Source organism: Canis lupus, chromosome 6, assembly GCF_011100685.1.
Source record: "Canis lupus familiaris isolate Mischka breed German Shepherd chromosome 6, alternate assembly UU_Cfam_GSD_1.0, whole genome shotgun sequence".
Lineage (NCBI taxonomy): Eukaryota > Metazoa > Chordata > Mammalia > Carnivora > Canidae > Canis > Canis lupus.
The window spans coordinates 25,462,994-25,978,803 of record NC_049227.1 but is presented as its reverse complement, the minus strand read 5'-3'; the positions used below and the strand labels follow the sequence as shown (position 1 = coordinate 25,978,803).

Below are 515,810 nucleotides of genomic sequence, written 5' to 3'. Positions count from 1 at the left end.
ATAGGCATTTTCAAAACTTCTCATTGCAAAAACCGGCACAGGAAGGACTTTCAGCAAGAAAGGCAGGAAGTTAAATCGAGGTAGGAAATGGTAAGGGGCAAGTACATATTTTGGAAAACTAGTAACATGTTTAGATAGAAAACTTTGGTAAAACATTCAGGGCTTTTTGAGCCATCTTGAACCTGTTACCTTTCTTTCCCACTGATTTGCCAAAGGGTAGGATTGACTTGAGGCTTAGAGTTGATATCTAGGATTCAGAAATTTTTTATTTACGGAGAAAAAATTTGGTGAACGTTGTTCTGTTTTCCAACGACCACAAGGAAAGAGGTTATCTTTCTTTTTTCTTTTTTTTTTTTTTTCTTTTTTGGAAAGAGGTTATCTCTTGACCGATAAATAAAAAGTAGCAATTTCAAGAAACACTTAAGGGGGCTGGGCTTCAGAGCTGAGGAGCGCTCACATTGTAAGATGCTATAATTTTAAAGGCGCTAGTTTTCACCAATAAAAAATAAATTAAAAAAAAAACAAAGGCAGATGCTCACCAATAAAAAATAAATTTATAAAAAATAAAAAGGCACTAGTTTGCAGTCAAGACTACGTTTCCCAGCGTGCATCGCGCTTTCAGCAAGTATCACGCCAGGACGCAAGTGCCCGGGCCAGGGAGCGTGCCCGGGCGTGCAATGCACTTCGGGAATTGTAGTTTTTTGGAGGCTCAACGTTTCCAACGGCTCCGGAAGCAGCCACCGGAAGTGCCGCCCGAAGAGGTGGAGCCCGGGCGGGTGGCGGCGGCGGTGGCGGTTGCCAGGATCCCGCGTTGCCGCCGGAGACCCGTAATATGGCGGGGAGGAGGAGGAGAAGGAGGCGGCGGACGGAGCTGTGTTCTGTCAGTACCAACTGAGCTGTTTGCTTCCTGACAAGGCCCGTGGCGAGGGGAAAAGAAAACCTGACCGGGCCGTGGGAGATCAGGTGTGTGCGTAAGAAGGGGGCTAGGTAGGTCCTTGTGGGTCCTCGTTGCGAGGCCACCGGGGGTGGCGGAGTTGGCGCCCTGAGAGCCGAGGGTTCCCTGCCCCCCACCCTCGCACCCGAACGCAGGGGCTGGGCTCCTGGCCTTCGAGCCCAGAGAAAGGCGCCGGCGGGTGTGAGGAGACAGGTGCGCGGGGACCAGCGACACTCGGCGCCGAGGTGATGCTCGGATGCTGGGATGGAGGAGCTGGGGGAGGTGGGCGTGGGGCGCTGGGGTCAGGGCCGAGGGGCCCTGGCAAATAACCTCGGGACAGAGCTGGGGAATCACCTCCTGTGATAAAACTGGACCATTTTTCTCCTCCCAAGTTGCTGGCGAGGGAGACGTCGTCAGGGTGTGCACTGGCCGTTCAGAGAGCCGGTTACCAGAGCCAGAGGCCTTAGGATAAGGTGGTGTTTATTCTGCCCTCGCGACTCTGGGGGAGTAAGTTTGAGGCCTAATAAGGTAAATTCTCTTGGTTGCTCCTGATGCTGCTAGGTGATGCCCACCCCACTTCATCTGGTTGTGACCCCAATTCCCAACGCCCCCCCCCCCCCCCCCCCCCCCGGTTCAGGCGAGTGGAAGGCGCCCAGAGATTGATTCGCCGAGGAGGGGGTCTGAAACAATGAAATGAGGAAGGTGTCCCTCTTTCCATCTTTTAAAGTTACATTTAAATCCTACCATGAACGAAGCACTGTCGTTGCCCTCCAGGAATTCATAAAAAAATCGTGATCCTCGTCGTCCTTTTAATAATAGCCATCTCCGTTTATTGATGTTTTCTCTGCTTGTCCTGCGTTATGCTAATTGCTATGCAGGCGTTAGTTCATTGAATTCTTGAGACAGATAATTCTGATTATCCCGGCATTACAGATGCAGAAATTGAGGCATAGGGATGGCAAGTAAATTGCCAAGAATGTAGATGGCCGAATAAGGAATCTTCCCCTTTATTGTGCATGGAAAAAGGTTATGTCTTTGGGAACACTGAAGGGGGTAAGTGGCCAGCTAGGATTTGAAATGAAGGCAAGGTCTGTTATGTGTTAGTTTTACCATTACCTTTTGTGACATTTCTAGTAACACACTGGTGAGGAGCGGGTAGCAGAAGCATGAATCAATGGGGTTTGCAAAGAGGCTCGTTTGGAGAAGGGTCATGGTATAAATGGAGACGACAAAGCATGTCTGAACTTGATGCAGCTGACAAATGATTAATTCAGGTGGACCAGTAATGCCTGATGTTAAAGTATGGGTCAGTAGATTTGTGGTTGGAGTGGCATTGTAGTCAAGGCTCTGTTCAAAAATAACTCTGCTGACAAGTAATTGTGCTGTGAGAAACGAAGTGCCCTCTTGCTTAATCATATAGGATATGACGTTCTTTTTTTTTTTTTTTTTAAGAGAGGAAGGTTGAGAGAGACACAGACAAAGGAGGGGGGAAAGGCAGAGGCAGAGGGAGAGAGAGAATCCCAAGCAGGCTCCATGCCCAGTGCAGAGCCCAGAGAGGTGCTGGATCTCAGGACCCTGAAATCATGACCTCAGCCAAAACAAGAGTCCAATGCTTAACCAACTGAGCCACTTAGGTGCCCAATGATGCTCATTTTTTTAAATGATTGTCTTTGCAATTTTAGAGGTACCAGGTTCTTCAGACAATAGGGTCATCCATGAAACTACCATTCTTTAAATTCCATTCTTCCTTGCTAGCTTCTTTCCTATATAGTCCACGCTCTTTTTTTCACCCTGGTTTACATTACTGTTTGAGCTAATTTCCCTAATTCATTTATTCAATACTTTTATCAAGTGCGTACTGTGTGCTGATCCTGTTCTGTGTAATGGGGATTCAGTGGTGAGCAAGACTGGAAAGGTACCTGTGCTTATGGAGCTTACATTTTGGTGGAGGAAGACAGACAGAACCCACAGAAATAAACAAGATAATTTCAGATAGTGGTAAGTGTCATGAAAATTGGGAAGCAGGGTAATGTGATGTGATAGAGACTGTAGGGTTAATGTAGAAGGGATTATCAGGGATGGCCTGAGGAGGGGGACATCCAAGTTGAGACTGAAGGATAGAAAAATTCAGTCATGCCCTACAATCATTTGGTAATTCCCATAATCAACCATACTAGCACTTGTATTTGGGTGTTTAATGTACTATCATTTGCCGTAGTTATGCTGTGAATTATTTTATTGTACATCGGCAATATTCATGACATACGGGTGCTTTTGAAGAGATGTGAATTTAACTTCCCAATGCAATGAGGCATATGTATATGATGTTGAAAGAAAAATAAACTTGCCCTAAGAATAATTTATTTATTCCTTATGTTTGAAATAGACCTTTAAAATTGAATCAATCTTTGTTCGTGTTTCCATAGAAAGTATATTGCTATTTATGTTCCTATAATGCTGGGTGCAGGAGTTGTGTTAAAAAATATTCTTGAGAAAAAAAAAAAATATTCTTGAGTATTTTAGTAGAAATGGGATCATTTGAATTTCTCATATATTGTAGCTTCTGCATGTTTTGGTTGTTAAGCTAGCATAATGGGTTGAAATCCAGACTGAAAAATGAGGCCTTGCTATGGTTGTCATGCAGGAAGGTGTGTGTTGTTTTACTTTTGCTTATTTTATAAATATGTTTGCAAAACAGTCTCATTTACACTCTAGAGATCCATTTCTTTGAAATTAAACTCACACTTTGCATAAATCAAATATGGAAATAATTAGAATCAATGGGATGTAGGAAGAAGTTTTGTTGATACGAGGATTACCTTTTGGTCAATATTAGCAATATATCTTATTTTTTTATAATCAAATCATAATAAGCTTTTTCTTCATTTCTAATTGTGCTATAATTTGTCCCTAACCCTTTAGTGTATTGAATTTCTAAGTGCCATGAGGCTTAAGACAGTATCATACTCCCATCTTATTTCATCTGTGCGTATCCCACATCGTCGGTTGAATTTTCCTGCCCCTTTCTTTGTTAATTGTTTTAAACTGAACACTTAAGGGAACATTATTGTACTAGTTTTTCTGTTTTCACAATTCATAACCTTGGCTGTTAAAGAGTCTAATGATGTCTCTCTTTTTATTTCCCCTTGCTTGTTTAAAGGAAACAATGCCAAACATAGTGCTATGGAAACAGGCAATCAAATATTTAACACTAGCTAAATGAACGAACATCCTGCCTAATCTTTCCTGATTATCTTGAATTTTCACAGCCACCATCACTATTTTCCAGAAATTGTAGAATTACTGGGCTGGTTATTTTAAGTGGTTTCGTGGTGGCTCCAGTTTTCGACAATGAAATAGAATTTATACAAGAGGCAGTAGATATTCTATTTTACACTTCTGAATGATTTGGCTGGTGTCCATGGAGTCAAAATATACTTTCAAGATGTGAAAGTAATAGATTTTGAACTCCACGATAACAAAAGAATTTTTAAAAGTAAATACCCTCTTTTATGTAAATAGCCTTTTTGTCTTTTTTTTTTTTTGGCTATAAATGTATTTCTACCTTTGTATGATTTAGTTTTCCTTGTGTAGATTAGTCCTACTAAGGAAAATACAGTATTCTGTTTTATAAGTTAGCAAGTGATACAGGACTTTTTTTCCTATAAGAATTTTTCACTGATGAGTTCTTAGTACTTTTCTAACAAATCATATTTATGTATTTATTTTATTTAAAACAAATCATATTTAAAACTTGATTTATATACATATGTTCACTTGATCTTAGCCAAAAGGCCGAGAAGCGATGTATATACGTATGTTCGGAAACATTTAATATATGAAGCAAGTCTTAACTGGGTAGGATCTTGAGGTACTTACCTATACTTAAGAATTAGCTGCACATCAGTTAAAAAAAAATTCTGGGAAGGCCAATTATAAGAATTGTGAATTCTAAAAATATATTCGTGCTTGATAAAATTTGCCAAACAATTGAGGTCTGTTTTTTTCAGCACATTAAAAATGACATTTTTCTCTCTTACAGTGTAATTGTGGGAAGATGGAGGAGTATGAGAAGTTCTGTGAGAACAGTCTTGCCAGAATCCAAGATGCATCACTATCCACAGAGAGCTTTCTACCTGTCCAGTCTGAAAGCATCTCACTTATTCGCTTCCATGGAGTGGCTGTGCTTTCTCCCCTGGTAAACATTCTTTGATTTTTAAATAATTTTTTTTTTCTGCAGTGAATCCCTAAGGTAGTTACAGAAAAACAAAAGAAAGGCTTATAAACATTGAAAAAAAGCCTCATTCATTATTAAAAAAATAGAAATGAGTTAGCATTTTTAAAATCTGCTTGATTGGCAAAGATCCAATAAGACCTAGTGTTCTTTATATTGTGAGGGAAAGGTGCTTACACTGCATTTTTGCTGAAAGAAGCACTTGACTTTATTTTTTGGAGACCATTTTGGTAGTGTTTATCAAAATTTAAAAGTATGTATAACTTTTGAATTAGCAGTTCCATTTTTGGGAATATCTTAGACTTCTACTCCTCTGTGTGCCAGAAGTATGTACAAGTTATAGAGTGGCATTGTTTAAAATAGCAAAAGATTAACAAACAGCTTAGATGTCCATCAGTAGTGGACTAGTTTAACGAACTGTGATCCATTTTATAGAATCTCATTCATGACATTAAAACGAATACAATAGACTTAAATGTGCAGGCATGGAAAGATCTCCACAGTCTATTGTAAATCACTGCACACATCGTGCTCTTAGGAGCAGGGTAGAATAGTGGTTAAAAGCCTGATTCTAGAGCCTTCTGGTCTTGGCTTAAATCATTATTCTGCTGCTTACCTGCTGCGTGAACTCGCAGGCCCATTTTTTTAAATTTGTTAAGTGAGGATAAAAGTTGTTTCTACTGAGGCACCTGGGTGGCTCAGTGGTTGAGCGTTTGCCTTCTGTTCAGGTCATGATCCTTGGGTCCTGGGATCAAGTCCCGCACACAGCTCCCTGTGGGGTGTCTGCTTCTCTCTCTGCCTCTCTCTCTGTGTCTCTCATGAATAAATAAATAAGATCTTAAAAAAAAAATGTATCTACTTCACAGTGTTGTTTTGAGGTATAAGTGATCTGATACATGTAAAATGCTTAGAACATAGGAAGTGCTCATATATATGTGTTAACTATTTGAGTTTTTATAAAGGAATATTCTTTCTCTGAGGAAGGATAAAGGAATACAGTTTAAGAAGGAAAACACACTTTTCATTATAAACTCTTTCATACTGATTGTATGTTTTTAAAATGTGTATGACTATTTCAAATCAGAAAATTCATATAATTGAAAGAAATGGGGTTAACATTTTTTTGTATAACAGCAATTAAAAAATCAATATTTCCTGCTACCTTTTTTTCCCCAAAGATTTTATTTATTTATTCATGAGAGACAGAGAGAGAGAGGACCAGAGACACAGGCAGAGGGAGAAGCAGGCTCCATACAGGGAGCCTGACGTGGGACTCAATTCCAGGTGTCCAGGATCACGCCTTTGGCCAAAGGCGGCGCTAAACTACTGAGCTATCAAGGCGTCCCCCTGCTACCTTTTTGAAATGAAATCTTCAAACATACAGAAAAATAGAAAGAGTAATACAATGGCCACCCATATATGTATCATCTAGGTTCAACAGTTTTTAACATTTTTGTCATCTTTATCATGTTTGTGATTTTATATATATGTATATGTGTGTATATACGTACATTTTTTGTTTTATTGCTGAGCCATTTGAAAATTGCAGATACCTATTACTTTTTCCTTAAACATTTTGGTATATATTCTAAAAATAAAGATATTCTCCTACATAAAATCCCAATACCATTATCACACCTTAAGAAAATTAATAATAATTTTAAGAGCATCTAATATTCTGTTCATATTTAGATTTCTCCATTTATGCTCAAAATATCATAACCTTTTTTTTTTTTCTAATCTAGGTCCAGTCAGAGTTCACAAATAGCATTAGCTTGTTATGTTTATTAAAATCTATTTTGATTTAGAACAGTTCCTCTACCTCTTAGAAAAAAAATTGTTTTTTAATTTTATTTTTAAGTCATCTCTACACTCAACATGGGGCTTGAACTTACAACCCCGAGATCAAGGGTCTCATACTCTACTGACTCAGCCAGCCAGGTTTCCCCCAATTCTTTTTTTTAATGATAGTGAATTTGTAAAGAGACAAGTCCAGTTATCTTATAGGATGCCTTACTTTGGATTTGTCTGATTGTTTCTTCATGAAATTTTATGTGTCCTCTAGTTCCTGTAGTTCCTATAAATTGGAAATGAAGTCTAAAATTTTTATTAGAAAAAAAATTAAAAAAATAAAAGTTTTATTAGAAAAAAAATAAAAGTTTGATTAGAGTCAGGTTAAACATTTTTGGCAAGAACTCTTTGGAGCTGATGCCCTATGCTCCGTGTTAAGTTAAATCAGAAGTTACATAATTCTAGTTGTTTCCCTATTAGTGATGTTTAGTTTTACTTGCTTTTATAAGTGCTGACTGCCAGATAACTTTTGAAAATATACATTTCCCCCCTTTGTGATTAGCAAGTAAACTGTGGAATGATTCTTTGATACCATGCAGATAAAAATTTTAAAACATTTTTACCAGCTACTTGGTAACATTGCTTGATTAGTTTAAAGTGAACCAAAATATCTGAGCTTTGTTGTTTAGGGTCTGTGACTCCATCAGTTACTTATTTATAAGCAAAATCTGATGCTTATAGACCTTTGTCCGTGATTTTATGTTGTATGTGACAGATGAATAGTATAATTCTGGAATAATTTTTTATGACATGTTTTCTTTTTTTTTTTTTTTAAGATTTTATTTATTTATTCATGAGAGACACAGAGAGAGAGGCAGAGACATAGGCAGAGGGAGAAGCAGGCTCCATGCAGGGAGCCCGATGTGGGACTCGATCCCAGAATGCTGGGATCACAACCTGAGCCGAAGGCAGACGCCCAACTGCTGAGCCACCCAGGCGTCCCTATGACATGTTTTCCATTTATATTGGTCTAAGATAAGACTTGACTTCTTTTTTTTTTTTTTTTTTAAATTTTTATTTATTTATGATAGTCACACAGATTGAGAGAGAGAGAGAGAGAGAGAGAGAGAGGCAGAGACACAGGCAGAGGGAGAAGCAGGCTCCATGCACCGGGAGCCCGATGTGGGATTCGATCCCGGGTCTCCAGGATCACGCCCTGGGCCAAAGGCAGGCGCTAAACCGCTGTGCCACCCAGGGATCCCAAGACTTGACTTCTTAATGCAGTGACTAAACCTCTTAGAACTTAATAATTAAGATTTAAATTCACAGGTGCCTGGTGGCTCAGTGGTTGAGCGTCTGCCTTTGACTCAGGTCATATTCTGGGGTCCTGGGATCGAGTTCTGCATCAGGCTCCCTGCAGGGAGCCTGCTTCTCCCTCTGTCTATCTCCCTGCCTCTCTCTCTGCGTCTCTCATGAATAGATAAATAAAATCTTAAAAAAGAAAATTAAATTCACTAAAAAGATGTAATGCTTAGAAATTCCAGTTGTTGAAGTAAATTATATTTTTACTGGAAGGTACAGTGAATTGGGATCTAACATATTCTCATTTTGTAGGCAAAGAAAACATTATCTGTTTCTTTCATCATTAAGCCTTTAGACATTTTCTTGACGTAGCAAAGAGATAAAATGTATGCTGATTGGAACATTAGAAATTGAAGAATCTGACCCTGTGGAGTAAGATACTGCCAATGATAAGCTCAGCAGTGGCCAAAACAGTTTATCTCTCATTTTAGAGCATTTGATGAGTGAACAGGTTTTTTTTTTTTTTTTTTTTTCTTCTTTAACTTTTTATTCATTTGGGAATAATTTACATACAGTAGAATGCACAGATCTTAAGTTCTAAAGTTCCCTGAGTTTTGATATATGGCATACACTTGTGAAACTCACACCCAAATGGAACATTTTCATACCCACAAAAAGATCTCCCCTGCCCCATCCCACTCATTCCCCCTAACCACTGTTCAGATTTCTTTTCCTATAGCTTTACCTGTTGCATGTTTTAATCATTCTGATTCAAAGATTCCTGATTTTAAGGCATTTTTTAATTTATGAGAAATAATTACATATTTCTGATGTTTTGCAGCTTAACATTGAGAAAAGAAAGGAAATGCAACAAGAGAAGCAGAAAGCACTTGATGTAGAAACAAGAAAGCATGTTAATAGGAAGAAAGCTTTATTGACTCGGGTCCAGGAGATTCTTGAAAATGTTCAGGTGTGTAATGTAGATGTTTTAAAATTATAGTTAAGAAATCATGAGGTAAGCAGTAGTGATACTTTTTCAGAAATATGTTTGTGCTTACTAGTTAGTTACCAATATATTTTACTGTTATGTTTGAGAATCTTAGTGGTTTGTGATATTCCATTTCAGTTACTCCAAAGAACATTCACTTGCTTGTTAGTGATGCCCAGTACTTGAATCAGAGGGTACTTAGACAATGGAGCCCTTCCCTGAATATAATTGCTTATTGTCTGTGTCTTATGACTCTAAAAACACGGAATTCTCAGTGACAAAATAATAGAATTGGCCATTGTAGTTTACCTCTGAACTAATCAGACTATTGAGTCAATGACCTTATTCTCATTCTCTGCTAAAGTAAATAACTGCCCCCCATTTTTTGTGTGTGTGTGTGAAAATTCTCTTCTTAGGTACACAAGTGCAATTTAGATTATGTAAGTAGAATTGTCCAGATGCATCTTAGATCTAAATTGAAACCATTTAAACAATACATTCACGCCTTTTGCAATTATTTTTATTTAGCTGAATTTAAATTTGTATAAAGGGGCACCAGGATTGAGCATCTGCCTTTGGTTCAGGTCATGATCACAGGACGCTGGGATTGGGTCCTCGCTTCGGGTTCCTGACTTAGTGGGGAGCCTGCTTCTCCCTCTCCCTCTGCCTGCCAATCTGCCTGCTTGTGTTTTCTCTCTCTCCCCCTCATTCTTTGTCAAATAAATAAATAAAATCTTTAAAAAAAAAAAGAATAAATTTCTTTTTTTTTTTTTTTTTTTTTTTTTTATTATTTATTTATGATAGGCACACAGTGAGAGAGAGAGGCAGAGACACAGGCAGAGGGAGAAGCAGGCTCCATGCACCGGGAGCCCGATGTGGGATTCGATCCTGGGTCTCCAGGATCGCGCCCTGGGCCAAAGGCAGGCGCTAAACCGCTGCGCCACCCAGGGATCCCAAGAATAAATTTCTATAAACAGTTTGTTTTAGGGTGTGGATCATTTCATACTAAAGAAAAAACGAATTATGTTGAACAAATGATTTCTGCTCTATGTAGCTCTGTTTTGCTGGCTACATCTTAACTTTTTTTTTTTTCCTTAGGGTTTGTTTTATAGTTTATATAATTCATACTAGATGATACACGTACAACAAACCTTAGGCTGTTTCCCACTAATTGCTACCTTCATTTTTCTGTGGGTAGTAGATTTTAATTTGCAGATTGTAATGACTATATTAAGTTTAAAAAATACAGTGCAGCACAATAAGGGTAGACTTTGGATTTACTAGATGTTTCCTATTATTGAAACAAAATGGCATATAATTATTGGTCCAGTGAAGGAATATATCAAATGTACTAGTAATGAGATTGTTGAGTCTTAAAACTTCCAACATTTAATAGAGCATGTACAGTGTTAAACTAGAGAGTAATGAATTAATTATATGCAGATATAGAGAAATTTTAAATCAAACAAACAGATTTCTTCAGTCTCTGTAAAACCTATCATTCTGTGATATATTTTTATTCTTAAATTCTCTAAACAAAAACTCCTTTTAGTACTATACCAAAAACATAGCTGCTGTATATACAAATGTGAACTTTGAGATATTTTAAGGAAACAATTTATTTTATGTAAGCCTGTAAACATATTCATGGACATGGTGAATATGTTTCCCTTTTGTTTTATTTTGGTCTTGAGGTTGTGACTAAGTATACTTTGTTGTGCTGTTTATTGCATAGTACCTAGAAACCATTATATGTCTTGGGATTTGTAAGGTAAAACAGGAGTGCCATATGGTCTAGGGAAAAATAACACATACATAACAACCTAAAAATCTTTTTTAATATTCAGGATTCTGGAGTCTGTATTGATATGATAATATGATAATTTCCGTCAGTGTTATTTATTTATTTATTTTTATATCCCGTCAGTTTAATATATCCTGTGTAATCTTTAAAAACCATCCTAGTTCACTTTATTCTTTTGCAAGGTCAAATTATTTAGATAGAAGATGTAATTTTATTTTTTCTGTTGGATTTCAGTTCTCAATTTATAAATTTTTACTTATTTTCTTGTTCTAAAACTCTAACAGGTTGCTGTTTAAAATGATCATCAGTTAATCAAATTGAAATTTGCCTTGATGAGTTGGATTTTAAGTTGAAAATTTTCTTATTTCTTAGTAACTTAAGCTACATGGCTGAGCTATCATTTACTATAAATTTGCCTTATCATAGAAGGATTTTTTTTTTTTTTTAATATTTTTTTTTAATTTATTTATGATAGTCACACAGAGAGAGAGAGAGAGAGAGAGAGAGAGAGGCAGAGACACAGGCAGAGGGAGAAGCAGGCTCCATGCACCGGGAGCCCGACGTGGGATTCGATCCCGGGTCTCCAGGATCGCGCCCTGGGCCAAAGGCAGGCGCCAAACCGCTGCGCCACCCAGGGATCCCTCATAGAAGGATTTTAGTTAAAATCTGGAGTAAGCATATGGGAGGCAAGAGTCTGATTACTGAATTATTTTTATATCCTGGGTAAGTTAGTCTTTGTTAAAGAAAGAGTCATTTGAGAAATTTAATTATGTGCTATTTATATCATATATCAGTATCCTTAGTTGATAGCTTTCATAGGAGAACAGTGGTGACATTAATAACATATAATACAGAAGAAAGTTAAAGAAAACCCTTAGATTCCAAGATTAAATTGTGCATGGATATGTGAATATATATGTGTGTGTATACCCATGCACATACGGACAGATTTTTTTTAAAGGTTTTATTTATTCATGAGAGATACACAGAGAGAAGCAGAGACATAGGCAGAGAGAGAAGCAGGCTCCATGTAAGAAGCCCGATGTGGGACTCGATCCCGGGTCTCCAGGATCACGCCCTGAGCCAAAGGCAGGTGCCAAACTGCTGAGCCACTCAGGCGTCCCCATATGTACAAATTTGCATCAGATTAGATCATTTCCTTTCTTGCTTATACTCTTTTAATAAATAGGCTGGGATGTTTGTATTTTTTTAAATTATTTTATTTAAAAATTTTATCAGTAGCCATTTTTAATAGTAATTTGAGCTCTGTGATATAGGATACAATAGAGAAGGATTATCTTAGTTTTTGTGTTCTCAAATGTTAGAATATTTGAATTTTCTATTTCAATTTTATTTTAGAAAACAATGAAATCAAAGGCTTTTCTCTGCAGTAAGAAAATACTAATTTTAAAATTTCCTTTTCCAGGTTAGAAAAGCACCTAAAGCCAGTGATTTTGATCCGTGGGAGACTGAAACAGTTTACTCTGATTCAGAAGTCAGAAACTTGAATGTCCCTGCTACATTTCCAAATATCTTGCCAAGCCCTACTGAGCACTCTACTTTAGGAAAGTTTGAAAAGATAACTGGAATTTTGCCATTGAATAATGAGGACCAATTTAAATCTAATGGGGTAGACTTAACTAGGGACTCAGAATTTAATTCTTTGAAGCACTGTGATAGTTCAGATATTATTAGCTCTGTGGAAAATGAAACTTCTGTAAAGACCCCCTCCACAACCCCTCAGGAGACTCTCACACCCAATGGTCTCTTCCCAACCAATGAAGAACAGGACCCATCACTTTCGGAAGAAGTTACTCCGGATCCCTACATAATGAGTCTTCAGAACTTGATGAAAAAGTCAAAGGAATATATAGAAAGAGAACAATCGAGACGTAGTCTGAGAAGTAGTGTGAAAAGAAGTGTTTATGAGAGTCATTCAGATAAAGAAAACGAGGCTGTTAAAGGGACTGACTCTGGGAGGGAGAAGGTGCAGCTGGCTGGCAGACACTGTGCTTCTCTGGTTCCTGACAAACCAAGCCTTAATAAATCAAATGTTCTCCTCCAAGGTGCTTCTACTCAAGCAAGCGGTGTGAATATGTCCGTTTTAGGTAGCTTTTCTAAAGTGGACATACCTGTACGAACTGGCCATTGCACTGTTTTAGACCTCGATTCTGATTTTAAAGTCATTCCCACTTTTGTTCCCGAAAATCATGTTATCAAAAGTCTTACTGGTTCGTATGCCAAATTACCTAGTCCAGAGCCAAGCCTGAGTCCTAAAATGCATCGAAGGCATTCTAGGCCATCATCAGCATGTCATATACTTATAAATAACCCAGTAAATGCCTGTGAATTAAGTCCTAAAGGAAAAGAACAGACGGTAGACTTAGTTGTTCAAGCTACTGATGAAGAAACAAATATACCTGAAAGTGTGCCAAAGTTACCAGCTGATTTAGCTGGAGTTTGTTCAAGCAAGGTCTGTGTCACCAAAAATACATCTGAAGCCATACAGGAAGTGGTTTTAGGTAAATCAAATCAGGTATGCCAGTCTTCAGGAAGTCAGTTAGAAAAGAAGGTTATCCATGGACTTGCTATCGTGGAAGGTCAGTTAACATCTGATGGGAGAGGACCACTCAAAATGGACAGTACATGTACTGCAATGCCAAGGTTGCCTGAGCCATATGCCACCAGTCAGTGTATAGTGACTCAAAACTTTGGAACTATGAGTGGACTCAAGTCAGCCAATGTGTTAGAGAAAAACACCTGTAATTTACAAATGGAACTGAATAAGTCTTATGATGTAAAAAACCCATCTCCTTTACTCATGCAAAACCAGAATACCAGACAGCAGATGGACACCCCTACAGTGTCCTGTGGAAATGAACCATTTTTGGATAACAGTTTTGAGAAAGTTAAACGGAGACTTGATTTAGATATTGATAGTTTGCAAAAAGAAAACTGCCCTTATGTCTTAACAACTGGAGTAGCTGAACAGGAAAGGCAATATTTGCCAGAAAAAAGATACCCTAAGGGATCTGTCTACATCAACAAGAATAAAATGTTAGAAAGTAGTTCCAAAGGTAAGGAAACTTTGAAGTGTTTGATACCTGCCAAGCAGATGGCACATTTATTGAATACTTTTTTTTTTTAATTTGAGAGAGAGAGCTGGAGCATGAGTGAGGAGAGGAGCAGAGGGAGAAACAGACTCCAGGCTGAGCAGTGAGCTAGATGTGGGGTTCAATCCCAGGACCCTGTGATGACGACCTGAGTTGCTTAACTGACTAAGCCACCATGGGCCTCTAGGCATCATTTTTTCACCCACCTTTATTGAATACTTTTAATTCACATTTTGAAAAACAATAATAATGGTCTCATCTGATCATCAGGGTTTTTCATTTCATTTCTCTTATCAGAGGACCTATAATTAGCTATAGTTTATTGCCATTTGAAAGCCTTTCTTAAAGCTTTCTCATTTAAAATATGAATCACAGTTCACTTTGTATCAGAGAATATTGTTAATGACTGGAGGAAAGAGTTCTTATATGAAATATCATAGTTTTAATGTAGTGTATTGCTATGATGTCTTCCTTTTGGAATGTGGTTTCTAATATTCTCATCAGTCTGTTTTATTTATTTTTAAAGATTTTATTTATTTATTCATGAGAGACATAGAGAAAGAGAGAGAGGCAGAGACACAGGCAGAGGGAGAAGCAGGCTCCATGCAGGGAGCCCGATGTGGGACTCGATCGTGGTACTCCAGGATCACGCCCTGAGCTGAAGGCAGGCGTTTAACCGCTGAGCCACCCAGGCAGGCGTCCCTATTGTTTCATATATAATGAGATCTTCACGTAGTTGGTCCTTCAGTGAACACTTGAACAGCAAATTATTAGAAAAAAAAATCACAAATTTGGCTCTGTGAGTAATGTTTAAGGAATGACATGTTTATTGGTAAAAATTATTTCAAATTTCTTTCACATCTAGTGTTATATTAGCAGCAGCTTGCGAAAACATATCTTCATTGCTCCTTACTTTGTTGTCGTGGTTCATAATTCTTCATTACTGATGTGGAAGAATGAGTCCAGTAAATGAAGTTCTTGGACATAAACATTTCAGCTCTAATGTGATATAAATCTTCCTGAAAAAAAACTTCACATTCTGTAAAATTGCACACTAAAAATAACAGAGTTTATAGGAAAGATAGGGTTGGGACAGACTATTTAAAACCTGTGTATCTTATAAGTGCTCTAATGAAAACATCAGTGGATGGCTACCCTGGGAGCCAGTGTGGATAATGCAGACAGCCAATGCACCCCAGTGGGAGGTGCTCTCTGTGAACACCAGAGGTCCACAGAGCTAACTACCCAGGGGGCAGTTAGTAGGAGCTTGCCTACTAAAGCTGACAGAGCTTTAGTAGTAGGAGCATGGCCATTGCATGTGAGGTGAGGCCAGCTTGCTGTCAAAGGAGGCCCTGGACGGTGCTCACTTAAAAAAAATTTTTTTTTTTTTTTTTAAGATTTTATTTATTTATTCATGAGAGAGACACAAAGAGAGAGAGGCAGAGACACAGGCAGAGGGAGAAGCAGGCTCCATGCAGGGAGCCCGATGTGGGACTTGATCCTGGAACACCAGGATCACACCCTGGGCTGAAGGCAGGCGCTCAACCGCTGAGCTACCAGGTGTCCCTCACTTAAGAAATTCTTAAGATAGAGCTAAATGGCCTATCGCTGTTGGTTGAGCTGAAGAGATTTGTCCTTTTTTTTGCTGAAAGTTGCAATTCTATTCCTGTTTTCCCAGTTTTCCCTTTTGCCTGTGAAAAATTGCACATGAACAAATGCAAACTGTAGCTGAATAAAATATATTTAGGAATAAATTGTGGGAATAGTATAGCATATAGATAATATAATATGCTTTAATGGAAGTCATTGACTGTATATTTGGAACGAATGATTCTTTGAATTCAGTTGAATTGTGATGGGTCCATGAATTATGATGGATCCAAGTCCTACATCTGTGTAATACTTGGTATTTCAACATCTCAGAGTGTCTTACCACTTTCTTTAATAAGTTGCATAATCATAATGATTTAATTTTTTAGTTAGTAATTTAAATATCTGAAGTTTTAATATCCAGTGCTTTTTGGAACCAGAAGCTAAGGAGCTTTACACTATCAAAGGAACATTTATTTAAAAAAATCAAAACTAAATAAAACTACAAGCTAAAATACCAGAAATCCTGGAGAAGGACCAGAGTCAGAAGAATAAATAGAGGTGAGATGCAGACGAGAATCACATCTTGAAGTTTATTTGAGTAAGGAGAATCTTGACTAAACAGATAGTCGTGGCTCCATTGGTTCAGATTGTGGTGGGATCTGTTGAGTGAATGGATATGGTGGTGAGGTGCAGGCTTTTATTTGATAGCATGAAATGAGGTTTGTGCCAGAAGAGAATGTGGTTCAGATTGGGGGACCTCGTGTACCTTGATTGTGTTATGTTGGATCCAGGAATGTTCTTTGATTGGAAGCATAATTTATATTGACTGTGTATAGATATTAGTAAATATTCTAAATTTGAGGGGCCATGTTTCTTTTCAGAAGGCGAGGAGATATTAAAAAGCAAGATGTTAGCTTTTGAAGAAATGCGGAAGAGGCTAGAAGAACAGCACGCCCAGCAGTTATCACTACTCATAGCTGAGCAGGAAAGGGAACAGGAAAGATTGCAGAAGGTGAGTTAAAACGTAGGGATATGGGGCTGGTAAGTGGAATTTTGCCGGGGATAGTGTGAATTTTGATCACGTATAGGATACTATGACTTCTTCGTCTGTATCTTAATCTAAGGGGGTGATTGATTTTGATACATGGATATTGCCAAAATGTAAGGTTTAATATATAGCTCCTTATCTAAAGATAAATGCATAATTTATCAAAAGGATACTTTATTGAATCCTTGACTCAAAACATTTACTCTTTTTCAAAGATATTTTATATATTGATACTGAAATATGCATTCTGCAAGAGTGTATTGTAAGAGGAATAATACTTGTTTTAAGATTTCATTGGAGGTAGGAAAACTTGAAATTAATCATTTGCTGATAATCATTACTTTTAGCTAAGCCTAGAATAATGGTATTTTGGGATATAATTAAAAGATGTAGCACGTTATATAATACACTGTTAATTTATAGGAAATAGAAGAACAGGAGAAAATGTTAAAGGAGAAGAAGGTGATTGCTGCTGAAGCCTCTGAATCAGGCATTAACAATGCAGTGGACTTAGAATGGAGAAAAATAAGCGACTCTGGTTTGCTGGAAACAATGTTGTCTCAAGTGGACTCACTCCATACTTCAAATTCAAATAGTTCTGGTAAATACTTAAAAAACTCTCTTCTGTTTGAAAAAAATTATCCTATAGTAAGATATTTCACTTGGTACACTTTAAAGCTGTTGCTCTATTCTTCAAGTAATTCTATTTGCCAGCTCCCTAGTAACTAGTGAAAAATTAAATGATAGCAGATCAAAGACTGGTGAGCAGGTGTTCATGAGACAAACCACTTTAGCAAAGAAAATATCAGGAAACTTGACTCAGAGCCCAGTCTTTGTTTATTCATGCAGCAGGGGATATGCTTCAGCTGAAAACGGTTTGCTGCCTCCCCGGTGATCTTGAATTACATCTAATTCTTCAGACCCGGCAAGAGCTTATCTTCACATCTTCAATTATCCTGAGAAGCTGTTTGTATTGAAAAGATCCATCTAGTGCATAAGCTTAAAGTCCATAAATATTTTAAGTTTGCACATGGACTAGTTTCAGAGGCAGTTGTTATTCTTAGAGAGTCTTAAGTGTTTATTTGGATGTCCTGCATATTCTCATTATGTGATGTCGAGTATAATACTGTGCATATATTTCTTTAGGTTTCACAAATTCTGCCCTGCAGCATAGCTTTGCTTCTGCAAATGAAGCACCCTTCTACCTCTGGGGATCATCAACTAGTGGCTTGAACAAACTCTCAGTAACAAGGCCTTTTGGACGGGCCAAACCTAAATGGTCTCAGGTGGGCAAACTTAATGATATTTGCGTGTCTGTCTATCTAGCTACAGTTTTTAAAGAGGTACATTATCTGAGGTTGTACACATGAGGACAGATGTTTGTGCCCAAATCAAATAGCTTAGCTCTTAGCGGAAATGAACCGACACAGGGCATACACACATAGAGGAATTTAGTTCACTGTAATAGATTAAGGAGTATAAAGCTCAGATTCTTGAATTATTGTGTCTGTCTGCTTTCTTCAAGGTTTTCAGTCCAGAAGTACAAACAAAATTTAACAAGATAACCGCAGTGGCAAAAGGATTTCTTACTCGTAGACTTATGCAGACAGATAAGCTGAAACAACTTCGCCAAACTGTAAAAGTAAGGAGCTGGTTCATTGTTCCTATGTCACTTTTGGCTCAGTTTCTCAGTTTAATGACGGCTTGTCATAAACTAGAGTTGACATATTAGTTCAGAACTTTGGTGGATCAAACTTTTCTTAGTCATTGCAATGTAGGCAATTATAGAAATCTGATGAATCGGGGATCCCTGGGTGGCTCAGTGGTTTAGCGCCTGCCTTCGGTCCAGGGCATGATCCTGGAGTCCCGGGATCGAGTCCTACGTCAGGCTCCCTGCATGGAGCCTGCTTCTCCCTCTGCCTGTATCTCTGCCTCTCTCCCTCTCTCCCTCCCTCTCTCTCTCTCTCTCTCTCTCTCTCTCTCACACACACACACACACACACACACACTCCGTGTCTTTCATGAATAAATAAATAAAATCTTAAAAAAAAAGAAATCTGATGAATCTCATTCAGATGATTTTTTGAAGTATGTAAATGAAGCAATTTGTGTATTTGTCTCTCTTCAAAGTGAGTGCTGCTTGACTTCTGATAAGTAATGGTTTTATATGTTCTTAGTAATTTTAATTGGCTGAGAAAAAAAATCAAAAGGAAATTCCAGTGATCATGAATCTTTCTAGAAAAGTGGTTTTTGAAGGAAGTTTTCTTCTTCCAGGACACTATGGAATTCATAAGGAGTTTTCAGTCAGAAGCGCCATTAAAGAGAGGAGTTGTTTCAGCACAAGATGCTTCTCTTCAGGAAAGAGTGTTAGCTCAGGTAAATGCACATATCCTAAAGGCTTTTAAGAAATGGAAATTTATATTTTTCCCTCCATTTAACCACTGAAAATAGGTTTTAATTAAAACTTTTAAAAACTTTAAGTGAGAGTGCATGTGATATTACTGAACTCTAACCTCATCTTTTTAAGTGGATACAATATTTTCTTCTTTTGAACCTAGTTGCGAGCTGCCCTGTATGGTATTCATGACATATTCTTTGTAATGGATGCAGCTGAAAGAATGTCTATTCTCCATCATGACCGAGAAGTTCGCAAAGAAAAAATGCTCAGGCAAATGGTATGTTATCTGATTTTTTTAATGAGTGAATGAAAAACTATTTTTTTTTACACTCCTAAAACTTCGGGTACTTCTGATATCAGATGTATGAGTTTTTCCCCCACACAGCCCACTGTCTCCCACACCAATGGGGTGTTCTACAATTCAATTCAGTTCTGAGTCCAATACTACAAGCTAAGAAGGCAGTTAAGACTTCCCCTATCCAAAGTCTTAGGTTGTCACTTGTATTTCCGATTGACCGGCTATAAAACAGGATTCTCACAACCCTGTCTTTGGGTTTGATAATTTTCTAGAATGGCTCACAGTAGTTAGGGCATTTACTGGTTTATTATATAATAACATAATTAAGGATATAGATGAACCCTTAGATGAAGAGACACATAGGGTAAGGACTGGAAGGGTCCTGAGGGCAGGAGCTTCTGTCCCAGTGGGGTTGGAGTATGCCATCTTTGTGGCACATGGATGTGTTCACTAATCTGGAAGCTCTCTGAATCCTATACTTTAGGTATTTTTATGGAGGATTTATTATTATTATTATTATTATTATTATTATTATTTTTTTTTTTTGGAGGATTTATTATGTAGGCATGATCATTGATTAATCTCTAACCCCTCTCTTGTCTCTGGAAGATAAGGGGGTGAGGCTGAAAGTTCCAAGCTTCTACTTATGCTTGGTCTTTCTGATGAATAGTCTGCACCTGGAAGCCCCCCAAAAGTTGTCTCATTAGAATAAAAGATGCTTCTATCACCCAGAAAATTCCAAGGGGACTTGGGAGCTCTGTGTCGGGAACTGAGGTCAAAGACCAAATATTAGAGCAAAAGATGCTTCTAGCATCACTATCTCAGATTACAAGAGTTTTAGGAGCTCTGTGTTAGGAAGTGGGGACAAAGATCAAATATTAGCAGGAATCAGAGGCAGAGACCAATATATTTATTTATTCTTATTTTCACAATCAGTTTCTTTTGGGTTTGGGGTAATTGATACCAAATCTCATTCTCTATTTTTGACCTTGGAACCCTTCCTACAATTCTTAAGCATAGGCAGTTCCTAGGATTACCAGCAATAGTTAACTCTGAAGACAGATTTAAAGGAATTAGGTATTGTTTGTGATTGGATTTTGGAGTTGAAGCTTTGAATGTTGTTTGGATGATTTACAAAAAAACTATCATTGGCTCCTGATTTAATTTCCTTGAAACTATGATGGAGATTTTGCCTTTTCTGGAAACCAGAGTTATTTGAAATATACTAGGGTGTTGGAAGGTTGGAAGTGTGTGGTTTGAATCAGTGGTCTTAATGTTGACAAAAGAAAAACAAGCTAAATTTATATTATTTCATTGGGAAAAAATTTTTTAATGATTTAAGAAATTGGACTGCTGTAGTTCTATAGAAAGACTAAGTTAAAGTTCCAACTGTTAGTAAGAGAAGCTTTTCTGTGCAGTTTAAGATCATCCTATATTATTTTAGTGGTATTACTGGTACCACTGAAACTTTTTGTTTGGTATTTTCAAGGACAAAATGAAAAGTCCACGAGTGGCCCTGTCAGCTGCAACACAGAAGTCTCTTGATAGGAAGAAGTACATGAAGTAAGTTTTCTTTGTTTCATGTTACAGTAATTCAATTATTATCAAACCAATTGATTTTAGTTATCTGTTGGTCTATTTGTGTATTCAAATTAGAAAAAAAGTTCACTTTTCTACAGCTAAGTTGATAGAAATCCCCTTTTTTATATAAAGTTTTATTATTCAGGTGATAAAATCTGATTTCATCCTTAGGTAAATGTATCAACTACTAAATTGTACAGTTTCAACTTGTGTAATCGATAGCCACTCAGCCTTAAAAATAATCTTTATATTCAGTATTAATTTTATATATTTTGAATATATTCTTTTTCTAATATTTGAAAGACTTCATGGGAGGGAAACCTAATACAAAGAACATTATAGTAACTATCTTAATAAGCTGCTTCTTTCTGGAAAGTCATCTTTAGTGCACCTAGTACAGTTGAGTAGTACAGCAACTGAGAAATGATTTATTTCTGTCATCCTGAACACATCTGTAAGCATTTTCTTTCCCTTTCTAAATACATTGTTTGTGTGTTCTTATTTTTATGTTGTGTTAGAGCTGCTGAAATGGGAATGCCAAATAAGAAATTTCTGGTTAAACAAAATCCTTCTGAAACAAGGTGAGAAAAATCACTTTGTCTCTGTGAAGTTACTTATTTATTAAGAAAATAGAAAGAAAACTTTATAAATCCCAACCTTACTTTCTGGTTAGTTCTAACTTTATATCAATAGAACACTCCCTGCTGACTACAGGATTGAAGAGGGGCCAAGATCCATATTAACACTGGGTCATGTAACCTGGTTATATGTCAGACCAGATGTTTCAGGAGCTTTCTTAGGATATGCCATCTCAGATAGAAATTTCAGCCCCCTTTGTTCTGAGTTCAGATCACAGTCCAGGACTTACTATGGATGCTTATTTAAAAACCTCAGGGACCCCTGGGTGGCTCAGCGGGTTAAGTGTCTGCCTTTGGCTCAGGTCATGATTCTAGGGTCCTGAGATTGAGCCCTGAGTCGGGTTCCCTGCTCAGAGAGCAGTCTGCTTCTCCATCTGCATACCACCCCCACTCATGCTCTCTAATAAAGTCTTAAAAAAAACCTCACAAAACCCAAAAACCTTAGAAAGCTAGCTTAATATTTCTGACCTGTTCTCTACAAGAATTACGTTACTTAGATGTTTGAAAGGAAAATTTGGTTTTTGTAAAATATATAAATTACCTAAAAACACAAGAACTAAACATTTATGTTGGACATCCTGATAAAAACCTAAGATTTGGTCTCTCCGTGAGTAAAATATAAGTACCATATTAATAGGTGTCAGTCAGTTTGATTTTCCGTGTGGTATTATATTGGCCTATTTACATAGATACCCCCCCCCCCACTGTTAAGCATCTTTCGTCTATTAAAAGAAAATGGGGAGAAAACTGAAATTATGTCATTCTCTTCTTAATTAATTTTTTACTTACTTTGTCAACAGAGTCCTTCAGCCAAACCAAGGACAGAATGCACCAGTTCATAGGCTACTTAGTAGACAAGGGTAAGAGTGCCACTCCTGGGTAAAAACATCCAAATCAAGATTAGCTTTGAGCAGGGAAAATAATTTAGTGCTCTTTACATAAAGGGGAATTCTTTTACAAATGTGATTTGTTCATAGCATTTTGAAGATCTTTTAAAGCTTTGTGTTCAAAGATAACCCTTTGGTGTACTGTTGTGTATTTTATCTTAATTATCATCTTATGTTGGCATGTTTTTACTTTTCATTTCATACCATTTTGCTCATTAAGTATTGTAAGCATCCATATAGTAAGTTCAGCATCACCAAAGTGATTCTCCAACAAAGTATAAACCTTGGTTCTAGTCTCCTGCTGAAGCAAAGTGTAGCTTCTTTGCTGTGTGCATGTGTGAGAGTTATGTCCTTTTCAAGCTTATTTATACTTTGAGCTGTTGATGCAGTATGGTTGCTTTCTTTGAATGTTGAACATTTAGACCTTAATGCAAGTGACTTATTAATTTTTTTATATTCAATTAGAACCCCTAAGACATCAGTGAAGGGGGTTGTGCAAAATAGACAGAAGTCTTCACAGAGCAGAGTGCCTAACAGAGCGCCTGTTTCAGGTGTGTAGCAAATGAGTTCCTGAAACCCATTTAATAGAAGGACATGCACGAGCTGCCCCATGATGCAGGCCACACAGATGTAATATCTTGTCTTTCCTTGCCACCATAATTTGGGCATATTCACAGTCATTCCTGCTAGTGATCATTTGTATTAGTTTTTTGTGGCAGTCAGGAGATCATAGTAAAACTGTGGTTCTGATCTTGATGTCTGTAATGATCCTGTGGAAACACTATACACTTTTTTAATCTCAAAAATCTGTAGAATTATACATGCTTAATTCAGAAAGCCTTTTTATGAATAAGTAAAGTATAATAATCTGATGCCTACATCTATGCGTGTCTGTTCAGCTTTGGGGAAGTGTATCACCCAGGAATATTTGTATCTGCACATAAAGTGATGAAAAATTTCTCCCTCTGGCCACAAGATCACATGTGAATATGCCAGGTGGGAGGGGGTAAGTTTTGTTTTTGTTATTTTATGGATTTTAAATTGTTTATGGTGGCAAGAAGACAAATTCAATATTAAGCTAATGCAAAGCCGTTAATGTTTTACTATTTTGTAGGTATTTTTGTTAAGACACTTTGATAAGCTCACCAAAAATTGTGATCCATTAAAAATATTTTCAAAATGCTTCGCTTTAACTATACTGCTTTCTAAACATTTAAAAGAAAATCTAAATCACTAGGCAATGATGATTAAATCTTTAATCAATTCTAATCTTCCCATTAACATACAATTAGGCATATTTTAGAGCTTTTATTACTAAGTGTTTTCCTCTAAATTAGGAGGGAATGAACAAAATTTTTTTGTGTTACTGCTATTTGTTCCCATATGTTCGAAGAGGGAATGAAATATACTGATAACTTTGAAATGATTGCTGACTTTTTGCATATATATATAGTGAATTTAATTCATAATGTTGCATATGTAGAATATAATATAAAAGGTCATCTTTTGGAAGTCACTGTGAGTGACAGTCAGTGGCGTTGTTTTAAAGGAGATTATGTTGAGGATCTATTTATTCCAGAGGTGATCAGTCAGCTGGTTTGAAAGATAACTAGAAGAACTCAGACCAAACACTAGATCTGTTGCTTGTGAAGTTATGTGAAGTTTTATGATCTTTTCAATTTTTTCCCATATTAGAGTTATATATTGTGATAAATCCTGGCCAGTTGGTGATTCATTGAGGAATTAGTATTGTTTTGTGTGATACTCTCCATTTGCCACAGTGATGACTATCCATGTTCTTGTCTCATGCATTTCATCTCCACTGTTTGTCCCTTGTGAATCTGTAAAAAAAAGAGCAAGTAAAACTCAATAGTATGAAGGATGAATAATAGGAGGCCTTTGCAGTTCAGTATCTAGAACTAGGTTTAATTGCATTGCAACATAATTCTAATACAAACGAACTTAACATGTATATTATATATCTAAACAAGTACAAATTTCCTATTTTTCTAAACATTTCTACATGAGTGCCGTATTTAGACAATTAAAAAAGACTAAAGATTCTATCATTTTACATAAATTGAAAATTTGGGATATGTGACTGATTAAAATTCTAACTCTGAATCTCAACATAGGGCCTCAGTAGTTGCAGTTGAAAAGACTATTCTTTCCTGCTCAGATTTTTAATGGCCTGGATTATGTTTCAAACAAACTTGAAATTTATGATTTATTTTGATCTGCAGGGAGAACGAACCCTTTATTAATAAGCAACTTATAGAAAGCTCATTTTTTGTTGTGATGATAGACTTTCATACTCTTAGACTGAAGTAGGATGCTAAGGGGTGGTTACATTTTGCTGCAAAGCACTTAAAGTTGTTTATAGTTCTTACAAACTAAATTGCAATCTCTGATGTCATGTTTTAAAACATATTTGCTCATTTGATGTCTTGTGTTTGACTCAGGAGTTTATAGTGAAATTCAGAAACCACTAATTAAAGCAAAGTAGGAGTAATGCAAAATGGTTGTTAAGTAAAGCAACAAATCAGGTGTAGCTGGGTTCTCAGAGTCCACTTCTGGCTGTTAGGCATGTGACTTACTCTCCCATGTCTCAATTTATTATCTTTAAAACAGTAGTAACAGTTTCTACCTCAGGATTATTTTATGTAAGGATTAGATATAATGTATGTCACTTAAGCTTAGTGCCTGGTATATAGTAAGCACTTGTTAAATGGTATTCTAGAAAAACTGACATAGAGAAATAATATTAGTTTTGCTCTATTTTTAGGAGTATATGCAGGAAAAATCCAAAGAAAGCGGCCAAATGTTGCGACAATTTAAGAAGACAACATTCGTTAGGATAAACAAGGGCCAGGGTGGGAGGCTTTGTGTACTATTTCCCTTGCCCAGGACTCTTTAGTTAATCCTGGACCGTTTACACAGGCAATGTGATATCAAAGGGCTGAGCAATTATCTGCAAACTTGATCACTCTGGCTAATTCCTTCCCTACCCCTCATTATCCTCGTAACATTAGGTTTGGGTGAAGACACTTTAGTAATCTTAGACCATCTCTTTGCTTAACCTGTACAAATGTAAGTTTGTTTTCTGTACCCAGATGTCTGCTGAGAATGTTTTTGGACATTTGGGTTTATTTCTATAAAATATCGAAAAGGTGTGATAAATTACAAATAAGTTTGGAAATATAAATTTCATTCACCTCTGCACACTGACCACTAAATTGAATCAACAAATTAAAGACTGTTCTATTTGGGGGAAAATTACTGCCAAAGGATGTTTTCCCCTGGTTTTGTAAAATTTAAACACTGATTAATCTCTCCATCTTCATATTCTTGGACTCACTTGCCTGCTGGCTGTGGTCTACTCAGAATTTACCACAGAAGTAGCTGGGGGCCACTCTTTTGGTTAACGGTATACATTCCTCTTAACCGCTAGTTGTCTTGTGCAGAAATATTATGTTTAATGTAGGTTACCCCAGTGCTCTTGGAAACACTTCTAAATCATAAAATCTTTCTTTGGAGGTTAAATTAGGGAGAGAGCACAATCTTCTTGAATGTCGTAGCACCTAAGAGTGAATCATTGCATCCAATTTCTGTAAAATAGAGTCACACTGCATGCACTTCTATTTTCTTGGTCTGCGTATTTTGTTCCTTCATAGTCTGTTTTTTCTAGTTTACTTGATTTAGGAGAGACTAAAGGGCTATATGACAATAAGTCTAGATTTTCCAGTGGGATAGTAATATTGTTGAGTTGAAATTCTGCATTAAGAGGCACTGATATTTAAGGTTTTCATTACTAACATATTCATTTAAAATATAAATCAAAAAAGGTTACCAATGGAACATGATTTTATGAAAGAGAATGTCACTGTTAATTTATCATGCCATTTCCAAAAAGGGCTTTGTGCTTTTCACATAAAATTGGGACTATGTACATTTACTCTTTCTAACTTGAATTTTAAAATGATACTGGTATTTTGAAAATGAAGACTATATATTCTTAATATCCTAGTAAGAAGGTGGAGATAAAGATGGTTTTCTCCAATTTTGTCCTATTTAAAATTTAGCTTTTACATCCAGCCGTAGACAAGACAATAATAATCTACTCCGGGTGTAAACTGGATTTTCTTTATTGAGATGTATCATTTATTGAATGAGTGAGCCAGGAAATCAGAAGATGGTATAAAAGGTCTGAGTTACCGATTTTTCATTTGTAGGCAAAGTATATCAAAATATCTTAATAGGATAAATTGTGCTTTATCATTCTGAAAACTCAGGTTACAGCTTACTCATATCATTGTGGGTCTTTCCAGTGAGAAAGATAGATGCTACAAATTTTGTGTGTACCAATGCAAATTAGCTGAAACAAATAGTACGTTTTGGAGAAAGCTTAAAACTAGCTTTAGATTAAGGTTGAGAAACAGGAGTGTTTTTTTTTTTTTCTTTTTAAGATAAAAGCGTGTGTGTTTTACACATATTTTAATGTTCACAGCTTTTTCTTATGAAAGTGCCATTGTTTTATGCTTTTAATGGATTTTTTATTTATATACATTATTTTTGTTATTTTTGAGTGGAATGTCCATTAACGTAAATTGTATTTATTTTTATACTTTAATTTTCATTAGTTTTGCTTCTAGGCAAAAGGCAAAATAAACTTTTCATCTTAAAAGAAATCTAGTTTGATCTTTATTTATCAACGAAAGGACCATTTGGGATAGATACTGAAAAGTCTCTGGCCAAAACAATACTATAATGATATTTTTTATAATTAAAAGTCTCATCGAAGGTATATCCCACTACTTAATGTGAAACCTGTACCAGTGCTTTGTCCAGCTTTTGACTTTGCATGCATGGGACTTTTCAGGAGGCCAAAAGTTCACTGAAACTGGAGCTCTCTGCTTATTAAAAGGGAGCTAGCAACCTGCTTGGGGCCATTTGCGCGGAGTGCGGAGTTTGAAGCTCACATCAAAGCTCCTAATTTTAATGAGCACAGCTTCAAGGTCTGGTTACTGCTTCGTCGTCCTAGGTGAGCCCTAGTGAATGCTCCTCGTTTTTACCTCTTACTGAGGAGAGACTGCACTGAATAATCTGCAAAAGGCAGGTCTGAAAGAGCCGTTCACTTTTCCTTGGCTGCCCTTCAACGGTTTCTCCTTGGACGTGCCTGGGAGGCCTCATTACTCATCTGAGCTGAAAACAAGGGCCCGTTCTGGAGATGGAGAGGTTTGTTGTCAGGTGTCCCCGGCCCGGGAACCACCAGAGACCCTCCCCACCTACGGGGAGTGAGAAGTCACAGTCCTACAAAACTACGCGAATGGAGGTGGAATGCTTGATCACCGAGGGCCCACAGCGAGCACACGTAGAGGTCATAAAAATAATTAAACAATCACTATTGTACACCCGAAACTAATATTACTGTATGTTAATAGAATTCAAATGAGAATTCAAAAGAAACCCCAATCTTAAAAGCTAAGGGAGTCTTGCTGAATACAGCAAACGGAACTGGAATATGGTGCAGCGACTGAGTCACGTCCTGGATGAGGTTCTAAGGACACCTCCGAGGGCCGACCACCGTGTCTAGCCAAAATTATCCTTGGCCACAAAATACTACCTTTTCACTTTTTTGGGCCAGTTTCTCTGCGGCCCTCAAGTCCCTGTCTTCCGGTGGTTTGCTTCCCAGCCGGTGGTGGAGCCCGTGGTGGAGCCCGTGGGGTCCGCGCGGGGCGGCGGGGCTGGAGAGGAGAAGCTCCGCACACCTGAGCCGGGATGCGTCTCGTTCCCAGCGCGTCTCCCGGGGCTGCGCTCGGCGGGAGCGCTCAGGAGAAGGGTCCGTGGGCCACACGGTCTCCGCCCTTACGCCAGCAGCCCGGCCAAGGGCGGCGCAGAGCCAGCCCCGACCTCCCCGAGTGGGTCGGCGCCAGCGGAGGCCGAGCATCGCCGACCACGGCCTCGGAGGCCGTAGAGCGGCGCCGCAAAGAGCCGCAGCCCCGCGTGAGCCCCTCAGCGTCTCCGCCGCGTCCCCGTCTGGACTCTTCTTCGCCCCCAGAGGGCGCCGGTGGGCGAGGCAGCCGGCCGCCCTGCGACTGCCCCTCACAAGCATGGCGCTGGGCTGCCGCGGTGTCGATGTGTCCTCCCCTCGCCGTCACGGCGCTGCGGGGGGCCGCGGGAAGGGCACGTGCCCCTCATAATCGTGGCGCCGGAGGGGCCCTCAGGCATGGTACGCCCACCTCTCGCCCTGAGGGCGTCAGGGACGGCAATCCCGACGTGCGCAGGCCCCTCACAACCACGGTATCGCAACGCAACGGAAGTGCCTCTGTGCCCTGCAGTCGTAACGCCTGAACCCGGCACGGCCTCGGCTTTTCCACACTACCGTCCGCTTCCCTAACTGCAGTGCTGGCGGACGGTGTAACCTGGGCTTTGAAGGCGGGCATCCGTCCTCACGCTCATGGTGGCGCAAGTCCGCGGACAACTGCCCTCCACAATCCTGCCGTCTGGGGGACAATGCCCCGGAAGTATATTTGCCCCTCACAATCATGGCGTCTAGACCGGCGTCCTGCAAGGGCACCTAGCTCCTCACAGTCGTGGCATGGCGGACCTTTCGGGGGAAGTATGCGTGCCCCTCACGATCATGGCGTCTGGGACGCGCTTCGGAAGTGTATTTGACTCTTAGAATCACGGCATCGCTGACCAGCGGAGATGGGCCTGCCCCTTACAATCACAGACATCTTAAGTGCTCGTGCCCGTCCCAATAACTGGTGCCGGTGGTCGGTGCAATCTGGGTTGTGAGGGGAGGCATCCCTGCGGTGAGCACCTGCCCTTCAGTCATGTCCCTGGAAGATAACAGCCTGGACTGTGCAGCACAGACTCCGGCCTCCGTAACCATAATGCTAGTAGGCCGTACAACGTCTAGGTTTTGAGGGAAGGGATCTACATCTCCCAAGCAGGGCGCCGACCAACGGCTTAGCGGAAGTGCGTGTGCCTCTCGTAATTACGGCGCTAAGGGAAAGCTCAGCGGAAGTCTCTCCGTCCCTCACAATCATGGCGCTTCCAAGGCTCGGCGGGAAGGCACCTGCCCCTCACAATCATGGCACCCCCAGGGCTCAGCTGGGAAAGCGTGTCCTTCACAATCATGGCGCCCCTCAGGGCTCAGCGGGAGGGCACCTGCCCCTCACAATCATGGCGCCCCCAGGGCTCAGCGGGAGGGGACCTGCCCCTTACAATCATGGCGCCGTCAGGGCTCAGCGGGAGGGCACCTGCCCCTCACAATCATGGCGCCTCCAGGGCTCAGCGGGGGAAGCATATGCACCTTACAATCATGGCGCCCTCAGGGCTCAGCGGGAGGGGACCTGCCACTCATTCATGGCACCCTCAGGGCTCAGCGGGACGGCACCTGCCCCTCACAATCATGGCGCCCTCAGGGCTCAGCGGGAGGGGACCTGCCCCTCACAATCATGGCGCCCCCGGCGCTCAGCGGGGGAAAGCATCTGCCCCTTACAATCATGGCGGCCAGAGCGGGGCGGGGCCTGCGAGGTAAAGTGCGGGCTTCCCCAGTACAAGCGCTCACGTGACCGGGAAGATGGCCGTCTTTCCCTGGTAAGGAAGAAGCGGCGGGTGGGCTGTGGAGGAGGACCGTCTGCTATGTCTGGGTCTGTGTCCGCGAGTGTGAGCGAGTGTGAGCGGCCGGCGACTGCCGTCTGCGTGCGGTGCTGGCGGAGTCTCCCGTTCTGTCCCTGCGGTGGTTTTGGCCACAGGATCCCCGGCCGCTGCCCGGGTCCGGAGGAGGCGCCTGAGGCGGGTCGGCGCCCGGGGCACCCCCCCCCCCGTCTCCCCCTCCCGGGTCTGGGTGACCCGGGACACCCGCCTGGCCTCTGGCCCAGCTCCCGGAGGACGCTGGGCTCCCCTCCCCGGAGAGCGGCTTCCGCGGGGCGCGCCCACATGCCCCTTGGGCTCGGGGGTGACCGCTTGGTGGAAGGGCCCCCGAGGCGCAGCTTCCCCCTGGGGCCCGGGGCGGGCTTTAGCGGGGCGGAGGCTTCCGTTGGGTTTTGGAGGGTGCATAGGAGCTCGCTGCAGGCGGGCCGGGCGTGTGTCCCGGCGGGTGGCTGCGGTGGCCGCGCTGCGTCTGCGGGAAGCCTGCGAGTGTGAGGGCCCCGCGGGACTCTCCCCCGCATCTGGGACGATCGTCGTCCGATCTTTCTTTCCAAATGGTGAGAAGTGGTTTGCCTTGAGCGAGTGAGTGAGTGAGCAAACGAGAGCGCGTAGACATGGTCAGATGCAACGGGGTTTTATGCTGGATCCGCAGGCAGCTGCCTTCCTCCTTCCCTGCAGCTGGCTCGCACTGCAGCGACTTCCTCCCGAGGCCTTGAGGCGCCAAATCGGGATTGGACGCCCCTGAGTTTCCTTGGATCCGGTCGTGCGAAGCACCTTTTAGGGTACGATTAAGACGTTAACATCCCAAATGAGAGACATCTGGCTTCAATGAACTTGTGTGGCCTTTTCGAGTGAGAAAATGCAGGAAGATGCTATTGTAATCTGTGCATCCCAGTAGGTTTTTACCTGTGGTCTTTTTAACATCTGGGGTCTGCAGAGCTGCTCGTTTGGCTGCGCTCCCCACATTTCTGTGGCATCATTCATCCTAACGCTTCCCGAGACTTGCTACTCTTTAAAGGGACCGAGGGGCGCCTGGGTGGCTCAGTCGGTGAAGCGTCCCATTCATGATTTCCGCTTGGGTCATGATCTCAGGGTCGTGACCTCCAGCCTTGCATCAGGCTCCGCACTCAGCGGGGAGTCTGCTTGGGATTCTCTCTCCCCCTCTGCCCCTCCTCTTGCTGGCATGCATGCACTCTGTTTCTATCTCTAAATAAATAAAAATTTTTAAAAAAGGGATCGAGTTTCAATCCTTGTTGTACCTGACATGGAGCTTGGCAGAGAGTAGGTGCTCAGTAATATTCCATGGGATGAATGGGGAAGCAGAAAGGGCCTCCAGAGGACAAATGTGTATGGTTAAACTTGACATTCACGGAGCCTTTTGTGGGTGCGCCAGGCACTATGTAAAGTGCTTAGTGCCTAACATCTCTATTAATCCTTACAACAATCCTATTTTTCAGAAAGTGGAGGCAGAGAGGGAAGCAGTTAAGTTTACCTAAAGCACAGTCTGCATCTTTGCAGAGGTTTGGAGCTCAAATACTGTGCTCCTAACCATCAGCAGCAGCTGGACCTCCATCCAGGCCCTGGGCTGTAGACTCAGGTGCAGGGCTCCCCAAACCCCACTGCGTTGTCACAAGCCTCCCCAGAATGGCTCTTTGCACCCACACTTCATTATCCCTGATTATGTTATATCCTGGGCTAACATCTGTGGTGTACAGTACGCTGTGGGTCACCTTTCGTATTTAATCCTGTGGTAAGAATGCCCATAAAAACGCCCGCTTTTGAGTCAAGAATTTTTTTTTTTTTAAGATTTTATTTATTCATGAGAGAGAGGGGCAGTCTCCATCCAGGGAGCCCAACGTGGGACTCGATCCCGGGGCCCCAGAATCACGCCCTGGGCCGAAGGCAGGCACTAAACTGCAGAGCCACCCAGGAATCCCTCAAGTCAAGAATTTCTATATCACTTGAAGACTTTTTGAGGAGTTGGGGTGGGGGGAGGGAGGGTATATCATGATTGTGGGAGAAGAAACTGGCCAGATGATGTCATTAGTCACTTAAAAATCACTTACAAATGAAAATAACCAGCAAAAGGTATTTGGTGGATTTCGGGATTTCCAGCATAAGGAGATTTACTTGCTAATGGAATTTCTATGCATCCATGATACCAGATGTAAGTAATTGGAAAATAGGGCGTGGTCAACCTTTAATGTGGGTATAAATCACTCTGGGGGCTGTGCTAACCTGGAGATCCCTATCTGTGGGGTTGCCACACTCCCCAGGTGATGCCCTTGCTAAGTGATCTGTGGGCCTCACTTTAGTAGCCAGCAGCTGGGCCCAGCCAGGAGCGCAGGTGGGAAATGATGGGTGGCTGCCAAGGATCCACGCCAGCCTTCAGCGTTGCTGGGAGCTGGTATTCATGAGGGATTTTGACCAGCTGCATGGGCTGGCTCTGTTCTGGGGCAAAAAAGCAAAATCTAGGGATTTTGAATAAATGCCCACTGGGGGGCACTGTTGGCCTTATCAAAGACCCAGGCCTTGAAGACCATTGCTGTAGCATCTCAAACTGGGAAACTGGTTAGGACCCAAGAATCAATTTGAGGAAAAGTAATGGAAGAAATGACTCAAGGATCAGCATATAGCTGTTTGACATGGAATTTCAAAATGGGTAAATGTTTTTTTTTTTTTTTTTAAGGTGTTTTTCAGAAGTATTTTTCTTCACCTCCCCTCAGCTTAAAAACAAAAATTATTTCAAAGCTTGGTCCTTTAAAGAGAAAATAGACAAAAGTAGACAATGGCTTAAGACTCTCAAGATGACCCACAGATGGCTGCAGAGCTCCTGCATCTGAGAGTCAGGCCAGCTCAGTTTGCTTGAGTCCCTAAGTACCTGCTGTTGTCACCTCAACTGTAAGCCTCAGCTTCTCTACCTGAAAAATGGGCGTAATGATAGCACCTGTGTCTGGGGGTTGGTTAAATGAGGAAGTGCTGGAGAAAGGGCTTGACCCGGATCCCTGTATACAGCAAGCACATAATAAATGAGAACTATTATTTTTATTTTGCGAATCCAGTCACCCTGTTCTTTTTTTTTTTTAATTGGAGTTCAATTTGCCAACATATAACACCCAGTGCTCATCCTGCCAAGTGCTCCCCTCATTGCCCGTCACCCAGTCACCCCAACCCCCGCCCACCTCCTTTCCACTACCCCTTGTTCGTTTCCCAGAGTTAGGTGTCTCTCATGTTGTGTCACCCTCACTGCACCTTGTTCTTTTTGATACCATGCATTTGTCAGCTGTTGGTTGATTTGTTAACAATCATGACAGGGATGAGGAGCCTTTGCAACTGAATTTCGGGTCGGATTCCATTTCCACTCATTCTAATAACCTTTCAAAATTCTGTTGATAAAGTTAAGAATGACCTGAAAGGAGGACAAGCATCGTTTGATTTTTAATCCTCTGTTATGGCTGTCATGGCTGCTGTTCCAATTTATTTATTCTTCAGGTCTTGGTTTATTTTATTTTTTTCTTGGTTTATTTTTTAAGTCAAGGATTGTCTGGCAGCCTATCAAAGGGAGCCTGGAAAGAGCATTTTGTATTTTTTTTAATTAATTTTTTTTTTATTATTTATGATAGAGAGAGAGAGAGAGAGAGAGAGACAGGCAGAGGGAGAAGCAGGCTCCATGCACCGGGAGCCCGATGTGGGACTCGATCCCGGATCTCCAGGATCGCGCCCTGGGCCAAAGGCAGGCGCTAAACCGCTGCGCCACCCAGGGATCCCGCATTTTGTATTTTTGAGAGATGAGAACTCAGTGTATGGTGAGTGTGACCGCAGAGACTAGGCAATATATCATGAATAGGGTTTTTTTCTTTCAAAATATAAAAAATAAAAATTAGAGATCCACCTGTATTGTTGAGCGGCCTTCCTCCCCTCCTGCTCTCAAAGCCACAGGTATTTAGAAAGGGATGGGAATGAAATGTCCTGGGGTCTCTGTTCTCTTGTCCTGAGTTGGGTTTCTGGGTTATTGGAGCTCGAGTCAGGCCTACAGGTTGCACAGTGCAGTTGGATTTGAACTCCTGCGCTCCACTTTGGGGTTCCGGCAAGTACTAATAAGTCGTGGGGCTGGGTGGGGGCGTGTTCAGGGCACTGGGAGGCTGAGGAGCAAGGTGACCCTGTGCCCCTTGGGACTGCGTGCTTTCCAAGTTTTTAAAAATGTTTCCCTTTGGATGAGCCATTCCGGCTTTTAATCACTTCTCTCTCCTTTTTTTTACGGGTGCTTATTCAAGAGCTCCCACAACGCTCGGCGTAGGGAGTGTCCTCACCCCCTGCCCCGCTTCATTGCTCATGGGTTCGGCCTCCCGCAGGGCACCCGCAGGTGAGCACGCTCCTGCGGAGCTGCCTGCCTGAGTGTGACCGGGATCACCTGGCCGTGTCCTGGCCCATGGTCCTCAGTCCCGAGCCATCTGAGGCCTCGCCAGCTTCTGATGCAGCCGCTGGTGCCTCCTGGAGGAGGGTTGGGGCTTCCTCTGCAGCTCTCCTGCCCTCACGGCAGTCACCTGTGACTGTCCCCCCCAAGGCAATGGCTTTTCTCATCTGTCTCGAAAAACCCTTCCTCGTTTCAAGGTATTTGTTACAGCAGCACCCCCACTTCTCAGTCCCAGTTACCTGCCTTAGTCCATTGGGGCTACTGTAAAAAAAAAAAAAAAAAAATCACAGATGTGGCAACTTCTAAACAAGAGGATTTGTTTCTCCTGGAGGCTGGAAGTCTGGGATCCTGACATCAGCACAGGGTATCTTCATGGGGTGGGGGGGCTCTCGGGGGTACCTATTCCCAGCACTGGTCCCACTCATGAGGCTCCTCCCTTATGACCCCTTCACTTCCTGAAGGCCCACCTCTATCTAACACCATCATTTTTGGGAGCAAGGATTTCAATGTGTGGATTTGGTGGTGGGGGTGGGAGCACAGACATTCAGACCACAGCGCCTCTTCTGTGCTAGCTGTCATACGGTTTCAATTCTACATGTATTTTAAATACCATAAATTATTCTTTACAGTCAATAATATGGTTTTATCCACACCTTTACATTTTATTATATATTATTTATTCAGTACATATGGGTACGTACGTATATATGTGCATATTACATATATCTATGTTTTTCAGTTGGGATCATTTTGTTTCTACACGTAGCTTTTTTAAAAAAATATAATTCTGCTATACATGCTGTTCTGTTTTTCTTTTTAAAGATTTTAGTTATTTATTCACAAGAGACACAGAGATGCAGAGACCTAGGCAGAGGGAGAGGCAGGCTCCCTGCAGGGAGCCCAATGCGGGACTCGATCCCAGGACCCCAGGATCATGACCTGAACCAAAGGCAGATGCTCAACCACTGAGCCACCTAGGCGCCCTCTTTTTTTTTTTTTTTTAAGACTTTATTTATTTATTTGAAAGAGAACATGAGCTGGCAGGGGCGGGGGGGGGGGGCGGCGGCGGCTGTTGAGTGGCAGGGAGAGGGAGAAGCAGACTCCCCACTGAGCTGGGAGACCAATGAATGGGGTTCAATCCCAGGACTCTGAGATCATGAACTGATCACCAACTGAGCCACCCAGGCGCCCACCACCACCCACAAATCCTCTTGTTTTCTTTGACAGAGAAACTACCCCTTAGGACTGCAGCGTAGTTTTAGTAGGTGTGGAATTTTTGGTTGGCATTTAATTTCTTTGCTACTTGAGCACATCATCCCTTTGTCTGCCGGCTCTCATCTCTGTGCTGAGACAATAATCGTTCTTTGAAAATACTGTGTCTTTTTCTTTTTTCTTTCTAAGAAATCCTATCTTTTAGCCATATTACTCAAAGCCCTAAGTATGGTTTCCAATTTGCTTTTGTACAGGGCCTGCGTGGGGCATAGGTGTTTCCTGAATCTGTAGCTGGTTGTCCTTGGTTTCCACTGTCATCCTTCAGATACTGTTTCTGCCCATCTTTTTTCTCCTCCCTCTGGGGTTCTAGTTGTACATGTGTTAGGCCTTCCCGCCCTGCCCCTTACTGCCTCTCACCCTCTTTGCCGGGCTTCCTGTCTGTTCCCCTTGTGCATCAGCATGGATTCTGTTTTACTTCCATCCTCTGATCCTGTCACAAGACTGATGAAAACCCTGTGCTCTTTGTCTACTTCCTGCCCAGCTTCTTTCTCTGGCTTTCTACAGCTCTTGTGAACACTTTGCAGGGAGCCCCAGGGCCAGATTTCTCACTTCTCTGCACCCTGTTCTCCTAAGAAGCTCTTCCTTCGGGCTCTGCTTGTCTAGGGGGAGGAGCCCGGGAGGAAAGTTGGCCTCACCTCACTGAACGCCCCTGGTTCTGGCATCTGGCCTTGCGGGTCCCGGATGCCTTTGAACTGAGTGTTAAAATTCTGTTGAGCATTTCTCAGACTGGGTAGAGGTACCTTCTGCTACAGACGGCCATATCCTTGAGGGAGTCTGAGCGAACAGTTCTGGTGTGTTAGATGTGTCCCTCAGCTGATCGTTTTCTGGGTTTTGCTGTTTGCCAGGCATTCCAGAAGCAGGAACTACAAGGCTGAGTTTGCGTCATGCCGCCTGGAGGCTGTGCCCTTGGAGTTTGGAGACTATCACCCGCTGAAGCCTATAACTGTGAGTTTGTCACGGGCCTCTCAAACTGCCATTCTTACTCCACGAAATCACAGGTTGGGTTCCTGGGGCTTTGCCGTTTGCTGGCAGTAGCGCTTTTGCCTGTTTATCTCCCACCATCGTGTTCATTCTGCCCTTTCTCCCACTTGCGAGGTTGTCACGAGCCATGGGCTGCCTTTATTTCTAATGGGGAGCTGTAAACCAAATACCTTCTAAACTTGCCCATGTGGAATATAAGAATCTCTCCGATGACTAGTTGAGGATGCTGTCCTTGGGTACCGTCTTTGTCGGCTTGTGAGTTAGTTAAAAAAACAAACCAGAAAGTGGGCAAGTGACATAGATGGTCCTTCGCTTCTGGGTTAGTGTCATTTGATCAGTAAGTAGTAGAAGCTACGTGCTTGTCATCATGTGTGGGATGAGGGCAATAGGCATAGACCACGGGTAGCAGGGACGTGACGTTCTGTAATGGCAGAGAGCCTGAGAATACACAGAGGCCGTTCCATAAGGCAGGGGAGCCTAGATGGAGCTTCTGCCTTCCAAGGCCCTGCCAGGCCCCGTGGGCTTGTGCCACCACGGCTGACCCACCAGTGGGTCGGTCTGTTCTCAGGAACTCACTCGCCTGGAGATAGACCTGGGCAGCAGCTCCAGGCTTGCATCCAGTGGCTGAGTGATGGCAGCAGCAGGGAGACTCTCTCCTCTGGCAGTTTCTGTTGCCCAGTTGGGTTCTGTGTCCCTTCCTGGCTCACTCTGGTGACTAGGGAGTAGAATGTGCTGGCTGATTGGGTGGGCACTACCCCACCCCACTAGGCCTGTGGGAGCTGAGAGTCGGGGAGGGTTGCCTTCCCAAAGAAAACACGACTGGGAGCCTGGGAGGTGGAGGCACAGATGCCAGGCAGACAGAATGACAGGTGTGCACTAGTAGGAGGCACTTGACCAAATCATCTGAGGTGGGTGTCAGACCCTCTGGGTTTAGGGCAAGGTCTTCAGGAAGATGCCCCTTGCTTTAAACACCCACTGCAAATTTGGGGGACCCCCAGGCCAACTGCATGCCTGACCAACTGGCTGCAAATCCAGGGGTTTCCCAAGATCTCCCTCAGGCTTGATAACTTGCTAGAACAACTCAGAGAACTCAGCAAAGCACTGTACTTAGGTTTTTATATAAAGGATACCAATGAGGGGCAGCCAGCTGAGGGAGACTTATGGTGAGGTCCAGGAAGGTCTGGGACCACAGCAAGCTCTGTGTCCTCTACCTGGGGACACATCATGTGTCCACCAACCAGGAAGCTCCACCGTCCACACTTCATCTTGGGGATTTAGTACGTAGGTGTGATGGCGTGATTCCCTGGCCACGTGGTTGCACCCGGTCTCCAGCCTCCCTCCCCTGAGGTCAGGCGGAGATCACCTGGTTGTGCCCATAGGCTTCGTCTTTCTCATGAGCAGCCACCATGCTGCAGTCCCTCAGCATAAACCCAGGTGTGACTGAGGGGCTCGTGAATGATGGCCACTCCAAGGTCTAGAGCCTCCTTTCCCAGAATCAGGGACGAAGGCCACTCAGGTCTCGAATCCCATCTTCTCCATCATTTGGAGTAGAACATCCAGTTCTCTCTCTCACTCTCTTTCTTTCTCTCAAGACGGGTTTTCCCCATCTTCCGATGGATACCTTCTCAGACTGGCCATTACTGTCCATCAGCCCTGGCCCCTGGGCTTTCATAGTTTCCTCATTTCAAAAGGAGAGTGGAGCCCAACTAGCCTTTCTGGATTTGGTCCTAAATTTTCAGCAGAGAAACTCTGGTTGGATCCTCTTGGTTCAGAGGGTCGGCCCTGGTCTGGTCTTCTGAAGTCGGGGAGAGTTAGAGGCCAGTGGGACAAGGACATGGCTTCACGTCCCAACACTCCGCTGTGCCCCCAATACTGACCAGCATGTGGCATTAGGAAGCTCTTCAAAAAAGGAAGGCAGGACATCCAGTACTCTGCAGTACTGGATGATGCAGCTCGGCAGCCCCATGATGACCGTCCCAGGCATGACAGCCCTGGGATCTCACGTCCCCTGGTTCATGACCCTCCCAGGACCTTGCACCTCATGAACGACAGGACTGTCTTGTGAAGATGCAGGTTCTGATGCAGTGGAGCTTAGGAGTCCGCGTTTTTGAACAGCTTCCAGGTGATGTGGATGCTGCTTCCCTGGGGAAGGCTCTGAGTAAGAGGGTCCTATGGGGATGCGGTTATGTCCCACCTCCTGAGTCCTCTAGGCCCCGTCTCCTCCTCCCGCCAGCGCCCCCCACTGCCTTCCCTTCCTCCACAGCTGGGTTCTGAGTCATGTCAGATTGTCACAAAAACGTAAGCATCCCTGCTCAGGGCAATGGTCACTTCAGCCAAGGGAATGAGGGAAAAACGCAGGTGAGTGTTTCTCTGGGAAAAGTCTTGGGGAACTTGTACTTTACCTGCTCGTGGTTTTCCCCTCAGGTCACAGAGTCAAAGACCAAGAAAGTGAGCCGGAAAGGCAGCACGTCTTCCACGTCCTCCTCGTCCTCCAGCTCCGTGGTGGACCCGCTGAGCAGCGTGCTGGATGGGACTGACCCCCTCTCCATGTTCGCAGCCACTGCTGAGCCCGCAGCCACGGTAACACTGCCCACGGGGGTCCGTCTGGGGGCAGGGTGACTTTTCATCTTTTTGTTTTTTAATTGGCACAAGGGTGTTATGTCTGTAACAGTTCAGATGATCCACAGGCCCACAGGGTCCTGCTTATGGAGGCCGCGTCCCCCACTTAGAGGCTGGTGCGGTTCCTGGAAGCTTCTTCCTTTCTTTATTAAGCCACTTCAAAATTCATTCTTGGTTTTCATTTCACCCATAGTGATTCTTCTTCTTTTTTCTAATTAGGTAATCATGTAAGTAAATCACTGGTTTTGCATGTAAGGGAGTCAAACCCTGCCAGTGAAGCCCTCATCCTGTTGGCCTGCCTTCGAGGTCATCAGTGATCAGTGTTTTCGGCGTCCACTTCTATCACTTTTTTTGTGTGTATTTTCATAGATATAGACATAGGGTAGTTTTTGAATATCTACACACATCTTCCCATCTGAGTAACAACCACAGCAGTAATAGGATTTCCTTGCTGCAAGGTGGGCATTGCTCAGTGTGTTCCTAGTGCTCACGCTGCTGTGTGGCAGGTGTTCTGAGGAGGCCCATGTGGAGGAAGATCAAGTATACGCTGGACTTCAGACCCAGCCAGGCTGACTTCACAGCTCACACTCTGAGCCATCATTCTGTGCTGGCATTGTCCACATCGTTTACTTTTTTTTTTTTTTAATGTAAATTGAACTATAGTTATACTTCCCCCCGCCCCCCAACTTGACAAAGTATCTGGGAGAACTTTCTGTGTTTGTACTTAGGGAGCAGGCTTTTTTTTTTTTTTTTTTAAGATTTTATTTATTTACTCATGAGAGACAGGCAGAGACATAGGCAGAGGGAGAAGCAGGCTCCCTCTAGGGAGCCTGATGTGGGACTTGATTCTAGGACCCCTGGATCACGACCTGAGCCAAAAGCAGACGCTCAACCACTGAGCCACCCAGGTGCCCCTGGGAGCAGTCTTTTTATTTTGAATGGCTGCATTGCATCCTAAAGAATGAGTAGTACCTCCTTGATGCTAGACACATGGACTGTTTCCGGTGTTCCCTCATCTCGGCCATGGGCCTTTAACAGATCCATGTCTGGGTACACACGTGCTGGATTTCAGTGGATAATTTCTTTTTTATTTTATATTTTTAAAGATTTTATGTTTAGGTAATCTCTACACCCAACATGGTGCTCGAACTCCCAACCCCAAGATCACAAGTCACACATTCAACCAACTCAGCCAGCTAGGCACCCCCTGCAGGATAACTTCTTAGAAGCACAGTACTGGGCTACAGCAATGTGTATATCAGGTTTTGAGGCTACTGCTGTATCATTTCCAGAAAGGCTTCACCATGTGATAGGACCACCAGCAGGGCCTGTCTAACCATGTCCTTGCCAACTGGGATAGTACCGTGCATTGTAACTCTGCCATTTTGGTGGTCAAAAAATGATCACTTGCCATGTGCCTTTCCTTGATTCTTAAATGAGTTTGAGTGTCTTTTGATCGGTTTATTAGCCATTTGTGGTGAACTGGCCTGAAAAATATTTTATCCACCAAACCTTTAGACAGATCTGTTTTATTCTGCAGTGAGGGACTGTCTGCCTTCTGCTTAAACTTTTTTCTTTAGCTTTGAGATATAATTGACGAAATTGTTAGACATCTAAGGTGTCAACATGATGAGTTGTTATTTTTTTTAAAGATTAATTTAAAGCATGAGTGGAGGTGGGCAGAGGGAGAGAGACTCCCGTTGAGCTTGGAGCCTGTGGTGGGGCTCCATCCCACGACCACCACAAGATTATGACCTGAGCCGAAACCAAGAGTCAGCCATTTGTGACTGATATTTCTATACACTGTGAAAACACTTCCACCATCAAGTTAGTTATTACATCTGTCACCTCACATCATTACCTTTTTTTTTTTTAATTTGGTAAGACCATTTAAGTTTTACTTTCCTAGCAAATTTCAGTTTTTACTATACTGTGTTATCAACTACAGTCACCTTGTTTGCTTTTATTTTGCTTTTAAAGACTGAAATGATACTGTGGCTGAGAACTTGTCTTGCCTTTTTTTAGGACAGCTCTAGAAAGAGACGAGACAGAGATGAGAACTCCATCGTAGGATCAGACTTTGAGCCCTGGGCTAGCAAACGAGGAGAAATCCTTGCCCGGTACACCACCACGGAAAAGCTCTCCATCGTGAGTACCAGTACACTCTTCTCCCAGGGCCTGCTTCAGACTTAGTAGTAATTTCTTTTTGTTACTGTGATTCTGCCTTTTTTGTGTGTGTAGGATTTTCCCCCATGTCAAGCATAGGGAAAATTCTGATGCCAGTTGGGTGTCCTGCAGCTCAACTCCTTTCTGACACAGAGAGATGCCTGGAGATTGCATCAGTTCCCACAGGTTAAGGGCCTGGTCCCTCAATGCTTTCTCCCACTTCACAAGCCTGGCCATCTGGCTGTGCATCAGATTCCCACCACCTCCTCCTTGGGTTCGGTTAACTTGCTGGGTGGCTCCCAGAATTCAGGAAGCCAGTTTACTCACTAGATTACAAAGATACTGAAGGCCTTGAATCAGCATCCACTTGAAGAGGCCTCATTGCATAGACACGATTGTTTAAATCATTGGCCATTGGTGACTAGTTCAACTTCCAGGCCCTCTCTCCTCCCTGGAGAAATGGAAAGTTCCAGCCCTTTAATCACGTTTGCTTCCCTGGGAAACCAGTTCCCAACTTTAGGTGGATCCAAAAGTCAATTAACATAACAGAAAATACTTTGCCACTCAACACTTAGGGAATTCCAAGGGTAGTAGGAGCTTCTGTGCCAGGAACAGGATCCAGACCAAATACTGATTTCTTATAAATTGCAGCATTGAAGTTAATGTTGCCCCAACTCCTGCGCTCTGTGTGTCTCCCTCATTGTGCCAGCGTTAGTTGGGAGAAAAATGTACTGATTGGTTTCTCAAAAAATGGGCTAAGAATCAGGGCTCTGGCACAGTTCAGAGGAAGAATTGGAACAGCGGAGCCTCATCTCTGGGGAGGTCTGAGTTAGGACGTGAGGATCCCGCCACGCCAAAGAAGGTTTACTTCTTGCTGTAGCTCAGGTGTTCCAGAACTGGAAGTTTGCTGTTTCTTTGGGTGGCCTTGAGGCAACGTCATTGGCTTGTGCTGGGGGCATATGTGGGGGAGAGAGAGAGAGCTGACCCTGGATCCAGCAAGTGGCTCCTGTGGTGAGAGGCTTCGAGCCGAGCCCAAACAAGGAAAGAGTAATGCCTGGGTTATTGAGGTCAAGGTTCAGGAGCTTATAACTGAAGCCTTTGCTAGTGACAGATGCAAGAGTGATGCTTCTCTCTTGACACTGAAAAGCAGCCCAGAGGTGGGTAGTCCAGGGCTGGTTGGGCAGCTCTTTCTGCCCTGCTGCCCTGCTGTGATCAGCATCCCCTCGTGGCCACATTGTTAGGAGGAGGAGGGAAAGTGGGATGCACCCTGGGTCATTTGAGGACCTCTCCCAGAGTCCCCTTCCACACACACCTTATCACACTTGTCTTGAAGGTTGTCACAGGCCAGACACAGGTGGAAGGGAAGCCGGGAAATGGTGACCAGTGTGCCCATCAGAAATCGGGGCCGTGCATAGGGAGGAAAGAGTGAGCCTGTTGGGCATCTGGGAAGGCTCTGCTATGATGTCTCTCCACTCACTTCCTCTCAGGGCTTGTACTAGGGGAGCAGGGTGCAGGCAGAGTGGCTGGACTGGTGGTTTAGTTCTAATTTTCTGAATGCATTGAGTCATTTTAGTGCAGTGATTTTTTTTTTTTTTTTTCAACCAAGAGTAATTTTATGCCTCCCAGGGGACACGTGGCATTGTCTGGAGGCATTCTTGGTTGTCACAACTGTGGGGGTATTACTGGCATCTAGCAGGTAGAGACCGGGGACACTGCTAAACATCCTCCAGTGCCTGGGGGCTGCCTCCACACAACAGGATTTTCTGGCCTGTAATGTCAGTAGTGCCAATGTTGTGAAACCCTGATTTAGAGAACCTGAATACTACCCCATGATGTCCCTTGGCCTGAAAATTTTGCCATTTCTTGGCATCCTGGATTGTGTATTAATTTGAAACTCCAGTGGTTTCCAGTGAGCTGTGTTTTCCTCCTTTGATTAAATATTTTCTATTTCTCATTTGGATCAGTAAGTAGTTCTGTTGGAAACCAAAGGGTCATGTTGTCATGGTGCTACCTGAGTAATTAAGTACCTTATGAGGTTTTCTTGTTGTCATTGCAGAAACTAGTAAGTTTTGATAAATAGTAACAAGTTATTTTTGCCTCTGCAGAATCTGTTTATGGGATCTGAAAAAGGTGAGTTTTTGCTGTTGTTTCTATCTTGAAGGGGAATCCTCCCATAACCATTCATATAATTTTACAAAGAAAAAAAAATGATTGTGAAATCCAGTCTGGTGTTTAATTCCATGAAAGCTGTTATTGCCTAGATTATACATATTTATGTGATGAGTGGGGGGTGGGGGGAGAGACCAAAGTGACTAAGAGTAAAATATCAGCTCACTGGTTTTAGCTATAGAGCAATAGACTCCACTCCAAGTACCTCCTCAGCAGCTGGGAAACAGTTAAAACTCTCCTTTTCAGAGCTCTTTTACTTTGGTCTTTATCCCTTGTGAGAAGGCAGATGCGCTGGGGACAGGAGCAGTCTCAGCAGCCACTGGTCCCTGAACACTGCAGTCCTCAGTTTCTTCTGCCAGGACACAGGGTCAGAAGCTCTGCACCATTTTGCCTCAAGCTAGCTGTGCAACAGGGTCACCGGAGCAACTTTTATCCAAATAGACCCCTGGGCCCCACTCCACTTACTGAATTTATCTTGAGGAGTAAGATCCAGCTATTGCATTTTTTAAAGATTTATTTCTTTATTTGAGAAAGAGCACACGTGCATGCGGTGTTGAGGGCAGGGCAGAGGGAGAGAGTCCTAAGCAGACTCCTTGCTGAGTGCAGAGCTCAACGTGGGGCTCAGTCTCACGATCCTGAGATCACAGCCTGGGCTGAAACCAGGAATTGGATGCTTAATTGACTGTGCTACCAGGGCACCCCTGGGAAGTGCTTTTTTGAAGCTCCCAGGTGATTGGGAGGCAGCTGACACAGCTCACGTACCACTGGGATGCAAATCACTAGTATGGCAGATTCAGCTCTCCCCTTTCTCTGCACGTGCGGGCAACACTTTAGTAATCAAGAGAGTGGGAGCACCTTTGGTAGGGCTGTAATGTGGACAACAAACCACGAAAAAGTAAATCATACTGTTCCATGTCTGCCAGTTTGGAAAGACCAGAAAGACTGAGTCTTTCTCAAGATGAGATTACTTGCTGTTGAGGAGGTAATAGTAACAGGAGCTCTAATGCTGTCAGTGGGAGGGTAAAAACCACTGTATAAAGCGCTTCTGTGATATCTATTAAAAATGAAGTTGGGCCAGCCCTTTGACCCAGCAATTCTACTATTAGGATACACTCTAGATCAGAAATCAGCAAACTGTGTCCTGCAGGCAGGTCTGGCCCCTGTTTAAGTTTGTAAATAAAGTTTTATTAGAATACAGCCGTACCAGTTTGGTAACCTATTGTCTGGCTGCTTTTGTGCTGTGATGGCAGAATTGAGTAGTTAAAACAGAGACTCTTTGACTCACAAAACCTAAAGTATCTTGGTCCTTTTCAGAAAGGAAGCATTTTTCCAACTCTACCCAAACCTATGTTTTTCTTAAAGTGTGGTCCAAGGGCTAGTAGCATTGACATCACCTGGGAGTCATTAGACGTGCAGAGTCTTAGGCTCTGCCAGTCTTTTTTTTTTTTAAGATTTTATTTATTCATGAGAGACACACTGAGAGAGAGGCAGAGGCAGAGGGAGAAGCAGGCTCTGTGCAGGGAGCCCGATGTAGGACTCGATCCCAGGACTCCGAGATCACGCCCTGAGCCAAAGGCAGATGCTCAACCGCTGAGCCACCCAGGTGTCCCAGGCTCTGCCAGTCTTACTGAAAATCAGAATCCACATGCTAACTCATCTGAGTGATTCCTGTAAAAGTCTGAGAAGGCACTGCCCTGAAGAAACGTGCGTATATGAACCAGGAGACACAGAAACGTTCATAGCAGCGTTGTTCACGGTAGCCCCAAACAGGAGATAACTCAAACATCCATCAGCAGTAGAATAAGAAATGCACTGTGGTGTAGTCACACGGTGGAAAATAAACAGTAGGGCACCAGCTCTGTGCAACAACAAAGGTCAATTTTATCGACTAAAGATAATGGTGAATAGGAAGCAAGGCCGTATCGGCCTGGGTGGTGGTCCCAAGGTGTTTTGGTTATCTGTTAAAATATACACGTGTGCATTTTCTCTATGTATTATATTTCAAATTGAAGGAAAAGTAGAAATGAGGTAAAAGAAAAACATTATTTGGAAACTTGTAGTCATTCATTAGTAATTAAATAACTGTACCATGCTCTCAGCCTGACCCCAGACAGATCTTTGAGTTTATACCAGATCTAAAAAGCCGGTGCCTTCAAAGAATGAACTTCCGTTCCTGAGAGTGAGTTTGGGTGGCAGGAGGAGGACCTCAGATCTAGAACAGAACAGAAGCCCCTTTCAGACGGGGGAAGGTTTCTGAGTTGAGGGGTGCCAGAGGGCCAGCTGGCAGCTGGATGGGACGGCAGACATCTGTGCTGACAGGTGATGGGAGGAGGCCTGGCCAGCCCCGTTTGCATGGAGAGAGAGCTTTGAAGCCCTGGTGCTGGGCAGACAGTGAGGTGGTGGTTTTAGGAGCAGAGTACAGTCCTGCGCTGAGGCTGAGAGGGCCTTTTGTTGGTGGAAGACAATTGCGTGATGGATTTTTGGCATCCTTCTCTCTTCTGGCTTTCTTTAGGAAACAAATGATTCAGTGAAAAGTTTGTAAATATCCAGTGGAGGGGAACCACTTCGAGGCTGGCCCGAATGGTTAGTCCGAGGCTCAGCAAAAACGTTGCCAGTGGGACTTTTGTGAAAACGACATCCTTATATAACCATCTCAGAGTTGTCTGTAATGAAATTGTTCTGTGCCCTCCTTATTCACGATGAATAAAGTGTAGAGTGAAAGATGCCGTCCCCTGGGGTTGTGGGTGACAGAGAAAGCCACCTGTGTGACATGAATCCATTCCGTTTAGGCAAAGCCGGGACTGCCACATCCGCAATGTCAGAGAAGGTTCGCACCAGGCTGGAGGAGCTGGATGACTTTGAGGAGGTGAGTGAGCAAGTCATTTGCTGAGCGCGGGGAGGGTCGGCGCTTTAGTTTCCTCTGCCAAGTGAGCTGCGTCCCAGTGGCTGCTCTTTGATTAATTCCCAAGCCTTGCATTGTGCTCATTCCTCCCGAGGCACCAACCGATCCAGGGAAAGCTGCCAGTGGTGCAGTTGGCTGAGCACACAGGAGCTGCCCTGGGCTGGTTTTCTGAAGGCGTCTTGTCACTGCGATGCCTAGCACACCCGGGTTGTGTGGGGACAGGGTCTAATTGGAAAAGCCAGCTGGAGCCACCTCCCTGGGAAGCGCCTCGCATAGTATAAAGATCATACCTTGTACAGAGGCTGCGTGTAGCTGCTCTGCTGGCTTGCAGAAAGGAATCTTTCAGAAAATCTGCTTTTAGAGAATGTGACTCCTTTGCCAGCTCTTAAAAATTGGTAAATTTTGCATATAAATCCAAATGTGTGTGTATGTGTACCTGTATACGTATGTATCTATATATTTTGAATTCCGCCTGAAAACTATGGGTACACGTTCCTGCATTTAACCAGGGCCTGTGCCATCCAGGTTCTATAGTCCTTCCTGTCCCGATTCACTCATGAACACCCTAGCCTGGCCCCTGGCGTCAAGTGAGTTTGCATCCTCTGGAATGTCACTTAGAGAAGCTGCCCTAGCATCCTAGTAAGGATGTAAGTAAGACAGACTCTGGAGCCAGGCAGTCTGAGTTTGAATCTTGGCTCTACCGTTTGGCAGTTCCAGGATTTGGGGCAATGCGCTTAACAACTCTGTGCCTCAGTTTGATTATCTGTAAAATGGGGGATGCTGTCTAATACCTGCCTCTTAGGGTTGTTATAGGAATTAAATAAGTTAACGTATATGAAGTGCCTATACTCAGCACCCAGCATGTGCTGTGAGTGTTCATTGTTGTCACCACTGGCTTACCCTGATTCTGGAGGCCCTAGCTGATTAGCAGGGTGCCCTTGGGCATTCCCCTTTCCTATCTCCACTTCCCTAAATAGAACATGGGGGTAACCAATATGGTTGTATGGACCGAATGGTGATGCTTTGAAATCCACAAAGGGCCGTGTGGTGGCAGGAGCCATCGCTCTGTCCTGCATCTTGTCCCTTGGTTCAAGGTCCTTCCAGCTCTGAGACCACAGCTGCTGGGTGCTCAGCAAAGTCTCTTAGTCTGCTACCTTATTTCCCAATTCAGAAGGAACACATTTTGAATTAAGGTGCCCGGGGAGCCTTGGTCTGTGTATCCTCAGCCAACCTTGGCGGGCAGGAGGGGAACTGCTGAGCATTTGAATCAAAGCTCTTCAATCTGAATGTCACTTGAGCTGGCGTCAGTTGCAAATGGGGGCTCTGTTGAAGAACACGGTGACATTACCCTGAACCCAAGGGCACAGCGGTCTGGAACCAGGAGCTAGAGAATCACTCAGACACCTAGGCATCTGTCCTCTGCCACTCAGTTCTCTGTAGCCTCCTGTCACTGCCTCTATACCTGTCCTTCCTCGCCCTGCCCCCTCTTTCGCCACTGCAGATTGATTTTTCTGGCTTCTCCTTGTTCGCAGCAGCAGATGGCTGCCCTGTGGCTTCCAGGCGGGCACTGCTTAGGAGTCAGGGCAAGGCTGGGTTATACTGAGCTAACAAATGAACCTCCACTATCTCCATGGCTTCACAGAACAAAAGTTTATTTCTTCCTTCCCTTACTCGTCCACTGAAGGTGACAGACACACCACCGTCTTGAGAGCTGCCATCTCAGGAGATGGTTTCTAGGGGGAAAAGGGTCACTTCTCACCACCTCTGCCCAGAAGGGACACATGCCATTGTGCTCATAGTCCGTTCGCCCAAATTAGTCACGTGGCCCTTCCTACTACAGAGGGACAAAGAGGAACCCTATCTTGCAGTTCCAGGGGCCAGTTGGGATCGGTCCAAATTTCCTGAACCATCTGCATGTATTTCTTTTTTTTTTTTTTTTTTAATTTTTATTTATTTATGATAGTCACAGAGAGAGAGAGAGAGAGAGGCAGAGACACAGGCAGAGGGAGAAGCAGGCTCCATGCACCGGGAACCCGATGTGGGATTCGATCCCGGGTCTCCAGGATCGCGCCCTGGGCCAAAGGCAGGCGCCAAACCGCTGCGCCACCCAGGGATCCCCATGTATTTCTTTAATAGAGTTCTTCACTTTGGATTCCAGGGAACATTGATATAAAAAAACTGGGAGTGGGCACCTGGGTGGCTCAGTTGGTTGGACATCTGCCTTCGGCTCAGGTCATCATCTCTGGTCTTGTGATCGAGCCCTGTGTCAGGGTCCCTGCTCAGCAGGGAGTCTGCTTCTCCCTCTCCTTCTGCCCCTCCTCCTCCACTCATGCTTTCTCTCTTTCTCACCGCTCCCTCCAAAATAACTGTATGTGTATGTATATGTATGTGTGTGTATATATTATGTGTGTGTGTATACACACACACACATATATAATTTTAAAAAGATTGGGTTCCTGATCTCGTATGGATTAGTATGACCCTCACTCCTGTGAGCTTTGTAAATAGCGCATTAACAACAGCCAAGGATTAACGGGCAGGTACCACGTGCCAAAGGCTGTGCTAAGTCTTTACATTCATTGTTGATTTCATCCCTGTGATGGTCCTGCTTTCCTGCTGCCACAGCTTTTTGTTGTGGTCTGCTCTCTGTTCTGAAGGCCCTCCCCCCGGTCTTATTAAGAGCCCCTGCACCCCACTTTCCCTATTGTCCGGTAACACCTACACACCTGTGAGTGCCTCAGGCATCCCTTCCTCCAGGAAACCATTCTTGACCCCCCAGTCTGGAGTCCATTTATTTGTTACTGTATTTCTTCCATTCTGAGATAAACGTTTCCCACCATGTTTGAATATCCTTGAAATTGGGCTGTGTGTCTCGATGCATGCCTGTGATTGGCATTTTTTTTCCTTCCTTAGTGGTACACAAAAAATTGTGCTTCTTCCAGGGGGCATCTCAGGGGCTCCTGGATGGCTCAGTCTGCTGAATGTCTGCCTTTGGTTCGAGTCATGATCCCAGGGTCCTGGAATCGAGCCACGTGTTGGGCCCCCTGCTTGGCGGTGGGGGTAGTGAGGATGGCCTGCTTCTCTCTCTCCTTCTCTCCTTGCCCTTCCCCTCTGCTTGTTGCACTCACTCTATCTCTGTCTGGTGTTCTCTTTCATTTTTTTTTTTTTTTTTTTTAATTTTTTTTATTTATGATAGTCACAGAGAGAGAGAGAGGCAGAGACACAGGCAGAGGGAGAAGCAGGCTCCATGCACCGGGAGCCTGACGTGGGATTCGATCGCGGGTCTCCAGGATCGCGCCCTGGGCCAAAGGCAGGCGCCAAACCGCTGCGCCACCCAGGGATCCCTGGTGTTCTCTTTCAAATAAATAAATCTTAACAGCAACAACAAAAAACCCTCCAAAACAAGGGGCACCTCAGATTCAGTGAACTATAATAGAGGTTTTCATAGAATTGTTTCTTCTGGAGCTTTTATCTCCGTTTATATTAATATCCATCTCATCCTTTGTACATTAAACTCCGTTAAGTGCAGAAATAATGTCTTTTTGCTCATCCTTGTGTCTTGGGCATCTGCTGTCCCAAGCCTGGCTCAAGGTAGATCCCACTGATTATTTGTTGAATGAGGTGAGTCCTGTTCTTTGTTAAAGACAAGGCTTTGGGAGGAAGTAGCTCACTTGGAATCAGACAGCCAGTAAGTTGCCGAGCTGGGGGTTGACTTAGGTCTGACTTGCTCCAAGGCCAGGCTGAGTGCCTGCACTTTGCCTGTCTGCAGAAAACTCAAAGAACCTCTTTAGTCGCAAGATGATGCTATCAGTCCTGATGGGGGTATGAAAAAGACTTGGAGACCAAAGCTCAGCTAATACTCAGGATTGTTCATGGGGTAGTGGCCAAATAATGTTTTTTCCTTGTATACCTACACCTTCCTACTTTCTGCCCACAGGGATCCCAAAAGGAGCTGTTGAATTTGACTCAACAGGATTATGTGAACCGCATAGAGGAGCTCAACCAGTCGCTGAAGGATGCCTGGGCCTCGGACCAGAAAGTGAAAGCTCTAAAAATAGTCATCCAGGTCAGGTCTACTGTTTGTTTTGTTTTGTTTTTTTCCCCTCAGAATTTCCTATGTAAAATTCTTTTATAGATAATTAGGGTTTTTCAGAGGCCTGCCTTCAGGGCCTTACCCTAGTTTTTTTTTCATTTGTTCCATTTTCACATACTTCCTGTGAAAGGCCATGATGGTGAAATCTGTGTTTTTATGAGATGGCTAATCCCAGGGCCACCATGTACAGCTGCACAGGTTGTATACTGCACAGTTCTAGGACATTCAGCTTGGATTATGGAATTAATGATCCCCCCGCCCCCAACATACACCGTGGATTGCAAGGTTCACTGGCCCTGATACAGCTGCTGACACGTTTGTGATTTGTATGACTAAAGATTGGCCAACTGTCTTGGTTTTCCTTGATCAGATTTCCTTTGTATTTTTGGGACTAATTGTTCTGTGCCGCTGGTATATGCATTTTTGGCTCAGATTCTGCATAATTACGTGACAAAACATGTTTATGGTGTTAGGAGAGGTACATTTGTTGAATCCTTTTTTTGCCAAATTTGCTGATCTGTGACAACTCTTGGATCACAAGATCAAGTTTTGTAAGGAAAACAGCTTATTCTGTTTCTTGACCCGTCAGATCATCTTCTCTTGGCAAAACATGCTCAGAAGTACACTCTAAAAGGACTCATGTGTTCATTATGATTTTCAGAGCAGAGTTCACAAAATTTCTGAGCAGCCGTTTTAGTTTTCAAAAGGACAGTCCTGCTCTTGACGTCATGGCAGTGTGACATTTGTTTTCTCACCTTTTTATTTGGAGAGAAGGTTAGAGTCTGGCAGTCTTTACACTGGGTACTTGAAGTCTTTTAAGATGACACTTTGTATTGCTTTGTGTGTGTGTGTGTGTGTGTGTGTGTGTGTGGTGTTTCATGACAGAGGCAAACCCAAGCTCATTTCCCCTGGATCACAGTCATTAGTTTACAAAGTAAATACTCCTGAAGAAGAGTTCTCTCATCCTGGATGCGTGATGGGAGTTGCTTGCTGAGTGGCTCAAGTAAGAAAATATCTAAACTGACACGTGCTTCTTTAAAGTATTTTCATTGGCAACATCTCCCCATAAAGAATTGTAGTGTAGAGAACTTGATGTCCAAGAGTTTACATCTGGAGAAGATTTGATTCCTGTCTTCTCAAAGGAAAGAACCATGGAAGTGTTTCATTAACTCCACATCTGGTGAATAGTAACTGACTTTCCATACTTTTTAAGGACTGCTTCTTTAACCAAAAAAGAGAGTCTTAAGGGGCATAGTCTGGAGAAATATGCACAGTTCACCTTATTTGCTCTGTGATAAGGGATCCTCTGGTATAGTAATTTTACTGAAATGTATTTCAGTAATTTTTAGTAAGTTACTCAACTATTACACAACTCAGTTTTAGAGCATTTTCTTACCCCCCTCCCTCAAATTCCCTCAGGCCTATTTGCAGTCAGACCCTGCCACTTCCAGCCCCAGAAAACCACCAGTCTGCTTTCTGACTATAAATTCGCCTTGCCTGGATATTTTATGCATAGGGATCATTCAATATGTAGTCTGGATTCTTTCACTTATCATTACGTGTTTGAGGTTTATCCACGCTGTAGTATATCAATACTTTGTAACTTTTTACTGCTGACTAGTACTCCGTTGTATGGAGAACCACATTTTACTTACCTGTTAACAACTTGATGGGCGCTGAGGTCATTTCTACTCTGGCTGTTATGAATGATGTCACTTGTGAACATTTGTGTGGACATATGCTTTCATTTCTCTTGGGTGGATTCCTAGGAGTAGAATTGCTGAGTCTTATGATAAGGGAATGTGTTAACTTTTTGAGACATGGCCAAAATGTTTTGCGTTTGAAACCCCATCAGCAGGGCATGAGGGTTCCATTTCCTCTGCATCTTTTCCAATGCTTGCCTTACTCTCACTTCGGTTATAGCCACCCTAGTGGGTTTGAAGTGGTATCTCCTTTGTGGTTTAAATTTGCAATCCCTGGAGACCAATGATGTTAAGCTTCTTTTCATATGCTCTTTGGCCATTTTCGTATTTATGTTAGCCAAACGTGTGTTGAAAAAGACTTGCTCATTTTTAAAATTACATTATGTTCTTGTTGAGTTGTAACAATTCTTTATCCTTGATACAAGTTCCTTATCAATTGGGACGCCTGGGTGGCTGAGCACCTCCCTTCCGGCCAGGGCGTGATCCTGGAATCCCGAGATGAGTCCCGCATTGGGCTCCCTGCACAGAGCCTGCTTCTCCCTTTGCCTATGTCTCTGCCTCTCCCTGTGTCTCTCATGAATAAATAAATAAAATCTTAAAAAAAAAAAAAAAGTTCCTCATCAAGTAGCTGATCTACAGGAATCCTCTCCTAGTCTGTGGCTTGTCTTCATTTCCAGAATAATGTCTTTTGAAGTGGAAGAGTTTTTAATGTTAGTGAAATCCAGTTTATCAATTGTCTTTCTTTTGGCTCAGACTTTTGGAGTTCTAGCTAATAACTCTTCTCCTAATCCTAGTTTGTGAGAATTTTTTTCGTTTTCTTCTAGGAGGTTTTTTTTTTTTTATTAAGATTTTTAAGTAATCTCTATAGTTTGGGGGGCTCAAACTCACAACCCCAAGATCAAGAGTCGCATGCTCTAGCAACTGAGCCAGGCAAGCACCCCTCTTCTAGAAGTTTTATATTTTAGCTCCTACATCTAGGTTTATGGTCCATTTCAAAGTGATTTTTCTATCCAGTATAAGGGTCTAGATTTATTTGTTTCACATGTGCATATCTGGTTGTTCCATCAGTGTTTGTTGGAAAAGCTGTCTTTCCTCTATTGAATTATTTTGGCACCTTCATCAAAAGTCACCTGACCATAGATGTAAGGGTTTATTTCTGGACTTATAAGTCAATCCCATAAATCTGTATAAGTCTGTCGTTATTGCTAGTACCACACTGTCTTGATTACCATAGCTTTAGGGGAGGGTTTTGTTTTTGTTTAAGATTTATTTATTTTAGAGAGAGGGCATGCACAAGTGTGCAAGTGTACGCGGGAGGAGGAGAGGGAGAGAGAGAATCTTAAGAAAGACTCCATGCTGGGTGGAGCCCAATGAGAGGCTTGGGTCTCACGACCCTGAGATCAGGACCTGAGCCAAAGCCAAGAGTTGGATACTTCACCAACTGTATCACCCAGGTGTCCCCAGTAACTTTTGAAACTGTTTAGTGTAAATCTTTTAACTGGGTTCTTTTTTTTTTTTTTTTTCTCTCCCAAAAGTATTTTGGATATCCTGGGTCCTTTGCATTTTCATGTGATTTTTTTTTTTTTAGGATCAGCCTGTCAATTTCTGTCTACTACCTGCACCCCTCCCCCTGAAGAACTGGGATTTTGATAGGGATTGTGTTGGCTTTACAAAGTTGGTTAGATTTGCCATCTTAACAGTGGTGAGTCTACTGATGTGTAAAAGATATATCATTTCTTTCTGTTGATGGCATCTGGTTTTTCCTTTTTTCATTGTTGTGAATGGTGTTGCTGTGATCATTCTTGGATGTGTCTGCTGGCCTCTCTGGAGATGGGAGTCCATACCTGAGAGTAGAATTGCTTGGGTGCAGGGCATGTGCCTCTTCAGCTTTACCAGGCAATGCCAAATTGTTTTCTAGCATAGCTGTGCCAGCATGTGCTCGTAGCAGCTGTGGGATGGTGTGAGTCTGTGCTGTTGAGCATCCTAACAACATTTGGTATGAGCAGACTTTCTGTTTTAATCTTTCGAATTTAGGAAGTAATAAAATCATATTGTATTGTGGTTTTAATTTGCAGTTCTCTGATTATAATAAGATTGAGCCTCTTTTCACACATTTATTGGCCATTGGGGTTTCCTTCTCTGTAAAGTGGCTTTTGTTGATTCTTTCTGCACATTTTTTTCTATCATATTGTTTGTATTTTTATGTTATGTTTGTATTTTTCTTATTTTTAGGATTTTTTCCCCATGTATTCTTTTTTTTTTTAATTTTTAAAAATTTATTTATGATAGTCACAGAGAGAGAGAGAGAGAGAGAGAGAGGCAGAGACACAGGCAGAGGGAGAAGCAGGCTCCATGCACCGGGAGCCCGACGTGGGATTCGATCCCCGGTCTCCAGGATCGCGCCCTTGGGCCAAAGGCAGGCGCTAAACCACTGCACTACCCAGGGATCCCTTCCCATGTATTCTCAATAGTAATTATCCTCTGATTAATTAGTCTGCTTACTTCATTCAGCCCATCTTCCTTTCTTAGTACGTGGCCATAGGCTATGTTTTACTTCATTTTGTTTGGCTATTCAAATACACACACACACACACACACACACACACACACATATGTTCTAGAAATTGCCTAGTGTCCTTGTAGGATGTTGCTAATTGGAAACAAATGAAAAACACCCTTTTTAGTACTTTTCCAGCAGTGCTGATCCTTTCCATAGCAAGTATTTCAGGCAGAGTAATTTATCAGTCAGCTATTGAGGAAGTGTCTGCCACAGTGCTTCTCCACCTTGGCTGCACATCAGAATCCCTTGGGAGCTTTTAAAAAAGTCCTGAATCTGGGCTGTGCCCAGACCAGCTTGATCATAATCTCTGGGAGTGGGATCCAGGTGGCATTATTTTTAAAAGTTCCCCAGATGATTCTGAAGCTGAGAACCTGGGGGCTGTAGGTTCCTTAGTCCATTTGGAGGACGCTGCAGGTTGTGGGTCTCACGAACCCAGTGTATCCTGGGTTCTAGTGCAGCTGTCACTTGGAGCCTTTGTCAAAAATGCCTATTCTCTGGTACCTTGGCTGAAGGTTTTGACCAGTAGGTTTGACATGGAGCAAGGAATCTATTTTTTTTAATATATATATATATATATATTTTTATCCATGAGAGACACGCACAGAGAGGCAGAGACATAGGTAGAGGGAGAAGCAGGCTCCCCGCGGGGAGCCTGATGCGGACTCAATCCCAGGACCCCAGGATCATGACCTGAGCTGAAGGCAGATGCTCACCCACTGAGCCACCCAGGTGCCCACCTCTGTTTTCTAAAATGTAGGCTCTATGCCCAGCACGGAGCTCAACACAAGGCTCAGACTCAAGACTCAGATCTCCGACCCTGAGATCAAGAGTTGGAGACACTTAACCAACTGAACCACCTAGGTGCCCAGGGAATCCATAATTTCCACACACACACACACACACACACACACACACACACCCTAGCAGGCCTGATGTTAATTTTGGAAACTGCACCAAAGCTTTAAAAAACTGGCATCTTCAAATTAGTGATTTAAAGGGGGGATTTCAATGTGGGCCATAATTACGACTTTAACTGCGCACTTAAAAAATTCTGCTTCCTGTTCTCTTGAGTAAAATCGATGTTCTGTGATACCAGCTTGGGAGAAAAATCAGTACGCAGATGTTGGGAAGCCCCAGCTGTGTTTAATTTGAAGTCTTCTGTTTGAATTCTGGCTTCCCACCTCACCACTGGGCAGTAACTCCTCTCTGGGGGGCTCTGAGTAGGAACTCAGGAGACGTCACATCCCTAGGAACCAAGGGCTGTGTATTGTAAACAGTCACTAGGATTCAGAATTGTTTGCTTTTTCCAAGCCCTGAAATCTCATGGGGCAATTGTTTAAGTTGGAGCTCACATAAAGGGCATATGAAGAACACAAAGCAAGGCATCAGGAAGTGGACTTCTATGAATGTCCAAATGCCACGTTTGGTGTCAACACCATTGTTTTAACAGCTTACATCCCCCTCACCCTTCGGCCCTACCCCCCACTAACATTTGGGCTGTAAGACAATGTTTCACAATCAGAAACGCTGTTTACCTTTAGGCTGTAATACTGAGAAGACCCTTGATGAATGTAACAAGTTGGAAACTAGGTAACAGTTCCAAGCTGAAAACCTGTATCAGGCCACCTCTCCATCTGATACACATTATTTCCATTCTCTGCACGTGGGAAATGCATATTAAAGGACTCCTTCTAAAGGTCCAAGTGTCTTTTGTTTTTAAGTGACGTATTTGTACCTGAAGGTCAAGCATTGGAATGATAGAGTCTGGCGAGTTATTTAGTTCCTTGTGCTGACTTTTGAATTTGTCAAGATATCAGGGGCATTAAGCTTTGTTCTTCAAAGAAGAAATAGGTTTTTTGTTTCTGCTCATAAAAGAGGATTTAATCTGGGGTGTCTAGGGCTATGTTGTGTGGCTGTAGTCTTGCATTAAGAGTTGGTTTAGAATGTGTCAGGGCTCCTGGGTGGCTCAGTTGGTTGAGAGTCTGATTCATGATTTTGGCTCAGGTTGTGATCTCAGGGTGATGGGATTGAGCCCCAATTCACGTCGGGCTCCGTACTAAGTGTGAGCCTGCTTGGGATTCTCTCTTCTCCCTCTGCCCCTCCTGGCACTCACGCACACGCACGCGCTCTCTCTCTCTCTCTCTCTCTCTCTCTCTCTCTCTCGGTGTGTTAAAAAAAAAAAAAAGGCAAGCTGAACATGTTGATAGCACTTTGGCGTGAGTGATACAGGCATAGGGATTGAGTGAATCCCTGCAAAGCCAAAGTGTTCCCAATATTGCATATCGTAGTTGCAGAGAAACATGTGCTCTTTGAAACTTGTCCAGTTTCCTTTTAGAGGAAAATTTTAAAGTGAAGATAAATAATAGATGCTATGGGGATAAAAGGTACAGCATAGGGAATATAGTCAGTGCTATTGTGATAATGTTTTATGGTGACAGATGGTAGCCACACTTGTGAGCATAGCATTACATAGAGAGTTGTCTAGGGGCTATGTTGTCCACCTGAAACTGATGTTACATTGTGTGTCAACTGTACTTAAAAACCCAAATGTTAGTTTAAGAAATCCTGGAGATGTGCTTATGGGGTCATTTCATAGAAAAGGATGTTTTAAGAGTCAAGACCATTCTGATATAAACCAGAGCAAGCCATGCTGAAAAGTACTTGGAACAAAGGTGGAGTCATCATTGGGTGTATAAGCAAAAACTCTTCTGGATAAGATTCCTCAGTCCTCTGGCTTCCTTGGGGGGAGGTGATGGTGTCTTTCCATAAGAGGCTCTGTAGTGAGCAGCCTGGCCCCCCTGTGTCAAGAGGACAGTGGTTTTGCTTCTCATTATGTCTCCAGTGTCTTGCATGAGGCTTGGCACATGGTAAACACCTGCACTAGTTTGTAGAAATGAATTTTCCAGGCCTGGAGCATTGCAACCAAGTCCGACATGACAGAGTGAATTTCCTTTTCACTTCTCTTTTTTTTAGTGTTCAAAGCTTCTTTCGGACACAAGTGTTATTCAGTTCTACCCAAGCAAATTTGTCCTTATCACCGACATACTCGATACATTTGGTAAGTACTAGTCCTATTCATCTTCCAATCTAGGAAATACATTTGTTTTGCCAGACATTGAGTGGTAGTGTTGTTGCTTTAATTTCTGTTGTGGTTCAAGTAATTGAGTGAAACACAAGGGAGATCAAGCCACCCCGCTGCTCCCCAGTCAGTAACAAGGGTGCTGTTTTTGAGAGAATCTTAAATTATGTGTTTTCTAAGCTTCTGATAGGCTAGTGAAGCAAGCGAGTGAAGTTAGGGTGGGGTGGGAGGGATGGGGGAGGAAGCACACATCCTGTCTAAACCCGCTCCCATCCCTTGCCATGTCACAGTGTCTGGAACTCACTTTGTCAGAACTGAACTCAGCTTCCCTTCCCAGCACCCCAAGTGGGTTTCTGTCCTAGGGAATGGCAGCACCCTGCGCCCAAGCTAGAAATCTGAGAGTCTTCTCCCCTGTACCTTGTGTCTGGTCTGCCAATCCACTCTTTGGTCTCCTAGGTCTCTCTCCACTTTGTCCATTTTTATCAGTCTTCCCTGGGAACACCTGAGCTCAAGCCAACAGTCCTCTCGTGCTTGGACTGACAAGGCAGCTCTCGTGCGGCTTCTTGCAACATCATCCTGGGATCACAACCTGAGCCGAAGGCAGATGCTCAACCCCTGAGCCATGCAGGCATCCCCTGAGTTCTCTCTGTAGTCAAAGACCTGTTTTATTTCTCTTGTACTTGGCTCACAGGGGAGATTTTGCTTTCCGTGAAAATTACAAATGTGTGTACGTTTGACCTGGCAACTTCACCTCTGGGAACTCATCCCATTGGTGATAGCAGAACCCTGGAAACAACCCAAGTGGCCATCAGTAGGGGACCAGTTAAATTAATGATGGTCCATTGGTACCCTGGAGCAGAGGAAGCCCATAAGAACGAGTGAGGACATGCTCCATGTTCCAGTGTGGAGAGATCTCCAGGGTATCTATGTTGTCACGTGAAAGAGTCAAGACACAGAACAGCCATGGAGTATATTCTGTTTTGTGTAAGAAAGGAGAGATTAGGATACTGGTTCACATTCACTTTGGTTTGCCTGAAGAACAATTAGAAGGAATTTGTCCAAGAAATTGAATGGAAGCAGGAGCCCACAGAGGCCGGCAGGGGCAGTGGGGTGGATAGGGATGGGCCAGAGAGAAACTTCCCTCCGTTACCGAAGCCTTTTTTTGAATTTTGAATCAGGGGGATGTTTTTCTTTTTTAAAACCAAACATTCAAATGAGGTACCAGCTTTCAACACCATTCTCCTTCCTCCACTTCCAGACAGTGCTCCCAGTGGTGCTCTAGTCAGGATGTGGTGGCGAATAACATTCCTCAGGATCGGGAGGCAGCACCGCTGCAGGTGCTCCAGGAGACTCTGTTGTGCTCTGTGTGGAACAGAATGCACGTTTTTCACCTTTTACAAAAGGAGTGGGGATCTGCCTCACTTGGGTGGAAGGTCAGAGCGCTGAGATCCTTCCCACATGCAGGGTTGTAACACTACTCTGTAGGCAGGTTGCTTGATGGTGTGCGGGCAGGTGCTTAATGGTTGATGTGACTAACCCAGGTTGCTGGGCAGGGTTGTGGGACGTGGCTCTGAGCTTGTGCACAGGTGAAGGCTCATGCTGGAGCTCTTCCAGAAGTACCGAGCACAGAGCTGGCCTTTGTCCCATGCCTGTGTCTCCTGTTCTTGAGTCGCGTACACCTGAGCCTTGGTTTCTTCCCCTGTAAAATGGGCATTATAGGTCCTGCCTCTGGGGGTGTTTGGAGGGAATTAATTAAGAGAATGCATAGGAAGCATGTCCTGTTTTTCCTTTCCCAAGAGCTTGCTGGCGGGATCAGTGTAAGTGACTTTGAACAGTCTCTGGTACAAAGTTAAGTGTTCAGAAAATGTTAGTGGCTGCTACTGCCATGACTTACTTATTTTAGTGTTTTTTGATTCATAAGATGGCAAGTTAGGAAAGGCAGTAAATCTAGGATTGGGTGTTAGTTCTCAAGACCATTGTCTATTACTGTAACAAAGGAAAACAAAATTCACCAAACTCGTTTGGCCAAAGATGATTTTGTAGTTCAAGGCCTCTTAGCATATGAACGTAAAGTATAAAAATTGCTTGTGGTTTTAGAGGGGTGGTGGGCTTCTTATGGAGGAAGTAAAGGTGTTTTGTGCTTTTCAGTCTGGTCCATGGACCATAGCAGGTGAGAGGTTACACAGCTGCCCAGCATGGTTTGCTGTGTGATGGCCCAAGGTAAAACTGTATACCGTCCAGTACCTTGTTCTGTGGTCATCAGAGAGGAGGCCCTTGGCTGCAGGTAAAGGAAAACACTTCCTACCAGGGGGAAAAAGGCAAGTGGCTCTGAAAACTGAAGTTTGTTCTCTTGAGGCTTCCTGGAAACTTCTCAGTTGAGCTGATGGTATAGAGCAGGGGTTTTCATCCTTGGCTGCACACCTGGGAAGCTTTAAAAACAATTCCAGGGGCGCCTGGATAGCTCAGTGGTTGAGCCTCTGCCTTTGGCTCAGGTCGTGATCCCGGGGCCCTGGGATTGAGTCCTGCATCAGGCTCCCTTCAGGGAGCCTGCTTCTCCTGCCTATATCTCTGCCTATCTCTCTCTATCTTTCATGAATAAATAAATAAAATCTTAAAAAACACACACAAAAAAACCCCCCAAACACTCCCAGTGGTCAAGCTGCACCCTAGATCAATTCTGTCAGAACCTCTAGGGACAGACACAGACACCAGCCTATTTTCAGGTGCCCCCCAGGTGCTTTGAGTGTTTAGCTGAGGTTAGGGACCAGTGTGGTTCAGAGGGAGGAGGGAGGCTTGTTACTATTTTTAGGGATTCCTGATTCCCACACCCACGGCAAATTTTAGCTCAGAGACCCATGGTGCTTGTCTAAATCCATGATTCTCACACTTGGGTGTATGTAAGAATTCCCTAGCAAGGTTATTCAAAATTCATATTGCTAGTCCTCCCCCTACAAAATACTATTTTTCGCTAGCTCTGAGGTGGGCACCAGCAATGTGCCTTTTCAACAAGTATCTTTATGTAATTGTAACGTAAGTACTCCATACTGGGAGAGGCATCTGGATGGCTTCTCTTCTGTTGGATGGCTTCCTGCCCTTTGTACTAGCCTTGTGTCATTTCTTGGTGAAGTCATTTGACTCCATGTTCTTAGAACTTCCTGTCTCTTTTCCCATGTGTGATTCTTTGCTTCCCTGAATGATGGGATCATAGGGTGGGGGGTGGGGGGGTAATAACACGAGCTCAGGGAAATACTTTTGACATTAAAGGTAATTTGGGGAGGCTCCAGGAAAGGAATAGAACTATAATTTCTATCCCTTCAATGTTGATAGCGTTTTCCACAGTACCACAGACAGAATAAAGCTTTTAGTGCTAGATGAAGGGGTGACATGTGGATCAAATCTACCCTACCCACTTGTTTCTTTTTTTTTTTTTTTTTTAAGATTTTATTTATTTATTCATGAGAGACACAGAGAGAGAGAGAGGGGCACAGACACAGGCAGAGGGAGAAGAAGCAGGCTCCATGCAGGGAGCCCAACATGGGACTCGATCCCAGGTCTCCAGGATCACGCCCTGGGCCAAAGGTGGTGCTAAACCGCTGAGCTACCGGGGATGCCCCTGCCCACTTGTTTTTTGTAAATAAAGTTTTATTATTATTGGAACACAACCAGCCACCTCCATTTGTTTATACATTGTCTATGATTGCTTTTCAGCTACAGCAGCGATTTTAATAGTTGCAGCAGTGACCTATGACCCACATCACCTGAAATATGTTTGTTTATGCATCTAATAAATACTGAGCATCCATGGTATGCCGGGCACTGATCTTAGTACTGAAGATATATCTGTGAACAGAACAGACACAAGTTTCTACCCTTTTAGCACTTGCTAGTTGAATCTCAAATTTTGATGCTTCAGGCAGATCATATACCTGAGTGAAGCAGGCAGTTGCTGAGATGCAGTGTGGTGGAGATGGGGACAAACTGGGTGCTACATATGCCATTTGGAGTGGCGGTTACTGATCTGTCGTAGCTCATTTTTGTCCTGTAGGGAGATGGGCCATCTTTGGCATATCATTTGTGAAGAAGCAGGAAACCTGGTCTTTCACATGAATGAAAGTTTTTCCTTCTTGGCAACTAATTAAAAAAAATGTTAAAGCATTTCATGAGCCTTGGTGTTGTGGGCCAAACAAAATGGACCCCTGGCTGGTTTCCACGCACAGGCTGCCCATTTGCAGCCTCTGACTTAGAAGCATAACGTGACTGTTCAGTGTTGAGTGAATGGAGGTACCTGTGGTCCCTTTGGCTGTAAGCTTCCCACCCTAAGGGGAGAAGGATGACTTTCCTGCATCACAGAAAGAACAAGTCCCCTCGTTTTATTAAAAACATAAACAAAAGAAACGTTGCTTAAAATTTGTCCCACTGGGTGGCAGCATACTATCATAAGTTAAAGTGCTCTGGGAAATGCCATCTCTGTCCCTAATTAACAAACGTTTATTTAACGTTTGCTCCTGAAGAGAGTGATGCTAACGCCATATGGCCTTTTGTCCCCAGGAAAGCTCGTGTATGAGCGCATCTTCTCCATGTGTGTGGATAACCGCAGCGTCTTACCAGGTAATGTCATAGCTGTTCTACTGGTTTCACTCTGCCCCTGGAGTTGTGATTAGAAGGCTTCTATCAAGTCAGGATTTATGGAGACTCGGTATAAGATTTGTTTTGTTTTTCGTGTGTTAAAAGTAGAAGAAACAGCTTTGCAGATTTCTGATCGTCTCTGTTTTCTAAAAACATTAGATGGTTTTTAAATGGCCTGGCTAAGAATTTGGGCAAGTAATTTGAATCCACGAAAATGAAGATATTACAACTAGATTCAGCTGAACTTTTATACCAACCTAAATTCCTCCACCTGCTTGACATTTCTTCCTTTATATCTTTCCTGAGAAGCCAATTGCAGAAACGGACTCCATATTAAAGAACAATGTCAAATAAATCAATAACAGATACTTTGAATTTACAATCTGTGCATAAGTGATGTGTGCATTAAATTTATTGCCAATGCATTTAAAATTCTCAGGGGGTTATTATGTAACAACTTGTTTAGTGAATCTCTGTTGTCATGTAAATGATGATTTATCTGGCAACATGGAACTCTCAGCAGCAGCTTTTCTTACCTCTCGCCCCTCCTTTCAGATTCCTAGACTTGCTGTAAGGAAACATTTTTTTATCTATACAAGTTACAACAATGAACTTGCTCCAGCTGCTCCGGTTCTCAGCTAGATGATGGCATCAGCGACAGTAACCCATAATTGACCTGTTCGCATATTCATTCTTTCCTTCATCTATGTATCTGTTATCTTATTTATTTACTTTTTTAAGATTTATTTATTTGAGAGAGAGACAGATAGTGAGAAAGAGCATGAGTGGGGAGGAGAGGGAGAAGCAGGCTCCCTGCTGGGCAAGGAGCCCAATGTGGGGCTCGATTCCAGGACCCTTGGATCATGACCTGAGCTGAAGGCAGACAATTAACCAACTGAGCCACCCAGGTGTCCCTGTATATGTTATTTTATTTATTTTATTTTATTTTATTTATTTTATTTTATTTTATTTTATTTTTTTGTATTTGTTATTTTAAAAATGACTTGATATAGCTATTTCTCAGAAAGAGACAGAACTCCTTATACCTTTAGGGCTCGGAGAGTCATCTTGTATCAGATGAGCAAACCCATGGGGAAGAGCCAAAGACTTGCCATGGCCCTGCCCAGCTAGTGGGAGCCTTGCTTTTGTGCTGGATCTGTGCTGTCCAACATGGTGGCAACTGGTCATGGGGGGGGCACTTGAGATCTGGCCAGTCCAAACTGAGGTGTGGTGTGTGTATTAAAAATACACTAGAGTTCAGAGACTTAATACAAACAAAAGACCATGAAATATCTCACCAATGATTTTTAAAATCGATCACATGTTGAAATGACATTTTGGATGAATTGAGTTAAATGATGCATTTTATTAAAATTTGTTTTATCCCTTTGAACATGGCTCACATCATATTCTTATTGGATGGTGCTGTTCTAGACCCTCCCCTGCACCACATCACATGTGTGATGTTTTTAACAGTCCCTCCCGTGTTCTAAGGCATCTCAAGATTGGGAAGCAGTGGGATGCCTGAGTGTCTCAGTGGTTGAGCATCTGTCTTTGGCTCAGGGCGTGATCCTGGGGTCCTGGGATCAAGTCCTGCATCAGGGTCCCCACAGGGAACCTGCTTCTCCCTCTGCCTATGTCTCTGTCTTTCTCTCTGTGTCTCTCAGGAATAAATAAATAAAATCTAAAAAAAAAAAAAAAAAGATTGGGAAGCAGGGAGTCTGGAGGGGTAGGCAGGGCCAGCTTCGGAGCTTGAGTGCAAAGGCCTTCTCTCTCAGCTTTAAGGATTTGGGAATAGATCTAGGTACACTTAGTTAACTTAAACTTGCCAACTTGTATGCCATGTCAGCAGCAGTAAATGCTTGCCTCTAAGCAAAATTAAACCCAAATAGATGTTTTTTGTGGCTACAATAATATATTTTTTTAAAGATTTTACTTTTTAGTAATTTCTATATCCAATGTAGGTCTTGAACTCACAACCCCAAGATCAAGAGTTGCATACTATACTGACTGAGCCAGCCAGCTGCCCCTACAACAGCATTCCCCCCACCCAAATATTTATTTATTTTATTTTATTTTTATTTTTTATTTTTTTTTTCTATTTATTTATTTATTTAGAGAGGGACAGAAGGAGGGGCAGAGAGGGAGAGAGAAAGAATATCTCAAGCATGGAGCCTGACTTGGGGTTTGATCTCACAACCCTGAGATTATGCCCGGAGCTGAAATCAAGAGTCAGGTGCCTAATCAACTGAGCCACCCAGGCGCCCCACAACAGCATTTTCCCCCCAAAGATTTATTTATTTGAGAGAGAGTGAGTGAGCACAGGGAGTTGGTGGGGGGGGGGGGAGGAAGAGGGGGAGAGAGAATCTCAAGCAGACCCCCTGCTGAGCATGGAGCCTGACTTGAAACTTGATCTCGGGACCCTGAGATCATGACCTGAGCCGAAATCATGAGTTGGACGCCTATCCAGCTAAGCCACTCAGGCGCCCCTCCAACAGTATTTTTTAAAATGCTTTTTGATACACAATCTACTCCTTCCTACTGTTGTACACCTAACCACATAATATTTATATTACCTGTCTAACCCCCCCAGAGTCCTTTGAATTTGCATTTACAATAATTTTCCTTCCTCCTAATTTTCACTAAGTATACAAACAATATTTTAGAGCCAATTAAGGAAAAATTACTAACAACCTCCTACCTAAACTATAGAAGTTCAAGATAGTAGACTATCTATTCATTTCTAGTCCTTGTCTAAATTTGTTAATTAGCACTTTTATCACTAAAACCCTTCCTTCCTCAATACTTTTTTTTTCCCTCGAGCGATGCAAATCAGGCTTCTGTTTTTCTTGAAAATAATGTAATTTTTTTCTTCTTTCAGTGAAAATCTTCCTCTGCATGTAGTGTTCTTTGGTTCTAAGAACATGAGAGGGAAAAGGGGAAATTTCTCTAAAAAATGTCAGTGATTTTGGGGATGTCTCTTAGCAATATTTATGAAGAAAGCTTTTGAAATCTGTGTGGAATCCTGCCTAAAGAGATTATGTACAGAGAGAAATCTGGTGGCAGGTGTGCTCATTCTTTCCAGTTGAATCAAGTTCTGACTGGTGACTTAAATTTTTGTGTCCTTCACCTTCAGGAATTTTAACTAAGGCATACCTATTTTATGAGTTTAGAAGGAAGGATACTGGTGTCCTTTTGGGTCAGGGAACGTACATATCCCTGTAGGTGATGGTTTCCCCCTACCGTTTCTTAATCCAGCATATGCGTGGAGAGACCATCCACCCTACATGATAAAGTAACTTTATTTCCATCATGGGATAGATATCTTGGGTTTATGATGTTGTGGTTGTTGTCAGCATTCCCATCTCCAGTTTTTCCCCATGGCTGATGTTGGCTGCATCTGGATAAGCACGTCCCTAGCTGACCTGGCCTTTCACGTGCATGCTAAGATGACATCCCTATAAGCACCGTTATGTAAAGAGACCTCTCACTCGTTGGGTCGCCAACTTGGCAAAGGAAAGAGAACTAGATTCCTTGGTCTCCCTCCTCCTAAGATATCCACAGAAGTTCAAGGTTGACAAAAGAACCAGTGTAAAAGAAAAATAGGTGGGAATAGAAAGAAGCATCTCAGCTCTTTGTTATATTGAAGTCTGTGAATTAATTTCCACATTCTGAATTGGTTCTCCATGTAAGCAGCCCAAGTGCTAAAGTATAAATCATGTCACATTAGGCCCTTCCTCTGCTGAGAACCCTTCAGGGAGTTACTGTTGCACTAGGAAAACTCTCAATCTCCTTACCGAGGCTGCAGCCCTGTATGGTTTGGCATACAGTGCCTGCTTCTCTCCTGCCTGCCTGCCCCATTGGCTTGCTTTTTTCTTCTTTGACCATCTGGAGGTCATAGCTACCTCAGGACCTTTGCACCTGATGTTTCTTCTTCCTGGAATACACTTCCTCTACATCTAAACACGGCAGACTTCTTTTTGCACTTCAGGGCTCTGCTCGAATGCCACCTCTGCCAGAGTCTTCTCTGCCCATCCTGTGTAATGACATTGTACCCTCAAGTCATTGTCTAGCCTAATACTTAGTTTTATATCTTTCATAGTATTGGCTATTACTAGATATTACCTGATTTGTTTGCTTGCTTGCTTATTCTTTTCACTGTTTATTATGTTTTTCTCTCCACTGGAATATAAGCTTCATGAGGACAGGGTCTGTCTTGTGTATTGTTAACTCTTGAGAGCCTAGAATATTACTTTTAGTTAAGACATTTGTGTTCAGCAAATGAAGTATAAAAATGTAAGATTTGGGATGACTGGGTGGCTCAGCAGTTCAGTGTCTACCTTTGGCCCAGGGCGTGATCTTGGAGTCCTGGGATTGAGTCCCACATCAGGCTTCCTGCATGGAGCCTGCCTCTCTCTCTGTGTCTCTCTCATGAATACATAAAAATAAAATCTTAAAAAAAAAAAAAAAAAAAGAATGTAAGATTTACTTTGCTACAAGAATTTAAATAACTTTGGTTTTTTTGAGTAAGTTCTAAACCCAAAGTGGGGCTTCAACCCATGACCCCAAGATGAAGAGTTGTGTGAACCAGCCAGCACCCCACTTTGCTACAGGATTTTATTTTTTATTTTTTTAAAGATTTATTTATTCATGAGAGACCCAGAGAAGGCGGGGGGGGGGGGGGGGGGGGCGGCGGGGGGGGGGCAGAAACACAGGCAAAGGGAGAAGCAGGCTCCATGCAGGGAGCCCGCCCAATATGGGACTTGATCCCGGGACTCCAGGATCATGCCCTGGGACAAAGGCAGGTGCTAAACTGCTGAGCCACCCAGGGATCCCTTGCTATAGGATTTTGAAGTCCTACCTAACATAGTTTTCTCTTAAATTATCTCTTAAGCTAGAAGGAAAGCCTGAAGCCTTTGTACTGGCATGTGCAGATGATCATATAGCTTACAGGTGATGTGGAACCCGGGACAGCTTGCACTGCTATACCCCTGGGATCTCCCAGCGTCCAGCCATGGGCTTCAGTAGACGAGGCATTTGCCAGGGCTGGTGGCTTATACCTTATGGTGATGCTAGCTCACTTCTGAATCTCCAGTCCCTCATCTGTAAAGTGAGGGATTTTATTGACCTCAGAGACTTACTTTTGCTTTTGGGTTTCAGATCCCATGATTCAGTCATATGAAGGGAAATTAATCCCACCCATCCTTTTTCCACAAGGCATGATTGACAAATGAATTTAAGAATAACCCTTTTCCTGTCTGGATCTCTTGGAACTTGGGGGGGGGCGGGGAGTTACTTTTAAGTGCATGGGTTCAGGGCAGGAAAGGGGAAATCATAATTCCCTTCCCTTTGGAACTGGCAAGTGAATGGTTCTTGAATGAATGAAGCATTCTATAGCATCCAAAAATAAGGTAAATACTTGAGATTGCAATTCCAAAATATCTGCAGTTGTGATTAGTGACGGTTCTCTGCCAGGGAGTACCTGGAGGTTTATCTTTTTGCTGATTCCATCGGAGTTTTGATCACCTTAATTGTGTGCCATCAAGTTGCAGAAAGCAGGATTGGGGATGAAAAATGACTCTGTGCACAAGATGAGGACTGCAAGCTAGGGTTTGTTTGCGATCTTCTAAAATGACTAACTTCTCCCTTTTTGATTTTTTTTTTTTTAATTGTAAGCAAACTGTGCCACATGTGGGACTTGAACTCCTGACTCTATGATCAAGAGTTGCATGCTCTACTGACTGAGACAGCCAGCAACCCCCCCTTTTTAACTGAATCCTAAAAGTATAAAGCACATCCGGTGGTGGGGATCTAATATGTGGAAATCATTTAGAAGAAATCATTTCTATGCAAGAGTTCCACAGTGGCCTTCTTGGTGATGAGTTTGGGTGTTTTTTTGTTTGTTTTTAATTTATTCATAGGAGACAGAGAGAGAGAGGCTCTTGTGGGGAGCCCGATGTGGGACTCTCCATCCCAGGACTTAGGATCACTCCCTTAGCTGAAGGCAGACACTCAACCACTGAGCCACCCAGATGCCCTGGGCGGAGTGGTTGGGTTGGGGTGGGTTGATTGTTGTTTTCATTGTTCCATACTCTCTTCGATTCTTTATTAAGATACATGTCATAAAAAGGTTGGGACTGATAGGGTAGCCAGCCTAGGGCCAGGGATCATGACTTCTGTCGTGTTGCTCTCATGGTTCAAGCTGGTGATGGAGGCTCCAGCATCGCATTGGCATTCCAGCCAGCAGGAAGGAAGGAAGAGAGGGAGGAAGGGAGGAAGGGAGGAAGGAAGGGGGAGGTGTTCCCTTAGATATTTCTCAGAAGTTGCATTTCTAGGGGCTTGTATCTAGGGGCCAGAACTTGGTGGCATGTCCACACCTGGCTGTGATGACCAGATACCCAGAAGAAAAGGGACAGGTCCATGACTGAAGGAAGAGAACAGAGAATGGGGGAAGCTGGTGGTGTTGCCAGCAGATGACTCAAGTTTGGAGGAAGTGTTGAGCTGGCAGCTTGACTGGCAGGTTTTTCACCTCAGGGCTTTGATTTACTGGTCTGGCCCAGGGGATATTTAGAGCACAAGCTTGGATTACATGTCCTGTTATACTTGCAGGTTTCTTTTCTTTCTTTCTTTCTTTTTTTTTTTTTTTTAAAGATTATTTATTTATTTATTATTTATTTATTTATTTATGACACAGAGAGAGGCAGATACACAGAGGGAGAAGTAGGCTCCTCATAAGGAGCCCAATGCGGGACTCAATCCCCGGACCCAGGATCACACCCTGAGCTGAAGGCAGACGCTCAACCACTGAGCCACCCAGATGTCCCTACTTGCAGGTTTCTAAAGCATCTGGAATTCCCAACTGTATTGTGTAGTTACTGGTGGGTATAGCAAGACTCTCTGGGTTGTGTTAGAGGCAGGAGCTAAGAATGAAGGTATTGGAGCCAGGCCACCTGGGTTGAATTGCAGCTCTGATATTTGCTTGCTCTGTGCCCTAACCATTTCTGCACCTTGATCTCTGCATCTGGCAAAGAGTAAATAAAAGTTTGTATGGTGGGGTGCCTGGGTGGCTCAGTTTAGTGTCTCCCTTCAGCTCAGGTCATGATCTTAGGGTCCTGGGATCGAGCCCTGCATCGGGTTCCCTGCTCAGTGGGGAATCTGTTTCTCCTTCTCTCTCTGCCTCTATCACTGTCACCAATTGTTTCTTAATAATATTAATATTAATATTATTTGGAAGGAAAGAACCAGAAGAACTGGGTAGGCCACCCCTTCTTCATTGTAATGTTCTATCTCAGGACTCATAGCAGCTGTAACAGATCTGAAGAATTAGCTCGGTCTCTCTGTCTCTCTCTTGCATGTGCTCTTTCTCTAATAAATAAAATCTTGAAAAACAAAAAAATTAGGGGCACCTGGGTGGCTCAGTTGATTAAATGTCTGCCTTTGGCTCAGTTTATGATCTTGGGGTCCTGGGATCGAGCCCTGCATTGGGCCTCCCTGCTCATTGGGGAGTCTGCTTCTGCTTATACTCTCTCTCTCAAGTGAATGAAGTCTTTAAAGAAAAAAAAAGTGTATGATAGAGGGATGTTGTAGGGATGAGGTGTCCTGATGTCTGAGTGGCATTTGGAAAGCCTCATATGTGGGCTATCACTGTCACCAATTGTTTCCTAATAATAATAATATTTGGAAGGAAAGAGCTAGAAGAACTGGACAGGCTACCCCTTCTTCTCCATTGTACCGTTCTCAGGACCTGTAGCAGCTGTAACAGATTCGAAGAATTAGCAGGACTGATTTGGGTCTTGTTTTTGTATTGCAGATCACTTCTCTCCAGAGAATGTAAATGACACGGCCAAAGAAACATGCTTAAATTGGTTTTTCAAGATTGCTTCCATCAGGGAACTCATTCCAAGATTGTATCCTTTTTTTTTTTTTTGGGGGGGGGTCTAATGATTTTAGAGATAGGCTGAAAGAGTTGTACCATTAATAGAAGCCATGTGATGGGATGCCCTGAAATTCCTGTTGCAAGTTTGGTCCCGTTACGGTTGCTAGCCTGGAAATCCAGGGCCAGCCACATTGTCGAAGCCCATTGGATTCCTCCTTCCCCAAACAGTGTCCTGTTTTCTTACTTTGAATATGATGCCATGTACCAGGCTTTTGTTTCCTAGAGGAACATTCCCACATTAATTCTCTCAATTAAAATGCTTCATCTTTATGTGTTTTCTCTGGTTCCCAAAACTTGAAAAGAACAGGGTCAGGCTTCTCTGCACAGATGCCAGTTTTGAAGAACAGAGAGTTTGACTTATACACAAATGAATCTTGGTTATCTTAAAGTTTATTCTTTCCCCATGAAGCATGGATTGGAAATGCTCAAAACACAGTTTAAACTTGAGCACACCACCGTGAATCAGCATGTAATTTTTTTCTGAAGTCTATTTTAAATAAGTATGAAACTTTGAAAGCCAACAATGGAAACCACAAGCTGTTAGGCAAGGTAATTCTCTGGGCTGGTGAGAGACTGTGGCTGCCTGTCCTGAAGTCATGCTTGGTTCTGCTCTTGAGTGGTCTAGTCTTTTTGCCATAGGGAATAGGCTGTCTGGAAAATGTCTTCCTTAACGGAATATTTTTGTAGTTACGTGGAAGCATCTATCCTGAAGTGTAACAAGTTCCTCTCCAAAATGTAAGGTTCTTCTTAAATGTCTAGAACCATAACATTTCCAGAAAAATTTCTCTAATGCACATGCTAATGGTAATGTAATAGCGGCTGTCCTTCACTGAGTACTTACTGTGTAGCAGAGCTGGTGCTAAGCACCTTCCATACATTTTCTCATCTGATCTAAATGGAAACCTGATAATGTAGAACTCATTATAATTTCTATCTTATGGAGAAGAAAACTCAAGCTACGAGAAGTTGGTTGAGTGGTTCATGGATGAGTCCTGGCTCTGCCTTCAGGAGCTGTGTGGTCTTGGCAAGTTATTCAGCATCTCTGATCCTCAGTCTCCTCCTCTGTGAATGAGGCCATACAAAGAGGTCCGTGAGGGTTTGTTGAGAGCAGTTCCTGACACATAGTGGGCCCACGCTCAGTGTTTGCTGATGCTGCTGAAGATGGTGGGCCTTTGCCCCTGAGCCCCATGCTACTTTGGGTTACCTTGGGCCTTGTTTCGAGCGTCACTTCCAGGGCTCAGGGAAACCAGATCTGTGTTCTGTATGGCCGACAAAACATTAGGTCATATCAAATAGCACATAGGTAATAAACCTTCTGAAGCCAGGGACCAACTCACAGTGCTCCCTAGTGAAGGAGTTTTATTGGTTTTAGAATGTGTCCCAAATGTGATTTGGATCGAAGAGTACCTGGGGCAGTTTTTAGGGCTAACATTGGTGCTAAATTATTTTGCCTCCCTATTTGGGGTGGATAATGCCGAGGCAGAGTCCCATATTGCAGAAGAAATAAATCAGTCACAATTCTCATTGATGGGGTATCACTCACGTCAGCCTGAGGTGCCAGGAGTTGGGTGTTAGGAAGGGGGATGGCAGGAGACAGTCTGTGCCAGAGGAATACAGCTCCAGCAAGAAGATCAAGGAGTGGATCAGAGGATGGAAAATAATTGGGAGACAGAAACTGTTAAATTAATAAAATAAACGGGACCTCAAACAGGCAAAAAAGGAAAGGTCAGACTCTAGCACTGGGCAAATGGTGAAGATGACAGAAGCCATTCAGTGAATGAATTGTGTCCAGAAAGAGAGAGATGATTGTTACATTGCCTTAGAAAATGCAAACTTTGGCCTTGGTTTGTCTCTGAAACTTGATTTTCCGCCCTCCCACCCCCCGCATTGAGGAAGTGTAGCTTTATCTTTATTTTAAAAATAAGAGAACAGACAGTTCTCACATGGAGTATAATGCTGCCCTCTTTTTATTTCCCACAGGGGGATTTCAGAATGTCTGCCCCGGTTGACGTGTATGATTCGCGGAATCGGAGACCCACTGGTGTCAGTGTACGCCAGGGCCTATCTGTGCCGGGTAGGCCACGTCGGGTCCCCACTTGCTCACAGATGGGGCTGCTTTCTCTCTCTTCAGGTCTTCATGTAGGCTTCTCCCTCCCCAGCACCTTGCAAATCACTACAAGAACGACTTCATTCGCTGCTAATTTTAGAGCATAGCTCTCCCACGGAAAGCACAACTGTAGGATTTCTTCTAAAAATTAATTTTAAAGTAGACCCATTTACCATAACTCTAATTAGGGGGCGTTTGAGGTCATCTTCTTACAAATGAACTGGTTTTCAGAATTAATTGTTTCCTCCAGTTCTTGCTGGGAGGGAGGCTCCTGAGGCCTCTTGGCTGATAGGTTGCTTTTCATTGACTTGAAATCTGCTTTCCCTTTGTCTTGGATTGGATTGTTTTATTAGTTTCTCTCTTCCATTGAAGAATTGGCATAGGGTGCGAGTTGGTGGGGGTGGTCTGTCCCTTGTGACAGGCGTCAGGGTCTGTGTGGCCCAGCCATGGAAGGCTACAGACCTCTTTTTGCACCTGCTCTGATGTAAATCATCTAGCACTTTTCTCTCTTAAAGTACTGTGAAGCTTCTACATCAGATATTTTCATTTATGACAAATGCAACCCATGGAGAGTTTCTGGTTATTCATCTTCAACTCCTGAGGGGGCTTTGCCCACCGTCAGCTTGCCCCAAGAGTCCTCCTTGCTAGTCCTATCAGCATTCTTCACCTAGAGGGAAGACTAAATTGCCCCTGTTTCGTAGGATCCTGATGAATTGCAGACTTCTTTGAGGACGAAGCTATGGAGCCTCCCCCGGCCCTTGCCAGTGATCATAAGTATTTGTAAATCAGAAGCAAGAACTAGTAGCTAGCCTTTGACTGGCTTTTACGTGACATCTGGCAAGTGGCGAGAAGCCCTATGGTCTCAGGTATCACAAAGAAATCACAGTGCCCTCAGAGTGAATAGCAAACATCCTTATGAAGGACACTTTCTATAGGTTTGTTCCCTGATACCAGGAAAGAAAAAAAAGCTTTGGACTTGAGGGCAACCTGCTCCCCATTGGTAACAGAGGCAAAAATGTTTATATGCTGCCCTCTGCTTGAAACTTGGGATGGATTTTTTTATACAGGAATGTCAGGTATGTTTCCTAGAGCTTCAGCTTTGGGGAATCCTATTGAAGCTTGAATACTTCTCCTGAGTGCATGTTTGCTGAGGGCCTACTGGGTGCAGAAAGCAGTTGGGTCCCATGGAGGAGATGCAAGAATGTTCATTTGCATATTTGCTCCCCTGCCTTTTCCCTCATTGAACAGAGCAAATAATTCAAACTTACGAGTCACATAATAGAGTAATAAAGACAGAGTCACAGTGTGTATCAACGAAGATGATTCTGGTCATTAAAGAGAAGTTGAAAAGGTGGAAATATGTGTTCTTTGCAAACCTGTTCAGGTGTAAAGTTTAAGCAAGTTGCACAGGTTAGGGAAATGATCATGTTTCTGGCATATAAAATTGCACATGGCAATTTTAAAATTTGGTGATAATGAATTCATCCCAGGAAGACTGGTGATAAAATGCAGTCTATCTGTGGAAATAATTTTTTGGTCAACCCAGACTTTGCATCAGTTCCCCAGGCTGCGTACTTACTAAGTCTTTTGAAGTAAAAGAATGAGAGACAGTCTGGGCATTACTAAGGATCCTTTCAGTCACACGCAGCAAAACCCAGTTCATACTATTTTAAGCAAAAAGGAGGGTTTATTGGTTCATGTGTCTGAAGAATCTAGGGGTAGTGTAAGCATGGCTAGATCCAGGGTCTTCAGAATGTTGTCAAGAATTGTCCTCTCCTTCATCACTCAGCTCTCCTTTCTCTGGGTTGACTTCCTTCTGTGGCTTACTCAGCTGCTCCTGGCTTCCATCCTCCTAACTTAACCCCAGTGGATAGAGTACCTTAGATGTGCCAGCCAGAGTCTCAGGGCTCTCAGTGGACCACCTTGGGCCACTTGTCCATCAATAGACTGTGGCCACGGAATGAAATATGTCTCCTGAGTAGGAGTGTGCCCACCCCTGGACGTCAGGGTGGGGTGGATCCAGCTCCTCCACAAACCTCATGGTCTGAAAGGGAGGTTTGCTTCCCCCCAAAACAAATCCTACTTGCTGATACCAGCAATGGGAAATGCATGCCAGGCAGGCTGAAACAGCAGAAGGAAATCATGAACCACTACCCTTGCTACTCTGGGTAGGAATCTTTTAGACCCAAGCAGATTTCCAAGCTGCTCATTTGTCTTGATGGAAAGAAATAAACAAAACACAGAAAAGCAGTGAGTGGGCAGGGTGTGGGGGGAGCTCGAAGCTGTTTATTAAAGGAAAGTATGATTAACTCCTCTGCTAAGTCATGGCCTCTTCAGCACATCAGCATTGCTTGTCCACTGGGCCTTCCTTTGCTGTCGCCTAACAGATAATTATTGCCTGTTCTACGATATGATTAAGTGGAAGGAAAGACAATAGAACACAGTAGAACTGCATCTGACTTCGTTGTTAGTATTTTTTTTTTTATCTACCGCTTGTCCTTGAAAACATCCTCAACAGCCATGGAGTTGTCCTTGGAATTTAGCGCCCTAATGGATCTCGCATAATTCTTCTCAAAGGAATTCTTCACAGTCTGTAAAAAACATCATTATCATTAATCTTCATGACCTCGAGTAGGGGGAGGTGAGTGGCAGGAATCTGTCCCCATTTGAAGAAACCCGGTCCCAGAGAAGCACCTTCTCTTACAAAGTTGTTTTTGTGTGAAGGCAGCAATTTGGAATTGAGGTGTATCTCAGGAGCTCAGTTTAAGGAACATTATGATGCTTTGGTTTTGTTGTGAACGCATGAAACACATGAACTCCCCTCCATAGCGCATACCTTCACTTTTCCATCCAGCCCCAGGGCTCTGGCTGTCTTCTCTATGATTAGCACATTTTTTTTAGCTGGAATGTTACAGTCTTGTTTTTTAAACAATGAATGCAGAAGCCAGTGGGTTATGGCATTGTTACGCTTCATGCTTGTCTTATATAAAATTGCTTAAAATACATTAAAAACTTGTCTGTTTCCATGACTGCCCAGTAAAGAAGGAGTCTGTATATTTTAACAATGCAACAGTGAAGTCCCAGCTGACTCTCTAACGTACCAGTCTTTTTTTTTGCTTCATTTAATAAAAGTGCAGCCACATGTGTGTGTATCATTTTTTTTTTTTTTTTGAGAGAGAGCAAGAGAATACTGTATACACAATCTTGAGAGAGAGTACATTCTTCCTTTGTGCCATATTGATTTGTTCTCTTGGTCATCTGTTCAGAAATATATTCATTACCTTTGGGAAATTGTGAAGATGATTACTGCAAATGTTGCCTTTTTTCATTAAAAATAGCTTCTGTGGTTTTTCTTATAAAAGCATCCATGCTTACTGGATAAGAAAAACAGATAAGAATAAAAATTAACTTGGATTTTCTCTGTGCCTACATTTATTTCCACGTATGTTTTTAATCTATAAAAATGGCATCCTAGTGTATGTATTATTTGCAACCTGTTTTTCCATGGTCAAGGTAGTTTCTTTTGTTTGGTTCCAGGTGGGAATGGAAGTGGCTCCACATCTCAAAGAAAGCCTGAATAAGAACTTTTTTGATTTCCTCCTCACATTCAAACAGGTAAGAGAACATGGTCAGAACTGCTAATTGATGTAGCAGTTACATGATCACGAATTCACAAAACCCAGTTGGATTTCCAAGCTGAGATTGCCTTAAAGCTCTCTAAATGTGTAAACCCTTGAAAATGATACTCGAATCTGTTACAGACAATTAAAATGTGTTGATTGTACTGAACAAGCAGAGAGAATTAATATGCATGTGTTAACAGGAAATGTCTCTAGTCGCCCTTCTTCCTCGCATCTGCTGGCTCCATTTTTATCAGGTTATTTCTTTGCATAGCACACGTCCCAAAACAGCTTGGCTTGGTGACATAGGAAACTTTCTGTGTGTTTTTTTTCTAGTTGAAAAAACAAAAACAAAAACAAAAAAAAACCTGAGAAACCAGGCTGTTTCTCTGGGGGCCATCCAAATGCTTACGAGTATGCGCAGCCTGTGAGTTACATGCTCTCCATTTATTATTATTCCCTTCCTCTTCTAAGTGTTTATTTGGTCTCCTGTAGATTCATGGGGATACAGTCCAGAACCAGCTGGTGGTCCAGGGAGTGGAGCTTCCATCCTACCTGCCCTTGTACTCGCCTGCTATGGACTGGATCTTCCAGTGCATTTCCTACCACGCCCCGGAGGTAACTGCCAGGTGGCATCAGTGTGAAGTTCCCACAGAGGAGAGATGCTGGGGTTCCCCTCTCTTCTATATTGTGTTGTAGTGACCTCTACAGCAGTGAGCTCGGTTATGTAAACAGGGTCTCTGTGTAACAGCTACAGCAACTCTGATGCTAGTCAGCCGTTCCATAGGGCTCACTGTGGTGGCTGGTCCTACACGCATTGCTTCTGGATTGTCTTGTTTCACGCCTCTGGGAGCGAGGCTCAGTGAGGCCAGATAGAAACCTCTGAAAGGTCACGTAGCTTAAGGGTGGTGGTGACTAATGCAAACTGCCTTGTGGCTTCAGGGCCAGTGGGTTTCGTCACCTCTTCACTAACCTTCATGTCCCCCTCTTGTGTTCATGATAATCTAATAAGTTAGTAGAGCAAGTAATAGTTTCCCCATTTTACAGAGGGAAGGTGAAACTCAGATGTGTGATTGTGTTGATAAGGGTTTTTTTGGCCTAATTGAAGCATTATAGGAATTGAAGTACGACTGGAATCATAGCAGAAATAATTTTTCTTACCCCAGACTGAGAAGTAGAACACCAGTTCCAGTTGGCATAATAGCTGTGATAGATGAAGCTTCTTCAACAGATGGCTCAGAATTTATCCTTTGGGGAGGAGAGAAAGGGGTTTTGCTATGAAACAGGGATGCTTAGTGCAGAATAAAATTCAAGTACACCCGCCTTTTCCCAGAAGCTGCAATCTATTAAACCCTAAAGGAAGGAGGAAAAAGGGCATGACTTTGACCAAGCATTTCCACTTTTAAGAATATTGCATAGAAATAATTGGACAAGTGTGTAAAGACACACATGCACACACATACATACAGATGTGTGTTGGTTCAGGTGGGCACAGCATCGGAAACAGCATCATCAGCCATCACAAGGGGATTGGGAAGATTATAGAATTCCATATAGATTCAGTGGGATGTTATGGGGCCAATCTAAAATAATGGAGGACCGTGATGAAGATATGTACAAACCTACATAAGGGTCACAATAATTGGTAAATCAAAAAAAGGAGGTTACACACCTTACTGTGTGTGTCCTAAGTGGTTGTGTTGCCTCTTGCACTGGAATCAGAGTGCCTGGGTCTGAACCCCAGCTCCGTTGCTTACAGCTTTTGGGACAGAGGAACAGCCACATCACTAGTCCACTCTGAGCCTTTTTTCTTCTTCTGTGAAATGGGAACATGGGAGCATGAATTTTTTTTTTTTTTGCATGAATCAAATATAACAGTCCATTTGCATTGCTTGGTGGAATGCCTAGCGTAGTAATGGAGTGTTTGTTATATTGTCAGGATCACAAATATTTTTAGATCTGTGTGCGAGAACTGGGGAGGAGGTATGTCAAAATGTCACTGGAAGGGGAAGTTTTTGTATTGTCTTATTTTTCTTGGCCTACCTGTGGTTTCTAACTTTTCGGGCAAGTGTAATGAATTCCTTACTTCTGAATTTTCCCAAATCCTAAAGTATGAGGGGGAAAAATAGAGGCATCTTATATTTTGGGTGACTTTTTTTTTTTTTTTAACCATTAAGTTTATTTAAAATCAAGTCCATATGAATGGAAGATTGTAAGTGTGCAGACATTTTCTGTGATCTTCAGGAGCCTCAGCAACCATACGGTGTTGCAGACTACTGGGAAGAGAGTCCGAGGCTGAGCGTAGGAAGAAAGCTGTGCCTATCTGTTTAGCCGAATGACAGAAACATATAAGCAGGATTGATGTGTTTGAAAATGAGAACACTTACTTTTTTTTCTCCTTACTTTAACGAAAGGCTAAATCGGATTAAAACAAAAGGTACATGCCATACGGCATTCTTCCTTTTATTTTAAGCACCAGTAATCTCAGAGGATGGCAGAAGCTGGGAATAGAGCTTTCCCAGGGAGTCAAACTCTAGGAAATCATTACTGCACCAGAAGAAGTGATTAAAAAAATTAGGTCACCTGAATAATAATAAACTCTGATTCTGGGGGCACTTAAATAAGGAACTTGCAGCATCTCATTAAAAAAAATGTTAATCATTTTCAAAATGCAGAAAAATCAATGTCCATGTGGAAGGTGGTGTTGGAGATGCATGTGACTGATGCCTAAAAACCTTCCTAGTGGCTGGGATGTGTCACCTGGGGAGGTAGGCCTCACCTCCAAAGCAGGGGATTGTCAGTTTGGCTGTGGCCCCTGGTAATATACAGGACAGGCAAGTAGGATATTGGCAAAGGAGAAATACCTTCAGCTATGAATATTTGTGCTATGAAATTTCAGGTTGAAATCAAAATCCCAAATAAAAAAATCAGGGAGTGATTTGTTCAGAAAGGCTTTTTTGTTGTTGTTTGAAGACCAGATCCCCGCCCCCCCCCCCCCCCCCCCCCGCCTGCGCCAATCTTAGAACTAAAATTATAAGTGGAAACCGGATTTATGCCCTCCACTTCAGGCACATTCTGTACAGAAAAAAAGAAACCATTTCATAAGATCTGGTTTTGGGGCAGTGAGAACAAATCCCTTGGTAAGCTTCTCAGCATTTTCTGCAGCTTTTTGTTTGTTGGGATGGTGTGGGAGGTGTAGAAGGAAAAAAAGGCCTGGTCCCTGACATGAGTGGTAAGTCTTGCCTGACAGGGAATCCCACATGGTCTTTTATAGGCCGTGAGGTACAGGCTGTAAATGTTGGGTGAGCGAAGGGGAAAGTGCGCCAGGGCAGGCAGTTGTGCAGACATGGGCTCAGACTATGGCTGTGTTGCCTTGGGCCACTTGATGTCTTTTACCAGATGTAAAATGGGACTAAGGGTAGGATCTTCCTTGAAGGGCTGTCACGAAGTGACCATGATACTACACATCTGTGCATGGCCGAGGGACAGGGGTACCAGGCAAAGGGGGTGGCTGCCAACCTTCTGTTTGGTCTTCGTGGGACTCACTGAAGCAGACAGGGGTATGGGCCTGGAAAGCCAGGAACAAGCAGGGGGTGGGTGGGGTGAGTAAAGGAACGATTGAGGGAAGGGACTGTACAAACAGAGGCAGGCAAGAGGCATAATACGGAGACCAGCATTATAGGAGAAGAGTGAGAAGTTAGGCTGCCTGGGCGCGGACCTGGGTACAGAGGTTGTTGAACGTGACGTGGCAGCAAGCAGGCAATCTTGAAGATTTTTCATCAGGAGAATGATTTGAAACAAGCGGTGCTTGAAGATCAAACTGGCAGAAGCAGAAGGGACAGATCAGAAAAAGGAGGGTGAGTGGCCCTGGAAAAAAAGGAGACAAAGGATAGGATGGAGCTTCCTAATCAGAAAACATCTGTTAATAAAAATATGTATTCTTTGGAAAAAAAATTTGGAGAAGATAGAAAAGCGAAAAGGAGAAAAACAGCCACCTAAAATCCTGCCTGGTTAACGTTTTGGTACATTTCTGTATTAATATTTCTCTGTCCACTCTGGCTTGTGCTCTTTACTTTTGTCCCGTAGATGAGGATTTTTTGTATGTGTTACTTTTATGGTGCTTTTCCCTCAATTAATGTTATAACGAGTCCCTTTTTTTGTTTGTTTGTTTCTTTTAAAGATTTTATTTATTTATTCATGAGAGACACAGAGAGAGAGAGAGAGAGGCAGAGACACAGGCAGAGGGAGAAGCAGGCTCCATGCAGGGAGCCCGATATGGGACTCCAGGATCACACCCTGGCCTGAAGGCGGCGCTAAACCGCTGAGCCACCTGGGCTGGCCACGAGTCCCTTTTGTTATGAAAGTTCTCTGACCCTCAGTCCGGCCAGGAAGGAAGTGTTCAGTGTTAGGTTTGCTGGATGTGAGGACTAGAGGAGGGAGGTGAGTCAGGGACACTGAGCCCTTAATGAGATCGCCCGTTTCTGAGACTCCCTGGGTGCCAAGCCCTGTGTGAGTTCCTTCACTTGGGCCGCCTTACTTCATCTCAGCTTCCCTAGTCTAGGTATGTTACTATCCCCATTTTACAGATGAGGCACCCGAGGCTCACAACTTTCTAAAGGTCACACAAATAGAAAGAACTGAAGCCTTGTAGCCATGTTGCTGGTAACAGTGAACTCAGCAGATCTGTTTTCTCAGCTCCTAAACTCTTCCTTTCTCAATAACTCCTGTTAACAGCTACACTTCAGGAGGGACTTAAAAGTCCTAACGAATGGACTCATGGGACTGTTTCTAATGGGCATACAATAAGTTGCACTTTAAATATTCTAAAATGTGATGAGGCTGGTCATGCCAATCTAAGACTAGCCTTGGCCGTTGCCAGATCCCTCTGAAGCGTATCATTTTTGTTCTTTAGAATTAGGAAAAAAGTTCCCAATGAAAGAGAAATAATATGAAAAGCTAAAAATTTTCTCCTTTAATGCCTGGGGTATAGGATTTTTTTTTATTCACATTGAAATATTTTCTTTGAGACTTTGTACTTCAAATCTGGACTGAGGAAAATGGCATAAGCTCAATTTATGATTTTGCTCACCCTTTGAGTTTGCTTCATTTAGAAAAATAAGAAGGAAACTATGATACACATATCATTTAATTCTCTCTCTCTCTCTCTCTCTCTCTCTTTTTTTTTTCCTGTGAAGCAGTACTTGTAAACACTGATTGGAAGATTATGTAGTAAAAGCAGGAATACAAATCTAGGCACATTCTGAGCTGCATGTGAGTCAATCTCAGTTTAGAAAGCAGAAGTGCGGTGTCAGCCCAACTTCTTTTTCTTTTCCTATACTCTGGGAGTACGTAAATAACCCTCATCTGGACATAGCCTTAAAAATCCAGTAGTTAGGGCAGCCGGGGTGGCTCAGTGGTTTAGTGCTGCCTTCAGCCCAGGGCATGATCCTGGAGATCCAGGATCGAGTCCCACGTCAGGGTCCCTGCGTGGAGCCTGCTTCTCCCTCTGTCTGTGTCTCTGCCTCTCTGTCTCCCTCTGTCTCTCATGAATAAATAAATAAAATATTTTTTTAAAAAAATCCAGTAGTTAAATACGATGGTGGTTATACAAATCCATTTATATTAGTGAAATGTCACAAAGATGTACTCTTCCCCTGCAATAAGGTGTGAATGGAAAACCTGGTGAAATATTCTATAATTATACCAGTGTCACTTCCTGGCTTTGATAATGCACTGTAGTTAGATAAGATATCACCACTGGGGGGAGCTGGGTGACGAGTATCCAGGACCTCCTCTATTATTTTTACAGTTTTTTATGAGTCTGTAATTGGTTCAAAAAAAAAACCAAAAACTTAAAAATCTATCCATTAGGAGCAATCTGAACAGTAATGTTATGTCAAGGTAGGGATTCATCAGCCATTAAGAAGAAAGAGGCAGGGATGTGTGTGTGTGTGTGTGTGTGTGTGTGTGTGTGTGTGTACTAACATGGAAAGAAAGAGGCCCATGCTAGATTCTTGAGTGAAAAGGACAAATTGTGGCCCAATATGGATAAAACTGTCTTTTTGTAAGACAAAAACAAAAACAAAAAACAAAAAAAACCAAAACACCCAAACTGGACTTTTACAGTAAAAGATATATATTCACAAGTTATAAATAAAGGTCTAAAAGGATAAACACCAAAGTGTTGACAGTGGGGATCCCTATGGAAACGGGAGTTTGGAGGGAGGGCATTCATGTTTTACTCACCATATGGTAGTAGTGTTTGAACTTTTTTCCATAATAAGCATTTCTTATTTTTATAGTTTTTTTATTTTATTATTTTCTTGAAGGTTCATTTACTTGAGAGGGTAGTGAGCAGGGGAGGGAAGGGCAGATAGAGAATCTCAAGAAGACTGTGCTGAGTGTGGAGCCTGACATGGGGCTCCATCCCATGACCCTGTGATCACGACCTGAGCTGAACCAAGAGTTGAACTCTTAATTGAGCCACCAAGGTGCCCCTGTTTTTATAGTTTTCATAAAAAGCAGGTGTATGACTAAATGAAATGTGGGGGCCATCCGAATCTCCTGAACCTTCAAGTTCTGATGTGTGTGTACAAACTAATATGCTGAGCTGCACGTTTTCATAGTTCATGGCAGCCAACGGGCTTGTTCGATCTCAGTCTGGTTTGAGTTGTTCATCTTGTTCTTGCCAAAGATCATTGATCCTGTCACTTCTCAGAAAAAAAAAAAATTTATAACTTCTAACAGACGTGCCTAGGATCCATATCATTTAGCTCCCTGGACACTTGTGGGTATGTCCTATATTCCTATATGATGATGGAGTTTTTTGTTTTTTTTTTTTTTAAGGTTACATGTTTAGGTACTTCTTTAATGCTTTCATCTCCTGTGAAAGAGAACTTTTTTTTTTTTTAATTTTTATTTATTTATGATAGTCCCACAGAGAGAGAGAGAGAGAGAGAGGCAGAGACACAGGCAGAGGGAGAAGCAGGCTCCATGCACCGGGAGCCCGACGTGGGATTCGATCCCGGGTCTCCAGGATCGCGCCCTGGGCCAAAGGCAGGCGCCAAACCGCTGCGCCACCCAGGGATCCCCGAAAGAGAACTTTTTAAGCATTTGTCTTGATGGTCAGAATGTTTTGTCCATATGTTAGCATTTGCCCTAATTATCTTTTCAGAACTGGTAGGGCAAGAGCTTTCATTTATTTGTGTGTGTATGTAAAAGATAGAATGAGCCACATAAGGGCATGGTTTTCTGTTTGATTTTCTCACTGCCTTGTTCCCAGTGCCTAAGACAGCAGTTACTATCTGAAAGTTGCTCCAAAAATAGGTATTAAATGAATGATTATTTGTGTGTGTTGGGCAGTGTCGGTGTGATAATCTTACAGGATACCTCTTTCTCAGTCTTTTCCAGAAACCACTTGGATATCGGTCTTCAGAATGACTTTTCAAATATAAATATCCCATGAGTGGTTTAGGGAAGCCATTTGTGGTGTTGGCCATTTTGTCAGCTGGGATACTTCTGACTACAAGGAACAAACACCTAACTGGCCCTACAAAGATTATTCAGTGCCTTTTCTCACAAAACACTCGTAGGCTATGAGCCAGGCAGGTTCTGTCCATGTCTCTTCTATCATCTCCAGGTAGCAAAGTGGCTGCAGCCATGCCAGGCATCACATCCAGACATGGCACCATCCGGAGGCAGAAAGATAAGGAATCTACAATTCCTTGAGTTCCTGTTTAAGAACAGGGGACCCTTTCCTCATAACTCCCATTCCAGCAGCTAGAAATGGCTCATGTGCCCATTGTCTAAATCCCCTGCTAGCAAAAGAAATGAGACCACTGCAATCGTTTGGAACTGTGTTAATTTGCTCAGGTTGGGTGTTGGTCCATTCTGGCTCTTATAACAAAATACTACAATTTGGGTGGCTTATCAATAACAAGTATTTATTTCCCGCAGTTTTGGAACTGAAGTGCAAGATCAAGATAATACCAGTTTAGGTGTCTGGTGAAGGCCTACTTCCCGTCCATAGATGGCTGTCTTTGCTATGTCTTCATGTGGCACAAGGGAGCTTTCTTGGGCTATTTTTTTTTTTTTTTGAAAGATTTTGTTTATTTATTTGAGAGGGAGAGAGTGTGAGAGCCAGCACGAGCAGGAGGCAGAGGGAGAGGGAAAAGCAGAGCAGGGAGCCCGATCGATCCCAGGCCCCTGAGATCATGACCTGAGCCAAAGGCAGATGCTTAACTAACTGAGCTTTGCAGGCACCCCTGGGCCACTTTATTTTTATTTTTTTAAAGATTTTATTTATTTATTCATGAGAGACACACAGAGAGAGAGGCAGAGACACAGGCAGAGAGAGAGGGAGAAGCAGGCTTCACACAGGAAGCCCGACATGGGACTCCATCCTGGGTCTCCAGGATCACAACCTGGACTGAAGGTGGCACTAAACTGCTGAGCCACCCGGGCTGCCCCCTGGGCCACTTTAATAAGGATATTAATCCCTCTCATGAGAGCTCCACTCTCATGACCTAATCACCTCTTAAAATCATCCCCATTGGAGTGATGAGTTTGGGTGCAACAGCAGGTTGCCATAACAGACTAGATGACTTAACAATAAAATTGATTTTTCTCAGTTCTGGAGGCCAGAAGTCCAAGATCAGGGTGCTGACAGGGTTGGTTTCTGGGGAGACTTGCAGACCAATGTCTCCTCGCTGTGTCCTCACACAGTCTTCTCTCTGAGCATATGTGTTCCTGGTCTCTCTTGCTCTTATAAAGACCTCATTCCCATTGCATTAGGGCCCCACCACTTAGGACCTCATTTCTCATTAATTGCGTCTCTAACAACCCTATCTCCAAATGTGGTCACATTGGGCATTAGAGCTTGAACACATACATTTGGAGGGGACTTAGTTCAGTCCATCATAGGCCCAACCTGATGTTTGTGGGGCAGAGATAGAAATGCGAATGAAGTTGGGGTTCTGGGGTGCGCCAGTACCTCCACATCAGCTTTCACCTTAATTATTCAGGCAATACCTAGGACACAAAAGGACAGCTGGAAGGGGTATAGTTGCACCAAAGAAAAGGAGGGGGGGCAGACTCCTACAAATCCCATTTCCACTACTTACTAGGAAGTGGCTTAATGTATCTGAGCTTTGACTTTGTCTTCTGTGAAGTGGGGCTAACGTAGGCGGGCCTCCAAAGGCTGCTCTGAAGAGCTAACAAGAAAAGGCAAGAATAGCGCTTTGCCCGGTGTCTGGCGAGCACTCCATGTCTAGGCTGCCATTACTAGCTCTTCAGTCCCAGGGTTGACCTTGTCTGTGCCATTCAAAACCTTCCGAAACCACTGACCTCAAGGATACCTCTTCCATTGATTTTTGTAAAAAACAGAACAAAACAAAACAAAAAAAAGCCCAGGAGCTCTTTTAGAAATACGTAATCGTCTTAAGATAGCTCTAAAGCCATTAATGGTATTCCAATGAGTAAAAATATTTACTTCCTTTCGGGGAAAACATATGCTTCAAAATTCATTGGGAGGAAATGTGATGAAGAGCGTAGCCTTTGATGCCAGATTGCCTGCGTCATGTCTGGCCTGTGGTGGCTTGCCGTGTCACCTTGGTCCAAGCACATCATTGCTCCGTGGCTCAGTTTCTCACCTGTGCAGTCGGAGAATAGAGACAGCCTGCCTCGTTGGGTGGCTGTGAGAGGTGAGATCACAAAGTGCATCTCACTGTGCCTGGTGGGCACTCGCAAATTCTCAGTGAAATGGGGAGAGATGTGAGGGTGTCGTGGGAGAGTTAAGGAGCAAAGTCACTTCTGTTCTCATTGGTGCCAAGAGCGCAGCAGGTACCTCACTGTCCTGTAGTAATAGTGCATGTGGGATGTACCACTTGCATCCTTCTGCCGAAGGGTGAGGAAACCAGGAAGTCAGGTGACTGGCCAAAGGTCTCCTAGGTGGAGAGACTGAATTTGAACCCAGGTATGCCTGATGCCGGGCTTCGGCTCTTCTCTGTTATACTAAATACTGTAAAGGTGAATTCTGTCCCCTACACTTGCCCCTGACTCCCCATCTTCGCCAGACACTGAGAGTCATGGAAATGGGCACATAGCTCCATTTACTTTAGAGTATTACTTAGGAGATCTCTTTGTGAGAAATGTTTTAGATTCTCCAACCTGATGATTTTCATTGTAATTATTTTTAATTAGGCTCTGCTGACTGAGATGATGGAGAGATGCAAGAAACTAGGAAACAAGTAAGTATTTTATTTTTTTGACTTATTTTTATTTTTTATTTATTAAAACATTTTTTTTAATCAGGCACGGAGCTCAATGTGGCGCTTGAACTCACAACCCTAAGATCAGGTGCCCAGTATTTTAAAATTCATAAAGCCTGGGTTTGGAAGTGGAGCCAGTTGGGTTTTTGTTTGTTTGTTTTTGAACCTGGCATACTCACATGGGCAAGAAGACCCAGCAGAGCGACAGGATGGCACAGAGATCAGGAAACCAGAGTCCAATCTCCTGGCTTCAGATGCCTGGCTCCACTCTTTCTTAGCTTTGTGAATTGGGGTCACTTATTTGACCTCTCTGTGCCTCAGTCTTCTCTGTAAAGTGGGGTTTTTAAAATTAAAAAAAAATTTTTTTTCGTAAAGTGGGTTTAATAACAGTTCTTTCCTCATGGGGCTGTAGTAAGTGTTAGGGTCAAAATAAACTCCATCTTCCTGTCTTCCAGGCACAGGAGGCTTCCCCTCCGCTCTCCCTTCTGTGGTAGGTGTTCCTAGGTCCTAGAACAGTGCTTTTTGTAAGAGATGGAGATATATATTTTATATATTTGCATCTTGGATCAATATTATTACTTAATGTTTAGTTTTATCAGCACACCAACCTATCAAAGGCTCAGTTTATGTCTGTTTAAATGAATTTGATTGCTTGCTGTCAGCAATCCAGCCAGCCATCTACCCATTCATGCCGTCAATTCAATGTTTATCAAGTTCCAAATATATATAAAACTTCATGTTGGTCTCTAGAGATTGCCTTTTCCCTCCAGCCTTTTATTTTATTTTAATTTTTTAGTTTATTTTTATTATTTTTTAAAAATATTTTATTTATTTATTCATGAGAGACAGAGAGAGAGAGAGGCAGAGACACAGGTAGAGGGAGAAGCAGGCTCCATGCAGGGAGCCCGATGTGGGACTCGATCCTGGGTCTCCAGGATCACTCCCTGGGCTGAAGGCGGTGCTAAACTGCTGAGCCACCTGGGCTGTCCCCCTCCAGCCTTTTAAAAAATTTTTTCCAGCCTTACCATTAAAGAGCTTTCATCCATCCTTCCCAGAAACATACATACTTAAAGTGACTTTGTTAAGGGGAAGCTCTGCTTACGGGGAGCATGTGTGTCTTATAGTGCCTTGCTGTTGAATTCCGTGATGTCAGCTTTCCGGGCCGAGTTCATCGCCACGAGGTCCATGGATTTCATTGGCATGATTAAAGAGTGTGATGAGTCAGGTTTCCCCAAGGTAGGTTCTTGACCAAATGCTCAGTGGAAGAACAGATAGGTGCTGCTTACCTGATAGCTCTCAAGGGAGATAGTCCTTTGTTGGGGGCAGCTCGGGCCAACAGGAAAAATAGGCTCTGTTTCTCAAGAGCATGATGGAAGATGAGTTTGTGATTGGGATTGTTAGACACGTGTCATTGCTGCCAGCAAGTCCTAAATCTGTCGAATTGGCTCATTGCAAAGCATTTAGGAAAGACTCCGTCTCCCATCTTTAAAAATATATCTTCACTTGTTATTTATGAAACTCTCTGCCCAGCAGAATGTTAGGGCCCATGAATCAGAGCAGAACTTTGTTATGAGCAGCTTGGTTTGACTTGCATGGAGGCCGGAGGTAGAACTTCAGAAAGGTCATTGGAAGATTAGCCCTGAGACAAGCTCAGTGTTAGTCTTTTCCTCTAAGCCTTGAGGTACTCTGATTTAAAATCCCCAGGATTGTAATGGTTCGCTCTTTCTCTTAGCATCTTCTTTTTCGCTCATTGGGGTTAAACTTAGCCTTGGCTGACCCTCCTGAGGGTGATCGACTCCAGATTCTCAATGAAGCTTGGAAAGTCATCACTAAATTGAAGAATCCACAGGTAGGTGACCAGTCAGACCTTAAGTCGACGGACTCCCTTTTGTCCAAGTATGCAGTATGTCCTTACCTTCAAAAAATTATTTTTTGACTAACCATACATCTGGGTTTCTTTTCTTTTCTTCTTCTTCTTTTTTTCTTTTTTTTTTTTAAGATTTTATTTATTTATTCATGTGAAACACACAGAGAGAGGCAGAGACAAAGGTAGACTGAGAAGCAGGCTCCTTGCAGGGAGCCTGATGTGGGACTCCATCCCGGGAGATTGGGATCATGCCCTAAGCTGAAGGCAGATGCTCAACCACTGAGCCACCCAGATAGCCTTTTTTCCTTTTTTAAAGAAATAATACTTTTTAAATTGTGTTTTGTTAACCTATAGTGGAGAACTGATAGCTCTAAAGATTTGTTTCTTTGGTTATTATATCCTAATTATGTCTAATTCTTGAGACCTCAGTGTGCACTAAAAGTGTAAAATGACAAATATTTGAAATTTCAAAAGACCTCTGATTTTGCAAACAGCATCCAAAGTGCAGCTGTCTATTGTATTTGGATTTGAAAATATCAACTTAGTAGGATATTCCTAAGTGGAAGATCAGCAATCAAGCCTGTAATTAGCTTTGTCGCTTGAACTGTTGTCCCCTGAACCAAGATATCTGGGGCCTCTTTCCTCTCCTCAGGTCAAGAAGTCTTTGAAAAATGGACCAACTGGTATTAGGTGCTGAATGCATGTAGTGATGGCCATAGTCTTGGAGGTTTGGGTTTCAGGTCTCACCATCCTTGTAGGCAACACACCAGCAAATTTTGTGGCTGCCACTTGGGTAAATGCCTGTCTTTGGCTGAAGGACCAGCTGGGCAGACTTCATCACACCTCACACTCTTCCTCTTTTGCTAGCAACATGTCTTAGTTCGGCTGCTATAACAGAACACTGTACACTAGGTGGCCTACAGACAGCAGAAATATATCTCTTGTAGTTAGTCTACAAGTCTGATCTCAGGGTGATAGCATGGTCAAATTGCGGTGAGGGCCCTCTTCTGGGTTGCAGAAGGCTGGCTTTTCTTCTTCCCTCGGCAGAGAGGGTGAGTGGGATCTCTGGGGTCCCTTTTATCAGGGCCTTTATCCCATTCATGAGGGCTCCACTCTCGTGACCCTATCACTTCCCAAAGGCTCACCTCCTAATGCCATCACACTGTGGGGCTAGGATTTTTAACATAGGGATTTTGGACACAAACATCTCGAAATTCAGCAAATAACGGAATATGGGTATGTAACGTTTGACACAATCATTTACCAAAGAAGGAAATACTAGAGTGAGTTCAGTGATAAACCCCTTAGCTATCACCACATTTGCAATAGTATATTGAGAATATCTGGCCTGATGTAGAAAAATCAGAAACTCATTTAGCAAATCACATCCCTGAGTTAAGTTTAGCAAAACCCTCGCTAAACTTAAGCTGTTGAAATCCCGTTTAACCAAACTCTGACCGGCTAACTAAACAGCTTTTTGGGGATATGTAAATCCAAAGCCTACTGGCCTGTGGTGCCTCTGTGTGCAACCTTCAAAGCCCTCAGAAGGGCCACATTAATTGTTTTCTTCAGTCTCTAACTTCACACAGCCTTCTCAGCATGCCAATCAGACCGTCACATGTTCCTGGCTTGTCTTGTGTGAATGAGATAACTATTTTCTTCCCTCCCCATTTCTTCTTTCTTTTCCTTAAAGTGTAGGAACAGGAGAGATGCACTGGCAGACTGTATTTTTCCTCTAGCACTTTTTACCCCCCACCCAAGTGATTTCCAGGGTGGATGGCCATACTAGATGCTCCCTGCCATTTCCGTGACCACCTTATAGTCTCTCTTTGGGCCCTTCCCCAGCTACTTGAATCTAACACATAATTTCTTACCTAAGATCTTCAGTGCTTTCTTAACCTTTTTACAATGTATATGTCATCCCTCTATCAGAAAAATGGTTTATTTTTTTAAAGTAGGAGGCCTGTTTTTTTTTTCCTCAGAAAATGCAAAAATCACATTGAATTCTGGTGTTCAGCTGGATCCACCCTCAGTTTCTCTACTGAGATGTGGCCCTGACTTGTGACTTTTATCTCTACTGCCTTTCGATTGTTCTCAGATTTCTATCTTGGCCCAAGTAGCAATTCTGAAATGAGAGTCTAATTGGTTTCAAGCAACTTCTGTATTTCGATAACTCGCTTCTGAGGGTAAAATATATCAGTGGGCTAGACTTTTCTGTGGAAGAACCAACCAGTCTTGAAATTCCTATCACTTACCTCTTTTAATTGTCAGACCCCTTGAAGGGATTTGTACCCGATGGGCTTTCACCATAAGGTCAACTGTGGTCTTATTGTAAAGACATTTTTGTTTTTTCTCTGTAGGACTACATTAACTGTGCCGAAGTGTGGGTGGAGTACACCTGCAAGCATTTCACGGTATGTGTGGCCTGCAGTATTGTTTTTGGAAGAGTTATGTTTTTACTCATGTTTATGATAATGTATAAGGCTGAGTGAGGCATTTAGCATTTTACAATGGTAATTGTCCTTAATTTATAAAAATCACAACTTTTTTTTTATGTTTAAAGACTGTGTTTATTTATTCATGAGAGACAGAGAGAGAGAGAGGCAGAGACACAGGCAGAGGGAGAAGCAGGCTCCCCAGAGGGAGCATGATGTGGGACTTGATCCCAGGACCCAGGGATCACACCCTGAGCCAAAGACAGATGCTCAACTGCTGAGCCACTCAGGCATCCCAGAATTACATATTTTATGTTATAGAGTAATGGAGTGTTAATAGGTACACTATAACAAAAGTATTCCACGCTTACATGTAAATTGGGGAAATGGTTCATTACACCAAGTGAAGTAGTTTTTTTTCACCATAGGATACCTTAGGTGCTCATATGCTAAAGCATGTTGTGACTCTCCCTGGGGGTCCAGTCAGTAGCACTTCCTACACATATTTGACTTGTGTATAATTTCTTTCTAAGCAAAGGTACTTCTTTTCCTGTGCCCAGAGTTTTAGAGTTTATTGTTCAATCATGATTAAAATAAAGTCTATACATTGCAGTAGACTTCTTAGAGTTCTTTTAAACTATGAATTCTCTCCCTCCACTCTCCATCTGTGATTTATTCGTTGAAGAAATTGGGTCATTTGTCCTGTAGAGTTTCCCAGTCTTGACTGGCTAGTTGCATCTGCTGATGGTGCTCTTCTGTTGTTAGTTCTGCCAATAGCAATTAGTTCTGGAGACTTAATCAGCTTCAGATTCAATTTCTTGGCACCGTGGGTGGTAGTTGAGCGCTTCTCCTGGAAAGATGATGGTATGTGGCTGTCTCTCTATAACATGGGCAGCCACCAAAGTTCATTGCATCTCACAGTTTCTTAGGGGCTGCAAAATGGCAATATTTGAAATTATAATCAACTCTTCTCTGTTCATTATCTAGGATACTTGTAGAAAGAGAAAATTTCATCTTGGCTGTTTGGTTACCCTGAAGGACAGTTTGCAAGGAAAAGGCAGGATTGCTGCTGGGTTTTTTTCTTTTCCTTTCCTAGTTTTAGAATAAGGATTGGATTCCTTAGCATCCCCAAAGGTGACCAGTGAGGAGCAGTTGTTGGTATCTTTAGGAACGCGTGGATTTAAATATACTTGAATTACATTATTCTTACTGATGCTCATTTGTCCCTTCTTTGCACAGTGGATGCCTTTTCAGGCTGGCTCCTGAGTCCTTCTGACATGTTCACCATACTGTTTGCCTTCCTTGCTTTCTGTTATAAGATGTTGCAGGCTCCCTGGCATATTTCTAATTCCAGATTCAGCCTCAGCTGTTTCTCCAAGGAGCTCTGGTTCCTCTCAGTGCCATTGTCAGATATTTTATTTTTTTAAGCTGCATGACCTTGGCTAAGTCACTTAACTTCTCTGAGCCTCCACATCCTCATCTGTAAAATGGGGATAAACATGTCCCTGCCAGGGAGTTTAATGAGCATCAAGCAAGAAAGTGAACATGATGGCAACTATTTAGGTAACACATATTTGTGATTCAAATACTTTGAATCACAAATACCAGGCACTTTACCTGTCGGCTATGCAACCTCATAGAGACCCTGCCAGGAGGCTTCACTATTCCTGTTATAAGGACTGAGGGTCAGCCTACCTTTTCTGTGGAGAGCCAATAGTAAATGTTTGATGCTTTGTGGACCACACGATCTCTGCCATAAGTATCCGACTCTGTCATTGTAGCATGAAAACAGCCACAGACAATATATAAGTGAGGACAGCTGTGTATTTTTTTTTAATTTTTTTTATTTATTCATGATAGGCACACAGTGAGAGAGAGAGAGGCAGAGACACAGGCAGAGGGAGAAGCAGGCTCCATGCACCGGGAGCCTGACATGGGATTCGATCCCAGATCTCCAGGATCGCGCCCTGGGCCAAAGGCAGGCACCAAACCGCTGCGCCACCCAGGGATCCCGACAGCTGTGTATTTGAATGAACTTGATGCACACTGAAATTTGCATCTCATATAATTTTTGTCATGAAATGTTACTATCCTTTTGGTTTGAACGTAGAAATTATTTTTAGCTCATGGGCTATGTAAAAACAGGCACAGGGCTAGATTTGGACTGTGGCTGGCTGACCTCCAATACAGACAACGACAGAAGCACAGGTGGACCTCAAAGGCACTCAGCTTGTAGGGGCCGAGTCTGTGCACTTCCCACAGTGCCTTGCCGCTCCTCCTGCCAGTGCTTGGGGAGCGGCCAGGGACAGGCAGGGAGAAAGTGGCATGGCTGATTTTACCAGCACTCAGAGAAGGCAGGGACAGCCCAGAACCTTTGAGAATAACATTTTTTTTTAAAGATTTATTTATTCATGAGAGACACACAGAGAGAGGCAGAGACATAGGCAGAGGGAGAAGCAGGCTCCCTGTAGGGAGCTTGATGCAGAACTTGAACCCAGGACCCTGGGATCATACCCTGAGCCAAAGGCAGGTGCTCAACCACTGAGCCACCCAGAGTCCCGGAGAACAACAGTTTAGTTCTGACCTGGTACAGAAGTAGTTACTTTTCAGGGCTGTGAAAGAGGTGGGATTTCTCCCTTTAAGTTATTTCCAGCAGATGATTTGAAACTATTTCCTGAAAGATATGTGATATATTCTGAAAATATTAGTCCTTTCCCCCAGAAAAGTAGTCAGTGACTGCCTTTCAGTGTCTTAATACAGATTTATTTTCCATATTTAGAAACGAGAGGTGAATACCGTTCTGGCTGATGTCATCAAGCACATGACTCCAGATCGTGCCTTTGAAGACTCCTACCCTCAGGTAACAGATTTGCTTTTCTCATTTCCACAGTTAGGAATTTGATTGTGTTGAATCACTAGGCATGTTGCATGAGTCAGGCTGCATGAGTAGGGTCAGATAATCCTGGGTTTAATCCTAGCTCTACCATATTGTTGCCATATGCCCTTTGCTCAGTTACTTAACCTTTTTATACGTCAGTTTTCTCACCTGTCAAATGTGGGTAGTAGCCCTATGCTCAGACTGGTTGTGAGGATTGCATGAGATGTGATATGGGATGCCCTGACAGAGTTGATTGGCACCAGTAAGTAAAGGGCATATGTTTTCCGGTTAAACTAACTTTTTGTTTGAATAAAGACAAGCTTATTGGAAAATTGAAAGAATAGCTCAGAGAACTTCCATTATTTTTTACTCAGATTCCCCAACTGTGACCATGTTCCATGTTGGCTTTATCATTATCATGTGTACACACACACACATGCATACATGTGAGTGTCAAGTTGCATACGTCATGCTACTTTGCCTCTGATGAATTCAATGAGTATTTCCTAAGAATAAGGACATTCTCCATGTAACCACAGTTTGGTTATTGACTCCAGGGAATTTAACGTTAACATTTTCTTATTGTGTACTCCACAGTCCGCATTGTAGTTTTGTCGGTGGATTCAGTAGTTTTGTCGGTGGATTCATTGTAGTTTTGTCGGTGGATTCATTGTAGTTTTGTCGGTGGATTAATGTCCCTGATGGCAGATTTTTCCCTCATCCAATACAGAATCCAGCGAAGGTTCATTTACTGTCAAGTAACCTCAACCTAATTAAGATTTTATTTTTATTTTTTATTTAATAATATGATATTCTGGCACTTACCTGTGATCAATTTCTAGCTTCACTTAGTATAAGAAAATTAATTACATGTTCTTGTAAGAAGGTTAGAATTCTAACATTTTGGTAAGAGTGTTTTCACCATTTGCTAATTAAAGTACTTCATCATCAGAATTTATTGAGTAGCCACTGACTACCTGACATTTTTCTAGGGGTGATGAAAACAACATATAGTCATGCACAGTAGCTCTCGGTAAGCATCACTGAGTGGATAAAGCGTGTAGAGGAGATGGGTCATCCTCTGTGGATCTGTAAGATTTTGGATGCAAATGAAGACTGAAAGGCATTAGAATTTTGGTTGAGGAACATTTAGTAAGACCTTGACTCCATTTAATTGAAGACTTTAAACATAATAATTCTAATGTAGTCCATTCCTAAGAGAGAAGGAATAATTACAGTATACCACTCTGTCATAGCTAGAAACAACTTATGAAAGGTACCCCAAGGGTCAGCCTGCATTCCGGATAGCTGCCCATATGAGTTGTGAACCCCCTGGTCTGAAGTGATTTAAACAAATGATTTAAACAGCAGTGTTTTTTTAGTATAAACAACAGTACCTGTCAGTAAATTTTCTCTTTTTGACAATCACCAGGGGGCAGAGGTGTATATTTTTCTTAAGGAAAAGCACCTCCGTAGTTCTCCCTGTCAGTGGGACTGTGTGCATCTCAGGGGGAGGGGTGCTAGACATTATAACCTAAGTATCTGGGGCCTACCTTACAGATTGTGCCACCTCGGGTAGCCATTGATGTGGCCTCTGACTCCACTAGCAGACTCCATTCATTGTCTCTCCGCAGGAGTCAAGAAACACAGGGTCCTTATAGGCTAGAATGGGGTTCTATGAAGTATGACCCACAGGCTATATGTAATATAGCACACCACTTGTTAGTGTGAATAAAGTTTTACTGGAACCAGCCACACCTATTTGCTTACATGCTCCCTGTGGCTGCTTTTGAGCTGCAGAACCCACACTGAGTAGTTGTGATGATTCTGTGGCCCTTTAAAGAAGTTATTTTGGGATGTCTGGGTGGCTCAGTCATTGAGCATCTGCTTTTGGCTTAGGGCGTGATCCCAGGGTCCTGGGATCGAAACCCACATCGGGCTCCCCGCAGGGAGCCTGCTTTTCCTTCTGCCTGTGTCTCTGCCATTCTCTCTCTCTGTGTCTCTCATGAATAAATAAATAAAATAAAATAAATAAGGAAGTTATTTCCCCACCCACCCACTTGAATATTCATAGCTGATTTTTAATAGCTTTCCAAGGAGAGACACTATGCCTCTATAAGCACTTTACACGAACTATCCCATTTAACTCTCAAGGTGAGCAAGATATGGTTTTGCTCTCCATTTTATGGAAGAGGAGGCTGAGGAGTGGCTTCCCCAAGACCACAGAATGAGATGATGGGCAAACTCAGCCAGAGACAAGCTCTAACCCACCCCCAGAAATCTCCTGCTCCTGAGTCATCCAGCTGTCCCTTATTGTAATTGTAATTTCAAATTATGAAAGAAGGTTCTCTTTTAAAACTATTCCAACCTTTGGAGTGCCTGGCTGGCGCGGTTGGTAGAGCGTTTGACTCTGGATCTTAGGGTTGTGATGTTGATCCCTATGTTGGGTGTAGAGATCACTTAAAAATAAAATCTTAAAAAAAATCCAAGTTTTATTTTAAAAAGATGTGTTTTCTGTTTGGATTTGCAGCTTCAGTCAATAATTAAGAAAGTTATCGCGCACTTCCATGATTTCTCCGTTCTTTTCTCAGTGGTAAGTAACATTCCTTAATTACCTTTGGAAATTTGTATCTGAGCCAGAGGTCTGCTTAGTGTCGCAGTCATGTTTTCATGGTGTCCCAGGCTGAAAGAAATACTTAACAGTTCTTTTAGAAAGTAGTTAGGTTTTAACAACTTCAGTATTTATAGCATAACAATCAGTGTTTGAAAATTTAGTACCCAGTACCCATTTTCTGAGAGAAAAATGTTATCTTTCTTTCTTTCTTTTCTTTCTTTCACGAATGTGTGCCCCTCTTTGAGCACCACACAGCTTCTCAAACCCTAGAGTCCGACTGGACATCCTCTTCTTATGTCTTCTTCTATGTTGATTTTCATATGACACTTGCCTTCTATCACACGTGCAATCTAATGTTGAAACTATGAAATACGTCGAGCTAATCATCTCAGTGTCAGGTGGAGTTGAAAATGTTTTTTATGTGTCTCGGAGATTTTAAAATATCCCACAATGCCCCCTTTAGGTCTGCTGCATTGCCCTGGGCAAGTACAGACGTAGGGGATTCTCTTCCCTGCCACCTCTTCCTCTTTAGGCTTCATATACACTAATAGCACTGCATTTAGTTTTTGTTTATTTTAAAAATAGAACCTCTTTTTTTTTTTGGACATTTGCCATACTCCAAGCCCTGTGCTGGAAGTCCATGTGCATTGCCTTGTACCATTTTCACGACGTCGCTGGGAAGTTACAATCCCTGCTTGTGACAGATGGGCACATTTAGCAAATGTCGAGTCAGAATGTGGAGGTCACTCTGAACTCCTGGCTCTTCTTTCTCTAGTCAGTACAATCATAAAAAAGACAGAAGCTCACTTTGTGTTTGGTTACCTGGGAAAGCTTGCCTATATGGTTCCCAGAATGTTAACTGGCCCCAGACCTGGTAAGTGTTTTTTAACACTACTACCTGCCTCATCTGTGGCTAAGTCCTCAACTGATCTACCTGCTTCATAGAGGTGAATGACTCTTTCTCTGCTTTGTTGTTGTTGTTTTAAAGATTGATTGATTGATTGATTTGATTTGATTTGATTTGATTTGATTGGGGTGTGGAGAGCATGAGCAGGGGGAGGGGCAAAGAGAGAGGGAGGTGCAGACTCCTCACTGAGTAGGGAGCCTGATGTGGGGCTTCATCCTAGAACCCTCAGATCATGTCCTGAACTGAAGGCAGATGCTAAACCTGGCTGAGTCACCCAGGCTCCCCTCTTTCTCTGCTTTAACCTTCAAAGAAAAAGAGACCCACAAATTCCTTCCAGTAACTTGTGCAGATCGCATGTAGACTGTTTTAATTATTATTTTTAGGAAAAATTTTTGCCATTTCTGGACATGTTCCAAAAAGAGAGTGTGCGGGTGGAGGTTTGCAAATGCATCATGGAAGTTTTTATCAAGTAAGTGTAACATGGAATAACTGGGGAGCTTGGATTCCTGATGACCTTGTGAAACATTGCAAATGAGAATCACTTTGTGTATTCTGAGGCCTAATGATATGTATGTATTTAACATCTAAAATAACATGGAGAAAAAATAAAATAACATGGAGAGGAAATTCACATTAAAAGGAGAAGTCATGATAAAAGTTTGTAATTAGTGCTTAAGAAGACGAAGTCAGTATTAGCTGGAGCCTGGCCATCACCTACTGGTATTCTGATGTGTTTTTGGAAGGAGCAATCTGTTAATGAACTACTTAGGGAGTAATGTTTTAAAAGATAAAAATAAAGTTATACTTGTCAAGGTCGCAGAGCTAGAAAGCTTTCCACCTTCAGTGTTTAGATTTGTCATCAGTTTTTGAATTGAGTTGCTTTCCTTTGGACTGAATCTGCATTTCCCCAAACCACCTACTGCTGGCGGTACTTGAAATAATTTTAGGTGGCGCGTAGAAGTGAGATTTTGATTTTAAAAGTTGTATATTTAAAGTATATTAGATAATATATAATTAGTTTAATTAGATAATATATAAAGTATATTAGATAATATATAAATAGTTTTCATGGGGTTTTTTTAGGACAAAGTTAAATTTAAAAAGTTAAAGTCACCTTAAATATTAAATGTATAGATATGGTAAAATAAAATGTGTTAAGATGGAACTTGAATAACCCCAGTTTGGAAAAAGCAACATTAGATGTTGCTTGAATAATGTATGTTTTAAGCTTTCTTTGTGTTGTTCTTTCTAAAAGATTAATTCAATATGCTTGGAACGAATATACCTCCTTTACTTACATAAAGATTTGTTATAAGACCATATCCTTCTATATTATTTGAAAAGCCAAATTAATAATTTTGCCTGGCACTTAACACAATTGTAGAGAGGTTGTAGGCTGCTTTAGAAAGAAACATTAAAAAAAAACAAAAAAAAAAAAACCGGTTTGCCTGGCTGAGGAAATGCAGCAGCTTTACCATGATTTTGAGGATTTACTGTGATTTTAGGAGAAGTTATAATATGTGCAGAAAAACATACTTGTTATTGAAAGAAGAATTAAGAGAAAAGCCAGAACATTGCCTATTACATGTTCAGTGCCAACTAATTTGCATTTTTCAAAGGTATGTGATAGAGAAGAAACTCAGTCTGCACCTTCAATGCTGTGAGTGGACATAGCTTTTACTGTTGTCTTTAAATGTCTTGTAGGCATCAGCAAGAGCCTACAAAGGACCCTGTCATTCTGAATGCCCTTTTGCACGTCTGCAAGACCATGCATGACTCTGTGAAGTAAGCCACACTTCGGGCTGAAACATAACGTGGATTGGGTCTTAATACCACATAATAGTGCATTGGGGAATTACTGCTTTAAGCTGCCACTGTGGATAATATTATTTTATGGGGTCTATAAAAATTCTTGCTAATGAGGACATTCTAGTCCAGGAGAAGAGAGAGGCTGAGGGTAGTAACCTTCCTGAGAATGAGATGGCAGATTTTTCTTTTTTGTAAAGATAGATTGATTTATTTGAAAAAGGGAGACTGAGTGGGGAGAGGGGGGAGCAGACTCCATGCTGAGCACAGAGCCTGATGTGAGGCTCGATCCCACAACCCTGAGATCATGACCTGAGCCGAAACCAAGAGACCCTCAACTGACTATGCCAGCTAGGCACCCTGAGATGGCAGATGTTTTTACACAGGGATTTCTGTTGAGAGGAAAAGGTTGATTTCATCCAAGTGAACTCAAGCTCCATGTCTCCTGGAGATTTGAGAACAGCAGAAAGGATAATAATGAGTTCACTCATCCAGTAATATAGCCTTTGACATTTTTTTTCTCATTATTAGCCAGTTATTTGAAATTCAAATGAAACGGCTTATATTCCTTACATGAGGGGCTCTAGGTGTTCAGTAGACTTGAGGCTCAGTCTTGTGCATTGGCCTTCTTACCTCTGGGTCAAAGGCCAAAATATCACTCATTTGCTTTCTAGGTTTTTTTTTTTTTTTTTGGTCCACATGGATTGTATTTGAAGCAGTTCCTGCTTATTTGTGCCTGGAACTTTAGTCCCCAAAGAATCACAGCAGCTTGATTCACTGGAAAATGTTACAAGAATTGAGACAACAGTTTTGGAACTTAACCATCAACAAGATGAATTTAATTTCTTTTCTCTTTTTTCTTGAATTGTGGAATCTTTTATTTCATGGATCTTATGTTGTCAACCTCATGACTAGTTATAAAAATAGAAATTTCAAGACTCTTCATAATACCGGGAACTGATAGACTTTTTAGTTTTAGTTTGAAAAAATAGAAATAAAGGCACAAAACCTATCCAGAAAGGCACCTATATTAGTAGGCTCCTGGGTTTTAGCTTTGTAAAATAGAAAGTTAATTTCTCTCTTGCTAAAGGTGTGAGACCAGAAGGTTGAGGTAGGGTAGCCCTACTTTGGAGCACCATCCAGGTTCCTTCTGTCTCATTGCTTGGCCATCCCCCTGGGGTGTTGTCCTCGTCTTCCTAGGGGAAGCTGGTTTGCCTCAACCATGTCCAAGTATAGCCTCTGGGCTTTGATGGACAGCAGCTTTGTTTCTGGGAGAAAACTTGGAGGGCTCCCCCTTACTTGTCCTTGTATCCCATTGGCCAGAAATGTCATATGGTCGTACCCAGCTACAACAGGGGCTAGGACACGGAGTCTCAAAGACTGAAAGGGACACTGCTTTGTTAGTGAATGATGTACAGTCTTTGGCAGTATTTACTTTCTCCTAGGACAAACCAACACACAAAAAACTTGGCTCCTGTTTTCTCTAGTCTCAAGTTATTTTTAAAGATAAATCTGGAGAGCGCCTGGGTAGCTCAGTAGATTAAGCATCCGACTCTTTGTTTTGGCTGCAGTCATGATCTCAGGGTCCTGGGATTGAGCCCTGAGTCAGGCTCCATGCTCAGCGTGGAGTCTGCTTGTCCCCCTCTCTCTCCCTCTGCTCCTTCCCATGTGCTCCCTCTCTCAAATAAATAAAATCTTTATTAAAAAATTAAAGATAAATTTGGGGAACTATTAATAGGCTTTCACATGTGTAATTGAAGCTTAAGGATGTTGACATTTTCATATTTATATTTGTATTAATATTGCTATTAAATAGAGGCAATCGTGATCTGTAATTTACTTTTAAGATGCCTCCCCAAAATGAGCTGGGTTGGTGGGTGGAGAGGGAAGCAGATAGTTATGTGATAAAGCAAAAACTGTAAAATGATGGTGGTAGGATCCTAGTGGTGGATATTGAGGTGTTCGTTGTAAAATTCAACTTCACTGTATGTGTGAAATCTTTTATCCCAAAATGTTGAACAAAATTTCTCTGAAATACAAAATTTGAAGTTGTTTTCCAGTTTCCAAAGAAAAGCAAGCTTCCTTCTCCTTTGCTATTAACAAATATGTCTTGAAAAACATTGTCTTTGAGAAGAGAAACACATTTAAATTATGTTCATTTAGATGATATATTTTCATCAGAAGAAACAGACTGTTGAGAGTGTTTTAAATCTGGAAAATGCAAAATGTTCTTACCTGTTAAATTGCTTACTTCTCATATATTCTTTAGAAACTTTCATTTATTACCTCAATGTTAATTATGTACAATTATTGATTTTAGTGCACTCACTCTTGAGGATGAGAAAAGAATGCTGGCATATTTGATTAATGGATTTATAAAAATGGTAAGTATTGGGGGAGAAGTTTCAGGGCACTTGGAAATGTGATGTAATTGTTGGTCTTTAACTCCAGTGAAAGCAGTTAACGTTATGTTCCCTGGTGCTTTTCATTTTTATTAAGATAAGATGAAATTAGAAAGTATCTTACATTAGCCAGCACTCCCCTGGGGGCAAAGAGAGCCAAGACAAACTGGCCTAAGGAATAAAAAAAGGGAGGGGGAGGGCTGGATGAGGGACTTACTGGCTCATGTGACACAAAGTCCAGGAATGGAGCTCCATGAAGGAGCAGCTGGCCCGGGGACCTCCGTGGTATCATCAGGTCCTGCCGGCTGTGCACCTCTGGCTCGGGGTTCTGCTCTCCCCGTGTCCTCCCTGGCAGGCTCATTCCCCTGAATATTCTGGGTTCCCATGCCTTCCAGAGCTGCAGCCCAGCAGGAAGGGCTCCATCAGAAGTCCTGGGATTGAGTCTCTAGATTAATTTTTATCACCGCTTCATCTCTGAACGACATGCTGCAGTGATGGGAAAGGAACACACTGACTGGTCAGGCCTGGGAGACGTTTGCCCATGTGCTGCTCATCAGATGATGATGGTGAAGAGGATATTTCGGTTTGGGGGAGACAAAATTGCTGCATAACAACTCACCCCAAAATGTAGCAACTTTAAATAACAGTGTTTTTATTCTTTTTTTTTTTTTTTTTTTAAGATTTTATTTATTTATTTGAGAGAGAGAGCACAAGCAGGGTGAGAAGCAGAGGGGGAAGCAGGTGCTCTGCTGAGCAGGGAACCCGATGCGGGGCTTGATCCTGGGACTCTGGGATCATGATCTGAGCCGAAGACAGATGCTCAGCTGACTGAGCCACCCAGGCGTCCCTTTAGTAATTCTTAACAATCCTTTGGGTTGGCTGTGTAGCCGGGGTGCTCCATGTACCAGGATCTGGGCCACGGGATCCAGGAGAGCCTGGCTTATGCATCTGGGGTCTTGGTGCTGGCTGCTGGGGCATTTCTCACCAGCATGGACGCTTTCTGCTGTTCTACCATTATCCATCTTTTACGTGGTAAGGTGTGGACAGAAGCTGCAGGGCCTTTTAAGACCCAAATTCAGCAGTCCCACAGTGACCAGGGCCGCATCCTGCTGCATTCTGTTGATCAGAGCAGTCACTGGGCCGGTGCTTTGGAGAGGGGGGAGGTAGACTCCATCCCAGATGGGAAGAATCCACAGGGACAGAGCGGGACACAGCGTGGGAGGGATTATTGCCACCTTCTCTGGGAACAACCTCACTGCACCATCCTAGCCAGAACCACCTTTCATTCTCTGTGCCCGGAGCTGAAACAGCAACTGCTGTCAGTATCTGTTTTAATACAAATGTCAAGACAAAAGCTGACCAAGATAAAAATAACTTAGATCATTTTGAAAATGATCCTGAAAATGTGACTTGTTCAACAAAAGGGTTCAGTGTCATCATTGGCCTGACTCTGTAGGTAACATGATCCATTTTGATGCAAAATCAGAATTAACCTTTCAGTTGCCATGTTAGGAAATGAAACTTTTACCAGGTGACTCTCCTTGCCCTTGATTTATATGCTGATCAGGTGGTATTTTATCCTTTTATGGCTTTGTCTGAAAGCCACCGAGTTAGAATGGAAAAGAAAATGAGGAAATAAGATGTGAAACCTGATAGCTATAATGGAAATAGCAATGTTAAACCTCCTCTGGGCAAAAATGTTTGCTGTAACAGTAAGGTTTGTCCTACTAACCAGCTGTTCATAAATTTGAAGAAATTGGAGAAGAGGGGATTTTTACTGATGGAGAAACTTCCACCTATGGCTCCTGCAGGCACCAGTAAGTTGCTGAGGTTGAATTCTGCAACAGAAAGCAGAAAGGTGTGGCTCTTATTAGGGAAAGCCTTCTGACAAATGGCTCCCAATAACCAAATTTACGTCCTGTGAAAAGGCCACAGCTGACACACAAAATTCCATTATTTCCTTTCCAGTGGTTTCCTTCTAGCCTGGGAAATCCGATTTACATTCTGAGATTCTGTTCTATACCCTTTGGTCTTTTTATGTTCTACTTCAGTGCTCATGTCATAAAGATGAGGTAGTAATGGTAATATTTCAGTTCTGTGCTGGGCGAAGTCATGTAAAGTCTAATTGGAGCATATTACAGCGTGTGCGCATGTGTGTATGCTTGTATACCCTTGGCATTTCCACCCATGTATATCGGTGGGATTTTTGGCGACTTGTCATCACAGCACTTTCCCTACCCTACAAACCTCAGGGAAACTCTTTAATGGTGTGTGCTCACAGGTGCCTAGAGATAACATTCTCAGCATCTTATTTTTCCTTCTAGGTTTCCTTTGGCCGTGACTTTGAACAACAGCTAAGTTTTTATGTTGAGGCTAGGTCAATGTTTTGCAACCTGGAACCTGTTCTTGTGCAATTGATTCACGTAAGGATTGTCATTTATTTGTTTGTTTTCTCAATAAATATTTAGTTCCAGGCATGGAGTTTAATCTGGGATTCTTGTAGCCCTGTAACACTCCTATTCTTTAGGGTATAAAAAGGTGGTTTCTCAAAGATGAATCAAATCTGCAGCTTTGCTTAAGTCTTTGGATTTTTTTTTTTTGACCTCTTTTTCTCTGATATTAGCATATTCTCATTCCTGAATGCCAGCAGCTAAGTGGGTTGCACTGATTAGTTATAGAAATATTAACCTATGGCTCTTCTAGCTTAACCAGAGTCCCAACATTGTTGGATCTTGGTAGCTTTTCATGGTGCCCCCAGGCCAAAAGAAAGAAGTAACAGTTCTGTTCATTAAGAAGGTAGACTGAAAGAACTTAAGTATTTATGCCTTCACAACTGGCTAGCTCTTAGAAATAACATATGTGGATCAAGAGAAAAATACATAATTTTATTCTTAAATAATCCTAATTACTAATAAGTGTGTGTACCTGTTGGGCACTGCACCACTTCTCAAACCTTAGCATCAGATTGGCATTACTACCCTCATATCCTGTTCTACATTGATTTTTTTTTGCACAGTACCTGCTTTTTATCAGAGCAGCTACTGAAAACCCAGTTTCACAAAGATAGTACATCGCTGGGAGAAACAGGATGCAATCTGGTGTTGAATCCATGAGCTCCCTCATGCCAGTGCTTTCCACGGTGTTCAACAATTGAACATTGCTTTGTTCCCCTCAGAAAATTGTGCCCCCGTGAGTTTGCTACAGCCTTCGAGGATGTCACGGTACACAGTTTGGGAACCCTAGGTCCAAACTTCTCATATTTGTGGAAAGATTACCCAAGGCTCTTTAATTGCTTTGTGTAAATTCAAGGAGAGAGCAGCCTTTTCATATATTTGTTGGCTGGTTAGCAGGTTTTGTGGCATTACTGAATTTAAGGTAGAGACCTCCTCTCTAATTTGGGGATGGGAGAAGTAAAGACCCCCCCTCTCTAATTCAGGGGGAGGTAGAAACCTCTCCTTTAATTTGAGGGGAAGTAGAGACCCCCTCTCTAATTTTGGGGGAGGTAGAGATCCCCTTTCTAATTCGGTGGAGGTAACAGTGCCTAGCTTGTAGGGTTGTGGGGTAAAGTGAGCTGATGAATGTCCAGCTCTTAGAGCAGCGCCTGTATGCTGTGTGATATGGTAGCTATTATTTCTGTTCCTTTGGTTCATGTTAGTATTGCATAGCTGAGTTGTGGGGTCTGCTCTCAGGTTTGGAGGTTTCTCTTAGGATCCCTAAGATCTCAAGCTTAGTATCTGGGGTTCCTGGAAATCTAGTGAACCTTGGCTATTCATTAAACCAGAAAATGGCCATTCACAATGCCAGTTGATAGGCATGACTAACTCAGTGAGTGCCTTTTGTTCTTTCCCATTGGAGATGTTTCCTCAAGGCTGAGACTGAATCAGGCCTGTGACCCCATGGCATTTCAGGGTTCGGTGCTAACCAGTCTTGGCCCTACATAGCTCATTCTTACTGACTTCTCTATGGAAGAAATTAATCTGAGGCAGCCATCATTTCATAATTACTGGTTTTGTTTTATTTTAATTAATAATTTCAGAGTGTAAACCGGTTGGCAATGGAAACAAGAAAAGTAATGAAAGGAAATCATTCCAGAAAGACGGCTGCCTTTGTCCGGGTATGTTCTAGAGATAAGACTCCCAGACTTTGAACTCCAGTTGAGTTGCTTCATTTGCAAGTTTCTAAAGTTGATTTTCCCAGAAAAAGACAAAGATGTCCTCAGGGTGTTCAGTATTGATTTTCCAGATTAGTTTTTCCTTGAGTATCTATGGACTAATCACTTAATATTTTCAAAAGAAACGATCATCTCCATGTTGTGGAGAGGAGGTTGGGAGGTGGATTGCAGTTTTTTGCCAGCCGAATTATCTCTGGTTTGAGCCTGTAACTGGAAGGTCTTTTTATCAAAACAATACATATCTGTGTTTTTTAAAATTTTTTTAAAGATTTTATTTATTTGAGAGATATATATAGAGAGAGTGAGAGCATGAGCATGAGAGGCGGTAAAGAGGGAGAGGGAGAAGCAAGCTCCCCACTGAGCAGAGGGAACCTAATGTGGGGCTTGATCCCAGGACCCTGAGATCATGACCTGAGCCAAAGGCACATGCTTAGCCCACTGAGCCACCCAGGCATCCCCATATCTATGTTCTAAAAAAATGGAATCAGACCAAAAAGAGGACAGTGAAAAATAAGCATTCCATCCCTGCTCTGACCTCATACATCTTTTCTCAGAGCTGACCACCTCAAAACCTTTTTGAGCAATTTCTTTTTCTAATTACTCCCATATTTTTAAGTAATTGGTTTAAGAGCCGGCTTCTCAGTCAATGTCAGGTGTTACCTATTTACTTCTTGGGATGACAGATAAGGATTTATTTTTCTTACACCCTTAAGCTCCTTATTTGCCCATCCCCCTCCTCCCAAAGAGACCTCTGGAGTATGATGCAGAGGGAAGAGGAGAAAATTGGGGCTCAGAATGAGGAGATTCGTTAATTTAAGAGTTTTTTGCTTGAAAATCTGTGATAGATGAAAGCAGGAGGACAGTCTGCCATGATGGTACTGCTTACATCAGCCACTGTGTTTCTTCCTATCCTTCTAGGCCTGTGTTGCCTACTGCTTCATCACCATCCCCTCCCTGGTGAGCATTTTCACACGACTCAACCTCTACCTGCATTCTGGTCAGGTTGCCTTGGCCAACCAGTGCCTCTCCCAAGGTAAGCCTATCATTCTCTCCTCTAAGCATTTCCCGGCTACTTAGGAAAGCCGACTCAGCTCTGTGTGTGTGTGTGTGTGTGTGTGTATATGTGTATGGAGAGAGAGACAGAGACAGAGAGAAAGAGATTCTTCTAAGAAGGAAAAAAAGAACTGATTGAGCAATGATGAATTTTTAAATCTGTTTCTTTAGCAGGAAGCCCACATTTATAGAGTGAGGCAGAGTAGAGTGTGAAGCTGTGTTCCTGTAAGGACCTTTCTGAAACCTGTCTCAGACAGGCCAGGGCAGGCAGCTCGACATCCCAGGATGAGTGTGCCTAGAGAATTTTACAAGTTAGGATTGCTTCATTGCAGCAGATTGCTGTGTATTTTTTTGTTGATGTTTGTTTGTTTGTTTGTTTGAAAGCCCAGAGACCTACAAATAGAAGCTAATAAGTATAGAAAGACTACTCTCAATAGCTTGCTGTTAGTGATAAAAATTCTGCTCAAGACTCATTTCTCTATGAGGTGCAGGAGCCACATGGTTCATTTGGGAGGTAATCCCTGAGGGTGTCAGTCAAGCCATAGTGGGGAGCTGAGACAGGGAAGGAAGCCAACAAAAGATGTGCTACTGGGCAGGTTACTGCTGTGGGCAGCTGAGGTATATTCTCAAGAGGGACCTCTGGGAGGGGGTGTCAAATGCCTCCCCGCTGCCCCACCCAAGGGGCAGGGAAAATGGGTTCTTGACTCTGTATTCCATCTGCCATTGGCTGAGGGCTGTTTCTAGATCATCAACTCTCTGGCTCCCTCGCCTGCTCTGCCCTGGAGCCAAGAGAAAGCCCTCAGGCAGAGTGCTGGAGTCACAGGTATTTGCTACAGGATGTGCTTGTCACCTTCTGGAACAGCATGTGTCAAGGGCATGCATGCAGAGCCTCAGCAGCAAGGGAGCCACCCAGCAGGCCATCACACAGAGAGGACGAGATCCTGGCACTATTGATGGAGCATTTATATGTGGCGAGCCTTTTGCACATATTGTCTCATTTTATCTTCCAACAGCCGCATGAGGTGGTCCTGTGGTTGGTGCCTCCTTTCCCAGAACCCGAGGCAGGGAGGGGCTCAGTTGCCAACACTCATCCCCTGATCTGTCTGACTCAAGGCCATGCTCTTTGCTGTTGTGATAGAGCATTTGCAGGGCAAACGGTTGGGAAGCCTAAGTGACTAACTTGGAGGTTTCTGTGGCACTGTATGAGGGGGCTGATGTTTCCGAATGTGGTCTGACCTCCACTCCCATCTCCCACCTGACCTCACAGTTCATAACTCCAAGATTAACCATCCACCACTTGCTGCCATTGCTTTGGATGGGTTCTCTGGGCTGGTTGGAGAGTGGTCCTTGGCATGGCAGTTTGGGTACGTTGATCCGGATCTTCATTTACCTAGGGCAGCTCCGGGCACTGAGGTCTTCCAACATGATTGCTACCCATGAGCCTTTTCAAACGCTGCTTAGTTTTGCTTTTAACTCCTGGGGACTCCAGCGGCTCCCCACTGCATCTGGAATTACATCAAACACCTTGCATGTGAGTCCTCAGGCTGTCTGGTGCCTGCCTTCCTTTTGTCTTCATCCTACGCCACACTTAAGCCACACTGGCTTTCTCCTGTTCTTTGAACATATAAAGCTGTATTCTAACCCAGAGTCTTTGTACTTGCCATTTCCTCTTTCTAAAATGATCTTCTCCCAGATACTTGGTTGGGTTTTTGTTTTTGTTTTTGTTTTTGTTTTTCACTTACCAGGCAGGTGATGAAAACCAAGCCTCGGTTAGTTGTTGGGGTAGCCCTTGCTGTCCACTCTAGCTAGAAGCACTGCTTTAGCTGAATGCACCTTCCTAGTCTATCATGCTCTGTACTATCCTCCTTGTGATCATTATACTTTTGATCTGTTTTCTTACTGTGTGTATTTCTTATCCACTCTCCCCACTTGCTGTTGTTGTGTGTTGGTAAACATGGAACTTTAACTTTGTCCTGGTACCTGCTTTGGTAAGGATGATGGGTGAGCAAGAAACGAGGTAAAACAAAAATGTACAGCCACCACCAAAAACCTGTTGTTATGCAAAATTAAGATTAGATTGGATTAATTAGCTGAGATTGATGTAAGACACTTAAAATCTTTTTTTTAAAGGTTGTTTGTTTTTTTTTTTTAAAGATTTTATTTATTTATTTGACAGAACACAAGCAGGGGCGGGCAGGAAAGGGAGAAGTAGGCTCCCTGCCAAGCAGGGAGTCCAACATGGGGCTTGATCCTAGGACACTGGGATCATGACCTGAGCCAAAGGCAGACACTTAACCAGTTGAGCCACCTAGGCACTTACTATAAACTGTTCCCTCTTAAAGGGTTCAGGAATAGTAGACTTAATTTTGGAACCCTTGAGTTTGGCATAATTTAGAATATTAGGAACAGATTGTGAGCTGCTGGTATTAGTGCCCTGAACTTTATAAGTGGAGGCTCTAGAAGCCTAGATCTTTCTTCTCCCGACTTAGAAACTAAGGACCATGATCTAAAATATTGTAGATCCCAGGCAAGCTTATTATGACTGGATCCCATATGGGGTTTCATGCTATTTTTGTTTTTAAAGGTAAAACAAAAAAAATCTTAAATAAAGGCTCCCCCATCCTCAAAGATTTGCTGCTCCAAGAACTATTTGATGAGAGCCATGGGTGGCTTTTGCTCTCTTGTGCCACCTGTAGTGGCCTCAGTCCACACCGGGAGATAAGCAGTGTCAGAAGAGCCTGGTACATGCTGTATGGGTGGTTAGTGCCCTGGACTCCTCATCAGCCTCAACCCACACTTCAGGCCACTGTAGGAGGGGCAGGAATGTGGCGTTCACTTCATGTTTAATAATTTATCTGCTGATTTTTACTCCAGTCTCTAAATGCTATGGCACTGAACCTTAAAAGCCTATTATTGTTGATCTGAAAGCCACATGCGGCAGTTGCTGGCCAAAATAAATAATACATTCAATTACTGAGCAGGGGAAAGCTACATATAAATTAAATGAAGCTTGTGGAAATGGGCTGCTTTTGTTCATCCCCATTACACACCCCACCTCTCAGCTGGTTATAAAACAGTCCTCTTCCCCCGATTCATTTTCTGGTCTCTCCGATCCAGCCTCAGTTGTACCTGCTTTATTGGGCAGTGGCTTTGCCAGGACTGGGTCCAGCCTGACCTTAAACCCTGTTGAACTGTGTGTGGGATGCTGACGAAGGCTTTTTTACAGGGGAGGCCTGGTTCTAGTCCTTTGGACATACTGGTGTAGCACGTGGAGTGGATTGTGGGGGACCTGGGGGTGGAGGGTGGGTGTGGTTCCAAAGCCACCTATTGCCCCCAGTAGTTAGGAGAAACAGACTTGTGCTTCTCACCTGGAGATGCCTATCTTTTCTTTCAGCCACTTCACTAGACAAGTTCTTGCTCTTATTTGTGAGTGGTTCTTTCTAGAACATTATTACTAGGCCACAGCAAGAACAGAATCTTTTGCCCTTTCTTTTTTTGTCTTAGTTCCTTTATCTTTCCAGCTTTTAATCTGAGAAAGGAGAGTGTTGTACAGTGGAAGTAATGTTGAAGTTGGGTCTTAGCAGGAGAACATATATTTATTGGGAGGAGTGGGGAGTGAAGGAATCCTTGGCATTTCAGGTGGGGTAAGGGGCTTGAACAAAGACATGGATGGGAGTTGTGAAAGCCTGGGTGTATCTGGCCAACATCAGGGTACTGAGATGCATCCCTCACTGATACTGACTTTCAGGTCCCCTGGTCCCGACTCTGCCACTTACAAGCTGGATGCCCTCAGATAAGTTGGCCCTTTTGTGCCTCAGTGTCTTCATCTGTCAAGTGGAGAGCTCAGCTGTGGCACCTGTCTGTTGCAGGTTAAATGAGAGTTGAGAGCTTGGCCTGCTAGCACAGTAGCTGCTCAGTAAATATTAACCTCATCTAAACTGCTAATGCAGTTTAGCGCCTGCATTCAGCCCAGGGCATGATGCTGGAGACCCAAGATCGAGTCCCACATCAGGCTCCCTGCATGGAGCCTGCTTCTCCCTCTGCCTGTGTCTCTGTCTCTGTCTCTGTCTCTCTCTCTCTCTCTCTCTGTGTCTTTCATGAATAAATAAATAAAAATCTTTTAAAAAAATTGCCTCTCAAAAGACAGAAGTATGCTGTGGAGTTCTACATAAAATGACAGCTCTGTGGTTTCAGGATTCTGAAAGCAAACTTCTTATATGCAAAACCTTGAGAAATGCACAGGAAAGCCAATAGTTCTTTTAAGATGAACCCTGCTGAATTATCCTGGAAAACAAACCAATCAGGATCTGCTGTTCCTCCAAAGACGAAATGATAGAGACTACATTTCAAGCAAAGTAGTTTCATTGTTTTCATTAATAATAATGCTTTCTGCTATGATTAATAGTGCTTTCCAGAATTTTCTCCCCCTCCTTTTAAATTTTATTTTCTTTTATTTTTTAAACATCTTTATCCTTCAGAGCTTAGCTTACAAGCCACTTTTTTTTTTTTTTTTTTTTTTTTAAAGATTTTATTTACTCATGAGAGACCCAGAGAGGCAGAGAGAGAAGCAGGCTCCCTATGGGAGCCTGATGCAAGACTCCATCCCAGGATTCTGGGATCGGACGTGAGCTGAAGGCAGATGCTCAACTACTGAGCCACCTAGGTGCCCCTATAAGCTACTTCTTAAGGAACACCGTCCGTGGCCTCTCAACCCCCAGAGTTAGGTCAGGTTATTCTATATAATGTGTGATCCTGACACCTGGCCTGTCCTTCACTGGAGGGACTGTTATTTAACAAGTAAATATGTAAATAATTGTCTGCTTTTCTCCCCTATAAGAGTAATGGCTCCATGAAATCTTACCTATCATGTTTGATGTTGTATTCCTGGCTCCTGGCACATTGCCTACCACATGAGTGCTCAAGAAATCTTGAGTGAATGTGTGGTAATCATACAATAATGATGGTTGATCATTCTTAATAATATTGATACATATAAAAAAAAAAATAATATTGATACATATAAATGGTATGATGCCTTCCATGGTATGGATGTAACTCCGAAGGAACTCTGCTATTCAGAAGCAAATCCCATCAAAGCCCTCCTAGCAGGTTTTAAATACTTTATTTTCATAGTTTTAAATAAAAGAACACAAGTTAGGTTCAAACATATCCTGAGGTGCACAGATGTTGAATGAAGCTGTTGTGCTGGTTTATTCTGTGAAGAACTGGAAGCAAAGAGGAGAGACTGCGGCCTGATACTGTGGAGCCCAGTGGCTACTGGGAACTGTTACTGCTAATGGAGGTGGCCTGGACAATAATGTGGAGAGAGATAATGTTTTATCCTCCTCCTGGAGGGTAACGAGCAGCTTATGATGGAGAAAACTGGCCTTCTTCCTCTTACCAAGTCTCTGGGGTTGGTCATATTTACTAGTTCCATTGACACACCATTCTGAAGAATATATTTGATGTGACTGTTTTCTCAAACCTTGAGGCCTCTCTGGTGATCATGGACAAAGCAGATTATTTTTGCTGGAACAATTGAAGCTTGTCGCCCACATCCCAACACACCCGGTCCATCTACTTTAGGGAGTCTCAGGGCCTGGAATGGATGGAACCCACAGAAAACGGGCAAGGGAGAGTCTTCCCATAAGTTCACTCAGCTCTTTCCATTAGTAAATGTCTACTATTTGCTTCTTCCTGCCAGCATTTCTTGGCCATTTTTCACAAGCAAGCCACGGTGCCCAGCATTGTGCTGATCCGGAATGCACTTAAAGAGACTGCATGCTAGTAGGGGAGAGTAGGTTAGGTGACAATTACACAAGACTACCCATGATAAATGTGCAAGATGTTCATAAAATGTTCAACAGAATTTTAGAAAAGAGAGAGAGGACCCTTGTCTTGGAAGAACAACAAAAAAAGAAACCACAAACTTCATAAAACAAGTGGCATTAAAGGAGGCTAAGGGAGGGAGTTGTTATATACTGAAATGAGGCAGAGGGAGACAGCAGCGGGAGCAAAGGCCTGGTGGCTGGAAATCGTGCTTCTGGAAAGAATGAATAGGAGATCAAGTTAGGAAGATAGTTTGGGGGCTGATGAGAGACCTGAATTCCTCGCAAAGCAGTCTAGTCTTACTCAGTATGTAAGGTGATTTATATTTATTTTACAGATGATGAAACTAAGACTCCGAAGTAGGACAGGGCTTACCCAGGAGCATCCAGCAAATAAGTGGCCTAATCTGACTTCAAGCGCTCTTTCTAACCCCCTGGGCTTCCCTGAAGTTAGTTAGTTCCTGTGACCACAATACAAAGTATTATTTCTAGCCCTGGGTGCCTGTGGTTGCTGGAGGCCAATTATCATAGATCGAACAATAGATAAGCTTGTGTAGGAAATAACCAGAATCCAGATGCGAGAAACTTAATCCTTTCTGCTCAGGGAAATCCAAAACTGATATCACACAGACCCCTTCACAGCCTCCTGTGAGCTACTGCAGGGATTTTAGAAAGGCATGTTGACTGCATTACCCCAAAGACATAAGTCAGGTAACATGGGTGGCACAGGGGAATTGAGAAGTCATTTCCATGACCCCAGGGAACTTTCCACAATGCGCTGAATCTAAAGGGCATTCCATATAAACCAGATGGCAAAATCAAGGTTAGATTCAGCTGTCATTGATAACAAGTAAGCATTGGATAAAGTATTTAATCGTTTCTAGGCATTCATATTTTTTTAAATCTTACTCTACGTACATATTATCAAAATAGTGTAGCCCCTTAAATCCTCCCAACATAACTGCTATCACAGCATTCTATTACAGAGACACAGGTAGTTATAAACAGCACTAAATCTCTATGGATAACTCACCTATAGATAATAACGTGGCCATGTGGACCTTGAGGCTTTACCTGAAGGCACCCCTGCCACTGGTAACAGCGCATCTTCATTACAGACTGAAGTTGGGCCCTCTGAAATGAAAATACTGAAGACCGCATGGCTTCAGGGTAGACATTTGTTGCTCATAGTTCTGGAGGCTGGAAGACCAAGACCAAGCTACCAGCAGATCCAGTATCTGGCAAGGACTTCCTGGTTCACGGCCAGCCATCTTCTCACTGTGTGCTCGCATGTGGAAGGGGTGAGCGCATTCTTTGGGGCCTCTCTTACAAGGGCACTAATCCTTTTTGTGAAGGCTCCACCCTCATGATCTCATCACCACCAAGTCCCTACCTCCTAATACCACTTTGGGGGGGCGGGGTAGGGTGGGGAGGACATTACCACTTTTTCCAAAATACAAAGTCTGAGGCAGTGGGCTATGTCCCGATGGTACATCTGTACAACAGTGTCCGTAACAACAGTGCTGTTGTCACTCCAAACCTAAACGCCTATGGTGAGATGGAAAATGTTGAAGACTGGTAAGTTTGTTTAGCAATAGGATTGATAGAACTTGAGACAGTGTAGCCAGAATCCTGCTTTAATCAAGTGTATTCAAGGAATGGGAGGGGATCTTTCACCCTCTTGTGATGTTTTGTCCCAAGAAATAGTGATGTTTCCTTTCCTAGAGTTCCCTGGACTGAGAGCTGTCCGTCTCTGCTGCCCAGGGGTACATGTGATTTCTGGAGGTGTGTTTGGGATCGGAGCAAATTGCTTCTGTTGTCTTGTGTATCCCTGGGAGTTTATGACTCTGGAGGATAGTAAAAATTTCCCATTAGCACTGACCTAATATGTTATTAAAAAATAAATAAATAAATAAATAAATAAATAAATAAACAAACAAACAAATACTGCCTCTGAAGGTAGGTTATAGGTTATCGCTTCTTGGCTGTCTCTTACGATTCACATACTGAATCACATTCTGTATTGACAACACCAATTGACACAAAAAGATGACCTTACTCTCAAGGTCACAGTTCTAGTCTGAGTTTATGTTTTTTTGTATGAAGGGTATTTGGAGGTACTCTCCTGTTTTCTGTAGAAAAACAGACAATCTGTATGTTAAGTCTTAATGATTTTTGTTAAAAAATATGTATCTCATGCTCATTTGAAAAAAATCCCCACAAAGGGCAGCCCGGGTGGCTCAGTGGTTTAGTGCCGCCATCAGCCCAGGGCCTGATCCTGGAGACCCAGGATCGAGTCCCACATCGGGCTCCCTGCATGGAGCCTGCTTCTCCCTCTGCCTATGTCTCTCTCTCTGTGTGTGTCTCTCATGAATAAATAAATAAAATCTTAAAAAAAAAAGAAAAAAAAGTCCCCACAAAGAAATGTAGAACTTAAAAATGTAAAAAGCTTCAAAATAAAAGCCACCAGTAATTTGCTCTGTTTCCTCCCATCCAAAAAATTAGCCATCATTTACAATTTGGATAGTCTTCTTAACTTTTTTCTCCATTTAGAAATACTCGTTTGTTCTCATGTCTGTCTCATGTGCTCTCCTTCCCTCCTCATCTGTCTGCATTCTCATATATACATGCAGTCTTCCACATGTTTTCCATGTGTCTTAATGGATCACGTCTTCCACAATATTTTTCAATTTGCTTTTTTCACTTAAATCTTGGTCTTTCTCCCACTGCCCCTTCCCACGTACCCATATCAGTATATAAAGATCCACCTCATTGTTTGTAATGACTATTCAGTGTTCAGTTTCATTTCCTTTTCTTATTGGAAGTGCTGTAAATTATTTCCCCAGACAAATATTTCCCCAAATTATTTCCATTTTTTTCCCTAAACTCCTATTGAAAAACATTTGTACTCCTTCCAGGGTTGTTTTTTGATGTTTTTTTGTTTTTTGCTCTTGTCAGCAATGGGCAACTGGCACCTTAATCCTGAGCATTTTGAAGCTTTCCAGTAGATGTTCAGTTGATAGATATCTTAGTCTCTGTATTGTTCAGAGTCATATGCACAGCCTTGGTGTACAAAATAGACAGCAGTGGGCACTTTAGGTGAGCATGCCTATGGGAGGCCACAAGCTGTCTTACCGGAGCTGGAAAAAGCTTCCAAGCCACACGGTGAGACTTTGTAAAGCCTCGAGAAGAATCTAGGCAAGTGAAGCTGTCTAGAGAGCTTGAATCCTGAATTATGACTCATGTCATGGAGCAGCTAATCAGAGAGCAAACTTCTTGGCGCATTGGTTGTGGGGAACAGAGCAGTTCCCTGGGCCTCTGGAAGGTGGGCACCACCCTTAGTCCCCCGCTTTACGCACACAAGGTAGACATCCCTTAGAGCAGCAGGAGTGCTAGCGCCCACAGCAGTGGGTGCCTTGCCTCTGGTAAAGAAAGAAGGGGGTTCTCTCCAGATACCCCTGTGACCATCTCTCTGTCTACCTCATTGCCTCATGGTCTGTTTCGTACATTCCCATGACTGAAAATTTTATAACAGATTTGTATTGCCTTTGTATGCTCAAGAAGAGTTTTTAGGGATTTAAATGAAAATTCCCAAACAGTAACTTAGTGTCAAAGATCTGTTTCCTTCACCCTCAGCTACCACTCCTGTATCACACTTAGTACTTGGGCATTCTAGTGCCTCACTTTTTTTATGCATTTACATAAGCACATAACACTTCTCTTACAAAGATAAGGGTCATGCTATACACTGTTCTATAACGTTTTTTGCGCTTAATAAATCATAGACCTCTTTATATATCAAAACAGAACAGATGTACCTTGTTTTCTTTATTAGCTGCAACAATTTTAACTAGTCCCTTATTGCTGGGTTGTTTCTCCAACTGTGCTTGGACTTGATACAAAGATACCTTCCTCCATAGAGAACAGCTGCCTCATTTATAGCAGCGGCAGCCTGGATAATCCAAACACAGCTCACCTAGTATCTTCAACTAAGCCGTAATTTCAGGCTTCTGTTTACATCTCCCCTTCTTCCAGGGTTTGCTAGTGACATATATTTTGTTGACCATCCTCCTCTTTTGGTGACTTTATGTTTTCAGTGTGTTTGACTTCTCCATGTCCTTACAAAGGTTTCTGGAATATGCTCCTTTGGCATTCTGCAGACCCTTTGAAATTGCCCAGAATGGGAAACAGGAAAGCCTGAAATCTCAGAAAATTATCAAAAACTATTATAATTGTTTTAACAAGCTTCTGTGGCCCTTATTATATATATGAAGTGACAGGGTAGCCTGGCCTGGCTGAGTCTCCTCATTGCTGTCCATTTGTGTGTGCATCTGGCTGAATGTCTCCAGGTTCAACCTTTCAGAGTATGCCATTCATGACTGGAAAGTCGTAGTCTGTATTTATCTCAACAATTTAGAACTTTTTTTTTTTTTCAAACCTCTTGAATTCTAAAATTCACTAGAGAAGCTTGTTTAAAGAACAGTGGACCAAGTGGTCAAGATGGTAAATCATATATGTGTTTCGCCCTGCCATCCACAAATTGGAAGACAATGCAAATGGACCAGATTCCACTTTGTAGCTATTTAAAAAAGATGAAGGTGTACAATGATGGAATAGATTTTTTTTTTTTTTGAAGATTTTATTTGAGAGAGAGAGGAGGAGCAGAGAGAGAGGGACAAGCAGATGGGAGGGATCCTGACCTGAGTGAAAATCAAGGGTCAGATGCTTAACCTACTGAGCCACCCAGGTGCCCCAGTCATGGAATAATCTTAAAGACCTGCTGTTAAGTGTGAGGTGGGGGTGAAGGGAGTTGCAAAATGGTGTCAAGCAGCAGTTAAATTCTCTGCCTCAGGAAAGGGTAATTGGATGGTGGGAAATGGGAGTGAGAAAGAATGTTACCTTTGGAATTTTGAATCCTGTAGCTCTGTTACCCATTCAGAGTTGTTTTGTTTTTTGTTTTTTGTTTTTTTTAAGTTAGATTTCCAAGTCTCTCATGGTAGTGTGTTCAATACATTTAAGGTGGCACCTCGGAATTCACATATATTTCTTAAATAACAGCTTAGTGAGATCTGATTGATCTGTGTATCATAAAATCCACCCTCTATCAAGAAGAGTATAATTCAGTGGGTTTTAGGACATTCACAGAGTTGTGCAACTTTCATCACTAATTCCAGAATATTTTCATCACCCTGAGGAAACCCTCAATCCATTAAGTAGTCACTCCCTGTTCCCTCTCTTCCAAGCTCCAGGCAGGTACCAGTCTACTCTTTGTTTCTATGGATTTGCCTATTCTTACTATTTCATATAAATGCAGTCTTATAATACGGGTCTTTTATGATTGACTCCTTTCATTTAGCTTTAATGATTTCAAGGTTGATCCATATCGTAGCCTGTATGTGTATGTGTGTTCGTAGCATCCATCTACAGTTGGAGGAACTGCCAGGTCCTGCAGTGTGACTGTACCATGATACATTTCCATCGGCAATATTGGGTCTGGGAACCTGTATTTTTAGCAAGGCTTCTGATGATTCTTGTGATAAAGCAATTTAAATCCTTGGCTCTGAGAGTCGTGCAGTCCCTCTTTCTGCGAGCAGGGATGATGGCTGTGTTTGCCCTCACCCAGTGGCCAGCAGTGCTGGAGGACATGTTGATGACTATATGGAAACAACAGAATGCCACTCGGTAGAGGAGTCAGCACCCCAAGTAGGATCTCCAACAGAGTGCACTCTAGGGTGGGGCCAGCCAGGCCTGAGTGGTATTTTTGGTTTTCTTTCTTTTCTTTTTTTTTTTTTTTAAGTGGGATATGGAAAAGAAACCTACTTCCATGGAACCTCAGAATATTCAGGTAGAAAAAGATACAGCATAGGGAATCTGGTACATGCACTTGTTTTCCTTCCCCCAGTGAAACAGGAATCATAGTCTTTATGGATTGGAATCTGATTTCTCCTTTCTCTGTATGTCTTAAAAAAAAAACAAAAAACAAAACAAAAACAAACAAACAAAAAAACATGAGGCACCTGGGCGGCTTAGTTGGTTAAGCATCTGACTCTTGATTTTGGCTCAGGTGATGAGATTGAGCCCCGTGTCTGGCTCTGCACTCAGTGGGGAATTTGCTAGAGATGCACACATGCTCACACACTCTCTCTGGCTCTCCCTCCTCCCGTCCGTCCTCCCTCTTCTCTTGCGTATTTTCTCTCTAAAATAAATAAATCTTTAAAAACAAAACATATCTAGCCCATTTTATCTTGGATGGTTTTCCAGGGCTTTTAATAGACACAAAACTCTCCTATGGTATTGATGTGATTATTCTGAACTCCAGGAGCAAAAACTCGTTTCATATACCATAGGATTTGAGCCCTAATTACTAAGTCAAAATTGAGATGTCTCCTAGATAAGATTTTTTATATGGGGTAAGTCTTCTGAGGATAGAAATAAAAAATCTCTTTGGAACACTCTGGAACATTGCCTGCCCCAACCCCTAAATAACCGTTTATTTTAGCTCTCTCCTTTGGAATGGGAACTGAGTGGGGCATTTGTGAGGAACAGAGCACAAAGCTGCTCCCTCTTTAATGAGGCATAATAATAGGCACTTTTCTCGGGGCCACTTGGTAACAAACACATAAATAGAATAAATAAATGGTCTTTCAAGTTGTTCTTAGCAGAATTTTCGTTTCCGCTGAGAGAGGCTCTTCACCTTGTTCATTATGGACTTAATGATTTCTCCAGAAAGCAATTCCTATAGAGCCATGGGGACAGAGAGCTTTTCCTGCAGGAGGAGGACAGCCAGACCTGGTGGAGTCTAGGCCTGTCTGAGCTTACAGGGGGGTTAACGTCAGGGGTAGATTCAGCTCTGTTTCTTTTTCGTGTAGTGTGGTTACATATCAGTGACATAAATGTATCACTGTAAGCATTTTTCAGTATGCAGTTCGGTAGCTTTAGGTACATTCACAATGCCATGTAACCCTCACCCCTGTCCACTTCCAGAACTTTTTCACATCCCAAACCAAATTAAAAGTATATTCATTAAATAATAACTATTCCCCTCTCCCCATTCTGCTCTCTGCTCTCCAAATTTGATGACTCTGCCTCATGACAGCGAAATCCTATGTATTTGTCCTTTTGTCTGACCTGTTTCACTTAATATGATATTTTTAGGATAGATGCATCTGTGTTGTAGCATGTGTTACAGTTTTCTTCCTTTTAAGGCTGAATAATACTCCATTGTGTGTGTGGTCCACATTTTGCTTTTCCATTCATCTATTGATGGACACTAGGATTTTGCTACCTCTTGGCTGTGGTGAATAGTGCTTCCAGGAACATTCATGCACACCTATCTGTTCAAGTCACTGCTTTCATTTTTTGGAACGTACTCCTGGAAGTGAAATTGCAGGGTCAGGTGGTAATTCTAGTTCCAGTTTTTGAGGGACCACCAATTTTACGTTCCCACCAGCAGTGCATCAGGATTACAGTTTCTCTACGTGTTTGGCAATGCTTCTTATTCCCTGATTTTTTTTTTTTCATGGTGCCCATCCTGATGTCATCTCCCGGTGATGAAATCTCACTGTGGTTTTGATTTGGATTTTTCTAATGATTATTGATGTCCCGCATCTTTTCATGTGCTTATTGGCCATTTGTGTATTTGCTTTGGAGAAATGTCTGTTCAGGTCCTTTGCCCATTGTTAACCTGGTTACTTGTGCTGTTGTTGGAGAACTTCTTTATATATTCTAGACATAAACCCCTTATCAGATCTATGATTTGCAGGCTATGTTTTTTTTTTTTTTTAAATGCAGATTTGATCGTATTGCTCAGCATGGGCAATGCCCTTGACCATCCCTGGGATACTTTAACCTGGCCACTCACTTTTTGAGCTTGTTTCCTCCTGTGGGCACGGAGATGATTGTACCTTCCCATAGACCTAGAAGTCTCAGTGGTACAGACACTGCCTTTTACTACTGTCTCTGAGACACAAGACCCTGCACCTTCTGCCCCTGTCTGCCAGAGTCCACATCAGGTGTCATCCCAGAGGCCCTGTATGTAGTCTCTTTCTGTCTCATAAGATCAACATCGACTGCTTTGTGTGCTTCCTCCTCAACCCCCAGACCAAAGGGCCACCTCCCCTCCCCGACCCCCCACCCAGACCCAAGGACACACCTGTAAGTGGGTATTAAATAGAAGTAGTGTGATCACATTGGCCTCACACCCTATTAAGGGATGTTGACTCCCACCCCCTTTTCTCTGTTGCCCAAGGTGCCTGTTCACTGCTGGTGAAGCTGGTGCTTCATGAATTTGCTTAGGTGAATGTGGTTAAGGTTATGAGTTCAGTTTGGGAGAGAAAGCCTCGGAAGGAAGTTTCCGGAAAGCCTCTGAGAGAGCTGTCTTTCCTTAATCATGGTGCTGTCTTTTTTTTTTTTTTTTTTTTTTGCTTTGAAGAAAAGGCGAAAAAGGCCCAGCTCTCCAGCTGCAGACACATACTCTTCTCATTAAGTGCGGGCCTTTGTTCCTGGAGGGCAGGCATTCGTTGTTGCCTTTGCCCCTCTGGGTGCTGGATGGGGTTCCGGTGTGAGTTCAGGATGCTGTGTGCCAGTGCTGCGTCCTCTCCGCATCACTGCAAGTCGTTTCGGCTTGGAAGTATATTTATTTGGACCATGCAAACGTTTGATCTTGTTGGGTAGTTTAAGATTTCTCTTGTCAGGTCAGTGTTCATCTGTTTTGACCTTGAGGACTTTTCTCATGGCGGATACTTTGGCAGTTCTAGAAAGAACTCTTTCCATCTCCAGCTCAGCCCCCACCTCCTGTCCTTCTCTCCCCATCCATTCCTTCCAGTCTCGTCCTCCCAGTGCTCCCTCCCTCCCAGCTCTTCCTCTCCCCTTCCCCCTCTTCCCCTTCTTCTCCCCTTGCCTTACTCACCCTCACCCTTTGAGGTCTTCTTGACAGAACACTAAATATTTTTTAAAAATATCTTCCTCTTGGGGCACCTTAGGGTGGCTCGGCTTAGGGTGTAATCCCGGGGTCCTGGGATCAAGTCCCGTGTCAGGCTACCCACAGGGAGCCTGCTTCTCCCTCTGCCTGTGTCTCTGCTTCTCTCTCTGTGTCTCTCATGAATAAATAAATAAAATCTTTAAAAAAAAAAGAAAAATTCCTCTCCCAGGTGATTCTCTGGAACTAATCACCTAGTCAGAAGTCTCTAAAGCTGTGTGTGTGTGTGCATGTGTGCATGGGTGTGCACGTGTGGATTCCTTCAGATGTTTAACATACAGGGTGCGCTACAGCATAAACGCAGGCAGACCAGAGTTTGTGCCTCCCCCAGCCCCACATCCTCCAGTGCGAGAACCGCGGTGGTCCCAGGACCCTGATATAGGACAAGGCACTGGTCCCTCCGCACCCTAGTTCCCAGCTCTGAAGTGGGCTTGGTGACTGCGCTCACACGGTGCATCCAAGGGTCTGGGCAACCAGTCTGGGCTGAGCCCCCAGGCCCTGCAGCTATGATCTTTCATAAAAAATTTGCCGCTTGCTTATTTCACTTAATTATTCAAGCCAGTGTGAGGCTCTTCAAGCTGAGCTGTTCAGTGAAGGAAGGAGGGAGAGGGGGAAGATGGGAAGCCACGGCAATGCCCTCTGCCCTGAACGTTGCACGAATTGGTTAGGGTTGCAGAGACCCTCTTGTAAGGCCTGCTTGTGCTATGGGGCCCTCAGCATGGCCTGACTTGCACAGGACACTCCGGACACCCCTGCAGGCCCCGTGAAGAAGAAAGCAGAACCTGGATGTTTCAGACCTCTCAAACACAGACTTTTCTCTTGTCTTGCAGCTGATGCCTTTTTCAAAGCCGCTATTAGCCTCATTCCAGAAGTTCCAAAGATGATTAATATTGATGGAAAGATGCGACCGTCGGAATCATTCCTTCTGGAATTCCTCTGCAATTTCTTTTCTACTTTATTAATAGTTCCGGTACGTTTCACCAGAAGAGCGAAAAGAAGGTGATGTCCTTCTTTGATCTGCTTTATATTCATTCTTAGCCCTAAAAGTGCAGGGATGTTCTATCTGTATCTGCATGTTGGTTTTCTAGTCAGATGTTTGAATTACTCAATGTATTTTTTTTTAACTTTTATTTATTAAGTAATCTCTTCCCTCAATGCAGGGCTTGAACTCAAGAGCTTGAGATCAAGAGTCTCATGCTCTATTGACCAAGCCAGCCAGATGCTACTAAATTAGGGTATTTTCCATTCATCTTAGGTCTGGGGTATATTAGTGGAGGTTCTCTATACAGTCAAGGGGGTGCCATTTAGTCGTTAAGGGCTCAGGTCTTGGGACCAAGATGTCTGGGGTGGAATCTCTGCTCCCCCTCCTTCCAGCTCTGCAGGCTCAGACAATTACATCACATGACTGGCTGCAGTTTTCTCATCTATAAAATGGGAGTAATAATAGGTGTCTATATCTCTGGGTTGTTGTGAGATTGAAGTGAGTGAATATACATACGTGGTTAGAACAGTTGGCATGTACTCAGCCCTGTAAAAGGTGATGGTGATGTTCTTTTGATTGCAAGTACTAGAAGCCAAAACTAGGTAGCTGAGGTCAAAGAGGACATTGTTGGAAGGATGCTGGGGTTTCTCATGGAACATGCTGATGAGCCGTGAGGCTTGGGCCAAATTAAGGCCTCTCTCCAGACCCAGCACCAGGACCTGCACCCAGCAGAGTTCTTAACTCAGAGTCTGCTTACTACCTGAGGGTCTGGCAGGGCAACCATGGATTTAGATGAGGGGGGAAAAAAAAAACCAAAACCATTAATTTTTACAAATCTCAGTCAAACTTAGCCTGTCGCTCCACTGTTACAGACAATGAGCCACAGTAGTAGTCACATAGCTGGGACTTTATCACCAAAGAAGTCAGTCATGATGTTCATATCACATTTCAGGTGTAACATGTTCACCAAGTGGGCATTTTGATTAATCATGTTCACCAAGAAGTAATAGAACACAATATAACACATACATTGAACAAGTATTTTGACAGGTTTATTTTATTATTTTTTAAAGGTTTTATTTATTTGACAGAGAGGAGTGAGCATAAGCAGGGGGATGGGCAGAGGGAGAGGGAGAAGCAGACTACTTGCTGAGCAGGGAACCCAATGTGGGGCTTGATCTCAGGACCCTGAGATCATGTCCCGAGTGGAAGGCAGACAACTAACCCACCCAGGCTCTCAACAAGTTTAGCTTAATTGGTTTCCTTTGTAGTCTTCTGTATTTTATTTTCTGCATTACAAATTGTATTCTGAGGAGCCCCTAACCTTCACCAGGCTGTGACAAGGGCCAGGCTACAAAACAAGATTGGCTTCTGGGAGAGCCAGATGTCCAGAGGAATCAGTGATCCTTGCTAAAATACAGATTCTTGGGTCTCCCTTTGAGGTTCACCTTAATAGGTTGGGATCAGCCCCCGAATCAGCATTTTTAAAACTTTTTAAAAAAGTTTTTATTTATTTATTCATGAGAAACATGGAAAGAGAGAGAGGCAGAGACACAGGCAGAAGGAGAAGCGAACACCATGCCAGGAGCCCGATGTGGGATTCGATCCCAGGACTCCAGGATCACGCCCTGAACCGAAGGCGGACACTTAACTGCTGAGCCACCCAGGCGTCCCTGAATCAGCATTTTTGAAAGCTTCCTGAGCAGTTCAGGTGTGGACAGTCCTAGCACTACACTTTGAGAAACATCCCTTTGGACTCACACAAGGAAGTAACTGCTCTCATGAGTACAGGGTTCCTTTCTGGGGTGATGGAAAGGTTCTAAATTGATTGTGGTGATGGTTGCACAGCTCTGCATACACTAACCATCACTGAAAGTGTGCATTTGAATGGGTGAATTGTCAGGCATGTGTATCATCTCTCAGAGGAGCTGAGGAGACAAAAAGTGACTCAGTTTTCAAGTGTCCCAGTTGAGATTCCAAGTCCTCCAGGGAGAGGATGGTGTGGTCAGGAGGCAGAGCTCAACCCCTGATTTCAGATCACCTTCTTAGTCCTTTGGATAATCAGTTTCTCTCTTTTTTGGATAGTCTCATTGTCAAGTGAGGGGACCAGAAGGAATCCGAGATTCTGAAGAGGCAGCCGATGGGTGTCATTGTTCCTTGGTTAATTGGGATGCATTTTCCTTCTGCACATGGGGTTTTCTTCATGTTAAAAATCTTTGGAGTCCTTTACAGAAGTCTTGTGCTTGGAATCAGAAATTCGAGTGCTGTCTGACCCAGGGACTCAGCAGCCTTGTGGCTTTGGGAAAATTTCCTAACTCTTCAAGGCCTCAATTGTCACCTTTCTACAATGACATCAGAGTGCCTACCTGGCAGGGCCGCTATAAGGCTGAATGAAGCAATTGACCTGAAAGTTCTCTGGGACCCAGAAGCTCTGTCCCTGAGGTTCTGCACTGATGACCACTGAGTGGAATCCAGCCCGTAGACAGGCTTTTTGGCCACATAACAGTGGAAAACATTTGGAATGAATTACCCACATTTAAAAATTGGTAGATCACAGAAAAACCCAGATTTTTTAGTTCTTCTTGAAAAATCAGATCCTGCCATGTGGGGCCCACATTCTCCAAGCTGGCCAATTGGCCACAGCTTGGGAGCAGCTGGCCCATTTTGTGGAGGAGCAGGATGTTGGCGGGGCGGGGGTTGGCATGTACAGTTTCTGCAATTCCCATGGGCACCCCAGACCTATAAACCCACTTTGCTTGCCTACCTGGCCCCTTAGGCATTCATAGGAATGTCTCCCTGGCCTCAGCAGATTTTCTTATTCCTGCTATTGCTGGGCATGCTCTTGCTGGAATTAGTAAAGAGAATGACATGAAGAATAGGCCCCCTGTGATGCTTACCCAGTGCCCTGTGCTGAAGACCTTCTTCAGCACTGTCTCTCCTCCCCCAAGCCCTGCAAGGTAGGAGTCACTGTGCCTTTTCCACTTAAGTCAACCCACAGCTAGTGAGCAGCAGAGCCGGGATCTAAATCCAGGTCCTCGCTGTTCCAGAACCTGTCCTGTGAGCCTCAGACACTTACAGTGCACTTTGTCTACTCAAGGTTGAGCCTTAGCAGCACTCCGTCCCCCCTGTGGGATATAGCTAACTACTGGCAGGCTCTGAGGTGCCAGGAGATGTTTAGCTTGAACCACCAAGGCAGAGTGCTGAGGAGGCTCACAGGCCATAGGATGGGCCGCACATGAGGCACTTCTGTTGTGAGTAGAGTGAGCATGAAGACAACTCCCATATCCTACTTTTACCTGCTTCAGATCCTATCTTTCACTGTCACCACTTACATTGTTCCATTTTTTAAAATTCAATTTTATCATTGTAAAGACATTTAAAACGCAGATTTACCCTCCTAATACATTTTTAAGTATATGATGTGGTATTGCTGAGTACAGGGACAGTATCGTACGGCAGATCTCTAGCGCTCCTTCGTCTTGCTTAATTGAAACGTGAAGCCCATTGATGAGTAACTCCACATTTGCTCCTCCCCCAGCCCCTGGCAGTCACATCCCACTGTTAAGCTCGTTGAACATAACTCTTTCAGATGGCCTTAACATAAGCAGAATCGTGCTGTATTTGTGTCTCTGTGATTGGCTTATTCAACTTAATGGCCTCCAAGGTTCCTCCATGTTGTCATATTTGACAACATAAATGACAACACTTCCTTTTTTTTAAGGCTGAATATTAATCTGTTATGTATCGCATTTCCTTTATCCATGCATCATTGGGAATTTAGGATATCTCCACATCTTGGCTACTATGAATAGGGCCGCAAGGAGCATGAGAATACTAATACCTCTTTGAAATCCTGATTTCAGTTCTTTGGATAAGTACCCAGAGGTGGGATTGCTGGTTCCTAGGGTAGCTCTATTTTTAATTTTTCGAAGAACCCCCATTCTGTTTTCCAGAGCGGCTGTACCATTTTGCATCCCCACCAGCCGTGTTCAAGGCTTTTAAAAGGCTAGGATTCATGGGATCCCTGGGTGGCGCAGCGGTTTGGCGCCTGCCTTTGGCCCAGGGCGCGATCCTGGAGACCCGGGATCGAATCCCACATCGGGCTCCCGGTGCATGGAGCCTGCTTCTCCCTCTGCCTGTGTCTTTGCCTCCCTCTCTCTCTCTCTGTAACTATCATAAATAAATAAAAATTAAAAAAAAAAAAAAGGCTAGGATTCATTTTATTTGGAGAGAAAAAAAAAATGAAGTCATTTTAGACTACATAAACTACCTGGCCCACTTAATTCATACTTATAAATGCAGAACTAAACCTTTCCCCAGGCCAGCCCTATCTTAGGCAAACAGTGCCAGTTTGGTAGCATTTTGAAGCCTTCTGCTGTGGTGCTGGCCTCGGTTAGCCTCTTGGTGGGCTGCAGACGGACTTCTCTATATAATTGAACTAATGCATTTCTCTTAACATTTAGTAGGACGGACACATAGCCTTGATTGAACAGGTTCAGTGTTACCACTTTAGAGGCCTGCTTTTGCTTCAGTTGAAATTTATAGGCAATGGAAATGTTATTACCATCAGTTTTCTGGCACTCACCACCTAGGACACAGCAGGTGTCCAGAAATGTCTTTTTCTACTTCTTACCCTTGTGAAGAGGTCCAGCTGTAAGCATGACATGGGGCCCAAGTGCCGAGTGAGCTGTAAATACTTGTGGATCTGGGGATTCAGGAGTGAACCGGAGAAGTGTGTCCTCTACTCACGAAGACACTAAGCATAAGCAAATAAATACCCACTTAACTACAGTTGTATAAAGTCCCACAAAGAACTACAGAGACTTCTGAGAGCCCCCTTTTTTTTTTTTTTTTAAGATTTATTTATTTATTTATGATAGAGAGAGAGAGAGGCAGAGACACAGGCAGAGGGAGAAGCAGGCTCCATGCCGGGAGCCCGATGTGGGACTTGATCCCGGGACTCTAGGATCACGCCCTGGGCCAAAGGCAGGCACCAAACTGCTGAGCCACCCAGGGATCCCCCGAGAGCCCAATTTTGAAGGGAAGTGGGTCAGGGAAGTTCCCTGAGATCCACAGGAAGGAAGACTGGTAATTAAGGGCAGTGCGTGGAGTCTGGGGGTGGTGGGGAGGACGACAGGGCATTCTGGGTCAAGGGCGCAGCATAGGTAAAGGTGTTCAGGTGGGAAGGCACACTGTGCCTTGGAGGGACCAGAAGAGAGCCTGGGTGACTTGTGCCTGGGGTGCTGAGGGACACAAGGCTCTTGAGCCCGTGAGACAGGCAGGAGTTGGTTCCTGACAGCTTCGCATCCCTGTGCTAATCATGAACCTCCCATTCCATGTCCCCCCCACCCCCCCCCGTGTCCCTCTTTCCCGTCCCTCTTCTCAGCACCATGCCTCACCCCACCCCATGTCCTGACTCCTTTTCTAAAGGACTTTTATTATTTATCATCAGCACGTACATACCCCTTACGGTGAGCCAGCCAGCAGGTCACAAATATCCAAATGAGTGCATTACTACCCTCATTTCACAGACGCTGACCCTGGCACAGAGAGGTAAGGTGACCTACCCAGGGTCACCAGCTAGTAAGAGGCCAAGACAGAATTCAGAGCCAGGGTGTCTGTGCTCAGTGTCATCTTGGCGCTTCTGGAAAGTTAGTCATTTCTAGAGTATTCCTTCTGCCAAGGAATGACATTTAATAGAGGGATTCCTGCAGACCAGAACCAGGGACCCAAAGGGATGTTGCGAACAGTGGAAGCCGGGTCCCCTGCGTGTCCAGCTGTGACGGGTGGAACCCCCAGATGCCCCTTGAGAGCTGCCTCATAAGCACGGCTTTGCTCTGTCAGGGAGGCAGCCTTGGCAGGGATGCCGGGGGTGGGGGGTGGCGAGGTGGGGGGGAACTTCCCCTATTTTGCATTGCCAACTGAATCTAGGACCTTTCTTCTTCTTCGTTGTCGTCTTCGTCGTCTTCGTCTTTGTCGTCGTCTTCATCGTCTTGTCATCGTCATCCTCTTCGTCGTCTTCATCTTCATCTTCTTCATCCTCTTCTTCCTCCTCCTCCTCCTCTTCCTCTTCCTTCATTTATTTATTGGGGCACCTGGGTGGCTCAGTTGGTTCAACATCTGCCTTCACTTCAGGTCATGATCTGAGAGTCCTGGGATTGAGCTCTGTGTCAGGCTCCCTGCTCAGCCGGGTGTCTGCTTCTCCCTCTCCCTCTGCAGCTCCCCCAAGCTGTGCATGTGCCCTCTCTCTTAAATAAAAAATGTCTTTGAAAAAAAAAGATTTATTTTAGAGAAAGAGAGGGTGGGGAAGGAGTAGAGGGAGAGAGAGAATCCTGAAGCAGACTCCTTGCTGGAGCAGGACACAGGGCTCCATCGAAGGACCCTGAGATCATGGCCTGAGCCAAGATCAAGAGTTGGACGCTTAAGTGACTCAGACACCCAGGTGCCCCTTTTTTTCTTCTTCTTTCTCTCTCTCTCTCTCTTTCTCTCTCTTTCTTTCTTTCTTTCTTTCTTTCTTTCTTTCTTTCTTTCTTTCTTTCTTTCTTTCTTTCTTTCTTTCTTTCTTTCTTTCTTCTTTCTTCTCCTCCTCCTGTTCCTCCTCCTTTTTTTTTTTTTTTTTTTTTTTCTGTGTTTGCCTTGCTTCAGTTGCTGGCACTAAAGCATCAAAGTACAATTTTAAAAATGTTACAACCACTGAAGCGTGGCTATCATATGGAAAAATTTTTCCCGGTAAAGAATGTTGGAAATAATCTCTTCAATTCTGAGCAAAAACTCATGGAAATGGCTTACTACAAACCTTCTTGTCTCCATTACCCCTTCTCCCACCTCTGTGAAGGTGTGCTGAATAGGCTCCCATTACAGTTACGACAATGCCGTTGAAATTGTTACTGGACCATTCAGAATGTTGTTTCTTTCCAAAGCAGATCCTTAAATAAAAAATATTTTTGTACATCCACATAGCAGAACAAAATAGCCCAGTTAGAAACAGCTGGTAGCAAAGAAAGGCAGGAGTAAGTTGCCAGCTGAGAGCGGCTGTGTAAATGGAAGGCAGACCACAGCATGGACAATGTGGATGACTCTAGTCTGGGGCATTCAGATTTTAGAGCATCATGTGTCCTCTTTCTTGCAGATACCCAAGCAGAAATTCCTGTAGATGTTAACAGTTCTGCAGAACCTCTCACACCCCTCCGCCCTCCTTCTTACCACTGCAAGTGTTACTTGCTGTATATACACACATTGGATTAGTGGTGGTGATTTCCTACCCATCTTGGTTATAGTATTTCTCATACTCCATGCCGGTATTTAAAAGATTTGGCTCACATGTCTGGCTTCCCCCCGTTAGCCAGCTCCATAAAGTCAGAGAGAGGCAGTATCAGTATAGTCTTAACAGGAATCTGTGCTCTGGAGCCAGCCTGCCAGAGCTCAGGCCCCGCTCCCTCCATGTACCAGCAGTTTGCCACCGGGCCCGTTAACCTCTCTGCAGCTCATCTGCTATCTGTGAAATTGGGGGGTGGTCAAAATGGTATCTTTCTGGAATATAGGGAAGCTACCATAAAAGCTAGCTATTATTTGTCTTTGTAGCCACCATAGCGCCTGGTACGTAGGTGTTCAGACCGTAATCCATTCAACATTATTTACTGAGCGCTTGCCGGGGGCCCAGCACTGTCCTAGAACCTGGGACAGGCCACCGTTCACATTGTGTTCCCCTGGGCAGTTCTGGCTGTGAACTGGCAATTACAACAGACGAAGTACCTGTCCTCCTGGAGGTTGTGGGCTAGGATGAAAGAGAGATCAGTGTAAACCAAGAAAGAGATATGCCGAGTAGTTCATTGAAGGAGTAAAGTCACTTCAGAACTGCTCTGAGAAAACAAGGCTGATTTGTGAGAGAGCCTGGGGGAGGGGGTGTAGAAGGCTCTGGATGGATGATCAGGGAACGTCTTGATGAGGAGCTAGCATGTAAGATGGGATCTAGAGGCTGTCGAGGAGCCCGTCTGGCCAGGTCTTGCAGATGAAGATTCCAGTCCAAGGGAACAGCAGGGCCGGGAGGCCAGAGCTCCTCAACACATGAGCTCCTGGCTGTAGTATCCTCTGCCCTTCCATCAAAATCTGTGTGGGAGACAGGCCCCTGGGGACTGCGTCACCTGGGCTGGCTTCCTTCTGGTCTCCAACTGGGTCAGCCACCAGCAGGGACCACCAGATGGGAAGGCGGGAGAACAAGTTTAAGCTGTTTACTGCCGTTCCCCCACCCCCCCTCACTGGGCCATGGTTTGGCAATGGCTTTGTTCTTCCCAAGGCTCCAGCTCCTGCTAGGTGGCCTTCTCTAACTGCAGGTCTTGCACTTGCCAATAATGCCCCTTCCCACCGTGGGCTTTCAGCCCGAGGGTGGTAGCGGATTCCTGCTGTAGCAAGACTCTGGGTGCCTCACCTTTCCTCTCTAGTTCCCTTCACACTGCCCACATCTTTATAAATAATCCTTCCTGGAACCATCCTCATTTAACCATTTTGAGTGTGCCCACTGTGTCCTGGCAGGACTCTGAGGGTTCCACCTGGTCCTGGGAACCATAAAGGTATGGTCAGCAAGGCGATGAGGCACTCACTTCTGGTGGTAGAAGTCTGTGGAGTGTGTTCAGGAGAGCCGCAGAATTGCAGGTAGCCTGCCAGCTGTGAACTAAGCAGCCAGCTCTGTGGCATCCAACACGCTTCTTCGGTTCATGTCAGCATCTGAGAAACACCATCCTAAACCCTGAATGTCTCTTGGGTTTTTCCTCTCCCAAGAGAACATCCTCAATTTAGCTGTTAATGTCACTGAACGCCCTAAAGAGCAATGCTATATTTAAAGTTGGTGCCTTTGGTGGTGACAGTGATCATGGGGGGTGGGGGTGCTCACCCAAAGTAGGAGGCTTCCGCTGTTCCATCTGCTACAAGACCCGCAATCTTGCTTTTGTAGTTGGAGGAGCAGGACTTTTTACTGCTACAAACACAGGAGAACGAGACTGTAATTTTGGAAACAGGCCATTAAGCTGACAGGTGACTTTGCCTCTTCATCCTTTGGACCCAAGGAGGCTCTCAAAGCTTGTTTCCCCCGACTACAGCATGTTGATCGGTGGGGTTCACAACATTGTCTGATTTCTCTGTGTTATTTAACCAGGCTCATGAGTGGGCTTGCCCCTGCACAGTAGCTGGCACTTTAATTCCTCTCCAGCTGCAAATGGGAGGGATCTGAGCTTCTGTCTTGGTGATTTTGTTTCCCCCCACCCCCCTTCCTGCTTTATCTCTAAGATTATTTATCCTTTTTTGCCTTTCCACCAGGATCATCCTGAGCATGGAGTCTTGTTTCTTGTTCGTGAGCTTCTCAACGTGATCCAGGACTACACCTGGGAGGACAATGGTGATGATAAAATCCGCATCTACACCTGTGTCCTGCACCTCCTATCTGCCATGAGCCAGGAGACCTATCTCTACCACATAGACAAAGGTAGCGGGGTCCCCTCCTACCATCACTATACCGAGTTTGAATTTCATATAAGTCCAGTGAAATTTTTTCATTGTCTTTCACATAATCCTCTAGTTTTCTTTCCCACCAGGAACATCTCTAATCCAGGGCCTTGTTAAATGTGCCCAAATAAGAATTACCTGAGCAGATTCCTAAGTGCCATCCTACCCCTTCTCAATCAGGATCCCCAAGAAGAGACCTGAGAATTTTGTCTATGACATAATCATCTTGACAATCAGACACGTTTAGAGAAGCACTCTTTAGGATCTGGGCTCTCTGGTGTGCTACAGAATAACCTAGAAAGGTGGTTAAATACATCCATGCCAAGCTTCATCCCGGGCTTGCCCCCTAATCACAATGTCAGGAGGGACTCTACCCAAGTGGGTAGAGCCTTCTTCAGGTGAGGCTGAGACTCCATGAACTACTAGTTCAGATGCTCAGGAGGAAGGAGGCGGCCTTGCTCCCCGATATGCTACCAGCCATTGTGGGCTTGCTGCTAGGAATTTGAAAGCAGACTTCTGCTATCCTGCACATAACACAGGACAGTCCCAGTTCCAGACCTTCTGCCCGCTGAGCCCGAGCATCCACCTGCTTGTCAGACCCTCAGTTCTAATTATTGGTTTCCCCAAAAATGGCCCTATTGTTAAAAGTGCTTTGGCGAGTAATTACATACTTTAGGGTTTAAGCAACTGTCTCTACACTTGGAAATTTCAGGAAGCTGAAATTTCATCAAAATACGCAGTGCTAAGGGAGGACCTCCTGCTATGGTTCCTAGAGACTTCCTCTAGCTGGGATTTGGAGGCTAATAGTTAAGATGTACCAGGGAGGCTGGTTGATGTCCATGACGACAGCTTCCATGACTCAAGCTCCACCTGCATGCCAGGTACGGCATCAGGCTCCGCGATCTTCCTCCTGTACCCCTTATGGCATTGTAGAGTAGAAGACAGGCATGTGCATCCCCAGGTTACATTCGAGCAAGGAAAGACTCAGAGACACTGTATTTGACTCAAGGTCCTGTGGCCAGTTTGCGGTGGAAGTAGAATTTGCACCCAGAACTGTGGGGCATGTGTCATGCTGCCCTCTTGATGACAAAATAACATTTTAAAGTATAACATATTATATACATACCATCAGCTGTAAAGCTCAGTGACTCCTCATACCTTGAACACACCCACGGAGCTCCCACCCAGATCACGCCTACTTCCAATTAGCACCACCTCTTTCCTGACGTCCAGCATCACGCATTAGTTTGTACATTTTTTTACTTTCATGATAAATGAAATCACTCAGCATGCATTCTTTGGTGTCTAGCTTCTTCTACTCAGTGTTTTCCACGTGAGCTTCATCTGTGTTGTGCATAGCTGAAGTCCGTCCTTTTGCAGTGCTGTATAGTATTCCATTGTGACCATACCAGATTCCTTCATTCCCTTATGGACAAACATTTTCATGTTTCCAGTGGTCTGGTTCTGGCTGTATAATACAGAGGAGTGTGGCCGTGAACATTCTAGTGCATGTTCCTGGTGTACATTTCTGTTGGCTCTCTGCCTGCAGCTGGAGTTTGTGGCTCGTGGGATTTGCTTCTGTTCAGCTCTGGTAGATACTGTCTCAGTTTTCCAGAATGGTTGGGCCAGTTGACACCCCCCACCAGGCATGAAGGAGGGTTCTCTTTATTCTTTCCCTGTGGTCAGTCTTTTTCACTTAGGCTGTTCTGAGGACTGTAATTTGCATTTCTTTGGTAGCTAATGTGATTGAGTACTTTTTCCTGTATTTGTTGGCATTTTTATTTCCTCTTTTTTGCCAAGTGCTCATTGAGGGCAATTAATAGTAGAGAGACCTGTGAGGACCAGGCACTGACATGGAAGTACGTCTGCAAACCTCAGTCCCTGCTAGCCGGGGCAAGCCCCCTCCTGTGTCCTGCCTTCTCCTCCCTCTTCTTCCCCAGCAGATTCATTTAACCCTCTAAGCTATACAGTCAGGGCAGATGGGGAGCCAGGGTGTTAGCAACAGGAGCCGTGACTATGTTTGATAGGCAGGAGTCTAGATTTCTAGCTTTTAGAGAAGAAAACGGAAGGATGAGTAGGGTTTTTTTTCCCTTTCTTGGCCCAGCTGTGTTTACTCTGGGTGCACAATTGTGACCTGACAATTGTCTTAGCAGGAGGGAGCCCCAGGGGGCCGAAGGAGGCTTTATTTTCCCATCTCTTTCTTGTTTTAGGCAGCCTTTTAGTGTTGACACAGGTTAGAACTTCTGAAAAACTAGGGTCACAGTTTCTTTGCATTTATAGAGGATGCCTTTTCTACTTTCTCGATTATTAAGATGGCCTTGTGAAATCGCCTAGAGCAAGAACGCCAGTGCTTTCATGGAGCACGCAAGAAAGGGGGCACATCTGATGTGGAAGGGAGAGCTTCCTGTGTGCTGAATGTTCACCTCATATGAGGATGGCTTAGATGTAGGGGGAAGACCACAACCTAGGATCCCCAACCCAGGATCCCCCCCGTGAAGCCAGTGTAGCCTGTTGGCTCCTCCACACCACCTGCCAGGCCCTTAGAGGATTGAGGGTCGTGATCCCAGGGGCAGACAGATGCTGGGATTGTGGGCTATTCTTAGTGGCCACTTGCCGGGGATGTTATTTATCTCCCTGGTGAGAGCTACGGCTGGACTCAGGGCCTCTGCACACACTGGTCTGACCCAACTTCCTTCCAGGCTCAAGTTTATATTTTCCTCCCTCCATCACCACCAAGTGTTAGCCTGGAGGACTCATACTACCCCCCACCCCTCCAGTCCCTTTTTCCACGTTATCTAGTGAATTCAACCTGTCGAGCGCAGCCTGATCTGGCTCTTTCCTGAGTTCCATCCCAAGCCTAGATTTTAGGATCCCATGACCCCTTGTACCACCTTCTTCCCACATCCTGTGAGCTCTGTGAGGCAAAGACCAAATCAGCCTTGCCCCCCATAGGTCCCCAGCTCCTAGCGTGGAACCTGGTGCGGAGCGGGCCCTCAGCCAGGAGGCACGGGGTGTGCGTGCGTGCATGGGCTCACGAGCAAATGAGCAGCCTGCTCCGAACCCAGCCCTGGCCCCTCGGGGGAGGAAGCCTGGGGTGTGTTGGCCAGGGGTGGTCTTAGAGCTTCTCTCTTCCAGGGCTGAGCTAATCAGCTAGAGTAGATTCCAACCCGGAGCAAGCCGGAGAATTTCTGCCAGGAACTATTCTGGTCCTCGGCAGTGGACGTGAGACATTCCTTCGCCAGCTGCAGTTTTGCCACCCTGCAAACTCAGGTGGTGCTGAACGGCCGCATTACATTCCTTTACCAGAATCCCAGTGTTTTACATTCTTGAAGAGAATGGCTGTCATTCTCAGTTGACACACCATCCCATAAACGGGCCGTTCAGAACTGGATTAGAGATCACCTCTGGACAGAGAAGCTGGGGGGCAAGGAGACTGCTGGGGAGCCGCCGTTCTTATTCTTAGGCAACGTGTCTGCAATCTTTTTACAAATGGTTCAGCCAGAAAACCCGGTCACGTGTGTATGTGTTTGTATGTGTGTGTTGCGGGGTCTGCAGGTGAGAGCTTGCACAGAAGTAGCAAAATGGTGTCTCTGGGGGAGACAGGCAAGCTATTCAATGGCCTGCTCTCCCTGCTTCTCTTGCTAGTTCTCAAAATAAAAAGAATAGGAGTTGTTATTCTTCAGATAGCAACTAGAAATGTTCATAAAGTATCTCTAAAATAGTATTTTATCAATTAATTAGTGTGTGCTTATACCTGTCAAAGGCTTTTTTTTTTTTTTTAAATCTTATTTATTCATGAGAGACACAGGCAGAGGGAGAAGCAGGCTCCCTGCAGGGAGCCCGATGCAGGACTTGATCCCAGGACCTCGGGGTCATGACCTGAGCCAAAGCCAGATACTCAAAGACCGAGCCACTCAGGTGCCCTCTCTGAAAGATTTAAGACAGGGCAGCCCCGATGGCCCAGCAGTTTGGTGCCACCTTCAGCCTGAGGTGTGATCCTGGAGTCCTGGGATCAAGTCCCACATCGGGCACCCTGCATGGAGCCTGCTTCTCCCTCTGCCTCTCTCTCTCTCTGTCATGATTAAATAAATAAAATCTTAAAAAAAAGAAAAAAAGAAAAAAAGATTTAAGACAGATGACAGGAAATAATGAAATAAAATTTTTGAAATTAAAATTGGTTCTTAAGCAGCTATAAATTAGGAAATATACACATACCCGTGTGACACACACACACACACACACGACACACACGGGGCTCTACTATGGACACTTTTGTCACTTTTTAAAAATTGCCACTTAAAATTTTACTTAAAAATTTGTCACTTTTTATTTTTTTATTTTTTATAAATTTATTTTTTATTGGTGTTCAATTTGCCAACATATAGAATAACACCCAGTGCTCATCCCATCAAGTGCCCCCTCAGTGCCTGTCACCCAGTCCCCCCTCCCCTTCCACCACCCCTTGTTCATTTCCCAGAGTTAGAGGAGTCTCTCATGTTCTGTCTCCCTTTCTGATATTTCCCACTCATTTTTTCTCCTTTCCCCTTTATTCCCTTTCACTATTTTTTATATTCCCCAAATGAATGAGACCATAAAATGTTTGTCCTTCTCCGATTAATTTGTCACTTTTTAAAACTTAATAGTATCTTGTAATTATTTAATAATATAGTGTAATACTAGTATAGTGTAGTCTATGGTAGTTAATAACTGTAGATCATACATTTTTATTGTCCTCCTAGTATTTAATACTGTAACAGAGCATTTATTTTTCTTATTTTTTTTTCTTATTTTTTTTTTAAGGCTTATTTATTTTAGGGAGAGAGAGAGTGTCTGAGGGGAGGGGCAAAGGGAGAGGGGGAGAAAGCCTCAGGCAGACTCCCTGCTGAGCGCAGAGCCCAATACAAGGCTCGATCTCACTACCTGGAGATCACGACCTGAGCCAAAACCGAGTGAGATGCTTAACCGACTGAGCCATCCAGCCACCCCCATTGGATTATTTTCTTAAATACCTTGGAGTAGTTTCCCCAAGTCAAAGATACGGACTTTTTGTACTGAGGCTTTTTTTTTTTTTTTTAAGTTTTAAATAATTGGTAACACAGTGATAAAATTTACCGTTTTAATTATTTTTAAGTGCATAATTCATCTTCCTCAAGTATATTCAATGTTGGGCAGCTATCACCAGTACCCATTTCCAAAATTTTTTCATCATCCCAACAACTCTGTACCCAATAAACAGTGACTTCCTATTCCCTCTCCTTCCCCCTACCTAGCCCACACGACCTCCACTCTGCTTCCTTCTACAAAGGTGCCTGTTCTAGTGCCCTGTACAAGAGGAATCATGCAGCATTTTTCCTTTTGTGCCTGGTGTATTTCACTTATAAAGTGTTCACTATTCATCCATGTTTTAACATGTATCAGAATTACATTCCTTTTTCTTTTTTTTTTTTTAAGATTTATTTATTTAGTTAGTTAGTTAATTATGATAGAGAGGGAGAGAGAGAGAGAGAGAGGCAGAGACACAGGAGGAGGGAGAAGCAGGTTCCATGCTGGGAGCCCGACATGGGACTCGATTCCGGGACTCCAGGATCGCACCCTGGGCCAAAGGCAGGCGCCAAACCGCTGAGCCACCCAGGGATCCCCATACATTCCTTTTTCTGATTGTATAATGGGCTCCATTTTGCTCACTGCTCTGGTTTGTTCTCTCAGTTGACTCCAATGACAGCCTCTACGGGGGAGACTCCAAGTTCCTGGCTGAAAACAACAAGCTGTGTGAGACAGTGATGGCTCAGATCCTGGAGCATCTGAAAACCTTGGCCAAGGATGAGGTAGGTGCCCTGTGTCTGCCCCTCCCCCTCCCCCCGCTGCTGCTCTTTCTCAACACACGAGTTTCCGGGGTGGTTGGACATTGGTCCATTCTGGAAAGGAAGCTTGTTCATGTGGGTAATGTGTTTATGTGCAGAGTGATTACTGAGCGCTCCATCCAGGGCTTTTGCTCCTTCTATTTGGCCACTCTCTGAAATGTCCTGTGTGTTTCAGTCGTTTGCCTCTCCCACCAGAATGTAAGCTCCCTGGGGGGTTGGCACCTTGCAAAGTGAGTCTTGGAGACCTCCCTGTCTCTGGGGTTCATGCGTCACTCATCACAGCATCCCCACACCCTGAACAGAGCCTAGCATACAGCAGGTGCTTGATCAATACCTGCGGGATAAATTGCCTGTGCTTTGCACACCTTAGTGTTCATGCCCACAACCAGCCTGAGATGCAAGTGCTGTGTTGATTCTCACTGGACAGAAAAGGAAACTGAGGCTCAGAGAGGTTTCTCCACCGCCCTGGGTTTCCTTTCGTGATAGAACAGGATCCCCACCTTGATTCTCCAGCCCGAACTTTGAACCACCGCATTGGTCTGTTCAACCAAAGCTTTTCCGCTTCCCTTGTAAGAAGTGGCATGTGGTAACTGTCCCACCAGGGTGCAGGTTGTTTCTCCAGCCTTTGTTATATGTGAGTGTAGCACTGAGGACTCTGCGTTTATCATTTCACTTAATTCTCACAACAGACTCGTGAGGCGGGAACAGCTGTGCCTTTACGTAGTACGGATAGGGAGACAATTCTCGGGTGGTAGCTGTGAAATGTGGTCAAGGCCATCTTCTAAAACCTATGTTCTTAGGCACAAATTACATGGAGATGTCAGATGTATCTTTTATGTTTTCAGAGCAGTTTTTCCATAGTCTCCAAATAGTTAGATGATTAATCTTAATGTCCATTTAGTGCAGTCTACATACCTACTTGGTTCTCTTCCCCAGTTATGCCAACTACTGCTTCCCTTTTTTTGTAGCTTCAGCCCAAACAGGTGGGTGACAGATGGACCCCAAAGGCCCTGCCTCAGGGTTGGTCAAGGTGGTTAGTTGTTCAGACCTAGGCTTATCTCTAGTGGTGTGTTCAGGCTGATTGCTGTTGTGTAGTCGGGGCCTCTGGAAAGGGGATGGAGGTTGGCTGTGCCTTAAGGAGTCAAAGCTGGCGCCTGACCTTTCTCTGCATTCTTTCCGTGGGTCAGCTGGTGCCTGAATTTGTTTCTGCCTCTACGTGCTCCCCTGGGTCTTGCTCTTCATTCCCACCTGGCAAGAGACAACCTTATGGCTCATTCCCTGATTTCGTCCTGGCAGGCTCCATTCTTTCCTACTTCAATCCTCTTTCCCAAACCTGGGGCAGATTTTGGATTGTTTCCCAGTATCTTTCCAGCCTTCCCCTTCCAGCCCAAGGCCTCCATCTCTTCCCTTCCCTGGATTTGCTCCTATATCCCCACCCCATCAAACCCTTTGAAGACCCAGTAAGATCAAACTGGATTTTAAGTTTAATTCATGCTCACTTCCGGGGCTATATGAAATACCACCATTGTGTTTATTACCCCCTTCCCCACGAGAAATGCACAAGAGTATCGTATAGCTGTGGGTGTACACCTGTACGATGTACGTAAGTGTTCTGGGTCCCATTATCCCCAGGGTATTCCAAGCAGGTGCTGGAGAGAGTGGTATTTTTTTCTGGACTCCATCCTCCAGTGGCCCCTGCCAAGTTCAGGGCCAGCCTTAGGGTTAGCAGTAGGTCCCACATGCATCACAGCACCCTCTAGGGAGGGAGCATGTGTTGGTGTGTCTCACCAATCTGGGGACCCTTCTGGATGCAGGGCTGCAGAACTCTGGGTGGCTGGCTGTCAGGGTTCAGGGCAGAATTAGAACCCCAATTTCTTTAGGGAAACTGGTTTATCAAACCAGTAAGTATCAGAAGAGGCAATTCTCCCCCAACTGAAAGGCCTTTTTCAAACACATGCAGACTCAGGACTGAACGCCCAGCTTTTGTCTCTGCCTACTGGTGGTTTTCAGGGGAGAGCTCTTTCTACCCTACAGGAGAAATGAGTCCTTTACCTTCAGTGCGCTCTTGCTATGTAATCAGGTCCCTTTCTGCTCCTCTGCCGTGAAACATTCTTTTTAGGTGCCTTTTCCTGATTTTTTTTTTAAAGATTTTATTTATTCATGAGAGACAGAGAGAGAGAGGCAGGCAGAGACACAGGCAGAGGAAGAAGCAGACTCCCCACTGAGTGTGGGGAGCTTGATGCAGGGCTTGATCCTAGGACCTTGGGATCATGACCTGAGCCGAAGGCAGATGGTTAACTGAATGAGCCACCCACGGCGCCCCAGCCTTTTCCTGATCTTTAAAACCATGGGTTCTGGCTCTATTTCTAGCCCAGGGACCTCGTAGAGCAGTACTGTGTGTTCACCAGGTTATACCCAAGAAAAATTTGCTACATGGCTTGAACATACATTTCTTTACCCTGATGCAACAGTCTGGGTTTAATCAGAGGTGGCTGCTTACAGCATAAATGACCATAGCCTAGAACAACCCTCAAGCTCTCGATAAAAATAAAGCCAAGAAGTATTCTAGTAGTTGTTACCCTCCACCCTGCCACCATGCAAAGTTTGTTACCTGGGGCCAACTACCACCCCCTGACGTCTGATCGGGTCAAGAGCCTAATGCTAGGCCACCGTGCCTTCTTCATTTACCTCATGTCACATAGGCATTTTATCACATCATCAGTATAAGAAGAGTACAGTAGTTTTATTTTTTTAAATTGTGTTTATTTACTCTTGAGACACACAGAAAGAGGCAGAGACATAGGCAGAGGGAGAAGCAGGCTCCCTGTGGGGACTCTGATCTGGGACACAATCCCAGGACCCCAGGATCACGACCTGAGCCAAAGGCAGATGCTCATCCACTGAGCCACTCAGGTGCCCCAGTACAGTAGTCTTTTAAGAGACCACGTTAACAGAACTTTTATTATGGTATACAATTCTATTTTGTTAATTTCTTACTGTGCCTAACTTATAAACTATCAGAGGTATGTTATATATAGGAAAAAACAGTACATAAAAGGTTCAGTTCTGTCTATAGTTTCAGGCATTTTCTGGGAGTCTTGGAACATATTTTTGCAGCTATGGGGGGACACTGCTGTAATTGTATTTAATGTATCTTTCTCTTGGGGGAGGGGGCATTGATTCCAATAAGGACTCTGAAATAGGATTCTGAAAAAATAGCAAAGTTGGAATTCTTCCAAAGAACATTTCAGCTCACATAAATACCAGGAACATTTGGTGAAAATGTCCTTCCATATACACACACTTATTAGAAAAATAAGGGTGGACCGAGCTAAAATGGAACATACCATCCTTCATTTTAACAATGCAACGTGAAAGTCAGCATAGGCAGGCACGTCATGGCGGGGGTCCTGCAGACAGAATCATTGGGTCTGGTACCTGGGAAGAAGGGATCAGATTGCTCTACCAGGTGGAGAGCAAAGCTTCAGGCTGTTGAAAAACCCCAGTGTGGATGCCAGTCCTGAGTGGATCATCTCTTGGTGCTGCTAGCAGCCCTGCTTACAAAACTTTCCTCTAAATCTACATGAAGGCGATAGCCAGTTTACTCATGAGCTTTAGGAAGTTGTTTGTTTGGGTGTGGTGAGGCTGGGAATCATGCCAGACCCATGGAGCTTCCTGGAAATGAGAGTTCTCATAGGAAAAGAATGAAAAGAAGTTCTTTTCTATTTAAAACCTCTGGGGAAGAGGAGGGGCTTAAGGCCCTGATTTGGTTCTTATAATGTGTTTGTGGGTTTTTTGGGTCTTCGCATGTTGGCTGGCATGACTTCTCACCCCTCAGATCTGTCTCTCTAATGATTTCACTTTTAATGGGCCTTGCATCTGAAACATGTGGATTGAGCTTTTTAGGGTAAAATGCTTACTGAGAAGATACAGAAGGGAGAAATAGCTAGTTCAGATATTGTCTCGCTTCTCTTTCAAACCATCTCTCCCACTTCAATGAAATGTAGTTAAAGGACTTCTCTCAGGGGAGACTCTTAGTTGTATTTGAAATAGAATTTATTTTAGCTTTGTCCTGTAGATAGAAGCAGAAAACGCACCCTCCTGTTGTCCCAGCTGTCAGACAAGGGCCAGCTTAAAAGGCAGGCAGCAGCAGGTTGGGCTGGGACCCACTGAATGGTCATCTCTGCCCGGGTTCCTGGTTGGGGTAGAACCACCGTATTGTCTGATTAGATAAAGGACCCCAAGCAGGCATTTGCCAGCCACTTAATGAGTCTGTGCCAGACGGGGGGCCGCTTTCCCCCAAGTGCCTGGAGGCTTGGGCGCTGCACAGCATGACCCCAGTCCTTTTCTGGATGGTAATGTTCAGTCAGCTCGGCTGCTTCTGTGACAGGCAGGCTCAACTGGGCGTCCAGTGGAGGTCTCTTCAGTGCCACTCAGCCACCTTCACTCAGCTGTGCTCTGAGCTGCTCCCTGGCAGTGTGGGTTTTTTTCCTCCACCAAGAAGTTTTAAATTCTCACTTGGCAGAGGACAGCAGGAGGGATTAAGTTGGTTCAGCAGTTAGCAGAGTCTGGCTCCCATGAATATTTGTGGAATGGATGGACAGATCGTTGGTAGGTTGGTTTTGTCCATCTTGAATAGTTGAGAAAAGGAACTCTTAGCCTCTTCAGAATTTGGACTCCTAATGTGATGCTAACACTGGGTCTGTGGGAATATTTTATCAGCTAGAGTGGGGGAAGGCACAGGCTCTGGGGTCGGAAGACTGGAGCTCAAATCCCTGCTTTGTACTTAGCAGTGGTCCGTGAGCAAGTTCCCCAAAGCTTTCTGAGCTTTGACTGCTTCTGCAAAATGGGAGCGGATTGGATTCCTCCTTGCAGCCTTAAAAAAAGCTGCTGCAAACTCAAGAGTATTAATTTATTATTTCGGTTTGGTGAGTTGGCACTGGCAAGGCTTCATAAGGTCAAAACCGAAGTGTTGACTGGCTGGCTTCTTTAGGGTATTGGCGGACTTGAGTTTCATCCAGTAGGACTGAGGTCCTGTTTCCTTGCTGCCTGTTGGCTGCAGGTTGTTCTTAGTGTCTAGAAGTTGCCTGCCATTTCTTGGCTTTTGGCCCACTTCTGCATCCTCTTCTGTTCCTGGTCTCTCAGAAATTTCTCTGCCTTTTAGGGCTCAAGAGATTAGACTGGGCCCACCCAGATAATCCAGAATTCTCCAAGGTCCACAACTTTAATTACATCTGCAAAGTCCCTTCACCCCAGCACCCAGCATAGTGCTTGACTAACCAGGGGTTGGGATCCTGGGAGACAGTGCTACAGATGTGCCTACCATGTGCCTAAGCTGGCTAGAAATGTGCTTCCCACAAAGATTTGCCATGTAGATTAAATAAGATGAGCTGTGAGCTCAGAATACCTGGGCCACTTTAAAGGCCTCTTTCTCATTAGCTGCCAGGGAGGAAAGCAGATGCTTTGCTGGACTCACTGATGTTCTTGCATTGTGAGCCATGGGCATCTAGCAAGGGCCCAGGTCGTTAGCTCTCTGGGGTCCCCATGGACTTGTGACAGAACCTGGCTCCCTGGTTCACTTGGCCTTCCCGCATGCCTCTGTTTATCTTTCGGAACTTGTATCCTTTCTCCTAGGCCTGGTATTTAATATTCAGGTTTGGTCTACCTAGACCTTGTGGTTAGACATTCCTTGTTTTAGGTACCTCTAATCAGAGGTGAGACTTGGTATTAAGTTCTTATGAAACCTGGGCCTGGCCCCCAAGCACTGGGGAGTGTTGTCTATGGGGAGCTGTCATTTGGTCTTTATTCCTGCCCTTTGGTTGCTGGACTAACTTTGGGTGGCTTGAGGACATACCAGAAAGACATTTTCTTGTAGCCTTTCAGTTTTCATCTGTACTTGCAAGAAGCCCTGTCACTTTGTTCCTTTACCTTGCCATGTGTGGAATCTCATGTAAGTATCACTTCTTCCATTTCAGTAATACTCATGTGGGAGGCACAGAACGAAGTTTTTTTTTTGTTTTTTGTTTTTTTTTAAGATTTTATTTATTTATTCATGAGAGACAGAGAGAGGCAGAGACACAGGCAGAGGGAGAAGCAGGCTCCATGCGGGGAGCCCAACGTGGGACTCGATCCCAGGTCCCCAGGATCACGCCCTGGGCCGAAGGCAGGCACTAAACCGCTGAGCCACCTGGGCTGCCCAGAAAGAAGGATTTTATATGCCTCATCTCATTCAGTCCTCACCCTATGAGGGCATTTCCTTACTCTCCTATAGCTGAAGGCGGGACTTGGGAGGTTAAGCAGCTTACCCTCCAGAAGGTCCCTGGTAGAGCCAGCATCAACACTGGGCACAGCCCCACATGAGCCCCACTGCCAGATAGTAATCTCTCTCTTCTTTTTCAGGCTCTCAAGCGCCAGAGCTCACTGGGCCTTTCCTTCTTTAATAGCATCTTGGCCCACGGGGACCTGCGCAACAACAGACTCAACCAGCTCTCTGTCAACCTGTGGCACCTGGCACAGAGGCATGGCTGTGCAGATACCAGGACCATGGTGAGGCATGGGGGTCCTGGTGAGCCACATAAACCCAGTGGCCAGAGTACAACTGGCCTGAACAAATCCAGTCTCTTCCTCTTCTTTTTCTTCTGAATAAGATACATATATAAAAGTATCAGTGATTCCTGATCACACCAAAATCTGAGTTTATAAGCAAATTGTAATCTAAGAAGTTTTACTTAAAGACTTAGTTGGTTTTTTCCTCCTCCTTTCTCCATAAAAAGACTTCAGCTGTAAGAAAGCATAAGCTCACAATATGCTTGATTGGTTGGTACCTTGGTGAACCAGAAAGGATTCTGATAGTTCTTTTTCCTCCTAGGTGAAAACTCTGGAATACATCAAGAGGCGAAGCAAACAACCAGATATGGGTCATCTGACTGAGCTGGCCCTCAGGCTTCCTCTGCAAACAAGGACATGATTGGTGCTTTGAAGCCAAGTCCAGAAAGACCTGCCTTGCTTTTTTTGTTTTATTTTTACATATACAAGTTGGTTTAAGCTTTGGCCTCTACCCAAATTTTTGCGACAGTGGAGGAGGAATTGTCAGAGCGTTAAAATCCAATCTTGTTCCTAAGAGTAGCAGTGTCTGTGCACAAGTGGCCTTCAGACTGGCCTTTATTGAGAAACAAAAATCCAAGTAACATCTGTCACATGTGTGTGCTTTTTATTTTTTTAATTAGGAAAAGAACCTTGAAAAGGTGTTTACTTTTAAAGAGCCACTGTTCCCTAATTTGAGGGCCTCAAGTCTGGAATGTTGCCTGAACCACCACAGATTTATAAAAAGTAGATGGTTCAATTAACTTTTCTATCAAAAGCAGCTCTTGACAGGACTTAGAATATACTGGTATATACCTAGCTCTCACCAACACAGAAGATGTGGGTGCCATGGCTCAGGCACACTTGGGCACCGCAGGACCACACAGCAGAAGGTGCACAGCTACTATACCGTGTTATGCACAAGCACCATGAGCAGGTGACCCCAGGGCACCCACAGGAACTCCTGGGAAGATGGCAGAGTAAGAAGGCCCTGAATTAACCTCCTCCCACGGACACACCAGTGATGCAACTACACAACATGCAACTCACTGAGAAAATGACCCAAAGACTTAGCAGAACAGCTCTTACACAACTAGACACAAAAAGCTGCAGTGAGAAGGGCAGGAGGGGCAGAGTGTGGTCAAGCCTGTCCCTGGGTGGGGTATGCACCAAGAAGATGAGTGCCCATACTGTCTAGTTGTGGAAATCTGTGGGGCTTACCTCTGGGAGAGCCAGAAGGCTATAGAAAACTGAGGCTTTACTCTTCATCACTCTGAGATCCAGCACCGAGGCAGCAGTTTGAAAAGAGCCTGGGTTATGTATACATGAAAGATATTTACTAATTTTCGGGCATGTGCTAGGGGCAACAATGTGTAGAAATTTTCTCTGGGAAGGAAAGAGTTCACAGGTCCAACTTTCCTGCCCTCTTTTAGCCTACCTGGTCCAACACTGGCGGGTACCAGTTCTGGCACTTTCTATCTACCCTGCTAGCACCATTGGCACTGCCCAGGCATTTCCCTTAGGACCCACCTTCCCAAAAGGCACAACTCCTGCCCACCAGTGCTCATAGCAGCTGTGGCCAAGCCTCACTGTCAGTCTTGCCAGGGGCTAACCCCACCCATCAGTGCCCAAACAAGCCACACAGGGGACATGTCTGGAGCACCTGCTTCTGGTGGCTAGGGCAGACTGTAGTACTGACCCCACAGGATGCCTTCCACATTAGGCCACTACCTTCAAGACTAGATGTAGCTGATCTAATACATATAAACATGGAGTATGTTCCAACCAACCAAAACAAAACCTCAAAAAAGAACCAGAGATAAACAATCTATCTGATAAGAGTTCAAAGTAACCACCTATCATAAAGATGCTAGGTGGACTTGAATTCAGTAAGGACTTTAACAAAGAGCTAGAAAATATAAAAAAGGACCAATGAGAGCTGAATACAATAAATGAAAAAATCACCTTCTAGTGAACCAACATCAAATCAGAGGGTGCAGAAAAATGAATCAGCAATCTGGAACACAGGGTATTAGAAATCAAGGTAAACAGCAAAAAAATTAAAAATAATAGAAACTTCTGGGACATCATCAAGCATATTAACATTTGTACTACAAGCATCCCAGAAAAGAGAGAAAAATAGGCAGAAAATTACTTGAATAACAGATCACTATAACCTAGAGAAGGAAATACCTAGCACCAGGAAGCACAGAGAGCCTCAAACAAAATGAATCCAAAGAGGTCCACAGCAAGACGATACATTTGGCTCTGGAACAACACAGATCCACTTACATGTGGTGTTTTTTCTATACAGTACAGAACTATATTTTCTCTAGCTTTATTGTGAGAATACAGTATGTGATACATATAACAAAATATGTGAAAAAAAAAAAAACAAAAAAACAAAAAAACAAAATATGTGTCAATCAGCTATTGAAGGCTTCTGGTCACCAGTAAGCTATTAGTAGTTAAATTTGGGGGGAGTCAGAAGTTATATGTGGATTTCTAACTGCACAGGGGGATTAGTGCCCCTAACCCCTGCACTGTTTAGGGGTCAACTGTAGTTACAATGTCAACAATTAATGAAACTTTAAAGGCAGGAGAAAAGCAATAATATACAAAGGAAACTCCCACAAGGCTATCAACTGATTTTTCAGCAAAAACTATGCAGGCCAGAAAGGAATGGTCTGATCTATTCAAAGTGCTGAAAAGAAAAAACCTACAGCCAAGAATACCTGCCAAGATTATCATTCAGAATTGCAGGAGAAATAGTTTCCCAAACAAAAAAGTTCATCACCGCTAAACCATCCTTACAGGAAATGTTAAAGGGACTTTAAGTGTAAAAGGACATAACTAGATGAAAATGATGAAAGAAAAAATTTCATTGGTAAGAATAAACATACAGTAAAGGTAGATCAATCATTTATAATAGTATGAAGGTTAAAAGACAAAAGTAGTATCATCAATTATATCTACAATAATAAGAGATACACAAAATAAAAAGATGTAAAGTATGACACCAAATACATAAAATGTGGAAGGGGAGAGCAGTAAAAATGTAATGTGTTTAGAATATGTTCAAACTTAAGTGACCATTAAAATAAATGCTATATACATTGTTATATATGAATCTCGCAAAAACCTAATAGACACAAAAAATATGAAAGAATCCAAGCCTGAAAGTCATCAAACAAGAGAGAATAGAAAAGAATAAAGACAACTAGAAAACAATTAAAATGGAAATACAGTTGACCCTTGAACAGCATAGATTTGAACTCCACATGGATTATTTTCAAGAAGTACAATACTGTAAATGTTTTCTATTCCGTATGATTTTTAAAAAATATTTATTTATTCATGAGAGACAGAGAGAGAGGCAGAGACACAGGCAGAGGGAAAAGCAAGCTCCGTGCAGGGAGCCCGATTTGGGACTAGATCCTGGGACTCCAGGATCATGACCTGAGCCAAAGGCAGATGTTCAACTACTGAGCCATGCGGTTCCCTATTCCTTATGATTTTACTATTTTTAACTTACTTTAATACAGTATGTAATACATCTATTCTACAAAATATGTGTTAATCAACTGTTTATGTTACCGAGCAAGGCTTCTGGTCAACAGTAAGCTATTAATACTTAAGTTTTGGGGGACTCAAAAGTTCTATGTGGGTTTTCAACTGCATGGAGGTCAGTCAGTATCCCTAACCACCACCTTGTTCATGGGCAAATGTATTTACTTCTCAATAATTACTTTAAATGTACTAAATGCTCCAATCAAAAGAGAGTAACTGAAAGAATGATTAAAAAAAAAAAAAAAGGCCCATCCATATGATGCCTGTAAGAGACACTTCAGGCCACAAGAACAAGCAATCAAAATTAAAAATCAGAAAAACCACAAACACATTGATGCTTAACAATACGGTACTAAACGAATAGATCAGTGAAGAAACCAAAAAGGATAAAAACATACCTTGTGACAAATAACAGGAACACAACATTCCAAAATCTTTGGGACACAGAAAAAGCAGTTCTAAGATGGAAATTTATGGTGATACAGACCTACCTTAAGAAACAAGAAAAATCTAACACAATCTAGCCTTAGAACTAAAGGAACTAGAAAAAGAACAAACAAGCCCAAAGTTAATGAAACTTTAAAGGCAGGAGAAAACCGCTGTCATGTCAGAAGGAATGAAATAATGAAGATTAGAGTGGAAGTAAATGAAATAGAGACCCAAACCAAACCAACAACCCAATAACAAAAGACCAACGAATTCTTGAAAAGATAAAATTGATAAACCTTTAAACCACACTCAAGAGAAAGAGTCCTCAGATATACAAAATCAGACATGGAAGAGAAGTTACAATTGACACTACAGAAATATGAATTGTAAGAGACTACAAAAAATTACATGCCAACAAACTGGACAACCTAGAAGAAATGGACAAATTACTAGGAATGTACAATCTCCAAAACTGAATCAGGAATAGGAAATCTGGACAGAATTGTTACTAGTAATGACAGTGAATGAGTAATCAAAACACTCCCAACAAACAAAATCTAGGACCTGATAGCTTCACAGGTGAAGCCAAACATTTAAAGAGTTAATACCTATCCTCCTCAATTACTGCAAAAAATTGAAGGGGAATGAATGCTTCCAAATTTTCTATGAGGCCAGCGTTACTCTGATACCAAAACCAGACAAAGATACTACAGGGAAAAAAAAGCTAATTATAGGCCAATAACATCCCTGATGAACACCAATGCAAAACTCAACAAAATATTAGCAAGCCAAATTCAACAAAACATTGAAAGGATTACTCACCAAGATCAAATGGATTTATTCCAGGGATGCAAAGATAGTTCAGTATCTGCAAATCAATCAATGTGACACACTACATTAACAAAATGAAGAATTAAAAATGATGATCATCTCATTAGACGCAGAAAATTTGACAAATTTCAACACCTATTCATGATTATAACTGAACACGGTATAGAAAGAACATACTTCATCATTATAAAAGCCCAAGCCCCTAACATACCCCATCATGAAAAGCTGAGGGTTTTTCCTCTAAGATCAGGTACAGGAATAAAGATGTCTGCTCTCCCCAGGTTTATTCAACACAGTACAGAGGTCTGAGCCATAACAATCATGTAAGGAAAACAAAAGGCATCCAGATTGGTAAAGAGGTAGTAAAACTGTCACTATTTGCAGGTGACACAATTTGTGCAGGTCTGCTATGGGAGGGGATCTGCAGCCTCAATGGGAGTTTTAGGTGGGCTGCAGGTCCCTTCCCAGAGCAGACCTACACAAACCCTGTTACACGGAAAACCCTAGAGACCAAAAACCAAAACCAAAAAAAACCCCCAACACCACTATAATAATAAATGAACTCAGTAAAAGTTGCAAGATACAGAATTAATAAACAGAAACTGTTTCATTTCCATACACTAATAATGAACTAGCAGGAGGAGAAATTTTTTAAATCCCTGTTTATAACTTCATTAAAAAGAATAACACAGGACAGAGAAGACTCTCCACAGCTAAATGTAGAAGAGGCCACACTGAAGTGGGTAGGAAGGGGGAGACCCGGATGGGAGCTAAACTGACTGTCCAGGGAAGGGAGGGGTGCCACAGACAGGGGAAAGGAGGAGGTCCTCACCCCGAGCATGGGGAGCCCAGACAGGAAAGATAAATCAACTTTTCATTTAGCTTTGAAAAGCAGGGAGCATCATAACTCCACTAGTCCTTAAATCAGTGCAGCCTGATGCTTGGGACTTTAAAAATAGGAGGGCTCAGCTCTGGGAGGACAATAGGAAATGGACTCTATCCTTAAGTAGACCATACAAGAAACAGCCCCATGGAGATAAAACAGAAGTAGCAGTTTGAGAAACACCTGGGATATACAATAGGGAGGAGATTGGTTTACTAATACAGCAGCATGTGCTGGAGGGGCAGGGATCCTTGGGAGACTTCTCCAAGAACAAGGGAGCTGGTGAATGCCATCCCCTCCCCCCTGCCAGAGCCAAACATACACAGACACCTGTAGGAACCAGCAGAGCACACCATTTTCCAGGTAGCTTGATGACATTGTGCACCCAGCCCCACACTTCTGTGGATCTACCCACTCCAACCTGGCAGCCTTGGCAGGACTTTTAGGTAGCTACAGATCTCTTCCACAGCAGACCTGCACAAACCCTGCTACAACCATGTGCTCCGGCATTCTATGGACCTGCTTCTTCCAATGCACCATTGGCCAGAGCCCATCCAAAGCAGTGTCACAAGCCTGGTAATGTGCAAGTGGCCCCAACAGGTGCCAGCACCACTCCAAAGTGACTCCTGCCCCAGGGGAGGGGAAGATAACCCCACACACTAGTCTGTGATCTCAGCAATGGGCTGGGAGCAGACATCTGGTCTGACTGCAGGCCCTATCCACCAACAAATCTTCTCAGGGGTCAATGCAAGGAAAAGTGCCTGTAGTTGAGTGCTACTGCATCTCTGACAAATCCTTGGTCTGGCTCACCTCAAGCCAGAGGTGGCCCAAGACTTGCCCACTAACACAGAGATCAAACCCCGCCCACAACAGACAACCACTGCTGACAACTGAAGGCAAAAGCAGCTCAGCCACGGTTAACAGGGCTCTCACAACACACATAGTAGAAACCCCAGAAGCACCAGATTCTGGTAAATGGGACATTGCAGGACACTACAGGACCGCTTCTTCATAAGGCCACTACTTTCAAGAGCAGAAGAGGTAGCTGACTTTCCTAACACATAGAAAGAGACACATAGACAAAATGAGGTGATAAAGGTATATGTCACAAATGAAAGAACAAGACAAAATCATAGCAAGAGAGCTAAACATAATGGAGATAAGTAATATATATGCCTGATTAATAATTTAAGTAATAGTTATAAAGATACTCTACTGGACTAAAGAGTGGAGGACCTCAGGAAGACCCTTAAAGAGAGAGAAAACATAAAAAGAACTAATCAGAGATAAAGAACTCAATAAATAAAATGCATAATACACTAGATGGAATAAATATAGGAAGTAGAACAGATCAATGACTTGGAGGACAGAATAATAGAAAGCAATCAAACAGAACAAGAAAAAAAATGAAAAATGAAAATATACTTAGGGAATTCAGCAACACTATCAGCCTAACAATATTTGCATTACAGGAATCCCAGAAGAAGAAATACAAAGGGGGGCAGAAAGTTTATTTTAGGAAATAGCTGAAAAGTTCCCCAAATCTGGGGATGGAAACGAATCCAGATCCAGGAGGCACAGAGAGCCCCTAACAAAATCAACCCAAGGAAGTCCACACCAAGACACATGGTAATTAAAATGGCAAAGAGTAGTAATAAAGAGAACTTTAAAAGCCACAAGGGAAAACAGTTACATATAAGGGAAACCCTGTAAGGCAATTATATGATTTTCAACAGAAATGTTTACAGGCCAGAGAGGAGTGGCATGATATATTCAAAGTGCTGAAAAGATGAAACCTGCAGCCGAGGATACGCTTTACAGCAAGGTTATGGTTCAGAATAAGAGGGTTTCCCAGACAAAAGTTAAAGGAATTCATGACCACTACACTAGCTATATAAAAAATGTCAAAGGGGACTCTCTGAATGGAAAGGAGGGACAATAAATAGGAGTAAGAAAAGCAGGAAGCACAAAAGTAGTAAAATTAAGTATCTATGAAAATCAGTCAAGAGATTCACAAAATAAAAGCATATAAAGTATGACACTATAAACTTTAAATGTGTATGGGGGAGTAAATAATGGATTCAAACTTAAGGGACCATCAACTTAATGTAGACTGATGTAATGTATACATGTTATATACAAACCTAATGGTAACCACAAATCAAAAATCAATACTAGATATGCAAAAAAATAAAGGAATCCAAGTATATCACTAAAAGCCAGCAAACAGTGAGAAAAGAGAGAAGGAACAGAAAAGAACTTCATAAAACAAGCAAAATGGCAATAAATACATATCTTTCGTGAATTGCTTAAAATGCAAGCAGCCCAAGGGTCTATTGATAGATGAATGGATAAAGAAGATGTGACACACACTCAAATATGACTCATCCATAAAAAGGAAGAAAATCTTGCCATATGCAACATGGATGGATCTGGAGTATAACACTAAGTGCAGTCAGTCCAAGAAAAGATAAATACTGTATGATTTCATTCAGATGTGCAATTTAAGAAACAAAACAAATGAACAAAGAAAAAAAGAGACAAAAAAACTAGACTCTTAACCATGGAGAAGCGATGGTTCCCAGAGGGGAGGTAGATGGGGCGATGTGTGAAAATTGGTGAAGGGGATTAAGAGTACACTTATTATGAGGAGCACTCAGGAATGTATAAGAATTGTTGATTCACTGTATCATACACCTGAACTAATATAACACTGTATGTTAATTACACTGGAATGCATACATATCTAAGATTAAATTTAACCAAGGAGGTGAAAGAACTACACTGAAAATTATAAGATACTGATGAAAGAAACTGAAGATCACATAAATAAATGGAAAGATATACTATGCTTGTGGATTGGAAGAATTTTGTTAAAATAGCCACACTACCCAAAGCAATCTACAGGTTCAGTGCAATCCCTATCAAAATACCAACAGCATTTTCCACAGAACTAGAACAAATAATCCTATAATTTGTGTGGAATCACAAAAGACCCTGAATAGCCAAAGCAATCTTGGGAGAGAAAAACAAAGCTGGAGGTAGCACAATCCCAGATTTCAAACTACACTACAAAACAGTAATAATCAAAGGATAACGGTACTGGAACAAAAACAGACACAGATCAATAGAGAACAGAGAGCCCAGAAATAAACTCACACTTATATGGTCAATTAATCTATGACAAAGGATCCAACAATGGTGGGGAAGAGTCTCCTCAATAAATGGTGTTGGGCAGATGCCTGGGTGGCTCAGCGGTTGAGTGTCTGCCTTAGGCTTAGAGTGTGATCCGAAGGTCAGGGCTCAAGTCCTGCATTGGGCTCCTTGCATGGAGCCTGCTTCTCCCTCTATGTCTCTGCCTCTCTCTCTCTCTCTGTGTCTCATGAATAAATAAATAAAATCTTTAAAAAATAAATGGTGTTGGGAGAATCGGACAGATACAGCAAAAGAATGAAACTGTACCACTTTCTTACACCACATACAAAAATATAGTCAAAATGGATTTAAGACTTATATAAGAGATGAAACCATAAAACTCCTGAAGGAAAACCTAAGTAGTAAACTCCTAGACAATGGTCTTAGCAGTATTTTTCTGGATCTGTCTCTTCAGGCAAGGACAGCATAAACAAAAATAACTGAGATTTCATCAAATTAAAGAACTTTTGCACAGCAAAGGAAATTATCAACAAAATGAAAAGGCAATCTACCGAATGGGAGCAGATATGTGTAAATATTTGATAAGGACTTAATATCCAAAACATATTAAAAAAAAACACCTCATAAACTAAACACCAAAGCCCCTCAAATAATTCAATTAAAAATGGGCAGAGAACCTAGACATTTTTCCAAAGAAGACATACAGATGGCCAACAGACACATGAAAAGATGCTCAACATTACTTGTCACCAGAGAAATGCAAATGAAAATCACAATGAGACATCACCTCATACTTGTTAGACTGACTATAAAAAAAAAAAAAAGAAAAAAAAAAAAGACAAGAAATAAGTGTTGGCAAGGATGTGGAGAAAAGGGAACCCCCATGTGCTTTTGGTGGGAATGTAAATTGGTACAGCCATGGAAAATAGTATAGAGGTTGCTCAAAAAATTAGATACCATACGATCCACTTCTGGGTGTTTACCAAAAAGAAAACAAAAATGCTGATTCAAAGAGATAATATGCATCTTTATGTTTATCCCAGCATTATTTACAATAAGAGCCAAGATACGGATACATTCTACATGTCCACTGATAATTTGGTGTGTACTCATGTATGTACACACACACACACACGAGTATTACTCAGCCATCAACAACATGGATACACATATGGGTATTATGGTAAGTGAAATAAGTCAGGGAAAGACAAATACCATATAATTTCACTTACATGTGAAATAAAAAAAATAAATAAATGAGCAAACAAAAAACAGAAAGACTCATAAATACAGAGAAAATACTGGTGGTTGCCAGAGGAGAGGGGAATGGGAGGAAGAAGGAAATAGGCAAAGGGGATTAAGAGGTACAAACTTCCAATTAAAAATAAATCCAGGGATATATGTAAAGCATAGGGAATATAGTCAATAATACTGTAACAACTTTGTACAGTGACAGAGGGTAATTATATTTTTTGTGGTGAATATTTTTTAAAGCATTATAAATGTCAAATGACTATGTTACACATGAAACTAATATACTGTATGTCAATCAACTATACTTCAATTAAAAGTAAATTTAAAAAAACACAATGGTGGATTAGAGAAAGTGAGGTCAAATCTGCAATTCCCTCTGTGGCTTCCATGGAAAGTATACTATAAATGAATAAACCTCCCAAAGGAACATTTATGTTCATGACTGTTCATTTAATTACTTCTGACTCTTTTCATCCATAAAAGAACTTGTCTAAACATATTGCCCTGTTTGCTTTGCAGCCATAATTCTAAACTGCATGTGATTATACTTTTTTACCACCAGATTTTTGGAATCTGGAATCTGATTCTTGTATTACTGCTAATGAGCCTCCACTGACATTTTATTCTGAATCAGTAAAAGCATTAATATTGATTGGTGGTGATTCACAGCCTAGAAGTCTGTGCTCAGGAAAATGCATCCATTTGTTCCACTTGTGGATTGGATTACAGTGCTCCAAACTTCAGTACTTTTAGAAGGTACACACTGGACATAAATTACATTTCATTTTTATGCTGTGAAATGTAGGACGACCGTTCGCAGCTAATCTCAGTAAAAGTGGCTAAAATAATTTTTAAAAATAAATTTACATTAAACTCATATTTTTACTGAACAGTTTAGGACCAAAGAATATGCTATGGATTTTCTGATCAACTTAATTGTGAATTTTTCCCCACCCCCCACCAACCCCCGGCCCCTAGCCTGAGAAAAGATCCTACATTAAAGAATAGTGGATACTGAAGAGTACCCCTTTTGTTCCCCTTTACTGAACAAAACATACAGAAATTCAGAAAACATGGTGGTACTGCTCAAATATTACCAAGTGACCTTTATTTCACAAAATTATCTCCATTAAAATTATTTCATATACCACTGTTATTATAAGATACTATTTAAATGAAACACAATTGGCAAATTCACAAATCATCCGCTTTAAGTCCTTTCTCCTACTCTGAGGCTGCCCACATTAGACAGAGTTCATTCCCAAGCCTGAGTAACCTAATGTTTTTAGATTGACATGAGTTAGGACTTCCGTATTGGGTTGAGTGTGCATTACACCAAAGGAGCTTTGGAACCATCTGTCACCTAGTCCAGGGCAAAGGCTTAGATTTTCTTTTTCTTTTTTAAGGCTTAGATTTTCTATGATCTTTTGTGGTTTTACCTCAGCCCATTACTGAATCAATTAGCCAGCTTCTGGAAACCACAGCCTACGGGGGATAAAGTCTACTGTCATTACAAAGGACAATGGAACAATAAAAATTCTAAGAGTTTTAGGAAATAAGAAAAACAAGGAAAAGTTCTGCATGAGACCTACATTACTTTTCTATTGCTGCTTTAACAGATTACCACAAGCTTAGAGACTTCCATCAACACAATTTTATCACCCAGTGGATCTATTTGTCCTAAGTCCAAAGGTCTCAGGGGGCTTTACCCTCAAAATGAAGGTGTGCAGGGCTTTATTCCTTCTGGAGGACGGAGGCTCTGGGGGAGAATCTATTTTCTGGCCTTCTCTAGCTCTAGAGGCTACCTGCATTCCTGGGCTTGTGGTCCATTCCTTTATCTTAAAACCAGCAACAGCTTGTCAAGTTTTTCTTACAAGCCTCTTCTACATTTCTGCCTCCCTCTTCTTCTACAGTTAAGGACCTGGCATCGGGCCCTCAGACAATCCAGGATAATCTTATTTTAAGGTCAGCTGATTAGCAACTATAATTCCATCTGCTACCCCAAACTCACTTTTGTTTTTTGCCCTAACATATCCATAGGTTCCAGTGACTAGGACATGGACATCTTGGGCCAGGGGTCATTAATCTGCCAATCACAAACCTGAATAATTCTAAGTTTGTAGAGCTGAATACACAATTTCTTTTAGATGAGAACTTTGTCTATCTAGCAAATACTTTTGATGGGTCAGTCTAGTCATGGAAAGGAAGTCTTTAGCCAGGGCCAATGGGCTAAGGCAGAAACAGCAGGAATCAGCCCAGAGAATAAAGTGATTAAGAATCATGGGGTTTCAGAGACACGTAGATAAGGGCACTCTAAGGAGGGAAGGACCCTGCCTCAGAAGTACGCTCAGTTGAGTGAGAAATCCCCAAGGAGAAAGAGCCAACACGTGTGAGAACAGGGCTGTTAAATATTCAACTAGGACCTTGGCTGTGCTATACACCAGACCTCTCCTGCCCCGAATCTGAGTAAAACTCCCCAAACCACCTGCTGCAGTGGAGACATGCTGTGTTTTACACAGAATCAAGACATCAAGAACCTAGGAAATCGTTCCCAAAAAACCCTTGCAGACTGATGGCACTGGACATGGGGGAAAGGGGCAGAGGTGGCACAAGCCATTGCTGTTTCCTTTACAGAGGAGAGGAGCCCAGCTCCCACAGGAAGCTCAGAGTGTAAATGCTTCCGGGACTGCAGCCTGCTGCAGGGCAGAGACGGGCTCACCTGAGAAATGGCGTCTCTGTTGCTCCTGTCGGTGCAGACCAAGATTAAGCCCACTGAGCCCACTGGCCATCTTGCTGTCTTGGCTGTTCAACCTGCTCTGGCTAGACCCTGCTTCAGAAACAAACCACAGTAAACCTTCCCCGAGCCAGTGTAGACCTCCTCAGCCAACGGTGATACGTTAAGTTTGAAAGTCAAATCCTATTACACAGGCTATTTATACGAAATGACAGGGAGAGGCCTGACCATCACATGCTAATGAGAACTATCACTATGGGGACAAGAGAGTGGGCAACTGATTAGGTTCTCTCCTGAATCACCCAAGAGATGGCTGAGCACAATCCTTCCTGACAAGCCAAGTCAGGCCCAAACTGTAGTGTGATCTCTTGGCAAGTTGAAAACAATTAGAGAAGCAGTCAGTACAGCGAGTGAATTCCTGTAGTGTTGATCAAGGCCTGGAGAGATTTAGCCCCCTGTGAAAGGACAAGGTGCTCTGAAGGAGCTAACTCAACTACAGAACCTTACCTTCCGGGCATTTAGAAGGCCTCTTCCACTATGTACCTCAAGGCTGAATCCATCAAAGGCCCAATTCACATTGTGAGTGAAGTGGCCCACCTGAAACATCGCTAGCATAGATTTGTATGACTCTTGACTTGGCCAATGCTTATTAGTTGGGGCCCAGGCCAGCCTGCCTCACCTCTGCCCAGCGGGATAGTAGTGGACTCCATGTTTGTCTTGTCAACTCCTCACTCTTCCTTTATGACTAGCCTGAGGAGCATCTTCCTTCACATGCCAGGGGATGGGTCAGAAATGGGTATATGACCCACTACTAGGCAAGGAATTATGATAAAAGGTCTTCTGGAACTTTCCTTGGGCCATAAGGTTTTTCTTTTTCCTCTAGAATGTTTTAGTATCTTAAAATCCTCCCTAGGATTGCTACAGCCATTCTTTCAGCAGCCTGATGAAGCCAACAGGATGAAGGGAGCAGAAAGGAAAAGAATGTTTCCTTGTTGAGTTGCTGAATCAACCCCCTACACATCAGGACTTCCTGCTCAGTGAGAGACTGAGTATGCTGGCTATTTAGTTAGGCCTGCCTGAGCTGGAATGTCTATAGGAGGCATTTAGGCCAAGTGATGTGAAAATGTCCCACTCAGAACCTGTATTTTCAAAAGCAAAGTGCTAGGTGAATGGAGAGAGTGGTCATTTGTCACTCAAGTCACTATACCTGGAGCTCTGTGAGGCTGGTTGTAGAGTATAGGCATGTTAACAGTATCATGATGAGACAACTTCCTGTGTCATCCCCACACATGCAGGCCTCCTGGCACTGGACTTCCATCAGAGAAGTCTGCTAGGATTCTCTTTCTTATGGTCACAAAGATTCTAATAAACATATGCCTGGGAATTTGCCATTGGTTCATTAAGACTAACAGTCTCTATAAAATGGCTTGGTTAGAATTCAGTTACAGCATAAAGATTAAATCCAAGCTCAACACTGAGGATGGAAGGCAGGCAGCCAGAAAAGGCAAAATTGGTTTAGAAACACATTTCCCAACAGCAGCAGGTCAGCCACATCTGCTTGGTGGTGACCCTTTTTGTCTGCAGCTACTCCAGGATGGGAAAAGAAAATGAGCTTGCTCTTAACTGTTCACCATCAATTCTACTTCCTATTTGAGATTTAAACATCTAACAAAACTTCTGTCTCTTAATTAAGAGATTTTCATCCCCCATGGGTATTCTTGGTGAAATTCCCTAGAAGGGGACATCTGTAGTAGTGAAAAGTGACACAGGATGTGGGGTACAAAAGTCCAACAATTGGCACTTACTGGTTGAGTGAACCCAGGCAATTTTATTACTTCATCCCTGAACCTCAGTTTCCTCATCAGTAAGATGGGGATAATAGCACCTATTTCATAATTACTAACTACATTAATGCAAGGGAAACACAGTAGTACGTACCTGGCACATACTAAGCACTGAGCAAATTCAGCTATTATTTATATATGCTGATGTCTTCAAATAGGGATGGAATCTTAATACAGAAAACAGGAGGTGTCAGCCACTCATATGTCCTCTTGGCTTCTGAAACATGAGCTCCCTGACCCCAGTTCATCCAAGCACATGGGCATAGTTTTCCTTAATCTCTGCAGAGGTGTGATTTGAGACAGTTGTCAGATGGCTTCCAACTGCATAACTGAATAATAAAAGCAATTTTGGCTGTTTTGAAGGACTAGACAGTAGTAGACTTTAATCTTCAAACTTGATGGACTTGGAAGCATTCCTGTCAATATAAAAGATTTTGTCTGGAGCAGAGGAGAAGCCGAGGCCAGCACCACGCTTGTACTTCCAGCTCATGGCCCGGTCATAGTCCTGCTGCAGGTTCTGCTGCAGGGCGTCGGCTGCCTTCTTGTTGAGAGCCATGTTGGGCCTTCCAATTGTGTTAGAGGGGCGGCTGAATGAAGGGGACATGTTTTTAAAGCCACCCATAAGTTTGAGAAATTTCAATTTCTGTTCCTCGTTTTCAAAACCAGCAGTATCCCACTGGCCAAACTGAGTTCCCTGTGGTAAGAGAAAAAATGTGGTTATTTTCCTGGTTTCCGAAGCCCTGTCCTTTCCCCAACCCCAGCCTCACCAGGGAGGATCCAGCTGATTAAATGCTTGCAGGCACAGTGCTTATAAGCACATCAATGGACTGTCTTCTTAATTCTAACAAGAGCTCTATAAGGAATACTGTTAGCATTCCCATGCTACTGATGAGGAAATGGAAGTCTGCAGCCTAACTGGGAGTACACACTCATTACTGACCCTGCGGGAATTCCATCTCAGGTCTGCCCAACACCAGGGCCCACCCTGGAACTGCCTGCCTGTCTGCTTTACTCCTCCCCTCACTCACAGCAGAGAATGGCACACCTCACCTCACCTCCCAGCACAGCTCACCTCACCAGCTAGCCATTCTTCCCTCAGCCTAAGGTTTCTGAAAGTTGGAAGGAGGAGGGAGGGAAAGTGGGATCTGAAATGCACATCTCTTTGCACAAGCACTGCATTTTACAGCAGGGAGTGGAGACCTGGAGAGGTCAAGGATCACACAGCTGAGTCCGTGGGTGAGCCAGTCCAGGAACTTGGGGTCCCACTTCCTGTCTAGAGTACTCTACTACCTATACACAAATCACCCATGTTCCAGAAAATCCAAGACAGTCCCTCAGAGGAGCTGCTTAAGAAAAGACCCCTGTCCTTCCCATATCTGTGAGAAACAAGAAACCCAGCTCAATAAAACTATGACTTTGAAGTCACAGAGACCCAAGGATCAAGCCCACCTGTGTGACCCTAGTCAAATCACCTAACCTCTCTGAGCCTCAATAGCCTCATCTGCAGAATAGGTGTGCAACACCCCTCTCACAGGGCTTTAGCTAAAAATCAAATCTGATTTTACACCAACAACCCAGAGCACAATGTTTGGCACACCTTAAAACCTTGATGATTTGTCATTCTTCCCACCCTACCCTGATTGCTGACCTTTATACTCTCTGGGAACTTTCCACTTGCAAGCCAAATGCCAGCTTAGCACTTATTTCTAGGTCAGTTTTGGGAGAACAGTAAGAACCAGTCATTGCTACACCTGCCCTGAGTGAACTAGTAACAAATTCTCCCAGCTTCATAGTGACCCAGATGTAGGCATAATTACAGCTTCCCAGGCCTACAACTTCTAGAATAAGACACCACCTTTGACAGTCCTGCACTGGTTCTGAGGAGAGTGCTGCCAGAGGCTGCCCAGTCATGGGTGAGCTAGCTCTTCCAAGGGCTGCTGACCCACTCATAGGGGACCTTCCCGCAGGGGCCCACAGCCAGTCTGGAATCCTCACCACTTGCCTCAGCAGACAAGTGGCCTTGGGTCCTGGGAGGCAATGCCTCCTAAAGCGTCCCCAGCAGATGCCACCCCTGTGCCCCAGGATCTCTCCCCCACCAATAAGGTCTTTTAGGCACAGCCTCTGGGGCCACAGGTTCTGAATGATGCTGCCCTGTTTCTTGCTTTCCTCAACTCAATCAGGGTGTTTTATCCGATCCGCTCTGTTCAAGAGGATGCGATGAAAGAGCTACTGAGGGAAGACACATAACAAAGCCCCTCTCCATACCCTACTGGGCCAGAGTAGAAATCACATTTTATAGGTGTGGAAACTGAGGCTCAGAGCAGAGGCTGCTTACCTCAAGTCTCACAACTAGAAAGTGGCAGAGCCAAAACTGAACTCAGGTTTTTTGATCCAAGTCAATTGTTCTTTCCTGTGTTCAACTGTGAAGGCTTAAGATAGTGCAGGAAGGCAAGGCTTCCCTGTCATCTGGATCCTTCTTTCTCTCCCTAGCCCAATCCAATCGATAAACAAGTCTTGATGGATTGTGAAGTTTTTTTTTTCTCTTTCTCTACACTCTCTGCCACATCTCAGTCCTCACGCCTGCAGGCTGAGCCTTCTAACCCACTCCCCACTCTCCCCACATAAATGTCCGCCCCCCCCCCCCCCCAGCAGCTCCCACAGCACTAAGAGTCCCATGCATGCTCCCTATGATGACCCCCGAGTCTGGCCTGGTATGGCCCTCCAGTCTGCCCACATCCCCTTTCATCCCTCTTCAGCCTGACTTCATGGTCCTCATGCTGCACTCTCTCCTGTCCCCTCTCTTCAGGCCTGATTTGGAAGTCTCCCATTCCAACTGGACCTTGAAGGCTGTCCTGAGAGGGGCCTGCCACCACAACACTCTTACCTCTGCCTCCTACCCCGGTCACCATCCACTGCTGGAAAGCATTGTCACATGCCCTCAGTGACTAATGCCCACCTCTCCACAGCAGGAGACAAAGGTTCAGGCTTGCTTATCTTGCTTGGCCAGCTATCCAGGAGTGAGGCAAGCATCTTTTTCAGAAAGAAGGAAATTAGCTCAGGACAAGTTCTGCAGTGAAGACAGCCAGCAGGCAGATTGGACCAGCACCTAGGGCCTAAACTAACATGGTCCCCCATCACTCTACTCTGTTCCTCCCGGTGCTAGGTGAGGAAGGAGGAGTTAGGATGCCAGGGTATGCACAGATGAGGGCCCCAGCATCAAACTTACTGTCCACTTCTTTGGTTCAGAAACTTCTGTTTTGCCTGACTCACGATCGATCTCTTCTTGCAAGGCCTTTCGCCTCACCTGAGCAAGAGAGAGGAAAGAAAAGAGGGAAATGGGACACAGCTGTTTTCCTTTGAGCTTAAAACCAAACACTAAGGGCAGGAGGACAGGACGTGACAAGAGGGAGGGCAACTTTCCTCTGCTGCAAACTGGGGCAGGCATTTGTCAGGAGTATCCTCTAAGCATCCCAAGGCTGCATCGCCTTGGCCTAAAATGTGCATCCTCATTAATCTTTGTTTTGCCATTCTTTAAGAATGAACTTTAATACAAACTGAGCCTTATCCATCGTCAGCACTAGAACTTTATTGCCTGTAACAGCCATACTACGTGGAAACTTTCCCAAAGCATGCTGCCTGAAGCCCTGCATGTACAGGGCTTACATGTAACCCTAAACCTGTACAGGAGATACAGTAGTTAACTTTCAGGACAGAACTGTTTTCTAGAAAGAGCACTAGAATCAGGCACAGGCTAGTTTGAATCCTAGCTCTGCCATTAATGTGTATGGCCTGGGGTAAGTACACTTAACCTTTGTGTACTTTGATCTATTTACCTGCAAATAAACAGAAATATCAACTTCCTTGAAGGATAAATGGGAGAAACAGACTGTAATAGAATTCCTAATAAATATATATTCGGTCTTCATCCAGTTTCTGCACAAAGCTCCTAAACACCTTGTGATTTCCTAAGGAGAGCAATCAAGGTGTCTTTTGTTATGTCAATGAAGCAAATGTCAGAAAGCACCTAAGGATGGGGACTGGTTGCCAGATTAACCAACCCTGTGACCATCCCTGTAACCAGAGGGTTGGAATTTTCAGTCCCTCATCCAGCCCCTAAGGAAGGAAGAGGGGCTGAAGGGTGAATCAATCACCAAATGCCAACGATTTAATCAATTGTGCCTATGTAGTGAAGCCTACATAAAACCCCCAAAACGAGGGTGTTCAGAGAGCTGCTGGGTTGGTGAAAACATGGAGATTTGGGGACAGTGGTATCCTTGGAGAGGGCAAGGAAGTTTAGTGCAGTTCCCCATACCTTGCCCTAGGCATCACTACCATCTGGCTGTTCCTTTTATTATAAACCAACAATCTAGTAAGTAAAAGGTTTCTCTGAGTTTTGTGAACTGCTGTAGCAAATTAATAAAACCCAAGGAGGGGGTTATCAGAACCTCCCATCTATCACAGCCTGGTAAGAAGCACACATGACAACCGAGCTTGTAACTGGCATCTGAACTGGGGCATGGGTAGGGAGCAGTCTGGTGGGACTGAGGCCTTAATCTGTGGGATGTGACATGATCTCCAGATATATAGTCCCAGAATTGAGCTGAATTGTAGGACATCCAGCCTGTGTCCAAGAACTGCTGATATGGGAAAAACTTTCACCCCACATTAAAATTTTTGGGTGTAGAACATAAGAACCTAACAGAGTGCCTAGTACACAGAAGGTGCATCTTATACAATGTTGCTAGCATGGCTCAAGGCTATCATCAATGGACTAAATGACCCTGCTGTTTGATATAAAAGCTTCCAGGACCAATATTCCTGGTGAACATAGATGCAAAAGTCCTCATCAGAATGTTAGCAAACTGAATTCAGCAACACATTAAAAGGATCATTCACCACAATCAAGTAGGATTTATTTCAGGGATGCAAGGATGGTTTAGTATCTGTAAATCAATCAACATTAACAAAATGAATAAAAATCATATTCATCTCAATACATGCAGAAAAAGCATCTGACAAAATTCAGCATCATTCACACTAACAACTGTCAACAAAGTGGGTATCAAGGGAACGTACCTCAATGTAATAAAGGCTATATATGAAAAAGCATAGTTAGCATCATACTCAATGGCAAAAGGCTACAAGCTTTTCCTCTAGGATTAGAAACAAAACGAGAATGTCTACTCTCATCACTTTTATTCAACACAGCACTGAAGTCTCTGCCACAACACATAAAAAAAAGAAACAAAAGGGACCCAAGTTGGAAAGTACAACTGTCACTACTTGCAGATAAAGTGATATTCTATATAGAAAACCCTGAAGACTCCACCAAAAAAACGATTACCACTAAAAAATGAATTCAGTATAAGTTGCAGGATATAAAGTAAATATATAGGAATCTGTTGCATTTCTATACACTAATAATGAACTATCAAAAAGAGAAATTAAGAAAACATTCTCAGGGCACTTGCATGGCTCAGCAGATTGGTTAAGTGTCCAACTCTTGACTTCAACTCAGGTCATGATCTCAGGTCGTGAGATCATCTGTTTAAGATTCTTGCTTTCCAAAGGGAGAGATCTGCCCACCCCCACCCCCAACCCCACAAGATCTCTTAAAAAAAGAGAGAGAAAGAGAGAAAAAAAAGAAAGAAAACACTCCCATTTACAGCTGCATCAAAAAGAATAAAATACGCAAGAATGAATTTAACCATGGAAAATTGTAAGACACTGATGAAAGAAACTGAAGATGACATAAATAAATGGAAGGATACACCGTGCTCATAGTCTAGAAGAATTAATATTCCTAAAATGTCCATAGTACTCAAAGTAATCTACAGGTTCAATGCAGTCCCTACCAAAATACCAACAGCATTTTCCACAGAACTGGAAGAAACAATCTTAAAATTTGGAACCACAAATGACCCCAAATAGCCAAAGCAATCTTGGGACACAAAAACAAAGCTGGAAGTAGCACAAACTGTACTACAAAGCAGCAGTAATCAAAATAGAATGGTACTGGCACAAAAGCAGATACATTTAGGCAGATTAATGGAAGAAAACACAGCCCAGAAAAAAACCCACATTTCTATGGTCAATGGATCTATAACAAAGGATCCAAGGATATACAATAGGGGAAAGATAGTCTCTTTAATAGGTATTGGGAAAACTGGACAGCTATACCAAAAGGATGGAATTGGACCACTTGCTTATACCACACAAAAATAAACTCAAAATCGACTCAAGACTTATACGTGAGACCTGAAATCATAAGAGTCCTATAAGAAAACACAGGCAGAGCATCTGGGTGGCTCAGTCACTTAAGCACCTGTCTTCAGCTCAAATCATGATCCTGGGGTCCTGGGCCTGAGCCCCAAGTTGGGCTCCCTGCTCGGTGGAGAACCTGCTTCTCTCTCTCTCTGCCCCTTCCCCTGCTCTCTCTTCTTCTCTCAAATAAATAAATGTTTTTTAAAAAGGAAAAAATATAGGCATACATACTTGGACATCAGTCTTAGCAATATTTTTCTGGATTTGTCTCCTCAGATAAGGGTAACATCAAACTAAAAGGCTTTTGACCAGCAAAGGAAATCATAACAAAATGAAAGGGCCACCTACTGAATGGATGAAGATACAGCTGACCCTTGAACAAGTGGGGGGTTGGAGCACGGATCCCCAGAGTTGAAAATCCACCTATAACTTTTAACTCCCTTAAAATGTAACTATTAGTAGCCTACTGCTGACTGGAAGCCTTACCAATAATATAACAATTGATTAACACAGATTTTCCATCATATATATATATAATACTGTATTCTTACAATAAAGCTAAAAATGTTAAGAAAATCTTAAGAAAAAATACATTTACAGTATTGTATAAAAAAAAAAAAATCCAAGTACTTTTGCCATTCAAACCCATGTTATTCAAGGATCAACTTATTTACAAATAATATATTCAATAAAGGGTTAATATCCAAAATACATAAAGAACTCCTACAACACTAAAAAAAAATTTTAAATGGGCAGAGGACCTGAATGCTTTTCCAAAGACATATGAATAGCCAACAGACATATGAACAAATGTTCAACCTCATTTATTATCAGAAAAATGCAAATCAACACCACAATGAGACATCACATCAGTCAAAATGGCTAATATTAAAACGACAGGAAATAACAAGTATTGGCAAGGATGCAGAGAAAAGGAAACTCTTGCACACTGTTGGTGTGAATGTAAACTGGTGCAACCACCATAAAAAACAGTATAGAATTTCCTCAAAAATTAAAAATAGAAATACCATACAAGCCAGTAATTCTACTTTGGATGTTTACCCAAAGAAAAGGAAAACACTAATTTGGAAAGATATATGTACCCCTATGTTTATCCCACCATTATTTACCATAGCCAAGATAAAGACACATCCTAAGTGTTCACTGATAGATGAATGCAAAAAGATGTGGTGTACATGGGTAGGCGCAAATGTGCGTGCGCACACACATGCACAGCACTGTGGAATATCAGTCACAAAAAAGAATGAAATCTTGCCATTTGCCACAATGTGGATGGACCTACAATGTATTAAGTGAAACAATTAAGACAAAATGAGACAAAACAAAACAAAACAAAACAGAAATGACTCATAGAAAACTAATGGTTGCCAGATGGAGAAGTATAGGAAGACTGGTGAAACAGGTCAAAGAGATTGAGAGTTACAAAATTCTAGCTATAAATAAGTCACAGGCATGTAAAGTACAGCATAGGGAACAGAGTAATACTGTAATAGCTTTGTATGGTGACAGAAGTTAACTACACTTACTGTGATGAGCATTCCATAAAATATGTAATTACTGGATCACTAGGTTGTACACCTAAAACTAACATAACGTTGTACTTCAATATTAATTTTATACTTCAATTAAAAAAAAGTTTCCAGAGCCTTGTCCTCTCTTCTAAGGGCTCAGGTATAACGAACTGGCTGCCCCAATTCGTGGCCTTTCTTCCTCCCTTTTTTTTTTTAATAGAATGAGAGAGTGAGCACTTGCGAGTGTGGGGCATGGGGCTGGGATAGGGGTGGAGTTGGGAGGGGAGAGAATCTCAAGCAGGCTCCACACCCACCATAGAGCCCAACCTGGGGCTCAAACTCACAACTGATATCATGACCTGAAATCAAAAGTCGGACACTCAACCGACTGAGCCACCCAGGAGCCCACTCCTCCCTTTTAATCTGCTACCGACTATTAGTCAAGGTGATTATTTTATACACGTTCAAAATGACATAAAACAAAGTGATGGTTGTAAAAGTGAGAGAAAAATGATGATATATTCCTATAGTGGAACCATGCTCCACATGTGGAATGACACAGATGTGCATATACCAAATTGAAAAGCAATTCACCAGTTAAACGATAAAAGTTAAAAGAACAGTATACACAGCATGATTGCACAGTGCTTTAAAATCACACATATACAGTTACAAAGGAAAAATCTGGAAGAATATAACAAAGAGTTAATGATTATTATTACATGGTAGGATTTCAGGTTGCCTTTTTTTCAGGTTGCAATTTTTTAATGCAGTAAACTTTTACCACTTATGGGAAAAACAGGAGAAGACAAAAAGCTTCACTTACACTGAGGTAATGTGTCACCCAAAATGGTTAAAAGTATTCTTAAAAATAGTAAAGTCATCAGCAGGCACAACTAAGAAGTAAAAGCCTTGCTGATACGACGTACACAAGCATAGGAACTTTCAAAGTTCCAGCAACTTGCTGCATCCTGAGTGGCTGAGGATACCTGGGAAAGGAATTGTCTAGAAGTTCCTAGACAGGTCAGAGCCCCACCTCTTTCCCCTCCGTGTGGTTGCCTGGCTCATTACTGTTGGCCCTGACCGGGGCAATGTGACTATGACCTGAAAAAGGCTGGGGAGCTCCCATTCTGAGGGGCCTGTGCTTTGTGCCAGGCCCTGGACTGTGCGGTCAGCATTATCTCCTAGATCTCCTTGGCCCCACTTTGACGCACCACCTTCAGGGAGAGTTCCCCAGTGCCCCAAAGGTATTAGGTTTGGAACTTCCGTGGCATCTTACAGACCTCTTTATACTCAGCTCATTTGCTAGTAGTCTCTGGTTTCTTTCTCTCCTGGAGTATAAGGGTCATGGGATAGGGGTCATCTCTGCATCACATCCTATTGCTTCTCTCAAGAAATTACTTGTTGACAAAACAAAAGAATGTGGTAAGGTAATGGCTGCCGCTTATTAAACACAGATATAAGACAGACCCCTGCTGAATGCCTCACAAACACAAATTTGTTTGGTCTTTGTAGCCACCTATAGGAGGGTCAGTGAGGTTAGTGACTGCCCAAGTTCACCTCGTCAGTAATGGTCCAAAGCCACTGCCTTGCCTATGCTGCTACCCCCCTATCCTGCCAGGCCTCATTTGGTCCAGGACCAAACAATTACCCCAATTCCAGAAAGTCGTACTCCAATATAGAATGGATCTACCCATGGGTCTGGGCATGACAGAAGCAGAAGTTGATCCACAACAGAGTAACCTCTCTAAACACTCCTGAATCGAGGTCAGGAGATGGCAATGCATGGGCCTGGGTGAGCACATGTTCCCTGCCTTGGTTGCAGTTCCTGGGGTCACACTCCCATCTTCCCCTGCAGCAGTTATAAGGAGGAGAGCCTCAGCCTGGGATTCTGAATAACCAGATGGGCCCTCAGTCAAAGCTACGGTAGTGAAGGGGTTTCCCAGCATAAAGTAGGGGAGGCCACAAATTCCCTGCTGCTGGAGTTGTGCCAGAGGCTAGCTGGGAGCTTTTGGGGTCCCTAACATCTCTGGGACCAGGATCTTATTGCCCTGTAGGAGACAAATGTGTGCGTGGCAGGTGGCAAGACACATGGGAGGGGGACAAGGACCTGGGCCATACCTGGTCTATGTGCGCCTCATCCATGTTGCCTTTCTTTTCCAACACCACCTCTAAGTCTGTGTCAGGCTCCTGCACAAAAGGGCAAAGGGAATAAGAGTCAAGCATATGGTGGCTTCTGTTCCAGCAGCCCAGCAGCCCAGTGAAAGTCCAGAAAAGACCCAAGACCGCAGCACCACCTCAACCCCTGTCACCCACAGAACTTCTGAAATCCTCTTGCGGAATCATGGAGAAGATGCTCACCGATTCTCCCCTCAAAACAATGGCACTGACCCATCTGACATATGAAGAAATGAAGGCTCAGAGAGGTGAAGGGACCATCATGAAGTCGCCCCTCAGCTCAGGGACAGGGCTGACACTAATGCAAGTCACCTGACTTAGGCTTGGTGCCACAGACATCATCTTACCTTCCATGGCACCAAACTGCAACCAAGCGTTCTGCTAATGAGGGGGTGGGGAGTGACAAGGGACAGGTGGGCTCAAGGCCCTAACCGGGGGTTTGGGAGGGGAGGGAGACCCTGCAAGCAAACCCATACCCAGTTCTCTCTACACTGGCCCCTTAAACCCCACCTTATTCCTAGTCAGTGCCTTCTCTCCTGCCTGATCAACCACAATAGTCTCTAACACCTGCTTCCTCACCCCCCAACCCTGCTCCATTATGCACAGCAGCTCAGGTGAGCTTATGGAGGAGCAACTGGCTAAGTTGGTAGACTCTTGATCTTGGGGTCGTAGGTTCCAGCCCCGCACTGAATACAGAGATTACTTAAAAATAAAATATTGGGGGGATCCCTGGGTGGCTCAGCAGTTCGGCACCTGCCTTTGGCCCAGGGCGTGGTCCTGGAGTCCCAGGATCCAGTCCCGCATCAGGCTCCTGGCACAGAGCCTGCTTCTCCCTCTGCCAATCTCTCTATGTCTATCATGAATAAATAAATAAAATCTTAAAATAAAATAAAATCTTGGGGCGCCTGGGTGGCTCAGTTAAGCATCCAACCACTTCAACAGGCCAGACATCTCCTTGGAATAGGACATGTACTATCTCATTACCCCCTGCACATCTACGCACACACCCCAAAGACAGGAATGGAGGTGTGGCCCTGGCATAGACAGGGGAGGCTATGGGCCTGTGGAGTCCAAGTGCTCATCTCCTTCCTTCCCTCCCCCACTCAAGGAAGCTTGTCAGGATGTAGACAGTGGATCTCTGCTGTCTTCATCAGAGATAGGTCTTCCTCCTAGAAATTGTCTTTTCCCCAACTTCAGTAGGGTTCAGGTGGGAATGATACCCCACGCCCCTCCCCACTGGCTTCAGATCAGGGTTTCTGGTTTGTGTGATCCAATCGATCTGAGAGCAGCCTTGAGACTTTTCCCATAATCATTTCAGAGGAGCTATCTCTCTCACTTTGAAGACAGCCTAACTACTAGGATGAAATCCTGGAGCTGCTGAGACCATCTTGCTGTGGGGTAGGAGGTAGGAGGTACGTGTTTGGGACCAAAACCAATTAAAAAACATATGAAGCTTAGAGCTGGGGAAAGCCACATAGGCATCTCCTACTATCCAAATCTATTTGATCTCTAATTCACGTACACTGACCACAGAAAAAGAGCTCAGAGAGCTATGGACCATGTTATCTCAAACTATTTGGTTCTTGAATTTTGGACAGCAAGTGACCAAGAGTTCAGAAAGTGAGAGATTCATTTGAAAAATTTATTCCAATTCATTTAGATCTTGAGTGAAGATAGTGAGAACTTGGGTTGAGTTTCAATAACAAGGGATACTTTTATTATTGAGGGTACTGCATGAGCACCTGGATCTAGCCATACCTGAAGCTAAATATCTTTTAACCTTTCCAGTTACATGTCTCAAATCTCTTTTCTGGCTAAAGTCAGTTTAATCACGGTTCTGCCAGGTACAAAGTTGAGCGTCTCACACTCTCAACTTCTACCCTTATTTCTCCCACAGTAGAGTCTAATTCTGAAGAAAAGCTTACCTCTTCCCAAGATTCTCCTGCTACCCTGCTCTCTTTCCCCTTCTTTTTATTCCTCTTCAAAGCTGGTTCCTCAATCCCTGGCTGCTCTGTCTTTTTCTTGGACTTCATTTTCTTCTTTGCAGGGGTTTTGGGGTTATGTCCTATTGGGATATATTCTGGAGCCTCAATTTTGACTAGCTTCTTACTTCCTTTCCTAGGGCTTCTCTCTACAGACTTGGAGCACTCAAGGTGCCCTAGAGAAGTATCTCCCTTCTGGTGGATTTTCTTTTTCTTCTTCATCTTCACATTGCATTCTCTGGGGCTCCCCTGCTTTCGTTTCTGCCCTGAGGTTGCCTGCTCCTCGCCATCCTTCCCCACTGAACAAGTGTATAGAGCATCCCCAGACTCATAGAACCAAGGGTCCTTGGCTGAGGAGGCTGTAGCCTCCTGGGTCTTTTTCTCCTTCTTGTGCTTTTTGGGTTTCTTGCCAACTCTGGTCACCTCCTCATCCTCTTTGGGGTCTGGGGAGATCTTCACTCTTGAGGCAGGGGACATGGCCAGAGGCCGTAAGGACTTTCTCTTCTTTTTCTTCTCCCCACCTTGAAATTCAGATGAACCAAGAGCCTGCTTCCTAGAGCTGGACAACTTCCCTGTCCATCCAGCACGTAACACAGTCTCAGGTTCTAGGCACTCCTCACAGAGGGTGCTGTGGCCCTTCTTTTTCTTCTTTTTCTTCATTAGAGGCATCTCAGATGCCTGCTCTAGGACCACACTCTTCGAAGGGGATGTGGCTCTTGTGGAACAGATCTCACTGAAATAAGCATCACTGTTTAAAACTGAGTATTGAGTCTCTGGTTCTTTGACCACCTTCTTCTTTTTCTTCTTTTTCTCTGGGAGCCCAAGGCCCAGGTCTCCTTTGTGGGTTTTGGTGATCATTTCTGAAAAGAAAAATGGTACAAATTATCTCTGTACCAAACCACTCTGTGTACAATTCAGCCAGGTAGTGCCAAGAGCCACACTTGTGAGTGACTAGTCTGAAATGCTAGGGAGTAAGAAAATGGGCGTGACTCCTTTGGAACAAAGGAAAATGTGATCAAAGAAGGTGAATGAAATGTAAATTCAGACAGCGCCAAGTTCAAATTGAAACTGCTCCCTCACCTTAAGCTAATCATTTCCCCATCTGGAAATGGGGGGAAATAACACCTCTTTCTCAAAGGGCTGTTGGAAAGAACATACAATAATCCGTGGAAAGTGATTCCCTTTCCCAACTCCTTCCTTAAATCTCTGAGCCTACACACCCATTCAACAAATTTTCCCACTGCCTACCCTTTGCCAGCCTCTAAGGATACAAGCGCAATCAAATCAGGCAGATCAGGTGCTATCCCTCAGGGGTTTACCTTTCACTGAATGAAGGGGACAGAAATTCTGAGGTCAACTCTTCCTGCCTATTCCCACTAGAGGCAATAACTATGGCACAATCAACGCCTTACTTTGGTTCATCTAAGTATCTCTTTTCCTTTGTGTCTGGAAATTGATTCGCCCCACCGGCACCCTTGGGTGACTTAACCCTTCTAATTACCTTCCCATGTGGCTAGTAATAAGAACAGCAACATGATATGATGAAAGCTAGGGCTGACAAGACCCGGGTTCAAATGGTGACTGACACCCTCTTGCTGTATAGTGTTAGTTCCTCTAGGCCTCAGTTTCCCTATCCATAAAGATGGACTGAGCCAGATCAAGTACTGGCAGGAAAAGGGAAGGTGTTGGGGGACCACATCCTGCCTGCTTCACTGTTTTTAAATTTTCAAATTAATTAACAATATTTAACCATTGGAGATGACACAGAGCAACCTACAATGCCAAAATTGGGGGGGGGGGTGCAAAATGTCATACAGGCAAGTGTGGGAAGGGGCTGGTGCCCTCAGGTATATTTTAACTTCTAGCTGGGCCACATCTCTCCAGTCACTACCCTAGTCCTGCTGCTCCCTGGACTAGGTGACATGAAGATACCCAGGGAATCCAGAAACAAAATATACCCTTCGCAGGAGGTATGGATAGTGGGAAAGAAAGGTCATGAACTTCTCCATCCTGAAGCTCTCTTCAGCTTCAGAGCCGTGGGGAGCCACATCAGACCTAGCTCACCAATAGCAGCTTCACACTGCCAGGCCAGAACTAAGCTATTGCTCAAGATCATTTATAACCCACACCTGAAGCACCGGGAATCAGGATGCCTGGGTGGCTCAGCAGTTGAGCGTCTGCCTTCAGCTCAGGGCATGATCCTGGTATGGGGAGCAAATCCCATATCAGACTCCCTGTGAGGAACCTGCTTCTCTGTCTCCGTCTCTCTCATGAATAAATAAATAAAATCATTAAAAAAAGAAAAGGAGCACCTGGAAAGTCAGGGGTACACGGTCTCAATTCACTCTTGTACTGTCTTCTGTATTCCGAAAGCCTAGCTCTGTACCTGACACACAACAGATGTTCAATAAATACTAATTAAATGAATGAATGCCAGAGATAGAGATAAACAAGATAAAACATCTGCTATCAAGAAGCAGGTGTAGAGGGCAGCCCGGGTGGCTCAGCGGTTTAGTGCCGCCTTCCGCCCAGAGCATGATCCTGGAGTCCCGGGATCAAGTCTCACGTTGGGCTCCTTGCATGGAGCCTGCTTCCTCTGCCTGTGTCTCTGCCTCCCCGTCCCTCTGTGTTTCTCATGAATAAATAAAAAAAAATTAAAAAAAAAAAAAGCAGGTGTAGGAGGAAAAGAGATGTGACAATGAAAACACAAGTGATAAAAGCAAGGTTAGTGGTGAGGTCAGGGTAATGAATCTAATCTTGGCCTACCAGTTGTCTGGAAAGTTCCTAGAACAAAAGTTTCCAACTTAGGACGATGGTGTTAATCCCTGAAGAAAAAACAAAAAAAACAAAAAAAGCAAAAAAAACAAAAACTGAAGGTAGGCAGAAAAAAAAACACGGGCTGCAGGAGACCGACTGGTTTGCATGGATGCCTTGAGATATCCAAGCGGACCGGTGGATATGTGGGTCTGAGGCGCAGGGGTGGACTGGGCTGACATGGGTAACAAATACTTATCAATATATGGATGGTAACTAATCTTCAAACAGAAGGATCCTAAGACAAGACCTTAGGGAAGTGGGAGAAAGACGGACCTATGAAGGAAAGAAGAAGGTGTAAACACGGACAGGGGTGGAGTCGAGATAGCCTAGGATGCGAGGGGGAGGGGGGGAGACAGGGAGAGGAGTGATCAAGCGATCTTCTTAGAACAAAGAAATGAAAGGGAGACTAGTCAATTTACACCCCTTTCGGGCCGTTCATCATCACCGGAGCTTCCTCCCTCTTTAGCACCGAAGACCCTCCTCTTCAACCCTGCGACCCCAGATACAGTCGCTCCAAGAGGAAAGACCCTCACAGGGCGTCTGTCTCCAGCGAAAGCGAACGCTTTCTCCAAAAGCTCCTTTGAAATCTCGCGGTCGTCTCGTGAGGACTGAGGACCGGCGTGAAGACCCCCATCTCCGTGTCGCCGGGGCTTCGAGACTTGGAATTTCCTGGTCTTGGGTCCTAAAGCCAGCAAGTGGCGGAGAGGACTCGAACCCAGCCCGGAGGACGTCGAAGCCTGTGCTCCGCACCAGGGAACTAACGACACCCCACAGGCAGCGAGGGAGCCGGGAGGCGAGAACGGCCCCTCAGAGGCGCCGCCGCACCGAAGCTTCCGCGGGCGCGCGCGGACACACACACACACACACACACACACACACACACACACGAGGGATTACGCGGGATCCTGGCCCCGCTCCAAGGCGGGAGAACTTCCAGGCCGGAGCGAGCGCGCACATACGACTGGGGTGGGGTGTGTGTGTGTGGACTTGGGGTACGGGGTCACCCACTTTTCCCTCGGCTCGCCGCGCACGTCTCAGACCCCACGCCGCCCCGCCGAGGCCGCTCCTCAGCACTCACCCGCAGGCCAATCTTCCCCGCCTCCACGTGAAAGCCAGCTCTGCCCCGACCCGGAAGTGAATCTCGAGTCGCCGGCCGGCCCCCTGGACGCCCGGCTCCTTCCGGGTCGTAGCCGTGCCGGGAGGGCGGTTGCTGTGGAAGCCGCGGCTATGGCGGCACCTGCTCCGGTGAGCAGTCGCACCGCCCAGCGCGACGAGCCTCCCGGCTCCACAGAGTCGTCGGATACCGCCCGGACGCCATTGCCCACCGTGTCCACCCTGTACCCCGAGCTACCTGTCTCGCCGGCACAGGGCGTGGAGCCTCCGGGCAAGAGCCTGTGGGAGCAGATCTGCGAGGGTAGGCAGCCCCGGCCGGCAGAGAGGGGCGGGACTCGTCAGGCTGGGGCCGCGTTGACTGGGCGCCTAATTGGCTTCGGGCACCTGAAGTGCGTGACCTCTCGGTAGCCGCGCTGCGGGCGCGCCGTGCGTTCCATTTCGCGGACGGGGAAGCTGAGGCTCCGAGATTACGCAGCACAGTCTCTCACCTTGACCCGCAGTCAGGCTAAAGGCAGGGGAGGGCAGCCCGGGTGGCTCAGCGGTTGAGCATCTGCCTTCAGCCCGGGGCGTGGTCCCGGAGACCCGGGATCGAGTCCCACGTCAGACACCCTGCATGGAGCCTGCTTCTGCCTGTGTCTCTGTCTCTCTGTGTCTCTCATGAATAAATAGGATTAAAAAAAAAAAAGGCAGGGGACCCAGTGGTGTGGACAGTGGCTCCCAAACCTCATTTATTTAGTGAATAGGAAAGAATCGGTGGGGCGAAGAGAGGGAGGTTGATTAGAACGTAAGGTTCCCAGTTCCTGCCCACAGATCCCATAATCAGGTGCAGGGAATCTTCAGTTTTAACGAGCATCCTAGGTAATTCCGATGTAGTCAGCCTATAGCCCACATGTTTTTGTTTTTTTCTTATATATATAAACTTATTTTTTGGTGTTCAATTTGCCAACATACAGAATAACATCCAGTGCTCATCCCATCAAGTGCCCCCCTCAGCGCCCGTCACCCAGTCACCCCCCGCCCACCCCCCCTTCCCCACCTCTAGTTCGTTTTCCAGAGTTAGGAGTCTCTCATGTTCTGTCTCCCTTTGTGATATTTCCCACTCATTTTTTCTCCTTTCCCCTTTATTCCCTTTCACTATTTTTTATATTCCCCAAATGAACGAGCCCATATAATGTTCGTCCTTCTCGGATTGACTTATTTCACTCAGCATAATACCCTCCAGTTCCATCCATGTTGAAGCAAATGGTGGGTATTTGTCGTTTCTAATGGCTGAGTAATATTCCATTGTATACATAGACCACATCTTTATCCATTCATCTTTGCAGGGACACCGAGGCTCCTTCCACAGTTTGGCTATTGTGGACATTTATAGCCCACATGTTGAGTAAACATGGTCTATATAGACTTGTTTTAATCCCTCTCCACTTCCAATCTTCCTTAAAATCCTCAAATGGAGTTTAGCTCAACTTGTTTTGTGGCCCTGCGCATACTTTTGGTCGTGAGGCTTTACAGTGCTCCTCACATATGTTGGACAAGTTATTGCCCTTCCTGTAAAGTGAGCCTAGTAATGAGATACCAGCCTTATGGTGTTAGGAGCATTGCAGCTAGTCACAGAAAGTACTTAGCAAACTGCCTGATTTCCAGCAAGAGTTCAGTGTTAGCTCTTTAAGAATAATACTGGGTGGGGGTTTTTTCTACCCTGGGTTGTAAGCTCTTCAAGGTCAAGAACTCAAGATTATTCATTATGTCAGCTGTCTGAAACAGCATTGCCCAGTAGAACTTTCAAATATGGTTAGCTTTACTTTTTTTTAAAAGATTTTATTTATTTATTTATTTATTTATTTATTTATTTATTTATTTATTTATAAATAAATAAATAACACAGAGAGGGGAGAGAGAGAGGAGGAGACACAGGCAGAGGAAGAAGTGGGCTCCATATAGGGAGCCCGACATGGGACTGGATTCTGGGTCTCCAGGATCATACCCTGGGCTGAAGGCGGCGCTAGACTGCTGAGCCACCAGGGCTGTCCATATGGTAGCTTTATTGACTGATCACGTTGTGTACACCTGAAACTAATTTAATGCTATGTCAGTTATATATATATAAAAAAATGTGGTAGCTACTAGCCACATATGGTTATTGAGTACTTAAGGTATGGTTACTGTGAGGCACCTGTGTGGCTCAGTCAGTTAAGCATCTGCCTTCGGCTCAGGTCATAATCCTGGGGTCTGGGATTGAGCCCTACATTGAGCTTCCTACTCATCGGGCAACCTTGCCTCTCCCTCTATTTGTACTCTCTGTCTCTCTCAAATAAAATCTTTTTTTTTTTAATGTGGTTAGTGCAAATTTGGGACTCGAATTTTTTATTTACTTATGTTTAACAAATTTAGATAGCCGCTTGTGGCTAGTGGCTGCCATATTGGATAGTGCAAGCCAAGCCAGTAAATGTTTGTTGAATGGGAAAAAGGCTGAATCCACCAGTATATGAGAGAAGTGGAATATACAGAGGAGGAAGAAGAGAATAGTGGACTCGAGTTGATTAATAATCCTCAGCAGCTGTTTCACCTCCCATCCAGTGTTTGAATTCCTTTTCCAGCATCATATTATATTTAGAAGAATCAATTCATTCTTGAATGTCATCCTTCTAGTTTTTACCCTTTGGTCCTTACCACCTTGGTGCTGTGACCCACGTTGATCACTCTACCATAAAGAATTCACTCATATTTGAAGGTAATTGTGGTTGTCTTTTCCTGAAAAAAGTGAAAGACTTTTTGACTTCTCCAAGCCAAACAGCTCTTCGTAATAGCTTATTACTGGTGTGTTAGGGAAACTGCTTACCTACCTCACAGGGCTGTTGTGAGGACCAGTAAGATACTATATGTGAAGGTGATTAGCATAGTTTGAGGCATTTAGAAAGAGCTCAATAAATGTTCATTGTTGTTAACAACGGCACATGGTTTGTATTGTGTTTTAAAGTCATCAGATTTATTTTGGTCAAATAGCCCTGTAGGGAGAAAGCAAAGATGAAGAGTGGTGCTCTCTAAAAAGCAAGTGAATTGATGCTACTCACAAAGTGATAGAGTTACATCATGAAGTTAATGAGGCCAAAGATGGTGAATTATATACTCAGGCACTGTCATGATTATTATAACCCAGATAAATTTCTTAAACACTGTAACATGCAGTTTTCTATAACAAACATGTAGTGAGTAAATTTAGTGCCTCACAACAAACTTCAGTGAAAAACAGGCTTTGTGGTAATCCTGTGAGGTTAAGTGTTACATCCTATTAGTATATCTCCATTCAAAAAGCAAATTACCGTGATGCCTGGGTGGCTCAGTGGTTAAGCGTCTGCCTTCGGCTCATGTTGTGATCTCCGGAGTCCTGCATCGGGCTCCCTGCGTGGAGCCTGCTTCTCCCTCTGCCTGTGTCTCTGCCTCTCTCTCTCTCTCTTTGTGTCTGTCATGAATAAATACATAAAATCTTAAAAAAGAAAAGTACAAATGCTATTAAAAAAAAACAAATTATCACGGCAAATAGACTTGTGAGAAACTCAATTTCAGAAAGAAGAAATACAGAATAGGTAAATAATCTGTTTTAAGACTGTGTGGCTAATGCTGTGTGTGTGTGTATGTATAACTTGACAACTTACTTGTAATTGTTTTCTAATTTTCTCATCTTTCCAGTGATGACTACCTATGATCTTTGTATCCTCGAAAGCACTCGTATCATATCAATAAAGATCTTTACTGCCAAGGCTTCTAGTTGAATCTTATTATTGCTTGTGACATGATTTTTAACTATGGTTTTAACTAAGACTGAGTCAAAATATTGGGAGCTCACAGTCTTCTATTTTGATATTGCTGTTATTACTGTCATCAACATCCTCATTATTGCTATTGGCTCATTACTCCAAATACTCTGCAGCCTCAACCCTTAAAGCTGTTGTAAAATCAAGTTCTGGGCAGCCTGGGTGGCTCAGCGGTTTAGTGCCTGCTTTCAGCCCTGGGCGTGATCCTGGGCATGATCCTGGAGTCCCGGGATCAAGTCCTGCATTCGGCTCCCTGAACGAAGCCTGCTTCTCCCTCTGCCTGTGTTTCTGCTTCTCTCTGTCTCTCTCATGAATAAATAAATAAAATCCTTTAAAAAAAATCAAGTTCCTCCATCCCACCTGCCAGATACCAACATGGACCAGCTCTGAATCAACGCTTGTAACCATAGCGCAGCAGCTGAGTACAGCTGGAGAAAAATAACACCAGGGGGCTCTCACAGTGCCTATCTGTCAACATCCCTCAGGGCCTTCTTTCATTGCTCCCATCTACTAGTCCCAAGTTTCTACCCTCCCTCCTCCAATGTTGGGTGATACCACTTAGTACATGTAGGAGGCATTCATTGGTAAGAGTCAGGCAGTTGGAAGTGAGGAGGGGAGCCTTCAGCTTCCTTATACCAATAAACATATTTCCATCTGTGCGCATACCCTGCTACCCACAGCTCAGCCTACATCTGTGCTTTGGTACTATCCTCTTGCCATCCCAGGATCCTGGTCTGTCACCCCCTTTCCTACATTTAACTTTATTGACCCTTTCTTCTAAACACCCTTTGGTCTGTCATCTCGAGAAAAACCTCTCCTTTGGCCTCTATTATCTTCTAGCTCTTGTCTATCCCTTCTCTCAGCCAAGCTTCTGGAAAGAAACACTGCCCTTGTTCACACCACTGTCATTCCTTTTCTCTTATCAACCCAATGCAGACTAGTTCCTACTTACCTCATGGTTCCAGTGAAATTATTTTCATATATCCTGTTAACATACCTGCTATGCTGGGACCTGTTTTAAATGTTGGGCCAGGAATGACTCCAGGCTCTATTCTAGACACCCAACAACTTTCCATCTCAATAAGTGTCACCATCATTCCCTCAACTATCCAATCCAGAAATTCTTTTTTAAAAGATTTTATTTATTTATTCATGAGAGACACAGAGAGAAGTGGAGACAGAAACAGGCTCCCTATAGGGAGCCCAATGCAGGACTCCATCCTAGGACTGCGGGATCACAGCCTGAGCCGAAGGCAGATGCTCAACCGCTGAGCCACCCAGGTGTCCCTTGGAGATTCATCTTAAATGTTTCCTATTCACTTTCCATGATCCTCAGATACATTCTCCAATCTCTATAGATTCCACCTGCTTAACATTTGTAACCGGTAACCCTCAACTCCCCACTCCCTAATTCTCATGCTTGCTGGTTTAGATCAGACCTTACATATCCTGTTTGGATTGCTACTGTAGCTTTTTAACTGCAGAAGGCCTCTGTTCAGACCTTCTTTCACGGGGACCTCTCCAAAATTCAAATCTGATCACATTATGCCTTGGCCTACAATGATTTTCACAGCTTTCATGGTAAATAAACTCTAGCTTAATACCCAAGCCCCTTAATGATCTGATTTCTATGGATTTTTTTTAGATTCATCACCTACCATTTGTTCAAATCATCCTAATGGCAACATTTATTGAGCTGCTCTATGTGCTAGGCACCGAGCTAGATGCTTTTCATCTTATTTAAACCTCATAGCAACTCAGTTTTGCCTATTTTGTACAGATAAGGAAATTGAGGCAGAGAGAGTTTAAGAAACTTGCCCGAAGTAAGTGACAGAACCAGGCTTGAACTCGGATGTGAGTGTCACTCAAGGCCAAGCCCTTATACAACATACAGCATGTTTCAAAGTGTAGACTGAGAGCACCTGCATCAAAATCTGGGTTAGGGGATCCCTGGGTGGCGCAGTGGTTTAGCGCCTGCCTTTGGCCCAGGATTCGATCCTGGAGACCCGGGATCGAAATCCCACGTCGGGCTCCCGGCGCATGGAGCCTGCTTCTCCCTCTGCCTATGTCTCTGCCTCTCTCTCTCTCTCTCTCTCTGTGTGTGTGTGACTATCATTAAAAAAAAAAAAAAAAAAAAAAAACCCTGGGTTACTTGGGACTCCTGAGTGGCTCAGGGGTTGAGCATCTGCCTTCGGCTCAGGGCCTGATCCCTGGTCCAAGGATGGAGTCCTGCACTGAGCTTCCTGCAGGGAGCCTGCGTCTCCCTGCCTATGTGTCTGCCTCTCTCTCTCTCTCTCTGTCTCTCATGAATAAATAAATAAAATCTTAAAAAAAAAAAAAAATCTGGGTTACTTGTTAAAATGCAAATTCCTGTACTCTGTCCTGGACCTGATGAGCTGGACTCCTCAGGGATAAGTCCTTAAGCTCTGTATTTTACATAAGCTCTCCAGGTGAGGTACAAAGCACAGTGCTACTGTCCTGTACTATATACTTTCAGTCGCAAGAAGTAATTCCTCCAATGCGCTATACTGTTCTGCATGCCTTGCCCAAGCTTTTCCTCTTACTGAAACATCTCTGCCTTCTCATCTTTATCTTTCAAGACTCAGCCTAAATAGGCCCCCCTTCTAAAAAGCCACTCATTCTTCACCCTGATTTTGAAGCCCATTCTCCTCACCGCACCAAGAACATCGGGCAAAGCCCTCTCCAGCAGCACTTCTACATCTCAGAGGCATTGGTTTACTGTTCATCCCCTCGCCAGAATATAAGCTCCTCTGCACTAGCTATCTGTCCCTCTAGCACCTGGTACAACTCCTTGCTGTAGTGTATGTTGGCTAAGTGTTCATTAGATTCCCTCCCACCTCTTCACCTTCCTGACCCATCCCTTTCCAATAGGCCCCTGTTGGTAAACATTGTATTTTAATTGCTGTTTCAGTTAGGAACATGTTCAGCAGCAAATCAGACGCAGCCTAATAGCAGCCTGAGCAAAAAAGATGCTTCATTACCTCATATTCTAGGACCATAGAGGGGAGAGGTTCCAGTTTTGGCAGAAAGGCTCCACTCTACCAATGGGGTTATAGCCTCTTTGCCTCTTGAAGAATGGTGCCTTTGTTGTGTAAAATGAGTGGCCACTTTTACTTGTTCTTAATGTCCACTAGATGTGCATTTAACATTGAATTCCCCTAATCAATTAACCCAGTTTATAAGCTTTGGTAACTAAAAAATTATAAACATTTATAAATTTAACATACCTGATTTTCTCAAGCATTTCTAATGCTGAACAGACAAAATTTTCTAAGCACTGAAGCAGCTCTTAGAATGAAAAAAAAAATAGAATGAATCAAACCATGGTAAATCAAGTTATTTTAATGAGTTCAATACTCCACAAACTTAATCAAATTCATACAAACTCATGGCTTTGAATGTAAAAACCATCAGTCTGTAATCCACTATATATTTTAAATTGAAATCACAAGGCAAAAGTGACAAGTTTTCAAATATGCCAGATTCTCAAACATTAGAGGCTTGAAATCACAAGCACATCATTTTGTCCTGAAGATAATGTATTTTCCCATACTTCTACATAATCATTTCAACTGTATATCTTTTGTGGTCATATGATAAAAAAATGTGTATGTTTTCCATCAAATTGAAGTGAATTCCAGAGATCTGGAAAAAATCTAAATAGAAAAAATATAAATAAATAACAAAAATACAAATAAAAGTAAAATATCATTTTAAATATATATGAGATTGGTAATAACCTGGAGAAACAGACCATCTTATTATTAGGAGTATAAATTGTTGTAAATTTTTGGAGGAACATTTGGCAATTTGGCCAAAATTTTAAATTATATTTTCCTTTGACAGAACAATTCCACATCTAAGAATTAACCCTATAAAAATACCTGCTTTTCATTGATGATGTATATATAATGATGCTCCTAGCAGCATTATTTGTAATAATGAAAAGTGGGAAACAACTTAAACACCCACTAAGGGTAAACTAGTTAAATAATTGTGGCATATCATATATGTAGCAGCCTTGAAAGATATCCAAGATTCAACACCTAGGATGGTTCCTGTCACACAGTAGGCTCTCAATAAATGTGAACAAATGAATAAAGGATCAAAAGTAACTTGTATTCTTTATTTTGTTCATTCATTCAACAAGTATTTTTTGGGAATATGATGGTGAGCATAAACAGGCCCAGACAATTTCCTTCACATAACACAGTCATTAATTCTTCAAATTTCAAGTAAGTATAAAACTGGTAGGAATTATGAAGAAAAAGAATAAAACTGATGGCAATTATGAAGAAAAAGGACATCCAAATCATACTTGGATGATTTGATGTGGTCTAGGAGATCTAATATAAATAAATTACTGGTGTATTATATACATGTTAGTAAATACATTGAAATACAGTGGTTATGGGATTAAATGTGACTTACACTCTATATAAGATAGGTCTGTATTATTTGTAAGTTTCTCATAATAGCATGTATGCATAATATCATGTATCAGACAAAGCTCTAAATGTGTATATCCTAAATCTGAATAAATAGTTTACATACCATGTTGGTGTTCCTCAAAGTGTTTGGGGAAGAAGAATGAATTTGCATGCTTGCTTGAGAGGAAAGCAAAGTTGTAGAGCTCAAGCTATTATGGTGGGCAGAATTCTAAGATGGTTCCAAGGATTTCCACTCCCTACTCCACATACCTCCTAGTTATGCAATCAAACACAAATCTAGGCATTGCTGTCAAGGGATTTTCCAGATATAATTAAAATTTGTCATCAGTTGACTTAAGTTATGAAGATCCTTGTAAGTAGCTTTGATCTAATCAAGGGAGTCTTTAAAGACATTAAAGCAGAAGAAACTCTTGTTCACCTTGAAGTAGCAAATAACCATGTGTGAACTGTCCATAACAAGAACCTGAAGGTGGCCTCTAGGAGCTGAGAGTCCCACCAACAAAAAGAAAATGGGAACTTCAGACCTGCAGCCACAAGACTGAATCCTGCCAACAACCAATGATTTTAGAAGACCCAACTCTCAGATGAGATCACAGCCATGGATGGCCAACACCTTGATTTGAGCCTGATGAGATCCTGCCCCATATCTGGACTCCTGACTCACAGGAACTGTGAAATAATAAATGTGTGTTTTTTTAAGTTGCTAAGTTTGTGGTAATCTGTTACATAGCATTAGAAAACTAATATAAATAGTATTGGGAATCAAGATGGCTTGCAACCTACAGCCTGACATACTGGTCCCCACCCTGATACCTAGCAGTTAAAAAAAAAAAAAAAAGTCAAGAGATGTTTCACTGACAAGGAACCAGGTAGCAGAACAAAACATGTATCTAATACAATTTTATTCATTCTATCAAAACCATCTTGCCCAGAAACTGTTTTTCCTCATTGCTCCAAAGCAATCGTGCATTTGCCATTAAAACATTGACTTTCCCAGAAATGTTTTCACCACTGTTTCTTTTAGGGATGTAACTAATATAGCCCATGGGCATTTCTGTCTCCCACTGAGCATTAGTTCTTGTTACCCTGCAGAACTTGTATGGAATATTCTTTGCATTAGGCTCTCCCAACAGGTTGACTGTCAGCAGTCTTGAAACCTGACAATTATTCTATACCTCACTGCACATTAGAATCAGCTGGAAAACTTTAAAAATACTGATTCCCAGGCCCCCCCACCCTAGACCCATTAAATCAGAATTTCTGGAGTTGGGTTCAGACTTTGGTATTTTCAAAAAGCTCCCCAGTGATTCTCATGTGCAGCCAAATAGGAAGCTACTGGAGTTTACAGCAAAACTACTCCCACTTGTACATACAAGTCACCTGGGATCTCATTAAAATACAGGTTCGAATTCAGAAGGTCTAGGTTGGACTTGATGTGTTGCATGTCTAACTCACCAGGGATGCCAACGCTGCTGGTTCTTGGGCATACTTTGAGTAGCAAGGTCTTTATGGGATTGCTCTTCCAGATGCATACCCCAATCAGGCCACCCTACCTTCATGCTCGTCCTCATGACTTCAAGAGACAGCTCATCTCTTTGTCACTTTTATTCTGTCCTCCCACCATGTTCTCTTCTTACTTCCCCCCACTCCCTTCTGTGTAGCTATTGGTGTCTTCTCTTAGCTTCCCTCCCATTCTCTTCCTCCTTTTATTCCATGTAGTTATCATAACTTGGGGGTAAAATCTAAAGTTGTACCTTCTCGGCAAAAGATTCTGAAACTCTTACATAAAGTCTTGACTCTGTCATGCAAGAGAACAATATTTATTTATTTATTTATTTATTTATTTATTTATTTATACAAAAAGGTGGTTTTATTAAAGCACAAGGAAGGTAAGTAGAAAGAGCTACTGCCTCTTACACATTTTAAAGAAGGTGGTTCACAATAATTATTAACCTATGATAGCCAGTTGTTTTCATTTCTATAAACCATCAACCAAAATAAAATTTAAGAATGTTTTATTCAGAGGCAAGGAAATTGCATCACAAACTGCATGTAGAATTGAGGATTTTTTTCCCTCACTCCCTTTAGAGTATGAAGCTGAGCTGCCTCCCTTTCCAGAGGGATATAAAGTCAAACAAGAAGCAATGATTACTGTGAGTATCACCCAGGCCTCAACCTAAAAAGAAAGGCTTTTATGGGAGAACAGTGGTGATGTCATGAGTTGGGAAGGTGGGAAAGGGGAGGCACTGGAATTAAAACCAGAAATTGGGGCCAGTCCTAGCTCTACTACTACTGGTGTGTCTTAAAAGGCATCTTATAACCAGTCTGAGCCTTGTTTTCCACATCTGTTAAGTGGAACAGATAATCCTTGAGTGACTTACGGGACCTCTGGGACTCAAATGAGATCCTGGATGAGAAAGGTCTTTACAAAGGAGTCAACATATGTCCATGTTGGGAACAGTTGGGGATAGAGTGCATTTCTCTATGTATAGCAGTGTGGGCAAGGTAGAGACTGTACTAAAAGGGCCAAGGACGAGACAACCAGGAAGGGGGTGGGTTTGGGCAGTATACTTGGAGTAAAATAGGGACTTAATGGAGTTTAAAGTAAGGGAGCAAAAACTCTAAGAGATTCAGGGACTTGATCGGGGTCACTGGGATGGGATCAAGTCTAAGTCTCTAAACTTCCAGTAGGTTATTGCAGCAGCCACTATTAGAGATTCTTGTGTCGAAGAAATTTCTTGGCCTGTGATTGCTCTTTTTTCATAGCATCCTGTTCTTGCTCTATAGATGTAATGCTTCTCCAAATTTCTCTGCAGATACCAATTACAGTTCCCTCCCCTGAATTGTCTGTGCTTCTTCCAGAACTTGTTGTTCTTTGTAGATCTTGATCTTTGTCTTTTGTGCTGTTGATGTTCTTTATCTGTGTAGACAACTTTGGTTATTTATTCAAAATTTAAAATGGGGGTCTGAATGGATTTTCCTATGTAGCTGGTATGATTTTCTTCTACTATTGTACATGTGGATTTGTCTTCTGGATTAGTCTCTTTGATGAGTAGAAACATTAACTAGGAGCTCATGAGGAGTGATTGTCTACTAGAAGACTTTTCTTCAGGGTTTGCAGACAGCCTCCAAATCAACAGTGAGGTTTTTTGTTGTTGTTGTTGTTGTTGTTTTTTCCTTTTGGCTACCTACCTGGTTGGCAAATCACTTGGAGTCATTGGAAAGGAGGGAGAACTGGATATAAAATGCTGGTGGGAATGGAGTTTTATGTACATTGAGAAGGGCAAAAGCAGGAGGAGGGGGAATGTAGACAGGCCAGTGGACTCTCAGCCAGATTTTTACTTAACCCTTCCTGTTTATCATTCCCATCCTCTGAGGAATTGAACCCCTAAGAATTGAAGCCTTTTGGAGTTACGATGGGAAGAGGCACTCCCATCCTCTGGGGCAGTTTCCTCCTGTGAATCCTGGGCTGCCATTCCCTCTCTTTCTTATTTAATAACAGGTTTTATCCCTGTTTCTTTTGGAAATGTTTGCAAATCTTCTATCCATCAATGATTCTCCTGTTCTTTTCTCTATTAGGGCCCTATTCCTTGATTGTCATTTATAGGTGTCTCAGAAGGGAAGAGGGACAAAGATTTGTACTCATTATGCCCCTTGAACCTGAAGTTAATAAAAAATTTTATCCTTTGTTAGTTTAACTATTTGCATGAATTGATTCCCTCCCCAACCACCCTCCCAATCAGGTTTCACCATTAGAGGAAGCAGTTCTCCATGGCTTCAATACAGAGCACCTTTATTCAGTTCCTCATTTGACCATGGACTCGCATGTACCCTGTCCTCAAGTTCAGTTGGAAACAATCGATCCAAAAACATGTAAGTAAGGAGGTGAGATTTTGTCTTTTATAGTTTGAAGCTTGTAACATTGTAAGACCACAGGATGAGGATGGGATAGACAGAACTCAGGGAGACCACAAAAATATGAAAGAATTATGCTCTTGTTTTAATTTGTACTTTATTTTTTATTTTTAAAATATGTATCATAATTTTATTTTATTTTTTTAAATATTTTAATTTTTTAAATATAAGTAGGCTCCATGCCCAACGTGGGGCTTAAACTCACAACCCTGAGATCCAAGAGTCACATGCTCTACTGACTAAGCCAGCCAGGCACTCCTTAATTTTTATTTTTAGGAGAAGTGCCTTTATTCCACTGGTTTGTCTTTAAGGTTGAAATATAATAAGGATGATAAATAGCAGCAAGTATACCTTGATTCTACATTAAAACCAAAGGGGGGGGGTTGTAAAAAGTGGGTGAAAGTATCTCGTTGGCCTGCTTTGTGGGTTGAAGTCAGAGGTATAGGCTTTCTACATCTTCTCCCTGGGCCCACTTCCTCTAGCCCTGCCTGGTGCCTGACCTCTCCTGCCACTTTATTCTGTCCTCTCTGCTAGTGTGCTTTGGGCCTTGGCAACCATTTACCACCATTATTGTGGCCACAGGCCCCGTGAATTGTCCCTACCCTGCTCCTCTCTGGCCATGTTGCTACTACACTTCCCTTGCTTATTTTCCCTCCAGCCACACTGGCCTCCTTGCCTGAAGCCCTGGCCCTGTGCAGGACCCTGTTAACTCCTCACCAGTCCTCAGAGGCTCAAAAAGATATTTTAAGAGTCCTTAATAATACAGCCCAACTCAGCCTTCTGGAGTAAAATACAACATTTAAGGTCATGTTATTTTACCGACAATATCTTTTTTTGGTTTAGAAACAAACATTTCTCCCAGATTCATTTGGGCCATTTGGGATTTTCAGTGGGATTTTTTTTGGTTTGATTTAGGTTCCCCCAAGGAATATTTAGAAACATTCATCTTTCCAGTTCTGCTTCCTGGAATGGCTAGCCTGCTTCACCAAGCAAAGAAAGAAAAATGTTTCGAGGTCAGTTTCTCTGTGGGGTTTCTTTATTTCTAAATGCCCAGTAATTCATTTTTATCAGATGGTACCTCATTATCTCAGTACCATCAAGTGGTCGTTCTCAAAACAATCCCTTTGGGAGGGAGAACTGTATTTTGGTCACTCACACAACTCTAGCCATGACATCTAGTGCATTCACATACACTGCCATCTGTCTGGCCATTTGGCTCCAGAGAGGTTTTCCGCCTTCTTGGCCTCCCTGCCTGCTCTTCTCCTGGGTAATTGGCATCTACCAGGTTTATTGGCTCCCATTGACTGTACATGCAGATGAAAGCTCTCCTCATATTTTATCTGACTCTGGATTGATCTTCCCACCTTTAGCCTCTCCATACTCCACTTTGTGCCCAATACCATACATGTAGCTTGTTTTAGGAGAGCCTGGCCCACCGGTAGTGCTTGCTAAGCATTGGTCATTGTTACACTACAGCTAGTATTTTGTGTGAATGGAGTTCCAATCCCTGTGCACTCTCCTGTAAATATCCCCATGGAAGCTCCCTCTTTTCTACAGTTGACAGGATACTTTGTGTGTTTGTGTGTTGGGTGGGTGTGTTGTTCCCTGCACAGTTTTGAGTCCTAGAATTTTGGACTGCCACGAAGAGAGTAAAATAGCAACAATATATAATATTGACCAAGTGCTTGTTCTTTGCTGGGAGCTTTGCTAGGTGCTGTGCCGTTCAAACAGGCCTGTGAGATTCCTTCTATTAGTGTCATCTGCATTTTACAGATGAGAAAACAGAAGAACAAAGAGATTCAGAAATGTGGTCAAGATGAATTTTCAGAATTAGGATTCAGATCCAGGTTATGATTCACAATGATACTTTAAAAATTGGCAGTAACTGCAGTGCAAACCTCAATCAGCTTGAACATCCCAGGGTGTTTAGAGCATTCACAGCTAATGTATCAGCTGTTTGGTTGCCTTCAGCAGAGTCTCTCTCTGAGAAGTACATACAGCCAATATGGTGCTTTTATATACTGAGGAGACACTCATAGCCTAGAAAATCCTAATTTCATCCCTCCTAAACAATGGAAGCTGGAGGCTGTCCTCTAAATAGCTCCAGGAAATACTGATTTTTAAAAAAATCCGTATCTGTTTTCTGAAGAACAGATTTGTTACTTGCCGTAGGTTATAAAATCTGAAGTGTTTCCACTTCTTATATTTTTTTGTTTGCTCATTTGGCTTCTCCTGAGGGCTTAATTTCTGTCTCCTATTCATAACTGACCTTCCCCTCCTCTGTGTGATGTTAACAGGTGCAAAGTGCAGCCAAGTGGAATGGTAGTGAGGCCAGGGGCCAGAGAGCAGACCCCTTAGCCTGACCCTGCCATTGTCAGGTGGCTTTGCCTCTCGGGCTTCAGGTCCTGCTGCTAAATGAGGGAGACCAGACAGTCCTGCAAGTCACATTTCAGGGATCTTTCTTTTTAACCTTACTGTGGGCCAAAGTATATTCAGTGCATTGGGCCTTTTATTAGACTTAACAAGGGATGGGACACAATGATTAAACAATGAAATGAGCACAGTAGAATTACCTGTGTTTGAATATGTGTAAAGAATATCTGTAGACAAATTAAGTCGCCCAAATTCAGTTCTTTCAACAAATATTTATTAAATCCTACTGTGTGATTACTGGGCCAGACCCTAGGAATGGATGCTGAGAGGACCAGCAATGGCCCTGTCTGAAAGAAAACCACAAATGAGCAGTAAATCCTTTGGTAGCTGAAGGGTTTTTTGTTTTGTTTTGTTTTTATTTTTCTCTTTTTGTATCTGTTCTCTAAAATAAGAATGTACACAGGGGAAAAACAAGAATGAATCTAGGTGCTGGGAATGCATATCTAGAATTAGTGCAGCAATGTTCAACTGTGCAAATCTTAGTCTAATTTCTTCAGCTATTATTCTTCTAATTTATACCCTTTCAGTGGACACAAAAATCAGCCAAAAGAGCAGCAATTAAGATTTTACATTGAGGGTTATATATCTAATGTTTGCCCATAAATAATTTTGTAATGAGGGGGCTAGAAACAGTTTCCAGCCTCCAGGCAATGATAAAACGCTTTTAAAGAATCAGAGAAATTTCTATTTGTATTAGAGATTAATGAGGCATCCTTATGCCAACTCATATTTCATCTTTGACATCCTGCAGATGAGCTGCCTCTGGGACTAAATGAAACCAGTCTAAACATCAAATGCCACAGGATGCTTGAATGGAGCATTAAAGTTTAAATGTTGTAATGAACGATCAAGGAATGTAGAAAATGTGGGTTCTTAAAACTGTTAGCTTGCAAAAATTGATAAACTTTTAAAGCAGCCAGACACACTGGAGTCCAAAATCCTGCTCAACTGCTTCCTTGCAGCGGGACCCTAAGTGATCTGTGAGCCTGTTTCATCCCCTATTAAAGAGATGGGCAGAACAAAAAAAGGCTGGGGGGGGGGGGTGCCTAGGGAGAAGTGAGGGGGATGGGGGGATGGGAGGTTGCAGAGGTTTTCCTGTTACCGGGAGGATGAAGGGTATTATTTAATGATGTTCACTGGCACCAAGGAAGGTTAGCATCCTACCCTGCCTTCTCTCAGGCTTTGCCCAGAAGCTCAGTAATTTGAATACTACAAATATGCAAGTTGGGTGGATTACCATTAACTTCTGTCATTTCCTAATTTAGGATTTCTTAATTAAATCTGATTCCCTCCTTTTTCACCCCCTGGTCATGTAGTCTTTTGTGGGTTATTTTTTGAACGCTTGAAAATTACATCAACATTTGTCAGACCCAAGAGGAGCTCCTCTTATCCAGATCTGCACAACAGATTTGCATTTTCTCAATTCAGCTGTTCCTCACATCCTGTCAGTGGGAATAGATGCTTAAACTGAATGATAACCAGCCTCCAGCCAAAATTACATAACTGTATTCTTATCTATCACCCACAACTGAACTCACATCCAAATGACTCTTAAACAGCAGCATAATTCATTGTTTATTGGGGCCATTCAAATTATATCTTGAAACAGCATTTATATTAGGTCGCTCAAGAAATAATTGCTGATTTGTATTTTCTCCTTAACATGCTGACTTATATTTCCTTGCTTTCATTATTTTTTGTTTTGTTTTATGATGTAGCTCCAGCAGTGCCTGGGACGGGGTAGGAACCCACTAAATATTTGTTAGATGAATGAATATGTTTCCTCAAAAGTCAAAGCCAACTTTTAAGATAGCAGTTAAGTTATGGGAGTGCTTGTCAGTTTGTCCTGGCTATTACATGCAAGAGGTAACTTTACCAACTGTATCTACAATTGCCTGGACTTACTGCCTCTGGAGGTAGGTAGACTATGGGGAGGCTGCCCCTAGAGCTAGAGCTGACAAAGGGCACAGTCCTTTACAATTGAAGGGACTCCTAGCGGAGGAGAGCCAGAGTTGAGCCAGAAGCTGAAACTGAAGAATAGTAGTTTCTAGCACTTCAGGGGCCTTACTTTGTGCCAGTCATTGTTCTAAGCATTTGATCTGCAGAAACCCATTTCATCTTCCCAGCAACCCTCTGCTCTGGGCGCTCTTATTTCAGTCTTATGGATGAGGACCATGTAGCGGCAGGGTTAATCAACAAGCTCAGGGGAACAGCTCGTAAGTGGTGGAGCCAAGATTCAAGGTGAGCACTACTCTGCTTCCTGAATCTAGGACTTTGACACAAGACTGCGCTGGTGGTCAGTCCAATGGCTTGCCAGAAGCACAGGCCACGTTCTGTTAGGAAAGATCAGTTTGGAAGCTGTGGAGAAAAGGAGTGAGAAGCGAGGCAGATCTGGGGCAGTCACCCAGACCAGGCCCCCATGCAGGCCTCTTGGGGCAAAATCATTTATTTAGACTATTCTTGGAGTACCATGACACTCCAAGGAAAACTAGAGGGAATAAAGCAGAAGGGGGGCGGGGAGAGCAATAAGGGGCACCTAATTAGTATGCCATAGAGCACCTGGCCAATTAGAGACACATACACACACACACACACGAATGAGGCAGTCTATGTGGTGATACATGGTCCAGTGGTTCAGAGCCCAGCTGCCAGAAACAGGCTGACTTTGCTTCCAACCTGACTCTGCGTCAGACAAGCTGTGTAAACTTGATGATTTTGATTTTGATTAATTCATAATTCAATTCCTTTATTCATGTCATTCTAAATATTATGAATTGAACTCTGGTGAATTTCATAAAGATCCTAATCCAATGGTTTGTTCCTTGTTAGATATTTTAATCTCCTAAATGCTCAGAATAAAATTCAGCCTATTGAATAAGCAGATATTTCTCTAGTCGTTATTTTTGGAGGAGATTACAAATGGGAAACTAAACCTTAAGTGAATGATTTCCATGAATTATCTCAGCCTTAAGATTAGATGAAGACCCTGTACATTTCCTGAGATGAATTTAACAAATGAAATGGATTTATTTAATCCTTTCCCAGATAGTTGTTTTCAACTATGTATAAAAAGGTTACAGGGGATCCCTGGGTGGCGCAGCGGTTTGGCGCCTGCCTTTGGCTCAGGGCGCGATCCTGGAGACCCGGGATCGAATCCCACGTCGGGCTCCCGGTGCATGGAGCCTGCTTCTCCCTCTGCCTGTGTCTCTGCCTCGCTCTCTCTCTCTCACTGTGTGCCTATCATAAAATTAAAAAAAAAAAAAAAAGGTTACAGAGAAGGGGCACCTGGGTGGCTCAGTCAGTTAAGCATCTGCCTTTGGCTCAGATCATGATCTCAGGGTCCTGAGACTGAGCCCTGTTTCAGGTTCCCTGTTCAGCAGAGAGTCTGCTTCTCCCTCTCCCTCTGCATCTGTCCTACCTACTTCCCTCATGTATACACACTGTCTGTCTCTCTAATATAAATTAGTAGGGACGCTTGGGTGGCTCAGTGGTTGACCGTCTGCCTTTGGCTCAGGTCGTGATCCTGGGGTCCTGGGATCAAGTCCTACATCCAACTCCCTGCAGGAAGCCTGCTTCTCCCTCTGCCTGTGTCTCTGCCAGTCTCTCTGTGTCTCTCATGAATAAATAAAATCTTTAAAAATAAATAAAAGTCTTTAAAAAAAAAAGATCACAGAGATGTAGGCAACATCTGTATGGCACTGAAGTGACCATCTATGAGAAAGTCAATGGACCTTTTAGTTTTGCTGGGAAATTAGCTGGGTGCTAGCAATATTTTATATTGTGTTAAACAAGGGTACTCTGTGAAAGATAAAGAATGGGAAATGATTACTTTATACAAATAGTTGGTAGAAGTACATCTGTGAATTGACAGTAGATATTGTACAGTCATTTCCTGGGTGTGTACTGACATATGCAGTACATAGACCAAGCCAAAGGTAAATGAATGTAGATGCTAGTATCTAAATCAGTTTGCCAATAAGTGAGAAATCACATGTATGTTGGGGGGAGAGATGAAAATCCAGAGGTCTTTGCTCCAAAATATTTTGGTAATTTTTGAAAATTTTGGTAATATTTGAAAACAAGTATGAATTACCTTTGTAATTATTAAAAAAAGAGAATTTTTAAATAACATTTTCAAACCCATATATTTGATTTGTCCCCCCATGTAGGTGGTTTTATTTCTTTTTCATTTTCACTAACAAACTGAGTAAATCATCTCACTTCCACCTTTTTACCATTTGTTCGGTCTTTAATTTGTGGCACCTTGGCACTGAAATCCTCCGGTACAACTCTTCTTAAGTTTTCCTAATGACCCAGTACTGCCAAACTCAGTCACCTATTGAAGGGACAAAAAGGCAGCCAGTATGGCAGGAGCAGAGCAAGTGAACGAGATGGGAGGTGAGGTAGGCAAGGTCGCTCTGCAGCAGCCACATCATGTAGGCCAGTAAAGGGTGTGAGTTTTATTTTAGGAGCAGTGGGACCTCAACAGAGCAGAGTGGTTCTCTACCTTCTTGGGCCCAATACTCCATGTCACATTTTATAGAGCCCTCTTCATGGCCTGAAAGGAAATGCTTAGATAATATTTGTTACCTATTTATCAGTTACCTGATTGCTATCTGATTGCTATGTTGCTGTATCATAAACTACCTGGAAACTTCACGGTCTAAAACAACAATTTATTATTTCTATGGGCTGACTGTTCTCTCATTTTCACCTTGATTTGTTCAGGTGACTGCTTTCAGTGGCGACGGGGCAGGGCTGGGAGTGCAAGCTGGCCTCATGTACGAGGCTGCAGCCTCTGTGCTGGTGTCTGCTAGATACTTCAGTCCTCCACCATATGCTTCTCATCCTCCAGGAGGCCAGCCTCATTCCTTTTATAGCCCGGTGGTTTCAGAGCAGCATTCCAAGAGGGCAAAGGCAGAAGTGTGAGGCCAGGGCTCTGGAACCCCCAACAACATCCTCTCCACCAGGATTCATGGATCAAAGCAATTTACAAAGCCAGCAACTCACAAAGCAACTCATAAGTAGGTGAGAAATATACTCCCTCTAGAAGTAGAAAAGTCACATTGCAAAGGGGCATGGACCTAGGAGGCATGATTAATTAGGTGCTTGTTAGCATAATAATCTATCACATCTATCTGTGCAATAATTTCAAATATATATATATCATACATGCTATATATGATACTATGTATATGTATATACTATATATATGTATAGTGGCTGTTTATACTATAGCATAAAGGATAAATACAATGAAAACCATTCATGACATTAGTAATACTTATTTAGTTCTTTCATTTTATTTTTATTTCTTTAATTCTTTTAAAGCTTAGGTAGAACTCACCAAAAGATATGAGTAGTCACTTGCTCGCACATGTACATAGAATCCCCATGATTATGACAGCTTCAAAAAGCAGACTGAATCACACATAATGCATCGTATACTGTAAGTGATGTCGCCCACGGTGACAGGATTTTTCTGAAATGCTGAGAAACTCTTAGGTTCTGAATAGAACAGTTTTCTCTCTGTATAGATTAGTTGCTTTCCAAAAATAAAAATATATTGAAATAATGTTTTTTTAAAAAACCTGCCACCTTTGAATGTTAAATGGAGTTAGGTTCTAGACTCAGATGATTATAAATCAGTTTTTTAACCAAGTAGATATCCAGTGGGATATTTGAAAATATTTAGGATGCAGAACAATTTTTTATTGTGCAGGACCGTCCTGCCCATTGCAGGGCATAGACTATCTCTGGTTCGGAAGTCTAAAATGGATCTGCAGGACTATGTTCCTTCTGGAGCCACCTTCCTTCCTTGCCTGGAGGCCATCTTCTGTCTTCAAAGACAGCAACAATATCACTTGGACCCCTGCTTCCATCATCATATCTCCTCCTTCTGCCTCCCCTGTGATTACATTGTCCACCCCCCCCCCCATAACCTCCCGATGGCTTTTTATTTTGATCACATTTGCAAGGTTCTTTTGCCATGTAAGATAACATATCCACAGGATCTGGGGATTAGGATATGGACATTTTTGAGGGGCCATTTTTCAGCCACACCCAGCATATTAACACTGTTTTGTTCCTTTTTTTTTTTTAAGGTTTATTTATTTATTTGAGAGAGAGAGAGAGAGAGAATGCACATGTGTGCATGAATGGGGAAAGGGGCAGAGGGAGAGAATCTTCAAGCAGACTCCAAGCAGACTCTAGAGCCCAACATGGGGCTAGATCTCACTACCCATGAGATCATGATCTGAGCAGAAACCAAGAGTCAGACACTCAACCAACTGAGCCACTCAGGTGTCCCAACACTGTTTTTCTTAAGAGGAAAACATCCAAAGAACTTCAGAGCCAGGAAGACACTGAAAGAGGTCTGGAATAACAAGGGGACACCAGGTAGTGGTGGGAACTATGACCATCAAGGAAGCTCATGCATTACAGGGGCAGCTGCTATGCTCCTTATTTCCTGTGGCTAGTCACCATGCTGGAACATGGGATCAGTATGACCACATCTGAGTTTCCAATAAAGCCCCCAATCCAGATTTTACCATGAGTTTCCAATAAAGAGTTTCACATCTCCTGAGTTTCCAATAAAGCCCCCAATCCAGATTTTACCATGAACCATCCTAACTTTTACCTGTTGACAATTTTTAAAAAGATAAAATACAGCATGCCAAACAGAATATCATTAAAACATTTTTTAAGAGCAAGGTGTTAAAATCCGGTAGAGCTGAGTTAAAATCTCAGATGAGCTCCTTACATGAATGACCTCATGTCACTGAGCCCCTGTTTTCTCATACATGGAAGAGGAACAATAATCCCTACCTCATTGGCTCATTCTGAGCATTAGGGTAGATCATGGGATTATAGCTTAGCACTGCACCTGGCACATAGCATGTGCTCAATAAATAGCTTGCTATAATTCTTTTTCTTAGGCCCTATTTTAAGCACATGCAGGATGACAACAGTGAATACCACAGTGGCCCTGATCTCAGGCCCCAAAACTGTTAATTTTCTGCTCCAGGCACTTTCCAACTCCTATTGATCTCTGCCTTTAGTTGCCTTGAACTTTATCCACAAATATGTCCTACGTACTTGCAACATATATAAATTGTTAGTAAGCAAGTATTAAGACTACAAAGAATTATTATTATCAATACGAAAAAAGAGAATAACACAACAGAACCATGAGGTAGAAAAATAGACAAAGGATATGATCAGGAAGTTGACAAAAGGGGAGACCCAGAGAGCCGAATCAAAAGATACTCAATGCCTCAGATCAGCAAAACATGTAAAAGTTTGGCAATATGAAGAATGGATGAAGCTGTGGAAAAGAATGAGCATGTTCTAATATACTACCCTCCTGGGGACAAATTTGGCGAAACCTAGTAAAATTGAAAATATATATATATTCTATGACCTAAAACTTTCTAAATCCATACTATGGCTGGAAAAACTCTCAGTCTTTGCATACAAGGAGCTCTCAAGGACATTAAATGCAACATTGGTTGAAATATAAAGAAATGGAGATGATCTTAAAGTCCATTAAAAGGAAGTAGTATAAATAAAACTTTTTTAAAAAAGCTTTATTGAAGTATAATTTATATACCATAAAATCCACTCATTTTATTCAAGTGAGTATGGAAATTTTACCCAATTTACTAAAATCCACTCATTTTACCCTTGTTTATACATGGGTGAATGGATAAACAAAATGTGGTATATCCACACAATGGAATATTATTCAGTCTTTAAAAGGAAGGAACTCTTGTCACATGCAACCACATGGATATACCTTGTGGACATTATCCTAGTGCAGTAAGCCAGTCATACACACACACACACACACACACACACACAGCTATTGAAATACAAAGTATGATTTATATGTATGATTCCACTTACATGAGGTACCTAGTGTGGCCAAATTCATAGAGACAGAAAGAGGCAGGGTTGTTGGCAGGGCCTACAGGGAGGAAGGAATGGGGATTTTTTTTTTAAGATTTTATTTATTCATGAGAGACACAGAGAGAGGCAGAGACATACGCAGAGGAAGGAGCAGGCTCCATGCAGGGAGCCTGATGAGGGACTTGATCCCAGGACCACGGGATCACGCCCTGAGCCAAAGGCAGATGCTTAACAGCTGAGCCACCCAGGCATCCCAGAAGTGGGGAGTTTTATTTAATGGGTAGAGTTTCAGTTTTGCAATATGAGAGGAATTCTGGAGATGGGCTATAAAGCAATCTGAATGTGTTTAACACTACTGAACTATACACTAAAAAATTGTTAGGATGGTAAATATTATGTATATTTTACCACAATTTAAAAAAATATTTTTAAAAAATCCACTCATTCTAACTGGAGCAAATTCACTGAGTTGTGCAGCCACAACCACAATCTAATTTTAGAACATTTCCATGACTACCCCCCCCAATCTCTAATAACTATATCTGGTCACTCCTCATTTCTACCCCTACTCCCAGGCAATAGCTAATCTACTTTTTATCTCCACAGATTTATCTTTTCTGGACATTTCATGTAACTGGAATGACATAGTATATGGTCTTTTGCATCTGACTTATTCACATAGTACAGTGTGAGGTTCATCTGTGCTGTAGCATATAACAGTACTTCATTTTTACTGCTGAATAATATTCAGTGGTATGAATATACCACATGTTGTGGGTTGTTTCTACTTTTTGGCTATTATGAATAATGCTGCTATGGACATTTGCAAATTAGTTTTGTATGGACATGTGTTTTCATTTCTCTTGGGTAGATTTTGAGTAGAGGAAACTGGATTTTTGTCTGATCTTGTTATGTTTGATTGAATATCACAGCATTGAAGTGGGTCCAGACAGAAGATCCCAATTTCACATTTTGGAAGTTAGTACCTAAATATGAAATATGGCACCAAGTTAAAGGCTATTTTTTTTAAAAGATTTTATTTGTCTATTCATGAGAGACACAGAGAGAGAGGCAGAGACACAGACAGAGGGAGAAGCAGGCTCCCTGCCTGATATAGGACTTGATCCCAGGACCTGGAGCCAAAGGCAGATCCCAGGACATTGAGCCACCCAGGTGCCCTGTTAAGAGCTATTTCTTGATCATCTACCATTGCCAGATAGTTGCATCCTGAGTGATTAATCAGTAGTGATTGATGACTATCACTTATAGACTACTTCCTATATGCCAGGTATTATTTCACATTGTGGTCTGGTTTAGTCATTAGTCATCATAGCAACCCTTGGAATAGGAGGTTTTATTGTTCCCATTTTTTGGATCAGAAAACGGAGGCTCAAGGAGTACTCACATTCACAAGAGTACCAAGAGGAGGAGCCAGGGTTTGGGTCCAGGAATCTGACTTCACAGCACTCTGTCTTACTGTCGTATTGCCCCCTAAACTGAGCTTTCAGTCACTTGTGGTCACACACATGGTCCAGAAGCAGATGATGCTCCTGATGGTCAGTAGTAGCCTAACTACATCACAACATGTCATTCACCTTATTTCATCTTGTAATGCAGACATTTTATCATCTCGCATCATCACCAGAAGAAGAAGGGTGAGTACAGGACAATAAGATATTCTAAGACAGAGAGAGAAAGGAGACCATGTCCACATGACTTTTATGACAGGATATTGTTATAATTATTATTTTCTTACCATGCCTAATTTGTAAATTAAATTTATCATAGGCATGTATATATAGGAAAAACATAGTACATAAAGAGTTTGGTACTATCTGCAGTTTCATGCATCCACCGGGGTCTTGGAACCTATCCTCTGTGGATAGGGGGGACTGCTGTATGTCACCAAGGCTGCAAATACTTCCCTCTGAGGCTCTTGGAATTGCTGTCAGATCCAGTTTGTAAACCATGCAAGAAAATCTTATTATAAAAAAAAAGAAAAGAAAAGAAAAGAAAATCTTATTATAACTTTATAGTCATGCTTCTTTTCTTCTTTTTAACAATGGCAGCATTGATCACTTCATTCCCAAACTTGGCTAGAAGTTGCTTTTGTTTCTAAAAATCAAAGTCATCCTCAAAAGACAAGGCTTTAAAAAGAAAGTCAACAGGCTCTGACCTGAGGGTGACCCCCTGGTTGTCTTACAAAATAAAGGGCAGTGGCTTTGTGACAGTATTTTCCTTTTCTGCTCTGAAGCTTTGTCCTCTTGCTTTCAGGGGCATGGCTTTGTGCCAGGTGGCTCTAGTAGCAGTCTTGATGGGCTGCTAAATAGGGTGAACATTACCATTTGGCCGTAAATTGCATTTCAGTTTTTATACATAGTATCAATTAACTTTTGCTACAAAACAAAGTATCTCAAAAGTTAGTGGCTTAAAACAACAATTTATTTAGTTCACTCTCTTGCAAGGCAACAATTTGGGTTGGGCTCAGCTGGGAGGTTCTTCTGGCCTTGGCTGGGCTTATTCATGTGTCTGTGGGTAGCTACCAGGCAGGCTGGGTACCGGCTGGCCTAGGATGGCCTTAGCTGGGATGGATCATCTCTGCTTGACTTGGACTCCCAGGTTCCATTAGATGAACCCTGGATTGTTCACCTGGAAGGTGGGCAGGGGTATAAGGATTCGAGTAGAAGTTCTCAAGGCCCCTTGAGCCTGAGGCTTGGAACTGGCCCATTGCTACTTTCATGGCATTATATTGGCCAAAGCAGATCACAAGTCACAAGCTCAGATTCAAGGAGTAAGGAAATAGATTCCACCTCTTGATGAGAAGAACTGTAAAGCTACATTGCAAAGGATGTGGATCCAGGGAGGGGTGCAGAATAGCGGCCCTTTTTGCAATTTACCTCATATGCTGTATTAGAAATAATATGGACCTGGCAGCAGGTGACAGGTTTGACTTCTGGATCTAGCCTAGTGACTTCAGGGAAGTTACTTGTCTGCAACTCTCTCCTCTCCTCATTTGTAAACCACAGGTGGGATTATTGAGAGGGTTAACTGAGGTAATGTGTGAGAGTGCAAACTCTGGAGACCAACTGGTTTCAAATTCTTACTCTTCTATCTATGAGTAAGTGACTTTGGGCAAGATATTTAAACTTTCTGTGTCCTAATCTGTAAAATGGGAATAGTAGTAGTAGTAGTAGTAGTAGTAGTAGTAGGAAGAAGAAGAAGAAGGAGAAGGAGAAGGAGAAGGAGAAGAAGTAGTAGCTGTTGTGAGGATAAATAAGTAAAATTTACTTATTTATTTTTAAGATTTTATTTATTTATTCATGAGAGACACAGAGAAAGAGAGAGGCAGAGACACAGGCAGAGGGAGAAGCAGGCTCTATGCAGGGAGCTTGATGTGGGACTCGATACTGAGACTCCAGGATTATGCCCTGGGCCGAAGGCAGGCACTGAACCGCTGAGCCACCCAGGGATCCCATGTTAAGTAAAATTTAAAAGAGTGCCTGGCACAGAGAAAGCACTGAGTACACGTTAACTGTTGTGAACACAATTAACATATGCCTGGAAAGTAGCAAGTCTACAAGAGGAACGTTACTCCCTATGGTCCCTACTGGGTAACCAGTTGTTGCTTGAATAAATGGAAGGTGGCATCCTTGTTACTAATTTCTGTGTATTACAGATGGCCAAGGATGGACTTTCCTCATCATTCTAAAAATACTAGTGCCTTCTAAACATAATATGTATTTGTAAAAATCTAAACATAACTCATGGAAATAATATGGTGAGCTCAGAATCTGAGAATGAACTATGAAGAGCCCTCCAAGGCTGAAGAAGCTGCTGGAATCACAGCCACAGTGACCAAAAAAAAGTAAGAAAGGAAGACTGCAAGTATCCCAGATTTCTCTTGAGACTTCATGTCTAGAGGATTAGAAGCCATTTAAAAAAAAAGAAAAAAACCACACAAATGAAAATAATTGATTTTTTTTTAAAGAATCTATCTTAAAATAAGTCATTGACCACCCCCTTGGTTGTTTAGAAAGCTGCAGTATCTCCTGCTACTTTTGAGGAACAAGAAAACCCAAGTCCTAAACTAATTCCAGATCCAAAAGATGTTTCAACTGTTAATCCCTTAGAATAATAAAAGGGCTATCCAGGAAATAGTTGTAAACAGAGCTTTCCTGAAATCACATTTCTGTGTCAGACATCAAGTACTATGGATTTTTCCATGCTTCTACATGAAAGATCATCTATCAAAGATTGATAATGTTCTAAAGTAGAGGTCTGCAATCTGTGGCCTATGGGGCCAGCTGCCTGTTTTTGTAAATGAAGTTTTATTGGAACACAGCCTCATCCATTCGTTTACATATTGTCTATGACCACTTTTGCACTAAAAGCACACTTTTATACTTTTTCACTAGAGCCAAATTGAGTAGTTGTGACACAAGTCTAATGTTTATGTCTGGCACTTTAAGAAGCAGTTTGCCAACCTTTGTTCTGAAAACCTGGAACTACCCAGATTTTTGTGGTAGTAGCTGCTGTGCTTCTGTGAGAGGCCATGTAAGGGAAGCCTCATTAATAAGCGTAGAACTTGGAACTATGCTCATCTGAATTTAGGGCCCAGTTCTACCTCTTTAGATATGTGGCTTTGGACCTTGCTAACACATTGGGACCTCACAATTTTAACCTACCTATGCCTCAGTTTCCTCCTCCATAAAATGGAAGTCATAATAATAGTAATTATTAGTAGTAGTAAAAGAGAGTTTATTGGAATTAAATAAGGCATTTAAAGTGTTTGCCTCAAAAAAAAAAGTGACCAGCACAGCTACAGTAAAAAGTAGCAATAAAATAAAAACAAAATTAAATTGGAGAAAGGTTCCTTCAGCCTGGAATGGAAAACTAAAGAGGAAGGCAGTAGATAAGGAAGAGGTGGGTTGAGACTGGCCCTGTGGGTAAAGACTGGTGGGAAATTAGTCTCAAGACATACGGATTTTCTGAAAGAACCCAGTGATGAAGGGTAGGGTAGGCGTGCTGGGGTCACACAGGTGGGCTTGAAGCTCCCGCTCCAACTTTTGCTAACTCTGGGCCCCTAGAAAGATTCCTTAAACTGTGAGTCTCAGTTTTCTTTTCTGCTAAATGGGGAGGATGATAATCATACTATCCACCTCACCAGGGCTTTTAAGATGATTGGGTAAGATGCCGAGTGTATGGCACTTAGCACAGGGTGAGTGTTCAGTAAGGGGTAGCCATTGTCATCTAGGACTGTGCTTGAAAGAAGGATTCAGGAAGAGAAGCAGCTGGCAGCAAGTGAGAAAACAGGGATCCAAATTAACAGTGAAAAAAAAAAAAAGAATGAATCCAGCTTTAGGCAAGAATAGTGAGATGGATCGTCAGAGCCTCTGCCAGAAACTTCCTTCTGCACAGGCCTTGACCAATTTATCCATCTTCTCTGAGCAGAGGGCAGGCCTTGAAGGGAGTTCTCCAGACCTGTTGGTCTCTTAGAGTCATGTCTATGATGCTAGGTTGCAAATAATTTCCATACTAAGACAGTAGTTTCCATGGGAGTAGAGTTTTTATGAAGACTTGCTTGTTTTTTGTTGAATCTTTGTTGACATTGACCTTCCTGGTCTTCTATTTATAGTTATAGCTGCCTTCCCTGGGACCCCTGGGCTGCCCATAGTCTATGTGATTCGGAAGGGGGAAGAGGTTTTAAGGCAGGAAATCAACTGTGCAATTGTTAAGATAGAACTTCAGCATTTTTCTCAGACTGAAGGTTGATTAAAAGGGGACAATGCTATTCCTGTTTTGTCATGAATTGAGTTGTATTCTGCTGGAGCAAATTAAGTTTCAGACACATAAATGTCATCACAAAGATTAGACATTACAGTTGGCTCAGTGTTCTTGGAGATCCTCTGACATCTAGACATGCCTTTGGATTAGCTTAATTGAAACATGAGAGATCAGAATTTAATGAGAACTTAATTGGACTGATAGATTGAATGGAGCTGGCTTAGTGGCTGTGTTGTAAACTTCACTTGGAAATTCTCTCCAGTGCATCTCTGGAAATATATTGGGCATTCAGAGTAAGGTTAATAATTTTTGCTATAAACAGTTTTTGATAAAGTGTTGATATTGTTAGCAGTAAAAAGTATTATGAACTCAAAAGAGTTTGTTTTAGCTGGATGTGTTGAGTATGCAGAACTAACCAGTCCCGTATCTGCTAGTTAACTCTGAGGGCCAGTCCCTCAAAGTGACAGAAAACTCCATTCAAACTCACTTCAGTGAAAAAGATTTGTTTGTTTGTTTAAGTATATGCTTTCCTGTGGGGAGATCTTCCACAGCTTGATCTGAGGGCCAAGATGATGTTTTCATGACTTGGTGACCTCTCCATCTCTAGATTCTGTTTCTCTGGCTTGGCTCGACCATCAAACATTCCCCACCTTGTGACACCAGCCTATGTCTCCTAGGTTCAAGTGTACCTAAGAAAGAGAAAATCTCTTTCAGAGTTTCTAACTGAACTGATTCAGGTCAATTACCACTTTGGAGTCAATCCTTGCAACTAGGGGAACTTAGTGGACAGTGGGCTGTTGGGCAAAGGAAGGTTCCCTAACCCAATGCACATGGCTTTAGAGTTAGGGAAGGGTGGATCTCCAAAAGGAGCTCAGGGTGCTGTTACCACAAGAAGGCAGAAGGAATGTTGGGCCACTATCTGGGCTAGGACTCATTATGCTGCAAACAGCAGGAAACTGGCTTAAATAATGAAGGGGATTCATTGGTTCAGAAAACTAGATGGTTCTGAGGTACAGAAGGAAGATTTCAGGATTGGTTTGATTCAGGAGCTCAGTGATGTAATTGAGGACTTGGTTCTCTTCTGCATCTCTGATTGGCCTCTTGCAGAGTTGGTTTTTACCTCAGTCTAGCTTCCCTCAGAGTGGCAAAACAACTACTGCCACTGGCCTCAGCTTTGCCCCCACCTACTACAGCAACCAGGAGAGAATGGTCAAGCTTATTTAGAAAAGCAAAGGAAATGACTTCCCAGAAGCCCCAGCACATCTCCTCTCATATCTTATCAGTCTGAAATTGATTGTGCACCCATTCTTCATTCAGCGAATCCCTTTGGTCAGGATAAATGTGGACCAGATTAGTTTAGGTCTCAGTGATAGGTGGGGTGGGATTATGTGGACTGCCTTATCGGGGTTCACACCTGGAGCTGGAGAGGAGGTTAATCCTCTATACTCATCACAGCTACTACCCAGCTGGGGATCGGCTGCTGGACATTGAATTAATAACCACAGTGGGACCATGGCTTACTCATTTCTTTATCTCTAGTGTTCAACACAGTCTTGGCACATAGTAGGTCCTCAGTAAATGTTTACTGAACAGGGCCAAACTGGAAGAGGGTATCTTGCATAATTTGGAAAGAAATCAGGAGTTTTTTGCATGAGTAAAATGATGCCTAAAAATAAAGCTTATCTCAGCTTTAAATATGGATTAAATGCAGAGTCTGGATAGAGGCGATAAGACTTCCCACCTCTTTTCCTATCCTATCCCATGTAGCGTAAAATGTTCCCTTTCGCTTTGGTTGCTCATCAAATTCCATTACAATGAAGAGTATTGTAAACAAAAGTTAGTATCAGGAAACTATTTCTAACTCCTGATAAGTCATTTGATGATCTCATGCTCTAAAATCTGCCACTATGAATAATTCAGTAAAACAAAATCTCCTAGTTCTTCTTGGAGTCCTTGCCATCTAATGGTCATTTATTGTAGTTTTTTTATTTGTTATTTTTTGAGTAAAACACCCAAATATGTTTTTAAAAATGCAAGGGCTCTGGTCAGTGAAGGAGAAACTCTATTTTCTGGTCCTTAACTAATAAGGGAATTAGAAATAGCATCAGCTTTTGTTTGAAAACATTTTCTAAGGAGTGGAAAAAATAGATTTTCACAGGAAAGGTGTGGTACAATTATTTTAGCATTGCTCCTTTTAATTAAGAACACTTTTAGAAATGACCACGTGGTCCACGCTGAAAGTCTTGGTCAATATTTTGTGTTATGAGTACATATGTTTAAGTTCTTTTGAAAAGTATTATTTTTCTTTTTTTGTTATTTATTTATTTTTTAAAGATTTTTATTTATTTATTCATGAGAGACACAGAGAGAGAGAGAGAGGCAGAGACACAGGCAGAGGGAGAAGCAGGCTCTGCAGGGAGCCCGACATGGGGCTGGATCCCCGGTCTCCAGGATCACGCCCTGGACCGAAGAAAGCGCTGAGCCACCTTGGCTGCCCGAAAAGTATTATTTTTCTAATGAAATTCTAATGCAATGGGGAAAAACTGGACTTCTGTTTGAAGTTTGCTGTGATAAGTATTTTGGCCTCTGATTATAGTCCAAGTATGTACGTATTTCTAGCATGATTTATTTATCATTTTTTCATGTCTATGGGGTCTCCAGCATGTGGAAATTTAGTGTAGAGAATACCTATGTGGGAAAGGAGGCTATGATATTCTAAATGCGTGCCATACCTGTCCCTGCCTTGTCCATGTCCCCATCACCCTGGCTGCAAGTGATAGAGCCAGGAATAAGTGTCACACCCTGTGGGCAGCCACTCTAGGATGCCAAGTGTCTGTGAAATGATACAATTGCTCTGCCCCAAAGGGATGACCTCTCCTGAGTAGTATCTTACCAACCCAATCAGAATCTTCATTCTGGGGAGTAGCAATGCCAAAGAGCTGAGTCCCACATAGATCAAGAACGAGAAATGTTGTTGAGTCACAAAGCTCCCCAAGGACGAGGCTACTGTGATTAGCCAGACTTGTGCCCTGAACAGCTCTGGACGCTGGTCACTTCTCCCTGAGACTTATCTCCAGTCAGAGGAATTCCCATTTTCCTTTCACTCCTTCTACCTTTATAGAATCCCCCACCCCCGTGCCAGATAGAATATATTAGTGTTCAAAAATATTTGCATGCTCTCCCTAACGGAGAGACCATGTGACTGCTTTGGTCAAAGCAATGTATGGATGTGACATATGTCATTTCCAAACACACAGTCTAAGAGTCAAAGCATGGTTCACCATATTCTTTTCACTTGCCATGACAACTAGTGATATTTCAGAGAGAGGCTATTCTGTCAGGCTGAGTCCCAGAGTAAAAACAGCGGTGGAGCAGAGAGCTATAGTTGATTGAAACGTTCATGTAACACGAGCGAGAAATAAACCTTTGATGATACAAGCTTCTCAGATTCGAGAGTTGTTTGTTGCAGCAAAAATCTATCCTAAACTGATTTGTAAAAAAAAAACCCAGTCACCAAGGTAACCTGAGCATATTTCTATCCCTTGCAGACCCAGTCTCAAGGAACACAATGCCATAGCAAGCCACACTTCAATTCACTAACCTCACAGCATGTGCTTTTGACCTTTTTGGGGTGGAATTACATTCCTCACCTGATGCAGACTCTGTGCCTTTCCAACACTAGTAGCTTCTGTCCCAGTCTCTGCACCTCCAGTCTGCCTCCTGTACATGTACCCAACACGAACATTGGGACAAAACACTCTCTGAACTGATCTCCAATTTCTGCCTTTTCTTCCTTTGGGGTTCCAGTCTTTTATGATGATGTTCTCCACCACCCCCTCCTCGAATTTTATTACAAAATTTATCCAGCATATAGAACAATTGAAAGAACTTCAAGGGAACACCCACATTTTTACCATGATTCTACAATTACTATTTTGCTTTATTTGCTTGTTTGGATATCTGTCCACTGATCCATCTGTCCATCCCTCTATCCAGCTACCTTGTTTTTTTGGATGCATTTTAAAGTAAGCTGCGGACTCATAATGACATGATGATGTCCTTTCCCTTGACATTTAGTCTTTTTCCTTTTAATTCTGGATTTTTTAAAAAGATTTTATTTATTTATTCATGAGAGACACACAGAGAAAGGCAGAGACACAGGCAGAGGGAGAAGCAGGCTCCATGCAGGGAGACCAATGTGGGACTCGATCCCGGGTCTCCAGGATCACGCCCTGGGCTGAAGGCGGCGCTAAACCGCTGAGTCACCCGGGCTGCCCTAATTCTGGATTTTTAAAAATTGCTTTTTAACCTTGTCTGAGATTGTCTTAACTGTTTCCTTTGCTTGCCCAAACTTGCACATATTCACCCTTTAACAATGTGAACTCCGTGTGTTTATCCACATTACATAAACCCTGGGTGCCCACAGTTTCTTAATCTCACTCCTTAATTTTTCTCTCAATTACTTCCTCTCTTATCTCTTCACTCACCACAACTTTTCATTTGCTTTCTCTTCTCTCTTTCAGCTCCCCGGCAGATAATTTTTAAACTAAACAACAGCTGAACAATATCCCCACTGTTCCATGTGTCTGAGTATGCACGGCACGTCCACACTTGCCCAGAACAGAAGGAAAACACAATTTCTTCCATTTTATTTGTTTGCATCAAAAGTGATTAAATCTGTCTGCATGACCTTCATACATCAGAACATTTGGCTATTTTAGAAGTCTATTTAATAGAGTAAGTCAAGCTGCATTCCCTTGGTAGAAGGAATCTTTACCACCAAAGGGTGCAGTAAATGCCAAGGAACAAAGCATCTTTTGTGGGACAGGGGAGAGAGACACTGCTATCTTACAATTACTGAATTGTTTAAATTATTATATCGCAGTTCATGCTAGATACATATTTGCATTGTTGTACAAGAGTTTTCTTATTTTGGTTAAAGATGGCTTTTTGAAGGGATACCCTACTCTTGCAAAGCAGACTTAGAAACCCCTGTTCCATGGTCTAGTATATTTAATTTTATTACCCTGGCTAGCAGTGTTTCAATTTTTTAAGAAAAGGCCATCATCAAGGAGGTAAAAGACTGTAAACAATCTCCAGTAACTCAGGCACCACCATATTTTATTTACTAACAGCTATAGTAAAGCTTTCAGTAAAAAATCCTAAATAGCACTTTCCTTTTGGGGGAGAATCAATTTCACAACAATCTTTCAACCTTATCTAAGACTATAAAGCTGAGTTGGCTATTTTGAAGTGAAGGGGGGAAAAAAGAAGTAGGAAAACTTTCATGATAAAATATTATGAGAAGAAAATGAAGAGAAATTGTCCAGAATTATATCAGCAACTCCCACTTTTAAATGTCAGAATTCTTGTGAGTTCTTTCTTGCTTTGATATTTGAGAGTCGAATGGTGAATTCATTCATTCATTTATTCACCACCCATTGATCACCTCCATGCAAAGCACTCAATTAAGCAATGAAAATATAAAGAAAAGAGACATATGCCCTGTTCTCAGAAAGTTGATAGTTCAATGGCGGAGGTAGACATGTGGGCCAGCAGTTATAATTATGTCTGAGATGCTATGACAGAGGGACATGGGGAACTGGGGAAGGTAGAGAGCCTGCTCTAGACTGAAGAGGGTGAGAATACTCAGAAAGGCTTCCTGGAGGCACCTAGAAGGACAAATGGGGGTTAGCTGACTGGAGAAGAAGGAAATAGGAGTTACAACTCTTCCTGTCATAAGCAATAAACAATACAGTGAAAACTGGCTTAATCAAAAAAAGAATATATTGGCTCATATCCCTCAGGACATGAGCCATGGGATTTGGGCTTCTAGAATAGCTGGATCCAGGGTCTAGTACAATGTCATTAGCAATTGCCATTGGTGGTCTAGCTAGCAGTATCTCCCTTCTTCCTTGCTAATAGAACCCCAAACATTTTTTGTTTGGAGTTGCTATGTCCTTCAGAAGTGGCTGGGCTTTACTAATTATATTTGTAGTGATCCTATTTCCAAATACAGTCACATTCTGAAGTACTGGGAGTTAGGACATCAACATATGAATTTGAGTCTGGGAGGACACAGTTCAATCCACAACACCCTGCCTTTCTCTCCTCCCTGTCTCAGATCTCCTGCTGGTACCTCTCACTGGCTGGACCCACCTAGTGAGTAAGGGAGCCTGGTTGAAGTGAACCGTAAAATCATCCTCCTGAGGCACAGAGCACAGTGGAGAGGGTAGATCTAGAGAGAAAAAGAGAAAGTTTCCAGCAGACTCTGGAAATCCCCCTTCATTCTTGGGAAGGTTCTTCTTACATGGTAACCATCACCTCCAGATTTACTTGGTTCTTATCTCTGCTATCTTAAAGGGAGATGTGGCAACCTTCTATCTCCTGGTTTCTGTAACAATTCTCTTTTTATTTAATTTAAATTTAATTAATTAATATATAATGTATTATTGGTTTCAGAGGTAGAGTTCAGTGATTCATCAGTCTTATATAACACCCAGTGCTCATCACGTCACGTGCCGTCCTTAATACCCATCACCCAGTTACCCCATCTCCCCACCCCCTCCTCTCTAGCAACCCTCAGTTTGTTTCTTATAGTTGAGAGTTTCTTATGGTTTGTATCCCTCTCTGATTTTGTCTTGTTTTATTTTTTCCTCTCTTCTCCTATGATCCTCTGTTTTGTTTCTTAAATTCTACATATAAGTGAGATCATATAATTGTCTTTCTCTGATTGACTTATTTTGCTTAGCACAATATCCTCTAGTTCCATCCATGTCGTTGCAAATGGCAAGATTTCTTTTTTTGGTGGCTGAGTAATATTCCATTATATATATATTATATAATTATAAATTATTATATATAATGATATATTATATATAATAAATTATTATATATAATTTATGTCCATTTATCCATTCATCTGTTGATGGATATCTGGGCTCTTTCTATAGCTTGGCTATTGTGGACATTGCTGCTATAAACATTGGGGTGCAGATACCCCTTTGGATCACTACATTTGTATCTTTGGGGCAAATGCCCAGTAGTACCATTGCTGGGTCATAGAGTAGCTCTATTTTCAACTTTTTGAGGAACCTCCATACTGTTTTCCAGAGTGGCTTCACCAGTTTGCATTCCCCCAGTATACAAGGGTTCCCTTTTCTCCCCATCCTCACCAACATCTGTTGTTTCCTGACTTAATTTTTGTAATTCTAACTGATGTGAAGTGGTATCTCATTGTGTTTTTTTATTTGTATTTCCCTGATGCCGAGTGATCTTGGGCATTTTTCCTTGTGCCTATTGGCCATTTGTATGTCTTCTTTGGAGAAATGTCTTTTCATGTCTTCCAGATTGGATTATTCTTTGAATGTTGAGTTTGATAAGTTCTCTGTAGATTTTGGATATTAGCCCTTTATCTGATATAACATTTGCAAATATCTTCTCCCATTCTTTTGGTTGTCTTTTGGTTTTGTTGGCTGTTTCCTTTGCTGTGCAAAAGCTTTTTATCTTGATGAAGTCTCAATAGTTAATTTTTGCCTTTGTTTCTCTTGCCTTTGGAGACATGTCTAGGAAGAAGTTTGCTGTGGCTGAGGTCATAGAGGTTGCTGCCTGTATTTTCCTCTAGGATTTTGATGGATTCCTATCTCACATTTAGGTCTTTCATCCATTTTGAATCTATTTTTGTGTATGGTATGAGGAAATGGTCCAGTTCCATTATTCTACATGTGGCTGCCCAATTTTCCCAACACCATTGGTTGAAGAGACTGTCTTTTTTTTCCATTGGATATTCTTTAATGCTTTGTCAAAGATTAGTTGACCATAGAGTTGAGGGTCCATTTCTGGATTCTCTGTTCAGTTCCCTTGATCTATGTGTCTGTTTTTGTGCCAATACCACACTGTCTTGATCATTACAGTTCTGTAATAGAGCTTGAAGTCCAGAATTGTGATGCCACCAATTTTAGTTTTCTTTTTTCAATATTCTTTTAGCTATTTGGGGTGTTTTCTGGTTCCATACAAATTTTAGAATTATTTGTTCCAACTGTATGAAATAACTTGATGGTATTTTGATAGGGATTGCACTGAATGCATAGAATGTTCTAGGTAGTACAGTTCTCTTAAAGGAGTTGACTGATTCCATTTAGGTTACAAGAGACTTTCAGTGGATTCAGGAGGCAGGATATCTAGTGGCCCACCCCATGCCTTCTTAGCATGCCTTCTCTCCCAGTACTCTAGAAGGTTTTTTCCTTGTGGTTTACTGGCTATCTATCTATCTATCTATCTCTTAGGGACTGCATTCACTGGCATGTAATAAACTCAAGAACAGTGGTAATAAACCAAAAGACATTTATTTCCTCTTACATATCAAGATATTCAAAGTAGGTCAGACCCAAGCTGGCATAGAGATTAAGGAAGTCATCATTGACCCAGGCTCCTTCTAACCTACCCTTAGTATGTGGCTTTTAGCCTCATCGTTGAAAGGTGCTATTCCACGTCCAGTCACACATCTGTATTCTAGATTGAAAGAAGCAGAAGGAAGCTTCAAGGAAGGAGGGGCAGCAGAAATTGAGAAAGCAGAACTTTTTCAGAAATCCATAGGACCTGTTCATTTCTATCTCATAGGGCAGAACTGTGTCATGACTGTTCCTTGCTATAAATAAATAAAATCTTTAAAACAACAACAACAACAAAAAAAGATGACTAAAGAAATGTCTTCAGAATTCTTTTTTTTTTTTAAGATTTTATTTATATTCATGAGAGACACAGAGAGAGAGAGGCAGAGACACAGACAGAGGGAAAAGCAGGCTCCATGCAGGGAGCCTGATGTAGGACTTGATCCCAGGACTACAGGATCACGCCCTGGGCTGAAGGCAGGCACTAAACCGCTGAGCCACCCAGGCGTCCCTGTCTTCAGAATTCTTTGCATCACCCCGATTTACTGTTTGTTGATACACTTATAAACCTCATAAAAGACTCATGCATATTTCATCTAACACAAAAAAAATCAATTAACCTCTCTTCCTTTGTCCTACTCAGACATGTGGACAAAGAGAATAATTTAATTCTCTCTTCTCTCTTTTCTCTTTAGAGAAAAAGAACCAAATTCATTGCCTGTAATTTTCTGACCGAGTGGTTATACAAGTAAGTTTTGCATGTCTTTGAATATTCAATGACCCTAAGGATTCAATAGTGTTAATTTGCAAGCAGAATAGCAACAATTGACTTGAATTTTTGCTTACTGTTTTTTTTATCAATCAAACATATGGCATCGTTTCCAGTCAAAATCCAAAGAGGATAGGGGAGTCTTTCACAGAATTCTTCTCCATTCCATTTGTGGAGCAGTGGCTGAAGCATCAGTAAGTACCAACACAAGGCCTCTAATAATTTATTCCTATTTTAAGATTGTGTTAATGATGGTTTTCTCCAATCCAGCTAACTCATGTAATCCACCCAGGTCTCCAGGTCAGTTATATTTGTGGCTCTTGTCTCTAGTTATTTTCAGTATAGGCTAAGAACATCCCATCCATGTAGTGATTATTCAAGAAGAACTTCAGAAATAAAGCAGAAAACTTAAAAGAATTCTTATCCTAAGTAATTGATCTCTCCGTTCTTTCTACCTCCCTCTCTTTTTCCCTTCCTCCCTCCCTGCCCCATCTCAAGGTTATTATGTCTCAAGAAATATGAATAAACTTTTCTAAATATTAATTTTTAGTTGTATGCATCAATTCTACATTTTAGGGCTCCTGGGTGGCTCAGTGGTTGAGTATCTGCCTTCGGCTCAGGTGATGATCCTGGTGTCCTAGGATGGAGTCCCACATTGGGCTCTCCGCAGGAAGCCTGCTTCTCCTTCTGCCTGTGTCTCTGCTTTTCTCTTTGTGTCTCTCATGAATGAATAAAGATTTTTTAAAAATTCTACATTTTAAATATTTACCAACTGAACAGCCAGGCACCCCTTTACCAGCTTTTTAAAAATCTGAGACCAGCTACACATTGAAAGAAGAATATTAGAAAACCTTGTTTTCTTATTTAGCTTCTAGACCTGTGCCTAATTTTGCCCACTGTGAAAATGGAAAGCCCGTAATGTACTGAGTAAAAATGATTACTAAGTGGAAAATTTGCATGTTTTTCTACGACAAGGTTTTTTTCAGTATCATTCTCCACGTTGTTGCTTTGCTTTGAAATGAAACATTTTCCCACTTTTAATAACCAATAAAAAAGAATCTTAAGGATAGGAGAACTTCTCTAAAAAAGAATCTGCTCAAAAACCTAGTCATTTATTGTATAAATATCTTAATTTAAAATAGTTATTAACTTCCCTGGCAGCTCATATAAATATACTAAGTGATGAAAGTGATCATTTCACTTTAACTCCACAAGAACCGAAACACAAGAGCTCTCACTTTAATGGGCATTTGCATTCTTTATTTCCATAATCTTCCAAAGAGATGCCAAGAAGCATGATAAAACTTTAAATTATATTAATCTAATTTGGTGCAATACATAGTTCTTAAACACCTGACCACATGCAATGTACAGAGCCTGGTGTTGTGGAGTAAATAGAGATGAATAAAATATGGCTCTGGCTCTGGGGGTAAGAGAGACATATTTACAGCTAACTAAAGTTTCTGTGGTGGGTGTTGTAATACAGGTTCAGCACTAAAGGGAAATGGGGAAGCACAAGACCATTCACAGACCCTCCCAGTTGGGACAGTGGCTAAGCTGGTTGGTACTCAGATTTGGTTTTGAGAGGCAAAGATTCAGGTGCTATATCCTTCTCAAAGGTATTTTTGATCAGAAGAGTCAGAGAGACAAGTAAGAACGAGGGCATGACCTGGGAAATAATATCTAATTCAGGTTTCTTGAACCTCAGCACTATTGACATTTAGCACCAGATAATTATCTGACGTGGGGTTGGCCTGTGCATTGTGGAATGTTCAGCAAATTCTCTGGCCTCCACCCACCAGATGCCAATAGCACCTCCCTAAAGCCATACCATCAAGAATATCTCCAGACACTAGCAAATGTCAGGGGAGTGAGGGCCTGAGCAGGGCAAGGAGACAACAAAGTAGCCTCTGGTTGAGAACCTCTGACCTAATCCAGTGGTTTCCTACCCTGGCTGCACTTGAAAGTCATCTGAGGAGCTTTTGTTGCCTGGCCTCACACAAGACTGATTAAATGAGCCCTATTAATTCAGGGTATAGCCCAGGAATTGTTGTTTTTTTTTAAAAATAGTTTCCTGGGTGATTCTAGTATACAGCCAGAGTTGAGACCTCTCCCCTACAGCAGAAGAAGTTCTGTGTCTAAATAAATAGTATAATCATATTATTCTAGTAAAAAATAGTATACTTAAGGTAATAAATAGTATAATTTAGTCATCCCTCTGCTAAGCACTTTTACACAGGTTGTCTTATTTAATCTTAATGACAACACTAAGCTCTAGATGCTAAAGCTGAAAGGATCTGGGAAGTTGCAAATAAAGTGAGGTAGGTCTTAGGCAAATATGGTGATTGTTGGCAGCATAATAAATGGGCATTTTGAAGAAGGCTTAAAGGCACACATTGGAGGTAGGTGAATTTTGAGGGAAGACTGTCAATGTTTTTTAAAGGAAGCAAAATATAAGCTAACATTTCAGGCAGCTTTGGGTTGGGGTTAAGAGCATAAGCTCCGTGGACAGACAAACCAGCATTCAGATCTCTATTCTACTACTTACTAGTTGCATGACCCTGGGTGTTTTACTTTCTATTACTCTGTAAAAAATTACTCCAGCACTTAGTGGCTTGAAACAATCAATACTTCCTATATCATCATTTCTGTGGATCAGGAATTCAGGGGCAGCTCAGCTGGGTAATTCTGGTTCAAGGTCTATCATTGGCCATGGTCAAGATATCGCAGGGCCTGTAGTGCTCTGAAGGTACGACTGAGCAGAGAGGGAGCGACTTTCAGGTTGGCTTAGCCACAGGGTGATTGTCAAAGGCCTCTGTTTTTCTCCACATGGGCTGTTTGAGTGTCCTCCCAATGCGGCAATTGGTCTCTCTTAGGATGAGAAACTAGAGACCAAGAAGGAAGCTGCAGATTAAAAAGAATAATAATAAAAAGGAAGCTGCAGGGCTTTTTGTGACCCAATCTGGGAAGCCAAACACCTGCACTTTGACCATATTTAGTTAGGTTTTTTTTTTTAGTTAGTTTTTTTTTTTTAAGATTTTATTTATTCATGAGAGACACACAGAGAGAGGCAGAGACATAGGAAGAGGGAGGAGAAGCAGGCTCCCTCCAGAGAGCCCAATGCAGGACTTGATCCTAGGACTCCGGGATCACACTCTGAGCCAAAGGCAGTCGCTTAATCGCTGAGCCACCCAGGCGTCCCTCATATTTAGTTAGTTAATTAGAAGTGAGTCTCTAAGTACAGCTCAAGTGCCACATTCAATGGGAGTGTGATGAGGCTTCACCTTTTGAAGGGAAGAATATCAAATCATGTGCAGACATATTTTAAAAGCGCCATAGCAGGTCACTCTGTAAGCCTCCATATCCTCATCAGTAAAATGTTTAGATAAGTAAAATTAGAAAGACGCAGTGAAATGATTCACTTACAAATGAAATCACAACAGGCCCAGCCTATAGTAACATGTGGCTCACTGGTGGCTGCAGTTGCCATCAAAGGACACTGTGGACTTAGAAAGAGAGATACAACAGAAAAGGGTACTCAAGACCAAAGGCAAAGGTGGGAGAAGGCAGGACTTGGTCCAAGCACAGGAAATCAGCACAGCTGGCTCCTAGAGCATGTCAAGATACAGGGATGGGATAGAAGATAAGGCTGAAAGGGAGTTAGGGAGTAGATTTTGTTTCTTCAGCAAAACCATGAAGTTTGGGCATTATTCCATAAGTGAAAGAGAGAGTATTAAAAGATTTTGGAGCAGAGGTGTGTAATGTGAGCAGGCTGTTTTGGCAAGATAACTCTCAGGAGTGCAGGGGTTATGTAAGATTGGGGAAAGCCTGGTTACAGCCTTCAGATCTTGAACTGGGGCAGCAAGAATAGAAAAGGAGGTAGTTGGGGTGGGTAGAGGGGATGGATGTCACAAGATGAGTTTGGCAGTGGAGAAGAGATGTGCCTGAAAAGATGAGAATTTGCTGGGCAAAGGGGAGGCCCAGGATAGAAGCAAAGAGACCTAGCCAGGAAAACAGGCTCAAGGGTAAAGATAAGGATTTCTATCTTAAGCACATTGAGATTGAGGTGCCTCTAGGACATCCATATTGCAAACATTGGCCTGAAGCTCAGAAGTGGGGGCTAGAGAGAAATGTTGATTTTGGAATCAAGGTTCCCATGACAGATGTACGGATGGAGCCAAGAGCCAAGATGGACCACAGCTAAACTTTGGAGTACCCCAGAATTGGTTCCAGAGACTCAATGAAGGAGGCACTTACTCTAAGTCATGTGGTTGGCAGTGGTGATCATGGCTTGTTTTCTAGTTGTTGCAAAGCAAGTAATTGTTTCTGCTTAGATTTTATGTATGTATGTTTGTTTCTTTATTTTTTAAAGATTTTACTTATTTATTCATGAGAGTATGCACAGAGAGAGAGAGAGAGAGAGAGAGAGAGAGAGAGGCAGAGACATAGACAGAGGGAGAAGCAGGCTCCATGCAGGGAACTCAATGTGGGATCGGTCCCGGGACTCCAGGATCGCGCCCTGGGCCGAAGGCAGGTGCTACACCACTGAGCCACCCACGGATCCCTTTTATGTTGATTTAAATGACCAGCAGAAAGAGAGAGTAGGGGTATATTAGTTTTCTATTGCTGCTATAACAAATTACTACAAACTTGGTGGCTTTAACCATTGCAAAGTTATCATCTTACAGTTCTGGAAGTCAGAAGACTGACACAGGTCTCCCAGGGCTAAAAACAAGTTGTGGACTGGCTGCATTCTTTTCCAGAGGCTCTAGGGGAGAACCCATTTCCTTGCCTTTTGCAGCTTCTCAAGGCTTCCTGTATTGGCTGGTGGTGTCTTCCTCCATCTTCAAAGCCAGCAGCATTGCATATTTCTGATCCTGTCTCATTAGTCACATTTCTCTCTCTCTCTTTTGCCTCCCTCTTCAACTGTTAAGGACTCCTATGATTGCATTGGCTCACCCAGCTAATTCAGAATATTTTTCCCATCTCAAGGTCTTTAATCACATCAGCAAAGTCCTTTTTGCCATTGTAAGGTACCATAAGGTTCTAGGAAGTATGATGTGGACATGTTTAGGTGCCATTGTTCTGCCTACCTCAAAGTGTAACAGAGAATATGGGAAAATTGGAAGTACCTCACTCAGGGATCATCTACATTTTCTTGGGGATCACTGACATTTTTGAAATGGTATTATGGGTTTTACAAAAGTGACACATGCTTAGAGAAAAAATAAAAGCAAATAGAAAAGTAAAAAGGATAAGGTACAAATCACCCATGAGCCCGTCTCCCAGATATAACCATTGTTGACATTTTAGTGAACTTCCTTTCAGAGATATCTCTATGCATGTATACACATATATTAGATAGAAGAAGATATATGACTTCCTCTGAGGCCAGAGCTACAAGTGAAAGAAAATTTGAGTTGGAAGGGGAGAAGTTGAGCAAGTTCATGGTGGGTCCTGTCATTCTGGTTGTTCATGTAGGTGTGAAGGCATCTGCTAAGAGGGAGGCCCAGGTTCTGGAGGCTTGTGGGGGGCATGGAAGAGGGGGCGGTGGTGCAGCAGCTGCCATTGTGAATTTGATAGGGAATCAACTAGGGATAAATAGGGATGGCCCAGCTGATGGCCTGAATTTGTGGTGCATATAAACAGCCTGCTTATGTGATTATCACCAGCAACCCTCTGCAACCCTAGAAAGGGGGTGGAGAAAACAGATGGTTGGGTAAAATCAGGGTTGAAGACTAGCAAAGATAATATAGTGAAAGGTCTAGACTGGGCCTAGGGGATCTTAAATAAAGGGAAAGCATGATTATCTTTTCTATGAATAATATCTTAGGTTTTTCTCCAAAAGTACCATATTTTAAAAATTCTGTTAATGATTTATCAACCAATTTTCAGAAAGAGAACGAAACACCACATTATGTATTTACTTCGGAAGTAAGAAATGACCAAACTTGGAGACACTAAAATGGGAACGGTAGGGGTCCATATGGCTTTTGAAATTTCAATAGGTATATCTTATTTGGATCATGATTCAAAGAAAGAAAAATTAGGAGGCAACTGGAAATTTGACTGCTTAATATATAGTTGATGATATAAAGAATTATTGTGCTTTTATTTAAGGTATGATAATCATTTCATAGTCATGATAAAAAAGTTACTACCTTTTAGAGAAACATGCTAAAATATTTATGAATGAAATATGAAATGATATGATGTCTGTAGACAGGGTTGGTGGGAACGACGCTGAATAACTGATGTGCAGAACAGTATAATTGAAGCTGGCATGGTGACATGGGTTCATTTTTGTTTTCTGCCTACTTTTTTATATCTTTGAAATTTTCCATAATAAAAAATTAAAAGGAAAAGAAACAATGAGATTTTTCAAAGCTCATCGTGACCCCTCGATTAAATGGTGGATGTGCCGTGGGCAAGGAAGTATCTATTGACTGGCAGTCAACCGGGCAAGGGGGGGCACTGTGGGCTATTCTTCTCCACCGGAGATGCTTGGAGTGACAGGCAATGGGGGAGACTGAGTTTTCATGTGATTGTGCTGAAAAACTTATGGAAGGAAAATGGCCCCTGGGCAAAGAGAGAGTAGCAGGTGTGGGCCCAAGTCAGAAGCCTTATGGTGGCTGGAGAGGCCTTGATCACCCTTCCTGAGACCTGGTTCTGAATGTGCATGGCACCAACAGTTCCCTTACTTTGACCTTATTCTCCTTTCACACCCTCCTCTGATGCCAAACCCACTTCTCCCCAGCACCAAAGAGGAGGAAGGTTAACACAATCCGAGTCTTGGGCTTCCCTAAGAACATGGCTCCAGTAATACTTTTTCCTTTAATAAATACTTTTTCTGTAGAGTGGAGTAAATCTTTTAGGCTTTGCAGGCTTCATATGGTCTCTGTTACAATGACTTCAACTCCACCATTGTAGCATGAATACAGTCATAGACAGTACATGAATAAATGGATGGCTGGATTCCAGTACAACTTTATTTATACAAATAGGTGATGGGCCATATTTGGTCCATGGGCTATAGTTTGCTGAGCCCTGTTCTAGATACCAGTTCTCAAATCCTAGCCTTGTATAAGGACTGAAAACAATATAAATAAGTGTGAGTAAGTGGGAAAGATGGGAGGATAGGGAGGTTACGATCTGAACAGGAATTTGGAAAATTGAGATATGACAGTCTCCAGGGACAACCCATTCTAAGATGTGGCCATTCTATTAAGTGACTGATGCAAGGGAAGATGCCGGTCATGGAATCATGTGGACTGGAGGTCATGGTGTTGAAGGTGTCATCAGTAAGAATAATGAAGTAACTGAGAAGACTAGTGGGGGATGGATTGGAGAAGATGACAGCAGGTCAAATCCTGGATCTACCAAGGGCGGTGTAAGAATGTGAAGTGGCAGTGGAAGTGTAGACGTTAAGTACTTGGGCTCCGGAATCACATCTCCACCTTCCAGACCTAGTTTCACCATTTCCAGCTGTGTGAATTTTGGCAAAGATAACTTAACCTCTCTGAGCCTCAGTTTTTCCATCGATAAAATGGTCTTTCATCTAAACATATCTACTTCCTTACCTAAGAGGAATTCTGGTGCCAACTATGAAAGGGATACCATTTTTCCAATACTGATACATATACGAACAGCTATGTTCCAACTATTTAAAGGGAGTTATTTATTTGTTCATTTATTTAGCTAATATGTATTGAATGCTGAAATGTGCTCTAAAATTACAGAGCAGACATATTCATAAGCTGGTTGGGTACTTACCCTATGCCATGGAAATATGACACAGACAAATGTGGCATATGTGGCACAGACAAATGTGACAAATGTCTTCCTGGACAGTTTTTGTGTATAGCTGGATTGCAGTATGCATGTACTTAATGTAAGTTAATTCAGTGGTATGCTTTTGGGGGAAAGAAAGAGGAAGTTGTCCTCAGTGTTATGTGCCCCTCATAACATAACTACTTCCTTCTGTTTGTTCATCTGTATGTCTGTCTACCTACATAACTACCTGACAACCAAGCATTTATATAGTGTTTACTCAGGTACTCTTTTGAACGATTGATAAATAGGACCTAATTTAACTTGGGCAATAACCCTACAGGTTGGGAATTTTATGTCTCCCTTGTATGAGTCAGGCTATGTTAGGCTAGGTTGCAGTTATAAACAACACTGAAGTAATAACAGCTTACTTCTTGCTCATACAAACACTGACACAGGTTGGACAGCCCTTTTGTTTATGGCTATTTAGAACATGATTTTTGAGGTCACTGAAGCAGAGGAAGAAAAGAGGAGGCACCTTAACCTTCTCAGCCTAGAATGTTCTTAACCTTCTCACCTCTCCTCACAGAGCCTGACCCCAAACCAACTGCAAGGGATGCTGAGATCCATAAGGGAATGCTGGGTATTCCATGAGTACTAGCTCCCAGTGGCAGCTGTATTTCAGAGAAAGAACTGAGGTGCAGAGATAACTTCCCTGAGGTCATAAGATGGCAAACGACGAGACAGGATTGAACCCAGGCAGCCTGGCTCCTGAGTCCATTGCCATTAATGAATGGTAAATCCATCTGCTTCACTGCCTCTTAGCTCACCTGGTACTTAGAGTAATCAGTGCTAAGACTGGGAGAACACTGGCTATGTGACACTAATTGAGAGATGCAATGGGTAATTTGAGGTATGTTAAAGGGAAATTTTGACTAGATGTGATTTTCATCTTATGTGCTGATTTCAGTGTGCAGCGGCTGTGGAAGATACAGCTCTGTATATTATGTGTGTGTTAGCATTTATTGCCTCAGAGAATCCCATCTACCAGCCTAGGGAGCCATTTAAATGTGAGTTTGGCTCTATTTTAACATTCTGGGTAAGACAAATTCTCCACCAAGCCCAGCTGTCTTTGTTGCTTGATGTCATTATATTGTCAGATCACAGCTGGCAGGTTAGGATCATTTGTCACAGGTGGCTGCCAGTTGCTTTTCACATAAATGCTGGGTCCTTCTCCTACAGGTTACCCTTAATTTAGCAAACTCTTCACTCTGTCTATCCCTTCTCAGTTACCCATTTCTTTTCCGAGACTTTGAGCTTTAAATAACTGCGTTTTATGTAGTTATTTTATATAGACATTGATAACGCTTGACATTTTTTTCTCAATTTATAAAAATAAGATTTTATCACATATAAAAGAAACATATTTGTTAAATAAACTATATTAGGGGGATCTCTGGGTGGCTCAGTGGTTTAGCGCCTGCTTTTGGCCCAGGGCGCGATACTGGGGTCCTGGGATTGAGTCCCACGTCGGGCTCCTGGCATGGAGCCTGCTTCTCCCTCCTCCTGTGTCTCTGCCTCTCTCTGTCTATCATAAATGAATAAATAAATCTTTATAAATAATAAATATATAAACTATATTGTAAAAAGTAAATGTTTAAAATCAAGGATAACCATAGAATTAAATAACTCTAGACCTAGAAATCTTTCAAAAGGATGTTTCACTCCAAAGAACAGGAACACAGCTTTTATTTTTCTTTTCTAAATTATTTTGTCATTGCTGTATTGTCTACAGAGTTACTTTAAGAATTAAAATTACAACCCATTACAAAACCAGGGGCACCTGGGTGGCTCAGTCAGTTAGGTGTCTCACTCTTCATTTTAGCTCGTGATCTCAGGGTTAGTGGGATCAAGCCCCACATCAGACAGTCTGCTCGGAGTCTCTGTCCCTCACCCTCTCCCCCTCCCCTTGCTCACATGTTTGTGTGTTTTCTGTCTCTCTCTCTCTCTCTCTCAAAAATAAATAAATTAAGTAAGTAAAAAAAATTTACAAAACTAGAGGGTACTTATTCTACTTCTTTTTATTCCATTTTCTTGCTTTCTGTGGTAGATATTCATGTTACTCTCCACCCTGCATTGATTTCCTCCTCCTCCTGGTTAGAGGGTTCCCTCCTGTGCCTGGAAGGATCACCTCTCTTCTAATATCAGTCCATGTGGACGGTGAGCCGATTCCATTTCCGGCTCTGAGCCAAGTGTGTGACCCAGGCCTGGCCAATCAGGGCTGTGCATCCCCCTGACCACCATGATTGCTCCCAAGCAGCCAGGAAAGTTTTCCTTTCTTTTTCTCGAGAGCTGGAGCTTTGAGGTCATAAGCCTTGAGCTGCTGGGATAACAGCAGAACTGAGAGGCAGCCAGAGCCTGAGTTTCTGTGGCATTGTTTGGGGCCTCTCTATATGGTCATGCCTAAAGTCAACTCTGCCCCCTTAGTTACTAAGCCTTTTAAAAATTTTTAGTTTTTTTGCCTAAGCCAGTTTGAGTTAGGTTTCTAATACTTGCAAATGGAAGAGTCCTGACTTATATGTGTTCCTACATGGCATTGCCCCAACTATGCTCAGTACCCTGAAGTAGTCAGCTTTCTCTAGGTTCTGAAGCAGTAACAAACAGCCCTCAAATCTCAGTGCCTTACAATGGCAGACGTTTATTCTCCACCCTTTTTTATGTTATCGGCATGTCACTTTTGACTCTTTTCATTCTGGGACCCAGGATGAAGGAACAGCCCCCTCCCTCACTCTCATGGCAGAGAGAGAAGAGCAGTGGCTGATCCATGCAGTGGCAAGCGTTACTTCTGCTCATATTTCATTGGGCAATACAAATCCATAGCCAAGTCGAATAGCAGTGCTATGGGGAAGTTGACACCACTGCCAGGCAGAAACTGCAAGCCATATGGCAGAGTAGAGATACACAATTCTCTTCCAGGGACAAAAGTAATAACTGGCACCAATAACACAATCTACTACATGCTCTAATCAGAGCTCAATGAGGGGTTTTGTTCCCTACCTTTCAGCGGTGGTGGATGACATCACATCTCCTGATGGCTTTACTCCTATTTATGAATCTGGCATCATCCTCTTTCATGGTATAGAGTCCTGACTCAACCAGCCAATCAGAAACAACGAAACCTTTTGCTATGATAGTAAGAACAAGAAAAGTTTTACTTTTTATATTGATTGAAAAAGAATTGGTCAGATTCATTTGCAAAAATAAATCACTAAATAAGCACAGGAACAAAAGTGCCCTGCTGCCTATCTGGTCCCATGCCCCAGGGGAGAAGGCTCATGAAAGACATCATTAAACTGGGACCTTCAATGAGACAAAGATTGTGTTTTGGAAAAGAAAAGCTTGCTTTGGGTGAAATGTCTTTTCAGCTAAGTTCTACCCTTGGGAGAAAAAAAAAAGAAAAGAAAAAAATCCACAATACTTTCATGTTGGTGAAAGGTATCTTATGACCAAAAGCTGAAGTGAAAACAAAAGTGTCACTGTGCCATTTGAGGACAAGCACTAGCCGTATGATGGTGTGTTTGTGTGAAAATTAATGGTGGGAAGGAAAACGCTTGTGCCTTCTAAATGGCACAGGAAATGGCATGCATGTTGCACTAAAGATCATAATTAAATGGTGGCACAGCAGAAAATTTGCTGCCATGCCCTGTTGAAAGGAAAAGAATCTTTTCCCTTTTTTTTTTTAAGTGAGAGTGCATGAGCTGAGGCAAAGGGAGAGAGGAATCTCAAGCAGGCTCCACACCCAGCACAGAGCCCAACATGGGGCTAGATCTCCAACCCTAAGGTCATGACCTGAGCCGAAATCAAGAGTCAGACACTTAACCTACTGAGCCACCCAGCACCCCAGGAAAAAAATCTTTTTATTTTGTCTTCTAGAAGAGTAACTTCAGATGCCAGGAGTCTCATGAGGATAATAAATCATCTTTGTTCTTTGTATTAGCATTTAGGAAGGAAGGAGAGGTGCTTCCTGAATTTAGGACATGCCGGGATGCACAAATCCTCTAAGCGTCTCTTTCTAGCTGGAGGTTGGCATGTGGGTGGCCCTTTCTCTGCAGCACACAGTCCCACTTCCTTTCTTTCTTCCTGTTGTTTCTAGGAGACTCTTTGGGAATGAGCTCAGGGAGCCTTTGGGAAGCAGCATGGCAGACATAGCTGGATGCCAGTGTGAGCTTCACCATTTAGTTGGTGTATTAGTTTCCCAAAGCTCCTTAACAAATTACCACAAAACTGCTGGCATAACACAACACAAATATAACATAACATAACACAACACAAGTATAAGAGAATACTCTTATAGTTTCAGAGGCTAGAAGTCTAATACCAATTCATTCTGGAGCCTCTAGAGGAAAATTTGTTTTCTTGTCTTCTCTAATTTCTGGAGGCTGGAAGGCACATGACCCCTTCTTTGCATCTGTCTGACCTCTGGTGTCCATCATCACATCTACTGTAATGGCATCTCCCTTTGCATCACTCTCACAAGGATACTTGTGACTACATCATTGGCCCACCTGGATAATCTACGATAATCTCAAAATTCTTAATCACTTCTACAAAGTGCTTTCTTGCCATTTAAGGGGACATATATATTCAAGAGTCTGGGGATTGGATAAGGACATCTTGGGGAACAATCATGTAGCCTGCCACAGTCACGTAACCTGGAAATAATTCCTTCACAAGCCATGCTCCTCTCTTCTATTACTTGGACATGGCATTGCAGGGTTGCTGTGAGGTTTAAGATGGTATCAGAGTGCTTTGTCACAATCAACAGAAATTTAAAGGCTACTTAAGGAAAAGAGTATATACTGGAAGAAAAAAGATAACTCACAAACAGGAAGGAAAAGTTAAGGACTTGGTCTTAGAAAGCAAGTATAGGGATCCAGGAAGCACAGACCTGTATTTTCAAGACAACCCTTCCAGGAAGTATCCTCTACTCTCTGCAGTCCACTCAAGATTCACATTCTAGGAAAACAGCATGCACTTGGCTAAGTGTGGGTGTCAGATTGACTCCTTGGTCATGGGAAGGTAAGGTACTGTGACCCATATTCCCCTCAACACAGGGAGGTGGAGCTATTGAAGCAAAATCTGAGGGCTGATATCACAAGAAAGGGGAGGATATGACATGCAGATAAAAATTGAAGATATCCATTGCAGAGGACTCATAGTGGATGTAAAGAATGCTTGCTTTTATTTTATCCTTAATCTTAGGAGAATAGTAGTCACTGGTTTATTTATTTATTTATTTATTTATTTATTTATTTATTTTTAAAGATTTTATTTATTTATTCATGAGAGACACAGAGAGAGAGAGAGAGAGAGAGAGAGGCTGAGACACAGGCAGAGGGAGAAGCAGGCTACATGCAAGGAGCCTGATGTGGGGCTTGATCCTGGTTCCCCAGGATCACACCCTGGGCTGCAGGCAGCACTAAACCGCTGCACCACTGGGGCTGCCCAGTAGTCACTAGTTTAGCAAGATGAAATGTGGATAACAGAATAACCAAGCAAGAGAAAGACCAAATACCTACTCTGCCACTAATAAATCCTGACATTAAAGAAAGTTCTGTGGGTTTTTTTTTTTTTGAGATTTATTTATTTACTTATTTGTGAGAGAGAGAGCATGAGTAGGAGGGGCAGAGGCAGAGGGAGAGGGAGACAATCTTAAACAGACTCTGCACTGAATGTGGAGCCCAATGCAGGACTCAGTTTCCTGACCAGGAAGGAGATCATGACATGAGCCAAAACCAAGAGTCGGATGCTTGACTGAGCCATCAAGGAAAAAGAGGTGCTTGAGAGGTAGCGGGAGATGTCGCTCTTAGAGGAGATCTAGTATCGATTCTCTTCTATCTATTTATAGATTTCTTACTCTTTCTTTCTTGGATTTCTTATTTCGGCCTGTGCTTCTTTCCTTCTCCTTCCTTCCTTCCTTCCTCCTTTCCTTCTTTCTTTCTTTCTTCTTTCTTTCTTTCTTTCTTCTTTCTTTCTTCATTCATAATAGACACACACACAGAGAGAGGCAGAGACACAGGAGGAGGGAGAAGCAGGCTCCATGCCGGGAGCCCGACGCGGGACTCGATCCTGGGACTCCAGAATCGCGCCCGGGCCAAAGCCAGGCGCCAAACTGCTGAGCCCCCCAGGGATTCCCCATCCCTGTTTTCTTATCTATAATAATATTAATTCTTGGAGAGCCCAGGTGGCTCAGTGGTTTAGCGCTGCTTTTGGCCCAGGGCGTGATCCTGGAGACCTGGGATCAAGTCCCACATCGGGTTCCCTGCATGGAGCCTGCTTCTTCCTCTGCCTCTCTCTCTCTCTCTCTCTCTCTCTCTCTGTGTGTGTCTCTCATGAATAAATAAATAAAATCTTAAAAAAATAATATTCATTCTTTCAAAAATACTTATTGAATGCTTCCCCCCCCCCCACCCGCACTGGCACTTTTCTAGGTACTATAGAGTGGAGAACAAGTGAGAGAAATTCCTGACCCCCATAGTGGGAAGACAATAATTAAGCTCATGTAAACATATTATATAATGTATAGAAGACCCAGGAGCTCTGAAGAAAAATAAAGCAATGTAAGTGGATGGAGCATCCCAGGGCTGGGGTGAGAGCTGTACTCCCAGGTACACTTCTCTAAGGAGGTAACATTTGCACAGAGCCCTGTAAGCCAACCAGAAGGAGCTGAAGGAAGGGTGTTCCAGAAGAAGAAAACAGCCACTCTGAAGGCCCTGTGATGGAAACAAACTTGACTAGTGAGACAAGAGGAGGTGAGGGGGGCTGAAAGAGTGGTAGGAAATGAAGCCAGCTATGCAAAGCTAGGCTGTGTCCAGTTTGGGTGGGCCTTTGGTTGCCATGGTAAAGAGTAGATTTTTTCACCTTTTTTTCCTTTGAGCATGATAGAAAACTATTGGAGGGTTTCAAGCAGGAGATTGAAGTAATCCAATTTACTTTTCAAGATCACTCTGGGGGCACCTGGGTAGTTCTATTGGTTAAGCATCTAATTCCTGATTTCAGCTCAGGTCATGATCCTGGGATCCAGCCCCATGTCAGGCTCTGGTGCTCAGCAGGGAGCCTGCTTAAGATTCTCTCTTCCTCTGTCCCTCTCCTTACTTGCCGTCTCTCTCTTATAAATAAATAAATAAATAAATAAATAAATAAATAAATAAATAAATAAAATTTTTTTTTTTTAAAAAAGATCACTCTGGCAGTTGGCAGTTGACTGAAGTCAACTCTAACAGTGCAAGTGGCCAGTGGGGAGCCTAGTGCAGGCAAACATAGATGATGGCAGCTGGGAGTGCTGGAAGCAAGAATAGATTGGATTTGGGATATTCTGATGTTGAAGCCAAGAAGACTTGTTGATAGATTGAATGTAGGGTGAGAGAGAAGTCAAGCATGACTTGGAGATTCCAGGCCTGAGCAAATGGCTGAATGGGGAGCCAGTTACAGAAATGGAGTAGCAGGAATTAGAGTTCCATTTCGAATATTTAAGGACTTTACAGAAAAAATCACAACTTTGGGGGAATAGAAATATGGAGTTTTTGGGTCACCTTGGTAGCTCAGTCAATTAAACATCTGGCTCTTGGTTTCAGCTTAAGTCATGATCTTATAGGTCATGGGAGGGAACCCTGCATCAGGCTCTGTGCTCTGTGGGGAGTCTGCTTGAGATTCTCTCCCTACCACCCCTCTCCTCCCCATCCTCCCCACATGCACATACTTTCTCTCTCTCAAATAAACAAATCTTTTTAAAAAATATATGAAGTTTTCTTTTTATTTTTTTCCCCAGTAACTGCCCTACCATATCACAGTGGATCTTCCTTCCATCTGGGAGGCAGTCCTTTAAATAACTTTTTGGACAAATTCCATAACTTCCTGGTCACTCTGTTTTTAGATGGTCTCATTTCACTGTTTGGATTCATCCTGTTTAGTTTTAAATCTTTAGTCCTCAATCTCATCCTAAATGTAAACCTCATCACTGCCCCCCCTCCCCCACCTTCTCTAGCACCAGCCACAACTGTCGATGATTAGGGGTCTCTGAACTTGGAAGGTAGACAAATTGCCTCTCTAGTCTCATTAACCTCTAACTGAGATTTAGCTTCACTTTTAATTATGAACGTGTACAACAAACCTTAGGGGTATCCACAGTACCTGTGTCTTCATCACTAAGAGCAATCAGATTTTTTTCACATCCCAATCTAGTTGTTGCAATGATCCTGAAATACCATCTACTCTTGTCACTTCTTCCAAATTACAGTAGTTGATTGACCTGCCATTAGCTGTTCTTATTTCCTGCATACTCTAGGAGCACGTATATTATTATGTCACCAATTTTTTTTAATATTTTGAAAAACTGTATTTTTTAAAAATAATTTATTTATTTATTCATGAGAGACACAGAGAGAGAGGCAGAGACACAGGCAGAGGGAGAAGCAGGCTTCCAGCAGTAAGCCCAATCTGGGACTCTATCCTGGGACTCTAGGATCATGCCCTGAGCCAAGGCAGACACTCAACCACTAAGCCACCCAGGCGTCCCTTGATAAACTGTATTGCAATATAACTGGTTTGCTTTGAAATCTTATATATTTACTTTTGTATTTTATAAAATATTATTTAGAGAAGAAATCCAAACAGCAAGTGTAAAAAGGGATCTATGACACAAAACAAGTTAAGATTTCCTGCAAGAGGTTTTGGAAGTGGTGAAGGGGGAGGTGGTTTGCTCTTCTCACATACCCACCCTTGCCTAGGCTCCCCTTCTGGAGTGGGAGGAGGAAGATTGGAAGGAGGCAGGTCTCCCTCATGAAGGTTTTCCTTGAGTCACATTAGAAAGAACATGTAATCCATTACAAAGAGACTAAATAGCACAGTACCCTGGGTATGTTTATCAAAATGCATAAAGTATCACAATCCTGAGTTTCAAGATGGTTATACCTGCAGGGTGGGTACCTGGCCTTCTCACATGGTCAGGTGAGCTCTGTTGACTAGACCCATATGCCACTTTCGATGATGGGGCTGGTAAAATGGGAGTCCATTCTGTGTTTCACTTAGGAGAGTGATTCAGCTTGATGCTGGGGTAATAACTGAGTGTCTGTCCCCCAGGGTGGAGTTTAGTGAGGGAGTGAAAGCCATATCACATCCTAGTAGTCATGGTTTCTAAACACACTTTAAGGCTGCTCGTGAGTAATGTAGCTGGCTCTCTACTGGTTTTCAGAGCTGTTCCTCACATCACAGAAAAGAATCCTGTGAGATTCTTTGGCCAGTCCTAATGGCTGGTCACCATATATCTGGATGTTCCATTCCAGATAACCTCTACAGTATTTCTTCCAAATATTTGAAGTTTATTACTCAAGACTGATGCCTCTAACACAGAATATTTGGGAAACCAGTTAAAGCTGAGGGCAGGGACTGGATAATCTCTTTTGCTGTATGCGAAGCGCAGATGTTATCAAATATTAGGCCCTTGAAAGGCTTTATAAATGATGGTTGATTTAGAGCCTGTGTCATTTTGTAAATGGCTTTGCATCAGGGTTGTGCTCTCATGTTCCAAGAAAACAACTTAATCTCTTACCTAATGAAAAGTGGATAGAATTTGGATTCCAAGATTCAATTTTCAATACAAAGCAAGCTTTTCTCCTTTCTGCTTTATTCTGTTTAAATGCCACTTTGGGATGGTCCCTCTTGGTTTTGGAACTGGATGCAGATATTAAAAAAGACTAACTTCTCAGATTCCCTTGTGTATTTTGAAAGCTTGCTGTATCTTCTTTAGGTCTTACAAATCTCTTACCTAGCATTCAATAAAGGGGAAACAATTGTGTGCATTCATGCATACACACAGAATCAGGAAAAGAAATTCTCAGAATTATAGCATTGATTCTTACAATTCAAATATATTTGATTTACATTTAAGAAAAAAAGGAAAAGGGGGGGCACCTGGGTGGTGCAGTCGGTTGAGGGTCAGACTCTTGACTTCTGCTCAGGTCACAATCTCAGGGTTGTGAAATCATGCCCCCCATTTGGGCTCTGTACTCAGTGAGGAATCTGCTGGATATTCTCTCTCTCTCCCTCTGCCCCTCCTGCTCATGCTCTCTCTCTCTAAAAAATAAATAAGTCTTAAAAAGGAAAAATGAAAAGGACATGACAAATGAGCATCACGTAAGACACGTCTTGGAAACATACTCAGCGGTACCGTTTTGCCCCTTGAAACACGCAAACCTGCCTGCTCTGAGGCTGTCTGATTTAAGCCCTTGACAAGGGTGCCACTGCTGCCTTCTCCTGTGATTGACATGTCACCTCGTCCCCCTCCCTAGTTCCCCAATGATCGTCCCCCTCCCTAGTTCCCCAATGATAAGTGGTTGCCTCTTCTCCATCTCTATTTTTATTTGACCTGAAGCTAGTTGCACTGATTCCAAAAGAAAGAAAAGGACCTGACATGGCTTCTGTCCCTTCAAGCTGACCTGCTGAAATGATTGATAATTCCCAGGGACTACTCTCAGAAGATTAAGTCTTTTTCATTTGGCCTGATTTACACTGGCTCTCTTATACTTATTCTTGGTTTGGGAACTAGACAGCACCCCATTATTTAGCCATGAAAGCAGGGATGTCACTAAAGGTGGCCTCATATTACTGCTTACAGGCCTATTAGAAATCTCATTTTGCTTTTTGGAGATTCATTGTGATGCAAAGCGGTTCGGGGTTTCATTACTGGGTGAAAGCCCTTTGTTGGGCTGGCCCAGCCAGTTGTCCCAAGATTTGCAGTTCTCCTTTCCTCCTGCTATTCCAAAACAGGAATACTGTTACTTTGAGGATTTCATGACATCCGTAGGAAAAATATATATACTTAAGGCAGGAAAATTGCAGCTGAACAGAAAGGCACCATCAAATCTTCCCTCAGATACAAGTGACAAACTCCACTTTGTTCTGCTGTCCTGACATCAGATTTCCCTGTGGAACGTCAGACAAATGAATACCTGCCACATTATTACTTACTGTAAGAATTAATGAAGAGGGCATTTTCTATGATTACGGCTCTCCCCCCACCCTTCTAGTTTTTTCTTGTAAGCAAATAACTGTGTTTTCTTCTATTAAACACGCACAGCTGCGAGACCGTGAATTCCACATCAGTGACCTTGCAAACTGCCTTGTCTTCTCCTTAGGCCACTCCCTGTGCTTCCTGGACCAAAAGATTCTCAGCAGAATGTGGTCAGTGACCTTGAATGAGTCATTTCATGGTGATAGAAACTGCCTCAGTTTCTTCATTCTAACAGAAGGATAACCAGAGCTCATTACTGATACTATGAGGATTTAATGAAATACTGTATGGAGGGCACCTGGGTGGCTCAGGGGTTGAGTGTCTGCCTTCAGCCCAGGTCCTGATCCAGGACTTCTGGGATTGAGTCCCACATCGGGCTCCCCGCAGGGACCCTGCTTCTCTCTCTGCCTATGTCTCTGCTTCTCTCTCTGTGTCTCTCATGAATAAATAAATAAATAAACAAAATCTTTAAAAAAGAAAAAAAAAAAAAAAGAAATACTGTATGGAAAGTGCTTAGGATGGGGATCCCTGGGTGGCTCAGTGGTTTAGCGCCTGCCTTTGGCCCAGGTCGTGATTCTGGAGTCCTGGGATGGAGTCCGGCATCGGACTCCCTGCATGGAGCCAGCTTTTCCCTCTCCCTCTGCCTGTGTCTCTGCTTTTCTCTCTCTCTCTGTCTCTCATAAATAAATAAATCTTTAAAAAAAAAAAAAAAAGGTGCTTAGGAAGCTATGTCAGGCAGAGAGGCTCATTCTACAAACACCAAGTACCCACTAGAAATGGTGTCACTACCCCTAAGGTCCTCTCTGGCTTTGATTTCTTTGATTCTGGAATAATTCCTAAGTGTGGAGACTGGGATCCCTGGGTGGCTCAGCGGTTGAGTGTCTGCCTTTGGCCCAGGGCATGATCCTGGAGTCCTGGGATCGAGTGCCATATCGGGCTCCCTACATGGAGACTGCTTCTCCCTCTGCCTATGTCTCTACCCCCCTCCATCTCTGTGTCTCTCATGAATAAATAAATAAAATCTTTAAAAAAAAAAAAGTGTGGAGACTACCAAGAGGAGCAAACACAGGCCTGGTCTCTGCCCTCATTGAGGTTTCAGTCCAGTTGAGGATCGGGGCATTTGTTAGATAACCACACAGATTTATATCTCCAAATTGGGCCAAGGACTAGGAAGGAAACTTACACAGAGCTCCACTGGGTCCTAACTTAATCAAAGAACACCTTTCCATAATTGGAAGAAAGAGTAAGAGTGAGCCTGGAGGAAGAAGGGTCAGCTCCCTCCTCTAGAACCTTAAGGTTTGGAGTAAGTTAGGAAAAGGTGCCCCTACTGTGGGGCAGATGCGCCCCATACCCTGAGAGTGGCTTAGCGTCAAGAGCATGGACTGGGTTTCCTACTGGCCTACCTGGGGGGTGTCTTTTAGCAGCAACCTGCACAGCTATACACAGGACCCCCAGCTGGGGGGGCTAAAGATATTGGAGGCAGAGGAAATCCCTTCTGCAAAGGCCCTGAGGTGGAAGGGCACTTTTGAAGAGCTGGAAAGAGCCAGGATGACTGGAACACAAGGAGCAATGCTTACAGGAGGGGAGTCCAGAAGGCTCTTAGTAAATATCAGCTAGCATTAATGCAGGATAATGTTAGTCTCACAAATCCATTGCCAGCACACCAAGAGCTCTTTAGAAACACCAAAGTCTCTGTAGAAACCATTGACCTTTAACCAGTGAGGGAGAATTACTTCAGGGGTGTGATTCCTTGGTGTCACACAACTGAGATTCAAAGAATCAGGACAATGGATGAGTACAGGCATTTAATGTGGAAAGCAAGGAGCCGAAGGGCCTCCGGTGGCAGGCCTCCAGCAAAATATGAATGCTCCATTGCAGCTCAGAGACCCAGATATTAGGCAAGAAGAAGTGAAAACAGAAAGAGAACCAAACAAAAATTTTAAAAGGCCACCACATCATACAAATAAAAACCGAAGCAGAACATTAGTGAAAGATTTTGAACAATGCTGTCATTTTGAGGGTCTAAGTATCTCTCCAAAGAAGTAGAAGAATCTTCTTTACTTGGTCTCTTTGAAGGGACCTGCCCAGCCTGAGACCCAGAACCTGGCAACAACACCGCACTCCCTTGAAATGATCACAATAATACCAAGATTCTTCTGGGCTTCAATTTTTTGATTCTGGAATAACTCACAAGCACATTCATTCATTCAAACAAAAATGCCGTAACAAAGATAAGTTGTAAAAAAAAAGAAAAACAAAACAAAAACAAATATAAGTTGTTATTTTAAAAATCAGAATTTAGAGGGAAATAAAACCACACATCCTGGAGAATCATGTAATGTTGCCACTTAGCTTTGTAGTCTGAGCCAGGCTTGGAATCTGTGAGTGTTTAACCAGTGGAGGTCTGGTGTCAGCATAGCACTGAGATGGAAGCCTAGGCTTTGGGATCTGGTGGGTCTGGGCTCAGATCCCAGCTAGGGCACCTACAAGCTGTGTGATCTTGGGTAGGTTAGTCAACATCTTTGCACAATGGAAGTTACTATAAACTCAAATGATGGCTGTTGTTAGGGAGAATCTTGAGGCCAGGGCACTTAGGAACCCTTCACTTGCAAAGTCTGGGGACCTTCTGGGGACCTTCCCTGGGAGCAGTCTCCAAGTGACCCACATCCTTCCTGAGGTTTATTTCTTTGTACTATATCTAAAAAGGCTTAACTTGGCTTTTCAGAGGTAACTGTGCTTTAGATGAACATAAGGAACCAGAATTAAGTCATACTTATAAGATCTTTTCAGGAGTTAGTATCTCTATGAAACTTTTAGAGGGATAAAAAGAGAAAAAGAAAAGAGCATTTATTTAGCCATGATTATTTAAAAAAGGTATCTATGATCAAACATCCCATCACAATCTGAAAAATCCCATAAGAGCTAACAGTGTCAACTGACCTAGCACTTGAGATATTTTATTGCCTATTAAACTGTGGCAGCAGAATTTAACTTAAAAATATGCTTGAATTTAAGCCACATTAAATGGGAATGAGCACGCAATTTATCAGAGATAAATTCCAATATTTTTGCCTGCGGGAAAGAGATGAACTACTTAATTTCCCTTCAGTAGAAAGGTGGGAGAAGATCCCTTTATTATGTCTCAGTCATAGTGCAGTATTTAAAAGTCATTCCTACTTTGTCTCTTGTTTTATGTCTACATAGCCTTATGGGTGCCTCATCTTTAGGACTGACATGCAGCTTTAGCAGCCTGAGCCTTTCAAAGTGGAGCAGGCTAACAGTGATTTAAGACTATGCTGGTTAAAAAACAAAAGAAAATGAATCCATCTCCGATTTTAAAATAAAACATGCGAACTCAAGCCTAAACTTTTCTATCAAAAATGGCATTGTTGCTTTGTTGCTTTCTAAGAATGGAAATGGATGAGGCACTTAATCAGAGAGGCCATTATGTTGTCAAAGGGCTTTGCCGAGACTGAAGAATGGATTCTCATGGGCATATGACCATTTTATTGCTTTTCAGCCCACGGCCGCCGATCCCACTCTCCCTCCTGCTGACAGAAGAAGAGGCAGCGCTGAGCATTCAATCCTTCTGGAGAGCCTATCTGGTAAGAGTCATGTGCAATTATGGCATTTGGCCTGATGGGGAATTTTCATGATGTGGAGTGCCCATGGGAAAACTGTTAGATGAATTTGAAACAGGGTATTATAGCTAACGTCCAAACCTCAGAAATAGGATTGATATAAAATACATCTCAAAGAGTGATTCAAAATTTTTACCAAAACTTATTTTCCAATTATCATTAAAAGTACCCTCCAGCCTTATAATGTTGGGTTGACTGACCTTTATTACCTAAAAAATAATATTATATACATACAGAGAGCAATAGCTGTGTTTATTTTAGAAAAGAATAGAAAATTCAGATAACTCAGATGGAGCAAATAAAATTTTTTGAGTCACTGTTACCCCAAAATAATCATTGTTGGCATTTTGGTGGAAATTTTTCCAAACCTTAAAAATGTTAATGGATAGAGTGGGGGATGGGTGAAACAGGTGAAGAGGAGTAAGAGTACATTTATCTTGATGAGCCCCAAGTCATATATGGAACTGTGGAATGGCTATATTGGATACCTAAAACGTATATTAACACTTTATGTTAACTACACTGAAATTCAAATGAAAAAAGTAAATAAAAAATAAAGTTTAAAAAATTTAAAAGAGGGATCCCTGGGTGGCGCAGTGGTTTGGCGCCTGCCTTTGGCCCGGGGCACGATCCTGGAGACCCGGGATCGAGTCCCACGTCGGGCTCCCTGCGTGGAGCCTGCTTCTCCCTCTGCCTGTGTCTCTGCCTCTCTCTCTCTCTCTCGCTCTGTGTGACTATCATGAATAAATAAATAAAATCTTTAAAAAAAATTTAAAAGATGGAATAACATATAAACATATATCATATGCTAGAAGTAATCTTTTCTTTTGAAATCTGTCTTTTTTAGCCATTGGTTATTTCCAGTTTATAATTATTATAAAAAATGCCATAATAGATATCTCTGTGCAGCCATCTCTGCACATTTGTCTGGTTGATTATGTAGGATGAATTCTAGAAATGGAATTTCTAGGTCAAAATATGAGTTCATTTCTAAAGTTCCTGATCCATATTGTCATGTGGCCTTTCAGAAGGATGTACTTTGAAAAATTATTTTCCCCCTGTCCCTCTCCCTCTGCCACCCACTCGTGCCTGTGCTCTTGCTCACTCTATTTCAATAAAAAAAATCTTAAAAAAAAAGGGGTGCCTGGGTGACTCAGTCGGTTAAGCATCTGCCTTCCTTTCAGGTCATGATCCTGGGGTTTTGGGACCAAGTCCTGCATTGGGCTCCCTTCTTAGTGGGGAACCTGCTTCTCCTTCTCCCTCTGCTGCTTCCCCCTGCTGTGCTCAAATAAATAAATAAAAAATTTTTTTTTAATTCTTACCAAATACATATGAGAGTGGCATATGTATCTTGTGCTAAAAAGTATACATCCTCTTCAATTTTTTGGCAGAGTATGAAGCTCCTATTCTGGGTAGAAGCACATCTCCACCCAAGTCTGGGTGTTAAACATCAGTGGCATGAGTTCAGATTTGATTTCAGGGGTAGTAAATATCACCACAGGGAAAAGTCTCTGGATTTACATGGAGACCAAAGATGCATGTTGATGCACTTGTCAGAGTTACTACAAGAGAAGTAGGCTGAGGTGAACACACCAGCAAATGGTTCTCCATGAAGAAGTTAGATTTATTCTAAAAATATCATTAATAAGTCAACAATCAAAATATTTGTTAAATGACCATTAAATGGGACTGTCCTCTATTATAAGGAGCTTACTACTGTCTCAGGCAATATCGTTCAGTCATTCTACTCCTTTTGGACATGGCACATTCTTGAACACATGGGTTGAAGTCAGGTGTGGAGGTTAAATAATAGACTTGCACATTATAAGGAACAGTTTACTCCCAAAGAGTTAAAAACCATTTATAAAACCCTCTATTATACCCCACAATTAGATATGATTTTTGATGACCTAGGTTTTCAGCATTTCATACATATTTTATATATGTGGTCTTTTCCCTTCATAATTGAACATCAGCAGGTTAGCTTAAGTTCAGTGATGCCCAACTGAGGTGAAAGAATCTTGGCTTCCACATGCTTTCTGAGTTCCACCTTTGTTGTCAGTATATTTCATTTGTAAGACTTATACTTTGTGTCACTGGAATTAGCTGTTTTACTTTCCCATTTTCTGATCCTTTTAATGAAACAGTAAGAGCAAAATGCAATAAAATAGGATTTTAAGATTTCTTTAAAACAGCAAAGCCCTTCTTCAAACCAAATCATACTCAGAAGCCTGGAATATAACCAGTATGTTAACAGTAAAAGGGGGTCTTCTGTCCCTGATTCTTCCATGCAGTAAGACTTTCATACACAGGGGGCCTGTGTTACTGGCACAGCATGAAAAACATAGAGCTCTTTCTCTACTTTTCATGAGGCTACATCCTTGATAACTCCATTGTAAGTTAAAATATTGTCAGTTGAAAATGCATTTACTACACCACCCACTGGACATCATAGCTTAGCTTACCCTCTAAATGTGCTCAAAACATTTACATTAGTTGACAGGCAAAATCATCCCCTATAAAGTCTACTTTATAATAAAGTGTTGAATAGGTCATGTAACTTAATGAATACTGTATTGAAAGTGAAAAATGGAATAGTTGTATGGCTACAGAATGGTCATCAGTGTATTGGTTATTGATCCTAGTGATCAGATGGCTAACTGGGAGCTGCGGCTTGCTGCCACTGCCTAGGATCATGAAAGTATTGAACAGCATTTTTCTCACCCAGGAAATGATCAAAATTCAAAATTTGAAGTACAGTTTCTACTTAGGGCATATAGGTTTCAAACCTTCATATAAAGTATAATCATTGTAAGTTGGGGACTGTCTGTAGTTTGAAAGACAGCTGGATTCAGCTCTCATCACATCAACAAACACTGCCATAGGAAAAAATGTCAGAGTGGCTTAAAATTTAACTTGTTATAATACCGTCATAACACAATAGCTAGAAATGTTCCTTATGGTACAAAAGATGTGTAGGGATAAATGTATTCTGTGTGAGAGTTCAGGTTGTTCAAATCCAAAATCTCCTGGATTGTATACATATATAACCAAAGGGTACCAAGTGGGGTGGGGGGGAAGATCCTAAGTTGTTGCCAGGAGGAAAGATGTCTGATATGTAGGATGCCTCAGAAGCTTTCACAAAAAAGGAGGGACTTAATCTCAGCCTTACAATAAGAAAGATGGGACACTGGAATATCACCTGGGAACAAGATGGTATCTCAAGGAGAGGAAATAGCATTTAATAAACAATGGTATATAAAATACCATTGTACTGTGCATATAAAATATGTACTGTATAGGGCCACCTGGGTGGCTCAGTCAGTTAAGCAGCCAACTCTTGATTTCAGCTCAGGTCAATCTCAAGGTCCTGGGATTGAGCCCCAAGTCGGGCTCTGTGCTCAGCAGGGATTTTACTTCAGGATTCTCTCTCCCCAGAAAAATAAAAGGATTCTCTCTCCCTCTGCCCCTCCCCTAACTTGCTTGCTTGAGTGTTCTCTTTCTCAAATAAACAAATAAAGCTTAAAAAAAAAAACCATACTGTATATTTTCAACAGGTACACACACACATACACACAGGGCAGGAAAATACCTGAAAGGAAACAGAACAATGTGACAATAGTGGGTAACTCAGGGTAGCTGAGAAAGACTTAGGGAAACTGTTAGCCTTTTATACACCAAACAAAGTTGTACAAAGAGACTACAGTATGATTTTCATTAATTTCAAATTAATTTAAACCATGTTATGGATGCAGAAGGAATATTTGACAAAACCCAACAGGCTTTCATGATAAAAAAAAAAAAAACCACTCAACAAACTATGAATAGAAAAGAACTTCTTCAACCTGATAAAGAGTGGTTATAAAATTCCACTACTAACATCATATTTAGAGTGAAAGACTTGATGATTTCCCCCTAAGATTGGGAACAAAATGAAGATAGTTTCTTTACTTCAGTTCAACACAGCACTGGTGGTTTTAGCCAAGAAAGTTAGGCAAGAAAAGGAATAAAGGGCATTCCAATCATAAAAGAGGAAGTAAAATTATCTCTATTTTCTATATAGATGTGATCTTCTATACAGAAATTTCTAGGTAATTCACTAAAAAAATAAAAAATTAGAACTAATAAAAAAGTCCAGCAAGGTTTCAGGATACCAAATTAATATACAAAAAAATTAATCATGTTTATATGTACTTAGCAATGAACAATCTGAAAATGAAATTAGTAAAATAATCCCATTTGTAATAGTATCAAAAATAATAAAATACTTAGGAACAAACTTCACAAAAGCAGTACAAGATTTCTATGCTGAAAACTACAAAACATCACTGAAAGAAATTTAAAAAGACCCAAACAAATAGATGGACAGCCTGTGTCCATTGATTGGAAGACTCAATGTTGTAAAGATGACAGTACAAATTGATCTGCAGATTCAATGCAATCTCTACCAAAATCCCAACTGACTTTTTAAAAAAGAAATTGACAAAGCAGATCCTAAAATCCATATGAAAATGTAAGAGACCCTAAATAGGCTTGAAAAAGAACAAAATTGGAGGACTCACACTTCTCTATTGCAAAAACTTAATATGAAGCTATAGTAATCAAGCACTAGTGGCATAAGAGCAGACATAGATCAATGGAATAGAATTGAGAGTCCAGAAATAAACCCTTACATTTATGGTCAATTGATTTTTAACAAGAGTGCCAAGACCATTTGATGGAGAAAGAATAGTCTTTTCAACATATAGTGGCTGGAACACCTGAATATCCACATGCAAAAGAATAAAGGTAGACCCCTACCTCATACAATATACAAAAATTAATCTGAAATTCATTAAGACCTAAATGAAAATGATAAAACTATAAAAGTCTGAAAAGAAGACATAGGTGTAAATTTTCATTACTGTATTAACAGTTTACATAACAAAAAGCACAAGCAACAAGAGAAGAAAAATACATTGGACTTCATAAAAATAAAAGACTTTTGGCTTTTCGGGTGCCTAGGTGGCTTAGTCAGGTAAGTGTCTGACTCTTGATTTTGGCTCAGGCCATGATCTCAGGGCTGTCAGATCAAGGCCCACATTGGGCTCAGCAAGGAGTCTGCTTGAGATTCTCTCCTTCTCCCTTTGCCCCTCCCCCCTCTCTAAAATAAAAACAAATACATCTTTAAAAAAGCTTTTGGGACTCCTGGATGGCTCAAGTTAAGAGTCTACCTTCAGCTCAGGTCATGATCTCTGGATCCTGAGATCAAACCCCAGGTCTGGCTCCCTGCTCAGCAGAGAGTCTGCTTCTCCCTCTCCCTCTGCTCCCCCTACCCCATTTGTGCTCATGTGCACTCTCTTTATCAAATAAATAAATACACTCTTAAACAAAAACAAACAACCCCCCCCCAAACTTTTGACTCTTAAGAATACCATCAAGTAAGCAAAAAGTCCACAGAATGGAAGAAAATATTTGCAAATCATGTATCAGATGAGGGTCTAATATCCCGAATATATAAAGAATCCTCACAGCCCGACAAATAACCCAATTACAAAACTGGCAAAGGATTCAAATAGACACTTCTTCAAAGAATATATGCAAATGGCCAATAAGCACGTGAAAAGATGTAGGAACTGCCAAGCAAAATCACAGTGAGATCCCACTTCACACCTACCAGCATAGCTAGGATCCAAGAGGCAAAAACAATTTTGGTGAGACTATAGAGATCTTGGAAAGGCTCACACACTGCTGGTGAGAATGGAAAATGATGTGGTCACTTTGGAAATCAGTTTGGAAGTTCCTCCAAAATCTAAACATTGAGTCACCGCTCCATGACTCAGTAATCTTACTCCTAGGTATATATTTCAGATAATTGAAAGCATGTGTCCATGCAAACACTTGTACATGAATGTTCATAGAAGCATTATTCACAATATCCAAAATGTGGGAAGCAATTGAAATGTCCACCAACCAATGAATGGGTACATAAAATGTGGTACGTCCATGTGATGGAATGTTATTCAGCCATAAACAGGACTGAAGTAGTGATACACACTATAAAGTGGACGAATCTTGAAAACATTATGCTAAGTAAAAGGAGCAAGACATAAAAAGGCCATATGATCCATTTAAATAAAATGTCCAGAATAGGTGAATTCCTAGGGATGCCTGGGTGGCTCAGTGGTTGAGCGTCTCCCTTTGACTCAAGTCGTGATCCCGGGGTCCTTGGGATCAGGTCCTGCAGGGAGCCTGCTTCTCCCTGACTGTCTCTGCCTCTCTCTGTGTGTCTCTCAGGAATAAATAAATAAAATCCTTAAAAAATAAAAAAAAATAAAAGGGTAAATTTTATGAATGAATAATTATGGGAAAAAATACAAAACAAGCCATTTTATACCTTTTAACCATGTGTTCTTCTGACACTAGTTCTTGATTTCTGGTCTGAGTTTGTGAGTAACAACAAAAATGCCCTAAGACCAGAAAAAGGGATTTTCAAGAGTTTGAGAAGTGGTCTGTCACAGCCAGCACTCACACAAACTCTCTCTCCTTACACACTCCTACATAGTTTAATTACACTTACCATGAAGGTTTTGCGATTAATGAAAACCTTTACTTGTACTTTCTTAAACACTGTGAGGGAAAAATATAGTCCCCACACAATTGTTTTGTATGGTAAAATATACATACCATAAAGTTTACCATTTTAACCATGTTTTGGTCGTATTGTTCAGTGACATTAAGCACATTCACTTTGTCGTGCAGCCATCACCCTCATCCATTTCTAGAACTTTCTTTCATCTTTCTAAACTGAAACTCTACCCTAAACAATAACTCCTTCCTATGTCATCCTTCCCCCAGCCCTGTCTTTATGGTTTGACTACCTAGATACCTCCTATAAGTGGAACTGAACAGTATTTGTCCTTTCGTGACTGGCTATCATCTGCATTGTAACATGTGTCAGAACTTCCTTCCTCTTTAAAACTGAGTAATATTCTTTTTTTTTTTTTTTAACTGAGTAATATTCTTGATGGGAACTTTTAAAATCCAGAAATCTGACATCCTCACTTGTTGTCATAAAACTAGCTGGACATTTCATAAAAATATATTTTAACCGACCACATTAAAAGAAATGTCACGTGGTGTGAAGAGCTACATGTAGTGAACCATTCTTGATAGTTGTGACTTTATAATTAACCTTATAAATAGGTTCCTGGTAGTTATTACCAGATATTAAACAGATCTGTAAGAGTACACATGCTCTTGTTCCTTCTTCCAAAATTACTAGATTAATGGTTAGAAAAGCCAGATTGTTTCAACATGCAAAGCTGAATGTTTTTTTTTTTTTTTTTTTAAAAAAAAAAAAGCCGCTTGGATACTGTGAAGGACCTGGTTCTCTGAACACTCTCCTTAAGTGTGATTGGTGATAAGCTGCATTACCACATCAATAGTGCTCTTCTTCTGAAATACTGGGTGTTGTAGGTAACAGCAAATAGAGAAAACTCTGCTCTCCTGTGAAGTTCAAATGAGGTTCTCATGGGGCATACGGATTGAAATTTCTTTAATGATTTAGGAGGCACAGACCAGATAAATCCACAGAATATTGATTCTGTCTAAGTAATCTTCGGGTGTTTTATACCTTCTGCCCATTTGTTTTATTTTATTCTGTCTAACTCAGCCTAGGCTCCAGCGTGGCACACAATCATTCCTCCTGCCAGGATCAACACCCCCTCTAGGCACTGTGACAACTGACAATCACAAAGGCCATCAATCATTACTGTTTTTGTTCATTTGATGAACAATACAGTGCAAGTTTGCTCCAGCAGCCTCTTTGTGGCTTAGCAAAAAAAAAAAAAAAAAGATTGGAGATCTCAATTTCCACCTGCAGAGAACAATGAGAATCTGTGCATTTATACCTTTGTCTATTGTGCAATGAGCTGGGGCGCCCTAGAGGGGAAACAACAAACAACAAACAACAAAGAGTACAGGTTTAGAGTTGGACAGTCCCCCTCCCCCTGGCTGTAGAGGTGGGTGTGTGCCGGCTTGGACACTAGAATATTGCATCCCTCTGGCTTCAGTGTTTAGTTCATGATGGGCAAGGCCAGTCACACCTAGTAAAACCATTCGGGGAGTCTCATGGGAGTTGTTGAGACAGAGCAGCTTGGGGGTGGCTGGGAGGCTAGGCTGTTTGCAAACATCTTTCCACTGGGTGAAGAACCTGATGGAAAAGTGACTGCAGAGGTGAGAGAGCTGGGAAGCTCAGATGGGGGCTGAGCCTTGAAAGGCCTGGAGCACCTGGATTTAGCTTTGCCAATGAGTCGTTTCCAGATGGGTTTCTATCACAATCTAGAGTCCTGACGATGATCATTTTCAAGACAAAAAGTTCTAGACTCTTGATTACTTGCACATGAAGGAGGATATTGACACAAAATAAAAATCTAGATCCATTTGTGCAGAGAAACCATTCCACTTTGTCCTATTCGGGCTTGCCCATAGCTGGAGAGGGAAAGCCTACCCCAAGGAGCAAATTTTTCTAAAATGTATCTATTGTTTTTATTGTTCAAGTAATACATTTCCATTGCGGGGAGAGGGGAGGATAATACATATAAGTTTTTAAAATTTTTAAAATGTATTCATCCTTTAAATGGTGCAGCGGTTTGGCGCCTGCCTTTGGCCCAGGGCGCGATCCTGGAGACCTGGGATCGAATCCCATGTCGGGCTCCTGGTGCATGGAGCCTGCTTCTCCCTCTGCCTATGTCTCTGCCTCTCTCTCTGTGTGACTATCATAAATAAATAAAAATTAAAAAAAAAATTTTTTTCCTATTCATATAGGAATTTTTTAAAACAAAATTGTGATGATAAACACTGTTTTGTGCCTGCTTTTTCCCCTTGGTGATATATTAGGTATCTCCTTCTTTGTCAGTACACAAAGATCTGTCTCACAAATTGTAATGGCTCTATGATATGTAATTTATTTAACCATAGTTGGACATTCTAGTTTTCTCTCTATATGAAACATATCATGAAAAACATCCTTGTTCATATATCTTTGCACACTTATCTGATTTTCTTTATAAGGTTAATTGCTAGAAGTGAAATTGATGGCTTAAAAAGTAAGCACCTTTTTTCAGAGTTTTGTCAATTATTGCTATATTACCCTCTAGACAGGCTGGAGACTAACCTCTAGACCTATTTACATGCATCAGCAATACATACAAGTGTGCTCTGGTATAGGTGTTGATGGAAGAGTGAAAAGAGAAAGAAGTAAGAGATTGGGACCATGAAGTATGTCTAAGGAAGTTGGAGTTGCATGAACACTGTGTAGGAGGGTATGAATAGGTAAAACCATGTGTCCAGTTGTGTGGGTTGTCGATTGCACAACTCTGTCTGGGGAGTACCATTTGCTGCCAATACAGCAGACCTCTGCGGCTTCAAGAAGTCTGGGAAGTGGTGACTGAGTGGCCACTTGTTTCATCTTTCTTTTAATCCCACTGGCCTAGGTATCTCCTGGCCTATTGTGATAGCTAGAGTCTGGATAAGTAGAAGCTCTACCAGAATCAGAGTTATAATCCAGAATCAGAGTTTCTTTCCTGAAAGCACACAGCAACTTTTAGATTAAGTAAAATGTAAAACAATTAATATTCAATAATGTAGTAATTATTAAAAAAAATACTGGGCATTTACTCAATGGAATATTGTCAACACTAAAAATAATAAGTAGAGCATAGTAACAAAATGGAGATTGCCATTGTATATTAAGTGAAGAAAGAATAAAATGTCTTATATGTAAATTATTTATAATTATGTTAAAATATGGGTATGTAGATAATGCACTAGAAACAAATGTATAAAATAATAATATAGCTGTTCAGAGGTAAGATAAGGGATGATGTTTTTGCCCTCTACTTTTTTCTATTTTTCAAATTATCTACAAAGAATATATCATTTTTTATAGAGGAATAAAAACTTTTTCTTTCTTTTTAAAGTTTTAATTTATTTATTCCTGAGAGACACACAGAGAGAGAGAGGCAGAGACATAAGCAGAGGGAGAAGCAGGCTCCCTGCAGGGAGTGATGTGAGACTCGATCCTGGGACTCCAGGATCACGCCCTAGGCTGAAGGTAGACACTCAACCACTGAGTCACCCAGATGCCCCTAAAAACATTATTTAAATAAGGACTTGGAAACCTACATTCAACCATGATACTTTTTGTTTTTGTTTTTGTTTTTAATTTCAGCCTTTTTTTTAATTATTGGAGTTCAATTTGCCAACATATAGCGTAACACCCAGTGCTCATCTGCCAAGTGCCCCCCTCATTGCCCATCATCCAGTCACCCCAACGCCCTGCCCACTTCCCCTTCCACTACCCCTTGTTCATTTCCCAGAGTTAGGTATCTCATGTTTTGTCACCCTCACTGATATTTTCACTCATTTTCTCTCCTTTCCCTTTATTCCCTTTCACTAGTTTTTATATTCCCAAATGAATGAGACCATATAATGTTTGTCCTTTTTCGATTGACTTATTTCACTCAGCATAATACCCTCCAGGTCCCTCCACGTCGAAGCAAATAGTGGGTATTTGTCATTTCTAATGGCTGAGTAATATTCCATTGTATACATAGACCACATCTTCTTTATCCATTCATCTTTCGATGGACACCGAGGCTCCTTCCACAGTTTGGCTATTGTGGACATTGCTGCTATAAACATCGGGGTGCAGGTGTCCCGGCATTTCACTGCATCTGTATCTTTGGGGTAAATCCCCAGCAGGGCAATTGCTGGGTTGTAGGGCAGATCTATTTTTAACTCTGAGGAACCTCCACACAGTTTTCCAGAGGGGCTGTACCAGTTCACATTCCCACCAACAGTGCAAGAGGGTTCCCCTTTCTCCACATCGTCTCCAACATTTGTTGTTTCCTGTCTTGTTAATTTTCCCCATTCTCACTGGTGTGAGGTGGTATCTCATTGTGGTTTTGATTTGTATTTCCCTGATGGCAAGTGATGCAGAGCATTTTCTCATGTGTGTGTTGGCCATGTCTATGTCTTCCTCTGTGAGATTTCTGTTCATGTCTTTTGCCCATTTCATGATTGGATTGTTTGTTTCTTTGCTGTTGAGTTTAATAAGTTCTTTATACATCTTGGATACTAGCCCTTTATCTGATATGTCATTGCCAAATATCTTCTCTCATTCTGTAGGTTGTCTTTTAGTTTTGTTGACTGTTTCTTTTGCTGTGCAGAAGCTTCTTCTCTTGATGAGGTCCCAATAATTCATTTTTGCTTTTGTTTTTCTTGCCTTCGTGGATGTATCTTGCAAGAAGTTGCTGTGACCAAGTTCAAAAAGGGTGTTGCCTGTGTCCTCCTCTAGGATTTTGATGGAATTTTGTCTCACATTTAGATCTTTCATCCATTTTGAGTTTATCTTTGTGTATGGTGAAAGAGAGTGGTCTAGTTTCATTCTTCTGCTTGTGGCTGTCCAATTTTCCCAGCACCATTTATTGAAGAGACTGTCTTTTTTTCCAGTGGATAGTCTTTCCTGCTTTGTCCAATATTAGTTGACCATAGGGTTGAGGGCCCATTTCTGGATTCTCTATTCTGTTCCATTGATCTATATGTCTGTTTTTGTGCCAGCACCTCATTGTCTTGATGACCACAGCTTTGTAGTACAACCTGAAATCTGGCATTGTGATGCCCCCAGCTATGGTTTTCTTTTTTAAGATTCCGCTGGCTATTCGGAGTCTTTTCTGATTCCACACAAATCTTAAGATAATTTGTTCCAACTCTCTGAAGAAAGTCCATGGTATTTTGATAGGGATTGCATTAAATGTGTAAATTGCCCTGGGTAGCATGGACATTTTCACAATATTAATTCTTCCAATCCATGAGCATGGAATATTTTTCCATCTCTTTGTGTCTTCCTCAATTTCTTTCAGAAGTGTTCTGTAGTTTTTAGGGTATAGATCCTTTACTTCTTTGGTTAGGTTTATTCCTAGGTATCTTATGCTTTTGGGTGCAATTATAAATTGGATTGACTCCTTAATTTCTCTTTCTTCAGTCTCATTGTTAGTGTATAGAAATGCCACTGATTTCTGGGTACCATGATACTTTTTGTATTCTTTTCTTCTTTAGTCCAAATTTGGCCTCATTACACTATTATTCCTGAGCCTTTTTAGGGCTGTGTGTGTGTGTGTGTGTGTGTGCTTAGAAAGGAACTAGATATTTATGTTCAAATAATATTTTAGGTTGCAAGGAGCTTTGATTATTTTGTGTATAGCTCTCCTGTTACAGTCTTAATTAACGAGAAACAACAGACCATAAGTTATTTGGAGAACAGTTTGATATCATGAACAAAGAAAGCCTTTCACAGCACATGTGTTAGACTTCACTAGAGAAAACCTATTGGATCAGCTGACAGTTTAAAAGGCAGGGGAGAAATATTGGCATCTCTCTCTTCAGAGCATTCTGAAGATTCTAAATAAAAAACGGTGTGTGTTCCAGAAGAATGGAAAGTGGGGTCTCAAATAGATATTTGTTTAGCATAGCCATTATTGGCACTATCTAAAACATGGAAGCACCTCAAGTGTCCATCGATGCATAAATGGAGAAGGAAAATGTGGTATATAAATGCAATGTAATATTATTCAGCCTTAAAAAGGAAAGAAATCTGTAATATGCTACAACATGGATAAGACTAAGTGAAATAAGCCAGTCACAAAAAGACCAATAGTGCATGAATCCACCTGGATGAGGTACTTGGAATGGTGAAGACTCATAAAGACAGAAAGCATAAGGGTGGGTGCTAAGGGCTGGGGAGAGGTTAAATAGGGAGTTAGTGTTCAGTGGTTACAAAGTTTCAGTGTTACAAGATGCAAAAAGCCCTGGGGAAGGATGCTGGTGATGTTTTTACAACTGTGTGAATGGACTTAATACCACTGGACTGTATGCTTAAAATAGTTAAGGTGGAGGGTGCCTGGGTGGCTCAGTCCGTTAAGCATCTGCCTTCAGCTCAGGTAAGGATCTCAGGGTCCTGGGATCCAGTCCCAAGTCTGGCTCCCTGCTCAGTGGGGATCATGCTTCTACCTCTCCCTTTGCCTGTCGCTCCTCCTGCTTGTGCTCTCTTGCTGTGTCAAATGGGTGAATGAAATCTTTTTTAAAAAATGGCTAAGGTGGTAAATTTTATGTTATGTGTATTTTACCACAATAAAAAAAGAAGGAAAAGCAAGAGATGATCCCAGGACCCCGGGATCACGACCTGAGCCAAAGGTAGACGCTCAACCACTGAGCCACCCAGGTGTCCCCTGGTCACTCTTTCTAAAACAGCACCCACTCATCACTCTCCAGCCTCTCATTGTGCTCTATTGTCTATCACTTACCAATGACCTGACATTATATTGGACAGTCACTTGTTTGTCTGTCGCCTGTCACCCTGACTGGAACGTGAGCTCCAGAAGGGGTAGAGGTTGCTTGACTTGTTCATCCCATATCCCCAGCCCCTAGAACACTGTCTGTATGTAATGAATATTTTAGTGAATAACTGAATCTCTTAAATGATCTCTTTAATGAGAGCATTTGAAAATAAAGAACAAACTGTTTTTGTTTCATTTTAAGAACCCTTCTCTGGGATTTACACAGGTGCTTAAACATGGATTTTTGCAGGGAGATGCTTTTGTACCAGGATCCTTGAACTCAACAGCTGTGCTTGTTAATCCCCTAGAGATTACACTTGAGAAAGTGTAACCATTTTAGCCTTGGCCTTCAGGAACCACCTCTGTACCAAGCTTTGTAATGCGAAGAAATGAAGTGTGCTATGGGAAATTACAATTCCCCCAAGCTGGCTTGAAAGGAGAGTGTCAGCTGAAGGCTACTTGGGTATCTTTAGTACATCTGAGTCTTGGACAGAAAAGATTTTCTTCGTTTGGAATCTCTCTTCCAAGCGCTGATATCTGCTGGCAGGTGGGCAGACTTTGCCAGCAAAAGTCAGACATTGTATTGTGCAAAAGGAATGCTAAAAATGGGGCACCGCATCAAATTACCCCCCGGTTTTCCTCTTGATGCACAGCCATCTCTTGATAGCCTCAGAGGGGCTGGTCATGACCTTTGTGATTTGATAAGCAATCTCTGCCCCAGATTCCTCTAGTGGGAGCTCCACATGGAAAGGTTTATCTTCTTGCGGAATCTCCTTGGTGTTTACTGGCCCATGGATTTAGTTTTGGTCCATTTCACCTTACCTCCCCACCAAAAGATGGAATCCCAAAGAGCCCTTTCCTTCAGGCTCTCTTGGGAGTATTTGTGAGTCTTACATAGTGAAATTGATTTTGAACATTTTCTAACACATGGAGAATGTTTATAAGCTGTTAGGGAAGTCAAAGCCACCTATACATGTTCCAGTGATCAAGTGGAATAAAAATCCTGAACTTCTTAGTGGCTCAGACCTACCTTTGGCTCAGGTCATGATCTCGAGGTCCTGGGATCCAGGCCAGCATTGGTCTCCTTGCTCAGTGGGGAGTCTGCTTTTCCCTCTACCTCTGCCTGCCGCTCCAGTTGCTTGTGCTCTCTCTCTCTTTCTCTCTCTCAAATAAATAAATAAAATCTTAAACACACAAACACATAAACTCTGGAACTTCTCAACATTGTAAAGGTCTTGGTTTTAGGCTGAGGATCCTGATGTTAGACCTCTAACATGTAAAGTGGAATGCTCCCAAGGATGGCTGCTGTCAACCCTTCTGCCAATTCCACTCAAATAGAGGCCTTACACCTTGCATTGATGTGTGACCCCATTTGTTCATTCTTTCATTTGACAAACTTGTATTGAGGATCTTCTACTCGCCAAGAACAGTGCTGGGTGCTTTACAAACAGAGCTCATCTGTCCCTTGATGAGCTTGGAAGCGGTGATAACAAGAAGAATGATAATAATAGTAAGAATAGCAAAATCTAGGGGCTCCTGGGTGGCTCAGTTGGTTAAGCAGCCGACTATTGATTTCAGCTCAGGTCATGATCTCAGGGTCATGGGATTGAGTCCCAAATCAGTCTCGCCATTAGGCAGGGAGTCTCCTTGAGATTCTTTCCCTTTCCCTCTGCCCCTTCCCCTGCTCATGTGCACACACTCTCTCACTCTTTCTCAAAATAAATAAATAGGGGCATCTGGGTGGCTCAGACATTGGGTCATGATCTCAGGGTTCTGGGATTGATCCTGGCATTGGACTTCCTGCTCAGTGGAGAGTCTGCTTCTCTTCCTTGCTCATGTTCTGTCTCTGTCTTTCAGATAAATAAATAAAATCTTAAAAAAAAAATTCTAAAAAAAAAAAGAAAAAAAAGAATTGCAAAACCTAGTATTTGTGGCTACTTGCTATGTGCCAGGCACTGAACTAACCATTTTTACAAGAATTATCTCCTTTATGCTGATCCTATAAAGTAGGCAAGTGTATACTACTATTATCTCACGTGTAGATGAACCAATGAGGGCTTAGAAACCCTAACTGACTTGCCCAACATCACACAGTTTTAAGTCCAGGTCTGACTGTCCTCAGAACCCCATCTCTCTCTTTTAAAACAAAACAAAACTGTTTTGCATTCCTACTAGAAATGTATAAGAGTTCTCATTGCTCTGTGTCCTTACCAGTACTTGGTATGGTCAGTCTTTTTAATTAGCCATTTTAGTGGGTGTGTAATAATATCTCATTTTGTGTGTGCACATATTTTTTTGGTTTGTTTTTGTTTTTTAAAGAGAGAGAAAGACAGTGGCAGGCAGGGGCAAAGGGAGAGGGAGAAAGAGAATCTTAAGCAGACTCCATGCCCAGCACAGAGCCCAACATGGGGCTCAATCTCACGACCCTGAGATCATAACCTGAGCTGAATTCAAGAGTCAGATGCTTAATCAACTGAGCCACCCAGGTGCCCCAAGTGTGTGCATGTGTTTTAAGATTTTATTTATTCATTCATGAGAGACACAGAGAGAGAGAGAGAGAGAGAGAGAGAGAGAGAGAGAGCCAGAGACACAGGCAGAGGGAGAAGCAGGCTCCATGCAGGGAGTCTCATGTGGAACTTGATCCAGGGTCCCCAGGATCAGGCCTTAGGCTGAAGGCGGCGCTAAACCGCTAAACCGCTGAGTCACCCAGGCTGCCCCGTGCATGTTTTAATGAGGCTTATCAAGATATACGTTACAGTAAAATTTACCCATCGTAGTGTATAGTTTTTCAATTTTGACAAATGCATACGGTATAATTACCCCTATAATCGAGGCATAGAAACATTTATATCATCTCCCTAAATTCCCTCAGGCTGCCCCTCTGTAGTTAACCCCTGCCCCCACCATCAGCCTCTGACACTCACTGATCCATTTCTGTTCTTCTGGTTCTGCCTCTTCCAGAATGTCAGATAAGTGAAATCATAAAACACATAGCCTTTGTGTCTTGCTTCCTTCACTGGACCTGATGCATTTGAGTTCTTCCATGTGGTTGAGTATTTCAGTAGGCCCTTCCTTTTTATTGTTAAGCAGCATTCCACTATAGCACCCCAATAAGAGTGAATTCTTAATCTTGGTGATGAATTAGCACATGTGAGTTTAATAGAAGACTGGCTTATTTATAACTACAGATTGCAGTGGTTTTAAGCCTTGTTGTTTATCAGGGTCATCCTAGGAAAGATTTTACTCTTTTTTATAACAGATTTATTTATTTATTTATTTATTTATTCATTAATTCATTCATTCACTCATTCATGAAAGAAACACACAGAGAGAGGCAGAGACATTGGCAGAGGGAGAAGCCGGCTCCAGGAGCCTAATGTGGGACTCAGTCCCTGGACCCCGGGATCACCACCTGAGCCAAAGGTAGACACTCAACCACTGAGCCACCCAGGTGCCCCTGAAAAATAAGGCCTCATTCCCCTGAAATTCTTGTTGAGCTGGTCAGGATGAGAATAAAAGATGGGCAGTTTTAAAAGACACCTCCCCCCCCCCCCCCAGGTGACACTAACATGCAGCCAGGTTTAAGACCCACCAACATACCAGTTGGATGATCCAGGACAAATCACTGCACTTGGAATCTCAATTTCTTTCTCTTTAAGTTGAGAATAATGATATTGCCCAGTCTAGCTCACCAGATTATCATAAGGATAAAAATATTTTCCAGTGGCAACCCATGAAAAAGCAAAGAAATGAATGGTATCAATATGGATGTAATGATCTATCAGTGTCTTTCCTATTTGAAGAGTACCAGAGCTTCTCTTTCTTAAACAAATGACAGAGGTTTTCAAGAGCAAATGGAAAGAGCAATGTTTTTCTGTCAATTTTATGTGTGCTATTAGATGATTGCTTGATGTATAAGAGTAATTGGGACACCAACAAACAAATAGAGATGAGAGGTGGAAAAAACACATGCCTTTCTCAGACACTGAGGATGTGGGCAGAACCGGGCATGGCTGGCTATAGACCGTGATCTTCTCCCCAATGGGTTAAGTCAGCACATTTGCAAAAAAAGTAAACACTGATGTAACTAAATGGACAAGGCAAGCAGAGGCGTGTCGCCAAGGATACAATTACAGAGCAGCCCCTGATCCAGTCCTTGCCTCAGAGCAAGTGAGAGGAGGGCCCCTTGTCACTGGCAAACATCATATGAAACGAGAGGTCATTTTATAACCACATCTGGCCACCTCAGAACATATTGCAAGGAGCATCATGTCACTTTGGGTCTGGAAAAGAATGGCCGTCTTTGTATGCAAAAAGGTCTGGAAAAGAATGGCCATCTTTGTGTGAAAAAAGGTCTTTCATTGATATTTTTATTGTAAAATAGCAGATATTAATTGTAAACAAAAACCAAACAGTATAGAAATAATGTCTTAGCTTGGGGATGCTATAACAGAATGCCACAGGCTGGGTGACTTAAGCTGTTGCTTAAGCAACATTTATTTCTTACAGTTCTGGAGGCTGGGAGGCTCATGATCAAGGTGATGGCACATTCAGTGTCTGGCAAAGAGCACTCTTCCTGGCTTGCAGATGGCTGCCTTCTTGCTGTGTCCACCCATGGCAGAGAGAGAGAGAGAGAAAGAACAAGCTCTCTGATTTCTTCTTATGAGGGTACTAATCCCATCATGAGGATCCTACCCTGGTGAGCTCATCTAATTACCATCCCCTAAGTGTCACATTGGGGGTTAGGGATTCAACATATGAATTTTGAGGAAAACACATTCAGCCCATAACAACTACTTTAAAGTTAAACGTGGAATTCTCCATTCCTGTTTCACAGGCAAAAACATTGTTAACAGCTTGGTGTGTATCTTTTTAGTGTTTTTCTTCTGTATATATGAACATTAAGTACATATATATTATGTTGTGTTTTTTATAAACATAGGATATATGTTTTAGAAGTATGGGCTCACACTCTATAGCCTGCATCCTGCCTTTCATTTAGCATTGAGGATAGCTTTCCACATAAGCACACGTAGATCTAGCCTGAGCATTTGTATTTGAAGGAAAGACACACTACTAATGTAGTTGGTAGGTAGGAATTTGGCCAAGCACTTGCTCCTTCAAAATACTCCCAACACAAAGTGAGCCCTGAGGTGGCAAGACCAAGGAAAACTTTAGGAATCGGTACTGATTTCTATTTCCTCAGCAAGTTCAATAATTAGTGACTTAAGGGGCAGCCTTTTTCCTTCTGCTTTCTTGTGAGGGTTGGCTTCCCTGGATTGTTGGTCAGCTTTACTGCTTTCTTGACTTCCTCTTCCTCCTTTCCAGAGAGGGGTGTCTCCTGGTGCAGCTGTTGGAGGCAGGGGTGGGGGTGCATTTCCTCCCTTTGTATGTGTCATTAGCTATCTCTCTGGCTTCCCTCTGGGGACAGCTGCCCAGCCAGGTGAGCCGGTGTCATTTAAAGCAGCACTTCCGTTCTCAGGGAGGGGTTGGTTGTCATTTCTGGATGACTTCTGATATGGCCCAGGTGAGGAGGAATGGCAACTGGCACAAAGACAATGGCAGACAACTTGGTGCGAGTCACATTTTCTTTGTAAAGGATATGCTGCCTAGAACTCCTGTTCAAGACCATTGTTTTTTTAATACTTTGCAATTTTTTAGGCTAACTTGAAGGCAGTATAGCATAGCGGTTAAGCAAGCATGCTCCACAGTAGATCAATTCATTCACTGATATTCATTCACTAGTATTTATTGGGGACTTATTATGTGGCAGGTAGGCATTGATCTAGATGCTGGGCATACTACAAGGAGTAAGACAAAGTCCTCGCCCTCATGGAGCTTGCATTATTGCAATAGACTATAAACAGATATAAATAAATATGTAATATAATGCCAAGAAGTGTATCAGCTAGCAATTGTCACAATAATGTACTTAACAAACCATTCCCAAGCTCAGTGGCTTACAACATACATTTATAGTCTCTTCACATGCTTATAGGTCAGCCAGGTTTCAGTTGTTCTAGGTTGGGTTTGACTACACTTGGATCAAGGCTGTTGAGTTCTATGTAGTTTTGTCTAGGATTGGTCATTCTACTGAGATCAGTAATCTACCAAGGGCAAACTCTTTTTACAGCAGAGATCAAAAGCTCTCAAAGGGTTAAGAAGAAAAACACTCGTAATGAATCTTAAGGCCTAGCCTGGGGACATGCCACTTCCCCACACATTCCACTGGCCAAAGTGAGTCACGTGGACAAGCCCAACCAACATCAATGAAGCACTGAAGCAATGAAGACATGCTATCACTTAGTTTTCATCAAGCCAGCATCCACGATGACTCCCCAATGATCTTCACCTCCTGGTATTCACATTCCTAGGGCATCCCTTCCCACAACTATACCAGGGTTGATATGTGTAACTAATAGAATATGACAGAAATAATCGTGTGCGACTTCCCAGATTAGGTTCTAAAAGACACTGCAGCCTTGGTGTCGATCTCTCTCTCTCTCTCTCTCTCTCTCTCTCTCTCTCTCTCTCTTCCTTGGGTCATTCATGCTGAGAGAAACCAGCTACCATGTCACCATCGCAAGCAGCTCTACAGAGATGCCCACATACAAGAAATGGAGACCTCTAGCCCATAGCTATGTGAGTGAGCCTTCTCAGGTGGAGCTAGCATCTTAGCTATAACTTCATGAAAGACCTTGAATTGAAACCACCCAGTTCAGCCACACCTGGATTTCTGAGCCTCAGAAACTGTGAGATAAGTGTTCATCGTTGTTGTTATGAGCCACCAAATTTTGGAAGGTTATTCATTATGCAGCAAGGGAAACTAACAATAACTCAGGCTGTTGTAGAGAGAGCAAACTAGGAGGATAGAAGTAGAAGCAGGAAAACTTATAATGTCTACATCCCTGCTACTCAAATTGGGGTTCAAAGACCAGGGGAATCATCTAGGCCCCACCCCAGACCTCTCAAATCAGAATCTGTATCTTACCAAGATTCCCTGATAAGTCTTTGCATGTGTAGGTTTGAGAAGCAGAGCTATAGATGACAGCCTTGGTAGCAGATGCATGTGCATGATGCAGGTTTGAATCCTGGCTATCAACCCTGTGACTTAATTTTCCTAAGCCTCTGTTTTCTTTCTTGTAAATGGTAATAATAATAGTGTGCTGCCTTCACTGGGTTATATGTGAGAGTATAAAGGAAATGGTGCATGTCAGGTGCTTAGCATAGCACCTGACACATGGTTACATGATTAGGGCCTCGTAAGAGTTAGCTCTTTATTGACTTGGTCTGATCCATGCATTTTCTTCCCTAATATTCCTGATCATTTCCTGATGATTCGCCTTAATTTTTCAAAATTCCCTGTTAAAGAAAATGCTATCAAAGGAGATCCCATTTTGCAAAATGTCCTTGAGCTCATTAGAAAGATCTTTGCACCCAGCATGATTCCAGCAATACCCCAGAATAAAGGTGCCTGATTTCCATCATCAGTTCCCAGGCCCAGTTCTCAGGGCAATTTTCAGGGCCATCCAGCAGGCCAAAATAGGCCACAGCACTATAAATAGTGAGTTTGGGTTGCTTGGGGCCTGGCTTCCCAGGCCAGACCCTTCCCCTTCCCTCTGCCTGGTCCTGTGCTTGAGTATGCTCCAGCTTATATCTGCAAGCGTATTTTTCTTAATATGCCCAGAAAATGCTTTGCCAACTAGCCAGACTGTCTTCAAAACTCTCCTTTTTATTTGTTCAGTTGCAATGTATCCCAAATATGTGATGAAAGCTGATAAACCAAATTCGAAGGGTGTTGTGAGGAGTAAATCAAGAAACTATGTATTGGTGGGACTGGCTACAGAATGTACAGGCCTAGTGTAAAATACAAATGCTGGGTCTCTTGTTCAAAGCTTTAAGAATTTCTGGATGGTGACAGCCAGAGTATTAAAACAATGTGACTGCACAGGGCAATGCCCCTGAAGCCAGCCATATGTATGAGGTGTATCTGATGTACCTGGAAACTAGTACCAGCCAAATTCACAACTTTTCTAGAGTCTTTGTCTTTAAAGGGCTAATCAATTTCCTTTGAAGGCAAAGTTATGGGTAAACTGTATAGCTGTAATCTGATCCCTTCTACTGCTAAATCTTAGTGACTTAAACCATAGTGATTGATTGTTTTTCATAGTCCTGTAGGTTAACTGGGTAGTTCCTCTGCTATTTCTCCTTGACTCACTCATGTGGTTGCATTCAGTTGGTGCATTTAATGGTGAACACAACATTTGAGAGCTACATGGGGATATCCCACAGTTGATGGGATGTCTCCACGCAACTCCATGCTGGGACTCTGGGTCTGGCACTCCAGCCTCATCTGCACCCCCTTCAGTGGTCACTTCTTGGCCATGATGGACCTTTCTAGCAGCATGGTGGTGTACTCTGCCTAGATGATCTCCTGGGCTGAGCTGGAAGGTCCAGGGGGTGCCTCATGCCCAAGTCTGGGGCCCTTCAGTTCTCTTCCACTTGGCCTGTCATCCTCCAGTGGGTCAGACCAGTTTCTTTACATTATGGAAGAAACATTCCCAAAATGGAAGCATCAAGCCTACTTGAAGGCTAGACTCTGAAACTTGCACAGCAGCATTTCAGTTACCTTCTCTTAGTCAAACCAAGTCATGAGGCTCACTTAGATTCAAAAGAGTTGGGGGGAAGACTCCCCCATTTAATGAGAAGAATAGCATAGTTTTCAAAGGGTCAGGGATCCAGTGAGCTGTGATTCACTGGGGTACAGTGCAATAGTTCTCAAACTGAAGATTATGTCAGGATTATCTGGAAGCTGTGTTAACACACAGATTGCTGGGTCCCAACTCCAGAGTATCTGAATCAGTAGGACTGGAATAGGGCCTGAGAACTTACATTTCAGACTAGCTCTCAAGAGATGCTGATGCTGCTAGTTTGGGAACCACACTCTGAGAGCTGCTGGTGGAGGGGTTAACTGTCCACACTGTAGAGCAGTGGCTTTCAACCTTGACTGCACATTAGAAACATCTGGGCAGCTATAACTACCTAAATGTCAGTTCCGGGTATCTGTGGTAAGAAAAAGATCAAAGCATTACGCCATAATACAGTCTTTGGCATCATTCACTTGGTTGTAATTTGTAAATCATTGGAAAGTTCATCGAATCCCTTAAATGCCTTTGCAACTTAATCATTCCCTGATTATTTGGGTAAACATGTACCAAGAAAAGTTGGATGAACTTTATCTCAACTGTCATCATCAGGGTGTTGGGGGAAATTCCGCTTTTTCCAAGTATGTTCTGCGATATGACTTTATATTATTAAAGGAACTTCAGTAAAAAAAAAAATAGGTGTGGCTTCCTGGGAGAAGGCCTTTCTGGAACTGCACTGAAGAGCCTACCCCACCAAAAAGCAGCTGCTGTTCATGAGTCACACAGATCCTGTCTCCTGACTGCACACAAATAGCCCAAGCTGTCCTTCTTGATTCTGATTTTCAGAATTTGCAATCATCGACATGGCACCGTGTAAGAACTGAGATGAAAAATGCACACATGGTAAAGCAGTAGGTCTCCCAACACTAAGTTCATTCTTCATGTTCTCTTCCATTAAAGCAGAGTTTCAAAGCTTTCAGACCATTAGAATCACCTGGAGTTCTTGCTAAACACACCAACATGTTCGTTCCATGTCACACAGATTGAATCAGAACCTAAAAGGCAAGAGCCCAAGAGTCTATTTTTACCCAGTGCCCTAAGTGGTTTCAATATCATCAGATAAGTTTAAGGGATTGTCTTTTTTTTTTTTTAAGATTATTGATTTATTCATGAGAGACACATCAAGAGAAGCAGAGACTTAGAGGGAGAAGCAGGCTCCCTGTGGGGAGCCTGATATGGGACTCAATCCCACATCCCCGGAATCACAACCTGAACCGGAGGCAGATGCTCAACCACTGAGCCACCCAGGTGCCCCAGGGGATTGTCTTAAAGCAATAATGGTATATAACTCATACAGAAAGATGTAAAGAACACTAAGGGAGGGATCCCTGGGTGGCGCAGCGGTTTGGCGCCTGCCTTTGGCCCAGGGCGCGATCCTGGAGACCCGGGATCGAATCCCACATCGGGCTCCCGGTGCATGGAGCCTGCTTCTCCCTCTGCCTGTGTCTCTGCCTCTCTCTCTCTCTCTGTGACTATCATGAATAAATAAAATCTTTAAAAAAAAAAAAAAAAAAAAAAAAAAAAAAAAAGAACACTAAGGGAAACTGAGGGCTCCCGTTCTAATGCCCACTCAAGGATGAGAGCAGGGGTTGATAATCTATATATAGTCCATGGACCAAATTTGGCCCCCTGGCTGTTTTTATAAATCTAGTTTATTGCAACACAGCCATGCCCATTTTTAAAAAACATATTGTCTATGGTGGCCTTTGTGCTGTAATGAATCACTGGGACAGAGACTGGCCCATAAAGCCAAAAATATTTATAATCTGAACTTTAAAAAAACCCACAAAACTTGTCTTGACCCTTGGATAAAAAACATGACCTCAGACCTGAGCAAACTTAGAATTGGAACTAAGGCCCTCAGTGACTATGAGCTCATAATAAAAAATAAACCAACAAGGAATGGAGGCGGTGGGAGGAGTCAGTAAGAAAATCTAAGGCCTCAAGAATGGCAATTTGAGACTATGAAATAAGTATGTTTAAGATGATTATAGAGATTTACTAAAAAAATTATTTATTTTTAAGATTTTATTTATTCATTTGAGATAGAAAGAACACAAGTGAGAGGAGAAGCAGAGGGAGAGGGAGATGATCTCTGAGCCAGGAGCCTGACTGAGGCTCAATCCCAGGACATGGAGATTATGACCTGAGCTGAAGGCAGATGCTTAACCATCTGAGCCACCCATGCACCCCTAAAAAAAATTTTTTTTTGAAGAATACAAACCTTACTGAAAGAACAGGGTGATAAGAAAAAAAAAGGAATCATATTTGAAAAAGAACAAAGTACAACCTATAAAAATGAAAACAATTAAGTGAATAGGCTAAAGTCATGCTTCTGAAACTTCAGTAAGCATCAGGACCATCTGGAGAGTTTGTTAAAATACAGACCCCTGGCCCCACCTCTCTATTCAGTTCTGACTTAATAGGTCTTAGGTGGAAGCCAGGAATTTTTGCATGTCTAATGAGATCCTAGGTACTGCTGATGGTGCTGATCCACGGACCATACTTTGGGTGTGTGTTAAATAGCAGACAGACGCAGCTGGAGGAGTAATTGCTATCCAGGGAGATCCAGGAGAAAGAAGGCAGCCAGGCAGAGAGAGGTGGGAAATGTGGGAAAGTAGTTGAGACAAAGAATGAGAAGGTCAAACATAAGTCTAATAGGAATTGCAGAGGGCAAGGACAGAATGGGTGGGGAAGAGGCAGTGTGGACAGAACTACTGAGCAAGAACATCCCAAAGCCAAAGAGACGTGAATCCCAAGCTAGGTAAATAAGGACTAAACCACAGCAAAGTGCTACCTGGTGAAACTGTGGCAGGCCAGAAGCTAAGAAGAAGCCTTAAAGCTCTCTTGAAAGAAGGATTGCCTACAAGAGAAGAACAGTGAGATGGATCAAGACTTCTGATGAGCAGTAACATAAGCCAGAAAATGATTATGTGTGTTCTCTTCTAACCCTAAGGGAAAGTCACATTCAGCGGAGAAGTATATGCTCACTAAATTAACATGCAAGAGCAAGGGCTAAATACATTTTCAAACACATTTCTCACTGAAAGAACTACTAAATGATGTACTTGAGTTAGAAGGAAATTGAATCCACAAGGAAGGAGTGGGAGCAGAATGCAAGAAACAATGGTAAAGGAGGAAGCTGCTGGATCCAAATACACATAGACTATTCTATATACAAATATATACACACACATATACACACACATGTACATACATGTAGGTATACTGTATCTGCATAAATAATATAAATATATACACACACCAATGGGGGATAAATGAGAGGAAACAAATACTGGACAGTAATCATAGAAGAGTTGAGAGTGGAATGTTAAAAAGTTGTTCTGAAGTCCTGTAACTGCTTTGGAGGAGGTTGGACAGACTCTTTTTTTACTTTAAGTTGTTTGTTACATTATAGCAATATATTCCGAAAAAGTGGTATAAGAACTAACAAATCAATAGAAGAGAAAAATGGAATCCAAAAATCCAATGCAATAGAAATCAGGAAAGGAAAAAAAAAGACATAAGAGACATAGATAAAAAACAAGATGAGCGAGATCAGTACAAATAGATTACTGATCACAATAAATGTAAGTAGAATGAGCTCTCCCCTGATTTTTCAGATTGGATTCAAAAGTAATCTGCCTCCGTGCTAGAGGTACAGGTAATACAAAATGACCCAGAATAGTTGGAAGTAAAGAGGTGAAAAAAGACAACAAAAATGCCAACCAAAAAAAGTAATCTTGTATTATGAACATCAGATAAGGGGCACCTGGGTGGCTCAGTGGTTGAGGGTCTGCCTTTGGCTCAGGTCATGATCTCAAGGTCCTGGGATTGAGTCCCGTATTAGGCTCCCCTCAGGGAGCCTGCTTCTCCCTCTGCCTATGTCTCTGCCTCTCTGTGTCTCTCATGAATAAATAATAAAATCTTAAAAAAAATGAACATCAGATAAGATAGACTGAAAAAAAAAACCATTTTCAGAGATAAAACAGGTCCTTAATGATAAAAGAATATCTGGTATTTTCTATTGGGTCAGACTTTTTGTAATGCTTTTCACAACCCACTGAGCTGAATTTACCACATGCTAATGTAATGAACCCACCGTTTAAAAAATGTTGCTCTAGAACACATTTCTACTCCTCCCTGAAAGGCCCAAGCAACTCCTAAGAGGCATGCTGTCATACTACAGATGAGTATCTGGGACACCTCCACAATACCAGGAAATATGAGGTATCTACAAGTTTTTATAATTAGTTCCCCAAAACAATAAGGAACACTCATAACCACCCAAATGAGAAACTCTTATTTTGTTTCACCAAAGATCTGAGAAGAAATCACAAAGCTTATTTACAGAGAGAAAATTGAATTTATGAGAGAGTTGGAAACTCTGAGTATTCCACAAGGTATTTGTTTTTTTTTTTTTTTTTTTAAAGACATGAGAGACACAGAGAGAGGCAGAGACATAGGCAGAGGAAGAAGCAGGCTCGCTGCAGGGAGCCTGATATGGGACTCGATCCCAGGACCCTGAGATCATGACCTGAGTCAAAGGCAGACACTCTACCATTGAGCCACCCAGGTGCTCCTCCACAAGGTATTTGAAAGAGAATTTGCAAACATAGATTTCCTTCATGTTGAAATCCACTTTTCTTGTACAAAATTCTTCAATATACTCATTAGTGCATTGAGTCATGGCAAGGATGTGATAAGAACCTTCCAAGGCATCTCACACTGAGTTGGAGGTTCGCTCTTGCCAGCATTACTGAAGGACTGTCTGTTGTGTTGTTTCTCCAGCATCTTTCCAGGAACTGTAATATATTGAAAGTTTCTTTCTCCAAAACGATTAGAAAAACTCCAGGGAATCATCCAGAGAAAATAGTCATTGCTATATTACTGTCTGTTTTGCTAAGAAGCAAGGAAAGCAACTGAGCTAAGAGAAATTCTAAAGTATAGATCTCTGGGTAACTTCCAAGTCCCAGCTAGTGGCCGCTCTCTTCTTCCCTGTCTGCAGTCACCATCCTACAGCCCTGATTCCTCTCTACTGGCTGAGCAATACCTAAAGTTATAGAATTTTATAATTATAAAATCACTTATGTATTCAATAATTTGCAAACCCTTGGGAAGAGGCCTCACTTCCAATTTTATGAATCACTGGCTCTTCAGCCAATTGGCTCTGTGTAGGATACAACCTCAGAGCTGAATTCTTATTACTCTAAAACAAAAGAGATTTATTTATTTGAGAGAGAGAGAGTGCAAGTGGGGAAGAGGGAGAGAGAGAGAGTCTCAAGCAGACTTCACACTGAGCACAGAGCCTGTTGCGGGGCCTGATCCCACAACCCTGAGATCATGACCTGACCTGAAACCAAGAGTCAGGTGCTCAACCAACTGAACCACCCAGTAACCTCCTTATTACTTTATTAGTTGATTTAAGAAATTGCTAACACAGTGAGGGGTTACTATGGACCAGACAATATCTCTTCTTGTTTTCACACTAACACAGTAAAGGAAATATTTGTACTATCCCCATTTTACAGATGAGGAAATCGAGGCTCAGAGATTTTAAGTAACTTGCTCCAGATTCCTCAGCTTGTCATTTGCAGAGCTGAGATTCAGGCTTTCTGATCCAGGGTTGGCTTTCTTAATCAATATGGTACCCTGTTGGCTTTCATCAGAATAATAGATAATTAGGAGAATTTGATTGGTTCACAGACATTTTTAAATTCATATCCAAATATGGAGGTTTCTTCCTGGGCTTAGCCCAAAGTCAACTATATAATAATGTGTATAATACTCTGTGTGCTACGGAAATAAAAAAATAAAAAAAAATACTCCGTGTGCCTATCTTGAAAGAGCAGATGGACTCCATTTGATAATTTAAAGAAATAAAAGTAGGAAGCCACTCATAAGGGAGAGGCTTTTTTTTTTTAAAGCAACAAAATTGTTTATGTGTTAAACATTACACTGCACTCTCTGGTATTTGCTGATTGGCACAACCACTGCCTTTAAAATTGATTCCGTAATCATGACTATAATGACCAGGATTAGCCCAGTTCAATGAGTGCGTGCTTTCCCCAGGGCTCACAAAAGCCTTCTCTTGGGATCCAGGCTTTCCTGGTAATGAGAAGTTAACTAACAAGGCTGCCGTATTCCACGTTGGGAAATAGCAGTCCTTGGTATGAAATGAAGAAAATCAAGAAATGGATGAATGGTCTCTGGCCAAACAGAGGAAAATCACCCTAAACTGGTCAGCAGAACCCCAAAGAACAACTGTAGATTTCTGGAATGATGAAGGAAATGGGTGTTTCTGTTTGTTGAATATTTAGGTAATTGAGAGGTCAAGGGATTGTAGGAAAAAGCTATCCGTTATTCTTAAGCTAAAGAACTCTTATTTGCCTCTCAGCGGCCTGTTTCTTAAAATTGAAACACTTGTACTCCTGAAATAATATATGCCTGCTATAAACATCCCAAACAACCCAACCAGAAAAATATGGAATATTTTCTCCATTTTACTTCCTCCCTAAAGCAACCAACACTCTGTGTATCCTTCCAAACTTTAAGAATTCATTATGCAGAAAGAATTTGACTATAAGGAAACCTAGTCAACTTGCTAATTATAATTAGTACTAACCATTTTTTGTTGTTGTTGTTTTTTTTTTGGTTTTGTTTTGTTTTTGAGTACTAACCTTTTTGTAGTGATTCAGAAGATCCTTCAGGTTTATTATCATTAAGGGTATCATTTTGCACATTTGTCACAGTGCAAAAATGTGGGGATCTCTGTGTGCTTGGATCCAGATAAACAGAAGATTGTGGAGGGGCACCTGAGTGGCTCAGTCGGTTAAGCATCTGCCTTTGGCTGAGGTCATGATCCTGGGGTCCTGGGATGGAGTCCCGCATCAGACTCCCTGCTCAGCGGGGAGTCTGCTTCTCCCTCTGCCTCTCTGCTCATGTTCTCTCTCTCAAATAAATAAATAAAACCTTAAAAACAAAACAAAACAAAAAACCCAGAAGCTGGTGGGAAAGATGTGGATAATCCCTTTTTTAGCTGGCCAGGAGGATTTGTGCTTCCTCAGCCCACAGAACAAAGCTCTTGAAGGTGTCTAATCTTTTGAACATAAGGCTTTAGGAAACACTGTAAAAAATATTGGTTTGTAATTTAAAAGATTTGGGGGATTACCTTATGTTCTATGACATTAATATAGAATCATTTTTTTCTCTGAATTCCCTTATATTCTATGTCTCCTACTAGATTTTCAGCTCCTCAAGAGCAGCTGGAACACTCTACCTATATTTGCATTTCAACACCATTTCCTAGCTCTGCCACCCTGAAAGCTGCCTAAACTGAATTTCTTCATCTGCAAAATGGGCATAATCATTCTTGCCTTTTTTTGGGTGTTTTGGTGGTTAAATTTATAAAAACAGTTAAACAATGCCTGGGAAATAAGTGCTCAATAAACATGAGCTATGGAATAAGAAAATACAACTTAAATAATTAAAATTATCAATAGTCTCTTTATCGCCAATGTGGAGTAGATGTTCAGTCAAATGGTATTAAACAGAACTGTGATTAATACATTGACTATGTGTTAAATAAAATTTACCATTATTATAGTAAATCCTTGCACAATGTCATTTACACTCAAATATTACATAAGCTATAGGAATTTAGATAAATCATTTGGAACACTGATTCACTTAAAATCCAAAATATATCCAATTGGTTTGTAAAGGATTTTCCATGCAGAGTTAACAAGCTCATGTCTAGAAGTATTTAGAAAAGGAACTAAAGCTTTGTGGGCATTTCCCAGGTTCGGTGTGATCCTGAGATTCAAGAGTTGCGTCAGTGGCAAAAGAAACTGCGTGAAGACAAGCACATTCGCCAGCGAGTCAAGATTTTCTGGGCCAAACAAGAACAGAAAGGTCAGTTGTTTGATTCACCATCCTTGGTTTATTTAGGAAAAGCCGGAGTCTCAGCCCAGGCTCAAGAAGGAAGCCCTCTAAGTTCTTATCAGGTCCTTGTGTCTGCACAGAACTGTTTGTGTATGTGGGAAGTGGCTAAGTGGCTGCATATTAAGATTCTGTCCTGGAATAACAGAAGTGATATGACATAATGTACCTGCCCATTTTCCTCACTCAGGCACAAATTCAGTGTCATCCATGTCTGCACATCTTTTTGTTTAAGCTATAAGACAACAAGGATAACCCCTCCTTTGGAAGCACAGTGTCCACAGGTGTGATGGGTAGTTACCTTTTTCAAGTTGTTGATTGTGTGTCTGAACTGAAATGTTACATTATGCTTGTCCTCTCCCCTTCTGTGAGAAATTAAACACATGCGCGTGCATACACATACCTACATACACTGATGTACAAAGGATAACAAGCACTCTTCACCTGTCAGATGCAAGTGTCACCATTTTGTCTTATTTGCTTTCCACGTTTTTTATTATAAAACTTTAAATCATACATATTTGCAATAGGAAAATTAGAAAAACCATAGCCAGAAAAGGACCCCCCAAAATCCCACCACTGTTAATATTTTGGTGTATATCCTATGCTTTTTCCAGTGCAAACAGGTACAAATAAATATCCACATACATTTTATTAAAGATAGGATTATACATTGTTACATTCTGTTACACAGTCTACTTTGTCACTGAATATACTCAGAACATCATTCTGGTCAACAACTAGGGAGTAGCATTGTGAAGTTTAATAGTTGCATGGTATGGATTTAGCATCATTTTTTCAACCACCAACCTGGAAGGAGATTCATGATATATTATCAAGTGGAAAATGATCACAGATAAGTTGTCGTCCCTATTAAAAGTATGTACATGGAAACATGGAGATGTCTAAACAGCCTGGAAGAAGACATTAGTGATAGTTCCCTATCTGGACAAGGATCTGGACAAGGTAGGAAGAGATGCACTGTTGGAATCTTTTACATAAGTTCATAGTACTTTACAATTAATGAAAAAATAATCCTACTCACAGCAGGCTACAGGCCATCCATACTTTGAGTCCTCTCACCTCCCCATCCTGCCCTGTACCTGTCCCCCCTCACTAGGCTACAGACTTTTCTGTTCTTGCCATATGCCAATGCCTCCCTCACCTAGGGGACTCTAGTTTTCTTTTTTTTTTCTGTCAAATTGCCCATCCCCAGCTACTTCTCATCTTCCAGACCTGGGGCATTACCTCCTCAAAGAGGCCTTCTCCAGGGACCAGGAACCAGTCTGTTGAACAATCTCAACATGGCGGGGTCTAAACAAAAGATTCCTTTTCTCCCCAGAAACTGTCTTCAACCCTATTTCCTCAAATCTCTCTTTCCAATCCCTTCATGGCATATTGGGTGGATTCCATGGCTTTTCAGTGTGTTCTAATTTTGGAAAGCCCAGTCTAGTTTAAAATGCCAGTCTCAGATCCAATTTAATGCTTACCCAATTCCTTCTGACCTCTGTCAGTGGGAATGGGAGTGGGAGAAAAATGGGAGTGGGAGAAAAGATCTTTCACACTTCTACACTTGCCTCTTCTGGATATCTTTCTCCTCCAGTGGGATGAGTGAGAAGGAGGGAGATTACAGAAGGGCATCCATCTCTTCACTGTCTGTTGTGATCCTCTCTTGGCTGCTGCTGCTTCTCTAGCTAAGGCTACCATTCATGTCCTGTGGGCAGGCATCTCCATGCTGACTCTCTAACTCCTGTATTTCATGATTCTTCCTGGAGGGAAGCAATAGTTGGCAGAACACCACTGTGGGGATCTGGCTCTGTCTCTACCTCTTCCGCCACCACTTCAGATCCCACCTCTACCAACCTATTAGCCTTTTGCTCTTGGGGGTCTCCTTACCCACTGGCCAGCCCTCTTGATCAGGGCATTAGGAAGATAGTTCAGGTTACCTCCCAGTGTCTACCTGATCCACAGGAACCCGATGGTGGACACATAGAGTTCTCCATGGCCCTTCTTCTCTCTGCCCCAGTGTGTCTACCCAGATAACATTGAACCTACTCAGATAGGCATAGAGGAATGACCTGGATGTAAATCTGAGGCTATCCTTAAAGCAGATGTTCAATTAAATAATGAGATGCCCCCAATCTTTCTGAACTATTCTCTTGGATTTTCTCCTCCTTTGTCTTAGGGTTTGGGTTGGGGGAAGCACCCTCCTAAGAGAGGAGGGAAAAAGCACAGTATTCTTCTTTAGGCCAGTAATTCTCAATCTTTTTGGGCTGTGATCCAGTAAGAAATTTATCATAATAAATTTACTGTAGTTTATATTACAATCTAGTACATACCCTCCTCTTCTATTGAATTTTTTTATTTTATTTTTCTTTAAATGCTAGACATGACCCAGTAAATCATTTTCATGGCCTTTACCCTTCAATTTTACCCATGCTTTGAAACATACTGTATTGGTCCTCTACTCCACAGCTCCTACAATTTCTTTTCCCCCTTTCCTTCCCAGAGCCATCTGGTTAGGTAATGACTGGGCCCCTTCTTCACAGACAATGGTTCTCAATACTGGCTCTACATTTGACTAACTTTAGAAGCTTTCTAAAAATACCAGTGCCATTGACAGAGAATCCTAGAAGCAATGAGCATTCTTAGTGCCCAGATGTTGGTTTCTAAGTACCCCTCGTTCTAAAAGAAATAAAATTTCTTACAGAAATGGCTGATTCCAGGGCCAGGGCAAGGAAAGTAGAGATAAACCTGGAACATCCTATGTCAGAAAATAAAGATGGGGACATGGGAAGAGAAAACAGGGTTTAACTTGACGACAGTCTCACTGAGCAAATCTGGGATGATTTAAGTATCAAAATTAAAATGACATGGGCAGCCCGGGGGGCTCAGCGGTTTAGGGCCTGCCTTCAGCCCAGGGCCTGATCCTGGAGACCTGGGATCGAGTCCCATGTCAGGCTCCCTGCATGGAGCCTGTTTCTCCCTCTGCCTGTGTCTCTGCCTTTCTCTCTCACTCTCTGTGTCTCTCATGAATAAATAAATAAAATAAATCTTAAACAAAAAAAACCTACTTAAAAAAAATTAGTGACAGTGGGGTGCCTAGGTAGCTCAGGCGCTTAAACTGACTCTTGGTTTTGGCTCAGATCATGATCTCAGAGTCATGAGATGGAGCCCCAGCATCATTGGACTCTTCACTCAGCAGGGAGTCTCTTCCCCCTCTCTTTTTCCCTCTGCCCCTCCCCTTGCTTGTGCACTCTCTCTCTCAAATAAATAAATCTTAAAAAAATTGACAGTGACAATAATGAATTATAACTCATTGACAAATAAATGAGGGAGAAGAAATGATTTTCCTTACATTAGAATACCACCTAATATATTTAGAAAGTATAATGAAATTAAATTTAATTAAATTCACCATCTTGTAACCATATTGATAAAAAATTGACTCAGGCAAGAATCATCAGTACTTGCTAATACCATTGAGTGAAAGTTTGATGAGGAATATGATATTTAGAGTCTCAAAATATCCCTCTACAAAGTAGTCATTAAACAAAGGGAAAAATACTAACTTTGCTTTAGAGAATCCTGGCAGATCCTATCTTCACCGAGTGTTCAAAATTATGATCACCGGGGCGCCTGGGTGGCCAGTCAGTTGAATGTCTGCCTTTTGTACAGTCAAGATCTTGAGGTCCTGGGATCAAGTCCTTCATCAGGCTCCCTGCTCCACAGGGGGATCTGCTTCTCCCTCAGCCTCTACCCCTCCCTCTCTGCTCATGCTCTCTCACATTCTCTATTAAATAAATAAATAATCAATCTTTTTTAAAAAGATTATTTATTTATTTATTTATTTATTTATTTATTTATGAGAGAACAGAGAGAGAGTCAAAGACATAGGCAGAGGGCCTGATGTGGGACTTGATCCCAGCAGCCCAGGATCATGACCTGAGCTGAAGGCACTCAACTGCTAAGCCACCCAGGTGCCCCAATAAATAAAATCTTTTAAAAAAATTAAGTTCACCAATATTGGGAGAAGTTGACATAATGTACCTCCTGGTATGATGTGTTGAGAAAGACACACAACACATATGCTTATGTACTATTCCTGTCAAAACACATAACTTGAATCCAATCATGGGGAAACGTCAGACAAACCCAACTTGAAGGATATGTACCAAAATAACTGATTTGGATTCTTAAAAAATGCCAGTGTCAAGATAGACCAAGATTAAAGGAGGACCAAGGGGACATGACAGCTAAACAATGCATGATCTTAGATTGGCTCCTGGATGGGAAAAAATTCTATGAAAGACATTATTGAGACAATTAGCAAACTTTGGATGTAGGCTCTATATAAATAACTACATAGCACTATCAAATTTCCTCATTTTGATCAATATCCTTAGGGTATATAAGAAGCCTCCTTGGAGCGCCTAGCTGGCTTAGTCAGTAGAGTGTGCAACTCTTGATCTTGGGCTTGTAAGTTCAAGCCCCATGTTGAGTGTAGAGATAACTTAAAAATAAAATCTTTTTAAAAAAGATTTTAAAATATTTTTAAAAAATCTTATTTAAAAAGATAAAAATATTTTTAAGTCTTTTTTAAAAAGATTTTATTATTTCACAGAGAGAAAGAGAGGGAAAGCATGAGTTAGCGGGGAGGGGCAGAGGGAGAAGGAGAAGCAGGCTCCCCATTGAGCAGTGAGCCCAACTCGGGGCTTGATCCCAGGACCTGAGCCAAAGGCAGACAGATACTTAACCAACTGAGTGCCCCAGGCGCCCCAAAAACAAAATCTTTAAAAAAAAAAAAAAAAAGAAAAAAAACTACCTCATTCTTAAAAGATGTAACCTCAAATGATTCAGAAAAAAAGAATGTGTAACACACATCTGTATATATTCATAGAAAGTGGTAACGTAAGTAAGGCACAGTAGAAGCTACTAGTGAACACAGGAGTCCTGTGGATGATTATTGCAACCTTTCTGTAAATTCAAAATTATTTTGAAATTATAAGTAAAAAAAATACCAGTGTCTCACCTCCACAGGTTCTGACCTGATGGTTTTGAGATGAACCTCAGGCATCCATGTTAACATTAAGTTTCCAGGTTCTAATGTTCAGCAGAGCTGATACTCTAAGGAGCTGCTGGATCTGCAGTTGTTTTGTGTTCTCTTTAAAATGTGGAGTCCTCCAAAAAAGAAAAGAAAAGTAAAAAAATTAAAGTAAATAAAATAAAAGTAAAGTAAATAAATAAAATGTGGAGTCCTGTAAACCTTGCACACCCCAAGCCCTGAGTGAGAGCAGTCCATCTACTCCTTGCCTACTTGACAGTTATGTGTCTTTATTAAAGTATAAGCTTCCTGAGGACAAAGACCTGTCCCAGAACAGTGCCTGGCACAAAGTAAGCCCCAAATAAATATTGATTGAATGATCAAGTGAGTGAATAAATGGATGAGCAGGTCCAGTCCTGAGGCTTAAATGAGCCTGTGTCCAGACAGCGCCTGGTGCAGAGTAAGAGCTCATCAAATTGGCAGTTTTAAAGCCTGTCACAGCTTAACCCTTTCTTGCTGAGAAGCAGTTTGAGCAGTTCTGGCACGCTCAGTGCAGGCCCCTCTTCCGTGTGCAAGTGCCGTTTCATTTCACTTCAAAACTGGAAGACAATCAAGGCTGTAATCAGTTTAAAGGTCAGGGAAAGTGCAGCATGCCTATTTATTTCTGTTGTTTCTTATTCTTTTGAGTTGATTTGCTGTTGGTTGACAGATTGATTTGGCTTGCTGTGTAGCAGGGAGAGCAGACGGGACTTAATGTGTGTAATCCAGCCACAGCAGAGGGGCAGAGTGAAAGCATTTCCATCTCGGCCACCTGCTGCATCCCTTGCGGCCTTTCCAGGGTTCCAGAAGGGGCAGTCCTTTCCAAACAAGTTGGGGTTCTGTAAATGCCCCAGTGGGAACTCATAGATAAATTTCCCATTTTTAATAAGACAGTGAAACGGCCCTTTCAGGTGAAAAAGCCAGTTCTAAACACTGTCCCCAGAATTGTAGTCAGCTAAGAAGGAAGTCAGTACAGGGCAGTGGGTAAAGGACTGGGTTTCAGAATGTGTGTGACCCTGATCTAGTTAACAGCATTAACCTCAGTTGTCCCATGTACAAAATGGGACTTATGATAGTACCTTTCTCGTATGGGGGTCATTAAAAAGTTACAAGAGATGAGCTTTAGAACAAGTCCTGACACATTGTTCCCACAAATGCTAGTTATTGTCATGATTAATACTATTAAAATATCTGTGTGCTTTTAAACAATTCTGTTGTTTTCCTTCACTAGACTCTTAAGTTCCATGAGGGGACTGTGTTTGTCTTACTCAACAGGATGCCACTCAGCCTGGCACAGAGCATGCAATCTATATATGTATGGTGGGCGGAGCTCTGGGCTTCATTTTACAGATGAATTGGTAGAGGCCCAAGAAGGTTGAGGGACTTGCCCACAGTCACATGGCCAGAGGAGAGCTAGGGCTGGGGCCAAGGTGTTGCCTTTTTCTGTCCAGTATTCTGACATGTGCCTGAGGAGAGACACAGACTGAGAAGATGCTCCCTTGGGTTCTACTGTCAGTCCCAGATCTCTTAGGAATCCTCCTGAACATGACACACTGCTTATCCTATTTCTTGTGATCTATGCCTTGGGTTCCTGCTGTTTACGTTGACTGAAGCCCCTAAGTCAGGGCTGAACTGCTAGAACAGTGTACAACCTACCATCATGGGAAACAGAACTTTTTGTTCCCTTCAGGTGTCACTGAGCTGAATCATTTTTTTACACTCAGGCACTACAGAGTTACCTCCTGTTTTAAGCCTTGTGAATTTTTTTGGAATTGGTATGAGAACTTTTAGCAGGTCCAAGGCAGGTCTAGAGAGTAAATCCACCCCCGCCCCCAGCCAAGGTGACACTGTAATTAGACCCCAAAGACCTCTGATGAAGCAATCAAATGTTAAACACATGCTAGTTCTCCTTTAGATTTGTGGTAAAGAAAAAACTGGATTGTTGCAAATAAAAATGGTTTTTCAACTTCATCTGAAAAACCCACAAACTGATCTATGTACAAATCCAACAAACAAATGCAATATATTTTTTGAGCAGTTGCCATTCTATCCATATTGTGTTCTGGTATTTATAGTATGAATAAATTTTGCCAAGTTCATTTCTTGGAGCAGCCTTGGTGCAGACAGGAGGTCTGAGGGAGAATAGTGTCAGCTGTCAGGGTAGAGTCGTGGTCATATATAGCTTGTCTCATGTTACACTGAGTCAGAGGCCCTCCCAAACAGGATTTTCTTCTAGGACAGAAATGGTGTGAAGTTATCCTCAAGTCTCTATCCATCAGGGGCAGTTGCTGGAATTATCTTAAAATGTGTGTGACAAGAATTGCAGCCAATGTAATTCCAAACAAGATGCCTAAGTCATTTTTGAGATGTGGTCAAAAATCCCTTCTCGATTAATAGCATATTTTTAGCTTCATCTACTCAGTAATTGTTTTCAAATGTGTTTTATAATTGAATGGCCGTATTTTATTTGGATATCTAATATGAGTAGAAAGAAAGAAGCCATAGAAATTGTTCCTATAACATCAAGTTACATTTTTGTGTGTATGTGTGTGTATTTTTTATATATATGTAAATACTCTTTAACTGACCTTATCATTTTTTGTTGGTATTTTAAAGAAAGGGGCCTGTCAAAGGAAATAGACTATTTACTTTTGTTTGCTTACCTGTTTTCCCCCTACCTCATTCCAAGAGTACTTTGAAGTATCTTGTAGAAACTTGTATAGTATAATAACATTTTTAGATAAATGTGGTAATTGGGTTGGGGAAAATTTTGAAGTAGAGGAAAGTTAAGCCACAAAATGAAGTAAGCAAAATACTTCAAGTCCTATATTTGCTAAAGATTTTTTAGAGACAAAACAAAGAGGGAAATAGGATCTGTTACATAATCTAGAGTGTCTATAAGAAAAAAGACAAACTGCTGTTCAGGAAACAACTGGGCCCTTCCCTAATACATTATGCAATGTGAATAATAATCTCGAAAATGTCCCTATAATAAATAGAAATATGACTCTGAGCTTCCTAGAAGCCACAACAATGAAGGAAATAGGATCATCATATTGTTTAGTGTGTCTTCGAGATTAAAAATTTTCATGGAAGCACACTTATTCCTAGAACTTAGATTTTTCTTTCATTAAGAGGACGCTGGGAAAAGACAAAGCCTAGGGTGGGGTTGGGGTAGAAACAGAGAAATTTCTTTTTCTGACTTTAAATCTGGTATTTTAAGTTTAGATTGTAATGACAAATCTTAACTGTTAAGATTGGGTTTAAGGTTAGTCTTAAAATAAGTACCTCATCTTGGCTATACCACATGCATATGACCTTAAGATACCCCTGGAACTGAGTTCTTAGAGCAGAGGAGGATGTCGGAAACTAAGAAGTAGCTATAGTTTATGGGGCACATACCATGTGCCAGACACTGTATTAAGTATTTTATGTTTCCGTGTACTCATCACAAACATTACCTCCATTGCACAGATGAAACCAGGACCAGGAGACTATGACTCGCACAAGGTCACAGCCAGACCAGGGATTTGAACCCAGATCTGCCTAATGCCATCTCATGCCATGTTGTTCAACTACTTTAACCTACTTCAACTACTTTAACCTACACTTAACTTTAACCTGTGCGCCCACTAAGACATGTTGGCCCAGTGCAAAGCTTACCAGCAGGGTACCAGGATGTCCAGGCTCAACAGTGGGCAGCATCTGGCCATGCCTGCCACCCTGCAGGCTAACACTGAACTAGCCACACATCACTGGATAGGAGAGATTTGGAGATAGGGGAGGCTGGCTGAGTCCCTAGTCCAAAGGCTGCATGCAGGATATAAACATGTTTCTGAGAGACATTTCCATTAAAGCAGGAAGTCAGGAGTATGTGGATAAGAATGAGGATGTTCTTTTCTCTTTCCTTCCAAATACCCTGCACATCTGTAGCAGGAAAGGGGCCTCAGCACTGAAGAGGATAGCCAGGTGCAGAAAACAGCCTGTGGCTCAGGAGATGGATCCTGGCTTTAGCTATATAGCCTGTTGTGACTAACAAACATAATCTATCACATAACAATGATACATGTTAAAATAATCAATGACTTATTTTCCAGAGGCAATTACTATTGAGTGGGTCTACCCATTGGGTTTCTTCTCTCCCTCTCTCTCTCTCTCTCTCTGTTTATAAACATTGAACTGTATTATATATGCTGTACTGCAACGTGCTTTTTCCTTCACTTGGCAATGTATCATTGGCATCTTTTCATGCTAAAAGTTCTCATACCAATTCCAACATGTGGTGGGGCTTTTTCTACACCACCAAGAAGCTATTCTCCAACACCAGCTGAGTTGGAGAATTCAACTCAACTCTGATACTTATCGAACCAGAGGTAGCATCAGATCCTACAGGGTTTTTTTTTTTTTTTAAGATTTTATTTATTTATTCATGAGAGATGCACACAGAGAGAGGCAGAGACACAAGCAGAGGGAGAAGCATGCTCCATGCAGGGAGCCCGACGAGGGACTCGATCCCAGGACTCCAGGGTCACACCCTGGGCCAAAGGCAGGCGCTAAACCACTGAGCCACCCAGGTGTCCCAAGATCCTACAGGTTAAGGAGACCATCGCCACTCTAGACCACAATCCCTAGTCCAGGTTGTTACCTGTACTTCTGACTGACCAGCACAGATTGGAGCTTCCCATAACCCACTACTTGGGTTCAATTAATTTGCTGGGAGGACTCCTGGATGGCTCAGTGGTTGAGCATCTGCCTCTGGCTCAGGACGTGATCCTGGGGCCTGGGATGGAGTCTCACATTGGGCTCCTTGCAGGGAGTCTGCTTCTCTCTCTGCTCCTCCTTCTACCTATGTCTCTACCTCTTTCTCTGTGTCTCTCATGAATAAATAAATTAAATATTTCTAAAAATTTGCTGGGACAGCTTGCAGAACTCAGGAAACTAGTTTACTCACTAGATTACTTAGGTTTATTACAGAGGATATATTAAAGGTTGGAATCAGAAGCCAGATGGAGAGATAAAAGGGAGAGAGAGAGGTCCCCAACAAAGGAGCTTCTGTCTTCAGAGTGTTTGGGGCCTGGCATGGTGGCACATGGAATTGTTCTGGTATCCCTATCTGAAAGTATCTCAACTCTCTCCTTTGGGTTTTTATGGAGGTTTTGTTGGATAAGAATGTTTGATTAAATCATTGGCCATTGGTGATTGATTCAACCTCCAGCCCCTTTCCCTCCCTGGAAGTCCAAGGGGGTGGGACTAAAGGTCCCTAACCCTCTAATCACGTGGTTGGTTTTCCTGGCAACCAGCCATCCTTGGGTGGGTCCACATGTCACTAATTAACATAACAAAAGACAGTTTGGTAGTTCTCCCTTGGGAATTTCCAAGGGTTTTTAGGAGCTCTATGCCAGAAATGCAGACAAAGACAAATATATATTTCTTATTAGAAATCATAATATCGCACATGCCAATACATATAGATCTATCTCATTATTTTTTTCTGGGTCCATAAAAATGATAAATCTACTACACTTTTTAAAAAACCAATCCCTATAAATGGATATTCAGCCTGTATTATGAATAGTGCTTCCATGGACATTTTTGTAGATTATTTTCTTGCTTACTTATAGAAGTATTTCTATAAGACAAAGTCGTAGAAGTGAAATTGCTGGTTCAAAGGACATTCGTATATTAACTTTAGACAGTGATCACCATGTTGTCATCCAAAACTGTTGCATCAATTTGCACTTAATGCCACCAACACACTTTGGAACTTTTGATGGGTGATGTAATCTTTGTGTTTCATTTTCCCTACTTGTAAAATGAGAATGATTATGACTCTGTAATAATTTAAAATGAGGTCATCGCTTTGATAATACCATGGCTCTTTATTTATTTTTTTTAATACCATGGCTCTTTAAGAAGAAATGTATCAATAATTCTAAGGTGTCACTTTCATCTTAATTTTTTCTCTTATATCTCCCCAAACCTTAGTTTCTTCTCCATTTTAATGTGCAAAAGAAATAAAAATTTGACTACGGGAAATCTAGTGACTTCATGCCTTGATATTACTTTCATTGGTTCTATTTTTGACTCACCAGTGGGTGGAGATGTTTGGATGACATCAACTTTCACACATATTTCTTCATTAAAAATTTGCAAAAGTCTGCACAGCTAAGATATGCCTTCTATTGAAATGCTCAAAGATCCCCTACTATTCTGTTTAAATTAAAAAGTAAAGTAAAAAGATGATTTCCCTTTTTTAAATGGTCTGCCCCACAAATTCAAGATCCCAAATTTAAGTTTATGTAAATGGATGCTTCCAACTTCATTAGCTTCATTCCTTCATCTGATTGTCCGGCATTCTTCTTTGCCATTATGTAGATGCAGAATGCTTTGGTAGGATCTAGATAAATCTACTAACTTCTGAAAGTCTCCTGGAACCAGATTGGATTGTTGCCCACTTATCAACTTCAAGAACCTTGTGCAGGTTGCTTAATCTCTCTCTGACTCAGTTTGCATAGTAGTAAAATGGAAATATTGATGTGAGTAACAACTTGTAGGGTTTGGGGAGGACTAAATGAACTGGATTAGTGCCTGGCTCATAGTAAGAAGTGATCAATAAATGATAAGCAATATATGGCTAATACATGTTGCTATTAAGAATATTGGCTTCAGGTCTGAGAGAACTGGGATCCTGCTCCTTAACCATCAGTGAGGGTCATGAGTGAGCTGCTCATCTGCTCAAGGCATGGTTAGCTCAAGCCTGTTATAATGGGGACAATTAGGGTCCATTGCAGAGGGCTCCTGTGAGGATCAAATATGATTAAATACCATTGTATGCTATTAAATAGGTCCCTGGCACAGAGTGAGTGGTCAATAAATGGTAGCTGGTTTTAGTAATATTTTTTTAAACTGTCAAGAAATATATATAAAATTTGTATTCCAGGTAATTTACCTGTAGCAGTGGTTCTCCATCCTGGCAGCAGATTAGCATCTCCTGGGAGAAATTTATAAGGATGTGTCAGGCTAGAGGCCAGAGAAAGTGATTACATGGGTTTATTCTTAGTAGAGAATGTGTTGTAACCACATCAGCAAAATCCTAATACTGTGGATTAGCTGCAAGGTCCCAGCAATAGGGATAGATTTTGGATTCAAAATCTTCCTTTGTGAGGCTCTTCTCACTAATGCAATTTCATTTAGATTAAAATTCAGGGGATCCGAGTTCCTGGCCCACCTCTGCAATTTACCAGGTAGATGGACTTTGCTTTCTCCTTTGAAAAATGGAAGGAGTAAACCAGGAAGTCTCTATAAACAAGAAATCCAATCAGTGTTTGCTATAGAATCTCCTGCCCCCTGGACAAGAGGCCCATTGCTGAGCAAATGCAAACCTTGGAAAACTTGCTGTTGTTTTGGTGGTGATTGTTGGCCTTGGGGGTTTGGTCTCAAGACTAAGGCAAGAACGATAAGATGGTGAACATTTTGGGCATTATAGGGAGAGTAGGGTGGATAGTTGAGGGCCAGAGAGTAACTGGGGAAGTTTAGATGTTGAGAGGAGGAAGAGGAAAGGATGGATTGCATCTTTGGCCATTTAGGAGAGTTTTAGGGGAAAGAACAGGGATTTAAAAAAAAAAAATGTTTTTAAAGATTTTATTTATTCATGAGAAACAGAGATTGATAGAGAGATAGAGAAAGACAGAGGCAGAGATACAGGCAGAGGGAGAAGCAGGCTCCACGCAGGGAGCCTGACGTGGGACTCGATCCGGGACTCCTGGATCATGCCCTGGAATGAAGGTAGGAACTAAACCACTGAGCCACCCAGGCATCCCAAGAATGGGGATGTTTAAAGGAGAGTTTTGTTTGATCATATATTTGAAGAGTGGGAAGCATATATTCTCAGTTGAGGCCTTTCCTATCACCTTATTTGGGGTTGTCACACTCAGGGGTGACTCTGAATGAAAGTTGGAGTTAATAAAGGGAGGGCAGGGGCAGCCCTGGTGGCTCAGCGGTTTAGTGACTGCCTTCAGCCCAGACTGTGATCCTGGAGACCCGGGATCAAGTCCCACGTCGGGCTTCCTGCTTAGAGCCTGCTTCACCCTCTGCCTGTGTCTCTGCCTCTCTCTCTCTCTCTCTCTCTCTCTCTCTCTGTATCTCTCATGAATAAATAAATAAAATCTTTAAAAAATAAAAAAAAAATAAAGGGAGGACAATGGGAAATTGCTCCTGCTATGTGAGTGTCTTGGCCTACAAGAATAGTGTTGCCTATATCCTTAGCTGCCAAACCTTGACTGTGGGTAAAGATCCATGGCCCTCATGAGAGTATTGAATGCCTCCCAGTGTGCCAGGCACCTTGCCTATATTATTTCTAACCTTCACAATAAATTCAATTAGTACAAACTATTATTACCCCCTATCCTTCAGGGGAGGAAACAGGTTAAGTCACTTACCTTTGATGACACAGATGATAAGTGACAGAGCTGAGGAAATTTAGAACATTCCCTGAATATCATACTGCCTTGCTGTTCTCACAGCCTTCCCTTCAGTCAGTCGACGGACTGTAGGCTGGGGAAGAAGTCTGGAATGTATGCTTTCCAAAAGCTTGAAAGGTGTTCAATACAGATATGAAGACCACACCATGAGAAGCAATGAAGGATGCATGCCTGTTCCCACATGCACAAATCCTGAAAGCATTACGCTAAGTGCAAGGAGCCAGACATCAAAAGCACCACATAGTATATGATTTCATTTATATGAAATGTCCAGAATAAGCAAATCTACAGAGACAGAAAGATCAGTGGTTTCCTAGGGCTGGGGGAATGGAGGGGAATAGCTAAAGGGTATGGGGTTTTGCTTTGGGGTGAGGAAATGTAAAATCAATTGTGGTGATGATCATACACATCTGTGACTCTACTGAAAACCACTGAATTGTGCACACTAAATGCGTGAATTGTATGATATGTGACTCATATTTCAATAAAGATGCTACGAAAAAATTAAAACGCAGCCACAGACCTTCTCATACCCAAATTGGATGGATACCATAAAAAAATCCCTCAGAAGATGATAAGTGTTTGTAAGGTGACTGATGGAGCAGAGATGGACCATAGGGCAGCAAGCTAGCTAGACTCCTCCTGACACAAGGGCACCTGCAAAGAAAAGTTACTGGAGCCCTTACTTCCTACTCTGTTCTCAGGAATTACAGTTCAGACACTGATATGAATCCTGATTTTTCTAGCTCCTCATATGTGTATTTCATAGACCATGTTTGTATGATTAAGTGGCCTTGGGAAAACCACTGAAAGACTGTCAAGGTAACGTTCCTATCCAGTTTCATAATATTTTAAACCCTTAATAAAGTCTTAGATTTTAAAACAAAACAAAACAAAAACCTTGTGAGGATATGAAGAATTGGGGTCCTTATGCATTGTTGGTAGGAATGTAAAATGGTAAAAGAGTCAAAGTGGTTCCTTAAAAACTTTAAAAAGAGGGGCACCTGGTTGTCTCAGTGGTTGAGTGTCTGCCTTTGGCTCAGGTCATGATCCTGGGGTCCTGGATCAAGTCCCACATCAGGCTCCCTGCAGGGAGCCTGCTTCTCCCTCTGCCTATATCTCTTCCTCTCTCTCTCTGTGTGTGTCTCACATGAATAAATGAATAAAATTTTTAAAAAATTTAAAAAGCAATCACCATATGATTCAGCAATTCCACTTCTGGTTACATACACAAAAGAACTAACAGCAGAATCTTGAAGGGATGTGTGTACACCCATATTCATAGCAGCATTATTCATGAGAGCCAAGAGGTACAAGCAACCCAAGTGTCTATCAATAAATGAATAGATAAGAAAAATGTAATATATACATAAAATAAAACATCATTCAGCTCTAAAAAGGAAAGAAGTTCTTTTTTTCTAAGATTTATTTATTTATTTATTCATGAGAGACACAGAAAGAGAGAGAGACAGAGACAGAGACACAGGCAGAGGGAGAAGCAGACTCCGTGCCAGGAGCCTGATGTGGGACTTGATCCCAGGACTCCAGGACCACGACCTGAGCTAAAGGCAGACGCTTAACTCCTGAGCCACCCAGGTGTCCCAGGAAAGAAGTTCTGACACATGTTATAACATGGATGAATCTTGAGGGCATTGTGCTGAGTGAAATAAACCAGTTATAAGAGGATAAATACTGTATGATTCCACTTATATGAGGTACCTAGAATCGTCAAATTCAGAGTCAGAAAGTAGAACAGTGGTTACCAGAGGCTGAGCAGAAGGGAAAATGGGGAGTTCCTGTTTAATGGACACAGAGTTTCAGTTTTTGCAGGATGAAAAGAATCATGGGGATGGATGGTAGTAATGATTCAGTGCTACTGAACTGTACACCTAAAAATAATTAAGCCACCTGGGTGGCTCAGTGGGTTAAGCATCCAAATCTTGATTTCAGCTCAAGTCATGAGATCAAGCCCCACATTGGGCTCTGAGCTCAGTGAGGAATCTGTTGAGATTCTCTCTCTCTCCCTCTGCCCCTACCCTCCCTTTCTCTTTCTCTAGAATAAATAAAGTTTTAAAAAAACTGAGAGAAGGGATGCCCGGGTGGCTCAGCGGTTAAGCGTCTGCCTTCGGCTCAGGGCGTGATCCTGGAGACCTGGGTTTGAGTCCCACATCAGGCTTCCTGCATGGAGCCTGCTTCTCTCTCTGCCTGTGTCTCTGCCTCTCTGTGTGTCTCTCTCATGAATAAATAAATAAAATCTTAAAAAAAAACTGAGAGAAAAAAATGAAGGGGCAGATCCCCAATATCCTCATGGCTTGCTCTATCACCTCCATGAGTCTCTGCTTAATGTCACCTCCTTAGTGAGTCCTTCCTAACCACCCTTGCTTCCCCATATCCCTCTGCCCTGCTTGTCCCCATCCAACATGTTCCCTACAGGATGATTCAGAAAGATCTGATCGCTTCCAAACTTTTTTTTTCCAAACTTTTATTTTTTTATTTATTTTTTATTTTTTTTAAAAGATTTAATTTATTTACTCATGAGAAACAGAGAGACAGAGAGGTAGAGACATAGGCAGAGGGAGAAGCAGGCTCCATGCAGGGAGCCCGACATGGGACTCGATCCCGGGTCTCCAGGATCATGCCCTGGGCCGAAGGCAGGTGCCAAGCTGCTGAGCCACCCAGGCTGCCCCTTTCCAAACTTTTATTACAACATACTGTGTCTGGTGGGCATAGATCAAGACCTTGGTGTGGGTGCCACCCCTTCTTTGCAGCCTCAGAGAAATAAAGCCTCATGTCATGGCTGCCCATTAAGCTGTGATGAAGGAACTGGAGGAAGCGGACTCTGGGATGGCTGGGTGCCATGTTTCCTGTGTATGTTACATGAGGCTGCATATATGTTGTAGTCAACTGTATTGATTCCTTTACAAATTGTCTTTGACTACATGATATGTATAACTCAGTCACTAATATTTTTTTCAAATGTCTAATTGTTTAATTCTTTTGAATGATCCAGGATTTTTTTTAAAGATTTTATTTATTTATTCATGAGAGACACACAGAGAGAGAGAGAGAGAGAGAGAGGCAGAAGGAGAAGCAGACTCCATGCAGGGAGCCCGATGCGGGACTCAATCCTGGGACCCCGGGATCACAACCTGGGCTGAAGGCAGCGCTAAACCGCTCAGCTACCCAGGCTGCCCCGAATCACCCAGGATTTTAAAGATTTGTTTTGTTTATTGTCTGTATAACCATACAATATAAATTCTATATAATAGCAGGGACCTTTTTTTTCCCCTTCCTGTTTTGTCTACTGCTCTATCCCCAGCACCTGGAACAGAGCCCAGCACATGGTAGATGCTCAAGAAGTATTTGTTGGTTAATGAATGAATCTGTGTTTCATAATCCCCTTTCCAAAGTATCTAGCTTAGTAAACACTACAAGGACAAGTAAATGGAACTGTTCCCAAGCAAGCAAGCAAATGCACACACAAACAAAGGGAAGGCATATGCTTACATGTAATATATAAAATGGACAAAGAGAAAAGTCTACTAGAATATAACCCTAAAATGCTAATAGTGATTTTTTTCTTTTCTTTTCGTTTCTTTTTTTTTTTTTTTAGTTTATTTTTAGTAATCTCTACACCCAATATGGGGCTCCAACTCACAACCCTGAGATCAAGAGTCACATGCTTTTCTGACTGAGCCAGCCAGGTGCCCCTATGTAGTAATTATTTCTAAGCGGGAGGAATGCTAGCAATTGATGGGTTGATTGATCTCTGCATGTTTTGTTTCTCTTTTTCTAAAATAGAAATGCAGGTGCTTATTTTCCTTTTTTGATTATTTATGTTTTCTAAAATAATAACATGGGGTGTTCATACTCACTGTGTGCTTCCTGAGGCAAGGACTTTCCCAAGTGTTTCCCTAGCAGGGATTCAGTCCTCACAGCAACCCTGTGAAGCAGGTGCTACTGCGGTCTCCATTTTATAGATGGAGAAACTAAGGCACAAAGATGTTGAACAGCAAAGAAGTAGCAGAGCCAGGCAGCTTGATTCCAGAGTCCTTCCTCTTCCCCACCTCATTATGCTGCAATGCACAGATGTTATTTATGGAGTTCAAGTGCTTGGGAGAAATCTGTTGGTGTTTGGTTTCATATGAAATCCATCAGGATCTAACCTCTGATTAAATTGCTGAGGGCAAGAAGCACATGTCCCTCTATGCCCTACTGCCAGCCTGGTTTAAAGGGCAGTGGTCCCACCTCCCTAATTGTCCCGCCTTCTCTCTGTGAGTGTCAGTCCAGCCCTGTTGACGCATGGTATTCGCCCTTAGGATCTAAATTTAGTATCTGAGTAGCTAAAGTGTCCTGCCAATTTCCAGATTCAACTCTCATTAGTCCAGGACATGGAAAATTTTCAAGGTAAAGAGCTATGGAAACTAGATGTTAAGAAGGGCAGGCTGATTTCTTTTGAAATGATTTAAAAACTGTCCCCTTATCAAAATAATACATTCTCATGATAAAAATACAGAAAAGCATCAAGAGTTCAGAAAAAGTTACCCACCAACACTGTCACTTATAAATACTTTAGTGTAGAGAAAAACTTTTCTTTTTAAAGGATTTTATTTATTTGACAGAACACAAGCAGTAGAGCAGCAAGCCGAGGGAGAGGGAGAAGCAGGCTCCTCAGGGACCTCGATGCGAGGCTGGATCCCCAGATGCTGGGATCATGACCTGAGCCTAAAAAGACATATAACTGACTGAGTCACCCAGATGCCCCTAGAAAAACTTTTAAAAAGCACCTTATTTTGTCCCATCCAGGCAGGAGGGAGGTAGCAGAAACAGAGTCTTGTGTAATAGCCTCTCGTTGACATGTGCATTGGAGTTGCCCTCATTTGCTTTTCATGGCATCTAGAGACTCACCTCCTAAGAGGTTTCAAAGTGACGTTTGAAGCTGTCCAGAGAGAGCAGCTAATGGTGGCAGAAAAAGTTCAGGGCTTGGAGCCCCAAGATCTACCTTCAAACCCTGCTTGGAAGCTTCCTAGCTGTGTGTCTTTGAGCAAGGTGCTTAACCTTTCTGATCTTCCATCTTTTAATGGTGAAATGAAATTAACACCCCGCCAGAAGTCCAACTGAGAGGTTGTTTGAGTTAAAAGACTTGAGCTAATGCTTACCTGCAGATTCTCACTGGCTCTGTGACCTTGAGCAAGTTACTAAACCTCTTTATGCTTTAGTTTCTTCATCTGTACAATGGAAATAAAAAAAAGTACTCCCCTCACTGAATCCCAGAGAGACCCATATGAGACAGTGTTTGTAATAACAGGCTTAGTCTAATGCCTCATACACATTAGGTGGTCAGTAAGGATCAGTGACTACTGTGAACCATACAACTTTATGTAAGAGCCATTTTGCCCACTGTGGATGGTGAAATCAAATTAGGGGGTTGCTACAGCATTTAAAAAAATAAAAGAGTAGGGATGCCTCAGTGGCTCAGTCAACTGAGCATCCAATTCTTGATTTCAGCTCAGGTCGTGATCTCATTGTCCTGAGATGTAGCCCCGAGTCGGGCTCCATGCTCAGTGTGGAGTCTGTTTGGGATTCTCTCCTTCTCCCTCTACCCCTCATGCTCTCTCTCTAGCTCTCTCTAAATAAGTAAATAAATAAAAACTTAAAAAATTGATGAAATAGACCTAGAAAATATTAGTATGTATTGCTAGTAGTAAGGTAAATGCTCACCCACGAAAGTTTTATTTCAGGTGTTATGTTTGTGTACTATATAAAAGCAATGTAAATTGTATTTCTGGACAGCCCAGGTAGCTCAGCGGTTTAGCGCTGCCTTCAGCCAAGGGCATGATCCTGGAGACCTGGGATCGAGTCCCACATCAGGCTCCCTGTGTGGAGACTGCTTCTCCCTCTGCCTGTATCTCTGCCTCTCTCTCTCTCTGTGTGTCTCTCATGAATAAATAAATAATCTTTTAAAAATTGTATTTCTTATTTAGTGGCAGTTTGCAAATATGAATACCACTGGATAAGTCCTCTGACTTAACCTGAATTTGCCAAGGTGGTGTATATCTTTGGCTTATGAAACCAGGGTAGCTCTAAGAATAGCCATATTAAATGTACTTCAGCATCTTCTGTAAAAATGTTTGGGCCAAACTCCATAGAATTCTTTTACAAAAATAAATCCTCATATGAGAAATGTTATTCAGGAGATGATAACAGGAAAAATGTTGATCTCCTTGAGGAAATAGTTTGCTTCTTCCCTAACTTTCCCTGTTTACCTTGTCTGCCAGGAACCTCCGAGTTCAATTCAAAGCTCTTGTATAATGGCTTATTGGCTCTTCAGGCTGGCATATCTGAATTCATTTCTCTTTGGAGTTGGTTTTCTTTTTTTTTTTTCTTCCTATTTTTATTACTATAATTTGTCATGAATTATTTCAAATCCTTTTAGGGAGAAAGCAAGATATAAATACATTCAGAAAGAAAACTGGCAGCTGCCTTGTTTACAACACAGAGGTTGTGAATCTCACATGAAATCGTATATATGAAAGAACGTGAAACTCTGAGAAGCTTGCTCCAGGGGGAGTTGTCATTGGGGTGTATCCAGCTCTTGCAGAGGTATGAGTTTTATCAGCCTTGTAGGAAAGGAGGATACTGCTGGCCTTTGTTTTCATGGAATTTTTGAAAGTAACTTTCTTCTTAATTGATTATAAAAGTAGCAATAATTTCCCTTTATGGAAAACTGAACAAAAAAGTTGGTCATTGTATGTCTCACCACCCAGAGATGACCACTATTGAAAGGTTGTCTTTCTGCCTTAAAAACAGCTTTATTGACATATAATTCATATGTCATACAATTCAAAACATACAAGACAGTGGCTTTTAGTATTTTCACAGAATTTGCAGCCATGACTGCAATCAATTTTAGAATCTTTTCATCATGTCACAAAGAAACTCTACTCCCTGTAGCCATAACTCTCCAAGACCCTCATTTCTCTCAGCCCCAGACAATCACTAATCTACTTTTCTTCTCTGTAGAGTTGCCTTCGTGCCTGGTTTATTTCACTCAGCACAATGTCTTCAAGGCCCATCCATGTCACAGCATTTATCTATACTTCATATCTTTTTATGGCTTGTATTAGTCAGTGTAGGCGCTGTAACAACATACCACAGGCTAGCTGGCCTGTAACAGATATTTTCCCACAGTGCTGGAGGCCTAGAGTCAGAGATTGGGGTGCCAACACGGTCAGATTCTGATGAGAGCCCGTCTACAGATTTGCGGAAGCTGCCTTCCAGCTAGATCCTCATACAATGGAGAGAGAACTCTGGTATCTCTTCCTCTTCCTAGGATGGTACCAGTTCTACGGGATCAGGGCCCTATCCTTATGACCTCATTAACATTGAGCACTTCCTTAAAGGACCTATTTCCAATACATTCATGTGAGGGATCTGGGGCTTTAACATATGAGTTTGAGGGGGGACACAATTCACCTTAGAGGATGGATGAAGAATATCCATGGTGCGGATGTATCATATCTCAATCACCTCTTCATCTGCTGATGGACGTTTGAGTTATTTCCATTTTGGGACTATTTTGAATAATGCTTCTATGAACATTCATGTATTGGTTTTATGTGAACATGTATTTTCATTTCTCTTGGGTATATACATAGGAGTGAAATTGCTGGGTCATATGGTAACTCTAGGTTCAATTCTTTAAGGAACTGCCAGATTGTTTTCAGAGTGGCTAAACCATTTTACATTCCCACCAGCATTGGATGCAATTTTTGCACATCCTTGCCAACACTCATTATTATCTGTCTGTTGGATTATAGCCATCCTAGTGGGTGTGAAGTGGTATCCCATTGTGGTTTGATTTATGTTTCCCTGATGCCTAATGATGTTGATTATCTTTTCATGTGCTTATTGGCTATTTGCATATCTTTTTTGGAAAAAATGTCTGTTCAGATCCTTTGCCTTTTTAAGTTGGAATATCATTTTATTGTTGAGTTGTAAGAGTTCCATATACATTCTAGATACAGGTTTCTTATTAGATATATAATTTGCAGTTTTGTAGGCTGTCTTTTCACTTTCTTGGTGTCCTGAAGCACAAGAATTTTCTTTTTTTTAAATTTATTTTATTTTATTTTAGCACAAGAGTTTTCTTTTTCTTTTTTCTTTTTCAGAGATTTTATTAATTTATTCATGAGAGACACACAGAGAGAGAGAGAGAAAGAGAGAGGCAGAGACACAGGCCAAGGGAGAAGCAGGCTCCACGCAGGGAGCTTGATGTGGGACTTGATCCCGGGACTCCAGGATCATGCCCCGGGCCAAAGGCAGGTGCTAAACCACTGAGCCACCCAGGGATCCCCAGCACAAGAGTTTTCAATTGTGATGACATCTAATTTATTTTTCATCTATTGTTTATATTCTTGGTATCATATCTAAGAAATCATTGCCTGATCTGAGGTCATGAAGATTTATTTTTTTCTAAGAGTTGTAAGATTCAAATCCCTTAATTTAAGTCTTTAACCCATTTTGAGTTATTTTTTGTATGTGGCATAGGGAAGGGTCCAATTCCATCCTTTTACATGTGGCTATGCAGGCATCCAGCAACATTTGTTGAAGAGACTCTTCTTTCCCCATTGAAATGACTTTGGCACCTTTGTTGAAAATTAGTTGAACATGAGTGTCAGAGTTTATTTCTGAACTTTCAATTCTATTCTATTGATCTATATGTCTATTCTTATGCTAGTACCATATAGTCTCTCACTCTAGCTTTATAAGTTTTTAATTCAGGAAATTCAAGTCCTCCAACTTTCTTTTTTTCAAGATTATTTTTGGCAATTCTGGGACCTTTGAATCTCCAGTTGTCATCTTTATTGTCAATGTTTTTGAAAATGCAATTTTTAAAAAAGATCAATGTATTTATTTGAGACAGAGAAGAGAGAGCACACTCAAGGAGGAGGGTCAGAGGAAGAGAGAGAAGCGGACTCCCTGCTGAGCAAGGAGTCCAATGTGGGGCTTGATCCCAGGATCCTGAAGGCAGGAGCTTAACTGACTGAGCCACCCACGTGCCCTGAAAATGCAACTTTATCTTTAATTTTACATCACTGAAATCATACTCCATAGCAATTATTTTCATGTGTCCTAACTGTACACTGTAAACATCCTTCTATATTAGAAACTTATTTTACATATACTTAAATACATAATTTAGTTGTCTTCCTATCGGACACTTCTTTCTAAACTTCACTATTATAAATATTGACACCATGGTGCTTTCATTCCTAAGAGAGGTTAATTTTATTTGTGAAGCTACTGAAGATATTTTTACATATTGAAAACATTAATCTTTTAATTCAAACTTTGAGGTGATTTCCCAAAAAGCAGAAGAGGCTCAAATACGAGTCAAATCCCACATTTGCACCTTAGAAAAGTCACAAACCTCTCTGATCCTCAATGTTTTCATCTGAAAAATTCAGATAATAATAATAGAGTTGTTCTGAAGATTAAAGGCATGTAGGAATATTGGCCTAGCACACATATGACTCAATAAATAGTACTTATAGTTATTTTTTATGTTTTTATTGTTTAAGTAGACTCCATTGTTAAGTAGACTCCCAATGTGAGGCTTGAACTCACCACTATGAGATCAAGACCTGAACTGAGATCAAGAGTTGAACGCTTAACCAACTGAGCCACCCAGATGCCCCATAATAATAATTATTATTATTTTCATCATCATTATTATTTTCATGATTATTGTTGTTACTGTTGCTAGCTATATTAAAAGTTGCAATAGGTAGCCGAAATAGAGAGAGTGGACTGACATTCAGGTCTTTCCTATCAGCCTGGGAATTGCAATCATAATGAGGAGATATTAAGGGTGACTGGCTGGCTCAGTTGGTAGAGCATGTGACTCTTGATCTTGGGGTTTTGAGTTTGAGTCCCTCACTGGATATTGAGTTACTCAAAAAATAAAAAGAAATTTTTTTTACAGAGTATAATTTAAAAAAATAAAGAGTAGACATTAAATGTTTCTCACATTAGCCAAAGAACAGTGTTCTAAATATCATGCACCAAATAGATATCTTCATTCCTAAAGCTTTGTGTGTAATTCAGATTAGTTTCTTAAAATCATTTCTCAGCAATGGCCATGAGATTGTTTAATTCTATTTGTGTAGCTATGGAAGATATTGTTTACATATTGAAAACACTTATCTTTTAATTAAAACGTGGATTAGCTCCAAGAAAGCAAGGCTCTGTCTGGCATGTTCATCATTTTAGGCCTAGCATTAATAAGCACACAGTAGATACTGACAAAGGAATGCAAAAAGGAAGACAGCAGGCCCCCATATATTTTGTTGTTTTGGATTACTTTTTAGAGGCAGCAGTGGCTGAAGGGACTTAGCCTACAAAAGCAGGCACATAGCAGTTTGAACCACGATAAGAACTACTATTTATTATGCACCTGTTGCACCTGTTGTGTGTTGGTCATTCTTTAGGTAGATTTCTGTATGTGACCTCAGTTAATGTATTTAAATATCAAGATTGCCCGTGTGATAAGAACACTGGAACCCAGTGTTATAGGCAAGGAAGCAGAAGCTTCAAGAGAGTCAATGCCTGGGCCTATGGTGTGCTGGTAGTAAGTGCTGAGCCCAAATGCAAACACTTACCTCTCTGATATGAAAATTGGGATATTCTTTTACCAGGAAAGATGTGGGTCCGTTTGTGTCCTAGAAGCTGAGAGAGAGGGTGGTTGGGGCTTACAAAAGGAAGCTAGAGTAGAATTTATTAATTGTGTCAACAAGGATTGAGCACCTGCTCTGGTGGCATTGGACAGATGGGGTGCTGGGGAGACAATGGAGACCATAAGCTAATACCTTGCTCTACTGGAAACCCAAAGTCCAGTGGGGAAGCAGACACTATTCCAGTAGTCATACAAGTACTTGATTACAAACTGTGATGAGTGCTTCAAAGAAGTTCAGGGTGCCACCAGAGACTAGCAGGGGTATTTGAATAGGTTCCCCTACGCTGAGATCAGAATTGAGCTAGGAATTAACTGATGTGAGTGGCAGGGAGGGCTTTCCAGGATGAGAAAAGGACCTAAGTCAAGACCCTGATTCTGGAAGGGAGATTGAAAGAAGACCCAAGTGGCAAAAGCAGAATGCCGGGTGACAGAGCAGCCAGGGCAGAGCAATGGCCTCATGGACCCTGTTAAAGCCTGTGGTTTTGATCCTGAGGGCAGCAGGGAGCCTTTAGAGGGTTTGAGCTAAGCAGTGACACCATCAGATGGGCTATCCAGAGAGGTGAATGTGGTTGTAGGCTGGGGCAGATTAGGTGACCTGTTGGCAGTGGGAATGGACCGAAGTGGATACATTTAGGAGACATTTATGGGTTAAGAATGACATAGCTGATTTGAATGATCCTTTCTTTTTTTATTTTTTTTTTAAGATTTTATTTGTTTGAGAGGGAGCATACACACAGATGGGTGAGAGGTGGAGAGAGAAAGCAGACTCCTCCCTGAGCTGGAAGCCCAATATGGGGCTGGATCCCAGGGCCCTGAGATCATGACCTGAGCTGAAGGCAGATGCTTAGCCAACTGAGCCACCAGGTTCCCCTGAGTGATCCTTTCTGGTGTTTTGGAGCACCCTGGCCCTCTGCCACAGCCCCCTGCTTGTGCTTTCTCTCTCATGAATAAATCTAAAAAATAAAATATAAATAAAATATAATTTTGTTTGGAGGTAAATATATTTCTCACCAATATCCATGGTTACAAACATTCACATTTTCTTTTCAGTATTAAATCATTAATTAATTAGTTAATTCCCACCCCTTTCTTAATGTCGGTTAAGTTTGGTTTCTTCGTCCTTGGAGTTTCTTGACTTGAGCCCTGTCTGCCCTGGGTTCTGGACCAAGCACTAAGATAATGAGTGAACACTGACTGCCCTAGTTCCTCAGTACAGACTGAAATGATTTCTCGATTAGTTATTAAATTGTTACACTTGTAAAGGAACTGCTTAAGAATAAACTGGAGGATTTGTTTCCTGTTTGCTTAAAGGCAACATTTAATATACCAAGCTTCTGCCAGTCTGAACTGGATGAGACTGTTTATACTCAGGCTAATTCAAAATGCTTGGGATATTTCTAAAGGTTCCATCTTGGCAGCGGCAGCTGGGAATGCAGCGATAAATAAAAAAGTCACAAGACGCGGCTGACAAGGTTCGTCTGTTCATTCACACCCATGACTCACAAGGCTTTTGAAGACACTGAATTTTGAAGGGCAACCTAGTGGATGGTGGCAATGTAAACCGCTGTGCTGAAGTTCCAACCTTGATGCAATTCAGCTGAGAAATGAACTTACCCTCGGAAATTGAGATGTGGAGAGAAAATGCTTATAGAGATATAGACAGTGAATAGCACATAAAGCTTACCCACATGACGAAAAGAAAATTCATTTAAATATCTCTTTAGAAATAGCATATTTTCCAGTTTTTCTACAGACGTTGTGTTACTTATATGATTAAGAAATAATTTCATTGAGGGGTGCCTGGGTGGCTCAGTCAGCTAAGCATCTGCCTTCAGCTCGGGTCATGATCCTGGGGTCCTGCGATGGAGCCCTGTGTCAGGCTTCCTGCTCAGCCGGGAGGCTGTTTCTTCCTCTCCCTCTGCCCTGTCCATCCCACCCCCACAACCTGCTTGTGTGTGTGTGTGTGTGTGTGTGTGTGTGTGTGTGCCTGTTCTCTCTCTCTCTCTCAAATAGATAAAATACTGAAAAAGAAAGAAAGAATTTCATTGAGGGGTGCCTGGCTGGCTCAGTCTGTGAAGCATGTGTCTCTTGAACTCAAGGTTGTAACTTGGGTGTAGAGATTTCTTAAAAATAAAATCTTAAAATCTTAAAAAAAAGAATTTTATTGCACACCTATTGTGTGCTGGACAATGGGTCATCTCATGTCATCCTTCATGTCACTGAGATGAAGGTCTTAGAATCCATGAGGGAGCTGAGGCTTCCAAGGGCTTCAGAGACTTGCTCAGGTTACCCAGTTGGTAAATGATGGTAGGATTCTGGTTCCAGAAGCGGAGTCTGAGCAACCACGGTCTGCTCCAATGGCCCTGTCACTGGTTTTGCCTTGGTGGCTCTCTTCCTGCATCGGGGTCTCACTTATAAAAAACAATCTTTTATTAAATATCTTCCTCTCTAGGAATCCAGATCCTTTCCAGGGTCAAAATTTGAGAATCCTCGTGTTTTTATCTCAATATAACCAACGTTGTTACTTCAGCACTAAATGTCCCCATTTAAAATACTGCCTTCCAGGAGACTTCACTGAGTTTACTTTAGTAACACTGTTTAGAAGTCAGCAATAAGTCTTAATTATTGCACATTCAAGACTGTCAAATTCTCCCCAGTGCCTTGTGGCTTCCAAGGCTCAATGTTCCTTAAAATAATGCAGCCCAACATCTGACACTGTCAAGAAAGGAAGGTAAACTTTTCAGACATTACTCTTCCAATGTCAACATAGATTTCTTTTCTTTTTCTTTTTTTTTAAGATTTTATTTATTTGACACAGAGAGAGAGCATGAGTAGGGGAAGAGGCAGAGGCAGAGGGATAGGGAGAAGCAGGCTCCCCGCTGAGCCGGGAGCCCAATGTATGGCTCGATTCCAGAACCTGTAGATCATGACCTGAGCTGAAGGCAGATGCTTAACCCTCTGAGCCACCCAGGCACCCTTATATTTCTTTTTAGAAAAAAAAAGTCTTCCATCACTTTTTCCTCCACTGGGGGGATGTGGAATTATTTTTGTTGACTTTTTTATACTTTTTCTGTGTTCTTCCAATTTTCCAAAATGGCTGTTTTGTTTTTATAATGGAAAAATAACCTGATTTTTAAAACTGAGTCCAATAGGGGCACCTGAGTGGCTCAGTGGTTGAGCATCTACCTTTGGCTCAGGTTGTGATCTCAGGATCTGGGATTGAGTCCCGCATCAGGCTTCCCCACAGGGAGCCTGCTTCTCCCTCTGCCTGTGTTTCTGCCTCTCTCTCTCTCTCATGAATAAATAAAATAAAATCTTTAAAAAATAATAAAATAAATAAAATTCAGTCAAATACAACAGAAAAGAACTAAAATCTTGGTAATATATATTGTATATCTCCTGCCTTCCTGATTGGAAAGTATAGAACATAACTGTAAGCTCCATTGGATGATTCTGGGTCACGATCAGACACCCCAATTTTTACTTTGTGGTGCTATGACTTGATGGTTTAGACCGTGGATTTTGAATTCAGATAGACCAGGCTTAGAATCTTGGCATGGCCTTTTTTTTTTTTTAATTCCAAGTTTATTTATTTTTTATTGTTTTTAAAATTTATTTATGATAGTCACACAGAGAGAGAGAGAGGCAGAGACATAGGCAGAGGGAGAAGCAGACTCCATGCACCAGGAGCCTGGCGTGGGATTCGATCCCGGGTCTCCAGGATCGCGCCCTGGGCCAAAGGCAGGCGCTAAACCACTGCGCCACCCAGGGATCTCCGCTGCGCCACCCAGGGATCCCTTGGCATGGCCATTTACTTAGCTCTGGGACCTTGGGCAAGTTGCTTAGCGTCTCTGAGTCTTAGTTTTCTCATCAGTAAAATGGAAATAATAACAGCATCTACCTCCCAGAGTGTCTGGGGGGATTGAATGAGATGATAAATTAACATAATGTCCAGTAGTCAGTTAATGCAAGTTTCTTGATTAATTTTGTGATATTGGTAATATTCTGTTGCAGATGTGTGGTGCCCGTAGGAACTGCTGAACCACCTAAGACTTTGACCCTAGATCTGAATTAAAAGGTCCTCAGATTTTTTAAAAGGTTTTATTTATTTATTTTAGAGAGAGAGAGAGAGAGCTCATGTACAAGCAGTGGAAAGGGAGAAACAGGCTGCCCATCAAGCAGGGAGCCTGATGTGTGGCTTGATCCCAGGACCTGGGATCATGACCTGAGGTGAAGGCAGCCACTTAACCAACTGAGCCATCCAGGTGCCCCAAAGGTCCTCAGATCTTTGTATCTGTTCTTTTCCTCCCCATTTCCCAATTTATTTTATTGTATTTTACTTTTACTTTATTTTACTTTGTTGTTGAAATAAAACTTACAGGCAGTAAGATATACTAGTCCTACGTGAACCTCTGTGTATGTATACCCCAGCATAACCACCACCTGGATCAAGATAAACCATGTCCAGCACCTCTGCTGGTTCTCTCATGCCCCCACCCAGTCAGTAGCCCCCAACCCCAAGGCAAACTCTACATGGATTCCTAAAACCATAGTGTAGTTCTGATTATTCTCAAATAAGTAGAAAACACAGGATGAACTTCCTTGTGCCTGGCTTCTTTTGCTGACTATAATGTCTGGAAGATTCAGCCAGATTGTTGAGGATAACAGTAGTTTGCTCTGGTTCACTGATGTGTAGTAGTCTTTCATGTGAATATTATTACATTTTGTATGTCCATTTACTTTACTGATGAACACTTGAGCTGTACCCAGTTTTTGGCTATTATGAAATACACTGCTATTATGAATGTCCTTGTATATCCTTGTATGTTTTCTGTCCTGAAATACTTCAGTCACAGACTCCCAGGAGTGGAATTGATGGGTCTGGGAGTATACACAGTATTTAATTTTAGATGATTACTGCCAAGTCATTTTCTAAAGTGGTTGCGCCATTTCCTGTTCGCACTAGCAGTGCCTGAGCTTTCCAGGTGCTCTGCATCCTTGCTAACACTTGGTTTGGTGAGTCTCTTCCATTGTAACTATCCTGATGGGTGGGTGGGTGTGTACTAGCTGTCTCATCAGGCCCTTAATTTCCATGACGACTAACAATGTTGCACACGGTCTTATGTGATCATCAGCCATTGGGACACCCCGTTGCATTCCTAAACACAGTTATACTCTTGGGATGTCTGATAGCTCAGTTTGTCAGTAGGAGGTTTAAAGAATGAGCATGCATGTTCTGAGAGAGGCTGCAGAGGCTCTCCTACGACCAATATAGCAGAGTTTGGGGCATACAGAGCATCTAGGCTGGTTTCTGCTTACTTTCAAGTTCTTAACTGTGTTTGATGGCAAGCTTGCAAGAGAAATAACTTGCAGATGAGTGACATACTATGAATTTTTAAAAATGCTAAGTGAACTCTCTAACGGTGTTTCAACTTATATTTCTACAGTCCATGTGGGAGAAAAGAAGTCACATTAGTTGAGTATCCATTATGTGTCAGTCCTGCACCAGGCATTTTAAATACATTGTCCCCTGGGCGCCTGGTTGGCTCAGTCGGTTAAGCGGCTGCCTTCAGAAGCTCAGGTTATGATCTCAGGGTCCTGGGATCAGTCCAACATTGGGCTCCTTGCTCAATAGGGAGTCTTCTTTTCTCTCTCCTCTTTCTGCACCTAACCCCACTCTTACCATCTCTCTCTCTCTCTCTCTCTCTCTTTAAAGATTTATTTATTTATTTATTTATTTATTTATTTATTTATTTATTTATTTATTCATGATAGAGAGAGAGAGAGAGAGAGAGGCAGAGACACAGGCAGAGGGAGAAGCAGGCTCCAAGCTGGGAGCCCGACGCGGGACTTGATCCCGGGACTCCAGGATCATGCCCCGGGCCAAAGGCAGGTGCTAAACCACTGAGCCACCCAGGGATCCCCTCTCTCTCTCTTTCAAATAAGAAATACATACATACATACATACATACATAAATACATGTATACATACATTATCCCCTCAGGGCACCTGGGTGGCAAAATTGGTTAGGTGTCAGATTCTTGGTTTCAGTTCAGGCAGTGATCTCACAAGCATGAGATTGAGCCTTGTGTGGGGCTCTACGTTGAGCATGGAGTCTGCTTGAGACGCTCTCTCCCTCTCCTTCTGCCCCTCCCCTCCCATGCTCACACACATGCTCTCGCTCTCTCTCAAATAAAAATAAATAAGTACATTATCCTCTTTAATCTGTATAAAGACTCTGTGAGGTTGAGATTATTATACTTGAAGTTCAAATGAAATTAGGCTGGAGATGGTTGTCACCCAGCTCTGAAATGGCAGAGCCAAGATTTGAAGACTGGGTCTACTTGACTTTGAAGTCTACACTACTGTGACCAAGTAAACAGAAGGGAAAACATTTTTTTTTTTTTTTTTTTTTGGGAAAACATTATTTTTTTAGCAAGTTTCTAGTCAGAAACTTCCTAGTGTACATTTCATTAAAATTTTGACAATGCTCACCTCTACCAAGGTGACTTCACCTTCGGGTGGATCTCTCAGGGTCTCCCAGTGCTGGGTCTGGCCCCTCCTCCCAGACTCCTGCAGCTTACTATTGGCCATTTGGCACCATTTCTTATCCTTTCTGCCTTTCTCCATCTTTGAGCTCTGATTGTAGTACTATTGTATAGGTATTCATTCTTTTGACAGTAATTTTTTTCTCTCCCCTCTGGTATATTTTCTGATAATTCTTCTAGAAAGAAAGTTTTTCCCAATTGTATAGCAGTACACATATGTTGTAGACATTTTGGAAAGCGGAAATTCACCCATTTCCTTTCAATCATTTTTTTGTATGTTTAGGTGTTTTTTTTTTTTTTTTTTTAAACATAGTTGAGATGCTGAACCATCACTTAGTTGAGGTAATAGACATGATTTTTGAGGGAAATGAATGTGATTTTGTAAAAGGCAGTCACATTTAAGGATGTACTATGGTGGTCCCTGGGTAGCTCAGTCAGTTGAGTCTCTGACTCTTGGTTTTGGCTCAGGTCATGATCTCATGGGATGGAGCTTTGTGCTCAGCAGAGTCTTCTTGAAGATTCTCTCCCTCTGCCCCTCCCCCCACTTGTGCATACACACATGCATACTCTCTCTTTCTCAAATAGATAAATAAATCTTTAAAAAAATTTTTTTTTGAGGATGTACTATGGAAGGCCTCAACCTGGAATAAGTGTAAAACAGGAGTCATTTATTCTCCAGAATGTTTTTTTTTTTTAAAGTTAGGAGGGAAGGGGGTAGAGTTGAGTGAATGAAAGAAACTGGTTTCCACTTTACCTTTAGAAACATCATCATGGTTGGCTTCCAAAACCAACAGACAGAGCCTTGGTGTCCCTGTTGGAGACAGCTGTTAACTTTTGATGTTGAGCAATTTTAAATTTGCATGGTCAAAATTTACAGGAAATGTGCCTCACTATATTCTGCTTGATATTTCTCCCTATTCCTTCAAACTTTGCAAAAGCATCCCATTTTTATTTTTTTTCCTTTTTTTAAAAATATTTTTTAAAATTATTTATTTATTTATGATAATCACACACAGAGAGAGAGAGGCAGAGATACAGGCAGAGAGAGAAGCAGGCTCCATGCACCAGGAGCCCGACGTGGGATTCGATCCCGGGTCTCCAGGATCGCGCCCTGGGCCAAAGGCAGGCGCCAAACCACTGCGCCACCCAGGGATCCCCCAAAGCATCCCATTTTTAATGGCTTCACATGTTTTACCAAGTTTATAAATTATCAGATACCTAATCATTCCCTGATCGTTGTTCCCAAGCTGTTTTTGTGGTAAATGATGTAGCCCCAAACACCTTTGTCTGCATGCCTTTTTATGGTATCTTTGAGTACGGAAATCTTCATCTACCGGGTGAGAGACACTGTGAGACCATGACCTCGCAGGGGTTAAGGGCATGAATGCAGGAGGCAGATAGCCCACTGTGTGATGGGCAAGCTGCATAACCTGTGTGCCTCAGTCTTCTGGTCTGTCACACTGGGGGAAATCACAGCACTTACTTCACTGTCACTTCATGTGTGTAAAGGGCTCAGTCAGTGCCACAGAAGTGCTTGCTTGTATTACTTACCTGGGATCCTAGAAACTGGGTGCTAATTGGATAACAAATTTATACTTTAAGGTTTAAGTATATTGCTGACTTGAGAGTGTGAACCAGGCTCCTCTTTGTAACACAGGACACAGTACTGTTAGGTGTACAGAGCTGTTTGACGGGTGGGCATTTACTGCAGGAACTTCTCCTAACAGTGTGGGCACACTTCTTGGTTCTTATAATTCCCTGTTTATTTTTCTGCTTCCCCCTCTAGAATGCGAGCTCCTTGAGATCAGAGACTATGCCCTAAAAATAATAGTAGGTAATATTTACTGAGTGTCTGACTCTGGATCAGACTCAGTGGCAAGCACTTTGCAGGCCTGGTCTTGTTGGCTCCTCCCAGCACCATCTCACACCTGGGCCCCCAGGAGACAGGTGCTGAGTGCTGGCTGAGTGACACAGGGCTCTTCCCAAACTTGTCACATCAAAAGGATCACTCAAAGCACAGAGGTGGGGGATCCTGATGCCCAGGATCTGCTGCTGGAGATCTGATTCTAAAAGTCTGGAGCAGCCCAGGGATCCACCCCAGGGGATCCTTTATGCTGAGGCCACATCTGGGCAACCCGAAGGAGAGGCTGGATGACCCTGTGGTCCACCAATGTCCTGTGTCTCAAGCCTTAGGCAGTTTCTCCCAACTGTCGGGAGTTCTCAGGCTTGTCACTGACTGGAACAGGAGAGGAGGGTGACCAAGAGGAGGAAACCGCGGAAGCAAGTCTCATTAGTATGCAGAGCCTTTCTTGTCACACTGCCTTTAATTGAAGCTGAAGGGCTGGCTCACGTCTCTGGGAGTTTCCACCCTCCAGCCCTTCCGGAACTGGCGGTGCACCAGCCTGCTGAGGGGACAAGGACGGTGCAGGGGCACGGAGAATCCGTCTGTTGGTGTTGGAGGCCAACCACGATGAGGTCTCTACACTGAAATGGCAACCAGGTTCTTCTAATCAGCCATTGCTACCTGCCTCCGCCCCATCGCCCCCCTTTGACCTACCTGGTGGACGTAGCTGTGCAAGTCTGTCCTGCCAAGACCAGGAAGCAACCCACAAAGGGGACACTTGAATTTGTGTCTTACAGAAACAGCAAAGGAGTCCCTGCACGTGATTCCCATGGTTAAAAACACAGTACCCCTCCCCTGCCTTATCTATGGTTTTGAGCATCTACTGGGGGGCTTGGAACGTGTCCCCATCTGCTGTACCGGCTGGACAGAAGGACACGCTGAGCATCGCCTTTGTGTCACCCTCTGCTATAGCAATCACTTTGAACTCTTGGCTGTTTCTCTCTGGTTAATTAAGATTTTAGATACGTTAGATATGCTTTTAGACATTATCTACTGATTTCTTGCTGCGACAGATGAGGACGAGTTCACTAGTTCATACCCCATCTCCACCCTCCTCCAAACAGTTAAATTGTTCTTTTCTAGGGCAGCCCCAGTGGCCTAGCGGTTTAGCGCCGCCTTCGGCCTAATCTTGGGAGACCCAGGATGGAGTCGGGCTCCCTGCATGGAGCCTGCTTCTTCCTCTGCCTGTGTCTCTGCCTCTCTCTCTCTCTCTCTGTGTGTGTGTGTCTGTCATGAATAGATAAGTAAAATCTTTAAAAAAAAAATTGTTCTTTTCTTTTCCTTTATTAGTTGACTTTGTAATTTCAAGTAATATACTACCATATTTATTTCTTTTTACCTGTTTTATTTGGGGGGGGGAGTTGAGGTGGAGGAAATATTCATAGAACACTGACTATAAAGTAATAAACAGCAAGGCAAACACTCACATATAACTACCATTCCAGTTAAGGAAGGAGAATACTGTCAACACCTTTCAACCTCTTCTTTCCCCAGTGAAGCCACTTACCCTGACTTTTGTGCTAATTGTTTGCTTCCTTTTTTTTTTTTTTAAAGATTTTATTTTTAAGTAATCTCTCCACCCAACATGGGGCTTGAACTTACAACCCTGAGATCAAGAGTTGACACTCTACTGACTGAGCAGCCAGGTGCCCCTGTTCTCTTGCCTTTCTTTAGAGCTCTTCTATAGGCACTCCTCAGTATTTAGATTTGCTGTAAATAGAATTGCACTATATATATTACTCTGTGCCTTGCATCTTTCCTTCAACACTGGTGAGCTAATCTAAGTCGACAGGTGTAGCTGAGGTTTACCCATGTTCACTGCTATATACTCACTTTTCAAGTAGACCACGATTTATTCATCCAGTCAGCTGTTGATAGACATTTGGGCTGTTTGCAGCTTTCTACTATCACAAACGTCTTAATCCTTGTCTCCCAGAACATGTGTGCAAGGGTTTCCCCAGGGGATGGATACAGGAGTGCAATTGCTGCATTGCAGGGAGCATGCAAACTCAGTTTCACTTGATAAAGCCGCCTTTCCAATGTGGTTGCACCAGTGGACAGTCCCCACCCCCAGAGATGCTGACCTGATTGACCAGGGTCAGGTTGGGCACTTAGAGGTTCAAAGCTCTCCAGGTGATTCCATTATGAGGCTCCATGTCCAGCTTTATTTCCAGCCCATCAACTCTAGATAGTATTTTGACCTTTCAATCTGGAGGAGCAGTCCTAGCATCTTTTTCCGCTCTCCTTTCTCAAGATTTTTGTGTTATAATCGGAATAATCTGAAAGACATAATAAGGGTTTTTTCCCCAGGCGAAGTCCCAAGTGTAGGGGTGGCTAAGACAGGTTATCAAGGCATGGGCAGGAATTGGTTAAAATACTGGGACAAAGGTGAGCAGTTGAATTCTTCTTTCAGGGAGGGCTGGGGAACAACAGAAATTCAAGGGCTGAGAACTCTTCCCAGCAGCCAACCGTCCTTCTCTCTTTGGCGGTGAGTAGCCTCTAGCGCCTGTCTGCCAGCTGTAGGCCAGAGAGGTCATTCAAACTGCTTAAATTCTGTGACATGGAGGGGAATTCTAGGCTCTTCTGAATTGCTCTGAGGGCCTTTATGGTCATGTTTTCTTAGAGGGACTCCAACCTCAGTCTGGGTTTCTTAACCCTGGCTGAATAGTAGCAACATATGGGAACTTTGAATAAATACCCGGGCTTCAGACCAATTACATCAGAAAGTCTGAGGTGAGACCCAGGCACTAACAGGCTTCAGAAATGGCCCAGATGATTTTTTTTTAAAGACTTTATTTATTTATGAGAGACAGAGAGAGGGGGGCAGAGACATAGGTAGACTGCATACAGGGAGTCCGATGTGGGACTTGATCCTCTGAACTCCAGGATCACGCCCTGGGCCAAAGGCAGATGCTTAACTGCTGAGCCACCCAGGGATCCCAGCCCAGGTGATTCTTAAACACAGCCAGGGCAGAGAATCAGCAGCAGTAGATCAAACTTTAACTTATATCCAACAGTATCACCTGGGGGGCTCATTAAGAATTGCTGGGCTCCACTGTTTCTGATTCTGTGGGTCTGGGGTGGAACTGTGGATTTGCATTTCCAACAGGTTCCCAGGGATGCAAACATTGCTACTCTCCCTCACCATGCCTAGAGCACCATCTTGCTCCTGAGGTTTCCCTGCATACCTCCCTATAGGGACCCAGAGCAGCCGTTCCATCAGGTGGAGCAGACCTCCTCCCAGCTCTGTGTTATGGGGTCAGGCTGGTAGCTTACAATCGCCTGTGGAAATTAGCAAATGCTACAAGTCAGGAATCTGCCATCCCCACTCAGTTGCTAAACATTCACATCCAGATCACATAATGGATCAGCAGGATATGGGGAAAACACCTACAGAGGTGTAGAGCATCCTTGGCTGTGAAGGATCCTTGTCATCAGTAGGGCCTAGACACATGCAGGGTATTCACAGTGGTTACCCATGGAGCTTCCATATGTATATGGAACAAAAAAAGTATATACACTCAAAACAATTCTTTAAAATTCCCAGGCAATACAGGTTCTAAATCTTAGAAATATTTTTTTTCTGGTTTGAGTTATTAATATATTCATTAGTAGTTCACAAAACCAAATAAACACATTATAAATTTTGACAGTTATTAAACGTAGAAAGGAGATTCTAGGGGACACATTGGCTCCTGGTCTGGCACCTGGGGATTTTTTACACGCTTGGCAATGCCAGGACAGGGAGAGGTGGGAAAAGGGATCACTATAAACCCATCAACTGCAAGTCCACGCATGGAAACGGTGGATTTGGAGAGTGACTTTCTTTGAATAAACCATGACCAAGTACCCTTAGAAAGTCTTTCTGTAGCCCCAGCTTGAAGACTGCTGTGCTAGCCTGGGCTGCTGAAAGCTTTCAGGCCACTTCCAACAGGAAACAACTGTGTTGCACATGATGGCGTCCACATCTCACTCCGTGCTTGGGCCTTGTGAGATCCAAACATCTGTCCTACATGATAACAAGCCCCAACACCCTTTCTGATAGAACACTGCTCTCCTCGTGTAACCTGAGCCTGAGACCTTACTCAGAAGATGCCTTAGGCATTAATGTCCAGGATAAGCACTTGGACATTAGAAGCAAAAACTTCCTAAAAATGAGAGGGTCTTTCTTGGGGCACCTGGGTGGCTCAGTCGGTTAAGGGACCAACTCTTGATTTCGGCTCAGGTCATGATCTCAAGGTCCTGAGATCAAGCCCTACATTGGTCTCTGTGCTTAGCATGAAGTCTGCTTGAGATCCTCTATTCTCTCCTTCTTGGTCTCACCACCCTGGATTGTGTGTGTGCGCTCTCTCAAGTAAACAAAATCTTAACAAAACAAAACAAAAAAAACCACGAAAGGGTCTTTCTTTTTTTTTTTTTGAGGGTCTTTCTAAAAGGACCCCCCCCCACACACACACACCTGGTTTCCCCTATTTTTCCAGAGGGTGGGGGGTGGCTTTTACCTTTTGGAACAATTTCCCTTACAAGTTGTGCTATCCTGTGTTCTGCTAACTTTCCTGTTTGGCTGGTGCAGGAAATCCCCCAGATCACATTCTTTTCCAGACCATGAAAGACTAGGAAAGGTTCTCTTCTGACCTTGTATTCACCCTCGTGTTATCCTGAGTTTTTAATTTTGGGTGGCGGGGGGAGCAAGGTGAGTGGTGACAGACTGGGCTGAGTCAAGAGCCTGGAATCTGTCATCATCTTCAGTAAAAACTTCCTTTCTTCAGTTCCCCCACCCTGCAAAGCATACTTTTGACCTACTGCTGAACTAAACTAAAAAGGCTGTGATGGACTTTGAAGGCATTATGCTAAGTGAAATAAGTCAGGTAGAGAAAGACAAATACTGTATGATCTCATTTATGTGTGGAATCTAAAACCAAACCAAACCCAAACTCACAGGAAAAGAGATCTGACTTCTTGTTACCAGGGACATAAACTTATAGTTACAGGATACATCAGACCTAGGGATATAACGTACACATGATGACTACAGCTAACACTGCTGTGTGATATATAGGAAAGTTGTTAAGAGTAGATCCCAAAAGTTCTCATCACAATAATTTTTTTTTTCCTTTTCTTTTTACTGTATCTGTATGGGAAGATGGGTGTTGGCTGAACCTATTGTAGTAACCATTTCACCATATACGTAAATCAAACCATCCCGCCCTATGCCATAACTTATCCAGGGCTGTATGTCAATTATTTTTCAATAAAACTGGGGGGAATAAACGATGGCCAGGAACAGGATGTGTTTTTGAAACTTTAGATTCTGTCCTTGGAGCACAATGGCCTTGTGTTCTTCCCCAGTAGATCCGTGATACCAGGGCCATAGTGGGTGCTCAGTGGGTTTTGGTGTCATGGATCACCACACATTGAAGTTTGCTGCATTCAAAAAGTCTGTCTAGGTATGTAAAGCTATCCTGACTTTCTCTTTCATTTTTTGCAGTGAAATGCAAAATGGAGGATGAGGAGGAGGTTGTACCTAAGACTCCACCATCTTAACCACCGGTGGGACCTTTCCCAATTGGAGCTTCCATGACCCTACATGAGGAAAATGTACAAATTATGCTTCCTCTCTTGATTTTTTAAAGGATAGATTTGGTGCCTGTGAATATGGAATTTTTTCTACACGAGATAGGATTTGTGGCAAACATGCTTTAGTGCGTATAATTTATCACAGGAGAGCACTCATCTTACTTCCTGCATTATCTCCAGATTTTATTCTTTTATCCAGTATTATTTCTTCAGTACTTCAGGAATATTCTTCTACACTAAGTGTCATTACAATGTACAGTGAGCTCTAGTTCCAAGAGATGGTGAAGTGCTAATTTAGGTACCAGTTTCCCATCTCTGGCTGCCTTTGGAAAGATGGATACTTAAATTTAAGTCCCAAACTTCTGCAGTGGGTTTTATCTGGTGAGTATTCTTTTCATAAAAAAGGCATATTGGCTACGACCATTTCCAAAGGAGATGGACTCTTAACTCTGATTTCTGATTGCAAATCCAACAAGTTGAGACACTTAAGCCCAGACAACAATAACAGACAAAGGACTTTGGTTGTCAAGTCCCCAAAGTATTATGGAAAGCCCCCCATTTGATGGAAAAGCTAACTTATTACCCTCATTTGTTCTGTGGTTTGCTGTTAACCAGGGCTATCCCGTTCAAAATGCCACAGACTTAGCCTCCAGGCAGATCCAAAAGCCAAGTAGTTACGCTGGGTTGTTTTGACAAGCTACCACACATCTTAAGTAAATAGTAAAGCCTTTATTTTTGTGTTAAGAACAGCATTTTGAAAATAAAACCTATCTGCCCATGCTTTACAACCTTTAAATTTGTAATATTTATATACAGTCATTTATGGTACACATTGATTGTCTTGAAATTTCTTTAACGATTTTTTTAATAAGTATGCAACAGTCAGCCAGGGGAGAATAAAGGTACATTATAAAACACACATTAATACATTTAATAAATATATATTATCTATCAAAAACGAGCTTTAGCTCTTCATCAATTAATAAAAAGCACCTGCTGAGAACTCTTGTAAGCTGGTATAATCATTGCATCATTGGATTATAAAAGCCACAACGCTCCCTTTCAGTTTGGGGTTTAACTCAGCATTGGCCAACCTAGAAGACCATCCCAAGTTTACACGCGTTCAGTGGGCCCCTGACAGACTCTGTGCTAAAAGCACGGGATCCCCAGATTTTCCCACTTTGTCAGTTCTCCGAGCTGGTTCCCTCACTCCCCATTCCCCCCTATCCAGTAGAGAAATTCAGGATAGAATTTCTACTAAACTTTCTATTAAATTTCTATTAACTTTCTATTAAAAGGAGGGGACAGGAGTGGCTGTTATAGTCCCAAAGTGATTTTAATAACCGGACACAGAAAGACTTGTGCTTAACAATTAGGTATTTTGATCACAGATGCTCTCCTTCCAGGTCATTTTCCCTCAACAAGTGTTGTTGACATAAACAAATCTTAAACAGAGGTGCCGTTTGATTTTGTTATTTAAAGTTTGCTCCGTGAGGGCAGCTGGCGGCCACAGTCTCTTGGCAAAGAGGTCCCTTTGTACCCTTCAGGTGGAGTCATTAGTAAATACCCATTCTCTGCTCTCTGCCCTCACTCCCCACCTTGGCCCCATTGGGAGGGCATCCAGCCCACTCTCAACTTTAAAGCCAAAATAAGACAAAACCCAGAAGCACAATAACGTATCAGAGATTTAAAAAGAGAGAGTGGAGGGGGGGAGGATATCTCATTAAAGTGAGGTTTCCCACGGCTCAAAGCTGGTTCCATCTTTATGTTGGTGAAACGTTACTTTCCCCCTGTAGCCATGCCATTTACGCGGTGCTCACCTTATCGGCCCGGACCACCAAGAACTGAGAGAGAAAACGATCAGGTGAATTTGCTCCCTTCTGCAAGGGCGGGGGAGCTCTTGCAGACAGAATCACTGATGGGATCAGAGAGCTCCAAAGGACTCCAGAGAGCGGGGGTAAGCAACCATTTCCTGGCACGAGAATGTGTATTGCTGTCGTTTGTCATTGAACTGGACCGAGGTGTTTGGAGGTTTCTGTATTTTCAGAATACTGGGTCTGCATGCAACCACCCCCATCCCTACCCCAGGTCTTAGCGTCTTTGCCTCCCTCCCATCCCCAGTACTCCAGGTTTCCAGTCCACCAACAACACTCCTCAAGAGAGGATTGGAATCTGGTTCTCTAGAAGCAAGCACATGCTCTGGGCAGGGGCGGGGGCTGTTTCCCAAAGGTCAGGTAGGGGTGGCATTCTGGTGCCATGCTTTATCTTCCTCATGCGTGGCAACACAAGGAAATGCGCTAGCTGGAAGGAAAACTCGAAGGAAGGCCACACAGGGATGGCCAAATTGGTCTCGTTGTACCCCACAGCTCTGCAAGGTTGCGGGCGATGGGGGAAGGGGGTTTGTGGCGAGGACGGGACACAGCAGAGACTAGGGCCTTGAGAAAAATCAGAAGGTTTATTAAAACAGCTCAGACATATTGGCTTATGAAGAGGTCAGTTCCCCCCCAACAAACACTAACCTTTTTCATTTTCTTTAAAGGTTAAAGGCTTATGGGTTGTTTTATAGAAAAAGCAATATAGTCATTAGAGTATATGCCAAAGGACTCACCCTCATTTATACATTTCATGCCGTCAGGTTCAAACTCTTTGCTTTGAATCACTGCTAGTGATTATGCTGGCCAAACAGTGCAGAGAATATGGGGGCTTTTAATGGCCGAGATGTTCGAAATGCCAAATAACAAAGGAATGACTTGCTTAGGACAGATGGAAACCATGACAGAAACAATGGGCTTTGAAGAGAACCATTTTCATGGAACTTACAGAAAACCAAGTCAAAACATGTCCCACGTACCCTCCAAAAGCAGCAAGAGCCCCTTGAGTGCTCCCTTCTCCCCCCAGAACTTGCACTCTGTCAATGTATAACATCCAAGAACTCACTGCATGCTAGGCAGCAGAGTGTCATCTCTCCCCTGGGATGCCGTGCCACATGACATCATCATGGAAAATCTGCTGTGGCACTGCCTTCTGGCCTGCCAAACCCGGGGCGGGGGCTGTAAGCTGATGGCCCATCTGAGCTTTTGCAATGAACGTGGGAGAAAACATGGGAAAGGGCTCAGGGGAGCATTGGCAAGTGGAGAGAGCTCATCAAGCGAGAGAGACTGCTGCCCCAAGCAGGAATATCGCTATGGCTCCACCAAGGAGGGAGGTGGGCGTGCTTCCCTGCCGCAGACCTGCAGCAGGAGGCCCATAGAGGGAACAGTTGTAGGTCACCACTTTCTAAATGTGATGGCCACTTCGACTCGCAGATAGCCTTTTCTTCGTTGGCACACGCCAGGCAGGGTCCCTCCACCACTACTGGCTGTAAAGCTCACCCATGATTCGGTTGGGACTCACCTTGGAATCCCACCCACAACTCCTTAACTGCTCCTGACCCCCTTGAAATGTGCAAACCAACAGGCAAGTTGGTGGCAAAGTCTCTATTAGCCCTCTCAATGAAACAGCATCCCCAAGAGGCCACCTGGGGTCCAGCACTTGCTGGGGGGGCAGTGGTGTGGGTACCTCCATACTCAGCCAACACCAGCCTGGCCCACCGGTTGTGAATTTGGTTCTGTTCGACCCTCAGAGGATGAAACAGTCTTCCCAGCCACATTTTCAAGTGAGCCTAATACTATTTGCAATTAGCTTTGCTTTAGTTTGCAGGGATTGAGGTTGGTTTGGTATTATGTGTGCGTGCGTGTGTGTGTATGTGTGTGTGTGTGTGTGTGTGGCAGAGGGACAGGAGGGCAGTCGGTGTTAGCTTTTCGGTTCAGCAGTGTTCACATTTACACGAAATCCCCTTGTGTAGGATTTCTAGATCTCCCGGCTGTGAGGCAGCCTTGTTCGGCTACTGTTACTGATTTCTCCCTCAAGAAAGACACAGCCAGGGAATAAAATCGGTAAGAGAGATTCTTATTCTCTGGAACTTAAAAGTCTTTCACCAGAGGTGTCTTCCAGTGTAACTTGGCGGAGCAGTTGGGATCTGGAAACAAGGATAACACACTAAAAACTTTGTGCTTTGCAAAGTCAACATCAGAAACCAATTCGTTAACAACGTGCCAAAGATAAGTTCCCTTGCTTTTTTCATAACAGGCTGAATAATTCCCAAGAAAAGCAGCAACCACTGTGTGTCGCGCTGCTCAGTTCTTGGGAAGGCCATGTCCCTTCATCTGTAATCGCACACCCCAAATGAATGTTTCCTCACTTGGACACCCACTTTGCCTTCTATGGTCAGGGTGCTTTTATACCTACTGGCCTTAAAGAGACCAGGAGGGCCTAAGAGTGATTGATGGGGCCCTTTTCTCACATTATTTATTATAACACACAGGCCAAATGCTTTCGAGTCAGGCTTTTCTTGGCACCCAACAATAAAACAGCCCAAGGGATGGCAGGGGGTTTTCAGAAAGCAAATCTGTGAGTCTATTTGTCTTTGAGGCTGTTCCAAACCAGTGCAAACCAATGCCTCGCATACCATTCAAAAGACCAGGAAAAAAACCCAAATTCCCTCCAGAGATCAAAAAGACCATCCCCAACTTACATTAAAAAGAAGAAAAGAAAAAGAAAAAAAGCTCAGGTTGAGTTATGGAATTGGCACATGATAGAAGAATGGAAGTCCAATTTACATGTGTAAACTGGCTTATGCGTTGTTTCTGAAAGAAGCATGTAGCTATGTTTGGAAATTAAATGTGGGAATGACAGTGTGTCTTTGGATTGCTGGAGAAACAAAATGATGTAATTGCACGGAGGCAAAATGTAAACAATGACAATTCTGCTGAAGGTCTGTTTGGCATCAGATAGTAAAACCTGTTTTTGTGCTCACAGGAGAGAAATGATAATCACTCTCCTTCTTAAGAAATCTTTTAAAGAGTGGAGGTGGGGGAACCCGGTACCCAGCTGGGGCACAGAGCCGGGGTTGGGAGGCTGGGGGTGGGTATGCTAGGTTGGATGTCAGCAAAATCTGCCAGCATTTCACAACTCTGGGCTTTTCCTACAAGTCACCTACCAGGGAGGGGGGTGGGTGGGCATTTTCTGCAAAATGAAAGCCAGAGAACTCACTGGGTACAAGAGCCCCAAGACATAGGAACTCTTTGCAACGAATCCACAGATGGTTAACTAAGTATAGGTGGATCTTCTGTGCGTGGAGAACAGGGGGTAGAGAAGGAAAAAAAAATGGAAGCAGTGCATGCATTCTAGCTGCAAGGGGGTGTCAACTACAACCGGTGTGTTTGCAACGCCCGAAAGCAGCCTCCACAGAGCAGTCTGTCCCCCGTTGAAGCTGCCCCCCAACACTGACCACTCTTGGGCTTCAGGCCATAACATCACCTCTTGATACTTACAGTCCCTCCATTGAGCACAACGGCCATCTCAGTGGGCTGATAGACATTGCTTCTAAACGGAGCGCTCGGTCTGTTTCCCAAGCTGCCATTGCGAAATCCCGCCGTTCGGAGAGCTGAGGGAGGGAGGAGGCAGCAACACAACACCCCCAAAAAAACACAAAACACACACACACAACAACAAAAAAAACAACCCACAATTTTGTTTTCTTCCCCTGAATCAACACCATGCCCCCCAGCACACACTCTGCACCCCCCTTCCCCGCACCCCTCCCCATTGTCACAAGCCAGATTCAAAACAAAAGTCACAAAGGGGCTTTGTTCTCTGGCTCTCTTGGAGCATGACCCATCTCAGTGGTGTTGGGAAGTTTGTAGAATCCAGGGCACAGGCTGCTGGGGTGGGGGGCAGGGTTGAGCCTCTACTTCTCCTCCGCCACTCACCCCCTCCCTGCAGCCCCTGCAGGCCCCGGGGGCGGGGGGGGGGGGGGGGGCGGTGCGGGGGACAGAGAAGCACCTCTGCAAGCCTCAAAGCTCTCCTCTCTCAGCATACCAGGTCATTCGTGTCAAGTTCAACATCACACTGTTCAACCCTATTCACCACTTCTGGATACACAGAGGCAGACAACCCTAGGAATGTGGACAGAGTACACGACAGAGGCCGTCTTCATGGGAGGGTGACCGGAAAGACAACCCAGGGACTCCCACCACCCGGGGAAGGGCATTTCTGAACAGGAAAAAAGAGACAGCTGTAGCAAAGATGGGAGACTATGTCAGCACTTTTTAACGAACCTAAGAAAGGTGGGTGGCTCAGGGGGTTAAGTATCTGTCTGCCTTAGGCTCAGGTCATGATCCTGGAGTCCCCAGAGCCCCTTGTGGGGCTCTCTGCTCAGCGGGCAGTCCCCTTCTGTCTCCCCACTCCATCTCTTGCTCTCTCTCTCAAATAAAATCTTAAAAAAAAAAAAGGTGGGTAAATAGTGTTTCTTATTTGCTGTGTGTTTTTAGAAGTCTAAATTTCCATTTTTTGTAAAGAAAACCCAAATTACACAAAAAGAGCTGGAGGAAACAAATGCATACTGCTAAGTGAAAGAAGCCAGTCTGTAAAAGCTATAGGCTGTGTGTGATTCCAACTACGATATTCTGCGAAAGGCAAAAGAACAGAGACAGTAAAAAGATGAATGACTGGGTAGGGATGGGGGTAGGGACGGTGGTGAGGAATAGGCTGGAGGACAGGGCATTTTTAGGGCAGCAACTACTCTTTATGATACTAGAATGGTACACGGCCAACATTATAGAACTGTACAAACAGAAGAGAATGAGCTTTAAAATGTAAATTTTGGACTTGAGTTAATAATACCATTATCAATACTGAATCACCAACTGTAACAAATGTACTACTAATGCAAGCTGTTAAGAGTAGGGGCATGTGGGAACTCCCTGTAGCTTCTGCTTAATTTTTCTGGAAAACTAAAATTGCTCTAAAAAAAATAGTCCATTAAAAACTAATACAGAATGCAGGAGCACTCCAAAAACAAAAGTCCATCTCATTTGTGACACGGACTCTCTATTATTTTCATTCTCATGAAGGCACTAATCTTGCTTTGCTAGGAAAAGACTCACTTAAAAGTCTTTTCTGAAGAGGGGTGCCTGGGTGGCTCAGTCGGTTGAGCGGCTGGACTCCTGATTTCGGCTCAGGTCATGACCTCAGGGTTATGGGATCGAGCCCTGTGTGAAGCCCCTGTGTGAAGCCCCATGGCACAGCAGCCTCCTGGCTCCACACTCAGCAAGGAGTCTGCCTGTCCATCTCCCGCTGTGCCTCCTCCAGCTCATGAGTCCTCTCTCTAACAAACAAATAAATCTTAAAAAAAGGAAAAAAAGTCTTCTCTACAGAGAGTCATTTTTCGGGCTGAAAAGTAGAAGAGAGCTTGGGATTTTTATTTTACTTGAGGCAGGAACCAAAATCACCTTAGTAATAGAGTGAACCTTTGCAGATAGCTGGCCAGCAGCTAGGCCAGCTTATACTTCTACTGCTTATACGGAGTGTGAGAAGTCCTTCATGTATTTTTTTTAAAGATTATTTATTTATTCATGAGAGACAGACAGAGAGAGAGGCAGAGACACAGGAGAGGGAGAAGTAGGCTCCCTGCAGGGAGCCCAATGCGGGACTCGATCCCATGACCCCAGGATCACACCCACAGCCGAAGTCAGATGCTCAACCACTGAGCCATTCAGGTGCCCCAGTCTTTCATGTATTAACTCATTTAATTTTCATAGCATGATAGGGTCATTATTTCCATTTTATACAGGGCACAGAGAGATTAAGTTACTAGCCCAAGGTCACACAGCTGTAAAGAAGCAAAACCAGCATTCAAACCCAGGCAGAGAATCTGTGTTCTTACGCTATACTGGCTTCAGATACTGTTTTTAACTATCACACTTACTTAGAAGCAACTTGAGAGGTTTTTTTGTTTTTGTTTTTGTTTTTAAGATTTATTCATGAGAGACACAGAGAGGCAGAGATATAGGCAGAGGGAGAAGCAGGCTTCCTGCTGGGAGCCTGGTGCGGGACTTGATTTGAGGACCCTAAGATCACAACCTGAGCCAAAGGCAGATGCTCAACCACTGAGCCATCCAGGCACCCCAGAAGCAACTTGAGTTTAACTGACATTCAGAGAGGGGCAGCTCAGCCCAAGCTGGACCAGAGAAACTGAGGCAGGGTGAGGAATGAATGTTTCCAGATGTAGGTAAACCTCTTTTGCTTTAGCAGCTCCATCCAAGCTTTCAAGCAGCTCATTATGCATGAGCTGAGCAAGGAGACACCTTTCCCTGGAAGTAGAGAAAGGGGAGCCAGGGAATGGCACCAGGGGCCAGAGGAGGTAGTTCATGGATTTTTAATAGTCTCAAATCCTAGCCTGCTTGAAGAGAGAACACTAAATAGCACTGCTTTCCTTAAAATGCAGAGACCAGGCCAGCTGTGGTGGAGGAATGTGACCCCAACACATTTTCCTCAAAGAAACAAAGGTTGGACTCTCCTCTCTACCGGCCATCTGTGGGGTGCCTTGGCCCCAAGGGCTCCCCTGTGTAGTGGTTATTTGTGGTTCTCTGCTGGTCAACATCCCTCCCACATTCTGAGGCTCCTGAGGGAAGGGTAGGCTATGACTGCCTTCCACCCTGGCCTGAGGTTAGCATATGATTTCAACCTGGCCAATCAGGTCCAATCAGAGCCAACTCTGGGATTTTTGCTTAAGTATCCTGGGAAATGTTCCTCTTTTCCACAGGGATTCTATGTAAGCCTAGGGTTGTGGGCTGCCACTAACAGGGCCAAGAGATGGAGAAAGATCTAGTCATCACTCAAGCCTCCTTGGTCTAATTAATGCTTCCCGTAGCCCAATCCCCAGTACATTTATTTGTTGTTTTGTTTTTGCTTAAGCCAGGTCAAATCAGATGTTTTATTACTTGCAACCTCCAGTGCCTTACCTAACACCCTACTCTGACCTAGGTCAGCGGTGAGAGGCAAGCAGGGCTCATCCGGAAGAGTGTCACCACAGGAATCTAAGTTTATAGGGGGAATGCTAGCCTTCTCCTATCCAGACTCTGCAAGTGAGGCTAGATTGGCCCTCCCCTCAAAGCTGATCCAGGGCCTTCTACCAGGTCACTAAGAGTCAAGAGTTTAAATAGCCCTGAGTCCTAAGGAGATCTGAAACCCCAAATGCTCCAAAAGAAAGAACACTTTTCTTTACTGCTCCTTTGGAAGGTGAACATTTAATATGCTTTGTTAACGCTTTCCAAGATGTGATCTGAGGTGCTATATCCTTTGGTACATTTTAATTTTTTATCACATACCTCATGCCTTATGATAACTTTTATTAATAAGCAGGAGGTTGATGAAGTGGTATGTACCTGGGGTCTCATTCGGGGGTTGGGGGAGGAAATCTGGAAGCAAAGGCCACTGGGGCTTGACTGAGCCACAGGCCACCTGGGAATGCCCTTCCCATCTCTTGAAGATGTCAGGGATCTACTCTCAAGGGAAGAGGCCCAAAAAGCTGGCTGGCTAAAATGCAAAAGAAACAGAGCCAACTGTAACTCCTGGGCAAGGCCCCCAGTGGGGCCTGGTTCCCTAAAATACAAGCTGGCTGAGGTCAGCACCAAAGAAATAACAGCTGTTCTCACAATGGCAAGGGAGCATGCCCAGATGTTCCCCAGCCAGCAAAGCAACAGTTTCTAGAACAAGGGCAATCCCTAGCCGGGATGCCAAATTAGCCTCCGTGAGCTTTCTGAGGGAAAGGCCCACCTGTCTGGTCCCATGTGAATTTTGGTGGGGACACGTTTGGGATGATCCAAAACAGGGCTATTAAAGTCTGATAACATCCAAGGTTGGTGAAGAAATGGGGCTCTCCTACAGTTATTAAGTGGTGTGGGGGCAGTATATTAGTTTAACTTTTAGAGGGGGCTGCTGGCAGTCTATACATCAAGATTTCAAGATGCAGGCTCTTACACGTGTCTAGGAATTTTTTTTTCCCAAGAAGTTAATTGATCAAGGGCACAAAGATGAATGTTCACTGCAGCTCTGCTTATACAGAAGGCCAAAAACAAGTGGAATATTCACCAGCGGAGGATCAGAAAAATAAATTATTGTGCCCAAGGAAAGCTCTGCATCATGAAAAGGATACCAGAACTCTGTAGTCGCTGACCTGGAGAGGCCTCAATCCATGATACAATATTGCTTTAAGCAAACACTGCAGAGCAGTACTTAGATCAGTGGTTACATCGTCAAGTCACTTGGTGAGCTCAAAAGACCTAAACCCAAACAGATTTAGTCAGAACCGGGATGGGGGGTAGGCACTGGTAAATTTTTTTTACGCTGCCCAAGTGATTTTTTTTCCTCCAAGTGATTCTAACGTATAGTTTGGTTAAGTACAGCTCTATGGGTTTGGTGTGTGTGTGTGTCTGTGTGTGTGTGTGAGAGAGAGAGAGAGAGAGGAAGAGAGGGAGACAGGTAGAGAGACTATGTGTGCTCACCAAGAGATGTCTGGCAAGATGGGCACAAACAGCAGTAACTGCCTTTGGGCAAATGGGATTCTGAGCAATTTTTGTTATTTTTACTTGCTGAAACGTCTACGTGATTATTATAGCTATTGTCATCAAAAGGGAAGGATAAAAGCTATTTTTATTTTGGAAAAGAAAGGGGACAGAAAGACAACTTACTTGGCTTTGGAATGTGCCACAGTGTGAAATAGCTGGGGGCGTGGGGCACCTCTAGATGCCCCGATCACCCAGCGTGCCAGCCCTGGTACTGCTGGTACTGACCTGGGTCCTAGATAACTTTCATCTCTGGATCTTATGTGGATAGAACATACTGGCTGCATTGTCACAAGAAAAGATGCATGTAGGGAAAACCAACTTTCCCCCCTCCCTGCTTTTAAGAGTGTGAGCTTAAACAAGTTGCCTGATACCGCCTAGACCTTGGTTTCCTGCTCTGCAGGAAATGAATGGAACTGATAAACCCTGTCTCCTCAATGCACAAAGTTGTTCTGAACATCTGTGAGACAAGGGTCACTAAAGTGCTTTGGGAAGAGGTAAGTAATTCTGTGGTAGACTAATCAAGCATCAGGGCTCTGGAATGAGCCTGTGAGGGCTCAAGCCCTGGCTTTGCCTCTTAGGTAAGATGCATAGCCCTTCTGTGCCTCAGTTTTCTATCTGCAAAATGGACTTTAATGGGTTATTGTAGGGATTAAATGAGATTAGCCACTAAAATGTTCAGAATGGTAACCGGTCCATGGTAAGCACTTATGAAAGGTTAGTCATCCTTACTTTTGAAGACCCTACTACTTTGGTAGTTATAGCATCCCCATTTCACTGCAAGTAAACTAGACCATCAGGTTTAATACCAAGGATTCTTGACCTCCAGGGGGTCACAGACAGCTTTCAGAGTCTGATGAAGTGATAGACAAAAATCCTGCAGTGAGTATACAAAAATGCACACCCATTTCAGAAGTTCCTACTACCTTTTAGGTCCAGGGGGAGTCCAAGGGTCTCATATAGAGAGGACCCTATTCCAGGGGGAGCCAGGGAAGAGGTGGCTCCACCAGACCCCAGGAACCAGCCAGACTCCTGACCTCTGCTCATGACATTCCCTGGAGGGCCCTCTGGGCTCACAGTGATGACTCCATCCTGACCCCCCTTGTCCTGGCAACATGGGGAGCCAGCGCCACCAAAGCTGATGCTCATTCTTGTTAAATCCTTTGACAACATGGGCTTGCTGGCCTGGGACTTTCTAACAAGAACGATACAGCTCTGATAAAGACCACACCAGGGTTTCTAGCCTCATCCACAGTTGAGGCCATTGGTGTTCCCTACTGCTGGTCTGGTCGGGAGCTGGAGGTACAGAGGAAACTGGGCACATCCAGGTGGGGAGGGCTCCGGGTGGCCTTTGAGGATCTGATGCCTCGATGTGCTTCTCCCTGCCTGCAGGGGACAGGTAGGGTACACTCAGCACTCAACCCAGGAAGGTGGACTCCGCAGTCATGTCTGGCCAGTGAACACTGCCCAGCTGCCTGGGTGAGCATCACTGAAAGGGGACCCTGACCATTTGGAATGGACCATCTCCTAGCTGTATGTCTTTGGCAAGTTACTGAACCTCTTAGAGTCTCCATTTATTCATCTATAAGATGGGGATAATATCAGGACCTACCTCACTGGGTACAGCAAGGGAAGTTGAGGACTTAGAATAATACCTGGCACACAGGGGCGCTCAATAAACAACAGCTAAGTAATCAGTACTACTCCTGCTGTGGCTACTACTACTATTAATGTGGTCATTATTAGAGCCCCTGATCTATCTTCAGGCAACTGAGAAAAGGCGATTTTATTTAATCTCAAATGCTGGGAACCTAGCAGACTCACTTGAAGTAATGACTCGAAGAGATACTTCTGAAGCATCTAAAGCAGGGGCTTCGAGTGCCTGCACCACATCCTCTAAGCTCACCTCTGAATCCTGCTGCAGGGGTATCAGACAGTCCTGGGTACCCAGACAGCTGTCACCTCTAGTGTCCAGCAAGTCTCTCAGAAGCCAAGAGAACTTATTTGGCCAGGGTAATGGGGGATGTGGCAATGAGAGCGGGAGACAAAGGACATACATGACAGTGGGTGACTGAGGAGTTGGTGGCAAATGCCGCAGGCTCCTGATCTGAAAGATCAAGTCTGAGGCTTGTTCTACACGCATCCCTGTCAGGTCCAAGCTCCAGCTTACTACAGCAGTCACCAACCCACTGATGTACTTGTTGGTTGTTTCTGGCTTCCTGGTCTCATTATCCCTCCCCTTTCCTTTGCAGGGAACACCTCCCAGGTAAGCCAGCTGCACCCAAGTCTCAGGCTTTGCTTTCAGGGGAACCCAACCAAGACACACATCCAGCATGCCAGGTCCTGGGAACCCAACCAAGACACACATTCAGCATGCCAGATCCCTCAGTATGTTACCTCTCACAACAGCGTTAGAGGTGCATTCTCTCATTATTTCTCTTTTACAGATGGGAAGAACTGAGGCTCAGAGAGGTAGAGCAATTTGCTCAAAGCCATACATCTAGGAAGTACAGAGGCTGGATTTGAGTCTGGGAATCTGACTCCAGGGATCAATTCATACACACCTAATGGCGGAGGTGGGGAGGAGACACAAGCGTTGCCCCCAGTATGCCCTGCATCCATCTAGGACCTGGACTACAAACTCAAACACTTCTAGGTAGCAGGGAATTAATGGTAATATGTTATAGCAGCCGGGTTGGGGAGCAATAGGGGAGTGGTGGGGAGTGTGGTAAACACAAAATGGATCCCCACCTAAAGGAACGGCCGCTTGGCCTGTTCCATAATTTGGCTATTATAAACAATGCTGCAGTAAACATAAGGGTGCATATATCCCTTCAAATTAGCATTTTCACATTCTTTGGGTAAATAGCCAGGAGTGCAATTACTGGATCATAGGGTAGTTCTATTTTTAATTTTTTGAGGAACCTCCATACTGTCTACCACAGTGGCAGCCCAAGTGTACATCAATAGATGAATAGCTAAAGAAAACTTGGTATATGTATCATGGAATATTATTCAGCCTTAAACAAGAATGAAATCTTGCCATTTGCAACAACATGGGTGGATCTACAGAAGGATCTATAATGCTAAGCAAAATAAGCCGGTCAGAGAAAGACAAATAATGTAATGATATAAAGACGTAATGATTTCACTCATATGTGGAATTTAAGAAACAAAACAAAGGGGGCTGGGTGGGGGGAGACAACCCAAAAAACAGATTCTTAACTATAGACAACAGATGGGTTACGAGCTGAGAGGAGGCTGGGGATAGGGGTGGATGGGTGAAATAGGTGATGAGGATTAAGAATACACTTACACTGATGAGCACTGAGTAATATATGGAGCTGTTGAATCACTAGATTGTACCCCTGAAACTAATATAACACTGCACGTTAACTACACCAGAATTAAAATTAAAACTAACAAACAAACAAAAAGAGCAGCTACAACTCCTGAGCGGCAGCACCTTCCAGCCTACACTGGTTCAGATCAGCTCTAGACAATCGCTGCCGGGTGGGAATGTCAACCCACCATTGCCAGAGCTGACTTTTCCAAAGAGGTGAGAAATCTGGAGTTTTATATTACATTAGTTGCCAACTGATAGGAAGAAATGCTAAATAAAAATCCACCCCTGGGCCAGTGATAGCGCAGAGGCCAATGTTTGTGGGCTCCAATCTGCCAGGACTGCCCCGGGAGGACGGATCCCCACTAGAGAGAAAGAAGGGAGGCCTTTGGGGGCACATGGGCCCAGAGCCTAACCCAGCAGGGTGACGACCGTGTTACCTGCATTGTGTTCATCCATCGAGAAGGCTTTGTTCTCCATGTAGGTCCGTGGCAGCTGCACGTCCTCCTCAAACGCTGTCTCCCGCATTCTCGGCTGCGAGGTGTCGAAGTAGTTGGGCGTGTTCTCCTGTGGGGCTGGTAGGATGGTGCAGTGGATTTCGGGGATGGCGTGGAAGATGACGAAGACCCAGCCGCTGGCCACCAGCGTGATGGCCAAGGTGGGGTCGCCCCAGGCGTCTCCCTGCCGCAGCTCGGCGTTGCCAAAGAGGTACATGGTCATCCAGGCCACCCAGATGAGCACAGAGAGGAAGGCTGTGACCAGGATGCAGGCCCCGTTCTGCTTCCATTTCTTGAACTTGCCGCACAGCGTGAAGAGCGCCAGCCCCAGGGTGGCCACCAGCAGTACCATGTCGTAGATGAGGGCCATCACGAAGTCCATGGGCTCGTAAGCACAGGCCGGCTTTGCGTCGCGCAGAACAGTCAGCACCAGCCACTCGATGGCGATGATCACCTGCACCAGCATCAGGCACAGCGCCACACCAACCAGCTGCCAGCCCGAGGGGCTCTTGCCGTGGCGCACCAGCCTCCGTACGCGCCACGCCTGGCTCAGCAGGCAGGAGAAGCAGAGCGCGAAGAGGACGCCCCAGAGGAACCGGCGCACCGAGCAGATAGTCTCGTCTTCCCGGATGATGAAGGCAAATGTCAGCCCGAAGAGGCCCAGGGTCCCCAGAAGGAAGAGGAAGTGGAGGCCCACGGGGTCCTTCTTCTCCTTGTCCTTGATAAATGGTAGCCGCACCAGCAGGATGAGCATCAGGAGCAGCGTGATCAGGGCGCCTGCCCCAGCCACCGCCTCCACCACGATGCCCCAGATGGTGTCCAGGTCGCACAGGGACACGTACTGAGGGAGGAGATCCAGTCCACAGCCCCGGGATGTGCTGGCGTTCTCAGAGGCCCCGGAGGCGATCACAAAGAGTAGGAGGAAGGCGAGCACCTTGTGGGTTCTCATCTTTCTCTCTGGCACCAGAAATGTTCCAGAATATTGAGGAGGGGGGGGGTTGGGAGGGGGGTTTGGAGGGAGAAAAAGATTGATTCAGTGTAAGATTTCCCACTTTGCTGACTTTAAGACCCACCTCATTTGGAACCTGCTGGCCCACAAGGCACATTTGACAGATCAGAAAAAGGCACCCCTTTCTCCAGACAGCACAGCCCCTGGGGCTGTGAAAGAGGGGGGGCTGGGAAGGGGGTGGTGGTACAGGACCCTGATTTCAGCTCCCATCTGCAGCCTTGATCTGGCACAGTCAACAATCATGAATCATCACTGCTAGTGACTGGTGAAGAGGGTGAGAGAGAGATTCACTCTGTATACTCTTTTGTATTCGTTGATTTTTATATTCTGTGCTACGTCTGACCTCTTCAAACATAAGGGAATGGAAACAAAACTGAAGAGTTATAGCTATGAGCCCAGCACTGTGCTGAGAATGGTATGCACTGCCTCTTTCCAGCCTCTTGATGGTAACGGCTTAATATTTACCTATGACTCACTCTAAGCCAGGCACCGGGCACATCCAGTCCTTACACTGGTGACAAAACAGGGTCTCCAGGAGGTCAGGACACTTAACCAAGGTCATACCACCCAGCTCCTAGAAGCATACCCTCATTTCAAACACAGTGTATCCAAAATGAATTATCATCCTGGGTTCTCCGTTTCCCTCGCCCCTCAGACCTCCTCCAAAGACCTCCAGAGAAACCATCCTCACGGCACCCTCTACCTCTCCCAGGGCGCCTGCAGGATCCCCCTTGGCACTCTTTCAGGCCCCCATGAAAGCTGGACTCCACACAGCAGCCATGGCAAATGGGCTTAACCCAAGTCTCATCTTACCCCTCCTCCTCCCTCTGCTTGAGCTTTCCCAACCGGTTGCTTGGAAAACTGTTCCTCACCCCCACCTAATGTCACCCTCTCAGGCCTTGGCCAAGGTCACAGCTCCATTCCTCTTCACCAGAGCCTCCTGTCTCTCTCTCTCTCTCTCTCTCTCTCTCTCTCTTTCTTTCTTTCTTTGTTCTAATAGTTTTTTCTTTTTTCTTGCCTCTTTACTTTGTTTCTCCCATTCCCTTCTTGCTCTTTTCCCTGTGTTTCTCCACGGCAAGATGCAGGAGGACAGGGACACCATTAAGTTCATCAGGGTCAACCAGGGTTTCTCAACCTTGGAGTCTTTGCTGTGAGGGGCTGTCCTGTGCATTGTAGGATGTTCGGCAGTACCCACGGCCTCTATCCACTAGATGCCCATGGCACACCCACTCCCCCAACCTAAAAATGTGACAACCCCAAAATCTTTTGACACTGCCAAATGTCCCCTGGGGAGGGAGGGCATGCAAATTCATCAGGACAGCGCCACTGGTGTAGACTCCAGCAGTAGCACACAGTGCTGGCACAAAGTGGATGCTTAGTAAATGCTGAATGAATGAGAGGCTTATTCACTAGGACTCTTTCCTCTACCCCACTGCCACCAGCTCTTGCTTTTGAACGGAGCCTGGCCTTCAGAAAGCTATGGCCTACACAGCTCCGCTCTGATGCCTGTTTCCAGGCAGCTCAAGCTGGACCTATTGTCTTAGCTCCACCCCTGTGTGAGGTTGTAACCAGCCACATCCAGGCAGCTCCAGCTTATCCCTGGGGCTTCCTTAAGTAAATGCAGTATCGACCACCTCTCTCTTTCTCTCTCTCTCTCTGCTCCTTTACGGGATCCCAGGAGCAGCTCTGATCCTGCCTTGGCTGTGAAGCCATTGAGTGGGATAAATTATTGATGCCGCCAAATGAGAAGGAGCCTTGTGCTATAGGGATCGTCACCTTTGCCTATAGATGAGGGAAGGCAGGTTCAGGACAGAAGGCATCTGGCAAGAGGTGCTTAAGTATGCATCCCAGTATTCTACTCAAGCAAATTAGGGGTAAGGATGCACTCTAGATGTTGGCAGTCAGACTCCTGGTCCAGTCACTATTCACCCTGCCAATTAGCTTCCCTTTTTTGGATTAAGCCAGTTTGAGCTGGGTTTGTGTTACTTGCCAACAAAGAAATCCTATTATTCCTTCCACATCATGGGGCCTCCTTCTTCCAGGATGTCCTCCCTGCCCAATGTCCAGGCATGCAGATGCAACCAATAGCAGTCAGGAGCTTTAGTGGGATCCAGTTGTCTCTTGTGGATCATTATCATTGTTAAGGATGGCCAGGAGGTGACGACAGCCACCCCACTCTACAAAACAATGTCGAGGATGATCAAGAGGGCTACAGACTGCCTCACAGAATGAAGCTGAGACTGGCTCATCTAGGATTTCTGAGGGAATTCAGAATTGCCCTCCAGAGTTTTCTACCCCTGCCAGAGGGACAATGACAGTAACTGGCTCATAATGCTTACCTCGCTGTAGGCATACTTTCATTTACTTCATATATATTAATGCCTTTTCTGCAGTGACACTATGAGGCAAGTACTCTTACCATCTCCATTTTTTAGTAAATAAAACATAGAGATCAGCTGGCTTGTTCGAGGTCACACAGCTAGAAAGTGGTGGAGCCAGGGGGCAAACAATTGTACTATTGTTACCTGGGCCCTTACTACAGACCAGGACTTTGGAAATGTCACCTGGTGAGTGAGCCCTTTGCTGGCCAGTCTGTCTTAAACAAGGTCCTTCCTGTCCCCATTATGCTCTACACCAGTACTTTTGATTTTTGTCTTTGTAGCGTTTGCCACAATTGCCAGATATTTTATTACCCTTTTGGACTCTTCCCCCGCTCTCCCATGTCCAGGGTTTTGTCTGTCTTGTTCTGCACTAACTTGCTAGTGCCTGGCTCATGGGCAGGGCTTACAACCCAGCTGCTAAACAAATGGATTGATAAAAACGGTCTCGCCCCTCCTGTTACCCCAGAAGGGCAGATGTTCTGGTTGTGGTCTTTTTTTTCTAAAAGGTTTTATTTAGGGGATCCCTGGGTGGCTCAGTGGTTTTGCGCCTGCCTTTGGCCCGGGCGCGATCCTGGAGTCCTGGGATCGAGTCCCGCGACGGGCTCCCGGCATGGAGCCTGCTTCTCCCTCTGCCTGTGTCTCTGCCTCTCTCTCTCTCTCTCTCATAAATAAATAAAAATAAATCTTAAAAAAAATAAAGGTTTTATTTATTTATTCATGAGAGACACACACACAGAGAGAGGCAGAGACACAGGCAGAGAGAAGCAGGCTCCATGCAGGGAGCCCAACGTGGACTTGATCCCGGGACTCCAGGATCACACTCTGGGGTGAGGGCAAACCACTGAGCAACCCAGGGATCCCCCAGCCACCCAGGGATCGATCCCCTGGTTGCGGTCTTATGGAGGAAAGAACTGACTGACTGGTTTAAGTCAAAGTTTGATCCTCAGGCCGCCAACAGCAGCAGCGTCACTAGATACTCGGACTCTCATGGGGAGGGGGGTGGAGGCCTAGCCCCCTGGGTTTCAGCAAGCCCTGCAGCAAACTCCAAGTGTGCTCAGATGCTTGGGCACACCGAGGTTCGAGAAGCTTGGACATAGGCAGCAGGGGTGGCCAGGAGCCATGGCCCCAGTGAGTTCACCTCACCAGCCCTGCCAGAGACCCAGCAGGAGGCATCCACTGTCAGGTCAGCCCCATCCAGCCGGGTGGGCCACTTGGTGCTCCCTCCCACCAAAAGAGCAGTTCTTCAGGAATCCCTAACTGAACAATGCCAGATTAGAGGTTTCAAGTCAGCCGCAGGCAAGGCTGATTGGGTCGGGATGAATATATGGCAACAAACCCATGGGATGTAGGCGTGCGGCTCCTCAAAAGGAGGAATGAACAAATGTGAACGAATGCACAAGCCTCGGCTCACATACTAATTACCTTTGCTGCCAGGCAGGCTCCCAGAAATGTGACTCATTCAGAGGCTCTTAAATACGCTATCTCCTTCTCTCCTTCTCTCCCTCTCTCCCTCTCTCCTGATCCCCTGTCTACACCACCCCCCCCCTCCCCGTCCCTGCCGCAGAGGGGCCAGAAGCCTCCGGCAGGTGGAGGAGCAGCACGCTCCATTTCTCCACGAGCTGGGGCCTGCAGAGGCTGGAAAAAATGCAGGCAAGTTTCCTTGTGTGAGGACAGTGCTGCCTGCCCAAAGGCCACACGCAGGCCTAGTTCTCCCAGCCCCGCTCCTCATCAAGCAGGGTGAACTTCTGAGCGGGATCTTTGGGTTTCAAGTTCTGCCCCCGCCACCTGCCAGCAGCACTTTGTGACGCTGGGCAGCTGAGTTAACCTTTCTTGCCTCAGTTTCCTCATCTGCAAAACAGGGGTGTTAGCGGCACCCCTCATTGTTGTGAGGATTAAAATAATAGGTTTTAGGACAGTGGATGACACAGGGCAAGCACTTATATAAGCTGTCTGTTAAATAAATAGAAATGACTGGCAAACATTCCCTCGTCAGAGGTTATGAACTTTGCTGACTGCTTTTCCAGGAGGAGCAGTTGCCATGGAGATGGGGTGGGAAGGGGGCTCACCCAGATGTTTGTCCAACACTGGTTTCCAGCTTCCCCCATCACAGCAACCAAAGAGATCCCTGAGGTGGTGCGAAAGGGAGATGCCCTGGGTGGTAGTCTGCCCTGGGAGGCTCTAAACTCACCTGATCCCAAAGCAGGTGCTCTAAGTGGAAGCCTCACTATGAAGATGGTTTTCCCACGGGAAACCCAGGCCAGCCTGGGGGCCCTGAAACTGGGTATTCCTGTCAAGAAGTCAGAGCCAGAACACCCAGAGACCAGACGCTGGCCATTCTCTTGGGAACCAGTGTCCTCATCTACCCACTACCCAGAAAAGAGATGCGAGATGTATAAAATCACTCCAAACACCATTTTGCCCAGCCTCGCTTCAGTGGCTCCTAGCAGGGCTCTAAGGACGCCTCTACCTCAGTGTCCCTTTGCCGTGCCCAGATCAGAGGCATCTTAAACCTATCTTCTCTAACGACGTGGAAGAGATGCTAGAACCTGGAAGGGAAAGAAAAAAAAAAAAAAAGCAGGTGGGGTAGGGGCTTTCCTACTCCTGGGCAGTCAGTAGTTCGGTACCTGGATGAATGCCGGGCACAGAATTTACACTTCTATCCGTCTCCTCTAGAGTGGAAGACCTCAGTGGGAGTGAAGCCAGACATAACTATGTGACATGCGGCATTACTTAACCTCCCTGACCCTCAGTCTCTTCCTCTATAAAAGAGAAAGATAGTGCCGCCTTCCAAAGCCAGTGTGAAAAGTGCATGAAAAATACTCCGCAAGGTGCTTGGCACACTGGGAGTATGGGATCCCTGTTTATTAGGAAGACAATTATGATTCCATGGTCCTTCCTGTTGGGAAAATGAGAGGTGAGGCAGCTTGGCCAGAGGCGCACTGGAATTCCCAGGCCAAGCTGGGACTAGGACTCCCAACTCCTGACCTGAGGCCCTTACATGATACCTCTGGTTTGAGCCCTCACCCCATGTCTGGAAGAAGGCCAGGATGAAGCTGTGGAGCCAATCTCCCCACGCACCCCAGCATTACACTCCGTCCCAGCCTACTCCCGTTATAGCCGACGGTGCATTTCCTGCTCTGCAAGATCAAACTGTTACAAGGTTTCCTGACATTAAGCTCTTTCCCAGACCCACAATCTCACCCTCTGATATCTTTTCCAAGTGACACCATCTCATAACCTTCATTTCTCAATGCTGCCCGGACCACCAGCCTATTTGGGGGCCCTTGAATTTAATAATCCTCCTAGGTTAGTAAACAGGGTTGCCAGAACACAAGCTCCAAGATCCATGAATATGGAAAGCAGCTCCAATCCTGTAAATAAAAGCAATCATTTAAATGCAAATTGCATCCTTGGCTGTCCGTTCAGGGGTGGATGGTTCCTCTTGGGCTGTAATTCGGAGAAGAAAATGTGACTAACTCAGAACCCCCAGGAAGCTCTGCTGTGAAGTGCTTATAGGGCCAAGGGCTCTGGGAGGGGGCCCCTTAAAGTGGACAAGAACTGCCTCAAAGTGGGATGTGAATTTTAAAACCTCAGCTGCTCCTCCAGTGGGCTCACAGGAAAGGACAGGCTCAGAGCGGTCCCCACAGGCCAGAGAGAGCCCCTCGGAGGCTCCCGGCGCCTTGCCATCCCCAGAGGCAAAATGAAAGGGGAGCTGCTTTCAGTCTCTGTGTTGAGGTCAGGAGGAGCTTTTAAAACTCCAATCCTTTGGCTTCCCACTTAAAATCCTCCGAGGGTTCACTGGCCCAAGGAGAATAAAACCTAAACTCCTTTCCCCGGCCCAAAGATTGGGATCCGGCTGGTCCTATCATCCTTTCCCACCCACCCCCTCCACATCTGCCTCAAGCTCCAGCCACAATGGCCTTTGTTCAGTTCTAAACTCATTCCCACCTCTAAGCCCTACACTTGCGGTGGTCCTCCAAGACCTCCCAGAGGTGGGCCCTCCATCTTGCCAGGCTCCCCAAAAATGTCACTCCTGAGAACGGTCTCTCCTACAGAAGCCAACCCTCATCACTGTATTGGACATCCTCCCGTGTTATTTGCCTGGCAGCCCTTACCCCAATTAGAAGTTATATCTACTTACTATTTATTTACTTATTTAGTTATTCACTTGCTCACCCACCTGGCCCCGGCCTGGAGAGCGGGGGGCTTGTCCGTTTTCTACACTGTAGTGCCCCAGCTTCACTTCTGTGGCTGGTACACGGCCGCAAAGACCAAGTTCAGCAATAAGGAGTCGGAGCTTCTCTAACATGACTGCTTGTCTTGCTGCCTGCCCCAAATGGCGACTTCTTTCCCCTTGCATTTTTCTCCTTCTCAACTCAGCTGACCCCTTTTCAGACTCAGAGCAGGGAACACACAGAAAACCCTTCACTCCAAGGCCTAGATACAAAACCGGCCGCGGGGAGGGCTCCCGCCCCACAGATGATGATTTGCATTCTATTTACATGCTATTTGCATGCAGCTTAACTCGAAGTCAAAACCCACCCAGGGCCCCCACCCCACCGAGGAAACTTCTGAATCAAGGTTCCTTGGCTGAAGTTCCCGTGGCTTTTGTGCCTCACTTTCCCCCTCACTTCTCTCGTCTTTTCGAGGACCCCCGGTTCCTCCCCCTGGGCTCTGCTCAAGTACCCCCCATCCTGGCGCAGCTGGGCAGCCAGTGTGGCGCGTGGGCCGGGGCCCCGGGCAGGGACGCCGCTGCCCGCCACACTCCAGGGGCCTTTGTCCGCGCTCCAAGGAGCCGCCCCCTTCGCGAACGGGGAACGAGTTGGGAGGCGGGGGGCGGGGGGCGGGGGGGCTGGCTAGGCCTGGGTGTGACAGCGGGGGCCAGGGGACGAACTCGCGAGCCGCGCTGGGGCCGTCCTCTACCGCAAGGTCGGCGCCCCGCTCCCCCGGGGCCCAGGCGGGTGCCGGCGTTGGGGACCCCGGGATGTGCGGGGCTGGGAGCCCGCGTCCCGCAAGGGCAGCGAAGGCACCACTGCACGGGCTAGTCCTCAGCCCCAGCCAGCCGCTCGCCATTGTATGCAGCCGTCCCTCGGCCCCAGGTCTCCGCTCGGCCGCCCTCCACCCCCTCCTCCCCGCCCCGCGCGCTGCTCGCTCCTCGTCCCGTAGTGCGCAGGCACCGCCGGCTGCAAGCCTGGCCCCCGGCCCCTGCGGCAGGTGCCGCCGCTCACCCCCAGAGCCCGGCCCCCGTGAGCAGGCTCCGTCTGCCCTGCGGTCAGCCCCCACGGGCGGAGCACGCGGCCCCGGACCTGCCCGCGGCTCTCCGCACGAGTCACCGGGTGCGGCTGGACTCCCTCGCGCTACTCCCAGCTGTCCTTTACCTGTGGTCGCCCCCAGACCCTGCTCTGAGACTCCGATCTCCACCTGGTCCGGGTAGCCAGCACCCTCCCCCCAACCCCGGCTTAGAGGTCTCCAGCCCTCCCCTCCCCCGCCCGCCCTCTGCGGCTCCTCTCCCGCCGCACTGTGGTTCCCCCCTCCTCGATCTCCCGTCTCCCTCAGCCGACTGACCCCCTGGGTGGGGGGGGGGGGCGCTTAGAAGGGCCCAAGAAGCGGACTCCCCAATCCTCCCAAGTCCACGGCGGGAAAAGTTTGTGGGGTCCTAGCAGCGCCCTCCACCCCATCGGCGCGGCTCGCACTCACCGACCCCCGCGGCTTCGCAGCGCCGACGCTCCTGTTGGTCCTTGGCCTCAAGTCACATCTCTGCAGCGCGGCCGCGGCCCCCGCCCCGCGCGCGCCCGCCCGCCCGCCGGTCCCCGCTCACTGCATCGCCCTCGAGAGCCGCTGCCGCGCGAGGCGCCCCCTGGCCCGGCCCGCGCCGCTGCAGCCGCCGCGACCCGCCCCCTGCTGGCCCCGCCCTGCTGGCCCCGCCCCTGCCGCCCCCGGGGCATCCGGCCCCGCCCCCCGCCCCGGCCCCGCGCGCGGGTCTTCGCGGCCCCCGGCGGCAACTGCGCAGCGTCTCTCCACCCGCTCAGTCCTCTCCCTCCTTTCAGGGAGCGCTGAGACGACCTCTTTTCAGGGTCCCAAATTTGGAGACACTTCCCCCACATTCACAGTGCACCCGTAAGCGGTCCAGACGCACCGGACATCTCCCCAAGTTGATTCGTTTGCAAGGACACACACACACACACGAGGGATACTCCCACGAGTGTCCTAGTACAGGACACTCTCCAAAGCGGGTTCACGAGCAGTGACTTCCCCTCACCGTACACGCACCGGGTCCTGCACGCAGAGGATCCCGCGGCTTGGCCTCCTCTAGCGAGTGTCCACCTGGGCACGTTCCGCTCCCCCCACCCCGCCCCAACTTGTCACTGTCCCTTTGCACACACCGCTCAACGCTCGAGCCCTTGGCTACCCCAAATATACAGGTTCACACGGTGCATCTTTCATCTGGGTCCCTACGCAGAACCTCCAGCACCAACGCGGCACACATCACCCACGTATGCACAGGTCCACTACTACTCCCTTGGGCGGTACACACCAGTCCCCCCGGGGCCACGGGCCTGGCGCTCCGCAGACGCCCACGGTGCAGCCCGGATGCACGCCCACCCGACGGCTGCAGCTCTGGCTTGAAGGCGGCGGAGTGGGGGGGGGGGGCGGGGGGCGGGGGGGGGCGGGGGGGTCCCAGGCAGCCTCGCTCCTCCACACTGAGTCTGGCTTCTGGTCCACCTGGCTGTCCCGGATCAGCATCGCCCAGATGGGGCCTGGAGCTGCTGCACCCACCGCGTTGGTTCCCTCTTTGACTCAGACTTTCAAGCTCCCTCCAAACCCAGAACTTTGAGAACCCGCTCCCCCACCCCCCCCATTCTGGTTTCTGAGAGTGAGATCACCTCCCTCCACTCCATCGCAGTCCTACAAGACATGACAGGGATGTGACCCCTGCTCCCTACCTCCCTGCAGCGGGGCGGGGATAAAGAGGCAGGAAGGTGGGTTGCATATTCCCTTCTGGGGGGTAATTGTATGCCCTGATCTTTGAAGACCACAGACCTTTCAGAAATTTTCATCATTTCCCAGCGAGCCTCTCAGTTCCTGCCCACACAAGCCGATTTTCTCCTGGTCAGGCCGCGGACACATCCCCGCGAACAACTTTTATTATTTTTAAGGAAAAATGGAAGGGAAAGGCAGAAAAATGTCCCTGTTTTATCTGCTGACGTATCCTCAACGCCTAGAACAATGCCTGGCATACAGTGGGCGATCATGAAATATTTACAGGAAGACACCTCTTCAGCGTTCCCGCCGGACTTGCGTAATTGGAAAATGGATAGGCATTGCCACCTGGTGGTACCTGTGGGAACTGACGCCGAGATCCTTTCCTGTGTCAACGTGGGCAAGTTCACCTTTCTAAGCGTCAGTTTCTTGCAAAATTCAAGATGGAGATGACATTAGTAGTACATGCCTGTTGGGGTTGTTGTGCAGATTAATCACATAATAAATGCAAATTGATTCATGTAGAATCTGGCATGTGGAGTTATATACACTTATATACAGTTGTATTCCCCTTCCTCTTTCAGGCTTGTTTTCCAGAGGGACTCTCACCGACGTGATCAGTTTAGCTTTGGGTGAGGCTGTTGAGTGACAGGTGAATGCCCACCCCCCACCTTGTTCAAGGAGTCATGGATAGTCATCATCATCATCTTGGTACCGTTTGTAGTGCTACTGTGTGCCAGGTGCTGTTCTAAGAGCTTTATATTCTTTAAAATACTTAATCCTCCCAGTAATCCTCTAGGCCAGGTATTATTATTCACCCCATGTTACAGATGGAGACGTTGAGGCCCAGAAGGGTTAATTACTGGTTCATGGTCATACAGTCGACAGAACTAGGATTCAATCCTGATTTTCTCTTTCATTCAGTGGCTAAACTGGCGTAATTTGCTGTGAGGAAGGTCAGACATCTTCACAGAGGAACCTCATGTCCCTTGGAGGTTCCTTCAGTCTCTAGCCCTAGAGAGAACAGCTCTAGGAGGTGTAGGGAGCTGTGTCAGGCGCTCAAATGTTCAGTTCCCTTTGGGCAAATGAAAACCAGAGGCTTCCCTGGCCCTATTTCTCCCCTGAAAAATGAAAAGAGCACTGCCTCTGGATTCCCACTAACAAATGTCACAGTGTGTAGTGTGTTTGTGCAGTGTCTTCCCAGGTAGATTGTAACTCAGTGCTGTTCCAATGAGAACTTTCTACAATGATGGAAGCGGGTTTTTAGAAAGATTGATTTATTTATGTATTTCAGAGCATGTGCGCTCATGTGAGGTGTGGTGGGGTGAGGGGGAGAGGCAGAGGGGGAGGGAGTGGGAGAAGTAGAAAATCTCCAGCAGACTCCAGTCTCCCCGTGGGACTTGATCTCACCACCCTGAGATCATGACCTGGGCCAAAATCAAGAGTTGGATGCTTAACAGTCTGAGCCACTCAGGTGCCCCAATGATAGAAGTGTTCTATAGCTATGCTATCAGGTATGGTAGCCACTAGCCACATGTGGCTATTGAGCACTTTATATACTAGTATGACTGTGGAACTGAAATGTCAATTTTTAATAAAATTAAATTAAAATTTCAAAAAATATTTATTTATTTATTTATTTGAGAGAGAGAGAGAGCACACACAAGCAGGGAGAGTAGCAGAGGGAGCGGGAGAAGCAGACATCCTGCTAAGCAGGGAGCCCCATGGGGGCCTCAATCCCAGGACCCTGGGATCATGGCCTGAGCTGAAGGCAGATGGTTAACCAACTGAGCCACCCAGGCACTCCAAATTAAATTAAATTTTAAGATCTATTTATTTATTTTAGAGGGAGAGCATGCAAGTGGGAGGTGGGGAGGGAGAGAGAATCTCAAATACATTGAGCATGGAGCCCAATGCTGGGCTTGATCTCATAATCCTGAGATCATGACTAAACCAAAATCAAGAGAATCAAGAGTGTGATGCTTAACTGACTGTGCCACCCACACATCCCAAAATTAAATTATATTTTAAGTTAAATTAATTAAATTTTAAAAATTAAATTTAAATAGCCTCATGTGGTTAGTGGCTACTATAAGGACAGGAAGTCTCCCAATGCCCCCAAAGCTGTCAGTTAGGAAACATTCACGTAACAGAATGAAAAATGGCTTAAACAATAGGGTTTTTTGTTATCATACAACAGTAAGTTGAGATGTGGGTGATCTCACCATTGGTTTGTGTTCAACAATGTCAACAAGGGCCCAGACTCTTTCCAGCCTTCTACTCTGTCATCCTCAGCTTGGCTGGCACCTCATGGTCACAAGATGGTTGCCACAGCATCAAGCATCAAGTCTTCACTTGATAGTCTCCAAATGTAGGAAAGAAGATGTTTGAGCTCCCCTCATGACCTCCCTGTTAACTAGGAGGGAAATCATTCCTAGAATTACCTCCTCTTCCCACCCCTTCCTTGCTGTAGACTTCCTGTTACATTTTGTTGGCTGGAACCATGTTACCTACCCTCCCCTAGTGCAAGGGAGGCTGGGAAGTGAGCACTTGACATACAGAGACTCAGTGAAGAAGGATGGTTGAGGGAAAGGTGGTTGAGACAGGAACTTCAGTGTCTGCCCCAGGTGCTCCTCTTACGGATACGGAGCAGGGGCCTGAAGCTGCATCCTGCATTTGCAGTCTCAGCTAGCCATGCAGGGAAGGGGCTTCCAAGCTTCTGACTCTCATCACTGCTGTCTTGGAGGGGGCCAACGCAGTCCCAGCGCTGGACATTAGATAGGTGGCTCCCTCTCTCCTCCTCTCTTTTTAGTTGCTCCTGAAGCAACTTGATCTCCATCCACAAAAGCAACTCTATTCTCTCAAGAAAAGATTCCACTATTTCACTGCTGGAAGGTGCTTTGCTGTGTACCCAAAACAACAGAATAGTTGCTCCTAAAGGCAAACTACCCACAAATACTGTACAATCTCATTTATATGTGGAATCTTAAAAAACAAAAAAACATTAAAAAACCCCCACAAAAAACAAACCCAAAAAGCAAACACATAGAAAATGAGATCAGATTTGTGGTTATCAGAGGCAGGGAGTAGGGTAGGGGGACTTGGGTGTAAGTGGTCAAAAGGTACAAACTTCCAGTTACAAGACAAGTAAGTGCTGCGGATACAATGTACGGCATGATGATTATAGTTAACATTGCTGAATAGTATATTTGAAGGTTGCTAAGAGAGGAGATCCTAAAAGTCCTCATCACAAAGAAAAAACATTTTTCCCCTCTTTCTTTTTTTCTTGCATCTACTTGAGATAGTGGATGTTAACTAAACCTACTGGGGTCATCATTTCGAGGCTATGCGAGTCAAGTCATTATGCCGATTAACTTATGTGGGACCAAGTCACATGTTGCTCAGTGGGGAACCTGCTGCTCCTTCTCCCTCTGCCCCTTGACCTCCACTCATGCTCTCTCTCAAAGAAATAAGTAAATCTTAAAAAAAAAAAGAGAGAGAAATTACAGTTGCTTTTCATAAGATTTTATGTTAGCAGGTAATGTAATGAGCTTATTGTTGTTTTTAGATGAATGAATAAATATTTTCAAAAATATGTTTAAGGGCAGCCCCAGTGGCTCAGCAGTTTAGCACCGCCTTCAGCCCAGGGCATGATCCTGGAGACCTGGCATTGAGTCCCATGTCGGGCTGCCTGCGTGGAGCCTGCTTCTCCCTCTGCCTGTGTCTCTGTCTCTCTCTCTCTCTGTTTCTCATGAATAAATAAATAGAATCCTTAATACATACACAGTGTTGCATGTCAATTATATCTCAATAGAACTGAAAGAAATATATAATAATAAAATGCAAAAAGTTAAAATGTAACAAAGAACTGTTGGAATTGTTGCAATTCTAGGATAATCCTTTACAGGCTTCTGTGAACCTCTCCAGTGAAGGTTTCAGAAACCTTAGGACTGTTCAGTTGATAACTGAACTCAGTTATCAAGCTCAGAGGGGTGTGGGCTCCTAGGTTAAGAGAGAAGCTGTGGAGGGCAAGGGATGGGTTGGCCCAGAAAGACAGCTGCACCTGTCACAGAGCCTGGGCTCTCCCCACTGCCTCCTCTTCTGGCAGAAATCTCAGCTCACTTTCCCTTAGTTCAGGCTAAATGCAGACTGTGATGTGCATACAGATCACCTGGGGCTCTTGTCAAACAGCAAATTTTGGTTCAGAGGGTCTTGCTGGAGGCAGTTGTGTGGGAGGATTTTTCCTTCTAATACCCTCCCAGGTGGCTGCTGATCCCAGGGCTGCACTTTGAGTGGCCAGGGTTTCGCCAAGTTCTCAATCCTGGCTACCCTTTAGAATCGTCTGCATCATTAAGCATAATGGGTGCCTGGGTGCCAGTGATTAGAACCACTGGCGATGGAACCCGGGATCAGTATCAAGACTTTAGTCTGCACTTGGACGATTGCTAAGCTGGAAGAGACCTTTGAACTCTGTGTCTAAGAGCAGGAGCTCCTGGGTCAGGAATAGTGGGCACTGATCTCCGGAATGCTGTGCAACCTTGGAGAAGTCAGTGGGTCTGTATCTCGGTTGGTTTCTGCATCTGTGCAGGTGGGGGTGGGGGGGTTGATCATAGCAGCCTGCACCCACTAGAGTTGAGTGAGCAGTAACAATGTGTGTCAATGGCTTTGCATCATGCCTGGACAGAGTCAGTGCCCGGTACAGGATGGGTGGTGTTGTTTTGATTGAAAAGACTGGAGGATATTTGGGTCAAGAGAGCAAATCTGATCCCTGGCTACTCTTCCTCATTATTCCTTTGGTGAATACGAATTAGGTGAAAACGTGACAATATTCCTGTTTCTCTCTGCTCTCTCCCTACCAAGCGTACCAGATAGTTCTCAAAGTGTGGCCCAAGGAACCTCTCAGGGGGTCTGCAAGATCAAAACTTTTTTTATATAATAGTCCCAAGATCTTATTTGCCCTTTTCACTGTCATACCCACACAAGCATGTAGAATTTTCCAGCGGATTCAAGACCTCTGATATCACAACTGCCATAGATGTGTCACCCAGCTGCCTTTTATTAAGCAGACATTACAGAGATTTTCAAAAATGTAAAATATCCCTGCATTGCTTACTGAGTGTTTTGGAAAGTAAGTACAGTTGCAAGGTGCATGGGTGACTCGGTCAATTAAGTGTCTGCCTTCAGCTCAGATCATGATCCCAGGGTTTTGGGATCAAGCCCCATGTTGCTCAGTGGGGAACCTGCTGCTCCTTCTTCTTTTTCTTTTTTTTTAATTTTTATTTATTTATGATAGTCACAGAGAGAGAGAGGCAGAGACACAGGCAGAGGGAGAAGCAGGCTCCATGCACCGGGAGCCCGATGTGGGACTCGATCCCGGGTCTCCAGGATCGCGCCCTGGGCCAAAGGCAGACGCCAAACCGCTGCGCCACCCAGGGATCCCCTGCTCCTTCTTCCTCTGCCCCTCGACCCCCACTCATGCTTCTCAAAGAAATAAGTAAATCTTAAAAAAAAAGAGAAATTACAGTTGCTTTTCATAAGATTTTATGTTACCAGGTAATGTAATGAGCTTATTGTTGTTTTTAGATGAATGAATAAATATTTTCAAAAATATGTTTAAGGGCAGCCTGGGTGGCTTAGCAGTTTAGTGCTGCCTTCAGCCCAGGGCGTGATCTTGGAGACCTGGGATCGAGTCCCACATCGGGCTCCCTGCATGGAGCCTGCTCCTCCCTCTGCCTGTGTCTCTGCCTCTCTCTCTCTGTGTCTCTCATGAATAAATAAATAGAATCCTTAAAAAATATTTAAAATTTTTTAATTTAAAATGTAGTACATATTAGTAGGTACAACTCACCTAAAAAAAAGCTCTTTGAAGTCTTCTATCAATTTTAAGAGTATACAGAGTTTCTGAGAACATTAAGTCTGAGGACCACAGATCAAGGCACACTCATCTAGAACCATCTTTCCAAAAAAAATAGCAAACAGCTATATAGTGTTTATGGCATATCAAGGCACAGTTCTAGATACTGTGTGTGTGTGTTTGTGTGTATTCTTAATCCTTATGACAGTCCTATGAGGTATATTATATCCTATTTATTTATTTATTTATTTTAAATATTTATTTATTTATTTTGGGGGGGCAGAGGGAGAGGGAGAGAGAATATCAAGCAGACTCTGAGCACAGAACCTGATGTGGGGCTCAATCTTATGACCCTGAGATCATGACCTGAGCCAAAACCAAGAGTCAGATGCTTAATGACTGTGTCCCCTAGTTGCCTCTCCTCATTTTATTATTCTTCTAGCTTTAATGAGATAGAATTGGTAAATAAAGTTGTATATATTTAAGGTGTATAGCATGATCATTTGACATATATATGTACATTATGAAATGATTATTGCAATCAAGCTCATTAACACATCCATCACCTTGCATAGTTTTGTTTTGCTTTTTGTTTTTCTGTGGTCAAAACACGAAGATCTATGATCCTAGCAAATTCCAAGCATACAATATAATATTATCAGCTATAGTCAGCACGCTATGCATTAGATGCTCAGAACTTATTCCTTTAGCTAAAACTTTCCCTTTGACCAGCATTTCCCTGTTTCCCCCACCCTCCACCTTCTGGCAACCACCAATCTACTCTCTGCTGCTGCTGCTGCTTCTTTTTAGATTTATTTATGTATTTGAGAGAAAGAGCAGGGAAAGGGGGCAGGGGGCAGAGGGCAGAGGGAGAGAGAGAGAGAGATAGAGAATCTCAAGCAGACTCCACACTGAGTACAGAGTCTGACATGGGGCTCGATCCCACAAACCTGAGACCATGACCTGAGCTGAAACCAAGAGTTGGATGCTCAACCAACTGAGCCACCTTGGTGCCCCTACCTCTCCATTTCTATGAGTTCAGTTTTTTTAGATTCATCATATAAATGAGATCATGCAGTTTTTGTCTTTTTGTGTTTGGCTTACTTAGCATAATATCCTCTAGGTTCATCCATGTCACAAATGGCAGGATTTCCTCTTTTTTTTTTCAGAGTGAATAATATTCTATCATATATACACACCACACTTTCTTTGTGCACTCATCTGTCATTGGATGCTTAGGTTGTTTTTATGTCTTGGCTATTGTGGATGGTGCTGCAGTGAACTTGGGGATGCAGACATTCTACAGAAGTGGCACTTGAGGCACAGAAGCCAGCTTGAGTCCCCTGACAACAGTCCATGCTCCAAGTGTCCATGTACAGAAGAGGCTCCTCCAGAGCTCATTCCTGACTGTCGAGTTTTGTCCAGTCCCACTGCTGAGATGAGGAATGCCTCCTTCTCCTCCTCCTCCCTCTCCCACATTTCCCTCCCCCCACAATATGCTTGCTGAGGGCTCAGCCCAGCCAACTGTGAAAGATAGTACCAGACAGGCGAGGCTGAGGTGGGTATGGAAGCCTGAGGTGACATGGGTTACATAAGGGCCCCTGGTTCAGGGGACAGTTATGTAATGGGGGAGGCAGGCAGAGATGGTGAAATGAGTCAGGACAAGCAAAGAAACCAGGAGCTAGAGGAGGAGACAGAAAGGACGGAGCAGAGGAAACGTGTCTGTCATCAGCCAGAGCAGCTACCATACAAGAGGAAAAGGCTAAGGGTGGGGCTTTCTCTGTCCTGTGACCTCCCTAGTGCTTCTGCCCTGGGACACTCCAACTTCTCCTCTCCTAGCCCCATTGAGTCTAGATGATTCTAGAAGTCCCCCAATATCTTTTAGCCAAATATCTTTACTGCTTAATTAATCAGAGCCAGTAACAGAGGTTGCTTACAAACAAGAATCTTGAGTGATACAGAGGCCTTTCTTACTCAAATACTGGAATACATGCAGTCTGAAAACTTCCAGGCATATGGTAGGTGCTCAATATTTGCATGTTGAGTGACTACAATGGATATTTATCCACTTTTTTGTAATGTGGCTTTTACTATTATAGTTCTTCTATCTGAAGATCACTTTGGTGGGCAAATAGCCCAGTGAATTTCTCTTACCCGTTTATTCTCTGTGGCCAACAGGAGAATGGACCTGCTATCAGAGTCATTCAGTCAGTCAACAAACATTACCAAGGTGCTATGCTGAATGCCAGGGATGCATTGGAAAACAGGATGTCAGTGCTATTCACCCAACATTCCCAGCTTGCTGTCTTCTGGATGTGTGGTAGGATGGCCCCATTAGGCTCTTTGCAGGTGGGAAGGTTTTGTGACCTCTACTGACCAGTGAGTTGTGGCAGTAATGATTGGTGTCACTTCCAGGAAAATGATTTCGTGGTTGGCTCAAGACCTTCCAGCGCTCTCTCTTCTCTGGCACCATGTAGAATGGTGGCTGCCCTGCCAGCCTTGGTATCCTCCTGGGTGTCTGAGTAACCATGGTGAGTAGACAACCCGTGGGGCCCATTTGTATGAACAAGAAATAAACTTTCCTCTTTTATACAACTGAGTACTGAGGGGACGCCTGGGTGGCTCAGCAGTTGGGTGTCTGCCTTTGCTCAGAGCATGATCCTGGAGTCCCAGGATCGAGTCCCACATCGGGCTCCCTGCATGGAGCCTGCTTCTCCCTCTGCCTGTGTCACTCTGCCTTTCTTTCTCTCTGTATTTCCCATAAATAAACAAAACAAAACAACAAAAAAACTCCACAACAACTGAGTACTGAGGGTTGTTTCTGCAGTATAATCTGGTCTTTCCTGACTGATTAAATGGAACCAAATCTTCCAGGATTTTCCGGTCTCGTAGAGAAGGTGGACTATATGCTTATTTCTGTCTGTCCTTCTAGATACACTCTCCACCCTGCTCTTTGAGCCAGGAAGCTGAGCTCTGTGGATTGCCTCAGTGGGCTACCTGTTCTTCAGCTTCTTTTGGGTATGGCCAACAGAAGCTCTAGCAGAAAACTGGAAGGGAGGGAGGGGACTGAAGTCAAAATATTTATTCATCTGGCTCCCTCCTTATGCCCTGGGCTGGTCATCGTCCTCAACTGAAAGTGAATCCTTTTTGTGGGGCAGTGATTTCTACACAAATCTCTCTCCTTTGCGTTCTGGTAGCCACTCCTTCCTCGTGACCCTTCAGACCTGGGGTGATAAGAGCTCAGCTGCCACTAGCCCCAGGTGACCACCCTATCCTATATAGATGGCCCCCCTAACCTAGCGCATTTGTAAACAGACCCTTATAGGGGATGAAAGACCTTCAGGATATTATGCGAAGTAAGATAAGTCAGAGAAAGACAAGATATGATATCATTTATATGTGGAATCTAAAAAAGCCAAACTCATAAAAACAAAGATTACCAGGGGACGGGGTGGGAGGGATAGGACAGATGCTATGTAAGGGTACAGACTTGCAACAAGTAGTAAATAAGTCCTAGAGATCTAATGCCCAGTATAGTGAGTATAGACACAGTACTGTATTATAATCAGCAAGAGACTAGGACTCAGTTATTCCAACCACTACAAAGAAATGATAATTAGGCAAAGTGATAGAGGTGTTAATTATCACTACAATGAGAATCATATTACAATAGATTAATGTGTCAAATTAACGTGTTGTATACCTTGTATTTCATAATGTTGTGTGTCAGATGCACTTCAATTAAAATTTAAAAAAAAAAAAGATAAGCTGTAAGTTCTGGCCATTCCTCTTATCAAGAGGTGAAATCTCTTTCCCTTCCCGTTGAATCAGGGCCAGGCTTGGATCTGTTTGACCAGCGGAATGTGGTGGAAGTAATGCTGTATAACTTCTAAGGCGGGACCTTTTGGGACCTGAAACTTCTGTTTCCACATGGTTGGGATACTCCTCTGGAGCCTGGCGGTCATGCTTTGAGAACCCCAGGTGACATGGAGAGGCCACATGTTGGCAGACTGAGGCATTGTGGTCAACAGCCCCTGCCAAGCATACAGCCAACAGCCGTGTGAGTGAGCCACCTGGACATCCAGCCCAGCCCCATTTTCCACATTCTCTCATTTTAAGTGCGTCATCTTTTCTGTTGGGACTCTGACTCATGCTACCATGAGTAAATAGTTATAAGAGATTTAGTACCTGCTCTGAGAGAGGTAGCATGGGGCCCAGATGCTCAGAAGAAGGTTCTTATCTCTGGCTTGGGAGGTCAGAGCAGGTTTTACTGAGGCAGTGACACTGAAGTTGACCCCTGAAGGCTGAGTGTGGTCAGCAGCTAGCTGGGTGAAAGCTCGGGAAAATGGCGCTGTGGGTGTAGGAAACCATATGGTCAACGGCCTAGATGGTGTTTGAGGAGCTGAAAGAAGTCCAAGGTGGCTGGAGCAGAGCAGGTGGTGGTCCAGAGGAGGATGGAAAGGTAGAAAGGCCTGGTACACTATGCAAAGGGTTATGGGTTGGTGCTGAGGGTTGTGGGGCCCCCAAAAGTTTCAGCAGGGTTACACGTTCTGAGGCATGTTCTGCAACTTCCACTCGGGCAGCTAGAAGGGAGACTGTCTTAGTCCACATGGACTCCAAAATGCCACAGACTGAGTAGTTTATGAACCACAGGCATTTATTTCTCATAGTTCTGAGGCTGGAAGTCCAAGATCAGGGTTCAGCCAGCACGGTTGGGTTCCTGGTGAGGCTTCTCTCCCTGGCGTGGGGACAGTTGCCTTCCTGCTGTGTCCTCACTTGGAGGAGAAAAGGAAAGGAGCTCTGGGGTGTCTCCCTCTTCCTACAAAGGCTCTAATCTCATCGTGGGCCTGCACCATCCTGACCTCAACAAACACTAATCACCTCCCAAAGGCTCTACCTTCTAATACCATGACATTCTGGGGTAGGGCTTCAACATGTGGATTTGGGGAGGACACAAACATTCATGACAGAATTGGACTGGTGAGTGAGGCATCTGCAGTTAGAGAGCAGGGAGCTTATGTATCTGGATTTTAGCAAATCTCACCTGGTCAACAGTCAATGTCACCTGACAGTGAAGATCAACGTGGCTTGCACAGGGACTGAGGAGGTCCTGGGAAGACCACAACCCCCAATATAGCTTATGGTACAACAGCTCCTCCTGTTACAAAACTAATCTATGCTTATTGCAGAAAATCCAGAAAATATACATTTCAACCAAAACAAATTCAACACAATACCACTCAGAAAGACTCAGTATTTTTTTTCTATCACACACACACACACACACACACACACACACACACACACACACAATTTTATCTCTATATATCTGTCCTTAAAACAACTTACGTATGGTTTTGATTACTAATTTAAAAAAAAATTTACACTATGTTCTGAATATCATGGCACATGGTTGAATGTTATCTGAAAACACTTGAGTGCGTGCGTCATATTCGGGTACCAGCCTCAATAGACAATTAACCCTAAAATGTGTTCCTTTTTCCCCTTTACTGAGTTATAGCTGACATATAACATTGTGCAGATTTATGGTGCACAAAGTAATAATTTCTTTTTTTTTAATTTTAATTTTTATTTATTTATGATAGTCACAGAGAGAGAGAGAGAGAGAAAGAGAGAGAGGCAGAGACACAGGCAGAGGGAGAAGCAGGCTCCATGCACCGGGAGCCCGATGTGGGATTCGATCCCGGGTCTCCAGGATCGCGCCCTGGGCCAAAGGCAGACACCAAACTGCTGCGCCACCCAGGGATCCCCAAAGTAATAATTTCATCCATGCATATATTATGAATTGTTTACCACATCCTTTATCTCACGTAATTACCAGTTTTGTTGTCATTGTTATCGTGAGAGCATCTAAGATCTACTCTCCTAACTTTGAAGTATATAATATTGTATTATTAGTGATAGTCACCACGCTATACATTAAATCCCCAGAATTTATTCATCTTATAACTGGAAGTTTGTGCCCTTTAATCAAGGTCTTCCCATATTCCCTTCCCCCCGGCCACTAGTAACAGCTTTACTCTCTGTTTCTAGGAGTTTGAGTTTTTTAAATTCTACATACGTGTCATGTGAGATCAAACAGTATCTGTCTTTCTGTGTCTGGCTTATTTTACTTTGCATAATGCTCTCCAGTTTCATCCACACTATTGCAGAAGGCAGGATTTCCTCTTTTGTGGCTAAATAATATTCTATTGTAGATGTATATCACGTTCTCTTTATCCATTCATCTGTCAACAGACACATAGGTTGTTTCCATGTCTTGGCTATTGCGAATAATAGCTATTGCTGCAGTGAAATATCTCACAATGGAGATATCTCTGAGAGATTCTGTTTTCATTTCCTTCATTTATATGCTCAGAAGTGGAATTGCTGGGTCATATGTAGTTCTGTTTTTGATTTTTTGAGCAACCTCCTCCTTACTGTTTTTTTTTTTATAGCAGCTGCACCAATTTACATCCCTACCAACAATGCATAAGCATTCACTTTTCTCCCCATCCTCGCCAACACTTGTTATCTCTAGACAACATTTCCTTAAAACAAGTTTTACAAATTAAATTTTATGAAAATTAGTTTATAAGTGTGGAATTTCATCTCCCTGGATCCCTGATTATATAACTACTTCTTATCATTGTGCAGTTAGATTATTTCCGAATTTTCTGTCCTTATCAACAGTCCTTCAGGGAAGGCACTATAGGCATTTTTCAAAAAGTTACTTCTTTGAGCTTGATTTTTAAAAGCAGATTTTCTACATTGAGGTGTATGAAGACTTCTAAGGCTTATGATCCAGAAAGTTGGTAACAATTTACACTCTTTTTTTTAATAAAGATTTTTATTTATTTATTCATGAGAGACACAGAGACAGAGGCAGAGACACAGGTAGAGGGAGAAGCAGGCTCCCCACAGGGAGCCCGAGCAGGACTCGATCCCAGGACCCCAGGATCACACCCTGAGCTGAATGCAGGTGCTCAACTGCTGAGCCACCCGGCATCCCAACAATGTACACGCTTTAAAATAGTTACTGGAGGTGCTTGGGTGGCTCAATCAGTTAAGCATCCATGCTTGGTTTTGGTTTAGGGTCATGATCTCAGGTTCATGTCAGGATTCTTTCTTCCTCTCTCTTCCCCTCTGCCCCTCTATCCTCCCTCAAATAAACAAATACATAAGATCTAAAACCCAATACTATTGTATTTTAATCTGTTTGTTTTTGTGGATAAATGTTCACCTCGGTCATAAACAGCAGTGTCAACAGATACGCAGTGTGAAGTCCCTTTGTTGGGGGCGCTGCAGGGAGTTTTTGCATGGATGAGGACAGGTATTCCCTCTGGTGGTTGCAGCCAGAGGCTTGGGGAGACTTCCCTCTGGGAAACTCGCATTGGTGACCAAGCTTGGTGGGGGCCCTGCAGGCACCACCTCAGTCCTCCTCACACCCTCTACCTCTGTTTAGCTCAGTCTCCCTGTCTGTGGGGGCTCTGTCCCCTGTGTCTGCTGCTGTTGTAGTTTTTGGAATGTGGGTGAGGTTCCGAGCTGATGGCCAAGAAAGAATTCTTGAGACGTCTTTGGTACAAAAAGGTGGTTTTATTAAAGCACAGGGACAGAACCCGTAGGCAGAAAGAGTTGCTGCTGTCCTGCGGTTGTGAGTAGCAACTGATTATATACTTTGGGGTTAGGGGAAGTTCCAAAAGGATTTTCTTTCTTTAAAAAATTTATATATTTGAGAGAGAGAGAGCACATGAGCAGGGGGGAGGAGCAGGAGCAGAGGGAGAGGGAGGAGACGCCTCACTTAGAGCCCAATGTGCGCTAACCCTAACCCAACCACTGAACCATCCAGGTGCCCTCCCACCCCGCCCCGAAAGGATTTTTATATGCTAAAGAAGACTCACAGGGGGCAGCCCCGTGGCTCAGTGGTTTAGCGCCACCAGGGTGTGATCCTGGAGACCCGGTATCGAATCCCACATTGGGCTCCCTGCATGGAGCCTGCTTCTCACTCTGCCTTGTGTCTCTGCCTCTCTCTGTGTCTCTCATGAATAAATAAATAAATAAAATCTTAAAAAAAAAAAAAAAAGAAGACTCACAGGAAACCTGAGGCCTTGCTATTGTCAAACTAGGGCTGTTTTTCCATCTATAGCAAGATGCCTTGGGACCTTCCTGGAGGAACATCATACTCTGCCTGCCTCAAGTATTTGTCAATGGGCTGCAGGTGATAAGAACATTTAATTTTATCTATATTTCCTTCTGCCTTTTTTTCCCACATCACTGCCATCAGTCCAGGTAACCTCCCCCCCCCCCCCCACAGGTAACCACTGCTCTTCCCTTCTGTTTGCTTCCAGACGTCAGCATTTTTATCTTCTTTATTCAAGTACAAGCTGGGATACTGTGATTTATAATAAGAAATATATATTTGGATTTCATCCCTGTTCCTGGCACAGAGTTCCTAAAACCCTTGGAATTTTTTGTGATGAGAGCAGACAGGTGTCCTTTGTTATGTTAATGAGATGACGTTAGGACCACATCTAAGGATGGGGGCTGGTTGCCTGGAGAACCAACCTTGTGATTAGTGGGTTGAAACTTTCAGCCCCTCCACCCCCAACATCCGGGGAGGGGGGAGGGGCTGGCGGTTTAATCAGTCACCAAAGGCCAATGATTTAATCAATCATGACTGTGTAACGAAGCTTCCAGAAACCCAGAAAGAGAGGGTTTGGAGAACTTCCAGGCTGGTGAAGACATGCAGATGTGGGGAGAGTGGTATGCCTGGGAAGGGCTTGGAAGCTCTGTACCCCGCCCTATGCATCTCTTCCACCTGGCTATTCCTGAATTATATCCTTTTATATGAAGGTGGTGATCTAGTAAATAAAATATTTCTCTGAGTTCTGTGAGCTGCTGTAGCAAATTAATTGAGCACAGAGAGAGAGTCACTGGAACCTCCCATTTGTGGGTGGTAGGTCAGAACCCGAGATGATAAGCTGACTTGGAATTGGGGTCTGAAGTGGAGGGGGATGGGTCTCATGGACTCTGCCCTTAACCTGTGGGATCTGAGCTATATCTCTAGGTAAATAGTATCAGAATCAAACTGAATTGTAGGATGCCTAGCTGGTGCCAGAGAACTGCTCGGTGATGTGGGGGAAAAACACACATTATAAACGGGTGCGTAATTGTTACAAACAAATATGAATGTAGGCTCTTGGCCTTTTCACTTAAGGACATATTCCTCCTGCATGAGGTTCAAAGAGATTAGAACGTCTCCTATGTATTAGGGTGCTCTTCCATGAAACTACAGTCTGGGTTGTGCCCTGAGCCCTATGTCAGGGCTGGGATTTTGGGGTAGGGGCTCTTTTGACACAATGGGTGGTTGAGGTTGGGAGTCCCTCTGGCTGCTGGGGGAGTAGCGGCTGAGCAGGTGTGTGTGTGTGGGGGGGGGGGGACGGGGAGGGCTACTCCCCAGCCCTAGAGGAATAAGGCTAGGAAGGGCAGCCTCTAGTATGGGGGTGGAGGTGGAGGGTGCAAGAGAATGTTTTGAGATTTTTTGGTATATTTGTTGAGATTTCTTTCCTGGCTAAAGGAAAATGACCTCCATTCACTTTCCACTCCATTGGTCATGAAACTTTGTTCATGCTTAATCAATCCCACCTCCCTTGGTTGTTGGCTAAAGGAGGTATGAGCTTTGGGGGAGAGAAGTGCTAGGTGAAGGGAACTGGTCTCAGAATTGTACCCTTTATACCCCCACACTGAAGCTGGCTGACTGGACTCGGGGTGCCTCTTCTGGAGGGGAGGATGCTGGGAGGAGACTCAACTCTTTGTTTCTGTTCTATTCACCCTAGATCTCCTTGCCCTTGGCTGTGTCCCCTGCTAGCCTCAGTGGTTTACTTGCCGGCTGACCAAAATCTTTATCCTCAAGAGTCTTGAGTTCCTGGTCACCATCCACTACTTAGGCTGTGGCAGCTGTACTTGATCATTCCTGTGTGCAATGGACTGAATATTTGTGTCCCCTTCCCCCATTGCAATTCATATGTTGAAATCCTATCCCCCCCACCCCCCCATGTGATAGTATTTGGTGGTGGGGTCTTTGGAAAGTGATTAGGTCATGAAAGTGAAGCCCTCATGATGGGATTAGTGCCCTTCTAAAAGGAACCACAGAAAGCTCCCTCCTTCCACCTGTGAGGACACAAGGAGAAGTTGGCAGGTTGCAATATGGAAGAGGACCCTTATTCAGAACCTGATCCTGCCAGCACCCTAATCTTGGACATCCATCCAGGGCCTGGGACTGTGAGAAATAAATTTCTGTTGTTTATTAGCCACCCAGCCTGTGGTACTTCGGTACTTAACCTGGCTAAAAAAAACCACCACCAGAAGCAGGCAAGAGGTGCCCAGGTGCAATCACTTGAGTGAATTGCAGAAACATCTTTCTGTGCCCTTTGTGGGAAAGCAGCCCTGTCTCCTCCAGCTGATCTGGGCAATTCTTTCTGCTGGGACAGCGGCTTCCTTGCCTGCTCATCTTGTGCCACGAGGAGCCCAAAGGGACCAGATGGCAGCTGCAGTTTGCAATTTAATGGCATATGTGCCGTGTCCCCAGGTGGGGGTTTTCCCCTCTGGGAGCCAAGACCCAATATCCTGCAGAGCCCAGAGTTGCAGCTGAGCAGTGGCTGCCCTGTCACCTAGGGCTGGTCCCCACCTGGTCTGCCTCCCTCGGTCCACACCCTGTCTGCCCCTGGAGGCACTGAGTTTGCAACCCTGGTCTAGATTGTCACTGTTAATCCAGCTCCACTTTCGAGTTCTCATTCAGAGACCTCCTTTCTCTCTGAAGGCATTTCCTGTGATTCCCACTTGGGGGAGATGTCTCTCTTTGTCCTGTTGCATTTGGCTCTGGCCTGATACCTCTTTTTTTCCTTAATTTTATTTTGAGAGTATCTTTGGCTTGTCCCATGCTTTGGGCTTTGTATCAAGGATTTGGTGGGATCCAGTGGGAGGAGTCAGAGCACCCTTGATTGCTTTTTGAATTGACAGCCTCTACACAGCTCCCTCAGGGCCCACCCATCTCTGAGGTCTGAGACACAACCTGGCACACATTCTTTCTTTCTTTCTTTCTTTCTTTCTTTCTTTCTTTCTTTCTTTCTTTCTTTCTTTCTTTCTTTCTTTCTTTCTTCTTTCTTTCTTCTTTCTTTTTTTTTTTTTTAGATTTTATCTATTTATTTTAGAGAGAGAGCATGCACATACAAGTAGGGGAGAGGGGCAGAGGGAGGAGAGAGGATCCTAAACGGGTTCCATCCCATAACCCTGAGACCACAACCTGAGCTGAAATCCAGAGTTGAATGCTCAATTGACTGAGACACTCAGGCACTTCTATATGGAATACATTCTTTTTTCTTTTTTAAGATTTTATTAATTTATTTGACAGTGCGTGATCACGTGTGCATAAGTGGGTAGAGGGAGAAGCAGACTCCCAACCCAGCAGGGAGCTGGACATGGGGCTCATCCTAGGACCCTGAGATCATGACCCAAGCTGAAGGCAGCTGCTTAATCAACTGAGCCACGCAGGCGCCCCATGGCACATATTCTTTTTTTTTTTTTTTAATTTATTTTTTTATTGGTGTTCAATTTACTAACATACAGAATAACACCCAGTGCCCGTCACCCATTCACTCCCACCCCCCGCCCTCCTCCCCTTCTACCACCCCTAGTTCGTTTCCCAGAGTTAGCAGTCTTTACGTTCTGTCTCCCTTTCTGATATTTCCCACACATTTCTTCTCCCTTCCCTTATATTCCCTTTCACTATTATTTATATTCCCCAAATGAATGAGAACATATAATGTTTGTCCTTCTCCGACTGACTTACTTCACTCAGCATAATACCCTCTAGTTCCATCCACGTTGAAGCAAATGGTGGGTATTTGTCATTTCTAATAGCTGAGTAATATTCCATTGTATACATAAACCACATCTTCTTTATCCATTCATCTTTCGTTGGACACCGAGGCTCCTTCCACAGTTTGGCTATCGTGGCCATTGCTGCTAGAAACATCGGGGTGCAGGTGTCCCGGCGTTTCATTGCATTTGTATCTTTGGGGTAAATCCCCAACAGTGCAATTGCTGGGTCATAGGGCAGGTCTATTTTTAACTCTTTGAGGAACCTCCACACAGTTTTCCAGAGTGGCTGCACCAGTTCACATTCCCACCAACAGTGTAAGAGGGTTCCCTTTTCTCCGCATCCTCTCCAACATTTGTTGTTTCCTGCCTTGTTAATTTTCCCCATTCTCACTGGTGTGAGGTGGTATCTCATTGTAGTTTTCATTTGTATTTCCCTGATGGCAAGTGATGCAGAGCATTTTCTCATATGCATGTTGGCCATGTCTATGTCTTCCTCTGTGAAATTTCTGTTCATGTCTTTTGCCCATTTCATGATTGGATTGTTTGTTTCTTTGGTGTTGAGTTTAATAAGTTCTTTATAGATCTTGGAAACTAGCCCTTTATCTGATAGGTCATTTGCAAATATCTTCTCCCATTCTGTAGGTTGTCTTTGAGTTTTGTTGACTGTATCCTTTGCTGTGCAAAAGCTTCTTATCTTGATGAAGTCCCAATAGTTCATTTTTGCTTTTGTTTCTTTTGCCTTCGTGGATGTATCTTGCAAGAAGTTACTATGGCCGAGTTCAAAAAGGGTGTTGCCTGTGTTCTTCTCTAAGATTTTGATGGAATCTTGTCTCACATTTAGATCTTTCATCCATTTTGAGTTTATCTTTGTGTATGGTGAAAGAGAGTGGTCTAGTTTCATTCTTCTGCATGTGGATGTCCAATTTTCCCAGCACCATTTATTGAAGAGACTGTCTTTCTTCCAATGGATAGTCTTTCCTCCTTTATCAAATATTAGTTGCCCATAAAGTTCAGGGTCCACTTCTGGATTCTCTATTCTGTTCCACTGATCTATGTGTCTGTTTTTGTGCCAGTACCACACTGTCTTGATGACCACAGCTTTGTAGTACAACCTGAAATCTGGCATTGTGATGCCCCCAGATATAGTTTTCTTTTTTAAAATTCCCCTGGCTATTCGGGGTCTTTTCTGATTCCACACAAATCTTAAAATAATTTGTTCTAACTCTCTGAAGAAAGTCCATGGTATTTTGATAGGGATTGCATTAAACGTGTATATTGCCCTGGGTAACATTGACATTTTCACAATATTAATTCTGCCAATCCATGAGCATGGAATATTTTTCCATCTCTTTGCCATGGCACATATTCTTAAAGGTGTGTAAGAACATTATCTTCTGAGGCTTAATAATATAATTTCAACATGTATGCAGATATATTTGTTTATTAATTAATTCTTGGTCCCATTCCTCAAAGAACTAAGTAAGCCTATTACTTATTAAACAGTTTTGTGAACAACACATAAACAAGCAACTCAGAGCATGTCTGAGGTTGACTTTGCTTGGGGTCTGAGTTGTCAGTGCTGTGTGATAAACTACTCCAAAATGCGGTGGCTTAAGATATGGCCACTGATTTGCTCATGTCTGTGTGATCAGGAGGGGCTTGTCTGTGCTCTGCATGGCATCAGTGGGGGTTGGCAGGTCCAAGGTGGCCTCTCAAGCTGTAGAGCTTCTCTTCATGTGGACTTTCTCTCCAGTAGGGGAGTTAGACTTCTTTGCATCATAATGGCTGGGTTCTAAGAGGGCCGAGTCCAAGCCTTTGGATGAGATAAGCCTTAATCAAGCCTCTACTGTCTTCATGCTTGCTAATATCCCTTGACTCAAGCAAGTCCCATGGCCAGGTCCACTTGGTGTGAGCAGAGACTGCACAAGGCATGATATCAGGAGTAGTTCAGGGAGGGCACCTGTGTCATAGTCTGCTATAGTCACCTCAATCTCTCAGTGATGTTATGCCAGAGAGACATGGGTTTGAGTTCTGCCTCTGCCACATACTAGCTTCTTGTGGGTTGAATTGTGTCCTCCTCTCCCCCCAGATTTCAGTGTAGAAGTCCTAACACCCAGGACCTCAGATTATAACCTATTTGAACATAAGGTCTTTAGAGAGGTAATCAAATTGAATGAGGTCGTTGGGTGGGCCCTAATCCAATATGACTGGTGTCCTTATAAAAAGGAGAAATATGTACACAGACAAGCACAGAGGGAAGACACTATAAGAGACACAGAGAAAAGACAGCCATGTACAAGCCAAGGAGAGAGGCCTGGTACAGATTGGTCCCTCACAGCGTTCAGTAGAAATCAATCCTGCACTTGACTGGGACTCTCAAGAGTTAGCAAGGAGGTCACTGTGAGTCCTGCCCATGACCTGCCAACGGTGTTGATCCAACGGAGCTTGCTCCTTTCTTGGCCCTCACCACTCAGCACTTACCCAGGACTTGTAACCACCTTTCCCAGACTCCTCCCCTAGCAGGGCCTCCCTAGGCCTGTTACCTCCCTGTATTGTCTCCTGGGCCATAGTGACTCTTGTTTCAGTGTCTTTTGCTAAAGATGCCCTATTTGTATAAATAAAAGATAATTGGGAGTTGTTCTCTCAAAAAAAAAAAAAAAAAAAAAAAAAAAAAGGTTTTTGGACTGTTAGCCCCCAGAACTGTGAGACAATGGATTTCTGTTGTTTAAACCACCAAGTTTGTGATGCTTCGTTATGACAGCTCTAGGAAGCTAATAGATACCTCTGTGACCTTGGACAGGTTAAAGAACTTCTCTGTATCTCAGTTTTCTCTTCTATACAACAGGCATGATAATAACTATAAGTATTATTACCTATAAGACTCATTAATACAACAAGCTCTTCTTACTTGCCAGGCATGTTCTAGGCAGTGGAGATGAAAGAAGATAGGAGGGTTCTTGATCTCAGGAAGCTGACCTTCATGACAGGCAAAAATTAAGCAAGTTAATAAAATAATTGAGATTCTTCAGGTTGGTGAGTGCTATGAAGAAAATAAAGTAAAACGATGTCATAGAGAGAAATGGATCAAGTGGTCAGAGCAGATCTCTTTGAGCAGAGACCTGAAGCAAGACAAGGAGCCACAGGTGGAAGATAAGAGGGAAATGGGGTTCACACAAGATAAACAGCAAGTGCAAAGGGCCTGAGGTAGGCATGATCTTCACGTGTTTGAGAAACAGAAGAAAAGATTGGCCAGACCCTGGTGAAAGTACTGTTCTAAGGGGTCTGTGCTGACCTGTGCTATGGTGAACAGGATTTGCATGTAATTCCAGTGTTAAATGAATTTCCTGTGACTGCTGTAATAAAGTGTCACGAATTAGATGGCTTAAAACAGCAGAAATGTGTTGTCTCACAGTTTTGGAGGCTAGAAGTCCAAAATCAAGGTGGCCATCCTAACAGGGCCATGCTCCTTCTAAAGGGAAGAGTCCATTCTTGACTTTTCCAGTTTCCAGTAGTGCCAGGTGCTCCTTGGCTTGTGGTGGCATAATTCCAATTTCTGCCTCCGTCTTCCCATATCCTCCTTCCCTGTGTGTCTCTCTGTGTCTTCTCCCTGCGTTAAAGGAAACCAGTCATTGATTTTAGAGCCCATCCTAACCTAGAATGACTTCATACGCAAAGGCCATATTGCCAAATAAGATCACATTCTGAGGTTCCAAGGGTGCAGGTTCCAGGGGATTTTTAAGGGACACTGTTCAACTTCCTGCAGAACCCACTGAATAGAAACTCATTTGTTCTTCACTGCAATCCTGGGGGGAGGATAAGGAAAGGATTCTTGGTATCTTTATTTTACAATTGAGGAAACTGAGGCTCAGAGAGCGTTAGTAACCCACCCAAGGCACTGAACCAGTACATTTGTTTATTCATTCATTTAATAAATGTGATATGGGCCAGGCAATGTCCTAGGTGCTGAGGTTACAGCAGCCAGTAGGACAGACAAAAATACCTGTCCTGTTAAAAATGAGCAAAACACATGTGGTCTAAGGTTAAAAGACATACTTGGAGATGGGGATGAGTGCTATGGGGGAAAACATGAAGCATGAGGAAATGGGGCCACAGGCACGGATTAAAAAAAAAATTATTCATGAGAGATGCAGAGAGGCAGAGACATGGGCAGAGGGAGAAGCCAATTCCCCATGGGGAGCCTGACGTGGGACTCCATCCCAGGACCCCTGGGATCATGCCCTGAGCCAAAGGCAGATGCTCAACCACTAAGCCACCCAGGCACCTGGAGGAATGGCATTTTTAAATAGGAAGGTGAGAGGACACATGTGAACCTGGCTTGGACAATGTCTGTTTTTGGGGAAGAGCATTCCAGGTGGGGGAACAGCCTTTGTGCTTCCCAGTATGCCATGCCACCCTCTCTCTCTCCCCTAGGCCTTGTTGAGTGTTTCCCACCCACCAAAGGCCAACTGTTCCTTCCTCCCATCCTTTAGGATCTCACAGCCTCTGAGCTGATGGCGACTTCCCCTTGCAAGCCCCTGGAGGTGGCCTGCAGTGGAGCTCAGTGGCCACGGGGTGGCAGTGCTTCCCACAGATGTGGCTCCTCACCCAGCTTAGGCAAGCTCAGGGTGTCCGCTTCTTTGTCCTTGAAAGAACTGCAACTTGTGGTTCCAAAGAGCAGGCTTCTTTGTGTTTTACCGCTTTTTGTGTCTCCATGCTCTGAAGTGAGGGTGAGGAATGCTGGGGCTCAGATTGTGAGAGTGGGGCTTTCCCACAGAGGGCTGATGAGATGATCACAGATGGAGAGTTTGTGGTGTATGATAAGGAGCTGGAGGCTCAGAGAGGGGAAGTGAGTGACCCAATGTCACACAGCTGAGTCATGCAGAACTGCACTTTCTGATCCCAGGACCAGTTCTGGCCCACTGTGCCACCCTACCTGCTTCCCCAGGCCTGGACACAGATTGAGTCAGTGGTGGAGTGGGGAGAGGAAAGAAAGGAGCACTGGATCCAGAGTCCACAGATGTGAGCTTCCCACCCAGCTCTTTAGAAGTGGAGTCAGAAGGATGGTCTTTCTCTGCTGCTGGGGTAGACCTCAGGACTTACTTTTCCTAACTGTAAAATGGGAATGAACAAACGAGTAGTACTTGTGTGTAGAGATCAAATGTGGGTTAGTCTTGGGGATGAGATCTTTATCTGGACCCTTCAGAACCTATGTTGGGAAAACTTTTATTTTATTATTTATTCATTCCTTCATTCATTCATTCATTCATGAGAGACACACACAGAGAGAGAGAGGCAGAGACACAGGCAGAGGCTCCATGCAGGGAGCCCAATGTGGGACTTGAACCCGGGTCTCCAGGATCACACCCTGGGTCAAAGGCAGGCACTAAACCGCTGAGCCACCCAGGGATCCCGGGAAAACTTTAAAAATGACTGCAACTTTGGGGAATCAGGTATACCTGATTTCAGAGCCCATTTCCTAGCTGTATGATCTTAACCTCCCTAAGCCTCAGTTTCCTCCTCTGTAAAATGGGTCTAATGAAATGATGGCTTAAATGAGGTAATTCAGTAAGGAGCCTAGCCCATCCTTGGCATGTTAAAACTGTGCATTACATATCAATACTGGATTGGAGTGGGGAGGGAAGGGGAGGGTAGCTAAGATCAGAATGGAGGTGGGATGGGGCTCAGAAATATAGTGAAACGCCGGGACACCTGCACCCCGATGTTTATAGCAGCAATGGCCACGATAACCAAACTGTGGAAGGAGCCTCGGTGTCCAACGAAAGATGAATGGATAAAGAAGATGTGGTTTATGTATACAATGGAATATTACTCAGCCATTAGAAATGACAAATACCCACCATTTGCTTCAACGTGGATAGAACTGGAGGGTATTATGCTGAGTGAAGTAAGTCAGTCGGAGAAGGACAAACATTATATGTTCTCATTCATTTGGGGAATATAAATAATAGTGAAAGGGAATATAAGGGAAGGGAGAAGAAATGTGTGGGAAATATCAGAAAGGGAGACAGAACGTAAAGACTGCTAACTCTGGGAAACGAACTAGGGGTGGTGGAAGGGGAGGAGGGCGGGGGGTGGGAGTGAATGGGTGACAGGCACTGGGGGTTATTCTGTATGTTAGTAAATTGAACACCAATAAAAAATAAATTAAAAAAAAAAAGAAATATAGTCAAGTTAAAAGCCTGGGAACGCCTAATCATTTCCCTGGGTGGATGGGGGGAAAGCTGAGAATCTAGGTTTTAGTCTAGAAGCAAGGATAAAATAATAACCTAATAACACAGTAGCTACTATTCCTTTCATTTGTTTCTCACAACCACCCAAGGGGTGGGCACTATTGTTAAACCCATTTAACAGCAGGGGTCACCAAGGCTCAGAAAGGTTAGTAACCTGCTTACACTGGCACAACTGATAAATAGCAGAGCCTGAATTTTTGGGTGTCAAAGCCACTGAACTCAGCCGCTGTGCTATGTTTCTCAGTTTTCCTAATGTGTAATCTCTGGATGATAAGATCTACAGGGACCCATTGTGTGAAATTGTGTGATGCAGATTCTGACCACTAACCCTCATGGATAGACTCCAATTCTTCTAAAAAAAAAAAAAAAAAAAAAAAATCAATGGTAGCCTGGCTCTAGGAGAAAAGCAAACCAAACCTTTTATTTTTAAAAAGCAATTAACATTTCAATTTTTATTTATTTTCACTTTCTTATTATGATAATTTTCCTAATTATATACAATATATATATGTATGTAGTATGTTCACTGCCCAGCTTCAAGAATTATCAACATTTGCTATTTTGTTGAGTCTATCCCCACCTCTAAAATTCAAATTTTTTTCTCAAGAGGGATTTCTCAGGATTTAACTTAAATCTTGTCAAATCCACCCCAGTCACTCCACACAATTTTTTCCTGCAGCTTCATTGAGATACAACTGATATATGCAAATTTGAGGTATACAGTGTAATGATTTTATATATGTATATATTACAAAATGATTACACAGTAAGGTTGGTTAACACATCCATCACCTCACATGATTACAGTTTTTTTCAAGATTTTATTTATTTATTCATGCTTGAGAGACTCAGAGAGAAAGGCAGAAACATAGGCAGAAGGAGAAGCAGGGTCCCCATGGGGAGCCTGATATGGGACTCAATCCCAGGACCCCAGGATCATGACCTAAGCCAAAGGCAGATGCTCAATCACTGAGCTACCAGGGTGCCTCCATAGTTACAGTTTTTTTTTGGTGTGGTGAGAACTTCGAACATCTACTTTTTTAGCAACTTTCAGATATACAATATAGTTAACTATAGTCGCCATGCTGTACAGTATATCCCCAGAACTTATTCATCTTATAACTAGGAATCATATTTTTTGGTTTGTTTTTGCTGAGAGTATTTAAAGTAAAGCCCTAAGCATCAAATCATTATATGGCCTGGATCTTTTAAATTTGTTCTACCCACCCACACTGGCCTATTTGTCCTACTTCTCTCAGTAAAGATGTGTTCCACTGCAAGTGAGAGAAGATTGAAAGAACAAGGTTTAAATAATAAAGGCATTTGATTAATTTGTATAATCCAAAGTTTGGAGGTAGGCAGTTAGAGAGTTGGGGAATAAATTCTGATTACTAGGCACTAGTAATGATTACTAGGGTGGTATCTCTGTGAAGTCTCAGCCTTTACCTCATGGCCTCAAAATGATTGCCACAGCTCCCAGCATCATGTCCTAAATACAACAGATTCAAAACAGGAAGGGTGGGAGGAAGGGAGCAAGAGGGCCATCTCCTTGTTGGAACCTACAGTTTTCCACAGGAATGGTACTGATGATGGGGGGGGGGTGGAGGTTGGAAATGTATGGGGACATTATTGTTGTTACAATGATCAGAGGGTCATGAGCAGGGGCATTTGATCAGGGGCATTTGAATGCTGGGAGTCCGAGATGTTGCATAGTCTGCAATGCACAGGTCATTTCCTTCAGTGGAGGGTTCCTCCTAGACATTCATTATAATCATCTGAGCCAATAATTTAATTCTATTTGCCTATAAACACGTGCTTTGAGTGTTTTAATATAGATCAACTTTTCTGGGGATGCAGCTACAGACTGTAACAAAGGAAGTCTGTACTTTATTTTTGTTAAGAATGTTAACATGAGTGGCTCTTTCTCTATTTCAGGAACTCCCATCACTGGTGGCAACCAGCTCGGTAGTGTTTGGGGGACCATCAGCCAGGACCATGCCTGTTCATGTTTGTGGCTGTTGATTTAATTTAATTTAATTTATTTATTCATGAAAGACACAGAGAGAGGCAGAGACACAGGCAGAGGGAGAATGAGGCTCCATGCAGGGAGCCTGATGTGGGACTCGATCCCAGGACCCCTGAGATGATGACCTGAGCCAAAGGCAGACGCCTAACTGAGCTACCCAGGTGCCCCAATTGTTCTATTTTGTTATTTGTTTTTGTTAATCTCTCATTGTGCCGAATTTAAAAATTAAACTTTCTCATAGGTGTGTATATAGGGGATAAAACATAGCATACACGGGGATCCCTGGGTGGCGCAGCGGTTTAGCGCCTGCCTTTGGCCCAGGGCGCGATCCTGGAGACCCTGGATCGAATCCCACGTCGGGCTCCCGGTGCATGGAGCCTGCTTCTCCCTCTGCCTATGTCTCTGCCTCTCTCTCTCTCTCTCTCTCTCTCTCTGTGACTATCATAAAAAAATAAAATTCCACTTTATTAAAAAAACAAACAAACATAGTATATACGGTGCCCAGTACTATCCTCAGAGTCAGGTCTGTGCGTGGTGGGTGGGGCCAGGGGGTCTCAAACGTGCCCACCTCTGGGGCTGGGAGCCTGTGTGGTATTTGCCAGAGAAGCTCTTTAGGGGAAACTGTGTGCAGCATCCTGTGGTTCCTCACATAGCCTCTTGTAATAGTTTAAAAAAACCGGTGAGGCTTAAGGCTTAAGACTGGTGATGGTGGTAAGAGAGTGGGTGGGGATTTTAGTCTTTTGGGTGGTGTTTCTTTTTTATTTTCAGACTTTATTTATTTATTTATTTATTTATTTATTTATTTATTTATTTATTTATTTGAGAGATAGAGAGAGATAGAGCACTAGCAGGGTGGAGGGTCAGAGAGAGGCACTAGCAGATTCCATGCTGTGCTCAGGGGGAACCTGACATGGGGCTCAATCTCATGACCCTGAGATCGTGACCTCAGCCAAAATCAAGAGTCCGCCGCTTAACTGACTGAGCCACTCAGGTGCACTCCTCCAGGTGTGCCAGGTGGTGTTTCTTTAAATCAGCATTGCCTTGACTAGCCTGCACTTCAGAAGAGGTGGCCTGAGGGGAGGATTTTGGATTTAATTCCAAGGGCTGGGAGAGCCCTTGGTAGTTGGAGCAGGAGAGTACTTGTAAAAAAATGCACATGCCCAGGCTCCATTCCAGCCTCCCAGAATCTGGGTGAGTGGGTAAGGGCGTTGTCTAGGAATGGTTATCCCACCCCAATGTGGTTCTTATCATTATGCAATCAATTTTGGGGATACCGTGCCTCATAGTGGGGGCTCTTATACTTTAGTGGACATCAGAATCTCCCAGAGGACTTATTAAACCACTGAGTGCTGGGTCCCACTCCCAGAGTTTCTGATTCAGTAGGATGGGGAAGGACAGAGATTGTGCATTTTTAAAATTTATTTATTTGACAGTCAGGGAGAGAATATAAGCAGGGGGAATGGCAGGTAGAGGGAGAAGCAGGCTCCCTGCTGAGCAGAAGCCTGATGTGGGGTTCAATCCTAGGACCCAGGATCACAATCTGAGCTGAAGGCAGGTGCTCAACCGACTGAATCACTCAGACACCCAAGATTATGCATTTTAAAAATGTTTGCAGTGCTGCTGATGCCATGGGTCCCTGGACCACACTCTGAGAAGCACTGGCTTATAGCAGGGCTTCTCAGGCCTGGCTGCACATTAGAATCATCACATTAGAATCATTAGAACTTTAAAAAATACCAATGTTCCAGCAACACAAGGGTCATAAGACATCAAAATCTGTAGGGGTAAGACCTGGGCATTAAAACAAAGATGGGCAGCCTTGGTGGCTCAGCGGTTTGGCACTGTCTTCAGCCCAGGGCCTGATCCTGGGGACCCGGGATCAAGTCCCATGTCACGTGGAGCCTGCTTCTCCCTCTGCCTGTGTCTCGGCCTCTCTCTCTGTGCCTCTCATGAATAAATATATAAAATCTTAAATAAATAAATAAAACAAAGAAGCCCAAACTTTCCAGTGTGTAACCAGGGCTGAGAAGCATTATCTGAAAGTTGTTTTGTTTGTTTTGGGTTTTTAAAATCCAAATGGCATTTGATTTCTTTTTTAAATTTTATTTATTTTCTTAATAATTTCTACACCTAATGAGGGGCTTGAACTCCTGATCCCAGGATCAAGAATCAAATGCTCTTCCAAGTGAGCCAGCTGGGTACCCCTGATTGATTTCTTTCTTTCTTTCTTCCTTCTTCTTTTTAAAGTTTATTTACTTAAGTAATCTCTATATCCAATGTGGGGCTCAAACTCACGACCCTGAGATCAAGAGTTACATGGTTTTCCAGCTGAGCCAGCTATATGCCTCCCCTATTATCTGAAAGTTTTAAACCCTGAGCTGATTATCAAAATATGCAGCAACTTCAGTCAACTTCCCTATAATCAGAAACACTGGGGTTGGGGATCCTTGCATTTTATTTATTTATTTTTAAAGATTTATATATATATATATATATTTTTTTAATTTTTATTTATTTATGATAGTCACACACACACAGAGAGAGAGAGGCAGAGACATAGGCAGAGCAGGCTCCATGCACTGGGAGCCCGACGTGGGATTTGATCCCGGGTCTCCAGGATCGCGCCCTGGGCCAAAGGCAGGCGCTAAACCGCTGCGCCACCCAGGGATCCCAGATTTTTATATATTTATTCATGAGAGACACACAGAGAGAAGCAGAGACAGAAGCAGGCTCCCTGTGCGGAGCCCAATGTGGGACTTGATCCCAGGATCCCGGAATCATGTCCTGAGCCCAAGGCAGACGCTCAACCACTGAGCCACCCAGGTGTCCTGGATCCTTGGATTTTAAACAGTCATCCCAGGCACATTGAAATTAGAGAATCATTTTCTGGCCACATGGCCGCTCAGCCCCCACAAGCTTCAGTGTGTAGGGGGACGTGATGTGGAAATGACCCAAATCATTTAATAATACAATTAATAACAGCTACCATGTACTGAGCACCACTGCAAGCTGGAACATTCAAATATGGCATCTCTTAGTTCTTGGTATAACCATGAAAGAGGTAGAACTTATTAGCCCCATTTGACAGATGGGGAAACTGAGTCTTAGAGAAATGATGTGGCCTGCTTAAGGCTACTCTGCTTCTAAGTGGCAGAGGCAGGATCTGAACTCAGGACTTTCAAATGTTAAAGTTCCTGTCCTTTGTGCCAGGCCATATTCTTTGCTTGGGGTCTTCTTCAGGAGTGTATGTGTGTGTGTGTATGTGTGTGTGTGTCTGTGTATGTGAATTGGGAACACCTGCAGAAGTACAAATTATTATTTTTTAGAAGTATGAATTATTTTATATCAATGAAGATGTAGCCTGGGGGATCAGGCCACCAACTGTAGATGTTGAATCTACAGTTAGAGAGGTTCATTTGCATCAGCCATCTTTCCTCTTCCTTCTGGAACTGGCTTGTTGGTATTAATGGGTGAGTTGGCCTCATTCGGGCAGTTGTAATTAGCTCGCTGACCACTGAGATTTGCTCAGCCCCAGTAGCTCCCAAATGCCATAAAGCTTCGATTAATGCAGCTCTTCTATGGTATTCTCAGGGTCCCAGGCCTGGGAGAGAGCCAGCCCCATGCTCAGGGGATTTAGCAGAAAGGAAAGACTATTGGCTTTTTCAAACCATTGCCTTAGTTCAGGCACTCAGTATTTCCCTGTCCAGCCTGGCATTGACTAGGTTCACGTATAACTGAGCTGCTCAGAACGCAGTAATCAAGCCTTTGGATCCCATGGCCTTGAGGTTACATCTATGCTCTACCTCTTTTTCAATAAAAATTGAGATACAATTCATTTACCATAAAATTCACAGGCAAGAGTGTACAATTCAGTGGATTTTAGTATATGTATAGAGTTGTGCAACCATCATCGCTAATTTCTGAACATTTTTATCATCCCCCCCCCACCCCACCAAAGAAAGCCTGTTTCCATTTGCAGTCACTTCTGATTCCCTTCTATTCCCTAGCCCCGAGCAACCACCAGTCTGCTTCCCGTCTCTATGGATTTGACCAATCTGGATAGATCAGTGGAATCATACAATATGTGGTATTTTGTGTCTGGCTTTTTTCCACTTAGCATAATATTTTCAAGATTCACCCATGTTGTAGTGTGTGTTGGTCTCTCATTACTTTTTATGGTTAAACAATATTTCCTCGAGTACATAGGTAACATTGTGTTTGTCCTTTTGTCCATTGATGGACACTTGAATTTTTCCCACTTTTTGACTCTTACGACTACTGCTGCCATGAACATTTGTGCACCTTTTGGATGGACATGTCTTTATTTCTCCTGCGTACACACCTAAAAGTGGCATTGTTGGGTCATATGGCAGCTCCATGTTTAACTTTTTGAGGAACTGCTAGATGGTATAGCATCTACCCTGCTCCTTTTTGGGGGAAGTGACCTCACTGTTGGGATCTTCATCTCCTCCTCTGTAGAATGGGAAACACTGGAATGCCAGCCTCACTGGGTTGCTATAACGGGGGAATAAACTAACAGAGGCAAAGGCTTGCAGCATCATCCCTGGCCCCAGGCCAAACGCTTAGTAACTGTTAGCTCTTATAAGTATTTACCTACATATTTACTTATTTATGAAAGGAATGCAGCCCCAAAATACATACAACCCTCACCGGGAAGAGGAATAATAAAATAGGTTTAGAAAATCAATGGAGATATAAATGGCAGTATTTCCTGGAGTCCAAGTGTGGGTTTTATTAAAGTTCAATGCAGTAAGCATTTCTGCATTGGGGTTGAAATTATTCATTCTTAGGGCCTGAGCACAACAGAGAGACTGGGACTCATACCAGTCACCTGGGGGTCTGTTATCTCCCTGGGCTGGCATTCCCTCACCCCTGCATCCTTATTTCTAGTTTGTCATTAAGGTAGGCAATCTGAAATTTGGTTAGATCTGCAGTTGGCCGGCCTGGGATGAGGAGTCAAGAAAGAGCCAGGAAGAAATCCTGACGAGCTGTTTACTGTCCTTGGCAATAGTCACAATAGGAAGAGCGACCATTTTTTGAGCACTGTGTGCCACATGATTTGTTCAAAGCTGGGAATACAACCTTGACTACTGACTATGTCACAATTATGTGAGTCTTTTGGTTGAAGATGTAATTAATACATAATAATGTGTGCTAAATATGTTAGGTGCTGTGCTAACTTCCTCACATATGTTATCTCATTTAATCTACATAATAGATCTATAGATTGTTCCCATACAATTCTTGTTTTACAAGTAAGAAAACAGACTCCGAGAAGTTAAAAGACTTTACCTATAGGCTCTCAGTGAGGAAGGATTGTGAAATTAGAATGTGAACATGAGTCTGTGTGATTCTAAGGCTTTGCCCAGAGTGGGAGATAGGTACCTGCATTTGCTAGTGTGCACAGGGCACACTACTTTTCTCATTGGAGCCTTTGTACTTGTGCTCCCTCTGCCTGGAACCTGTTCCCCTGCCACCTCTTTCACTTAATTAACTTCTGTTATTCTCCTAGTCCATAGCAGAGGCTGCTCATTGCCTCTCAAAAACAATTCCTCCTTAAGTAACAACTTTGGGTGGTGCCTTAGAGACTACAGTTTCCAGCCTCTCTTGCAGCATGGTATGTTCATGGGACCATTTTCTGGCCAATGAGGTGGAAGTAGAATATTCTGTAAGGCACAGTCATTTCCTTAAGTGGGTGGGGTGTGTTCCCTTATTTCTCTGATATCCTTGCCCTGTCCTGTTGTCTCTGATGCCAATGCGGTGGCTGGAGCTCTAGCAACCATTTTGGACTATGAGGTGACCTAGAGAACGGAAGTCACATGTTAAGGAATATAAAGCAGAAAGGCAGAGGAGGCTGGGCTCCTGATAACTCATGCAGCTGCCAAATTCATCTTGGGCCATCTATCTTCTGGCTTCTCGTGGAATGAGAAAAATTGGAAACTTTTTTTGCTAAAGCTACTAAGTTGGGTCTGTGTTGCTAGCAACTAAGTAAGATTACTATTATATTAGTTATATAACTAATTATATTAGTTATAATTTCTTGGCTTAAATATCACTTTCTCAGAATGGCTTATGTGGAACTCAAAATAGATCCCTCCTGTTTTTTTTTTTTTTAAGATTTTATTTATTTATTCATGAGAGACACAGAAAGAGAAAGAGTGAGTCAGAGACACAGGCAGAGGGAGAAGCAGGCTCCATGCAGAAAGCCCGATGTGGGGCTTGATCCCGGGACTCCAGGACCATGCCGTGGGCTGAAGGCATGCACCAAACCGCTGAGCCACCCAGGGATCCCCTAGATCCCTCCTTTTGTTCTTTCTCATCACACCTGGTTCTTTTCTTTCATTGCCCTGATTCCAGTTAGAAGAAATATGTGTGTATTGCTTTCTTTATTTTCTCCATTGGGTTATTGGACATATGGGCAAGGCCACTGGCTATAGTAAGATTTACCTGTCATAAATCCAGGGGGTACCTATGCGAATGGCATTTCCTGAAATTACGTAGTGCACAGCCTGCGTGACTGTACATGGTGGCCCTATCTACCAGGTCAGAAGGGACTTTGACCTTGAGGCTTATTCATGTACTCCTGGCAGTAAGCATAATGTCTGGACCATGGTCAGTTCCCAACAAACACTGGTTGCAGGATGGAAGGATTAACAAAAATGATGGATGCCCTGAGCAGGATACTGAGGGCATGGATGAGGAATGGAAATCCTGGCAACAAGGCATGGATAGTCTCTAACCCTGAAAAGAATAAAGGACTCTGGGGCTCAAAGGGTGATGATCTCACTGCTTGGAGGAGCTGGAGGCTTTGTGGATAGGAGAGGCTCTTCTTTTATGTAGCCTAAGTGTTCCATCTATAAAGTTGGGACATTATTGCAGAAAAGTGGTTTTTGTTTAACCTTTATTTTCTCTTTTATTTTACATCTTTATTTAAGGAGGCAATGCCTACATGGTAAGATACTCAAGTAGTACAAAAATCAGAGAGAAAAGTAAATTCCTTTCATTCCTAACTCCTGGAACCTCTCCTTACACACCCTCTGCATTATGCTACTCCCTAAACCCCCTGGCTATTACTATAACCAGTTGTTTTGTTTTAAGAGAGCAAATTTCTGATTTATTTCATGAAAGCAGCTTTAAAATTCAGTACTGTCACCAGGTGGGGATGTAGCTCAGTGGTAGAGCGCATGCTTAGCATGCATGAGGTCCTGGGTTCGATCCCCAGCATCTCCATTCTGTTGTGCCCTTGCTTGGGGAAATACTTTTTTTTTTTTCTGTTACAGCCACACCACATTCCTGTAGAATCTGCAAAGTAATCATCTTGCCTCCGAGTACTTATGTTTTTCTTCTGTTGTGCTTGTAACTCTCCTGTTTTATTTTTTAATTAACTTATAATTGGCATATAACATTATATTAGTTTCGGGTATATAAACATAATGATTACATATTTGTATGTATTATGAGATTATCACTACAATAAGTCTAGTTAACATCTGTCACTACATATAATTACAAAAATCATTTTTCTTGTGATGAGAACTTTTATTATTTTTTTTTTTTTAGAGAGGGAGAAACACTGAGACGGTGGTGGTGGGGCAGAGGGAAAGAGATAATCTTAAGGAGTCTCCATGCCCAGTGAAGATGCAGAGAACAAGGGGTGTTCCACCTGGGGCTGGACATGGGGCTTGATCTTACAACCCTGAAATGACAACCTGAGCCAAAATCAGGAGTTGGATACTTAACCAACTGAGCCACTCAGGCACCTCTGATGAGAGCTTTTAAGATCTACTCTCTTAGCAACTTTGAAATATGCAATACAGTATTATTTACTATAGTCTCCATGCTGTGCATTATATCCCTATGACTAATTATTTTATAACTAGAAGTTTGTACTTTTAACTCCCTTTACCCATTTCGTTCCCCTGTCCCCCAGCAACCACTGATCTGTTCTCTGTGTCTTTGACCTTAGTTTTTTTTTTTAATTCCACATATAAGTGAGGTCACTTATCTCATTTATAAAGACAAAAATCCTTTGTCTTTCTCTGTCTGACTTTTTTTTTAGTAAGATCCGTGTCACAAATGGAAAAATTTCCTTCTTATTTTATGGCCAAATAGCATTCCATCATATATGTACACCTCATTAAACAACACTTAGGTTGTTTAAATATCTTGGCTATTATACATAATGCTGCATTGAACATGGGGGTGCATGTATTTTTTCAAATTAGTGTTTTTGTTTTTTCTTTGAATAAATATCCAGAAGTGGAATTGTTGGATCATATAGTTGTTCTACTTTGAATTTTGGGAGGAAACTCCATACTGTTTTCTGTAGTAGCTGCATCAGTTTACAATCCCACTGACAGTGCCCACATTCTTGCCAACACGGGTTATTTTTTTTTTTTAATCTTTTTGATGGTAGCTATCTAACAGGTGTGAGGTGAAAAATTGTGCTTTTGATTTACATTTTCCTGATGATGAGTGATGTTGAGCACCTTTTCGTGGACCTGTTGGCCATCTTTATATCTTTGGAAAAATGTCTGTGCAGATCCTCTGCTGTGTAACCACTTTGTGTGTGCATCTTTCAGAGTTATCTGTACAATACAAGTATACATATGCTACATATGTATGTATCGAATTCGAATATTTTTAAAATAGAAGCTTATTCCTTAAAAATAGTTAATTACTTGTTTTACATCTAAAGTATGACTTGAGAAAATAATGATTATTAGTGATTATTAAATTACCATTACTGAAAATAATTTTGCTATTAATCATATACTGTTTTGTGCATTTTAATTTTTTTCATTTAATAAAATGTCTTGGGATTGTTTCATTGATCTGACGTCTTCTTTTATTTAAATGGTTGTCTAGCAGAGTATTTCACTGTATGGCTGTACTATAATTGATTTAACTGGTCTCCTGTTGGGAAATGGGTTATTTCTGATTTTTTGCTGTTGCAGACAATGCTGCAAATGAATAACCCTGTACTTAAATCTTTTCACACGTGTGCAATTAATATCAGTTGGTTAAATTCCTAGGAGTAGAAGTAATGGCTCAAAGATGAAAAGTGCTTGCAGTTTTTATAGCTACTGCCTGCATGGGGCTATACCAATTTGCTTCTCACTACTCTTCCCCTATGACCTTACCAGTGTATTACCAAACTTTTGGTACCTTTTGATGGGTTGTTGTATTACATTTTCTTTATTATGAATGAAATATTTCCCTTTCTGTCAACTCTCTGTTCCCCTCCTTTGCCTTTTTTCTGTTGGTTTCGATTATTAGTCTTTTCATTATCCATTTGTGGAAACACTTTATAAACTAGGGGAATTAGCTCTTTATCTACGATCTATCTATCAAACTTTTGCTCTTTGCCAATCTGATAGGTGAAAAATATAGTATCATGTTGGGGAGGTCTTTGTCTTTGAGCAAGGTTAGCATCTTATGTCTGAAATCCATTGGTATTTTCATCTTATAAACTCTGTTCATGCTCTACACAGCTGTGGTTCTTAATTGGTGGTGCATGAGGATCACCATGTTTGAAATATATGAATGCAGCCCCCAGCCTTGGAGATTCTGGTACAGTGTGTCAGGCACTTCTAAAGAGCTCCCTAGCTGATTCTGATTCTGCTCCTTTAGTTATAAATGAGGGGCATGGATGATCTGGGGCCCCTTTTCTGCTCAGTATTGCTGTGGAGTAAATATGCAGCAGTGGGAGGAAGGAGAGGGTTATATAGGGAGAGAATCAATAACCGTCCTCACTGTGGGGTTCAGTGGGCCTGCAGATGGAGTGGCTCAGGGGCTAATGTGTCTGAGCTCTTGTTGCTATGGTAGCCAGTCAATATGTGGGCCCTTGGTTTGGGAATCAGTGTCCCTGTGTGCTTGCTCTGGGGTTTGTGGCTTGATAGGACATGAAGTTGAAAGACAGCTGGGTCTTCAGGGAGGCACAGAGTTCTTGGAGGACAGGTGTGAGAAGAGCAAGCCTCTGGCTCAAAGGGACCATGGCCAGAAACTGTATGAGAAAAAGGTCCTAGTGTGCCTGGCCGGCTCAGTTGGTACAGCATGCCATTCTTGATCTCAGGGTTTTAAGCCCAAGCCCCATCTTGGGTGTAGAGATTACTTAAAATAAAATAAAGGCCCCTCTACTCTCTTCATGTCTTTCTCTTTGGAGGAATCCAGTGCTTCCATCATTTTATTTTAAAAGAAGCAGCCAGGATGCCTGTGTGGTACAGTTGATTAAGTGTCCAAATCTTGGCATTGACTCAGGTCTGACCTCAGGGTAGTGAGGTGGAGCCCTGAGCCCAGCCCTGAGTGGGGCTTTGTGCTCAGTGTGGTGAAATCTGCTTCACTTTATCTCTCCCTCTGCTCCCCCACCCCACTTTCTCTGTTTCTCAAATAAATGAATAAAATCTTAAAAAAAAAAAAAAGTAGCAGCCACGAAGAGGAAAATTTAGGAAACTTAAAATCCCAGTATTGCTGTTTTGTCTTAAGAGCAAAGCTTGAAACCAAGAGTCTGCATAAATGGGGTGAAAGAAATTAAGTTAGGGAGTACAAGATTAGGGGAGGGAATTTAGAAGGTAGAATCAGACTTATTCTGTATTTCTCTGTGTTGTGTGATTTAAAATTATTTTGATACATTAAATAAAGACAAAACAATATTTGTAACAATACAGTGAGCACAAATCAATGTTACCATTAATGGGCATATTCCCCAATGGCATACCTAATATCTTACACCTGGGCTAGATCATTTTTTAATACCTCCCTCCTTTATACAACAAAACTATTTTCAGTAAAAATTTAATGTTCAGTAATGATCATTTTCTTGATCTGTGCTTAGGTTTAAAATAAATAATTTAAAAGGAGACATGAAATTCTATTTTATTTTTTATTATTTTAAAAAGATTTTATTTATTTATTTGACAGAAAGAGAGATAACATGAGCAGAAAGAGAGGCAGAGAGAGAGAGAAGCAGACTCCCCTCTGATGAGGGAGCCCAACGCCGGGCTCAGTCCTAGGACCCTGGGATCACAACCTGAGTAGAAGACAGACACTTAACTGACTGAACCACCCAGGTGCCCCTGAAATACTACTTTAAAATATTATTCAAGCTTTATAAAGTATTTAATATATGAATCAAAATTTGGAACCACCAAAAAACTGAACATCTTGTAGTTTATACCTTTTCAATGTTTTAAATTTATTTATTTATTTATTTATTTATTTATTTATTTATTTATTTATTTTAAGATTTTATTTATTTATTCATGAGAGACGCACAGAGAGAGAGGCAGAGACACAGGCAGAGAGAGAAGCAGGCTCCACAGGGAGCCCGATGTGAGACTCAATCCGGGCACCCCAGGATCATGCCCTGGGCCAAAGGCAGATACTCAACCACTGAGCCACCCAGGCATCCCTCAATGTTTTAAACACAAATAAAAACTCCAAGTGATCAAATAGAATGACAGAATTGATGAAACTCGTTATCTCTCTTTTTCTTTAGATCACTGGGCTATTTGTCTCCAATATGTTATTTAAAAACAGGAATATGCAAGATACCTGGGTGGCTCAGGGGTTGAATGTCTGCCTTCAGCTCAGGTCATGATCCCAGGGTCATGGGATTAAATCCTCCCAGGGTCATGGGATTAAATCCTGCATCGGGCTCCCCACAGGGAGGCTGCTTCTCCCTCTCCCTATGTCTCTGCCTCTCTCTCTGTGTCTTTCATGAATAAATAAATAAAATCTAAAAAAATAAAAATAAAAACAAGAATATGCAATATCACAAGGGTTAGAGATATGAATTGTACCCAAACAAATTCAAAGTCTTATAGAGTTACAACAGAGAATGAGTGGTTGTTGCTGAATCTGCTATGTATGTCAGGGGCTGGCTGTGAAGTTACCTTCTGCATAGAACGCACCATTTAGTAAAGAGTCTTTCTGTCAGGGGCCACTCAGGAGACACACTACACCAGTAGTTTGAATAGGGAAAATTTTATAAAGAATTATTAACTGGTAGAGAAGATTAGCTACAAAGAGAGGCAAAGAAAATCCTAAACAGTGTGGGACTAATACATGTATAAAGCAGTTACTATCTCTAGGGCTGGAATACAGCATTCAAGTGTACTAATTTTCTTTTTTAATTTAATGTAATTTAATTTTTTTTGTGTATTGATTTTCTATTGCTGAGTGACAAATTAGTACAAAGTTGGCAGTTTGAAACAATACCTATTTAGCTACTGTGGAAAACAGCCTAGTAGTTCCCCCCAAAATTAAACATAGAGTTACAATATGACCAGCAATTCGACTTCTGAGTATATACCCAATATAATTGCAAATGGGGACTTGAAGAGTTATTTGTACACCTGTGTTCATAGCAGCATTATACAGAGTAGCCAAAAGGTAGATACAAGCTAAGTATCCATTGATGGATGAACAAATCAAAAAAGTGTGGTATATCTATGTAATTGACTATTCTTCAGCATTAAAAAGGAAGAAAATTCTGGTACATGATGCAATATAGAACAACCTTGAAAACATGCAGAGTGAAATAAGCCAGTCACAGGGACAAATACTGTATGCACGCACTTACGCTATGTACCTAGACTAGTCAAATTCATAAAGACAAAGTAGAATATTGGTTTCCAGCAGCCTTGTGGGGAGACACAGGGATTTATTATTTAATGGTGATAGTTTCAGTTTGGGATGATGAAAACAATTCTGCAGACGTATGGTGGTGATGGTTGTACAACAATGTAAATGTACTTATGTCATTGAACTGTACAAAGAAGAATGGTTAAAATGGTAAATTTTATATTATGTGTATTTTACCACATTAAATAATATTATAGGGGATCCCTGGGTGGCTCAGCGGTTTGGCACCTGCCTTCAGCTCAGGGCATGATCCTGGAGTCCTGGGTTCGAGTTCCGCGTCAGGCTCCCTGTGTGGAGCCTGCTTCTCCCTCTGCCTGCTTCTCTGCCTCTCTCTCTCTTTCTCTGTCTCTCATGAATAAATAAATAAAATCTTAAAAAAATATTACAAACAACCTCATCTATTTGTTAGCTCACAGTTCTGTAGGTATGACAAGGTAGGCTAAGACAAGACTGAAATCACGGTGTCAGCCAGTCTGAGTTCCTGTCTCTCACCTCTAGACCCAGACTTCAAGGACTCATGTGACTAGGTCAGGCTCACCCATATAATCTCCTTTCCTTAAAGTCAACTAGTCCATAAAACATAATCTAATCACAGGATGAGAATTCATCATATTCTCAGTCTTAGGGATTACACAGGGCATGTACAGGGGGGCAGGGGGAGAGGGGGTCATTCCTGGAGGCCGCTCTATGATTCTGCCTTGCTACGCCAAGGAAGGAGGAAATTGTAAGATGTTGCCTCCCCAAGGAAGAGATTTGGACCTTGTGGGAGAAGAAGGGCTGTGATTCACTACACATGGGCAAGGTTCATGGAAGTACTGAAGGCCAGGGCTGGTGAGCAGCAGACAATCCATTGGGATGTTTGCAATACTCACTAGGAAGCCTCTCATTGGGGTTCTCCTGAAACCCCCTGGGAAGCCACCTGCTGGCTGCCGCGCCCTAGGAGCAAGACAAACTTTGGGACCAGATATAGAAGCACCACCCTTTTGCAGTGTCCCTCCAGCACTCTCTACTGACATAACTTAACATCATGCCAGCAGGCAGGGGAGAAACATTCATAGGGTCCAGCTCCAGGATCTCCTAACAGGTCAGAGAAGGATACATTTGGAGCTGACAGACAATAAATAAATAAATAAATAAATAAATAAATAAATAAATAAATAAATAAAATTGATAGCTGGCACAAAGGATAAGGAGTAAAACGTGAAAATTTGAAGTTTACATATATACATCTCTATACATACCTATATAACTATCTAGCCATTGCAGCAATTTTTAGAACTTAAACCAACAAAAGCCTTTTTTTAGGGGAGGAGTATTCTGTCTCTAGCATTACTTAGAATTTCTGGAGCTTGATGAAAATAAACAACAGAGCATTTGATTTGTTACTTATTTTAGTGTTTTAAAATTCCCTGTAGCAATGAACACCATACGTGTGCCCAGGGTGGGCTGCTCTGTTTTCTCCTGACTGTGTCTTCTCTTCTCTCATCCTTCAGAAGTCTTCACTGTTGTGAATTTTGTGCTTATCATTGCTTTTCTTTGGTTTTGCCTAATATGTTTGTAGCTGTAAACAATGTATTTCACTGGGTGGATTTCTGAATTTATGTCAAGGGACTCACTTACAATGAATAAGCTTGCAACTTGCTTTTCCACTGTGTGTTGTAGCACATTCACATTTGAATTTGAACACTTCTCTAACTTGGGGGAGCAACTGGGCTGCTCCATCCTTCAAGGTCTTGATAGGGAGTTTGGATTTTAAGTCCAATTAAAAGTCACTGGCGGGACTTGACTGAAAAGAAGGGCAGATTATGTGATAATCACAATAATCAGGAGGGGGGAAATCATTTTAGTAAAGATGTTGATTTAATTGTAAATTTAAAATACAACTAAAATTATGCAGAAGGTGCTAGAATTTGCTTGGTATATTTTACTTTGGCAACTTACAAGCTCGAGAAAATATTATTAAAATTGTTGGATTTTTAATGAAAATTAAGTCTTCAGAAATAATAGAGAAGGGAAGAAAATATGTCTAAAGAACTCGGGTGAAACTATTAGGAAATGGGGCAGCCCGGGTGGCTCAGCGGTCTAGTGCCGCCTTTGGCCCAGGGTGTGATCCTGGAGACCTGGGATCGAGTCCCACGTCAAGCTCCCTGCATGGAGCCTGCTTCTCCCTCTGCCTGTGTATCTGCCTCTCTCTCCCCATTCACTTATTCATTCATGAATGAATAAATGAATTGTTAAAAAAAGAAGCTATTAGGAAATGTTAGTTAAGTTTTGATCTATTGCTAGAGAATGTCTTGATATACTATTTTGAGTCATATACATTTCTACCATATGCCCAGAATGGCAAAATGGAATCAATCGACTTGGAGAGAAGGCAAATTCCTATACAAAATAGCCCAAGGTACGTACTGTACACTTAAAAATGGTCCTGATGGTAAATTGGATGTTATGTGTATTTTACCACAATTAAAAATAACTTTTAAAACTCATAAAAAAATTAAAGGTCACTAGCGGTTGCTGTGCAAGGGAATGACATTGCTTGCTTTATGTTTTAAAAGGGCCACTCTGGCAGCTGTTTGGAGAAGCACGGCTAGGAGGCAGAACTGGAAGTAGGGAGCAGACTGAGGGAGAGAAGAGGGAAGGCTAAGTGGGTTTTCAGGGTGGTCCAGGCAAGTGATGGTGCTGGCTTGTGCTGAGCTGTGCTGATGAAACTGGATTGAAATGGACAGGTACTGGAGACATTTAAAAGATAGAATGGATAGAGCTTGCTATTGGCAATAGCAGAGAGGGAGCTGCGGTGGCCATGAGAGTGGCCTGGCCAACCTGCGGGGGGCGGTGTGATTGATCCACTCCAAATCCGTGGTCGCAACTCTGGCTGTAACCCAGGAATCCGTCAGAGCATTAAGAAACACAATGCTCAGTCTCCTACCTTGGGAATCTAATATAATTGGCTTGGAGTGGGACCTGGACATTTGTATTGTTTCTATTTTTTATTTTTATTTTTTAATTTAATTTTAAAAAAAGATTTTATCCATTTATTCATGAGACACACACAGAGAGAGAGAGAGAGAGAGAGAGAGAGAGAGAGAGAGGCAGAGACACAGAGGGAGAAGCAGACTCCATGCAGGGAGCCCAATGTGGGACTTGATCCCAGGACTCCAGGATCACCCCTGGGCTGAATGTAGGCACTAAACCACTGAGCCACTCAGGGATCCCCTTATTTTTTATTTTTAGAGATTTTATTTATTCATGAGAGACACAGAGAGGGGCAGAGACACAGGCAGAGGGAGAAGCAGGCTTCATATGGGGAGCCGATGTGGGACTCGACCCTGGGTTCCCAGGATCAAGACCTGACCCAAAGGGAGATGCTCAACCGCTAAGCCACCCAGGCATCCCTTGTATTGTTTTTAAAAGCTCCCCAGGTGATTTTAATATGCATCCAAGTTTGAGAATCACTTTTTTTAAGTAAAAGAAACATCGAGGAGCAGGTGCTGGGTTCCGGCACAGTAACTGGAACAGAAATTGAGTGGTTTGATGGTATAGTTCAGTTCAGAATAGCACCTGATTCTAAGGTCAGGAATATAATAAAATGAGTGTAAAAAGGAAAATTATAGTTCAAGGCATCAGTGAGCTGAGAGCTCCAGCTTCAATGAGAGACTGACCTTGGCAATGGCATTAGCATCCATGGTTCTAATACGGTTATCTGTGGAAACTATCAGCAGAGATATCTTTAATAGGAATGGGCTAACAGTTTTGCCATCAGCAGAAGACATCACTACAGCTAATAGGAGCAGGACAGGCAGGAGTGGAAAAGTGATAAGCAATGAGGTCACTATATTTGACATTGCTTTTGTCTGCCAGCATCATTGTCTTAAGAGGACCCCTCTTCCCATCTATGCTTTGCAAGAAGAGTTGTCTGTCATGATGTCCCATTCTGGCCACCAGCTGGGCCAATCTGAGTGTAGCTTTCTCCTGGACTCAGTGATTGGTCCAGAGTGATTGGACCAATCCCTGTCCTTCCATAGGATTTTATATCTGCATGTTGCTCAACATGGCATGATTCAGGTTCTTTCTGTATTCATTATAAACTGTTGAATAACAAATTACCTTAGAAACACAGTAGTTTAAATAATAACAATATTTATTAACTCTCACAGTTTCTGCAGGTCAGAACTTCAGACAGGGCATAGTGTGATGAATTGTTTCCATCCTGTGATGACTGTGTTATCAGCTGGAAGACTTCACAGCTGGGGACTGGAATCATCTGAAGACTCATCCACCCATATGTTTGGTTGCTGATGCTGGCTATCAGGTGAGCCTAATGGGACACATTGTGTGTCTCTAACCTCAGGAGGTGGCTGAGCCACAGACCAAAGTCTAATCATCCTCACGCTATTGGGAAACCAGCTTGAACTGGGCCAGATTCACCAGATCACTCCTGCAAGGTGACTTTCACAGGGACTCCAGAGTCACTGAACACAAAATAGACTGTTTTCTGATCCTGAGAAGGCAGGATGTCATTTAGTCAGCTCAAGAAAAAAAGTTCAGCCCAAAGATAAGTGGAAACCAAATTTGTTTGCCTTTCATCTGAGTCCCAAGGTTGGGGAAAGATCCGGGGAGTGGGGCTGGTTTATGACATCTAACAGGTTGTTAATTACCTTGAATGGGTCCCACGTGATGCTTTTAAGTACATAGCTTTTGCCCAGGGAGGATGGAGTGGGCATTTTGGTTTGGGCCAGGGGCAGGACGTGAGTGAGGTTTTATAGATCCATATCCTCGGCTGTTCTGAGCTCATCCTTGTGATGATGAGGTTGGTGTGGTCAGTGGGGCAGGAGGGTATGAACGTGGTCAGACCCAAACTGTGAGTGAGATTTCTCATTCCTCTTTATCTTGCCATAATTCAGAAGCATTAGGATGGGGTGTTGTAAGGGCAGTGATTTCTTCCCCTGGGTTCATTCTCCCTGAAGGCCACTTTTTCAACAATTTGTTCAAGGTTGGTGGACACACTATTAATTACAATGGGACAAGAGCCGCAAATAAAGATTTTACTGGGCAAACAGAGTTGGAGGATCATCCTAGGGAAGGGTGACAACAGGCTTGTAGAAAGATGTTGGAAAAGGTGGTATGAAAGCAAGACTGACAGATGTGTCAGGCAAGAGAAGGCAGCCAGAGAGTAGAAGCTTCTGGGCTAAGCTGGCTTCTGCTTCAAGTCCCTACCATCTGATGGTGGAAGTTGGCCACTCCTCTATAAACTGCCACCTGCCTCCTTCTAGCCTGCTGACTCAGTTGGTGGGATTTAGGGGGGGTTTTCTGAAGAGGTATGGTCATGACATTTGCTGTGCTCTTTTGACTTTTTAATTGATGTTTAATATGTTTAATATGTAGCAAACAAGATTTACATATGTTTACATGTACATACACCACCAGCCAGATCGAGATTTAGAATGTTTGTCTGGCTGGAATATTGAAGTTCTTTCATCCTTCTGGGAGAAGGGGTTGTTTGTTGTGTTCACTTCATCCTCCAAATCTTTCTGCATTAGTTTCTTATGGCTGCTGTAACACATGACCACAAATATAGTGGCGTAAAACAACACAAATTTATTATCTTACAGTTCTGGAGGTCAGAAGTCTGAAGTGGGGCTGCGTTCCTTGTGGAGATCCTAGGAAAGAATCCATTTCCTTTGATTTTTCAGCTTCTAGAGGTTACTCCCATTCCTTGACTCATGGCTCCTGCATCTTCAAACAGTCAATGCCCGATTGCAGTGACTTCTTACATTGCATCCCTCTGACACTCACATTTTTGCCTCCCTCTTTTACGCTTAAAGACTATTGTGGTCACAGTGGGCCCACCCAGATAATCCAGGACAATCTCCCCATTTAAAGGTCAGCTGTGTAGCAACTTTAATCCCATCTACAGTCTTAATCCTCCCTTGCTGTGAGATGTATTTGCAGATTCTAGGGATTGGGTGTGGACATCATGGTGGGGGCCACATTATTCTGGCTATCACACATGCCTATGTTACCCGTTCACTAACTAGGAAAAAAAGAATCCACCTCAACCCATTATGCTGTTTTTGCTGTCAAGCAGTCCACGTTTCTCCAAGGGGGTTTGAGAGGAGAGAACTTATAAGTACGGAAAATCGAATGTTGTCTGGTACATAGTTTTGTGATTTCATAAAGATTATTTCACTGATTCCTGTTGGAAGTCTTTGGTGATGGGTAGTTAGGGATGCTTTTGGCTATAAGGAACTGACTTACAGTGGTCTAAATAAAGAGGGGTTGTTTTTCTCATAGAAGAAATCTGGAGGTAGTCAGCTGCTGACCTTGATTTAGCACCTCAGTGGTGTCTGGACCAGTATCTCTGAGTTCCTGTGCCTTTTTCTAATTGTTTATTGCCTCAAGGTCAAAAGAGGGCTGCCCCTGCTCCAGGCATCATATCTGTTTTCAAAGCAAAAAAGAGGGAGAGGGAAGGATGGCACTGGCTACAGCTGTTTTTTTTTATTTATTCACTTTTATTTTTTTTTAAAGATCTTATTTATTCATATAGACAGAGAGAGAGAGAGAGAGAGGTAGAGACATAGGTAGAGGGAGAAGCAGGCTCCCTGCAGGCAGCCTGATGTGAGACTTGATCCCATGACCCCAGGATCACAACCTGAGCCAAGGGCAGACGTTCAACCACTGAGCCATTCAGGTGCCCCTATTTATTCACTTTTAATGAGAAATGCAAAATCTCTCCTAGACATCTGTCTACATATTATGGTATTTGGTCACATGGCCACTCCTAGCTGCAAGGAAGTCTGGGAAAGTGAGTATGTGATTTTCATCCCTCATTAGAGTCAGCAAGGGAGAAAGGAATTGGGTAGCTAAGCAATTGTGTTTATCAGAGTGCTGTTGTTCTCACTTTTATGGGCCTAACTTCTGCCTCCTTTGCCTGAGATCTCTCAGATTAAAAGTAGAGGAGTCAAGACTCAAATTCCTAAGGTCACACACAGACACACATTCCCCTACTGCACAGTGCTTCCTGACAGTTTTTTAAAAAAGATTTTATTTATTTATTCATAAGAGACATAGAGAGAGGCAGAGACATAGGCAGAGGGAGAGGCAGGCTCCCTGCAGGGAGCCTGATATGGGACTCGATCCCGGGATCCTGGGATCACTTCCTGAGCTGAAGGCAGATGCTCAACCACTGAGCCACCCAGGCATCCTTCACAGTTTTTTTTTTTTAATTAGTGGTTGAATATTTATTGAGGTAAAATTTGCATAGATCAAAATGCACAGATCTTAACAGGATAGTTTGATGAGTTCTAACAGAAGTGTATACCTATGTAACGATCAAGATAGAGAACATTCACATTATTCCAGAAAGTCATGACTCTTTATAGTCAATGTCACCTCCCATATCAGAGGCAACCACTACTCTGATTTCTATCACCATATCTTTGTTTTGCATTACAAAAGAATTTCATTAAAGAATCATGTAGCATGTACACTTTCGTGTTTGCTTCTTTCCTTCATCATAAGGTTTTTGAGATTCATCCATGCTTTGCATGGATCAATAATTCGTTGCCTTTTATGGCCAAGATGTGTTCCATTGAATGGATGTACCACAGCTTGTTTATCCTTTCTTCTGCTGATTGTTATTTGGGTTGTTTCCAGTTTTGGCTATTATTAATAAAGCTGTATGTATTTCTTATATAAGTCTTTTTGTGGGCATGTGTGTTCATTTCTCTTAAATGTTAACCTAGGGTTGGAATTGCTGGATTGTACACTACATGCATATTTACTTTATTAGAAACTATTTGGCTGCTTCTTGCTAGTGGCAAAGAGGGGGATATGGGGAATGTAGGGAGAGGGTTCTGGGAGGAGAAGAGTTTCAAGGACCTCTAGCATGTACATCAGTTGTGGATTATAGGCATGTGGCACCTTCAGGTTATGAAAATACGTGATGAGGCCAGGTGGGATTGGAGAACAACTCTGCAGCCTCAGCCACTCTTTGTCATGTGGGAACAGGAAACCAAGTGTTTCCAGATATTCTGACTTTAATCGATTGGTTTTCAACCTTGGCCGCCCACTGGAATTGCCTGGGAGCTTTAAAAAATGCTCATGTCTGTGTCCTACCCCTAGAGATTCTGAATAAAAGGGTGGAGTGTGCCCTGAGTATCTGAATTTTCTTGAAAATATTTTATTTATTCATTTGAAAGAGTGAGCGAGCAAGAGAGAGAACGAGCAGTGGGGAGGAGAAGAGGGAAAGGGACAAACAGACTCCTTGCTGAGCAGGGAGCCTGATGCAGGACGCCATCCCAGGACCCCGGGATCATGAGCTGAGCAAAAGGCATATGCTTAACCAACTGAGCCACCCAGGCACCCCTAGTACCTGGATTTTATTTTATTTTATTTTATTTTATTTTATTTTATTTTATTTTATTTATTCATGAGAGACACACACAGAGAGAGGCAGTGACATAGGCAGAGGGAAAAGCCAGCTTCCTGTGGGAAGCCTGATGTGGGACTCGATCCCAGAACCCCAGGATCACAACCTGAGCCAAGGGCAGATGCTCAACCACTGAGCCACCCAGACTTCCCAGTACCTGGATTTAAAAAAAAACTTTTCAGGCCATTCTGATGTGTAGCCAGGGGTGAGAACCACTGATCTGAAGTAAGTCCTTCTTTCCTTCTTTAATGTTAAATTGTGAATTCTGGTTTACAATGTCTGCATTTCTGACAAGCTTCCAGTTGGTACCAATGCTACTGGTCTGCAGTCTCACTTTGAGTAGTAGCAATATTTAAAAAGAAGCTACCAATACGTATCTTAAAGTGGGAAATGTCCTTCTAGAAAACAAACTGGTGGGTGCACTAAGTAAGTCTGCAGGCTGAGTTGGCGGGCTGGGTCTGTGGGCTATGGACTTCATATATTTCCCACTGTCTCTATCTTTCTCTCTTTAAACCTCTTTTGTAGCGCTCCTGTTGTGGCCAGGACAAGGGGTCTTGTGAGGTCTGAGACAATGTCCCTGACTTTCAGAGGCTCAGAGTTGTGTTGGTCTGGAGGCAGGGATAGACAGGAAGGTGGGCGAGCTCGCAGCCTGTTTGGGGACATGGTAATCTGGTAAATGCCTCGGAACAGTCTTCCCCACACCACCTCAGGGCAATCTCACCCATAATTGGCATAACTGGCTTTCCTGCAGATGAGAAGAGGCTAGACAAGGTCCAGACAGCTCCCCATCACACCCCGGCCTTAGGAGCACGCATTTCTACTCTCCCTTTATCAGATCAAAGTCTTCCATCAAGCTGTCTGGTTCTGTCTTATTCAATTAAATTTTTTAATTCAATTTGACCCATGCATTCATCTTCTTTGAAATCTGAGAGACGACAGCATCCGCTACAAATTGAGAGTAAATGGCCGAATTAGCTTTCAGAGAGGATTCAACAAGACTCTTTCTTCCCAGAGACCAACAAGCTCTTTGGAGGCAGCTGGATCATGGAGGAAGCTGGTTGGAGGCATGGAGGGAGGGGAAGAGAGTCATAAGCACACTTCGCCTTGGGATCCTTGGAGAGATGGCATGGCACATGGCCCCTGGAGTCAGAGTGTCTGGGGTCAAATCCAGTTAGGGGATGTCAAGGCAAATGCTTGAAACTCTGCGCCTCAGTTTCCCCATCTATAAGATGAGAATGATAACAATAGTACCTACCTCCTAGGGCTGTTGGGGGGATTAAGTGTATCCATATATATTTAAAACACAGAGTGGTGCCTGACACATGACAAAGGCTATTATATAAGGCTTAGCCAGTATTGTTATTATGCTGTATATCCTGTGTTTTGCAGCATATCCACATGTGGTGCAGTGTAACGTATCACATTAGACACCTATTTAACTTAGTGGGAATTAAACCATGTAAGCTTGGCCAAAATTTCACTTACCCTAACAACCCCCAATCAATTGTTTTTGTTTTGTTTTTGGTGTTTAACTGAAGGGTCAGCATTCTGTTTTGATGCCAGAGGAAAAACTGGCCAGAGGATGTACTACTGTAATATTCAGAACCATGCTTATTTTATGGATGATATATCTTTCAAGGCAAATTCTAGATATAGAAGTTTTGCCATAGGTACTAATTTTTTAGTGTTTCCATTGAATGTCTGTGTGATCTTGGACTTTACTGTGTCTTTTTTGATCCTTGTCCAATCTGGTGGAGTAGACAGGGTATAGTAGAATAATTATAACAGCAGAACATGCAGTTAAGATTGAGACTTTGGGAGTCAGATGGCCTGGGTTCCAATCCCAGCTCTGTCACTTACTCCCTGAGTTACCGTAGACAAATTAACCTTTTTGTGTTTTCATTTCCATACCTGTAAATAGGGGAGATGATGATACTAACAACAAAAAAGTAATAATAATGCTCATCTCATGGGATTGTTTTGGGGATTAAGTGGGCTAATATGCAAAAAAGTGATTGGAACAGTGTTAGGCAACTGTACTTAACAATTATTAGTTAAAAAAATTATTAGTTAAAAGTCATAGCCATAGTAATAAAACAGTGACTAGTACCAAACCCTTTGTGGTGTATTTGGTATGTAGTATTACCTTGGAAACCAGTAGGAGTCCCTTTTGCAGAGATGGTAGGCTCTGCTGCCCATGTGTGCCATTAGCCTCAGAGGGCACCCTAGGAAAAAGTATTAATGGTTCAAATCTGCCCCTTTAATGATGCACAGCTAAACTTCAGTTTATTGACCACCTATTACGTGTAGGGCATTGTGCTAAGTGCATTATCTCATTTAATCTTCACTGTGACTCTCTAAGTCAGGTGCTATCATTAGTCCCATTTCCATATAGAGAAACTGAGGCACAGAGGCCTGTGTCTGATCCATTCTGGAGTTCCAATACCCATCCTGGGTCTATTGGGTATAACTATTTGCTGAACAAAAGGTTGCCCTCAGTTCTGGGATAATGTGCATTCTGTTCATCCATTACAAGAAGCTGGGGGAAAGAGCAGGGCTTTGAGGGGTACACACAGTGAGGGAAGTGGGGCCCAGGGACAGAAGGCCCCTGGGAGAGGCCAGCTGGGAACGTCGTGATGCACTGTCTCACTGTCTGTGAGTGTTAATGGGGAGCTGTCTGACAGAGATCCAACCAGACAGCAGCAGCGGCAATTTATGAAGCTCAACCAGAGGTGTCTGATCAAGGGTGAGCCCAGCTGGAGGACATCTGGGGTGTCTCCCCGACTTAGGGACATTTGGTTTCATGTAGGGCCAGGGTGCAGAGTGTGTGTGTGTGTGTGTGTGATTATATGTGGGGTATGTGTGTGTATGTGTGTGTGTGTGTGTATGGTGGGCACATGAGCAGGAGAAAGATTTTTTTTTTAGGAGAAAGATTTTGAATGGACTCAAATGAATTTGCTTATGACCTTCCCATGACTTTCACTTTGGCCTTGGGAAGAGATTCCTTCCAAAGCATTTGCAGAGTTTATGTCTCACTCTGCTATACAAAGATATGGAAAAGGCAGACTCTAAGGTGGGTTCAAGTCAAGCTCAATAATTTTGGGCAAGCTTAAAGTCATTGGCTGTCTTCATGCAGGGCTCCTTTAGAGACTGAGGGGGGATTGTAGGGGGGTAAGGAGGGGATGAGAGGGTAGAAAACGAAAACATGTTTAAATTCCTTTTGGGGGGAAGCTTGGTTGGAAAGGGGCTGCCTTGTGGTTTTAATTTGCATTTCTCTAATCACAGTGTGGTGGAGCCCCTTCTCCATATTTGATAGGTTATTTGGATATTCCAGATGTTGCAGTTTAAAATAGGGAGGGAGGGATGAGCCTCACTGAGGAGGTTATATTTGAGAAAAGGCTTGAAGGAGATGATTCAGGAAAAAGAGAGGGTGAGGTGGGAGGGGTCAGGATCTGGGGCACATAGGGGCCTCCGTCATATATGGGAGGAGGTGGTGGGCACAAGACATGCATCAGCTTCTTTAATCGTCATAAACACTGAACTGAGGAGCATGGAACTCAGAAAGATTAAGTGATTTGCCTGAGGTCATGCAGCTAGCAGAAGGCAGAGCTGGGATTGAGGCCCAGAGCCATCACCACGTAGCCTGGGCTCTTTGCTCCACAAAGTTCAGGGAGACCACCCTGTCCCCTTCATCAGAGGCCCATTCCCACCACGAGTAATGCTCACTAGTCCACTGCACATTGAGATCCGATGAGCTCTGCACTGAATGGAATTCTAGGGAGAGTAAGAGCAGGAGCCTGAAGGACTGTTTGTGCCAATAAATTGATTTCTTTATGTCCTTATGCTGCTGGATTACAAGAAATGAGCCAGGGCTGCTGCTGCCCTGAGGAGTCTCTGGGGAGGTTTTTGGAAGCCCCTGTTGCCAAGGTAACTGAGGCCACCTCTGGAAGAGCCTGGTCCTGCACATGCTTCTGTCTGCCTGGTTGCAGCTGGTTGTCCGGACCTTGACCAACCTTACCTGCCATCATTTTCAGCAAGAGTGGGAGGTAGAATGAAGCAGGAAAATTCAGGGGTTTCCTGTGGCAAGTGCTTCACCCAGCACCCATTTCCTGCCCTTCTCAAAGCCCTGGGGCAGCTACTGTCTCACCATGAGACCCATAAGATCTGGCCTCCCCGTGCCTCTCTGGAGTCCAGTCTCTTTGCTGGTTGTCAGTGCTCCAACCATACACTCACCCCAGGGTCTTTGCACTTTCTGTCTCCTCTGCGTGGAAGGCTCTGTCCCCAGATTTTAGCCAGGCTCCTGCCATCATGTCCTCCCAGTCTTTACTGAAATCCTGCCTAATTCAGTAAGGACTTGGCTAACTACTTAACATTATATCCTCATGTTGCCCATCTCTATTCCTTATTACATTTTCCCTTGTATATACGATCCCTCATATACAACATAGTTCATTTATTTTTCTTTGTTATCTTGCTTTCTATGGCCGGCAGCCTCCGTGAAAGGCCACTATGGTCTCCACTTCCTGGTATTCATGCCCTTATGTAATCTCCTCAGACTGAATAACTTGCTTCTAGCCAATAGCTTGCAGCAATGTTGAGGGGGTGTCAGTTCTGTAATTAGATTGTGACTTCCACCTTGGTAGCCAACTCTCTCTATTACCTTCTTAGCTGGCATGTGTTGATATAGTAAGCAGCCACATGGAAAATTTCGTGTGGCAAGAAATTTATAGGTCTCCAGCCAACATCCAGCAAGTGGCAGCTAAGGTCCCTCAGTGCAACAACTTGCAAGGAATGGAGTCCTGCTAACAACCATGTGAGGTTGGAAACTGATCATTCCCCATTTGAGCCTTCAGAGGAGACTGTAGCCCTGGCTGACACTTTAATTGAAGCTTGTGATAGAACCTGAGCAGAGGAGCCAGCTGAGCTGTACCTGGACTTCTGACCCACAGGAACCTGGTAAGTGTGAGACATTTTAAGCTGATAAGTTTTATGGTCATTTGTTATATGGCAATAGATTACTAATATGCTCCTTTCCTAGAATATAAGCTCCACACTTTGCCAATTTGAATGCCTTTAATGTCTTTTTGTTGTCTGATTGCTGAGGCTAGGACTTCCAGTACTATGTTGAACAGCAGTGGTGAGAGTGGACATCCCTGTCTTGTTCCTGATCTTAGGGGAAAGGCTCCTAGTGCTTCCCCATTGAGAATGATATTTGCTGTGGGCTTTTCATAGATGGCTTTTAAGATGTCGAGGAATGTTCCCTCTATCCCTACACTCTGAAGAGTTTTGATCAGGAATGGATGCTGTATTTTGTCAAATGCTTTCTCTGCATCCAAAGGGAAAATAAGGGAAGGGAGAAGAAATGTGTGGGAAATATCAGAAAGGGAGACAGAACGTAAAGACTGCTAACTCTGGGAAACGAACTAGGGGTGGTAGAAGGGGAGGAGGGCGGGGGGTGGGAGTGAATGGGTGACGGGCACTGGGTGTTATTCTGTATGTTAGTAAATTGAACACCAATAAAAAATAAATTAAAAAAAAAATAAGCTCCACACTTGTGTTAAGTTTGCCACTGACATCAGTGGTTGAGATCCAGTGGATACTTTTCAATCTGTATTCTAGTTGATCTTGCATAAGACACCTGCCTCTCCGGCCCTGAGCCTTGGCTTTCCACTACCTGGCTGGCCACCACTTGGCTGGCCCCATAATGAGCAGAAAATTATCTGGACACACACTGCAAATACTTGCTGGGTTCTTGCATTTTTTAAAAAATATATTTACTTATTTATTTGGGAGAGATTGAGAGTGAATGAGCGAGTGAGTGAGCGAGCATGGGGGCAGAGGGAAAGAGAATCTCAAGCAGACTCCTCTCTGAGCAGGGAGCCCAACATGGGACTCCGTCCCAGGACCCTGAAATCATGACCTGAGCTGAAATCAAGAGTTGGGCACTTAGCCAACCGAGCTACCCAGGCATCCCTTGGTCCTTGCTTTCTGAGGGACCAACTGATTCATCTAGAAAGAGACTTCCAAAATATTGCTCAGTTGGGACATGGGGAATGCCCCAAGGGAGAAGGACCAGAGAAGGCAGGAGGGCATGTTACCTTAGAAAATAAAGCCTGGAACCCCATTGGAAGGGAGAGTCTCAGTGGGGGAGGATCAACCTTTGTTTCCTCAACTTTTGTCCTCAGAGATTTGTTTAATCCTGGATGGTTTCTGGAGACTGTGGCTACATAGCTGGATTCAAGCATGATAGTGATCCTCCTTATAGCTTTTAACTCTGTTCTTATTTGTAAAAGCAGCTTTATTGAGGCATCATCTATATAAAGTTCACCCATTTTAAGTACATTCAATGGTTTTTTTGAGTCGATATCATCACATTTTAGTTTTAGATTTCTTTTTTATTTTATTGAAGTTCAATTTGCTAACATGTAGTATAACATCCCATCAAGTGCCCTCCTCAGTGCCCATCACCCAGTTACTCTATCCCCCCATCCACCTCCCCTTCCACTACCCTTTGTTCATTTTCCAGAGTTAGGAGTCTTTCATGTTTTGTCACCCTCTCTAATTTTTCCCACTCATTTTTTTAATTAAGTAGGTTCTACCCCCAACATGGGGCATGTCACAACCCTGAAATCAAGTGTCACATGCTCTACCAACTGAGCCAGCCAGATGCCCCAGTTTTAGATCATTTTTATCATCCCCCGAAGATCCTTTATTTCCAGATAATCCTTATTCTTACCTCCAGCCCCAGCTGCCACTAATGTATTTTCCATCCTCATAGATCTGCCCTTTCTGGACACTTCATAGAAAAGAAATCCCACAATATGTGTGTTTTCTGCATCTGACTTCTTAGCATAATGTTTTTGGGGACTCATCCATATTGTAGTGTGTGTCAGTTGTTTGTTCCTTTTTATTGCTGACTAGTTTCCCCTTGTATGTGTACCCCAGTTTATCTATTTACCACTTGATAGGCATTTACATTACTTCTACCTCTTGGTCATGATGAATAACATTGCTGTGAACATTTATGTGAAGTCCTTGTGTGGACATATTTTCATTTCTTCTGAGTATCTACCAAGGAGACCCTATTTCTGATGCCCTCAGTAGTGTGGCTGACATGAAGCTGGACTATTTAGGACACATTTTGTGAAAGGCTCGGGAACCCACAGCTAAGGAAACAATCAACAAAACTAAATGACAACCTATGGAATGGGAGAAGATATTTGCAAATGACATATCAGATAAAGGGCTAGTATCCAAGATCTATAAAGAACTTATCAACCTCAACACCCAAGAAACAAACAATTCAGTCATGAAATGGGCAGAAGACATGAACAGACATTTCTCCAAAGAAGACAGACACATGGGGGATCCCTGGGTGGCTCAGCAGTTTAGCGCCTGCCTTCGGCCCAGGGCATGATCCTGGAGTCCTGGGATCGAGTCCTGCATCAGGCTCCCTGCATGGAGCCTGCTTCCCCCTCTGCCTGTATCTCTGCCTCTCTCTCTCTCTCTCTCTCTCTCTGTGTGTCTCATGAATAAATAAATAAAATCTTAAAAAAAAAAGACAGACACATAGCCAACAAGCACATGAAAAAAATGCTCCATGTCACTTGAGATCAGGGAAATACAAATCAAAACCACAATGAGATACCACTTCACACCAGTGAGAATGGCTAAAATTAACAAGACAGGAAACAACAAATATCGGAGAGGATGCGAAGAAAGGGGAACCCTGTTGCACTGTTGGTGGGAATGCAAACTGCTACAGTCACTCTGGAAAACTGTGAAAGTTCTTCAAGATGTTAAAAATAGAGCTACCCTATGACCCAGCAATTGTATTACTAGGTATTTACCCTAAAGATACTGATGTAGTGAAACGTCGGGCACCTGCACCCCAATGTTCATAGCATTTTTAAAAAATTAAAAATAAAAAGTTGTGCATGTTTCCTTACTTGTGAAATGAGACTCCTGAAGGCACTTCCTTCATGGGCTTGTGAAGATTGATGTGATCATGCATGTTGTGGGGAAGAGGTTAGCACCCAATATACTACCTTCTCTTTTGTGTTGGCTTCATATCCTGCCTCAGGATGGATAGAGAGACAGGCAGGTAGAGACAGATGGATAGACAGACACCTGCCCTTTGTTCTGATAGATGCTGGACGCATTGCTGGAAGTGCAGAGAAGCAGCAAATATAGATGAGAAGCAGGAGCCAAAAGGAGGATGGGGGAGGACATGGGCAAGAGGCTGGATGGAGCTGGGTTCAAATCCCCATTTCATCTCCTAGACATTCCCAGGCTGGTAATCCCTGCCCCACAGGGTTATGGTGAGGATAGAGATGCATGACAAGCATATAGTTCACAGGAGGTGGTCAATGAACTGGAACGTGTACTCTGGGCTTTGGAGCCAAACAGAATTGGATTTGAATCAAGCCCTGCCATTTCCTAGCTGCGCGGTCCTTTTGAAGCCCCCCTGCCTCTCTGAACTTTAGTTTCATCATCTATAAATTGAGCGTAAGAGTATCACCTTCTGTAAATATGATGTAAAATGAAATGAGATGATACATTTTGCCCCTAACTTACCTGGTCAGTAGATCACTCAGCTATTTATCAAAACTCCACTTCTCACCGCTATCTCTGGAGACAGTAAAACTGAGCTGGGGCATAGGAATGGGTCATATTAATAAGCAAGTTTGGGAAACACCAAGATAAATATGCAAAACATAGCTTTCTGTATATTTATTTTCATTTTATTAATTATAGTGTGTAACACACAGCATTGTCACAGTCACTACTTTTTGCATTGAACAGAAGCTGGCTGTGGTGAGGTGTTTATGTAGTCTCCTATGGACAAGGTACCTTCGCTTCCCCACCCACTTTCTGTGATCCTTCCGACAGTAGCCGAATGGTGCAGCTTTCCATGCACACAACCATCCATCAGCTCAGGTCAAGCACTGCTGAAAGATTCACTCTCGAAGCAAAGTGCTTTCTCTGCTAAACTCATTATTTCTTCCAACAGCGCCAGGAAAGGATATCATCTTTAAAACCCGCTCAGGCCCAGCCAGCAATGTTTCTTAGCACTGTTTGCTTTTGGAGAGCAAAGGCATAATCATTGCTTCCTGGATCAGCCAGGGTCCAAATCATGGGGAGTGGGGAGGGTAAAGAAAGAAACGACTGCAAGTTCTTTAAACTGAGGGAATTTATACACTCAGGGGTGTGTAACACATGAGAAGGAAGAGCTGGGAGCCAATGGAGCACTGTGATGCAACCCAAATCAGGAAGGCACCTCCATCAGCAGGGCTGGGAGGACAAGGGGAGGGAGTAGGGTTGGCAGAGCTCAGGGCTAGGGTCTTCTTCTAGAAGAAGTACCATAGCACATATGTCTTGTGGGGCTGAAGCCTCAGAGAAGTCAGAGCTGCTGCTGGAGAAGCTGACTGAATCCAGGGGGCAGGGAGGGAGAAATATCCTGGCTTTGTGCTTCCTTCTACCATCTAATGTCCTGCCAACTATGGCTAGCTGCTAATTGAGTCAGGATCCTGGGAAACACAGCTGGGGGGTGGGGGTGGGGGGGGGGGGAGGGTCAGCACTGCTGGGAGTAGGGAGAGAGGAGTGCTTCAGTGACGAACAGGCCTAGGACTAGCACATCTCTGTTCCCTAAATGACCTAGAGCAAGGGTCAGTAAACTATGGCCCGAGGGCCAAATCTGGCCCACCACCTATTTCTGCAAATAAAGTTTAATTGGCACACACTGTGTATTTACATATTTTTGTCTATGGCTCTGTTTGTGGTGCAACAGTAGAGTTGAGCAGTTGTGGCAGAGACTGCATGGCCTGCAAAGCCTAAAATATTTACTAACTGGCCCTCTGCAGAAAGTTTGCAGATTCCTGCTCTAGAGGAAATATCCATGGTAAAAATGCCTCCCCATATAATAGGACATGCTAGGAGCCCCTAGCACATCTCCTAGGTCTGGGGGCTCATGGGTGAGGAGGAGAAAGGATGAATGTGACACAGTGGCAGTCCTAGGAGAATCTCACTCTTTCACTAGTTTCCACACCGAAAGAATAATTTGATTGGAAGGGGTTTGAGTCTTCTAGCCAGACTGAGAGCTCCATGAGGGCAAGGAGTTTGGATCTCTGGGATCTATTAGTACTGGTTGAACTTGTCATTTGCCATCCTGAGAAGAGGCCCAAAGTTTTCCCATCATGCACCATCTGGTAACTGCTTATTTTAACTACAGGAGGTCCTGGGTTAGCCCACTGCAAGTGAATCTCCTTTAAGAGGGCAAATTGAACACCAATAAAAAATAAATTAAAAAAAAATAAGAGGAGACCAAGATTTCATTGTAGACGGTGGAGAAAAAAATTAATGAAAAAACAAAACAACAAAAAAAGGAAAGATAGAGTTTTAGAATTGGGAAAGCTAAGTTTTATATTATGGTTGATGTATTTCATATAATTTTGATTATACTAACAACTCTGCACTAAATCTTAGGTTAAACAAAAAAAGTCTCACCTTTTTAAAGACATATTTTTCCTCAAAGTTAAGCGACCGCGCAATGTGACATTCTTTTCTTCACGTTTGACTGACAGCACCATCATAATGATTTTTTTAAAGGGTTGAGAGCTTCACTCATTTTTCCAAGGCCCTCTCAACCCATTGATATTCAAACCTAAGTTTTGATGCCCTGGAGCAAATTTCAATCACCTTATCCTAGTTACAGCTTGGTCTGACACATGCTAGGGGCTCAACAGATATTTCAGAATGAAGTCAAATTCATAGGGAACAGAAAAATCAAGAATTGGTACTGATTGATTCATATTTTGGAAACTATGAAGCACAAATATATTGGTTTGGTTGAAAGTGACAAAAACACAACTCAAAGTTGCCTAGGTCAATAGGGGATCTATTGGTGCACAGAATCCAAGTAAGGGTTGAACAGCCACAGGCAGGATATGAGGCAGTTTGGCCTGATGAAGTAGGACTATTGTTTTCTTGTTTCTGCTCCTTTCCATGTGTTAGCTTAACTATTTCATGATGGAAGAGTTTATTCCATGTGGTAGGAAACATGGCGGCCATGGGTTTTGACTTTCAAATTATGATTGTACCTTCTAGAGAGAGACCACTTTTTGTTCTCTGATTGATCCAACTTGTGTCAAGTGCCCATCTCACTAATCAGTTGTGGTTTGAGATTAAAGAACTTGGCAGCTTTTATGGAAATGTTAGGGATCTGGGAAAGGACCAATGGCCAGAAGAAGGAAGTTATGGGGAAGATAAGACAATGGATACTCTGTACCATGGGTTTATCTGTCATGCTCCTTGTTCTTCCTCCTATCCAGACATTGCAGCACAAAGAGCTTCTTGGACCCTTGTGAGGTCCAGACTTTGGCATAGTTGATCCCTGAATATAGTCTGTGCCCTACCCAGCACTCACTCTCTCATCTATCAGGTAGGTCTCCTCCATGAATTTGTCTCAGTGCCTCTAATCCAGAGAGCGTTGTGGGCTTTCTTTCTGTGCCTCAGCATTTAACATATACTTATGTACATAAATAATTTATTTAGGTGCTTACATATCTCTGCATCTACCCATAAACACTTTGAGGGTGAAGGTTATGGGTACCTAGCAGTTGGCATTGTACTCAGCATGTAGTAAGCACTCAATACATCTTTTCTGATCAAAGGGAGGGCTTCCAGATAGCTATCATCACATGAAGATGGCTTTGGCATCTCCTGATGTGTGAGTTTTGGGAAAAGGAGGCAGCATAACATATGGATTAAAAACACAAACTGTGGAATCAGCAAATATGGGTTCCAGGAGTGGCTGTGCTCCTTACCAACTGCATGACCTTGGGTAGGTTACTGAACCTCACTGAGCCTCAGAGGTTAAAATGGTGATGGTGGTGTAATAATAGTATCTTCATGCAACACTTAGCACAACACCTGGCACATAAATATATATATACACACACAGACCTGGACACTGCTATATATAGTAGTTGCTATGATTGCCAGAATGGTTAATATGTCTTCTATTTTTCTTTTCCGTGAAATGGGCATGTTGCTGCACAGTAGAATTGAGACAATATACCAGGCAAGGAAATTCTTTAGAGCTACATTCCCCATAACCTCAAAGCCCACCATTTGGGAATCTTGAAATTCTTTGGCACAGCAGCAGTTGAACACCGTTTCAGACAGTGGCTTACCTGGATTTTATTTTATCCACTTAAATTATTTTGGTCTAAGTAGTAGCATATTTAGGGGATATCTGATGTATCCAGTTAGAGCACACTTACTGATCCTTAACCACTGAATAATAGACCCCAGTGCAGACTTCTAAAGCCAAGGCTTCCCTTGAGAATGATTTATTCCATTTCCCTTTCAAGCCCATATTTGTGATTTCATTACAGATGCTTTACATAAAACTCATGTCATATCCATTTTAAGTTCTATTAATCAATGATTATAGGAAAAAACAACCTTTGTCCTCCCCTATGGAAGTGAAGGTATTCATTGAAGTAAGCTTTGACCTGCCTGTAGTATATGCCTTGCCATCTTCTCCTACCTTATAGCCTTGAGTGCCAGATGTGAGCACAGGTAGGAGGGCGGTTATTGCCCGTCTGGCTTAATACTTACTTTCTCTTGTGCACCTGCTCCTTTAGACTCTTCATTCTGAAAAAGGAAGAGGCTTTGCCATAGCTAGGATCCCCTTAAGGCAGCTGTTCCCAGCTTGCTTGATCTGAGAATTACAAAATAACAGATTCCCAGGCCCTGCCGGGGAAGGCTCTGGTTCAGGAGGTTTGGAGTGGGAATTAGTGTTGTTCACATTTAGTGTTGTTCACATATCATAGGTGGTTCTTATAATGGGGAATTTTGGGAAACAACGTTTTAAATCAATGCTAGTCAAGACTCACTTGGATATCTTAGTCACGTGCAGATGCTGACTTAGCAGGTCTGATTTTGGGCCTGAGATTATGCATTTCTGATGTGCTCTCAGGTGATGCTCACATTGCTGGTCCACAGATTGCACTTAGGGAACTGAAGCTGCTAAACTGTTGGGTCTTTAAGAATACTTTAGTTTGGGGGTACCTAGATGGCTCAGTTGGTTGAAGGTCCTATTCTTGGGTTTGCCTCAGGTCATGATCTCAGGGTCATGAGATTGAGCCCCATTATGGGCTCCATGCTCAGTGTGGAGTCTGCTTCTCCTCTCCTTCTCCCTCTGTCCCTGCTCCTGTTCACACACACACACTCTGTCTCTCTCAAATAAATAACTAATAAGTTAACTAATAAGTTAGTTATTTGAGAGAGTGAGAGCGAGTGAGAGAGGTGGGAAGAATAGAGGGGGAGGGAAAGAGAAGGGGAGAAAGAATCTGAAGCAGACCTTGTGCCGAGGGCAGAGCCTATGTGGGGCTCCATCCCACCACAGTAAGACTATTACTAGAGCTGAAACCAAGAGTTGGATGCTTAACTGACTGAGCCACCCATTTATTTATTTGCCCCGATAAATAAATTGTAAAAAAAAGAATACCTTAGTTTGTCTAAGTGGTTTATTGGGAATTAGAGATTTAAGGAGACACTGACTTGTATAGGTTAGTTAAGTAATGATGGATCCCCTTGAGGAATATTTATTTGCATAAATGACTCATATTCAGATTTTTTTTTGCAAGAGACCTTCACTATTTAGGGCAATGGACTTTTTTTTTTTTTTTTTTTTAGGATTTTATTTATTTATTTGAGAGAGAGAGAGAGAAGTAGTGACCAAAGATAGTGAGAGAGAGCATAAGCAGGGAGGAAAGGGAGAAGCAAGTTCCCCTCTGAGCAGGGAATCTGATGTGGGGCTTGATCCAAGGACCCTGGAATCATGACCTGAACTGTAGAGAAACACTTAACTCACTGAGCCACCGAGGTGCCCCTAGGGCAATGGACTTCTAAATAGATACATTTCTTGGGGCATGGGGAGAAAAGTTAGACTTCTCTTTCTCTTTGTTTTCATTTCATTTTAAAAAATCCCCCCCCCCTTGCCTCCATGGATGTTTTATAATCATACCATATTTCCATATAATAGGGTATATATATATCCATATATATATATCCTTATATATATATGTTTGGGGATATATATATCATATATATACATGTATATATATATATATCATATATAGGTACTGGGAGTGCATGCTCACCAACATTTTATTAATGGTGTGTGTAATAAAAAATTTGGAGACTATGGCTTTAGGTTCTTATGAAATAAATAAATTTATTTCTTATGAAATAAATCCCCTTGGCAGGGGATGTGGTGGTATTAAAAAATTCAACTGTGTAAATTTTAAGGGTCTTATTAGTTTTATTCAACAATTCCTGAATCAGGAGCATCCCATCCAGCAGATAAAAAGGAGCTCTGAAGAGCTGTATGAAATGAAAGACTACTACAGGCAGGAGGGAGCAAGAATGAGGAAGTTATACTAGGCAAAAAAGTGGATTGGTTATTGCAAGGTCATTTTCTTTAGGGGATGGCACAAGTCTATCAGACAGGTTACCCAATGAATGCTGATCAAGCAATTCTTTTTTTTTTTTTTTTAAGATTTTATTTAATTATTTGAGAGAGACAGCTTGAGCAGGGAGAGGGGCAGAGGGAGAGGGAGCTGCAGACTCCCTACTGAGCACAGAGACCAACTCAGGGCTTGATCCTAGGGGACTTAAGCCAAAGTCAGCTGCTTAACTGAGCCACCCAGACGCCCCTGATCAATTTATTTCTGATTAATAGTTTTAGGGTTTCATTTCCCTGAGAGTCAAAACTATAAATAAGTCTTAATTTGGTGACATGGGGCTTAGCATAAGTGACTCCATTTTGGACCGGTTGTGTAGTTTTAACAGTAGGGAGGAGAGGTTTTTTTTTTTTTTTTTTTTTTTAAGAGGAGTTGTTTCATTGTTTCTGAAAGAAGAGAGGGGCCTGGGCAGACAGCAGCAATGCTCATTTCCATTGGCTCACAGATGGGCAGTAGAGGTCATCTAAAGAGCAAAAGTCAAATAGTAGTGCATTGGGTGGAGCTTTATTGTAGTGGTCTCTCTCTTTTTTAAAAAAAATATAGTTTATTTTTAAAAAGATTTTATTTATTTATTTGAGAGAACTAGAGAGAGAGAGAGAGAGCATGGAGAACATGAGATGGGGGAGGGGCAGGGAGAGAGGGAGAAGCAGAGTTCCCAGTGAGCAGGGAGTCTGATGCAGGGCTTGATCCCAGTATCTCAAGATCATGACCTGAGCCAAAGGCAGATCCTTAATGGACTGAGCTGCCCAGGTGCACCTCTCTCTCTCTCTTTCTTGTCCCTTCACTTGAGTCCTTCCTTGGGAAAGTGTTTGTTCCCAGGTGGCATAAGAACAGAGCTTAGCCAGGCAAGCTGATAGACCATTCCTGGAGCACAGCAGAAAAAAAATCTGCAGACAGCATGTGTAATTTCATCTTTCTTTGATTCACTGCTGCCCGTGTCTCCACCATCCAATTCCTGGCCTTCTCTCTTTTCTGAGTATTGCTGAAAAGTTTGACACACATCAGTGTGGTGAATATACTCAAAAGATTCAGAGAAAGTGGTGAATTCAGTTCACTGTATGTCTCATGGAAGCTGAGGGTATAGGTGTGGTGGTTGGAATTGTCCAGTAACTCAAAGGGAGGGCACCAGCGACTCAGATTGGTACATGATCATTGGTTACCAGACCAGTCTCCATTTCAAGGACATTGCCTTCCAGTGTATCCTCCAAGGTCTTCATGGCATAGTACTAAGTCGACACAGAGAGTATTGGGCAGCAGAGCCATAGAAGACTTTGTAGGGCCAAAGATATGTCCAATGGGAGTCAAGTAAGGTTCAGGACCAAGCCTAACTCATGAAGAGATCATGGGATAGCAACTAACCTGGTGTAATCAAAGAACAAAAAGAATGTCAGTGTGGCAAAGATGTGATCAAGGTCCAGATAATCTGAGGACCCGTGGGCCCTGGTCAGGATGTTCAATTTTATTCTAATTATGGGAGGAAGTCACTGGAGAGTCTTAAGCACCTAATTTTGGTTTTTAAAGTATCACTCTGGCTGATATTTGAGGGATGGAGGGTAAGAATAAAGGCAGAGAGACAACAAAGAGACTGCTACAGGGATGCCTGGCTGGCTCAGTGGGTAAAGCATGTGACTCTTGTCCCACATTGGACATAGAGCTTACTTAAAAAAAAAAAAAAAAAGAGGTGGCTGGTATACCTCAAGCAAGAGATAATAGCAATGGGACTAGGGAGTTAAAGACCTTGGCAGGGGATGTGGTGGGACTGTGAGCTGGACCCAGGGCTTAAATCAACAATGTAGGAGTGGACAGACCTCAACAAAGGGAACAAATTCTCAGTGGGGGCCTGAGTAATTTGGATCTGGACAAAAAGACCAAGAGGCAGGAATGGTAATCATAACGGTTGACCTTAATACTGTTCTTCAATGCTGGAGGCTCCTAATAGATTTCCCGATTTGCATCATGGGATGCAGCATGTGCCAGGCCTTAGTCATGTAGTGAGGCAAGCGCACCAGGTGAGAGTGGAGATGTGAAACACAGGTGGCTGGACAGTTTCTGACACAGGCCATAATTTCGCCCTGCTTCTCAACACTGGACAGTATCCCAGCTGTATTAGACCCACAGCACCTCCTACTGGCTGTACTGGGATTTTCAGTCTTATTTTTTTAACTAGCTCCTTTTTGGGTTTTGTGAGGGGCTTTTGTGAAGTCTTGTCCTCTGTCTTTGAAAACAAATCTTAGTTTTACTTTGGAACCTTCACTGGTGCACACACCACACATGTGGCCCTTTAACCACTACTCTCTTTTTCATCACCTGTCCAGCTCTTTGACTTTAGGCGAATTTCTTCCTTTCTTTCCTTTTTTTTTTTTTTTCTCTCAAGTTCACATAAAAGCTCCAAAGGATCATAAACAGGCTTGCTAAGTGGCAGGTTAGTTTAGCAGAGTATGTCTGTATGAAGGTGAAGGAAAAGCTTTAGTTTTTCCTAAAAAAAATTCAGCTTTTTGAGATATAATTGACAAATAAAATTGTATATATTTAAAGTGTAAAATATGATGATTTGATGTATGTGTACTTTGTGAAGGATAACCACAATCAGGTTAATCAACACATTTCATCACCTCACATAATTGCTTTTTTTTCTTTTATGGTGGGAATGTTTAAGATCTTCTCTCTTAGCAAAATTTGAGTGCATAACACAGTATTATTAACTATACTCACAATGCTGTGACTATACTCACAAAGCTACCCAGAGCTTATTCATTTATTTTAAAGATTTGTTTATTTTAGAGAGGGAGAGAGAGAGCACGAGTGGGATGAGGGACAGAGGAAGAGGGAGAGAGAATTTCAGGCAAACTCCTTGTTGACCATGGGCTCGATCTCATGATTCTGAGATTATGACCTGTGCCAAAACCAAGAGTTGGACACTTAACTCCCTGTACCACCCAAGTGTTCCAAGAAATTATTTATCTTATAATTGAAGGCTTGTACCCTTTGACCAGCATCTCTCTGTTTCAGCCCTAGTCCTACCATTCCACATTCTGTTTCTGTGTTTGATGAAAATCTTTCATCCTGAACTGGCAGTAGCAGTGTCACAGAGAACTGTCATCGAAAGGGTGCAGTGTTGTGTTCATAATCTACACAAATGACTCCCCTGATTTCTTTTTTTTTTTCTTTAAAGATTGTATTTATTTATTCATGAGAGACACACAGAGAGAGGCAGAGACACAGGCAGAGGGAGAAGCAGGCTCCATGCATGGAGCCTGATGGGGGACTCGATCCCAGGACCCTGGGATCATGACCTGAGCTAAAGGTAGATGTTCAACCCTTGAGCCACCCAGGTGTCCAGCCTCCCCTGATTTCTCTGTTATCTTGTGAATTAAACCTGCTTTTCACCCTTCTCAATGATGCACATCCTACTGTGTGCAGGGCATCTGCCTCTAACCTAAGACTGTCTCTTATTTAATATTTGAATTACTAGCACTCCCCAGAATTGCTTTCTACCATTTTGAAAATCGTAAAAATGGAGGACCTCAGCTATGTTAGTGTTAACTAAGCTGTTGGGAATGACTCTGGGAATTCCACTACCACATTTTCCTGCAGCGTGTACTTTATTTATTTCCAGCAATATTTATGGAGCACTTACAATGTACCAGGGCTGAGCTAAATGATAGCATTGAGTAAGATTTGGTCTCTGCCCTCTAGGAGCTCGCAGCATATGTGAGAGAAAGTCAAGTAAATAGATAAGTGTAATATAATATTTGGCAGGATAATGTGTTGGTATGTTAATTTGTGTTCATTGTACCTTTGTTTCCCTTTACCCGTTTCAAGCAGATTGCTAGGCATCGCATTTCCTAACCCTTGGAGTATTTACAAGATCGAAAGAAGAATCTGCTTAAAGTCATAGTTCTTCCTGTCTTTTGTAAAATGCCTGGAATCACTGAAGAGATGAAGGAGGGTGGGGAGAGGGTCCTGGAGAACAAACTTTGAAAGGACATGACCCTAGAGTCTGTGAAGGTTGAAATTTGGCAGGCCACTTGATTAGTTGTTGTGATAGTTGATTTTATGTGTCAACTTGACTGGGGTAAGGGAGGCCCAGACCACTGATGAAACATTATATCTGGGTGGGTCTGTGACTGTGTTTTGAGAAGAGATTAGCATTTTAATTGGTAGATTGGGTCAAGAAGATCACTTTCACCAATGCAGGTGGGCATGATCCAATCTGTTGAGGGCCTGAGTAGAACAAAAAGGTGGAGGAAGGGGGAATTTGCTTTCTGTTTGAGCTAAAACATTCATCTTCTTCTGTCCTTGGACATCAACACATTTGGTACTTAGACCTTTAGGTTTGGACTGGAACCATACCAGGATTCCTGTTTTATTTTCTGGAGAATGTTGACTAATCCACTTGGTACTGCCACCTTGCTTAGAAGTGACACCTTGTATATGTACAATTCACCTGGAATTCTGAACCCTGGGAATCAGGGTTTCCAGCCTTGGCAGAAAATTTCTGTGCCCCTCTCTGGGGCAGAATCAGAAAATTTCAAGGGACTTACATCTGTTTAGACCAAGGGTCAGCAAATTATGGCCTGCTGCCTCTTTGTATAAATAAAATTGCATTGGCACACAGCCATGATTATTCCCTTGTCCAGCCTATGACTGCTTTTGCAACACAATGGCAGAGCTGAGTAGTTGTGACACAGAAACTATATGGCCCTCAAAGTCAAAAGTATTTACTATCTAGACTTTTACAAAAATCTTTGCTGACTGGCTTGGACATGTATACCCTGGCAGGGATGGCAAAGGCCCAAACAACCAGTATTTACTACCTGAAGAGCTTGGCTGAGTAACCTCAGGATTTTCACATGACCTTCAGAATTACTGGGCTGCAGGTCTCAGAGAAGGTGTTCTGGTGATGACTGAGGGCTACTTTGCCACCAGTACAGTAGGATGGGGACCCAGAGTTGGATTTGAGTTGATTTGAAGAAAATAAGAAACAATCTGTACACTGGCAATTTGCATCTGCTTTGGTAAAAATCACATGATTGTAAAATATTATTCAGTGCATTCCATCGCCCCTGGAAATTCCTTATATTACTGTCTTTCCCACCTCAGACTGCTGTATTCCATCCTCATCATCCTCAGGGGAAGGCTGTAATGGCAGGGATGCACAGAGGAAGAAAAAAGACAGTGCTTGGCTTTTGAGTTTTGAAACAGGCTTTTGAAACTCCTGGCACCTGATAATAATTTTGAAAGCCAAGACTTTTGTTTTATGAGAGCCAGGTTTTTTATGGTTTCAAAAGCTTAAGTTGTGAAGAGCTTAGGGTATAAGGTTTATGCTATAATAAAAAAAATGGAAAGGGCAGATGAAGAGGCAGTTTTATCATTACAGAAGTGATAAAAATCTCCCTTGGAAGAGACAAAAACAAGGAGAAACAAGAGAATTAGGTGCAGATAAGTATCGTAACAGTTATTTATTGCTGCATAACAAATCACCCCAAAGCTTAGTAACTTAAAACAATAGCACTCGTTTATTTTGCTCACTACTCTGAAATTTGGGCAGGGTTTGACATAGAAGTTTCCTAAGTTGCAATGGCTTGGTGGGCTAGGGGTTGAGAGTACTTAGGAGGATCCATTTGTAAGATGGTTAATTCATATAGTTGGCATGTTGGTGCTGGCTGTTGGTGGGGAGCTCAGTTGGGGCAATGGCCATGGATCTTAGTTCTTGTCCATGAGTCCCTCCATGGGGTACTTGGACTTTTTTTATAGCATGGCTCTGGGTTCTAAGAGCAAGTGTCCCAAGAGAGGAAGGTGGAAATTCAAGGCATTTAAGTGATCTAACCTAATCATATAATGCCTCTTCTGCTTTACTCTATTGGTTGAGATGGTCATAAAGTTCATCTGAGGTTCAAGAGAAAGGGACATAGACCCCACTACTTAGCGGTAGAGTGTAAAGGTCACACACTAAGAAGAGATATGGAATGAAAGATACAGTGGCCGCCATCTTTGGGAAAGCCAATCTGTCACCAGTATTTTTTAGAAGGAGCCTGTCTCCTGCCTCCTCCCAAACTGAGTTTCAAGGGGAAAGAGTTTGAGTAAATTCTAGGTAGGTTTAGGGGTCCAAGAACAGAGAGGACCTGAGTCTCAGCTGTCAAATCTCCTAGAGTAGTTCTTATGCAGCCTGGCTTGAAATGGTAGATAAGAGTGCTGTCTGAGCAGACCCATCAGGAGTAGGCTCACTGAATCCTCAACACCCCCAGTATCTGTCAGGGAGGAGAGAACACATTCCTCTGTGTCCAAGATCATCCAAGGTCAGCATGGTTGGAGCACTGAGTCTTTCAGTAAGAAAGAGGGGGAATGGCATCAGTGACCAGAAGCCAGAAGGTATTAACAAGTCCCTGTGATGTCAAAAAGTCATGATTTGATTGAAGACAAAACATTTTTTGGTGGATACTAAAGAGATGACAAAGGCCCAGGTAGCGACCCCATCAATGTCATGATGCTATGTGAGCCTCCCAGAAATTAGATGTAATTCAAAGGAGAAGGGCAGAAGGGAATAGACCATGAAATAACCAACGAAGCTGTGAATTTGCTGGGTTCTTCCTGAATTGTCCATGTTTATCCTCAATTGCACAGGATTAGGTTTACCGCAGCCAGATAGAGCGGGGGCTCCGGAAAATCATAAAATGGGTTATGAGGAAATAAGAAAGATTATATTTTTGCTCACCTGGGTTTGTGGCTTTTAAGAGTCATAGTAGCTTCTGGGAGATATGCTTTGGCTACAAAAAGCCTCAGAGAGCCAAACAGTCAGGAAGAGGGAAGGTCAAGGTTTGGTGGTGAGTGAGTCAGTAGGGGGTCCAAACAAATCATCTTTAGGAATACCCAACATTGTAAAGTGCCTGTCTTCCCTGAATCTCCGGGGAGCTGAGAGGGAGTCTGGGGACAGATATGACTTTAATCCTTCTCCTTCTGAAACGCAAGACAGAGCCACAAAATTGAACAAAAAATGATGGACATTTTTGCATTGCTGTCCAATTTGGCCAGGGCTATATCAGCTCCATAAGCAAACGAGTATTTGGCATCCCTTGGCAGGTTTTTCCTCGAGTCTCATTAGTTCCCCAAATGGAACAGCTGCTGCCAAAGCAGTTTGCTTCACTAGCCCTGTGAGTGCTCCCCGCCTGCCCCACTTCCTCGGCTCTGAAGGAATTAATTTCATCTGTAGCGGAGCTCAGAGGCACTACGGTGATTTCTGTTGGCGGCCAAGGGGCTCCAAACAGCCAAGCTAAACATGGTGGGGAGGTGAGCTCTGTTGTCCCAGCTGATGGCTGGCATGCCAAGACCCCATTAGTCACAAGTACCTTCCCCAGTGCTGGGGAAGATTGGGAGGAGGCTGGACCAAAGTCTCATCCTGAGAGTGGGGGAAAACCTGCGGAGTGGGAGGCAGTGCTCAGGGTCCCTCCACCTTATTTTTTTGCCTTGAGGCTGACCTTGTCCTATTTCCTGTTCACAGCCATCCCTGCAAATGCTTTTTTTGCACCTGGGCAGCAGAATATACTAGCGGCATTGCTTTTCAAACTTTAATGTGCATATGTGTACCTGGGGATCTTGTTTAAAAGGGAAGGCCTGGGCTAGTCTTGAGTGTGGCCTGAAACTGCATTTTTTTTTTTTTTTTTGCGGGGGGTGGGGGTGGGGAGATTACTATTGTTTTTAAAAATTGCAATAAAATACACATAAAATTTACCTTTTTAAAGAAAGTATAGCTCATTGGCTTTAAGTACGTTTACATTGTTGTGCAACCATCACCACCCACCATGATGAGCTTTTTCATCATCCCAAACAAACTGTTTTTTTTAAAATATTTTATTTATTTATTAATGAGATACACACACACACACACACACACAGAGAGAGAGAGAGAGAGAGAGAGAGAGAGAGAGAGGCAGAGACATAGGCAGAGGGAGAAGCAGGCTCCATGCAGGGAGCCCGATGTGGGACTTGATCCTGGGACTCTAGGATCATGCTCTGGGCGGAAGGCAGGCATTAAACTACTGAGCCACCCAGGGATCCCCAAACAAACTCTGTATCCATTAAACAACAACTCCCCATTCCCTCCTTCTCTCCACCCCTGACAACCACAATTCTACTTTCTGTCTTTATGAATTTGACTACTCGGTACCTCATGTAAGTGGAATCATACAGTACAGGCATACCTCGTGTTTATTGTACTTCACTTTATTGAGCTTTGAAGATATTGTAGTTTTTACGAACTGAAGGTTTGTGGCAACACTGTGTCAAGCAAGTCTATTGGCACTATTTTCCAACAGCATTTGCTTACTTTGTATCTCTGTGTCATATTTTGGTAATTCTCACAGTATTTCATTAGCGTTATATTTGTTATGGTAGTTTGTGATCAGTGATTACAACTCCCTGAAAGCTCAGATGATGGTTAGTATTTTTTTTTTAGCAATAATGTATTTTTAAAATTAGGATATGTATAATTGTTTTTTTAGACATAATACTATTGCATGCTTAATAGACTTCAGTGTACTGTAAACAACTTTTATACGTACGGGGAAACCGAAAAATTCATTTGACTTGCTTTATTCTAATATTCACTTTAATTGCAGTGGTGTGGAACAGAACCTGTAATATTTTTGAGGTATGCCTGTATTTTTCCTTTTGTGTCTGACTTATTTCACTTGGCATAATGTTTTTAAGGCTCATTGAGATTTTAGCCTGTGTTAGAATTACTTCCTTTTTAAGGCTGAATAATATTCCATTTATGGATACACCCTTTCTAAATTCATGCATCTGTTGATGGTCACTTAGGTTCTTTCCACTTTTTGGCTACTACTACTTTTTGGCTTCCACCAATGGTGATACAAACATGAGTGTGCAAAGGAGACTGTACATCTTCCCAAAGATGCTACTGCTGCTAGTTCTCTGACCTCATTTTGACAGCCAGGATCCAGTGGCTAAGGGCCTTGGCCCTGGATTTAGTTCCCTGGGTTTTTATCTTAGATCTGCAATTTTATACCTTGGGCAAATAACCTAATGATGCTGGTCTCAATCTCTTCCTCTGTCAAATGGAGATAATCCTGGGCCCCACCTCAGGGAGCTGGAATAAGTATTGAATGAGGTGATACATGTTAGCTGCTTAGCACAATGCCTGGCATGTGTTAGTTTGAACCATTTGAAATTGCTGATATCTGACAAGTTCTGACCCATAAGGATGGCAATTTCATACTGTTCAACCAAATAATAAGCTTTTCAGATGATTGTAATAATTGTTATTGAATAACGTCAATATTAACCCTCACTTCCAAACCATAGTTACTCATCTCCTTGATATGGGCTGTCTGCAGGGAGCTCCAGCAAAGAAAAGTCACCATCCCTTTACTCCTTTCTATACCCTGACTCTAGTCTTCAGTCACACTTGCCACATTGTCCTTACCTTTTGCAACATTCTCCTTTCCTCAAGCCTACCAATATCAGAGAAAGCCTTGTGAGTGTCAAGTGATATTCTCTATATTTTTCTGCTTTGAGATAATTTTTTCATTTATGTGTATCTTATCCTTTACTAATGTACACTTTTCTTAGTGACCTGATTTTATAGGCCTCCAGCAGCCTTTGGGGATCAATGGGCTCTTGTTTACTGGGACAATTTGACTTTTGTTGGCTTTACATGCATAGTGCGGAACCCAGTGGGCCTTTCCCGGAATCTTCACCAACATCTCTGAGTCTTAGGGGCATCTCATATGATCCTAAGCAGTCCTCTTGGCTGCCACTCTGTCCTTTGGCTGATCTTGGCTGTCTGACAAGCCATGAAAGGAGGGAATGTTCACTGTGGCTGCTGTGCTGGTTGGTACTTCTAGAAATTCCAGACCTGGGCACAGAGTTGTTGTCTCCCCTCCCAAAAAAGGCAAATCCTTGAGGTGCAGCAATAGCACTGTATCTGAGCCTATTCTTGCTGTATCCTGGTCACAATGTGGGGAGATCTTACTTTGTTACTCTGGATCATATTTAATTCTGTGGACCCAAAACTATGCTTGGATCTCTGCTCCTGAGATCCAATTGAAACTGGCTTCATTAGTTGCATCCTGTAGTCCTGGTTTCCAAGGTTTCCAGGCAGGGACAGATCTGAAGTCATCCTTTCCATCCTTCCATTTATCTTTGCCCTCTCCTTGAGGCCCTTCTGCCATTCATGAAAAACATAATAGTTAATTTTTACTAAAGGCTGTATTAGGGATCCCTGGGTGGCGCAGCGGTTTGGCGCCTGCCTTTGGCCCAGGGCGCGATCCTGGAGACCCGGGATCGAATCCCACATCGGGCTCCCGGTGCATGGAGCCTGCTTCTCCCTCTGCCTGTGTCTCTGCCTCTCTCTCTCTCACTGTGTGCCTATCATAAATAAATAAAAAAAAAATTAAAAAAAAAATAAAGGCTGTATTAGATTTTATAATTTTTCCCACCTACATGTTTCCCAATAAGAGGATTATACATTACTGCCCATTGCCATGTGATTGAAATGCCTCCCAGTGGGATAAGCAACATTCCTGACCACTGACATTGGGTTTGTCCATGTGACTTGCTTTGGCCCATGGCATGTGAGTGGATATGATGGATGTCTGAACAAAAGCTTTAAAGCTGTTGCTTGTTTTTGCCAGCTCTCTTGTCCTTATTCTTCTGCCACGAGAATGGAACATGTCAGGGCTTATTCCAGATGGAGATTGCCCTTCATCATCAGACCAACAATTAAAACTTTGTGGTACTTGTAAGCCTCTGAAATTTGAGGGTTATTTGGGGTACCTGAGTGGCTTAGTCAGTTAAGCATCTGCCTTCTGCTCAGGTCATGATCCCAGAGTCCTGGGATCAAGTTCCACATCAGGCTCCCCTCCTGCTTGTGCTTCCTCTGTCTCTGACAAATAAATAAAATATATACAAAAAAAAGAAATTTGAAAAAAAGAAATTTGTTCTTTGATATATAACAAAGCTGATTAATTAAAAGGCTTACCATGGTCTAGACACAGTTCTACATATATTTATTTATTAATTAATTTAACTATTATAATGATTTTATAAGATACATACCAGTCAGGGTAAGGGTAGGATGACAGAGAATCCAATCTTGACATGTGATCACAATATAGGAAAGGACACACAGCAAATTGTGCTTTGGCTGTTGAACTTTCTGTCTCAAAGTGGATACACATCATTTGGCCCATGTTTCTTTGGTCAAAGTAAGTCATATGGTCATACCTAATTTCAAAGCGTTATCTTAATTCCACATGGCAACCCTGCAAAACAGATGGGCTTCCCTATAGTTTACAAATGAGAGAAGGCTCAGCAAGGTGAAGGACATACTCAAGGTCACACAATAGGGTGAATCTTGCATTGAGCTAGCTCAGGTCTGTCTGACTTCAAAGCCTTTTCTTCTTTTTTTTAAAAAATTTTTAAAATTTATTTATGATAGTCATACAGAGAGAGAGAGAGGCAGAGACATAGGCAGAGGGAGAAGCAGAGGGAGAAGCAGGCTCCATGCACCGGGAGCCCAATGTGGGACTCGATCCCGGGTCTCCAGGATCACGCCCTGGGCCAAAGGCAGGCGCCAAACCGCTGCGCCACCCAGGGATCCCCCAAAGCCTTTTCTTAACTACTAAGTCCTACTGCTTTGCAAAAGTTGGTCTTTCAGGCCAGAGGCCTTGTGGTTTCCACCAGGAGAGGTGGTCTTATTTTCAGATTTTTAGCTTTTCCTTGTTCAGAAATTGCAAACCAGTGGCCCAAGAGTTGGATTTGACCTCAAGTTTGTTTGGCTTGTACAGTGTTAACATGCTTAATGATTAATTGCAGGTATTTAAAATTGTGAGTTTTTACACAGCAAAACCCTACTTTTCCAAGTTCCTGAAAAATTGAAGATCTGGTTAACCTGGGGTCCCACTTGCATATGTGACAGGCGCTGAGTAGAGCCATTCCCTTTAGAACTGTGTTCTCAAATTCATCATCTTCTCTTGCCCCCCAGCCCTATTCCCTCATTTGTCATACTCACCTCACCCTGGCAGGCATATGAATTTGGATCCCTGCCCTAACTCTCCCCTACTGAGCTCTGAGAGTTGCCAGGCAGAGAACCCGCCTGTATCTAATCAGCAGAGATGGGTGGTGGTGGTTGGTGGTTGGTGGCGGTGGGGGAACTGTGACTTCCTGTCCAAAGAAATGAGCAAATGGGCTGCCCATCAATAAAGCTGTAACACAATAATCCAGAGTTGGTCCCAGCCACTAAGACAAGCAGGTTAGACATGCAGGGGCATGCTGGGGACAATCAAATTCAATAAATATGAATTTTATATCAGCAAGTTTTTGCCTCCAGCTCATTAAATTGCACTAATAAGTATGGGGCTGAGTGCCCACTTAACACACTGTAGCCAGAAGGAGGGTTGATGAGGAACCAGGCAAGAGCCTCACTGGGGGAATCGATACAGGCAATGAGAGAACATTCATCACAGCTGATGAGGAGGCCGGAGAATGCCCCATGATGCACGATTGCAGCCCAAGGAGGAGAAGGAGGAATATAGAATATAGAACATGAAGCATTTAAGTCAGGGCAATTTGCTAGTGGTTCTGGTGAAATTAAGGGGGTTCTTGGCCACCACCTTTGCTCCCTGTTCTCTCTTCTAGGAATGCTTTTTCTCTTCACCCCAGCCCAGGTTGTTGCATACAGTTGTACAACTTCACAACCATAGGGGTGTCATTCCCACTATTGTTACGTGATGGTATTCCTTGGACTTGTGCAGTACACAGTCTGTACAGCTGTACATGGCAGCCTGGTGCCTGCACTTCCAAGTTCCCACTCATCCTTTCAGGCTGAGTTCAAATGTCACAGCCTTCCAGAAGCCTCTTCTGGCTCCTCCTCTGAACTGCCTCTGCCTTTTGCTGTCTCTGTTTTGGAGCATTTATCATTCCTTTACAGAGTTCTTACCCAACCAGCCCCCTGCCCCCCAACCAAAATGCATTTTCCCCTTGCTATTCTCTCTCATAACGTCGTGTTCTTTTCCTTCATGGCATTTATCCTAATTTGTAATTAAATATTTATCTGTGTGATTATTATTTCATGTTCCTTTCTGCAGCTGGGTTGTAACCTGCCTAAAAGCAAGGGACCAAGCCTTGATTTGTATGCTGCTGTTGTCTCACCCCCAGAACATAGTAGGTACTCAAGAAGTATTTAGTGACTAAAGCAAAGTGCATACAGGGGTGCCTGGGTGGCTCATTCGGGTAAGCATCTGACTCTTGATTTCAGCTTAGGTCATGATCTCAGACTCCTGGGAGGGAGCCGTGCCTTGGCTCTGTGCTCAGCACGGAGTCTGCCTGAGATTCTCTCCTCTTTTTGTCTCTCCCCCAACTCATGGGTGTGCTTTCTCTCCCTCTCTCTCATAAATAAATAAATAAATAAACAAACAAATAAATAAATAAATAAATAAATTCTTAAAAAAAACAAAAGATAGCACATACATATCAGTTCATTTACTACTCTGCAGGCTAATAGAGACCAGAGTCTGGCCTTATTCATGCTTCGGCCCCCTGAATATTTAGCAGAGACCTAGAATACAGTACGTATGCAATGAATGTTTACTTGAGGAATATATGACATATGCTTCTATGATCAGATGGACTAAATTTGCTCCAGCCTTTCTCAAAGCAAGCATCCCTTCCTTGGGTAGTCTCCATGTCTGCCATTCCTGTTTTTCTCCAACTTTTTGCCTGAAGGATTTGAGTGAGTTATGGGCAAACATGGGATCAAATCTGCCTCAAATCAGGGCCTAGCCCAGGGACTCACAAACTGTGATTCATGGGTCAAATTCTGCCCATCAGTTGTTTTATATCTTTTGGGCTACAGTGATAGAATGGAGTAGTTTTACTAGGACCATATGGCCCAGGAGTCTGCAATATCCACACACTGGCCCTTTATAGAAAAACTTTGCTGGGATCCCTGGGTGGCGCAGCGGTTTGGCGCCTGCCTTTGGCCCAGGGCGCGATCCTGGAGACCCGGGATCGAATCCCACGTCGGGCTCCCGGTGCATGGAGCCTGCTTCTCCCTCTGCCTGTGTCTCTGCCTCTCTCTCTCTCTCTCTCTCTCTCTGTGACTATCATAAATAAATAAAAATTTAAAAAAAAAAAAAAAAAAAGAAAAACTTTGCTGACCTCTGCTCTGGCTTGACAGCCTTGAATAAATCATTTAACCTTTTCGAACCTCAGTTTTCCTATTTGCAAAAGATCTTGTAATACCCACTTCATAAGGTGGTTGTGAAATTTCACGTATAGTAGGTGTTCAACAAATGCTTGTTTTCTCTCTTTCTTCTTTTGTAAACAGAATTCTGGTCCCTTTTCCTGAGCCTCAACAGAATCCTTGTTTGTAGTCACCCATTCAACAGACATTTATTGAGCATCAACTATATGCTAAGTTTTTGTTAGGTACTGAGGAGTCGGTGGTGAATAAGGCACAGCCTCTGGCCTTGTGGATCTCCAGGTCTGTAAGGGGAGACACAATAAACAGGTAACTCAAACCCAATGTGATCAGGAGGTCCAGGGGACTTCGGGAACACATAGGGAGTCAGGTAATCTAGCCACTGTAGACCGAGGAGGCATTCTGGAGGAAGTGGCATTTAACCTGAAACTAAGGAGAGGGTGAGTTAGCCAGAAGATGAGATCTTAGAAGGACCACTCTGGAGCTATCGCTAAGCCTATACTTGCCTGTGACACAGGATGATGCAGTAGCATTGAGTGCCTGCAACAATCCTGCTGGACAAGGAGAGAATGAGCCATGTGGCTGGGCAGGGAAGCAGGGGTTTGTCTTGAAGGGCTTAATGGAGCCTCTTGCTCCAAGTTTGTCCTCAGGAATGTGGGTGCTGAGTCCTGCAGTAGCCTCCTGGCTGGGTGTGGTTTGGGCTGGTGGGATGGGATGCCTTGGAATGGGATGAAAGTCTTGGAAATTCTGGCTCCGGGAGGAGCAGTGATAACATGTGCTTTTAATTAAGCCCTGTGTCACCAACACAAAGGCCGGAGGGGCCACCTTGATAACACACATGAGGGATGGTAAAGTGACTAAATGCTGTGTGTGGGAGTGACAGCACCCCCAAGTCCAAAGTGGGCAGACATCACTTGGATCCAGCAAAGTGTTGCCATGGGAAAAAGAAAATCTAGAAATCTACATTTTAATATAGTTAATGTTTACAGAGTATTTATTCTATGTCAGATGCTCTGACATAAGCTTTCTATCCATGAGCATATTTAATACTCTCATATACTTGTGTGGCATGAACTGTTATTACCCAGTTTGGTGATTGAAGACATTGAGATCCAGGGTGTGTAAGTGGCAGAGCTGGAGACTAGGGCAACCAAGATTTGAACCCAGGGGGTCTGTCTTTAGGGCTCTGATCAGGTTCTTTTTAAAACCCCGGGTGAGGTGTCAGTGGGGAGACTAAACAACTGGTCAAAGAAGGACCCAAGACTGCCAGCTTTATTTATTTTTTATTTTTTAAGATTTTATTTATTTATTCATGAGAGAGAGAGAGAGAGAGAGAGAGAGGCAGAGACACAGGCAGAGGGAAAAGCAGGCTCCATGCAGGGAGCCTGACATGGGACTCGATCCCGGGTCTCCAGGATCAGGCCCTGGACTGAAGGCGGAGCTAAACTGCTGAGCCACTGGGCTGCCTGGCTGCCAGCTTTAGACCTCTGATTAAGAGGAGAGAAATGAATTTCACAAATGTAAAATGATGATGAATGAAAAAAAAATTGCTCACTGATAAAAACAAATACAGTGTTCTTTTAAAAGCTTCTTTGCTCATGATGGATCAAGATGTATGTACCAGGCATTAGGGAAGGATGCTTGGGATATGGGTCCTAAGCTTCAGTGTGCATACAACTTTTTCAGGGGTGTTTGTTTCAAATGCAGACTTCTGATGTTGTGGCCAGAATATGTGACTCAAAGACTGGGGACAGGGCCTAGGAATATGCATTATATTAGTGGAGCCCCAGCTCAACTCCACTATGGATGAACCCAGGACCAGCTTTCAAGAGGTGGTGTGATGTAGGGGGATCAGGAAAGGTCTGATCCATCCCCTAGTGAGTGATGAAGAGGGTGAGCTGCTGCTTCTGTCTCGGGGCATCCAATCAGGGGAAAGAACTTTGCCCTTGAGTTCAGAAATAATGATCACATCACTTCTCAGCTACATGTCCCTCCGTGAGAGAGCCACCTAATCTCTATCCTTAACCCTCAGTTTCCTCATCTGTAAAATGTGATAAGGACCAAATCCATTTAGCTTATTAGCTGTGTGGTATTGAGAAAGTCACAGAACCTCTCTGAGTCTCAGTTTTCTTATCCATAAATGGTCAGTAATAATGGTGAAGATATTATAATTCTACTGGGTAAAAAAAATAATTCTACTGGATAATAAAAATAAAAAGTAAAAAAAAAGATTTTTAGGGGAATTCAGTGGGAGGGAAAATAGGAAAGTAATTAGGATGCTGTTGATAAATGTTTCTTCTCTGTTCCTTTTTATCTTTATTGGTCCAGTTAATTGCTTTCCCCGGGTGACTTTATTGCTTGAAAGGAGATACTTGGTTCCTCGTAGGCATTTAACTCAGTTGGTTAAGATGTGGAGTTAATAAGATCCCAGTGGTGGTTTGAGTGCCAAGGTGTGGGGGATTTAGTTTTTTTCTATTCAGAAGTCCTCTAGTGGGTTTCCTCACTCCAGTTGGCAGCTAGCAGACCAGATACCTGGCAGATCAGGGCAGATGAGGGAGGGAAGAGTTGGGGGAGGCCATCATCCATCACTATTACCAGCCAACCCCCTTTCACAAGACACAGGTTCTGCTTAGCAGTCATCAGCAGCAGCATTCTTGAATCGGAAGATAGCTCACTATTATGAGTTTATTAACGGATGGCTCAGCAGGGTGGGAAGAGCTCACCGGGTGTGGGGAAGACCCAGCCCGACCAGGCTGGCAACTGGCCCAGCCATCCCATTGGGTTCCTGGGAACTTTGGAAACAGCCCTAGAGCTCTTCCCCAGCCAGGAGGACCTTCATCAATCTGCAGGAGACTTCAGAGGGCCTCCCGGCCTGCTTCTTCAGACAGAAGTGATAGAGGAAAAATTGTGTATGGAGAAAATATCAGTGGAAGGGGAGGGTGGGTGACTTTGGAGTAAATTGTGTTTTCCATGAAGCCTGTCTTGACACTATCCCCACCTTCAGAGGGAACAGACTACTTCCTGCTTTGTGCCCCACAATACCTGAGCATTTGTACTGCTTCACTGTACCTATTTGACCATTTAGTTGCTGATATCAACTGTTGGTTACATAATACCTGAAACATTGCCCTTGTAAAAAACGGAAGATTATAGACAGGTCTAAAGACTCCTTTGTCCTCCTTTCCCATCCTAGTGCCCTTCTCAAGGTAATCAATGTTTTTTTGTGTATATCCTTCTAGACTGATACTAGTAATAATAATAATAATAATAATAATAATAATAATAACCATTATTATTAGTTGATAATAGCAAGCATCCTTTGAGCACTATGTCTTTTAGTAGCTCATTTAATCCCCACAACAACCCATTCTATAGATGAGCAAACTGAAGCTCAAAGAAAATGTTCCCAAGGTTGCACAACCAGTAAACAGCATAACTGGAAGGCAAGTCCTGAAGTCTGAGTCCAGAGAATTGCCCAGAACCACTATGTTGTACAATATGATCTACATACATGTTTATATACTCACTGAAGATAAATGCTATTTGTGTGTGCATGTGTCTATGTGGATTATTTTTTTTAAAGATTTTATTTATTTATACATGATAGACACACACAGAGAGAGGCAGAGACACAAGCAGAGAGAAGAAGGCTCCATGCAGGGAGCCCGATGTGGGACTCGATCCTGGGATTGCAGGATCATTCCCTGGGCCAAAGGCAGGCGCTTAACCACTGAGCCACCTGGGCATCCCTATGTGGATTATTTTTTAAAGGCAAATGGTATCATACAGAATAATCCTTTTGATTGTATTTTAAAAAATATTTTCAACCAGCGATGTAAGGTATAATTCCAAAGTCTTGGAATTTAGGCCATGTCAATAAATATGGACTTACTTTATTATATTTAATGGCTATTAAGCACTTCATAGACTTCATGGGTTACAAATATAACTGTTTTGGTTTCCTTTTTCCCTTATTTTTGTCATTTCCCTGTTGATGGACACATTTAGGTGTATCCTTTCTCTCTCTCTCTTTCCCTTATTTATTTATTTAAAATTTTTTTGTTTATTCATGAGATACACAGAGAGTGAGGCAGACATAGGTAGAGGGAGAAGCAGGCTCCATGCAGGGAGCCTGGTGTGGGACTCCGTCCTGGGACTCCAGGATCACGACCTGAGCCGAAGGAAGATGATTAACTGCTGAGCCACTCAGCCATCCCATTTCTCTCTCTTTTTAAAAAATATTTTATTTAAAAGTAATCTCTATACCCAATGTGGGGCTCAAACTCACCACTCCGAAGCTCCATTAACTGAACCAGCCAGGCTCCCCTATCCTTTCTCTTCTATTTCAAACTAAAATGTACCTTTTAAATCTTATGAAAAATGCACATTTTTAACACTTAGAATTTACATTTTGACAAAGGATATTGCCATACATATTGATCCTGCATCCTTGTGCACAGATTATACACTGTTTCTTGAGAGCTGTGTATCTTGCTCTCATTTATATGCATGTCTGATTCTGCATTTGACTGAGCAACCTGAGGATACAGACCATGCCCTAGCTCTTTATGTATCCCCAACTCTAGCATTGTGCCTGCTGTATAGTAGTGGCTCAGGGAATGTTTGAATGACTCAATGATTGAATGATTAGTAGTTATCTATTGCTGCTTAATAAACTACCACAAAAGTAAGTGACTTAGAAGAACACACATTTGTTATTGCATAGTTTTGGTGGGTCAGGAATTCAGGCAGAGCTCAGCTATGTCATGGGGCTCAAGTTCTCTTTCAGGCTCCAATGGGGAAGGGTCTGCTTTGAAGGTCAGGTAGTTGTTGCTAGGATTTAATCCCTCATAACTGTTGGAGGGAGGGCCTCATTTCCTCTTGTCTGTTGCCATATGGGCCTCTCCAACATGGTAAGTTGCTTTATCAAAATGTACAAACCGAGAAGGTAATAGAGTCTGCTAGCATAATAGGAGTCATAATCTTTTGTAACCTAGTCACTGAAGTGACATCCCATGACTTTTGTCTTATTCTGTTGATTAGAAGAAAGTCACAGGTCCCAAGCACACTCAAGGGAAGGAGTTTACATAAGGGTGTGAATACCAGGCAGTGGGGATCACTTGGAGAGTTTAAGTGCTTTGCCTAAAATCACACAGCCAGCAAGAGGAAGAGCCAAGATTTGAACCTGGGAATTATTCAAAAGCTTAAACATTAAAATAGGCCATTTCACCCTAAGGTTTGGCTTGACATATTCTCAAATAAAAGTGGTATATGTTGAGAGGATTACAGAGAGGCATCCTCGTGTGGTGGAAAGAGACTTTTCAGGCAAGAGACCTACATTTGGATTCTAGCCATGCAACTTCTGGCTGAATAACTTTTGGGTACTGCCTTTAGTGATCCTTCCTGAGTCTCAGCATTCTCATCTGCAAGTGGGGTTGCTGTCAGGATTAAATGTGATAGTGAATGTATATGAAGTGCCACTCAGAATGCCCCTTATGTAGCCTGCACCTCATGCATGCAGCTGCTGTTTTCAGGAGAGCTAGTCAGGCAGTTGTATTGTTTACAAACATGTATTATGCAATTTTGAAAGCTTCTTCCAAACCTGATTATTAATTGTTAATGGGCAAGGTCTGGGGTGCTCCTTTATCATCTATGATGGCTATTCTGCTTGTTGATTTTGCACACACAAACCTACTTGATTAAGAATCGATGGAAAAACAAAAGTCATAATTCAAGCAAATAAAGGATGCTCCATGAGAGGAAATCTTGACAGGCGTGAAATTAGTGCATAAGTATGGTTGCCATGGTTAATCATGACGGAATCACTGGCCTCAGTGGGAAACTGCCAGTCTAGACAATGGATACCAAGGGAACTTATCCACTGTGGGTTAAGGACAGGCTCCTAGGAGGCACACACTAGGTGGTGGGGTTTTAGCCAGATGGTTGCCCCTTTGCTCTATGGGTTTTGGACTAGCTGATAAATTAAAAGACACAGTAACAAGACAGGGATAAGAGTATCTGTTGCTGACTAATCTGAATTCGAGAACATGACTTGAACCTGAGGACCCAATCAACCTTCTAGTCCTTTGGTTTAGAACCTGAGACCCTCTTTTGTGGAAAGCTGAGAGTAAGGAGGAAGGGAGAGAGAGAGGGAGGGGAAGGAGGGGAAGAAATCCTGAAGAGATGGGGGAAGGGGAAAAGGAGAGAGAGAGAGAGAGAGAGAGAGAGCGCGAGAGAGCGAGAGCACTGGGAAGGGGAGAAGAGGCACACAAAGATGCCAGGAGGGAACAATGGACCAGTGGAAGTCACACTCTTGTGAACTAACCAATCAGACCTCTTCTCTGCCTCCCAGGGGGAGGAGTCAGTGAGAGGTGGCCAGGCAGGTAAAAGCTTTCACATAATATTTAACTAATAACAGTTCAAGTCCCTATTTTATGTGCCAGACTGGACACAGGGGGGAAACTCGGGTTCCCACCTTTCATCAGTGAATGATCATCATAATTGTACTGGATATTTCCTGAGTTTTAACAGTGTGTCAGGCATTGTGCCAAGCCCTTTAAGTGAATTATCTTGTTTAGTTCTCACAGCAATCCTTTGAGAGGAAGAATAAAATTAGCCCCATTTTACAAATGAGGGTGCTGGGACTATGACACCTTGTCAACAAGCCAAGGTCCCACAGCTAGTAAATGTCAGGCTGAGATTCAAATCCAACTCTGCCTGCTTTCAAACACTTGTGTGTGTGTGTGTTTTAAGATTTTATATAGTTATTCATGAAAGAGACAGAGAGAGGGGCAGAGACATAGACAGAGGGATAAGGAGGCTCGGGACTTCATCCCAGAACCCTGGGATCACGACCTGAGCCGAAAGCAGATGCTCAACCACTGAGCCACCCAGGCGTCCCAACACTTGTTTTTTAAATGCCGGTTTTCTAAAAAGGTGATTCTTGCACTTCCTGATTCAGAACCATCAGGGATGTGTCTCAAAAGTGCAGGTTTCCAGTGTGCCTGACGCCCACCCCCAAGCACTGACTCAAGAGGTCTGAGGATTGGCACAGTGATGTGCACTTTAAGGACCCTTGGTGATTCTAATGCACACCAAAGTTTGCAAATGATTGCAGTGGAAGGATAGATTTCCAATTCAGCTCTGCTAATTTACCTTTGGGACACGTAAATGAACACTTGTTTGCAAACAGGATTTTTCCTTACTGATTTTTACTAATTTATTGAATCTGTCAGCTGGATGGGAGCTGGATAAACCCATCCTTCCTCCTCTCAGGTATCTGAACTCCTGCAAAGCTCTGGATGTCATCCCTAGGATAACATTCCTTACAGTCTTGAATCTGGAAGGCTTTTCCTTTTGCACAGTAGTGACCCCTATACCAAGAGAGGATGAGACCAGGGGGTATTGCCTTCTGGAAAGTTAACTCCCCCACCCCTTTGCTTTTCAGGACATGGTCATTTACATAGACAGGCATAGCCACTTACATTCATTTGCATTCATCTGCATAGATTTGCATTCATTTGGGATGTGCTTGGATTCCTCTTATTCAATTTGGATCTGTGCTTGAGTATGCTCTGTATATTGCAACTTCCTACCCTTCCATCCTGATTTGGACCTAATGTAACTCTGATTTAAAAGATTTGTTTGTTTGAACTAAAAAAAAATATTCCCCATAGGGACAGTTGGTTTTGTGGGAACCTGACTTGGTTATTGGGATAGGTGGGGTTTCCTTTACTGGCCAATGGGAGGCAGTGAAGAGTGCTGGTTAACAGCATGGACTCTAAGGTTAGATGGATCTGAGTCCAAATCCTGGTTTATCCACTTATTCGCTATTTTGCATTGAGTAAATCACTTAACTGCCCTAAAGCTTCATTTACTCAACTATAGTGGGCATAATAATAGTACGTATCTAATTGTGTTGTTGTGAGGATTAAATGCATATAAAGTGTTTGCCTGGCATGTGGCTCATGCTGCCTGACACATGGCTCAGAAAATGGTAGCAATTAAAATATCATCATTCTCTTGTGTTAATAATGATGATGGTGATGATGACGAAGATGTAGGACTCATAATGCTCATAATCTCAGAAGACAAGTATTATGTGGGAAGAGAAAAGATTCAGTGTTACTGTGATTTTGAAAATATGTCCACAAATTCGTTGATACTCTTCCTTCAAAACTTAGAGCTTAAGCCCCTCCCTTGGAGTATGAGCTGGTTTTAATGTCTAACTTCTAATGAATAGACTACGGCAGAAGTGATAGTGTGACACTTCCAAGATTAGGTTATAAAAAGACTACAGCTTCTGTTTTGGATTCATGTGCTTTCTCTCTCCCAGATCACTCTGGAGAAAGCCAGGTTGTGAGCAGCTCTGTGGCCAACAGCCATGTAATTAAACTTGGAAATGAATCCTTCAGCCTTTTAGAAGCAGCTGCAACCAATGGCTTGACTGTAATCTCATGAGAGACGTTGAGCCAGAACCAAGAGTAAGCCTCTCCACATTCCTGACCCTCAGAAACTGTGAAATAATGAATGTTTGCTGTTTAAAGCTGCTAGGTTTTGGGGTAATTTGTTACACAACAATGTATAACTAAAGCAGTAGGGAAGACTGTATTCCAATTGTGGATGTCCCCTTCTGGGATCATAGGGTTATTATTCTTGGTATGAAGTCTGAATGCTCAAGACTGGTCATAGGAAAGGTTTGTGTAGAGGTGTATTGAGGCATAGCTGGAATAATAGTAAATTTTAACTTGTTGACTGCCACACAGATGACTAATGCCTTTCCTTGCATGACACACTTAAATATATGTTTCTAGATTTTGAATAATATTTAAAAATCACTGATTTAGAAAAAGTATCATGGATTAAGTGAAACACAATTACATTTTGTAGCAGCTAAAAGTTACATTAGTAACATTATTCAATAGAGGCTGAAGCATAGTTGGGATTGGAGGAGGGTTATGTCCCAAGCTGGTTGGAAGCCCATTCCCTTTTTTTCACTCTTAAAACTGGAGGATGTTATCCATTTATTCACAGATATTTGTTGAGTATCTACTAGGAGCTATTCACATTCCTAGGACCTGGGAAATCTAGAGTAAATAAAATGGTTTATATCAGTATAAAGAATATAGTCTGGTGGGGAAAATCTGAAGCCAGCATACAATTAAACAAGCAAAAATAATAGTATGCTGAAAATTATGATAGATGTATTTGTTAGACTTTTTAAAGCTATGATGGCAGAAAGTCTTGATTAAGCCTTGCTTAGGAATAAGCAATTTATACACAGAGCTGGAAATCTACAGAGGGTAGACTCTAAGCAATAAATGATCAGCAGCTCAATGATGTCAAGAGAACCCAGATACTTTCCTTCTTTTTGCTTTGCCTTCCTGAGCTGGCCTCATCATGGTTCTACCTGTAGGTACAAGATGGACTCCAGGGGCAACTGGGGCTCCATGCTTCATCATCCACTTCTATTAGGAGACATGCTAAAATCTCCCTACTATACCTACACTGTATTCTTTCTCTTCAATATGACTGACCAATTTAGATTGTGTGTTCTTTCCTGAACCAATAACAGTTGCCAGGGGCGTGCGTTATGGTTAAAACCATAACTAGGCTAGAGCTGGGGATGTGTTACCATTGCCCTATAACATGTGGAAGGTGTGAAAGCATGATATGATCAGGTTTTGTTAGGAAGAAATGATAGGGAGAATTTTGGATTCTGGTTAGGTAGTCAACAGTGTCTTATAACATGAGAAGATTAGGGAGATGTGGGAATATATAGCTGGGAGTCTGGGAGGAATTCACTGGGGAGGTGATATTAGCAAAAAGACCTGAAGGATGAAGAAACGGAGGCAGATGAAGGGAGTTTGTGTGTGTGCACACATGTGCACATTTTCAAGATTATGGTACCACAAGATGAAATGAGTTAGGACCCATGAAAAAGAGTTTCCCAGCAGAAGTTGCCGACCCTCACCACACTGTAATGTGTGTAAGATTTGAATCCTTTGTTTGTTAAGTTACTGGGCTTGTTAGAGCAGCTAGTGTTGATTACCCTGACTAATACAGCCTGGTAGTCTCTGTTTTAGAAGCAGAGTGACTGCAAGAGAGAGAAGGACCTGAGTAAGCAGGAATCATCTAGGAAAGGACGTGAAGTTTGGGTCAGATGTAGAGTAATTTCCAGATCTTTAGGTTACTGGCTGGTTGACCCTGAGTAAATTTTGTTGCCTCTTTGAACTTTAGTCTTCCCAAATGCACAATAATGGCTAAATTTAACTTTCAAAGTTATTGTGAGAATTAGAGATAATATGTGGGAAAGTCTGGGATACAGTAGATGCTCAATAAATAGTAAATATCATCATAATTATTATTTAGCAGCCTCAAACCTTTTGCCTGAGTGTTAAGCAATTTTGATGTCTAAGATATGGTGTGGATGGTGGTGGTAGGGAATGAAGAGTTGGCCAAACCCCTGGCATCTAGCTAGTGCTCAGGTAGGACATGCTACTTTGATAGATTGGAGCCAGAGGAGCCAAGTCCACATTGGAATCCCTTAGAATGTGCCAACAGGTGTACCCAGAGATTGAGTGCATACCATGAACCCTAAGGCAGCATTTTTCAAAGTATGGTCTATGGACCATCTTCTTCTGTAGCACCTGTAGAAAAAGCACCTGGCATACTTTTCCAAAATGACCATTTTGGGGTCCAACCTCAAAGTACTAAATCAGAATCTAGAATTGTGGGATCCAGTTATCTATATCTTTAGTGACTCCTCCAGGTGATTTTAAATACCCTAAAGTTAAGATTACTGATTTAGGACATGGAGCCCAAAGCTCAGAAACTGTTCATGACAAGACTGGAAGGAGAGTTGGTCTACATTGATAATGATTACCATTGCATCTTACTGGGTTCTAGGTAGTTCCACTATTCAAATATATTTAGTTCCTTAGTTTCCATAGCAAGAATTCTGGTAGAGAAGGTTACCAGTATAAGCTCATTCAATCATCACACGGCAGGAACTTGTATTAGTTTCCTGGGGCTGCCATAACAAATGACCACAAACTGGATAGCTTAAAACAAGCAAAATTTATTCACTCACAGTCCTGGAGGCCAGAAGTCTGAAATCAAGGTGCTGTCAGGGCCATGCCCCTCAAAAGACTCTGGGGAAGAATTATTCCTTGCTCTCCTTGCTTCTGGAGATTGCTGGCAACTCTTGGCACTCCTGAGCTTACGATAGCATAACTCCAATCTCTGCCTCTGTTTTTAATGGTCATTTCCCCCATACGTCTTTGGGTCCAAGTTTCCCTCTTCTTATATGGATATCAGTCATACTGGACTTAGAGCCCACCCTAATCCAGTATGATCTCATCTTCACTTGATTACATCTTCACATAGCTTGTTTCCAATCAAGGTCACATTCAGGTTCTGGGTGGATGTGAATTATATCAACATGATATAACATTAACCCATTTTGCATATGACAAAACTGAGACTCTGAGAAGTCACTTAGCTGGTAGGTAGGGGTACTGGGATCTGAACCCAGGCAGACTCACTCCAGAGCCCATGTTCTTAATTTCTTCCCTGGAACACAGAAGGAGGGTTCAAAGACAGTGTTCTAAATAGCCTAGTCTTGAGATATTCATTCATGGACTTTCTTATGTCAGTGGCTATGTGGTGGGTGGGCAGATTGGAATAGTTCGAAGGTGGACATTGGGCACATGGGTCATGGGGAGGACCAGGCTAAGACAGACAGAAGTAATTGGACCTATATAGTGACCCCTTTACCAGTCTAGCCCTGCTGCTTCAGTTTTTACAGCCATAGAAAACCACCCCCAAACTTAGTGGCTCCAAACAATAACAGTTTCTTAGTTCTCAGGATTCTATGGATTGACTGGGTAATTCTGCTCTACATGGTTTTGAGTGGGGCCATTCATGATGTGTTCAATCAGGAGCTCTACTGGGCTCTTCTATATATGACCTCTTTCGCCACATGTTTTCTCATCTTTTAGGGTCTCTCCATGTGAATGATAGCCTGGACTTTGTTATAGCATGGTGGCTGGGTTCCAAGAGAAAGTATTCTAAGAAGATAAGCCCCAGTGGTGCCTGGGTGGCTCAGCTGGTTAAGTATCTGCTTTTAGCTCAAGTCATGATCCCAGTGTCCTGGGGTCAAGCCATGTCAGGTTCCCTGCTCAGCAGGGAGTTTGCTTCTCCTTCTCCCTCTGCCCCTCCACACATCTTGCTCGTGCTCTCTCTCTTTCAAATAAATAAATAAAATCTTTAAAAAAAAATAGAAAAGAAGGTAAGTCCCAGTGTGCAGAAGCTTAATAGGGCTCTCCTTGCATTGCAGTTGCTATGGTCCCATTGGCCAATGTAAGCTCTCTGATCAAGCCCAAAGCCAAGGGAACAAACTAAAAGATGTGGTTCATTGGGAGCCTCCATGGAATAATCTACCATCCCTGCATCTTGGAGAGGAGGAGGCAGCTGCCACATACTTCCCTAAGTCTAGATAATCTGGTCAACTGCGCCCTTGGCCAAAGTCCTGATGTACCTTGTCAATTTCTGCAATTCTCTGTGTTTGAAGCCCTACCAGTTAATTCACATTCAGTAATTTGAACTAATATTTACACACAAGCAGTCCTAGAAGGCATGAGTTATTTACTGCCTGACATGGGCATGATCCTCCACTTTGGCCTTGTTCAAAAGCCAGAGCCAGGCTTTCCTTTGATGCTAATGCAATCGAGGACTGATGACTTCTTTTTCTCTGGTAGCTTATTTCCCTTGCTGCACAGTTATATACATCAACCATAGGACATATAGACAAAAGGAAGAGAGTTAAAATCAGCTGTGAGGGCATGTGCTGCACCTCACAGATTCCCCTCTGGGGACACTTGTTGCCCAGGTGCTGGGCATGCTGTTGGTCCCTCAGGGATTGCCTCAGCCACAGAAGGTGGCCCCATCCAGTGACCGATGGATGCAGGAGGCATAAAGGTCTGGCTATCTCAGCCTGACTAGGGACACTATGAAGGCCTATTCTAGATCTAGAGTTCTCTGCATCAAAGGTCAAGCTGTCCTTCCACCTACTTCTTGTTTCTCGTTTCTCCCTTCTATACAGCTGGTTCCAAGAGCCCTCCTCAATAAACATCCTTCATGCTAAACTCCATCTCAGAGGCTTCTTCCTGGTGCATGCACCTGTAACATTATCAGTCTCCTCAAGAAATAACCACTATGAACATTTTGTCATATAACAGGGTGATGCTTTAAAACTCTCTCCCTCTTTCTATATGTAATAATTTAAAAAATTGTTTTTATTTTAGGGAGAGAGAGAGAGGGAGAGGGAGAGAGAGTGGGAGAGAGAGAGGAGAGATAGAAGGAGAGGGAAATAATCTCAAGCAGATCCTGAACCAAGTGCAGAGCCTGATGTGGGGCCCAATCCTGAGATCATGACCAAGAGCTCAGACATTCAACTGACTGAGGCACCCAGCCACCCTTTTTGTGTTTGGTGTTTTACAGCAGCAGAATCACACTGCAAACTTCTGTTTGATATAGTTCCAGCAGGCACTGCTGGATCATATGGTAGTTCTATTTAAAAATTTTTTGGGGAATCTCCATACTGTTTTCCAGAGTGGCTACCCCAATTTACATTCCTACCAGCAGGGCACAGAGCTCCCCTTTCTCCATATCCTTGCCAACACTTGTTAGCTCTATCTTTCTGATGGTAGCCATTTTAGCTGAAGAGGAGATATCTCATTGTGGGTTTGATTTGCACTTCCCTGGTGATTAGTGATACTGAGTATCTTTTCATGTGCCTCTTGGCTATTTGATGTCATCTCTGGAAAAATGTTTATTTAAAAAAGCTGGATGTGGAAAATCAGAGAGTAGAATGATAATTAATGAGGGCTGGGGGTGGGGAAGTGGGGATATCTCATTTAAAGGTACAAATTTGCAACTTGGTAAATAAATAAGTGCTGAAGATCTAGTGATTATAGACAATAACTATGTTATATCCTTCAAAGTTGCTAAGATCTTAATTATTTCTACCACAAAAATGAAATGATAATTGTGTGATGTGATAGAAGTATTAGTTAGTGGTAATCATATTGCAATATATCAAGTATTAAATAAACATGCTATATACCTTAACTTTAAACAATGTCAATTATATCTCAATAAAAATAGAGAGAAGAAAGGAAAGGTGACCTGGGTTCAAATCCCAGCTCTGCTACACCTAGGTTTAGAATCGCAGACACATTATGTCATGTCTATGAGCCTCAGTTTCATTACCTGTAGAATGAGGGATAGGAAATATTAGCTGCTATTATGATTTTATAACTAGGTTTTCTCAATATTTTGTAACATTTTCCTATAACACCTGATACTCTTTTCTATTACTGTTTCTTTTCTTTTTTAAAGATTTTAAGGCAGCCCCGGTGGCGCAGCGGTTTAGCGCCGCCTGCAGCCCGGGGTGTGGTCCTGGAGACCCGGGATCGAGTCCCACATCAGGCTTCCTGCATGGAGCCTGCTTCTCCCTCTGCCTGTGTCTCTGCCTCTCTCTGTGTCTCTCATGAATCTCATGAATAAATAAATAAAATCTTTTTTAAAGATTTATTTATTTATTCATTCAGAGAGAGCGAGAGAGAGGCAGAGGGAGAAGCAGGCTCCATGCAGGAAGCCTGATGTGGGACTCGATCCCGGGTCTCCAGGACCACACCCTGGGCTGAAGGGGAGCGCTAAACAGCTGAACCACCTGGGCTGCCCTCTATTACTGTGTCTAATGCCTTCATGATATTCTGTTGTAGGAGTGTACTATAGGGGCACTTGGGTGGCTTGTCAGTTAAGCGTCCAACTCTTGATTTTGGCTCAGGTCATGATATCAGGGTCTTGGGATCAAGCCCCGCATTGGGCTCCATGCTCAGTGTGGAGTCTCCTTGAGATTCTCTCCCTCTCCCCGTCGCCCTGCTCATGCTCTTTCTCTCTCTCTCTCTCTCAAATCAATCAATCAATCGTTAAAAAAAAGAAGAGTGTGCCAAGTTTATTTAACAGTCTACTGTCATGGAGGACATTCGTTTTTTTAATTAATTAGTTTTTAAATTTAAATTCAATTGATTAACATATAGTATATTATTAGTTTCAGAGGTAGAGTTCAGTGATTCATAAGTCTTATATAACATCCAGTGCTCATTACATCACATGCCCTCCATCACCCAGTTATCCCATCCCTTCACCCCCTCCCCTCCAGCAACTCTGTTTGTTTCCTGTGATTAAGAGTCTCTTATAGTTTTTCTTCCTTTCTGATTTCGTCTTATTTTATTTTCCCTCCCTTCCCTTATGCTCCTCTGTTTTGTTTCTTAAATTCCACATATGAGTGAAATCATGATAATCGTCTTTCTCTGATTGACTTATTTTGCTTAGCACAATACTCTTTAGTTCCATCCACATCGTTGCAAACGGCAAGATTTCTTTCTTTTCGATGGCTGAGTAATATTATGAAAGGACATTCTTGGCAGAGAGACCAGCATGAGCAAAGGGCAGATGGCAAGAGAGCATTTGGACCTAAAACTGACTTACTGTTGGAGGAATTGACAGAGGAGAGCAGGGCTGGATCCCTGTGAGCCTTTGGCCAAAGTTTGGGCTTTACTCTGTGGTTGATGGCCACCAGTAGACAATGATGTCTAAGGGTAGAGTTGCAGACACTGTGACACCAAGGTCTAGGACAGGTATTTATAAGGAAGAGGTGTTTTCTTGGGGACACATTTGGGGTCCTGTTGGACCTGGTCTGTGAGGCTTTTATCTGAAGACAGAAGGCAGAGCAGGAGGACGATGTACTGTCTGCCCATTTGCCTCCGGAGAAGCAGCTGTTGTCTGACCCTCTAATAGTAACCTCACATCCTGAGCGGTCAGGATGTTGCAAGCTCCTTTAGTCTGAATACACTCCTCAAATTGAATTCCCCGCAGCAGGCAAACAAAACCATTGGATCATCGTTAGCTGTTGTGGGCAGAGTCAATTCACTTGTGGTGAGAGATCATTAGCAAGGGCGAGGAACTCAAGTACTGGGCCAGAGGGAAGGTGAGCTCATCAGGAGGAGACCTTGCTTGTTTCCTCTGAACTTTTGAAAACCAAAGAGCAAACAACATTCATAAACTCCCTCTAAGATGAAAGACAGGAGGTTTTTTTTGGATTTTGAATTTGGTGAAACTTTTATGCCTAGGCTGTGGGAGAAGAGTGTCACTGTATAATATTGTGCAGGGTTGGGCACTGAGCAACCCTTCATATTATAGCCAATGGGCTTGGCAGCCTTTAGGGCTGTGCAGTGTTCAACTGGAACGTTTTCTTTCTTTCTTGTTTTCTTTTTGGAATGTTTTCATGTAAGTAGGTGGCTGGGAGAGGATTGAACCCTCACCTAACTACTACTTCTGGGTCTGAGAAGGATGCAAACACTGGCCTTTTAGTTCTTCACAAGGAAAAGACATAGAACTCCACAATGTTTGCAAAAGAGGGAATTTATGCTTGGAAATCCTCTTGCCTAACAATTATTAACCTGGTCAACTTTAAAGAAAAATGCGCATTTTAATATTTGAATAAGCAACATTTCTGTCGCCTATTTTTTTTTAAGATTTTATTTATTTATGAGAGACACACAGAGAGAGAGAGAGAGAGGCAGAGACACAGGCAGGGGGAGAAGCAGGTTCCATGCAGTGAGCCCAACATGGGACTCAATCCCAGGTCTCTAGGATCACACCCTGGGCTGAAGGCTGCGCTAAACTGCTGAGCCACCAGGGCTGCCCTCTGTTGCTATTCAATGAAAATGTTTTCAGTGAGAAACCTCCCTTCTCTTCTGTCCCTCAGACACTTAGTTGCTTTCCTCTGAGGCAGCTACTGATGTCAGCTTGTCTTTATCCTTGGTCAATTTTTTAAAAGATTTTATTTTTAAGTAATCTGTATATGCAATGTGGGGCTCAGACCTACAACCCTGAGATCAAGAGTCACATGCTTTATTGACTACCAACCAGGAACCCCCATCCTTGGCCAATTCTTAATCCTACTTCAAGCTTAGAGAAGTTTTCCCAACCAACTTCCTCCCTGCAGCCTACCATCATTTTTGGTGAAATTTATCATTTATTCACCAACCAAACAGCCCCTCTTTCTTTCTCTTCCTTCCTTCCTTCCTTCCTTCCTTCCTTCCTTCCTTCCTTCCTTCCTTCCTTCCTTCCTTCCTTCCTCCCCTTCTTTGTTCTTTCAGGATCCCAGGAGGTGAGGATTCATCCTCCTTCTTTCCTAGAAGATTATCATAGTTTATTTGGAACAAAGCCCCCTTTTGTTTTATTACTAATTAGTTAATTCTCCTTTATTCTAGTCCCTCCAGGTCCATAATAGATGGCATTTCTAATGTGTTCTTGTAAATGGGTAGTGTTAAAAAAAATAGGCTCCATATGAAGTTATTTGTGCTATGGTCCACATCAGCAACCAAGACATAATATCTAACCTAACTGCAATTTCAGCCTTCCCAGGAATGTAGCCTCTACCATGGAATTACCTGGTCAGCACAGTAATTGTCCTGATAGATGTTCTCCCAAAGAAAGGTTGACTTTGCCTGAAATGATCTACTCTTTGCCCTTCATCCTTTGGACTGTAAAAACTTCCATTTTTTATAGTTCCTTGGAGCTCCTTTCTATCTCTAGATGGGTTCTGCCTGATTCACAAATTGTTCAATAAAGCCAATCTTCATGTTCATTCAGTTGGATTTTATTTTTTAACAGTAGCCATGCATTTCATTTCATAATAATAATTATTAGTTTCAGAGGTAGTGTTCAATGATTTATCAGTTGGATATAACACCCAGTGCTCATTCCATCACGAGCCTTCCTTAATGCCCATCACTCAGTTACCCCATCCTCCCACCCACCTCCCCTCCATCAACCCTCAGTTTGTTTCCTATGGAGTATCATATGGTTTCTCTCTCTCTCTGATTTCATCTTATTTTACTTTTCCCTCTCTTCCTTATTTTCATCTCTTTTGCTTCTTAAATTTCACATATGAGTGAAATCATATGATAATTATCTTTCTCTGATTGACTTATTTCACTTAGCGTAATACCCTTTAGTTCCATCCATGTTGTTGCAAATGGTAAGATTTCATTTTCTGATGACTGAGTAATATTCCACCACATATATATATATTATATGTAATACATATTTTGTACAAATACATACATATGCATAGATGTACAAATACATATATATATAATTATATATATAATTACCACAATTATATATATATATGATTTACCACATCTTCTGTTGATGGACATCTGGGCTGTTTCCTTAGTTTGACTATTGTAGACATCGCTGCTATAAACACTGGGGTACTGGTGTGTTCCTTTGGATCACTATGTTTGTATCCTTTGGTAAATACCTAGTAGTTCAATTGTAGGTCGTAGGGTAGCCATGCATTTTTTGAAAATTCAAGTAAATATTGAGCATACATTCTGGGTTAGGCCTGGTGCTGGGTCTTGGGATGAAATTCAGGATAGCACAAGATAGGCTGGTTCCTGTTCAGAAGGAGTCTCTAGGACAGGGTCATTTGGGAGTTTTGCTTTGCTCTTTATTCCTGTGCAAATAACTTCCTGAGCGCTCTTCTTGTTCCTATATCTCCTTTTCTTCTTTCTGTTTTGTTTTTGTCTTCCTGTCCCCCGGTTCCCTCTCTTAATGTTTGCTCTGGGCCAGCCACTTTATATATTGACTCTCATAAGTCTTCTCCCCAGTTCTAGAAAGCAGTGGACCCAGGTTCGCTGGAGCCTCCCCAGGGGTGTCTATTCTCTCTCCAGGCCCTCAAAGAGACTCAACTGCTCAATCATTAACAGCTATGCCATTATTTCTGAGATTTCATGGATTTGGCGAAGGCATTTCACAATATACACCACTCCATAGACAGGTTCCCCACTGGATACCTGTGGTTTTGCTCACCAAGTTTTCTTCCCAATAGGGAACTTGTCTCTCCACATCTATAGTCTATTTTTCCTCCCCTTCCCCCTTCCTCCCCGCTGGGATGCTGAAGAGCTGTGTGACCTTGGGTGAGTTACTCCACCTCTTTGTACCTCAGTTTTCCCGTTTGTAAATTGTGGACTGTACAATGTCATGGCATGTTGGTAGATTTATATGAGTTAATGTCCACATTTGCTTGGAACAGTTAATAAGCATTTAACAAATGTTGGCCATTATTAGTAACAGGGAAATTGTGAAAGACTTGGGTTGAGCAAGCAAAAAAGATGACTGAGTATCCTATCTAGTACACTAGTAGTTTATTTCTACTTTTCATGGTCATTGAGCTATTTTGCAACTGTGTAAGTTGCAGAAAACTGATAATGATGCAAATGATTCTTGTTCACAGAAATGCAAACGAATCGTGTCTAGATGAATGCAAGTGGCTATCCTACTGTGCCTACCAGTTTTACATCCAGTAAGCAAATTAATTTCCGGAATCCTGATTACCTATGTGTGTCTGTTCTTTGCCTTCTCCTTTGAACTGATTGTAGCATATTTTTAGTTTACTCATTAACGAATGAGTTAAATAAAAAAAAAAAATATATATATATATATAGCCTCTTTTTGAAACAGTATCCTTTAACAGTATGTGCTACTTTTCTTCCATTACATAATGAAAGCAACCACAGATCAACTCCTCTCCTCTCATCTGAACTCCCAAAACAAAAGACACTTACTTATTAAAGGGCTGTAGTGGCTTTGTAATGTGTGGATTAGCTAGGCTGAACCACATTTTTCAGAATCCTCATTCCTCCATACTTCTGGGTAGGGTGGGCTACCAAAGAGATTCTTGTGGGAGATGTGGTGGGCAGGAGTGAAGAAGCTTACCCACATTGCTGTTTATATCCTGACTCCCCTCGATGTGATGCAGTACACAGCCTGCAACCACTTCCCTCCCTAGCTCCTCATTTGCAAGTGTGCGTGTTCACCTCCATGGTGAGGCTACCAGGGTGAGGGGCAATAGGACCTGATATTGGTGCTTGTAGCTTCCAGTCTGTTTTTTATTTCAACAACCACCCCCACTTTTTTATGTAAGAAAAAAGGAAGGGAAGAACCTATTTTACAGGTGGGAAGAGAATAAGAATGGATTGAAAAAGGATAGTCAGAAAGATAGAAAATCAGGAGATTCTTTGTGCCCTCCCAAGTCAACCTGCACTTGAGTTCTCATTTCAAATGCTAAATTTTTCTAATTGGATATTGCTCTAATCTCAAATTCAACATACTTTCACTTTAAAAAAAAAAAAAAAAGCTTTGACACTTGACTTCCTGTTTGTCTCATGTCAATGTGATGAAAAGCATGCTTTCTTCCCAGATAAATCTGAAATCCAACTCCTTATCAACAATGTCTATGCTTTGAATTACAGCGTAATTCATGATTATTCCTCCTTTAAGAATAAGCTTACCTCCATTTTCTCTCCGCCTCCCTCTAGAAGCCTTCGCTATTCTCATGGTCCAAAGCATGAGTTAGGGACTGTCTTCGCTGTTCACATTACACCCTGCACACAGTTTTACCACTGCATTGAATAGTTTATATATAGTTATGGTTATATTATTTCATAGGTATTAATTTTTATGGATGAAGAAACACTTATTGCATCCCCAATAAGATGCAAATTAAATGTTTAACATTGATCTCCTCCCCACCCCCACCTCTGCCCTCACGACCTAACTCTATGGAATATCCATATTCACATCTACCTTCTACATCCACATCTACACCAGTTTCCATAGATCTTCTATTGGTTCTACTTCTCTCATCAAGCCTTAACTCAAACAAGAACCTTACTCAAGGATGCAGAGCTGGCCAGTGACAGAAGCCAGGTCTCTCTGGTCTGAAAGCCCCTGTGCTTTCCTTATTCTGCTGGTTTCTCCTTCCCTCTCAGCTCTCTCTCTGTGTCGCTCTACATGAGGCAGGCTGACTTATTTTTTCCCTCTGTTGGCTTCTCTGTTCTCTACCCCCAATCTGCTCTCATCCTTCTCCAGATTCCCTTTCCTTCCCTCACCATTTTTCCTCACCATAAAAAGAAGAGATGCTTACCCAGTATGACTATGTTGACTGAATGGTTAAACGAAAAATCTATCTGTGATTTAAAAATCAAGGGACCCAAAAAGAGAAAAACCAATAAGCTCAGTCAACTTGCTTTTAAGTAGGGATATAGCTCAGGATTGTTTTTTCCTCCTAAGGTCCTCAGTAAGACAAAGTTCTGCACCCCAGCGGATCTAGATCCAAATTGCACAACTCCTGATGTAGGTGAGTCTGATTCTTGGCCTGATGCAGTCTCGATTTCCAGACATTAACATGATTATGTTGCTACTAGGAATCAGTTCTCCCTTCTCTGACTCCTTGGCTTTCAATCTATTTTTTTTTCAAAGTATTGTCAAATCTCCTCCTTACAGTAGTTATTTTTATAACCAATCCAGATTATCTTCTCTCAGGCCATATATTGCCCTTTGTCCCATTCCTGAGAGTTTAACCCCCTATGAGCTTATGAAACACCAATTATTTACTGAAGAAGTTATAGAGAGACTTACATAATGTACTGCACATCACAAACTTATATTCCCTACTATTCTTTCTCCTACGGTTACTTGTCCCTGGTAAGCCACAGTATTTTTCCTCTTCCTTCCCTACACAAACTCTTAGGTCCTATCTTGATTTGCTGAATCAGAATACCAAGAGATTAGGGTTTGGAAATACAAATTTTAACAAGTGTTCCAGATGGTTTTGATGTATAGGGAAGTTTGAGAACCATAGCACCATAAGACACAGTCCCAGCTTGGTCTGGATCCTGAGCCCTTTCGCTACAAATAAAAACTCAAGCCTTGAATTATAAACTGCCTTATTTTGAATCATAGCCTCGGTGCTTTTTAGCTTTGTGACTTGAGCAAATTGTTTCACTGCTGCAAGCCTCAGTTTACTGATCAGTAAAATGGGGCTAATGATAATATCTATCTCTTTGAGTGGTAAATCAGAATTCATTGATTCATGTCTTCATTCACTTGTGCATTCATTCATTCACTTGACAAGTATTTATCGAGCATTTACTAAGTGTTAAAAATTGTGCTAGGCATCGAAGAATATAGAAGTAGAATACACACACACACACACTCACTGCTTGCCTTCTTTGAGTTTATATTCTAGTGTAGGAGCTGGCATACATTTTTGGTAAAGGGTAATATGGTAAATATTTTAGGTTTTGTGGAACACAGATGATTTCTGTCACATATTTTTCCTTTTTCCTAAAACCTTTAAAAATGTAAAAATTATTCTTAGTTCATGGGCTATATAGAAGACAAGCCACAAGCTGGATTTGGGTGACCTCTGTTGTAGTGGATTCGGTAAAATAATGACTATAAAGTATTTTAGCAGACATGCTGATGAGGTAAATTGCTTAGCATAGTTCCTAGATTCCTAGACTGGAGTCTAGGCTCAGTAAATAGATGTTTTACCAATGCCTAATGCCACTTCCTTGTGCTTTGTGCTTTTGCCTTGGTCAGTGTCCTCTGGCATCAGGTCTCAGCGCTAGACCTGTTGGCTACTCCATGTTGTGACCAAGACCAGCCAGGCACTCTCTGCCTTCCCACAAGGTCAGTGAAGTAGCTGTAGGAATCCATCCTGCCTGTTGGACATGGCCATGCTTGGCAGGCTGGCCATTGATCTCCTGCCTGGCTTCGCCAGGACACACTTCCGCTTGCTCCTCTGCCTCCCAGGGAAAATAGCCGGAACCAGCTGGGATGATTCATGATGTAGCAGCCACGCGGCTTGGCTCTCTGCAGGCCCACAGCTTCTTGGTGCCAGTTGAGGGGGTGTTAGAAGTGGACAGGCCACTGCTCATGATGTCCTCTTCTCGCCAGGATGGCACAACCCGAGGACATCTCCCAGCTGCCGGAAGAGTTCTGGATGTGGAGTGAAATGGTCCAGGATTGCGTCAAGTTCCCTCACTGGGCAGTCAGCCATCACCTTTTACATCCTGGGGAGAAGCAGGAACTGAGTCTGCCTTTGGCATTTTCAGGAGCCACTGAACTCCTGCTCTCACTGAATTGGCGTATCCTGCCCTTGATACCATCCTGCTGTCTTTTATTACATGGCAAAAGCTGCCCCAAGAAGAAAAGCTCTCCCAGTGTGGCTTGGATGATTGCCTCCTAATCTGTCTTGTCCCTGTCCTAAGCCTCCCCCTCCACTGCCCCCTGGCCCTGAATGCCATCTTCCACACTACAGCCAGCATATTCTTTCAGAGATGCAATTTTGATCTTGACTTTCTTGCTTTCCAACCCTTCGATGGTTCCTCATAACTTTTAGGATAAAGTTAAGTCCTTAGCCAAAATGAGGGGCTATCTATGATCCCGTTATTCTTCTCTTCAGTCTCATTTCCCTCACTCTGCCCCCAAATCATGCTGAATTATGCACTTTGGTTCCCAGAAATTCCATGCCTTCACAGTCACATGGCTTTGTGCATGCTGCTCACTATTTGCTTGGAATTCCTTCTCTCTCCTTTTCAACTGGAAAAAACATGTTCTTTTCAATGCCACTCAGTTGTCACTTGTTCATGGAGCCTTCTCTGATCTCCTTAATCGAGTCCTTCTTTCCTTCCTCTGAGCTCCCACTTGCACTAATTTTAATCCTGTCTCCTGAGTGTAGGCAGGGTACTTAAGAGTTTGAGTTTGAATTCCAGCACAATCTTTGCTAGCTGTGTAGCCTCAGGTAAGATACTTAACCTCTCTGAGCTTCAGTTTCATTTGTAAAGTGGAGCTGATAATACTATCTGCCTCATAAGGTGCTTCTGTTGTGAGGATTGGATAAGCAAATGCACATAAATATCATCATATTGTGAATGGCCCATAGTGGGTGCTCATTAAATTCATCAAAGTCATCATTGGATGATACTGTGAGCTCTTTGATGTCAGGGACCATGGTTTATTCACCACTGGATAAACCTAACACAGTGCCTGCATTATATCAAGTTTTAAATTAGCTAGACTGAAGAAAACCAATCTATCCTAAGTATCAAAAATTTATCTATATAAGCATGTTCATTGCAGCATTCATTTAGAGAGTAAAATACTGACAGCCATGGAAAGTCCAGCAATAAATTATGGTACCTCCTTAATATGGAATACTTTGCAATGATTAAGAACAATGAGATTACCCCACATGAGCTGACATAGAAAAATATCCAAGGATGCCTGGGTGGCTCAGTGGTTGTGTGCCTGCCTTTGGCTCAGGTCGTGATCCCAGGATCTGGGATGGAGTCCCGCATCTGGGATGTCTGTGTCTCTGCATCTCTCTCTCATTCTGTGTCTCTCATGAATAAATAATAAATCCTTAAAAAAAGAGAAAATATCCAGAACATATTCTGTGAAAAATGCAGGTTTATGTCAGCAGGCATGATATTATTTGCACTTGAGTATGTATATATGTAAAGGATATCTATGTGTAGAAAATAATTTGAAGGCTGTATGAGAAACTGTTAATAGCAGTTATCTCTTGGGAAAGAAAAGAAGGACTTTTCTGTTTATTTATTTGTTTATATTTATATGAATTTTAAATATTTTATTGATTTATTTGAGAGAGAGAGAGCAAGAGTGAGAGTGAGAGTAGGAAGGGGGGTGGTGCGCAGAGGGAGAAGGAGAAGCAGACTCCCTGCTGAGCAAGGAGCCTGACACAAGGCTCCGTTTCAGGACCCTGGGATCATGACCTGAGCTATAGGCAGGTGCTTAGCCATCTGAGCCACCCAGGTGCCCCTATATATTTCTTTTTTATTGAGATAAAATTGACATATGACATCATATCAGTTTAAGGTATGCAATGTGCTGATGTGATATATATTGTGGTTTTATTACCACCACAGTATTAGCTAACCCCTATCACACCTATAATTATCATTTCTTTTTTGTAGTGAGAACAATTAAGATCTAGTCTCTTAGCAACTTTGAAGTTTATAATATAGTATTGTTGGCCAGAATCACTATCCTGTGCATTAGATCTTCAGAACTTATTTATCTACAAGTTGCAAGTTTGTACCCTCAAATGATATCTCCCCTGGCTATGTGCCAATAAAACTTTCTTTACAAAACCAGGCATGCAGCTAAATTTGGCTATAATTTGCCAGCTCTTAACTTATACTGGTAGCAACTATTATAGTAGATCCTAGTGTCTTTGGAGACATTGAGATGTCTAATGAGAGCTTTCTTCTGCTTCAGTTTCTTAATATTTAAGATGTGAGAAAGACATGTCTCTCTTGAGCTCTGGAGGGTATAGGAAGAGGTCACTGAGAGGATGTGACTGCCAGTTGACCCTCACACTGTCCCTGGGCAACTGGAGGTGCAGTATTTACCCCTTCCCCTGTCCTTGGAATGTACACTCCCCCCATCATTCCCACAGCTGGAGCCATTTCTAGGACAAGATCTTGAGAGAGTGAGGTGTTGAGACATATAGATGCAGACATGACTGAATCCTGTTGAGGCCTCTCTCTAAACTCTGAAGACTATGATGTGCAGGTATGGAGATGTATTTGTCTTATGGCTGCTCAGGACAAGCCTCATAAATAAGATCCCCTGCTTATTAACCCTGCTCTCTACCCATCTGGACTGGCCTGCCTCTGTTTTCCGTCCCTTCTTGCAGTCTGGGTATAGGGACTGGTTTGTGAACCAATGTCTGGTGAGCCAGCCAGGAGAAGGAAGATACAGGCTGTGGGGGATATGCCGAGTTGGCTATCACCTCTTTGTGGAGAGGGGTGGCCCTCAAGTCACATGCTTGGGCACTGTCCTGTGAGTACAGGGATGACCTGAAAATGCTGCTGGCCTGATGTGCTTGTTTGAGGAACTGCACAGAGTGTGCTGTGGCAGGGAAGTGAAGAGCATGGCTGCGTGGTGGGCTGGCCTCTACTGTGGCCACATCAGGCAGCCGCTGATGCCCAACTAGAGGATGAAGCTCAAGTTAGAAAGTCAGCAGATGAGCTGACATTACAGAAAGACGTGTGGTGTCTGAGAATTTGGCTGGGTTTGGGGCTGGCAGATGAGGTGGGAGAGCAACATGGAGACCTTACAATTTTGTAAAGCTGGGAGGGTGCAGGCTGCCATGGATTAAGGTCTAAATGTTGTGACAAAGCCTGATTGGGATGCTGAGATGTGGTATCCCTAGGAAAGTGTTGGAGGAGGTCATTGAGTGGATGTGACTGCAGGTTGAGCCGAGAGCTGCCACTGGGCAATTGGAGGCTCTCCACTCTATCCTTAGAATATATGTTCTGCCCACGAGGAGCTGTTCTAAGGATGCAGCCTTGAGAGAGTCAGGTGTTGAGGCCATCTGGATGGTAGATATGATTGAACCCTGTTAAGGCCTGTATAAACTTTTAAGATTCTGGCAGGGATGTGCAGAGATCTACTCACCTTGTGGTGTCAAAGATGAGCCTCCTTGGTTGTAAATTCTCTTGCTTATTAACCCTACCACCTACCCACATGGAGTAGCCTTCCTCTTTCTTCCATCTCTCCTGGCCCTCCCCATATGAGGACCAGTTTGCAAAATAACAGAGGGTGAAGGAGAAGTCCCCTCTGGGCCTCTTGTGGTCCAGGCAATCCTTGGTGTTCCTTGGCTTGTAAGTGCATCTCTGCCCCTGTGGTCACATGGCATTCTCCCTGTGTCTGGGTCTCTTAGAAGGATACCAGTGATTGGGGTTAGGGTCCACTCCAATCCAGCATAACTTCATTTTAACTTAAATCTTGATTATATCTGCAAAGATCCTATTTCCTAACAAGGTCACATTCATAGGTACAGGGGTTCAGGGCTCAAACATATCTTTTTGGGAGACAAAATTCAACCCATTATAGGAGGAAAGGAGGATCAATGTTGTTTGATTTTCTATTAGAAATTAGGGCCACAGGGGACCATGAGCAGTGACTAATTCCTGATGAGTGAAGAGGCATCTCTGAAGAAAAAGATAATCTTGGGTTCCTGCTTAACAAACTGGGTAGATGGTAGTCCATTTGTAAACTTCTTCCTTTCATGATGAGCTTTAAAAATAGGTAGATTGGAGCCCCTGGGTGGCTCAGTCAGTTGATGTCCAACTCTTGGTTTGGCTCAGGTCATGACCTCATGGCTCATGAGATTGAGCCCTGTATCAAGCTCTGCACTCAAAGGGGAATCTTCTTAAAGGTTCTCTCCCTCTGCCTTTCCCCCTACTTGTACTATCTCTCTCAAATAAATAAATAAATAAATTAATTAATTAATTAATAATAATAAAAATAGAAATAGGTAAGATTCAACCTTCCCCCAAATATTTTTCCATTGTACCCACTTGTCTATGTTCACACTTACTAGCCTGGCCCAGACTTGCCCACATCATCCCTGGCCTGGACCACTGTAATACCCTCCTCACTGCATGTCTGTGGCCCACTTTTGCTCATCTAGAAGCCATTTTGTATCCAGCATTCAGAGATATCTCTATAAAATGTGAACTTGACCATTTATTCTCCTAACCAGATACTTCAGTGGCTTTTCCCTTTGCACTTAGAATGAAATCCAAACTCTTCACCAAGGCCTACATGGCCCCCTTTCCAGTACATTCTGTGCTTTTCTCCCAGTTTGATCACTTACTCCAGCAACACATGTTTTCTTGGAGTTCCTGGTACAGGCCAAACATTTTCCCGCCTCAGGCCCTTTGCACACACAGCTCCCTCTATCTAGAATGCTCACCTGCCTGACAGCTGGCTAACTGCTGATCATTGTTTAGATCATTGAGATGATTTTGATGATCAGGAAATTGAGATGATTTCCTGATTCCTAGTTTGAACTAGAACTATTCTCTTCCTTGGGCTCCTACTGATTTTCTTCATAGTTTCTCACAATTCAGAATTCTTTAGTTAATTATGTTTGATAGTTTCATACCTATGTCCCCACTAGACCTAGAGTGATAGGAGGTTGGGAAGCACGTCTGTCTGGTTTGCTGTGGACCCTCAGTGCTCAAGCCTAGTATAGTGCCTTGCAAGTAGAGGCTGTTCATGGGATGAATGAATGAGTGACTGAGTGAATAAAAAAACCAGGAACACTTAGTTTTAGTGAATGATGCTGTCCTTCAAACAGAAAAGGTAAAATAGACTGGAGCAAGCTGGGGCAGCAGGTAAAGTAGCCACTCCCCATGATTCCAGGGCTTTTGTCTCCAAATATTTTCTTTACCTTTGGGCCACTGCTATAGATTTTGATTCCTGTTCACAGAGTGATAAAGGTATTCCTGAAATTCTGCTCTAACTCAGAACTCAAGTTCAGGCCCCCATCACCATTTGCCTGTAGTCCCCCAGGCCCTCCCAACAAAGCTGCCATGAATGGTCCTTCTAAAATGCACACCTCAGTATGTCTTACTCCCACTCCAAATCCTTTATGACCGCTTATTGACAGTAGGGTAAATCTAAGCTTCAGATCTCCAAGGTCTGCCTTGACAGTTATTTTCCCACCCTTTGCTCTTGCTTTTTTCCTTCCTCAAGCTTTTTCCTTCAGTCATCTCTACTAGTTTAGGATTTCCACCATAACATTTTGCCTACTGTCCTCCTCTGCCCATAAAGCTATCCCATGTCTTAGCCAACAGGAAAAACTTCTCTTCATCCTTCATATCCCATCTTGAGTGTCCTCTCTTCCAGGAGTCTTATATGAGGGTTCCTTTTTGTCCAGATAGAGTTTCTTGCTCCTTTCTCTTTGCTGGTTTCTAACTGTTCATGTGCTTATTGTTGTACTCACCTTGCCATATTGAACTTTATTTTGTGACAGTGTGCCCTGTTTAGGAAGTTGAGGAAACCGGTTCTCTAGAGCGTGTGGCACCTGTTCAAATTACACAGCTAGTGATGTCAGAGCTTGATTTTGCACCTGTTTCCTGCTTTTCAAAACCCTCTGCTCTCAACACCATGCTTTGTATGCTGCCTCTCAGGGCATCAGGAAAATGTCTGCTCCCAGTCCCTGGGGGCCTTTGCGAAGGGGATTAATTGCAAATTCCAGACTGCCACTAGCCTTGCACAGGAAGTGACATTTCTGGGATGGGGGCAATACTTGGGAGGGGCACCCAGGGATTTGCCATGTGTGGCTGTGTCTCAGGTCCCAGAGTCCCTGAATTTGCATGCTGCCTGTGCCACCACTGCCTGCACGACAGCCTTGGTGTCACGTAGCTCTGGACCGCAGGTGTTCTGCACCAGACCCTCTTTCAGGAAGAAAATGCAATTAGGGCTGCACAGTTGGCAGACTTCATCTCCATTCCTGCCTTGGGAGAGGAATCAAAGGGCAATGCGTGGGCTGCGTGTGCCTGTGCGTGTGACTGTGTATGAATGTGCGCGTATGCACGTGTGCCTCGGGTTAACCCCTTCAGGATTCACAGAGCATTGCTGGGAAGGGGGAATCTCAAGCTTTTCAGAGCTGCTAGCCACCTGTGCCTTCTTCTTTAGTAATAATGGTTACATTTCTCGAGGACTTGCCCTGTGCTGGGTGCTGTGTTCAGCACTCTATATGGGTAGCATCATTTAAAACTCCTAAACACTCTGTGAGGTTAGTGTTACTGTCAGTCCAATGCTACCAATGAGAAAACAGACTCAGAGAGGCTGAGCCCGCCCAGGTGGTGAGTGGTGAGGCAGGGTTTAAATCCAGGTCAGTCAGACTCCACTTATCTACCACATTCTATCACCTTTTCAACAGGGTTATTTGCTCCTCTATTTTTATTTATTTATTTATTCATGAGAGACAGAGAGAGAGAGAGAGAGGCAGAGACACAGGCTCCATGCAGGGAGCCTAATGTGGGACTTGATCCTAGACCCTGGGATCACACCCTGAGCCAAAGGCAAACAGACGCTCAACCACTGAGCCACCCAGGCATCTCTGCTCCTCTATTTTTAAGCAGACTGAAAAACTCTCTCTTTGATTTGACATCCATTATTAGATTCTTTTATGCAAACATTGTTTCCTTCATTTTATTTTTATAGGTGCCACTGCTTCGGTACTCTTTCACAGTTATCATTGTGTTACTGAGGGTAGACAAAGTCATGCTGCCATAACAAATATCACCTAAATGCAGTTACTTAAAACACACATTTCATTTCTCATTTAAAACTCACTGTGAGTTTGGGTGGTTGACCTCCATGTATTGGCTTAGCCAATTCTTTCAACAATCTCTTGGCAGGGAAAGAATGCACAATCACTTAGGGGCTCTCAAATGTCAAAAAGTGATTTAGGTCATTTGTGCTCATATACTATTGGTCAAAGATCATATATCTATGCCTTGCCTTAACATGGTGTATGCTCAGAAAGGTGGGAGAGTCTCATATCTTAGTGAATCCCAGTAATATCTTCATGATGACCTCTTCCCTCTCTTCCCCTTCCACTTTATGTGTCTAATTAACTCTTCTCAAATACCTGTCAAGTCTACCCAGCCTTTTGGTGGTCATATTATTATTAGATTATTATTTTTTATTTTAATTCCAGTAGTTAACGTACAGCGTTCTATTAGTTTCAGGTATACAACATACTGATTCAACAATTCTATGCATTACCTAGTGCTTATCATGATAAGTATACTCTTAATTTTGGGGGGGGGGGTCGTATTATTAATTATAGTCATATGAAGGACAGGTCCCAGACTTTGGGGACACATAGACCTGCATGGGGGTCTTGGCTTCACCATTCTCTTTATTAGTTTATTGATTTTGAGCAAGATATTTAGTCTTTCTGAGTTTTAGTTATTTCACTTATAAAATGAGGTTGATAAGAGGTCTTGCCTTGAGGGTAATGAGGATTACATGAGATAATCCATGTAAAGCTCCTAGCACTGTGCCTGGTGTTTGGCAAGACCAGTCATAGTAGCAATGGTTAATATCATTAATATCATTAATGTCCATTGAGTGCTTAGAGTAGGTGCTCAATAAATGATATCTATTAGAATGGTTTTAACCATTCCTACTTTTTAATTATATTATAGTTATTTATTAATATTTCATATTCACCTCCTATTAATTCATTTATTTATTCAAAAGGTGGATACATGTGAGTCTTGTCATGTACTCTTTTACCAGTTGGAGAAATATTGGGGAAGACATTAGATAATCTCTGCCCAAATGAAGATTGGTCTTTCTCTCCCTTCTCTCTTCACCTTTTCTTCATCTGTTTTTCTCTCTCCTCTACCTTACTCTCCCCCCCTTTCCTTTCTCTCTTACTTAAGGCTTACCTTTATTAGCCATTTGACAGGTTTTCATTGAGTGTCTGCTATGTGCCAGGACACGGGGATATAATAGTGAACAACACAAGTACCACTCATGCCCAATTGGCACAGTAGCAATTTTCTTTTAGGACATGGGCAGTGTAGGCTTTGCCCTTGGTTCTGAGCAGACCTGGCCCATTGGCCTCCAGAAATCCCTACTGCCAGGATCAAGCTCCACTGCCCTCTTCTCAACATCAGCATCCTCCCTGGACTCCTTACATATTCTCATCAGTGCCAGGGGCTGCTAGAGCTTCCTGATTCTTCATAATTTTGGGGATGGGGCAACATATAGGTCCCTGAGCCCTGGACCCTGACTGGCTGCTTCCTCTGGGCTCTGTTCCACTTTCTCGCAGGAGACGCCAGAGCTGATGGGCAAGACTTCTATCTTCCATCAAGCTGACTGGTAACTGTCAGTGAGGTGCTCCTTTGTGAAGAGGGAGAAAAGAAGGGTCACTGATGGGATTTCAGCTTGGAATATACAGTGCAAATAAGGGGACTTGTTCAGTGAGAATGAGGCCTGGTTTACTAGAAAGACTAAAAACTGGGAACACAGAGACCTGGTGTTTGATTCTAGCTCAGCCTCTTTTATGCTGTATGATTTAGGGGAAATTCCTTTCCCTCTCTGGCATCACTCTTGCCATCTGTGATGTTTGATTCTTATTAGCACCTTCACTATTTTGCCATGTCTGTGTATTACCTCTAGACTTCTTTAATTTTTTTTTTTATTGGTGTTCAATTTACTAACATACAGAATAACACCCAGTGCCCGTCACCCATTCACTCCCACCCCCCGCCCTCCTCCCCTTCTACCACCCCTAGTTCGTTTCCCAGAGTTAGGAGTCTTTATGTTCTGTCTCCCTTTCTGATATTTCCCACACATTTCTTCTCCCTTCCCTTATTTTCCCTTTCACTATTATTTATATTCCCCAAATGAATGAGAACATATAATGTTTGTCCTTCTCCGACTGACTTACTTCACTCAGCATAATACCCCCCAGTTCCATCCACGTTGAAGCAAATGGTGGGTATTTGTCATTTCTTTAAAATGACTTACCTTAAATTTACTTTATTTTCTTTAAAGTTTTATTTTATTTTATTTTAGAGGGAGGTGGAAAGAGAGAGAGTGAGTGGGAAGAGGGGCAGAGGGAGAGAATCTTCAAGCAGGCTTGAACATGGAGCCCACTGGGGGCTTGATCCCACAACCCATGAGGTCATGCCCTGATCTGAAATCAAGAGTCAGAGGCTCATTTGAGCCACTCAGGCACCCCTGCAAATGAAGTTTTATTGGAACATAGGCACCTTCACTTATTTATGCATTGTCTGTGCCTGCTTTCACACTATAAAAGCAGAGTTGTGTAATTGTGATGGAGATAGTATGGCCTCGAGTCGATATTATTTATCATCTTTTACTTAGAAAAAGGGGGGGGGTGCCTAGCTGGCTCACTTGGTGGTTATGAGTTCAAGTCCCATGATGGGGGTAGAGATTACTTTAAAAAATTACTTATATCAGGCCCTTTTGCGGAAAAAGTTTGCTGACCCCATGCTACAGAAGAACCGATTGGTATTTCAAGATGAAGAACTGATGATAGGCTACTTAAAATTTGACACGTGTTTAAAATTATTGCCTGAATCGAAATGTGACCACAGGCCAGAACAAACCATAGAGTTCAAGGTCTGGATTATACACTGGATGTGGCATGTTTTGACCCACCCAACTCTTAGATTTTTGCTTGCATTGAAAGATCTTGATGGACTGGGGCATTGTCTCTTTGGAGCAGTGTGTGTTTAGATGAGCAAAGCTAGGTGATGATGATGATGATGATGATGATGATGATGATGATATTTCATAGCAGCACACATCTACTCACATACTCAGCATGATAAACATAGCATAGCCATGTGAAACCCAGTGCCTTAATGCTACCTGTCCACACCTTGAGCACACCCTTCCCTTTAATGTAACACATTCATTTGCTCACGATATTTACCTGAAAGAAACACATACACTTAAATCACAATTTGGTCACCACACATTCTGGATCTTGTAGTTAACCAGTGTGAGATGAAATGGATGGTTAAAAGCTACAGTCTTAATGTCTTAGAGTTTTAGGTGAATTCTCAAAGCTAATAGGAATAGGAGGGTCAAGGGACACCCATATTCTGAAATGAGGTGTTAGATTGTTTTGAGAGGACTTTGACAGCTCCTGAATTGGATCTTCTAGCATTAGCCCATCCGCAGACTTCAGACTGTGGGGAGGAGGCTAAAGACTCACTCAGGAACTGAAGAGAGCAGAGAGTGAATAAACCAGAGTGCAAGTGTCTTTAAAGAGAGGTTTTGGACTGTTGGTGACTTTCTCCTTCCTCTTCCCACCATGAGGCAGAAGAGGAATGATAGTGGACTGAAAGATAGGTGCTTAGAAAGGTTCAATTATGTCCTCTGAAACTTGAGGAATAAAGTAACTGTTACCTGTTGCATGCATGAAAAATCCAAGCCAAGCTTCTGGCTGGAGGCTGAGTGGGAGATAAGGTTGCCTTTGCGTTCCTTCGAGTCACTCAGGCAAGGTTGCCCCACCTTACCATGGAAGAGAGCTGGCTAGGGGTCATCTTATACATGAGGATCATCTGGAGAGAGGTTACCCCAGCAGAAGGGTGACTGCCAGAAGCCAACACCTGGGGACATACGAGATGAGAAAGCTTGTTTAATGGAACAGAGATAAGAAAAAGAGTTTACAATTAGTCTTCATTCCCACCTTCAATCCCAGATAACCATTAATCTGCTTTCTCTCTATATAGACTTTTTTAAAGGATTTTATTTATTTACTCATGAGAGACATGGAGAGGGAGACAGAGGCAGAGGGAGAAGCAGGCTCCCTACAGGAAGCCTGATGTGGGACTTGATCCCAGAACCCAGGAATTATGCTCTCAACCACTTAGCCACCCGTGTCCTCTCTATAGACTTAATTTTTTTTAAATTTATTTTTTACTGGTGTTCAATTTGCCAACATATAGAATAACACCCAGTGCTCATCCCATCAAGTGTCCCCCTCAGTGCCCGTCACCCAGTTACCCCCACCCCCCGCCCATCCCCCCTTTCTACCACCCCTAGTTCGTTTCCCAGAGTTAGGAGTCTCTCATGTTCTGTCTCCCTTTCTGATAAAAACGAGTGGGAAATATTAGACTTTCTTTAAAAAAATTTTTTTATATAAATGAAATCTTTGTGTTTGGTTTCCTTTGCTTAGCATATTTGTGAAGTCCATCCATGTTGTAGTGTGTGCTAGTATTTTGTTCCTTTCTATTATTGGATAGTATTCTATTGCATGGTTATACACTGATTATGGGCATTTTTTGAAAGTTCCCCAAGTGGTTCCAATGTGTAGACTTGGCGGAGCCACTGAATACCAAACCATTCGATTATGAACAAAAAAACCTGTGAGGCACCAGGTCAACATGTTTAAGTTTCTCCTGGTTTATAAAAACTTAAACCGACCAACCTCCATTAGCTTCATGCCTCTATGAATCAAGCATCTCCCTGTCTCTTAGTCTTCCTTTTTGACAAACTTCTTAGCCAGCTGTCTCCAGTTCCTCACCTTCTACTTGGTTCTCAGCCTACTGGCACCTGGCTTCTGACCTGCCCACTTCTCTGAAACTGCTACATGTAAGGAAGTTTCTTGGTCATCCTTATTTAGCATTGGGAGCATTTGTCTAGCTAATTACTTCCTTCTTCTTGAAACTTGAACATCATGACATCATAATTTTATGGTTTTTCTTTGAACCCTTGGCTGTTTCTTTTCATGAATATTTTATTTGTATTAGTTTTCTGCTGCTGTGTAACAAATTACCAAAAATTAGGTGGCTTAAACCAACACATATTTACGATCTCAGTTTCTAAGGGTGAAGAGTGCAGGTACAGCTTACCTGGGTCTTCTCCCATGGTCTGAGAAGGCTGTGTTCAAGGGATTGGCTAAGCAGCATTCTCATCAAGAGTCTTGATTGGAGGAAGCTTGTCAAGCTGCAGCCAGAATTCATTTCCTTGCAGCTCTATGACTGAGGGCCATGCTTCTTACTGGTGTCAGCTTGGGCAATGTCTGGGTCCTAAAGGGCCACCCACAGTACCTTGCCATGTGGCTCTTTCACAACATGGCAGCTTATTTATCAAAGTCAGCAAGACTCTCTCACTCTAGTCTAGCAGAGCCTTATGTGGTGTAACACAACCATGAGAGTGACATCCTATCACCTTTGCCATATTCAACTGGTTAAAATCAGGTCATAGTTTCTGCGCTTATAGGGAGGAGATTATATAAGGACTTGACTCACTGAGGACCACCTTACCTTCCACATTATTATAAAATATAGTAAATGCACAGTCATGAGAAGTAATATAAAGGATACTTATCTATAGAATATCTTGGTATTTTGCCTTGTTTGTTTCAGAGTTCTCCAAAGGAATGAAACATATCAGTCTGTTGAGTTGCCATTTGTTCTGTCTGTCCCCTTTGAATTTCGTTCCTCTCGTCCAAGAAGTATTTGCTATCAAAAATTTGGAATTTAGCATCTCATTCATGTTTTTATACTATTGCTATAAATGCATGTATTTACCCACTGAGACCTTATATAAATGGAATCATATCGTACATTGTGTCAATTTTCAACATTCTTTTTTGAGGTTTATTTTTGTTGACACATGTAGCCTTAGTTCATTCATTTGTTCTGTGTTGTAGCATCCTATTTTTTTAATCAATCATTCTCTTGATGGGTATGTAGGTTATTTCCCAGTTGTTGCTAATATTACAATGCTGCCACGGAACAGGCTGGTACCCATGTCTTTCAGCACATGCATGAGATATTTTCCCTAAAGTATATAGCTGGAAATAGGATAGCTTGGTGGTACGGTTGTTCTCTCTATTGTCCAGTTTCTCTTCAAAGTGCTTATTATACCCATTTTCACTGTCATTATAGGTATTTGTCTTTTCCACCTCCATCTAACATTTGAGGCTGTGATTTTTTTTAATTATTGTCAATCCAAGAGGTGTGAAAATTGTTGATATTTTAATGTTCACATGCCTGATTTTTAGTGAACTAGGACATGGTAAGTATATATGTTTTCATCAATTTGTTCATTCATTCATTCATTCAATTCATTCATTCACCTCCAGATTTCCTCTTCTATGAACTGCCTACTCATGCTTAGAGCCCTCATGATTTTTTCCAAATGTGTGCCAAGGTGCCTTGACCTGTAAGAAAGACCATTTCCCACTTCTGCTTAGAATGTGGCCCTACTCTAGCTTTTGTTGGCCTTTTCATGGTGTCCTCTGTCAGTAATGGCAACAGTGAGGTCCTCTGAGTTCTTCATGTTTGGGAGACATCAACAGGGAGGATCAAGAACAGAGGAAGAAGAAGGAGGACTCCATGTGGACACAATAGTTAACAGATTGAGAACATGTGAAATGACCAGAGAGACTCCCAGAAATATTGAAGGGGGACCTGAGGGAACACACAGAGGCAAGACAGAAAAATTTAGGGACATTATTATTAAAAGAGAATTTTAAAATATTTTATTTATTTAGTTTAGAAAGCAAGAGAGCAAGCATAATTTAGAGGGGGGGGGGAAGCAGACTCCCTGTTGAGCAGGGAACCCTCTCCCAGGGTTAAAGAACTGGAGTTCTTTTTTTTTTTTTTTTAAGATTTTATTTATTTATTCATGAGACACACAGACAGAGGTAGAAGCAGGATCCATGCAAGGAGCCTGATGTGGGACTCAATCCCAGGTCTCCAGGATCACACCCTGAGCTGCAGGCAGCACTAAACTGCTGCGCCACCTGGGCTGCCCAGAACTGAAGTTCTTAACTGAAGTTAAAGAACTGCTTCTAGGTAGACTTATCTCATTAATAGAAATCTCAGGAAAGTTGAACCATCATGGTCCTCTTCTGGCTTCAAGCCCCACCTTTAGGAAACCTATTGTAGACATCTAGATTGTCCCAGTCAAGACAAAGAAACTTTACCCTTTCTCCTACTTATTCAGGCCTATTTTGTTTTGCTCTGTCCAATGGCCTGCTTCTTCCCCAGATGACAGATGCTGTGATGACCTCATTCTTGGGGAAGACCCTGTCCTTTCTTCTCATGGCTGTGGCCTTTCCCTGACAGACCTCACAGGGACAAGCAATGTCAGAACACATCACCATGCCCCAGAAATCAGATACACTAAGAGGCACACACATATAACAACAGGGAGTCATTTCCTTATAGCCTCTTAGAAATCAGATATTTACAAAATTAATTTGCAATAACAAGAAGCCCTTGTCTCCAGCTGAGGAGATATTTGTGTCCTCTCTCAGAGCCCTGGAGACATACTTGACATCTTGGGGACAGGTCACCTGTATCAACCCTTACCCACCCACAGGACTATTTCCATTTTTCTCATCACTGGAGCCAAGTGATGGCAACCCTAATGAGATGGTCAAGTGGCCTTTATGCAGCCACCATCAACATCATTCCGAAGGCTGATGTTTCAATCCAGAGATTAGCGGTGGATGCAAATTGTTTGAGGGAAAGAGTTAGGGTATAGCTGGATGTCATGTTTCATGGTATTGAAATTGACTATGGAGTGACTGATGGCCTGCCCCTAGTCTTCCAAATCTTTGATGCTCTATCTTTTTTCAGGAACTGTCACTGGACGGCTGCAATGAATGATATGCTTTCTCCACTTTGTAAAAGAGAGAAAGCTGGAACATGGCATAACCCTTTCTTCCCAGGAGTGGCCTCATCATTACAAAGGTGACCTAGTTTCCCAGAGAAATTCTGGGAATATACAATGTTCCTTTTGTCTGTATCATGGGGAACTAAATAACAATAACACAACTTGTTAATAATATAAATATGTTCCAAACACTTAAAAAATATAAGGAACTTCCACAACCCCTTTTTGAAGTCAGTACTATCATTATTTCTACTTTCCATATGATGCAATAGTAGCTCAGGGACTGGAAGTAACTTGTCCAGTGTCACACAGTTTGGCAAGTGGTGAAGTCAGGATTTGAACCTAGATCTGCATGACATACACCCTTGTACACCAAGACCTTAACTTTGGGAATTGCAATGCTATGAAGTAGGCACTACTTTTGTTCACTCCTAAAAGTCCTATGTGGCATTCTTATTTTAATCAGAGTCAATTAAAATTATTTTTTTATTTCAGGGGTTTTAGAGAACTATGTGCCAACAGTGAGTGATAGGTGGGCCAACGCTGAGAATCTCTGACCTTGAAGATAGAATTATGCCTTTGTAGGTACCCAATAGCCCTAATTTGATGATGTGAGGCTCTGGATGATCAGATGGATCTTTTCTTGCCTTTCCTCTAAATATTTTAACAGTGCAGCACACCGGACTGTCTCTTTGCTTGTGGGTTGTGAAATTTCCTGAGCCACATTTGTAAAATTCCCTGGGTCATGAGGAGGTGGGCATGGGGAGGGGGAATCATTATTTCTTTTTAATAGTTCTATCTTAACTCGTAATTTAGGAAATCTTGACCTTATTTTCAGAAGTATTTGGAAGGTAACTTCTCTCAACCCTTCTTTTTCACTCTATCCACAATGGAGAGGGAAGGCTTTGACTAATTTGTAGGAGAGGAAGAAGGAACATCATATATGTGAGAAAGCCACATTAATTTTCTACTCAGGCCTTCAAGGAGGAGGAATTCTTTCCATGCTCCCATTTTCCATATGGATAGGAATCATAACTGGGTTGTGGTTCAGGTGTGGCTTCCAGAGGAAGGTCTAGAGGCCCATATCTAATTGTCCTCACTGATAGGACACTACTTGAGGGACGGAAATTCTGCTTGCAACTCTCTTTTATGCAGTTCCAGACTCTTTCATGAGTGTTTGAGCCAAAATATAGACTGGTTGGATAGGAAGTTCATTGGCTCTCAGTTCCCCTGAGGTTCTCCATTCCACCCTTCCAGTAATAGAATGGATAATTGATATCCACTAGTCTATTCTCAACAGGTTCCACACTCAGAGTAAAGGGGTAGAAGGGTATGATTTGTCAGCCTCCTTAATCTTCAACAGTGAGAAGTACACATATTGGGAAACTTCAACCATTTGTGGGAAGTCTGAGTCAGGGATATGGACACATGATAGATTATTTGGGAAAGCTGTACTGTAATTTCCCGGTCAAAATTTTTAGCCAACCAAGTGTTACCAAGCAGGCAAGTGGTCTTCAATCCTGTGTGTCAGAATCACCTGAGAAGATTTTAGAACATTTTGATACCTTGGGCCCATTCCCCTAGGTTCTGATTTAATTCATCTGGGTGTAGAGTCTAGACATAGGTTTAAGTTAAGGGTGGGAATCACTAAAATTAGGGAGTTGCTGAAAGCACTTTGGCCTTTTAAAGATGGTTTCCATCTATTGATGACAGGTGATACTGGTTTTCCATTTATAGTAGTGATTTAAAGTTTTCTTTAAAAAAATCAGTGGTTATCCATTTTGGCTGTACAGTAGAATTATCCAAGGAACTTAAAAAATACCATTGTCTGGGTTTCATCTTGAGTACTGGGGTTTTCAAAAAGCTTCCCAAGGGTGTAAAACCACTGTTTTAAAGTATAGCAGTGCGTTACTTCTCACATTTTAATGTGTGTATGAATCACCTGGGATCTTGTTAAAATTCAGATGCTGGTTCAGCAGGATGGGATGGGGCCTGTGATTCCACAGCTCTTACAAACTCCCAGGTGATGCTGATGTGACGTTGCCATTAAGCGGACCATGGTTTGAGGAACAAGGCCCCAGTGGAACTTGCTTTGTAAGAAATCCTATCTTAAATAGTTTTGTAAAGTAAACAATGCTATACCAATTCCTTTTTTTAAATAGAGGGAGTGAAATGTATCTTTATACATAAAGATAACATGGGGTGCTTGGGTGGCTCAGCTGGTTAAGCATCCGACTCTTGATTTCAGTTCAAATCATGATCTCAGGGTCATGAGATTGAGCCCTGCGTCAGGCTCCATGCTAGGTATGCAGCCTGCTTAAGAGTCTCTCTCTCTCTCTTTCTCTCCCTCTGCCTCTTCCCTGCCTCTCTCCCTCAAAACAAACCAAACCAAACAAACAAAAATATTTTTTCTTAACAAATTGCCTTTCTTGCTCAAATCTAAGCTATGGCCAAATGATTTCAGAACCTTGGACAGAAGCACAGGCGCTTGCTCTGAAGGGCCAGCTGCTAAGCTGAAGGATCAAGAGTTGAAATCTGTATACGAGCATTTGTAAAACAGTGTCATTGAAAATACTATTGAGTATCTTTTTGAATATTGTTTTTAAAAGTATATACTTCGAAAAGTTTTTAAAAGTATATATATATATAGCCTTACCTGCCAGCAGAGTCTATATTTTTTCATTTACAATCTTGTACAACTGATAGTCAGATTTCATCAGACACATGAATTGGGTCATGAAATAGAACCATATGCTATCACAACTTGATAATTTCTAACTCTTCATTACTGGAATTAGAGTATGGCTTTAATCTAAATATCAACTTTGGATGATGAAAAGGGTAATGGGAACAAGCTGCTAATTCAGAAGAGAGAGTGTGGGATGTGAAGGAATATATGTCAAGGTGGCCTGAAGTTGTGGTTCTTGGATCACGACTACGCTTAAATACCAACTCATAAATTACTCACTGTGACCTTGAGTAAGCTTAATTTAATCCCCATGAGACTTCGTTTTCTTATCTGAAGAATGGAGGCGATATCACTCTTCTTCAAGAGTTGTTATGATGGTTAAGTGAGGTAAGAAGATCACATCAATTTCTTACTTAACATTCTTCAGTGGCTTTCCACTAAGTTCCTTACCAGACCCCACAGAACTCTACATGATTTTGCTTTTAGTTGGAAAGCAAACTTGTGAAGATCTACAGTATATGTTTCTGGGAATGTGCTAGAAAATCATTAGAAGGAGGACCTACCAACATCTTAGTTATATGACCTTGGGCAAGACAATCTCTTGGACGTTAGTTTTTTCTTTCTTCTTTCTTTCTTTCTTTCTTTCTTTCTTTCTTTCTTTCTTTCTTCTTTCTTTCTTTCTTCTTTCTTTCTTCTTCTTTCTTTCTTTCTTCTTTCTTTCTTCTTCTTCTTTCTTTCTTTCTTTCTTCTTTCTTTCTTTTTTCTTTTTCTTTTTCTTCTTCTTCTTTTTCTTCTTCTTCTTCTTCTTCTTCTTCTTCTTCTTCTTCTTCTTCTTCTTCTTCTCCTTCCTTCCTTCCTTCCTTCCTTCCTTCGAATAACCTCTAAGATCTTCTCCACTATTCAATGATAGTAAAATAAGAATCCAAGCTTTGCTGGTTATTCTGTAATTGCTGCCTGTCTCACTTTACTCCTTTACTCTTAATCTATTTTTAACTGTTTTGTGCCTCGAGGACTGACCACATCACCCACACTCCCTTCCTGGCTAACTTCTATTTGAGCCAAGTGGGGGCATCAGTGATATCAGAGGGAAGGAAAAGAGAGCTTAGGGATCCTACACTTCCCCTCTGGCTTCACATCTCTGGCAATGGTGTGTCACCTGTTTGCTGGAAGGCCTCTCCTCCAAAGCTTGGCCCACACTGAGCTGTGATAACAGTATTTTCTCCCATTATTTCATCAGGCCTAGAGAGGTAAAGCTTCCTATTATTTCTAGTTCCTAGGTATCTCAATTGCTTTTATTGGTTCCCTTAATCTTGCTGATACTTTAAAAAAATCTCTTGGTTAAAGGCTTTTCATTGAAACCATCTGAGTGAGATTTGCTTCCTTCCAAGATTCTGATATATAGTCCATTTGGAAATATACCCAGAGAAGTAGATTCTAAGAACTCCATTTGTGGAATGAATAGACATCACTGTGAAAACTTCCTTTTGGGATTGATCTGGATCTCTCATACAGAGTTTAAGTTTCACATGTTTTGGTTCCATCTCCATTAGAGAGAGATATTGTGTTATTGCCATGTAGTAGGTAACAAAGCTCTGTGGACATAGTAAACTCATGTGGAGAATTGATGAGAAGGAATTTCTTTACTGTGGCCCTGTTTTCCTCCTTTTTAATAAAAAAAGTATTCTTTTTCTAGCATGACAGTGACACATCCTCCCAATGAACCCAGGAAATTCACAGTATTTATTTATCCCAGTAGACATGAGCCTCTTATCCCCCTTGTTGTGTCTGGCAAGTACATGGATTAATTGCACACCCTCCATAGAGGCTGAGCCATCACATTTAGCTGAGTGCACTAATAAAAGGATTATTATTTAACAGTTTGACCTTCATCAACTCACTTCTTGAATTGGTGAAAAAAATTAATGAGGATGCTTAGGCAAGGTGGCCTTGCCTAGTAGCTTCTGCTGGCCACCTTCTCAGCAAATTCCTTGCTTTTCTATATATTCCCTCTCAACTTGTAAGTTATTTTCATTCTCCAAGTTGATGCAAAGATAGGTTGTGACAATAGTTTGTGGGTGGCTGTCAGAATTGATGGTGGTTTGTGTGGGAAATGCATAGCTAGTTTAAGAGCTGTGGTTAGAATTCCAGAGAGTCAACTTAAAAAAATTCAACCTCACAGGGAAAGGTCAAGCCAAGTGTTTTAATTATGATGCTGTTATAATATATCTCATGTTTGGATGACCTGGCTTTGAAAGGTTGGAAAGCTATGGAATATACTCAAGTCTAAAAAAGGGCACAAAATAAGGTGATCTTTGAGTGGGGAGATGAGTCAGAATCTTGCATAGAAGGCAGTGAGGTAAAGTGGAAATCATGAAGTGTTTGGTAACTACTCTGGACAAAATCATTAACTTCTTTTGGCCAGTAGTCTTACCTGTAAAATGATGTGCAACTGGAGGCTCTTTTTAGCTCTACCATTAATAATCACCCCATGAGGTATGTACTAGAATTACTGTTAGCCCTATTTTATGGAGAAGAAATTGAGACTCAGAGAGATTGAGAACATTGCCCAAGGCCACACAGCTAGGAAGTGGTATAGCCTGCAAAGTTACAGCCTGCCATACCTGACTCCAAACCTTGATTTCCTGACTTTGAAAGATTCTGTTTATCTTGCAGACAACTGGAAAAAATTAAATTTTGTACCATTTTCTATCTGGGGACAGTCTTTCAGAGATCTTCAAGGAATTGTTAAAGGTCGCCCATCTAGTAAATGGTGGAGGTGGGACATGCCCATGACTGTCTGACTTCAACATCCAAGCTATTACAAGATACAGAAACAACTTAAGTGTCCATTAATAGATGAATCGGTAAATAAGATGTGGTGTATATACACAATAGAATACTATTCAGCCATAAAAAGAATGAAATCTTGCCATTTGCAACAACACGGATGGACCTTGAGTGCTTTACACTAAGCGAAATAAGTCGGACAGAGAAAAGACAAATACTGTATGATCTCATTTATATGTAGAATTAAAAAAACCAAACCAAAACAAAAAACCCAAAACTCTGATACAGGAAACAGATTGGTGTTTGCCAGAGGTGGGAGATGTGGGTGGTAAAAATGGGTGAAAGGATCAGAAGGTACAAACTTTCAGTTACAAATAAATCATGAGGAAAAAAAAGTCCAAGGTCTTAGCCATTATGCTAGATTTCTGCTTATGATTATAGCCATCACTGTCTCAAATACATGTATTTGATGAAGTCAGAAGAGAATTTAGATTTATACCCAGTATACTACCTAATTAGGATTATAGGAAGCAGAGTTCAGTGGTCTTAAATTTTGAAATGTATCTGGCTAACCAAGGGACAGGTGGGACTCAGGTCTCATTCCAGTACCAGCACATAGTATAAGGAAAATACTCATCTAAAAAATTTCAGTCAGAATTCTGCTGTAGCTTGAACACATATGCAAATTACAAACACCATGAGTGCACCATGTTAGAATTTATTATAATACAAACAAGTCCAAACACAATATATTATCTAATTAAGAAAATATGAACATTTACTATTCTCTATGTTAACATTCTATTCCATTATTTGAGCTGGAATAGTCAACATTATAGTCTTTTATTCACTTCAGATAGGCCTCTCATGTTGGACCAGTAGGCACCAACTGTGCAAAGTAATCTTCCAATTGTGGAATGTTTGCAAAATGGAAGTTCATACCTGCTCATGGTCTGTCTTTTATGGTTTGTCTATCATGCTCCTCATTTCTTTCCCCATGAGACAGTTCAGTGCTTGAGCTGTCCAATAAAAAGACCCACCATGTACGTGTGTAGCATCACTGCATGTCCAACCAAGGACACAAATCACACAAGAGAGATGCTAGTTAACAGTCTTTCACAAAAACCTGATATAAGGCAATTGCTTAAATGCCATCAACAGCAGCTGTTTACAAGACAGGCTTCAAAATTCAAGGCTCCATTTCCGAAATTGGCCTGAAAGAAAAGGCTTAAATTATTTTTTAAAACCTTGTCATTATTTTCCACAACTATTACTATAAATAATAATAAATTAAAAGTCCATATATTATCTGAAATAAAGTTTAGGACATATGTATCAACCTAACCCAATGGGCACTCTTACACAGTTTAACCAGAAGACAACAATTCATTGGAATGCCTTCAAGAATCAGAGTTCTTTTAAATATTATTTATCAAAATATAAAATATAGTCAGAAGGAAAAAAGATCACAATACTACTTGGTACAGCCTCTATTGGTAAGAAGTAATAAATGAGTGTATGAGGAAAATATTCCAAATGCACACCCAGTTTTTTACTTTTTAAACATCAACAATTTTTACATACAATAAAAAAAGTGGAGCAGAGAGCACTGAGATCCACATGTATTTTCCATCTTGCATACATTCTTAAAGAGGAATTGCTTAATCTTTATAGCTATTGCACTGTGACTCATCCACATATAGCTCAAACTAGCATTTTTTGAGCTATGTGTTTAAAAATAAATAAAATAAATAAATAAATAAGTAAATATATATATATATATATATATTCAGTGTAGGTAGCCTTTGGTCAATGTTCATTCATAAGGGGATGTGGTGGACTTGCATCATACACACATTTAATGAACACGACATATTCAGACTACACGTGCTTGGCAAAAAAGAAACAGAAAAAATGCAATTTAAAGGATGTGGAGGCATCTGCCCACTATTCCACTGGATGCACATATGCCCTGGGGAGAGTATGACATGGGACAAACTAACCTTCTTGTCTCTCAAACAACCTCCATGAACCTCTTCTAATGGGAGCATCTTGCTGTGCCAGTGTGATCTTAATGTTCTCATTAAGATACATTAGAGTCATACAATATGGTCCCTAAGTGCACGTCAACTTTGTCTTGTCCTTGATCTAGGAAACCTGTTCTACTGCTGAAGAAAAACTTAGCTTAGTTAGATTTTATACGGGATGGAATATGGTCTCCAACAAGGCTCCTTCCTGGTGACTTTGCAGAGGTAACTTTGGCTCTGCCAGATATCTTTCTTTTACACTGACTTTAGAATCTAATATTTGGGTAAGATGAGACTCTACTGCAATCATTTAAAAGGAGTAGGAATTAGGATCACCAGGACTACCATGACCTAAAATTATATTGAATTAGTATCGAGGGCAGTGACTAAAGTTTAGGGCTTGTGTTGCACTGGGGCCTTTTCTACCACACTCATTTATTGCAAATTTCCTTCAAAAGAGTAGACATCCCTTCCAATTTAGGACTAAAAATGTAGTAAGAATCCAACCTGAAGAACCAAGTGTTCCAGGAGGACTGTTTGCTTTTTGTTTGGTCACCAAAGATATCATACAATTCCAAAATAATTTTGGGAAGATTTCTTCCAAAACAGGGAAAATACTGGGAATCTGGAAGAGAAGTTTTTAAAAAGGTTAAATAAGAGGAACTCCAGCATAGGTTTCCCTTTTAAAACACATCACAGTATACATAGAAGCCTAATATAATCAAGCATAAACGTGCATGTATGTGTGCACACATGAGTGGTAAATCCCAGGGAAGCCCCTATTAATTACATTGTAGAACTGTTCTTGCCTTGGACAGGCAAAGAGAGAACAAATAAGCATACTTATATTTTATCATTTTGCAAAGGATCTGGATTAAATAGCTTTACTGAAAACTGGCACCACCCTTTTGAGCCATATACATCAAAGGGCAGACAAGCAAACAACATGGGCACCTTTCCATGTCAATTGTGTCTGTGTTTGTGGCTGAATAGCAATGCCAGCTGGACTGTGGGGCAGAGCAGAGAATGCCTCCCTTCACATCTGGAGAGCTACAGTTCCTGACCCTTGAAAATTAAATCCAGTTTGGAAGTCACTTCAAATAAAACAATTTGGTGAGGGCTTTAGCAAGCAAGAAGGCAGGGCTGGTAACTCTACACATAAGAGGCTTCTCCAGGAAGCTTGAGTGGCACCACAATAAGAAGCTATTTTGAGTAAAGGGATCATACATAGCTGACGCAGGGATGGATCAAAACAATGGCAAGAGTGGGCTTATTTTTTTTTGTTTTTCTGGGCTCAAGAGATCCTCCTTTTCCCCCCCACACCAGGCGGGGTCTTTATTTTGGAGGACGTGGATAAAATCTATACATAATGGCGAATAGAAAGACTGCATTGCAGACCCAGGTTTGAGGGTCATAGTTATGTTGGTTTGGAGCCTTTCCAAAGAAGCTCTGGTCAGAGTTTGGATGGGATTAATACTCCCTTGTCCCCACAGTGTCATTCTGTAGCTTAGAGTTCCAGGGTCACTTTAAGACCACAACCTTCTCTAGGACAAAGGGCACCTTGGAAAAATCCCAAATTGGTCAGCATTGTTAGCTGCTGGGGATGGCACAGGAAAGCGATGGTTGACCTCAGCTCTTGGAAGAAGAGTGTGGACTCAGCTACTGGCTGCTTGGTGTGTCACATAAATGAGTGGTTCCCAATGGCTGTGGATGGTGCCAAGGCAAAGTCATAGACTATTTCTTTACCGTGTGTCCTTACTGACCACAGGATGATGACACAACCTCCAAAGCATCTTCAAACTGGTAGGAACTTTTTCTGTCAAGTGACATTGTGAAAATAAATGTGTAAATGAAAAGAAGATTGATGCTTTTCTTTCTTCTCTTTCATCTTTTCTCATCTACCAGTCTGAGAGTTGCTCAGTCCATGGAGACAGGAAATCAGGTTAGCACTCTTAAGTGGGCTACCCTCCCATCTGGAAATAGATTAGACAGAGGCACTAGGTGCCAAGCCTAGGGGGTCACGGGGATACTTTTATAGGTTTTCCATTTTTGTCGTACTGGTACACCAACATCTTGATACAATGTGAGTTGGCCGGCGAGATCCAGGGGCTACTTGTTATGGAAAAGTTATGGTTGGTGTAAAACTGTACAGGTTGCTTCTGGCACTTGAAGAAGGCCTTGAGCGTGGCAGCTGCCATCGTGCGGAACCTCTTGCTGATGAAGCAGTAGAGGAAGAAGTTGATGGCTGTGTTCAGAAGGGCCAGCATGTTGGCAATGTCGGACATGATGTGCACCAGCCAGCGGTTTTGGATGGGCGCACCATAGAGGTGGTAGAGAATCATGATGATGCGGGGGGCCCAGAGTGTGGCAAAGATGGAGGTAATGGTGAACAAGATGGCAGTAGTTTTCCCTGTGGAGTAGCCACGAAGGCGAAAATTGCTTTTCCTCCTGAGTTTGTACACAATGATTGAGTTCAAGATGAAGAAGATAGAGCAGGGCACCAAGTACACAGTGAAACAGTGAATCCAGATAAGGACATGATGCACAGAGGTACTTATGTAGTCTTCAGTCCAGATATTGGGCCACCAGTAGTAGGGGATGCTGGTCAGGAAGCAGGTGATGTAAACACTTACAATGACTTTTCTGGTGCGGGCTGGGTAGGAGACTGTGTGGTACTTGAGCGGGTGGCAGACGGCAATATACCGGTCAATGGTTAATGGAACAGTAATCCAAATGGAGGTGTGGATGGATGAGAATTCCAGCACTTCTATGATCTTATTGGCCACTTGAGGCAACTGCATATTCAAGATGAAATCTTCCAAGAGGAAATCCACAAACACAATGAAAAAGAGGACCAAGATGTCAGCAGCAGCAAGTGCCAAGAGATAGTTGTAGGAGGATTTCTGTCTTCTAGCTACCAGCTGAGACAGGATGATCACTGTCAGGATATTTGCTGTGGAGAGAAGAGAATCTGGTTTATCTCTGAAGTAGGATGACTTCATTGGCTACTACGGGGTTGCAGACATAAGCTTATGGGTACTCCCATGGAAGCCAAAGGGACCAAACAAATGCTTTTGAGGGACAATCTCCACATGACAAATTATATCTCCTACAGACAAAGTTATATACTCGTATTATAATTTATTTATTCCTCGCATAGTCATTGGAGGTGGTGCTACCATTGTCTTCATTTCAGAAATGAAACTGGGGGTCAGAGGGCTTTAGGAATTCACTTAGAGTCACACAGTAAGTGCTGGGGACAGGAACCAAATTTAGATCTCCTAATCCCAAATCCCATGCTCTCTCTTTTGTCTGAGTGTATGTAGGAAAATATGGGGTGGGATGGTTTTCCCTACTTCACATGTTCAGGTGGGAGAGGTCTTAAATCATGCAAGAGGTTACTCTTAAGAACCTTTTTGGAACTTGGATTTTAGGACCTTTCTTTTTTTTTTTAATATATAGATTTAGTATTGAAGGAGCAGAGAAGATCATGACCTTCAGATTAGTTTAAAGATAAATTTTATTTATTTTTAGAGTAGGTGCAGATGGTCCCCATTTTATGATGGTTCGACTTATGATTTTCCAACTTTACTATGGCGCAAAAGCTATAGGCATTCAGTGGAAAATGTATTTGGGATTTTGAATTTGGATCTTTTCCCGGGCTGGCGATATGCGTTATGATACTCTCTTGTTATGCTGGGCAACAGCAGCAAGCCAGAGCTCCCAGTTATTCACGTGATCATGAGCACTTAAAAGTGACACACTTACAACCATCTGTACCTGTACAACCATTCTGCTTCTCACTTTCAGTATGTATTCAATAAGTTACATGAGATATTCAACACTTTATTATAAGACAGGCTTTGTGTTAGATGATTTTTCCCAACCATAGACTAATATAAGTGTTCTGAGCATAGTTAAGGTAGACTAGGCTAAACTATAATGTTCGGTAGGTTAGGTGAATTAAAGGCATTTTTAGTTTATGATAGGTTTACCAAGATGTAACTCCATCATAAATCGAGGAACAGCTGTAATCCACAATAGAGTACATTGTTAAAAATAATAACAGAGAGAAGTAAATTTTCCTTCTTGTTCTCCAACTACCCAAGTACCCCTCCCTTAGGGCAATCACAGTAATAAATAGTCTGTCCTTATATATGTCTATGTAATGCACATATATAGTTTTTGAACAAAGAGTAGCAATTATTTTTTGGTATTACAATTTTTTGGCAATCTATGCATATAATTCCTTTCTTTTTAAAAAAGTCTTTATTTATTTAAGTAATCTGTACACCCAATGTGGAGCTTGAACTCATAACTCCAAGTTCAAGAGTCACACACTCTGGGATCCCTGGGTGGCGCAGCGGTTTGGCGCCTGCCTTTGGCCCAGGGCGCGATCCTGGAGACCCGGGATCGAATCCCACGTCGGGCTCCCGGTGCATGGAAGCCTGCTTCTCCCTCTGCCTGTGTCTCTGCCTCTCTCTCTCTATCTGTGTGTGACTATCATAAATAAATAAAAATTTATAAAAAAAAAAAAAAGAGTCACACACTCTTCTGACTGAGCCAGCCAGGCACCCCTGAAAATGCATGCATATGATTTCTGATCATTTTTAAAAACAAATATCTTTCTGAATAAGACACGGTTGTTAGGGACTTTAAAGTGATATTCCAATGGGTAATATCTAGAAGTCATTCTGCACATTTAAGCTCATTAATTTTCACAGTCAACACTATTAATTCTATTTAGCAAAATTGTCAGAGAATTTATGTCCCTTTTCCGAAGTCCAGTGGCAAAGCTGGCATCTGGATCTCCCTTTCTCAATCTTACCTTTTAAAATATTATACAATAGTTCACTTATAAAATTGTCTTGTAATATATACATGCTGGTGCACTCACTCAGATTAAACAAATTTTAACATTTTGCCATATTTGCTTCAGTTATTTTATTTTAAAATTAAATTTAATTTTTAAAGATTTATTTATTTATGATAGAGATAGACAGAAGAGAGAGAGAGAGAGAGAGAGAGAGAGAGAAAGGCAGAGACACAGGAGGAGGGAGAAGCAGGCTCCATGCCGGGAGCCCAACGTGGGACTCAATCCCGGGACTCCAGGATCGCGCCCTGGGCCAAAGGCAGGCGCTAAACCGCTGAGCCACCCAGGGATCCCCTTAATTTAATTTTCTAAAAAGGCTTTATTTATCTGAGAGAAAGCAAGTGAGAAAGTATTAGCAGGGGGAGAGGCAGAGAGAGGGAGAGAAGCAAACTTCTTGCTGAGCAGGGAGCGTGATGTGGGGCTTGATTCCAGGACTTTGGGATTTTGACCTGAGCCAAAGGCAGACATAACCAACTGAACCACCTAGATGCCGCAATTAATTTAATTTTTTGAGAGAGTGCGAGTAGGGGGTGGAAGGAAGGCAGAGGGAGATGGAGAGAGAATCTTAGGTAGGCTTCAGTGTGGAGCTGGATGCAGGGCTCGAATTCAAGAGCCTTAGATCATGACCTGAGCCTAAAACAAGAGTCAGATGCTTAACCAACTGGTCCACCCAGATGCCCCATCTTTTCATTCTCCTGATAGTGTCCTTTGTTGTAAAATTTTTAAAATATGATGAGGAACATTCTATCTATCATCTATCTATCTATCTATCTATCTATCTATCTATCATCTATTTATCATCTATCATCTATCTATCATCTATTATCTATCTACCTACCTACCTATTATTATTTATTTTTAATTTTAAAAAATATTTAATTTATTTATTCATGAGAGACACACATAGAGAGAGGCAGAGACACAGGCAGAGAGAAAAGCAGGCTCCATGCAGGGAGCCCGATGTGGGACTCGATCTCAGGACTCCAGGACCATACCCTGGGCTGAAGGCAGGCACTAAACTGCTGAACCATCCAGGGATCCCCTTATTTTTATTTTTTTAAAAAAGATTTTATTTATTCATTTGAAAAAGAGGGCACAAGCAAGAGGAGAGACAAGCAGACCCCCTGCTGAGCAGGGAGCCCAACTTGGGGCTCCATCCCAGGACTCCAGGACTCTGACCTGAGTTGAAGGCCGATGCTTAATTGAGCCACCCAGACTCAAAACAGCTTACACTATAGATACAATTAACAGTTTCCTTGAAATTGCCCCAGGCCTATTCTTTCCCCTCCCCTTTTGTTCTCTCCTTGGAGGCAACCACCATGCAGTAATCTTCAGGGCTGCATTTGCACACCCTTAATTTATAGTGAACTGTTCATTCAACAGGCTGCTTTTTCTACTCAACCTTATGTTTTTGAGACCTATTTTGTTAATACATGTAGCTCTCATTCACTCATTTTAACAGCTATATAGCATTCCATTGTATAAATTTACCGTGATTTATCTATTCACATATACATACATAGAGATATATCTATACACATATACACACGTCTCTATATATTTCTATATACATGCCTATTATAGAGACACACATGTACAAATATATATGCCTATATACACATATTATGTAGACATATGTGTGTATATATATAACAATGTACATTTAAATTGGTTTCAAGGTTTTGCTATTAAAAACTGCTGTAGTTAACAACTTGAAGTAGTTATATGTGAGAGTTTCTCTTGGGTAGTACATATATAGAAATATATTTATTATGTTCTAGAGTATATGCACCTGTATCTTTTCCAGATTCAGCTGAATTGCTCTATAAAGTGGTTTTGGTAATTTACACTCCTAAAAACAGAGTATGAGAGTTCAGCTGCTCCATATCTTCTTGGTATTTGCTGCTGTCAGTTTTTTGTTTGTTTTTATTTTTAAGTCTGTGCTATTCTTGCTCTTGTTCAAGGCACTTTGAAATAACATTTTGAAGTGGTGAAGAGTTAAGGTCTGATTATATTAATTAGCCAAGATGCAAGCCAAAGAACTAACACCCATGCACTAAACCACTCTGCAATATTGGTAATTCAAGTAAGGGTGAGGGTACCATGCAGGCATATTACAGTGTATGCAAAAGAGAAAAATAATGAGTAAATTCTACTTTAAGTCACTCTTGCGAAAAGATGTCCCATTAAAGCAAAGTTCTTTATGTTTATAAACTTGAAATTTCAAAAGTTTATTCATGCATTTAGCAGTGTTTCTGTGCATTGACTATGAGTTATGTCCTGAGAGGAGATGTTGAACAAAATAGACATGAATGGTCTTATCTTCATGGAGCTTAGAATCTTTTAGGCAAGAAAAATGTCAACTTTAGAGCCATAGGAGAAAATGTATAATTGAAAGTTGCAAGTGCTATTAGTGATCAATAAAAGTTTTGCTGAGGAAATAATGTTCAAAGTAAAATTTGGGGATCCCTGGGTGGTGCAGCGGTTTAGCGCCTGCCTTTGGCCCAGGGCGCGATCCTGGAGACCCGGGATCGAATCCCACGTCGGGCTCCCGGTGCATGGAGCCTGCTTCTCCCTCTGCCTATGTCTCTGCCTCTCTCTCTCCCTCTCTCTCTCTCTGTGTGTGACTATCATAAATAAATAAAAATTAAAAAAAAAACAAAGTAAAATTTGGAGAACCAGTAGAAAGTAAATAGGCAAAAAGAGTGGTAGTAGAAAGTGTGTTTCAGGGAAACAGCATGTGCAAAGACCCTAAGGTGAGGAAAGCATGAAGAGTTGGGTTTATAAGGAAAGCTTATATTGATTTTTACTCACTTTGTATACATTTTTGCATTTAGAGCTCTCTTTTATTAAACAGTCTTGCTATGTTCTGTTGAAAAGTGTTCCAAAATGTTTTATTCATTTAGAAATCTTTTAAAAAAGTATTTAGCATCTACCTTCTGTGTGCCTGGGCCCATGGTAGAAACAAGTTGGTATTGCACACATTTAGAATCTCCAAAGTATAGGAAAACACACAAGTAGCTAAGTATTAAAGAGATAAATAAGAACACATATAATGATACAAGAGGGCTAGTAAACAGATATAGAATGAAGGGTGAAGGATTTGCAGGAGGGTGTGTGTCAAAAGTTTGGCTGCTTTGATCTAATTGTATACAGCCAGAGTTTCATAAACACAAGCTGTGAAATCAGGTCTGATGCTTACCTATCAAAGCTAAAAGTATCAGGACTTGGGATTAAGTATGTGGAGTCTGGGGCTGGGCTGCTGGGGTTTAGTCTTGGCTCTACTACTTATTGGCTCTTTGGCTTTGGGAAGATTGATTTGATCTCTCTACACTTCAGTTTCTTTCTTTATAAAATAGGATTAGTACAACTATCTGCCTCAGAGGGTTTTGAGAATTAAGTGAGATAATTTTTATAAAGTGGTTAGAACAGTGCCTGGCATGTGATGAGTTCTCAATGAATGTTAGCTATTGACTGAGAGTCCACTTGTTCAGCAAATGTTAACAGAGCACTTACTATGTGCCAGGCACTGTAGGAGGTGTTGGAGATGCAAGGATTAGCAAAATGCACAAGTTCCCTTTTATCATGGTGCTTATTGTAGTGAGGGAGACAGACAATGAACAAATATAAAAATGTATGAGAATTTCAGATAGCGATACTATCCAGAATAAAACCCAGGGATGAGATAGGTTGATGGGAGATTATTTTTCAGATTGGAAAATGATTTGAGTTCAATTAAGGGTGAGGAGAAGGTATCTGCCATAAAAAGATCTGTGGGAAAAGGATTCTAGGCAGTTGGAATGACAAGTGCAAAGGCCCTGAGGTGAGTGTAAGCATGGTATTCATGGAACTGAAAGAAGGCTTATCAGTCCTATTATCATCCCCATTTTAGAGATGAGGAAACTGAGGATTAGAGTTTTAGGTAATTTGCCCAAAGCCACATACTGAGTAACGTGGGGAGCCAGAGGTGACTCTAGTTCTGTCTGATGTTTTTTTTTTCAATAAATTTATTTTTTATTGGTTTCAATTTACCAACATACAGAATAACACCCAACATACAGAATAACACCCTCTGTCTGATGTTATGGGATATCAAGTTCTGTGTTATTTTTGGTTATAGGAAAGGCTTCTCAGCTGTAGGAAAGTGATTCCTGTTTCCTGGGTTGCCCCTGACTTAGAAAAGTACTGTCATTTCTCTCTTGTGTCCCTGCCGCACCTACCAGCCTATAAGGAGGCAGGAAGGACAAATACTGGATATATTCTGCATGGAGTGACTCTTCACCACTGTCTCTTACTTTCCTATTGAATGCTATTTGAAGTGGGGTGCTAAAAAAATTCTCCATATCCAAACTCTTTAAAAATATTTCAGCCCCATCTAATTAATGCTTAAAGTCAGGCAAGTCATCATCTCCAAACGAAATTGCCAGGTATTCATATTTGACATTTTCTTAAGTTTCTAGTAATTGCCTCTCTTGAGAAACTAACTTGCAGACATTGAGTTTCCCATTTCTTTTGTACAGTTAGATTTGTCCCCAAGGCAATATCAAGCATACTTAGGAGATCCTTGGGATGAGAGAACATGTGTAAGCCACATAGACCTAGAGGGGAATGGAACAATGCCTGTGTATTGATTTTCTGAAAAAAGAAATGAGAAGGTAGAGTTTTCAACTCTTAAAGTTTGACATTTGCTATAATTACCCACCTCAAAAAATCCCTTCATTTCCACAATGGCACGTTTTTCCCCAAAGAAAAGGAATGTTGACAGGGTCTGTGTGCATTTATAATGGGCGAAAAAACAAAGAAACCCAAGTCATCACTGCCTGAAATTCTATTTCTCAGCTTTTCTCTCAAACTGACCTGCCCAAGACTGTTGTTGTGGAAACCCAAGCAAGCCCCAGTGAACTTCACAATCAAAATGTCAGTGCTTCTAAAAAGCAAATCTTTTCTGTCAATGGTGTCACTGGACAGGTTTAAGCTCCTGGGTAATAAATAGAAAGCCCATGTTCTGTGATTGCAAAGCTTCTTGGTTGTATTCTTGGGGGAATTCATTTCCCGTAATTTGTAGCTTACTGTGCTCAAGCTTCAGAGGATTTGGGGAGTGGCTGAAAGAACAACACAGGTTTGACTGTCAGACCCCACCACTGAACCACTTACTGGTGCAGAGGGAAAGGGTCAAAATTTTCCAGAGTTATTTTCTATGTTTGTGAGGACTATAAAGTCCCTGCAAGTTCCTTAGAAGAAGTAGCCAGAACAGAGCACTGACTGAGAATATTCTTTCTCTCTTAGTTCTGCTGTATTTCCTTTTTTTACTTTGAAAAATAGTTTTTTAATAACAAAACACATGTAAAAAATTAATTATATCAGCATGTAATTATATTATTATTAGCTCACTTTTATTGAGCATTTACTTCTATCTCATACATAATACCGCATTTAATCTTCATAACTACCTATCGAGGTTGGAACTATGATTTGAGAGTATCGAGGCTCAGAGAAGTTAAATAACTTGTTTCAGGTCACAAAGCAAGCAGGTGATGAGCCAGGACATTAAACTAAGCTTTGGCCTCCTGGATTTGTATATTTAACCACTACATTAGATATTGGAAAGTAAAAGTCTGCCCAAATCCCATTTTCCAAAGATACTGTGATAGCTAGTCTCACAGATGGTCCTTAATGAACCATACCTCTGGGTATTCATGCCTTTGGGTGGTCTCCTCTTCTTGAATTGGAGCTGGTCCTGTGATTTACTTTTGAACAATAGACTATGGCAGGAGTGACCCTGTATGACCAGGTCATAAGTAGGCCTTCTGAATACTTGTTCTTGAGATGTTCCATCTTGGAACTCAGCTATGAGAAGCCCAAGTCACATGGAAAGGCCATGTGTAAGACCCTGGTTGAAAGCCCTAGGTGATCTCATAGCTGAATCCAACATCAATTGTCAGCCATGTGAGTAAGCCATCTTTGATGTCCATCTCAGTGGAACCCCCAAGTGACTGCAGTTACTATAAATTATAAATATAATTAGTAATAATGATTACTGCCACACAATGAGATCATACAATAAAACAGTTGTGCAAGTTGATTTTTTTCAATTAGAAATAAATCATGGATTTTTTTCTCTCCTATGTCAATATTATTCATGAAATATTCACCTATGGCTGGCCATTATTTATCTTATTTTTTAGCCACTAAGCATCTTTTTATATTCCTGTAGAATAAATTCTCAAAAGTAGAAATGCTAGTTTCAAGGAAAACACATTTTTTCCATCTTCCTCCCTCTCTCTCTCTTCCCCTCTATCTCTTTCTTCCTAAAAGGCAGCTAAGAAAATAGGCAAAAAGAAAAAGAACTCAAGTTGAAGCTGCAAAAAGATTTAGGTTAGACATCAAGAACTTTTTGATTGTAATAACGGCAGTTATGTGAACAGGAACAGGCCCCTGACACTACAGTTGCTCAGTTCATGAAGGTCTTCAGAAAAGAATAGAAAATTTCTTATCAGGGCTGATTAAATTCCTGAGGTTTCCTTCTGCAAATCCTCTTTCTCTACATCCTAAATTATGTTCTTGTGCATTTCACCCCATTCAGCCACCATCCCTGGTGACTTAAAGGCATCTCTCCTCCTTACAGTTGTCTGTCTTTTGCACTAGAAGAGTCAGCCCTCAGTGTCCTACAGAAGCACAAGGATCCCTGACATTATAAGCAATTCCAGTGATGTTATTTTAGCGGTTCCTGGGAGGTGCTCCAAGGACAGATTTCTAGGAGAAGCAATGTTTAAGCCTCCCAGGCAAGAAGTCAACACTGCCCTTGTTTAGATCAGCTGGGGAGTGAATTGTGTGATGGGCATTGCCTCTTGGAAGTTAGAATCTTCCTCACAGTTACCTGTTCCACTCTGGATCTTGGGGGCAGAGGAAGAGGAAATAAAGTGTGATGCTGACAAGATTTAATGTTCAGTCTTTTTTGGCCTTTGTGGAAGGTACCAGAAAATCTTCAGGAGGCTCTGCCCCAAGGGCTCCTAGGAGAGGAGCAGGGAAGGATTTCCCTGAGGGCAGCTTTCCTACCTTATGTTTCCAACCTCAGGCACTGCTAGCTGGCCAGGGGCCCCCTTGTTTCCTCATTGTTCCACTTGCCTTGGTGCAGAAGCTTGGGAATGTGAATGTCTTTCCAACATTTGGTTATCGGGCATGAAACTGCGGACTAGTGAGGCGGAGGTCAGGTAGTATTTCCCCACCCCTTCCAGATCCTGGGAGGGCTCTGAAAAGTCACTTGGTTTTTGTTGTTGTTGTTTGTTCTTCTTCTTCTTTTTTTTTTTTTTTTTTCGTTCTTTGCAGGCTGAACGTCACCCAAAATATCCAGGTATATAAGAACCTATCTTAGTTGGAAGAAGTTGTGTAGTGGTTAATCTCTCTGAGCCTTAGTTCCTATATCTGTGAAATGGGCATCATAATAAATATATCTTCACGGGTTGTTATAAAGATATATGAAATAATGTGTGAAATGCTTAGCATAGTTTTTGGTACATAGTGAGCACTCAGTAAATGTTACCTATTGTTACTTATTACATCTGGCCAGTGCAGTTCAGCAGAGGATTACTGATCTAGAGTTCAGACCCTGTGCTGGAAGTAGAGATGAGTCAGAGAGAGTCTGAGCTCTCTAGGAATCCCAGAGAAGATTCTAGTTTCCCTCCATGGATCATTCCAGGCACTAACAACCCTGTCACCCTATCTGAAATGCTTCATTGCCTCTAACCTGATCCCTCTAGCTGCAGCTCTATTCCACCCCTTACCCACCCCCCCCCCCCACCTTTGTTTCTCTGCTCAGTGGAGAAGGTTGGCGGTTATCTGTAGCCCTAAGAGCCATTATTACAGGATGATTCAATTGTCTTTTGCTTTCTCTGAAATAGACTTTGTTCTTTTAAAATTTTGTTTTTATTTTGATAGCTCTTTCATTTTCTTTGTAGCTTTATATTTTTCTCGTGGAGACCCCTATTTGTCACTACCTTTAGCACTGGAGTGGATTCTTTTCAAAGGTAGGGGCAGTATTTCCTTTCTTTCTAGGGTCCCTTGTGAAGGGTGATTGCATAGCCCGGAGGTTGGAATGGCAAAACATGGTTCATCTTCAATCGATTGGTAGTGGCTATTGCATGCCCTGTTGAAAAATATTCTAAAGCTGGACCTGGGTTTAGCAGTGCTGGGATGGATTAGTGGTATCTGTCATGGTGGAATGAAGGCTGTGGATTTGCCGGAGGGACCTGGGCTGTGGGAAAGTGGTCCAGTCTTACTGGCTTTTCCCAGAACCTAACAAAGCAGCAGTTTCCATTATATACTAGAACGAGTTGAGACCTAGTAAGCCTGCCCATTGCAGATGGATAGTCAAGCAAGAGCTAAGATGATTGCCAGGGCAGTCTGACTCAAGGCAATGGGGAAAAGTGAGTTAGTAACTGGCTGGTCATCACATTCATCTGAGCTGATCGGTTGGCATTCTCTTGACTGAAAAATTGGTTTTGACTTTTTGACTAGGAGCAGTGTCTTTGGGTAACCATGACAACTTCTAGGTCTCAAGTTAGCCAATAGACTCAAAAGTTTTCAAACCATACTTTTCCATGCCAAAATTCATTTTCTTATGACTACCATGCATTGAACACCTACTATGAGTCTGGTGGCTCTGTAGAGATGAGGTGATTTTTGGGGGGTCATTCACTGATGAATAGTTTTACTTTAAAAGTTATGTGTTTAGTTTAAAGGATATTAGAGAAATGTTATTTAGGGTAGTGATAAAAACCTGCTTATAAAATAAGTTAAGTATATTAAAAAATGAATTGATTTAAAGAAAATGGTAAGGGGGGCATCTGGGTGGCTCAGTGGTTGAACGTCTGCTTTCAGCTCAGGTTGTGATCCTGGGATCTGTGATCGAGTCCCGCATCGGGCTCCCACAGGGAGCCTGCTTCTCCCTCTGCCTGTGTCTTTGGCTCTCTCTGTGTGTCTCATGAATAAATAAAATAGAATTGTTAAAAAAAATAAAGAAAATTGTAAGGAAAATGTAGGCTCTGGTCTCTATTTTACAGATGAGGAAACTGATAAAGAGATGGTTAGCCACTTGCTCAAGATGGCACAGCTGATAAGTCAAAGAAGTATTCTGAAAGCCCTCAGTGGTACCATACTGGGTCAGGTCCCATAATAAGTAATGGAAGCAGCTGTGTTTTCTCAGCTCTAGGGTTTGTCACAAAGACAGACAGGGATGGGGCTTGAGCCATCTCTCTAGCAGATGCAGAGCACAAGACTTACCAGAAAGACTTACAGGCTCCTTAAAATCACATGCATGTAATATGGAGTTTGGAAGAGCTGGTTTAGCACCCACATCTGCTCCATTCTAGCTGGCATTCTTGAGCAAGTAACACCAGGAGCTTTAGCTTCCTCCTCAGTAAAGTATGGATAAAAGTCATGTCTGGTTTGGAGGGTTGTTGGGGATCAGAAGAAGTCACATGCATAAAGCTCTTAGCACAGAGCCTGGCACAAGCAGAGTAAGTGGCCATGGTTAACATGTGTGAGTGTGATGACCAGTGGTGAACTGAACTATGCAAAGGCCTGACATGGAGGAAAAAGCACTGGCAAGTCTAGGCAGGGGATTCTCCTGGTGAATTTCTTGAGGATGGGAGAACTGGTCTCAGAAAAGACCTCTGACTCATTTGTGCTCTGTCAATGAAAGTGTCCCTAACACTGCTGTCTGATACACATGCAAAAATTGTTAATGTAGAGTAGACCCTAAATGTTCTCATAACAAGGAAAAAAAAATCTTTTTCTTTCTTTTCTTACTGTAGCTGTTTGAGGTGAAGGATGATAAGTAAGCTTATTATGGCTATGATTTCATAATATATGTAAGCCAAACCATTAGGCTCCACACTTTAAATTTACATAGCCATGTAGGTCAATTATATCTCGATAAGACAGGGGAAAATGTGTGCCTTGGCATCCCAATTCTGTTAGGATATGCCTCAGGTTTCAATTGGGTTCTGACATAGTCTTCTAAGTGTCTGTGGAAAAGCCACTTCCCTTTTCAGGACCTCAGTTTCCAGATCTGCAAAATGAACCTATTACTAATAAAAAAAATATAGTATCATAGCTCACATCTAGTGCAGAGTGGTAGTTTGACAGGCATGGAAGACAAGGAAGGGCTCTTCAGGGAGAGTGAACTGCCTGTGCAAAGGCAAAGAAGAACCAGACAGGAAGACCCACCACCATTTTCTCAGGGCCCTTGACAGACATGAGTGCCCACTGTGTGTCAGGTCCTGAACCCCTTCCTTCATCTTCATGAAGCACTTCTCAGATCTGTAATATCAAATATCATCTAATAAATATCTAAAATTAAACATCCAGTATTTAATATTTACTAATAAATTAGATACTCTTTTTATCCCTTTATTTTAGAATAAGAAAGACAAGATTTGAGAGGTTGGTTGCTAAGGAATCAAATGCCTCTTCTAGTTCTCTTGTTCATAGATACTCGTATATTATATAGGTTATGTTAGAGCCAAGCATATTTAGTAATAGCTGGTCCCCTCTATCAACTATTTACCATGTGTAGCTCACTTGTTAGACGTTTTACTTGCTTTAAATTGAATCCTCACATGACATTAAGAGATGTATACTATTAATATCCCCATTATAGGGATGAGAACACTGACGCTCAGTGAATTAAGAAACTGGTCCAATCAGACATCAAGTGTGTGCTGGACTCAGGATTCAAAAACAATTTATTAGACTTTAGAGCCCATTTGACACACGTGCTTGTCCAGATGCTTCTGTAATTAGCTCTAGTGAACTGACCATTATATAGAAATAGGTCAGTTTGTTCTATCTCTTTCTTCCTTTCTTCTTTTTTTTAATAGTGTGTATCAGCTGGCACTCTCCATTGCCCCTTCTAATATTGAATGATGCTCCCCACTGGCTAATTCTCCCTTGTATTTGTCCCAGGTGCTCAGTTTCGGCCCACAATGCCCAAACCCTGACTTCCAGCTGGTGACTGCCTTGCACAAAGGATGCTCATTTGTTTGTGCTGTTTAGTGGACCCAGGGTGATGGGCATTGGGTTCCAGGGGACCAACAGGAAGTCAGAGGCTTCTGGACTCTTCATCTGGAGTTCACTGGGGTGTCAGAGGCTAATTGTGGCTCTATTCGGAGTTGTCGCTGTTTGATTAAATATCTTGTGCTAAGCACCATCCATCTGCCTCCCAATGGCTGCCAGGGGTAGGTATTTTTAGCTTCGGGCAAATAGCTTATCAATTGTGCATACAAAACGCAGTCAACACAAAGCCTTCATTTTCTGTTGCCTGTCTTCTTCCATGAAGGCAAGGATAAAGGAAGAATTAAATGAAGTTGGCACTCACTTATTCGTTCAACAAACGTTTTCCAAGTTGCCCACCATGAGCTAGGCACTATGCCAGACATGGGTGGTGCAGCTATGCGGAAATACACAAATGGATCAAGTCCACAAGGAGCTTGCAATCTATGTTGACCAAGTAGAATTCTGTTCTGCTATCTACTAGCTCTGTGGCCTTGGGATAAGTCACACATTTCTCTGGGCCTTCTAGCATTCAAAAAGCATACGCTAAGTGTGTGCTATGTGCCATTCATAGTGCTGAGGCGGTTGATGAGGGGAGGCAGATGTCTTCCTGCTAGCAAGATAGTGAGAAAGACAAAGAGTTTGTATGACCAAGCAGCAAGTGTGAACGAGGCTGACCCAGGCATTTTCTTAGGCTCACAGAGAGTGTCAACAAGACCCACCACAGGAGGGGGCCAGGGAGACGGGCACTCCAACATCCAGGAATGGCATGAGCTGAGGAGGCAGGATTGTGGGCGACACAGTCAAGAGCTAGGAACATAATAGGTATAACAGATAAATTAAACGAATAATTCTTCAGCCAATGATCCATGCTGTCATTCTAGCCTGAAGGCTTCTCTTCTTAGGGGCCACTTCCTAGGGACAGCTGGTTGCCCTAAAGCTAAGGATGTGTATAAATGGCAGCAATTAGCTGGCGACTTTGTACCTCCAGCTGCTTTCCAGTATTAGGTCTGCATCAAGGGTCTCTAACCTAAAGAAAGGAAAGGCAGTAACATCATATTAGGAAAAAGCCCAAATATCACTAATATATAGGATCTAGAGCATGTTGCTATAATTAATCTACCTACCTGTGGTTCCATTGCTATAAACACCACTGAAGCTGACCACAACTGTAATGCCTTCCATTCTGAGGATTAGAGAGGTATTTCTGGGACTCCCAAAGTCATTCCAGAAGGACAAGGACAAAGAGAACAGATTCCAGAGCCAGATTGCTAGAGTTCAAACCTGCCTCTGCCACTTTTTAACTGTGCCATCCTGGGCAATTTATTTAACCTCTCTGTGCCTCAGTTTGCTCATCTATAAAACAGATGATGGTATGGTACCCATCACAGGCTTCTGTGAGCGTTAAAAGAATAAATATAGGGAAAATGCCTGGCATAGTCCTTGATACCATACATGCTATATACATTTTATCATCATTACTATTAGCCAGGTAGAAATCTCAAAGGGCAGGGAGTGTGTCTGCTTTGCTTATCATTACTAATATATTTCCAATCTCTTACACAGTTTCTGGCATGCAGTAGCTGCTCAATAAATTTCTGTTGAATTGAATGACTAACTACAAATATAGATTAACACAACATCATAGACATGCAGAAGCGCTGGTTAACAGTTTTAAATAGACTGGAAGATTACTAAGGGTTTACTGCAGAAAATGAGTCAGGTGATGTGATCAAGGGCAACTGGAAATTAATTTAGTGTTCATTGTGAGAGAGATCTTTTAGAGACTATCATTCTCCTCTGAAGAGATTTTGTGCCAAAATCTTCCATATGAATCCAATAAATTTAGTGATGCCCAACTATGTGCCAAGCCTGGAATAGGCTCTTGAGAGTATAAGACCCATTCCCTGGGCTCAAGGTGCTCAGAACTTACTGAATAAATCATACCAAGGCAGCATGGGAAGTCATTTTAAACTTGCTGCTCTCCCATCAATGCCATAGGGCATAGGGCTCTATGCCAGGGTTTGAAAACTCAAATGGCAATAGGCCAGGCAGGTAATATCAATGTGTGAGGTGGGCATGCAGGGGCCTTTAATGAACTGGATAGTTTGTGCCCCCTTTAAGAGGCTAGCCACTATTTACTTCTTTCTGGTGGTTTCCCATGAGGGAATGACCATCTGTGGCCAGGTCTTCCAGTGTTTCAGAAGAGGCTTGCAAACACATAAACACACACACACACACACACAGACACACACACACACAGACACACGCACAGTGTGGCCTGAGGGTAGCTAGTTTGAAACCTCTGCTCTATATCCAAAATCTTTGCATGACCAACCTGATACCTCTAACACCATCAGCTCCCTCTGCATGCAAATGCACCTTGCTCTTCACTTTACGAGCTATTGCCTGAATGCACAGCACTCTTTCTTTCCTTCATAGCATTGCATGGGCTATTTCTTTTGCCTGGGATGCCTTCCCTGCCTACAGCTCTTAGGCTGGTAGAATTTTTATTTTTAAAGCCTTCCCTGATTGCAGTGCTCTGAGTCAAGCACCTCATTGGCTAGAGTATTTAACACGTTTTTATAATGATCTTCTTCAAAATCTTTATCACCCATTCACTGGGAGCCCTTGGAAGGCAGGGGTTGTATCTCTTTTCTCTGAACCTTGAAGATTTGCAGGGTAGTCAAAGAGTATGTATTCCATCAACGTTTGTGGAATAAGAGTGACGGATGGATGGATGGATGGATGGATGGATGGATGGATGGATGGATGGGTGTATGGATTTCCCCCATGGCATTCTCTGTGGAACATCTATCTGCTTGCTGTCACTTCTGTGGTATTACATTATACGCATGATAACTTGATCTTATCCCATCTCTCTGCTTTCTTCTCTCCAGACCCAATCTCTCTAGGTAACTAACTTCTTTTCCCTTTTCCCTTTTACCTCCTATGGTGGCGGATGGATCTGAGTTCACAGCCCCCATTTACTTGCCTGAACATGATACTTAATCAGTTTCCTTATCTGTGTAATGAGGACAAGAACATTTCCCCCAAGGGCTTGTTAGGAAGACTGAGCATTTATACCATGCCTTGCATGTAGTACTCAAAATATTATTTGTTTATCCACTGAGTGTGATAGTCTGTTTCTTCCATAGAGCATTGACCCTTTCCTTTTTTGAATAGTGGAGAGGTTAAGAGCACTGATTCTGAAACCAGGCTCTGTGGGCTTGAACTCCATTTCTCAATTTCTTGCTTTGTGATCTTGACTAAGTTTCTTAAATACTCTGTGCCTTAATGTTCCTTATCTGTAAAATGGGGATAATACCTGTTTCATGGGGTTCTTGTAGGAACTAAAGCAAATGCTTGGAAGGATACCTGGTACATAGTGAGTGCTCAATAAATGTAATATTTGTTGCTCATCAGTCCAACCCAAGAGACTCTGGAGTGAGTCTCTCTCTCTCTCTCTCTTTTGCATTAACACAGACTACTCAGGCCAGCCTCCCTCCCCTTCCTTCTACCACAGATACTGACTTCCTGCTGTGTTCAGGCACCTTGCTGCAGCTGTGGATATCATGGTAAATGAGAAAAAAATGGTTTCTTCCTTCTTGGAGCTTCTAGCCTGGCAGAAGCCAGATAAATACCCAGACAGAAGCTCCTCAACAGCAGAAGACAGCATGCAATGGGAGCACTTAAGAAGGGGTAACAATCTAACCTAGAGGATCATGGAAGGCTTCTTGAAGGAAGTGGTATGTGTGCAGTGACAGAGGAATAGGAACTAGTCAAGTAATTGGGGAGCAAAGTATGACAACAAGAGGGAACAGAATGTGCCAAGAGATAAGAGAGACAGAATGGTTGTTAGAGCATCTAGAAGTTCAGCATGGAATGCAGATCATAGGCTGGAGGCTTATGGGGTAGATTCCAGGCTGCAGATATGTCTTTAGGATTTTCTGATTTAGTTGTCATATATACAAATTGGAGTTTTTCATGTCTAGTTGAAGATTTGAGCTTCTTTTAAAAATCAGGAGAGGCCACCTGGGTGACATTTCCATGTGGGGGTGTCATGCAGCTTAACCAGTCCTCACCGGACCTCATTCATTTATGTCCTCTGCCTGCCCCTGTCTGGAGAAAGAGCTGGGGTGGAGGAAGGCCTGGCTGGGAAAGAGGTACAGAAGTAGCAGCATCCAATTTGAATGATTCAAACAGCTTTGCAGCCTAGTTTGAATTGAAATTGTCCTGAGGGAATGGAGAGTCTTTGAAGGACTTTAAGCATTAGGGGTTTTACTAAGTAAGATGTTTGTTATTTCTATATCATACCACAGACATCCGGGAGAGCAGGGGTAGGGGGAGGTAAAGAACAGAAGGTCCTTTATAAACCTCACTGAAACTTTTAAGCATGGGCTGTATTGTAGCTTCCTCATGTATAAAATTTGACAGGAGCCATCAGAAATGCTTGAGAGGTAATATCTTCCTGCATAATATGTCCCCCTTTCCCTTCTTGGGCTGGTCGGAGAAGGTTCTATGGGATCTGGCTGTTTAAGAACACTGGAGAATCCCCTGATGCACACCATCCTGCTACATGCTCTCCAAGGCCACTGTCCTGATGATGTTCTGTTCCACCATGGGGCCTGCATTTGCCCAGCGGATGCAGGGTTGAAGTGGCAACACCTATGTCAGGGGATGGGGACAGACGGGGAACAGGCCATGCCCAGAAGACAATGTCTAATTACCTGGGGGCCTCGGGAAGCAATTTTCTCTCGTTGGAGAAATTGGTTTTTGTGCCTCCAGCCCATGCACACAGCTGAACGACATGTAGGTCAAGGAGGCATAATTATATGGAAATGGTTTTGTGTTTGGGAACTTCTAAAAATCTACCTCTGCACACTGGGAGGTGGCAGAGAGAGTAGCTTCCACCCTGCCCAAGTGGGGGTCAGCAGTGGAGGATGGCTTGATTCCTCGTGACTTTGGAGGACTCTGTTTCTTTTCTGGCTTTGGGATGCATGCCTGAATGTCATAGAGAAAAAGAAGCAATGCCCTCTTGGCATGCTGGTGATGAGCATGGCCACCGGATCTAGATCTGACATGTTCTTGCTGTGTGACCTTGGGCAAGTTACTTAACTTCTCTGTGCCTCCATTTGCTCATCTGTAAAATGGAGCTGATTGTGAGGACTAAGTTAATGCATAGAAAGTGCTTAGAAGAGTGTAGGCTTCCCAGTAGACAGCACTGGAGCTGCCTCCCTATCCATCCCATTTCACTCAGCACTCCTGCCTACCCTATGTCCCAGCTGAGAGGAATCACTGTACCTGAAGCTCCCCAAATAAGCCATATTCTCTGCAGCCTTTGATCCTTCAACTATGCAGCCCCTCTTTCTATAACTCACCCCCCATCCACTTTATCTGGACAGCTCTTGCTCTTGACTCTCCATGAGCTAGCATGTCCAGGCCCCATGCTGTACCCTTTGCTTATACAAAACAAACTGTTTTTCTTTCTCCTCTGAGCAGAAATATTATTTCTAAAAGAGAATGGGGAGTGTCAGTAGGAAAAGCAAGTGATTTTTTTCCTTCAAAAATAAGAGAATATGTAAATAATAATAGCAATAATAGCAGTAATGATGACGAGAAATGTGTACCTTCTTCTGCCATAAGGGAAGTGGTCTTAATAATGAAAATAATAGCTTCCATTTAGCAATTATTATATGCCAGAAACTGATACATGGTTTGCACTTAGTTCTGCTACTCCTCTCATTTTTAAATTATTATTAGATCCTTTCTATAGAGGAAGGAATTTAGTTTAGAGACTTGCCTAAGTGTACATAGCTGGTAAGTCACACAACCAGAATTTAAACTCAGGTGTGTCTATCTACAAAATGTTAACTGTTAGACTCTTTAAGAAGGCAGAAAGGCTTGGGGCCATTGCTTCCAATGACACCTAAGTCAGCTGCAGGACAGGACTTGTGCCTAATTGCCTGCTAGTCTACCCTGACATGGTCACCATCACTGCATGCTTCCTGCTCCAGGATGCTGGATCTTCTTTACTGCCCTAGGGAAAAAGGCCTTTCCCTGCCTGCCTAGGGTTTCCCAGAATAATTAGGACACTCCTTGGTTGACCAAGGAAGGGATGGGCTGCTTTCTTGGCAGAGGGAACCACAAGTGCAAAATCATGGAAGTGTGAAAGCATGCTTTGTTTGCAGAACCGTAAAATGACAGGCTTGGCTGGCGTGCAGACCAGAGGGAAATGAAGGATGAGAAATCATGAATCCAGTGTGATAACCTCAGTGAAATTGCTCTGTAAACTCCCAAGGTTGTTGTGGGGACTGAAGGAGACAACGCTTGGGAAGCAGCTTCACAAACTGGAAAAAGCGTTAGACAAATGTTAATTATCACAAATTATTTCACAGGTAGCCTGATTGGTATCAGGAGCAATATAGCAGAAAATTAAAATATCTGGTAATTTCTCTTGAATCCACGTTTTCAAAAAGCATTCATAAATGAAAAATTCTAATTTCATTGCTCTCATCTCTTTTTTTTTTTTTGATGAATAGATTGTAAAAGATTTCAGAAGCTAATAAAAATTCAGTCAATTTCCTGGTCATTATCAATTATACTGCCAGGTTTTGAGACTTGCAGTAATTTATTGTTGCCCACTGTAAAACTACATCAGCTAATTCTTGATCCAAATATCTTGGAATCACCTCGTCTTTTCTCTTTCCTTGGTCATCCTGATGCTGGGGGCTCTCAGAAGGTAGGTCTGTATCTGTCTCATTTTGGGCTACATTTTTAGTCACTAGTAGAGTACCTAACACATGGTAGGTACTTGACAAATATTTGCTTCATGCAGCATTGAGCCTAGGTATCATTATATTACACCCGAGTTACTGCAGGAACTTAGCTCTGCTTTGGCCCTTGCCCCTCTGTTTCTGAAGCAATCTGTCTGCATTTGCTCTAAAACTCAATCCATTTTCCTCATTCTAATACTGATTTAACCAATATTAAATATTAAAGCTGCTAACAAGGAATCCAGATCTATAATTTAGCCAAAATGATAAAATAGGAAACTAAAATAAAACGTATAACTATTCGAGAAGGCATCATCATTATTATTTGCTGATTATATAATAGTATGCTTATAGAACTCAAGAGAATTAGTTGAAATGTTGTTAGAACCCCAAGAGTCCTCAAGGGGACCAAAGCCCAAATGTAATAGCAATAGTTGACTACACAATGGAATGGGAAGGAGATTATATTCCTGAGACTCTAAGTGTCAACACCCTCAGAGGCTACCCTTCCAGCAGAGGTGAAAGGAATGGCGTCTTTTTCAACCTTGGGCTGCACTTTGTCTCCTGGATCCCCAGCCAGTCCGGCTTCAGTCCAAAGTCTTCCAAAATCTCTCACAAAACTGTTCTGTTAGCTCTGGTTCTTACCAGTGCAAAAAATACAGCTCAAGCCCAGTCAACCTGATGGGAGAATTAGATGCCACCCCCATTATCATGCTCATACTGCTCTCAAGGAAGATTTTCTACCCGATTCCTGATTCCTACCTGATTCTACCTCCAACATGGGCAGCCTTTACAATTCAATACCTTGAAGATCAGTGCCTCAATCCCCCATCTCCATTTCAGTGGAATAGATCATGGCTTGCGTTTTTTTTTTTTTTTAAGATTTATTTATTTATTAGAGACTGAGTGTGAGTAGGAGGAAGGGCAGACGGAGAGCGAGAGAGAGAGACTCTTAAGTAGACTCCCCACTGAGTGTAGAGCCCGAGGTGGGGCTCGATCTCCCCATCCTGAGATTACAACCTGAGCTGAAATCAAGAGCCATATACTTAGCCAACTGAGCCACCCATGGACCCAAGATTGTAGCTTTAATGAAGGCACCCACTGGATGATCTTGGAACCAAAGAACTGGCCTGACCAAAAGCACTACTAGTTCTTCAGCTGAGCAGATGGCTACACAGGCTCCTGCTCCTGATGTCTGGAGCAAAAGCCTGGCTTTGCCATAGCACTGACTGTGTGACCGCACTTAACAGCTTACCAGGTGCCTCATTTTCCTCATCTATAGAATCGGGTAATAATAGTACCTACTTCATGAGGTTAGAAGGATTAAATTAGTTAATCCATGGGAAGTGCTTGGAACAGTGCCCAACAGGTAGTAGGCATTCCATTAATGTTAATTATAATTATGTAAATGGCTATTAGTTTAGTTTCTGGCATCAAGGCTTCAGTAATTGTACAACCCAAGCTTCAGCCATGGATATTACTACATGGGGGAATGTGGTGGTTGAGGCATGACTACAGTATTAGACCACTGGTTTGTTGCTTCCACGTCATCCTGAGCATTTTTTTTGAACAGCAAATTATTACACTATAACAGGTAGTAGGTTAAACATTTTAGAATGTAAAAATTGGTCAAATATTGATAATTTCACATAGTAAATAATCTTATAATTTTCAGTTTACTTGTTTTGCTCACTGGACAATACATATCTCAAAAGCATGGGCAAAATTCATTTGTCTCTCTCATTCTCAGTCCTTAGCAAAGGTTCTCATGTGAAGGAGATGCTCGGTACATGTGTCTGATGGAGAAAAAGACTTGTGGTCAGAACTCACATTGCATATTGGGTCCTAGATAGGAGGAAGAGTTACAGACAGTAGGGGAAAAAAGTCTGCTCTGATAACTCCTATTGTATCCCAGCACTGCCCCTCAACCCAAGACTGGGGTTCATTTCTGCCTCTTTGTCCCCTGGTACATGGGCTTCCTTCTAGCACATCTCTTACCAATCTTCATCCTAATGTGGGTTACTGCTTCATTTCTCCAACTAGACTGTGTCCTCCCTGAGGGCAGGAACCCAGATTTATTTGTTTTTGTGCCATCAAATAGCACATAATTTGCAAATGAATGAATGAATAATGGAAAGTCCTGGCAGGATTCAGAGGGGTGGCTCCATTTTGGGGATCATTCCTACCTCTGGCAGCTTTGCATATGTAGTGGAATGATGAGCCCTGGATTTGAGATTCAAGGATGTAGCTTTGCTTTTCAGCTTGCCCTACCAGTAGTAACTTGAGAAAGCTATTTAACTCCCCTGAGCTTCTGTTTCATTAATGGATGAGAAAGCCCTTTGTAAATTTTAATTCATTTTGCATATTGGCCAGCACTATATTAACATTAATGGCTATTGCTGATGTCTCTTTTTGAGCTTGAGGAGTAGAGCCTGGCACATAATAGGTGACCAGTAAACATTCACCACATGAACTAGATTTGGAATTCTGAGCACTTGACTGAAATTAAGCTCACTTAGGGCTTGGTAACAGAAACCTTGGAAGGATTTGGAAGACCACAGAGTTTTCATGGAAATTGTTTCATTACAATATGCTACTTAAAAAAAAAGGCAACTCAATTTCCATTTTGTAGGTTAGGTGTGGGATGGAGAGGGAATTCACCTGCCTGTCCTTGCTTAAAAATAATTTCAAGTAATTAAACCATCTGCTTGGGGAGAGGGCAATGGGGACACTAGGAGAGTCTTTAATCAGGAAGGAAGACATAGTCCCTCAAAATGCCTGCAAAGACCAGGCTGAGAGGGTGAACCAAGACAGAGGTCTGTAGACACAGCATTTGTCTTTTCCCATGCCCTGAATACCAATGTCTGCAGCAGGCCCAGTGGTAAGTACGGAGTATAAACAGTGCTACATAAGCCTGCTATATCTCAGCTCTGCTGCTCAGTAACTGAATTGCCTTGGGCAGGTTATTTTACTTCTCAGAGCCTCAGTTCCCCCACTGCCAAATGGGGATAATAGAAGTACCACCTCTTGAGCATTGCTGTGAGGATTAAATAGGCAATGTGGAATAATGTGTCTGATCAGTTGTTGGCTCAGAGTAAGTGCTCAATAAATGGTAGTGATGGTGGTGATAATGATGATCATCAAGATGTATTCTTCAGTCTCTTCAAGGCTAGTATGGACATTACATTTATGAGGTATTTATTTATTTTTAAGATTTTATTTATTTATTCTGAGAGACACACAGAGAGAGGCAGAGACATAGGCAGAGGGAGAAGCAGGCTCCCTGCAGGGAGGGACTTGATCCTAGAACCCCAGGAATCATGTCCTGAGCCAAAGGCAGATGCTCAACCACTGACCCTCCCAGGTGTTCCGCAGTTATGGGATTAAGAAGGCAGTCACCTATTCATCTGATGCATCCATCCACCCATCCATCTACTCACCCACCTATGCATTCAGTATTTGCAAAGGCCCCCTAAAGGGTCCTGGCATTATGGAGATGAGTGTGTAGTGTCAGGGGCTCAAAGCCTAACTCCGAGAGAGAGAGAGAGAGAGAGAGAGAGAGAGAGAGAGAGAGAGAGAGCGAGCAGGTGGGGGCTGGGGCAGAGGGAGAGGGAGAGAGAAAATCTCAATCAGGCTCCATGGCCAGCACGGATACCGATGTGGGACTCAATTTCACAACCCTGAGATCATGACCTGAGCCGAAATCACGAGTCAGATGCTTAACCAACTGAGCCACTCAGGTACCCCAACTCAGCATTTTTTTGATGCCCCCCCGGCAAAGATAAGTTTGAAGGTCCACAGGAAGTTAAATGCCTTACCCTCACCTCACCTCTGTTATAGAACTTGTCACATTGCATTATGATTTTTGACTTGCCTTTCTACCTAACTAGAGTGTGGGTTCTTTAAGGGCAGGGCCATGTCATGTTCATGTTTGTCTTTCTCTCATCTTTATCCCCTAGAATCCCTGGCACAAAGTAAGGCCTCATGAAGTGGAGCTCGATCCTTCACATAGCCTAAGGAGTCCAGGTGGGGATCTGATAGGAAATTCTTGTCAGTCTTAAAACAAACAAACAAACAAACAAACAAACAAAACCACAACTCTTTTTTTTTTTAAGATTTTATTTATTTATTCATGAGAGACACACACAGAGAGAGGCAGAGACATAGACAGAGGGAGAAGCAGGCCCCTCATAGGGAGCCCAAACTGGGATCACGCCCTGAGCCAAATGCAGATGCTCAACTGCTGAGCCACTCAGGTGTCCCTAAAAAATCTCTTCTATTTATTAAGCACCTGTCATGTGGTAGGTATGTAGTCTCATGTATTTCCCTCAACAAGGAGGATGCTTTTAGCTTCATTTTAAAGATATGGAAATTGACAGAGAAATTAACTGCACACAGCTGGAAAGTCCAGCGGATCTTAAATCCAGATTTTCATCAAACTCCCCTTCTTGCAGGAGAGCATTTACTATGATTGGAAAGAGTAGATGAAGCTAAAAGTGTAATAGTGTAAAAGGATATGGATGTGTGTGTATGTGTGTATGTGATATACATAGTCAAATTTGAGGAAGGCAATTACACAGTAAATTTAAAATCTTACAGGAGTGAGGTACCTGGGTGGCTTAGTTGGTTAGGCATCTGCCTTTGGCTCAGGTTATGATCCTGGGGTCCTGGATCGAGCCCTGCATCAGGCTCCTTGTTCAGTGGGGAGTCTGCTTCTCCCTCTACCTCCACTGCTCCCCCTGCTTGTGTTCTCTGTCTCTCTCTCTCTGTCAAATAAATAAATAAAATCTTAAAAAATAAAATCCTATAAGAGCAAGGCAGGGAACATAAGTGAGAGAAGTAGGCCAGGTACATACTTATATAAAAGTCTGTTCTAGGGGTACAATAGGGAAAGGTGGAGACCGCAGTGAGCTGGATAGCACAAGCGCCATATAAAGGAGGTTCTGGCTACTTGGTTCTAGGCACTTGGCAACAGTCAGAGAGAGCTCAGTTTTTCCAGCCTTTAAAATTTTCCAAGACTCATGAGAAATCTGAACTTTTATGAGATTGTCTCTGAATGTTAATAGGCAAGGTGCTGCTTTTTAAGAAAACCTACAACAGGCTTCTTTCACATTCTGAGAGGTCTGAGTTTCTGGTTGGTTATCAGCTGTTGGCTGGCTATGACACCCAGTCCAGGCCTCTTCAGAAGGTTATCTGAGGGTGGTTGAGAAGGATGTTAACCAGCATGTATCAGACTAACATTTTGAGGAAAGCATTCAGTGCTTACAGTGATTAAGGGGGGGAAAAAGTCCTCTTATTACTTCTGGCCAGAAGGTCTAACTTTGAGAAGATCCAAGAGGCAAACCACCATTTTCTTCCTCCCTTCCATAAGTTCTCTCTGCCCATTTTCAGGATGTCCTTGGAGTCTCCACCTCAATCTTGGGGGCATTATTCTCATCCTCCTGCTGTACCCTGGGTCATTAGACTTGAATGCAGTCACGGTGACAATGTCCCTCTACCATGCTGGCCAGAACTCAATTCTGTTCATTTGTCAAATGACAGCACTGAAGGTGACCCTTTTCCTCTTGTCCAGACACTTGCTTTCTCTCTGTTCAGGACTCTTGCAACTGACAGCTGGATCATTAGCAGGACTTGCCCACTGCCACAACCAAGATGATAGCTCTCTGTTGTGCTGTGGGCGCTCTGCCACAGTGCCCGGAGAGCCAGGCACAGACGTCCTTGATATCTGAGGACATTGTTAGTTTGCTCATTTCACTTGTCTGATGCTGTTTTATTTGGAGACTGAGGTGATGGTGGATGGGGTAGGAGTAGGACTGCAGAAGCTGTGAACATGACCCTTGACCTACACTCCTGCTGTGTGCCAGTCACTGCATTGGGCACTTCACAGGTATTGCTCACTCTCTCCTACTGGAGCCCAGGGATCATTCATGCTACAACAGCTTCCACTTCTTGCAGCTTTCCTCCTAACCCACCTTCTATCTGTGTGTTTTTTTTTTTTTTCTCACGTTAGCCAGAAAGACCTTTGTAAAACTCAGATTAGGTCATGTCAGCTGCTTAAAAGCCTCCCATCTCTTCTTAGAATGAAATCCAGATTCCACACTGTAGACCAAAAGGCCCCCATAGTCCAGCCGTGTCCACCTCTTCCCCTCATCTCTTGCCACTTTGCCTCTTGCTCATCATATTCCAGCCACACAAGTCTGCCTTCACTCCAGCTCATCACCCCTGAGCTATTACCCTGGTGGGTCCCTCTGCCTGGGATGCCCTTCCCCTGTGCCTCCTGTGGCCAGCTCCTTCCCATCATTCCATTCTCAGTGCAAACATCTGCTCTTTGGAGAGCTCCATCCTGCCACCCTATCTGATGTAGTTCCTTATCGCCTTATCATGCTGTTTTCCTGATAGCATTATCAGTATCTCAAATAGTGTTGTTTATGCATCTGTTTACTTGTTTACTGCTTGTCTCTGCAGTAGAGTGTATGCCTGTGCAGGCAATCTTTGTTTTTCCTCCAATGCCTTCCTAAAAGGGGTGCCACATATATGTGCTAAATGAATAAACTTGATGTTATCACCCCCATTGTCAGATGAGGGAACTGAGGCTCCAGAAAAGGTAAATATGAGCTCACAACCTCATGACTAGCAAAGTTGCAATGCTGGGACTCGAACTCTCAGATATGCCTAATTCCTAAGCCAAGTGTTACTTTCCTGATGCCTTCTGGCGAGGACAGGTGGTGTTCTGGAAGGGTCCTGGATGTGGAAGGTGGACATGATGTGGGGACCAGGCTCTGTGAAGGTCGAGAGTGTGGGCCTGCGATTCCTTTAAGGAATGCCTATCCCTACCCTCTTCATGGCACTGGCCTCTCTTGAGGTCTTTCTCTAATCACTGCTCCATTTTGCCACCTTCCAGGGAAGCCACTGCTTTTTGTTCAAGAGGCAGATGATGGTTCTTGTCAGCAGCTCTGTGGAGCTGAACTGTGGTGGTGAGGCCAGGAATGCTAAAAGCAGAGGGCAGTAGCCAGAACAGAATCACCAGGCCATTCTATACCTTTGACTGTGGGAGGAGAGAGAGAGAGAGAGAGAGAGAGCGAGCACATGCATGTGTCTGTGTATGTCTCCCTGTGGGGGTCTGTCTGTCTGTGCATGTCTGTTTGTGTCTATGTCTGTGTATGTCTGTGTGTGGATACGTCTGTGTGTGCATGTGTGTGCATACACCTCTGTATGTTGGTGTGTGTGTGTGTGTGTGTGTGTGTGTGCCTCTGTGTGTGGGTCTGTGGAGAGTCCTTCCTGTGAAGTGATGTGGCTGATAGTTTTCACTGCACTTAGCTGAAAACGGTAAGAACGTCTTTGGTAGAAAAGCAATTGCCCCAGGTCTTCAGCTGCCAAAAATCTGGCAAATGAGAGGCTAAAGAAAATAAGTTGCTGGTGATTACCAGCAGTTAAAAGGAGTCAACACTGTAGAATGTTGTCCCAATTCAGGGTCACTTGGTGTGGTTTCTACAAAGCTCTGGCTTCCTGTTTCCTCTGCTTGCATCTCACGCCCTGTTTTCCTCCTGTCCTCAGACTGCCTTTTGGAGCTCTAGACTCATCCTCTGTCTGTTCTGCTATGTGGCACCAGTCCCCTCTTGCCTAAGAGTCATTGCAAAGCCTGTCCCCCTCGCTTCTTCCATTCTTTCCTTCCTCAGCCTTCTGGTTCCAGTTGTTTCTCTTGAGGGAGCTTTCCCTGGCTTCCCCATGGGCAAGTTCCCCCTGAAAAGCTCCCCTATCACCATGTGCCTCTCCTTAATGTTCATTTTACACATGACTATTTACATTTATTCAGGTTTGTGATCATGCTGGTCTTCCTCATGCACATGCAAACAGGGGTGGGTCTTTTCAGGTTTGCCATGAGCCTAACACAGCCTAGTATTTGATAGTGCCAGGCACATGGATAGATGGATGGATGGATGGATGGATGGATGGATGGATGGATGGATGGACAGCTGGATGGTTGGAAGGATGGATGGATGGATGGATACTGGCTGGAAGGGCAGATGGATGGATGGGTGGGCACTTGATGGGATGAGCACTGGGTGTTATTCTGTATGTTGGCAAATTGAACACCAATAAAAAATAAATTTATTATTAAAAAAATAAATGCAGATGCAGCTGTCTCATTGTACTTTCTGGTTTCTTGTCTCTCTCTCTCTCTCTCTTTTTTTTTTTGCTATGGAGCAAAATGAAAACATATTTCAGTTAAAAGTCCCAACTCTCAGTGTAGTTCAGCTGGTCACGACCTTTACTCAAGAGAAGACCAAGTCATTCAGCTTTCACTTGCTGGAAAAGCAAAGATCCTGGCTTATCCACACAGAGATGTTCCCTCACTTTGAATCCCACCAGGATCCAAGGTAATCACATCCTTCCCACACCCTGACCATCCCTTCTTTACATTTCCCTTAGTGAGGGTAGAGATGGAAGGGTTATCCCTCTTACAATAGTCAAAGTACACTGGTTTCAGAATCTAAAAGATATGGGGTCAGGGACACACCTGGTTAACCATGTAACCTTGGGGGAAATTCCTTGTCCTCTGTAGGGCCTCAGTTTCTATATTAAGAGCATTGTACTAGCTTAGGGCTTCCCAGATGGTAGTGATTGGCCAACCAATGTTATGATTTTTGCCATTTTCTTGTGTTCCCTGTACTTTCATTTACTTAACATTTTGTTTTAAAGTGATTTGCCAGGACGCCTGGGTGGCTCAGTGGTTTAGCGCCTGCCTTTGGCCCAGGGCGTGATCCTGGGGTCCCAGGATCAAGTCCCACATCGGGGTCCCTGAATGAAGCCTGCTTCTCCCTCTGCCTATGTCTCTGCCTGTCTTTCTCTGTGTCTCTCATGAATAAATAAATACTTTTTTAAAAAAAGTGATTTGCCCTTTTCTCCCCTGAATTTATACCTTATATAATACTGCTGTCCAATATAAATGCAATGTGAGCCACATATACAATCTCAATTTTTCTAGCAGCCACATTAACAAAATAAGAATAAACAAGTGAAATTAATTTTAAGAATATATTTTATTTAACTGTATTCATCTCAAATGTAATCAATATAAATTATTAGTGAGATGTTTAATTTTTTTCATATTAAATGTCCAAAGTCTGGCATGTATTTTACATTCTGGGCACATTTCTCTTTGGATGCTAAATTTTTCAGTGGAAATCTTTGATCTCTGTTTAGATGTCATAAAATACACAGTTGAAAAGACTAGATTCATATACCCAAGTTGTTCCAAGTATACAGTTATTTTTCAATAACTGAATTGAGTATCAAGGCTTAATTGTAAATTAACTGAAGTGCAATCAGATAAAAAAATCAGTTCCTAAGTTGTGCTCATATCAAGTGCTCAATAGACACATGAAGCTGGGGGTCTCTATATTGGACAGCATGGACATATAGCAACCCTGAATAACAAACCCACCCGTCTCTGTTGTAAGCAGAAGATATTCTTAAAAATAAATACAATGACAATACAAGGGCAACAGGGGCAGCCTGGGCAGCTCAGCAGTTTAGTGCCGCCTTCAGCCTGGGGCGTGATCCTGGAGACCTGGGATCGAGTCCCATGTCGGGCTCCCTGCATGGAGCCTGCTTCTCCCTCTGCCTGTGTCTCTGCCTCTCTCTCTCACTCTCTGTGTCTCTCATGAATAAATAAATAAAATCTTTAAAAAAATACAAGGGCAACATTAAATTTTAGTTAGATACCGAGCCCTACGCCTGCTCTGTTAAAAAGGCAGATTTAGTACACATGAAAAGGTGTTAAAGACACTAGTACCAAGATGAGACTTTCTGTTTGACAGAATCAGAAGGCCTGAGAAAACTGAAAAGGGATTTAATGATGATACAGCCTTGTACCACCTAAAATAATCCCACATAAAACAACAATAACAACAAGTCCCTTCCCCAAATCTAGATGATTACTCTGAGCTCTAAGATTCCACAGCCTGTTTTTCCTTTACTCCTATCACTTTAATTCCTCGGGAGACCACTAGCAGTGTGATTTTGTAAAGAAAGGAACCAGGTAAGGGTTGGGAAAGTGAGTTCTGGTTTCAACTCTGCCATTCCTAGCATTGCAACTTTGGGTCAAGTCTCAAGTTTTCCTCCTGTTATAAAATGATGGTGCTTGCACACATCATAAAACAGCAGCCACAGAGTGGCAGACACTGGGGCCCCTGCTGGCCATGCATTGCTTCATTTTCTCCATACCATACACCCTGTGAAAACAGTACTGTTATACCCATTCTGCAGAGAGGAATACTGAGGCCCAGAGAGGTTCAAGCAACTTGTCAGAACCCCACCTATAGGAAGTCATGAGCCCGGGATTTGGATCCAGGTCAGTGGGGACCATGAGCCCACATCCTAATACACCATGCCGTCAGTTTTAAGGGGTCTTCCATTTACAAAAACATGGTGGATCTGTGTTCCAGGACATTGTCAACATGCAATTTGTGGTTACTACTTGGAGCTCTGTCTTTCAGTTATGCCAAATCCCTGGTTTCTTGAATTGGCATGCTTTTAAAAAAATTTAGCCACGTATCTATTTGGGTCTCCATCTCCTTTATTTCTTGCTCTTCCCCCCTCACATCTTGCTTTTATTCTCTACCCACTGTGACCCCCTTGGCATTTCTTGGTGCTTCTTGAAGCTTTACCCACTCTGGAGTTTGTGAATTGGCAGCCTGGTGGGCTGTATCAAGCCTGCAGATATGTTTGGTTTGGCACATGCAGTGCTGGCTCACAGAGTGTTTTTTAAAATTTTTGAATTAGTTGCCAACACTGAAACATTGGGATATTTCACATAAAAATCTGGATTCCTAGATTTTTGGAAGAATTTGGCAATACTAGAGTGGCTGGAGAGCTGAGTGATGGTGGCACTTTGTAACCTCCCCCTTTCTAACCTCCCTATTGTGTGTCACTCCCATCCCTCATGACCTAGCCCAAGTGTCAATTGTCAGCTGCCATTGTGTTTGGGCTGCCATTTTCTTATAATAAGGGGACAGAAGTACCAAGTATCACTGTCAATTTCTAGCTATGTGACTGTGGGTACCTCAACATTCTCATCTGAAAAATGGGCATGATAACTACATATGCCTCAAAGGGTAATTGGAAGAGTTAAATGAGTTAGTGCTTTTAAAATGCTTTGAAGAATCCCTAGCACATAGAAATTACAACATATGTGTTAGCAGTTGTTCAGAGGAAAGTGCAGTGGTTTTGGTACATATGATATCTCTACCACTGAGGGAAAATTAGACCAAAAGAGCCATGTACTTTCAAAAAACAGCAAGGAAGCAAGATTCTTTAGGTAATTGAAACATTTCTTAAAACCGGGCCACTGTGTGCATTTATACTATTTGACTGCCCCTAGCAGGTATTTGAATTCGAGACGCCTGTGCTCTTCTGCCCCCAGCATTTCATGGTACCCTCTGCAGGGCTGGCATCTCCTATCAGCATTGCCCTCATAGTTCAGATCACATGGAGGTTCAGTGGCAGGGTCTGTATTCACTTCCCCACTTCTGTTCATGAGCTTGGCTGTAGGGTGCTTGCTGGGTGTTTGTCAGACCTTTTATCAACTTTAGTTGAAGAAGGTTTCATGTTCTGGACTAACAGTATTTCTGGAAGTTTCACTAAACCACAGACAACTGAGAGGTACAAATTCCTTAGGCTTATGTTAGAATAGATCACTTAATCCTTTGGATAATTCTTTCCTAGTTTTCCAGGGTAAAAAGTTTCATTCCTGGTGGGTGCACTTTGAGTGGAATTGTGCATTTTTGGAAAAGACCCATATATAAAGTAATGTGTGGCTTAGGGAGATTTACAAGGCATGTTGACCTGTCAAGCAATAAAAACAATGCGACCTACTATTTATTGAACTCCCACAATGTTTGAGGGATTGTGAGAAGCCTTTGCATATTTTATTTTGGATTACCACCACAACAATGCAGAGTACAGAAGGTTAATAACATTTACCGAATCTTACTCTATATGAGAGCAAACGTGCCAGGAATGGTGCTAAGCATTTTTACAATTTCATTTGATCCTCACAACTATACCATGCGATAGGTATTATTATGATCCCATCTCATTGATGAAGCTGAGACGCAGAGAGGGTGAGAAATTTGCCCAAGGTCACAGACGAGTGGGTAGGGGAGCTAGGATTCAAACCTAGGCAGCTTGACATTAGAGACCTCTTGCTTAAAACTGCTGACCTTGGTTGACTGTTTTCTTACAAATGAAAACTGAGGCTCAGAGAGGTGAAGTATCATATCTGAGATCACATCGCAAACTCGGGTAAGATACAGGATCCAAATCCATGTCCATTCAGTTCCAATGCAATGCATTTTATACTCAGCCTCAAAAGCAGAAATGACACATGGGATCACTACAAGAATCATGCAGAGGCAAGGACAACAAAGCTACTGGTCTGGACCCCAGCCCAAGGCCCAGCCCAGCCAGCCTCCCCCATAGCTACTTCATTGGTCTGTGCTTATGTCCCAACTAAGGGCCGTGTCTCCAACTGAGTTATATAAGCAGAGCCCAGCTCTCCCAGGTCTTTGACAGACCCACCGGCAAATTACTGCCAGAGCTAAGCCTGGAATCTAGGACTCTTCATGCAGTGCTCTTTCTCTATGTTTTAAAAGGGATCCTAAGGCCAAATGTGCATAAAGAGGGGCCATACAAGTTACAGAGGACAGTTCAGTACAGCATGTAGGGACTTTCACATTAGAGTGCCCATGTGCTTTTGAAAGGAGCAGCCATTAAATAAATTATGGTACAAACACACAATGAAATACTATGCAGTTTCATAAAAGAATGAAAAGTTTTCAATATACCATTACGGTTGATTAATATACTAAGGGAAAAAGAGCAAGACAGAGGACAATGTGTACAATCTGCTCATTTTGAGGAGAGTAAAAAGAAAGAAGAGTCAAAATCCTCTATTCATACTTGGCTTGTGTATATACTAAAATACTCTGAAAGAACAAATAAGGAACCAAGATACTGATGAGCTAGTTACCTGTGTGGTGGTGATGATGAGTAGATTTGGGAATTGGCGAGCAGGGGAAAGGAATGGTAGGGAGATTTTGCAATGTGTGCCTTTTTATATTTTTAGGTTTTTGAATAATATGAATGTCATTACCTATTTAATGTGCGTGCGCGTGCACACACACACACACACACGCACCACACAAAAGCAACTGTGTAGGAAAGCAGCCTTATTCCTCAGCCACAGCCAGTATTCTCGGAATATAAGCCAAATGTTAGTTCTTCTATTTTTTCAAGGGAACATAGAAATCTACTATTTTTAAATCTAAATTTTAGTTTCAAATTGTTCATTGCTAATATATAGAGATACAATAGGGTATTGTATTAATAATGTGTCCTGCAAACATGCTGAACTCACTTATTAGTTCTTAGGAGGTTTTTTTTTTTTTTTTTTTGTGGAGTCTTTGTGATTTTCTCTGAAGGCAATTATATCATCTGTGAATAGAAACAGTTTAATTTCTTCCTTCCAGTATACCTTTCATTTCTTTTTCTTGCCTGGCTAGGAACTTCCAGTAAGCTGTTGAATCAGAGTAGCAAGAGCAGATATTCTTGCCTTTCTCCAGATCTTAGAGGGAAAATATTCCATCTTTCACCATTTAATGTGCTATCAGCTACACGTTACTAATTGATGCTCTTTATCAGGTTAAAGAAGTTCTCTCTCTATTCCTAGTTTGGTAAATTTTTATCACAAATGGATGTTGAATTTTGTCAAATACTTTTTTTTTTTGCATCTATTGAAAAGATCATATGGATTTCCTTTTTTGGGTTTTTTAATATGGTGGATCACACTGAACAATTTTCAAATGTTGAACTAGCCTTGCATTCCTGGAATAAATCCAACTTTGTCTTGGTTTATTATTATTCTTATATATTCCTGAGTTAGATTTGGTCATATTTTGTTGAGGATTGTGTGTGTGTGTGTTCATGGGGAATATTAATCACTTAATCTTGGCCAAAAGGCTGAGAAGCAATATGGGGAAAATTAATCAGTAGTTTTCTTGAAATGTCTGGTTTGGTATTAGGGTAAAGCTGGTGTCATAAAACAAGTTGAAATATTTTTCTAATTTTTATTTATTTAAAGATTTTATTCATTTATTCATGAGAGACAGAGAGAGGCAGAGACCTAGGCAGAGGAAGAAGCAGGCTTCCTGCAGGGAGCCCAATGTGGGACTTGATCCCAGGATCCCAGGATCATGCCCTGAGTTGAAGGCAGATGCTCAACCACTGAGCCACCCAGGGGTCTCTTTTCCTAATTTTTATGAAAAAAAAATTACTTGTAGAGAGCTTACTATGTGGTAGGCAGTGTGTTAAATGAATAACCCACTGAATCCTCACAGCAACGCTGTGAGGTATGTGCCATTATTGCCATCATCCCATTTTACAGATGGGGAAACTGAGGCACAGAATAGTTAAAGCCACTTGCCTAAAGTCACATAGCTTATAAGTAGCAACTCCAGGACTCAGACTCCCGAGATCTATCGCCAGACCTTATACTCTTAACCTGTTTACTAGATTTTATTGAAAGAGGTTTACCGGTGAATGAGAACACATCTGGAGGGCTCAGTCCAGCTGACAGGTCACCATCTTCCCATCCCTGGTTAACAACAATTGTGACTCCTGTGTATCACAGCACTGACTATCTGCCAGGTGACAAGACTTATCACCTCCATCCTGCACCGATCCTCACAGGCAGATATTACCTGTGCTTTCTCCTCGTTACTGGCTCCCCTACTGGCAGTTGCAGAAATGCTCCTATCTGCTGGGCGGCATGTGGTTTCAGGCTATCATCTTCCTTACCTTGTCTCCTTTAACATCTCTGGTGCCTTTTAGAAGGTAAAATTTTAAAACTATCTTTCAAATCTCAGTTTAATTTCACTCTGCTTCTTCCTTATCAGCCAGGCTCACCCGTCCTCCCTGCCGTTCTCTTCCCCCAGGCATCAGGCTCATCTCTTCCTCCTGCACTGCCTTCTGCTTTGCACTGTTTTGTCCCAGTTGGCCCCATCAGTGTCCCCAACTCTACCTTGTTAGCTTGGCTGGCTTATTGTATGCATTTCTGAAAAGTTAGAAACATCTTGCTTACTTAAAAGGAGGAGAAAAGAGAGTTTTAGGGACAGCTGGGACACCAATTTTTTCCACTGAGTACACAGCACAAAGAACTGAAGTTAGTTAAAAGAACTTTCTGGCAATAATTAAGGTGCTGTGGTGCAATCGAAAGTGTTTACGTGCTGGCTTGACTGTGTGACTACAGACAAGATGCTCTACTTCTCTGAATCTCAGTTTGCCCATCTGTAAAATGGGTTCAGGGACAAGTACAGGTCATAGGGATGTGGTGGGGATTAAGTGCAATGATCTAAGCATTTAATATAGAAAAAGATCTAGTGTGGAGAAGGCACTAATAAGGGCTTTCCTCAGTCCAGGCACTGTGCTAGGCCATTTTATATAGACAGTCTTATTTAATATACACTATTTCTTTACCCCCCTTTTTATAGATGGGGAAAATTGTGGTACAGAAAGATTAAGAATTCTTAAGTGGCAGAGCTCTCTCTGCTTCACATTAGGACGCCCTGGGACCCACTCCAGACCAGTTAAGGTAGACTGTCTGGGGCCATTCCTAGAAGTTGGGTATTGGACCACATGACTTTTCCTAAGCTCTTCTTTTCAGTCTAGAGACTGAAGGTAGTAAGAAACATCTGTGCTTTATCCTAGTTACTGGCTCCCCTATTGTCAAACACTCAGCCACTCCCTATCCACCCCCTGGTTCCCACCCATGTTTTCAACCACCCCTGTGAGAATTTGGAAATGGAGTGAGTCCACTGCCAGGAAAAGTGATTCAATTAAAATCTCAGTTTTCAACAATATTACCAAGCCCTGTGGTCTATTACTTCACACCCAACATAGCTGTGCATCCCGGTCAGTAGCAGGGTAATGAGGGTTTGCTAATTGCTGGTGGCTGGGGGTGGGGAGGGGAATACTGTAGTGAGCTCAGCAGGAGTAAGGAAGGCGCTAAGCTAAGTGCTTTTCTTGTGGCTCCCAGACCCTTCTCTGGCTCGCATGCCAAGTAGTACCCCTTCACTCCTTACAACCAAATCAGCTTTGCGAAGACCACAACTACAGCACCACAGCAGCAATCCGTGTGTGTCAGGCACTGAGCTGAGTGCTTAACTTGCACCATCATCTCCATAAATATTCTTATTTCTCACCATCATTCCAGGAGGTAGCTGCTGTCCTAATGCCTATTTTACAGATGTGGAAACTGAGGCACAGAGACATAGAAGGTCCACATGTTAACACTCAGCTCTGCTTCATTCTACAAGCCGCATCCTTATTTACAAGGACATACTTGCCTGCCCTGATGGTTGTAAGAGAATGACTTAAGGATTTTACCTTTGAACCACCTGGCAAGCCATTAACAAAACCATTATCCACCCATGGTCTTCCTGCAAGCCTGGCCTCTTCAGTCATCCTTTTCCAGAATCCTTGGTCCTTCTGCATCTACCACAAGCTCTACTTGTGAGCTCCTTGAATGCAGGGCCTGTACTTTAGGGGTCCCTGTGTCCTTTCGGCACCTCTTTAGCACTGGGCACACAGTAGGTGGTCACAACCCTTAGTTGAGCATAAGAACCCATCAAAGCCTTCCCAGTTCTCATCCCGATCCCTCCCTCTTATAAGTCTCCAAATTCCGGGCTCAGCCTTGATGAGCCTGTGCCTACCACTGCCCGGCACACAATAGGTACCAATGCTATAGGTCAAGAAGGCCCTAGCTGGCATCGGAGTTATGCTGTGGGGATGTGAGGTACCTCCACCTTGAGGTGTTTGAAGTTCTGAGCTTTGCTGTGTTCTGCTCATCCTCATGTTCCTGCTCTGGACCCTTAGAACCTCCCCGTGTCTTTAGGTCTCTGGCCCTTAAAGGGTTTTCAGCAGAAAAACCTGAGAGGTTAGCTACTTTAGTGGGCAGAGGAAGTGGGCGGTGAAGGTGGAGGGGGTCAGGCTAATTCTGATGTGAGAGCTGAAAAGAAAAGGGTGCCTGTCACTTCTCTGGTTCAGCAAGTGTCACCAATAACCAACCTTCTCAAAAACTCACTCACCATAAGAGAGCTTTGGGAGAGGCTCAGGAGGGCTGTCAGGGGGAGGTAGGGGGCTGGACTGGAATCAATTCCTACTCAAGGTAATTATAGGACACGTGCTGCTGCCCCAGCAGGGTGAATCAGAGGCTGAGCATCTCTCCCAGGGCAGCCAGAACGATTAGTTAGTAATAAAAACCTCATCACTCGCTGGGGGAGAGGTTCAGTGATTGTAAACTTATGCTTTCTGTGCCTGCCAAAATTTGGGAGGGGGGATTTATTTAAACAACCTTATCAGGGGGGCCTGACCACCAAGTTGAATGTGTTGAAGAGGAAATCTCAGCAAACCTCTCAGAAATCCAGCTCCCAGGTTCCCAGGATCCTAGGATGCGGAATGACAGGGTAGATGATGCTGTGATTCTAGGCTGTATGTTGGATTTTTTTTCTTTTCTTTCTGCTTCCTTTTGTCCCTCTCTCATCTGTCTGCAAGTGATCTTTAGGAATCTTTCTGCCACCCAGACTGTCTCAGGGATGATTCGGAAGAAGGGTTTATCTCCAGCTAGAACCCCAGGAAGCCCCTCCTCCTCTCCCCCAAACAGCAAGCACCCCTCCCCCCCAGCCCCCAGCAGCTCAGCTCTCTTCAGGAATTCAACACAAGTCTCAGCCACACTTTAGAGAGGACGTTAAGATGTGGGACCAGCTAGACATCCGCAGCAGTCACGGGCTGCCCAGGGTGGATGCACAGGGAAGCCAAGACAGGGGGCAAGGCATGTCCTCAAGGAGACTGTGACCCCCTGAAGTGGCGGCCTCAAGTGTGTCTCTAGACCCTTGGCCTGGCCAGGCCTGGTCCCAGAACCACGCTGACTCTTTTTAGCCTGCTTAGAGACCCGTTCCTCGCTTAGAGGGTCACAGCAAGGGCTCATCCCTTGCTCCATCCCACAGGCGCCAGAGAAAGAGTGCTGGGCATCAGATCCTCTAGCTTCACCTCGAATCAGGCAGGGGACACACGGTGGGGCAGAGGGGCGGAGGTTTCCTCCCGCTGGGGTGGACGTTGGGGAGGGGGGCGACAGGCGAAGTGAAGCTCCCACTAAGCCATCTGTCGGGACGTGCAGTCAAGTCACACACACAGCCCCCCACTGGACACCCTCAGGGACGTGGAACCCTTCAGATGCGCATGCAAATACTCCAATCCACAGGCACACTCACAGCCACCCATACTCACACCATGCCCATCAGCTGCCACGCACGCTCGTCTCACACACACACACACACACACACACACACACACAGGGACAGACGACAGTCTCCTCCAGGCCACAACAACTTCCTTTCCACCCTCCAGGTCTCTAAATGTCCGCAGTTGCCCTTAAGCCTTAAACTTTTTCCGAGGGGGCGCCAGGGATCGCAGGGCGAGGATAACCAGGCCCGGGGGTCTGGGCAGGGCTGTTCGGCGCTCGGGGCTCCCGCACGCTCCTCACCTGGTAAACCGAGGCACAGCAGGAGGCTGTAGTAGACCACGGGCACGAAGCCCAAGCCGCAGACCGAGCCGGGGGACCAGGACAGCGAGCTGTTGGCGGCGAGGTGGGCGTGCGTGTGCTCCATGAGCTCGCCCCTCGCTGCCCCCGTCTCCGCGCCCGGCCTGGCCGCCCCGCTCTGGACGCCGGCTCGGCGGCGGCGGCGGCGGAGCAGCAGCTGGAGCAGCGGCGCCTTCTCCCCGCAGGACTTGCTTCCACCCTCGGCCGGGCTCCGGGCTCCGCTCTGCGCGCTCCGCACCTGCCCGCCGGGAGTCCTCGCACGGCCCTGGCGCGGGGCGCGGGGCGCGGGGACTCGGCAGGGGCTCCCAGCGCCGGCGGGTGCACCTCCCACCTCGGACCCGCTCGGCTCCCGCCTCGGAGACCCGGAGCTGGGACGCTGCTTCCCGCAGCCAATCAGCGGCAGCCTGGACGCGGCGGAGGCTGGGGCGGAGGGGTGGGGGGGCGGGGGGCGGCTGGACGGGAGGAGGGGTCCCAGCTTGCTTCTCCCAGCTCCGGTTTCCGAGGAGGAGTGGCACTCGGGAACCCCCGAGGGAGACCGGGTGGGAACCCGCCACCCCTTCCCCACCCGCGGTGGGAGGGGTGTGGTGTGGGTGGGACCTGCTTCTCCCGCAGCGGCTCTACTCCTCCAGCGTGTCCTCACTTTGCCTTTCTTGACTCTGCCCCCAGCCTCTTCTGGTCCCCCTGGCTGGCCAGTGCTCCGAGTCCCTCCCGTCCCTCTCCGCGTGGAGGGCTCTCCACGTAGGGCATGGCGGGGGGAGCTGTGGGAGCGGGGAGCGGGGAGCGGGGATGCTCAGGGGTTGTGGGTTCTCCGGGGCCAGAGCATCTGCACTTGAAAGGGAGGGTGCGCGTGTCTCAGGGCGTGTGTTGACTCTGGGCAAGAGGAGAGGTGGCCTGTCCCTGAGTGCAGCGCCTTCGAGGGGGTTGCGGGCTGGCTAAGAGAAGCCCCCTACACGGGTACCTTCTGTCAGGAATCAGGATGTTGCAACCATTCACACACACACACTGCCCCACACTTACACAGAAACACACAATACCCAGTCATGTGGGCGCACTCACACACTCACATGAGGAGGCCCTTTCTCATCCCTCACCCAGACACGTGAAAACACAGGAGTACCCTTATCAATATGCACAAAGACCACACTCACATCACATCCCAGACACACACAATGACATCCCGGATGTCACGTGGGCATCATCTGGGGGTGGTCTAGTGTTTGAAAGTTGTGTGAAGTACAGGAGAGGTAGCAGGTGGCACCTAGGCAATCTTGGAGAGTTGGGGTGAATGAATGAGCACCCCGTTTTTTTCCCTCAGTGTAGGAGGGTGGGCAGTTCCTGGTGCAGCTCTTCTAGAGGCCACAACAGATTTGGGGAAGGAGAAAAATCTGGGGCTCAAGACAGCATGTGTGAGAATTAGATTCATTTCCAGGGGTGGGCTGTAGCTGCTGCCAGTCAATGCAAGAGCATGTGATGAGCTCAGAGGAGCCGAAGACCCATTTCTGTTCTGCCTCCCCCTACCCCTCTACATCCGTTTCTGGGGAGAAGAAACTGGCTGGGCTTTCCCCAGACTCTTGCTGGTCTCCCAAGTTGGAGGAGATCCTTGCTTTTCACTCCCAGCAAGGGGCATGTGTCCATTCCCCATCATTGTTGTAGCTCCCCACCACAAGCATTGGGGGTGGGGGCAACTCCAAAGCAGCCAGGGCCAGGCACTCTGCATAAGGGATCTGCTGGGTCTGGCTGGGTCTGTGGTGAACAGGGAAGCTTGTGCCCCCCTAAATGGACAGATTATTACAAAAAGTCATGTGGACCCAGGGAGCACAGGCCTGATATCCCAAGCCAAGGGATAGCCCAATATTGAAATTTTGTTGTGAACTCTCTCATTTAAATGTGACTACCCTAAACAAAAACAAAACAAAAACTACACTGTGTTGATAAATAAAGCAGTATCATTGCAGAAGTTCAATAAATAATGGTTCAAAACCCTATAGATTAGATGTGTCTGCAGGCCACAGAACTTAGATGAGAAGCTGGGGCTAAGAGGGGGAGTGTATATGGTTTGACAAAGTTCCCAATCTATTCAGGGATCTCTCAACATTGTGAATCAAGGATAATGCCTCAGGGCTTTTGCACTGACTGTTCCCTCTGTCTGGAGTGCTCTTTTTTTCCAGAAAGCTGTATTAACCTGCCTCTTCACCTTCTTCGAGTCTTTCCCAAACAATCCTATTTAAAATTGAAATCTCCATGCCTATCCTCCAAAATACTCACTTCCTCTGCCCCTCCCCTGCTTAACTTTTCTCCATGGTACTCAGCTCCATGATCATACCATGTTTAATTAGTTTGTTTCTTATGTTGCCCCTCTTAGAAAGGCAGGGCCTTTTGTCTGTTCTGTTCACAGTTGCATCACCAGCTTCTGCACTGTGGCTATATGTTGCAGACTCTCAATAAACATTGAAAGAATGAAAGGCCCCAGCACCCATTGACAGGGCATGCAGGGCATAGGGAGAGGAGTTTATTTTTGCTAGTTTTTGCAGGCCAGAGTGTCAGAATGTGGGATGCTGTGAGGGTTGGGGGGCATAGTCTCAGGTTTAGCATGTAATTATCATGTCTGACTAGCCACTCTAAAATTATTTGTGTGGTTTGGATTCTGGGGAGCTAATTAGAAACTCTTTATAGGGATCCCTGGGTGGCGCAGCGGTTTAGTGCCTGCCTTTGGCCCAGGGCGCGATCCTGGAGACCCGGGATTGAATCCCATGTCAGGCTCCCGGTGCATGGAGCCTGCTTCTCCCTCTGCCTATGTCTCTGCCTCTCTCTCTCTCTCTGTGTGACTATCATAAATAAATGAAAAAAAATTTAAAAAAAAGACTTAAAAAAAAAAAGAAACTCTTTATAAAACTAGAAACTTGGCTGGGCAGAACAGGGCTACATAGGGAATCTTGATGAACTGTATTTTTTTCTGAGCCTCTAAGTCCCCATCTGTAAAATGGGGGTGAAAGAAACCAGGTATGCATTGTTCTGGAGATACTGAAAGGGAAGCGTGGACATAGAGAGATGGAAACAGTGCAGACTGTCATGTGGATTTGGATAGGCTCCTCTGCTAGCTCCATGGAGAACCTTGGCAGCCAAGGTTCGAGGTCAAGCTCAAAGTTTCCTGGGAAATGGATGTGTTAGATGAGAAGAACTTTGAGGTCCTAAGTCAGGCTTTTTAGTCCTGGGGAAGGGGCAGGTTGATTCAACAACAAAGTCTGTTTAATTTTGCTCAAGGGCTGAGCCACTTGACTGGCTCTGTACGATGAGCATCAACTGTGGTTAGCTACATTTATTCACTTATTCATTCTTTCAACAGACTTTTATTTATTTATTTTTAAAGATTTTATTTTTTGTTTATTCATAAGAGACACACACACACACAGAGGCAGAGACACAGGCAGAGGGAGAAACAGACCCCATACAGAAGCCCGACATGGGACTCAATCCCCAGGACTCCAGGATCACACCCTGTGCGGAAGGCAGGCGCTAAACTGCTGAGCCACCCAGGGATCCCTCTCAACAGACTTTTAGTAAACATTTAATGTGTGTTGATCAGAACTTGCTGTATCATTGCAGGGCCTAATGCAAAAATGGAAACATGGGCCCCTTGTTCAAAAATCAAGAATTACAGGGCAGCAACAGCAGAGCATTAAACCAAACTTGGAGCCCTTTTAGGTATGGGGCCCTGTGTGCCTCCACAGGTCACATACCCATGAAGCTGGCCCTACTTAAGATACAGAGGTGGGAAATAAGAGTTAACATTTACTGGGGGTTTATGATAAGACAACTGTGTCTTAATTCATTATATCCTCACAGTAACACTAGAGGGAAGGTACAATTATTAGCCCAATTTTACAGGTGAGGAAACCAAGGCACAGAGAAGCTTAGTAAATTGCTCAAGGTCACCCAGCCGAGATTAGGTCCAAAGCAGTCTGGCTCCAGAGCCTGTGCTGGAATCACTTCCACTGAGTGGAAGGACAGGCATACAACAGGAAACTGTCACACTGTAATGCACACTGTACTGCAGGCTCTAGGTGACTCGAGGGCAGGGACTTCATCTGTCTTTTCCACTGCTTACCCAGTGCCAAGGACATACCTAGTGCCAGGTGGGTGAACAGAAATAAATCTTAAATGAATAAATGAATTTTATAATAGAAATCTATGAAGAATGTTAAGGGAAGGGAAATTCAGATGCCTATAAGCCTGGACAAGTAATAAACATGAGTGAGATAAAATTATTTATTGTATATTCTTTACTTCCATAAAGAAATATGCTATCTCCCATTTTCCTAGAGACACTTGGCCCTCTTGGTCTAGCTTCCATTTCTCTACCCTTTGATGGAGGCAGTGGTCTAAAGGAATAATTCTTTTCTCTAGGAAAAATGACAGTACAAACATAAATTGTAACTAATGCAACTTAGAGTTGAAAATGCAAAAGGGAGTGGTGGAGACTGTAACAAACTGGAAGTGTTTTCTAGCCACTGTACTGAGTTCTGCATATATAGTTTTTTAAAGAAATTGACATGGTCTCTGATTTTCTGAATCTTAAGTGCAAGACATAGGCACAAATCAATCCATCTGATACACACACACACACACACACACACACGCACAATTCTAAACTGGGATGAGTGCTGTCAAGAAAAAGTCAAAGGAATGAGAGAATCTGAGTGGGATCTTATGTGGTCTGGCAATCAGGGAAGGCTTCTCTGAGGAAGAGATATTTGAATATGAGATGAGAAGAGAAGGATGAGTAAGGGTTAATTAGGTAAAGGGATGTGGGGCTGAGGGTGAGGGGAGCATCCCAGGTCAGAGGAAAGAGCAAATGCAAAGACCCTGGGGTTGAATAGAGAAGGATTCTTTGAAGAACTAGGAGACCAGGGAGGCTGTGGTGCAGTGAGTGAGGGTGATGGCGGTACATGGAGCTGGATGTGGCTAGAGAATGGGAAGAGCCTTGTAGGCTGTGTCAAGGAGCTTGATCTTTATCCCTGGTTTTAAGCAGGGGAATGCCATGATTAGATTGGCATTTTAAAACATTTGCTTTGTCAAGGAGGTGGAGGATTGATGGAGAAGCAAGAATGATGGTGGGAAGACAAGTTATGAGGCTGTCAAGTTGGACATGTGAGAAATGATGGTGGCTTGGACTAGAGTGGTATTGATGATTGAGTGGACTGCATCCCAGAAGCTAGGAGAGTGAGTGCATGATGGGAGGGAGGACAAAGAAGGAGAGGGAAAGAGCGACACAGACAGATACACAGAGACAGGAAAAGAAAAAGAGAGACAGAGATATGGAGAGAGTCACAGAGAGGATGGATGAATAGTCAGATTGATAGAGAGACAGACACACACAGGGATTGTGACTGAGGTTGGTTTGGATGGGAAGGTTGGTTAAAGAGGCTTGGAGCTCCCTAGGACCACTCTGATGATCCACTCTGTGCCCCTACTTCCCATAAAAGTGTAACTTGTCCTCTGGTTTCTCCTCACACTACAAGGCCTCAATCTCTCTCTATTTTTTTTTCTTAAAGATTTTATTTATTCATGAAAGACACACACAGAGAGGCAGAAATATAGGCAGAGGGAGAAGCAGACTCCCTGAGGGAAGCCCAATGCAGGACTCGATACCAGGACCCCAGCATCATAACCTGAGCTGAAGACAGACACTCAACCACTAAGCCACCAGGTGCCCCTACAAGGTCCCTCTTAAGGGTCACCTCCTCCTCCAAGCTTTACCAAGTCCCCTCTAGCTCCCTGACACTGACACCCATCTTTGCAATCACTTACCAAATTGTGTCCCCTACTCAAGCATTAATTGTCACCTGTACTTCCTGGATTTAGATCACCTCCTGGGGATGGTAAGTTTCCCTCCTCTTTGAGTCTTCAGTTCAGAACTTAAGTGCAGTGTATGTAGTGTACCTGTTAACAGTCGAGGCTTTGAACCCAGACTTGGGTGTGAATCCATAGTAACTATATTCACCAGGACTCTTTTTATTGAAATTTGACAGCAAAGGGCTCAAACATTTAGTTTTTAAAAAGGAATATGTTAACCTTATAACTGAAAAATACAGAAGTTTGCTGGACTTTAGGCCTGGCTGGATCCAGGAGCAAAAATTATTTGCTGCTTTCTACCTATGGGCTCACTTTGCTTTGGATTAGCTGCATTCTTAAGCAGCTTCTTAAAATATAAAAAAGATGGACACCAGCATCCCTGTATTTATCCTATTGGATTAGTAATCTGAGTTGAGAGGGAATTTCAGCATGAGTCCTGGAAAAGGCTTTCGATGCACCAACTGGACCCATGTGCCCATCTCAACTCACCATTTGAATTGGATTTCTGTAGCAACCAGAACTGCATAGATCAGTCAGGTGGGGCTCATGGTCCCAGTCATAGGGTCAGTTCTTCCCAAACCACATGGAGTATGAGAGGAAGTGGGCCATTTATTCAAAGGAAATGTGAGATCCTGTAACAGGAGGAATGAGAATAGATGCTGGGCAGGCAAAGCCAACACATGTCTGCAAGCTGAGTTCAGCCTGTGGGATGCCAGTTTGCTAATCCTCTGTTAGAGACAGGTCATATATTTTATTTAATTTTCAGTTATCCAGTTAAAAGATAGACTTTATTTATAAAAAAAAGAAAGAAAAAATATACTTTATTTTTTAGAGCATTTTTAGGTTCAGAGCAAAATTGAGTAGAAGGTATAGAGATTTCTCATATAACCTCTGCTCCCACACATGTATAGACTGTATAGACCCCCCTCATCATCACTATCACCCAGCAGAGTGGTACTGTTGTCATAATGGATGAACCTGTACTGATGGATCATTATCACCCAGTCCCTAGTTTACATGAGGGTTCACTTTTGGAGTTGTACATTCTGTGGGTTTGGACAAATGCGTAAGAACATGTATCCACCCTTACAGGAACATAAAGAGTATTTTCACTGCCCTAAAAATCCTCTGTGCCTCATCCATTCATCCCTCCCTCTCCTTAACCTCTATGTTCTATTTTTTATGTCAAAAATATCTTTTATACGCACCATAAAAAAAATACTGAACTCTTACTTGTGACATGTGTGCTGAAGCTCTGGGGTGAAGTGTACTATTGCATGCCACTAACTGTGAAGTGTATCAAAAATCAAATGGATTGATGGGTAGATAGAAGAATGAATAGTTATATGTTAACCCAAAGAGATGTTAATAGTAGAATCTAGGTCATGGGTAAATGAGTAAAATTTTTTCAGTTTTCAATGTATCCTTGAAAATTCTCGCAGTAAAATATAGGAAAAATTATCTTGTGTACTGTGTCTTGGGCACGTAGGTTATTACAAGCTGTTGTCAAAACCAACCCCTTCTGGTGATGGTGCAGTGCTTTACAAATTCAGTCTTGGAAGTTGTTGCAGAAGACAATTCCTTCTCTGCTATTAGGCTGTCAAAATAGTACCTGACATTTCCCCTGATGCTCCTGGTTCTCCACTGACCTTGGCCAGCTTTGCTAGAGATTTGACCAGTTTGTCTTTGTCTGCAGGCTCTTGTTTGCTTTCCAATAAGAACTGTAGCATTGCGTTTCTCTGCTGTGTTTGTTTTACTCCACATGCGTGGCTTATGGTTGAGGACATCTTGTTGAGCTGCTGAGAATCCATCCACACCAGCGCTCCTTGTAACAACCATTCATGACAGTTTTTTGAGAGGCATGTCAGTTGTTGCAGAATTGGTATAAAGTCTTTTGTTGCTTGCCACTGACCTGTTGAGGTGGTCACGGATTGCACAGATCAGGAAGGGACTATTTTCATAGTTGCATGCTTCTCTCTCCTCTGCAGTCCAGTGGGGGAAGATAGGGTCCAAGTTGTATGTGGGCAAATTTCATCAAGAGGCAAAGAATGACTGAGGATGAGGTGAAGGAAACAGAGCCTTTGCCTGAGAGCAAGACGGAGGTGAGGGTGAGAGCAGTGTGTGCATGCATGTGTGTGTGTGTATACATGTGTGTACATGTGTATATGCATTGGTGTGTTTGTATCTGTGCACACATGCATGCACACACATGTGCGTGTTGTATATGTGTCTTTCTCAGGTGCACCTGTATGGCAGTTTGAAAGAGGAGTAATTGACCGTGAGGTTGAAGCATGAGGAAAGCAGTCTTTTCCCTCTGGTTCAGAGAGACCTAGAAGACTCATGAGTATCCTTTCAGACTCACTTTGCTTCTGTCACCTTACCTGACAGGAGTGAGTTGGTGGAGAGAGAGAAAAGAGGAGGAGAGGGAGAGAAAAAGTGGGTGGAGTGGCAGAGGGGAGAAGAAAAGAGAGACAGGAGATGGAGGAAAGAAAACTCCTCTCACCAAACTACCTGTCTCCTATCAGGTAGAGAAATATGTAATGGCAAAAAGTAAAAAAAAAAAAAAAAAAAAAAAAAAAAAAAAAAAACAAGAACAAAAAAAGTTGTATCAGTGGGTGACATGTTGTGATAAGCACTTAAGTAAACTCTGGGCGATAGTTATTTCATATTCAGGAGCTGTGCAGAATGTTCTCCTTCCCAGCAGGTTCTGATTTCCTTTTGGAGAGTGATCCTCTCTGCCTGGTGTGGTCTCAGAAAGAGGGTAAATTCAGGTGCTTGCCGCTCATTTACAGAAGCAGAAGGTAAAGGGGAAAGGAGAAAAATGAGTGAGAAATATCAGAAAGGGAGACCGAACATGAGAGACTCCTAACTCTGGGAAACGAACTAGGGGTGATAGAAAGGGAGGTGTGGGGGAGTGGGGGTGACTGGGTGACGGGCACTGAGTGGGGCACTTGATGGGATGAGCACTGGGTGTTATGCTATATGTTGGCAAATTGAACACCAATAAAAAATAAATTTATAAAAATAAAAAATAAAATAAAAAAAAGAATGAATTTCTACTCTAAAAAAAAAAAGAAGAAGAAGAAGAAGAAGAAGCAGAAGAAGCAGAAGGGGCCAGATCCTCTGACTCAGGACTAAGGACTGTCAGGGATAAGAGGGTGGGCATCCCGAGCTTGACCAGTAGATTCTGTTTTCTGGGGCTCAGAATCTTGAATGAGTGAAACTGGGGCAAGATTTCATTTGTCTCCTCAAGGCAGGCCCATCAGGACTCAGTTGCTCTGGGGCCATTGCTGTGGTTCTTGTTTCCTGCCAGGCCTCAGATCTACAGCATCCTGTTTCCCAGTGAGCCCTCGAGTATCTCCTCACTCCCATGCTCACAGTAGCATTATTCATAATCACCAAGATGTGGTCACAGCCTAAATGTCTATTGATGAGTGAACGGATAAAAAATATATAGTATATACATACGGTGGAATATTATTTAGCCTTAGAAAAGAAGGGAATCCTGCCATGTGTGACAATGTGGATAAACCATGAGGACATATATACTGAGATAAGACAACCACAGAACAAGAAACACTATGTGATTCCACTTAACATGAAATATCTAAATTAGCCAAACTCATGGAAGCAGAGAGTAGAATGGCAATTGCCAGGGGGCTAGGGGAGGAGGATTGGAAAGTACTGCTTAAGGGAAATAAAGATTCAGTTATGCAAGATGAATAAGTTCTTGAAATCTTTACCTTTAACATCATGTCTATAGTTAACAGGATTGTATTACACACTTCGGCCCGGGGTGTGATCCTGGGGACCCGGGATCGAGTCCCACGTTGGGCTCCCAGCATGGAGCCTGCTTCTCCCTCTGCCTGTGTCTCTGAATATCTTTCTCTCAAAAATAAATAAACAAAATCTTTAAAAAAATCTTTTGTTTAAATTGGAGAAGATTCTGTTGCTAGCAACTCAAGCATGTGCATTGATCAGCCAGTGATCTTTGTTGTCATTACAGTAACACTTCAAAATTGATAGAACTTTACTTTTAACAAATATAGCTGTGCACACCAGTTTATTTTAGTCCTCATCATTACCTGTGTGAAGTGGTCAGAGCTTAATGAGCTCATTTTACACACGGGAAATCCATGGCCTGGAGAGAGCAAAGTGCCCACACGATTACCTAGTGTTTGAGAATTGTGATACCCACAGAGATGATTCTATCCAATTCTTGCATTTTACGGATGAGAGAATTGAGGTCCAGGGAAGTTAAGTGAGGTGCCCATGGTCACACACTGTATCACAGCTGGAGCACAAAGGCAACTTTGGTAACTTGTAGTCTCCTGCCACTCCCTGCATAATTGAAAACTGGCTCCAGAAGAGACATTAAAAGTAACTTGTTGACATCATCTCTATGTGTTGTGTGAGTCAAAAGTTACCAAATATCATTTTCCACTGATTTGTATAATTTCAGAGGCCAAGAATTCTCATACTCTATAACACCTAGAACTGATAACTCAAGTTGTCAAACTGGAAGATGAGAGAATTTTTGAATATTCTTTCATGCTAGGTTAACACGAGAACATTCCCCTCATTCTGGAGCCTTTCTTTTCTTTTTCTTTTCTTTTTTTCATCACTGCATTCCAACTGCTGAAAAGTTCAATTTTCTTTAAGAGCCTCAGAAATAGTCCTAGGAGGGAGGCATGGGGTATTAAGAGCAGCGAGAGTGAAGGTACTTACCAGAATCTTCCCCGCAGGGATAAAACATTGAAATGTACAGAAAGCATGACTCATCAATGTACAGATAAGGCCAGTTCTGCCAAGCAGCAACTAAGACAGAAGCAGAACTGCTAGAAAGGCCAGCAGGTAGGCAATCTAAGTGGCTGGGCCAGACTAGGTGGGGGCAGAGAGATGAACTGTGCTGCTCAGGAAAGTTTCAGAATGTCCTGAGTACCTGCACCAAAGGCTGTCTTCTCTGGAACAGCACTGTCATCTGGGGATTCCACATTTCTGATCTAAGACACTAATTTACAATGCAACATCAGGTTCTGGTACCACTCTGCCTCTCTAGAACTGATGCTGTGGGAGGGCTTGGAGAGAGAATTTAGTGCTTGCCCAAAGCTTGCACGTGAGGTCAGCCCTATACCTGGAAGCCAATTTCTAAAGCTGGCAGTCACTGGAGCCTTAAGAGATGCATAGGAAGCTTTCCCGGGTTGACAACTTCTGATTCTGGAAAAAAAAAATCATGATCAGTCAGCATGGTGAGATTTCAATTTTTTAGAAAGATTTTATTTATTTATTCATGAGAGAGAGAGAGAGAGAGAGGCAGAGACACAGGCAGAGGGAGAAGCAGGCTCCATGAAGGGAGCCTGATGTGGGACTCGATCCCAGGTCTCTAGGATCACGCCCTGAGCCTAGGCAGACGCTCAACCACTGAGCCACCCAGGTATCCTGAGATTTCAAATTTTGTAGAGCTGGGTTGAAGAGGCCTATGTGACTTTGTTTGGGTCACTTTTCCCGTCTGCATCCTAGGTTCCAACATGTAAACTAGGGATAAAAATAGCATCTACCTCATAAGGTTGCTATTAGGATAAAAGAAATAATGCAGTACTTCCTGAAACCTCACCATTTGAATACCATGTGCTTGATTTTTGCCACTTGTACTATTATTAACATGATATTGCTCTTTAATTAGATATTTAAAATTTATTTTAAAATTAATTTTTATCATGTAGAAGCAGACTAGTTTCTCCTGTTCTATAAAAAAAGGAAACCATTTAAAGAATCATGGGGTAAAAAAGAAAAAAATGAATGTCATTAAAATTCTAGCTAGTACTGTAGCCTGCCAAGGCTCTGAGTCTAAGGTTGTTCATTCTTTGTTGAAAGGAGAGATTAGCAAGTGGTAGAGAGGTGTTAAAGGCATGCTAGCACGCACTTGAGACTTTCCCTTGATATAATTAGAAAGATGAGAAAGGGACAAACTGCTCACCATGTGATTCAATGTTATTTAATACTGGGTCTAGGAACCCTTAAAATTATATTCTTCATGGTCTCTTGTCTTAGTCTGTTCAGGCTGCTCTAACAGAATACGTCAGAGCTTATAAACCACATAAATTTATTTCTCATAATTCTGGAGGCTGGCAAGTTCAAGATTGGGGGGGGGGCAGCAGATTCAGCGTGTAGCTGATAGAAGGTTACTTCCTCATTCATGGCCAGAGCCTTCTCACTGAATCCTCATCTGGTGGAAGTGGTTAGGGAGCTATGTGGGGCCCTTCTTATCAGGGCACTAAACTCATTCATGAGGCTCCACCCTCATGACCTCACTACATCCCAAAGGCCCCTCCTCTTAACAGCATTATCTTTGGGGGTTAGGATTTCAACATATGAATCTGGTGTATGAGGGGGTGCACAACATTCAGACATAGCATCTCTGTGACTATATTCAGAGAAACACTGCAATGATGTATGTGCCTTATACAGTGCTTGGCCCATAGGATACCTGTAACATGTTTACCCTTTTCCCCTCATCCTTTGTCATTGCTGCCTTTTTTTTTTTTTTTTTTTTTTTTTTTTTTTTTTTGTCATTGCTGCTTTTTAAGTGACTGCTGGGAGCTTGGTGGGCAACATTTCCAGTGATGAATAGGCCTTTTTTTGTTTGTTTGTTTTTTAAATCACTTATCAGGGCTGGTTTGGTTTTTGGAGGGTGGAGGGGAAGTTTGTTCTCAGTTTAAAAGGTAGGTCAGAACCCATGTAGGATAGGATATTTTCTGGTCTAAATGTAGCATTAGAGGTCATAATATGTTACAGCAGGAAGGGAAAAGAAATAAAACTTAAAAAAATAGTTTGCTCTATTTCTTTTTATTACTTTATTATTTTAAAATATAATTAATTAATTAATTAGTTAATGAGAGAGAGAGAGAATGATGGGGAGGTGCCTGCGGAACAGAGGAAGAGGGACAAGCAGACTCTGCCCTGAGCACTTAGCCTGATGTGGGGCTGGATCCCAGGACCCTGAGATCATACCTGAGCCAGAATCAGGAGTTGGATGCTTAACTGACTGAACCACCGAGGTGCTCCATATTATTTTCTTATTCTAAGTTTTAATTTTAATTCCAGTTGGTTAACCTACAGTGTTGTATTAGTGTCAGGTGTACAATATAATGATTCAACAGTTCCATTCATCACCCTGAGCTCATCATGATAAGGGTACTCCTTAAAAAAAAAAAAAATTCTTTGTTTGAGAGAGGAGCACTGGGGAAAGGGGCAGAGGTAAGGAGGGGGAGAATCTCAAGCAGACTCCCCAAAGAGCATGGAGTCCCATGTTGGGGTCCCCCTTCCACTGTGAGATCATGACTTGAGCCAAAATCAAGAGTCAGATTTTCAACCAACTGAGCCACCCAGGTGCCCAGCAAGTACATTCCTTAATCCCCATCACCTATTTCACCTATTCCCCTACCTCCCCTCTGGTAACTATCAGTTTGTTCTCTATAATTAAGAGCCTCTTTCTTGATTTGTCTCCCTCTCTCTCTCTCTCTTATTTTTTCTTTTTGCTTGTTTGTTTTCTTAAATTCCACATATGAGTTAAATCATACGATATTTGTCTTTCTTTGACTGAATTATTTTGCTTACAGTTATAGCTTCATCTACATCATTGCAAATGGCAGGATATCATTCTTTTTTATGGCCGTATAATATTCCACTGTATTTTTATACCACATCTTCTTTATCCATTCATCAAGTGATGGACACTTAGGCTGCTGCCATATCTTGGCTATTGTAAATAAGGCTACAATAAACATAGGGGTGCACATATCTCTTTCAATTATTGTTTTTTTTTAAATTAGTATTCTTTTATTGTTTGGGTAGATACCCCATAGTACAATTGCTGAATCATAAGATAGTTCTATTTTTAACTTTTGAAGAACCTCTATACTGTTTTCCCCAGTGGCTGAACCAGTTTGCTTTCCCACCAATAGTGAAAAAGGGTTCCCTTTTCTCTACATCCTTGCCAACACCTGTTGTTTCTTATGTTGTTGAGTTTAGCCATTCTGACAGGTTTGAGGTGATATCTCATTGTGGTTTTGATTTGCATTCCCCTGATGATGGGTGATGTGGAGCATCTTTTCATGTGTTAGTCATCTGTATATCTTCTTTGGAGAAATGTCTATTTATGTTTTTTGCCCATTTTGAAATTGGATTATTTGTTCTTTAGGTATATGAGTTTTATTAAGTTCTTTATGTATTTCGGATACTAGCCTTTTATTGGATATGTCATTTGCAAATATCTTCTCCCATTCTGTAGGTTGCCTTTTAGTTTTGTTGATTATTTCCTTTGCTGTGCAGAGGCATGTTATTTTGATATAATCCCAATAGTTTATTTTTGCTTTTGTTTCCCTTGCCTCAGGAGACATATCTAGAGAACTATTGCTACAGCTGATATCAAAGAAGTTACTGCCTGTGTTCTCTTCTAGGATTTTTATGGTTTCAGGTGTCACATTTAGGTCTTTAATCCATTTTGAGCTTACTTTTCTGTGTAGTGTAAGAAAGTGGCCTGGTTTCATTCTTTTGCATGTTGTCCACTTTTCCGAACAGAATTTGTTGATGAGACTGTCTTTTCCCCTTGGATATTCTTTCCTGGTTTGTTGAAGATTAACTTATCATATAATTATGGGTTTATTTCTGGATTTTCTGTTCTATTGATCTATGTGTCTATTTTTGTGCCAGTACCATACTGTTTTGATTACTACAGTTTTGTAATATAACTTAAAGTCCAGAATTGTGATGCCTCCAGCTTTGTTTTGCTTTTTCAAGATTGCTTTGGCTATTCAGTGTCTTTTGTGGCTCCATACAAATTTTAGGATTGCTTATTCTAGTTCCATAAAAAAATGCTTTTGGTATTTATTTATTAACTTGTAGATCACTTTGAGGAGCATAGACGTTTTAACAATACTTGTTCTTCCCAGTCCATGAGCATGGAATGTCTTTCCATTTCTCTGTGTCATCTTCAATTTCTTTCATCAGTGTTTTATAGTTTTCAGAGTACAGGTCTTTCATTTCTTTGGTTGATTTATTCCTAGGTTTCATGGGTTTTAGTGCAATTGTAAATGGGATGAATTCCTTAATTTCTCTTTCTGCTACTTCGTTATTGGTATATAGAAATGCAACAGATTTCTGTACTTTGGTTTTATATCTGGTGACTTTACTACTCTTGTTTATCAGTTCTTTTTTTTTTTTTAAAGATTTTTATTTGACAGAGAGAGAGAGAAAGAGAGAGAGAGAGAGAGTGCACAAGCAGGGGGAGCGACAAGCAGAGGGCTGAGCAGAGAGCCCAACATGGGGCTTAATCCCAAGACCCTGGGTTCATAACCTGAGCCAAAGGCAGACACTTATCTGACTGAACCATCCAGGTACCCCCATTTATCAGTTCTATCAGTTTTTTGGTGGAGTCTTTCAGGTTATTTATTAATAGAATCACATCATCTGCAAATAGTGAAAGTTTTACTTCTTCTTCTTCTTCTTCTTTTTTTTTTTTTTTTTACCAATTCAGATTCCTTTTATTTCTTTTTGTTGTCTGTTTGCTGTGCTTAGGACTTCCACTACTATGTTGGATAAATGTGATAAGGGTGCACATCCTCATCTTGTTCCTGAGCTTTCCCCCTCATGTTAGGAATAAGACGAGGATGTCCACTCTCACCATTTTTATTAGAAATTAAACTTTTGATGACTTCCTACATTTTTAGTTCTTTGCATAGATTTTATAATTATTTATCAGAAATTTTCGTCTTAGAGGTAATGCTGATATCAATTATGGGAGGCTTGTTATGTGATAGCATATTGGCTGTATGCTGATATCGATTATGGGAGGCTTGTTATGTGATAGCATATTAGCTGTATTTTCTTATTTTGTGTATTCTTGATATTCTGACATTTGGGGCTTTGATTCTAAAGTGACTATCCCTCTCAGGGCTAGTTAATTCCTAGAGATGACAAACAAGTCCCTTCAGGCACCCCGTTGATAGGCAAACCAACTAATCCCGAGCCCACACCCCTAAACATCTCCTCTATCAGACTCTTCACATACTGAGCCAATGTTCCCCCTATGTCACTCCAGGGCCAGACACTAAACGACTAGGGACTACCCTTAAAGCCCAGAATCTGTTGAAATTATGCAAACTATCCAATCCAAAGTTATTCACTGTAGCCACCTTGCCTCACTTATATTCCTTCCTGTGAATTCCCATACAGGCTCTGGGTCATGCTCTGTTCTCTCCTACCTCTGTCTCCTGACTTATTCTGGTGTTTCCTCATATGTCCCTGCATGACAGACACACCTTCTGTTTCTAGGGCTCTGGGAGTATAAACTTCTTCCTTTATGATAGTCATGTCCATGTCTGTGTATCTTACCATACCTGGTTAAAACAAATCCCAGGTATGAATTTTAGAATAGATGGCACTCTGGTAAACTGTTCTGTTTAAAAACCTCCACAAATGTCTTTTCTTCTCAAATTGAGTAAGATCCAAAATACCAATAAGTGTAAAGAAGCATTCCAGGATCTAGCCCTCGACTACCTGTGCAATTTGCTTTGTATGTCCTGACACACTGGCCTTTTATTTTCTTTCACAATCATGCCAAACTCTGTTTTGCCTTGGGGCTCTTGCATTTGCTATTCCTCCCACTCAGCATTCATTCAACTTTCTGCTCAAACCTTCCCTTCTGTGTCCAAAGCAGCGGTAGTTTGACCACTGCTTCATGTTATTTTTTAAAATTATCTGTGTATCACCTCTTCCCTCTCATTCCAATGCAGGTTCCATGAGAGCAGGGATCTTGTCTGTCTTGTCACCACCAGAACTGATAGGCATATAGAAAGTTCTCAATGACTAATCACTGAATATATGACCTTTATGATTTAATCTCCACCATTTTAACAGGTAAGTAAGGCTATCTTTCACATTTTACAGATGAAGAAACAGCTTCAGAGAGTTTAAAAAAATTATCTATTGTTAAAAAATATTATCTACAAAGCCAGTAGGTGGAAGACCCAAGATTTGAATCCAGGTAGTCTGACTCTAGAACCATTATACTGAGGTCCTAAGAGTTAGGTATTATGCTTAAAATCACCTAGATACAAAGGATTCCAGGCCAGCTCTGTCTGACCCCAAATTTCCTACTGTAGCTACTAGTTCATGTTATGTTTTGGAATTAGAGAGTTTGGAACTTCAGAGCCTTGATTGCCCAAATGCTTGAGGTCAGTTTATGCCCATTTCAATTAATGGAGAGATGACTGAACTGCAACCATCAGCAACATAGATTTTTGGTGACAAGAGTGTATTACTACTCAGATGTGAATTTCAGTGTGTGTGTGTGTGTGTGTGTGTGTGTGTGTTTTCCTACACCAAGCAAGTGTCCAATACCAGCTGGGTGTCCTTCAATTCAATTCTGACACCAGGTACCTGGAGATAGCATCAGATTCCCAGATTATAGGACTGCCTTCCCAATCACTTCAGATGCCAGTCACAAACCCAGATTGCTATGTGTGCTTCTTGCTGACTGGCTATAAATCAGAGGTTCCCAAAAACCTTTCCTCAGGTTCCATTAATTTGTTAGAGTGGCTACAAAACTCAGAGAAACATTTCACTTATTAGATTACTGGTTTATTATAAAGAGGTATGACTCAGGAACAGCCAGATGGAAAGGATACCTAGGGTGAGGTATGAAGAAAGTTGCATGGAGTTTTCCTGTCCCCTTTGAGCTCAGTACTTCTGCATGCTTGCTAATCCAGAAGTTCTCTGAATCCCTTCATCAGTTGGGTTTTTATGGAGGCTTTATTACATGGATAAATTTTTTTTATTGGAGTTCAATTTGCCAACATATAGCATAATACCCAGTGCTCATCCCATCAAGTGCCCCCCCTCAGTGCCCATCACCCAGTCACCCCAACCCCCCGCCCACCTCCCTTTCCACCACCCCTTGTTCGTTTCCAGAGTTAGGAGTCTTTCATGTTCTGTCTCCCTTTCTGATATTTCCCACTCATTTTTTCTCCTTTCCCCTTTATTCCCTTTCACTATTTTTTATATTCCCCAAATGAATGAGACCATATAATGTTTGTCCTTCTCCGATTGACTTATTTCACTCAGCATAATACTCTCCAGTTCCATCCACGTCGAAGCAAACGGTGGGTATTTGTCGTTTCTAATGGCTGAGTAATATACATGGATATGATTGATTAAATCATTGGCCATTGTTGACTGAACTCAATCTCCAGCCTGTCTCTCTTCCCCAAAGATGTTGGTGGGAGTGTGGGAGGGGGAGGACTGAAAATTCCAATCCTGAATCACATGGTTGGTTCTGGTGGGCAAACCTGCCTCCACCATTAGGCTAGATCCAAAAGCCACCTCATTAACATAACAAAGACACCTCATTCACTCTCAATACTTAGGAGATTCCAAGGGTTTTAGGAGCTATGTGCTGGGAATGGGGCAAAGACCAAACATATATATTTTTTTAAACATTAAATCATGCACACAATATTTGTTGACTGAATGAACCTTATTTCATCCTAGTATCATTTTGAGATAAATGTAGTTATCTTGTCCATTTTAAGGATGAAGAAACAAGCTCAAAGAGAATACTTGGAAAGTAATTGTCCAAGATCACATGACCAATAAGTGATAAAGTTGTATTTCAACAAAGATAGTCTGACTCAAGAATCTGCACTCTGAGCCATCTCCCCAATGTCCCAAGAGGTTATGTATTGTCAACCTACAAATGTTAGTTTTCTTTATTCCACTCTATTACATACCTGTAAAATAGAGTTAATAATAGTATCTACTTTATAATTTGTTGCATGAAATATCAAATGAAATTTCAAATCCAAGAAGCTTAGTACAGTATTTGCAATGTTGTAAATGTACAATGAATTGTAATAGCAGTAGTAAAGGAATTATGATTGATTCTCTCAGGATGCATTTGGCTGCAAGTAACAGAAAACCTGATTCAAAAGGATGAAACAAAAAGAAAATTTATTTTCTCACATGGAAACAAGTCCTGAGAGATGCACTCAGGACTGTTAAATCAGTGATTGGTTGAGTCATATGATCAAGGGCTCAGATTTTTTCTGTCTTCTTATGCTCTGTTATCTTTGATGTTTCTGTTTTCCTCTCCAGTTTGCTTTTTTCTGTACTCACAAGATGGTGGCAGCTATTCTGTGCATATCGCACAAAAGTAGGGTCATTTCTCCTCCTGGGAATCTTTATTTTTGTTTTCAGTGAGGAAAAACTTTCTTATAAGTTCTACTCCCTTAGACCTCCATGGACAGTTGTGTTGCCACCCTACCCTCAACCAGTCATTAGAATTGCAAAATAATGAGTGAGAGGGCTTCATAATACAAAACTGATAATCTACCCCCACCCTCAACCAAAGTGACATTGGGCAAGTTACTTCTCTGTCTCAGATTTTTTTTCATCTGTGAAATTTGACCATTGATGATTCTCAATATTACAAGGATATTCAGTAAGATTATGTAAAGTACCAGTCACCTTGTGGATACTCAGTCTTCATCCCCTTACTCTATATTAGTCATTACAGAATAGTAAAATGATACTGAATCATCAAAAGTTGAATTTAAGGATCTAAACCATCATTTATGGGTGGTGAGACTGGTTAAATCACTTACTTTAAATTTTTATTAGAATTTCAGTAATACTATTGATAATTAGGATAATAGTATTTGCTACCCTTTATTATATGCTTGCTAAGTGCTAGGTACCATAATAGATACTTGACCTACATTAGCCAATTTAATTTTCATGACAACCTATATTCCCTAGGCATTGATTCCATTTTACTGATGAGAGGTTAAGTAACTTGACAAGATAAAACAACTAGTAAGTTATGTCGCTAAGAATCAAAGCCTGCTTTATCTGTATAAAAGGCCTCACATTTTTAATGCCCATATGATAGTGCCTCAGCTTCCTACATGATGGATATCAGCTTCCTCATCTGTAAATAGGCATTACAAGATCTTTCCTTGCCCATTTCACAAGGTTTCTGGGGGACAATCAAATAAGATTGAGTCTGAAAAAACCTAATGAAAATTCTAAATTGCAAGAGATTACTCTTGTGAATATGGATAACAACTGGAGTAGACACAAGAAACATGATCCAGCAACCCCAGGTTAGAGTCACTGATGCTGAATTACCACTATCTACTCCTCCATTAAGGAGATGAATCCTTAGTCCCTCCTCCCCTCTCACTCCCAGGCTGAAGTATTTACATACCTCATTCTATTTCATATGCTCTGGGACCCTAGCTCTTCTTCCAAGGTGACAGCCAGATAATATGATATATTAATTGGTGGCAAGGGGCTAATGGGAAAATGATATAGGAGGTGCTGGAAGCATTACAATCTCAGTTCTTCCCTCCTTCCTTCACTCTGTTACTCCATGTCTTTCCCTTATCCTCTCCTCCATCCCCCAAGATGTCCACATTGATAATAAATTCTGGGAACATGCCCTCTGTTTTCCCATCTCATCTTCCTCTATTTCAGTGGCTTTCAATTGGAAGCAATTTTACATCCCAGGAGACACTTGGCAATGTCTGTAGGTATTTTTGATTGTTACAACTTGGAGATGGAATACTACTACTGGCATCCAGAGGGTAGAGAGAACTGGGATTGCCGCTCAACATCCTAGAGTGCATAGGGCAGCCCCTACAACAAAGAACGATCTGTCTCATGATGTCAGTAGAGCTGATGTTGAGAAACCCTGCTCTGCTACCATCAGATTACTAAAGAATTCTTAATAAAGGAAAATGAAGTCACTGGGAGAATAGCCAAGCTTTATTTTGATTTCGGATCACAGATTTTGTTTGCTTAGCATCCAAGATTCTCTTTTGCTAATGGGTCCCACCCCCTCGACATAGGTTTGGAGATTGGTCAAAGGAGAAGAAAAGACCCATGAATGCCCAATCAGAGTCCTTCTCTGGGAGGTTTTTGTTTTTGTTTTTGTTTTTGTTTTTCCAAATGGAAAGTAGAGAAGAAAATTCTTTTTCTATTCTGGCCCAGGGCTGTTAGAATATAAACTCAGACAAAGCTAATATAAATGATCATGAAACTGATGCATAGAAAGAGGCAGCCAACATGAAACAGAGACTGAGGGAAGACCCGACAGCATTGGAAACACTGAAACCAGCCATTTCGTATGAGTGAGTTCAAATTGAGTATCTGTAACTTGCAATTAAAGAATTCTAATTTAGCCATATTTAAGGAAAGTTCTTAGACAAAGGAGAATTTTCTGGGTGCTGCATGCATTGTGCCTTACCTGAGTAGAATTTGACAAAGGGGAAGTGATGTATATTAGACAGATCTTGAGATCTGGACCTTTTAAGAGAGCAAATGAAAAATGAAGTAATGAAGATAATGCATATATCAAGGAAAGAAGTTTTTATAAAGAAAGGATCATAAAAAATTAAGTTCCAGATATTTTTCATGTAGTAATGATTTATCTATTCTTATCCAATCATCAAATGTAATTTGAAAAACTCAAGAGGAAAAAGAAAGCTTACTGTATTTATCCATATTTTTGTTTACTGTATTTTGTCTTCCTTCTTGATGTGATGAAGTTCCTTTTAAAAACTTATTTCCTATCTGTTTAGAGAGTTTTCTTTAGGCATTTTTTAGGCTGCTGCTGACAAATTCTCTTAGTTTTCCTTCACCTGAGAGTGTGCTGATTTTTTATTTATTCCTGAAGGATTTTTTCATGTGTAAAGGATTCTGGATCGACAATTCTTTTCTTTCACTACCTGAAAATACGTCCCATTTTTTTCTAGCCTCCATGGTTTCCGAAAATAATCTGATGTCATTTGGATTGTTTTTTTGCATAGAAATTGATAAGGTGTCATTTTTTTCTCTGTTTTTACTTGTCTTTATTTTCTAAAAGTTTAATTGCTATATGTGGATCTCTTGGGTTCAGGAGTTTCTTAGCTTCTTGAATCTATAGGTTTATGTCTTTTGCCAAATTTAGGGCATTTTCAGCCATTATTTCTTTGAATAGTTTTTCAGACTCACCTTCCTTTCCTTCTCCTTTTGGGATCTATGTCAGGGACTCTACTCATTTTTCTTTTTTTAATCTATTTTCTCTGTTGTTCATATTGGGTAGTTCCTATTGTTCTATCATCCAGTTCACTGATTATTTCCTCTCTCCTATCCTATCCTTTGTGCTGTTGAGTCCATTCATTGATTTTTACAATTTTTTTTTGCATTTTTCAGTTCTAAAATTTTATTTTTAGCTGACATTTTAGCATTTTCAGTTCTAAAATTTTATTTTATTTTAGCTCCTGACAAGGAGCTCTTTTTCACATCTTCTATTTGTTTGCTGAGCCCTTCCATTATTTGCTGAGGTTTTCTATTCTTTGTTTCAAGTGTGTTTGCAATTGCACACTAAAGCATTTTTACAATGGCTGCTTTAAATTCCTTGTCATATCATTTTAACATCTCTGACATCTTGGTATTGGCATCTCTTGACTGTATTTTTTATTCAGTTTGAGACCTTCCTGATTCTTTGTATGCTAAGTGATTTTCAATCAAAATCTGTGCTTTTTTATACTGTGTTATGAGACTCTGGTTCTTACTAACACCTTCTGGTTTGGTTGGTTGTCTCTGACCTTGCTCTGGCAGGAGAAAAAAGTAGTGTCACCTTGTTACTTTCAGATGGAAGTTGTGCTTATGTTTATTTTATACATAATGTCCAGGGACTTTAGTTGTACTCAGCAGGAGGAACAGAGAAAGTATCTACTTGACCTTTTTTGGAGGCTAATTTCTTTTATTTGTTAAGCACCTATAAAGAGCCAGAAATGCAGCACAAAGTGCATACTCATTGCAGTCAGATCCAGCTAAGTCTGAATTCTGTATCCACCACTTACAGCTGTTCTGAGAATCAAAGACAGTACATAGCACTTCCTGAAGTACTTTCACTTAAATTCTCTCCTTTAATCTTCACATCAAATCTGTGAAGTTGGTCATAACATAATTTTACAGATGGGAAAACAGATTCAGTGAAGCAAAGTAATTTTCTCAAGATAATTTGGCTTGCAACTTGCTACCCTATCATGGATGAGGAAGACATAAAGAAATACACAGAAAAAAGGACTATGGGGGTGTGAGCCTGGTGTGAGGTAGCAGGAGAATTTAAAGGAGTAGGAAGCATGGTAGACTGGAAGTAACCTTGTAGTAGACATCACAAGACCTTGGATCTGTTCCCAGCTGGGTCACCAGGTTAGTTGTGTGATCTCAGACAAGTGGCTTAACCTCTCTGAGACTTCCCTTCTAGTGAATGCAGGAGTGTAGGGTAGATGATACCTAAGGGTGCTTTTCACTGCTATAATTTTATGATATATCTAAGACATAAGTTCCAAGGACATTCTAGATGCAATGTATGGGAGAATGAAGATCTATTAAATTCAGAAACAGACACACAGAATATTCACACAGAACTGGAAAGCTGAAACTACTTTGGCAAAGGCATTGGTCAAACAGAAAGAAGGGATGTTCATCCATGAAGTTCTTTGAATGCCTCAAAGTCATCAAGTAATTCAGGATGAGTATTCTCTCAGAAGAGATGCCTTTTTTTATGATAAAAGGAGCTGGACTCTTTCTCTTTCCTGCAACTTGCCTTAATCCCTCAGATGGATTTCAGTTATCTCCCACTACTTGGTCTCTTATCTCATGTATGCCTTTCAACTACACTGTGAGTTCTTCCAAGACAAGAACTGTTTTAATTATAGCAATGCCAATTGAGGGTGTTTGAGCAGTCACTATGTGCTTGATCTTGTCTTCTCCTCATAAACAACTCTGTGAGTTATGTATTATATCTCCCTCCCACCATTTTACATAAGAGGAAACTGAGGCTCAGAGAGGCTTAGGTACTTATCCAAGGGTATTCAGCATATGAGTGACAGAGTCCAGATTATTAACTTAGCTCTCTGTGTTCCTGACCCTCATTTTCAACTGTTGTGCTATGTCATATTCTGTGTTTCATCTTTGCATACTCTGAGCCTGAAGCAGTGTTGGACCAGAGTAATTGGTCAATAAATGTTTTTTTTTTTAAGTCTATCTATCTATCTATCTATCTATCTATCTATCTATCTATCTATCTAATCTCTACACCCAATGTAGGGCTTGAACTCACAATCCTGAGATCAAGAGTTGCCATGCTTTTTTGACTGAGCCAGCTGGGCACTCCTAGTCAATAAATGAATGGGTGGATTGAAGGAAGAAAGGAAGGGTTGAATAAAGGAAGAAGGAAAGATGATGGAAGGGTAGATTGGTAAAAGGATGGATCAAAAAAAAGAATGCAAAGTTGATGGATTGATTGTTAGATAATAAAGAATGAGTGGATAGATGGATAAATGGATGGAACATCCTGAAATATCTCATGGGGGCATAAGATATGTTAGGGAGCCCAGGCTACATTTAACACAGAACTAATGGCCTCCAGTAAGTCTCCACTCTATTTCCTGCAACTAGTTATGCAGCTAGAAAGCAGCAGAAGGATTGAAACCTGATCTGCTTGATGAAGAAGCCCATGCTTTTGGTCCATCTGGTATAACTCTGAAGAGTATATCCTGTACTTAAGAGGCCTCCTCTATAGGTGGAGCCCCACTGTAAGGATGTCTGACCAGTGGAGTTCTTGTAGTCAGATGGATGGGAGTGATGTAGAGACTAGGTTCAGTTCTTAGAGAAGGAAGGTGGCAAGAATTAATAACCCAAGTATGGCAAACTGAGTGTTTGATATTAATTAGCTAGGCAATTAGGCAAAATCATTTAACCTCGTTGAGTGTCTGTTTCAAAATAAGGTATTATTACACCCATTTTACAGGGTTATTTAAAGAATTAAATGAAATAGTATATGTATAAAAGTGCCTGATATGAGTTCTCAGTAAATGATAGCTGATATTGTTTTTGTTCCCATTATTATTATTGAAAAGTCTTTGGATTCAGAAGAACTGCCTTTGAGTCTCAAGTCGGAGAACTATCACTAAATATGTGGTTGTGGACAGGTCATTTACCCTCTTACTTTTCCCCCTCATTCATCATA

General features: G+C 42.8%; 6 protein-coding genes, 3 long non-coding RNA genes and 1 other non-coding gene across 27 annotated transcripts; 4 read left to right on the top strand and 6 right to left on the bottom strand.

Annotated features, from left to right (window-relative positions):
- The first annotated feature begins 738 nt into the window (after positions 1–738).
- On the top strand, positions 739–27,297 carry CCP110 (centriolar coiled-coil protein 110). 6 transcript variants are annotated; one of them, XM_038540221.1, is made up of 17 exons: positions 739–963; positions 1,327–1,462; positions 2,787–2,932; positions 4,977–5,132; positions 9,103–9,231; positions 12,480–14,130; positions 16,644–16,771; positions 17,231–17,408; positions 17,954–18,093; positions 18,333–18,449; positions 19,082–19,183; positions 19,366–19,482; positions 20,993–21,066; positions 21,603–21,665; positions 22,523–22,582; positions 23,075–23,160; positions 25,395–27,297. In XM_038540221.1, exons 4-17 carry the CDS (start codon positions 4,992–4,994, stop codon positions 25,445–25,447), a joined length of 3,039 nt encoding a protein of 1,012 aa, XP_038396149.1. In that variant the 5' UTR covers positions 739–963; positions 1,327–1,462; positions 2,787–2,932; positions 4,977–4,991; the 3' UTR covers positions 25,448–27,297. The 6 variants fall into 6 exon arrangements, with proteins under 6 accessions (XP_038396149.1, XP_038396150.1, XP_038396146.1 ...); XM_038540222.1 differs by lacking the exon at positions 23,075–23,160 and adding an exon at positions 23,509–23,615 and having other exon boundaries at positions 740–963; positions 16,641–16,771; XM_038540218.1 differs by having other exon boundaries at positions 740–963; positions 16,641–16,771.
- A 2,347-nt stretch (positions 27,298–29,644) lies between these two features.
- VPS35L (VPS35 endosomal protein sorting factor like) lies at positions 29,645–145,255 on the top strand. 6 transcript variants are annotated; one of them, XM_038540213.1, is made up of 33 exons: positions 29,645–30,214; positions 30,947–31,050; positions 36,800–36,899; positions 39,360–39,515; positions 41,580–41,702; positions 43,826–43,850; positions 46,679–46,755; positions 50,729–50,857; positions 54,176–54,289; positions 58,121–58,205; positions 62,775–62,834; positions 70,663–70,759; positions 71,476–71,523; positions 72,769–72,862; positions 76,433–76,510; positions 77,011–77,133; positions 86,716–86,762; positions 87,908–88,019; positions 88,516–88,632; positions 91,011–91,064; positions 93,865–93,945; positions 96,494–96,556; positions 97,868–97,953; positions 99,189–99,269; positions 101,611–101,674; positions 104,017–104,115; positions 105,729–105,806; positions 106,782–106,896; positions 122,552–122,691; positions 132,013–132,178; positions 137,905–138,023; positions 144,503–144,605; positions 144,928–145,255. In XM_038540213.1, exons 1-33 carry the CDS (start codon positions 29,660–29,662, stop codon positions 144,987–144,989), a joined length of 3,555 nt encoding a protein of 1,184 aa, XP_038396141.1. In that variant the 5' UTR covers positions 29,645–29,659; the 3' UTR covers positions 144,990–145,255. The 6 variants fall into 6 exon arrangements, with proteins under 6 accessions (XP_038396141.1, XP_038396140.1, XP_038396142.1 ...); XM_038540212.1 differs by having other exon boundaries at positions 144,459–144,605; XM_038540214.1 differs by lacking the exon at positions 54,176–54,289 and having other exon boundaries at positions 144,459–144,605.
- Positions 74,333–78,623, bottom strand: LOC111096290. Its single transcript, XR_005360872.1, has 3 exons — positions 78,188–78,623; positions 77,677–77,763; positions 74,333–76,269 (listed from the first exon to the last, which is right to left on the bottom strand). It is a non-coding gene; the product is annotated as an uncharacterized LOC111096290 (long non-coding RNA).
- Positions 140,161–153,149, bottom strand: LOC111096291. Its single transcript, XR_005360873.1, has 2 exons — positions 149,463–153,149; positions 140,161–145,951 (listed from the first exon to the last, which is right to left on the bottom strand). It is a non-coding gene; the product is annotated as an uncharacterized LOC111096291 (long non-coding RNA).
- A 2,695-nt stretch (positions 153,150–155,844) lies between these two features.
- KNOP1 (lysine rich nucleolar protein 1) lies at positions 155,845–175,347 on the bottom strand. 2 transcript variants are annotated; one of them, XM_038540205.1, is made up of 5 exons: positions 175,194–175,347; positions 171,242–172,158; positions 169,260–169,328; positions 162,569–162,646; positions 155,845–160,036 (listed from the first exon to the last, which is right to left on the bottom strand). In XM_038540205.1, exons 2-5 carry the CDS (start codon positions 172,154–172,156, stop codon positions 159,725–159,727), a joined length of 1,374 nt encoding a protein of 457 aa, XP_038396133.1. In that variant the 5' UTR covers positions 172,157–172,158; positions 175,194–175,347; the 3' UTR covers positions 155,845–159,724. The 2 variants fall into 2 exon arrangements, with proteins under 2 accessions (XP_038396133.1, XP_038396134.1); XM_038540206.1 differs by having other exon boundaries at positions 175,124–175,202.
- On the top strand, positions 175,282–305,626 carry IQCK (IQ motif containing K). 5 transcript variants are annotated; one of them, XR_005360869.1, is made up of 11 exons: positions 175,282–175,529; positions 185,601–185,665; positions 187,256–187,385; positions 188,343–188,440; positions 212,641–212,693; positions 212,831–212,908; positions 235,073–235,157; positions 265,080–265,191; positions 285,218–285,384; positions 303,460–303,929; positions 305,345–305,626. XR_005360869.1 is itself a non-coding variant. In XM_038540211.1 (10 exons), exons 1-9 carry the CDS (start codon positions 175,343–175,345, stop codon positions 300,417–300,419), a joined length of 843 nt encoding a protein of 280 aa, XP_038396139.1. In that variant the 5' UTR covers positions 175,283–175,342; the 3' UTR covers positions 300,420–300,459; positions 303,460–304,551. The 5 variants fall into 5 exon arrangements, 2 of the variants coding, with proteins under 2 accessions (XP_038396139.1, XP_038396138.1); XR_005360868.1 differs by lacking the exon at positions 305,345–305,626 and having other exon boundaries at positions 303,460–304,551; XM_038540211.1 differs by lacking the exons at positions 285,218–285,384; positions 305,345–305,626 and adding an exon at positions 300,385–300,459 and having other exon boundaries at positions 175,283–175,529; positions 303,460–304,551.
- LOC119872190 lies at positions 223,549–282,995 on the bottom strand. Its single transcript, XR_005360871.1, has 3 exons — positions 282,657–282,995; positions 270,251–270,399; positions 223,549–223,669 (listed from the first exon to the last, which is right to left on the bottom strand). It is a non-coding gene; the product is annotated as an uncharacterized LOC119872190 (long non-coding RNA).
- Positions 304,258–327,061, bottom strand: GPRC5B (G protein-coupled receptor class C group 5 member B). Of its 3 annotated transcripts, none has more exons than XM_038540207.1 (4): positions 326,921–327,061; positions 317,777–318,790; positions 308,921–309,033; positions 304,258–307,586 (listed from the first exon to the last, which is right to left on the bottom strand). In XM_038540207.1, the coding sequence occupies exons 2-4, from the start codon at positions 318,780–318,782 to the stop codon at positions 307,497–307,499; spliced, it is 1,209 nt and encodes a 402-aa protein (XP_038396135.1). In that variant the 5' UTR covers positions 318,783–318,790; positions 326,921–327,061; the 3' UTR covers positions 304,258–307,496. The 3 variants fall into 3 exon arrangements, with proteins under 3 accessions (XP_038396135.1, XP_038396137.1, XP_038396136.1); XM_038540209.1 differs by having other exon boundaries at positions 304,258–307,566; XM_038540208.1 differs by lacking the exon at positions 326,921–327,061 and adding an exon at positions 325,404–325,676.
- Positions 327,062–361,394: 34,333 nt separating this feature from the next.
- On the top strand, positions 361,395–361,466 carry TRNAA-AGC. Its single transcript has one exon. It is a non-coding gene; the product is annotated as a tRNA-Ala (tRNA).
- An 89,329-nt stretch (positions 361,467–450,795) lies between these two features.
- Positions 450,796–490,943, bottom strand: GPR139 (G protein-coupled receptor 139). The gene is made up of 2 exons (XM_038538870.1): positions 490,820–490,943; positions 450,796–452,470 (listed from the first exon to the last, which is right to left on the bottom strand). The coding sequence occupies exons 1-2, from the start codon at positions 490,941–490,943 to the stop codon at positions 451,536–451,538; spliced, it is 1,059 nt and encodes a 352-aa protein (XP_038394798.1). The 3' UTR covers positions 450,796–451,535.
- Between the last annotated feature and the right edge of the window lie 24,867 nt (positions 490,944–515,810).

What these genes read in the sequence shown, in the direction of transcription:
- GPR139 (XM_038538870.1), bottom strand. Translation starts at nt 490,943, where the DNA reads ATGGAGCACACGCACGCCCACCTCGCCGCCAACAGCTCGCTGTCCTGG. An exon ending in GCTGTGCCTCGGTTTACCAG is followed by an intron (nt 452,471 to 490,819) that starts GTGAGGAGCGTG and finishes TTCTCTCCACAG; the next exon opens with CAAATATCCTGACAGTGATC.
- KNOP1 (XM_038540205.1), bottom strand. Translation starts at nt 172,156, where the DNA reads ATGATCACCAAAACCCACAAAGGAGACCTGGGCCTTGGGCTCCCAGAG. An exon ending in CAGGAGAATCTTGGGAAGAG is followed by an intron (nt 169,329 to 171,241) that starts GTAAGCTTTTCT and finishes CCTTTTGTGCAG; the next exon opens with GAGCCTGACACAGACTTAGA. An exon ending in CTGAACCAAAGAAGTGGACA is followed by an intron (nt 160,037 to 162,568) that starts GTAAGTTTGATG and finishes CTCTTACCACAG; the next exon opens with GGAACTCAGTTTGGCCAGTG.
- VPS35L (XM_038540212.1), top strand. Translation starts at nt 29,660, where the DNA reads ATGGCGCTTCCAAGGCTCGGCGGGAAGGCACCTGCCCCTCACAATCAT. An exon ending in CGTGCGAAGCACCTTTTAGG is followed by an intron (nt 31,051 to 36,799) that starts GTACGATTAAGA and finishes GCTGTTTGCCAG; the next exon opens with GCATTCCAGAAGCAGGAACT. An exon ending in CTAAATTGAAGAATCCACAG is followed by an intron (nt 88,633 to 91,010) that starts GTAGGTGACCAG and finishes TTTTCTCTGTAG; the next exon opens with GACTACATTAACTGTGCCGA.
- GPRC5B (XM_038540207.1), bottom strand. Translation starts at nt 318,782, where the DNA reads ATGAGAACCCACAAGGTGCTCGCCTTCCTCCTACTCTTTGTGATCGCC. An exon ending in GATGGATGAACACAATGCAG is followed by an intron (nt 309,034 to 317,776) that starts GTAACACGGTCG and finishes TCCCTCCCTCAG; the next exon opens with CTCTCCGAACGGCGGGATTT. An exon ending in TTGTGCTCAATGGAGGGACT is followed by an intron (nt 307,587 to 308,920) that starts GTAAGTATCAAG and finishes CAAAGTTTTTAG; the next exon opens with TGTGTTATCCTTGTTTCCAG.
- IQCK (XM_038540210.1), top strand. Translation starts at nt 175,343, where the DNA reads ATGGCGGCACCTGCTCCGGTGAGCAGTCGCACCGCCCAGCGCGACGAG. An exon ending in AGAAAGAAAAATGTTTCGAG is followed by an intron (nt 188,441 to 212,640) that starts GTCAGTTTCTCT and finishes TTTTCTCTTTAG; the next exon opens with AGAAAAAGAACCAAATTCAT. An exon ending in GGCCAAACAAGAACAGAAAG is followed by an intron (nt 265,192 to 303,459) that starts GTCAGTTGTTTG and finishes CATTTTTTGCAG; the next exon opens with TGAAATGCAAAATGGAGGAT.
- CCP110 (XM_038540219.1), top strand. Translation starts at nt 4,992, where the DNA reads ATGGAGGAGTATGAGAAGTTCTGTGAGAACAGTCTTGCCAGAATCCAA. An exon ending in CCAAACCTAAATGGTCTCAG is followed by an intron (nt 18,094 to 18,332) that starts GTGGGCAAACTT and finishes GCTTTCTTCAAG; the next exon opens with GTTTTCAGTCCAGAAGTACA. An exon ending in AAAAAATGCTCAGGCAAATG is followed by an intron (nt 19,483 to 20,992) that starts GTATGTTATCTG and finishes GGTATTTTCAAG; the next exon opens with GACAAAATGAAAAGTCCACG.